Source organism: Anticarsia gemmatalis, chromosome 15, assembly GCF_050436995.1.
Source record: "Anticarsia gemmatalis isolate Benzon Research Colony breed Stoneville strain chromosome 15, ilAntGemm2 primary, whole genome shotgun sequence".
In the NCBI taxonomy this organism is placed as follows: Eukaryota; Metazoa; Arthropoda; class Insecta; order Lepidoptera; family Erebidae; genus Anticarsia; species Anticarsia gemmatalis.
Genome location: NC_134759.1, coordinates 2,142,381 through 2,719,096, shown reverse-complemented (window position 1 = coordinate 2,719,096; position 576,716 = coordinate 2,142,381). Strand labels below are relative to the sequence as shown.

Below are 576,716 nucleotides of genomic sequence, written 5' to 3'. Positions count from 1 at the left end.
GTGTTTAGGTACCATGCGGCCATTAGGTCATCGTTTTTACGCCAATAGTATTTGGTTGGGGTACGATTTTAATAGGCATAAAATAAATCATAAATTAGTTTGAATGGTTCTGGTTTCTCCTCCTTACTTGTTTCACTTATATGTGAGTTAAAAAAGAATAGATTTTACGTCACGTGGGACTTATTAAAACTTGAGTCCTTCAGTTATAAAAGAGGCGAGGCAAGGATGGATAAGTTTTTTCAACATTGCATAATGTTCTTGAGACGACCAAATTACAAAAATATACATATACCTACCTACTTAAATTTATATTAGAACACCACTGTTATTATCTTTTCTTGAAGTGGTAGGGAAACAAGTGCAATTAAGGGTCAATGACCGCCATTAACAGGTGTCTTGTAGTTAGGCCCGTATGAAAGTATCGCGATAAAATGCTATTAATAAATTGATTTTATAGAAAACATTTGCAGAAACATTATATTTTATCTTTTCTAGTCTAAACACTGAATAAAATTCGGTCAAACGATATTATTATCATTTTATTCGGCTAGTAACAGATTAGTAACTAACCGGTTTTAAATTCAATATGGCGGATCGGATGGAAAAATTAAGTCAATGACACGTCTGCAGCTTTTTTAGCACAAACAGCCTACTGAGACACGGAACTTGATATATTGTTTTTCCATGACTTACTTTAGGTACCTATTTGATATCGTTATTTAAAACTTAGAAAATTATAATAATAAAGTTTAAGTAGGTAATTCTTCGCATTATAATATAACGGATATATATTTTTTTAATACTGGGATTAGGTGCTGTATGCTACCCTCAAGCTTCCTATAGGTGGGTAAGGCTGTTAACCTAAATACTTCCAGTACCTACTGTTATCTACAGGATAACCCTCCGTTAGGCCGTTTCATCCGGTCCTTATACTGGTACCAACCAACTACATACTCCCTTTTGGGTATAGGTACCAACTACCTATATCTAAATAAGTATGTAACTACATTTACATAAAGTGACCGGCTTTATAATTTTCCTCTTATCCTTGTTTTATAAAACTACATGACGTTACAACCAGCCTATTGAGAACTTAAAAGTAAATTCTTCCTATCAATCTTCTCTGTGGTCTAAGGTCCCCAATAAATTGATGATAGAAATCCTGTGACCCACTATCAAATCGCTCTGTTTTGCCGTGAAGAAAAATAGTTTGTTCACCATTAAAATTAGATTTTATTTACTATGAATATTAAATATCAGAATAAACTAGTAAAAGATCATTTTTATCAGTAGCCACAGACAATTTTCAGAATACCACGATAACATGCTTTCTCTCACGCACGCATATGCAATACAAACATCAAATTGAGCTAACTTATCTAAAATGTTTATTTTATTTGCTTGATTAACTTTTCCATGCATAAAACAACAGTTTATTTGCAACAGAACATAATTAAGACGATTACGATTACAGTAAACACGTATTTACTTTCATTTAACGACAAATATTTTTGCACAAACATATTTGTAATTTATTTATCTTATTATTAGCTCGGTGGGAGTTTCAGAGGTCGGGAGGGTATCGAGTTGCGTCAAGAAACTCGATCGTTGTCGTGTCACATCTCTTATTACTTTTGCTTATTACGTAGGTCTTATCGTACGAATAAATATTGTGCTGACTTGTTACGATTCGAAGGTCTTTTTACAGGTTGTAAGCATTTTAAGTGAAACTCCGTCATACGATATTTGATCCAGTTTCTAACGTCCTTTATTTCTAATTAATTTACGTAATTTTGTAAAGAAACGTGAAGCCGGTCAAGTTATTCTTTGACAATCGAATGTTGCTTTATTTGGTCATTCTCAATAACATTATCTTCAGATAGTGGCCGTAGGGAATGATAATAATTTGATTATATTATTCAGTTATACCTATCTTAGACAGTTTTTTCTATAGAGACGAGCCTGCCCTATTGCTTAATGTAATTTTCATCATGGGGTAGTCGTTATCGTACATACTTAAACGTGTGTTGTCGCCCCGAAGTAAAGGGCCGATTTGTTGATAAGAATTCTATAAAAGTAATAGGGGTTTGACTGATTGAAAGTCCTTGGCCTACTAACCTACTCATTAACTCGCTCAATTAACAAAATACTTACTTAATGAAAATCAGGTAAAAATACGTCATACACGCACTGCATAAAGAAATACTGTACTCTGTTTATATTTCTATCTAATCACCTGATTCATTGCTTGTTATCTTACAGTTAATACTAGGTATTTTTCACTGTCTAGATAACAAGGCCGTTCTCACAGATGTTTTAGTTTTTATAAACACTATAGAAAGATGTTGCTTCCCATAATAAAATCTCAATATTAGGTAGGTACCTATACCTACCTAAGTAATGTATGATGTATATTTATTTACTTACTTAGTTACCTAGTCAGGCTTTATATTATTCCACCACCAAAAATTGAGAGTAGGTACCTAAATGTGTTTGTATTTGACACCCAGTTTAATTACTCGGTTCCTACTAAAAACTGTCTATGCCATTGGACTTTTGATAGTCCGTCCATACACATACGTAAAGAAGATTGGACCAGGTAAGGTTTTTAAATTTAAGCTTTAAGAGTAACTAGACAAAAAGTCCATATTCCTAGTATTTTAACAGCTATTGACAAAATAGCCTTTACATGTGTGCCAACAAAAAATGACGGTCACCTTCACTTTAACCTAAGTAGGTACCTACTTACCTATATGCTCATAAATTAAATACCGCTCTATCTTCCCATTGAAGTTCCCATAGAGAAAGGAATGTGTGTAACAATTGGCTGTGTCAATTATCGTTAGAGATTCGAAAAGCTTGCCGGTGTAAATCGTTGCTATATACTTATAGGAATACGCATTCATTGTTTGTTTTTATTCAAATATTTGGAGACCCTGTGTTCCCAAAGTAAAATATCCTAAAGCTTTATCCCACCGGTGATCCAGAGTTTTCAGGTCCATTCCTGATTCAAGCATATTAACATTTCTATTCAAATTTAAAATTAACCTTTATTCTATTGAACAAACAATAACAATGGTAAAACATTTGTATATTTGAGTGTTACATTTTTACTTACTCTTTTAATACGGATGCAACCAACGTAAAGTTATAAAACAATAAGTTAGGTACTATAGTTGTGAATCTAAGTTCCTATTTGTACGTAACGTTTGTTGAATCTAATCGGAACATGTTATCGATATTATCCTGGCCTTCCTACTGAGTCAAGGTTTTTTTAAAGATCGTCTTTATTGGTCAGATAACAGGTTCATTTGTCTTCTCATTCTGATAAAGTTATATCCATATTTTAGTCACAAGTCACCAGTGCTGGATATATAAGCACAGTCACAAAATGTATCAAAATAAAATAGCCAAAGGTGTGAAAATTTCGATACATCTTTATCAGGAAATTATTTAGGATTCAAAGAGATTGTAAGCATAAGTCTCCTTTTTGCATTGCCATAGACGGGTAAAAATTAACATTCTTGTTCTGTACCTACTATATTATTATGTTAGTAATCTGTGGTTTAAGTAGGTACCTACCTAAGTTCAAACGATCCATTGTGTCAGATACGGTACGGTATGAAGGTATTTATCGCCTTTTTTTCTACAGAGATCTGATGAGGAGAATAGTAATGACCATTACGAGGTATTAAAACATTAATACACACATAAATAGGTACATACATATCATTCCTATTATGCCTACCCGAAAGTGTAGGCAGAGATGCAAGTACCTAATAGAGGCCCAGCCTATTACCACATACCAGGCAAGCTACCAATCTCCTGTCTATGTTAAGAGTAATCCATACTTCCATACTATCCATACTAATATTATAAATGCGAAAGTAACTCTGTCTGTCTGTCTGTTACTCAATCACGCCTAAACTACTGAACCAATTTGCATGAAATTTGCAATGGAGATATTTTGATACCCGTGAAAGGATATAGGCTTCTTTTTACCCCGGGAGAATGACGCATTTCCATGGGAAAATTCAGGTGGCGGACGAAGACGCGGGTAAAAGCTAAGTAGTCTAATATAAATTATGCATAATTTTTTTAAATAATATTTTCTATAGTTCTTAGTATTTTCTACATCTAGAAGATGATCGTAACATCATTGACGTCACAAATTTGTGAGAACATGTAAATATTGCCATGTTTGTCGTGTGATAAATAACTATGTAATGGATATGATCCTATGACATATTGGCAAGGCCAAGTCCGCAATTTTGTTTGTCTTTACGCACCTTCTATTACGGACTAAAAAATAGTAAAGTTATTTTAGTTATCAATGAAGATGTTTTGAGTTTTTACGCCTCCCTCATTACTGTAGGAGACCCTTGCCCAGCAGCGGGACATTATTGGGTTGAATTAATTATTTAACTATTTATTATGTTTTACGTTCCGCCTGTGGTAATAAGCCAAGGGTATTATGATTACCCTAATTACCATGTGTCCCGCTTTAGTACCGTACATTCTACGGTCATCCGGATAAACGATGCCAAAATCTAAGTTCTAAAATCGGCTGAAGTTGATAAAAAAATATTTTACTGAGAAAAAGTTAGCGAGAGTGAGATTAAACTCAACACAACGAGGCTGTCTAATTAAGTACGTAAGAATGTTAACTGCTGTTAATTAATATTGGTTATAGGTTTGCAACGCGTCACATTACCTACCATATTTTTTCAGGATAGGTACTTTTGTACTAGGTAGGTAGGTAGGTACATTTGCTCCATTTTATATAAGTAATTTTTTAAACCTAATATTTTATTTGTCAGGGATTTCTATAACATGAGTCAAACTTAATTAATAAGCGTCAACCATATAAGTGATCTCAAACAGAGATTCCCGCCGTCGCTAATCCATAAACTACTTCAGTCTACTTCCGAATGTGCTAGAATCAAAACAGCAGTGATAAGCACTTAATAGACTGGCTGATTACAAACACGATTATTTTTATCAGGTTTATTTTAAACGCTTTATATCTATGTGATGTAACATCCAAGATACTCTGGACTTTCGGTTTATCAATATTTAAGTTATTGGAGTCAATTAAGGTTAATAACTTCACAATAAAAGTCTATTGTATTTTGCAAATGACAAACAATACGGATAGCGTATAAGTTTTTTTTTCTTGCGTTCCATATTTAGATCCAATATCTTTAAGTTCTTTTATCGCCATTTCAAATATGTAAAGCAGACATTAAATAAATGTCGTTTAAAGACAAAATAACAGTCATATAACGCTTAAAATTAATTTTGTTCACAGTTAATAATTTTTCAAGAGTATTTTCTCCGTAAAAAGTTGTGCCAAGTTTGTTTACAAATAGGCAAGGCATTTGAATAGAAAAACAAATCGGCAACTTCTGTTTTGTCTATGCATAACTACTTTAACCTTGAATTCAAATGCCATGATTGCATGGAGCCAGATTGTGCCAGGACACCAATGTTCTATCGACAGACCTTCAAAAAATACGGAAGCATAATTTCTCAATGTCATGTAATCTAATAACAAAACTTTCACGGAAATATGCCAACTTCCTCATTTACTACTTTGCCTCACAAGTAACAACCTTTGCCATACTTTTTTTTTTATAAATTCCCTACATACCTACTCCAAAAAAATGCCCCCTAGTTTTTATTTCATTCATTTCCAGTTCCAGCCAGATTCAAATGCCCAAGCTTCACTTGATACGACATATCTAGATCATTTGAATTAATATTATTTAATTTTAATGTCGGTGAAATTGTGTATCGTATAAAACCAAGGGTTTAGATGTCTAGATCGAATATTACCCATGTTTGTATGTAATATAATAATGTATGTGATGTGTATCAAGTGGACGCACCCACTGACAAACAATTTACATCATTGGCCCGTGACCTTAGGGTCAGTTTTCATATTGATACACTTGTACTGTGATGTAAGAAGGTCATAACTCATCGTTAGGTAGGTATGAATAACACAAAGTAAAGTTTGTCTTAGTTAGGAGAGAAAAAAACCGGGGACAATTTTTTTGGACCTATAGAAACGCACGAGCTTTTATCTTCGATTTATTCTGCAACAGTAGATATGTATGATTCGCGCCAATCCTGGATCATTCAGATTTTCAGCTCAGAAATTTAATACAAAGTGTTGGTTAAATATTATACTCTATCAAACGCCTCCAAGCTGGACTTGACCATCATTAAACCATGAAAAGAAAGAGTTATAAGCCCCAAAAATATTTGCGAAGACAGGGCACCGTCCGAGATAAACTTTGGCACATGTCTAAACCCCAAACCTCTTTTGTCCTGCTTACAATAGGCACTTGAACAAAGTATAATGTCTCAGATAGGCATTTTCCGTTCATTGTATCAATTGGGGTTATCATTTAAAACGGTACCTACAGCACGTTACTCGTAATCTTACGATGGTTTACAGTATTTTTTTATTGCTAAGTAACTTTAAATAAAAATATATTTTTAGCGTCGAATAACAAGAGATCTTAGGGGGTGACGGAAAGCAGTGGTATTTTATTGGGTATTTCAAGTGAAAAAAAATCTCAGTAAATTTAAATAAAATTATTAAGAAACAGAAATCTAAGCATGCCTGAATAGTAAAACCCTATAAACCCATTAGGTTTGCACAAAGAACCAATGTTACGGTTAGGTACGGTATGCACAGCAGTTTACCAAAGTGTTGTGGTCTCGATACACTCATAACGAAATAGCTTAATATTATGTAGTATTATGTTAATGTTCATTTTAGGTCTGGTTGAAAAGTCTCATTGATCTGGTCAGCAGGTAACTAACTCCAGTAAACTCCAGGTAACTTACTAAGTCCAGTTATTCTGTCGTTGCTTTCAAGAAGTGTTCTAGGCCAAGTTGCCGGCATTTTTCTACGGAGAGCAAAGCACTACTAGTACGCTAGTAAGGCGACGTTTATCAGCCACGCGGTTCGAGAAGGAAAAGTTTTATCATTCGATTGATAAACAGCTGCACTGATATGAATGAAACCTTTCACTATGACCGATTTCAGCGACACATACTTTCACCAACATTGTTTAGACAAGAATGTAATCAAAAAATAAAAACCAAAGAAAACTACCTAATCAGTTTTTTATTCGACTGAGCGACATAAAGAACGGTAGTTACAAGTGTATAATGTAGTAGGTAGTTCAACCACCTAATTAATCCATGTTTTTTTTTTGCAACCGCGCAGTCTGAAAACATACGATGAAAGCTGAATCATAGCAGTCCTAATCTTATATTTGGTTAGATTATAACGTTACGACTGCCATGACATAACATGTTCGCATACAAGTGACAATAAAGATAAAAGAACATGAAATAAATGGACATTGGGCAATTATTATTGTAGTAAAATTATTATATTTAGTCGAACTGAGTGATACTGTAGCAAAGTTAAGTTAGGTACATGAAACCCACTACTCATTTAATTTCGTAATGTAAACTATAATATTGTAATTAACGTATTTCTAAGATATTTTATCAATGAAATAGAACTATATTCATTACGTAACTCGCGCATGAATGAAAATTACAGAATGAAGTGAAGTGTATAGTGTGTAATGTCCTTAAGTGGGGCGTAGACGACGCACCTGTGACGTAACTTTTTTTTTTCATTCATAGACTGAGTTTATTTTAAACTCAGGCCCACAGTAACATCACGGCATTCCAAGGTTAAATCTCAATGTTTCATTGGGTCATTAAAGTTCAATTTCATGATTTATAATTCAGTCAAATAAAAAAAATCAATTAGTCAAATCCTTTTTATTATCTTAATCGTAGGTATTAGAACCAAATATACATAACTTTTATATAAATTTAGAAAAAAATATACAATATGAGGCATTTTATACATCACTATACTTCGAAATTTAAATTTCTTGCCAATTATAACAGTAGCCTTTGATTACACGGCTTTTGAGAGATAATGATTAGCCAGTATCATACATGATTACAACAATTTCTAATTTTGTTAACAATGATTGAATTCATCAGTTTATTTGAATTTCAGTGGAGTTATTGCAAAAAAGAAAAACTTAATACATTTTTATTGCTACATAGTTGTAACACAAACAACTTAAATCTAGCTGATAAAAAAACAAAAGATTAAAATAATATGCAGCAGGCTGTTTTCAAGTAAATATCAATGATTTTGTACATTTCTGCTGATATACACATTATAAAACCTTTAGCTTAGAGGTTATAATTCACAGGTGTTGGGTAAGTTCAATACTAAACTGTAAACAATTATCACAGTTGGTGAAATGCTAACTATTGTTTGAACATTTCCTTAGTTATCACAATGATGATAATTTTTTGAGACATCATAATTACATGTTAGATAACTTGGTCATTTTTACTTGATAACATGATAATTCTGACCAGTTAAATTATTTATTAGATGAATTTGCAACTGTATGCCATTTCATCCCAAAAATTCATTCAAATTCACTACCCAACATAAATATTTTAGCTAGATATTCCTGCTGCATATAAAAATACATAGATAGACATAAGTTTAATAACTAAAAATGTCTTTTATTTTAATCTAATAAATCATTTTCTAATAAAAATGTTTTGGTGAGGTTCACAGAGAATAATTGTTGGAGTTTATAGCTAAAATGTAAATGCAGACCTAATATTCAACTTGATAGGTTAAATGGAATGAAATGTTTAACCACAAAATGTTGAATAACTAGAAAAAAAAACTGCAAAACTTTACCAATACAGTGAGCACTATCTGTTGCTACGGTAAAAAATTGACTTTATTTCACTTCTAAGTGAGGGTATACAAAAAAATATGTTCAATCTTTTTGTACATGTCCTTGGATTTTATTGTTGTAAAAACCTTACATATTTTAGCATGAATAGGATGATTATCTTTAAATAATATGTCTTATTATCTTAATAACAGTTTATTACTTACTTGGTTATGTTTACACCCCATAAGTGAGGGTAAAGAACAAGGCTCCAATATAATTAATTTCTTCCTCCACTTTCATAGCTCAACATCAACTAATATGCATTTCATAACAAATAAATGTAACACTAAGATTTACTGAAGCTATTATAGCATTTAATGTTACAATTAACATGCCTTCGTAATCTTATGATACAAATCATAACACTCACCTATATTAAAAGTAAAATATCATGTAAAAATAATGAAAATTATACTAATATGGAACATTAGAAAATAGGTAGGAAACAGATTCGCCATTGTGTGTACGTCGCACAGCTTCTGCGAGCATCATAGACACATCAATACACTGGATTTTAGGGCAATCTTGCATGTGCCTCTCTTGGGGTATTGTGTTTGTGACAACAACAGCTTCTAAACATGCATTGTTGATCCTTGAGATCGCAGGCCCTGAGAAGATACCATGTGTGAGTATAGCATACACTTTGATGGCTCCAGCTTCAATCAGTTTCTCTGCAGCATGACAAATTGTTCCACAAGTATCAGCCATATCATCTACCAGGATGGCTGTTCTGTCTTTTACATCACCAACTAGTACCATGGAGGCAACTTCATTAGCCTTTTTTCTCTCTTTGTGAATCAAAGCAAACTCAACATTCAGACGATCAGCAATAGATGTGACCCTCTTGGCTCCTCCAGCATCAGGTGAGACCACAATACTCGTTTTCCAGTCGGGAATGTTCTCCTTTATCCATTTCAGCACAGCCGGTTCAGCAAAGAGGTTATCCACAGGAATGTCGAAAAATCCTTGGATTTGAGACGCATGGAGATCCATTGTGATGATATGGTCGGCGCCAGAGACAGACAGGATGTTGGCGACGAGTTTGGCCGTGATCGGCGCTCTGCTCTTGTCTTTTTTGTCTTGTCGAGCGTATGGGAAGCACGGGATGACTGCTGTCACTCGAGATGCCGATGCAATCTTACACGCGTTAATCATAATTAGAAGCTCCATCAGATTGTCGTTTATTTCACCGCTGCCACTCTGCACAATGTAAACATCCTCGCCACGCACAGATTCACCTATTTCCACGCATGTTTCCATGTTGCTAAACTTCTTGGTTACAACTTTTCCTAGATCGATGCCCAGACGATCGACGATCTTTTGGGCTAGGTCGGGGTGGGAGCTCCCGCTAAACACTTTGATGTTCGGCATTCTGGTGGTTAGTGGTAAGGAGACGTGATCTAATTTATTTACTACTTCTTCTAGAATTACGGTTGATTTCATCAGCACAGCACCACAACGACCTCTCGACCGTCACCCGCGATATATGCGACGAGAATAACAAGATGAACTATTTATGTGTGTCTAATTATTGATAAGAGACACAAGCGGCAACGTGGGGACAGCCGCGCCGTGCCGTAAATACGCACCGCACTTGACCACTCTTCACGCGTTCGCCTCGTCTCCAATCGCACGTTTTTTTTTGTTACAAAAATTGATTTGACCTGTCAAGAATGTCAAGAACAGAGCGCTGCTGAAGTGTTTGTTGGCTATAAGTTCAAAATGTAGATGGTTATTACTATAAATTTAGATATTATTTGGTATTTAGCATTTTTATAGTGATTATATCTTTCGAATTGAACCTATCTTATTATTTTTCTTATTATATCCTCCTAAAAAAATGAGAATCCTGAAAATGTTTCATATGGCAATATTCAATTTTATAAAACTAGCAAGCCCAGAGAATAAAAAAACGAAACAAGTTTTTATTTTGTAAAGAATAGACACTTCCGGTTATAAACACTCTGAGTCTGAGTCAATTAAAAATGTTCTACATTTTAAGATTATCGTTAGTATCTCAGGATCCTTAAAAAAAGATTGGGAAATGAGCTAGGGAGGTATATTCTTAATTTGGTAAATATATACTGAAAGAATTGTTATTTCGTATCCAACACTACGCGCAGTTGTTTTATACGCTGTGGTTTATATTTATGTCAACACTCAAACGTCAATGTGACATTATCAAAATAAAGCCCGCCTGTTGCAACCGAATTCAATAAAACGCTACGAGTAATTACATACTCTGACTTTTAGCGCATTTTTACTAAGTCTGTATTCAAGTTTGTTCTATTTGCTTCGAGTCTTACAGTGTCCTAAATGAGCGAAGCAGTGTTAAAGAAAGATGTTGCCAAACATAAGATACTTCGATGTGTGGACTGGATACAGAAACAAAACAGTGAGGAGCCGACGAAATTATCGTTGCAGAATAAAAATGACATACAGTTTATAATTCAAACTAATGCAGCTAGAAAGAACTTTTTACTGGCGGCGGCAGAAGACGAAGCTACCGTGCCGACTGGGGTTGACGAAACTCCTTCAATTGAACCTAAAGCTGTAGTAAGTTTCGAAGCATATTAAGCTGCTCTTATTCTGTTGGCAATAGCTTGTAAGCCATTACAGTGAATCCTGTCTTTCCTACTAGGTATATTATTAATAAATAAAACTTATAATATTTGGTCTCTCAAGTTTCAGTTTTGATTTTATATATTGTTTTCAGTCATTACATAAGTTGCGAGTAGAGGACTTGAACTTGGAATGCGAGTGGCAGTCATGCAAGAGTTTCTTTGATAACTATTTAAAGTATCAAGACCATGTACGAAAACACTCTTCTGATGCTCATGTTATTGAAATTGAGACTGGGGGTAAGTTAGCAATTAATCAACATAATACTCATTTTCTTCAACTTATCCCACATCAATGGAGGTTGGCACAACATGTTTAAATTCATATTCAAATCATTTATTGCTTACTAAATTAAGCATCCAAAATAGTCTAGGGTGGTGACAAACTTAGTAGCATTTATCAGGCATTGCAAGTTCTACAATGTTTTATTTTCAAATCAGATTCTGTAAAAGTGATTTGGTTGACATACATATATGTACATAACATCTGCAGTTTACCTGTTAATTATCCTTGGGAATCCTACTGTATATTGTACTGTGGTACAGGCATTCAGACAAACAAGACCTTTATGAGTAGCAGAAGAGTAACTCCTAATTCAATATACCGCATGCCGTATCCCAAGCAAATCTTTATGCCTGCACTGATAAAGTTGCTCATCTTTTATAAATCTCTTACTCTCATTAACATTACAGTTCAATATGTCTGCCTCTGGGACACTTGCGGGCACAAAACAGCAGATTTCAATGAGATGATACGTCACATGAACTACCACGCATACCATGGCAAGTTGCTTGCTATCGGATTTAATGGCAGAGCTACATTAAAATTGGCTAGGTGCAAGAAAGACTCAACTAAACGCAACCAAGTGCCAATTCAGTACAGCGATTATTGTTGTATGTGGGTTGGCTGTGAGGAGAAATATAATTCTATGCAGGTAATTTTATATTTCTAACATTTTGTCATTTAGTGTTTTACAGTCTCACTTAAAATGAGAATGAATTTTGTTTAATGGCTGATTAGGCACCAATTTGTAAGTAAATAAAGTATATTTATTGTGTACTGTTTCTCTTTTCAGATGTTTCTAGACCATGTCAAACTCCATACTAATTACTCTGAAACCTACCTCTGTTCTTGGGCAGGTTGTGGTGCAGTGTTTCCTAAGAAAGTAATGTTGGTAGTCCATGTCAGGTCTCACACTGGAGAACGACTAATCGCTTGCTACCATTGTGGACAGCACTTTGCTAATAATCGGAAGCTTTGTGATCATTTGAGGAGACAGGTATGTTCTGATATTATAGTTGAAGGATACTGTTGTGGGTAAATGGCATTTGGACTGCAAATTCTAGCATTGTTGTGTGTATTTCAGAATGTAAATCCGAACTCCCCGTTCGCGTGCGAGCTGTGCGGGATCCGCTGCGCCACGGAGTACCTGCTGAGCGAGCACACGCGCCAGCACGTGTCCACCGTGGCGTGTGCGCTGTGCGACCTGACGGCCACGTCGCCCGCCGCGCTCGCCCACCACGTGCGCTACCGCCACCTGGCCGGCGAGCACGCGCGCCCGCACGCCTGCCCGCACTGTGTCTACAAGTGAGTATGGACTGTGCGACCTGACGGCCACGTCGCCCGCCGCGCTCGCCCACCACGTGCGCTACCGCCACCTGGCCGGCGAGCACGCGCGCCCGCACGCCTGCCCGCACTGTGTCTACAAGTGAGTATGGACTGTGCGACCTGACGGCCACGTCGCCCGCCGCGCTCGCCCACCACGTGCGCTACCGCCACCTGGCCGGCGAGCACGCGCGCCCGCACGCCTGCCCGCACTGTGTCTACAAGTGAGTATGGACTGTGCGACCTGACGGCCACGTCGCCCGCCGCGCTCGCCCACCACGTGCGCTACCGCCACCTGGCCGGCGAGCACGCGCGCCCGCACGCCTGCCCGCACTGTGTCTACAAGTGAGTATGGACTGTGCGACCTGACGGCCACGTCGCCCGCCGCGCTCGCCCACCACGTGCGCTACCGCCACCTGGCCGGCGAGCACGCGCGCCCGCACGCCTGCCCGCACTGTGTCTACAAGTGAGTATGGACTGTGCGACCTGACGGCCACGTCGCCCGCCGCGCTCGTTGACCAGTCAATTTGTGACTAAAGGGGTCTCGTTACGAACAAGCACGGTGCCGCTGAGCCGCTCTTGTCGTTGCGCTGAGAGCAGCCTCCTGACCAAGTGCACCTCGACAATGGTACTACTCGCAAACGTCGGCTCATGTTGCTTTTATAGCAATATTCCAGCACACATCCAAATTGGCAGCACCTAGGTTTTATTTCTTTACTTTTCAATAGTGATGATTACTATAATATCTAGACAGATCAGACACCTGTAATAATAGTCAACTTTACTTTTATACAACCCTAAAATAACCAGTATATTAACTTATTTCAGAGCGGTAACAAAATGGGACCTCCGCAAACACATACTTACACACAACAAAAAGAAAAAGAGAAATCAAGACTTGAGTGACAAAGACACGGATGATGATAATTCAGACTTGGAATCGAAGCCAAAGAAGCAGAAATCAGTTAAGAAGTACGCCTGTCATATGTGTGAGAAGAATACTAAAGTGTTCTCTAGAGGAACCAGACTGACAACGCATTTGGTCAAAGTGCATGGTGCACAATGGTCATTTGGACATAGTCGATTTAGGTAAGTAAACCATTCCACAAAAGCATTCCTTGTTCTGACTTCCAGCAAGAAATCATTTTGTGTGTGTGTTAAAGCATTTTGAGTATGTGTGGGGTCAGTTATGTATGAAAAACCTCTTGATTAATTTAGAAATAACTTTGTTCACATTGTGGAAATACGAATGAAAATATTACGCTAAAAAAAAAAATATGACATTAATATTTTCTTAACATTAAAATATATTATCAGGTTAGTCCAATGGTTCTTGAATTAACAGACTTTTAGTGTTTTCTATGGGTTAGTATTTTATCATGAAATTACTTAAATGCCAGTTTCAAAGGAGTTTTTAGGAGATGACACGTAAAAGTCGTAATACTAATTGTTTATTTTACTAACTTAACATATTTATTACAGATATCAGCTATGCGAAGACGGCATGTACCGTCTCACGACCACTCGCTTCGAATCTTTAGAAGTGTCAACGATAGTCGATGGGTTCACCGGCCCTACAAAATTGCTCTCAAACTACGAGTTCAAATTGAAACAAATCGCGGAACCCACGAAAAATACTCCGAGAGGCTTTGAAATTACTCTAAAGAACCCTAAAGAGGAAGAAGACAGTAGTATGGATGCTGAAGATGAGGACAAGAAAGTTGAAATAACGATGTGTGATGTTGATGATAAAGGGAATATTATCAGCTCTGAAGTTATTAAGTCTGAGTTTGTTTATACATAAAAAAAATATTTAAAACCTTCGCGTATAATAATATGGTTGGAATAGGCGCAGGTTGCACTCGCTGTGGTCGTAGGCGACAACGCCACCGGCTGACCACGGCGAGTGCAACCTGCGCCGAAACATTACGTGTTTCAAAGTAAAATGCGTGTTCACACTTTTCACGTTAATTCCCGTATCCTATTATGTTAAAAAGGCTATTTTTTGGCGTATAACGTAATCGTAGGATCGATGTAATATGGACAAAAATCTATATTTATCGTTTACCAAATCATTGAATGAATCTCTCGATAAACATGTGAAATGTTAACATCAATGCGAAACAATTTATTTTCTGTTGTTTTCTATCATGGCAACTCTAAGCTTTATTTTTCATTTTTACCCATTTATTTTTTAGTAAGTAAGTAAGTAAGTAAGTGAAAGTATTTCTTTAAATAGTAATGTGATACCTACGTTAAGATTATTTTTAGGAATAGTTTTTAGATTGTTTAAGGTGTAATACAAATTATATTCTTTCTTTTTTTTTGTATGCGCTTGATCCAGTGCTTTGCGCATATCCGGTTAAGTTTGGAATTGGAATTGTGACTAAACTATTACTTTTTGTCTCACACTGCAACAAAAACGTAATCAGAAAACGGTGTAGAAAATAATGTTAACATATATTTTTTTATTAGAATCTATTGTTACGTTAGTATATCATGGTTATAGAATAGTTTGTTAACTATTGTTATACGAAATACTGGCCTTACTAAAATAAAACAGATTGAAATAATCTTTTATTTTTATTAAAAAAATAACATGTTTCACGTAATAGTAATGAAAACATTCTTAAAAATTAACATCAAAAATATGTAAGTGTCCATTATTATACAACCGTTATTGCATTTTAGGCTTGCTACACACATATTCAGTTCGGCACGTTCTTTTCGATTATTTTTATCAAATGAGAAAACCGACTCGACTTACTTGGCTTGGGGTAAAGTCTTTTCGCATTATAGTATGTATGAAATGGTAATAAAATGTCTTTGGCTTCAAGAATCAAAATGAGTACCCGGTTCATTAGGTTTCTTTCAGTGAGCTCGTGAGGTACCCAAATATCGAGCTTTTTTGTGAAGAGAAAAGATTTTATTACAAATTCATACATACTATAATGCGAAAGGACTTTCTCCCCGACCCAATATTTGTTTTTCCGCCTGGCTAGGCCGATTAACACCCAACCGAATATGTCAGCAGCAAGCATTAGACTTTGTTTACACATACATAAGGTTCAAAATCAGTCTCATTCCTATTTGATCTCCAATCGTTTGAAACTCTCGATCAATCTTTCAGCTTCCCTAAAGCCTGACTCCACAGCGCCATGGACGGCTGTATGCTGATGATGAGAAGTCGCCTCACCAGCAAAACAGACTAAGGGGAAACGGGAACTGTGGTATAAAGGTTCCGAAAGCGTTGTGGCGCTTCCGCCGTTTTGTTCTAAGGCAACTGTTCGGTGAGCGTAGGCACCTCGGGTCAGGGGATTCGATGCCCATTGTGATCTGAAAGAAGGGCAATAATGTTGTTTATATTAAGGTTTAGTTAAGCTTTATGTTCGTGAAATGTGTATTTGTAAAATTGCATGTAACGCGACATTCAAATAACAGTAAGACTCGATGCTTTCAGGCCCTGTTAATCCATACTAATATTTTAAATTTAATTTAAATTTAACCCATTTATGTCCCACTGCTGGGCAAGGGTCTCCTCCCGTAATGAGGAAGGGGCTAGGTCTTGAGTCCACCACGCTGGCCAAGTGCGGGTTGGGGACTTTGCATGTCCTCAATAAGTGTATTGAACAAATTTTAGGCATGCAAGGTTTCCTCACGATGTTTTTCTTCACCGCTGGAGCATATGATAATTATTTCTAATACACACATAACTTCGAAAAGTCATTGGTGTGTTGCCTCGGGTTCGAACCTGCGACCACTTAAGTGGGAGGTGTCAGCTTATACCTCTCGGCTAATAATGATTTATCTAAATACTAGCTGACCCGCGCAACTTCGTTTGCATGTATCCCGCTACTTCGACAAATACAGTCAACGCACCAACACATATTGGATACTAATTTTCAATTCACAATAACTTCTCTTTCCCTTAACCGCGTTTAAAATATTAAAATGTTTTTTGGTTTCTGTGACTCTTCTTTGATCGCCCCCCCTATCAGTTTTTGGAAAAAATATTTAAGTAATGTACAGATTTTTTTTTGTCTTATATGTATAGATCAAAGTCGTAGTACCTACTTTTTAATATTATTAATTTTTTATGTACCGTTTTTTTATATTTTTTTGTTTTTTTTTATGTACTTACCTACTTTTGTTATATACATCTAACTATTATTTTCTTGTTTACTTTTTAAATTATTTACATTCTACATTTTATTACAATGGGGAGCCGCTGCCGCCGACGCGCTATTTATAGGGACGCTGCCCCCGCCGCCGCGGCCGGCCCGTACCGTGCCGCAATACTAATATCGTGATATCTCCTAAACTATATGTCTAAATAACACACTGTAAACTGCAAAAATAATCTAAATTAAATGCTCGTGATGATGAACTTACTTATTTTGATAAGGATATATGTATTATTGGTTATATCACCAGTTAAACATGACCCAACGAATTAAATGTTTTTTTAATACAGAAAAGTAGTTTTTGTGACTTAAATAAAAAAGCTGGATATATGTCATCGCGGACTTTTTTGTAGAACTAATAAAGACCAATGTTTTTGCTATACATTGTTCTTACTTGTATCCAACGGTATAAGCGGCGCACGCACAAATGCAATCTTCAATTAGATTTTTTTTCTGACTTCTTGGACATAAATCGCTATAACTCAGCTAATATAGTTTCAATGTATTTCAATTATATATAAAAACCTGTCGGAGAAAATACTCTTTCTATTAGTGAAAACCGCATCAAAATCCGTTGCGTAGTTTTAAAGTTTTATGCATACGAAGGGACTACAGACAAAATGGGCGACTTTGTTTTATACTATGTAGTGATAGTGATGTCTATTTTGATGTAAATAACATACATTGTTTAGTTACTAATCAATCCTAAACCAGACCATTTGTAATGTTCGTAATCTGACCGTAATAAAAACCTCAAATTCTCTTTCTTAAAACTATCAGCTATAATAAAACTACTAACCTGATAATCTTCTTAATCGGTGCTACATCAAACTGTTTCTTCAGCACAACATCAATTAATTTCTGTACTCCCGCTTGCACACCTTCCAAGGTCACTCTCTCCATCATTTCAGCCCCTTTTCCATACACCCAAGCCAATAACACATTAGGCTGATAATCCACTGACAGAAGACCGTAAATTTCCGTAATCCATTTCTCTTCTGGTGTAAACTTGGCTTTATCTTCTTCCTGCCATAGTATTGTGAAGTTTGCTGGAGTTTTCGGCCACCAGGTGTTTTCAAATTCAATGTATATTTTGTCTAACACACACATTTGCAGGTTCCGTATAGTGTTTACTTTTTCGGCTGGTAGTGGAGGGTTGAAAAGTTGGGCGTGTCTGGAATTGAATAATAATATTTTTTATTTATGTAGCACAATTTCGGTTGCATTTTGGCTATATTTGGAGGACACGAAAATTACACTGCATCGTGTTTTATAAAATTATTATGAAACATGTAACTTAAAAGACCTTTTTTGCAATATAGGTAAGTTAAATTCGGTTTTGTAATATCTACTAGCCGATTCGAGTGACTTATTTTTACTATGGCGCCTATATTTACCTTACAGCGCTCAAACTCATCTCCATGCAAAATTTCATGAAAATCAGTTTAGCGCTTTAGCCGCCTATAACTTGTCCATAATATTTAACGTTCATAAAACAGAATACAGAAATAGTTTAGCACTCCATTTAGTTCTAACTAGGAGCTAGTTTACTGGTCATAAAGTTGTTTCAAACACGGTACTGAAACTGACTAAGTTTAGGTCTAAAACTAATAGTCGTGCTTAAATAAAATATTGTCTATTTGGCTCTCAGACTTCGTTATGCCTGGGTTTAGACACAGGTTTAGTTGCCTTTCAAAAAAATTTGGACCTACCTACGTCTTCTCCGGCTATGCGAACTTATCTAAATGAAATAAATGTTTGTATTAATTACAAGTAAACTAAGTTAAATAGTTTTTGCTTTATCCTTTCTATAAAAGAGGTTAGCAACGCAATCTACTGCGCATAACTTCAAACATGTGCGGCTTTGTAACTAGTGCCAAAACTTCAAGCAAAATTCCGTATATCAGCCTAGTCTTTCTTCCAACTACGTTGGAGTCGGCTTCCCAGTCTCACTGGATACCAGTATTTTACATGAAGTCACTGATTCCCGTGTCATATAATCAAATTCAAAGTTCATTAGTTTCAAGGAATCTTGCCGCCGTGGCTGAATATCGGCCAGAATTAATTAAGGTATCAACCTAATTACAAATGTTGTGCTCCTTACCTTTCTTTCAAAACTCCAACGGACACAGTGACAATAACGCTCTTGGCTGCGTACAGACTGCCATCTTTACACGTGACCTGAACCAGTGGGTTGTCTAAACCGCGCTGGTTAGACCCCCATCTGATGTTCTCAACCTCTTTGTTTAGAAGAATCTGTAGGGGAACCTCTTTGCTGGGGTCTGGGTATTTGTTCTGGAAGAAAAACACAAAAGTTATCATGCTTCGTGTGTATGAATTTTGTGATAGATTTATTTTGTGTGTTATTTTGAATTAATCGTCGTACATTTTTAATTTATTTTGGAGTTTCAAATATCGATTTGGTCGTATAGCTCTGCCTGTATTCCTTGTTAATAAAGAAGCAGCTGCTCTCATACCTACCTACTCGATTTTTTACGGGAATCGCAGTAAATGACAATTCAGTCTGTTTATCCTGATCTTTACGTAAGTACGTGGATTTTCATATGCCTTGGTTCTTTTTTCATATTTTGAACTAAACTGAACCGCCAACAGTACAGATGATCGTGTAGAAAATTAGTCACGAATTTAGTTGATTCAAAGTTACCCAGATTGACGATACGAAATATCTAGTAAATCTCTCTCAGAAACAAATGACAATGACGTCAATATTGACGCATTTGATAAGTTGACTGCGTGTCATGGTGGCGACCTTGTTCGGAATACAGATAAATTGTGTGTTACTTCATCTACTGCACGCTAAGCATTGTAAGTGATTTATGATGAAAGGATTATGCCTAAAGACCAATGTATGGACCTGTACATCATTAACTGTTATGCTAAAGATAGGAAATTCACGTGTCGTGGCCACCATACCCTTCCAAATGTAAGATTTGAAAGCTTATTTGTTGTTTCCAGTCTTGTTTTTTAGTTTGTAAAACAACTCTTCAAGATTAATTTTAGTTTGGTCCTTTATTAGCTTCCTACTAGCTCCTACACATTATCTATCCAGTGTTAAGATTGTTGGATGCATTGCGAAAAATACATGTATCGAATATTCCAAACTGTCCTCACCATTAAAACATCCAGAATAGTTTTGTATCCTCTCCCTTTCCAGTTAAGCATGAATTCTCCATCACTGTTCCAGAATTCGATCAATCCGCGCAAAGACTTGCCAGTTTTCTCGTCATCTTGCCCGCCTAAATGGCTGTTCCTTTCAAACCATTCGACAAAAGACCGGGAAAGTTTTGGATCTTTCTTTAGTGTGGCGTTTGTTTGTTCTCTGAAAGAAAAGTGTGGTTATATAAGGAGGTCTTCTGGTCTAAGTACCTACTCGTACTTATTAGGTTAGGATCTGAAAGTAAGGATGCAGGGAAAAGACATAGCGTCTTATAAAAAGCAGATTCTCGTAGTGTAAGTTAGCTAGCAAATAGATGACAAAAAAAAAATGCTAAATTCAACAGGTCTAAGTATATTGTGTGTTGCCTAAAAGAGAACACCATGAATAACCTGCTTTAACTTAAAAGCTCTTTTATCGGACCTTGTCGAGGTACCACATCTACCAATTTATTAGCTATTCTTCTTGTATAATAGGGAAGTATTAAGTGCGATAAAAGGGGCCAAGCCTTGAAAAGAAACAAACTAAGAGTCTAATTCCATACTTACGCGTTTCGAACACATTCTGAGATGGACTGTGTGCTGTATTTGTCTGCTTTAGCCACCTCATCATCTATCACTGCTAGAATAGTATCAGCCTTCTCTGCTGAAACCAGCTCTCCGTTGGACAGCACGTACCATTTGTTATCAGGCTCTGGTCTACCGAGCAGGTCGAGTGGGTTTGCTAGCTCGAATACTTTGTTATCTTTTTCTCCGTGACACCTAAAGACATGAAGAATAGCTAGTTCAGGTTTCCTCATTACTTTCGTCTTAATTAAAGAGACATGGAAGACATCACTTATGCAAATTGGGGTTCCAGAGTACATCTATCTACAAGTAAGTAGAGGTATATCTATCTATAGGTTTTAATATCTGACTATTCCATAGCTATACCCTAAAGTTATACTAAGCAATTTAAGGCTTAACATAACTTTAGGCATCAGGTAAGTAATGTATTGTCTGGAAAGAAAAAGCTGCACAAAATTCTCTAAACGAGTAACAACTATTGACGAATACATTCTTATACGATCGTCAATTCAAACCACAAAATGTCTTTAGAAACAGTATCTTACCAAGCAGCACCAATGTCAATGGCTCTATCTCCAAAAGCCACGGTACACACTCGTCCACCGATCCTGTCAGCTGCCTCCAGCCCCAGCACTTGGAGTCCAGCGTCGTGAAGCTTCCTCATCGCAGACACGCCCGCCGCGCCACATCCTATCACTATTACGTCCATTATACGCCTGTAAACAGTAGAAGACCTTTTGATGAAAATACTTTAAGATAAAGCGTAATGATTGTATAATAAGTACCTAAATAATTAGATCTAATTGAAACCTGCACAGCACTTATATTTGGTAACCTAATTTTGTGGAAGTGCTTTTGATAGTAGTTAAAAATTAAATAGGTATGTAGTTATTTCTCATTCAGTCACTACAACTCTCGGGAGCCGGTGGATGGCTATTAACTAACCTCTTTTGGACAAGGAGTCCGCGGATTGCTAGCCATTTTATGGAAAAAGAAAATATGTTGGAGCTCTTTTTTCATCCTTGAATTAATAATTTATAATTGATTGGCTCACTGTTGTCGGAGGTTCTTGATAGCTGGCAGATTTGATAACATGCATTTATACCTATGTCCCTTTTATAACATACAGCAGGTGGAACGTTATTACACGTTTTATAGATTGTAGTCCTTAATTGTCACTTATGTGTCTATTACATAGGTATTACTTACATTGTATAATATAGGTTAGATATACAAAACCGGACAATAACACCACGAGATTATTACTTTAGTCAAAACGCTGCAATAACGTCAAACCGCCTAGGCGGCACTGGGGGCCGGACTGACTTAGAAAAGTGGTTTGTGACTTCCGACAATCCCGAACAATAACTGGCCACAGTTAAAATCGATAACATTTTGTATGGAATAGATTTGGTTATATGTTACTTCAGACTTTTCTGAAGGATTACCTAATGGTAGAAAAAGTATTTTTGGTGGTTCAGGCGTATCTTTGCCCTGCGAAAGTCGTGGGTTCCATTTCTATACCATACCTAACCTAGTATCCTCTGAGCCTGGAAAGTTAGTTCCCATGGGATAACAATTATTATTTAGAATAGACTGGACTCAAGGCCTCAATACGGAGACCCTTGTCCAGCAGTAGGATAGTAATGGACTTAGGATGTCCGTGCCATCTTTATTTACTGAAGTTAAGAAATATGATGATTTATGATCGGTCAATATTATTTGTGTGTCTACAGTTAATGTATAAATATACGCCGTCGTATCTAATAATATTATGTAAAGTTGTTTACTTTCGCAATACATATAATGTCAAGGTTAAGAGATAGAGTTGTGTAGATGTTGTTTACGATCAAACGCAAGCGATTCGTCCGATTCATATCGTAGAATTGACCTTCCATTTTAAATTTAATTTAATATTATTTGCGCTGTCATAACGTAAGTAGGTGTAAATTATCGTGAAAAGCTGAGATTATTTTTTTTATTTTTGAATGCGCCTAAAATACCTAGGTTCATTGGAATATAAATATGTAGCAAATGTTCTGCTACAACATGTGTTGTACTGCAAGATTTTGTTAATTAAAATAAAGTTATAAAGAAGATTCATGCCATATTTACATTTTTTAATTATGTCGATGAAGGTAGAGTCGAGTAGAGATCGTTGTTCAGTCTTCTGTTTGTCGCCAAAATGTACCTAGCGTGAAGAGATATTTATATTTAGTTTATGTTTATTTTAAATTTTTCGATAGGTTAGCAATTATTCTTAAGCAAGCAAGTTGCTTCATGCATTTACCTATTGTACCTATATTTGATTTATTTGAGGTTTCAGTCAATGTAGCTGACCAAGCAAAATATTCATGCATGCTTATTCAAAACTTTAATTTAAAGAAGAAGGTTGCTTGATGGCCTGTTAGCAAAGACACTTAACAGTTTTAAAAAATATAATTATTTTCTGATAATTCTCTCTAAGCTGTCGATTTTTTTTTGTCATGAAAACGTGACGATAAGAGTCATTATATTTTGCAGTCATAATAAGGACTTATTTCTTATTCTCTCTTACAAATATTAAACTAATAATGTATGTTCGAAATAGTTGACAAAGCTCGTGCAAATAATATTACGACTCGCATGTGCCGGCCACGTGATTGTGCATAAACAGAATTTTAATATTATACTGCTGATCACCGGTCTTTTAGAGAAAAAGTTTTATAGCAGGTAAAGTACGTAAAGTAAAAATAGTAGACTTATTTAAGAGGCTGACTTCTATTGTCATAGTTCGAAAATTAAAAAAAGTAAACATTTTTAGTTTATCTACAAATACAATCGCCGCAATACATTATAAATCGTATTGCTATAACGAAAACTTTCGTCTAACTAAGCGTGAATAACAAGTAAGGAATTCACACAAAACCGTTAGAAACACATTTAAATCCAATAAAAAATACCCAATTAATAGATTCATAGAAGTCGAATACCGATATATTCGTAGTATGTTTATATTTATTATCTGTGGCACGATCTATGTTTTAGATCAAAATTTTCCTCAATGATGAATGAATAATGGTTCTAATTCTTTGACTTTAGAACGCCGAAAGCAAATTTTAATTATGAATGACAAGCTATGTTAAAATGGCGTATCAAAATCCCAAAAAATGGAAATACTACTTACGATTGTGAATAAAAATTAACAAAAACTCACACACATTCAAGAAATACACTCACTAACACAGTGTTTTACGAACTAAGATTCATCCTGTTTGTACATTGGTAATCGTGACAGAGATTACGTAATAATACAATCTTATAATTGTGATAACACGAACTTGTTTTATTCAATGTTTTATCTATAGTTTCTGTGCTGTTAATTTTTGTTGTTTGTTTTTGACATTCGCGAATGAACGTTCACGGCTCGCGAATCGGAATGTTTCGTTTTTGAACGTTAGCATTTTTGGGCGTTCGACATTTTTTCATGGTCAAGTGAGTGTCTGTATTCGGCGGTAATAAATTTTATAATGTTTACAAGGTGATTCGTGCAGGATTGTGACATGTGGAATTGTTGAGGATGGGCACTATACTTGAAAATATTATCTAGGTACTCATTTAAACAAAACTTTTATACTTCAATTAAAAAAAAAATTAAAACATACCAGCCAAATCTTAGTTGTTCTTTATTCGTCATTGGAATATATTAGCATGGATTTGGGTACTTTTGTGTTTAATCGTTTCCGTTATGATAATTTAATTAATTTTGTGTCAAAAATAACTTACAACGTGATCATTTATCTATTTAATTAGTTGTGCAATGTACGTAATACAGGTGTGCTAGGTACTCAGAAAGGCACATAATATGCCTATAGTAAGATGTAGATTTGAAAAAACTAACCAAGGCGGAGTACAGTGCCTTTAATGGCTTAGAATAAACTGGATAGACAGCCTAAGAAAAAACTTAGATGTAGAGTTAAAGGCTCCTGTTTGTTGTTCGTCCGGTAACGACTATAAGTAACTTGAGGCTTGTGTTTTCTGGAAAGCTAGACAAGAGAAGACTGATATACTTACTATCTTTTTCTAGTTACCTTGCCTTTGAATAAAATACAAGCTTATTTCCTTTCTTTGGATAAAACTAGCGGCAGAATAAATAAAACTCAAACTCGATATTGAAGGTTTAAGTAGGGACAGCTCAACGATTAAGTTATTAGGACTTCCGATCGCAAGATTGCGTGTTCAATCTCACCGATTACTCTACTGACGTGAAGCCAATCCTAACGGAAGCCTGGTGGGGAAAAGGGGTGAATTAAATTCCTTGTTAACTTAGCAATAGCCTCTGTAAATAAATAAAATTTAAACCATATACTGTCCTACTGCTGGGCAAGGATCTCCTGCCAGAATGACGAATAGGAACTTAGTATACCTACTTTCAAGAACTTTGCTAAAGAACTCTTAGACACGCAAGGTTTCAGCATGACGTTTTCCTTCGCAGTCAAAGTAGGTTTCTTAATGTTTTATGCTTTTTAAATGGAACCCAGAAGTTTATAAACAATTTGAACACTTTATATCTCTAGACGAATTCTGTCACGTATCTGCGACACTACCTCTGTGGACATATAGCCAGTCGACTTAGCACAGAGCATGGATGTTTCATTTAGATTAAAGACGATAATTCTGTTCATTTCTAAAAAAGTAGCTGTATCAGACAAGCCACCGTGAGCTGCATAAACGGGTCACTGATAATTTAAATCTAGGTATTTCTATTTCTTCGCCAGCAAGGCTTTCTAAAAGTTATTGAACTATAATCACGTTATTACCTAGTAATAATTTAGCTGGACGTTAGTAGCAATCAAGTGATAATCTCGTATAATGCAGGGTTGATAGTACGTATACAACAGTAGTCTTGTACGCCGTAGAACAGGATCAGCGGCATTCTTACACCTAGACCATCCCTATGTGACACGCACGCAAGACGCGTACTCTTTGCTAGAGATACCGTCTATCTGCATGAAACAGGACAACTTAGACTACGAAACAAATCTTGATTTGCTAGCTATTAAAAATGTGAAGCTTTGATAAAATTGCTTTAAATTCATCGATCATTTATGATAGTATTATAAGGTTAATAAGGTTTCAACAGGAACACGCCTTGAACGAACTTGAATTTGATTCAAGATTAAAGTTCAATGTATTCTTGATTTCCTTTTCGTCAACTTTTCCAACGGCGCGGGAAAACATAGTGATGAAACAATGCATGCCAAAAGTTCTTTAACACATTTGTTGAGGGCATGCAAAATCCGCAATATGCACTATGTAGACTCAAGGCCTAACCCGGGAGGTAACCCTTGCTCAGCAGTGGGACAGCCATCGGATAAAAAAACCTTTATAAATAGAAGCGAGATTTTCCAAACTTTGTTTATTTATTAATTGAAAGCTTGTAAAATACTATAATTTTAATAATATTTGTATTATACGCAATTATCCCGGAATATCTCCTTGTCTTTGGCATCATGGCGACATCACAAAAGATGCAAGTTTTTGCGTTGACGCGCGGCCGTCGCCCCTCATCATCTTATGTAACAAACGTCGAGTACTCGAGTTATAAACACACTATTATAATGTTTCCCGGGATTATTCAATATTCACTTTTATGCAATACGTTCTTCGTAACTAGCTAGATTAACTGCTAGCGACTTTGTCTGAGTGGAAAGATTCTGCGTATTAAAAACGAAGACAGTTTATAAGTAAGTATTAATCTAAGTTATATATAGGTAAGCTGTCAACATTTTAATAAAGACAAGTAATTGGGTAATTAGCAGTCAAGTATTCTTTTTGCAATTAACGTGTTACTTTGTTAGCCAAGAAATTCTTTATGTCTATTGCAATGTCCGTACTCTACTTTATCAAATTTACAAAACCATATACCAATTTCTGGACTCTGAAAGATAATTAAAATAGAAAAAATCTTTGCTAGTGTCATGCCTGACTTAACTGCTTGTTCAATCTTTGACTTTAACTGGCGTTTAACAGTACTTAGTAATCGAGCACTAAGGAAGCAGAATTAACAATTAAGAGATGCTGATTAAATGTCTAAAAATAAACTGTTTGCACTTAAAGTTCTTAGAAAGAAGTTGTGTCATTTACATTTGCATAGAAAAGAGACCTGGGTGCATTGACCTGTTAAACACCAGAATTAATCCAGTTTTACATAGAGCAAATAAATATAGCCGTTGTAATATTTTTGAAGAGTGTTTTTTCTTTCCAAAACAGTAATATCTGGTTAAATCTAGGCGAACATGCATGCAACGGATAGAAAATACGACCGGCCCAGTAGCGCGATTCTCTATAGTCGACATTGCCGAGTATCGACAGAATGACATTTAAATTGTTCTGCCGAAATAAGTAGTCCCTACAGCGACCACTAGAGGTGCAGATCTAATTTTCATACAAAATTTATCGATTGCAGGCCGGTCTTCAATAGTGATAGAGAATTGCTACTAAAACAACTATTTGTGGAATATTTAAGGAAACAAATTCCGTATACTGCCGTCGTAAATCTAAACACAGTAACTTCAAAATATGCGTTTTGAGAAAAACGCGGTTGAAGTTTAATGGTTAATTTTTGCTCTCATGAAGATACTAATTATTGTATATTATTTCATGCAACTTTTAATGTTAGCATATAGTTAAATCTTTGATTCTGTATATATATATCTAGTATATTATTATTGTATAAATAATAAAATTAAATAATGTGTTTTAAGCTAGGGTAATAATATAATATTTTTTTCTTTTTTAAGTTACAACACGGTAACTCAACGGTTACTGTGTTGTAACCAAGTTTTACCTATTACTGTGTTGTAACTTTGTAAAGATATTAACATTAGGGGAATTACGACACAGTAAGTATGTACATACTGTGTTATAACTATGTTTCTTAGAAATACGTATAAAATCAGTAATACAGTAAATGAGATACTGTGATTTATTCAAGTATTTGTTGTTTATCTTTGAACAATATTTTATACGCAATCACAGTAACTGAAGAAGCCGTGTTATAATCAAGCAAAAAAAACAAAATGTAAACCTATTCACGTTAAAAAAACACAGTTAGTAGCAGTGTTGGGTCAATCAACTAATTTTTTCAATCAATTGATTAGTCATGACTAATTTAGTCATGAATTATTTAGTCATGATTGAATTAATCATGAGTAAAAATAATAATCATAATCATGATTAAATAAATTAGTCATCAATCATTTAATGATTAAATGACTGATGACTAATTTATTGTATTTTTGTATGATGATTAAACTAAAAAAAATAATTCAGGTGACATAATTTTAGTTTAATTGAACACATCTATAAAACTATAACTGATCACCACATTAAGTTGACTGAAAGAAGATAATTCCATTATTTATAAAATTTGATTTTCAAAACGCGTAGTTTTAAAAAGCAATTTAAATTATTTTAAACTAAATTAGCCCGAACTTATTTTTGCAAATGTGTACCTGTGTAAATTAAAAAAAAAATTAACTGATTCTGTTGTAAAACTAGCTTTAATTAAAAACCTGTGATTAACAAATCAACAGTCATGGAACGTAGACTTGAAAAGCTTAGTTTTATTTCACTATTATTTTTAGTCATTAAAATTTTAGTCATGATTGAATAACTAACACTAACACTAATTAATCATCAATCACGACTCATGATTGAATTTTTTTAGTCATTATTCATTAGTCATGACTAAATAATTTAATCTTAATCATCAATCATCAATCAAACTAAATTTTGCCCAACACTGGTTAGTAGTGAGATACTGTTATTTAATTTAAAATAACACAGATACTGTATTTTTTATTAAAAATATTTTTTTTTTTGTAAAAATACTGTGTTTTTATTTAATGTATTTCGGTAACTATCCATCGTACAAACAAACCGAAAACTTTCTCAAATAGCCCGCGGTCTCCTGATTCCAAAGAACTAAACAAACTATAAACACAGTAACTTAAGTTACTGTGTTTAGATTTACGACGGCAGTATAGAAATTGAAGCTGACCATGTGTTGCAACAGTAGAGGCGAGGCGAGACCTCCACTTACTTACAACACATGCCATTTTTACGAACTGCTAGTTTATTGCAAAAATATTTAACAAGAACGAAAAACCTCGTATTCTAGAGAAATTCGAACTGATCTAATGACAATAGATTGTATAAAACAAGATGACGACGATGCAGTATTTATGAATGAAATAGCTAAAATAATTGCGTTCAACTCACAAAACATGATTACGTAATTCGTGTAATATGACTATACGTAAGAACAATAAGAAGGTAATTACTATTCTTATAAATGGTTTAGAAATACTGCTGAAATTCTGTAATTTACAATGAGATTTTCTACATTACTAGCTTATGTTCACGGCTCCATTTTGTATCCGATAGTAGAATTTTTACTTTGGTAAAATTCAGCATAATATGTTATTTTTTAGTTATCGCATTTGTGTTTGTTTTTTGCTTTCATAGTGTGCAGACGCTACCATTAAAATAAATGGTTAATTGAAAGCCTAATAGGATAAACTAGGCGCACAAAGCTTTACCTAAAGCAGTTCATTCTACCAGAAACTTAAACATATGTACATAAAGCTTTTTGAGTATATTTCTGGTACTAAGAAATAAATACTAAGTAAGATATATTATAATATCCAATCTATACTACTATTATAAAGCTAAAGAGTTTGTTTGTTTGTTTGTTTCAACGCGCTTATCTCAGGAACTACTGGTCCGATTTGAAAAATTCTTTCAGTGTTAGATAGTTCATTTATCGAGGAAGGCTATATATCATCACACTACGACCAATAGGAGCAGAATACCAGTGAAAAATGTTACAAAAACGGGGAAAAATTTCACCCATTCTCTCTTATGTGACGCAAGCGAAGTTGCGCGGGTCAGCTGGTATATTATAATATCCAATATGAAATATTCAGCATTCATAAGGTTTTACTACAAAGTCCTATTCCAAGAGAGTCTTGGTAACCGTATACACAATCCTGTGGTCACGCCACGGGCACTGGGCACTACTGGGCAGGTAAACACTGGCTAATACCGTTGTCCTCCATTGTGACTTGCGGTTTAAACGTTATGCTTTCTGCTATTTCTATTTCTACTGTTTTACGAGGTTTTATTTATTTCAAGCTAGGTTTTCCCAGTGAATCCATTGGCCTGGTATTTTTATAGATTTTTAATATCATTAATGTCTCTATGTTATAAATTGGTCCAGCAGTTTAGTCATGAAAGCTTTACAGATTAGCAGGCTTACTCTCGACAGTATCGAGTCGAAAATCACATTCGATTGGTACGGACAAATGTCATATCGTAGTTTTGAGTTTCAAACTAGCGCGTGATCAAACTCTGGTTTAAAATGAAGATAATCTACATCAAACAATCCTATTAGTTTCACTTTAAGGAGACCGTTGTTTCTCGGAACACGCTGATTTTTAATGCCAAGAGCCCTAGCTTTTTTATAAAACAGAAAAGGGTGATGTCATCTATCACTAAACAAGTGGCAAAACAGACTTCAGGCATTCAACAGCACTTACCAACACGTTAAAGTTACTAACCATTTATCTCTAATTAACTCTGTCTTAGAATCAATCTTAATTCCGTAACTTAATTACGACGCTTTCTTCTCGTCATTATCCTTAGAAATTGCATTTCAAATTCTGATTATCTCCCCGGCGGCCGCTTTGACACTTAATTCCATCACATCAGTTCTAACGACAAAGAAACTAGTTTGTTCACCCGTCGAACACTGGCGTTTTTACGCAACTCGATGCACATGTACACCTGCAGGACAGGTGTGCACGTGCCAGGGTGGCCTAACGTACACCTTGGGCGATTCTTTTTGTATAATTCCGTTTAAGAGTTGATGATGTGGAAGAATAGCACGTGTGGAAACTTCTTGTGAACATATGGTTCCTTTCCGATGTTTTGCTTTTGTTTGAAAATACAACCTTTGCATTGAAAAGGATTCTTTCGAAGTGGTTCGATAGCTGCTATTAAGATACTAACATAAATGTCCACAGTTCCATACAATATGCGTAGTAGATAGAAGCTGTAGGTACACAATGCATTTTAAAATGCAATGCAAAAAATTACAATAATGTAATCGTTATAACCGCATAACTAAACAAGACTACTAAACTAAACCTTAAATAACTGTCTTTAAACTAATGAAAATTAATTATTTAAAATATTAGATCTGTTAAAGGATTAACTAACATTCCATTTTTACTTTCGCGTTGCATATACATCCAATATTATACGGGAATTCATGTGGACATGCATTTTATGTTTGCTTAACGTTTAAACACAGGTTGTATCGCCGGTGGTCACATTACATTTAATAAACAGTTGAAGCACATACACTACCTTTACTAAACCACTAATTATTGCAAGCATCTTGCTTATTTGAAAATTGTTCATAGTCCCACTTCGGAACAATGGCCAATAGTTTCCTATTATCATAATATTAAGTTTCTTAAACGCTACTAAGTTATCAGCTGTTCTTCCTGTTGAAGCCTATCTATACTAATATTATAAAACAGAAGAGTTTGTTTGTTTGTTTGTTTGAACGTGCTAATCTCAGGAACTACTGGTCCGATTTGAAAAATTATTTCAGTGTTAGATAGCCCATTTATCGAGGAAGGCTATAGGCTATATCATCACGCTACGACCAATAGGAGCAGAGTAGCAGTAAAGAATGTTACAAAAACGGGGTGAATTTTGACCCTCTCTCTTATGTAACGTAAGCGAAGTTGTGCGGGTCAGCTAGTGTTTTTATAACAGTTGAAAACTCAGACATGTTAATTGTCAATTGTTAGTTCGTTATAATTGGTACATCTGAGTTTAATCAAATGTCACAGTTCTATTCTAGTTTCTAAAGGTTATACCGATGTTATTGTGCATAATTATTTAGAAGGGCACGACTTCTATACAATTATGTACTTCGATGGACTATATACATTAATGCCTTGCCAGTGGGGGGTTACGTATTAGTTGATTGTAGCGAGTTATTATATTTTGCAAAGAAGTTCAAAGGACTAATGATGTTAAGGAGCCAATAGTATTACGCATTAGCTTAGTTAAGTTTTGTGTTTGTTATTTCAATGTATAAAAAATGCTTGTATATAAGTATGCCGTGACTGCAGAATAAACAAAACGTCAAAATTACACTATTACTGAAGTTATAGTTAAATGAACTGAAATTTTGATAAGTATCATTAACGTGAATCTATAATAGTTAGAACTCTTTATGACTGGGATAAATATTAGATAGTCTATGTAATCAAATCTGAATTAAATGGGATACACGAATTCTAACCTTTCCACTGCTGTTTATTTTGATAATGTTTTAAATAAATGGGATTTGAAACCTATCTATTTTAGCTGGATTTAGTTTTTTACATCAATCTCAAAATTCTCAAATATTTAAAGTTCCTAATTTGTTATCATTGTCACACGGCCGCCCACGGCTCGTGAGTTATTTCGCTAAAAGCCTCCATTTTGTTCAGAGGTCATTGACACCGCATTCATGGTGTTATCATAAAATCCTCCATTACCGGCTGATTTCCTGTCCACAACGACGCACCTTGGATGTTACGAATAAATATAAGATTATTTATGTGAGAATGAAAAATAAATAATAATAAATATCTTCTTAAATATTAAGAGCGATTATCGTTCATAGGTTGGCAAGCGATCAGTGAGGTAAGTAACACTTCGCGCGGTACGACTCGAGATGGGTAGATTCTTAGCAGGCTTACTTTTTGTTTGGACTTTGACTACTGAAATTGAGGAGTCGATTGGTGTCAAAGACTTTTAAGGTCATATTTTACAGAAATGTATACTTATTTTAGTCTAGTTAATACTTGTAGAGCTGACTCTATCATATTTTTTGAACACTTAACTTTATAATACGTCCACCATCACACATTCTTTCAATAAATCTTAAAGTTTTCAGTTTTGAATTCGATTAATTAATTTTGCTCGTCCCGCTTAATAGACCGGGTATATCCGAATGAGGTATACTCCTTACGGCCAGTATCTTCATCAAAAGTGACAGCCAAAGTAAAAATGTCAGTCAAATTTGTTTCTTCACGAATTTACTGATTAGTCCATTGAAATGTTACATGAGATTTACATTTATTAGAGGACGCAATTTTATTTTCGGAACATGTAGGGGGGGTCAATAGAAGCTTAACTTTAAGTTTGTGGGGTCGCCACCCTTGTCCCCCGGCCGCCATCTTGGAAAAGGGGGTGGAAACACTTTTTTCGCTATATCTCGGAAACTATGCGTCTTACAATAAAATTGCTAAAGCATAATTTGTAGCAAATTATTTTGTCTACAAATATGTTTTATATATTTTTGCCCTAAATTAGCAATTAAAGAAGTTATAAGCAAAAAAGTGCAATTTTTTTTATAATTATTTTCTTTATTGCTCTATAACTTTTTTTAGCGACAGCCGCGCGGATGGATCTCTGAGGTTAAGCTACGCTTGCCGAAGTTGTTTTGTGGATGGGTGACCATCTTACACATATCGATTTCTTCCCTGTTTCGGAAGGCACGTTAAATTGTGGGTCCCGGCTTGCATTTTCGAAGATATGTGACAGTCGTTAACAGTACTCAGAAGCTTGAAAGTCTGACAACCAGTCTTACCCAGGGGTATCGTTTTATATCCCAGGTAAATGGGTTGTGGAGGTCAGATAGGCAGTGGCTCCATGTAAAACACTGGTATTCAGCTGCATCTGGTGAGACTGGAAGCCGTCTCCAACATAGTTTGGAAAAAAGGCTAAGCTGATAAGAATAAATTTAAAAAAATAACTCAGACCAATCTTGTAGAGTATTTTCGAGGAAAATTTGGTCCAATATTTTTTTTTAATTTCAATAATTAGAAACTCAGTAACAGCGCTCCGAAATAGACCGGATTCGGAAATATTTTTTTTGTAAAAAAAAATTCACTATTTTGCTTATAACTTTTTTAATTAATAATTTAGGACAAAAAGTTATGAGACATATTTGTAGGCAAAATAATTTGCTACAAATTATGCTTTTGCAATTTTATTGTAAGACACATAGTTTCCGAGATACAGCGAAAAAGTGTTTCTACCCCCTTTTCCAAGATGGCGGCCGGGGGACAAGTGTGGCGACCCCACAAACTTCAAGTTAAGCTTCTATTGACCCCCCCTACATGTTCCAAAAATAAAATTGCGTCCTCTAAGAAATGCAATATTCGGCCCTCAAATTGTAACATTTCAATGGACTAGATAGTTTTATGAAGAAACACATTTGCTTTTACTCCACAAATTGTCAAGTATAGGTCAAAGCGGTTACCTTAGTTATAAAGAAACTGGCCGCAAATCACTAATTTCGAAAAAAGCTACCTTAAAAAAGTTTATCACGAGAAATCTAAATAAGAACAACGAAAATAAACTCCGGTATGTACAAAATACTGAACACGGAATGTAATGTTGTTACATTGTTGTGGGTCTCGATGCAAATACCTTTATAACTGCACCTGATGTGCCGAATATGCAGGTAGACGTTTTTTGTGACCCACTTAATGATTTGTGCTTCAATAATACGGAGAATTATAAACACTCCTGTATCACAAGATGTATGGATGTGAATGAAGCAAGGGAAGTTTGGAAAGATCGTAGTACACTTACTACGATATTTTCAAACTTCTCTCGCGTTCTTTGGTCTCTGCCTACCTTTATACTAAAAGGGCGTGAGATTTGAAAAAGATTCAATTTTCTCTAGAAGTTTTTAGTCTTTTCTAAGCCGTATGTGAAAATTTCACATTTGCTTTACGCGAAAAATCTGAATGGTATACGCGATTATTTCAATGTTGATTCTTTGGATTCTTAAAACCACATTTCTTTAATGTTTTTAATATATGTTTTATGTTAACTGAACGCTGTAACTACTGAACTTGAATTTAACGCTATTGAATAGATAAACTACCGCTAAATGTACTCAGAAACCGGGGGTTAGAAAAGGATAAGAAAAACGTATACTCTTAAGAACGATTATCTATCGCCTTCGTGTCGTGTCGTATTTAACGAAATGCTTGTTTAAAGCTAAGAACTGATAAATTTTTCAAAAAATAAATCTATTACCTAACAAACGAAAACATTACGAAATCATCTCGCTGTTTCTATTACGTCTTGACATATCAAATATATTTGTTTTGTTTTCTCTAGTTCTATATAAAGTGTAAATTTACCTTATTTTTAATGTAGTAAATAATACATAGATATCGAACATAAATAAACACACGAAAAAAACTACATCATACGGTTATGTATATAACTTGTAACTTCTACATTCCGTCTAGTTGGTGCGCGACAGAAGGTCTGAAGATGAACGCGACTGATAACTGTACACTTGATGCCTAAGCTAGGTCCTGCAGCTTTTTGTGAACACTAATGCCTTCCCAGTAGTGGCAAGGGCTGTATGCCAAGATGGATTATCGCTACGAGTTTTGTTGTTGTTGGAAAACGTTTGATGTTTGCGGTAATATTCTAGTAAATGTTTGGATACATAGTAGAGTTACTTGAGATATGTATTGTAGTATAAGAAGTTTTTAATACATTTGTAGATGTTATGACGGTAAATAAGGGTGTTCATTTGATGTGTGAAGAGATACAAATTACAGTTAGTAAGTTCTCAATGAAGTATGGAAGGTAGAGTCTTTCTGAGTAACGTAAATTGTGCGTATGAATTACGGAATTTACGATACAGGTATACTAAAATAACTTCTGCGAATATTTGTTTACCAATTCTATTGCGGTGACGTTATCCTCAAATACTCTTCACAAACAAATGTAAACATGATGTTTTCTAAACACGGTTTGTATATTCAGCAATTGTCTTACGAGTGCCATTATTCTATTGTGAGGGTGCATTAGTTAGGCGGTGCATCGGGTGGTAGGCGCAGTCAGCCCTGCACCGGTTTGATTGACATACATACGCGCTCGCGCAGGTACGCCCGAGCGAGCCGTGCGCTCAGTCGCCCCGCGAACGTCGCCCGAGCGGCCGCCTCGCTACCAAACGTGCCACGAAACCGGCCCGAATGCCGAACCAGTCGGCGGGATGGCGAGTCTCGGCGTGCTAGCAGCGCCATGTTGAAACATGCGCAGCGGCCGCCGGCGGCGAACGATGCCGACCAACGCTACCAGAACATGCCGCGGCGGCCGCACCACCACCTGCCCCTCAACGTGTCCACCCTCGACTCGTCCAAGCACTCGGTCGGCGGCACCTCGGCCAGCGTCAGCCCCGGCGCGCAGCCGCCGCCCGCCGCGCCCGTGTCCGTGCTCGCGCCCATACCGGTCGCCTCGCCGCCAAAACTCGCCAATGGAAATGCCACAGGGGTGCAGTCTCCTCGAGCGCCTCCAGTCAGGAGCAGGAGCTCGAGGGCGGCCACGGAGGAGGCTCTGACGTCCCTCGCGCTGCTGTGCCTCGTCAGCCTGCTGCTGGCGCTGCTCGCGCTGCTGTTTCTGCTGAAGATCTCGGCGCCCGCCACCAGTGCCCCCGAGGAGTTTGCAGTGGTGTACGAAGTGACATTAGCGTTGTGTGCGTTGACGCTCTCATTGAATCTTTGCTGTCTGCTTGTGTGTGCTATACAGTTCCTCTTCGCTGTTAAGTTGGTGCACTCGCCCTCCGCCCCGAACGGACGGTAAGTGTTCAACTCACAATACTATCTCCGATAGGCATCCGAAGATTACCAACACAAATATTATAATCTGTTAGGTTATTACTTGCGGCATGCGTCGGTGCTCGGCTCCGAACGGTCTTATCTCAATTCAGGTTATCTCTTACACAACGGCATAACTGTAAGAAAACTTGAAGTTTCCGACTCGACTATCGGGTTTTTAAGTATTTTTCGTTTAATTAATGCTATAACTGTTGATGTCAGTTGTCTATGGTTTATGGTGGAATTTGGTGTGTCGGTATCACGAAGTTTATCAGGATGTTATTGAGCAGGTGTTAACGGTCTCCGGTGGCGGTTATTTGTGAATGGTTGTGTAAAAAACGCCCTAGGTTCAACGGTTGATACACCTCGCACGCGCTCACTGCTTCATTATTGGTTTTTTATCTGAATTGGAATGAATATTGTCTTCAGTTGCGTGAGAATTCGATCCGTTATGGTGTCTATGAGTTCCGTAGTACAGTTGTTTTAATTTGCTGCGATTGTTAGCTACTGTTATTGGTATTTTAACTGTTGCTGGAATATTTCACTCATCTAAGATATTTATTGTTATTGCTCAGTTTAATTGCAAACGGATCTTAATTGTTGAATCGATGTTTTAGCGAAACACCGACTTGGTGTTCACATGATTCAAACTTAATGTTAGCTCTGAGTTATTATATGAATAAAATTGGCTTATAATTAAGTTAAATTATGAGTATTTCATGCGTATGCATAAGTAATAAGTTTAAACGTAGAGTTATTACTAGATTTGCATTTTATATTTATTGAAAAGGAACGAAACGACGTCGTAATCTTAGTCAAAAGTCACGATTCAGGTTCTTCGGGGTCCTATGGGGAAATAGAAGTGTTCAGCCCTGAAAAGTATGTTACTTGAACAATTAACATACTATGCGCTGAAACTCCTAAAATGCTGTGATACTGACTGACGAAGTATGTAGTTGACTCAATCTGTACATTCCATGTTTTTCGATTTCACAGTTGGATAGGTATTACATATACCTACAGTATATATCTAAGGTAATAAGATAAACCCATTTAAGTACTATTCAGTAAGGTGATAAATCTTTTCAGGGCGTACTCTTAACATAGACTATTTAAAATATGGCGGCATGAAATAGGTAAAATGTATTCCTAAATATAATAAATAGCTGACCCGCACATCTTTGCTTGGGTCACATAGGTGAGAATGGGTCATAATTTTCCCCGTTTTTGTAAAAAAAAAATACCGTTACTCTGCTCCTATTGGTTGTAGTGTGATAATATAGCCTATAGCCTTCCTCGATAAATGGGCTATCTAACACTGAAAGAATTTTACAAATCGGACTCGTAGTTCCTGAGATTTGCGCGTTCAAACAAACAAACAAACAAACTCTTCAGCTTTATAATATTAGTATAGATTAAACTACAATTTAAACCCATAAACATATAAAAGCTTACACATACAAACTCATACATCTCATACAACCGGTATTATTTTCCGCGTTGCTTATTTATACCCGGCCGCATAGTTGCGAGAGCACTAGAACGCAGGGAACGTCGACATACTCGTGAAAAATTAACTGAACAGTTAACTTTAAGAACTTTTAAACCATTGTTTTTAATTACTGTTAGATATCTGCCAGCTAGCTTAACTGATAGAATTTTGGCGGTTGGGTTAAAGTAGTAGTTAGGTTATCTGACAATTGAATGCAAACAGTTGTGACGAAATAGTAACAAAAGTTAAATGGCCAGATAATTTCAGTGAATCTTTCTATTTTTGGTTTAAATGTTCCTGATAACATACATTTTAAGATTGCTCAACTCCCTTGCCGAGTAGTACGTAGTAGTAGTAGTAGTACGAGTATGTACCTATATCATAAAATATTAGTTGAGGAAGGGTTCGCTGATTTCATGTGATTTTAGTAGGTACGAAACGACGATGATCATAGATCATTATTTAGTGCAATTAGCTTGTCTCTTCTTGCGGAAATTATGTTAATATATAGAAACCACTTTCCAAAATAACAATGAGCAATTTAATGCAAGTTATAATAAGTAATTTAAGAATGTTGTTACAGTTTTGGTTCACATAATAGCCTCAAACGCAATTTTTTCGCAGCCAACATAACACGAGTAAAATAAGGCCAAAACAAAACATTTTTAAAGACAACTTTGCACTACGAATTTTGTAAGATTCACATCGTACTTTTTAGACGTAAGTACATTATAAGCTCTGGCAAACGACTCTATTTATTTATTTTAAACTTCATATACATGTATGGTATATATAGGCGGACTTAATGCATTTTATTTACATGGAGAGATTTCTAGCGAAATGCCCTGTCATATCTCATGATGAAATTTGGACATTCAAATTATCTATCGGTACCTATGTGCCAAATTCCATCAAAATCTATTTGCGAGAATGAGTAACAAACATCCACGCATCAATCTCTACAATTTCAAGTCAATTTACTTTATTCTTACATACATAACGACATTATAATACTATAATAAAACTCTAAAACTAACTTTACAGCTATAGTGGTACAAAAAACTAGTATTTACCGAGTACACAGTAAAGGTTACACCGGCGACCTTACCAACCGGTTGTGAATTAGAATCTAATGATTCGCCCATGGCTTGTTTATTGTTTTATTTTAAACACCTTGATGCCTTTGAATAAATGGTTGAATGATGATATAATCTTTAAAAAAGAATTGATATAATTATTTTCACATAGAAGTTATGTTAGATCATTAAACAATATCGAAGAGAAAAGCTAGTTACAAAGAAAAACGCTTCAGGGTTTTACATTTCCCAACAAATCTTTTGGCAAAATGTTTCGATTCATTGAAAATTCATGTATATAAATCACTCATTATGAAGGTAACTTCATTCCCTTAAGTTTAACCATAATATTAGATCTAATATCATCGAATATCTTCAAAGATAGTTACCAAAAACAAATATATTTTTTCAACTCCAAATAGCACGTACGTATGTAGTTTTTGAGATTTCCGCAAATTAATTAATAGTATATCCAGAGCATCTTAGAACTTTAAACGAAAAACCATTCCAGACGTTATAATAATATTAGTATGCGAAACGCAGTTTTAATTAAATTTTCTAATAACGAAGTGTTTGATGGATTTTCTATTTACGTACTAAACGGGTTCCACTCAACCCTGTTATGAAATGCGGAAGAAACTGTTATATCTACATCCTGCACTATTAACACAGGTCTATGTTTAGCCGATCTATTATAATTTATCGGTACCACCGTCAATATGTTCTAGAATATATTATCGCGGTCGATTTTAACTATCTTCTATTATAATGAGAAAGCTCGTATGTTTGAAGAAAGGCACTAGATAAATGGTAAACGGATTCGGATGAAATATACTTCATGCACAAATAAATTGAAAGCATCGTTAAAAAAAAATCAGCTGAAATTGTCTGAAAATGTTTACCAACTCCTAGAATATATAACAAACTAGCTGGCCCGCGCAACTTCGCTTGCGTCACATAAGAGAAACATAATTTTTCCCCGTTTTTGTAACATTTTTCACTGGTACTCTGCTCCTATTGGTCGTAGCGTGATGATATATAGCCTATAGCCTTCCTCGATAAATGGGCTATCTAACACTGAAATAATTTTTCAAATCGGACCAGTAGTTCCTGAGATTAGCGCGTTCAAACAAACAAACAAACAAACTCTTCAGCTTTATAATATTAGTATAGATATATTCTTTCAGTAGTAGTAGTATCACTGTACATTTTTTTTCGTCCCTGTCCGGGTTTAAGAATTATCCAATTTGGTTTATTGTTCAACATTTCAGTGATTCATTGACATTAGTCAATATTAAACAAAATAATATACTATAAGACACTTCAGAAAGAATCTGTGGTCTGTATAAAGTTAAATTACTCCTTTACAATCTTGCATCGGAAACACTCCATTAACTAACTACATTAAAACCACATCAATTAACTTTTTCCATGAAATAATACTGGAAATCTATTTTTGCAGACCCATGAGAAAATAGCTGGAACATATTTCTTTAGGCCTATCATGTTGTAATTGCAAAGAAACTAGTTATCTAAGCGTTATTTATGGCAAAATCGGGATACAGCTGCTGGCTACACAACTATAAAACAATAAACAATATTTACATCATCCATTGCTGCATTACAACTAACGTTTGTTGAGCCACAGTGAAGTAAAAAAGCAATGGTTATGTGGCTATTGGAATTTGTCTTGTTTTTCGGAATGCACGGCTTTAGTTAACTTTTAGAATGGATGCATACGTGTTTTGGTTCATTAAGAGCAGGTTCATTCAAATTTGAAATACATATTTATTATAACGGTTCTAGCTGTGTTTATTTAAAGATGCGTACACATTTGAGTGTTTGTTTACAACAAAGATTGAATGATCGCTTGTATTAACGTATGAAAATAAAGTATGAAAAAGATAATAGTATGTTCGTCACATTTATGTGCATTTTAACTATCGCGAGTTAGACAACTAACAGTGAATTAGCTACCTGTTGTAAGCCATTTTTGACGAAACCTCTATAAAGATGGGTGGCCGTTTAGTGGAAATTCAACTGCATATCTCTCCGATTTTTGGGCACATCTTCAGTTTTAGGCAGTTTTTTTTATTCAGAGTATTCCGGGTGTTGGAAATAAAAATAACGGCAATTAATACTTTACAAGTAGGTATTTGGGCGGCTTGAATATCTTTAACACTTGTTGTTGACGAAGTAAACAAAAAGAATAGACAAATTATTCCTAAGAAACTTACAGTACAAGTGATTACTAATTTGTTTAACCTTCAGATATCTATCTAGACTTTTTTCCCAGAGTGGAAAACGGTTTCTTCAATCCAACCGCTAATTTTCAACGTTTCTTCGAAGAGATTACGGTCTAACCTCACTGACCCACAGGGGTATCGGTAACCATGGTAACCACGTTTGTCATTGTCAACATGCGAACGTAAGATAAGTATCATGTTAGTTCTGTTTGAGACTTTGTAAGTTTGTAGAGATTTAATGTGAAGTAATGATGGAAGATTTTTTCCTTTTCTTTTAAAAACAAATGTACTTTCGATTGAAATATTCTTTTATACGGGGAACCATATTAGGTATGAATATAAACTTACCTAATTTATACTAGTTACTCGGGTTGAAACACGATATACCCCTCGTTGAGACTGAATGTCAGACTTTCAAGCTTCGGATTACTAGTAAAGACTGTCAAAGATCTTTGAGAATGATAGGATAGCTGACTCTCTGGCAACTTCGTCAGTTCTACTCTGTCAAGTGTTCAAGGTTCGATCTATATATCGACATTATCGAGTATCGCGCTTATGTCATTTATAAACCTTCGACACTATCGAGTTCGTATCGACCGAATGTCATTAAAAAACTTTCAATACTATCAAGCACATTTTAATGTCTTTACAAAAAAATCCTTTACAACTACGAACGTTATTAATTTATTTAACTGGATAGCTGACTCGATAGCTATTCTTTCTAAATTGCGCCTATGTCTTTAATACATCGAAGTCACAAAGATTACTAACAGAGAGTTAGCAGTGTATGTTTATAAAGCAGTTTCCTGTTGTAATAAACGTCGTAGTATTCGTACTATAATAACCGTAGATCGCAATTCTGTATGCTATTCGGTCAATGAACTTTATATTGATGTAGGATGAGATGTATTACTAATTAGTGATGCATTAGCGTTTACGGCTTTCCTTGATATATTTTGCTTGTATTATACGTTAGAAACGACTTTTTTCCTTGATTGTAGTTATCTGATGATGTATTTCAAAAATTTTATGAAATGTAGTTATACTCTTTCATCAAGCAATGTCTTTGGTTAACAGCATTCTCTACCATTATCGACTAACAAATTTGATTGACGCCTCTAGCGGGCGCCGCTTGAACTATTTTGGTAGTACATTTTAAATTTCAAACGATTCTCGACAGCACCCGATTGTGGAGAATCGCGCTAAAGTTGAAAATTGGGTTGTGGAAAAACGTTTACAATCCTTAAAATCCTTTGCCAACTCATAAATTTTAAGTTATGTAAGGATTTAATGGTAATGATAAGTTAACGTATATAATTTTTAACTTTTACTGCAAGTGTTCCTTGACCTTTTATATGAGTCAGACGTGTATAAATGCATATAAAGGACATCTTACCATTTAAAATACAGTCATCTTTGAAAGCATAACAAATTCTTTATAAATTATCATAGTAGACGGAGCCCAGCCGTCTGTGAGACATACAAATAGGTAAAAAACTAACGTAATACATTATTCTATGCACATCTTTGATACGTGTTTGTACGTCAAAGGCTGTGTTTATAGTGTGACGGAACTAAGTGAAGAGCGGAAAGAAAATAGATGGTAAAACATTATAAATATTATTAAAGATTTTTTCTTATTACATGCTGACATTTTTGTCTAGCGTACTTTTATTTTTCGTTTCACTTCGGTTGATAAATCGTTCTCCCGCCAACCTTTTGGCGTTATCACTAAGTTATTTATCTTTTTTTAAATATTCGTGATCAGCAATTGATAGTCCTAATGGGGAGCTGAAATGCTTGGACCCCCTTATTTGTACCATATCTTTTTGAATAATTATCTTCGGCTTTGTCTATTTTTATATTTCTGCTTACAACACGTATAAGTTACAAGTGTATTCAGAATACACTTCGCTATAATCCGCTAAAATATGATCAATTCCATAGATTGCGATTTTAGCCCCTTACTACAGATATCTATAAATATTAGCGTAAATCTCCGCTTATCCTCCGCCTACACACAACCACGGCTCAAACAATAGTACTTATTAGTATGATCTAAACGTAGAACAATTGATTGATACCGTCGCAGATAACAGTAGCGACGAGTGATTGTTTGTAAACACACTTATTGACTGAGTTATGTTCAATCGTGTTGTATTAGGCGTTTGTTTGTATGTTTGTTTAGTTATTTGGTTAATCAAACTAATAATAGGAACGCGAATGTTACTAGGGAACACACGAATTGTAAAACAATTGTCGGATTCATAGACACAGGTTTTTTTTTTACTTTTAACCATGAACTACTTACTCAATAGATTTTGCTAGTATTTTCAATACATGTAGTCTGTAGTTGGGAGTACGCAATAGTATCTAAATTTTTCAACGGGCGTAAATTCGGGGAACATCAATTTTACCAACCGATTTAAATAAGTACTAGGTATTATTCCAATCGTTAGATATAGTTCGCTCTACATCAATTCATTAAACTATTTTAAGTTTATTGTTTTTTCAAAATAAATACCTAAGAAATACGGAAAACTATTTCAAATTCATATATTTTAGTAACCTAAAAGTCTAGACTAAATCGACCAGTGAAAGGTGTCCTAATTAAATTAGCGGTTTTGTGAAACTATCGAAATGTCAACTAATATTATAATTTATTTGTTGAAAGCATTTGCATTTGTTAAAGTGTGTCAATTTTGTATGCAACAGAATAACCCCGATTAAAGTGAAATATGAGTTTTATGGCAGTAAAAGATTATATCGATATACTAATACAAAAAAAACTAATATAAAAAACAATCTAGTATTTGAAGTAATATAAACTCTTTAATTCTGTACCTCGATTCTGTACCACTATCGACTACCTACAACCGGCTAGCTATCGACATTTGACATTTAGAATGTACTGCCAAAATGTTTACTACGACGCCCGCCAGAGGCGCTGATCAGATTTTCATACAAAATTTCTCGATGACAGTTCGGTTGTCGGTAGTCGATAGTAGTAGAGAATCGAGGCACTGTTCTCAATCTCTAACCCGCACTTAGATAGAGTGGTGAACTCAAGGCAATCCAAGACCCGTACCCATCAATGGGAGAATATTTGTGTTAAACTTATTATGCATGCACTATACATAATTATTTTTTCAAATTATTAATCTATGCTTATTTGTATCTCTATCTTTAGTATCCTTAATAGCTCTCTGAATACCTATCCTTAATTAAATATAATCAGTGCCACATGATAATATTCACTAAAGCATTTCGTCGTTGCTGTGTTATTCTAACAGTATGTTTTCCCGTTTACCAGTTTATTCATAATCCATAGAAGAGACGCAAGATATTTGTTCTATTTGGGGTCAGACCTGTGACCCTTCGCGCTGAAAGTGAACGTTGCGCTATTTAGGTCACAAACCCATACCTTAAAGACGGTATTCCTATAGAAATGGGTGGATTTTCAACTCTATTTGGATGTAATTTATTATTGACTTAGTGAAATGTATGAGATCGTTTTGTAGTATTTGTATGACATGTAGTTTTCTTAATATTTACTTTCTACACGATCTTACGTTTCATTATATTTGCAACATCGATTGTCACAATCGTGTATTGCAGAAAACAAAATTGGGAGCTAATAATTTTAAAATTATGTGGCCCGAAAATTAATTTGTGGCTACTTGTTTTTCGTATTTTGTGAGTAGAGACCTAGCTGGCACTAATCAGTATTTATAAAACTCTTCCGTTACTGAGTGACTGACTGGTGGAAATCGCACAGCCGAAAGTACTGAGTGTAAGTTGAAATTTGGTATGAAGATTCCTTTAGAACTGTAGAGGAGCACTAAAAGAGGATTTTTGGAAATTCCACCCCAAAGCAGTGAAATTCCACTCGTAATATTACTTGCTTTACTCTTTTCGTGCACGTATTTAAAAATAAATAACCTCGTTAAACGCACAAAAAGCAGTAATATCAAGGAAACTGAATGAAAGAGGGTTAAACACGGAATAAAAAATCTCATTCAAATCACTTTCTCACGAGAACACTTAGTTCTTTGCATCCTAAAGAACTCGAATCTTTTGTTAAATGATTTCAATTGAGTGCGAGAGAATAGCTTTTATTTGATGGAGTTTATCTTCAAGATCTCGGTTTAAGGGGTGGGCAGAACAGGTAATAATATGTTTAGGTTTTTAATTTGGTAGAGTTACGAAGCAATATTGAATTCCCATCGTGTATGTGGGTTCTCAGTAATTTGGAAGATCTTCTATGATTTATAGATTTCATCTTATATAATTCTGACTGCGGGTCAATTGCTTTGTGTATTTAAATATAATTATAATTTAACTTAATTCAAGCAATGATAAAGACACGATACACTAAGCTTATAGATTTTTTTAATCATAGATATCTCAGCTACTAAAAAAACATTGCGAATAAATCATTATTGTTTTCAAAAGTAACGATTGTCAGCATGAGAGAATATTATTTTTACTCACAAACCTTGCAAAGAATAAGCACAAATCTCTCATCTTTCATTTAAACTTAAGCGATTGATGCCTATCTTAAGCTTTACGTTCATGAAACTTGTTTTAAACGGAGAGCTGGAATTTGATAAGGTTTGTGTATAAATAGAAGTAAAAAATACATTATTCTAGACAGAAATAGGCTGTATTTTAAGCCCCTATTTATGCGCAAATTTGCATTATTAGTTTTGAATTAGCAAGTGAAATATTGACAGATTCCTTCATACACTCACTTGTATTATTATATGTGTTGGATATTTCTTTTTTCGAGTGGGAAAATTTCTTTAAATACCCAACTCTCTTGGGGTTCAGTGTCCGGTTATGTCGGATTCTTACAAACTAATACCACCCTCGATTACTGCCATCAGCACTTACCAGAGAAACTCTGGTACCGCATTTTGCTGAATAAAATATGTAGGATAACCTAGTCGTAAGATAAAGTATTTTAAGCCATTTTCTATTTTTATCAATCTCCTAACCGAAAATCTTCAGGGTGCGTATCATCTGTACGCTGATGACTTGCAACTCTACGCGCAAGGAACAGTGGAAGGGATAGCATCAGTGGTCGGCATGATCAACAGTGACCTTGAGCACATTAAGTGTTGGTCTAGGAAGTTCGGGTTGGCTGTTAACCCTGACAAATGTCAGGCTATAGTCGTAGGCAGTCATCGCAGCATCAGTAGGCTAGGTCACGTATCAGTACCACCGGTAGTATTTGATGGCTCAATAATAGAACTGACCCCTACTGTGAAAGATCTTGGCCTTTACTTGGACTCAACTCTGAGCTGGACTGCTCAAGTATCTAACGTTTGCAAGAGGGTCACTGGTATACTGCGGGCTCTGTATCGTCTCAAAAACTTTCTCCCATCCACGACTAAAGCAATGCTTGTGCAGACCTTAATCTTTCCACTGATTGACTATGGTGATGTATGTTACTTCGACCTGAATGCAGATCTCCTCAATAAACTTGACCGCCTTCTCAACAACTGCATTCGATTCATCTTCAACCTCCGCAAGTATGATCATATATCTACATATCGCTCCCAGCTTAGGTGGCTGCCCATTCGTGAGCGACGTAATTTACGTGCACTCACGACTCTCTTCTCTTTCCTTACTTCTTCTACTCCCCCAGCCTACCTAACTCCTTACTTTCAATATCTGTGTGATAATCACAACCGTAACCTTCGTTCCTCTAATAATCTTCTTCTTCTCTGCCCTTCACACACTTCTGGGTTTGTCAACTCTTCTTTTCCTGTCCAATCTGTCTTATTGTGGAACGCGCTCCCTCTTGAAATCAGGATGTCCACTAACCGTCTTACGTTTAAGAGCAAAGTTCGGGATCTCTTGTTAAAACAAGTTGCAGAAACTTCACACTTATCATAGTTTGTATTTATGAATTATATATATATATATATATATATATATATATTTATAAGTATTATATTTAGTTTATAGTATGTTTTTAATATCGTCTATTTAGATAATATATTGATTTATTCGTATTTAATATTTTATCATTATTAATAATTATGTATGTATATACTTATCCATATTTATGTACACTCACATGAACCATTGTTATTTATTTGTAAACCTCTTTCTCAAATTAATTTTCCTCTTTTATTATTTAAGCACCTACTTCATTTAATCTCTGCATCACCCCAAGGTAGACTGGCAGAAAATGCCTTTGGCATTAAGTCCGCCTTTATACAATTTATGTATAAGAAGTTTAAATAAATAAATAAATAAATAAATAAATTGGCCCAGTACGCCAAAACTAAAGGAAGCTATACCTAGTAGCTTCCTTTAGTTTTAATCCTTTTAGCTCTTAATCCTTTTCTTAGTATAAAGCAACTTGTTAGCCACAAATTAACAAACACATACCTCTCTATTACAGCACAATCGGGTAAAAAGATCGTGATGTACAATTTCAAATATGTATCGTGAATACGTTTCGTCTGGAATTTTGTATCGTTATTCTATCCGTTTGGACTGATACCCGAGGTCACATGAGACCGGTTTCTTCAAGACAACACCCAAAGGAAACTATACCTTTGTGTTTAAGAAATAAGTGATGTTTTTGCTTGGATATATTTCGCATTTCAATGCCTCATGTGATTGATATATTCGGATGTAAATTATGTTACATATTTAGGTTTGAATTAGTTCGGTAATATTTAAATGTTGCTCGTGACTAATTTGACGGTTTTTGTAATATTTTTTGTACATTTACTCTTATACTTCAAATGTAACTCTACACATTTCTATACATACCGGCCACTGCAGGGTTAAAGACCATGATCGTATTTAAAATATTTGAAGCACAACGACATCAAGAATATAAAAAAAACTTCATTTTCTTACGATGAAACTAAGTTACACAGACTTCTTCTTTGAATTCCATTCCATTTATCTAAAAGAAATTCACTTACTTTACTCTAGTGGTATGCGAAAAGTTATAGAGATTATTAGTAACAATTATGTGTATTGCATCAAGCAGGTCATTATAGGTGCTGATGTACTTAATTCTGAATTTTCTATACCTATACCCGCCGCGAACCTTGCATACAAGTCTCTCTACCAAGTTGTTCAACGACAAAAGTTTGTGGAAAAAGTTCCAGAGGCACAGTAAAGTACTTTGTATTTCCAAAAATAAAGCTCCCGAACTCTCTCCCGTGCCTTCTCTAGTAAAACCTTTTAATAATAGACCTTAAACCACTGGGTTCCAAAAAAACGTCCCAATGGTCCTTGGGCAAGGCCAGTTGAGTTCGTCCCAATTATTTCCGGTCGCCTTAGATTTCTTTTTGTTCAAATATCTTTGGATTATAAGATTGAAAGAATGCTTGATACTGTGTTATTTGGAGAATTATTTTACGAATTTTCAGTTTTATATGTTACGGTTTAATTTTAAATGATACTGTTTGATCTGTGTGGTGTCTCTGTGGTTTGGGCGCTAGTGTATACGACTACTGACCATGAAGTCTCAGGTTTGACTCCCGGTTCGGGCAGTGTTAATGGTCTTTTTTACTCTATATTAAATTATTATCAATAATAGTTTTCGGGCAACATGCTATTGGCCTTTTCTAATTCATATTGAATTATTTACGGTCATAGCCTGAAATGTGACTGTAAATAAATGAAAGTAAATGTGGGCCTATCAAATAGGGCTATCGTTGTAAATAGCAAAATATGAGTGGTATACTTCTTACACCTCTGCTTGCACCCTTGGAACAAACCAGCGTGATGTTATACATTTTTGATGGTTACTGAGAGTTTTAGGATGTACGCTTTAATTTAAAATGTTACCTGTGTGGTCCAAAATTTTGGAATTGAGATACAGTTATTATTGGAAAGTCGAAACGGTTTAATGATAATTTGTAATTGGAAAAGTGCGTGTTCGACTCGAAATGAGTAATAATTTGAGGTGCTATAGATTTCGTAATCTTGTAATTTTGTTTTTCTTTGGTGTCGATTTTATTTCATCAAATAGATATAGTTTTAAAGGTCAGGTAATTGGGTAAGGGGTAAACTTCTTTCCCAATAAAGGTAAGGCAAACAGTTGTTCTAAGTGTTTTAACCAAATAGACACCCTGGGCTGCTGCTGACATGTTCGCATCAAGCAACCAAAATTTGCACTTACTTCGTAGTGGGTATGACACTTTAAATTCTTGAGCGTTTATGTTTAAGATCGGATGCAAAAGCGACATTTGCTAAAAATTTTGCAATTCATATGGCCTATTAAATCGAAGCGTATAAATGTTGTGTGTAAAGAATTGAAAGACCTCTTTCTCTATTATTTTATTTACTTTAGTTGTTCTCAATTTTTATTGGAATTCTATTATTTTATTTTGTTCTATTTTTTTTCTGGGGAGAGTACGTATTCAAAATCTACGGAATACGGAACCGGATAAACTGTTATTCCTGTGATATTTTATATTACTACATAATTAAAGCCGTCTTAAGAATTCGCGTTACTCATACATTTCCGACCACACATCCGTATGGTTCCATGTTTTTGTTAAACGTCCACTCAATCAACGAGTATGTGCTGATGATTCATTATAATCGTAATACGTTTAATGATTAACTTTATAATTACTTCGCACATGTGTGTTAGTTCATAGGCCGATGTGGACTAGGCTTTACTTCGATGTAGAGAAAAAAACAGGTCTTTATATACTGATAGTTATACACGGCTTCGATTAAATAAAAAAGCAGCAATTTCCTAGTATACGCGCTCTTTTTATTAATACCTATGTACACGCGTTAATGTCACAATTTTATACAAAATACTATATTGCTATTGATAAGTATTATAAATGCGAAAGAAAAGTAGTGGATTTAGTTTTTCGATTAGGAAATCCTATCCGGCGAACGAAAAATCGGTTTGATTACCAACATTACCGAAACTTTTGTGTCGGGAAATCTCTAAGCATTGAAGAATTCCGTACGAAGTCGCTAGTAAGAGCTATGAAAATCAACTAAATAAATAATTCAAGATTATTAATTACAAATATAAACTGTTTCTAATTAATACAAAATGTCAAATTTTAATTTAATTCGTAACTTATAAAACGCTTAATAGCGACCAATTTAAATGTCAGTAATTGAATCTTAATGGCTGAAACACAATTAATTAACATTTTCTTGTAATAGATACGTTCACACGTTTGAAAATTATGGCGTTACGTAATTAATGGTTTTGTTTTACATTACAAAAGCTGAGTAATCGTTACAAAAGTGAATGTGCAAAAAAATAAAACAATGGATACGGGAAATAAATACCTAATGTTAGTGTTGGCAATTAGTTTAAACGAATTAAGCTTTACTTAAGCAATTTCATGACCCATTTGATATCACTTTTTAACGACTTTCCGTAGTGTTCGTTTTTTAAAATACTTACCTAGAGTACCTAGGTAGTACCTAGCTAGTACCTAGGTGTAAATTATCAAGAATTTAGGATTTTCGAACAAGAAAGATCACAAATCACGCTTTGCTACCGTGTGTATCTAAGAACCTAGTTTTTCTTATCATACAGAAGAACCTCAGTCGGTGCCTTGCGTCCAAAGTTAATCAGAAACAATATTTTTATTTTAAAACCCTAATTAGGCCAATTGTCGTTTTATTCGATTGGTCAAATTTCTATCCGTACACTATTGATGTTTCCTACCACCAACGTAGATAACAAGCCGTAACATTAATAATTTACCAGTTCCCAATTACAACACTAAATATAAAAAATCGGCCAAGTGCGAGGGTTCCGTGCGATCCATATTTACACTTATAAATGCCTTTTACCGTTATCAATATCGAGCAAAAAGCATTTATTTAATTCTGTGCTTTAGTATTTCTTGTTAAACCGGCATCAAAATGACTTGATCTGCAAAATTTTAGCTCCCATAATTGCCTTACTATCACAATTCATAAGATACAGCCTGGTGACAGACAGACAGCGTCAGTCCTGTTTTTACCCTTTGGGTACGGAACCCTAATAACTATACAATAAGTCACCGCGACGTTACTTGGGTTACTGTTGTCGCTAGTGTACGCTTCGCTCTAGTTACGCACTCCGCGCCGGTGCCCGGTACTGATCTATGCGTAGGGTTGCCATCCGTCCAGGTTTCCCCGGGTTTGTCCTAGTTTAGAGGGCATCTGGGGAGCGTCCGGGGAAGGTTTCATTAGTAGACCGGGTTTTAAAAAAATAAAAAATAAATAAGATTGGGCCGCCAGCGAGACACGCACTATGCTCGCACACCACGATCAACCGACGAACCAAGTATATTCACCGTTCCCCCACTCCTCCTATCGCAGTTGCTCTTCTTGTTGACATGTCCGGCTTTCGGACTCTAAAATCCGGGGTTTTCACGCGTCTTATCCGGGTTTCCAAATTTTAAAGATGGCAACCCTATCTATGCGTATGACTATGAGTAAGTTTTAATAAAAGATATGAATAGATGTGGTTTATAATTACGGTAATTTAAACCTTGTGTTTTGTTTGAGGTTTCTATTACAGACAATGTTAGGCTTTATATAGGGTGTTAGGCAGACATTTGTCTAAACAAGGATATGGTCTGGACCATTGCCGATATGTTTGTATCATTTAACTTGAACAAGGACCTTTTCGGAGATATTATGATACTGTAAAAAGTTTATAGTTCTAGTACCTATAGGTTATAGTAGTTTGTAAGAATACTGTAAAAATTGGACCTTTTAGTGCTAGGGCGGGCGGACTTCGCAGTGGGTACCATAGCGTGGAGAGGTCGTGGGTTCATTTCCCACATGGAACAATTATTTGTGTCATCCACAAATATTAGTTTCGGGTCTGGTTGTACTTTGTGTCCGTTGTTTGTATGTTTGTAAAAGTCCTCGACACAAAAGCAATTCTTAGTGCTGGAGTTACTTAAACTTTTGTGGCTCATTGCCACATCTTAACAAAGAATGTGAACTGGAGACGATTTTAGTCAGTTTGAAAAGCTCTACCTCTAATAGGGTAGTACAAAAACTGGTCTTCAATCGACAGTACATTATTTACCGGAAATAGCAGATATCATGAATCACGCCTCAAGTGTTCAGTGTCACAGGATATTAACAAGCAGGTGGACAATTTAGCACAAGGTTGAGCTTCCCTACATAAGCTTAGCTCTTATCGATTCAATGCAGCTGGCAAACGTGAAACAACTTGTTTCGACATGTTATGTTTGTTAGCAACTTGTTTGTATTAAAGGAAGATTTTTTTTTATTCTTTGTGGTGGCTGTATTTTTTTTAAAGTCTAGGGGGAAGTTACAAAAGACATGTCTGAGTGTCTGCCTTTTTGGGATATTATATTAGGGTGAGATCTTTAAAACAAGTCGTTCAAGTCAGTTCACCTAAGAATACAAGTATCTATTTTATTCTTTCTCAAATTTGTGTTTTAAACCAGTATGATGACCTTAAGATTTTGTTAATTGGTTGAATTTGTGATAAGCCTAATACACAGTAGGGATCCCTAGCATAAAATGTAATTCTGTGACGTCCAACTATTTCTTGGAAAATCATTTCGGGATTTCGGATCCTTTACGAGGGAAAGAAAGAGCGGGTCCTATATGACAATGCATTGGAAACGAAAACAGATGTCTGGAGCCTGAAAAATACTTCAGTGTCTCTTTCATCTTGTCTAGTTGGGACTCAACACATGAAAAAAATATTCTATTTATATTCCTTGAGAAATAGAGATTGTTTCAGCCGCTCTTCATAAAAAAAGCAACATTTAATCTACATTCAAACCGCTATACAAAAAACTCGATTTCCCCTGACCACACCAAAAAATGTGAGAGGCGCCTATAAATTGATTGTATGACATATTACATGATATACCTACGCTATGACCTTGACGACGGTTAAGTCTATATGGTCCGAATATAAGCAATTGTGACGTCATAATCGTTTATCGTATGCTAATTGTTCTGATTGATTGATTGGCGTTATAGTGTACCGGTTAATAGCTCATTAGCGTGTAAGTTATCGTTTAAAGAAAAATATAATTTAAATGTTTGTTATGTTTATGCGAATACAACAATAAATAAACTTATTTGCGAATTTTCACAAAAAAAAAATTTAACCTTTTAATGTCCTATTCAGTTAAGGAGATTGCCTTTGCAACCTTTGTCAAGCATTTGAGGAAGGGATTAGACCATAATCAGATTGAAGTATGAAAAGACCACAAATAGACACCTCCTTCGCCTGGTGTTCTATAACAGCTGTATCCTTTTCGTATAAAAAAACCTGTCATAAGCACAAATACTCCCACAAAATACTTAATTACATCACCATATGTTCGTAAATGACTCAATTATGATAAAAATAAACTACAACTCGATTATGTCAGGATTTTTCGATTGGCAACATTGGTGGTCCGCCATTAAAGCGAAGTTTAAAAGCAAACCGATATAAAATACATATATTTGAGGATAATTTCAGTAACATATAAATATAAATAATAAAGATTCGATTGCTTGAATTGCGTATTCATGGCGTTACTCCGCAAATCTTTTAAAAGTCAATTTGTAAAACATGATTTGCGTACAACACGAGTTTGTGTTTAGCGGTCATACGCATGTGTACTTGCAAATATGTTTATTGTATTTCTTAAATGTTTTATCAGTTGATGATTATTTATTTTGCAAACTTGATTTTGCCCGCTGAACATAAAATTAAAAAAAATTACATATACATTTTTGTATTTCTTTAATCTACCACATTAAATTCAATATTTAAAATAGCTGTATTAGAATGCAAGGGTTTTTATAAAAATCAATATTTAAAAATAAATTAAGAACAGGCAAGGGATTTTTCTAGCCTAAAATTAATCATGACTAAAATACTCACTATAACCTTCTATCTGTAACGCTTCTGCGAATAAACGAGTGAACCGATTTTGTCAAAATCTGAAACAAAGAAAAACTACTACTATCAAATTTTCCTAAAGTTTGCTTTAATTAAAGTTATATATTAAAAAGACCATCATTTCATAGTAGGTACTAGGAATTTTCTTTAAGTTAAATTACATACATACATAATATCACTTTTCCCAGAGGGGTGGGCCAGGTACCAAGTTGCGTTCTTTGGTCTCTACCAAAGCACGGCACTTGGTACGATGCTTGCAAACTTCTCTTGCCTAATTCACATAAAATTTAATATCAATTAAAAACCTAATTCTCTGGGCTCTGCCTACTACTAAGGGAAGAAGGCGTGACTATGTATGTATCACTAAAAAATCGTCACTTAATGATATGAAACCAGTAATATGTATGTATTAAGACTTCCTATTCAAAGTTCGCTAGGTCAAGCGTGGGCAATCACGTTTGCCCACACTGCATTACGACAGCTCTTCATTGGGCATTGCCACCATATTTGGTACTTGGACGGCACCGGTAGTTATGTGTATTTAGTACCAGTTAACAAGATTATGGTTATGAGATATTGACCCAATTCTCTTAAAAGGTACAAAGCCTATTTGTAATGGATTGTTTTTAATTTGTTTTTTTTTTTAATACAACTCCCGCACTAAGAATTGCTCTTGTGTCGCGGGGACTTTTACGAACATACAAACAACGGACGCAAAGTACAACTAGACCCGAAACAACTATTTGTGGATCGCACAAATATTAGTTCCTTGTGGGAATCGAACTCACCTCCTCTCCTCCTCCACTCCTCCACTCCATGGTATTGGCGTCCTAAACCACTGCGCTATGGAGGCAGTCAAAAGTTATTATGATACAAAAAAGGGATAGGTATTTATAAATTTATAAAAATTGGTAATCTAGTTTTTGCTCGTGAGTATGAGTAGTAAGTATATCCAGATGTATAATTATGTTTTTGGTATAAAAATTTACTAAATTTTAGTTTTATAGCGCCATTCTTTACCACTATCTGGCTAACTATGAATTTTGTTCAAATATCAGTTCAGCGCCTCTGGCGAGTGCCCTAGGTACTATTTTTGCAGCAATTTTCAAATTTGAAACTATTGATGCTCGATAGTTCCGATTGTAGAGAAGCGCTCTACAGATTCAATACTAGCAAGGAGCATTTAAATCTGTTCAGTATTTTTTGTAAAATCTAATCTAAAATCTTATTCACAAAATATAGGTATAATTTTCTATAAATAACATACCTAACAGTTGGAAGAACGTTACAGACGTTTAAAATATTTAAATAACATTTGTATATTTTTTTGTTTCTTTAATATGCAAATGATCATCTCTAAAATACATTTAAATAATACCATTCTTATATAGAAGAGGAGTGGATTCGGACCTTGGCCGATTGACCACGTCGTATTATCGGATGTGACGTAATTGAAGGCTACAATGCCAGGTAATATGCAAATTAAAATGTATTTAATTTGTACGAAAATTACTTAAAAAGTGTCAATTTGGGACTAAGTGCATAAGTAATTGAAGGTTGAATGTAATTGTGACAAAAATGCGTACTATTTGGTTTCAGGCACTGGGTTTTCATAACAATTATATCTGTAGGTATGACATTTTAGACTTTATTTCGAAAAAAAGTTATTTCTGTATTCGTAATAATTTTAGTAATTCAGTCAGCAAATTACAGTGTTACAGTATATTTAAATTATTTCTGTTGCTACTAAAAATAAGGTAATACTAAATTACTTTAAAATACGCTTTATTTAAATTTAAATATTATATTTCATATATTTTTTGTAGAATATAATTGCATATTGCGTTTATTACTTTGAATTCGTTCCGCAGCCGCGATAATGCATTCTTAACGGTCTCCTTCTACAAAATTCTCTAATACCCAATAAATGGTTCCAGTAAAGTAATAATCAATTAATTTTCCCCGAGACCTAACTGTCAAAGAAATTCTTACATTAATGGAAAACAAAGTAAAATAACTTAACAGTGATAACTTTTAAACTCTCACGTTGCATGTTTAATGTATTAGGTCAGGGATAAAATCTTTTCGCATTATACTTAGTATGTAGGTATGAACTTGTAATAAAATCTTTTCTCTACAAAAAAAAGCTCGATATTTGGATACCTCACGAGCTCACTGAAAGAAACCTAATGAACCGTGTACTCATTTGTGATTCTTGAAGCCAAAGAGATTTTATTACTTACTATAATGCGAAAAGACTTTTTTCCCGACCTAATATAATAGAATACGGGAATTAACGTGAACACGCATTTAACGCATTGTAGGTATGTTAGGCATTTTAAGGTAAAATGCGTGTTCGTGTTAATTCCCTTATTGTATTATAACTTAACAGCGGTTGGTGTAAATAAAATACCTCTAAGGTGTGATAAATAATAAGCCTGTAATATGTGATCGTATTACGTGTCGGCATTTGATACGAAACATTTGGTAAAGAAGCCATAGAATAAAGTGAATACGTTGTTTTCTTGAGGAAGTAACTCGATCCCACGGAAGTGCCGTTCGATATTAAATGTTTATTAGTTTATTATGAAGACGGGACAATACTGTTATATTTCTGATACTTATTTATTTATTTATTTATTAATTCGGGAAAACTAACAATTACACACTAATATACAATAAATAAAGAGCATGCATAAAACAGTATGTGTGAGTGTGTAACTCACTACATTTTCCACAACTTATCATACATATAACAAACTTAATAATGTGAATTAACGATGTCACTTATACAGTTTGGCATAAATCGGCCCAGCCGGGTTGCAAAACCGAATATGTGTAGAGTAGATGAACCCGACCGGCACAAGCCGAACAAGAGGAGTCAGTTGGCTTGGCCGTTTGATAAATATTGCCGAACTTAATATCTGTGTAACTAGCCTTACTATTTAAATACTGTACAGATTTCAACTTAATTTTATAGCAGTAGTTGTATAGTTACGACAGCGTACAGCGAACCCGGCAAATATTATAGGTTAGCAACCAAAGCTACGACGCGACGGCCCGAACTTCAAATAGACCGACAATTTTATTTTTAAGACAGCCTAGAGCCTTTTACGCACGGGTCAGAAGAAGGTGTAGAACATTCAAAATTTAGAACATCAGCCGACGGTTGCCTGATTGATACAGATACTTTAATGAGGAAATTCACAAAGTTATTATTTATAATACAGTAAATCGTGCATGCCAATGCTCTTGCTTCTAATTGCTTAGAAGCATATATCAACAAACTTACAACTCGGATAAAATAGTGAAGATCTGACGTTCACGGGCTCTCAGTCTATTAGTCAGAAATAGCTTTCTCTGTCATTTTGTCATTTGTGTCTGAGGAGTCGACACATTAATTGAAATCATCTATCTGTCTGCAGAACAGTCAAATTAAACTAATAGATTGTTTGACACCATAAAAACTATGTTAGAAATACACAAAAGTATTTTTGGAATATCGGTCTATCAAAAGGTTAGCAACATTTTTGAACGGTCTATCATGAAATCAGGTTCTAATGAGAATAGTTAAAAGTGTATGAAATACAATATCGGTTTGTATTATTTAGACCTTCTAATCAAATATTTACAAAATACTTACTATTTCAAATTTTCTTATACAAGACTTAGATGTGAAAGTAAAGCATGTTTGGATAATTGTTAATCTTTCACGCAAAAGTATAGAAAGAGAAGGAAAAAGTCGGTAGGTACTCAGATAGTTCATAACTTGCAATATTACACAAAATATACTTATCCCGGGAAATGTTTCCACACCGAAATTTTCGTGAGAGAAGCTAGTTATTTACTTCTCAGTAGCAAAACAGTTTTGCGAACCGAACAATCCTAGTTCAATACTCTCAATATCTAACAAATGTCCAACATGCAACAGTTATAAAGATTTATGCATCTAATTTGTATGCCTAGACTGCTTTGTGGCGAGGTCGACAGAAACCGTAGCAAAGTAAACCTGTTAGTACTGCGACTCTCTTGCACTGATTATGTAATGTCATTGATCTGTTGTAGAGGAAAAATCGTAATATAAGCAAAAAGTTGCTGTAATACACCCAAATATTACCTTTAATGCCCGGTTTCTGAGGCACAGTTAGCGGTAACAACTGTTATGTTTATATGAGGTTAAACACTATTAAATAGATAAACTACTGCCAAATGTACTTTAGAAACCGGGGGTAAAAGGACCAACATTAGTTCCTTGAAAGCGGGGGTGAGCTTGTATTGTCAAATATTGGGCATACAGCCGAACTTGGTTAAAATTGAGAACATGCCAAAATGGTTTGAAAGAAGCTATGCCCTTTCCTTCCTAACTCTTCTTTTTATACGGAGTGCGACATTACTCGAAGGAAAAACAATCCATACTAATATTATAAATGCGAAAGTAACTCTGTCTGTCTGTCTGTCTGTCTGTCTGTCTGCTACTCAATCACGCCTAAACTACTGAACCAATTTGCATGAAATTTGGTATGGAGATATTTTGATACCCGAGAAAGGACATAGGCTACTTTTTACCCCGGGAAAATGACGCATTTCCCGGGAAAATTCAGGTGGCGAACGAAGACGCCAATAACCAACATTATAATGACATTGAATTAACAAAATTCCGTTGTCATGGCAACTGTTTTAATGGCGGATATGCCTTAGCGCGACTTCGTCATATTCAGACATATAAATAATTTTGAGAATATTTTTCGTGAAAGAAAAAACATATTTTATATCATCACACTATGATCAATAGGAGCAGAGTAAGAGTAAAAAGTGTTATAAAAACGTGGAAAAATCTGACCCATTCTCTCTTATATGACGCAAGCGAAGTTGCGCGGGTCAGCTAGTATTTTATAAATTTAGGTTAAATACTTCTTTACCAATAGAAAATGTACGGAGATTCACAGCTTTTCTTAATTATTTTCTACTAACATTACCATTTATTTAGTCCATACATTAGTTCTGCTTATCATATATGTTATAATTAGTCGTCCAAAACGAAGGTTTAGCAATTAGCAATGCTTAGCATTACGCATGTCTAAACGACCGTTGAATTGATGACACGGAACTAAATGCGCGAATATTGTTCATATTAGTCAGTCCTTGTCTTATGCTCGGTAGCCATGCTTCTGGTTTTAAAATAATTTTATTATTAGAACTTAAAACAGTTAAATTGTGGGTCCCAATTCTCTACCACAATAGACCAGCGGCAACCGGCTAGCTTTCGAGAAATTTTGAATGAAAATCTGATCAGCGCCGATACTCGACGGTATCGACTGTAGAGAATTGCGCTATTGGTTGTAATTTTACCAGTCGTTACCAGTCAGAAGCTTAAAAGTCTGACTATCAGTCTTACCGAGGGGTATCGTGTTTTAAACCAGGTAACTGGGTTGTGGATGTCCTATAGGCAGTCACTCCATGAAATTCAGCATCGTAGTTAAAGGAAAGGCTAGGCTGATGATGATGACGTAAAAATAACTACTAGTTATAATTATTCTAGTCGAATTGACATTGTACCAATAGGGTAAATGAAAACTTCTGATACCTTGAATGCCTGAGAGAGTTCTTTAAAACAGTTCTCAAAGTGATGCATAGTACCTAAACTGCACTTGGCCAACATGATGGTCAGCCAAATATTGTTAAAATGCCACGTGAAAGTGAATGGATTTACAAGTTGCAGATGCAGGTAGTATACTGTAAATTACGCATGCTTTTGCAGTATATACCTGGATTGCATCACGGTACACTACATTTATTATATTACTTAATATTGTTACACATTCAATACCAAAAATGGCTAGTGCCATATGGAAACGAGAAATTTAAGGTGCGGCAAATGGAACAAGTACTCTATATTCGATAAAACATATGTATTTATTTCAATAATTTAAGTAGAACTACTAGGTATCTCTCTCTTGAAACAATTTCTTCTGTACAATTGGTGCTGGATTGTTCCATTTTCTATTAGGTACGAATCCAACTAAGTAATATTATTAATACGAAATTTTTTTAGGATGAATGTATGTTAACTTCTCTTTCTCGTAAAAGTTACCCCAAAGATCATAATAAAATTAGGTAGAATACTAGCTGATAACCTGGATTAACTCAAACGATACTTTTTAGCCAGCGAAATCCCCTTTTCACGTATACGCAATTGTCGCAGTACACAAAATGCCCGCCTTTCTTTCCATGAAAGGGCTCTGGAGACGAACTTTTCGGCAATGGATTCCATGATCGTTCTACTGATGAACATATATCTAAACAGCAATATACAAATATGTAACAAACAAAATATGTCGGTGTACCGTCATTATGTAACAATGATAAAACTACGAAATAAACCAAATTCCGATCACAGATTTCAATTAATTAATACAAAAATGGCGTCCAATAAATCAGATTTAAAAGGACAAGTCTATAAATAGTTGTGCGAGAACAAACTCTGAGAAGTGTAGCCTTGTGACTCCATACAAAGATAATAGGCACGCAATATGTATAGATTTACTTAAATATTGTTTTATTACTTTTCTGTAGATTTCCTTTTGACTTTGGAATTTAGTCCATTGAAATGTCTATATTATAAAATAAAATAAGACTTAGCCTGCCGCCATCTTTGAAATAGGGGTAGGGGCTGGGGGACATGGCTGGTGACCCCACAAACTTGAAGTCGAGCTTCTACTGACATTGACTTTAACGGTTGTAAGTTGAAAGTTTAATTAATTCATGGAAAAATATACCATACATACCTACATACAAACCAAAGAACGACATTTGGTACGATCCTTACAAACTTCCCTTGCCACATTGACATGTACATCTAGGTACATCTTGTCTATACAAATACCAAATACGCCAAAATTATTTCGACTAGCATAGTCTTTTTTGCAACATTCTAAACTAAAAACCCAGTCTCGACAGTTAATTATTACGTTGTTTCTAAACCCATTTGTCTTTGGTTGTAGCTTCATAATAGTTCCGTACACTTACGTAAAGATAGGTTAATGTACCAACTAAATAATGGACTGTCTGATTGCTTGGACAATTAACCTATTTAACAGGAAACTGTAGTTTTAAGTGAGCGATAATATAGTACGTATAGTGGTGTAACACAGGAACGACTGGGTTTTAGGCTGGGTTCACAATATATTAAAAAAAGGCCTGACGATTGTCGGACAGACAGCTGAGGCCTTAGGGTTCCATTTTAACCCTTTGGGTACGGAACCCTAAAAAATCGACTACAAAAAAGTTACTGGTTGGACTGAAAGGCATTTAACTTAAAAAACCTTTAATTTTATGAATATTTGTAACTGCGACGATTGGTACTTACTTAATGTTCATTCAATAACTCTATGTTAATGTCCGTTCATTCATATTTTCATTCCTTCATTCATATCTTTCGTTCATAATATTTTAAGTGCTCTTCTGTTGTAAGTAATTATTATAAGATAGTTTGACAGTTATGTACGTATTTTAAACTAACATAGCATTAAATTGAAAAATATGACATTTGTGGGGTTATATCTAAAAGAAATGATCAAAAATAATGTTTTTTAGAAGTACTTAAATCTACGTTTTTTTGATTTTGGAACTTTGACTTTAGAAATTATTAGTAGCTATATAATAAGAGTGATAAATTAAGAAAAAAAAAGCTTTTCGGGTAGATGGATCTTTCAATGATCAATCACATAATCAATTACTTTATATGACGAAAACAATAGCATATACCTACGTATAATTATGACATTTTATTTATGCTTGTACTTGCACGGAGAATATAGACACTAACTAGTTTTTTTTATTTACCTTAATGTGCAACGGAAATTGCGCAACTAAGTAGAAATCATTCTCAGAATGTTAATAAAGTCATTAATTTGTAAATAAGTAGATATTTTTGCAGTTATGTTGTCGCTATTAAGTTATTAAGTCATTATTTATAAATTTAGAAATAAATTACGTGAGATATGTTTAATGGAAAAGCATTAGATTGGAACTGTTACTGTGTTTTTGTTTGATTTTAAAATTACGAGCTAAGTTGCTACGCTGGTCATTTGTTTTTTTCTAGCTATCTAGCCTATTTCTGTGTCCCACTGCTGGGCGAAGGATTCTCCCTAGATTTCTACTTGTAGTTAAAAAAAAAGTGATTTTTTGCGTTAAAGATGAGCTTGTTTTTGACTCGTACCTACTTATAACTTCATGACAATTGGTTTTACGTAGAAAGTTGTATGGACAAACACGTTTATTATTAAAATTTTTGGAAGAGCACCGCATTTGTGTAATTTATTTTTTATAAATAGTGCTCCTATTTGAAAAAATAATCAAATTATAAGATATGGTAAGTAATAACATACCATATTATTATATGGTAGAGCGAAACATTTACTACAAATATTTTGAAATTCAAGTGAAAAGAAATTGAAGGTATTTATTCTTGATGAATATTCGTGATGAAATAGACCATATTGTAATATGTATGTTACATGATAAGGATGGTCAGGATGTTAGGCAAGTAAGTAAGCTATACTGTATACCTACTCCCTTATCTTGGGTACATAAGGTTTAACACAGTGCCCTAATTTAAAGACTTTTTATGCAAGAGAGTTCAAAAAATTTGATACATAAAGATAAGAAACACTTATGTTAGTGTGTAAGGAACAGTTGCTTTTCGTCTTTGTAGATAAACTGCTAAACCGATTTAGATGAATTTTAGCTTGTTTATAGATTATATCCCGGAAGAAGCTATTTTTTTATTAATACTAATAAACTATTTCTTTAATAATATAATAACGGTTGTCGTAGAAAGAAAAATAAATTCTGAATGAGTAAACAGCTTTAGTGTACAAATACACTCAGCGGCAGAAAAAGTGGCCCAAGCGCTTATCGTGAATTTGTAAACAAATTAAGTAATATATGAAAGATATATTGTTGTAAGTAGTTGCGAAGTGATCTGTTTAGTGTTATGAAGTGTTCAATTTCAGATTAATTTAAGTGACGGATGACTTTTTCTAACAATGTGTGTTAGAACTGAATTCAGTGTTGATTCGAGAGGTCAGTTGAATTCTGTATTTTGAAATATTGCTGTACGGAAACGATTTTCTTTATGATTTTTATTGATTATTGGTCTATTTAGATTTTAGAAAAGATTTGAAGATGCCACTTACTGCTGAACAAGTGGCTTAGGTGGTCTTGTTGTCCGATCAGGGCCATTACCATTGAGAGGTGGCTGCATTTTTCAATGTATCGCGTACCACTTTAAGGTCTGCGATTAGGAGGTATCGTGAGACTGGTCTCTACACGCGGCGACCAGGAATTGGACGAACACGATGTACATCCGCAAGAGATGACCGATTTGTTAACCTCGAGGTGCTGAGAAACCGCTTTCTGACAGCGTTTGAGATTCACTAGAGGCTTCAAGCGGCACGCGGAGTCATTCTTAGTGAACGGAACATGAGGCGAAGGATAAAAGAACGTAATTTACAGGCAGGAAGACCAACCCGAGTACCAGAACTCGAGAGACACCATCGAGTTGCGCGATTACGATTTGCTCGTAAACATGTGAATTGGCTATCGACCAAAGGAGCAAGTTCTTGTTAACCGATGAGTGCTGAGTAGCATTAAGAGCACCAAATGGTCGTGAGAGAGTGTAAAGACGCCATTAAGGACGGTTTTTTCCCAACACAACACGTCAGACGGTCAGTTACAAAGGTAGGTCTGTTATGGTATGGAGAGGTGTATGTTTGGAGGCACGTACGGAGCTTGTCATCGTAGATCAGCGCCTAACAGCAGCCGGGTACATTGAAGAAATCTTCCAAGACCATGTTGTACCACTTATGGATTTCATTGGTCGGGAGGATTAACTCTAATGCAGTTCAATGCGCGCGCTCATTGCGCCCGCGTTGTGGAGTCGCACCTCGCTGATATCGGGATTCAAAAACTGGCTTAGCCTGCTCACAGTCCAGACATCAACCCCATAGAACATGTCTGGCACATGCTAAAAAACAGTGTATGCGCACTGCCCAACCCACCAGAATCACTTGGTGAGCGAAGAACCGCTCTAGTCAGAGTGTGGGATAAAGTTCTTCAAGAAGTAATTAAAACATCCTCCAAAGCATGCCAGAACGCATGCAGGTCACCATAAATGCTAGAGGAGTTAACACGCGGTATAAACTTGATTTTTTCTTTGGTGCAGAATTAGGTTTTTGCAAAAACTTTCAGTAAGCGATTTCGACAAAAGCTGTATTTTTTAATTTTTCCCATTTTTGATTAAAAATTACGACTATTTAGTGTAAATTGTAACTAAACTTGTGTATAAACTGTTTAACTAATAGTTATAGCCAAAATAGTAACCTATATTGATATTCTAAAAAGTTTTATCGTAGTTTTGCTTTGGGCCACTTTTTCTGCCGCTGAGTGTAAAATCTAAACCTAATTTAAAGACTTCCAAATCGTTGCGGTAGTTTCTTTAGACTACATTCATGGTGCATTTAAAATCTTAATACAAACATATTAATCTTGTCAGCTTAATTTGTATTCTGTTTAAACAACCAATACGGATTTAAAATCGCATTGCAAAAATTCTTATACATCACCTTCAAAAGAATTCCTTGGCTTTTTGTATACGACCTGTGTATTCGAAAACGAGGACTATTTAAAAAGTTATGCTCCGTCCCTTTCGTTGTGAAGGGTCTGAGGGAGAAGGGTGATTAGGTTATATTTCACTATTTGGATTGTAAACGATTGAGTTATACTGTCGGTCTTTTAGCCAGATTTATGCGTAGTTCCTTTAAATCGTGAATTGTGTGTTTGTAAACGATACACGTACCATAATTTATAAGTACTCACTATTAAGCGAAAGGGAGCCTTAATACAAATGAATATTAATATAAGTACCAATTCCGAAAAAAACCTTTTGTTATTTTCTCATATCTTTAGCTGCATTTCTATATATATATTTTCTTAATCTATACAAATAAGATCATGCAACATTTTGAATAACATTGCGAGATGTGTAATAACGATGGACATTAAACTATATTTTGCAATAAAACTGTTTATAGAGAAATATAACGTAACCGGATTAGTAATAAACAAAATGCAGCCGGTTAGTAGATTTTTGGTCCATTTCCTGATTACATTAGAAAAATAAACTATCACTATGGAAGGACATGTCAAATTTCAACATTTCTTCCTATTTAAAAGATGTTCATAGTCTGTTGATCAATGGCTGGACACTATAAAGTGAAAAATCCAATAATCAAACTACCAAAAACTTTAAATCTGACTCTTGCTCTCACATAGACGGCAGAATAATATTTTTTAAACGTTATTTATTAGATTTTTAGTTGCAATTTAAAGGAGTAAATTTTCGGAATGTGACTACTTAGGTCCCAATAAATAACTTTATAATTCGATCACAAAACTTTATGAAGTAATTACTTGCGAAAGTAACCTTCAATTTAATACTATTTTTATACAATCATTGTCATATTTAAGTAGAAAACCAGGTGAATATGATTAAGCGAAAATAATTTGTAAAACATAAAAGTTTTTTTGTGAAACATGATCGGAATGTTGAACGCATCGTTTTATGTACATTTATTATTACTATTAACTGGACAATTATTAATATTAAAATGGCTACTGGTATTAAAATTGCATTTCGAAGAAAAATATCTATTTAAAAATATTATTGACTTGAAACCTGGGTTTATGTATAAAATTATGCGGTCTAGGAAAATATAGGTACTCAGCCCATAATCATATTTGAGATGTTCCTTACAAAAAAAAAACAAACGTAGTGATCGTATATGCCCGTTATGAGTAGCTACTAGACTCATCGAGTTTGGTATGTACTACAAAATATATGAATGTGGATGAATGTAAAGAAATTTTCAGTTTGTTTGTCTGATTTAACACTTTATTTTTGCATAATATATATAGAATTATAGCGTTATTTTATATATCCATGAACTAATAATGTAATCACCTATTGAAATAACAGTAAAATTAAGTAAAACGCAACTTTAATAATCCTCTTTTTCGTTGCACAGTCGGGTAAAAACACCTTGAAGTTTATTGCATCGTAGTTAAAACAATTATCTTTTTAAGTATCATTACAAGTTAACTGAACATCGTAATATGTACTTAAGTTTTTACTTAAACAAACAAGTTGCTATTATGGTTTTTTTTCGTCGCAATAAAAAGTTTGTACGACTGTTGTAAAAAGTAAGAATACGGGATTTGTAGTAATGTTTGTACTTTTTACGACGTTTTTTAAATGTTCTGTTGTATGTAGGTAGTTTCTTTGGCTTCTATATTGTAAAAGTATAAAAATTGGATTAGCCTTATTCCAAATGAGTCTGTGCAGTAAGAAAAATGCTTTCATTTTATTCAAGTTTCAACTAAATCTTTTTGTTCTAAACACACGAAAGTGAGTCAACTTCTGCCATATTATTCGAAGACCGATAAGCAGTCATGTCAAACTTAAATATGAAAATAATATATACTTATCACAAAAATCAGTAAGTAATTTGTATAAATATGAATTAATTTCAGAAGAGACTCAATGAAATACAAAAATGTTTAAAGCTATGTCAGTAACGAGGTGTTACTCTGTCGTTTACCTGTCGCGACCTTGAATGAAAGGGGCAGGTAAGCATTCACTAGTCGCGACTCAATGAACAATAAATAACGGCTTTTAATTGTTATATTATTAGAGGATACTAAAATACACGTACTAATATTTAACTTTAATCAGTTTTATACAAAAAAAAAACAACAAAATTCCCGAAATATTTCTTGGCGGGAAAACCAGTCGATGTTTTTTTTTTATCTGTCCGACTGTCACCGGTTGAGGTCTAATGTACGATACAGCCTAGGCTTCAAATCCACCACGCTTAACTAGGTACGTGTTGAAGACTTTGAACATGGACTAGGTAGATTTTAAATACCTTTTTATAAATAACTCTCGATTAAGATGACTTTTGAATTTTGTGGAAGTGAGAGAGTTGAAATCAGGCAGGATTTTTATCATAAATAACCTATATTTTCTAGCGCTACTTATAAAGCATATCAAATGCAATCTAAGTGGTAAGATGTAAAATAAAGCAGTAACAAGGCCGTGTGATAAGGAGGCAGTTTGATAACAATGCACTTACGTTATAACGTTAGTTATTTACTGTTATAAGGCAGATTGCATTGTTCCTGTGTCTGTCTACAGTTAGAAGTAGACGTTGTCTATGTTATACATTCTTGTATTATTTTTCACATTTTAATGTTTAGGAAAATTTTTAATGTTTATTTTTTTTTACCATTAAATTCTTCATTAATCACATCAACATGATATTTTTTGGAATGTTGAACTATTTTCGAATTAAGAATGCAAAGATTAAGTTGAGCCTGCCGTAACAAAGGCAATGATTTTATTAATTTCAATGCTTGGATGTTAAACATCAGCCAAATTAAAACTCAACCTGACATATTCTACTCTAGCATATTCGTTCACACCAATTTTACATGTGTGTGCCAAGAACAAAAGATCATTGTAAGCTAAGCCAACAGTGTAAAACATACTATAGTTAAATAATACCCTCACGTCATTTAAATATGTTTTCTCAGGCTAACTATAGCGCCAAAACCGCCATGACAATGTGAAAACAAAACAAACTACAAGCGAAGAATGTTCACGAATGCTATTTACTCCAGAGTTGCTCCAACTGTTGGTGTATTGGAACCAATGTTGGACCACTTGGCCCACATTGCACTGTCATGGTGTACCTGGCTTATTTGAAAGCACTCTCAAGCAATGAGGCTGAGATTTGTAAATGTTAAAGCAATTTGACTTTCTATGTCTAATTTTTAGTTTAATTTAAAATAGTGACACTTAAATCTTTAAGCAGATTTATTTGCGAATATCCAGTATGTTAATTAGAATGTCACAAAGATATTGATTGGAGAGAGTGCGAAAGTTTACAATTTAATAATTCTTAACTATTCAATATGAAAGTAATCAATCAATCAATGTTAAAATTTATATATTTTTATTCTTATAATTTTATATACACCCTCATAACAACGACGGTGAAAAAAATCACATCACTACTTTAAAAAAAAAAACATTACCATAAACACCTGTCAAAATCACCGAAAAAAAGTTTATCAGATTTATCGAATTAGTCAGTAAATTGGCCCTAACATTGGTCCAAACTTGTCCAACTAAAAGCCGGTTGAATGTACGTACCTGTTATAAGGAATTTCGTTGTGTAGTCACAGAGTATACCGGTTCTGTCAGCTGACGCCGACAAAAATGGCGGGAGGAATAGCGCGAACGAAATGATAACCTAATCTTATCGTAAATCGATGCGTGTTTTTGTTAATGATATAATGGTGGTTATTGTCCTTTATCTGTCTGTGTTTGATAAGAATGTTTTGAATAATGATTGCTTGCAACTTCTAACTTGCTCTTTGTACCCGTCTATAAGTACCTAGCTAGGAGCTATAGAAGAAAATTTAAAGTTTTTGTCATTAGAATAATGACAAAATAACAACATACTGATGTCATTTTATTTTTTCCTGATGCTACATAGATATAGAGTCTAGAGCACTGTCTTTGTTAATAAGAAAGCACACTGAAAAGCATATAAAATATTACGATAAGTGTTTAACAGTCACTCTGACCAATGTAGGTAGGTTTGCAAAACCACACCTCTTTTCAAAGTTTAATACATATTATAGTTAGGTATGTGGTCAATAAATTCCGGGTGGTTATTACAAAACCCACGCGAAATCCGTCAATATGTCTGGTTTACATCTACTTAATGTAATTTGTGCTGGCTATAATCTTTAGAGTTGCTGAACCTTTACAAAATCATTGTCAATTATCGTTTATCCTTTAACAATGGATATTTTACGTAAATGCAATCGCCATTAAATTATTCCCGCGTAATTATGTCAAAGAGGTTATAAAGTTTTTTTTTTTATTTTCGAATGTGGCCATGATGCCAAAATCTATGCCTTGCTAGATTGACTATGGGTATTGCTTACATTCTAGGTCTCTCACCGATGGATATCCAGTTAATAAATGTTTGTAGAATTTTGTCGTAACATCAAATGATTTGCAATAGTTTTTGATACAGTAGGTAGCCATTATACCCGTTTTTATTTCGTAAGACAAAAAGTAAGATAAAGATATTGTTAACCCTTGCACACAAAAAATCGTAACCAGTCAGGTTATTGTTCTTATGTAAAAGAAAAACATGATATGTTTGTAAAACCCTTTTAGGTAGAGATGTAATCATTCGTGTTTGAACTAAAGATTAGCAGATTACCACAAGTATACGTGCGTACAGCCGTTTGCAATAATTTCAAGTGTTTGTTTGGCGTGTAACAGTAAACATTGTTGTAAATTTTGTAATTTAATAGTAATGGGTTAAGGTATGTGTACTTTGTTTGTTAAGGTTTGTTAAAAAATTTATGCAAGTTTTTGGTATACGATTATTCTAGTAAAAGTTGCGTTTTTATATTCTAACACTGATATGAGTTTTTGAGTGGGGAGAGTTCCATATTTTAATTTGTTTGTCACATTATCAGGACCAAAGTGCATGAGTTTGATGTCATAAATTATTTTACATCTGTAAAAATAATTGAAAGGAACAAACGACCTTACAGTAATCATAAAAATAGGCAGGAAATGCCTAATACTATGATTCATTCGTAAAAATCGGCAAAGGAAAGCAAAAATAATTCCAATTGGTTCACAAATTGTATACAATTATTGAATTAGCTGCACAGAAGCCCTTACCCTTTCCCGTGATCAAAGATATGGTGAATTCCTACACAGTTGGTCAGATGTTTCCCAGACAACGGTAATTAGGGTCGTCACGCGAACAGAATCGGGTCACGTCTTGGTAGAATGTAAATATTTAAGTCTACACGCGTAGCGTTTTGATACAGCTTTTGAGATATGAAAATACGTGTTTAGTTAACTTAATGTTTCTTTGCCGTCATCTGCATTTTTAATTACCGACTGATAATCATTAGCTTTTCCTGAAGAGTTTAGTCTTTGCTAAAGCAGCTTTTCCTAATGTTAGTGTTCATTTGTCCAGCTGAGTATTTCTGTGTAATAACGATCATTTGAAAAGTACATACATAAAATTATGACTTTCTCACAAAGGCGTAGGTAGAGACCAGATAACGCCACTTATTACGATTCCTACCAGCTTCCATTGCTTTATTCACATCCATACATCTTGTCATACAGGACCACCGGTTCTATTCCCTAGAAAGTACTTAGGTACATATTTATTTATGTTTACACGTGACGGTATTTATTCTTTTAAATTATTACAATGTTTATATTACTAGTTAATTATAAAAGTAGGTAAAAATGAAAACAATACCATATCACTATAACTTATCTCAAGTATTTGCTATTTGTTGCATTTAAATGAAATTGATCAAAATCACTCTCGGAATTCTTTCAGATAAGCGATACGTAACTCTATCTTGTTTTAACGATCGATGCATGCGTCTTTCGCCGGTTAAGGTTCATACGATACATTTATGAGGTATTTTTATTGGCATAATATAACCGAGGTGGTTAAGATGCGATGCAAGCTTTATATTAAAGTTTTGATTCGAAAAAAACGTGGTTAAAATGCGGTACAGCTTCTCTGTTGATAATTTTAGTATAGTACGACAACCCACAGCTGACAGTAGTCTGTTACATACAGCTATTTTATTTCGCAAACTAGCTGACCCGCGCAACTTCGCTTGCGTCACCTAAGAGAATGGGTCAAAATGTTCCCCGTTTTTGTAACATTTTTCGTTGCTCCTCCGCTCCTAATGACCGTAGCGTGATGTTATATAGCCTATAGCCTTCCTCGATAAATGGACTATCTAACACTGAAAGAATTTTTCAAATCGAACCAGTAGTTCCTGAGATTAGCGCGTTCAAACAAACAAACAAACAAACAAACAATCAAACAAACAAACAAACTCTTCAGCTTTATTATTAGTATAGATATACAGAGCTAGCATTCCGCCTGCGAAATTCCGCGGAAACTGTTACCAATATACTAAAATCTTTACTCCAGGTAGGTGTGTGTTTTAGGGCAAAAGAAAGTGTGCTAAGAGATGATTATGATCCTTATCAAATATCGGAACGTAACAAATGATTTCACTGCTAATTATATTAGCATGCACCAATTATTGGCAAATTAGGAACAAAAAGTGATAACTGATTGTTGCCCACACACGTAGTCCAAGACATAAATGGTTTTGAAAAATGAGGTAACTCTAGCTTTCCAGGAACAAACACCATGATTCATAGGAAAAATAAAGAACCGGACTTTCAAATACTTAGCTACTGTTTCTGAGAGATTCTATATAGTTTAAAAGTTATAAATATTTTTAAACAATTGTTCAAAACTAATCATATCAGTAGTAAGGATCGTTTACAAATATTTACAACTAGCTGACCTGCGCAACTTCGCTTGCGTCCAATAAGAGAGAATGGGTGAAATTTTTCCCCGTTTTTGTAACGTTAATTATTGGTACTCTGCTCCTTTTGGTCGTAGCGTGATGATATATAGCCTATGTCCTTTCTCGGGTATCAAAGTATCTCCATACCAAATTTCATGCAAATTGGTTCAGTAGTTTAAGCGTGATTGAGTAGCAGACAGACAGGCAGACAGACAGACAGAAAGAGTTACTTTCGCATTTATAATATTAGTATGGAGAGATAGTAGTCGGCTGCTCTTAGTTTGGTAACTGTGCGGACCGCTACATTGTTTTGGTAATTTATTGAGCCCACCTTTATCACCATTTTAAAGAAAGTACTTAGTCTCGACTCCTAACAAATTAGTCACTGACACTCAAAAAGTAATTCCTACAGCCGAACTTTTTCTACACAAGCCACGGCAACATCAGGGATCTATGATAAGACTAGGTAACTGCATTTTGTACTAAACTATTTGGAATTTCATAACCCCCAAACCTAAACATAAAAGTAAGAGGCATCTCAGATCTTTTGTCCAACAAGCTATATTTTTCATGAATTTATCAATCTAGCCATTTTTCGGTAACACTCGGTATTCTGGGGTTTCTGAATAGACTACTAGACTGAAATATCTTTGAAATTAATAGCCGGGCCCAAAATTTAACGTGCCTTCCGAAACACGTAGCAACTCGTTATGAATAATATGGTCACCCGTCCACAGAACTACCTTCGCAAGAGTAGATTAACCTGAGAGATCAACCCGCGCAACTGATGTTACTTAACCACAAGCTCTTTATAAAGTTTTCAATAGAAAATGTGGTCAAATAAATAGGAAATGTTTGATAAACGGCTGTAATGTTTACATATCGTATTGCGTAAGTTACGATGCACGTTTGTTACCTAAGGTTTGCTAAGGGATTGCTTAAGCTTTTATAGTTAAGAAATACATGTTGTTACGAAATAATAAGGTTTAGGTATGTGACTGTGGCGCAGGTTTAGTTGTTGTTTAATAACTTATCTTGGACATTAATGGCTAGATTCTAAGGAGCGACTTGTGTTGTTTTGTTTAGATTTTCAATCTTTTAATTGTTACACATGATATTATAAGCGTTTACTTGTAATTTAGTTATTTTAATCAAGTCTTTGTCAATTGTAGTAGCTTAGCTTAGTAAATATCATGACTTAAAGGAAATCCATCTCGGATAAACATATCCACCTAGCTTTTAACAAAATATCTTAAAGATAAAAATGCACACTAACCTACAAACATTTTCAAAATCTTTTAAAAGTTTCCCAGAGCCTTTATACGAGGAACATTTTGAAGATTTTCTTTCGTTTATCCAATAAAAGTTTTCAATAACTTACTATGGAAGAACGGCCCTTAATCTTACGTACCAAACAATTGAACAACATAATCAAATACCTCTTTACCATTAAATACCCACAACATCCAGTCTCACAAGATGCAGATACCCGTATTTATCTAATGAAGAATTCTACAAGTCTTATAAACCAGTTATCACAATTTTAGAAGCCGTTTCTTTGCGTACACATATTCGTTCCCACGATCGACATTGATGGCTAATGTTTTAGCTTTTTATGAAAGGTGTTGATGATAATCGCTGTAGGGAACATATAGGTAGGTACCTACTGATTGAGTGTTGCAATGTACCTAGTGTTGTATTATGCGATTTTCTCTTGTATCTAAGTGCATATTTAGCTTTACCTGAGCGGTTTCACCCCCCATTTCTAAGTACATTTAGTGGTAGTTTACCTATTCAATAGCGTTTTTTTATATGAGTTTAAACGCTATTAAATAGATAAGCTACAGCTAAATGTACCTCAGAAACCGGGAGTAAGTCGTCTTGTAAAAGAAATTGCGTGTTAGGGTTTGAATTAAAAGTTTTGCTATTCTATATTGCTGAAATGGTGACCGATGAAGACCAACATAGTCCATTCCTAGATAAATTTATCTGTCAGTTTACCTACACAACAAATGTTTGCTATAATATTCTACAGATCTTATATCTATCGATTTATCAAGTAACTTAAGCACATGATTATCACCATCATGACTACAGAAGAAGAGATATTTAGATTCAAGCAGAAACAGTGTTCTTTATAAAGTTTCATTTTAAAACAAGCGTTAATGAAAAAAAATCTCAACCACGCACACAATAAACAATTGCAATCTATTTTAAAACATTCTAATAAGTCCGTAATCCGACGCGTTAATAGCCATCTTTCCTGTAAAACCATTTCTAGCGAACTTTGTCTATTTTTAACCACAATTTCATAATCGAGGAAGCACGAACACGTGACGGTAATGTAGGTAACGTAAATATTTTGCTAAATAATTCTACAGTGAATGATTTAGTATAACATGTGTGCAATATACCTACATCCGATGTCTGTAGTCTGTACATATGTTTGTAACGTAGGTATTAGAGGAAATCTAGGCTAAGTTAAACATTTACAGACATGTTTGTCAGAACGTCTTATAAACCAAGCTGAAGAATAGCAGTCCTGCTAGATTTAGTTGGTACTCTACTAGGTACCTACATGTAGCAGCATCAGCAGGGGTAACTTTGACACTAGGTTGACCACTGACCATACGACAAACAACAATCAGGGGTACGTAGTATGTACCTACTTATAAGAATAATGATTAAAGGTGAAATGTCACTGGCACTTATAAAAGTATGATTTCTCATTTTGATTCTCAAACTATTTAGTAAAAGATTAAGTACCAAGTAAGTTACCTATACTTATTTAGTTTGCATTGAAACTAGGATATTCTTATGATTTACTTATTATAAAACATAATATTTATATCATATTCCACTGTGTAAATTCTACACATAAAATTCACGATTAATAAATAAAAACCTAAACAAAGCTCTACGGATTCCTAACGCTAAAAAACCAACTATTCACAAAGTATTACCACTATCATTCCCATATCCCTATGTCACCCTCCCGTATAGCGATAGTCACGCACCTTCCCTTGCACTCCAACCTGCTCCCTAAAACCACTAGACCGTGGAACACCGTTGACTGTCAGGTTGAAACCGTTGGCAACCATCTGCTATTGATGTAACCATCGTTGGCAAGGCTGGTTATTAGTTATTGATCTAATAAGTGTTGTAGAAAATATAGGGCCGTATTTGTACTTTGTCAAGTTAATCTTGGTGTACTCATGAGTAAAAATATATTTTTATTGTTACTTTGTAAATCACACGTTTTAGTATAAAATAAATAAATTTAGACCAGTATCGTCCCACTGGTTATAAATTTATTTATTGTCATTAGTCAAGGATATATTTAACACTTGTAAAATTACTATAAAGTTAAGGCGAAAGAGGAGAAGAACATCATGACGACATCTTGCATGCATAAAAATAGTTTAGAGAATTTCTTGAAGGCATACAAAGTCCCTAACCCGCACTTGGCCAGTGGTGGACTTAAGGCATTACACCTCCCTTAATTTGGAAGGAGACTTTGGGAGACCCTTGCCCTGCAGTGGGACTGTAGTGGGTTAAAAAATGCTATTATCCCATTGCGCAAAGAACAGGGATAAACTGAATCGCGTTATTCAGCCTTTAGTGGATAGACCTTAATTTATTTTTATTATCACACACATTTTTCCTGTTTACGTACTATCGTAAGGTTAACTTTTACCAATACTTTCAGATCTCAACAAAACATTGTATACCTTTCACTTAACTTTTACTTTGTTATGAAAAGAAAAAAAATGTAAACATGCCACAAAATCAATCAAAATATGAACCTCAAAATAAAATAAAGTGCATTAGACAATTGAAAAAATAAATAGTCTAGGCATAAGTATCTATAAATTGATAGTTAAATATGAAAATATCCTCTTGATTTACTGATCCTTGCTCAGAGTGGACGTGTAACCGGCCACTTATACATACAACTTTTAATTAGTACCTAAGTAAGTCATAGTACCAAATGACAGTCAACAACTCAGTAGCTTTCAGTCTCAGTTTTCAGGTTACTTTATCCCATATTCAAAAACTAAATATGTCACTATTTCTGGCATTACTTTCGCCAGAATGCTGTTTAAAAAACATTTCAAACAAGTTACGTTTCTCGATAACAGTAACGATGTTGTAATCAATGATCGTAATATCCGTCAGAATATGGCCATGTCACTGACATTACAGCAAATATTATTAACCAACCGATTAACAATGTTATCTCTCACTTAAAACACGAAAGGAATGCACTACATTCTTAATTCTCCAAGGTTATATTCGAACAGGTGCTGGCCCGTTACGTTGACGGTCCAAACGAGTTTCGATTAAGCATCGAGAACTACTATGGAATCGATTATTTGTTCGAATAATTGCAGCTTCTGAATCTTGGGGCAGATTTGGAACGATTTTTTCGGTTTAAGATCGAGTTTTAAGATGTGATTGGGAAAGTGGGCCATGGTTACGTTAACTGCTCTTAATTTTAAAAGTGGTTTAGTGTTTCAGATTTTAACATACCTATCCAGAGTTGTAAAAGTTCTTGTATGAGGACTTAGACATTCTACTATTATTGTAAACGCAAAAGTTTGTGATGTTGTATGTTTGTTACTCGTTCACGAATGAATTTTAATGAAATTTGCTGATTTACCCCGGGAAATCCTTTGACGCGAACGAAGCTGCAAAGCTAGTATTTATCTAAGTACCTTACATATCTACCCCTATAACAATGTTTACTGAGATAATCTTTATAGATTTAATTCTAGGCACCTTAGAACAGCGGATGTTACTAGAACCAGTTTCTTTGCTTAGTAGTAGCTTCCTTTTGGTATCCTGAGTTATTCCTAGTTATAAGTGTGTATCTATCACAAGACTTTGATTAGAATATAGATATAAAGTTATGTTTACTTAATCGACGGGAGTAAACGTCTAGTTAAGTAGGAAAATACCTTTAGGGCAAGATTAGTTTCATAAGAACTGTTTAAAAAGCCCAAGTTCACAAAATATTTATGAATCTACCTGACTTATAAAAGAAAATCATAACAATATTATGAAATGTCCCATAGTCATTAATTTCTTTTGGGTATTGTAATCGCCTATACTTACATGTGTTTTCTCTTCTTTTCAGATCAAACAAATACTTGCAGAAGTCAGCAATAACGCGAGTGTGCGCCGTCGGAGGCTTCTTCATATCAATACCGGTGTTTTTAACAGGTCAGTATAGGTGACGCCAAACAACTTGAACACAAGAAGTTATTTTAGAAAGCAAACTAAACGTAGACCCAGTGCAGAGGACTCTCGGTTGACTATTCTACCAAACAAGCGATCGAAGCGCTATAGCCCTAGCCGTCGCGCTCTGCTATTCTTTCAAAGCGGACCTAGAAATCGTTCCCTATGATATAGCGAAATTGTTCAAGTTATTTGGCGGCAACTGTATATAACTTAACTTCCATACCATACCACTATCTTTCGGTTAGCTTACCCGACAGTTATCCACAAGCTGTGATTCTGAAAATGTCCTTAAATTCTGTAAAGTTATCATTACCCGATATCACACCAGTAGCGCGATTGTCTCTAGTCGGTACCTTCGAGTATGTATAGTTTGACATTTAAATGTTCTACCAAAATAGTTCCAACGACTTCCGGTAGAGGCGCTGATCAGATTTTCATACAAAATTTGTCGATAGCTGATTGTCGATAGTGTTAGAGAATCGCGCTACAGAATATAAATAAAGTCTTCGAGGTCCCCGGATTCGACATCCGACGCTAGCGACATCTATAATGTTTTTTGTTAGCTCAAGCTTGAAGTTTAGTTCCTAATTTCCTTAACGGATGGCAATGTGCTCGCAATTTGAAAACCTATTATATCCTTTGGCTATATAAAGATTTATGTAGTTAATAAATCTACAATTGAGTAATAAAATCATTTACTTAGTACTAAAATCATAATAGGCTAGACTAACAATCCACTAATCCAAATTTTCTATCCATTGCAGGCATAATACTGTACACATTCATCCAATTCCATTCAACACCGGCAATCGTGACGTCAGTCTTCATTGGAGTCGGCATCATTTTCTGCGGCTGTGCGATGGTTCACAACGTATTCGTATGGCAGAAAGAAAAGACCAATTTAGTCAAAGCATTTAGGACACAAGAACTGAACACCACGACACCTAATTTGAATGCCTCAAATGGTGTATTGATTGGGAATGGACATTTAAATAATACCGGAATGGGAAACCTTAGTTTCCACAGCATGACGGGAACTACTGTGCCTTATTCCCATCCGATTACGCTGTTGCAGCAAGGAGGACCTTATATTATTAGGTGAGTAATTTTTAATCACTACATATTATGAAACAAAGTCCTTTCGCAAGCGACTCTCCCCAGGTTTCTGGGGTACATTTAGCGGTAGTTTATCTATTCAATAGCGTTTAAACTCATATAAAAACAGTTTGAATAGACAGAAACTACCGCTAAATGTGCCTCAGAAACCGGGCATCTGTCCGCTCGGACTATAGTTCTATGGCTTATTTTTATTAAACTAGCTGACCCGCGCAACTTCGCTTGCGTCCAATAAGAGAGAATGGATGAAATTTTTCCCCGTTTTTTGTAACATTAATTACTGGTACTCTGCTCCTTTTGGTCGTAGCGTGACGATATATAGCCTATGTCCTTTCTCGGGTATCAAAATATCTCCATACCAAATTTCATGCGAATTGGTTCAGTAGTTTAGGCGTGATTGAGTAGCAGACAGACAGACAGACAGACAGAGTTACTTTCGCATTTATAATATTACTAGCTGACCCGCGCAACTTCTCTTGCGTCACATAAGAGAGAATGGGTCAGAATTTTCCACGTTTTTATAACACTTTTTACTGTTACTCTGCTCCTATAGGTCGTAGCGTGATGATATAAAATATGCCTTTTTTTCACGAAAAATATATCAAAATTATTTATATCTCCTAATATAACGAAGTCGCGCTAAGGCATATCCGCCATTAAAACAGTTGCCATGACAACGGAATTTTGTTAATTTAATCCATACTTAATATTATAAATGCGAAAGTAACTCTGTCTGTCTGTCTGTCTGCTACTTAATCACGCCTAAACTACTTAACCAATTTGCATGAAATTTGGTATGGAGATATTTTGATACCCGAGAAAGGACATAGGCTACTTTTTACCCCGCGAAAATGACGCATTTCCCGGGAAAATTCAGAAAATTCAACGAAGTCGCGAAAGATCAATATTGTAATGACATTGAATTAACAAAATTCCGTTGCCATGGCAACTGTTTTAATGGCGGATATGCCTTAGCGCGACTTCGTTATACTAAGAGATATAAATAATTTTGAGAATATTTTTCGTGAAAAAAAAGCATATTTTATGTCATCACGCTACGACCAATAGGAGCAGAGTAAGTAACAGTAAAAAGTGTTACAAATCATGGAAAATTCTGACCCATTCTCTCTTATGTGACGCAAGCGAAGTTGCGCGGGTCAGCTAGTGTCATTATAATATTGATTATTCGCGACTTAATTCGCCACCTGAATTTTTCCGGGAAATGCGTCATTTTCCCGGGGTAAAAAGTAGCCTATGTCCTTTCTCGGGTATCAAAATATCTCCATACCAAATTTCATGCAAATTGGTTTAGTAGTTTAGGCGTGATTGAGTAGCAGACAGACAGACAGACAGACAGACAGAGTTACTTTCGCATTTATAATATTAGTATGGAAGTATGGATAGTATGGATGTGACGGACTAAACCACAGGCGAAAGCTAGTATTTCTTTTATATTATGTACATTGTAAAAGTCCAAAAAAATTAGGTGCGTAGTACTCGTAACCGGCGGTGTAGTATAGCAAGACGTATGAATGTAAATGTAGTTACAGTAGTTTGTATGGATCGTAGTAAGTAGCGTTTTTTGGTCTCTGCCTAGTCCAATGGGAAGAGGGCGTGACGTGACGTAACGTATGTATGCCATCAAAAACATTCTGTAAAATCCCCAAGTCTCGCTGCTCATTCTTTCTGTCGTAAAAAGTTGTGAGATCTATGTAATACCAAGTCGATTCATCTATTTAGTCTCTACTTGAAGGACTTTCTGTCTTAAGTTATTACGTAAGTTATTATCATGCCAATATTAAAAATGTTTACGCTTAAAACAAATAGATCGACTTGGTCATCGCATGAAAACACAAATTGGTATGTACCGGTACGTAGTAGTGCATGATAGCAGTAGGTTGTGTTGCAGGTTCGAATCCCGCAAATGACATCGTGATAAAATATCCAAAGATATGTAAATTGTAACCGGTAGTAATTGATTGTGCACCGGGATCAGTAATTTACGTAAGCAAAACAAGTGTTAGACGAACGGGACTTACCTATACGATTATCGATAATGTCAGTTACATAGCAAGCAATGAAGTTACCCGTTAGAATTTGCTACAGACTAATTACATAGAGAATTGTCTTCCTCATACAATTATTTGTTAAAATAAACTCTCATTCATAAAATTACTTATTCAAAATATTTTTACCGTCACTCTTTTAGGCAAAAGACTACCCATATTCTTTTATCTACCTTTTTCCAAACTCCAACTGTCTTTATTCCCCATCGTATCTCGCCATTTCGAAAACCTATGTTAACCTAGACTCGGTCACTCCATAGATCCCAGTCTCCGTGCGTCAAAGGAGGAGCCTTTAACAGTCGTTAAGCCCTGTCAAATGCTTTCGTTCAGCAACAGGGTGCCTTTCCACCAGAGATCACATACATCGCATAACTCGAGATGCGCGTCTTCCTTGCAGAGCTATTTTCCGGCGGCACATCTTACTCGCACCGCTACATAGCTAAGTTTCGGTGGAAACGGTCCCATAGTTTCACAGCTTAGCTATTACATAGCATATATCTGGTAGAAAGGCACCCTTAACAACTTTGACATTAGTTTCACAATCATAAGACATAATATCTGCTTTTCATAAATAAGGTTTTTTTTCAACTTACAGGCCTCCAACAAGCACTCCTCCAGGTGAAGGAGCGGCTACTCCGGGCGTGCCGGCCGCGACCATCGACTTAAGCCACGACACCCACGAGCTCAGCACGCTAGTCTGATGACTTATATGTGACGTGAAGTGACGAGAATGACGTGTCAGTGTGATAAGACTATAGTCTTGTCGCAAGAGAGAAAGAGAATTTGTTATAGACGAGTTGATTGAGTGTTTAAATTTATTGGGATTGGCTCGGCTTTGCTTTTATTTCAATGGTAACTTTGAACAACTTTTAGAATGAAGCTTTAAAAGAACTAGATACATTAAATTACGAGCAAGTTGCTATTTTGATAAGATTGGATACATTTTAAAATTCACACATTCCTAAAAATTTTAACAGATTTTTCCTCTATTTATGGTTGCCATTCCATATACCTACGGATGTAAGTTGCAACCCATTTTTCAAATCTGCCTAAATTATTTATAAGAATCTGGCATTATAATTTTCAATTTAAGAACTCAGACCATTATTAAACTACAATTGTTTTATTCACTGACATGTCATTTCTCCCCACTATTTCAAAGTGGTTACAACGAATTTAACTTTAAAGAGAGGAGCGCGTATTGCCGTATTTTGATACGAAAGTTATACGACAACGTCGAACGATCATGATGTGCAAGTTTGTCCCGAAGGCGGGAGTGTGAATGACGCATTGCTTGAGTGTGTATGAGATTTATTAATTAATTTATAATATTTTACTGTTTGCCTTCGATCTTTGAGACAATTGAAAAAAAAATCGAGTTTCTACTCTAAAAAGAATTATCAGATATGTGATAAATAGATCGATAAATTTGAAATGGCATTTTTCTCTTCATCGGGCTTAACGCTCGGCATTGCTTTCAACATGCTCGCTGTGTTACTTGAGTCAAAATCAGCCGGAATTGCGTTGCAGCTTATTGCCGGACCTTGCTTCGCCGTACGTCAGGCAGTAGGTTCGGCAGGAACGTCAGGGCGTTTTAGTGCCAGATAAATTTTATACGTGTTGATTACTGAAGTCACATTTTTTGTATTTTATCGTTACAATACATATTAAAGCGACAGTTAAGATTTAAATGTTACTTAAAACTGAGTGACGCTTTAGTATTGTTCAATATTAAAGTAAATGTCACTCAATTTCAAGCACATAAGTTTTTAACATTGAACCTAAAAAAGAAACATAAGATAGTTGACATTCGCAATGGTGCGTAAATACACACCAGTGTTGGGCAAAATTTAGTTTGATTGATGATTGATGATTAAGATTAAATTATTTAATCATGACTAATGAATAATGACTAAAAAAATTCAATCATGAGTCGTGATTGATGATTAATTAGTGTTAGTGTTAGTTATTCAATCATGACTAAAATTTTAATGACTAAAAATAATAGTTAAATAAAACTAAGCTTTTCAAGTCTACGTTCCATGACTGTTGATTTGTTTATCACAGGTTTTTAATTAAAGCTAGTTTTACAACAGAATCAGTTAATTTTTTTTTAATTTACACAGGTACACATTTGCAAAAATAAGTTCGGGCTAATTTAGTTTAAAATAATTTAAATTGCTTTTTAAAACTACGCGTTTTTAAAATCAAATTTTATAAATAATGGAATTATCTTCTTTCAGTCAACTTAAGGTGGTGATCAGTTATAGTTTTATAGATGTGTTCAATTAAACTAAAATTATGTCACCTGAATTATTTTTTTTAGTTTAATCATCATACAAAAATACAATAAATTAGTCATCAGTCATTTAATCATTAAATGATTGATGACTAATTTATTTAATCATGATTATGATTAGTATTTTTACTCATGATTAATTCAATCATGACTAAATTATTCATGACTAAATTAGTCATGACTAATCAATTGATTGAAAAAATTAGTTGATTGACCCAACACTGATACACACTATAATATTATAACAGGTTGTATAAGGCTTACTAAGTACACATAAGCCGGTCGGCATTAATCAGCCGAGCTGATAATATGCCAGTCGATTTCGCTTAATACTGCCGAATCGACAATACCGACCCGAATCATGTCATAAAACTTTGTTATTTAACATGTTATGTTATTTAATGAATACGCATCATTCTATGTGTAGAATTTATTTCAATAGTTTTGTAAAATGTTGTTTTTATTTTCTTATATTTTATGTCTCAAACATCGAAGGCAAATAGGCTTAGTTATTTCAGCATTCGTTGCATCTTTAACTGAAAGGCCATAGCCTATAACATTCTTGTTTTATTTGTATATTGTGGTAACTGTACATATTGTTCTCTAGTTTATGTTAAAATTGCCATGTTTTATTTTAATTAGATTTTATAAGAGAATTGATTCGAGATTTTTTTTATTATGGACCTACTGCCTGCTACAGACCTTATAGCAAAAAATATAGATACTCGTTTCGTATCCTTAAAAATGTATGGATTTATTTTTTATCGATGTTTCAGCCATCTTACAGTGGGATGGGTTATATGAAACCTTTAAAATTTCAACACGTATATGATTTATGTTTCAATACTATTTTTAGTCTCGAAAGTTTATAAAATGTTAAGCAAGTCGAAACGTAGCACTTAGCAGGTCCATAAGCATTAAATACTTAAAAATTAAACTTACTTTATACTTTGAATTTCAAAGTAAAGACAGACTTTGTTTTAAATATTTTTTGGATTCAAAGAGGCAACAATAAAAGTATTTTTTATTTCTGAAAACATTACATGGTACACTTGCCTCAATAAAATTGCCATATCCACAAAGAAAATGTGGACTAAGAATAAAAAACATTTTGTTTATGATTTTTTTCGAATTTTATTAAAATATCATACAAATATTTTCTTAATATCCTTGGGTTTATAAGTAAAGTTAATACTCAGTTGTCTTTTAGCAAGATATTGCGATTGATTGAATAGTTCAAATAATTAGCAATAAATTGGGCCCACCAATTCGACAATAATATTTAAAAAACCTCATAATAAAATAAAAAAATAGTCCCAAAATGTATATTTGTACATAGTGTTTACAATAAATCAGGAGGCATAAATTTATTTATTTTTATTTACTTTTAACTGACAAACAATTTTCTATTTTTTATTGTAGTTCGTTTTATGTGAGACTAAAAAAAGAATAAAAAAATGATATTTAAAAAATGAAATTTGTTTTATTTTTCCTTTAAAAATTGTAACTTTAACACTTTTTTTAAACGTTTTTGCGATTATTTGCTTCCTTTGCCCTGAAATTCATAAACAGAAAAAGGTTAGATGTAAATGTTTTTTTTGGAAAAGAAGTACTATATCATGTTTTACATACAAGTAATAATCTAACTATAATTTTAAGATTTAAGATGTATTGCAGTGAGATAGTGTATCTTGAATCTCAGGGTCAACTCCCGAATTGTGTACAGTGCAATTTGTTTTTCCAGCAGCCCAAAGTACAATCGGCGTAAAGAGGATTACTTAATTTAAATCTTCAGGTGTAAGGTACATTATTTGGATTCACTAATTTCAACTCTAACACAGTTGATGACAGGCTAAGCTGATGATGACTAATTTCAACAAGTATATAGAGTATTTCTCACCTTTTCATTCCTTGATAAATGCCTGTATAGTATCCGCTCATGTACCAGCTGAACAGCATTGAAGATATAGCCTGGTCTTCAGAATCAGTTCTATCGTTTGAAGGGAACATCATGGGTGGCGGGGCCATCGGCATTTCCATTGGTCCTAGCTGAAAGTTCGAAAACACAAAATGATTTTAATTATTATTTTTTGTGGATTTGCATTAAACCTTTCCCCTTTTTCAGTGCCTATTAAGTAAGTTTTCTGTGGTAATATACAGTAAAAAAAAACTTATTAAAAATATCTATAAGATTCCAGTAACATTCTCTCTTAAGAATTTGTTTTTAACACTGACTATACCATCTCTACAATATTTTACTAGTTCTTATTCATGCAGTACTGTGAAGAACCCTGCAAATTAGTTGAGCAGCAGGAAGGAGAAAATAATATTACCAACAAGCACTTGAATAACCTCTAAAATAGAGATCTAAGTGCTTTTCGGTCTAGCAGATTCATATTCAATATCCGAATTTATTCTCAAAAAGTTTATGTATTATTATGTAAATAAGTAGTAAAGCAACATAACTCACATTTCGTAGCATAGATATATTGGGCATGGCTGGTATTGGAGGCAGCTCAAAGTTACTCGGTCGATTGTTCGCCTTCTTCTTTTTAGATTGTCGCTTCTTCTTTTGATATGCGGTTCTATCTGGAAATTGTATTTATAAATTGTTCATTACCACTCATAATAATTGGTTCAAATTAAAAGCGATTTTGAAGGAGATTGGATTGTATGTAATTTTAGGAGGGCAATGAATATGATAAATAAAAGGTGTATTTTTGAGATACTTGCTGCATCTACAGATGTAATATTGACAGCATTCAATGCCAAATATTGAGTTAGGTCTGGCCATAATGACACATCACTGATACAAGAGTCATAAATACTATAGATGCAAGATAGCACTATGGCAAATACTTATATAAACCAATTAACAGTATGCAATAAAGGAGATGGGTGCGGATAACAACAAGGTTTCCTTTTGTTTTGCCACCTAGTCTTCTCTCATCTACATTACTAATGTACATTAAAATTTGGCCTTCTATGCATTCACTTCTATATTAAAACATGAAGGTAAATGGTGTATATTTGTTACCTATGCTTTCAGGGCTGGGTACTCGATCACTGACCCCCATGTCCGGAGTGGGTGACTGGCTGCCAAAGCCATCATCATTTTTCTCTAATAATGCTTGTTCAATCTGCCTAGTTCTTTCTTCATTACCCAGAGAAGGCCTCAGTGATTCTAGTAAGACTACTTCTGAGTTATCGTAACCTGAAAATGTGAGGAAATACAGGTGAATGTTCATAAAGTGATTATCATTTCCTTGTTTTCTTTATGTTGTGGCTGGAGATAGATCATTAAAATATTGGTTGTCTAAGCTGCCTTAAAGCCACCTCTGATGCCTTAATGCAAAAGCTGGTTAGGGTATCTTTATAATACAAGTATGTATTTGGAAGTTTATAAGTATGTTTATCAGTTATTTGGTTACAACTTTATTAGATATACAATTACTTCAAGGTTTAATGTAGACACACAATTATTCAAGTGCCAATTTATAATAGATCCAGAAATTATATTATAAAGGTCTTTGAACGCAACAAGACAAAAATATTCTGCATTGTATTGTGTTTATTCCAAAGAGCCATTAGTGTTTAAGTCCCTGTGAAATTGTAATCTAAACATCTTTACCTAAATATTTAACAATACAGTCCTTATCACTGAGCAGTCTAAGCACAAAAGCTTCATATTCTTCACCGTCTCCGGAATACACTGAACGACATGGCATGCCAGGTTTCCATTCCACTGCCGAATTTGATGAGTCAGGCCTCGATACAGGCTTCACTTTTTTGTTCTTAGAGCCTTCTGCAACCACAATTAATAATATGTACTGACCCTTTTGTATCCATAACATGAACTCTACAATTTTGAAAAATTAGGCATACTGACAGTTTTGAACCTAAATCAAAGCTGAAGAGTTTGTTTGTTTGAACGAGCCAATCTCAGGAACTACTGGTTCAAATTGAAATAAATATTTTTGTGTTGAATAGACTATTTATCGAGGAAGGCTTAAGGCCATATAACATCACGCTACGGCCAGAGCAGAGTAGCAACTAAAAATTTTACAAGAACGAGAAAAATTAACTATAAATACAGTTTATTCCAAATAACTGTACCAGGCAGACTAAGTCACAGACAAAAGCTAGCGCTTAGTAGAAACTTTTATTGCTAACCTACCCTCTTTGACACCTCCATGAGTGTTGGTTGACATGGCCACGCGTTTCGCTACCTCTGCGTTAGCAATCATCAATGCTTTATCATAAGCCGCCGTCAGCTTCGTATCATCCCATTCAGCACCTTCATTGTCATCTTCATCAGACTCCGACTGCAAAAATTACATAAATAATCATAAAACTAACAACACAACCACAAAGTCTCTACAAACAAAACAAATTTTATCATTTTCACGAACCATATTCATCCCTTTCACATATAAAAGTTCACTTTTGGACATTTCAGACTTTGAGTTACTTGTTTTTTGTGATTTATTTTTTAATTATCACTAAAATTTAAGTTCAAACGATTTCATCGATGCTAGAAGCGAATTTTGTTTTTATTTGACAGTTTGAGCGTTTTGACAGCCGTCGTTGAGTGCTGTCTGCCACAGATATTGTTTAAAACGTTTTGTTATTAAAATATAATGCAGTCATATCAGAATAGTAATGAGTGCTGTTTAATAGTCTTATGAATGATCGTTTCAATAGATTATGTTAGTGTCTGATACACATTACATACTTAACCGAAAAATTATAAAGTAAATTCCTATTTAATAAAAACTTCTAAGAGTATTCTCGACGGGGAAAGTATAAATATTTTGGAGACTAACTGGTTTACGCAGCTCAAGTGTAATTTGGGCAAGAGAAAATAAATTTATACGTCTTAGTCTCTGTTTGACCCCATTTTTAACCATCTGCATTTTAATTTTTATGAAAATGTGTTAAATCGTTTAGCCGTGGAAGCGCATACGGAAACTCGCGTTTATAGTATTCGTATTTATCTAAAGTGATATTAAAACATTAATATCACTTTAGATAAATACGAATACTACTACTAATGAGGTAAATAAAAACTATTAAATCAACATAAGTTAAGTACCTATGTACCTATAAGTCATATCATTTTAAAGTAATAAATGTTTATTGTATATACGTACCTACCTACAGACATTTACATACACACTACACATTTGGCATAAAGCCTTCATAATACGTGCTAAAATTAAACTGCCAACGATACGATATAATTTATAGTAAAATAATGTATTCAAATACGTGCCCCTATTACGTGACAAGACTACAATATTATAATCTGAGCCAAAACTATTACATGAGTGAAGTCGGACGGCGTAATCTTGTATCATGTCTTTCAAACGTCAAGCTAACGTCCAATCATGAGAAACATACACAATAATGTTGGCTAAGTTTGTCCAACGTGGAAAAGCTTTTAAGAAAATTGTACTCTGGAATAGGTTTGTTATTTTTGATTGAAACTGTTTTATTAAATTAATAGTAATATTCTGTAAATAATATAGTAAATATTGTATGTAAATAAGTAGGTAGGTACCTACCTACCTAAGTAGTTACAGTTAGGTATTGACCCGAGGCCATAAACATCGTAAGGGAACCTGTTGTACCTAGGCCGGTTTTTTAGAAATATATTTTTTATTGTGATTTGACGTGCAGCACACAAATCATATTTGCATAGTTTGAAATGTCAATTATTTGGGTACTCACCAAAAAAATATCAGAAATGTATATTTAATATTTACATTATATTTTTAAATTTAAAAAAAAATGGGAAATGTGGCCAAGGTACAACATACCGTATGTACCTAGGCCAGTAGTACATTGTACCTAGGCCACATTGAAATTTGGGGGTAATTTAAGCAAATTATCAAGTTTTGTTAGCTAAAATCATTTTATTTGATTTATTACAGTACACAGTATTATTACAGTATACAGTATTTAACAAAACATTTAAGAAAATCTCAAAAGATCAAAATTTAGAAATGATAAAAATTAAAATAATATTCATAGCTTTTTTTATGCTTTTCAAACAAAATATTTAAACAAAAACAACTAACTTTGGCCACCGTTTCGTTACATCACATCGCTGCGCCTGCCAAACTCCATATGTGTATTTTGATGTTAAAAAAAATGAATATTGTGTCCCAAATAAAAAAAAAAGTTTTCCAAAATCTCACAAAAGACACATGTGGAACTTGGCAGGCGCAGCGACGATATCACATAATATAATATAACAAATCAAGATACCTATATAGCATAGCAAAGGAAAACAAAATATTGAAACAACTAGCTGACCCGCGCAACTTCCCTTGCGTCACATAAGAAAGAATGGGTCATAATTTTCCCCGTTTTTGTAACATTTTTTACTGGTACTCTGCTCCTATTGATCGTAGCGTGATGATATATAGCCTTCCTCGATAAATGGGCTATCTAAAACTGAAAGAATTTTTCAAATCGGACCAGCAGTTCCTGAGATTAGCGCGTTCAAACAAACAAACAAACTCTTCAGCTTTATAATATTATATAGTATAGATTAGTATAGATTATCTTTACCTATATATAAATTATTATTTCTCTCTTAAATTTTAATCAGTCATTTGGACTAGCTATTATAAAAACACTATCAATAATGTAGATATATTATTCAGCCTTAAGCATTTAGTAGAAATCCCAGTACTTCTGTATCTCTGGAACATAATAAATTTCTCTGTTCTTGTTAACTTTTTGCGGGGTTTTAATCTCCTCTTTTTCAGGCCATTTCCAGTTTTTAAGTGATTTTTGCATCGATTTCTGAAATAATAAAGATATTTAATTAGGAATATTATTACGTAAATGTGAAATAATTTAATAAAACATTCTCCTGACCAAAGTATAACATCCAGGTTGTACCTTGGCCAGTGGCCAAGGTACAGCTGATCGACAGTGACCGAGGTACAACACTACTCCAACTTCACTAAAACGGTGATTTTATATAGTTTAGAATTTAAGTATCTCGTAAGTTTTTAATTGTGTTGAGACTTGTAAAATCAAAGAACCGATAGCATATAACAGTTAAGTGACTATTAGAAAACTTTTAAAACTATTAGACTTCAAAATATATTAGAAGTACTTACTTTTTCACACAAAAAAGTTTCAGCGTCGATAACACCAAACACCGGCTTAATGGCGGTATGCGACTAACTTTACATTAAATAGTCTGTAGTGACGTATCGAATACCGTAAACAGTAGAATTTAGTATCGCGCGAATATTTGAAAACGAGCCCAGTGGCCTAGGTACACATAGTGCCAAGGTACAACAGGTTCCCCTAATTTGTATCTTAATACATCTTCATCATCAGCCTAGCCTTTTGTTCCAACTATGTCGGAGTCAGCTTCGTCTCACCGGGTGCAGCTGAATAGTAGTGCAGTATTTTACATGGAGCATCAGTCTATTGGATCTCCACAACTGAGTTACCTGAGTTATAACACAATGTCCTTTGGTAAGACTGGTTGTCAGACTTCAAGCTAGTGACTGCTGGTAGATAATGACTGTGAAAGATCTTTGAAAATGCGGGACCCACAATTAAACATGCCTACCGAAACACAGAGGAGCTTAGTATGAGTAATATGGTCACTCATCAACAGGTCAACCTGGATAAGTGTACTTAGCCACGAGCTCCTTGACCTGACCTGGTATGGGTAGGTACAAGTTATTAATTTGGTTACACTGTTGTAAACAAAAATAATATCGAGACAGTTCGTAGTAGATGAAATATTATTAGATACTTGGTAGTTTTGAGTGGCCTATGCTTTACGTGGACTGGTATTTTGTAAACAGCCTCCTAGGAAAGTAATTCAAATGACAAAATTTTAATAACTTTAGGTACTTACTTTAGAGGTCAGATAAGCCAGTCTCAAAATGCGCCGTTTAGGCCGACATTAGGTTCCCGCCAGATTATAATTATTCAGCCAACGTTGGAAAGCGTGTGATTTATCACCAAGTTAAAATAACTGGGATTTTGTTATTTTTTTAAATTGTCTTTCATAAAAACAAAATTGTAACTATTAACTTTTTTCTTTTTCTTACATGTTTGACCTACGAGAACTGTAAGTATGTAGGTATTCATCCAAATGGAATTGAATCGTACTGCTTTATTGCTTGCAAATAATAATTGATATAAAAAACACAAGCAATTTCTTCTATTTATTAATACGGAAGTCACCAGCTGCACGAATTAATCGGCTTAGGAAAAGCAATATAGAATAAAAAAGTAAGTACGCGTTTCTACAATGAGATTTAAAAATTGTACCAGTGCAAACAGAGTGTGAGTTACGATATTGCGAAATGTGTCTGTTTCAAAGAAAATTAATTTCCTGCGAGCGAGATCACGACAAATAGCTTTTAGTCTGGCTTATACATTTTTTTGCTAAAATATTGTGATTGGATGTGGTGTTTATTCATAGTTCAACGAACAACTTCATTTAGTACAAGTAGGTTAGTTACGACTAGGACTCCCCTGTGACTTCTTTTGCTTGAAAAAATTGAGAGTTCGTTTAGATTTACGCAGCTATCGTAGTATACACGAACTTGGAATTATCTTGAACTCTACACGTGCTCCAAAAATACCCATTTCCCAAAGGACAAATAAGGTAAAATCTTATAACTGAAATTCTAAACATCACTTGGGATTACCAGACGAGCTTTTTGGATTAAGCAATACGCGTCTGCACAAGAATTCCTTAATTAAACTCGAATTTGTAGGTAGGGGTAACTAATTTTTACACGACACACACCAGTGTATAATGGAATCTGAAAGAAAATCTTTCATTTCAATTTCAAGGGGAAATTGACACACACTCGCGTCGTTCACATCCTTTAGGGTTGTCCCACTTAAACATTACTAACTTGGTAATATTTTTCAAAGACTTTCCCAGGCTCTTGATTATACAGCTTTGAAATGCAAATCATAAATCTAGGTTGGTTGGCGGTCTGTGATAAATTACTATTTATATGCAAAGAGAATTCCTGCTGTACATTTAGTTTCTCTTGATTATGCTAGTGCTTTAGACGGTGTTTAATTTAAAGCGATGAGCGGCGAATTGAAGTAGCAGCAGAACATAATCTTAGATGCCTTTTACTCTAAGGCAAGTTACAACGCTCTTATTTTGTTGAGACTTTCCCAAACGTGTAAGTACTTTTAAGTACAAGTTACTTGTAGATATTTTTAGACACTTATTTACTTTTTATAACTCCTGGGGACATTAATTTTGTATAACGATATCCAGGCTGTCTTTGTAGGCACCTGCCCACTTACGCTTTCGCCCACGCCTCAAATGGAGTCACACAAAGTTTAAACACGAGTAAGAAAAGTGGAAACCCTGCGCAGTACAATTCAATTGTGACCTCCATTCGTGTAGCACATTTTAGCATTAACATGAAATTTTAACGGCGTCTTTTTGAGTAGGTGAGATGTCAATGGATGCTCGGAGGGCCCTTACGAGCTGTTATCGACCTGCCAACACGAACGACTGTATACCTAGGTACCGACATTAGCCCGCATTCGGCTCTACGGAATTTTCCTTCAAATTAAAGTTTAAATACATTTGTTCCGCTTCTACAGCGTTGTTAGATAGGTGCTTAAAAGTTTTTGATACCATCTTGAGCTAAGTCTACGTGGAACTAAACTATCTGCAGTTTAAATGGTTTAAACTGAAGTTTTAGAAGGCCTTTAATGCCTCTCTTTTTGCTTGCGAGTAAAGTTTTTCGGCAACTTAACATTGAAGCAATTAAACATTGTTTTTTTACTAAAGCCTTTTCAATGTAGGCACTGGTATATAAAGACAGTAAGCATTTCCAATTTTAGCACTTTACTTATTTCCACTAGGTATATTGTGTTGTTTTGCGGAAAAGACAAGTCCGTATCATACCATGTAGGTATCTGAAACTTTTAATACGGAATTTAAGGTTACATTTTCAAAGGAAAATGTTTTAGTACACGTTGTTTATCATCCTGTAAAACTCTTAGCTGAGTTGCTAATCTAGACAACTTGACACATAAATAAATTGAAGCGCTTGCTTGTGATTTTAAAATAAATAGCTCTGCCAAGACTTGCTCTCTTATTCGTTTACATAACCCTTAGGTGCGCGTAGAAAAGATATTTCTATATTTTTGTTTGACCTCTTTTCGAGGAGAATGAGTCCGGGAAGTTTATAACAAATGTATGAGATCTTGCAACAGTACCTATAATATAAAAAAGGGAGTAGGTAGGTGGGTACAAAAGGTATAACATAAGAGTACCTATAAACATAAAAAAGCTTCTGCCTACTTTTATATTTTCAGATACCTAGTATAGATACTTATCAGTAGATCATCGTACGAGTAGGTGCCTAGATCATAAATCAGGACCTTCGCGGTTGTCTCAGTTCGGGATCCACTATGACTCGGGGTTATTAAAATCTGGCCAATTTGTTATTGCAGTTACGACATTGACTAAACATAGCTTAAGAATTAAAAATATCCTCCTCCTTTCAGAAGCGACGAAAACCTTATTTTACAATATAGCGCTTCCAATATGGAGTGCACCTGGACGACACAGATTTTCAATAATGTCATGTCGGCGAGGTATATCAGTATAGCGAGTGTAGGGTTGTAATACCTATCTACGCATAAGCTCTCTAAATACAACGTGGAAAATGAAAAATAAATTATAATATAAATATCATTGGACAACTCGCACACGGTCATTCGATTCCAAAATAAGAAGAGTCTGTATTGGGGTAACCAAATAACTGATAAACATACTTCTACACTTGAATTTAAATCCAAACTTAAACATATATAATCACAACGAGGCTCAAAACAGATACTCGTGCTTATCTCACAAATATTTGACCCGGGTAGGATTCGAACCCAACCCATTCGAACCTCTGCGCGGCGGTCGCATACACTATAGAATGCGACGCAGAGTCAATTAATGACCAACTAACGTAGCTACCCACTCTTACTAAGTTATTAACTCAGTAGGTACTGCCTACACACCTGCACCTAAATCTCTGTAATGTATTTTATTATCATTAAAATTTAATATAAATACGCAATGGTATAAACACTAACGTAATAATTCAATTACTAATAATATATAAAAAAGACAAATGTAATTACTTCAGTAAATATAAATAGTCAATTTATGCGTTTAGTAGGTGCTACTGGAACGTGTAGCAAGCAGGCGACAGCGCATGAGCGCGATCAATATGCAAATTGCAAGGTCAAACATGGCTGTCATGAAAAACTTTGTTTATACCGCTGTTCTATTGCAAAACGTTTAAAAACAGTCGAAGTAACAAATATTTTACCATAGAATCGTGCCAATAAATTTCATCACACAAAGTTATTTTAAAATCCAGCTAACAAACCATTTCTTATTTAGTAGTGCAGTTAATATCTTGTCTGAAACTCCAATATTATTCAGTTTAGATTTAGATTGATTATATATCTATTTAAAACTATATTAATAAACAGTAAACGGTGAATATTTGCATCAAAATAGTAACTCTAAGATCTACTTAGTTAAAAGCGTATATAACAATGGATGAAGATAGTAAAATATGGAACGGCTATGGCAGATTTATTAATTCTGCGAAAACAATTAAAATCGAGCGGGACGAAGAAGAATCTCCTCCTAGTTCTCCTGGGCCGTCGATCAGATTGATTCAGTTGCAAAATCAAGCTTCAGGGGTAAAGAGGAAACTAACACCTGAAGAAATGGCTAGTAAAAAAGCGCGCGAAACATCAGACAATGATAATAATAACTTGGATGCTGCCGGTCCTTCTGGTGTACAATGTTCGCCACCAAATAACCCTGCTGAATGTGTTGAGGATGATCCGGTAGGTTATGACCGATAACGGTTCAATTTTTTTACAGACCTCTGCTGTATAATCTGCATGTGTAGGAATTAACTCAGCTTGCAGTTGATTAAATGAAGCATCTTTGTCTATGTTAGACCTTAAAATAGTAAACTATTATCAGCTAATCTTAAAATAGTAAATATGTTATCACGGTAGAGAATTTCCAATAAGAATATTATAAGAAGTAGATGAGTAGATTCATCAATTAAACTTAATTTAAGTAGTGATAGCGCATTGTGAATGGTTCATTAGTTTGAACATAATGCATGCAAGCTATACCTATTTTTAAAGTTTCATGTTGTTGAAAACATGCATGCCTGAGAGTTCTTGAAGGAATATTGAGTCACCAAACTGTAGATACTAAGTGTAGTGAGCTCGAGGCCCAAACCTTTACACATTCTAGAAAGAGCAGTACCCATCAATGGGACAGTGATGGGTTATTTTTAAATTTTATTAAGTACAACATCCTGCTACTGCATAAAAACCGTAATTTGCCAAATCTCTAAAAATTTTATAATTTTTGTGATGAGCATATTCTGAGCGTCTATATAAATATGCACTTAGAAGTATATATGTATATTTATCAGTTATTTGGTTACAATAGAAACATACACGTGTTGACACTGCGGGTTAACTATTTATACTGATGCTATAATTTCAGGAAGCTATTGTTAGAATAGTAGAGGAAGTATCTGCAGAAAGGAGACCATTTTTGAGCGCTGGTAAGTGCTAAACCTTTATCTCTGCTTCATATTACATCTCATTGGTTTAGGCCGCCACACCACTTCTATTGCGATGGGAGGTTGTGGGTTCGATTCCCATTTTTTTTTATTGAGCCTGTTTCTGTGTCCCATTGCTGAGGAAGTGCTTCTCCCTTGATTTTGCAGTCCCTCATGTTTGATTCCCATACCAATTATCCTTTGTGTTCTACAAATAGTTGTTTCCACATTTGTTATTCTTTGTATCCATTGTTTGTAAAAGTCCCGGTGACACAAAAGGCAGAACCGAGTGCGAATGTTGTCTTTTAAAAGAAATATACACTGTACATAGTAATGTGAATTTTCAGCACAATGACTTTCAATGTAGGCTTCAGTAAAACTACTAATATGGTCCAACAACTTAGTAGAGAGTGTACTATGCAAGATTAACTGTAAACAAAATTCAAAATTAAGAACAACTTCAATCTAAAGCAGCTGATGGTGGCTTGTTTAATACAGTAACTTTATTTTAGAAATACACAGAATTATTAACAGCAACACACAATGTGTACACCAAGGCTCTATAATAAGTTGTCAGACTGTTATCAATAAAAAAAAAATGTATCACTTTAGTGGCCATTTTTTCTAGATTTGTCATGCACTTGAGAAGGGAAAGTTAAAATTAGGTTGTGATAACCTCTTTAAATGATTGGTACATAATTATTTAAGATAGAGCTGTGTGTGTTATTTCTTTATTAAAATTGTTACAGTCATCATGAAAATAATAGTGTACACTATTTATTATAGGTATGTAAGAATACAGGAGTTAACGTGAACACGCAGTTTACCTTAGATTGCCTGATGTTTTGACGCAGGTTGCACTGGCTGTGGTCACTAGCTAACAACTGTTTCCCGTATTCTAATATATAATAAACATGCAATGCGAAAGTTTCTTTATGTTAAAAACACTAGAAGTTTCTTTATTTTCATTTAATAAAATGATTGTCGAGATGTGAAAGTTCTTGCTTGCATACATATTTTTGATGCTTACTCTACCTAGGTCTATATTTTCTTCTAAAAGCATATATCATCTCACACTTAAATATTGAATATATCTGCCTACCCTTGTCCATATGGTCTCTGCCTACCCCTATGATGGGAGGTAGGCGTGATCTTATATATGTCTTACACAAGTATGTACTCTTCAACAGCATAATATTTAATTTTCAAACCGGCAAAAGTTGTCTCAAGGCTCGATAGATGGCGTTAGTAGAAAAATTAAAACTCGCTATGGTTTCGTTACCGCTTGGAGTATAAATACTCCGGCTGCGATATGGAAATTGTTTGACTTTAAATGTTTTTATCAGAAACAAGATTTATCTTGAAAGAGTATCGTACTGGCCAATAGTCTGGTCGATACTTACAGAATACCTTGAATAAGTAGAATCTCTATGGTAGAGAGATTTCTAGAGAACCTGTAGGGAAATTATAGGTACTGTGGATAGTCTGTTACAGTGAAATTGATGCTTTCGGAGAGAGAGTTTTTGTTGTAACATGTATCAAAATAATAGCTCTCGTACAGTTATAGTCTGTTTAAAGTGATTTTAAATATAGTATAAAACGTGATGATATGCCCAGCTTGATCTACTTCCTAAGTCGTATTATATTGTACCTACACGATTAAAATTTAATTTTCATGATCATATATAATAATGATAGTTAAAAATTGATCATATATAATATCATATATAATAATGATAGTTAAAATTGATGATTCTTTATGCATAATAAGAATTAGAGTCCACTAGTAATCAAATTATGTGAGCTTGTATTAGGAGCAATAATACTATAATAAATTGTTGTTAAGTAATTATTAAAGGAATATGTATTTGATACATTTTTGCTATTTTTAGTTCCGCAGCTCGCCGACAGAGGCGCCATCGTAGTCTACGTTGCTCAATAGTTATCCTACTAATATTATAAATGCGAAAGTTTGTGAGAATGTATGTATGTATGTATATATGCATGTATGTATGTACTCTTTCACGCAAATACTACTGAACCGATTATGATGAAATTTGGTATATAGGTAGCTGAAGACCCAGAATAACACATAGGCTTTTTATCCCTGAGTTGCCGAAGGATCGGGATTTACACGGGAAGGGTTTCCACGGAGACGAAGTCGCGGGCGGCCTCTAGTATATAATAAAATGAATTATTCATAGTTATAAATTATTGTTGTTTTGTTTAGCACAAATGGCGACGTACGCAAAAATTATAGAGCTTCTTACAGATGACGAAGCAATTAACAAACGGTAAGATTTTCTTTGGTTTTTAGTTACAAAACATTGATGGAATGCATTTAAGTATAATTTACAATATGATTTTTATTATGAGCAAATGTTTGAACTATAATATACCTAAATACTGTTTTTGTGTAATATTTACTTTTCTACATTGCTATCTATATGGGAAAATTCCTTATCATTCATGAAAGTTACACGTAAATACTTATTTTAGTAAACGGCAGTCCTTATCGGATGGACCTGTGGAGCCAGATCCTGTCCCAATAGGCTCCAACCAAGATTCTAGCCTGAACGGCGCGAACCCAGATGATCCTAGCCTGAACAGCGCGAATCCAGATGATTCTAGCCTGAGCGCCGCGCAACTAGACGATTCTAGCCTGAACGGCCCGGAAACAGATGGCCCTGGACGAAATAGCCAGAAGCCAGATGATCCTAGCCTGAACGGCTCGAAAGAAGATGGTCCTGGGCCAAATAACCAGAAATCAGATCATGCTTGCCAGACTAGCTTGAATCCAGATTCCAGCACGTTTGGTTTAAAACCTTCGTTTCTTAAGTCCCTGGATATCACACCACCTATCAATAAATGGGTTCGAGTTACTAACGTAAGTCGATTTAGTTAATTGCATATGTAAAATTAATATTTGATTAAGAAAATATTTATTTAAACTAATGTAAATTCAAAGTACAAATTCAATGTGATATTCAGACATTTGTAACATGAATACTTGTTTTTTTTTTAATAAAAAGAACTGTGTTTAAAAGGACGACAGAAAAATATTGACAATATCCTATTGGAAACTATTATTTTCATCTCATTACCAATAATATTAAACAGAAAATCTAATACGAGAATTCGTAGAACTACTCCTTATTAGAACTTTGTGAGGTATATGTACCTACGTTTGTTACCCTCTCACAAAACAACTACTAAACAGATTTTAATGAAATTTTATACATAGATAGTTTATAACCAAAATTAACACACAGAATAGGTACTTTTTATCATTTACACCGCGAGCTGAATCTAGTACCCTAGAAATTATTTTTTATTATTTATTACTGACTCTTAAGATAACATGACCTTCTTTTAACAGTTCAGATGCGATAAATCGGAGTTAAGAGACGTTATGGAGTTGGCTGGTAACGTCATATTATGTTCTGTGGTACATAAGAACTTGTCGCCTGATAATTTCAAGAAATTCGCCATTGTCAAGTATAGCCACCCGTTAGAAGCTGTACAGGTATGTAGAAAATAATTTTACAGGTACTTTATAAGTAAATAGCTTTGACGATTACTTTTTAATTGATTAAGTACTAGTACATTAAAAGGACGGTAACGGAAATTTCTTCAATAAATAAACTGTGTTTTGTGGCTGTGTTTTTTCTGTATTTTGTAGGATCAGTTGTGATTTCACTGTGTCATGTGTTGCTGTATTTACTTGTTTAGATTGTTTAAACGTTAATGCAATCCTCGCGACAACATATTTTATTTAGTCTAGGTGTTGATTTTTATAAGGAAATTAAGAAATGATGGTATTAACATATACATGTAACTTTTAATTGCATTGTATGCATACCGCTCGTTTGAAAACTCGTTTCTTTTAACTCAGAAAAGCACAAATTATGACAATGAAGAATAAGTTAGTTATTAAAAGTTTATATTCCAGGCGGTTTCATTGCTGAACGGGCAAATGTATTACGGACTAATACTCAAAGTGGCCATGTTGAATAAGTCCCCAGATGATATCATTTTGCCCAACGGCCTGTCCAACATAGGCACCGGTTTAGGTTTGCAAGGAAAACCAATTCGAGACATCGAAAAACAGTACCAAAATTATACTAACAACCAAAATTCTTCGATCAACACAAATATGTTCTTGAAAGACGGTGAAAGTGACGACGAAGATTTAATGGCTTTGGCTTCTAAAAACGCTGGATCGTTTGAGATCAAACATGCGGAAGATTATTATGTAAGTGAGGAAAATAAAGATAGTTCAGATGCCGCCATTGGTACGGACAATGGAAAAAACCTTTCACTAGCTAATGCATCAAAAGATGTAGTTAACCGTCATTTGAACGTCGCCTCCACTTCTAAAGATTATCAAATACCAGGAGGATTTGCAGATTCAACGATGCAAACGGAAGAAAACTATGGTCAATTTTCTTCAGAGAACTCTCCAATGAGACGTATGGCTTCTAGGCCTGCTTCGTGTGTTCCTCAAGCACAAATAAGTGGTAATTTTGGACCGGCAACTGTGCCGACTGCAAATTACATAGCCCTTGGACCTGCTACGGTTTCGGGACCTCAGAATATGCAGGGACCCATGCAAGCTGCTGGAATTATGCATTCACCGGGACCGATCCAGACCAATCAAATGCATGCATCTGGACCTATGCAAACCGTTGGATCCATGCAAACCGCTGGACAGGTGATATCTGGTTGGCAAGCAGCTGGGTGGGGTGAGCACACGGCTGGATCGATGCAGATGTCAGGGCCAATGCACTCAATGGGACAACAGGCTGGTCCGATGCAAACTGGTGGGATGATGCAAGCGGCTGGTCAGATGCATGCAGCCGGACATATGCAGGCCGCTGGACCTATGCAGGCGGCTGGTCAGATGCATGCGGCCGGACCTATCCAGGCGGCTGGACAGATGCGCGCAGCTGGATCAGTGAACTATAGATCGAATGTTCAGACGCCTGTACACGCCGCGGGCCATGTCTCCGCGCCTATGGCTATGACACCGCAAACCAATTCATTATCGGTGCAGTTTGTGAATGTGGGTATTGTATTTTTTTAGTATTATAATTCTTAGCAAGTATCTTTAATTACAAACAGTAAATATAGGTTGTGAGGTAAGCGCTCGCAAGAACCAACGCTGACGATAGTGGTAGGGATTTTAATAGGATGTCATAAGAAACGTAATAAATTTCTTTCTACAGTTTTCAGAACTGTTTTGCTAACTACGTCTTCATTTTATTTTCAAATGAAATGCGTTTTACAAATTAAATTATACTCTTGTTTTCGGTAGCGTTTCTCTTACACCCTTTATAACTAATTCCGTTGTGATGTCTCCGTAACAATACATTTTTCGATATTATCCAGATTCTTTTCAGACATAATGTGTGCTAATAAACTTGATATTTTCAGTTACCACCATCAACGACTTTCCCGTTTCTGTGTGAAAGGTTGTCGCACACTGGACAAGTTGTATCGCTGCAGTTCACTACGCCTGGTTGTGCTATCGCTACTTTTGGACATCCCACACAGGCTCAAAAATGTTACCGTATCCTTTTATAATTGCTGTATAGGTTGACTATGCAATATTTTTTATTACGTATCTAGTGATTTTTATTACTGTTTTCAATATGATTTTTACTCGTGTACTTCAAAGTCTTAGACTACTTGAACTTCAAAATTTTGCTTATCCTGCTTTGGGTACACCTTTTGCGCAACGGGAATTAACTTATTAACTTCCATTTCATATAGCTGAACGGGTTCGCAAAATGCTGGCTATCAAATAAAATAAAAAGAAATGAAAAAATTAGAAAAAGGGCCAGTCTTGTCTGAGGGAATAATAGCATGTTTAATAAATTAGAAAATAATAAAAAGTAAGTACGTAAAAAAATATCAAAAAACATTTTGTTCCAATATATTTTTTCTCCGATTTTATCTAATGCGATTTACGACATTCAAAAGGGTCTTAATAACATACGTACATAATTTTAATATAAAGCTAATTACTATCGCATACGTAAGTTTCCGATCCCTTACCCTAAGGCGATCCCCTGTGTCCTTGAGCCACTTGGACCCTTTGTGCAGCCCACGGTACCCTCGCTCCGGTTATAATGTGAATTATACGGTGAATTACCTTGTACTATTTTAACGTGTTTAATAGTTGAAAATTGTTGAGTTCTTGCTGTACTGGTGCTGTATTTTGATGCCCTTTTTTGTCTTAAGGAAGGACTTACCGCGCGCAGAATATTTACTTAGAAATTTGGTTTTTAACTACTTATTTACATTTGGTTTCTAAATGATACCCGAAATTTTGAAATAATCGGTAACTGTTCACCGCTAACTGTTTGTTAGCGATGTATCTTAGTTAAATTTAAAAGAAAATGAATAAAATAAAAATGTTTTACGAAATAACTATCGGCCGAATGTCGATAGAAGCAAAATTCTTTAGAGTGTAACTTAAAAGTTTAACGTCTTTGCATTCGACTGTTAATTCAATAAATAAACGAAATAAACCTTTATTTAATTAATTAATAAATAAACGATTTATGTCACTACTTTACAGGCGTTATTGAATAATGTTCCTTAATATTAAAATCAGAAACCTACAACGGTATGATTGTGGAAGGATACAGAATCACAGTTAATTTTATTTAAAATGGTAAGTATAATAAACAAAACAACAAAACAACCAACAACCAATGAAAATGCGTCCTGAAACTAGCAAGAGAAGCGAGACTTTATTGTATCTAGGTGTGTCCAAAATACTTAATAATAAGGTGAGGGAATAGAGTGTTCCTGTCACTTTCCCTCTATTCCCTCATTCTTATAGCTTGGTGAGATGGATCCTTCAAAAGTATGTGATTATAACGACTGGCCGCGATAGACTTAAGTAAAGCTACTGTCACATGTTCAATACTAGCACGAAAGCATGCCAATATTGAGATAATGCTACTTAGTGGCATGTGTTTCCAAACATTGCTAGTAATAGGCATGCTCATTTCGGAATGCTCAGAAATCAACGGCCTTGATTTCGAGCATGCTCTTTACAGCGTGGGGCGAGGTGAGCATGCTGGTTTAAAGTAGGGTTGCCATCTCTAAAATTTGGAAAACCGGACAAGACGCGTGAAAACACCGGATTTTAGAGTCCGAAAGCCGGACATGTCAACAAGAAGAGCAACCGCGACGGGAAGTGTGGGAGAACGGTGAATATACTTGGTTCGTCGGTTGATCGTGGTGTGCGAGCGTAGTGCGTCTCTCGCGGGTGGCCCAATTTTTTTTTTATTATTTTTTTATTCCCTGGATGCCTTCTAAACTAGGACAAATCCGGGGAAACCCGGACGGATGGCAACCCTAGTTTAAAGTATGCTATAAAAAGCATGCTACGCTAATGTATTTGACTAGCACGCTCGTTTTAAGCATACTATAAAGTATGACTGTTTATAAGCATGTGTGACAGTAGCTTAATATTTTTTAGGATAAAAACCTTTTTAAAATACGTGCTTTTTCTAGTAGCAATAAGACTGTATAGGACTAGTGATGAGTATTTTTCTAAACTCAATAAAATTTTTAAGATCATCATTGATGAATTTCGAAATCGTTTTTTAAAAATGTGTGGTGAATGCTTTTTCTTAATAAAATTTTGAAAAATCATGAAAATAATGATTAAATGGAAATGAATTAAGCACCATTTTTGTATAATTATGTTGCGAAAAAATTACTTTTTCAATCGCCAAAAGTGAAAAATACCTTTTTTCATGTTTGTATGTATTATACCTAGTTAAGTTATTATAATAATTTGTAAAATGGTGCAATCAAATTTACAATGACTATAGTATAGTCGTTGAACATGTGATATAAATATATTTTTTGTAATTTTTATATTTATAAAAATATGTCTGAAGACAAAGTCTGAAAACCTTATGATTTTAACGCGAATTTAAGATATTCTTAAATATCAGCCAAAAAATGTATGCGTATCTCAAAATGTTGGTGTCTATTTTATAGATAGTGATAAGGTATTTAATACAATTACATTTTTTTTATTATTTTAAGTAGTTTTAAGTTAAAGTAATCAGTTTGATGACGAGTTTCACGATAATTTTGAATTTAATATTAAATAACTTTTTTATAGAAATGTCTGCAAGGTAACTTAAGTCCGTCACTCAGATAATATAAATACACCAGGAAGACTAAAAATTTAAATCAGTCGACACCCCTTTTGTCTTCAAAAACTGGTTGAATTTAATGTAAAATAGAAATAAGACATAATCCAACAATTTAATTTATCAAATCAGATGATTAATTTATAATTCCAAGTTTATTATAATTTAGTGAGCATAAATTAAACTTAATTTATGTTTTAATAATTGTATCCGTATAATTAATAATAAGGTAGTAAATCTTCTAGTGAGAATAAGACTAAGTAATAAATTATGAGGCTTGAAATTTTTAGTCCATTTCGGCTCTCAGGATATAGATCTCCTTTTCGTGTAAGCAAAGAACTTAATATAATAATAAGACTAGCTTTTACCCGCGGCTTCGTCCGCTTAGTATAACATTTATTAATATTAAGTAGAAATAGTACGGTACTGATTCACCTTCGACAAAAATGTGTTTAGGATTAAGAAACTAATTTATTATAATTAGGAATTTAAAAATGTCTACCTATTTTAATATAAGTATGTTTATCAGTTGTCTGGTTACTATAGAACAAGATCAGTAGCTCGATTCTCTACTACTATCGACTACCGACAACCGGCTAGTCATCGAGAAATTTTGTATGAAAATCTGATCAGCGCCTCTAACGGGCGTCGTAGGAACTATTTTAGCAGTACATTTTAAATGTCAAACTTTCGATACTAGACAGTATTGACTGTAGAGAATCGTGGTACTGCTTAGTTTGGAGTCAGATGACCGTGTGTGAGTTGTCTCACAATATTTATTGTGTGAGGTTAGTGATTGATACACACTGATATAAATTGTGTTGTACTAGCAACTCGGTGACTTATTCGCCAGTATGTCATTAGCCACCTTTACGCACACACACTATCGCGTATGAAACAACAATCGCGCGTGAAAGAGCGTGCGCATAAAGGGTGCTAGGGGAAAGAAAAGACCACGCGCCGCGCTCATCAGTCAAGTCCGCGAAGAAAATCGCGAGCGAAGACCGCGCTCCTAAGAACGTGCGATAGAGTTTGTGTGTAAAGGTTGCTTTTATGTAAGGCAAGTCTGCCAAGTGAGATCATTGACATCAAAGTTCTCACTCATATATGAGCTAATGTAAAGTGCCAGGTTCAATAATTGCTGGACTGAATTGATGTTAGCACGTATGCGTGCGTGCGTGCGTGCATGCATGCATGTATCCGTGTTTCTGTGTGTAAAAGACAAAATTTGTCTTTTTTCTGTATCTTTGGATATTCCTATTTGGTCTGTCTGGTATTTATACGCCGTTAAAAAAAACATTGAATATGTCATCAATACCTATATCAATAATCATGTCCACTATTATGTCATATTGTCATAATGTTATACCAAAGCAATGTATGCGTATCAAGAAAATCAAAATTAAATTTAATTTCAAATCAAAATCACGAGTCTTTTTATTAGAATTATTTGTTTACCCATTTAAATCCATGCCAAATTATGAAAGAAGAAAGAAAATGAAAAAATTTAACAAAAACAATACAATAAATAATCGACTGTTGCTGACCGAAGTTCGCTGAATCAGCTAGTTTGTTAGAAGGAATTCTTTAAACTTAGGTATATTATGAGATAGATAGTACATTATACATGTAAAGTTATTCACCACGAAATAGCAAAGTCAATAGCCGTAAAATTGATTTGTGCATTGCACTCGCGATACCAGCGCCACCGTTATTGTCGGCAAATAGCTGAACTAATTGGGTTAGTTTACACTGAATTAGGGATAATTGCGTGGTTGCATACACTCGGGTCGGTTAATTATTATCTTCAAGGTTTCATGAACTATTAGGAGTATTTAATAAGCTTAAGTTATGAGAGGTAAGAGGTTAATTTTGTTGGTTTTTGAGATTAATGTACTTTTAATTAACAAGATTAGTTAGTCAATCAATTCAATCAAAACGTCAGGTAAACGAGTATGGGGCCTTAGACAGAGTAACAATTTAAAAACGACGATGAAGAACGAAAACAAGAAAATATTTGGGATTGGCGTAAGCTGCGCCAATCGTCATCGTTAACCTAAGTTGGTAGACAATGTTACAATTTGTACCAAATGTAATCACATAAAAATATAATCAGTAACGGTAAGAGAAATTTAAAAACACTTACAATGATTGTTTGACACTGACAGCAACATTTTTGGTTCCATAGACAATTACATATGTGTACAAGTTGCGAAAGTTTAAAATCATTACAGGTTGATAGTTCCCTGTACATAATAATATCCCTTTATTACATTTATGTGAATAGCATTAGATTTGCATACTAGTATACATATAATTACATCGCAGATATTCAGTTGATTGCACGGAATGCGTGTCTGCAATACATCATTGTTACATTTCACTTGGCGCATAGCTTACATAGCGTGTCACTGACTACGGGAGGTTTCATCCAGGAATTTAGCTATGTACTGTGTTATATGAACTGTTAATAGGGTGTTATGTCGTATTTGATGAGATTTAGGTTAATTAGATAGCATTTGCAGTTGAAAAATCATATTGTTGAAGATTAGGAAACGGGAAATCGTTTTGTTATATATCTTGTATCAAAAAACAAAAATAGATGTCCAAAAAAGCTGATAAAAATCAGTTCGATCAAGTAAGTAGGAGACCTACTTAAAAAATAAGTACATAAGTACAACAACTATCAAAAACATAAATGTCAGCTTCAATCAGATTACTCTTTTTTTGATTCGATAGGAGAAGTCTATATCTAGGTTTTATTTGTCAAGAGTATTTATACTTACCTCAGGTGCGTCAGCAAACTGGTCTACTTATCTTCATAAACGCCACAAGTTTCGATATAAGTATTCGTAATATAAAAGGCTTCCCGTGGTTTCCGACTATTACATTAGGCTTTTTGTGGCATCAAATAATCGAATTAAATCTAGCATGATTATTTAAATTATTATTATTTAACTGCACGTTTGGCGCAGTGGTTTAAGCGGAACACCACCTTGCCGCAACAACCGTAGCGCCGCGTGTGGTGGGTTCGAATCCCACCCGGGACAAATCTTTGTGTGATGAGCACGAGCATTTGTTCTGAGCCTGGATGTAATGTATCTATATAAGTATGTATTTAGATGTATATAAGTATGTTTATCAGTTATTTGGTTACCATAGTACAAGCTCTGCTTAGTTTGGAATCAAATGACCGTGTGTGAGTTGTCCAACAATATTTATTTATTTATTTGGTTTCCTGTGCTTGTTTAGTAAAACTGTGTGATTTATGTCCGAATATTCGTAATTTATATATTAATTTCTTAAAAGTATTTATAAATTTATGATAGTCGTCTAAGAGCCAAGTTAACATGTCATGTGGAACTAAAAATTGAATTGTCGCACGACTATCTGGTCATCAGACGCCCCAATTTTTGGTAAAAAACATCTATTTTTTCAATTTAAACAAGTATAGATAAAAAGTAAAGTATCCAAATTATGTACAAGTTTAATAGCTTGAAAATGGATTTTTAATGGCCGTATATTTTTTGTTTATTTCTGAGATATCCGGTTACATGTGTGTATAATGTTTTATTGCTAAAATGTCGTTCACCGGCTGTTTTTTCTTCAAATATTTTTTTTACAAAAAGTTTACACGAGTCTAGCGCCATGTGGACTAAAACGTGTTTTTTGGGCTTACGCATGTTTCAAGCAAAAAGTAATGTTATGTAAACAATCAATCAAAGAAGTTTTTTGTCAAATCAAATTATAAAAAATGAATAAAAAACAAACGTCTTTAGAGATTCTGAGAGTCTGCAGATTTAGGTGAATTTGTACGGTGTTATATTTTATTCTTAGGGAAGTCAGTTTGAATAATTAGATGTATGGACGTGAAGGAAGTGGGTTCGATTCCCACTCCAAACAAATATTTGTGCAGTCCACAAATAATTGATTCGGGTTTAGTTGACCTCTCTGTCCGTTGTTTGAATGTTTGTAAAAGTCCCCGCGAGACAAGGCCAATTCTTAGTTCGGTAGTTGTCTTATTTAAAACAAAAGAAGTAGATTAATCGTGTTCTCTAGTAACTTGTCGTTAAGTGCAGATATAAAAAAGCGAAAACATAAAATGAATTTTATCGTACCTATAAAATATAAGTTACAAGTTTGTTGTAGATTTTAGTGCACCTGGTATTCAAAATCTGCATATTCAATGTAATAACGTATCGAGGTTACTGCAGGGGCTGTGCGAAGGCTATGTGTTGGGAATATTAAATTCCACTGAGAATTATGTATGGGGACTTTGGCAACCTTAGTATGGAGGGACAGATTTATACATAGTGAAATCAGTTTTTAATACCTTTAGAGAGTGATGATGATGGTAATGATTTGGTTTTCCTTTATTTTAATAGGTATTTGTATGTAAGGTTTTAATGCTACCTACGCGACGCAGCTCAAAGTTTGCGTAACTCTTAGGGGGTCTATTTTTCTACTTGTTTTCTTTCAAAAACATGCTGTAAAGGAGAGCCTGAAGTCAACCGACTGAGATAAGTTAATATCACAAAAAAAATAGATACCTATACTACTACTAAATATGTTAAACTATGATTTTTGTTTTATACATTTCAAATCGGACCTAAAAGGGTTCCATTTAAAACTGGAATTGTTGGGACCTTAACCAATCGTGTGGCAGTTACGGATTCTTATATATTCGCCCCCAATCACGGGATCTCGGCCTTTTTACCCTAACCTTACATAACAATTATTATATTAATTATTATATTCAGAAACAAAACTAACCTAACCTACCTACCTATAATATATCAGTCACAATAACCGCGTTGAAACAATAATGGCGTGCGAAGTTGCCGCGGACAGTTGTTACACACTTGAATTCACATTACGAGTAGTTTGTGAACAACGGCACTATCTCAGGTGATAGATCGTTGTTCGACGGCGCTGAGTTTCTTTTAGTGACTGCTAATATATAGTTATTGTTTTATGGAAATATTTTAGAATGCTGCAAATAAAAAATGTTTACATGCGTACATAAAATCACGCTTTATTCCCATAGGGATCATCAAATGAGAATACATTTTTTTTGTTTCTGTTCTACCCAGGGGCGGGCAGACAGTAATAATTGTATTAATCTATCAAAGGGGAATATACATTTTTTTTAATCTATACTAATATTATAAAGCTGAAGAGTTTGTTTGTTTGAACGCGCGAATCTCAGGAACTACTGGTCTGATTTGAAAAATTATTTCAGTGTTAGATAGTCCATTGATCGAGGAAGGCTATAGGCTATATATCATCACGCTACGACCCATAGGAGCAGAGTAGCAATAAAAAATGTTACAAAAACGGGGAAAATCTTGACCCATACTCTTTAATGTGATGCAAGCGAAGTTGCGCAGGTCAGCTAGTTTCTAATAATTTGGGTTCTTTATTAAAGCTGTCTATCGAATATTACCTATATTAGTCCATTGAAGTGGTAAGTTTTTTAAGCCGTAGCTTGCGTTTTTCAGGAGACATACTTGAATTTAAGTTTCTACTGCCCTCCTTTTCACATAAAAAAACGAAAATACGTCTCTTTAAAAACGCAACCCTAAATGTAAATGTTCAATGGACTATATGATAATCAACACAACCTGCAACGGCCAGTGTCCTATCCTGTTAGCTGTTGACAGCTAACTTCAAGTTACATTACTGACCGAGGACCTGTGCGTGATAGTCGTATTTACACTACTAAAGGCGTACAAGCCACGGAGGTCTACAACCTCAACTTGCTAACTCCGGGCATACTCTAAGAAGTACTTAACATAAACACCCAGAGAAGACTTTTTGGCCCGACTCAGGATTCGAACCCGAGACCTCTCGCACGGCAGTCGCATGCACTACCCACCGCCATAAAGAAAGTCAGGCAGGCAGTCAGTATACACACACTACTGGTGTCATTAAGACAGTATACTGGTTACGCATATACTTATGTACTTACATTTGCAAACTAACATATAAGTTTATACATAAGCAACTCAACTTTAGTGCAATACACAGTGTAACAGTGTAAAGACATGTTTTTCACGTTGTTGACTCTCGTGATAATATGCTTAGTGACATGGTTGTTCGTTAAATGGAGACGTGTGAAGAATTACTGGGCTGACAGAGGAGTGCCACATTACCCACACCATCCGATTGTGGGTAGCCTCACGTTTTTACAACGGGAAAATCCTGTAAGTATGAAAATTGATTTGTTGTATTTATAGTAGAGATTATTTTTAATTTTTATACATTATTAAAATTTGATGTATGTATTACGTCCGTAGTTTAGTGGTTAACGCGCTGGAACTACCGCGATTGGTTGTGGGTTCAATTCCTAAATTAAGGAAGTATTTCCGTTATACACTAATTGGTGGTATTAGACTACTTTGTGCCGCAATTTCAAAATATGTCAATATTTATAAAATCACGGGATAAAATATTATAAAATTTCTATAAGAATGAAAAGAATAAATTGAACGTATTTTTGAATTCCTGTTTCTCGATATTAAAATATCTAGACCAGTTGTAGAACTAATTCAACGAGTTCTTATTATTTCAAAAATATTATTATTTTTTTGAAAGAAACTACCCAAACTCGTTTTATTTCTCGTTTTAAGGATTTAATGAATGTCTTTATTATACAATACAAGACTAATTAAATACTTATCTTGCAGCGCAAGGGCATTAAACATAAAAATATTTGGGTCACTTATTAAAACTAGGACCTAGGCAACTATTGTCGGCTATTACTGTACTGTACTAATATAAAAAAGTACATGATATATAATTCTAAGATACATAGTTACTATAATATACATATTTCAACGACTTAGTGCAGAGCCTTACAAGCAAGATTTGTGTGGAAAAATCAGAATTCTGAACATTACTGATCCGCGGGCTTATGCAGTTGACGGTGGCTTGTTTGATACAGCTAATTCCGTATTTTGTAAATTGTTACTCAAAATTAATAATCATAATGTAGCAAAATTTTACACGCAAAGGCTCTTCTTCTTGTTATCGTTTGGTTAGTGGTCAACCTAGTGTCAAAGTTGTTCAAGCCGCACGAAGGCCTTTGACGTGGTTTAACGACTGTTATCTTAATTGACAACAACCGGGACCAACGGGTAGTTTAAGCAACCCTTGGCGAAGTCATTCCATAGATGGGTGACCGCATAGTAGTATTTGAACTGGTCTCCATACTTCGGAGGGCACATTAGAAGTCCGATTCCGGTTGTTGTCAAATAAGATAACAATCGTTAAGCCACTTCAAACACCTTTCGGGCCGCTTGAACAATTTTGACACTAGTTTGACCACTAACCATACTCGTACGATAAGAAAGAAGACTGAGAAGTAATTAGACGTAAAGTCCTCCACATAAGCAGTTGGTGATATTGACAAATCTCCTGTATTTTATTGAACTCAAAATTCAAAAGCCAAATAAATTATATAGCCTTTCCTTTCAGGCAGTATGGATGAGAAAAGTCTACAATGACTTCAAGACGCCTTACGTTGGCATGTGGGCGTTCTGGCGGCCAGGCCTGGTCATCAACTGCCCAGACTTAGCCAGGAGGGTGCTGGTCAAAGACCATGAGGTCTTCAGGAACAGGTTCCTTAGTTCAGGGAAGACTGATCCTGTTGGAGCTCTTAATTTGTTTACTGTTAATGTAAGTATTTTAAATCATTTTTATCGAGAGTTTTTATTTTGGTTGGGAGAAAATAAATATAAAACCATTAAGACTAGAAAAGCGAGTAATTATTCCCGTTTTCACATCTTTTCATCGCTGATCCGCGCCTATCAGTCGTAGTATGATGTTATATAGCCTGTATTCTTCATCAATAGATAGACTTTTCAATACAAAGTATTGTATTCTCAATTGGAACCAGTAGTTTCTGAGATTATTGCGTTCAAACAAACTAAACTCTTCAGCTTTATATATTAGATTTGAAATTTTGTTGATAATTGCAATTGTCCTAAGTTAATAAGATTCTGATATACGTATGTATATTAATTATTTTCTGACTGCAGCATTTAATTAATAATTCTGTGCATTTATTTTTTGTTCGAGTCATTAGAATTTAAAAAATAATAATAAAATAATTCGTTCCACTTAGTGATCATAATAAAAGGAGTCCTTGCACATTTTATTCTTAATTAGGTAATTAAATTATAATTTAAAATCCTTGTTAAAATATGTTAGGTTTCAAGGCACGTGTTGTTTCTTTAATCTAAATTAATGTAAATTAATATTTTTAAAGCGAAACAAATCACGTTTCGCCTTAGTCGGCCATATAAGACTGTTGCCATATACCGGACCCGTTACTGAACTCCGGGAAATTCGTCTTTAATAAATTACCAGTACTAATAAACCAGTAATATTTGCTCGATCTAGGAATTGTACTCGAGACCTTTTCAGCAGTCGCATACAGTACCGATGGCGTCTCTCAGGCAGTCAAGAAACATTAAACTGAATCGAAATAGGATTTTATTAAAATATTAGGTCGGAGAAAGAGTCTGTTCGCATTATAGTATGTATGAACTTGTAATAAAATCTTTTCTCTACACAAAAAGCCCGATATTTGGGTACCTCACGAGCTCACTGAAAGTAGCCTAATGAACCGTGTACTCATTTGTGATTCTTGAAGCCAAAGAGATCTTATTACAAGTTCATACATACTATAATGCGAAAAGACTTTTTCCCCTACCTAATATATATTATTTCTACAGGATCCTACCTGGTCATACTTGAGGCGCCGTTTGACTGTACTCTTCACTGCTGCCAGATTGAGGAGCTTGCAGAACCTTATCAAAGCAAAGTCCAATGACCTTGTGTTAAGGATCAAAGATGAGATGAAGAATGAGAATCACGCCGATTTGAGGGTATGTACGCAATATATATTTACGTGTCTGAGATTTGTATAAGTGTGTCTAGGAATCTAAGTTCTTAGTGCGGAAGTTAACTATATCTATTGTAATGTACAGTGCTTCAATAGAAGCGAATCTGGCTTTCCTTGAAGGGGTTAACATAATGGTTCTTAGCTATTTAATTCTTATACAGGGTGTCCCAAAACTCAACGATAATCTGAGACCGGATGAAAGGCCAAGTTATACCAGTTCTGGGGAAAAAAATCCATATCACTTAGTTCAGCAATAATAGACATTTATTTTCTTTCTTCTTTTCTTAATTTACATCTTTAACTAAAAGTTAACAGTGACATAAATAAGGTGTGGCAACTGTAAAATGTAAGAATTGTATAACTAAGGGAATACGCGTAAGTTTATAATTTTTGGGTAATTCATTGTGAAAAGTGACATTTACGCTGATATCTTTACTTGCAATTTTTTTTATATTTCTTTGTCTCCTATTTCTCGTCATAGAATAAAAAAAACACTCTTTACATAGCTAGTGAAAAAATATAACAATAAAAGCAAATCCACCCACAAATCTACGTTATCTACAAAACCTTTAAAACAGTCATTCATGTGATTAAACATGACAAAAGAAGGAAGTTTTTCATGTATGTGAATAGTGACAGCTTGCCCGTAACACAACAATGGGAGCCCTTACTTGACTTTCATAAGTTGAGCGGAATTACAAACAGCTGGGCCTTTCTAGTGATGTTACATTTTCTACTATTTTCAGTGCGAGTGCGAATGCCTTGTTTTTATATTCGCAATCAGGTTAGCAATAATATATTTATAATTAATTGTTAAATCTTCTTTGCTACATATATATAAAAACTTATCGGTTAAATTGAAAGTAAATTATTTTTGGAAATTTTAGAGCCAATAATTGAGTGCTTTCTTAATGAAAAGTAATAAAAATATGTATTTAAGAAAGGTATGACAAGGTAAGGTACGTTTAAACTTTGGTCTTCGTCCCTAATAAAGTTAAAAATAAGACATTATACAGACAGTATTTCTCATACTCAACTTTCAGCATACTTACCGATACCCTGTTCTCAAATCTAAGCGAGAGAATCTTGTTGATTTTCGCTTTTGCGAATGTGTGATTCGCATCCACGTCGAATATGTTTGTCCCATCACTACGTACCACTATTTTCCATATGAATAAATGTAAGGTTAAAATAGAGGTAACGTCTTTTGTGAGGCAAGTTATGGTAAAGTGTGGTGTTCCATTAATGTTTTATGGGAAATGAAATATTTGAACGGTTGATAGATTAAGGGTCCGATGGTTTTGTTATGGCGTTTTGCTTACATGACTTTGTTATGAAAAATGGATAGGTATTTGCTTTACAAGAAAATTGTAAGGTTTTACAAAGTTGAGTTAAAACAATATGACTTACAGATATCTTTTATGGTTATGTTCCTACGGTAATTATCGCTTATGTGGCAGAGGTAATAAAATATTAAACATATAGTATAGTTTACTGTATTAGGTACTTACTGTGTATAGTATCGATAGTGTTGCTATGTTTAACACTATCGAATTGCTGTCATAAAATTATTAGTAGCGTGATTCTCTAACACTATCGACTATTCACAACTGGTTAGCTACGCGAAATAATGCACAGAAATCCGAACTATTTTTGCAGTACATTTTAAATGTCAAATGCTCGACACTGGACAGTACCGACTGTAGTGAAAAGTAAAATATGTTTTATAGCAGCTAAATAATAAAAAAAAAATGTTTTTTTTTCTGCCTCAGGTGCTCTGTTCAGACTACACGACTGACGTCATAGGTGAAGCCGCGTTTGGACTGAGCAGTGAGTCTGTTCGCACTGGGGACAGTACTATGAGGCGAGTGACTCGAGAGTTCACGAAGTTCGGCCTGCACAGAGGGCTGTGCTGGTCTAGTATATTCTTCTTTCCAGAACTAGTGGATATGTTCAGGTAAGAATGAAATTATAGAGACTTTTGGTCGTTTCTTTACCGAAGTGGTTTAAGGTAGTAAACTGTTGGTCTATCGACAAATTGACTTGAGTCAAGATTTCAGACTGACTGATAAAATCCCATCTTAATTAAGAAAAAACCCACTCTTTCCGCCTTTATAAATGGAAACCACTCCTATGTATTATGCAGACGTGTTACCATTTGAACTGCTACGTTGGTTTAAATTTATTTTTATGTACTTATTCTCAGGTTTTCTCTCTTTCCGAAAGACACGCTAGAGTTTCTAAGGCAGGTTATTCACAAAGTTATAGAACAGAGGGGAGGGTACGACAAGGAGGTCAAAGAGAGCAGAGATCTACTTGATGCTCTCCTAAAGATTAAACAAGAAGCGGCCGCTGAGAAAGAAGGTACGTATTTTAAAGTAGTTTTATGAACGAACATTTTGTAGAGAGCCTTGGTGTGTGGTTTATCTAGATCAGTGGTTCAAAACCAGTGGTCCGCGGACCACTAGTGATCCGTGGAAGTGAAAATATGGTCCACGAATGATTTTATAATTAAACATTTTCAGAATGATTATTACACTTTATTTTTAATATATTTACGAACTGGTCCCTGCTAGCAAGAATAATATAAAAGTGGTCCCGAACTAAGAAAAGGTTGGGAGCTCCTGATCTAGATGGTTATTAGTATTTCTGTGTATTTTTTAAAAAAGGTATTTCTACCAACTAGGTCACCGTCAGCTACATAAGCCTGCCTATATTCTGAAAGTTCCGAAAGGTTCCGATATTCTGAATTTTGTAGTGACGAGGTGTATTTATTGTTTCAAAGTATTTTTTCCTAATTCATTGTATTAACAGCTACTTGAGACGTATTTCAGTTTCTTATAATTACGGTACTTTTCAAACCACCTGAACAGCGCCATTAGCCGGCTTCGTAGGGATCATTTTTGCAGTAGATTTAAATGTCAAACTCGATAGTGCTGATTATACAAAATCGGGCTACTGATTCTTACTCAATTTTTTTGCTAGTCGAGTTAGAATATGTTTATTTTCAGCGCACAGCACACACGCCAGCACTGTTTCATAATACATGTTGTTACAGATCTAGATCAAGACTTCCTTCTTGCCCAGGCAGCCATCTTTCTGTTAGGTGGGTTTGACACTTCAGGAGTTACATTGACCTGGACGATTTATGAACTGGCTTGGAACCCACACTGTCAAGTAAGTTTTAATTATTAAAAACCCCGAGTGAGGGGAGGGGGGGGGGGGTTAGGCTTCGATTTCACCACACAGACTAAGTGCGGGTTGAGGATTTGGTATGACCTTGGCATGGCCCTTAAGAAATGTTTTGTACAAGCTTTCATCACGAAGTTTTCCTTCACCGTTACAGCAAACTTCAAAAAGTCATTGGTACTCGGTTTGGAGCCGCGGACCACGTGGTACTAGCATATACCACTTGGCTATATTTAAACGTCGATATTTACTTAAAATGTTCGTGTTTAAAACCCATTAAAACAGAAATAAATCATAAAAATAATTATTTAATGACACAAAGACATTATGGAACATGCATGAAGAATATCATGTTACTAATTATCTTAACTGCGTAGAACATGCAAATCATATGCGTTTATTTATATTATTGTTTATGTAACTAGCAGACGGTGGCTCTGTGCACGTGTATACCTCTATATTTTGTTTTTCTCTCCTTTATATCATAACTCGTATAAATCCTTTTCCAGTCTTATAGAAAATATGACAAAAACAATTAGTCGAGTCATATATACACTACCTGACTCACGCTGCTTCGCTTTCGCCAGAAAAGGGATAATAGGTCATAATTTTCCCCGTTTTTTAATCATTTTTTACTTGTACTCTGCTCCTATTGGTCGTCGCGTAATGTTATTTAACCTATAGCCTTCCTTAATAAATAGGCTATCCTATTCTAGCTCCTGAGATTAGCGCGTTCAAACAAACTCTACAATTTAATAATATTAGTATAGATTAATATGAAATCTATTGTATAAATTGTCAATAAATAGTTTCAAATAAATAAATATTACGTCTTTTAGGAAAAGTTATACCAAGAAGTTTTGGCTGCGAAACAGAAAATTGGTGACGAAGATTTTGATACAAATACTTTGGCTGAATTGACGTACATCGACTGTGTTTTCAAAGGTAAAGTTTAATTTAACTATTACTTATTTGTAGTTATTAAGACAGGTTCCCTATTGGTGTTTAAATTTTAATTAGGCTGTCAGAGACTATGACAAGATAAGTGGTGTAATAATGGCAATTAGTGGCTGAAGTGGGCCGCATGAATTAAGTACATGCATGACAAAATATTAGTAAACCCATGCCTAGACTAGTAATTTTTTTATTCTTTTTTTTACTTATAAACGAGATATCGCGTGTGATTTCGTCTGCTTTAAATAAAATCCCGTAGTAGAAAGTATCTATGTGTTTATTACTATCAAATTTACAATCTGTTCAGTATGTTTTTCGTCAAAGAGTAACAAACATACATCCATCCTCTCAAACTTTGGCATTTATAATATTAGTAGGATTAACATTACGATTTGAAGTCTTTCCATGCGGACAAAGTCGCGGGCACATACTAGTTGACTATAAAACAAGTTTCGTAAAACCAGAGTTTATATTTAGATACGTAATTAATGTATTCAGGATGTAGGGATGGTAAATTACCATAAAAAAGGCGAGTAAATCTTCCTGCAAAAAGGTCAGGATTTATGCAAATATTTCTGTAAATAAAATATAAAATTTCCATTTTATTTGCGTACGTATTTAGATTTTAAATACACCTACGTACTGTAATTACATAAGATTGTACAAGTTTACCTTATAACGAGTACGAGAGAAACTGGTATCAGCAGTTACTTGTTGTCTATCATTTAAAATCTATATAAATACTAGCTGACCCGGTGAACTTTTTGAAAAGGTTCCATCTCCTATATCCCTTTTTGTAACTTATATTCTACGTATATTCTTACGTATTTTTGGTTTGCAATGGCAAAATTACTCAGCTATTTTAGTTTATTACAACAAATGTATATACTTACCATCACAAAACTAGTTATCAACACAAATAACATAACATACATAATTTATCCATTAACAGAAGCCCTTCGGAAATTCCCATCAATGGGCTGGCTGGACCGTATAGCGTCGAAAGAGTACAAAATTGACGAGAACCTCACCATACCTGAAGGTACAGTGGTCTACGTCAACGCCGTGGGCATGCAACAGGATCCTAAACACTTCCCAGAACCCCATGTATATAATCCTGATAGATTCTTACCGGAGAACGAGAGAGACATCACCCCTTATACTTTTATGCCGTTTGGGGAAGGACCTAGAGGATGCATTGGTAAGTTTTATTTTGTTCTTTCTCTTGACTAGGGAATAAGGTAGTTCTTATGGTAAAAAGTGGGTTGATTTTAGTTTTTTTTATAGGGTTTCCTGGGCTAAATAAAGGAAATTCTATTTAGTCGATCAAAAAGAATGAAAATATAATACTGATTGGGCACTTATATTTTGCTTTATTAGTGCATTAGTAAAAATACTTTAAGGATGGGTTAGGTTAATTAGTTACGTTTTTGTATAATATAATTATTTATCAGTTAGATGACAAATGAGAATAATATTTAGTGTGACTTTAATTGTGATAATTGTGAATAATGGCTTCATATTAAATATCTCGAGAACATTATAACTTAATCTTGTTTTGTATAAGGCATTTTTGGTTAATTTTTGCTTTATTTGCAAGCTTCAAACATCGATATTAGAAGTAAACTCTTTATAAACTAGTTTATTATTTTTGTCCTCAGGTAAACGTTTCGCCTACCAGACGCTTCGCTACGGACTGGCATCAATAATCCTGAACTATGAAATACGCGCATTGCCTAATACACCGAAACCGAACGACGTCCACATTGAGAAAAATGGCTTGTTTCTCGGCCCTGACAAGAAATTATCTGTTGAATTTAGACATAGGGAATAAAGTAATTAGCTTATAAGTGTAATTATAATAAACTAGCGGCCAACCTTGGCTTCGCCTGGTTTAACAGTTATTTAAAATCCTTTATAACTTCTACACATATACCTTCCTCTTGAATCGCCCTCAATTAAAAAAACACATTAAAATTCGTTGCGTAGTTATAAAGATCTAAGTATACATACATACAGACTTAGAGACAAACGCGGGAAGCGACTTTGCATTGTCCCACTAGGCAAAAGTAATGAGGGAGTGATTATTAGTTAATTTTTTTCTCCGCGTGTCCAAACCTCGGGCTGCTATTGAGAAATATTTTAATATAAATCAGAATAGATAAATAGCACATTATTTGACCTGGGAATCGAACCCGACACCTCATGATCAGCAGTCGTTTACACTACGACCGCACAACAGAAGCAATCGATCGATTTTAGTATCCATTTATAGTTCTAAACAAGATTATTTCCCAAATATATACCATAAAACACAGCTACGAGGGTTGATCCAAAAGTAATGATAACGGAGGTGATACACGATGATTACAGTGAAACAAATGATAACATTTTTTACATAGTCTCATAACAAGTTATTAAAACCAATTGATCTCTTTTTTAATCCCATTTTTCCCATAGAAATACCTTATCTTGCAAAACTCTCCCAAAATGCCCTAAAATCACTAGTCACTTCGCGATTGTCGCCAAATTTTTTGCCTATGAAGTGTTTTTTTAAAAATTGCAATTGATAAAATTACCTAAGAGATGGTTCTAGCAAATAGGATGGGTGATCGAGCAATCCGAAAGCCGTTTCTTGAATGGCAGCCAACGCAACTGCGACATTGTGAGCCAGAGCTGGTCTTGGTGAAACAGCATTCCAGCTCACACTTTCCTGTGTTTTTTTTTTCATGATAGCTTCCTGTAATCTTCGTATTTGGTATTTTTAATAAAAGCCTATTAAAATAGCTCTCTTTTTCAATTATTTTACTGAAGTGATTCTTTCAGTGTTTTGAAAAAAACACGCAGGAATCAAACATCGACCTTGAAACCTTGAATTTCTTCTTTGTTGGTGAGAAGGCTCTTTTCCAAGTCATGGATAGTTGTTTTGTTTTGGGATCAAAATGGTGGGTTTTTGACTAGTCTATTGTCAAATAACGTGACAAAAAAGTCATTGATCCGTTTGGAACTTTCCAAGATTCACCCTCGAAATGTCGACACGTTTTCGCTTTCGTTCGACTTTTAACATTTTCGGTTCTTGAGGCGCGGAAACGTTTTTCATGAGGAACTTGTTAGAGAAGACCCTTAAAATGCTACCCATATGAAATGTCTATAATCTTAGCTACATATTTGATGGTCATTCTTTGATCTGCTAACACAATATCTCCAACTTTTTTGACGTTATCTTCAGTAAGGGCGGTGGAAGGCGTTTTTTTGCGATGTTCATCTTCAATTGAAGCTCTTCTAATCTAGAACTTTTTTCTGCAACGTGTAACTATGGGAAAAAGAAAAACAAAGTCCCCCGATGACAGCAACAAGTCGCAATGTACTCCTTTAGTGGATTTTTTTTTCAGTGGAGGGCATTGACTAATTGCTCTAATGACGTTTTTTTACATTTTGATGTTTTCTCTGCGACAGCTCCTATTCAATTGAATGTATTTACCAAATTACTTGGACTATTGATATGATTTTTTTTACCCCGAGGTAGTGGATCTATAAGGAAGCCAAAAAAATAGTTTTTGTATATTTGCGACGACTACAAGTAGCCGATTATCATTACTTTTGGATCGACCCTCGTATTACGAAACAAAACGTATCAATCTAAACGTAAAAATAAAATCGAATTATGTTAATAGCTTTTATCATTTTATTCCATAATCGGTTTCGTGGCGGAAAAACGGATTAAGGGGAAAAGAAAAACCGTTTTTAAACAGTACAATAGCGAAGCAATAGGAGATTATGGAAATCACTGGATCCGGTAATTCCATAGAATAATGCGGAAACTATTAAAAATAAGTTAGGACCGGGTTATACCCGGGTGAAATACGGTTTAGACCGGGTATTTCACCCGGGTATTTTGCGGGTGAAGTTAATTTTTGTTTGGAATTTAAAGTGATGAGGCCCGCCTAATTGTCTGCGAATTTCGTGTAACGTTTAGTAATGATGTTAAGTGATAACCAATGGTGATAAGTGTCTAATAGAAATTCAATTTGACGTTAACCAGAATTTGCATAATGGCATGTGTCTTTTTGTGAGATATATAATATCTACGAGTGATATAATATAACGTATCGATTTGTATGACACCATTTCTTCAGGGATATGGTGTTCGGAAAAGTAAGACAGTATCTACGTAAAATTTTGTTTAAATATTCTATACTAGCTGCCCGGTCCGGCTACGTCTGGATATATAGTACAATTACATCCCGTTGATTCCATTACCACGGGAATATCAATCCTGTCGATCCCAAACAGATCTTGTCCCGACAGTTAGAAGCACAATAAAAAAAGAGTTATCCAATTTATGTGTTTATACCTTTTAGTGACTTATTTTAATTAATTAAAAAAATATTAACCCAGTAGTTTGGTTGCCTTCGCAATACGCGTACTCAATTTGGAATTTTAAATATTTTAACTCTATTAAAAAAAACATTAAAAAAGATTGAAATCCAGCCAGCAATACGTATTGAAACGTACTAGCAATGGACTCAATATGGAGTGCGAATGATTGTGAGTCGTCCATTAAAAACGGGACGTTGTGCAAACCGCGGCGATCGAATCGATTAGGTTTATTTGTACGGTGTGAATGCGGCTTTATAGAGTGTTCCACTGTTTGAGGGACGCGTTATACTGATCGGTGTTGATTTTCGATATTTTTATTTGGATAATTGGTTTATTTTAACAATTTGGATTGTTAGTTAGGTCAATGCCAACAAACTACTATCAAGTTATTGGATTTTGGATTTCTTTTGTGATTTTGATAGAAAATTATTTTGCATGTTTTGCGTGTTTTGAAAAAAATAAATAATTTCAACATTTGAAAAGGTCAGAATCGTTCGTCGTTCTACAGGTTTATTGAAATAATTAATATTAAACACAGAATCGTAGGAATAACATTGAAACTTTTGTAAGGCAACTGAAACACGTTTAACTTACTAAGTAAAATACTACACCTTTATTTTCGTTGTTGTAATGGCTGCTGCGCACAATGCCGCCGGCTCTAGCCCTGCGGGCTGTCAATACGTACCCAGCAATACCGTTCGAGTGCTAGAAACAAGGAAAGGTTACTAAGTTTGTCACTACCCTAATATAAGATCCTTTTATATATATAACTTAGTAAGCAATAAATGATTTGAATTTGAACAAATGACGCCGGCAAGCCGCGTCCCGCCGGCACAGTGTGTAGCAGCCGTAAAACCGTTAACTTGTAATTAAAAAAATACAAGAAAATAAGGTAAACCAGAAGGATTAAGGTCAGTTTTCATTTCATCACAATTTCAAATACCATGACACCAATTACCAGATCAAATCATCACACGTTAAGTCACGTTACTTGTTAATTTCAGTTGCATTCACAATAGCCTTCGGGCTTGCTCGGCTTTATTCAGCAGTGTTCGGTTACCTTCCATTGTACGACTACCGTTAGTTAGTACGTCAAAGTTGGCCCTCGTTAGCTTCAAACGAACGTCACAGCGTTATTTATAAAGGTTTCCTTGTGGAATCGTTTTGAGGTTTCCCTTTGCTTTCAAGTTATTGTTAGCAAATGTTTGTGAATAGTTTTAAATGTTGTTTTGGTTGTGATGGTATAAAAATAACATTTGTTAATGGAGAAAACTGCTACAAAACAATCTGTACCCAGCATTTTTTTAGTATCTTAAAATTTGTTTCGCCCCTAGTTTGTATAGCATTCCATCATCAGTAGGTAAGTCACCTTATATCTACAAAAATCCACCTACAAAAATCTTGCACAGGCGTTTCAGTGAACCGCGATTTAGGATCGGTTTTGGATCGCGCGTACAGAATCATCACCGGCTGCTCCTGATCAGGGACCACTGATAGCTATCGAGAAATTTTGTATAAAAATTTGATCAGAGCCTCTATCGGGTGCTATAAGAATTTTTTTATAGTACCTACATTTTAAATGTCAGACTTTTGATACGCGGTATACTACGAGTGTCAACTGTAGAGGATTGCACTACGTGTTTAATAGAATCATAATAATTATAATGATTGTTTCATTTCCTGTCATTTCTGATTTTCAATTTGCTGCATAATTTGAGCAACGTTTCGCCTTGACTTACACGTGTATGTCTCAGCGGATCTCGAAGTTAAGGTTGTAATTCAAATGAGAATTACGTCAATAAAAATAAAGTGCCATGTTTTCAGATATAATGGCGTTACGGACATTTCTACTTGAGGAAGTTGGCCTTTTGGGAATCGCTGTGAATTCTGTTAAGAGACGCATTATTTATATCAATTATTGAAGATAGAAGAAAGCAGTGATAGTCGAGTGGTTTAAGTTGGCGCGTAGGTTCGAAACCGAGGCACCACACCAATGACTTTTAGAAGTTATGTGTGTATTAGAAAAAAAACATCTTGAGGAAACCTTGCATGCCTAAGATTTGTTTAATACATTTATTGAGGGCATGCAAAGTTCCCAACGCGCACTTGGCCAGCGTGGTGGACTCAAGGCCTAACCCCCTACCTCGTTTGGGAGGAGCCCAGCAGTAAAGGGCTAGAAAAAAAAAACTGCCTCCATGTTTCGTGTTTTATAGATCACAAGGTTTTGAGTTCGACTCACGAGTCTTGCCTATGTTGTAATAGGTTCGTTACTATTTGTGGATCGCACAAATAAGCGAAACAAATAATTTCGAACCCATGATCACGATTAACCACTGCGCCACAGAGCCAAAGTAACGTATAGGTATAAAACAATACATCAAACTCGGTCACATCAAACGCCAAAGTACTAACGAGTTGTAACTTTGAATACTAACTAACGTGTAGTTCATACCGGTAACAATGTACTGCGGTAACCACTAACTACATAAGTACCTATGAATGTACTGACTACAAAACGTGCCGAGTATCGCAATTGTATAATGACTTTTGTTCTAAGTTAAAAAGAGATAGCAACGATTTTTTTCTCTTCTCTTCCCCCGGGTATAACAGGCGTGATATTGTGTATAATAATATATGAATTAGATTTTTTTCTTATATTTTAACCCATTAAATTAGTGCAACTACTAGGCAAAGGTTTCTTTCGGGAATGCAGGAAGGGTTTTGTGACTTCAACTTTGATGCTCTAAAAACCTTTAAAAATCTTTTAAGCATCTTTACGCAGAGCGACTGCCATACATCTATGACAATGACAGCTAGAATCCACAAATGAACGTGTCTTCCGAAATACGGAGAAACTCTGTATGTATAATATGGTCACCCATCCACTGAACGACCTCGGCAAGTGTAGCTTAACCTGATAGATTGTTCCGCGGAGCTGTTGTCACTTAGTCGCGAGCTAGATTATTGCGACACTTTACGATAATTTATAATTTAGAGTTATAGCAACAAACAAGAAATACCCCAAAACAAGCGAAACTCAATCGATCGCTGAATTAAACTAGCGTACAAGAAAGTTTCCTCGTTAATAAAACTTGCACTCGGACAATAGAGTTACGTCTCAATAATTCGATTATAACAATCGAACTCGCTTATAAGTTGTATAACTCCCGAGAATATACTTGCGGCTATAAAAAAGTTTACCCGCTTTATGTTGGGTTAGTTAGCTTGTTTTACTTATTAGATAAGTTAAAGAACATTGTCCATTGCTTTTTACTGTTTTTATACGTGAAAAAGAAAATAATTTTATATTTCATTAACAACTTATGCTTTGAAACTTGCGCCTCCAGTATCCACAGAAACTGAAAAATGTATTTTCCCATAAAAAATAGGTCCCTTTTACTGGAAAAAAAAGCCCCCCTTTATATATTAGTTACACCAGTTTCAGTCATTTTTAGTATTTATCATTTATATTTGAACCTGTCATCGCCCCCATGGGTAACCTATTCTCTAAATCATCTTACTGTTGTCCCACGGCAGAACTTTTAACATTTTGTCTAGATGCTCCCATAAGAAGATACACATTTTTTTTGCGTTTTCAAGCATTATTTTCATCAATTAAATCGTAATTTCCAAACCTCAAATAGGTGTTAAACCAATTTTTCAAAGAAATTGCAAATCTCCATACATTACATAGAAGACGTTATTGACAAAGTAATTACAGCCGCTCGTTTCACACACGTCTGCTATTAGACACTGATCAAATAACTAGATAGCTCAATATGGTGGAGATGTTGCAGCTAGGTCGTGAAATCAGAAAAAATGAAATTAATCAGTAGCTCGATTCTCTACTACTATCGACTACCGACAACCGACCTGTCATCGAGAAATTTTGTATGAAACTGACGGGTGTCGTAGGAAACATTTTGGCAGTACATTCTAAATGTCAAAATTTCGATAGCTAGCTGGTTGTCGGTAGTCGATAGTGGTACAGAATCGAGGTACAGCTCTTTTGTACTAACCTTAAAACATTTCAATCCACGCATCCACAATTTCATGCTAACCTAAGCTAAATGCAGAGCAACTTCGTAAGATTGTTATTTTACAGCAATTTATCACGGCCGACTTTTTGCCGATTTACAAGAAATTGAAAATAACACATTTCTTCAGGGCATGCAACAACACACACTTGAATCGCATGGTGGACTCAAGAACTAACCTTCGTTTGTTCGAAAGGAGACCCTTGCCCAGTGTAGTAGGACAGTGATAGGTAAAAAACGAGAAATCAATGTGACAACCCAACTAGCACACAAGCTGCTTATACAGTCGTTATACAGCCTGATAGTTGCATAAGAGTCGTTCAAATGCTGTACAATTCTCTATAAGTTGTATACTAGCTATTTAAAAAACCCTTTAACAGCTAGGCGGGACAGTAGCCGTTTAGTAGGAAACTAATGACTTATAGTGATATATGAGCATGTAATTGCATCGCTAGACAGCCTAGGGAAGTATAACTGAGTTAATGGAATCTTCTATAACACCGTTAACTGTATAAGGGGACTTTAGGAGATAAAGGAGTTTAAACGGAGTTATGCGTTGCGCTTATAGCGCTCAAGAGCGTAAATAAGCTTTTTGTAATGCCTTAGGTTCTATAACAGATTTTTTTAGGGCTAGTGTATTACTCATCTATAAAAGAGTTGCGTAGGTCTTTAATAGCGCCTTGAGCGTTATATCAGATATTTATATGGCTTCTGTACGGCAAATAGATGTATAAGGTATCATTCGAAACATTTTTACAGCCATGGGCAGTAGCGGCGCCAGATCAAAATTTTATGTGGGCAAGATACATTTTGCGAGGCCCTCTCCTCGGGCATAAAGACAGATTTGGTAAAATAAAAAACATATGTCATTTCATTATTAAACTTTCATTCATGCAAAATATAGTCAAACTTACAACTACCCGATGAAAAATGTTTTTATCTAATTATGTATTATCATATATGATTATATATAATTAGGTAAAAAAAAATTTCATCGGCTAACCTAAAAATATTTAAGATATTAATCTTAAATATTTTTAGGTTAGCCGATGAATTTTTTTTAAAGACCAACGTTAAAAAACAATTTAATTTAATTATTACAGGAACAGAAATTTTCTACTTTTTACACTGTTGAATTGTTTAATTACGTGCTCGTAATCTAGCTTGGATGCTATATCAGCCTCGATAGACAAAATTGCGACCGCAGAAAGTCGTTCCTGTGACATCGTACTCCTTAAATAATTCTTAATGAGTTTTAATTTTGAGAAGCTCCTTTCAGCGGAGGCTGTACTTACTGGATAATTAGTACACTTTACGCTTTTTTCTTATAAAAATAAAGTTTTAAATATTAATTTAAATTTATTGAAAATAAAACCTACATTCCTCGATCAGATAATAAAATAAACATTTGAAGTCAAAAAAAGAAGTATTATGTGTAAATAAAATGATTTCTTACCTTTCACTTAATCCCTGTACAATTATTTTTCTTCAGATCACAAACAATAAATCAATAGTTAGTACAAGACTACGTATCTATTATTTTATAAGTAGTTATAGTTACAAAACGGCGTATTGAAACAGTAAACCACAGATTTAATTTCTTAAATAGAATGTCACATAAAAAAAAGATATTATCACTTATACACGACAAGTCAACCCAAGTAGACTATACGCTTTGCTTTGACGACCAACAGCATGAAAACAAATCGTCAAAAAGTTGCGGTGTCCCGTACACCGGGGCTGTTATTTGACGAACGGGGAATACCCTATTTTGTTTTTTTTGGGCGGCGCCGCGCAGCGGAAATTCTTCGCTAGCGATAGGAACGCAATTTCAGGGGAATACCCTTTTTTAGGCCAGTGGTGACGTGCATTACAGCGGGGATTTCTCACGTGTGATAGCGACGCAAGCACTTTTTTCGGCGCGTTCATGGCTTAGGTTTAAGTAATACATAAATCTCCATGGCGCGAGGCCCCTTGGACCGCGAGGCCGTGGGCTGTGGCCCACGTCGCCCACGCCCTACGCCGCCTCTGGCCATGGGGATTACAGAATTATGTTAAGCACCTAAAGCGCTATAACCGAGTAATATACCTTTATACTAAAGCTTAAAATTATTATCATAATATATTTACATAGGTGCAGTGGTGGTTCAGTCTGTCAACTGTTTTTAAAGAAAAAATAAAATAAAATAAAATAAAATAAAATAAAATAAAATAAAATAAAATAAAATAAAATAAAATAAAATAAAATAAAATAAAATAAAATAAAATAAAATAAAATAAAATAAAATAAAATAAAATAAAATAAAATAAAATAAAATAAAATAAAATAAAATAAAATAAAATAAAATAAAATAAAATAAAATAAAATAAAATAAAATAAAATAAAATAAAATAAAATAAAATAAAATAAAATAAAATAAAATAAAATAAAATAAAATAAAATAAAATAAAATAAAATAAAATAAAATAAAATAAAATAAAATAAAAAAGATTTTCAAACTATTTTAATATTCAACGACTGACCCCTAAAAGTACGAGTAAAATGCTGGTGTGCGACCAAAACAGTCACTCCTATGCCACAACTGCAAAACCTTGAGGTCTACAACAGCAAACACTAGAGCCTTTGTACAGCTTAAGGCGCTAGAGCAGATGTAACCAACTCTGAGAGCTGCTTGATCGAGACGCCATTATAGCATTTGGTAAACATATTTTTTGAGGTTATTACGATCTTTTGAAGATCATATAAATCTATAGCCTGGTAACGTTAACATAATTAAAATCATTTTTTATTACCTATAACCCTAATTAAATTATCTGTAACCCTCAAAGTCTTATTTATGTTCAAAATACAATTTCCAAATCCACATATCTATATAATTTTTGCACTTAAAACTGAATATTTTGAGGGCGCATGAAAATATTGACGATAATATACATATATATTGACAGCAAACTTGAACTCGCACTTTCATATCACGTACACAAAGAAATAAAAGCGATAGACTACTTGTTATTTTAATAATCCAATCCGTAAAAATAAAATGTCTCCTCATTTGTCACTGATGATTCATTTTAAAAAAATATATTTAGTTTACACCATAATAAACCGACTATATTACTAATTTAGAGCGTTAGCATTTATAACCGTTACACAGTAGCGCTAAAATAAGGTAAAGGTGGTATAATCGCGCTGCAAGAGCTTTTTCGAACGCTCGTGGCGCTAACCACCTCTGTACAACAGCTGGTAAGCGCCACGAAGCTGCGAAAAAGCTCTTGTAGCGCGATTATACCACCTTCATCTTATTTTAGCGCTCCTGTATTACTACTATACTACGTACTATTATAATTACTATTTACGACCACTGTAGATCCAATGTCGAGCTATAAGCTGGACAGTATGGGCCTATTTGACGCTACAAGAGATCTGTAGCCGCTTATAGAACCACTATACTTCTTACTAAGGAGCCTAAGGCGTTATAAAAATCCTTTAACCGGCCATTGTACAGCTTGTTATAGCGCTTGTGTGCTAGTTGGGAAATTATATTCAGGCAAAGATAAAACTAGTATAAAATAAAGTTGACAAAAACCTAAAGTAACTCCTATCTGATTGTCTTTTCTCGGCTGCATTATTAAACCGATTTTGATAAATTTTGTCATAGATCCAGAAGAATTACACTATCTTTATTTATTTACAATCGACGAAAGGAAATCCGCGGGTAAAACCTAGCTAGTATGTAGTAAAATTCCCACGGTTTGTTTTCTTAAGATAGATTGATTGATACATTCATGCCTTAACTAATAAGTTTTGCTTCCGAGAATCCGGGGGCCAGCTATTTACGGAGCTTTGCGAACTTAACACATTTCCCAACTCGGCTTCTACTGAGAATTCTGTTTCAGGAAAACCATGTATCGTATATACCTTCAATCGTGTATCTGAAGCCGGCATAGAAAAGTGCTTGCAATTTTTGTTTAGTAAGTCGGGAAAAAAATTGAGTTTGCATGGCTCATTCATTTGTCGTATGGTCAGTGGTCGACCTAGTATCAAAGTTGTTCAAGCCGCCCGAAGGCCTTTGACATGGCTTAACGACTGTTATCTTATTGATAACAACCGGGGCCGACTGTTTTACGTGCCCTCCGAAGCACGGAGACGCTCAGTTCGAATACGACTATGCGGCCACCCATCTATGGAATGTCCGCGCCAAAGTTGCTTAACCCACTGATCGTTTACCGACCGGTGAGTGCAACTAGCCACGAGCCGCGCTTGCATGGTACGACATAGATGACCAATGCGCGAATTTATTTAAGGTGTGGGTTTACTTTGTGTTCAGTTCATTATTTAATTTTTAGTATGTCTGCTTGTAAAAACTCGTAAAATTAATAACAAGTAAGTAGTAAGCATAAATGATGCATTTGAAAACCGACATCGATTTATTAACACCGTATAGTAACTTGTCTGTGTGTAACGTCTGTGCATAAGATTGGAAATTGTAAAAAATGCGAGATTTTCCTAAAATCCTGATTTAGTTATGTACCCTGTAACAGCGACATGAAAGGACTAGTAATGCGCGTTGATGACAGCAAAAAACGTTTTAAAAAGTAACTGTAATAGCTCTATCAACCTTTTAGAAAATACCTCTCAAGAATATTTGCTCTGATTATCTCGACACGTGTTATAACCAAAAATATTGTAAAATGGCTTGAAATATAATTAATTATATGGATAAACTCCATGCGTTATGCGAAAATGAATATTTTTTGTTGAAATGACGGTGTTTTTACTGACGGGAATTAAAATTACATTTCAATTTTGGATGTTTCGGCGTTTTGCGTTTAAAGCGTAATAAAATAATATTTTAGGTTTAACTAACTCATTTCTGGCTGCTCGCTTTTTCATCAGCCGATCAGCAAAATATCTAAGTGCAAGAGATTTATTAACAACAATTTTCAGTGCTTGTGTTAATGTCTAAGCTAAAGAAAATATCCAAAAAGAATTTGAAATGCAACCAAATGATATACTGTTCTGACTGACGTAGATTAACTCTAACGATGACACACGTTTCCCCATAAAACTGAACTCTCACAAAAAAAAAACTCCGTTCACAAACTTACTATAATTACTTAAAAACATTTATGAAAAGGCTTCCAACGAAACAGTGTTCATAATTCAATCAAATGAGCGTACGGTCGGTGAGTTCGCTGGCTAAATCAATTTGTTCTCGCTTCAACTTGCTATAAGATGGCATAAGTAAGGGTTATCGTTTGTATTAAGACGTATTTTATATACTTCTATTTCAGAAAAAAATGAGAAATTACTTTGGAAAGCACGTATTTAGTTGCAGTAAGTTTGTAAGGAGCAAAATAACAGTATAGTGACCTGTAGTCGGATTCATTTGGACATACGATAATTTTATGTATAAAATATTATTTTTATGCTGTAATATGTATTACTGCAAATCTAGTATAAGGCCTAACCCCTCCCTTGTTTGGGAGGAGACCCCTGCAGTGGGACAGTAATGGGTTAAAAAAAAAACTAGCAATCGCAATGCAAGATATCTCTTACCATGACAACCTGTTAAAGCTAGACCTTAATATGATGTATTAGGTACAAGCTACTGACTTGGCTTAGCCTGTTTCAAAAATTAATTTTACAAAATATCTTTACAATCTTTACACATACTCGTAACTTTTCTCTTGAATCAGTCTCGCTATGAAAAATAACCGCATCAAAATCCGTTGCGTACTTTTAAAGATCTAAGCATAGATAGGAACAAACAGCGAAAATACACTTTGATTAATACTATGTAAGCAAAGCCGAAGAACAATGATACTTTATGGCATTAAACTATCTTTTACTGAACAAAAAAACCACAGGATATCCGTGACGTATAACTATCTAAAAAGTACTAAAAGTCAAGGCTTTTGTGTGCAGAACAAACAAAACTGTCCGCAGTAGTTATCAATGATAAATGTCCACACGTTTCCGCTTCGCGGGACATCTATCACGGAGCTGAAACCTTGCCAAATTCCCTTTCAATTTGTGGTCACTGAGTTAATAAAGTCTGCTTTTAATGAGAACTTTTAGCTAGGTTTTGTAGTGAAAAATCTGGAACGTTTTTGGTTTAGTTTTGGTGAAAAAGTAGTGATTGTTGATGAGTAAATTCTCGATTAGTTTAGTCAGTTGGGAAAGTTAACTTAGCTTCGACCAACGATGCATAGCAGCTACCTAAAAATCTGGGCATGGGAATGTTTTAAAGTATACATAATTAAAGTTGGTATTGGTTGGACACAAAAATGACAGCCGTTAAGCAAAGTCACATGTCTCAACGGCAATGACAACAGACTATAATTACAATAAAAACAAAAAAATATTCTTAGCTATTTAAAATACCTAGTACTTAGTCTACTTGAAACACTATACTCGTATACGAGTATATCTTAATTTTGTAAAAATACGTCATTCCTTAAATAAACCCGGAAATTCATCACAGAATTCAAGTCAAGTAATTAGTCGTAAGGTCGTAACCGACAATGGCGGCCGTATAAAAATAATTCCTCTTTACAACAAGATTTCAAGGGAATAAGAAAATATATTTTTGGATGACGGATCACACAGTAGCTGTAATTACTTTTGGAGTGCGCTACAGTTTTCCTGTTCAGAAATATGACCGGCTGCAAGAAATAAAAATAAAGTGAGATTAGGAAACGGCTTGATAATTTCTTTTGCCTCGTTGAAGCTAGATTTTGGGTTTTACGGCTCTTTTATTAGAGAAATTAGGGACTGCAATGTCTTAAAATTATTGTGGAATAAAAAAAATGGTTCAATAGTATTTGTCTTATAGACAATGTGTTTCAAGTATAAGTCTTTAAGGTTTAGCTTTTCGCTATATTTTCTCAAGGCATAATTATGTGGGCTGAATCTCTTCTATTATACGGTGAAAGAAAATGTTGTGATGGAAGCTTGAAAACACCAAGAAATTCAAAATGCAAAGACACTACACTAGATTTGTATAAGCATGATTTATTGCGAATGGATAAAAAATTAATCACCTACCTCGAGAAAATTATGTGTTAAATGAAATAGAAGTCTGTAATGCTCGATAATTTCTTGCCTTTAAAGATTGTAACATATAAGCTTCTCAATTGCTTTCAAAAACTACTTCAACTAAAGGTTTTATTCTCTCAATATTTTAAGAAGCAACCCTAATAAGTTGTTAACAAGATGAGGTGTCGCGATGTTGTAGGAGTTAGTGAATCTTCGCTCTGTAAGTTTGTAGTTTGTCGCCTGATGCTCGCTGTTGAATGATACGTTTAGTGGCGCCCTCCGTTCATTGTGGCAGTTCATTGTACTAATTAAGTGGACTTTGTTATGTTTGTTTTTGAGTTTATTGCTGCTTCTTAGGCTTTCTAATTTATGCAGTTTCTGTTACAGACAGATGTGATGATTGAAGATTACTCATACTCCTATTTGTCATTCACGAAGGTTCATCCACAGGTGTACGAAATATACCCAAGGTTGCAATTCAAAATTATAGACCAATGTAATAGGATAATAGACCAAAACAATTTATTGAGACCAATCTAACACTAACTGGGAAAGTTACCCGAAATATCGTGATAAGCAATTACACACCGCTCAGACCAAAGAGGCAGTCAAGCTTATTTGCGACGACAGTCTGTAGTTAATTAATCGAAGAAAATATACATTAACGCGTCAATTCCTTTAGACTTATTAGTAAAAATTAAAATAAAATAGGTGTCTATAATTGTGATCATTTATACTATACACATACATTATGTATTTATATAAAAACAACACAACAAAACCAGATAAATAAAAACCGACAAACAGAATCCAAGAAAGGAAAGCACAAGCCATGTAGAATTGAAAAAGAAAGAAATCCCTACATTGGCACATTGGAGAGGGCTCAAGCAGTAAGTGCCGATAGCCGAAAGTTTTGAATCGTCACAATCCTTCACTCGATCACGATTGTACGAACAAAGTTTCACTTTACCTTCCCAATGTGTTTGCTTTTGGTTTTTCTTCAATTTCATGTTGATTTCAAGGTGAAACTTAAAAAAATAAATATGCAAATATATGGAATTATGAGTTAACAGCGTAAATTTATAATAATTTTCTGAAAATATCACTCTAATACTTTGCTACTTTAAAGGTCTGAAAGTGACGATCTAGTGATGTGAACCTAAAAAATATGTTTTTTTATGCACCAGTTATGTTCATTAGGAGAAAAACTAATTTATTTATTTATTTGTTTTTCTCCATGACCCACCTCTTTTTACCCTGTATATAACGTACCTGCAAAATTCTAATAACTAGCATAACAGTAATTTATAAATAGTAAATATAAAATTAGCCCATACATAGACTCCCACACACATACAACCTCAAGATACAATTCCGATGAATGAAAGATCACATCCCGACGTACCATTTCGTTCTTGATGTTTATCCACCCGTTACGATGTTCACAGTCCGAGGGCGGGTTATATTTAGATCTGATCGTAATAGGGGCTTTATAATAATGTATGTAGATGTACTAGCTTTCCCCCTTGACTCCTGTCACATGAAAATCTATACTCTATATCTATACTAATATTATAAAGCTGAAGAGTTTGTTTGTTTGATTGTTTGTTTGTTTGAACGCGCTAATCTCAGAAACTACGGGTCCGATTTGAAAAATTCTTTCAGTTTTAGATAGCCCATTTATCGAGGAAGGCTATAGGCTATATATCATCACGCTACGACCAATAGGAGCAGAGTACCAGTAAAAAATGTTACAAAAACGGGAAACAATTTTACCCATTGTCTCTTATGTGATGCAAGCGAAGTTGCGCGGGTCAGCTAGTATGTAATAAAAGTCCCTATCGTATCGTATCCATATAATTGCCATGGAAGGAGAATAAAATAACTAATTTTTACCAGTGTTGAAGAAATTGGCATTTTAATGTTGAATTTTAATTTATAAAGAATTAAGCAATTGTTATTGATTATATTTATCAATCGATGCCTGTTAATTTATGCGATATAGCAAGGTTAGATTTCATCTAAATCGGTTTGTCACATAAAACTGCCAGGGAAATTGAGGAAAGCTATAATTAACACTTAAGAACAGCTCAAACAATTTGAATATACTCGTTCGTATCAGTAGGTAAAAGAAAGGTAAATTATCACTGAGTGCAATAAGTATATTTTTATTATTATTATAGTGCAGGTGCCTCGTATAAAAGAGTGCAAATAAGGCTCCATTTCGGCAATCAATTCGAAAATTACGGCAGTATTGAAAGGAGTTCGAGAAATATATTTTCTGCCTCTGAAATATATTCGCTGACATGATTTTCCATTTTTTTTCGCTGATTGCATATTTGCTCTTCAAACAATAATGTTTTCATTAATTCCCAATTTATTTTTACATTTTTCTGTAAAATAATCCGTAGATACAATTTACTTTTGAGTACAGAAATAAACAATAAAATGTTATTGAGTAAAATACAATTTTTGTTTCGTACAATCATGAAAGTTTCAATTATTTTTTACGTTGAATTGTTAATATTTTACGTTTGGCTAGACTACATTCGTATTTATAACTCCACTCATATGTTAAACGGGAATGTAACAGTACAATTGTATTTCGGAAAAAAAAAATCTGAAAAAAATATCAGGGCCATAAAAACGAGCTCTAATCTGACATATGCTTGATCTGTCACTAAGGGCAGTAGCGCGACTTTCTACAGTCTGCACTTTCGAGTATCAAGATTTTGACATTTAAAACATGCTACAAAAATTGTTCACAGGACGTCTGCTAGGGGCGCTGTTCCGATTGTCATGCAATTGTTTATCCTCAGCTAGGCGGTTGTCGAAACTCGATAGTAGTAGAGAACCGCGAAACAATACAGGCGAACGGCAGCACGCGCGGGCGGGACATGATGGCGGCTTAAAAGACAATCATTTAGAGTAATCCAAGAATGGAAATTAGTACCTCATACCGCACTAGACACGTATAGTTTTACTAACCCCCGATTTCTGAGGTACATTTAACGGTAGTTTATCTTTTCAATAGCGTTTAAACTCATATAAAAAACAAACGCTATTAAATAGATATGCTACCACTAAACCTACTCAGAACCGGGGGATAAAAATGTCAGTTTGAACAGATAAACTATTACTACTAACCGAATGTGCCCCAGAAACCGGGCATAAGACAACCGAATAAAGATCAACATAAGAATTTCCATAAACCTCATTCGTCACGAATCTCTCAGAGTTTCTTTATGGAAATCCATAATATCTTTAATTGTTTGACGTCTCCGTTTGTTCATTGATATGCGACGGAACAGACGTCGACGGCGACGGAAGTCAGACTTCATTTATTTAATCATTGGATTTCAACAAATTCCTTCCAATATCTCAGCTCTCTTTCGGATTAAAAATGAGACTTAAGACACTGCGCACATTTGCGATTGAAACAGTTGAAAATTACACGATTTTTAAATAAGTTTAGACAGTTTTTATGAGGAAATTTTTTTATTTAGTTTCTTAAATGGTTACTTTTGTACGACATTTTCTCTAGCCGACATCAATCACTAAAATCTATATATATAAAAATGAAATGCTGTTCGTTAGTCTCGCCAAAACTCGTGAACGGCTAGACCGATTTGGCTAATTTTGGTCTTGAATTATTTGTGGAAGTCCAGAGAAGGTGTAAAAGGTGAATAAATTTGAAAATGCGCGGTATTAAATAAAAACAAGAATGCCTGAGTGGAGCTGCGCGGGTCAGGTAGTCTTTTTATAACGATTAACTACTTCAGATTGGAAATTATTGCATTATTTTTATTTTATATCATTGAAATTGGATTCAAGAATATATTAAAGATCTCGAGTTAAGACATTTCGTCGCATTTATAGAAATATACTAGAAATACCACTAGATTATATACATCTATGTCTAAAATACATAGATGCTATTCCTGCAATCCCTTCATACAGCTGAAAGCGTGTTTATAACATTATTAAATAAAATAGTTTATTAGTCGTAAATATGACAGACGCTTAAGAAATAAAACGTTACTCAATTTCCTTTATTGGGCACTAAAGATGAAACGAGACTCTGAAAAAATCTGTTTATATGTCAAAATATCCGTGAAGATTTATGGAATATCTTAATAACGTTTTAGCGTAAAAAGGTTTGCAGTGAGCCGAGATGCTAATACTATAAAGTCTGTTTTTCAAGCAAAGTTTGACTGAGAATTAATGCGGACGAAAATGTTTTTTTGAGTAGATGTAATGAAATTTTCATTGCAGAAATTGTTAGATATTTTTAGGATTAAAAGAAAAAACTCGTAAGTCGCGAGTTTTGAACATATTATTGAGTTAACATCTTGTTATGATTAGACTGTCATCGGTCCTTGACGATTTTAAAAATGAATAACTCCGACAAATATTATAATTATATTGTCAGTAAATAGTAGTAATACGCAAATTTACTCCGTAAGCTAATTAGTTAAGATTAAGCTTAAAATAATTTTGAATTTGTTTTGAGTTTAACTATAAAACAAGTATTATTATTGTGTGATCAGCGGCAAAATAACTACACTAACCCGCGATCTCTGAGGTACTGTCATGTTTCCCTCTTTATCAGTTTAAACGCTTTTAAATAGGTACACTCCCCCTAAATGTGTCTCAGAAACCGGGCATAAATCATCTAAACCAACGAGTTACCTATTTATTGTCATCTTTGGCAGTAATTTACAACCTTACTAAGGTAACCATTTTGAAAACTTGATAACATTTAAACCCTCTTATCTCTACACAAGTACATAAAACAAAAACAAGCTACCACTTCAATTCAAAAGCCGAATTACGGGCCGTCGATAAATATAGAAGCGTTTTAGTAGATTGAGAGCGACTGGTCACGTGTAAACCCCTGGGTAAGGGACTGACGGACAGATATTTAATTGTACCTATTGATTTGGGAAAATACGGTATTTGAGTGTAGTTGGGAGTTTTGTTTATATCTTGCACGATAAATAGTAATAAAAAATATTTATTTCTCTTCAAAGGAACCCTCAAGGTCTTCAAGAAAAATATAATAAAATAGACACATCAATGACTTTTCCAAGTTATGTTTGTATTAGAAATAATAATCACTTGTTCCAACGGTGAAGGACAACTTTATGATGATACCTTGCAAGCCTAAAAGATGTGTAACGCACTTCGTGAGCATGTAAAGTCCTCAACCCGCACTTGGCCAGCGTGGTGGATCCAAGAAAGCCTTCCCTACCAGCCCCCTCCCCCTTAAACTCGTGAGGAGACCCTTGCCTGGTTGTGAGGCAGTAACGGGAAAAAAAATGTTAGTTTCATTAACAAATTACATTTCTATCTATAGTCATATTCTATTTTACGCCTGAAGCAAAACTAGAGCAACACTTCATTAAACAAATAAAAGCAAATATATTTTACTGTCGCACTGAGAATTCTTCTCAATAATCTACAATTACAATACACACAGAAGTTTTAAATTCCGCTGCAAAAAATAAAAGCGTAAAGCCGACAATTACGTAGAGAGGCGGCGAGCGCTAATATTGAAATAAAATATTGTATTCCATTACTGCCTTTCATTGTTACACTGAATGTGCGGTGCGAAATAACTTTGCAGTAGTTTTAAAATACGAGTAATGGATCTTTTTGTGAAATTCATTACCATATTTTAGTTTCTTTATCTATAGAAGCGATTTACTACCTCCATTGGGCAAGTTATCAGAGAATTATGCATGGAAAATCTATGCTTAAATGTTAAGCCTTTTTCCAACAAAGAGATTTTAAAAGGCTTTTTTATTTGTACACTATTTGGCAAAGTAAACGATTATATCACGGAGAAAGACAGGGTACTTTTAAAATATAAAATTACCACATAAACGCAGTCGCGGACGTAAGCTAGTTTGACGAAACTGTGGTATATTACAAAGATCTATTTTTCCCTTTTTTTCACTCAACAAAAAACTAAGCATTATTCTATTACAGACCTAGCAACAAATCGTTAGTAGCTATATTAGCTCTCGTACAGTTGGAGTCCTTTGCCGTCTAATGAGCATAGTTTTCAACTCTGGCTTCAATTCAGGGAATCAAAACTGGATGACTCACCTACACAATAACTAGTATTTTATAATAACTAATGTTACTATAAAATCAATCAGGACATTTTTTCAAACCAATCATTAATATATAGTTTAAATGTAATTTATTCAAAAATATTTGAAGAAAGAAATTAGAGAGAGTGTTTCAGTACTTAAATAAATGAAAGAAATAGTCGGGTATCAAATTGTAATTTGACTTTTTACCTTCAGTTAGCTACTTGGTACCAAGGTCGGAAGGTAGATTAACTTTTTATCTCTAAAATGTAGGTCGGTAATATTTGAGAGAAGTTTATAAGAAAGTAGGGGTTTTTTATCGATAAGAAATTGAATTTTAAACCATAGGTTTTGTTGAAAAACGGTATTCATTCCCTATAGTAGGACAAAAATCATATCAGCGCCTTGCATGTTCCGCAAGCACGCTTTTTAAGTGTCAAACTTTCCCAACATATCAACATTGAAATACCGACAGAAGGATGACCAACCCAACGAGAAAGATGACCCTCTGAGGCACGGAGACCTACGACCTTAATTTCCTAACTCCGGACAATCTCTGAAACATTCTTAACGGAATAACTCAGTCGTCACTAACGGCATGGTCAGAGAGGCAGTCGAGCTCTCGTAGCAAATAAGTTCTCAAACATATTGTATGTGCACATTCAAATGTCCATACAACTCATTGTATTTAGTTTCAACAAGACAATGTTAAGACCCTCTTGACAGATTCATGACGCGTCTTCGGACAATACTATACTATTTCACATAGAGCTAAGTTTGTACTGATCACTATCAGTCTATTAGTTGACAACGAATGTAGCTTGTCTGGAATATTTCTTCATATCTCATGCAGACACTCTAAAACAAACATTATGATGTTAGGGTATAGGGGATGGGTATCTTTGTATTTTGGCGGACTTATTGAAGTTTTGTTGTCAAGTAAATAGAAAATAAAATCCCTCTATAAATAAGTAAATTTTAGGTTCAAGGCGATTGTAAAATATTTACTAATAGTAGCTCGGAGTTTGGTAACAGGCGCGAAATACGACAATAGTCTTTTTTTTATAAAAGACTACTCCCCCACTAAGCATTGCTCTTGTGTTGCGGGGACTTTTACAAACATACAAACAACGGACACAAAATACAACCAGACCCGAAACAGTTATTTGTGGATCGCACAAATAAATTGTTCCGTGTGGGAATCGAACTCACGACCTCCCGACGCAATGGTAGCGGCGTGGCGACCTAAACTATTACAGGAGATTAACATTGTAAATGGCGAAACGCGGATGTATTTCATATACCTCTATATAACAACATGATCTATGTATGTACCTACGTATGTAACTACTATCGTAGCCACTATTGGTTCAAATATTCTCGTGGCAAAATGCCTTAAGGGCTAAAGGTGATCTAAGTTGTATGGTTAAGCCGTCCCTTGCAATCCGCTTTACAAAGATTAGTGCCATTCACCATGTGACGACACTCTCGTTATGTGACATTTGTGCCTTTCTAAAGTATTTTAAGTATAATTTTCACTCGGATTTCCCTGCGTTTCATGTACTTTTATTGAATGACAGTAAAAAAAATTGAGTTATTTGTGTTAGCAGAATCCTGTTAGTGTTACTGCTAGCTAGTATCCCAGAGCTGCGAAAACACTTCAACTTGTATGCAGTGGTCTAATTATAATTTTTGTTGCATTTAACAGTTTTTGTTTTGACAATATCTTGCCTCATCATTATCATTATTAACAGCTATTCTGGGCAGTCTCAACATGGTTGCTTAGCAGTCGAAAAAACCACGACATAACCAATCACCACCAAGATCACCACTGAGCTAAACAAAAAGAAGCTATTTTGTGCAGGACACAGACCTCCTCTTAAAATTTGTCTTGTTTTAGGTCTTTTTAGTCGGTATAAGGTCTCAACACAACTGATATTTTCATACATTTAAATCGAACCTGATTGAAAGACTTCAATAATTCCTCATTTCGTCGCATCTTATACGTAAATTACAAATAATTAGCAAGTTAACTAACAAACAGACTAACTGAACATTTCATTAGAAACTTAAATACGAATGCAAGTAAAATACTCTACTTAGTTCCTATACAACTACGGATGGGGTTTCATTACACGTCTAACGAGCGCTGTGAACCGTTGTAAACCGTCTCATTCGTTTTTCCTAGCTACAGAAAACGTATAATTGGATAAATAATAGTTTTACTAAAGAATCTATTTGTTTTGTCAGAAATAAATGGGTTTTTTTAATGGACAAGTTCTTGTAATGATGCTCCAACTGTATTGAAACATTGATGGTTTTTATCTTTGAAATAAACTTTAGATAAGTTTCAGCATGAGGGCAACTTGTATTTCAAATGTCAAATAAAATTCTCGATCGGTTTTGACTTACTTAGGAGGTTTCTAAATGAATTTTGTAGTAATACTTATTGGAGTCTGATAGTATATCGGTTAGGTAAGCTGTATAGTGTATACGATGCTAGGAAATGCGCGGCATGCCTTGATGATATTGGCACAGGATCGGGAAGCGTAGCCTTGACAAAGATAAACTGAAAGATATAATTGGGCTGTGAATAATGATGACATAGCGACAGAGTCTACACATTTTTGATGAGTCAAACTTTTGAACAGTTTAAAATTACCGATCAGAAAAGAGTTGATCGGAAGACGTTGAGGCCTATGAACAATCGTCAAATTAGTTCGATCACTCGGACCACTCATGGACTTTCAAACGATTTAAAATTGTTCATAATCGTATACCTACTCTCATGCCAATCATAATTAATTGAAAGTGTTTAACTTAAAGTTGTTAATATGAATGCGGTTTAATTAATTACTTATGCTTTAATTAAAGCTTGGTCTGCGCACACATTTAAGCTTTATATAGCTACTGCCGTTTTTACGGTACTTTTATGCCAGTTTTCATATAGTCCATATATTACGCAAATCTAAATATGTGACTATAATAAACAAGAAATAATGTGCAACTACTATCGAATCTTCAACTTTATGCCTGGTTAACCGAAATTATAGGGAGAGGTGTATGATGGTCTGCATCATCATAAGCCTTTCTTCCTACAATGTTGGAGTCGGTTTCCAGTCTCATCGAATTCAGCTGAATATAACTATTTATTCAAGGGGCCTATCGGAATTTCACAACCCAGATACCTGAGCTATAACACTTTTAACACGATAGCGGATAAGACTGGTTGTCATACTTTCAAGCTTCTGACTGCTGGTAACGGCATTCAAAAATCTTTGAAAATGATAGCCGGGCCCCATTATTTACCTCGGCAAGCATAGCTTAAAACGTTGGGCAGCAAATAAAGTATTATAACCTTTAAATTTTCAATTGCGTATAAGACCCGTTGTATTATAATATTAAGCATAGCTTAACCTGTATTAAATAGAAAGAAATAACTAAACATTGGAATAAATAGCGTTATAATAGGCGTATACAATGTATTCGAGATACCTATACATAATAATTATTTGTAACTATCTATGTGCGGCTCAGTGAACGCGGCTAATCGGTTTACAGCTACGTCTTTGTATATCGTGCTATCTGTCAATTTGCCACTATGTAAGTCACTGTACGAATGATAATGTGTGATCTTCATGTCTTCTTATCGTATCGTTAGTGGCCAACCTAGTGTCAAACTTGTTCAAGCCGCTCGAAGGCCTTTGGCGTGGCTTAATAATCGTTATTTTGATAGACAACCACCGGGACCGACATATTAAGTGCCCTCCGAAGCACAGAGATGCCCAGTTCAAATACTACTAGTATTTGAACTGGGCATCTCTCCCGTCTATGGAATGACCGCGCCAAGGTTTGCTTACCAACAAGTAGTTTACATACCGATTGCGCTAATCGGTATGTACTGATATGGGCGCCCCAATATGTGATGGTAGTAGTCTTCTTATTACCTGTAGTTTTCAAAAGATGTACTCCATTTCTTTTATACATCGCTGTATAATGTACTCCCACTGAATATTAGGGGGCGAGCCTTTTACCATATATGACCGATAAAGAGTCAATGTAAAAACTGACATTATGACAGTAAAAAAGACCAAGACTCACCCCCTATTTCGTGGGACTAACATTGTGTATTTCATACACTTTTGCTCATAACTTCAGAAAGCGCGGGATGTATGCTCTCTAATGAAAATTATCATCATCATACATATAAACATACTGTAAAAAATTAATAACACAATAAAACACTATCACTACACAATAATAATGTTTCAAACAGCGATCGCATCAACCCACCGAGGCATCATAAACAAACAGGACGCTCAAGGAAAACCTCATTGAACCTCTGAGAGGTACTACAGATTCACAAATCCTTCACTCGAACAAAAGAACCCCTTTTTCTGTGAGCTTCCTGACTTCGCTCTTGTAAACGCAATTAATTAGCCTGCGGTATATTCTTTGCTTGTTTTGATTGTTGTATAGGACTGACGGGTTTGCCAACCATAATATGTACCCAAAAATGATGATTAGAGGTCTTTCTCGTGGTGTGGGTTAACCTTGTGTCGAATTTGTTCAAAGACATTAGACTTTTTTGATAAGTGCTGCGTTAATACCGCACAACCATAATTCCTGTCTATTGTGTATGTTAGTTATACGTTGCAGTTTTAACATTACGTTTCTGATGATGCTCAGTAATATCTCAGCATCATCAAAATAGTAGCTATCAAGAATTGTCTTGAACTGCGAAACACAATAGCCCCTCTGATGTGTATTTTAAGTGGAATTTGAAGTAAGAATATAATCTGTTTAAGTAATAAATAGTCACCAAGTAATGGATTGATTACATTTTAATTTGTTAAGTGTGATGTCTAAATTAAAAGCCAGTAGTTTAGCATTGTAACATATGATCAATAGGCTTACCTATTCTATACAGGTAGTCTAGGGTCATATTACTATGCCTTTAAGGTCCTTGCCGATAAGGTGCTTGAAATTGTCCTCGCGAAATAAATTAGCGTTTTTAATAAGAATGGTTTAGTTTACTCAAACAAAATGAAGAGCACGAAAGTTTTCTAAAAAGATTTTACGAGGAGCTACACCGCAAATCGACTGTCTAACAAGATTATTTAACAAAACATTTTCCGCCATATAAATACATTTTATACTAAAGTTTCAAAGCGATTTTTCCAATAGACAGAACACAAAAGGTTCTTGTTTTTCTTGTCAAAACTTCTTAATAGCTCAGACAGTTAGCGACTGATGCATTTAAAGAAAATTCTGATATTTTACGTGACTTTTTGTACTTAGTTTTTTAGGGTTCCGTTCCCAAAGGTTAAAAACGCGCGCTATTAGTGAGACTTCACTGTCCGTCAATCTATCTGACTCTATCTGTCACCAGGCTCACGCGAGCCGTGATAGATAGACAGTTGAAATTTTCACAGATGATGATAGATACTTCTGTTCCCAGTATAACAAAAATACTGAGGTACCGAGATTTAAAATGATGGTGTTTTTTTCTATATTTATTTAGGGGCTTTTAATCCCATCTGGACCATGCCAGCCCCATTATTACCTAATCCTATATTAGGGCTTAGAATGATGGTATACAACCATATTTTTCGGCCCAGGTACCTTATAAAACAGGGTAAAATAAATGTTTCAGTACCTACCTAGTATGACGCCCGTCAGAGGCGCTGATCAGACTTTCATACAAAATTTCTCGATGCCAGGGCGGTCGTCGGTAGTCGATCGAACTACAGGAGGCTTTAATACAACAGACCTGTTTTTACCGTTCGTGCTTAAGTACAACTCGCACTTGGTCGGTTTTTTAGTGCACTCTGGAGAAATTATTCAGTTAGTTTAACGATAAGGTTTTTATTGAGTTTGACAGTTTTAAGTAGTAAGTTTGTTTAGTTGTCTCCAATGATAAGATGAGTCAATGACAAAGGAAAGTTTTTCAAAAGTAATGCCAAGTTGTTTTTTGTGTGTGAGTTGTGTTGACACTCACATGATATGAGAGTGTAACATTTTATTTTGAAAGTAAAATGTTAATAGATCGTGGTTAAAATAAATTTATAACTATCAATCAATTGCATTGATATTATCAGCGGATGAATAAGGCTTATTGTGTAATCATGACCTCGTATAAAAATATGTAAGGAGTAAGGTAATGTTTCTTTATTTCATGTGTAGAATGTTTTGAACATATGAGCTTTTTTTAAAATCTCTTATATAGAGGAACAAACTGTGACTGAACTATTCGTCAGAAAAAAAATGCCGTTTTTTTGCAATATTGAAATCAGGTTATAACTATGTACGTAATAAATAACAAAATATGTATTATTTCTCATACATTCATTTTGTTTATGAACGAATATAAATAGCTACTAATCTCCACGAACATAAAGGGTCATAAGTCTATTTTAAATTAAACCTTTAGAGCACTATATTAAACTGTCACAGTCTACTGAAATTGTAACCTTAAGTGCTAGAAGTAAGAAATTGGGTTCAATTTAGGGTTTATGACTTCTTTAATGGTTAGTACTAATTTTATAGGGGCTGAAATATACAGGCTATTGTGAAAAAGTATATAACTTGTAACATATATGTTTTTGGTTTCTGAAAAAAGTATACTTAAGACGCGATTTCTTGAAAAAATGCCACGTGCGGTATACTCGGACTAACAGACGGACGAAAGATGTGAGAATTAGAATTAGAATTTAGTGATTGGTATATATCTGTATATCATTTTACTATTTTGTCATGTATGACATGTATGCTGGTGAATGAGGCAAGGGAAGTTTGCAAGTATTTCATCAAGTGGGTGTTCTTTTGTCTTTGCCTACCTCTGTCCGAAACTTGCGTGTTTGTATGTAGGTAGGTACCTAAACTTAAGATACATTCTAAAATAGGTTGGCTGGCATCAATTAGATTGGCCGCCGTAGCCTAATGTCGGACAGGAGGACATCACAACAAGCGAGGCGTAAAAGAAAAAAAAACACGTACACGTTCCATAAAACAAAAATAACATCACGCGTCATCCCCAAGTGGTTTCCCAGATTATATTGCTTCTCGATATCTCAATTCCCAAAACATAAACTGAAAGAAAATATACAATGACATATATATCTTTGGTCTCCATATTGTCGTGGGAGTGAAACTATACAACATATTCTTGGCATGGGAAAGTGACACCATAATGTGATGGTTTCTATGGGAGTGTGTTGAATTTATTGAAAATGTTTTCTGTATAAGGCGAGGTAAATAATAATGTGCTTTTGTTGTGACGTTAAAATCTAATGTAATGGAAATATACACGTGAAATTACGTATCACTAGCTCGACTTCAAAGATTTACCTAGGTAATAAATAGTCTATGTGTTAATCCAGATTATAAACCATCCGTGTACAAAATTTCAACAAATCCGTGAAGCAGTTTTGGCGTGACAAGTTTCAAAAATCGAAACTCTCTTATTTATAATAATAGCAGAATATTAAAAGATATTATAGATAAACTGAAAAAAGTAGTTTCCATTCGTAACATTGGATTTAAAACATCTTTACAAAGTTATTTCAATACAGTTACATTGTACGTCCTCAATAGTAAGATATTCTTATCGATTAATAAACAAAGGGTAGAGTTTTTCCGTTCCCAAGATAGTTCGTCAAAGCGTGTCTCGTAATTGAACTCCGCAGAGCTGTGCTTCACAATTGCTGGATATTTAGCCACCGGCTATTGGTAGAGCACTAAGATTACTTGCTTTTGGATAAGAAATACTATTTCTAAAGGGTTGACAGGTCGAGGCATGGGGCCGTTTGTAAAAACATAAGTCAAATCCTATTTAAAATAAGTTTTCGAGACACAAAATGTTGTGCAGACGCTAATTTTTAAGGAATAAGGACAAAAAAGAAAGAAGAAAGATACGAATTACTTTAAGAATTAGAGATATACTCTTCTTGTGTGTTTTTGGAGTGGTTAACGAATAGATGTAATTGCTACTAATAAAAATGTGAATCTCACTCTGATTCGGTTTTACCTCTTAACAGCTGAATTGATTTTCATGAAATTTAGCAAGCGGAATATCACGGATCAGCATGTGTTTGTGCATATGCCATTCATTGTTAATCTGCTTCGTTAAAAATTGCTTGGTAACTGCAACAATTTTCCTAAAATCCTACACGTTATAGATTACACGCAACATATCTAACATTGTTTTAAACATGTTTCAAGAACAACATTATAATAATTACAATTACATTTATAGGAATTTATTTGCCGACATTTCTCATCTTTAGTTCTAAGAATTAATTAGTTAAAAGATCTATTGAAAGAAGAACTTAATGACTTTCTCGTAAACGGTTTTATAAAACAAGACGTGAAGGAAATAAACAGAATCGAGATAATGAAAACCTTCGTGTTCAATTTTGTAATTAATAAATTAGAAATTAAAGATAACGCCAATTAAAATGATATGAGAGAAAATCTAGCCGATTTTATTTAGATGTCGCGAGAAAAATAGTTAATTCATTACTAGACTAAAAGCAAGGAATTCCTCCCCTAATAAGATAAGTTTAACATAATAATATTCAGATTTATCACCTTGTTGTGATGAATTATATCCTGGAGAAGAGCAGAGGTTGGTCTTTTTTGACACTAGCAGCGCAATTCTGTACAGTCGGTACTGTCGAGTATCGAAAGTTTGACACTTAGAATGTGCTGCCAAAATAATTCCTACGACGCCCGTCAGAGGCGCTGATCAGATTTTGATACAAAATTTCTCGACGACAAGCCGGTTATCGGTAGTCGAGAATCGAGCTACAGAGCCACAATAAGCGGTATTTTATATTTTATATGTTTTTCTTATCCAAATGTTTGTAGAATCCAAGTCATTGGTGTAAAGACGAAGCGAGCGCCCGCCACAGATAATTACGTTGGCGCTAATGAAATTGTAGGTTTACGTGCTATTGTGCTATCACGGACCTATATGGTATCGGTAGTACCGGTAGTGTCGTAATGGCGTAAGACCACGAAGAATGAAGCAAGAGTGTATTAAAACGTCAATATCTTGGAAATTATTTTAGTTTAGTACTTTGACCAAGATGCTACCTTTAATGTGAACTATGGAATGGCTTGTAAAACCAATAGTAGTAGTACAGTTTTTACCAATCAAGTAAGAGTAATTGGGTGACGATTTGCAGAAGTATTGCAAAGGTATTTTATTCGATTTTTCCAATAAACATACACAAAAATACGTCTTCCTCCCATAGGGGTAGGCAGAAACCAGAAAATGCCACTTGGTACACTTCATTCACGTTTTGTCATGCAGGACCGTCGGTTAGGAGTGGTTAGTTCAATTTATACAAAAAGTAATCGAGAATTTTGAATGTGAAATTGTCATATTAACAACGCGATTAAAACATACATTTTCTACGTTAAAACCTATTTGAATATAAAATCAACGTAAAAAGCGAACTACTTAGAACAAAACGTTTTTATCTCATGTAGTCTGAATCTTTAGAACTAGTTTTTAAAAGTGTTGAAGTTTTAAATAGTTTAAAAAGTCAGGCGACTGTGGTTGAAATTTTATCTAGTTTATTATGTTTTATAGTTCAACGGTGAAGAGTTTTACTTGAACAACGTTTCCCGGACTTTGCTGAGATAATCTCGCCTGTTATAACTATGAGTTTGTAAGTTTTTGTCGGCATCGTTTGATTTTTTTAAACCCATTTCTGTCCCACTGCTGGGCAAGGGTCTGGCTTTGAGTCTACCATGCTGGCCAAGTGCGGGTTGGGGACGTTGCATGCCCTCAAGAAATTTACCTAATAAAGAAATATTAGGCATGCAAGGTTTCATCACGATGTTTTCCTTCACGGAACACGCATAATTATTTTGAATACACACATAACTTCGAAAAGTCATTGGTTTGTTGCCTCGAGTTCAAATCGTCGACCAATAGCTTGCGAGCCATATTATACCACTCGGCTTTCACAGTTTTTATTACAAATTTGTGCTTGTTCTTTTCTAACTTAATTCTATATTAGACTTTACGTATTCCATATTATCGAAAATAATTATAACTGGTCTAGAAGTAGATTAGAATATATTACATAATTTGTGTGACAATATCCCTTTCAAATTAAATTTCATACTTCCATTACATACCTATCCTAAACTTGCTTCAATTCAATTCAACATCGTGTTACCTCACTAGATCCTATTTGTTTGGAAGTTCTGATCTAGAATTGTAGACTAACTTAGTTTTACTTTATATTCGAATCAAAACTATTCTCAAGTCAGAGAAACAACCAGAATTGAAATAACGACAGTTGTAAAGCAGTACCTCGATTCTCTACAACTATCGACTACCGACAACCTGCTAGCTATCGAAATTTTGACATTTAGAATGTACTGCCATAATGTTTCCTGCGACGCTCGTCAGAGGCGCTGATCAGATTTTCATACAAAATTTCTCGATGACAGGTCGGTTGTCGGTAGTCGATAGTAATAGAGAATTGAGCTACTGTATCTGCGATTGAGGTTTCGATCCTTATATTTTTGTTAAATACTAATACTTATCAGCAGCAATGACTTGATGTATGCATGTCAATGAAGCAAAGAACGTTTGTGAATCATACCAAGTGGCATTCTCTAGTCTCCGCCTACCGCTATGGGAAGAAGGTTTGATTTTGTATATGGACGAGTATATGTACCTGGGACAAGCTTTCAATCTTTATGTACATTTAGCTGATAAATACACACTCACTGCTAACGCATGTTCATAATGTGGGTAAAATCAAAATAGATTTTCGAAGCCGTTTGATCCCGGCTCCTCGATTACTTTTAACCTAAGTTCTATCATAAACGGTTCAGTGGTTTAGTCGTGAAAACATTAAAGATAGCCTTGTAGGTAATTTTTATGAAAAATATATACGATTCTTTTTTTATACAAAAATAAAATAGTCCTACAGAACAGACAGACAACTTAACAATACATGTCAAAAGATAACTCAACGCGAAACTTTGTCTCCAACTTTCATTTCCTTCAAAGTCGTTTAAAAGTCTTTTGGAACATCATCTCTCTCTTTTACTCTTCAAAGAAATGCAATTTAGCTGATGGATTAATTGCGCTAAGTCGGTGTTTGTGCTTCGAGACAAATAGTCGGTTTAACGACGGACGAGGTTAAGGATGCAATCTGGAACGTATTTTTCCTAGATTAGTAAAAAGAATATAAACATTCAATAAGGGTAAGAAGTGTATGTTGATATTTTTTTATAATTTTAGTTCGGTTTTTCACAAAACTACGTTACGTATACGTTAGTGGAATATTGCTAGGGTTTTCGTATAATTAAGAACCGCATTTTATATTAAGCTTGGCAAGAACTATTTGGCAATTGGCAAAAACTGAGCAAACTGCTACATTTTTTTCTATACTTAACAATCAATTTGATCTAGAAACCGAACGCGGTATCCTGACACTTGAAAGAGGGATTCACATCATACACACTAACATATTATTACATCTTCTGTAGCTAGGCAAATATAGAAGACGTTATTTTAAGTAGTAATAATCAAAATTTGAATCTTATCCGGTTCCTAAAGTTCTTGCAAAGCAACTTAGCTTAGTGTTTTTTATTAAATAGGAATGAGAGAAAGGCTTAGAGCTATTGGCTTTATTTCCTTCTGTACATAAAGAATTATTAATAAACCTATTAACAAAACACACTGAATCACAATAAACAAAACTATTCACGTTTCGTGTTATGAAAACAATACCGAATTTCAGTTCAGAGGCTTGATTAGGTATCAAGCCTCTGTACTTCTAAAACAACTAATTAATTGATTAAATTAACAAGTGATAGAACTGGGAAAGCTTCAATCGAACACAAAGGAATTCAGGGTCGATATTATGAAGACATTACTTTACACAACACATTGAAAACTAGACCTTAATACAAACAAAATAGAGCATAAAATTCTTTATCAATTCGACGAGATAAAGGAGCCACACATTACTTAAATATTTACAAGCAATATAAAGCCTTTTGCTGTATTCGTAAGGTTAAATTTTCTTTGGTTTAAAGGTAAATAAAGGAGAGTGACACCTTACGGTCGTCTTTAGCCGTGTCTCTGTAATTTTCATTCGAGTTTTATCTGTTTAAGGTGACGGTTAATTTGAAAGGGAATTTAAGGGGATTCTTTTCGCGTTTTTGTCGAAGTTAGATGTTTTAATGGCGTCTACAAGAGATGATAATTACATCCAACTGGATTCCGGAATTGTAATTTAGTCTGTTTTATTTTAAGTGTTTATTGCAGGTAGAGTTTATGTTCAGTTTAATTTTATGTCTAATTATTTGAAACATTTTAGAAGAGTAAAGTTCTTCTTATGAATCATGTGCCATATGCACTACAGAAGTTTGAGTAAGTGTGTCATTTTGAGTACTGAAAGTATCACATCTCCGAAACGTTGAGTATTAACTTAAGTTGAATACCAACGAGATGCCTAAAGCGTTTAGACAACCATCTGCTTAAAACCCTGCATCTCACGTTTAAGGGATATACGTTTAAAGTTACTAACTTACTGATCGGTTACCATATATTTAAAACTAGCTGACCCGGCGAACTTGGTACCGCCTAAAATATGCAAAATTAAATGTCTATTTTTCAATATTTCTGAGTGATTTTCTTAATCTTCTTTTCCGTAAGAACCTTCTCCTAATAATAACAAATACAACACAAAAAGAATTAGTAAAATCGGTGCAGCCATTCCCGCGTGATGCCGTGACCAGGGAAAACGGGTTTCATTTCTATATATATAGATGTAAACGGCTATAAGTCCATTAATGGTTTCAATAAGAGAAATGAAAAATCTACAGCCACGTCAGTGAACGAATATGTTCGCTTTCAAAGTTAAAAGTGATCGTTTAAAAGCCACGTACAATTCACAACTCAAGTGACAATAAATCACTGTTATAGTCCAACGACTTAGTAGAGAGTCTTTCATGCAAGGTTTGCGGCTGGTGAAGGTAAATAAAATTCAGAATATAAGACATAAAGTACCGCGCTTGGATGCGGCACTCATAGCCAGTTGCGCTCACCGGTCGGTAAACGATCTGTTGGTTAAGCAACTCTAGACGCGGTCATACTATGGATGGGTGACGGCATTGTGGTATTTGAGCTGAGCGTTTCCGTATTTTGGAGGACTCGTTAAAAGTTGCTCTCGATTGTTGTCAATTAAAATATTCGTTCAGCCATGTCAAGGGCCTTTCGGGCTTAAACAACTATGACACTAAGTTGTCCACTAACCAGACGACAAATTATAATACAAGGCGTATGCAGTTGACGGTGGCCTGTTTGGTACAGCAACTTTAATTCAGAATTATTCATTACTAGCTGACCCGCGCAACTTCGCTTGCGTCACGTGAGAGAGTATGGGTCATAATTTTCCCCGTTTTTGTAACATTTTCCGTTACTACTCCGCTCCTGATGGTCGTAGCGTGATGATATATAGCCTATAGCCTTCCTCGATAAATGGGCTATCTAACAGTGAAAGAATTTTTCAAATCGGACCAGTAGTTCCTGAGATTAGCGCGTTCAAACAAACAAACAAACAATCAAACAAACTCTTCAGCTTTATAATATTAGTATAGATACATAATCTAGATGAATCGTGTATGGTTCTCTACTAAGTTGTCAGACAATACCACGTTTTCCCGATTTGTTTCATTCATCTAGCAATAAATTTTCTAATCGATGTCGCTTGAGTGCTCGAACTTATATTATAGTCGAAGAAAATACATTATATTTGCACTACGATACTTACTTTCTTAGGATTTATTTGACCTGTTAATATTTGCTTCAAGTTAATCTAGAAATAAGAGAGATTTTCTGTTTATTCGCCTCTTAAGGAAAGATCTCTTGAACGGAGTGGTTTTTACTTTAGTTTATTTCTTCGTCCGTGGTATTAAGTCTGTAATGAAAAAGTGGGAGTTTGTGGATGCTCTAGGTAGGGAGGGTATCAAAAATTGCACTCTTTTCACTCAAAGGTAAGTTAACTATGATTGAGGCTAGTAACTTTTAGTCCTTGGGATAGTGATAATTTGAAAGTTGTATATCTTCTTTAACACATTTCTTGAGGGTATGCAAAGTCCTGCAGTTGGCAGGCGTGGTAGACTCAAGGCCTAATCTCTACCTATTCCGGAAGGAGACCTTTGCCCAGCAGTGGGACAGTTAGGTTTCGCCTAAAATGTGTCTAGACTGTTGCCGATGTAGACATTTCTTTGCCAATATTAACAAACAAAATTATTAACTTTACTTTAACGAATAGGTTTGCTTTTAACCTTTTAATATTCCCAAATTAGATTTTTCCTCGTATTTATAACAAAAGGCTAACTTACCATTTAAGGGTTCTTAAAAGAAACCTAATTAATAGTCACCAATTCCTTCTAAAATTAATCACACATTGTAATAATATTCACTTACAAAAAGGTCAAATACAGCTTTTTGCATCGTAACAATGAAAATTGTGAACTGTGGTCTTTCGCTCGAATAATCCTTTAGTCGCGATGAATGTGGGCGTCATACGACCATCGTTTGCGCTAAAATATAGGCTTTCTATCCGTAGAATAAAACCACAAAGCAAAAATGTCCTGCCAGCGGTATTGGTTCAACGCTTTTAAATCTATACTGCTATCTTTTTGGATTTTACTGGAGAGAATTTTGTTTTATGAAACGCGTGCTACTTTTGAGAGTAATATTAAAAGTTTAATTTTAACGTATGGTCGACAAACTAGTGGTAAAGATTTTCAAGCAGCCCGAAAGACATTTTTCATGGTTTAAAAACTGTTATCTTAATCGACAACGACTGAGACCTTTTAAGAGACTTTTTAACTCTTTAAGTTTACTTAAAGTGCCCTCTAAAGCACGGAGACACTCATTTCAAATACTGAAAATCTCACCCATTTCTGAAATTACCGCGCCAAGCTTAACTCACAGATTTTTGACAGGTGAGCGCAACTGGCTATTTTTTCAGTAGAATAGTAATCCAGTGTCAATACTATCTTTACTGTAATATTCTGCAAGCTATTCCTTATTCGTTTGCATACCCAACGTAATCGGTTAATTGGTGTTTTATCCAAAATTACAAGGACTACGAATAATACATTCAGACTTGAAACCTAGCATTACACTTACCTTATCGAGGCACCCATAGCCAGTTGCGCTCACCGGTCGGTAAACGATCTTGTGGTTAAGCACCATTGGCCCGGTTATTCCACAGATGAACTAGGCATCTCTGTGCTTTGGAGGGCACGTACAAAGTTGTTCCCTGTTGTTGTCTACTAAGATAACAGTCGGTAAGCCACGTGGCCTTCGGGCGGCTTGAACAACTTTGACGCTAGCTTAACCGCTAACTATGCTATAAAATAAAAATAAGTAAGCTTATCATGGTAAGATTCTAGTTAAGAAAACAAAACCTACCTGAACCCGTAAATGTTCTCTACAACATAACCTCCATAGAGTCGGCCATGTCGGCATTAACGCAGCCATTGTCGACAAATGTGTAAGCGACCCGTGAAATTCGGACCCGTAACCCGTAACCGACCTTTGATCCGTATCCTTTGTAACGCACTTTATCCCAATGGAATTGAGGTTTGTATGAATACTAAATTATATTAAGACTTGAAAAAATTGTTCAAATTATTATTTTTTTGTTGGTTTTTTGAGTTACTGTGTTTCTTCGGTAATTCATAATTGTATTGGATTTTTATTTCTTTTAGGACTAGTCTTTGTTAAAAACTTTTCTTTGAAATTGCAAATAGTACTCACTTGAAGAAAGTGAAAAAGTACGTTTCAGCGTTGTGGAGATTTTACATACATAAGATCGCGCCTTTTTGCCACCGGGGTAGGCAGAGACCAAAGAAAACAACTTGGTACGATCTTTACAAACTTCTCTGGGTTCATCCACATCCTTACATCTTGTCATATATGACCGCCGGCTACGAGTAGATACTACGCAACTGACCTTTTTGCAAGACATACCGATATGGTCTGTGTATGTCTTGGTAGGTCGTCGTTCTTGTAAACATTATATCAATAGAAATACAAACTTATGCAGGTAATAAAACAATCGTAATCTATAAAAACTCAATTAATCTAAATGCAATAGAAATTGTTTAATTTATTTTAAATTCTGAGCAACGAAATTTCCAAAATTGGTGCGTAATTATACCCATTGTTTAAAATAAACACGCACATGTTTCTCAACTTTGAAGTAAGTTATTTAGTTTAGTAAATTCAAACACTCATTTATTTACATTACAACATTAACATTACAGCTTAGGATAATTTGAAAACAAGTAATTTAATTCAAAACAATACGAAACGAGATTTATTTCATTCACGAACCATAGACATTCGTTTGTCTTATAATCTCTTATTTATGGTAATCTCTTTTTAAATTTATATCTATTATGCACATGTGCACGAAAAAAATGTAAACGCATTCTCATTTTAAAATTTCGAACTCGAATAACTTTTTAAAGTATAATGAAAATGGCGACTTTTATTTGACTTTGGTGTTTCGAAAACTGTATTTTTTAAGCGGTGCGACATTAAAATTCCTTTATCTACTAACTATAACTATTATTTAAGTGAAACTTCTGATGTTTTAAAACTTGGAATGTGTTAAAATGGTTCAAACTATAATTTAGTTTCAAAAACTTCAAATAATGAACGAATTAATCTAAGAATTTTGCTGAAATAACTTCGCAAAGTTATATATCATCGTTGCACTTTTAAAACAAAATTTTAACACTACATTATTTGGGGGTTCATTAATCCATGCTAAGCTATAATTAATAAAAAATAATCAACGAAATGTATATATACGCGCATGAATATTGACAACTAAATCAAATGGATAATCGTTTTTAATATGTTTGTTACCTTCGCGACAAGGTTTGCGCGGAATCGACGGCATCGAAATTCCTACGGGAATGAAATCAATATAATCATGGGATGAAATATAAATGTAGTATACCCGAACGAAGTCGGGTCAGTCGGCTAGTTATATAATAATTAAAAGCGCCAAAATCTGTCTATTATTCTTTCATGGCTAAACTACTGATCCGATTTTCATGAAGTTTAGCACATAAATAGTTGAAGCCCTTGTTCAAACATTAATAATAACTGTTTGCCTTAAAGCCACGCGGGAGAATCCACAGACTTTATCTAGTCACTCGCTGACCCGCGCAACTTCGCTTGCGTCACATAAGAAGAGAATGGGTCATATATTTCCCCGTTTTAGCAACATTTTTCGTTGCTATTTCACTCCTAATGGCCGTCGCGTGATGTTATATAGCCTATAGCCTTCTTCTGAATTATTCAAATCGGACCAGTAGTTTCTGAGATTGGCGCGTTCAAACAAACAAACAAACTCTTCTTCAGCCTTATAATGTTAGTATGGCTAAATATACCGAGAGAATGTAAAAGATACCTCGAATTAAGTATTCACGGGTGTTTTAAAAGTAATGCTATAAATTTGAACAGATTTTGCATTATCATAAAACAGGCGGGAAAATACTGAGCGTTAACGCGTATAATGGCGTTTCTGAGGACAAATAAATAATGATGAATACTTATAAACGGTTTATCTGTTGAGCCAAGATACTTTAAATTTGTTTTTGTATACGTTAATATGCTATTATATTGAAATTTTGTGGTTTAGACTTGATTTTCTGATGAAAGTTTAGATTAGTTTTAATTTATTTTAGTTAAGGTTCGTACAATTCTTTGGCTATATCCATGAATAGTAAAACATGGTGAAAATGTTTTAGAATCTAACTTGAAATATTTGGATGCATATTTGTAATTCCTATACGCCAAAGATACTGAATAGATTTTGTTATGGTACACAAATAAAATGAACACATAGGATTCTTTTTACCCCTTAAAAATCTTTAACGCGGACTAAATCTCGGACAAAAGCTAGCTATTTAATAAAAATGCGTCTGTATTATTAACTCGCCTTTTTAAAATTTCACATACACCGTTCTATTAACTTAAATAAATACCACCTCGCCGTTAACATAAAAAAGAATCACTTTAGCTTTACATTTAAATATCACCATTTAACGTCTTATTGCATAAATAAGGCTATTTCTATTATAACAGCGCAATAACGATAAATCATACAGTGCATTATGCGTAAAGGTTTCTATGTGTGTATAATTGTATGTGGGACTTTACGTGTATTTATCAAGAAAAAATAATAAGACGCTATGATTGTGTTGATTTTTAGATAAGAGCCTATGTAGCGCGGTTCTCTACAGCCTGTACTGTCGTGTATCTAGGTTAGGTTTGACATTTAAAATTTACTCCAGAAATAGTTTCTATGAGGCTCGCTAGAGGCGCTGATCAAACAGCTAGTTAGTTGTCGATAGTAGATAGTGGTGGAGAATCACGCCACTGTATTCTAATATGACTGACACGGCGGATGTCGTTTGTTTGATTCCAGTTATAACAAATCTATACTAATATTATAAAGCTGAAGAGTTTGTTTGTTTGTTTGAACGCGCTAATCTCAGTATCTATTAGTCCGACTTGAAAAAATATTTCAGTGTTAGATAGTTCATTTATCGAGGAAGGCTATAGGCTATATAACATCTATAACATCACGCTACGACCAATAGGAGCAGAGTACCAGTACAAAATTTTATAAAAACGGGGAAAATTTTGATCTATTCTCTCCTATGTGACGCAAGCGACCAGCATCACATAATTTAAACCTTATCAAGTTGAACCTTAAAATTTCTTGCACAAACAAAACAACTCGAGTATTTAAATCATGTACATCTTAACTGGAGATCTCGGTTACCTTAAACCTTATTATCTTCAGTAGGGTACGTAGATTACAATCTTTTCTTACTTTCCCTTTGGAGTAGCTACCTGCATCGCTAATGAAATATTCTCCTTTTTTAGTTGTGAATAAGAAAATTTTGGAAAACTAGACCACTGCGTTAATGAACTTCATTGTTTATTTATTTTGAGAGATACATGCATATGATGAAATACGTCTCTCCGTTTACAATGTTAGTCCCATGTAATAGGTGGCCAGCATATTTTTTTGGAGATTCTGGTACCGTATAGTAGGTATATGCTATACGAACATATATATGTCTGTTATTAGCAAATTCAAATGTGATCCCCGATTTGATTCGATAAGTGGCCATATTTTTCACACTTCGTACTTAAGCACACATATTTTTCTTATTCCTTATCCAATTATATTTCTTCTTTATGAAACTACATGATTATCCTTTACTATTAAACACTAATACCTAATCCAGACAAGTTTTTCATCACAAAACATGACTTCAAACAGGTGAAATTACAAACCAATCCGCTTCAAATACACTCTAATCCCAACACAGTACTACAGAAGTACAGACAGAACATATAACACCTACCGCCCCGTCACGTAGGGGCCAGCACTAGGGGCTACGTGCTAAAGACGCCCTTAAATTTAACGGCCCCACAATGGCCAGGCACGTGATTGTCAACATACTGACAAATCGGTCTACCACTTGATGTTTACTAGGCTGAATTTAATTTTATTGTGTGAAAGTGTTTCTACAGTTTGACCACTTAGTAGGTATAATAACATATAAAAGTTTCTTGCCAGCTCCACTCATTTCTTCCGGACTGGTGGTAAACACACAAGATGCGTTTTAGCATAATATAGTTTAAAAACTTTATAGAGAGCCTTGTAGACCAATATATATATAAACTTGCTATTGCAGACCAATTTAAAATTTGGTATTAAGAACGTCACAAGCCCGCAGTCTTTTTCAATGGAATGTTAACTACATATTTCCTGAGGCTTTTTTGGACATACATACATCTAAATCTTAAATATACTCTAGTTATCTAGTGCATACCAAGGCTTTCTACTAAGTTGTAGGACTATATTAAGGCTGTTAAAAGATTTTTAACAGTTTTCTGGCCAACGCCCAGCAGTCAGACAAGTTAAAAGTGATATAAATCTAATTCTTAAAAAATACTTAGACATCTTTTACAGTAAGAGTAACTTGTAATAATTCAGTTTTAGTTTCTAGTTATTAATTTCGTAGACCCCATTTATTAAACACTAATTTCTGCTTACGACTTGCAGAAATAAAAAGTCCCATAAATTGTAAGTAGCTACATAGGTAAAACGTATTTTTCTTAAATTCAAGCCATTGATCACAATAGCAGTTAAAAAATGTACCATTTATTAAATGAAAAAGTGTTCTTGTCATAGTCTATATCTAGACTTATGCCAAAGTAGCCGACTTCTAGGCACAATTCTTTTGTTTTAGGTAACAATAATATCCCCTCCCTTAATTTGGGAGGCAACGCCGGCCCAGCAGTGGTATAATAACGGGTTTGAAAAAATATGTAGCTCTATACATTTGAATAGAGGCAGCTTAATCCATTGGCAAAATGAAGAAGGTACAAACTATATCTCAATATAGGACGAGACTATTCTGCAGTAATAAAATGCTACTCGCTACTCCCAGAATGATCTAGATAAGCCTGCAATAAACCACACTGACCAGTTACGTCTTGATTTACCCTAAAATACCTAGTTTAAACTTCAAATATATAGAAAAATCTACATCTATAGTAATCCACTCTCAGCATCCGTACCCAAATCAGTAAAGCATTTTAAAACACCACGCATACATTGCGATTGACGGAGGTAGGAGCGAATAATGGAAATCTCTTTAGTGCGTCTTGTATTTGTTAAAGGTACCCTCGTCACCGATCGATGCCAACCGACTGGTAAATTGGGCCTTTATTTGTCTGCTCCGAACCTGAATATGTTTGCTAGTATCGGAATTATTTCGGGGGAGAAGTGGTTTTTCGATAGAGAATATAGGATACTACGATTCCAAACGTTCAATAGTATTATATCGATTTTGTGGGCAGTGTTTCACATTGAAAATGACTTATAATTTGACACTTATAATAAAAAAGGTACAGACAATCAATTTTTTATCAAAATCGTGCAGCCATGGAAAGTTTATCAACGCCCCTAGCGTATTATGAAAGAACTAATTTTCACACACGTCAAACACTCTACAAAGACGATAAATGCCAAGATCTTCTGAAACCTTTTGAAAAATTATATTTAGTCTCAAATTAAATTATATTTGGAATTTTTCTTCATTTAATTACTCAATTTACTACACGCCACTGGTTATTGACCTTAGCTTATTCAGGAAGTAATTGTCTGATATTTTACTAGGCATTTATAATGTTTCCCAATTACATCATCTTATTCAATCATATGACTTAAATCTTGTTTCTTTAAGTTCAAAATCGCGTGAGGAAAGGTTGCGTGTTTGGTTTCAATTCAAAATTACTAACGCCTACGCATTTCCAGTTCAATTTTACAAATTAATTAAAATCCAATTTATGGTAAAAGCAAGATGACAAATTATTCTAAATCATTATTGATTTTTTATTAAAGAAAACTCGCGTTTATAAATTAATCTTGTATAATGGAGACTTTTATAAACATAACAACATATTTATTTTATTCTATTTGTTATTATGGTGCCTACAGAAATTCATTATCGGTGAAAATTTCAACTGTCCAACATTCACGGTTCTTGAAGTCCTATCCGGTGACCGACAGACAGTGAAGTCACAGTAATAAGGTCACGTTTTTACTCTTTAGGTACTTGAGCCAAAAAAACAGCAGACAAAAATACCATAAATCCTTATAAAGTGTTCCTGAAACGCACAAACTTTCGTTTAAAGTGGAAATCGAATCCAGCCCTTGCAGGAGTTGCAAGTAAACCTATATATAATGTATATATATAAATTATATGCTACAGACTTCATCATCATCATGAATACATCCAAAGTTTGACCGATAACCTTTACGAAACAGAAGTGAAATTTTCAAAGAAAACTTTCAGATAATCTATTTGGGAGGCTTGAAGAGGCTATTGACGGTCGAATCGGCCATTTTGATGCCATCCTAAGTCCGGTTTGTCGGAAGAGGCCTCCAGATAATAGAGATAGCTGCTGAATCGACCCTTAGGCCTTAAGAAATGTACAGTTCAAACTTTCGGGTTTTCGTATTATGATTTTTTGCAAGGATTTTGGAAGAAAGCAGCTGTTGAAAGGAAAATGTTTCTTTTTTGGCTTTAGTGACAGTTTGTTGCATCAGGTGGGTTTGCAAAATTTTGTAAGTTGTTCGGACCAGGTTTTTATGGATATACTATGGCGTATATGGCGATATCAAATTTTGAGGAAAAAATACATTTTGTACTAATACCAGAATCTTTCCAATTATAGGTTACTAGTAGTTACTACACTATTAACAACTAGTTTTATCGAGATCTCGATGGGCATTGCCTTTTGGTTCGAACTTAGTTACTAGTATAGTAGCGCAATTATGTATTGTCTGTACTGTCGAGTATCGAGAGTTTGAGATTTTAAATGTACTGTCTAAATTGTTCTCAAGGAGCCTTAGGTACCAAAGCCCAAGGTGGAGGTAGAGGCGCTAAACAGATTTTCGTGCAAAATTTCTCGATAGCTACCCGGTTGTCAGAAGTCGATAGTAGTAGAAAATCGAGCTACTGAATACCATTTGCCCGACAATCTCAGATGTTAGCATGTTTATCATAAGATAACTGCGATACACAAAACAAAGGTACACCTCAACGATGTCTCATAACATCAAATGGTCGATATCTCCTTACCTCAAAACCGCGTCACATCTATAGGCCATATTCATCCCACAAAGGATCAAAACTGTAATATTGGTATACAATAACAATACATAATTGCTTTCTACACTCCAGTCCTTTCTAAGCCTAATCTTAACATTCTCGATCTAATTGCGTGTAACGAGTGTCATATAGACTCAAGGCAGATATCATAGCACTTAAGTGTTAGTCTAAACGACTGTGTAATGTCCTAGATTACGTAGAGATACCTTGGAAGCCCAGTGATACTTGATTGAAACACAGTTCCTCAGAGCGAGACAATTTTTATAATAACTACACTTGCGTCACATAAGAGAGGTCATAATGTTTCCCGTTTTTGTAACATTTTTCACTGGTACTCTGCTCCTATTGGTCGAAGCGTGATGATTTATAGCCTTTATAGCCTTCCTCAATAAATAGGCTATCCAACAGTATAATAATTCTTCAATTCTCACCAGTAGTTCCTGAGATTAGCGCGTTCAAACAAACAAACAAACAAACAAACTCTTCAGCTTTATAATATTAGTATAGATATGGATTACTTGACCGTGTAGCGAAACCATATCGCGATCTTTTTCAATCTCAACACCATCATTGACAATAAACTTTGATTGTGATTTTTGGCGTTTGGGACGAATGTTTACATATTTTGATCAGTAGATAAAAACAATACATAATTGCTTTCTACACTCCAGTCCTTTCTAAGCCTAATCTTAATATTCTCGATCTAATTGCGTGTAACGAGTGTCATATACTCAGACTCAAGGCAGATATCATAGTACTTAAGTGTTAGTCTAAACTACTGTGTAATGTCCTAGATTACGGAGATGTTGAAGGTATTGTGAGCACGTGATTATTGTAGTGATTCGGTTTGATTGTTAGTTGGGAAGACGTTGACAGATCTTTGGTTTAAGTTTGTCTAGAATTTTGTCTTTATGTTATACTAATGTTGTAAAATGGGAATATAATTTTGAATGTTGAGTGACATATTTTACTAATTTCTTATTGTGATTTAATTCCGTGGATTTAACTTTTGTTTTAGTTTTGTGTCGAACCCCAGCTCCAGGTACAATCAATCTTTTATCTTCATTAAATGCAGTTACCTTGAAATTTCCTCTAATACCCAGCCTCTTGCAAATGCGATAATAGGCTATATATTTTATGTGTATATGTATTAGTATATGAAAATGAATTGTCACAAATGTTCATCAAGCAGTCGATGTCATCAGCTAGCAGGCATTTGATTCTGATAAAGTTCGAACTGCACACGCTAGGGGCAGTGTATCGCGATTTCCCTCTAATATCGACTATTGTCAACCGGCTAGTTTATCACCAACTAAGTATAAAATCCAGATTAGCGTCTTTAGCGAGTGCCGTGGAATCTAATTCAACAGCTTATTTGTTAATGCTTAAGATTTGCCTATCGTAAAGTACACGTACGCCACCTGAATCCCAGTACTTATAGATTTAGTACCAGTCTGTAGACATCAAAGGTGTCAATAATTACTAGAGTCTGAGCGCTAAATTATTCGGCGGGAGGCTTGTTTGTGGTCCTTAGTCTATTTAGGTCACGTTACACAAGGCGTTTAGTTAAGAAGGATGCTTTAACGTGTGTGATGTTCCTTGAATCGAGATAGTAGTAGTGGTAATAAAACGATTTGATAGTATGTAAATGAATTGTAGTGGTACATTTTAATAACAAAGTAAACCATAATTCTGTTTATTTCTTGTAACTCAATAACATACGTATATAAAATCACTTCTTGTTCCCATAGAGGTAGGCAGAGGCAAAAGAACGCTCTTGTTACGATCCTGACAAAATTGCCTTGTTTCATTAGACCTCCGGTTACGACTATTACATACTTGACCTTTTGAACGACATCACCAATATGTAACTTAAATATGAATGAATTACTGATTTTAATATCGTTACATGGCATTTGTTCGATGGAATGGTATTGCGATCACAAGCCAAATTTTTATTTAAGTTGGTAAGAGTTGGTAAGTACCTATATGTAATTAAGTTTGACTTTACAAAATAAAATTTGTATTCCACGTTCATAAACCGCTTGATGCTCTAGCTACCAAATTAGTTGTAATGTAAATTCTAAAGTAGAGTTTTTAACTCAAAAGGCACCACAGAACCCCTTCCAACTTCAACATCCTGCCTGCGACGGAACTCGCATATTTTTCAAACTCCAAACAAACCTTCATCAACATAACTCGAAAACACCTTTCATTGTGCTGAACAAAAACAGTACTAAATCCTAAAACCGAGGGTAGAATTAAAAAAAGTTAGTTGGACAAAACACGTGTGCTCCCGACGTGAGCTGAAACGCAAATGCCCGTTAATCGCGCATAAACCTCTGGTATGACGTCACTCGTTTTCAAAAATGGAACTCTGATTTTATTGTTTTTGCGTTCTGTTTTCATAAATTCGATTGTTTTATGCCAGCTTTTATTTTTATAGTTGGTTTTGATTTGTCATAACGGTTTCAACGTGCTCCGATAAAATTTATTTTTATTGAAAATATATACGTATTGCTATCTAATATTTATTGTTTGACAATTTGAAACTCATATTATTGGATGTGCTGTGTTGCATACGAAATGATATGTGTAAAGCTTAGTCTTGCTAGCTTTTGGTTTACGAAAGCTTCGTCGTGGTTAAAATAATATTGTAATAATCTATACATTTTCTGTTGGATATCAACATCATAATGTTAAAAAGCTTTTGTAAATTTTCATGCACATGTCTCTAAAATCCTTTAGTCCACGTTCGTAACTGATCTTTGATAACCAGTTACGAACGTGGATTTTTTTTCTTGCTTCATAATCAGTTATGAAAACAGAATCAAATTGTCGTATTCGTAACCATTTAATATAACCAGCTACGAAAATGGTTTTTTTTTCTCCGTTCATAACTGGTTATTAATTAAGAATATTTTATCCACGTTCGTAGCTGACTTTCATAACCTGCAAATCAGAACTTTTCACAACTACATAAAAACGTTATGGTGAATATGGGCAAACATAGCGTGATTGTCTTTTAGTTTTCAAAACAGCATTTTATGTGATTTGCATAACTAGGGGTGTAATGTTGGGTACTATCGTTTACAAGGGTAAAGAAGAAAAAGCCTGCTTCCTTTGACCAGAAACACAATCGTAAGCTCATATATTTTTAATAAAATGACAAGTACAACGCCAAAAACCTTCCTAACCCAAAAACAAAATTTTAGATAATCAAACTTACACACTAAATTTTAAATGGTGAAATTATTTCTAAACAATGCCCAACAGTTATAACATTTTTTTCTAGGTCCTCAATTGCGAAATTTATTTCTGTATCAATTATCAAACAATCACGCTATGTTTGCCCATATTCACCATAACGTTTTTATGTAGTTGTGAAAAGTTCTGATTTGCAGGTTATGAAAGTCAGCTACGAACGTGGATAAAATATTCTTAATTAATAACCAGTTATGAACGGAGAAAAAAAAAACCATTTTCGTAGCTGGTTATATTAAATGGATACGAATACGACAATTTGATTCTGTTTTCATAACTGATTATGAAGCAAGAAAAAAAATCCACGTTCGTAACTGGTTATCAAAGATCAGTTACGAACGTTGCCTAGAGGTCTAAAATTATAGGTCAGACTTGAAATTATATTTTTGACTATGATCACTTTGGTTACTAAGTTACTAGCATAGGTATCTTTACGACCTAAAAAAGTGGAGTTAATTAGTGTAAATATAAAACACTAAGTATGAGTGCGAACAAAATTATAGATGTAGAAAGCTACCAAAAAGACAATACTAACAAACAAATTTTTAACTTTATTACTTTGAAAACCAACTTTACTTTAATATTTTACAAATTTTCTTAACAAAACTTGTTTCATTTACTACCCAAATGTGATTAAGTCAGTTCCAGTAACAAATACAAGTTAACAATACAGTAACACATAGTATTTAGTACAATAAAACATAGTTCAGACGTGATCCGTAACCTCGACACGTGCATTCACTGTTGACAATGCACTCGCTGGGATTTATTCGACTTTAGTATGTCTAGTAGCTGTGTACTCTGTCACTGGTTGTAGCGGGATGTTATATAACCTATAGCCTTCTTTAATAAATAAGCTACTCAGTAAAAGATTTTTTTCAATTCGCACCAGTAGTTCCTGAGATTAGCGCGTTCGAACAAACAAACGAACAAATAAACTTTAAAATTTTATAATATTAATTCAGATTTCGTTTACAAACTCACTTGATTTACTACCCTTATGTGATTAAGACGATTTCAGTAACAAATACAAGTGAACAATACAGTAGCACATAGTATTTAGTACAATAAAACATAGTTCAGACGTGATCCGTAACCTCGACACGTGCACTCACTGTTGACAATGCACTCGCTACGATTTATTCGACTTTTGTCTGTGTACTAGCTCACTCACTATGAAGGTTTTATGTTAAGAAAGAGAGCTTTAGTTTTCAGGATCTCCTTCCTTCCAAACTATGTTGGTGTCGGGTTCCAGCCTCACCGGATGCAGCTGAATATCAGTATTTTTTTCATGGAGTGACTGCATATCTGCCCCCACAACCGAGTTACCTAGATTATGACACGATACCCTTCGGTAAGACTGGTTGTCAGACTTTCAAGCTTCTGACTACTGGTAACGACTACTGAATATTTTTACTTCGGAATATATTCAGACCTCGTTCATTACGACGGCACTAAATGTTTAATTATGGACCTAAAAATTGGCGAATTTCGTAGTTTTTGGGTTTCTTTCACCATATTCCGGAGTTATGACATTATATGGATCCAAAATTCCTGCTTCGCACAAAGATAACATTAATGCGTAATGCGTCGTAATGCCATACATTTTTCGCTCTTGCTGCTTATATATGTATTATAAACTATAGTTAGTACGTATAAATACCTACTAAAACCCAAAATAACTTAGTCATTAGTATTCCACAAGTGACACGGAAAACATCTCACGGTTTGTGTCAAAGCGAACCCCCGCGCGACCGCAAGTAGAATCTACAAAAATATGCAAATTCACATAAAATTACTTACGCAATTACCTATCTCGTTTCCCGTACAGTTGAGGCATAACAAATAAAATTCTTTATGAATTTATGCTGCAGATTGCTATTGCATTCAACGTAATAAAAGGAATTGTGTTGTGTTTGTATGTTTGTTAAAATTTCTTTAACAAACATGCTACAGTTATCATATTTGTACGAGTCGTGTTTGTGAAGATGTATAGCAAGTTATTTTGTTAAAGCTAGATTTTGTGGTATGAAATAAATTGAGCACCTGTTATAATAAATTGGGAAAAATATGATGTTAAGGTAACGATCAGTCGATAAGTAAATAAAGATATATTTAAAAACACAAGGTCTAGTCCAAATAATGTCTCAATTAATCAATTGAGCAATGAAAGTTGCAAGAAAAGCCTTAAGGTAGCTGCGCAAATGATTTGATTTTGAAACAGCAACAGTTTTAGGACAGTAAACCACTAATTGAAGAATTCGCTTTTCAGAACTTTGAGCTATGGGAAAAAAATGCTCTAACCATAGGTGCTGAAAGAGGAATACTCCAACTAACTATTCAATCGATATCAATGTTTGTATCTGAAAACAATTAGTTGGTTAATAACAATAACACTAAGGAAAACTGAATCTGCTGTTTCATTGAAACAATTAAATAAGCTATTCTTGGAAATAAATTCTTTAGCTATTTATTAATTCAGCAACGGTTTACTAGAAAGCTGATATTTGATTATACTGTGCTTAATAATAGTTAGGAAGCAGTTCAAGATGTTTATATTAGAGTTTTTATACCACACGATTCGCAAACAATTTTAGATTAAATTTTTCACGTGTACTTTTAGAAAGAATAATCGCAGTGGTGTGTGTGTGTAAAGGGCGATATTTTCGCCCGCGTCGGAATGTGTCTTGCTACCAACAATACTTGTACCTGGGTATACTTGTAAAAATAAATAATCAATCAGAGTTTGGAAGATAAGGTCACACTACAACTCAGAGAATTCGTAATGACGTCACGTGTATTTTCCCCAGACGTGAATATCAACAACTTATGCCCATGCTATACTCTTAATTGAAAATTCCCGAATGGTTTTTTCTTTTAAATAAATAAGCTGCTGTTACGAAATATTGGTTAAAAAGGTTTTTCATTTTATCGTCTACGACTCGCCTCCGATATGTTGAAAGTTTTACAGTTTATTTCAAAGATATCGTGTCGTAAGTTCTAAATAAGACTTGTCGCAATTAACGTGCTATTAAATTCGCTTTCAGTTTACATCACAACGCTATAATTAATACAAACGTGTCGCTTATTACGTGGAAATACCTCTTAAATAATATATTTAGTAACAGGAGTCTTATATAAACGTCGTGAAGAAAATAAGAATTTGTTTTAGATTTAAAGTCTGTCTTACAAATAAATGTCTCAGCTTTGATTCGTTTTACAGTTTCAACTATTCACAATTTCGAGCTTAAAGGATTTTACATAAGCAGCGAAACAGAGGTTGTTTTGTGGACGTTGTGTTTTGTTGACCATATTAGTGTGTTTCAGCACTTAAAATTGTGGATATCGGCTGTCATTTTCAAAGCTCTTTAACAGTCGTTACCTGTACCTCGATTCTCTACCATTATCGACTACCGTCAACCGGCTAGCTATCGAAATTTTGTCATTTAGAATGTACTGCCAAAATATTTCCTACGACGCCCGTCAGAGGCGCTGATCAGATTTTCATACAAAATTTCTCGATGACAGGTCGGTTGTCGGTAGTCGATAGTAGTAGAGAATCGAGCTACAGAAGCTTGAAAGTTTGACAACCAGTCTCACCGAGGGGTATTGTGTTTTAGCTTAGTTAACTAGGATGTGGAGATCCGATAGCAATTCGCTCCATGCAAAATACTGGTATTCAATTGCATCCGTCGGGACTGGAAGCCGACTTCAACATAATATATATTAGTTGAAAGAAAAGCAAGGCTAATGATTATTTATTTCTAATCACTTAATTTATTACGCAGTTAATAAAATTGCAAAAGAAAAGCGATCGCAAAACGGATAAAGAGAATTGACTGAATAATACGGAATCTTTTTGTAAAATAGAATCTAAGCTAACATTATAAAATTGCAATTTCCTGTGTAAACTACTATAGATTCCTCTTGTATGCTGTTTTTATTCAATTCCGGGAACACTGTTGGAATATCCCTCGAAGCGAAGAGTTTTATTCCTTAACGCATTATATATTAAAGTGCATATGAAAGAAAATATTATTGTATCCTTAGCTTGTCGTTTTAAAATCAGTAGATTTTGTTTTTATTTAAGAGGAATATTTGATTGGGATTGTTTTAGTTAGCTTGTTCAGATATTTATGCAGCTCGTAGCTAAGTAGCTAAGGATTTTTGAGGTTAAGCAACGCATGCCGAGGTTTTTCTGTGGAATGGTGAGCATATTATGCGTAAAGCTAGTTCCTTCGTGTTTCTGAAGGCACAACAAATTCTACTTTAAACAGTATAATTTGCTCTCCTGGAATGTGACGACAAAGTATTTTTGGAATATTAGTACAAGTAGTAATATCAGTACTACGACAAAGTATTAATAGTATTATTTTATTTTCAAAAAGCTGGGTTATAGTCTTTAGTCTTCATTTCAAGTATGCCAACGTTTTATAACCCTTAAAAGTAAGTTGTACCAGATCTCGGCAAGTCGCACGCATTGTTTGCATGCCAAGTGTGGTTGAGACACCTCCGAGAACTGTTTATACAACTCTCAGACACACAGGTTTGCTCGACGTTTTCCTCACTAGAAAGGCAAGTGACCGTTGTTTTCACGTAACTTGGACATTTCAGAGAAGCGCTTGAACCTGCTTTTGTTGCTTGAAATGCATATCTAGCACTTCATAGGTCTATACATCTGTACTAATATTGTAAAGCTGAAGAGTTTGTTTGTTTGAACGCGCTAATCTCAGGAATTACTGGTCCGATTTAAAAAATTCTTTCACTGTTAGATAGCCCATTTATCGAGGAAGGCTATAGGCTATATATCATCACGCTACGACCAATAGGAGCAGAGTACCAGTAAAAAATGTTCCAAAACCGGGGAAAATTTTAACCATTCTCTCTTATGTAACGCAAGCGAAGTTGCGCGGGTCAGCTAGTATATCTATATATCTATATAAAAATGAATTACTGTGCGTTAGTCTCGCTAAAACTCGTGAACGGCTGGACCGATTTGGCTAATTTTGGTCTTGAATTATTTGTGGAAGTCAAGAGAAGGTGTAAAAAAAATTCAAATGCGCGATATTAAATAAAAACAAGAAAATGTGAGCGGAGCTGCGTGGGTCAGCTAGTTAAATATATAAATTTTGGGCAACTCACACACGGTCATCTAATTTTTAATTTTGACTGCCTCCGTGGCGCAGTGGTACATATAGGTCACCACGCCAACACAAAAGCTTATACTTGCTCAGTTTAAAGTCAGCTGTGGTTTCACTTACTTAAACACAGTTTAGCAGTAGTTAAACCCTCGCATAAGTCTTCGAAGAGCTAGAAAACTATGACACATATAAAAACCTATACAAAAGTAAGTAGGAATATTTCTAAACCAAAGTCTCATTCTACCAAACCATCTCAAAGTTCATTCACCTCAACAAAAGCATATCAGAAGTTGGATACAGTTCCATAATAGTGAATGGTAATAGTAACCGCTTCGATACAGGATATCGTTTGAACAGATACGTTCTATTAGATGGAGGTGAACAAACTGTTTAGAATGTGTGTGTTATCATGTGTGAGAGTATTTTGTGTGTATTCTGATGCTTGGTTAGGTGGATGTATCTAAGTAGGTATATCGTAGAATGTAGAACTATAGGAAATTTTGGGGTAAATATGATCCTAGAAATAAATGAATTGGTCGGACATAAGCTAGCGATGAGTTCAATTGTCCGGTAGTTGATAGTAAACATCATTGTAAATATATAACCGAAATCTTGTTAAGAATGTATGTACATTTATACACAACGCATTTTCATGAAATTTGGTACAATAAGCGAAAATAACATAAACATACCTCTACAATACATTTGAGTTACAAAATTTTGTTCAATCAGATATAGTGTTTTATCGGTATTCAAATGTTAGTAGAATATCGACAATTTGTTTTCAGATTTCAAAGAAATATTAAACTGGAAGCATTCAACTACATTTGGCATTGGTACATCTAGTACCATTTTAAAGTACCCATAGAAAAACAAATAAATTGAAAATGAGTCTTAAAATGTCTGTTCAAATAGCTATTCGAAGAAAACGAGATTTATGTAAATATCTTTATAAAAAGAATGTGAAAAATCTTAAAATCGACAAGGAGCCACTCGAAATCCTCCTTTTCCGCGTTGAAATAGTCTCGAAAGGTTTCGTAGTTCGGAAGAATTTAACATCTAAAAAGCTTAATGGCATCCCCATCGAAAAATACAGATGTTCTTTATAAAGTCTCAAACTTTTGCTTTTAAACGAAAAGGTTCTTTGAATGTGAAATTAAAAATTTAATAAAATTGCGACTGTTGAATTATTGCTTGGTTTTATCACCTTTAAGGGAACGATGTTTATTTTTTTGTGAAAGGAATTTGTAGGCTTTATGTATGTTTTGATACTCTCAATGGTTCCGGAACGTGTTCTTAGAATTAATTAATTGGTTGAAAATTATCGTTCCTTTGTCCTTTGATAAAATTGACTTGTAAAAGTTTTAGGAAACGAGTTTTCCTTTACACTGCTTTTATTTCTAGGTACTCAAGCATTTCTTTTAAAATGGTTTTCCTTATAGCATTTGTTCTTGAGAGTACGTACGATTGGTTTCGTTAACCTTGAACTGATTCAGGAAAAATGTAGGAAATGAATTCTGAAAACTACTTACACTACTTGTGTAATTTCCTATTTTAGCAAGAATTTGGAAGTGAAACGCGTGTTTTTGTGAGGCTTTTGTGAGCAATAGTTTAAGAAGTGAGTGGTTAATAGAGGAGAGAGTGTTATCAAAGGCTTCTTTAGAAAGTAATAATTTCTACGAATATATACTTACTGTTTATTTCCGCATCCTGATTGCTGTTACGTAACATACTATACAGATATACTCGAAAAAAATCTCATGCGACTTACTATCGGGATTTTAAGTTGCTGTTTTTAATAATGAAACACGATTTATCACACGTTTTTATTTTCCACATCATTATTACGAATAAAAAATAACTCTGCGTGATGGGCACTGCTAAACTACAAAACAGATCATATTTTTTTGTGGGATGAAAACTTATATTCTGAAGAAACACAACATTATTATTTATTTGTACATACTTTCTTAACACACTTTCCTTCCTCTTTTAAAACACCTTCGTAATTATATCTGCATCACCCTAAGGTACACTGGCAGATTGCCCCGGCATTAAGTCCGCCTTTATATAGTTGTATATTAAGTTTAAAATAAATAAAACTTACTTCAAAAACTGTTCCACCAATAGCTAGTTTCCTGTAGGTAACAATACAACGTGGTCAGTTATATTTAGCCGCCGGTATCGATTGTGGCAACCCTGTTGGTTTATTAATACGGCTTCAGTTGCCTGTTTGTATGACAAACTACTTCTACTTCACTTTGCTAGGGAAATTGTTCGAAAAACTATATTTGTATTGGTTTGAACTCATACGTGAATATTCAAAGGCAATAAATACAATGTAGTTAGATAGCCAATATGGTCAACTTAGTGGAGCAGTGATAGCCGAGTGGTATAAGTTGGTACCCAAAGTCTCCAACCCGCTCTTGTCAGTGTGGCGGACTCAAGGCCTAACCCCTCATTCATTCCGGGAGTTACAATTTTTGTATATCTCAGCATACAAGTCTGTCTACTAAGTGGTCGGACTATATGCATTTCCATATTTTATCTCATTAATTCCTGTTCTACACACTTCAATGTTTTATCTCTTCTTATCATATTCAACAGAAAATGAGTTAATGAAACTTATATTCACAAAGGGTTTATGAATAAGGATCTAACATATCATAAAATGAACCCTAAACCTTTTTTAAGCCTAAAAAACCAGTCAAGTGCGTGTTAGAGTCGTGCACTATGGGCTCCGTACTATAATTTATAAATAAACGGCAATGTTTTTTTTCTGTTTTTATTATTGTTTTATTCTGTGTTTTAGTATTTGTTATTGCAGCTACAGAAATACATCAATTGAGTTAATTTCATCTGTCTGACTATCACGGTTATTAGATACAGTCTAGTGACAGACAGACAGCGAAGTCTCAGTAATAGGTTTCCGCTTTTACCCTTTGATTACGGAACCCTAAAAATGTCCTATGTCCGAAAGAGATGTATAATTTATCAGTCTTATTGATTTATACAAGACTTCGACGGCCCATAATGAAGGAATAAGGAATGAGGACGTAATAGTATGTCATACGGTTTTATTACTTCTATGCATGTTGTTTTTTTCCTCTGGGAGTTTGGTGTCCTGGTTTGTTTTCTTCCTCAAGACTCTGTAGATACAGACTTGTTTTGTTGCTATTTGTTGCAGAAATCAAACTCTTAACCTTACCTTTCCGAAATGAGACCTCTTCCTAACAGCTCGACAGTAATGGGTTAGATTTTTTTTTTTTTCCAAATGGAGATTATAGCGACCACGCATTAAGATTGGGATCACCTTTGTAAACTTAGTTGAAAAGTCATGATGGGAAGGTATAAAGGTCAATGTATTGTTTTGTATTTCTTTGGGCTAATGGCAGCAATTGCGGGTATACACAAATTAAATCACGTCGTAGATTAATAGTGCTATGGAACTAAAGTTATTATAATAACGTAAGTTTTACGCAGTAACAAGTGCTACTGTGTATTTACGAATTAAAAAACCGTAAGTTAATACGTAAATAGTTAATAGTTGGCCGTTGGGGCAGAAAGGTTCTGGAGTGGCGACCACGAACCGGCAAACGTAGTGTTGGCAGGCCCCCCACAAGATGGACCGACGACCTGGTAAGGGTTGCCGGAGTCCGATGGATGAGGGCGGCCCAGGACCGGTCCTATTGGCGCTCGATGGGGGAGGCCTTTGTCCAGCAGTGGACGATTCCCGGCTGAGATGATGAAGTTAATACAAAGATTTCATAAAAGAGACACATGTGGAATCTCAAAATTCAGGGCTTTAGTAGTTGCCTACCACTAGCAAATGTATGTAAGAAATCGATGTTACATAACAGCTCAAGCCGAAAATTCAATACAAATAAAGCAGCGTAACACAATAAGCCGAATTGTGGCCATAACACATTCACCTAGAAACACAGATACCTAGAACAACACTGTGTATTGCACTAGGGATGTAGCGGTCCACCGCAACCGGAGTTGGCGGTTTTAAATTTTATTTTAACGTATTAAATGAACGTTTTTATTTTGGATCTCTTGGGCTCTGTATTACAATTTTTTTTGATACTAAATTGTTTAATGGGTCTTTAAGGCAATGAGAATTTTAAGCATATGATACCTTACCTATTGCTTGACGTTTTGATCGAGTTACTAATCTTTGATCACACATAACACCTATCGTGCTGAAGGGGTGACTCACTCTCTTAGTCTGTAGGGTGCTTTTCTCGTAGAGTGCTTTTGACTAAACGTATTCTTTCAGTTGTTTGCCCGTGTTTTTACTTTAGTCATTAGTAAAGATCTAGCAAAGCTCTAACCTGTCGGATTCAAAATTTTCTTAAAATACTTTCATTACCCGCTCTAGTATTTCGGTCTGCAACTAGCCTTCGTTTCTAAATTTTCAGTGCCCAAGTCATTCGCAGTGTATAATCGATAGGAAATACCTACGTATTTTCTTCGAATCAATTACGCTCTTTTGATTTTAGAAGCCTTTTGCCTCCGAAAAACCTAAAATTACTGGCGCAAAAGTCGGAATTGAAGTCGAAAAGAACAAAAAACTCCGGCTTTTATAGTTCAAATTTCACAACATCCCTAAGCCATACACAAAAACAAACATATACCCGTAGTTTTAGTGTTCCGTATATAAATACTCATCAGAAATGAGACAATACATGCTGACAAACATGGAAACATTGGCATGACTTCAAGACAATTATAATTTGTACATATGCCAACATTTGCTAAATGTTTTGAGAGACGATTGGTAGGGTAGATTTTTGGGGCGGGCACGTCCGTTTGTTTAACGACAACATTTTGTTAAAATTTAAAAAGTTACTGCCGATAGATACGGAAAATTACCTTTACTGGTAAAGTGGCTTTACTGGGAAAGGCTTTAAAATATACTTTAAGACCAACCTTACTAATAAGTTTTTGGACTACAGAATAAATGCGATCTAAATTGAACATGTTACTCATCTTGGATATGATTACTGGGTTAAGCAACCTATGGTTCTGCTAATTATTAAAAAGGTATTGACAGCTAAAGCCACATCAAAGGCCTCCAGGCGGTTTGAACAAAAGTAAAACTTAAAACTGCTGTCAATTCTGTGCCAGACGTCTGTACAGTCAGGTTGGATATCAGCGTGCCATTTTAAATTGTACCGTCGTATGTTTCCATGCACTTTAGGTGAACGTTAGTGATTTCTATCTTACCGGTGTAATACAATACTGAGATTTATTTCTTACTTGTTTTACACATGGTTTTACACTCGGTTTCATCTGCACGTATTTTACTTATTCTCAACATCAAAGCAATAGTTTAAACTTTTAAAGAAAAATTGCAGAAAATCTTCTTGATTGCATTACAATTAAAGTTTGCTTATTGATAAAATCACTATGTAGTTAATAAAAAGGCGGTAAATTACCACTATCGATAAGGTATTTATCGAAAAAAGTTGTAAGAAAAAATTATCCACGCCCATAGCATATTTCGTAACAAGTTTTTGGATATTTTTTAATATTAAATGCTATGGTAACGAGTGTAGAAGATAGTAATACTGACCCTAATTTCAACAATCACAAGACTAGTAGTTCTGATAATAGATTATGTAAGTGACCTAACTATTTTTCTAACCATTTTCTATTTAGCCAACGAAACACTACAAACATACATTCGGATATCCGTTGCTGTAGTACAACGTTGTTAGCGCAACATTAAGACAGAATAAGACCACTTTATCGCTAATTTAGGACAAGTATGTGTAATTTGGCTCGGAATTGTATTATTTCGGCGACATGTTATATTTGTGTGGAACGGAAAACGTTTGTGTAGAGCTAAGCTTCTTAGGTTGATTATTTTAGCTTAGTTCAAAATGATGTCAGGATTAATTGTATATGTTTTAGTATGTAATTTTTTTGATTAATTGAAGCGGAACTTATTTAATTGGCTACTTCTGTAGCGCGATCGGTAGACCACAAAGTCTCAGGTTCGATTCTCAAGTTGGACAAAGTGCTGTTGGTCTTTTTCTAATTTATATTAGGTTATTTTCAATAGTAGTCCAGATTACCTCTTTTGTATGGGCTAAAATTGCTATGTTAATGGTGAAATGCGGGTGTATGTCGTGCATCTCTGCCTGCAATTTCGGGTATAACAGGCGTGATATTACGTATGTATGTTGAAGCGGAAAACTATGCGGTGTACAACAGACGCTTCAAGTACCACCGAGGTCTCTGATCCAAGGCAACCAACGAATAGCTGTTATAGTAGTGACGTGTATATTAGAAATGATTAGGTATAGATTGCTTAATACGTAAGGGTAAACAGGAACTTCAAGCTGTGAAAATAGTTCTAAGAGAAAAAATTAAAGCCTTTTCCCATTTCTTCAGGAGACTTTAGCTCATAATTGGGACAGTAACGGAATAAGTAAAATTATATTTACTTATAATCGTCAAGCACAGATATAACTAGCGACCCGAATAGCCAAAAAACTATATTGACCCCGAATACACATATAAAAAACTGTATAAAGATCATTTTCTAAGTACTATACAGAATACTGAAATAGTACACGTGTTTCTTCATAAAAAGATGTTATATTTTCATGTTGGTTTGCGTCTGAAATCATATCAGATTATTTTCAGCGAATCAGAGCCCAAACGTAGCGTACTTAATAAGTTTTAGGTATTTCAATTTCATGGAGAATGCCGAACAAAGTTTGTGAAAATATTTTCATTGTATATTTACTTTGTTATAAAGAGTTTTAATGTACTGTACAATAATAACTTTTGAACTTTCATTTCGTATGATTATTGTCTAATTTTCTTCCATTTATACATGATAATAATATGAATTATTTTGGAATTAAACCTACGGCAATGAATATGTGGTGACAATTACCTTTTTGTGTCATAAGCTATTACGAAGCGAAAGTATAGTTTCAATCGATCAGAGTATCCCAAAATTTTAATAAAATTTATTCATCAATAATTGCCTCCCTTGAGGAAAAGCACAGAGGAAAAGTAATCCTCTGAAGGAGGAACTGACCTCCAACATAAAGTAACAATGCAAATAAAGTATTTTAAAACGTAGAACTTTGACAACCTAGTATTGCTTAGAAAAAAGTAGCCAGTATTTAAAAATATCGATCGGCTGTCAGATTTGAGTGAGTTAAAACTTACTTGTGAGTTTTTATGAACGGTTACAAATTGAATATAGCTTTCCCAATTGAATTTCTTTACAAATTGAATAAGCTTTTATGTGTCGCAACCATTGTGCTTCAGGAGGAATGAGTTTTTGACAGTCATGGAAGCTAAGCTAGTGCATAAGACACAAAATCTAAAGGAATTAACACGATCGCCGAAATGGAACACAAAAAGATTCGCCAGTTCACACCGCGCACTTTAAAGCGTTCTGTTATCATTCAATTGTTTACAAACGTGCTACAGTTTATCATGACGTGTTCAGTATTAGCATTGAACAGAAACACGCGTGTATTTGAAGCGCTAATTGACATGGAAATACGCGATCATTGCTTGAATTATGCATCACTTTTGCGAAAATAGTCCGCAATTAAACCACTTTAAGCAATTTGTAAATAATCAAAGAAGTGTTTCAGTTTTGTTGAATAATTATTGCAACGAATGCAATATAATAAAGGCTACTATTAGATGCATAGGTTTTGTGGTTGGCAACTGATATGTTCCGACATGTTCGCGAAAAATAAGCGAATAATGTTTTATTTTAGGCAGTGATAGCCGAGTGGTTTAAGTGGTTGCAGGTTCGAACCCGAGGCAACACAGAAATTACCTTTTGATCAATACATAGGTTATTTTATACTGTACTTTGTATCCGAAATATTCGTGCTTCTCCCATCTCAATGGGTGGCAATGAAATTTATAGATCTTAAGGAAGAAAGAGGTGTTTTATTGCTTGAATGTAAAATGTCGTTACAGCTCTTAAGTTTACACAAATAAATAAGTGATGGGTCCATTCACTGCGTCGCGACGCCACCTCATCACAATGAACCGTTAACGATATTTATGTGTCTTTTATCATCAAAACTTTCTACCGCAACTTTTTGTCTACCGTGTTTGTAAAAGAAATTAGTTGTCTTTGTAACTGAAAAAAGCGAAAATACTGATATATTTCATACGGTATTATACATAAAAATAACAATTTTCCTTCTTTAATTTTGATTACACGCTATAATTGAAAATAGACTTGATAACTTGATAGTTATTGAAGTAATTTACAGATTTAAAATGTATGTTCCACTAGCTACATATTTGTATCTAAAATTACTTATTATTTTATTTGCCCACTAAAACCTAATTCCTCTTTCTCTATCCGCCCGAGATAAAATCTACGTCAATTACTATTTATGACCAGACAATAACATCAAAAGAAAAAGAAACTTTTCGTCTCTCTTTTACATAGAACACCATTCACATTCAAACCATGTAATACCAAAATCCTAAAACACAAACTAGCCGTTCCTTCTTAAGATTGTACCATCATTCATTCCTGGTCGATATTATCAGGCCCAACGATCTATCCCTGCTAGGTAAGCAGAAAAAATAACGGCGGCATTTCACCCGACCTCTTGCATACTCCATTTATCACTGTCTGCATACATTAATCTAATCATATGTTCATAAAAATATCATTTTGGGTGAAACGTGATTAGAGTGGAGTTATAAGTTTTTCTTGCGAATAATACTTAGGTTTATCTTTATATTGTAGCATTTTTGATATTTTTTTCTGTTTTGTGGATTGAAATAATTGAGGCCCATTTTGAGTATATTTTACAGAAAATGCATAATTATTTTAAGTTCACTGTTATTTATTCTATATAGGATTAGTTCTGTAAAATCTATGGTAAATAAAATAGCAATTTCATACTAGTATGCGTACGAAATAAAAATTATAAAAAAATAGTTCTTTCTGAGTAGTTCATCGTATAGAATCTCTTGTAGGTTGTCAATTTATCGGTTGTCGACAATAGATAGTTCTAGAAAATTTATTTCTTATCACATTTTACCGCATTTGTACATATTACGTATTTTAAATATGTGTCTTACATTTATCTTTCAAAAACAACGTATCGTCTTCAGCATTCTCCATTTTCTAAGATTAAACACAACACACAGCAAACTTACAACTGAAAGTAAGTGCAAGTATCGCAGCGGGGTTTACTAATCTTGAAGAAGCTTAGCGCTGCGAACAACAGTATAATAATGAGAAAACTTTCTATGTGTCGTCTTTTGATCCAGTGTTTAAGAGTGCATCGATTCCTCGTACCCACTCGTAGATAGCGAGGATTCTTCGCTTTTAGGTCAGACTGCATTTTCTTTGTGTTTTCGAAAATGAAGCTGAATAAAGACGGATTTGATAGGACTACTAGTGTAAAGACATAGTTTACTGACAAGGGTGTTGGATATTTTTTACATTGTAAAAAATGCAAATTTTTTTTTAATTAAAATACTACTACTATCAAAATTTATATATTTTAGATAGTTTATTTGCTAGTCTCTTGATCACTTGTGCAATTATAGCTAACTAGTTATTACCCGCGACTTCGTCCGCCACCTGAATTTTCCCATGGGAATACGTCATTCTCCAGGCGTAAAAAGTAGCCCATGTCCTTTCTCGGGTATCAGAATATAACCATACCAAATTTCATGCAAATTGGTTCAGTAGTTTAGACGTGATTGATTAACAGATGGACAGACAGACAGAGTTCCTATCGGCGCTGTCATTCTATAGATGGATCACTGTATAGTGATATTTGAACTAAAGTTTTCATGCTACGGAGGGTACGTTAAAAGTCGGATATTTTACTAAACAAAAAATCGTTTAAGTATTTTAAACATATACCTACACACATAATTTGTTCTCAAGTAATTTGCAAGGCTTGACATAAAAGGTCCTTTTACATAAAAATCCAATCTAAAGACAGTAAACTCTAATCTAAGGTACACAATAGGACCCTCAAATGACGTCATATAAATATGACATGCTACTAAGGTGAATTTGTATAGAGATTTACAAATTGCGGTCAGACCCTTATCATTTGTTGCCTAGTCATCAATATAAGAGGCTTGTCTCAAAACAAAAGGGTTTTTTAAACTGCGGGTAGATCGTAAAAAAGGAAATTTGTTAAATTATGGGTAAAAAGGGGTTTTTAAAAACATGTTAGGAAGTTTGTAATAACATAAATAAATTATAAATAAATTTAACCCTATGATGTCCCACTGCTGGGCAAGGGTCGCCTCCTACAATGAGGCAGGGTTTAGCCCACGCTGGCCAAGTGTGGGTTGGGGATAACATATGTAGGTATTGGTATTTATTATAGGGTTTTGAAAGGTTTCCTGATGCAGTAGGCGTCGTATGACATTTCACGTACAAACTTAAATAAATAGTTGTTGTGTAGGTTGTGGGTCAAAAGGTATTGATAAAATAAATGTTATTTTATTTTGATGAAAATCATTTACTCTTTAAATAGACTTGAGCCTTTCGCAAACATAAAAAAAATTAAACATCTGTGAATTCCGTAAATATTTCTTTGTATGGGAATCAACACCACGATCCCCGTGGAATTGCTGTTGTAACCGCCTTAACTACTACGTTGATCGATATTCCCTAAGCTGTCATAAAAAGCCTTAAGTGTGTCGCAAACACATGAAAAACCAAAAAAAAAATGTGTATGCCGTATTTTTTTGTATGGTAATCAAACCCACGATTCTCGTGGTGGCCACCTTAACTACTGCGTCAATCAATATTCCGTCACGTATTCGTTGTCATCGTTTTTGCTCTATCACACGAGGCTAACGAAGGCCGACGCATTTGCCTATGACAGTCGCACGTTCTGACATATTCCTGGTTTGATGGAAGCCATCGAAAACGTTCGTTAAATGTCGTCAAAGAGTCAAAACGATTGTCATTCTTGCGTAGAATACGTTTTAAAAAGTAAAAAAATGTATTGAATTTGAGACAATGTCCAACACGCTGTAGTCGGTCTATTGAGTAGTTAACGATTTTAAACTTTCGCGACTATTACACATAATCTTATAATGCAACGGGTCTTAAATGCGATTGAAAATTTAAGGTTAGACTCCCCGTCAGCCCGTGACCACGGTCGATGTAATTCGATCGAAACGTCGGGAGATCAAATATGGTTTTCTAACCTTAAATTTGACACGTTGCATTATGCGATTATATTGAGTAGTTAACGAGAATTTGGTAAGTCTCATCGTGTTTTGAAAGCACTAAACTCATTACTGCCCCATAAATGAACAAGGGCTATTCCTGGAATGAGGCCTACGACGCAATTCTCTACAGCCATTACTAACGAGTATAGAGAATTTGACGTATAACATGTACTAAACAATTAGTTCCCATAAAGCCCGCTGGTGCTGAACAGGTATTCATACAACATTTTTCAATAGCTAGCTGGTTGTCTATAGTAAATAGTGGTAGAGAATCGAGCTTGCGTAATCGTGTTCAACACAATCGGTTCAGCGCCTCTAGCGGGCGTCGTAGAAACTATTTTGGTAGTACATTTTAAATTTCAAACTCCCGATGCTCGATGGTTCTAATTGTAGAGAATAATCCTACTGATCATGTCAAATATAAGTAAAAAAAAATTCTACATGTTACACATTACCGAAAAACCATTAAAACGACTCCAAAAAGACCTTACAAGACACATAGCTGTCCACGCAAAAGTTTAGATGACAATGTGCGGAAAAAGCGGTGCCAGGAACGAAACGATTTATAGATAGCAACGTCGCAATAAAAGGGCGCCTTCACGACATTTCTGTCACAAGTCGTAGGTACAATTATAGTTGAATGGCTTTATTGGTACATTTTGTTTTTGCCTTCCGGGTTCGAGTTAATGTGAAAAAGTGGTTCGATTCGTGCAGTTTATGCGTGTTCGATTTTGTTATAAATCCTTTAGTTTGATATAAGAAAAAGTTGGGAGATATAGTTAGACAACTTAGTAGAAAATCTTGTACCACCACGATGACGGAGATGTAGAAAATTTTGAATTTTGAACTTCTTTGATAAGTAGGCTTCTACAGCTGACGGTAGCCTGTTTAATATATTATCTGTAATATATTATCTAGAAATATCGTGCCAAAGTTCTTTGCTAAATTATCAGACTTTATTTTTCATAGAGCAATTCTAAATTATAAAGGATAAAAAATCCAGTAACCATTAAAGGACTCTTTACGTTACCTTTGACGTGCCTAGATGAGCAGCCGCCATTACACAGATCCAGTGAGACCGCCACAGACACTCATTTGACAAAGACTAAACAAGTCAACATGTTTACGTTACAGGTAAAACGTCACGTATTTAGGTTTCAAAGGTAACAGAAATGCGCTTCAGTTTTGTTACTTCGATCCTGTTAAAGTGCTCGATTTATTTCTGATATTATTAGGATATTTTGGCATTGTCTTTTGCCAAACATTTTATAAAATGATAATTAAATAATTCACTCAGTAGCGCGTTTCTCTACCACTATCGAATATCGGCTAGTTATCGAGATTTTTTTTATGAAAATCAATTTAGCGTCTCTCTTTACAATAAAGGATCAAGACATTACATTTAAAATGTACTGAAAATAGTACGTATATGCTCGCCCCCAATTACATGTGACTAACATTGTTAACGACAAAACGTGAGTGTATAACACCTCTACCTAGCTTTAGCTACCTATGGCTGTAACAGCCGTGATATTCTGTGATTAAAAATTGGTTCCTATGTTACCCGCTGGGGGCGCTAATCAAGTTCTCATACCAAACATTTGTCTACAGCTAACTAGTTTTCGATAGGAAGTCAATAGTCGTGCTACAGATTTAGTTATTTTCGTAATAACACAAAAATATAAAAATATGGGTTTAAATTTCATATAAAGCTGGATTGAATCTATCCTCACCACAAGTTGACAGATAATGTACTATACATCATATATTCTCATACATCAAGTGTCAGACTACAGTACGATTAATACTCTATTTAATATTCCATACTGATGGGGGTTTAACCACAAGGAAGTGATGATTAGAGGCAAGCATGTTGGATATTAATCACGGATTTGTGGGAAACAGTGTGAAGGTGAAATATTACTCGTGTATTATGAATAAATTAGAACACGGAAATACTCAATCTAATAATAAATAAATTTAACCCATTACTTTCCCATTGCTTTGCGAAGGTCTTCTCCCATAATGAGGGAGGGCTAGGCCTCGAGTCGAGAACATGTGTAGATTGGAACTTCGCATGCTCTCAATTGAAAATTGGACATAACTTCAATTCCTACTACTAACAATATATTTTTTTAAGCAACACATTTCCGTCGTTAAATTGAGATTTTCCTTCTTAATTAGAAGTCAGTTAAAAATATCGTGAACTTATTTTGGTTTATCTTATTTTATGTAACGTTGTTTCGTCTTTTGTAGCTTTGTATCGAACACTCGACATCTCAGCGTTCCTTGAAAAATATATTTATTTATGGAATATGGCAGAGAAGCTAATCAATTTGCTATTTACATTATGACATCTTTGACAACTACTCGATACTCGTCGTTAATAGTTCTGATTCGCACCACAGTATCTAGAAACTGACATTCTGTCGATGACAGTTCGATGCGATAGTATCGATCGAGTTATACATCGAGTAAAATATATTGGAATTAAAAATAATTATTTTATTATAGAAAAAGACCTGTAACGGTAATTTAATATAATAATAGTGTGACTAAATCTAACTCAATTTAAAAGAGTTTATTCGATTAATTTACAGCACATTAAAACTTTTTCTCGACATTTCAGACTCAGGCTTCTAGTTCACATAGTTCATTGACCCCTACAATTTTCTTGAAGAAATGTTATTTTACTTTTTCGTCCATGTCCAAAACTAAATTGAAATTTAAAAAGAAAATATTACTATCTCATTATAAAAACTTTTTATATGAAAATGTTAGTTGTCTTGGGACGCTTGTTATTAGATACGAAAAAGCAATTTTAAGATACGCAAACACATGGTTATTAAAGCAGAAACAATGCATAAAAGTTGCAAGATAAATTGTCTCCATTTACTTGTAAAGATGTCATTGTATAAGAGTTATAAAAAATATAAAATGTCTTCGTAATAACAGTTTAAAATCTATAACAAGACACAAGGCACAGGTTTAGTTATAAAGCTTAGCATTGTCTCTCAGTTGCTTGTTAGCATAGTCATTGCTCGTAGTGTCCCAAAAGTGACACTAAATAAAAGAAACTGATGCTTTCCTTGGTATGGCTAAATACAGTTATTAACAATCAGTTAGTTAGTGAAAAAACTGTGTGTAATCCTATCAGCGATCAGCGCCCCTAGCGGGTGCCGTAAGAACTAATATTGTTAGTATTTTCTAAATGTCAAACTTGATAGTTCCGACTGTAGATAATGCATTGTATTGGAAAAATACCTTAATAGGTGTAAATTTAAATATAAAGAGGTATTTTACCTTAGAATTTTAATAATTTTATATATCCTATAATTTCTTAGAAATTTTCTTCAAAGTTACTAAGGCAATTCCGGATAAAATCTCGGAAAACTACTTACGCTAATATCGCTAAAAGAAAAAGACTCTTAACTGTTATTCTTTAACATAAAACTAACTTAATATATACAAACTCTCATCAGTACTAAAGCTAAGTAATACTAAATATTTTCTTTTCCTATAATATATGAAAATACAGCCATTTTCATAACAAAAGCGAGAAGCAACCTTTTAGTTTAAGTATTTTTATTATTTTTATACAAAACAAGTCGATTAGAAAAGAAATCGAAGCTGATGAGTGTGTTTTTTTGTATGTTTAATTAAGAGTGTTTCAATTGATAAAGTTTTTGTATTAAACCTTAAAATGTAATAAATTAAGACTTAAAAGTAGTATATTTTGGAAAACGTTAAACTAACGGTTACTTATAGGTAGACCATATTTATAGTTTATCTTTGACAAATGTATGATCGTAAATTATAATTTTATAATACCGTGCGGTTGAACATATAATGATTATGTCCAACATATTATTATTATTAATGGAAAAAATGATAAAGTCGGAAGAAATAATTTCGAAATCACATCACATATTGAAACGTACCACTTTCGGATTTTTGATTCCAATTAAAGATGTATAAAATGAATTGATATCGCAGCATATATTTTACAACACATTAAAAAACGAATACACGAACTCATCTACGTAATATTCTATGTAGAACGGGGTCAGAAAGAATGTGTATCATTAAAGTAGTGGTTGCCCGGCGATGAGCACCAAATAGTAGGGATCACGCAAACGACCCGCTTCACAGACGTCCGGTGCACATAATGATGATAGACATGTTTCTTTGAGATACACGAACATTTTACTATTCTAGAACCTTCTTAGAAGTAGTTAGTACGCTTTGAAGTCATTAGGCAAGGTTTTTAACAAACATTTTGTGCCCATTCGTTAAGTATTTTTTATTTTTGTTTATGCATCAACATATTTACACCAGAAGAGGTGAATAAAATGGATCCTGATGTGTCCTAGCCTAGCCCTTATAATAAAAACAATGTAGTCAAGGCCACGGGCATCAGGGTATACAGGGCATTACAGCCCCACGTTGGGTGCCAATATTATATTTTGGGTATTTATCTCAGTGCAATAAAAAGAGACGCACTAAGATAATAAAAAAGGATATTGTTAAATACAGATTAAACCCCGGTAGCGTTCCTGTGGTGCACTCAAGTGGTGAACTGAGGTTAGCTGGTGGTTTGGAGTAGAGAGCGCTCATGCACACGCCGCGACCTTTTATAAGCTCGCTACAGAGAACCACCCATCGACGTCGCCGGTGTGCAACATCACACAATCAAAAATACTTTGTCCTTTTTCTTATTTATAAAGAAAATTTTCACTCAATACTTGTCATTAAGGGGCTCAATACACTACTTTTACTTCGAAAATAAATCAATTTGTACATCATTCTGACAGTCCATTTCACGTACAATATATCACAGCACAAAACCTAAAGAATCACAGGTAATCTGTACTATTTATTACTGTACCTAATCTAGTAATAATGTTCTTACATAATATAATATACCTAGATTTATATACTCGTGTATTCTCGAGGTATTTTCTGTAGGAACTATTCTGTTAGAAGTTGAAATCTTTATCTTGTGGAAGGTATATTATATGATAAATGTACTATTGTGTCTATGAAACGTCTGTCGAAATGTCTTAAGTTATTATTGTATATTATTATTTTCATATTTTACCGTGTGTGGGTTGTCCAAAAATATTGATTTATTTAGTTAGGTATATTTCCTAACAAAAACTTCGAATTCCGGGTGATTTCCTGCTACTATCGACTACCGACAACCGGCTAGCTATCGACAAATGTTGTATGAAAATCTGATCAGTGCCTCTAGAGGGCGTCTCCATTTCTTATATCAAATTCTAGTTACTTGATGGTACTAACTGTAAGAGGTAGCTGGAAGTAACTTTAAAACTAAATAGAAAAAACTTATCAACATACTGTTCCTTTAAATCAAGGTATAAAACGGAAAAGAAGCTACTATTTCAAAGAAAAAGAAGATTTATGTTGTTTCCACTACGAAATCTTTCATACACTAAAAATCTAGGACACTTCTAAGTAGGTAAAACCAAATTCACACAAAAATACTACGGCAACTCTAACACATACATTTCAAACACGAAACCAGAGATTTTTGTCCGCTACAGAAATATAACACGTGCATTTGAGAGTGATTCATTGAGTCCGCTTTGTACACGACTGTACCATCACCTAGTTTATTTTGATCACATGTTTTTGTTCGTGACTGTATCTTTATTTTTTTTTCCTCTTGTATATTTTTTTTATAAAGGAAGTTTGTAATCGTGATAAGTTGTGTTCTTTGGCCCCTGTCTACCCCTATAAAAATGGCGTGATTTTATGTTTTATCAAATCATGGTATAGCATAAAACAAAAAAGAATGACATAAATAGCGGATAAAGAACATGACACCAAACGAATAATATATTATTTAAAGTACTCATATACTGATTCAAAATATTTCTGATCTGGGGGCACGGCAGTGCCCCCGCAAGTCGAGCAAAAAAAAGCGGCACGGCCGTACCATCTTTTCTCGAAGCAATTCAGGCCATTTTCGACCCCCTATAATTTCGTTGTGGATAAAACAAGAAGCCTGAATTTTTAGCGACTTATCAGTCATTGTATGAACACGGTATATTGAAAATTTCAGTCAATTTGAACCAGTACTTTAAGAATGACAACTTGTTAAAGTTTTGAATTTTGTCACTCACTGATTCACTGACTCACTGACTCACCGATCATCAAAAGTCTAAGGCATTTCTAGCAGACTTAGAAGCTTCAAATTTAGAATACAAATAGAATTTAGTATCTTAATCATGGGAAAATTTCAATATTTTCTAATTTCAGTCCAGTTTTCTAAATACATTAACTGCAAGAATAACTTTGTAATCTTATACATTTATATAGGATTACAAGGTTACATTTGCAGTTAATGAATTAATTATTACTGTAGTATAATAGAAAATAATAGGTGTACATAGGTACCTACTGTATGAGGCATAACTTAAAGGTGTTTAGCCCATGAAACTGAACAACATTTCAATAGGAAAATATGTTGAATTATGAAAAAATAACCGTCTTTCCATACAAATTGGACTTATGTTCGCTTTACAAAAAGAAGTGAGATGCCATCAAAAACATCCTGTAAAAAACCTCAAGTCTCGCAGCGTAAAAAGTGGTGAGATCTATGTAATACCAAGTCGATTAATCTGTTTAGTCTCTACTGAAAGGACCTTCTGTCTTAAGTTATTACATAAGTTATTATCATGCCAATATTAAAAATATTTCACGTTTAAAACAAATAAATCGACTTGGTCATCGCATGAAAACACAAATTCGCCATTAAAATTTCAGGAGCATTAATTTCTTTAAGATACTCATCTCAATTATTATATTCGGAAGGACCCTAGTGAGGATTTCGGTTGCTGGCCCGTCGTGCTGTGCAGTGTGGTACATACTAATAATCAAATTATGCGATGGCCAGGTCGATTTATTTGTTTTAAACGTGAAATATTTTTAATATTGGCATGATAATAACTTATGTAATAACTTAAGACAGAAGGTCCTTTCAGTAGAGACTAAACAGATTAATCGACTTGGTATTACATAGATCTCACCACTTTTTACGCTGCGAGACTTGAGGTTTTTTACAGGATGTTTTTGATGGCATACAAAATATTCTTCTAAAACCGGCCCGCTCTGACTGTGAATCTGATTTTGATTACGAATTTTACTTGTTAATAATTCACTGGCTAATTGCCACCACATATTTACTTCCCTTACAAATTCATAGATAGGTACTAATGCAACACTAATTTGCAATCAAACATCAAAAATCTTTAAACCAAATAATGCGCATTTCCAAAAATACCGAACAGGTGAACACAACATCAAACAGGACAAACGGAACATCGTCCGCAATTCTCAACCTTAAAAAGTAAAAAAGCCGCGAAAATCGGCTTCCGAACACTTTTCATTTTCGACCAAACGTCAATAGGAATTTCTGAACGTCCATTACTGGGTGTCCATAAATACGGGATTTGGTCGGAAATCGTTCGGACTGAGACGGACAGGAATGTATGTCATATACAGGATAAGTGTCGGACTTTCTTTAACCGAACGTTAAAAAGGGTAGCTTTTAATGGATGGACAGGTTGTATTTTTATTTTTTGCTAGTTTTAAGATGTTTGTTTTGGTTTACGAGATTTGTGTGTATTTTTATGGACTTTAAATTCTTTGTATTCTATTTTAATTTGTAGTAGGTATATGTGAATCAACAAAAGAAAAAGTTTTATTTATCATTAAACTATAATCTCTAATATAAACACTTGCACCCCCATTTACACATAATACAAAGTACTAAGAAACTTACTGTAATATTTATTTTTTTACAAAGTACGCCAATAAAACACTCAAAAATGTAAAGCCGGCAATAATTCTCCCAATACAAAGTAACAATCCAATTATTCAAAACTCAATTTTAAAGCAATCATGTCTATGGAAGAAGGCTCGTCTTAATTTAAGTACCGTTCACATAACACCTGCGTTCTGCGTTCTTTACACTGATATGTACACGACGAGAGCACATAGCACTTGAAGTTGATATGAGTATCGCTTATGAGCTTGCGGTGGAAGAGCTTGCTTGAACAGATGTGGTATTTTTATTTGAATTTAATGTGTTTTTTGTGTTGTTTATGTTTTTTTTAAAACGGCTTCCATCCATTAATATTATACGTTTACTATACGCAAAAAGAGCGTTGTATCTTGAATTCCTTGACGTTTTAGTTCTGGCTTTGGTGAAAAATTGACATATTGCGTTGTGAAAAAGGTTTAAAAGGTTTTACTATTATTTAGTGTAGGTTGAAAAAGCCAATTAAGAGTATAGTGTCTTTCAGTTTATTTCACATTGTTATTCGTTTCATTTTTTTATAAAGTGTGGACATAAAGATATAATTTGATCAAGAAACCTCAATTTTTTGTACAGGTCTCGTCTCACGTCTTTTGCAAAAAAAATAGGCTTGGTTTATAGAGAAAGAAAGGTTGTCATGACAAGACAAAAATGTCGATCTAAAAATTATCCATACTAATATTATAAATGCGAAAGTAACTCTGTCTGTCTGTCTGTCTGTTACTCAATTACGCCTAAACTACTGAACCACTTTGCATGAAATTTGGTATGGAGATATTTTAATAACCGAGAATGGACATAAGCTACTTTATCCAAGGAAAATAACGCATTCCCATGGGAAAATTCAGGTGGCGCGACGAAGTCACGGGTAAAAGCTAGTAAGTTATATGTCTATTTAATGTTCAAGTCTTGACACCGGTCTACAGACTAATGGTAACACAAAATTCCCGGAATCCATATAAAAATTTAAAGTCTTTTTCTCATCATTTTCCTTCTTCATGAAACCAAAGCTATTGTGTTCATGACATTGATATCACAATAATAGTTAAAAATAAAAGCCATTAAAACGTAACGATATTCATTTCCGACATCCACGGCCGCTTTTGTCATAAAAGACGGCTGAGAGACGCCAACTTATTACGTGGTGTGTAACGTTGTGAACGGCTTACATGTCACTGGGTATCTCCTACAATAAATATAGATAAAATTTTGTTAAGAATATTTTTTGCTGCTTAGATTTTATGGTTTTATTTAAGTTATAGAATTTACTGATCGACATTTTGACGTAATCGGAAATTTTGTGGACTTCGATGCTAAATGCTCTATTTTGTGAAGTGATCTGTGCCCGACAATGGGATTATTGAACAAAAACGTGGTTTTAAACCATATAGTAAACAGTAGAGTTCAAAATTTTGTATTTTCAAACGTAGCTATAGTTTATCTGTAGCGGGTGAAACATTCGGTATTTATAAAAACATATCTTAACAATAAATCATCATATTTAACTAGCCACCTGTTATAAATGTTTGAAAAATGAAATGGAAATTTTAAAGTCAACAAGCCACGAACCTGAAGCCATATAAACCTCTTCTCGCTGCACACAAGCCTGTCTGATTTATTAACGCTTACAGCTTATTTTTATTTATTCGCCGTGTATTTAATTTTCTCCATAAATGTGGTTTTACCCTGAATAACTACTTCATCTTCTGAACAAATAGAATGAATAAAGAACTTTTCCATTACTAGAGTAAAAGGATTTTGAATTTTCGTTTTAATAACACGTATTTAAAGCAGTATTTAATGAAGCCAAGTTTCGAATAATATTGTTATTTGCACGTATTAATCTTTTGTTCAGGAAAATGTACAAATGACGGAGACGTTAAATAACTAGGTTATAAGCTCGTTGATACCAGAGGGGCGATTTTCGACGTACATGAATTGTCGACAACTAGGTAGCTTTCGATAAATTTTGTATGGAAATCTGATCACCGCCTCTAGCGAGCCCCGTGGGAACAATATTTACCTACTTATTTTTTAATTTTAAATGTCAAAGTTTCAACATTAGGTAGTACCGACGGTAGAGAATCGTGTTACGGTACCTTTCTTACGAAATCGTCAGTTCATCGTCAGTTTCTTAGAATAGATAATTTATACAATTCCTAACACAATATTTCCCAAAACAAGGTTACATCGGCTTACGATCTTATGTCTTAATACTCATCAGATTCGTTGGAGTGAAATCTAAGCCATTTTTAAAGCCGCACTAAGCCGTTTTGCTCGAACGATTAATCCACAGATAAACCGCTCTTACAAATATTTTGACAATCCATTTGATGTGAAACTGTATGTTTTCATTTCGATGTGATTAAATGGTATTTGTCAGTGTGAAGTAGATTTAGATTTCTTTTTCATGAACTTTTGTTTAAACATGGTTGCTTGCCAGTAGAAATAATGCGATTTAAAAATTGTTTTCATTAATGCTATAGAAATCCAGCTTAAATCCAATTCAGCGAAAACTGTGCTCACTTTAAAACTCCACTTAAGTTTATTAACTTGTTTCCTTGATACTTGAGTGAGAGAGACTACAATAGATTTATGTTTGCAACTAAAACCTACGCGTCATTACTCTGCATACACGCGAATATGGTCTATAAAGTCAAAAGTATATGGTTGTTGGTTTATTCATACTTCCTTAAGGAAGTAGAAATCTGTTTGTCTGTTCCGCTTTCACGGTTGAATTAACCGATTTTAATGAAAATTAAAATATATTCAAAGACCTGGATAAAGATTAAAGCAAGGATACCATTTTTTTTTAAATTAAATCTTTAACGTATTGAAATAATTTACCCAGAATGCGAAATTTTGTGAAGCTATTCATACTTTCACGCAATAACTGCTTACTTTAATACTGATAAAACTTCACTTAGGCAACGGCATAACACGTAGGTTTTTTTTTTACCCATTTTTGGACAAAGTTGTCGTTTCCGTAGAGAAGTTAGACGTTTGTTCTGAAAGAAACCCTATTACGAATAATTTTGCCCTAATTTTACGCGAGTGGTTCCGCGTGGGTCATCTAGTGGTCTATAAGCTGAAAAGTGTTTGAACAGCATGTTTTGAAGCGCTTGCTTTACCGCAGGTGGGTACATCTTCCTACTATAAACGCTTATAGCGTCGTAAGAAAGTTATGAGGGATTGTCATAACTATAATAATAATATGTAGATTATCTACAACAAGATGTAGAGTAGTTATTATGGAAGGTTTTACTATAAACTTCAGTCTACGTAAACTTTCTAAAATAATTTAACATTTAACGTAAATTAAATTTCCACCAAAAGTTATGAATTTTTATTGACCACTAAGTTAATGGTTAAATCTTCACTATCTTTAATAAAATTGTATAATCTGGTGTAATTGACAGCATTCAAAATCTTCATAGATTTTCTCGACTTGGTTACTTTAATTGCAAGGTGAAACTGTAAGGAATTGTGAGATAGTAATAAATTAAGCTTTAAAGTAAAAAAGTGGTTGTGCAAAAAACATTTCATTTCAAAATTATGGTTATGTGCTTCAAATCATAAAGTTGATAAACAGTTGTTCGAATATAGTTCCTACTCCTTTTTTATGTTGGTAAAAACAGGGGTATTATTGACATCAGCGTAAGAAATTTTATTCTTAAACTTAACTGAACTTAACTTATAAAATAACTACAAAGTAAGCGCTCTAATACATAACAATTTTACAACAATATTTCAAAGGAACGAGTGCAAAAGATTCGTCTATGAAAACGCGGAACTTATAACAAATATATGAAACATTAAGTTTTAAAGCGTCTTGCTGAATGATGCCGGCTATAGTACTATAAACTTTATACTCTGCTACAAACTATAGTCGACAATGTGATATCACAATCACGAATGACATTAACGCGATAGAAACTCGATATTACCGTATCGACTTTGTGTCAAATTATTGTCTTATGTTATTAGATTTTGGTACTCTAAAATTGCTATTTTCGAAAGATATACATATAAAGGTTGATCTGACCATGAAATAAATAAAATAATGCTGAAATGTCCTTTTTTTTCGTTTGATAGTACTCATCTAGAAAACAACTAGACAAATAAAAAAAAACCATTGTCTTTATAATAATAAGAATCAATTTATGAAAATTACAATAATAAGGAGGAGGTTTTAACATTATTTATCATCACCCTACGACTTATGGGAACAAAGTGATTAGTTATTATTAAATGCCGATGACAATTGTAAAATCAAAAATCTATGACGTAGTTAATTACTACAAATATGTAAGTGACATTGTAACTTACATTATTGTCCATCACCATTCAAAGAAAAAAAAACATTAAACATCAAAATAGTATGCCTATTACAACAAAACTGAAATCGCAATTTACCAAACTGTCCATTAATCACTACAAATTGTGAAATTCAAAAGAAATTCCGGATTGTGATAAGTGTTCGTAGTGAAACATAAGCGAAGGCAAGTTTTTACGACTTGGGAACAAAATAAATCTTTTCGTTTCTTAAGTACGTGTACTCGTGTACTCGTGTAGTTGTAAGTGGTACTAAGTAGTGTAAAACTCTGTTGTAGATAGAAAAGCGAGTAAAATATGGAGCGAATGATTTATTTAGTAGCTTTCTGAGTTGTTTTCGTGTTTCAATTGAATAGTAATGTCGATTAGAGGTAGTTTTTGGTTTTAGTTTATTTTATACTAGCTGACCCGTGCAGCTCCGCTCGCGCGAATTTCGTACTGTTGCTTATTCGTTTGAGCACGCGAATTGCGAAGCACTCGATACACCTACACATAAAAATGCTAACAACTCTTTTGTCATCTAATGGTTATTTACGAAAGGGACCCGAAGGGCACACAATGTGACACAGGCTCAGGCAGGCCTGATTTCCTGTGGTTACCTTCTTTTCCGCTTTCGTCTGTATCCGTACCAGTTTACAGTGTAAAATATAATACCTTATTATAGACTGACCATTGCTTACCCGTCTGATTCAGAATATTATTATAGGTACAGACAAACCTATCTGCGCCGGAGCTCTTCACACGCGTAATATGTACCTATACTTGCGATGATACGTCCGAAACCGCGTAACCCGTAATTATTTTTTATAATTATATCATCCGTTGTTTATTTTTTTAAACTTACCACATAGTCTGTTTCATAGCTATCCAATTTATTTCCTTAATGCAACCAATTAATTTGGTTATGTATTTCGAACAACAACGCCATCCGTTAGTTGCGGCGAACAACGACAACAAACGAAATTACTCGGTTTGCCATCTAGGATATTCCGATCGCACCGGACCCACGTAAACCAACATTTTTGTGTAATATATCATACAACATTTATGTTTGAAAATCTTATAAATGTATAGCATGTTTCAAAGGTATTTTTTTATTAATAAAGCCATCAAATAAATTTATTAGAAAAAACATGCTTCGTTGCGGACTATAACGCCATCTATTGGTTGGTGCGAACAACAGGTATCGATACGGCAGGCGCCGCGTTAACTATAATTTGAATGTTGTGGATGGATGTGGCAACGCCATCTATGGTCTCTTTAGGGAAACGCAGGCACAAACGATTTGTACGTATTTTTTTCAATTATCTAAAAATCTTTGAAATTTTATGCTATAAAAAGTATCCTAGAAATTGCTCCACTACTTATTCTATGCATATACCAAATTTCAGTGCATTCTATTCGGTAGTTTTTAAGTGATAGCGACACATACAGACGGAGGACAGACAGACAGACAGACAGACAGACAGACAGACAGAAAAGAAAATTATAAATTGCAGATTCGGTATCAGTATCCGTTACTAAACATCCCCCATTGTTTTTTTTTTAAATATATTCAATGTACAGAATTGACCTCTCTACAGATTTATTATAAGTATAGATTAGTGGTAATGGTTTGGCGTTTATACTGTTGTTTGTGGTACATTTTGTGAACGAAAACATTAGACGTATGTCCTACTATTATTATAAATGCGATTGTAAGATGGATGTCTGCATGTGTGTATGTTTGTTACGCGTACACGCAAAAACTACTGATCGGATTTTGACGCAGTTAACTAACCAATTTCTGTGCCATATCTGTCAAAATCTCACAAACCTAAATACTTTCCAGTACATTATGAATGGTAGACCAAAACATCGAAAGGTAAACAAATGCCTCGTAAAATCTATTCTAAACTTCATAATTTTACCTTAACCTCTCAAAATAACGGCTTTTTCATCCATTTACGATCCCATTTGAACGAGAGCACATTGTGTCTATCATATTCACACGAACACTTATCTAAGCGGCGCATATTTAAAAAATGGTGGGTCGCCTCTCGCCTAGGAAGTAGACCGCTGTATTTTAAGTTTTACGATCAGTTTGGAAAAAATCTAGGTACATTTTCAACGAAAATTTTCATATATGGCCGGCAGCTAAGGCTTTTTGTACACTGATATCGGTGCCTGGGATTTTTTGTAAGAATTTTAACGTGTTGACGACGGAAAGCATCGTGTTTAAAAGGTTTAGTAAGGGTTTTGGTGTTTTTGTTCTCATTTTTCGGTTATGTATCGTTTGTTGTTAAATCTTGTTTAAGTAGGTATTAAAGAAATATAATGAGAAGTTTGGTGTAAGATTTGTTATGAATACAAATTGCAATGACAATTTTTAAGACTTATTTTTGTGTTCTGTACTATATTTATACATACGTTAATATTACGCCTGTTATACCCGAATGTATAGACGTAAGCTTATCAAATTATACACCCATGTTTCGCGATTAACAATGTTAGTCCCATGTAATACGTGTGTGTCATTTACGTGGCACGTTGTCAAAACTGCGTTATACTATCGAAAAATATTATAATTTATATTTACATTTATTGATATCCAATTTTTAGAAACATATTAATATAATGTTTTATAAAAATAAGTATGCTATATATATAATATACATATTAAACAAATTTTAAAAAGAAAAAGAAAGACCATTTCGTGGTGAATTATCATTTACGATTATATTTAAAGTATTTTTCAAAAGACACATTATTTAATTGGACACGGCGTACGCATCACGTGTTTCTTCCGCATGATACAATTAACCTGGACATAATAAATTCGAAGAAGCTATTTATTTTTAATTGGCGATAAATACATCCGATAAATTCCAGCCATTTTCCGATTAATTGTACCTACTGGCCATTTAATTAAATAGCACTTCGTTACGCTATTTAAATATGATATTATTAATTCACATCGAGCATATTCAAGTCCGCAAATGATGTTTTATACAGAGACAGCGATAATTATAATATGAATACGAATTTACCGTTTACATAAACTGTTTGAATAACTATTCCCGCAGTTATACTAAATCTTGCGTAGAGTTTTGCAAACATGTAAAACAACGTAGGTACACGAAGTAGATACTCATGGACCAAGCCTGAAACTTTGGGTCACACAATTCTGTACGAAAATTAATCCTGTGTTTAATTGTAGATCTTAAGCCCTATACCTATCAATCAGAAAAATCATCAAACTAGGTTCAGTATTGTAGGCATAAAGGCATAATAGAAATACAGACAAGAAGCAAAATAAAAAGACAAGCATTTTTGCATTAGTAATCTATACTAATATTATAAAGTTGTAAAGTTTTTGTTTGTCTGTTTGTTTGTTTGAACGCGCTAAACGCAGGAGCTACGTTCGAATTGAAAAATTGATTTTTGTATTGAACAGGCCATTTATTGAGGAAGGCTTTAGGCTATATAACATAACGCTACGGCCATTAGGAGCGGAGTAGCAACGAAAAATGTTACAAAAGCGGGGAAAATTTTGACCCATTCTCTTTTATGTGACGCTAGCGAAGTTGCGCGGGTCAGCTAGTATAAGGATATAATAATATGTAGATATGATATACGATGTAAATATAGCAATGGATTTTCTATTCTGTATAAGTTACTGTAAAAATCGTTATCCCGATAAGTAAACGTCTCAACTGGAGAGCAATCGGAAACGAGCTAAGATTCAATTTATCTGTGAAAAAGATGCATTTGCAAGTGAATGCCGCCGACAGCATTGTGAGGTAAATATCTCATTCATATTGATGTATTTTATATCAAATTATATTTGAAAAGTGAGAAATTATATTTAAGGAACAGATATTTTTATAGTGTCTTATATCTACGCGAGTATTACCAAGCCGATTTGCTAATCAGCCGATGCCGATAGTTGTGACATTTATATCTTTCTTCAATATTCACATTATCAGTAAAAAAGGAAATATTACTTATTTTAATCGTCATGGGTCTTCGGTTTTTATCACAAATTGTAAGATGCGCTAGTGCTCTACCATACTGTCAATTGGTATGAGTGAACTTTAAATTACATATTATTATAATATATTAAGTTTGAATTACAAATGATTTCTGTCAGTTTTTAAAGAAATGACAGAGATGCATCGGCTTGGGTGGAAAAATAAACATTACCATTTTTTTTTATAGAAACTATCTGGAAATATATTACGTCAATTACACTAAAAGCTGGCCAACTCCATGCAGCAAGGAAATGGATCAGTATTATAAAGAAACCTGCTAAAATGAAGGTCAAATTCACGTGGAAATCTCGCCGTCTCCAGACTCAATCCCGACAAATGTCTCAAGAACCCATTTTAAAATCCATTTCGTTTCCACGTGAGACTCTATTTATGCTGTAAACTTGTATTTTTATCATAAATGTGTTTGCTGTTTATAGGAATTGAGTGCAAATATTGCACTCAATTCCTATAAACAGCAAAATTTTGAATTAAATGTATTGTTTGGTTGTTTATATTTTTGCTGTTCAAAAATATTGTTGGATTTTACGAATTGAATTGTTAAATGATCTCGAAAGGCGAGTAAAAAAGTACAATATTGATTATGTATAGGTATAACTTTTTATAAAATTCTAACCCTCTTATTCATAAACACACTATAAACCTATTTTAGTTACAAAACGACTATAAAATGTTTTCTCTTTTTCATTTCACTAAGGAGTGAAAGAAACAAAACTCTTTATAAGCCTTTCATAACTTCATATATTTTTATGAATAAGAGGGTAATTATTTATATTCTTAATCGAACTACGAGTTAGATATAAAGATTTCCCGATATAAAAAGTATCGTTTGTGTTAATCCTGGCTGAAAACTGTTAGTTTGCTTTGCTTATGTATTTAGTTATACTATATAACTAGGTCTGTTTTGTATTTTTAAAGGCAGCAAATATCTGTCTACTTTGTGCACTTTTATTTACTTTCCCGTTTATAGGAATCGTAATACATGTAGGTTATTAATCACAAAGTAAAAAATAAAGTTTCATACCGCAATATTAACGTGGAAAATGTAGATATTTATTATGAAATAACAAAGTGGCCCATTATTACAGTAGGAGACAATAACTTTATGTAACCATTCTCCGTCTACCAAAACCGTCATATAAAATCACGAGAAATATCTAGACTTGGTTTTTAGCACCAAATATTGTGTTACATTTTAAAACTGCATTTTCACTTGATATTACGATGTAACGGACAAAATGTCGGCTACAGAATTTCCTTTTTAATTTACGTCAGAATATTAATAAAATGAACTTTAAAATTTAATGTAAAATTATATTTTGGTAATAACGAAACGCGTAAAGAATTTCGGAAAATTTCGTATATTTTAATGTTACGTGAAAAATAAAATGTATTTTTTTTGCCGCGTTTTTAACCAGTAACTGTCCCACTGCTGGGCAAGGGTCTTCCCCAAAGGATGGACGGATGTTAGGATAACCTTAAAGTAAAATCTAATTGTACAAAAACACAACAGATTTTTGAATAAATTATATTATCAGCGGTTTATTATAAAAATCAGAGTTACTAAAACAAGTGCAAGTGCAATAATATTACCTAGTCATCATTACGCTCCACCAAAATTTATAAAATCGGATAACGCGAACTTTTTTCAGTTACCAAAGTTATAGGTACGGTTGAAAACCAAATTCAATTTCGTAGCATCAGTTTTCAAAGCCTTATCTGAAACAGCGGTCTTTCCAATAAAACTTTTATGCCGGTTTATGCCGAACATCTACCATCTGTTCCAAATACCTGGGTTTTGCCGAAAACAGTTATAATTAGTTACTTTATGAAACATTCAGTTACTGTGCAAAGTAGACAAAATATTTGGCTCAACTCTGACCCGCTTCGGGCTATAACAATATGCTTCACATTTTAGAAACTATTATGGTGATTCATCGGTTAGTAGTTTGGCCAACTAAATTATTAAATTTACGCTAGGTATCAAAGATCTTACTAGGTGTATTAGTGCACTTTTTAGTCATTCAAATTAAAGGTTAGTATAAGCTCCACATAACAGAAAAATATCCTAATTAAGAAACGAATTTTTAAAACGAACTAGCTATCGAGCATATTATCAAAAAGCTATGGACAAATTTACAAAGAAAATTAATCAGCGATCATAGCGTATTTTTAAAACATATCGTATAGCTTTATCGTTTGAATCAAAAACATTTTAATAAGTGGCACTAAGAATAATAAGTTTATTATAAGTCGCCATTACTAGTAATAAAAAAACAGAAATTTACAAACAATAATTTGCAGATTGGAAACGTTGCAATCATTAAGTATTTTTAGATTTAAATTCGAGTAGTTTTGCATAGTCCGGTAATCAAACACCACATACACGGTTGCGTCCACTAGTATATGGATTACGGAGACGAGGTGGAAATGAGATTCCAATTTAAATGAAACTGCTCTGGAATTGGCTGGAACGGAATAAAGCGTCTGGTCATTTTTCAGTTCAATTCCCATTTACGGAAATAGCACTGACGGCATGCGTTCATTTAAAACTTAGTGCATCAGATGTAGAAGTTTAAATTAATGTATTTAACTGTAAACTGTTTTAAATTAATTTTAAGTCCCTCTTACTTAGTAAGGGGTTTTAGAATACACTTTATCTTTATTATTATTAATTATTCTGCGTATTTCGAATGAAAGTAGATGTGTTAAATAGGCCACCATCAACTGCATAAGTAAGTAAAGTCACTGATGTATAAAATTCAGTTTACTTATACCTCTGCCAGCTGCGAACCTTACACATAGGTAAGGCTTTCTAGACTAAACTAGTTGTATTTAAAAATACGTTGCAATTTTCCTTGTCAAAGCATTTTATTTTGGAAGCTTAAAGATGCTAATTTGGTTTAGAGATAAAACTATTTTCTCACCACATTTAGATAGACTAGAAATAACCTATTGTTTACTTCATTTAACTTATTGATTTTATTTTTTTTCTTTCTTGCAGGCAATCATATGGCCAGTATTATATCGACAATCTAGCACTGCTCGTTTTAAAATCGTTAAACTGGAGACTAAAGCCTTAAAATGTAGTAGAAGTTTTAATAACATGATATTGGTGCTAAAACCCCTTTGTGACTGGTTATATGAGCTAGGCCGTTAACGATAAAGGCTCTATCGATATACGATACTTTAGACAAAGTGCACTTTTCTACCTAATGTTCTAGGTAACTGATACTCTCATAAAATATCACGTTATGAAATTTATAAAGGAAATTAGAAGAAAATAAGGGGCGAAAGTTTTGTACAAATTCTGATGATTACAAAATATTGTACTGGCGTCGCAATGTTGATATTTCTGAGTATAATTTTGAAGGGCAATTAAAGGTTAGTTACTGTAGCTCGATTCTCTACCACTATCGACTACCGCAAACGACAAGCTATCGAGAAATTTTGCTCGGAAATCTGGTCAGCGCCGCCAGTGGGCTCCGTAGGAACTATTTTGGCAGTACATTTTAAATGTCAAACTCTCGATACTTGATAGTACCGACTGTGGAGAATTGCGTTACAGGTTTACAATGTATCTTAATTTTATAAATAATACGTCGTCTCACAATTCCCAATCCGCAGATTTTTAACTTCAGTTTCACAGGTTATTGATAATAGGCAGTTAGCCTATCCGATAAGTAAAATGACAAACAATTTCTCTAATTTCATTTGATAAGCTTATAAAGATACTTATTCAAAAAAGCGCTAAGGTAAATCGGTTTCGCAAACTGTAGTTTCTATTTGCGTGCAGTTACTTAAAATCCACTTTATTCTACAAACTAGGAATCTAGTTTCAGTGTTTTAAATAGATTTCCTATACAACTCCTGTGTAGTTCACTCAAATTGCATTTTCTGTGGCTTTATTGGGCTTTATGAATTATGCATGCGTGTCGTTGTCTGGCCTGTCATGGCGCATTCATGACGTCACTACACCACTCAATTTATAGATCGAATGACAATCACTGTTGCATTCGGTATAATACTTAATTATTTAATAGTAAAACCAAGCTATTTTAGAATCGTCTGCTATTTTGTTGATGTCTTTAGGAAGGTAGGCAAGCAATTTTGATACAGCCTGTCTATGGATGGGTGGCCGTTTAGTGATGTTTGAGTAAAGCTTTATTTTATTTCAGAGAGCACAATGTCGGCTCTGTTACGTGACTAGCTGCTAAACGCACTTAATAAACAATAGAGTTTCGTCTATCATTAATAGTGATACTAAGATTGTATTACAAACGAAACTAAGTCTACTGAAATATAATCGCATTAGTTATTTATCAAAACATTACTCAAATATCACCCAAGTTTAATAGAATACATTACGCGCAATTATTATTCCGCTCATAAATTCAACAACGCTATCAAAACAAAAGCGGCAATGAATTATTGAAAAGTCAAATTAAGGTGTCGCACATTTTGAACATTTTTATGTCTTCTTAAATCGTAAACAGTGAGAAAATTATTAATTTTGCAAGTAAATTTATTACTGAGTCTTACTTAAGGTAGGATTTCACAAGCGGCGCGACGGGAGCAGCCGGCAGTCACAAACAGCGGCGGGATTATTATACTGTATTGATTTATTTTCAAAAGATACCGATATTCGATTGCAAATTGTTCCTAGAAATCTGTTATTGTTTTAATTCGCTGTCCTATGTATAAAAAGCCGTGACGCGATACTTTCTGACGAGATAATTATATAAATAATATGAAGATTATTGAATATGCGTCGCGTCACTGCAGAATACAGAATTGATTTATATTCGAAAGATACCGAAATACGAATGGTTTCTAGAAGTTCATTCGGCATTTGGCATCATAATAACGGCATATCTTCGTGACTCATAGCAGTCTATATCAAAACGTTGCAGTAGCGCAATTCTCTACAGTTTGTACTAACGAGTAGCAGGAATTTGACATTTAAAATGTACTGTACAATTAGTTCCTACGGCATCCACTAGAGGCGCTAATTTTCATACAAAATCTCTCAATAGCTGATTGCCAATACTAGTAGAAAATCGTTTAACAATTCTTGGTCACACGTCAAGTAGTTGTAACTCATAGGTCAAACGTCAAACGGCAAATGCCGTTGGTCCCGTTTCTGCCGTTTGCAGTCAGCCGCTTGCGGAACCTCAGCTTAAAATTTAAATAGGATTTGAGGGTTAAGGATTAAACGGCTATACCGATGTTATCTACGTTCAGATTATAGGGTAATTTATGAGTAAACTCGTCGTGGCTCGATGCTTATCTTTAGAGGCTGTTTCCTTGATGGTGTGAAGTTTTCAATGGCAGATTTCATGGAGAGTTTTGTAATTAAATTATAGGAAAGTTGAGTTTTGTAGTTAAATAAATTCTGAAAGATTGACATGAATTTAAACTCAATTATTTATTAGTGGTTTATGTATGTTTACTTTTAGTCGAAAGCTCAAAAACGAAGTATAAAATATTTGATTTCCATACAACGCCATGCCAAATCATGGTGTAAGAACATTCTTCGCATTTGAAGAATGTTCGTTTGTAATATCGCTTACATATGGTTTATACTTGCACAATTTAAAAATATTTGTTTAAAGTTGGTTTCAAACGAAAACAAATTTGTTTCTAATGAGTAGATAAATAATTAGTTCATAAACACTTGAACGATTCGACAATAGAAATTTTGTTAGGCTCATTTCGACCTGCGTATTCGGCTCACCAATCCATACACCCGTGTGTCACGTCTACATGTTTAATCCTGTAGCGTTGGCAAAGCGAGATTTACCTACTTAACCGGAATTTAACCCGGGTACCTGTACTGCAGCCGGATATAACGTCGAGGACACACTCCGGTATAAACTAGTGACGCTGCAAAACTCCGGATATGCTAACTCTTCAGTATATTTTGCTTCCGTAAGAAACAAGAGGATTAACTTGCAGTTTACTTTTTTCGGAAAGATTTGTGTGCACTGTGCTTTAAATTTTTTGGGGATATTTTTATTACTTCGTTTGCATTCTGGCAGCAATAATAGGTCAGCAACTTGCACTAAAAATATAGAGTTCCTACTACATTAAAATTTGAAGATTATACTTTTGGTTTCATTATGTCATTTGTAACATTTTTTTATAGATGTTATGGGTTATGTCATGCTTTAAGTCATTAACTTTATCATGAAAATCATGACAATCATTTTAATTTTCAAATATAGAGGTGTATAAAAAGGATTCGAGACCTTACTGACGGTAAATACGAATAAAAGTTGTGTGGCAACAAATAAACTATCCCCCCGTATAAGTATATAAAACATAGATCTATAAATAGTTACCACTAGGTCAATGTCATTCCCAAAATAAACAGATGATAATCAACAGAGTTCTTTTTACCATCACCCTGATGTATAGGTATCATTCAATCATTTCGAATCCATTGCCGTATCCGAACCTTTTGCCGATATCGTATCGTGTGTCTGTGCGGTGATGTATGACGTATATTCATCATACGGTAAATATACAGCATGGATAAAATGTTTGGAGAGAAACTGTATTAGATGTTTATATTTTAATATAGTGAGAGATCTATAAAAGGTGAATGATACGTTAGATTATAAGTACATTTTCAAATTTTATTATTGATTGATTCAATCAAAAAAATGACATCTTAAACTCGTTGGCAATCGCTTGCCAGAACTAGAAATTTCACTCATTAATGATTAAAATATGGCAATCCCAATTTTACTGTGCCTATGGACTACACCAATTATCTATACTAATATTATAAAGCTGAAGAGTTTGTTTGTTTGTTTGTTTGTTTGTTTGTTTGAACGCGCTAATCTCAGGAACTACTGGTTCGATTTGAAAAATTCTTTCAATGTTAGATAGTCCATTTATCGAGGAAGGTTATAGGCTATATATCATCACGCTACGACCAATAGGAGCAGAGAACCAGTGAAAAATGTAACAAAAACGGGGAAAATTTTGACCCATCCTCTCTTATGTGACGCAAGCGAAGTTGCGCGGGTCAGCTAGTAAGAATATAATTTGTTTCGCAACAGACAAGTAAGTAAGTTGCTTTTGATAAAGAAACTGGTCGTCTCTCTCATTACGCAAAGGTTTTTCTAGCGGTGAGGCAGTAATGAATTAAATATATTTTAAACGTATCTTTTTTCACCAGCCTGTATTTCACGCGTATCTCGCCTACAGAAATATAGAATGTCAGTTGCAAACGTTATCGGGTGGGCGGTTACATTGTTTGGTGGTTATGTTACTGATGGATGTGTGGTTCAATAAAAACGATACTGATTTACTACCACTCACGAAATATTATTTTTTGATACCCCTCTTAAAGTGGGATGAGCTAGATTGAAAAGTTGGTAATCTCTTATTACGGGAAGAGATTGCCATCAGCGGGACAAAAATTAAGGTAATTGGGTCAAATATGGCCATCCGACAATTATGGTTGGTTCGAATAAAAAATATACTGATTTACTACCACTCACTAAATATTATTTTTTGATACTTCTAAAAGTGCACGAGTAAGATTAAAAAGGGTGGTAGAGTACCCATATAACTAGGTATGACTAAAGGTCAATAACTACACATTCATATAGAATTGGTCTCGAGTTCGATTCCCGGCTTGCGTGAGGCGTAATTTATATTAGATTATTCTCAATAGTGGTATTTAGGCAGCGTACCCGGTATATGGCAATATACTAGTGACTATTTTAGTCTCATAAAATAGGGCACTATTACATGGGATTAAAACGTAAAAGGTGATAAAATACACACGTGTTTGTATCATGAGATAACATTTTATAGTAGTAATTTATTTGTTTTCTATTTTATATAAACGAATATTACAGCGAACAATGCGAGTTTAATCTTAATCCAGACATTTGTTTCAGTCGGATTGAATTTACATAAATTGAGGTTGATTTCCATGAAATATTCACGTAAGTAAAATTATAACTAGAGCCTATATTTCAACCGAATTGACAGCAAAAAATTATTCAGCGTTTTACTGAATTCGATAAAAAATAAATGATCTCAAGTATTTTCATTTATGATAGAAAAATCTACTGGACTTACAAATGAGTTTTGAATTCGTCTGAAAAAGCCAGGAATTAATATATTTTTTATTGCTTAAGATAAAAAGTTATTATAATTTATAGTCCTCAGTTATGGCGAGGGTAAAACAATGTCGGTTTGAGATCGGGTCTTACTGTTAGCGGGTAACAATGCTGAAGCGATTTAAAATCGCTTTTTATGATTAAAAATAATGAAATGTGTGTTTATAGAAAATATGAGACAAAGTAATTTGTTCGCCTCAAAAATACATTTTTTATGATGACATTATTCGCAGAAGAAATATAATTTTTAATGAACACTATGACAGGCTATGTCAGTAGTCCTAGTAATTTGTTCGCGGCTGTGTATTGGATATGCCAAATTTACAAGAAATAATTGATATTGTGCTCATATTATGTGTATTTAGGTGTATTGTATTTCTAATTCTCTGTTACACAACATAAATTATAAAAATAATCATTTTTCACAACAAATATATTATGTTAAAATCTTCTTTCACAAATCTTTCTAGCTACCTTAAAATCAATAAGCAAAAACATAATATGCTAATACTAAAACCGTCTTACCCAAATTGAATCGTATAATTAATTTTCGCAATCATTGTATTCAAATGGTATAATCCATTAGTATACTTCGGGATAAATAAACGGTGTACAATCGATACAGTGTTCACACGTGGCAAGTGACGATCTATTCACGCTCAGCCCATACGGACCTTCCCACACACTCTTCAATTCACATCCATTGAATAAACCCAGAAACCCCCATGTTTGCATTGTGTACTACCCTTAGGGTGTGTGTAGGGAGACGGAACTAAGCTTTGAGTAAAACTATTTTGTCAAGGTGTGGCTGTTTTTGTTTCTCATGTAGCGCCTTTCTCGGTTTGTCACTAGCTGCAGATGGCGACTTTGCCTGCGTCAACAGATTTCCCATGGTAAAAAGTATCCTGTTAGTAATCTAGTTTATAAATTATTATTAGTTACCTGTGAACTCTTAAAAATCCATTCAGTAGTTTTTGCCTAAAAGATGAACTAACATAATTATATACATTATATAAAACATACATTTATAATATTAGTAGGAAGTAGGACTTATCAAAACAATCAACTTTTTGTCAAATAATTACGCACTTCGGAGAGCACGTTGATGCATCCCAGTTGTTGTTAATTAAGATAACAGTCGTTAGGAAAAAAACCTTCAGCCGGCTTGAACAACATTGATACTAGATTTACTAAGAATGAATAAATAAAGTTTCTACGCCAAAAATGTTGCTCTAAACTCACCCTAAGAGCGCTGCTCTCAGTTATTGTGAATTCCAGTTCAGTCGTGTGTACCAATTTGATCCGCTCAAACTATTGTGAAGTACGTCCACTACAATGCTTACCTACAAGTTAAAGGAGTTGAACACATTTAATTAGTGAAATGGAGTATGTTGTGTGTCAAAATTATGGCCGTGTTTAGTAAGTTTTGGTAATACATGTTGTATTTACGCTTAGTTATATAAGGTAGAATATAATAGTGTATACGGTAATGAGTGTAATATAAACTAAATTTGGTAAATTAGTTGGTGTAATTATAATTATAAATTTATAATCACACGTGTAATAGTGTAGTCATAAAATCTAATATATCACGACTTTAATAAGAGGCAGTTGTAAGCATGACTTGGATTTTGATAGGATAGAAAGTCAGAAAAATGTTTGGTTTTAATCTTACTATCAATACTTTGGCACTAGTAATTTACACTCGACATTTAATTTATTATAATTTTAATTCGCTCAACGCTCTCATAGGAACCTAGCCTTACAATCCGGAATTTTTATCGAAAAATATCTTAAAAAAATGTTCCCACCAATTCTCGCGAATTCATAATGATTTTTCAAAAGTGATTTTATGCTTTACTTAAGTTGGCTAATGAAGCATTACTTTTTAATGTACCCGTCTATCTGATCCGATCGAGAGCGAAAATGGACGGGGATTACCCCACTTAGATCTTCTACTTATAAATTACGATTTCTTTTTTTAGAATGTTATTTTTGTGAGATAAACATTTTGATTATTTTAGAAGCCTGTTTCTTTTATCGATATGATTGTGAATAGAACATTTGGTTTTTGTTTGTTAGAACAAAAACTTTTCGCAACATTCAGTTACAGTTTCATTCATTCATTAGCCTGTATGAATCTATTGCAGATGATTAAGGTGGCATCAGGTAGAATTAGTTCCGAATTTTGGTATTGTAGTTGCAGATTGGGCATCGCTCCAGTCGCTAAATCACCGATCACTGGTGCTAAAAGTAACTAATTTTCCATGTCCCAAATTGTTAATCTATTTTTAGTCATATACCTTGACCACACGCTGATTGATTTCCGTTAAACAAACCATAGTAAGAAAAATACGATCACGTAACGAGAGAGAATTACGAGAATTACTCCTTATATTCAATATTTATATATCAAAACAGACACAAAGACTAATGCGATAGAAAAGCTACAATATTTACAATACATAAACATTATCTAGAATTATGCAAAAGTTTTGAAGGTATAGTCAAACAAAGTTTTCATCTCTATCACTACAGATTATACTCCGATATATAGACAATAAATTCTCTCAATAAACCAGTAAAACACCAATGGGATTCGCAGATCGGTTCCACTGAACCGTGACCGGGGCGGTGGGCCGGACAACCGGTTTCCGGATAAGCTCCGACGTGTATCGGTCCTAACTAATTATGGCTGGCCATTGTTCTAGACCAATTTGCTGAACATGCCCGGCCTTATCTGCTGGAGTTTTTATTGAACTAGGTTTTTTTTGAGGTAATGTTAGGAGCTCTTTTGCTGAAGATTTTTGTAATGGAATAGAATATATATTATGTAATAATTATTATTAGAATACAATATACAGATTTGCAATTCACCCCTCCTCAATGTGTTGAAAAGAAATAATAACTTGAAAATAATATAATCTGACGAAAAAATAACTTTAAAAGCGTTAAGCTGTACATTAATAAAAGTAAAAAGTTTTTAAAAATCTTTAAGACCCTGCCTCACTAGGACGCCATGGCGGCGTTGCTGGCTACGTATCTGAGCAGTTAATATTGAAATATATGTCACGTTATCACGTAGCGATGGTGTAGGAACGTGACATTTCAATACTAACTGCTTGGAGTATATTCTTACAAACAATATTCTATAACAACTTACTAAAAAAATGTTACTTGTTAAGTGGTTGGTTACGAATTATGCAATGGTGACGTCTGACCATTCTAAATAATAACAAGAACCTGGGTTTAGTCTTTGAATAGTTAAAATACAATACAATAATTGCAATACAATGTACAAGTACTAATTGGAAGTACAATTGTCATTAGACTTACAACTGTGACCACTACGATGAAATTTATTTGAAAATAATGATCGTGGATATTTGAGACGAGAGCTTTTCCCTTTTCTTTAGACGGTAGCAAATAATTGTTGTTTAGTCGTTGTTGCTGAAAAGAGTAAGAAAAAAGTGTAATACAATCATTTGTTTACTTTTTTTTTGGAGAGAATTTGTTGGCAGAGTGGCTCGACATGACTATTACATGCTTGCACACTACAACTGTACAGGTCATACACATCATGAGCTGTACAGAAAACGCCGTACACGTAGCTGAGTACTGGGCTTGCAGTATATAACAAGACAGAAAGTGTCACACACTATTTTAAGTTTTAATAATACTTATACTATAATTTGTTTACCATCGACACGCTAAGAAGAAGAAGAAGACTTTATTTTTAAATAAATAAAAAAAAGTTGTGGTTATTTAATCAATTAAAACAAAAAAAATTCAAAGTCATAACATAATTAATTTGTCTTTCCCCTCAAGGGATAAAAATATAAATAATTAGTATCAAATACGTTACTTCCGTTTACTTAGGACTGTTTGTTACTGGACCGTATTGACATTGTCGTATTTGTGTGTATGGTACAACAAATATTATTGTTTTATTACACGAATTCGGGAAGTGAGTTTGAGTAGTTTGTTTTGTTGAATTAATATCTTAATTGTGTATTGAGTAAATAATTTATACTTTCCTTAGTACAAATATAACAGATGTACCTAATTTGTGTCTTTTTAAAGCGTTCACAGCTAAATATCAAAAACAATTTTGATGAAATTTTAGCTTGAAGATAGTTCAAGAGCCAAAATCATTGGCAGACATTTTGGTGCAAAAGCGAGACTGTAGCTCGATTCTCTACCCCTATCAACCAACATCAACTGGCTAGCTTCCGATAAATGTTGCATGAAAATCTGATCAGTAGCAGATAGTTTTTCTTTTAAATAGCGTTTAAGCTGATATAAACATGACAGTTAGAATAGATAAACTACCGCTAAATGTGTCTAAAAAACTGGGCATTAGTTTCGGGGTCCATATCCAGTTTGAATTTAGTGTTTATGGTAAATAAATACACTAACAATGTTCGAAATTACATTGTTAGTGTATTTTATACACCTTTGCCTATTACTTCGGCAATAACAGGCGTGATATTAAGTATGTGATTAATTAACGGAAACCATAGTTATTTGTTTACATTTGTCAACAAAGCACGCATAGATTTAACGCAGCCTATTAATAATATCTATAAATAGAACTTTATAAATGTATAGTACTACAAACAGCAAACTAACATACATCAAGTGGCCACAAGAATAACGACGTCACCACTTGTTCCTAACTTCACGACCTTGAACAACTAACAGGGGATTTACGGAATTTCGGATCCCGATTTATTCAAAACTGGATTCGGATACGGTTACCGATATGAAATTATGACCTGATTGTTTTGATGGATCATCCGTTAGTTTCCGTAACAGACATTATTTGAAATTAATGTGAATGAATTAAATTAAAGAAGTAATCACACACATATTGATAAAATGTTATCAATATGCCTTTGCTCCTCCTATATTATTTTTTAAAACCACTTCTCCATTAAAAATTGATCTTGTGTCACGGGGACTTTAACAAACATACAAACAACGGACACAAAGTACAAAATGACCCGAAAAATTATTGGTACCCACGACCTTCCGACGCAATGATAGCCGAGATTATCCGAAACATTTACATCGATTAAGTCTATAATTTTATTTCAGATATCCGATAGTTTCGGTTACGGTTACAACCCTAAAACTGACAGATTAGCAAGTACAACTTGTCACGTTACACATCACCCATCCAACCATCTGCCGCGACAACCACATCAGCCTACACAAGTAATTAAGAATTTTGTACTATTCATAACTTATGGCTGGGTTTACACAGGCGAATTAGTAATTCAAGCTATAAATATCTACAGTGGTCTTAAAAATTCTAGTTTCTAACACAAAATCAAGAAATTCGCGTGATTTTCCTGTACTAAAAAAAGTGCGCAGCTTTTTATTTTTTAAAACCCTTTAATACCTACCATATTCCAAAAAAATCCTTTATGTATGTTTTTATGGCTGATATTCTTATAGTACACTCCAATAATAGATCAAGTAAATTTAATCATTCACATTTGTATTTTTATATGAGATATAACAACTATAAACAAACAAAACTATAATTATATACTCAAAGTAAAATAAATTTACAAATCACGAATAATTTTTCATCTTGAAATACATATCACAATTCTCAACTTAGTTTCAACAATTCAACACTTATTACTTGCTACAAAAGCTTGCAAATGAAAGCAAGTAGATTAATATATCAATATCCGTGGGGTGACTCAATTTTTTCACGTTATTTCCGGTTCCGGAGACGTTTCCGTTATAATGGAACCTTGTCGTTTTCCCTATGCTTTGTCCGAGGTGATTAATTGAACGGACATCGAATGCGAAACGAATACTTTTATTTTGCATCATAGATTTTGTTAAAGAAAGTATTAAATAGGTTATATTTTTGTTGCTGTTGAAGTAAGTGGAGGTGTGTGCAACGTTTTACTGAGCAAGTGGTTTTGGGTTTGGTTCTTGGGTTCGGCAGAGTCCTTATATTAGTTTCAAGCCCCGATAATTTTACAATAGGTACATCTTCTATCTTATCAAAGCAACGGTGTATACGATAAAATATAGGTATTGACTACACCTTTGTCTCTGCCTCCGGGTATTTTTTGACCGTATTATATGTTTTAAAAACGCATTTTAGGGCCAACCCCGTAACCTAAGTCAAAACTTGTTTCCTATAATATTAAAATTTAAATTAAATGTAATTAACCAATTACTGTCCCACTGCTGGGCAAGGGTCTCCCCCCGTAAAGAGGAAGGGGTTAAGCCTTAAGTCCATCACGCTGGAAAAACACGGGCTGGATTTCCTATAAAACATAGAATATTCTACTTTACATAAAAAAGTAACATTGAATATAAAATTAATTAGCCAAATCTGTTGTACGAGAACTACAACAAAAACTTTGGAACAAGAACTCTAACAAGATAATTTATAATATTTTATTAAGCTAAACAGTATGGCTGTAAAAAACGAGCGGCTGGCTAAATGGGAGAAAATATCTAAATTCGCGACCTCACCCTAATTGTCCCACCGACGGAGACAAATGACCTCCCGGATTGTGACGTTCAACATCCATCCATTGATAACAATGAAATTGAAATTACAGAAGGTTTACTCAGTATTAAAATTGGAAAGAGTTCCCCCATATATAGCAGTTTTCAAGGCATACCAATATTATTTTGCATCGCAAGTAATGGCATAATCTTCATTTCGCAGAAAATCATTAGGCAGATACTCATTTGTCATGCATTTTGATGCTTAATTTCGCGAGGCAGAATCATCATTAGGCATACATTTCTTATTCATAATTATCAAAAATGAAAATCATCATATTGCAGAAAGTTCACAAGCAGAATCGTCTTCTGGCTTATGATGTATTTTATATCGATAGTCATCCTGTACTATGAATCTGAACTTTGGGTACAATCATCGTAGCTGCTAGCTACTTGATTCAACTACCGGCCAGCGTAATCTACGCAAAAAAATCTATGTAAACTAATGAACCTTCTGCAATATTCATGTCAAATGTCACCAAGAAAAATAGGCCTTCAATATCGCAGTCCGGATCGATATCTTCCTGAGTTCATTCTAAATTTCTTTTGGCCCGAGATTTGCACGTTTCCTCCCTTTGTAAAGTTTTATGAACAGTTTCTTTTATATCGAGTTCTGGTTAATGATCCCAGAGGTCTTCCTTGTTAATATTTATGCGATTGGTTTGATTTCAATAGATGTCATGTTTTGAATTTAATGGTTGATGATGTATTGTGTTATTAGGAAGGAAAATTTCAATACGAATGCGATGATTTGATGGAATTGATACGTTTTGATCATTCGAAGGTTGTGAGGTTTGATTGAAATGGAATACCATTTTCAGAGTTACCTGCTTTGAAATGGTACACTTTTAAAAGGGGCCTTGACTTCGCGCTGATACTGATCTTATTACTATACACTTTTATAATACTAATACTAATACTAATACTAATACTAATACTAATACTAATACTAATACTAATACTAATACTAATACTAATACTAATACTAATACTAATACTAATACTAATACTAATACTAATACTAATACTAATACTAATACTAATACTAATACTAATACTAATACTAATACTAATACTAATACTAATACTAATACTAATACTAATACTAATACTAATACTAATACTAATATACTAATACTAATACTAATCTATAATAATATATAATATATCTATACTAATATTATAAAGCTGAAGAGTTTGTTTGTTTGTTTGATTGTTTGTTTGTTTGTTTGAACGCGCTAATCTCAGGAACTACTGGTCAGATTTGAAAAATTATTTCAGTGTTAGATAGCTCATTTATCGAGGAAGGCTATAGGTAAGAAAGATATAATATATCATCACGCTACGACCAATAGGAGCAGAGTACCAGTAAAAAATGTTACAAAAACGGGGAAAATTTTGACCGATTCTCTTAGGTGACGCAAGCGAAGTTGCGCGGGTCAGCTAGTACTATTATAAAGCTAAAGAGTTTGTTTGTTTGTTTGTTTGAACGCGCTAATCTCGGGAACTACTGGTCCGATTTGAAATTCTTTCAGTGTTAGATAGCCCATTTGTCGAGAAAGGCTATAGGCTATATATCATCACGCTACGATGAATTGGAGCAGAGTAACAGTGAAAAATGTTACAAAAACGGGGAAAATTATGATTATCTTTATAGTGTCTTTTATTAGTGACGCAAGCGAAGTTGCGCGGGTCAGCTAGTTATTATTAACTGTTATAACTGCAAAGAAAATAGACATTCATCTCACATGCACACCTATCTTAATATAATGTAAACTCACATTCTACAACACTCAAAAGCTACTAAAAACATCACGATCCTTATCAAAGACTCAAGTCTCGTTTGAATGCAACATGCGCCCTCTGTATGCAGCACGAATAACTAATATCACTCAATCAGTTGAGTTAAACGCGGTCTGAAACAACGCTTCAAATCTAGCTCTTGAATGTCAGTCAAGGAATTCAATATACAGTTGTCTTGCTGGCTCTTGTCTTGTTTTGACAAAGGGAGGTTTTGTTAGGTAGCAGAATCCTTTTGCTAGCCAGTTGTGCTCACCAGTCTGAAAACGATCTGTGGACTAAGAAACCCTTGGCGCGGTCATTCCTTAGATGGGTGACCGCATAGTGGTATTTAAACTGAGCGTCTCCGTGTTTCGGAGGGCACGTAAAAAGTTGGCCCCGGTTGTTAGCAATTAAGATAACAGTCGTTAAGCCACACCAAAGACCTTCGGCGGCTTGAACAACTTTGACACTAGGTTAACCACTAACCATACGACAAACAAACAACCTTTGAGTTTTATACGTATAGATTCGGAATATCATTTTTATTCGTTATAACATAATCACAAAGCAATACCTTATTACCTAACACTTTGAGGTAACACTATATCTCGAAAGCAGGTCGTTGACAAATTAAGGCTACGATTTATCAAGTTTTTGCTCTTGGAAGAAAGAAGCTCTGTATCTCCTCTTACGTCGTGTACAACGATACACTAAGCTTTTTGTTAATGATTATAAGAGACGCTTGTGACGTGTGCACACTGTAGAGATACAGTATTATTATGGTTTGGGATCTGAAGTTATATTTGTAATATGATAAGTTTTGCTGTTGACTTAGTTTGTTGTACGTTGGTGTATTTGCAATTTTCTCAAAAACTACTCATTCCATTTGGATTTTATACATTTTATTCGTTTATATAGAATATTTAACTATACATAAAATATTTAAATGTAAAAAAATAAATTTAAATGCACTAATAAGATAGTCTTTACGAGTACTATTCAGGTAGTCCTTGCTAGTTTTTGCTAGTATTCAGTTAGCAACAATAAGAATGCTTTTTAAAACTTCAGTGTGACTAATTAAACTGAATTTTATTCGATCAGAATTAATTTCAATATTGACATTAATGCATTTCAATCTAGGCTTAGCTTTCCTCAAACATATTTCACCAAATACAAATATCACTTAACAAAACATAAATTTTCTTAATACATTCCTAACACACTACTATATCGACAGGTTTCCGTCGGTGTGCGAAATTGTCACTTTTGACAATCGACGCCGCAAAAAGCCCGGTCGCTCCCGACCGTTGCCGACCGCTCCCGACCCGTATCAAACGACAAAAGAGAATTACGATTGACTTCACGGGTACACGCACAGGGACCACTCGCGATAGACATCAGGGCACTATGACTTACTAACGCGTGTCTTTTCTAGCGTTAGAGAGGGTTAACTATATGACCGGTATAGCGTTATCCTTTTCTCACAGACTCTCCACTGACTCATAACTCTATACATACATATTCTCACGCTTGATATAGCCGAAGGTGTAGGCAGAGGGATATGAAATGCACCCACGATTAGCTATTTATAAATTTAGTCCTATGCAACAGAGAACATTCATATTGCTAATATGCCGGGCACGTTACCAAACGGCGGGCTACGATTGAGAAACGTCTTATTATAAATTACATACCTCTAAAAAAGACCGAAAGCATTATGCATAACCCTGGAACAAAGCGAACCTCCACAACTACAAAGGAAAACTCTATATCAGTTCAGAATATCAAGAGATCTTTTACATGAAATCAGTTGTGAGTCGCTTAGGCTACTCTGTGTCTGATTTTTAGAACACCAAACATTGCCTCGTTCTTGACTGCTAGTCGTAATAGCTCTCTATACGTTTTTCCTTAGTATTTGTCTTTGTACTATATTTTGTTTGTAAAGAATACTCGACCTGTCGATGTTTATGTCTGTCGTGTAAGAATTAGGGGTACTATAGTCAATCGATTGAGGGTAGGACGAAATGAATGTTGTAGACGGAGACACGTGTCCGGTTTATGGAAGAAGACAGCTGCCTTTTGTTTTTCTGGAGAAGGGTTAAATGATGTTACTTATAAATAAATTGAACCCTTCATTGTTTCACTGTTGGGCAAGAGAACACTACGAAAATTAGGAAACGGTTAGGTTCATTACAGCCAAGTGCGGATTGTCAACTTTACACCCCTTCAAGAGCTATTTAAAGAAAATTTCTGTAATTTTATTTGTTTTGAAATAATAATTATTTTGCACCACAGAAGTCACAAATAAAGCTAGCGACGCGGTTAATTATAGAGTTTTTAAAACAAACACTACTATAGTTGCGAATGCATGAATGCTAAATAAGTTAGGATATAAACACGACAATGTTTACATATTTTTGCTCGTTACTGTATTTAAAAATATGTACAGGCAATATAATCACTCAGTGATAATCGATATAACTTAGAACTACATTCTTCAAAACTGTAATAAATCAAAATTACCAAACCACATTTTATAAAGTGTGATAAATTATATAATTTATAGTGTACAAGCACAGTTTAGCTCAGTTTCTTTCTAGTAGCAAGAGTGCTTAAGATTTAAGAGTCTCATGCAAATCTTGACGGCTCGGCGAGCGTGCTTGTGAAATTGTATGGCGCATGATGCAATTTTGTGGCTACTTGTAAAACTTTTAACATTCGTGATGTATATTATGTAAATAGCCATTAATTTAGATACTTATATTTATTTGAGGCCTACTTTTTCATCGTCAGATAGTATTATTCAACGACTCACAATCTTTGTACAGGCTCAGAGGCGTAATTTTTTAGTATCTATCGAGAAACGAAACCAACACTGTAGCGCGATTTGGATCACTATCGACAACGGATAACTATTAACAGATTTAATATAAAAACATGCGACGCAACCCTAAAAACATTTTTAACAACATTTTTTAATATCAGATCGATAGTAGGTACTAACTGTAGAGAATAGGGCCCATTAGGCGACTAACACACTGCCCCGCACCACGCAGCGTAGCGCGTGAATGCGTGTTCGAACGTTGCTTGTAAGTATCTCCGTTTGTATGGAAAACGCACGAACGCGCGTGATCCGCATGAACGCGCGTGGATGCATTTTCTGTGTGTTAGACTATGCGTGTTTTCCATACAAACGGAGATACTTACAAGCAACGTTCGAACACGCATTCACGCGCTACGCTGCGTGGTGCGGGGCAGTGTGTTAAGCGCCTAAGTAAAGCTGCTACATACTTATTTATTTTTATCATAGAAAAACATCGGTCAGTTTCCCATTTACCTTCAAGGATTGTTTCTATACAAGAGCCATTTTCATAAATGCGATTAAATAAATAAAGGTCAAGAATCAAGTGGGTGTATCGTAGGCGTATTGATTATGGCATACTGTTTGCTTAATCTTTAGTAAGCGAGCCTTTCTCTTGCGAGTGGGTGTCTGATAACGGGGTTGGAAACAAGGCTTTAAGTTTCGGAAGTTATGTGGATTTGAAATTATTAGTTATTTGATTAACAAATACGTTTTCAATAAACAGCTTTTGCAATAGTAGTTAAGTATAGTTCTTATATATGGTAGTATTCTAAAATGCAATTATTTAATTTAAGTTGAAAACCAAGATGTCTTTTTCTAAATCTGGATCTCAAACTATCCCTTTCCCATTATATAAGTATATGTATATATGTTACTGTTAAAGCCCGAACGGTGGTAAATTCTAAGATTTTCCGGTATAACCTAAGATTTACCAACTCGCAATGGTAAAAGTCCGAACAATTCTTTTATTTCGAACTTTTACCTATATTCACTTGATGATATCGAGATGTCGCCGGAGCCACGCTTCGCGGGGCTCCTCCTTCTGGGTGGTTAAAAAAAAATAACCACGAAGGCTAAGGTGCTTCTAACCTAACCTACCCATGTCGCTATGCCCAAAACTCCTTCTTTATAACTATGTCACAGTATATAATTATACCATGAAATAGTTATAAACATAGTTATGAAGAAGGATTTTTTTATATATCGTAACATAGTTTTTAAACTCTGGCTTGTTCGGACTTTTACCATTGAGAGTTGGTAAATCTTAGGTTTTACTGGAAAATCTTAGGATTTACCACAGTTCGGGCTTTTACAGTAACATATACATATATTTACCTTTTTGTGGTTTAGTTGTGAACTCGTCACAAACATAAGTCTTTCTAATCCACAATAGTAGTATGTATTGACATGCAGGTGGTCACTGCTTCAGATTAAAGTAGTAACTTAACTACTATAGCGCGAGGATCTCATATATTCAATTCATGCGACTTACAATTAGATGCCACTGGTTTTGCTACACCTTAAATAGTCTTTCTACTTCTTCGATCATATGAACATAGTACGACTTTGAATAGTCTAGTTGAAGAGGTGGGAATTGTATGCATATAAAGTGAACTGCAAACTATCCAATAGAATACTTTCAAAGACGATTACATCATCCATTCATCGCAACAAATTCCCTCTCTTCCCAACTTTTCCTTATTACCATAAACACAACCAAAGATACACAGCTCATGCAACTTACTTAATACCATTAGTAAAGATTTATTCTTAGTATTTATGTACAAAGTTCTTATGTAAACAGAGAGAGGCGTATCTGATGCTGTATCTCATTCAAGTACATTAGAGATTAGGGGACGTATGCTGTGTTGTGTATCGATTGGAAATGAGTGTTTTTCTTTTTGGTAGATAAGTGATAAGGTTCTTGGTAGTGGTGTAGCTAAATAGAGAAACATTGAATTTTAGTTTAGTTCAATGAGTTGTTGTACGCAAATGTGCATATTATACACATCAACGTTTATGTAATAGGTTCCAATGCCTATTGTCACGTTATCAATCACCGATACTACTGAGACATTGGAAAATTGAAAAACAGAGTGACACTTTGCTCGACTCTGAAATCGAATGTAACACTTTAGGATCAACTGAAAAGTAATCGAAAGCATCAAAGTTTGTTTAACAAAAACCATCAATTTACTGCTATGTGCTAACAACTCACGAATCAATTATGGCAGTCCATTTATTGACAGTATGAATCAGGTGTCAATAAAATCTGGTTTTATGATCAATAACCAAACTCAAATCAAAAACAAACCACCTAGCAACCCTCAGCAATTACAAAAAAGCAAATAAAATTCACGTAATTGAATAAAGTCATCAAAAATCTAACATCGCCACAATTACATCACCATTAACAAAATGAAACAGATCTTTTGTTATGAACACCTGACAATAAAAGAGACATAACAATTGATGGCTACATTATACAAGCAATAAAATATTTTGTGGTCTCCATTAACACTTTGATTAGGTAAGAAATGCTTGTAAATTTTATGACTTACGCCTCAAGTAGGGTGAGAAAGATATTTATTTTTATTGTCAGGAAGCAATTTGATAAGTATTTTTTTCTGGGTCAATTAGTACGGAAGATATTTAGGTAACCGTTATTCTGCTAAAAAAGGAAATATACAGGCAAATTCTGAAAAAAATCTGCTATGTACCATTGGGACTCGCGCATGAAAGGTTCGTAGTATCAATATTAAAAATATTAAAATTTAAAATCAAATGAAAAGGAGGACCGGCAAAAATATAAGGAAGCTAGTCCAAGAACAAATAACGACGTGACATATATCATTAAGGTATTTCAATATACTGCTATTAGTTAATACGGGAGCACATTTCAAATCACTGTGTGAAAAAAAATATGGTGATATAGACTTATTTTCATATACGATTTTAAGCAATAAAAGCGTATTATTTCTACGTTACAGGTTACTTACTCTTTGAGTACGGTATCTTAAAAATGAGCAACCGCCTTAACTGTTCTCAAAAATATCCAAAATAGCGCAGTAAATCTACAAAAATCCCTATGAAAATAGTAAAGGAATTAATAAACCGATTGTAATTGATGGCATGATTGATGGTGACTATGACAATTGATTGATGACGATATCACTTAGCAACCAGCCTCGGTGAACGTGGTACATTTTGATCATTTCTTAGAACACTGGTAGGGTGGAATTCCTGGATGTGTCTTGGATTGGATTATATATCTATGTTTTTTGGTAAATAAATGTCAAGTAAATACGCTTGGTTACAGTGGAATAACAGGCATGTTCCATATTATACTATAGAAATATATTTCTGAACTGCTAAGTCTTATACTGGAATAACAGGCATGTTTCTATATTAAAGAAATATATTTCTTACTGAACTGCCTCTGTGGCGCAGTTGGTAGAGCAACCGACTGCTGATCATTAGGTCCTGGATTTGATTTCTAAGTCGGGCAAAGTGCTATCGGTCTTTTAAAATATCTCACCCGTGACCTCTTGGTATGTTCTCTATGTGTGAGAAAATTTGCCTTTATGATACTGAAATACATGAACTTTTCGCAAATATGTACCGTGCCTTTGGAAAAGGCCTTTTAATTTTTTCAGGCTTAAGTAGACAGAGATATGCATTAATGCAATTTTTTAATATGAATACAAAAATACGGTAGTAATTAATGTGTTAATCCAAAAACCAACTGAAATAACTGTAAAATTAAAATAGTACATTAAATAGAAATGTGTTTCACAAAATTCGGGGCATGCATTTTGGCTACAAAATTTTCATTTTAAATTATAACATGTATTACTCAAGTCCTTTGCACTGTACGGTTTAAAAATAATTCAACTAATCCCACAAAGTGGAAAGTTCTTTATAATTTGAAACCGTATGAACGTAAATGAAGTTATTACGAGCGAACTGAACAAGAGTAGTGTGCTTTCTAGAATTAAATATTCGTTTTGTTACATCTTACTATTACACTTTGTTTACAAGTCTTCCCCAATAACTTAAAACCAACCATAACTCCATAAAGATACAGTTGAATTTCGCTTATAGTTGTTTTATACAATATTTCAGCATTTTCTCTCAAAGTGTGTAACATGTAGGTGGTCTAATAACGAATTACTTTGTACCAAGTCCCGAGGCGTCAATAGTTTTGTGGGCGACTATTCATGTCAATACTTTTTGTACCAGTAATTGGCCTAATTGTGTCAAGTGTCTGTCCCTAAAGCCGATCGTCCACCGCTAGCTTATATAAGTTAGTTTAGTTAAGCATAAGACAGTTTTTAGAGTTCCGTACCTAGAAGGTAAAAATAGGACCCTATTACCAAGCCTCCGCTGTCTGTCTGTTTCCAGGCTGTATATCATAAACCGTGATACCTAGAAAGCTGAAATTTTCACAAATGATGTCCTATAAAATTAAATATTAATTAAGGATCACCATACGATAATCCTGGTTCCGTCCTTTGTGCACGAGTCCGACTCGCACTTGGTCAGTTTTTGTATTTTAGTTAGCTTAGCTGGCATAGTTTGCGGTGGATGTACATATTATGTGAAAAACTGTCTCAACTACGCGAGCTAAACTCTTTTGCGATCCACAAAAAATGGTTTCGAGCCTAGCCGTGCTTTGTGTAGATTGTTTGTATGTTTGGAAAAGTCCCCGCGACACAAGAGCAATTCTTAATGCGGGAGTAAAAAAAAACTAACTTATTTTAGCTGGCGGTGGATGTTCGGCTTTAATAAGAAGCAGGTTCAAGCCAGGGAAGTTATTTGGAGCGGCTATTTGAGGCCTGTAGTTGTATAGTGATATTGTAAATAGGTTGACTCCCAAAGGACATACGAATGAAACGGAACAGTTTTTGACAAACCTTTTTCTGTTACGTTTGGGATGATAGATCGTGATGGGTCGGTCCTTGAAATTTGAAACATTTTATTTTGTGATTATAAAATTGCTGTTACGTAGTATTTTTGTATAAGCAGCATTATTGTCAGAGATTTACATTGAGAATGATTGAATTGAGAATGTAATTTTAGCACTTTTATACCATCATATTTTTTGAGAAGAGAAACTCCTTTAAATATAATTATAACAATGATTTTCAGAACCTACGCTCATTTTATATATTTTTTTGATTTATCAACATAATATTTATTAATGTTCTTTATGACATGTTGAAAATATGACATATTTCATTATATATTGAAAATATTGCGATTGTTTGCAAAAGAGTCCGTGTACAATGTTTTTACTATTGTAGATACCTTGTATTTATATTTCTTTCCCTCCGTTTATACACCATTTCATTACCTAATTAGTTTATGATTGCGACAATCCTATTAGAGCTCCTTCCACTGACAAGCATCTAATCGTACACATTAATTAAATACTCTAATAGCTGCTGACGTCCAAAATAATCTTTGTAACTATTATATCGCTCCTTCAATGCAAAAGGGCCACAACTCAAAAAAAAATGAAAATCGTTTTATTGCAAAAATGACACCTGAACCGACTATATTTTATAGTAAAAAAAAAACCCCCATGATTTTTGCTTATATTATGGCTGCACTGACTTACTGCCCTTTTTGCATTAGCTCACTTTGACAGGTAATGTCGGTGCAAAACAGCCACTTTGTGAGTTGCGCCCGGAGATTCCACGCAAATGCTCGTCAGTTGCATGAAAAAGTACCACAATCCAAAATATGTCTGTGTTGGGTGCAAAATTTCAAGTTAATGTAATTATATTTTACAATACAAAACTGCCATATTTTGGAAAACGTCCTTTTTGCATTCTAACTATAGTATTTGTTACCATATTTTGTAATACAAAAGTGCCATATTTCTTAAAACGACTGTTTTGCATTCAAACACTAGTATTTGTTATTATATTTTGTAATATAACAGTAGCATATTTTGAAATACGTCCCTTTTGCATTAAATTATTGTGGAATAAATAATCATTTTTAGCGTGCTAGAATGGGAAGGCCAGAAATATGACCGTTTGGCATGATAATAATTTTAGTTTTCGTTACAATTTTAAAAATAAAATAATACATTTTGATGCAGGCAAAGGCAAGAGGCACCCTTTCCTTTCAAATTCCTCTTTCAGGGGCAAGATCCGACCAGTCCTTTTCAAATGCGTCTAGGTCATCCCGCCATCTCTATTTAAGTCTCCCGCGTCTGCTATGACCATCTTCTGGCATCCAGTTGGTAGATATGCGGGTCCACCTTTCCGAATGCATATGTATAATGTGGCCGGCTCAGTTCCATTTCAGCCAGGCGGTCTTTTCCCCTACATCGGCTATGCGAGTTTGGGAGCGCAGTATAGAATTTCGGACGTGATCTGTTCTTTTGACGCATAATATACTGTGCTCCATCGCTCTCTGGCTCTTTCTGGTTTTCCGTAAGGGACCATGTTTGGGCAGCGTAGGTAAGGACGGGTAGTAGGTATAAACATGTCGACGAGCTTTCACTTCAGTGACAGTGGAAGGTTACCCTTCATTAGCTCTTTCCTGGACCAGGATCTCTTTCAGGCACTTGTGACACGTTTGTCCAACTCTTTGTCCCGTCGGTTGTTAAAAGAGGTTATCTGGCCCTAGCAAGTGTACTCGTCGACATAGTCTATGACGTGCCCGTCTACCTCGACCCTACGTTTTGTGTTGTTGGTCATAACCTGGGTTTGTGTACGGTTCTTACTCAGTCCAATCTGAAGGTATGCCGTGCTCAGATCTTTGAGCATTGATTCGAGTTCCGATGCCGAAAAAGAGAAGAGGACTATGTCATCTACAAAACAATGGTTTGTTAACTGTTTACCACTTATAACTATGCTTTTGATTGCCATAACACCGCCAGGCTCCTGAAAATTTATCTGAGGGTGCTGGTAAATAATTTGGAAGATAGCGGGTCTCCCTGTTTCACGCTTCTTTGGATTTGGAATGATATTGTTGTCTATTGCTTTGATGAGTTTGATGTATGAAGGTTCTATTCTACATAGTATCTTTAAGTAGGACTTGGATGGAGTGATGATTCTATGGCGGAATGAGTAATGCTGTCAAAAGCTTTGGAATAATCCACGAATGCTAAATATAAAAGCTTATAAAACTCAAAAACCTTTTCTATTATCTTATTTCTTTAATACTCCTGCTGCACTCAGTCTACTCGTCACGTTACCCATTGATTGATGATGATGATTGATGTTTAATTTTACTAAATAATGAAAGTTACGCACAAAGTTTATCTCAATAATTTAACTTACTTAATAAAAAGTTAAGATTTTTTCATTTAGATTGTTTAATACAATGTTTTCCTGGTCTATTCAGTTATGGTTTTACTTAGTAATTATTATTAAACTTTTTGATACGGTTTTTTTACCAAAAAAGTACAATTAACCATTTTTATTTGTAAAACTGTGTTTAATTTTTGACATATTTCTCACAATATTGGTTCAAATTTTGAATGCAAAAGGGACTTATATGCTTTTTTCTCTTAATAGGTAACAGCTATTACAAAGTTTATTTTGTAGAAAGATAGAGCTAAAAAATACGCATCTAATGATATACTAACATCTTATATTTAATAAATAAATATATGAAATGTTATAAAAAAACAGTTTCAAAAATTTGTTTTGGCTCTCCTGTAAAATTTATAGATTTCGATTTGTGGCCCTTTTGTATTCAAGGAGCGATATGTATAGCTTTTACCCGTGGCCCTGTCCACGTAGGATCTACGCTTCACCTTTTTGAGGAAAAGCGGTTATACCTATCCTTTGTTTGAATAAACTAGTCAATCTATTTTTATGTTTTCAAGTTATACAGTGATTTGGTATTAATAATTTAAAAGAGAGATAAACACAATAATTATCTTTATCCTTCGATTTCATCCTCTTCCCATGGTGTCTTAGTAAATAGGGCCAATTTCCTGAGGTACATAGGTATGGTGCATCATCCAAGGAAGATTTAAGGCCAAATTCTTAACGTACCTGACAATAATAGTCAAAGATAGAATTAAGAATTTAGCTTTATTACAGTACCTTTGACATCGTGATACACAGACAAACAAAGTTACATACTCTTTTAAAATATAAGTATTTATATAAAGCGTCTTTCAGGTCCCATTATCGTTCACTTTATCAATTGGCAACGAGATATGACAAACGTGATCGTCTAATAACAAGTGGGCGATAGATCGATGATATTAAGGCTAGTTAGATCATGATGGTCAATTTAAGAGGTATTTGTTACTGCGCGTAGGTTTTTGATCGTATTTATTTAGCTATTAGCTTCTGCTTGGGTTTCTCACCTAGATATACTTACATTTAAAACTTGAAATAATACAAACTGAAATCTCAAAATATATTATGTATAGGTATTCGAGCCTGTTCATAATAAGGGGAGGAAGAGACCAAAGAACGTCACTTGGTAAGGTCCTTACAAACTTCCCTTACATACATCTGTTGTTGGTCATACAAGACCGCCGGTTACGAGTACTATGACCATTTTTAAAAATATCGCCTCGATATGATTAAATAGCTAAAATATTGTCTTTTAATTTCCTTACTGGGAATTGGGACTACCACTGCGTCGTAATTAATTTAAAATAATTTAGCCGCTTCGTATGAAAATTAACAGACGTAATGACTTTCTAATTTTTAACAATATCAGTAGCCTAAATCTCTGTTACTATCGAAACATTTTGCATAAAAATCTGTTCAGCGCCTTTAGCGGCAGTCGTAGAAACTAATTTGGCAGTACATTATAAATTTCAAACTGTCAATAATCGAGAGTTTGACATTTAACTCATAACTTTATCGCTTAAATCAGAAAGGCAGGCAATAGAAAGCTCTCTACAATTAAATTATTGTTATAATCCTAAAATGCTTATTCATAGAAATATATTATATTTTTGCAGCAATAGAATGTTTATCCACTAAATAACAATATATCATTCTGTTAACATAACTCAATTTTATTAAAAAAATACTAAAATAAATTAAATTTTACATTTGCAAATACAATTTTATTTATGAAACGAATGAAAGCAGATACCTTTTGGCTAATCTTGTTATTTTTAAGTAATGTTAAAATAAATTGTAACAATGTAATGTAGTAGACTTATATATTATAGATAATGTAATGATGTCATTAGCTTGTTATGAAACAGAATAACACTTAGTGTGCAATGTGTTTTTATTTATAAATCTTTTGATAATTTTCATTACATTTAGAGCAATAAGATAAGGTTTATTATTTATTTTAGTTCTTTAGAACAGTTTTTTAGAAAGTTGAAAAGTTTGCGACTTTTACTCGCACTCGGCCATTTGGACTCACGGCTTAGCCCTTACCTTATTTTGGGAAGAAACTCTGGTCTGGCAAACTTATTAGTGAATCTAATATAAGCCCACATGTGATCTACAGTTTCTTTCGTGATTAACCTTATGCCTAAAGCAGACAGACCAGAACATCAAGGAAATAGTGCTTTTTATCATATCCTAATTTTCAATTTACAAATATCTTTGATCTTTAGACACTTATAAAATTATAAAAGAATACAAATAGACCACCCACGCTTACATTTACATCTAAATATTTAATATAAATATATTTCACAAAAATGCTTCAACAACGAACTTCTACAAAATATTTTATGTGACATTTCTAAGGCTAAATGTCTACATTCGTTTGCCTTATGCTCCGTGTTCTAGATTTATAACAATATGCTATCATAACTAGTGGTCAGTTTATGTCATAGAAAAGGACTTTCTAGCCAAGGCGAGTGTTGTAAATAAGGCTTTTATTTAGATAATTGAGAGTGACTTCATAAAGTTAACATGCTACTTTTATTAAAAATTTAATTTTAGCTAAATATGTGAATATCTCCTATTAAAAAATAATGAATGAAGCGAGGGGAGTTTGTAAAGTTCGCACCAAGTGGATTTTTTTGGTTTTTGCCTATCTCCATGGGATGAAGGCGTGATTATAAGTGTGTAAGTAAATATTTTAATTATTTTTACATCCAAATATCAATACTTTTGTTATTAATTATTACCTGAACGCATATAGTATGTACTGCGCTTGATTCATACGAGGCATTTGGCCAATATCGAGTTTTGATTGTGTAATTTCAGAAAAGCGCAAACAGAAGAGGCTGATTGACCGAATGACAGGTCTGATACTGTAAGCTACAGTAGAGTTAATTACTAAACCAGAAAACCTGTTTCAGATTCTCATTTCTGATGAAATGAAATAGAAGACAAAGAATTGAAGTCATTCCATCAGACAACTACTAAAAAGCCATACAAACCAATCTAATTCGTTTGCGAGGAAAGATATGAATATATATGTTTGTTACTGTAATACAAAACCTACAACCGATAACCATTTCGAATACTTTTCTCCGGAAATGTTTTTACGCGGACAAAGTCGCGGGGAAAAGCTATTAATGAATAATTCCTTCAACTCCCTCACAATATGAGACAATAACAAATTAGCATATTCCATAAAAAAACCCTTATTTTTGCGAAACAATTTAGACCCTTTTCACGGACAAGGTCAAACCTCAGGTAGGTTAAAAAAAAGAAAGCGAAAATTATATTCAAAACGCCATATTTTTCTATAACATAAAGTGACACGATGCTAATCAGATTGTAGGGGTTGTAATCTAAATTACGCACCCCTAATTACGTTCTATGTCCCTCGTGAATATTAACGAATGAGAAGAACGAGTATGAACATTATACTAAGTGCAGCTTCTAATTTATGTCTTACGTATTTGTAGGATGATCCTTAGTCCATTGAAATGTTACAATTTGAGGGCCGAATATTGCATTTCTTAGAGTTAGACGCATAGTATCCGAGATATATATAGCGAAAAAAGTCTTTTCACCCCCATTTCCAAGATGGCGGCCGGGGGACAAGGGCGGCAACCCCACAAACTTCAAGTTAAGCTTTTATTGACCTCCACTACATGTTCCAAAAATAAAATTGCGTCCTCTAAGAAATGTAAAACTCATGTAACATTTCAATGGACTACCTCTAAATATGGAAGGTATGTAAGTAGTGACTGCCTCTGTGGCGCTTTCGGTAAGGAATATCTTAGGATCATGAGGTCTTGACTTTTTTCTGATTTATGTTAGAAAATATTTCTCAATAGTAGCCTGGAGTTTGGTAAATTGCCCGGTATATGGCAATAGGCTCCCCTTATTATGGGAAAACGAACGTAAATATTAAACTAACTTTAGACTATCGTAGTACTCTCAATTAAGCATTTTGTATTTGATGATTTTGAAATGTCTATCACTATGCTAAATGTAAAGAAGTAGATTCAGATTTTTGACGAGAAAGAAGAATTAACTGGACACATATTCAAACATTTTTCTCGACTTTACTTGACGTTTCGGCGCAATATGTGCGGCCCATTGCATTTTACATGCATTAAATCAAATATTAGTTTGATATCATGCGATGCGAAGAATAACAATGACGATTTCAAATACTTGTTAAAGTTTATGAAATAAACAATATTCGACTTTGACTTTGACTTAAAAACAGAAACAGTGACGCAATTTACTACCAAATTTTAATGACCTTTTAATATCAAGTGACACACAAATAATAACTTAACTAGCCTCTGAATATAACATGGACACGAATAAATAATAAAAAAATACTATTTTTTTAGTTTTATGAAGTTTTATTGTCCCCGGATATCCGCATCTCATGGTAGCTGAATAAAGGACGCTCATTGTGTTATAAATGTATTTGTTTTCCTTGTCTTTTAAGTTGCGAGTACAATGTACATGGATACTTTTCCCGTGTTTGTGGAGAACGTGGGGAATTTCCTCAAAAGCTTTTTTTAATTTCTGTATAATAAACGTCCACAATTCCACATGTAGAGAATTTTACGAAATTTTACGAAAATAATACAAATTGAAGAAATGCATTATATTTTTACCAATACGTACACGTTGCGTCACAATTACTGTACAATGTACATATAAGAGAGCACCTTTAATTCTACAGTTCTATTTCAACCTATAAAAAAGCTCTGCGCTTCGAATAAATCCTAGGAATTGAACCTGAAACCTTTCTACGTGTACCATTGAACGATTGAATCCTTTGAAACCCGAACCTTTTGACCTTCAGCCAAATTTCCAGGAATCCACAATTGAAATCCACCACTCATTTCCAAACGCCTCAAGTTATAACCGCTTTATAAAATACAAAACATTTCCCTTTTAAAAATAAAACCTCCGTTCAAATTACTGTTTGTTTAAAGTATACCAAAGGCTTGAAATACCTAACCAAATTAAAACAGAAGAAAACTAGAAAACGGATAATTACCTAAATAAACACGAGGTGTCTAGTTGCCAGGCGTACGGATAAAGCCGGACAGACTGACTTTCTGCGTGTCCGGATAAATTAGTGTGAATGCCCAGCCGCTGTCATTGCTGTTGATAGACATGTAAAAGACTAGAAGCCGCCCGTGCCGTCGTCCGCGTGTAAAACCTTCCCGTGTAATTCAGGAACTCTATGATAAAAACTATGCCTATGTGTTATTCTGAGTCTTCATCTACTTGCATACCAAATTTCATCGTAACCGGTTCAGTGGTAGTTGCGTGAAAGAGTAACAAAAATCCATACATACATATTTGTAGGATAACTGTAGTATAATTTTCAACAATCGGCTAGCTATTTTATTTTCAACAACCAGCTAGCTATTTTGAATTTTTATGTGTTAATCTCAACAACGCTTCTAGTTGGCGCCGTAGAAAGTATTTTTGCAAGAAATGCAAATGTCAATCGCTCGATAATCGATAAAGATTGTACAAAATTGTACTACCAATTGGTCAGTCCGAATTTTCTGATTTCAAACCTGGCAAACCTACTCAAGTCTATACATTTTCTCCTTTGTGGAACTTGTTCAAAGATTTTTGTTTAAAAATCAAAGGTTTTGTTCAAAATTCCGCTTCTAGAGATCGTTGAATTGTTTGCGGTGTTTTTGAGTTTTGTTCTAGTTTGAAATATTTGAGGTAGTCAAATTTTAGGTAAAAATATTCTACGTATCTTGATCGTTCTGAAAGGTTTTATACAATATTTCTAATATTTTTCAAGTAGGTATACCAAATTTTTGTCTAGTATAAAATAGGCACATTATACATTCATATTTTTACACACATTATTCTCAAATCTATTTCATTAAAGCAATCAATTTGTCGCATTATTTATTTATTATAAAACATTATAATAAATAAATTTAGCCCATAAATGTCCCACTGCTAGGCCAATGAGAGAGGGGTTAAGCCTCGAGTCAATCAATTATATCATATACATAAATATTTGCAATAATTACAATTACACAAATGTACGTTTATCCTCAGAATAAACAAAGCAACCAACATACTCAACATTTCCCTATTCAAATACAGATGTTCTCGCATGCAATAGAAAATCAATTAAAAAAGCCGGTTGGACATTAAGCGGTACGTCTCTCGCAAGTTTGCTCGGATCCCACGCTCGAATCAACTGTGTTGGCGCAATCATACATTCAGAATAGTGACACCAACTGTTTGGGGTTTTAGACAGGATTTTTAAATAATTTATGCATAATTCTATAAATAAATGAGAATGTTTGTGGGGATGTACTTTTCTTACTTCCATGCTATCCAGTTTTTTTGTATTTGACACACAATATAAAGCTTGGATTAATAATTAGTTAGTTGTGATAATGGTATTAAAGTATTAATTTGTTGAGCTAACAGCCGCCTTTACACACACACTCTATCGCACGTTCTTAGGAGCGTGTAGGATTACGCGCGGGTGCGCAACGCGGTCTTCGCTCGCGATTTTCTTCGGGGACTTGACAGATGAACGCGTCGCGTGGTCTTTCCTTTCCCTTTGCACGCTCGCTATTTCAGGCGCGATTGTCGTTTCAGGCGCGATAGTGTGTGTCTAAAGGTGGCTAATACCTTATTAAAAGTATTTGACAGCTATAATGATGCGTATTGTGTATCTCAGTTGATAAATAGTATTTGCCGATTTGTTAACCACAATATTGCAGTTTTGACATAACATATTACTCACAGGCAGGAACAGTGGCTATCCAACGGTTGTCAACTAAGATAACATAATAGCTCCCCTGAAAAACGTAATGATGTAATAAATACAGAAATACTTCGTTACGTCTACAAAGTTATTCTTTAAATGGGAACAGAATGGAAGGAAAAACAGTCATATTGTTTATAAATGTAACTGTTTAAAAGTCGCGCCCGGGGAAAGAAAATACCTCAATTTCACAAACCTCTCAAACAATTCGTTTACTTTTAAGAGAATACAAACAAACATTCCTTCAACTTCACCTTCAAATAAAAACAATGTACAGTGAGCAGCAAAAACTTCAGAAAAATACTCGGGCTGAATTTTTTTTGACAGCTCCTGTGTCAGTGGATAATTAATAGATAATCCTTTAACGCTGGTAGCTCCATGGCAAACATTATGGAAACTAAACTTATGATGCTTATCTAATAAATAATTATTTTAAATAAAAATCATGTGCTATTGTTGTTTTGGTAAAAATATCAACTTCAAATTACATGTAAAGCTGCTCTGGAAACGTAAATTACCAATGAGATTTTCCTTAAATTTTGGCGTTTTAATTTTTTATTATAATAATTACATTGGCAGTACATTCTACTGAAAACCAGATTTGCTACTTTCATGATCAAATATTGCCAAGCGATACCTTTTTTCCTGTGAACTGTACGCCTGTGTAACACAAATATTGTTGATGGCGAGTTAAAGCCCTTTACATTTCACCCTCACCCTTTAGCCTAACCATTCGTTTTACTTTTCAAAATAAACACAACCTCCCTACAAGTTCTGTACAAATTCACTTATTGTTTTGTTGCAGTTTCATGTTTTCTGTTTGTTGAGTAAATATGAAAGTAAAACCACTTTTTTAAGATTTATTTCGGATTTTTTGCCAGAATTTTTTAGCCAAAACGTAAGTTGGAAATCTGTCCAGAGTCATTTCTGCAACTTTAATTTGTCTTTAAATTATTTTTCAAGAGCTTTGGATTACTAGAAGCTTACAGCCACTACGCTTCCGTGAATTTTAGTTTTCCCGCTTTGACAAGATTTTTTTATTGCTGTCCAACTTTCTACAGCCAAAGGGATATGCATACATATTTTAGTCCGGGTCGCTATCATCGGATGCGGTGAAGAGGACTATATATATTATTTTTCAAACCGATAATTTTTTAATTTCTGAGATTAGTAGGTTCAAACAAACCAACTTATTAGCTTTATATCGTTAGTAAGTAATAAATAAAAAAGAATGATAAAAAAATCTACTATAGACATAAGTCCACACAAAAATTGTCTTTAGTTGTCCTGAGTATCACGATATTCTTCCCAGCATAAGCAAAATCTCATAGCAATAACATAAATTTGCTAATACACAATAAACACAATTTGCATTTATTTTTGTTCCTCCCATGGAAATAAAGTTGAGATTGTTTCTGCTTTTCTCGAGTTAATGGCCTTAGTTTTTGGAGTTACAATCTGTTGTTCAATATCGTTATATGTTTTGTATACATATCTCATTTGTGTCCTTGAAATTATGGGATTATTCCTATTATAATTGACAGTCTTGTTTGTGAAAATATTTCTTAATAATCGTGTCTTCATCCATATATAACTGTGTGTATATAACTGTGAACAGTAATTGAGGAATACTCCCACTATTTATTTATTCAATTACAAGAAATATGAAACATTACATGTGTTTGTAAATCATTAAATAAATTCTCGTAACTGCAATTATATCTGTTAGTGGTAAAAAACGGTTGATTCCCAAACGTGGGCAGCTTATTGTTTCTGAAAAAAGTACTTATTGCAACTCGAGTTTCTATTGATCTTCACGGTAAAAACCTTTTTTTATTTTAATTTATTTTGAATTCAATCAACATAAATATGCCGCTTAGACTCGAAACCGACTCCGATATATTTTGGAAGAAACGCTAGGCTAATGACAAAAAGACAAAATAGTTTGAATTCTGACTTAATTGATTAACTGAAACACAATAGAAAAAAAAATTGTTTCTTGCAATGAGCACGTACAAGCACTATAGGTTAAAAGTCGTGAACCTTTTACTAGCAAGGAATATCCCTTTACTCTTCAAAATACTGGTTCCTCCAATAGAACAATTTACTTTGTTCGTCGTTGAATCCCTACTTCGAACACAGATTATGGTCTAGGCAATATTGAGCAATTTGTACGCTGTCTACAAATTCTACTCGTGATTAATTTACTATTGTATGCTATGTAAGTTTGTACATAATTAATGGTTACATTATATTGTGAATTATTTAGGAATGTTTAGTTGAATTTTGCATGTAAATTGTAATATTATTATGTCTTTATAGAAAAACAATAAATACAGATAAATTAATTATCCATACTAATATTATAAATGCGAAAGTAACTCTGTCTGTCTGTCTGTCTGTCTGTCTGTCTGCTACTCAATCACGCCTAAACTACTGAACCAATTTACATGAAATTTGGTATGGAGATATTTTGATACCCGAGAAAGGACATAGGCTACTTTTTACCCCGGGAAAATGACGCATTTTCCGGGAAAATTCACGTGGCGAACGAAGTCGCGAATATTCAATATTATAATGACACTGAATTAACAAAATTCCGTTGTCATGGCAACTGTTTTAATGGCGGATATGCCTTAACGCGATTTGTTATATTAAGAGATAAAAATAATTTTGAGAATATTTTTCGTGAAAAAAAAGCATTTTTATATCATCACGCTACGACCAATAGGAGCAGAGTAACAGTAAAAAGTGTTACAAAAACCTGGAAAATTCTGACCCATTCTCTCTTATGTGACGCAAGCGAAGTTGCGCGGGTCAGCTAGTTACATTATATATTAATAATTTTATTAATCTACTTCAAATAATCTATGTTGAAAAAGTATCCGTAAATTTTCCAGTATTTCAATATTAAAACAACTCAAAATATTTTAGTGTTGTCCTTTATAGAAATCGAATTGAAAAACAGCCGAATAGACAGAATTACAGATATTTTAATAAACGTCGCTTAGCACGTTATATCCATACCATAGACCTATATATAATATTAGTAATAGCACTGAATATTTCATACAACAACACTTTCATAACATAAAAAGTATCAAGAAAATAATCTGACGTACATTTCCAAAGTACCCAAAAAATATAAATCATTGTAAAAACGTTGACCGTCATAAATCGTCGTCCTTGTTGAAATTATAAGCAGAAACAGATATATCGAGCCTGTTATGGAAGAACATCATAAGCGACATACAAGACATTGCACAGGAGAGACTTTTTATTGATTTTATGTTTTATATTTTAAACATACAGTCAACTTGGGTAACTTTGAATCATTTGGGTAACTTTGAACGTGGGAATTTGAAATAGTTTTGATTATTTTTTCATATCATATCGTCTTAAGAACTTTTTACCTTCTAGGACTAAAGCTATGCTTGTGCAGACCTTAATCTTCCCTCTGATCGACTATGGTGATGTGTGTTACTTTGACCTGAATGCAGATCTCCTCAACAAACTAGACCGTCTTCTTAACAACTGCATTCGATTCATCTTCAACCTCCGCAAGTATGATCATATATCTACTTATCGCTCCCAACTTAGGTGGCTGCCTATTCGTGAGCGTCGTCACTTACGTGCACTCACGACTCTCTTCTCTTTTCTCTCTTCTTCTACTCCCCCAGCCTACCTAACTCCCTACTTTCAATATCTGTGCGACAATCACAACCGTAACCTCCGTTCCTCAAACAATCTTCTTCTTCTATGTCCATCTCACACTTCTGGGTTTGTCAACTCTTCCTTTCCTGTCCAATCGGTTTTATTATGGAATGCGCTCCCTCTTGAAATCAGGATGTCCACTAACCGTCATACGTTTAAGATCAAAGTGCGGAATCTCTTGTTAAAACAAGTAGCAGAATCGTCACACTCGTCTTAGTTTTATTTATGTATATTTATTATTCATAATGTATATATATTGTATAATTCAGTATATAGTTTATTTTATTATTTATTTATGTATATGGGTATATATATGTATTTAATATTTCTTATTTGTTAATCATTATGTATGTATAAACCTATCTATATTTAAGTACACGTACATACATGACCTTATTTTTATTTATTGGTAAACCTGGTTCTTAACGTCCTTTATTTTTATTTTTTTAAACACCTACTTCTTTCAATCTCTGCATCACCCTAAGGTAGACTGGTAGATAATGCCTTTGGCATTAAGTCCGCCTATATACACATGTATATGAAGTTTAAAATAAATAAATAAATAAATAAAATCGGTTGAGCCGGTTAAAAGTTGTGGGGGGTGAAAGTCTGGAGATTAACCGATTTACTCGGATGGGGTCTTAAATAGCTTCGTATGATGAGGAGGTTGGTCGTGGGAAAATTTTAATTATAAGATCGGAGGTATTTTAAGTTTTTAATTTATTCTAACTATACATTTCGACATGAAAGTGAAATACCTATATTCTGTCGCTTACGATGTTCTTCCACAACAGTTTCGATATGTTGGATATCCAATGTGTTTCATTGAAATTCGTCCCCAAGAACGGTAAAGTTTTGCGAGAGATCAACATGGCTGGCTCTCTAGGGATATTGTGAGGATAGGTGTTGCTGTCTCAACCTATTTGATCTTCAAAGGAATGGTGCACATTGGAGAGTTATTTTGATTTTATCTTTTGAAATATTGTTGTAAGGATTTTTTTAAAGAAATTCAGGTGTTTACGCAATTTATGATACCATTGCTTACTTTTTTGGTGAAGTATGTTGTCGTGATTTCATATTAAATAAATTATTGAGACTTTTGATCGGTCATAAAATAATAATTATTAATTACAATTAAGACTGGTAGATACAGGTTACTATTTTCAATATTTATTCCTGCATCCGAACAAGATTTGTTTAAAAACATAATACTACTTATAAAGTTAAGTGACCTTCAAAAGATCTCTTAAAGAAGGTTCTTTTGTATTTTTTTCTAGCTGCTTAGAAAACTAGTGTTATTCTAACAATTTGTCTGATGTGAATAAAAAATTAGAGATATTCGATCAGCCACTCCCCAGGGATGTCCCGTCTAGACGAACCATTCACAATTTGTTTATATTAAAGTTTACAATATTGGTTCTGTAGGTTTGCATGGATTTTTATTAGGGTTTGCCTTTCAGATTTAGTGCTTGCTTACGAAGTTTGTTCTTTCAATTGTGAAGATGTTTTTACTAGACGCCACCATTGAAAAGTATGTACGTTTAGTTGTATTTTCAATAAACATATTTGGAAATGTTTTCAATAATAAATATTTTAAAAATTAAACTTAATATTTGCTGATCTATTAACAGCCATAGTAGAACTACTAGTTTTACAAGTGGCTTGACTTAATTCCGGAAAGGCCGATGTTAAAAGCAGTTTATGCATGATTTAAAATACTCTGAATGTTTAAAAAAACATGTGCCACGCAACGAAGTGTTTCGACAATACGCATAACACATGCGTTTTAATTTACTCGAACTTATTTTAATTGGCAAATGCCTCCATCTTGTTTCACGGAGTTGCAGTCAACACAAACATATTCAATTAAAAATGAACTATCTCTTTTTCTTCTTCTTATCGTGTGGTTAGTGGTTAACCTAGTGTCAAAGTTGTTCTAGCCGCCCGAAGGTCTTTAACGTGGCTTAACGACTGTTATCTTAATTGACAACAACCGGGACCGGCTTTTTACCAAAGCACGGAGACGCCCAGCTCAAATACCACTGACAAAACTAGAATTTGCCTTCGGAGATATGAACCGTCAATTCTCTAAGTCCTAAAGTCGCTGACGCATTGCATTCCTAGCGGGGACACTTCAAGCAATCCATACAGTATTAACCCAAAACCGTCAAACCTTGCCTGGGGCTGCAAAATAGTGATTGTAATAAATCACACTAACCAATAGATTCATGTCCTTAGGCATTTCAGTTCTATTCTTTCAATTAAATAGTCCGATCACTTACTCCCAGTTTCTGAGGTATATTTAGCGGTAGTTTATTATCTATTCAATAGCGTTTAAACTCATATAAAAAAGGCTATTAAACAGATAAACTACCGCTAAATGTACCTCAGAAATCAGGGGTTAGTAGAGAACCTTAGCACGATAATTTAACTTGATTATAATTGATTATTCTGAGTTATTCCAAAATAAAGTATATTATATCAAACGTGCCAATGTTGGCTGTTGGAAGCCTGCGGGTCACTGATGTTCTAAATTATAAGTTTTGCATATCTCTGACGGGCGCGGAACTTGTACAAGGCTTTCTACTAAGTTGTTAGGCTATACTAGCTTTTCCTCAATCGGTTTTTTCATTTAATAGCAGGAATGTTTTTTCTTGAAATTGAACGGACAGCCGAAGAATCGTTTCTTTTTTTTCTAAGAGCAAATTTTCCTTATGAGATTTATAATTTCGAATTATATATTATTGATTAAGACAATTATAAACATATGTATCGTTTTAGTGATAATGCTTAACATACTAACTACTTTCAGATTTTAATGCTGTGTTCGACTACTTTTTTTTTCTTTTAAAAGACAACTCTCAATACAATACACTGGCATCTGTAACACAGCTTCAGCTTGCATAGATGTCAGGACAATGTGTGGATGTTGTAACAGATTTTATCTCAATAAAATATTTTTTAATTTCAGTCAGGAATTCCACTCTACGTAAGACATTCACGATTCGTCTATAATATCAGTGTGTTCAACTCCCAACAATACAAACAGAGGCCAATCTCAAGAAGTCGCGTTGACCCTTTTTATCAATCCGGCGTGTCTCAGTATATAAGTTTCGTGTCTTCGGCTAAGAGATAAATTGTGAGGCTCGACGTGTTTACAGCGAGAATTATCGGTACTGGACTGGATACTGTTTTATGTACTGTACTATTTATTATTTCTCATAGATATTATATTGTATTAAAGGGTGGTTTCAAAGGGCCTTTGACCCTTTAGAAAAGAGATGAGAGGGAAAATTACTGTATACTTACTTTGTCCGTTAGAGTAAGTAAGGTAGTGGTTCATGGCTGGTTACAGCGAGCTACTAAGGTGATTTCTGAAACGGGTGGCTTCTTAATGATATAGAAAAAAAAAACAGTTTTCTGCAGAGTCTCTCTCCGTTTCAGAGGACTCGCTTACTTCGGACCCGGTAATTATCAAATCATGTATCTTAAAACTGACATCACATAAAGCTTTTTTAACACTATTATATTTTTTATTCTATTTTATTAGCCACAATTATTTTAAAACAATAGCCATAAATTACAAAATATTTATTCAGCATCTCAACAAAATTAACCAACCTATCTCTAAGACAGGCAAAACGTAATAATCTCTTAACAAGAAAAGTGCTAATAATAAATAATTCTCGACAAAAGCCAGAGCTGCGTAAAGTGTCAAGTGTGAGCGTGTCACATTCATCTCAATAAGCGTACACCTGGTGCTGTGATGTTGCACGCTGACGACTTTGTTAACAGCTGCGAGAGGACGATGAACTTAAGGTGGGAGACGTTATGACGTAATGGAAACGAATGTTGTTAGAAATGATGATTATTTATACTACTGTTATGGAGTGGAAGGAAGCCTATTTGGCAGTTATGTTTAGCAGCTAAACTGATTTTGATAAAGTTTAGAATAGAGATAGCTATAGACCTGGGATCAAAAATATTCAGTCCGGTAACTGGACTGGATTGCTGGACTGTAATAATGTTAACTGTGCACAAGACAGACAAAACACAAAAGTGCTAAAAATAAATAATTCTCGACAAAAGCCAGAGCTGCGTAAAGTGTCAAGTGTGAGCGTGTCACATTCATCTCAATAAGCGAACACCTGGTGCTGTGATGTTGCACGCTGAGGAGTTTGCTTAACAGCTGTGAGAGGACGATGAACTTAAGGTGGGAGACGTTATGACGTAATGAGAGCGAATGTTGAAGAAGTGATGATTATTTATACTGCTGTTATGAAGTGGAAGGTTGTCTGTTTGTGTTTTATGTTTGCACGGCTAAATAGCTGAACTAATTTTGATAAAATTTAGGATTGAGATAGCTTTAGACCTGTGATAAAGAATATTCAGTTCAGTATTGAACTGGATTGTTTGACTGTAATAATTAAAACTGTACATAAGACAGCCAAAACACAAAATAAATGTTAAAAATAAATAATTCTCGACAAAAGCCAGAGCTGCGTAAAGTGTCAAGTGTGAGCGTGTCACATTCAACTCAATAAGCGTACACCTGGTGCTGTGATGTTGCACGCTGAGGAGTTTGCTTAACAGCTGCGAGAGGACGATGAACTTAAGGTGGGAGACGTTATGACGTAATGAGAGCGAATGTTGTAGAAGTTATGAACTAAGAATTTGTTATTTATACCACTGTTATGAACGTGGAAGGTTGTCTGTTTTGTTTTCGCGGCTAAACAGCTAAAATGATTTTGGTAAAATTTTGGATAGGGATAGCCTTTTTTAATAAGCAAAGACCTCTTCTTTGACTTCCTTTGGCGTCCGGCCATCCTTGAATGCTGTGCTAAAATATTATCCAATTATATATAAAACCACGTATTTTTCCCGGAGGTAAGCAAAGACATAAAACGCCACTTACGACGATCAATATAAACTTAGCTTGGTTTTACGAAACTCATTATTTTATAAATACTATAAGACTTTATTTTTTTATAAGACCATAGAATAACTGCGCAGTCGTCTTTTTCCACCGTATTAAGGCGATTTCTTAATAAATTATCCAGTCGACAGCAACCCTTATACGTTTTGATCGCTATTATCATTCATCATAATGATATATAACATTATCAATATCGTTATTCTACGCAAAAATACGTTACTCAAGATACAGTATAAAAGCACTATTTAGATTTAATGTTACTAATATTTCACCCTTTTATTTGTATGGAATATTTACAGAGGTGAATGACCGTTTTGTGTTGCCTCGGATTCGAACCTGCGACCACTTGCGTGGGAGGTGTCAACTTATATACCACTCGGCTATCACTGCTCAAAAATATTATGCTGTAAAAATAGTTCATTAAAATACATTTTTTTAAATTTAATATACATTGGTGGCTTAGATGTGTCACGTCAATTTACGATATTGTCAAAGCACAACATTTCTGAGATGAGTACTTCGAAGTTAACTGCTATCGACCTAGCATTATTGTCGAAGGAGTATGTCGTCACAGTCGCATTGTTTCTTATTTAAGTTATGTCGAGGAAACGGTTTGTCGGTGTACAATAGTGTCTGAGACTAGGTATATCGAACTCTAGTATTGTCTAAATTAAAACGCATCGGAGTGCCATTTTGTCGGAGTAGAGTAGTGTCGTACAAGAATTTGTCGAAGTTCAGTTTTGTAGTCGTTTGTACGATGGTTTAGGTAGAGGTGCATGAAGTACACCTACTTTTCTCCATTAACAATATTAGTCCATGGGATACGAGGCAAGCCTATTACCATAAACCGGGAACGTTACCAAAGTCTGGGGTACAATTGAAAAATGTTTGAACATACATTATATACGGCTAAATTATATTCTCTACAGTCGAAACCATTTAGTATCGAAAGTTTGACATTTAAAATGTACTGCCAAGATAGTTCCTACGGAGCCCGCTAGAGGCTCACGATCAGCTGATCCGATTTTCGTGCAATTTTTTCGATAACTACAGTACTTTGAAATGAGTGTCAAGAAATATTATTTAGATTAATAATAAAATAAAATACGATAGAGCTCTTGTCGCTTTATTATTTAATGCCTGTAGTACCTAAAGGTGTCAGCGTAGGACACAGAGGTGTGTGAAATACAACCACGTTTTGCCGCTTACTTTGGAATTTGCGTATTTCTTAATTAAATTGTATTTCGTATGTATATAAACGAATTTTTTCGCTAAAACAGTACGGCGATTGTCTGCAGTCAGATCTGCCAAGTATCGAAAATTTGTCATAAAAAATGTACCTACGATATAATAATTCGTACGACGCCCGCTAGAGGCGCTGATTCGATTCTTTTACATTATTTCTCGATAGCTAGTCGGTTGACGATAGTCGAAAATAGTAGAAAATCGATCACAGCATTATATAGACCGTAACTGTGGTTTTCAATTAATTATTTTACGTCCATACTTGTATTATTATTGTAAAAGTCTTTACAGATTTTGAAATCTGGAAAGCTGTACTGACGTAGGTAAATCTTTCCCTGTTTGCATGAAGATAGTTAGAGACTATCCAATATATTTTTACCTTACGTTTATTTGATCCTAATTACATGTTCAAAGCTTCGTAAGTCAGTTTAGGCATAAAGTATTTACAAACTGTTCTATCTTAAAACATCGTCAGTGAAATAGGCATAAAGTCAGAACGTCCTTGTCTAAGTTCTCAACGACAGCTGTGTTGAATCTAGACTCAAATTATTATTACTTAGCCTAAGTACTGTGGAATGTTGTCACTTAGTTCTAATAGTAGAGATATATAACTTAATGTTGACAAACAGACTGTTATCTATATTTTCTAACTAATATAAAAAAAATTGCTCTGTGGCACGATTGGTAGTGTACCCGGCTGCTGATCAAAGGTCTTCGGTTCAAAACCCGCGTCGGGCAAAGTGCTATTGGTCTGTTCTAATATATTAAAACTGCACGTTTGGCGCAGTGGTTTAAGCGGTCACCTCGCCGCAACAACCGTAGCGCCGCGTGTGGTGGGTTCGAATCCTACCCGGGACAAATCTTTGTGTGATGAGCACGAGTATTTGTTCTGAGCCTGGTTGTTAATTTATCTATATAAGTATCTATTTAGAAGTATATAAGTATGTTTATCAGTTATTTGGCTACCATAGTACAAGCTCTGCTTAGTTTGGAATCAAATGACCGTGTGTGAGTTGTCCAATAATATTTATTTATTTATTTTTATTTATATTAGAATATTTCTCAGCAATAATCTGGAATTGAGTAACGTGCCTGGTAAATGTCAATGGACTTTTTCTTATTACATTGTTAATGGCAAAACTTAGGTGAGTTTTGGGAAATAACAAATTTCGGAACATGTGAAGCCCAGTCTCAAAAATAGACTTTTCGTTCTTATTAATCGTCTAGTAAGCAGCCTAAATAGATGATAAAATTTTGTACGCAAAATTTTGACCGAGAATATGTAAGAATACATCAAAAATCAAGAATAACGATACAATAAACAGTAACATTGTTTTCTAACTTACAAAAACGATCGTCCGGTTTTACTAACGATAAAATAACACAGCATCTTTCCGTCCACCCTAAAACGTACAAAAGAAACTAATGTTTTCTTAGTATTCAGTGCTTCGGGAAAAATACCCGGGACACAGTAGCACCTTCAAATATTTACAGAAGCCTCAAACAGTATCCAATTGTGGACAATCCGGGATAGAGTTGACTCGGGACTTGTAACAAAAGTGTTTGATTACACGAATTGAAGAATTCATTTTTGTTATTTGGGAATAAACGGTAAAAGTGAATAGGAATAATAAATAGTAAACGTCTATAAGAAAATTATGGATGATTGATAGAATTGTGAAATAGGATATTCATTTCGTTAATATACTTAATATATTTATTTAAAAGTAATGCTTTATATAATTAAGTAGGTTAATGTTCACTTTACATGTAAGTTGGCCAAAATGTAAATTGATTTCATGGATAGTGTCATGACAATTTACAGACAGACTTAAGCGTTTACGGTAATATTAGAATAGATTCACGCTTTATGCATTTTAAGAGGTGACCATTAACAACAGAGAAACCTATATTCAGCTATCTACATACTAAATATCATCAAACTCGGATTAGCGCTTTCGGCTTAAAAATGTAACAAACAGACATCATAGTTAATTAAAGAAAATGTTCTCAAAAAAAACCTTCTTTTCTTTTTCTTTACGCTATTTTTACCACGACTGTGGCAACCAGTTGTTATTTATTATAAACAATTGCAACCAAACTAGTGCATCCTCATATTTTTCATACATCACTTTCATTCACCCCTCCTATTCATGCACTCCAATAGTAATCAACCGTTATAACATTAATAGCGAGTGAATTTCTAAGATAAACTGGCCGAGTGCAAGCTCTAACGTCGCTTTGAATTAAACTGATATTATACCAACTTGATTGGATCCGAACATCCCAAATGAATGATTAAACTTCGGCTAAGAGACGATAGACTGGCATTTGTTCTATTCTATGCATAAGTAATTTGTGGGGTTTTGTTTATTGCAACACGAGTTTTGATGATATGCTTCATTTTAAACAAGCGTGATTAATAGCTGTAAATGATAATATAGATGGTGATTATGATATATTGTTAGTTTGTATTACGTTTACAAAAAAGAATATACGTTTACAAAAAAGAATATAATGTAACTACTATCTTGTTCCTATTCACACCATCGAAGATGAAAAAAAAAAGTTTATTCTTTAACCCTGTTGTTGCTGTCAGCTGTCTCACTGCTTAGCACGGGAGTCCTCCCGAACGAGACAGCGGTCTTGAGTCCATCACGCTGCAACTTCTATGCCAATTTATAGCGTAGGAACGAGTTTCTTGCTAGCTTTTTTCATCGGCTCTGCCTTCGTAACTAGCAAATTTAATTTACAGAGTTTGACTATAATGAGTATCAGCGAATTAGACGTTTTTATTAAAATTGAAGGAACTATCACTCCAATATAATTTTTTAATACTCCCATCGGAAATCCAACGAAATCAACTGAAATCTAAAAGAGTCTAGACCCCGGAAACCCATACCTCTCAAAAGCACTTACACCAAACGGTTGTCGTGTTGAGGTCAATTTCACGAACAATTTATCACGGATTAACAATTTACAAGCTGCGTGAGGGCACGGAGGGCATTGAGGGCACGGGAGGGCACTCGTCATAAATCTACCTTCACAGACGATTGGCTCAGGGTGAGTGCTTATCTTATATGATTTACAATTGCGGTATGTTATACATTGGTTCTTAATTACTGCATAGTGCATATGGAGTGAAGCCTATACTTTAAAAGATTTGTAGTAGGATCTGATTTCATCCATATTGCATTTATTGCAAGAAATAGAAGAAATAGCTTTAAAGATGTGATACTGAATATCGTGCGGTGATACTAATATTATAAATGCGGATGTTTGTCTGTCTGTCTATGACGTTTTTACTGGAAAAGCTGCTGAACTGATGTGGATGCAATTTGGCATGGTGATGGACAAAACTTGAAAGCGTGGTATAATGCAACCATTTCAAAAATCATATCCTAAGTGTCTCAATAAGAGTATGTATTTGTTTCGAGAGCAGAACCGCTTGACAGCTAGTTAAAGGTATATGTAAAGGTCATGTACCATTTTTTTTATTTTGTCTTGGTTTGACTTTGAAACATTTATACCACGAGGGAGATAAGCTCAAATGCTTCATCTAAGCATAAAAAAACCATATGTTTTTGCAACAAATAAGTAGGGTATATTTATTTATGTACTTGAAATCATTTATATAAAGCCTTAATACAAGGCTATTTCGATACAATCTGGGTAATATTTTGCACACAAGGCAACAGACCGGCGCCAAATTGCCATACAAGACGTGAACTGATAACTTATGATAAACGACTCATACTGTTTCTTAATACTAAATAATAGTTCTGTACAGTCCAGTAGAAGAACAACATTATAATGTAAATAAAATTACATATAAGTATTATAAGTAATAACTACAAACACATAACATCGTAATTTTTATGAAAAACCTTTAACCGATAAATTGAAAACGGTGCTGTTGGTCAGTTATTCTTAAGTGAAATAGTTTGGATATTATTTACACTATAACTTCAACTCTATAGCCTTCCTCGATAAATGGGCTATGGAATATGAATACGGAATTTTTCAAATCGGACCTGAAGTTTCTTAAATTAGCGCGTTCAAACAAACAAACTTTTCGGCTTTATAATATTATTTTATAAATTATAATTATACAATTTTATTATAGTGTTACTTTCAACTTGCTAGCAATACTTATCTCTTAAACCAATCCCAATACGGAAGTAACAAATCAATAAAACGCTCCCATACAAACGGAACACAAATATTTCAGGATTTGACAGACAAATCCGCGTGCAAACAGCTGTATATCCGTGTTATTTATTGTATGTGGGTCAACATGTCGATTGTGATAAACGCCGGATGTACAATATGTATTGGGATTAGGCTTGCCAGAATTATTTTTCGTATATTGAAATGTGTCTAGAACATTTTTGTAGGAGAAAATTCGGTTCATGTTTACTGAGAGTAATTAAAAAGAAATTCGTCATTGAAAATGACTATAATCTCATTGATTCTATTATTTTGATGACAATGGCCGCATAATGCGGAGTATGTTTCATGCAATTATCATCCGACAATATAGATTATCGGTAACCTTGGAAGTCGATAGATAGTCTTTCTTGTTATCAGCACTCCTAGGGTGCTTCGTAGGTACAATTTTTTTAAGTAAATCATACATACCATGTAAAATTTTCGTTATTCTTAAGTTAAATGGAAGAGGTTCTCAATTCGACTGTATGTTCTTTTTTATGCGGAAAATCACGCTACAATAGGTGAAATATGTTAAATAAAATTGATTGGGGCATTAGCGTATTCCGTAGTTTTGCTAAAATAACCTGATAGTGATAACTAGTGAATGTAATCTTTTTAAGTCTCGAAATTCTCTACTCAAGTGTAAAAAATCGTGCTAACAGTATACACATAAAAACCAAGCTAAAACAAAACAAACACAGCATTACATTTCAAGTTAAGTGTAAAATCCGAAACAGGTACCATTTACGTGCTGTCCAAATATTATTCCAAAGTTATACTCGGATTAACTATAACTGTATGAAAGTTAGCCCGAAGCATTGTATTCTATCTAATTTGTAAATTTGCAAGTTTCAGCTTACAGTCCAGTGGATTGTCTAGACGGAATAATACTGAATATATTTGATATTTTAATAGGAAACTGTACAACTTTTTAATTAATAGTGTTTTAGTTGAATACATGTTGAAAGGATTTAGAATATTAATTGAAATACACATTTACCGCAAATGCCTTATTTTAAAGTGTAATTATTATTCCGCTGTAGTACAATTTTTTGACAAGCGACGTTTTAAACTGCTGGAGAGAATAGTTTTTGCGGAATACGCTAGGGGCGCTGATCAGTTTTCTTATCTAACTAGTCTCGATAGCTACTCGGTTGAGTGGTAGAAAATCGCCAATCTGAAAGATGACAATTGTAGTCCCTGAGAAGTATTTGTAGTTTTTTGTAAATAGAAAAGTATTTTTTTTGTTATCTTTACCAAGTATAATAATATAGAAGTAATATTCGAACTCCATACTAGTTTAAGATAAACAGAGGTATCAGTTTATCTGCCTATTATTCTTTTAATGCTAAGCTACGGGAAAGATACCCAAGGAAGCAGAATACCTAAGACTTAAAAAAGGTTTTTTATTTAAAGTAGGGGAACATTACACGCGACTAGGCCATCCATCTATATATTCCAATCACTCTTATACAGAATAGCTCAGCAACATTGCCTAACGACTCCCTTGGGGAATCTCTCAGATCGGTAACCATCGGGCAAGATCGTTTGCCTTCGGGCGACATCGGTGGCCTTCGGGCAACATCGGCGGCCTTCGGGCTAGAACTCAGGTGATTGCAGTGCTAATTCAACTAGATTCTCTAGAGAATAGATTATTGCACCCCACAAAATGTATTGCAATTTCAAGTGAAATGGCTTAATATTAAGTGACTTAGTATAACTCTCTTGAGTATTTTATTTTGTATTTTAATACGTTAAAGTGGTTTACAATGTTTGAATCGATTAGAGTAATAACTTTCAGCGCTGAAGGTTTAAATAAATTTTAATTACCAATTTATCAAAGAATGATCTATGATTAAGACAATGCTCTTGGGTTGCCAGCGGTAGGTATCTAGTGTGTGCAAGTGCTAATCGATGTCTTGAGTTTAGATTTCCGCATCACAGTCGTGGTCCAGGTCCGGCAGAAGTGCTTTATAGCTTTATTTTTCCTAAGATGGCATGGTTTAAGTACCTGGTATAAAACCTTATGCTCACCCTCTGTTATACATAACAAACCGATTTCAAAAAGACATCTTAACTTAAAAAATCTATTACATAAAACAAATGGATTTCCAAAAGGCCTCTTTTTTATAAAAAAAAGAGCACAATTTTAACTAACTTTAAACTTGTTGCCCGATTACTACATTACACTAAAATTTCACCTTGCATTACACCAAATATTCTCATACCCACATAGTACAGAATTAGCATTCGCCTCATCTCGTCGGATAAAAAGTAAAGTGGCAGTGAAGATGTGTTCATCCGCGCTTCAAGTCTCGACTCTACTCGAACAAGGACGCCAACCACTTGAATTTGAATGTACGACTTTGAAAAAATTGAATGGCTTTTGTGAGACATCGATGCTATGTAGGAGATTGCGGGAAGAAATTTTGGCGGTAGACGGATAATATTTTTTTTAGGTATTTATGTAGCCTTTGCGGTCTCAGTGTTGATTTCCCGGCCACGAGAAGAGTTACTGGGTTTTTTGTTCCGTGCTTTATAAGGTTATTTTAAATTTCTTTTAGAGTTTACTCTATGGAATCACAGAGCAAGCAGCAAAACGCGAGGGTATTCAATACGCTTCTGCCTTCGTACACACTATCGCTCTGACCACAGAAGCAGTCAAACCTAGGTTAATCTGCATAATTATTTATTAAAGACGTCTTATAGCAAAAACAAAAAATAAATGTATCATCATTTCGTTAATCCTTTGAAAATGCTGATAAAACGTCTCACACGAAACAACTAAAACAAAGAAATAATTATAAGTTACGTGTTTCGCAACAATATTTCAGTAGCGCAGCTCGCGTGACGTCATACATTTTCGTCCATTATGACGTCATGTGCAACTAAGACTCCTTGAGAGCTCGAGATGTTGGGCTTTAGCTAAGTTTGCGAGCCAAGTACTAACGAGAGTGCAAGCAAGACATTTCATATTTGTTGTAAGGAGTTTGTAAGGCTTAATGAATAATATAATATTATATGTAATGAAATATACCTAAATTATAAGTAAACTTTTTTATAATTACGATAAATATTATCTGGTGTTATCCACTTATAAATGTAAATTAGAGAACGGGGAGGCCACGCCAAGCTATTGCAAGCTTGCGATGTTAAATATTTTGTATGAAAATCTGATCAGCGCCTCTAACGGGCGTCGTAGAAACTATTTTCGCAGTACATTCTAAATGTCAAACTCTCCATACTCGACAGTACAGATTATACAAAAATGCGCTACTGACTACAAGCCATAGCGTCTGCATTGTCTATATATTTCAGTATATGTCAGTTTGTTTGTTACGCTTTTACGCTTAAACCGGTGAATTGCTTGTGCTGTAATTTGGGCGTAGATAGTTAAAGACCAGGGGTCAAATGATCATAAACTATTCAAAGGTACGTAAAGTGTTATGGTGCTTTTGATAAATAGGTAACTCTTTAATACTTTAACGCGTTCACATTCAGAATCAAATCAACGAATTTCCATAAAATTCTGCACACTCAAAATATGCGACGAAAGCAACAATAAAATAAATATTTTTATTTCCAAAACGTTTAGCAATAACGAAAGGCCATTCACTTTATACGAATATAAAAATAAAATCTTAACAAAGCACTCATAAAAAACACCATCTGCTATTATAAAAAAACTAGCTGACCCACGCAACTTCGCTTGCGTCACCTAAGAGAATGGGTCAAAATTTTCCCCGTTTTTGTAACATTTTTCGTTGCTACTCCGCTCCTAATAACCGTAGCGTGATGTTATATAGCCTATAGCCTTCCTCGATAAATGGACTATCTAACACTGAAAGAATGTTTCAAATCGGACCAGTAGTTCCTGAGATTAACGCGTTCAAACAAACAAACAAACAAACAATCAAACAAACAAACAAACTCTTCAGCTTTATTATATTAAGTATAGATTAGTATAGATGTGTAATAAAATATTCCTCGCATTTTAGGAACGTGGCCAAAACGATATATATTTTTTACTCCCCCACTGCGCATCAAAAACTACTGAACGGATTTTAATGAGACTGTTGCAATCCTTTAAACCTACGCTAAAGATATACATTGTGTTTGCAAGTAACGTTTTCGGAGATATTTCTTATATTTAGGGACGTTTTATATGTTTAGAAAAATAATATTCTTGTATGGTCCAAAATTCGGAATGGTATATCGACGAATTAAAATGAAACCCGTTATTTTGACAATTTAGTAGAGAGCTTTGTATTTGTTCGCGGCTGGCGGTGATCACTTAAAAAAATAAAATAAACCCTTTATGTGTCCCACTGCTGGGCAAAGGCCTCCCCTCTTTCCTTCTAAACCTGTCTGTCTTTTGCCATACTCCGCCACGATGGACCCGCAAATGAAACATTTTTTTTTAAATTTAAGTGATTAGTAGGACTTTGCATAAGCCTGTGGCTTGTGTTCTTTTTTCTACTAAGTTGTTACACTATAGTATATTTTGGTTTATGTTACCTGAAAACATACCTAGTCCAACACTATTTCTAAAAATCTGTCAAGTATTTATAGAATACAAATATCGATAATACAGAATGACTTTCAAAACTAAAATCTTAATACAATTTTTCGTAACCGCGTTTTACTAAAGCAACTCACAAAGTGACCTGGCAAGTCTGGTATGAAAAATTAAAGCGTTCATTATTCTAAACATGACCTAGAAATATTAGCAATGAAGTACTTTTAGCGAACAAAAAGCGAGCCAAAAAACCTAATTAAGTGGCTATTATTAACACGATTTGGGGCAAATGTATTTCTCACACAAATATGAAAAAGAGAGCATTATTTACAAACTAAAAATTAATTAATCTTCGCATATTAATTTCTTTATTCACCTACAGAAGCTTATAAAATTAATTAATCTATTAAAAGAACCCAAATACTCTTATCATTTGCACGTTTCAATTCAGGAAAAATATATTAAAAGAAATATCGTTGATTTTCCTGTTACTATAATAAAGTTAATTATTATATTTGTCATCAAAACGATTTCTATCATGTCTTGTCCTAAAATTTAATCTGACTCGGAGAAATGTCAGTTTAGTACGCGCCGTCTACGTTTGTACGTCTGAATCTAGCAACATGTCGCTGCACGAAAGTCAGAAAATTTATCCCTGAGACGTAGACATGCAGTGCGGGTTTGACTTTTAAGATGTGCCGTGAAAATAGTTTCTACGGTGCCCGATAGAGGCGCTGATAACTTTTTCACTCAAAATTTATGTATAGCTAGCCGATTGTCGATAGTCGATATTTATAGAGACTCGCGCTGTATGTCTCCTTGCCTATAATGTCTCTGGTATTTATCTGTAGCTTAGCAGCAGTGACTTGTTATTATATTTTGTTACTGTGATCTGAGATTCTCAAAAGTTATTAAATAAATTACTACGTAAAATTAGTTTTCACTGTTAAAATGTTATGAAATACAAACCATATCTAAATTAACCTCCCCTCAAACGGTATTTACAAACGAAGATAAACAAACAACTATAAACGTAATTAATGTTCGTATAAAGTATATTAATATTTCAATCTACATGTCGCACGATGACGTCATTAAGTAAACATTTAGGAGATAATTAAACTCGTCACGAATTCGCGTTATGAGAGTACAACTGCGCTTAGTAAGATAAGATAAGAATATCTGCAAATGTTATTTTGTAAGGAGAATTTTCAGTGATGCAGTCAACAAAAATAATCATGATAACCTGTGTTAATACACTGGGACAGTACATACATCCAGTAATTAACGTTTAACATTCGTAAATTCTTAAAAACATAAATAATTTTGTGGCAATTCTAGCTCTTGCCACGAAATTATTTGAGAGGCTGAAGACTGAAGGGCTGTTTTCTACATGTGTCGTGTATTGACAATTGGCCAGTTATCGACAAATTTTGTATAAAAATCTGATCAGCGCCTCTAGCGGCTGCCGCATGAACTTATTATGATGAACATCTGAAATATCAAACTCTCGATACTCGATAGAAACCACTGTAAAATGTTGTGCTACTTTCACTTACAATTTTAGAATTTATCTATATCATTCTCGATAACAGCTTAGTTCTTGATAGTCGATAGTAGTAGGATATCGTCTTTCCGTTATAGGATCCCCAATTGGGTGGAGATTTTAACCTGATTTAATTTCATAGCCGAAAAATGTACATACAATGACATATTTTTAATCTAAATTAACTTTTTCAACTAGTAGCACACATAATAAGGGTCATGTACATTGTACATGTTTTGACATTCATATTAAGAAAAACATTGTAACCTAAAAGAGAATACGAAATTTAGGCACAAAATGTACTTGGTATTTATAATGAACTTCTAAATTGAAATAGGCGTACCTAATTAGGCTTACCTTTGTAAAACGGAAAGGTTTTCAAAGTTACCTTTTATATTTGGTTTCTGCTACATTCGGACCTTAATTGGGGAAATGAAACACTTATGGAATCGTACAGGTATTTTTCTTTTTTATTTGTTATTTGGCATCGATTTTTTTTTGTATTATTTCTAACATTACACTTACTTCATTCGGAGGTGTAGGCAGAAGGTATATTCAGAAGTGTATAAAATAACTATTCGTTGTCACATTCACATATTCGGTTCAGTACATTCAGTTTGGCATAATTACCTAACAAAAAACCAATTCGACTCACTTGATTTCACCTGTCAAGTCTGGCGCGGTATCAGGTTCATCTACACATATTCGGCTTTGCCACCAGGCTACGCCGATATCGAATCGATTTGTGTGTAGCAAGTCTAACCTATCCAATCAGGGGCTGGTTTATTGCCATGTATTTAGCAAAGCACGTTCCTAAAATTCGCTTTACCTATGTCAATATTCTAACAGAGGTAAAAAAAACCAAACAGCTCATGACCCGACCCGGGAAACGAACTCAACACCACATCGTGATCAACAAGATCATTTATACTACTCATTCTTCAGAGGCATGCTATGTAACTTTCCACTTTATTTTTTAGGACTACATCAAAGGAAAACATGGGTACCCAACGTTGTACGCTTAATCAACACATTAATTATTTTTTAAACAAAATGCAGGCGTGAGATTGTCATTTTTAATATAAAGTGCGTCCTATTTTTCAAAAAAATTCCAACGTATTTCCTTGAATCCTGCTTTATTACAATCTTTTGGATGCCTTCGTTCGACGCTCGGAGAAGGTCAAATTCCTCCGATGGCTATGTGAAATATTTTGTGAACATCGTACGAACAAAATTTGAAAACTACTTGCCTATTGGTTAGACAAGACGAGTAAATATTTATTTTTAATGCGTATTCTATAAGGAATGGTGGTCTCAAAAACGTACCTATGAGTAATGTGCGCATAAAATGCATTAAAAATAGTACTTAATCAAATTTTTGTCGTTAGTCTGGCACTGTAGTATTATGTGCATGTGATTGTTTATCCCAGGGTTTCATGTTTGATTAACAAATGAATCAACAAAAGTACTTAAGTATGCTTTTACATTGTTGCTGGAATAGACAACAAGTGGTCTACTTATACTTATTAAGGTGCCCAGTAATTGGCAAAAGGCTCGTCCCTATTACACTGAATTAACACTTTAGGTATAAAATACTTTTTTGATGTTATACAACAAATTGTTTAAATGCCAGTTCTATTGACCTATAAATTCATATCAATTGTAACTCAAAACTTTTACAAAAAACGTATAAATTAATTCCAATTTCCGAACAACATTCTAACTGGAGGCATCTTAATGAAAATAAATGAGTTAACCCTTTGAATTAAAATCGCTTGAGTGATAACGAAGTTAGTGGAGGGAATGTTACCGTCAGAAGTCAATTATGGTGAGGAAGACGCTGTACAAGGGGTCTGAGTTGTTATAAAACTGCGGGTTAAGTAGGTTCAATTTCCATCTGAGGCGCCCATAGCCAGTTGCGCTCACCGGTCAGTAAACGATCTGTGGGTTAAGCAATCCCTGGCGCGGTCATTCCGTAGATGGGTGACCGCATAGTGGTATTTGAACTGGGCATCTCCGTGCTTCCAGATTTTTATCTAGAACCTCCGGGTGACGAAGATGGGATTTCCATCGCCCACAGGAGAGGTGAGGTTCCCAAGATAGTAGAACTAGCTATGGGCGGTGCGGCTACGTTTCGCCTACCATGTAGCGTTTAAGGGTTTGATTTAAGAAAAGTAGTTTATATTTTAGTTCCGATCTTCGAAACTTATTAAGTACAGAATGCAACTGTAAAAGCATGGTAGACAGACTAACTACTTTATATGCTTCACTCGTCTATACAAAATTCTATTTAACATTCCAGCTTAACACAAAATTGGATTCCTGCAAAATTCATGCATGTTTGAAACACAGCTAAAATCTAATAAACACACAAAGAAATGTCTTTGTCCGTCTGTTTATTAAAGTGCAGTCAAAGCTACCTTGTCTGGCTGCAAACCTTTGAACCAGTGCAACGATCTACTAGTTTTACAATGCAATACCGTTGGCAAAGGCGTTTATTGCACTAGGTTCTACCTGGGTGTTGCTTAAGGCAACTATCAATTGTTCCGTATCTTGTGTATTGCTAACTTTTAATTAGAATGTTGTTGATCTATGTTTTTTATCCACACTACCTAACCGCTGAATCGATTTGAATGTAAAATCATTTTGTCAATAAGCCAATGAGATTGGTGAGTAGATATGTCAAAAGTTGCTGTACTAAACGTTTTATAAATAAATAAAATAAAAAATGGGTTCCTATTTTCGTCTCAATCAACCTTTAAGCTGCTGAATAGGGGATAAACATAAGCACGCGTACAAAGCTACGAGGCGCCGAGCGGCTTGTTTAGTCATTAACAGGAAATTTAAAAATAACATAACTAACAAAGTTAATTAAAAAAACATTCGAACAATTTTAAATAGTGCTATCCATAATACAAGTACATTTATAGTTTCCGAAAATATAAATACATGAAACTTGTGACGTGTAAAAAGTCCCATGTCCAATACCGGGGGTCGTATTGTAACAATTCATGTCGCATGTTATATTGCATGCCGCTTGTGCACGTGTCACATAGTTCAGTTACTTTGTGTCGAAGTGTAGATAGATGGTAGAATGTAGTTTGATGGAGAATACGTCGACTTTCATTTACTAAGTTTTGCTTTTGTTTAATTGTAATCTGTGTTTACTTTTCTAAGGTTGATTGTATATGCGAGATAATAGTTATTATTGCAAGATCTAACGAACAGTAGCACAATTCTCTACCACTATCGATTATTGTAAACCGGTCAGCTATCGATAAATTTTGTTTGATATGCTGACCTGCGCGTCTTGTGGGCGTGTACGGACTATTTTGGCAGAAAATCTCGAATATCTAACTCTCGATCCTCCATAGTGCCGACTGTAGGGAATGACGCTACTGTTAGTAGTGGTTAGTAAGTATTTAGAGCTCGGTATCTTGGTGAGTCCGAATATAGTAACAAGCCGATGTGCAAAAAGGATAATATGGACGCAATTGTCATTACGGCCCCGTCACCTGCATTCCTAGCTAAAGTCTTTTGTATTTAATTCAACCTTTTAACTGCGACTTGTTGCTATATTCAGACTCACAAAGAAAGTATGCCCTAAAACAAGTAAACGAGTTTCCCTAGAGCTCGATTCGTAATATACAAACATGTATCTATAGACATTTTATATAGGTACTCTCATGAAAGGAATAGAAGGTATACGTATTCGTGTATTGAATCACATTCCTAGCTTACGTCTCGTGCCTTTAAGCTACCACGCGTTACCTAGAAATTGACAAAACATCTTAACCTTTGACAAGAAATAACAAAATATAGTAAAAATAACTCCACAGTTTTATTCTAAAAAGATATCTTTTTTTACTAGTTCGATCCGTATTCGTGTTTATTTTTATTCTAAGACCTGTCGTAAAATAAAACCTTCTCGCATATGTTAGAGTGCGTCTCGAAAAGTTTGTCGATCGGTGTTTCTTTGAAGTACTGAAATAAAGGTAGTAGCTCGACTCACCACCATTATCGACTACCGACAACCGCCTTGTCATCGAGAAATTTTGTATGAAAATTTCATCAACGCTTCTGACGGGCGTCGTAGGAACTAATTTGGTAGTACATTCTAAATGTCAAACTATCGATACTTGATAGTTCCAATTGTACAGATTCGTACAGAATCATGAATTGGACGGAATCAATATGGTAATAGATTACCTAGGCTGTTCTCTAACTGACATAAAATAAAGTGTTATATAACTGACAGATAGAAAGAAGAACTAAAGATACGTAAATATGAATATACACTGCACCGCGTGAAGAGGCACGTGCACCAAGTGTCACTTTACTAGAAAATGTCTGTGATCGCTGCACTACAACCCTCGACACGTTAGCATAAATTGACGTCATTGCTATACCCGTGTCTTGCTCGAATCTCGTCGTTAAAAGTTGTCAAAGTCATGTTATTGATGCACGCAGTACTATTAACTGTAATTAGGTACGATAATAAAACTTACAAATTATTAAGAAAAAACTAATATCCGCCGTAAGTACACAGTTTGTTCAGTAGAACAAGAGCGGAGTTAGGCGTTAAGTCCACCACACTGGCTTACTTCGTGCGACCAATACTTACAGAACAAAGTTACGTAATTACATGAAAAAAGAAACATTATCAATCACGGTTTTCATTTAAAAATCTTTATTATAATACTAATTAACGATATAAAATTAATATCACCTTCTAACTCCTAGTTCAAAAGTCACGTAAACCCACATTATAATCGTAACACAAGTTGTCATTACCCGGTAATAACATTATCCGGGCCATCGAAATTGTACCGAAATAATGACAAGCGCGATATCACGGTAATTAATACCGTCACATAATTCCACCGCTAATGGCATGTTCAGACGTAGGTAGCACTCGTATGTTAATGTGGGACGAAAATAAAAGTTGTCCAGAACGTAAATATGAGAAAATACGACGAAACGAAAAAGTGAGTATATTTACGTCTTCCTGACACGACTGCGACTACAAATTATATTTTTATAGATTTCAAAGCAGTAATATTTATGTGGACTTAGCTTTCGCTCCTGATGCAGGTGTTAAAGGCTGGATCTCAAGATAACAGAATAATTGTCTTGTTCTAATTATAAGGAAAACATCACGATAAATTCATGCTTGAGAGTTCGTTATTATAGGTTATCTATACTAATCTATACTAATATTATAAAGCTGAAGAGTTTGTTTCATTGTTTGTTTGTTTGAACGCGCTAATCTCAGGAATTACTGGTCCGATTTGAAATTCTTTCAGTGTTAGATAGCCCATTTATCGTGGAAGACTATAGGCTATATAATAATATCATCACGCACAATATTTTTTTTTTACGACCAATAGGGCCAGAGTACCAGTAAAAAATGTTACAAAACGGGGAAAAATTTCACTCATTTTCTCTAATGTGACGCAAGCGAAGTTGCGCGGGTCAGCTAGTGAAGATATACAAAGATCCCAATTCACACTTCGATAGCGTGACTTTCTTGAGGTATTACGTCTCTTTCATTCTTAGAGAAGACTCTTGTCCAGCAGTAAGACCGTTGTGGGTAAGATTATTTAAATAAAAATGTGAAAAGTCATGATTATAACTGGTAATTAACAATTGAACTGAATTCACTCTCGTAATATGAACCGCACCTAATATTAATTCGGCCGCGATACAACTAGCGATAATTTACAAACGGCGCGCTATCGCCGATGATTTGTGATTGTTCCGATATCTCTGTTATTAACGCGGTCTATACTCAATTGATTGGCTCTAGCCTACATCTAGGCTTTGTACCTAATCATTGTTGTGAACATATGCCGGATGCCATCAAATTTAGGTCAAAACTATGCCTCACCGTATTAAATTTGACCAATTCTATCTACTGTTAGGTAAGAGTCTCCTATTGGAACAAGGGGTAGAGATAGGCGTAAGTCTATCAATCTGGCCCACTCACAAGCATATTGGTAATGAAACCTGTTCCTATGTTTTCTTTCGACTTGCGACAGAACAAGAATGAATTTATTTCTCCACTCCTTTGACCACCGAGCTTGAGAGGTGAATGCTCAGAACACACGGCAATCACTTCTCCAAAACTAGCTTATTTGCGCCTATTCAACCTATTCGGTGACGACTATATTCGAACTTCAAATTTCTCCAAATTTTGTAGTTTTTTTTTCAGTAGTTCTACTATGAAATTGTTATAGATAGATAGATTTCATTTTACTGTTAACATTATTTGAAATTCAGAGAAACGAAACATTCTTGTACAAAAGTATTCCTAAAATAAACCTACATATTTAAATCACCGTGCACCGTTTCCAATCATCCAAATAAAAGACTCTCGGTCCATTCAATTTGTTCTCGTAATCCGATGCATTCAACAACGATTGGTATAAACAGATCAGTACGAATATTTACTTTTATCATTACTATTTTAAAGCGCTCTCGTTAGTTTTTTAACTGGTTTTATTTGTGTAAGTTGTTAATATGATGGTGATAGTTTGTTTAAGCTTTTAGTAGGAAATATTGATTTATAACTACTAGTATTTGGGTTAAAATCACTTGTTAAAATAAATAAATTTAACCCATTAATGTCCCACTGCTGGGCAAGGGTCTCCTCCCGTAATGAGGGAGGGGTTAGGCCTTGAGTCCACCACGCTGGCCAAGTGCGGGTTGGGGACTTTGCATGCCCTCAATAAATGTTAAAGCTTGCGCGATAATATACATACAGAGACCCAAAAAAGATAGAACTTGCTGACTCGCATGGCTTCGCTTTTATTTAAAGTTTAATTGTGGGTTGAGCGTGATTTGAGCCCAGGTTTCTAACTAGTTTTAAGCAAAATTTCTTCAAAATAGGTTCAGAGATTTAGCATTGAAAACGTAAAACACACAGACAAACTTTCGTATCCCCAATATTTGTACGCATGTAATCGTTAAAATCTTGAAAACAGACTGCCAAACTTTCACATTTTTAATGTTAGTACACATTTAAAAACAGTATCAAAAATTTTCATACATCTCATCAAGATCATTTTTAAAACAATCCAATCTTATACAACACGTATACATAGACGTTAACCCGTAACAGTGAAACACATTAACCCTTCATTACCGAGGCACCTGCACATCGCGACACATTAGGGTCATTTGTACCTGAGCGACTTGATTTATTCCCGCCGTTTAGGCCGGTGACGCACTATACTGTATTGCGCGTATTAAATGTTATGTATTAGGTCGGGAAAAAAGTCTTTTCGCGTTATAGTATGTATGAACTTGTAATAAAATCTCTTTGGCTTTAAGAATCACAAATGAATACACGGTTCATTAGATTTCGAGCTTTTTTGTGTAGAGAAAATATTTTATTACATGTTCATACATACTATAGTGCTAAAAGACTTTTTCCCCGACCTAATATGTTGTTTTTTGATACAGTGTTTGATATTGTGAATCTCTGAAATAATTCTGATCGTTTTAAAAAATTGGGTAACCGAAAATCATAGTAGATTTTACTTTTATTTCAAAATATCTAAAATTTCTTTCTTTTTTTTAGTGCGTTGTATTCATAACCGGTGGTCCTGTATGACAAGATAGTATGAATTTGAATGAGGCAAGGGAAGTTTGTAAGGATCGTACTAAATGGCGTTCTTTATCCTCTGCTTACCCGAAGAAGGCGAGATATTATGTATGTACTTACTTACATATGTGTATGTATTTAATCGCCAAAATTTGTGACAAGCTCAAACCAAGTCTCTAGTGTACACGTAACCTTAACCCGCAAGCTGACGGGTTAAGTTTCAGTAAGCCGCCGCCGACGAGATTGTGTGTTACGCGCGTAATCCGCGACTTGCCGCGTATTCGACGTGAGTCGCGAGCAGTGTACGGTTACATTGTTACTGATTGCTTTGTGCGACTTTAGGCTCACACTTCGTACGATAGGGAATCTTGTTTTTTTTATTTTAGATCTTTCAATATCTGAATGCTAGTAGCTCACTCCAACCGTGTTTTTTTTTGAAGTTGCTTACGTATACCGATTTTTCAACTATATCTACCTTAATTTTATCGAAATTAGTTTAATCATTCAGTGTAGACACAAATAGTAATACAATACAATACAATATATTAACCATTTTAAACTCTCGCGACTTGTACACATAATATTAATGTAACGGGTCTTAAACGCGATTGAAAATTAAAGGTTCGAATACCTTATTTGTTTACACGACGCGACGTTTCGATCGAATTACATTGACCGTGGTCACGGGCCCCGTCAATCGCTTTAAAGACCCGTTTCATTATAATATTATCAATTCAATACAGCCATACAATCTTTCGCCAGTCATATAATTTGTATGGATCAGTACATATGTGATTGGTACTGCATTAGCTACAGAATTTATTAGGTATCGAATTGTTGAACATATGATATTTTAAGATTTTAAGTTCCACCTTCGGCAAGATTGCATTGCATCGTCATAAACCTTCACCTACTGCTATTCTGGTACACTGAAATCTAGACAATATAGGATTGTCTTCGACCCACATTTGAAATAATCTATTTAAAAGAGCAAAACAAAGTGCATGCTACGACTACCATTTCAAACTTAATACAAAAAGACACTACAAATATCACGTTTCTAAAATGGCTTACACGCTACGAAATTCGTAGAACATATTGATCGGCTACGAGTGCTACGACTTTGCTACGAAGAAACGTAGCAGATTACTGTGAAGACGGTAATCGTGTATCGCTTTATTCAACTTCACTTACAACTTTGTTTCTTGACTTATAACAACGGAATAATAGGTCTTATGTTATTAGCAGTTCGGTTATTGTTGCAAAGTGTTTATACCAATTTTTCTATGCGGTTAGCGGTGTCTAACAGTTACATTTATTGGAAAAATCTTAGAATTATTTTAGCACATCCCTGTAAATCATTCCTGCTTGTAATATGGTAGAATTTGTAAAATTATATCAAAATATTTCATAATATGTATAAAATAACCTTGCAACAACATTGATCACATATTTTAAACAATATAATATTGCTACAATTATAGTAAGTATCCTATAGCCATCACTTTTTATAACTTTTTATCGACGCATTTCAGAAAATAACCTTAAACTAAAATTAATAAAATTTCCAGAATCTCCATTACTACCCCGTTCTTATACTAAGTATCAATTAATTTAGGCCATAAGTTGTAATCTAACAACGAACAATGATATATTGAAACGTAAACTACAAAGACAATGAAATGACACCCACGCCCTAACGACTTAGTAACTCAACGCGAATTAATTCGATAAATTCGAACCAATTTCTCACAAAATTCAGCTATTAATGAGTTGAAAATAGAGATTTTATATATTTAATTATTCACCGAATTCCCGAACAAGCTGTTTCTTTCACTAGCATCAATGATTAAGTAATCATAAATATATTAAAGGGTTTTTTAAATAAATATTTTTGGATAACTCACACACGGTCACCTGATTCCAAACTAAGCAGAGCTTGTACTATGGTAACCAGACAACTGATAAACATACTTATATACTTCTAAACACAAACTTGTATAGATAAATTAACATCTAGGCTCAGAACAAATACTCGTGTTCATCACACAAATATTTGTACCAGGTGGGATTCGAATCACACGCGGCGCTACGGTTATTGCGGCAAGGTGGCCACTTTAACCACTGCGTCAAACGTGCAGTTTAATTATTCACCGAATGCCCGAACAAGCTGTTTCTTTAACTGGCAGCGATGATTAAGTAGTCATAAATAAATTGTAATTAGATCCTTTCACCGACATCGTAAACCCTCGCGGTAATCGCTTTACGTTGCCCAAAAGGGACTCCGCTCCAAATAATTATGTGTTAACGGTATTAAGCACCCGTTTCATTGTTTGAAAATGTGGAAAAAGTTTTCTGGTTCCAGAATACGTATGTTGCTTGATTTATTCGGAGCTTCTGCTGTTTTTTATGACAGCTTTTGCGTATCACATGGCATTCTAGGTAGTTTTTATGCAATTTTTGTTTTTAATGTTTTAAGGCGAATTGATTTAGTTCAAAATCGATTCCAAGTCATATTATGTTTAATGTATAATTTTTTAGTTATATAAATACAACAATTTATTTATGTAACTACACAATCATATTCAATTTTATACTCATTCTTTTCATTATATTCAAATTAAAGAAAAATGTCTTCAAAAATATTTTTATAGCTAATCTATTTGACATTTTAATCATTTTATGCGTATTCCTGCCATAACCAAAAACATGATACAAAAAATATTCATACCCTTTTTCGTATCGAAAATGTATTTTTACTATATTATATTCACAGCATTTTCCTTTACATGCAAAACAAACTCCAAGCAAAATACCTATCATATCACACAAGCATAAGGAAGCTTGCACCGATATAAAAACTTTATCGCCACCAAAATACGACACACATTTACGACACTGAACGAATCTAGATAAATATACCAAAGAACGAATGGTTCATTAGAAATCTGTAAAATCATTCACTCGTTCGTTTTATCATTCACGTAAACACCCATTTCTCATTTGGGTCACGTGTCAAAAAATATTTATATTCCATGTTGATTTTTCGTGTTTGATAGATTGTGGGGCTTTGAAAACAGCGGATTGTGGTAGATACGGAAAAAAATGGGAGTAAAATATTTAGCGTTTCAGTGCTTTTTGAATTTCCTTACGTTTATTTGGCGGTGAGTGAAACTGGACTATTGCTCTCGAATTTCATTGCTTTATTTTCAACGTATAGTAAACTTACTATTATTCAAAGGTATGCGGTTTGCTCTATTTTCTCTTTTAACAAACAGACTTATATTATTAATACAAGCAAGGATTGACATGTATATATTAAACACTTCTATCTGTTTAAATAATTACCAATCCATTACATAGAAATTCCTAATAAAAAGTGTATTCAGAAAAGGTAGCGCGAAACAAAACCGCAAGCACTCAATGATGGTTTTAATCTTTATTGTGTTTCTTTGTAAATTCTACCACGACACATAAGTGCATTTTTCTTTGTCTCTTTTCCTCTCACGCGCTGGCCAGTATTTTCTTTCTTTTTACTTCAATTAAGGAAGTAGCGTTATTTTCACATTGTAAGAGAATGCATTACTTTAATTTCATTATAGATACATAACATTCTACACTAGTGCCTAATAAATTGGTTTGTGAGAAAAGTAAATTATAATGTTATATAATATCTATAGTGGTAAAAATCTTACGGATGCCAAATAGCTTTGTGCGTCTGAACTTAGCTGCTAGCCGTTGCGAGGAAGTAAGATAATGAAAGCAATAAATTTATGGTAGATCTGTGGGTGATAGAGACGATTGCATCCATCTGTCTCAATTCCAGCAGTCCTCTCCTAAATATTTTACAAAGTTATTTGTCATATTTAACTTATTTAAGATTTTATGTATGAAGATGTTTACAGGCGGAATTACTACTACTACCAGTCCACCGTAGGGTGATGCAGAGGTTATAATTATAAAATAGGTTCTTTCAATCACTAATCTGCCCGCTAGTTTAAGAGCCGTACATGAGAACTGACAAAGACCCTGTTAATGACGAGGTGTTTGCATAGTTCGCGACGGACATTTTTGATCGACGGGAATTAAAATTGGATGGGAGAGGAAAATTTGAACGTCCAATGTAATTAAGTAAATCGATAACAGCGACATCTGTCGGTGACGGCGCGAACTTAGCGCAGGTGGATTTGAATGATAAACAGTTGAGTTGTTTTATGAAATTATGTTTTAGACAGTTTGTGTGAGTGAAGAAAATGATGGCCAAGGTTAGATGTTGCAAATGTTAAAACATAAGAATAAAGAGAGAAGATTGTGGCATCAGAAAAGCGAAACTGTGGTAGTCGACTGATCTAAACATTCGACTCTCACGCAAGTTGTCGAAAGGACTTGGGAGTGACTTATCTCCATCGGTTAGGAAAGACATATAGATAATAGCTTGCAGGCCTAAGAATTCTTTAAAGTTCAGCGATACAATGCCCGTAGCTGAATTTGGTCAGCGCGGTAGACTTGCTTAAATTCACCCTTATTCCGGAAGACTCTTGCTTAGCACTAAGACAGTAATTCATTAAAATTGGTAATATTTCGCACACACTCAAATTTTCTTCGAAATCTCCATCATTTCTATCTACTATTACCCAAATTATGCGCATAAAATCAAGCACAAGGCCGTGACTTAACAACCTTAACTAATACGTATCAAAACAGTTTGACAAGCGAACGTGCTTAGTTTGAAACCGCCATTGATCTCGGAACTTAGTCTAGCACTTAGTTATTGGTCTTAGGACTTAATGTCAGAACATATGCGACACTGGCACTTTGGGGCTCTTGTTTCAGTTGAGTATTAGAGTTATACATGGATACGCCAGTTATGTAACAAAATAATATATTGTTAGAGGAAGAAAAAGAAATGCCATATATATTAGAGGAAGTAAAAGAAATGTGACGTTGGTCACGTGACCGAGTCCATAAAAGGGCTGCGAGCTCATTCTAAGCTCTCTTTTCCATAGGATTCACTAGCTAAGGGGTACCTCTGCCCGTTTGAATGGTCACGCTGTATTTTTCTCACTTTTCATTTGTCTGTAATTTATTTTTGAAGTGATTCAGTTTGTATGTGTAAAGAGCTTGTTAATTTGCTAAAGATTGTGACTTATAGTAAAACTGTTCTATGTGATTAGTATTTTCTTTTATATGCTTCCACTTCTGGCTTTCCTAAAAATATTTAATTTACAATTTGCTTTAAAAATTGTCTTAGATGGGGATGATTTGCTCGTCAAAACATTTAGCACACTATGCTAAATGTGTCGAGCTATTATTATTTACAAACTTGCCTCTACTGATTTACTAGTCATTTGGCATTTATTTTATGTTGCCTTCTATTCTTGCTAGAGATTCTAGGCTATCCTCTATCTAGACAGTCTTTGTGATGCAGCGGTTAAGATGGTGCTAGCAATGTATCGAGGTCGTAGATACATATAATAGTTCCAGGGCTAATTAAATTATACCTAGATGTGTCTATTTCACTGACACAAGAAAAAGGGCGCAGGGCTTTTACAAGAACTGGTTTAGCCGTGTAAGTCTGGCATACAGAGGCCTTTGCATTTATCATTTTTATATTGATGTGTTTCATCGCATACCCAGAAATTACTTATCAAGCCTCAGGCTATAATTTTACCCGTATTTAATTATGTTGGCATCACATTATCTTCGGGAAAACATTAATAATAATACAACGCATATCATGTTTCTACTGTAATATTATAAATTGTAAGCCATACAAAATCATACCGCAATTTAATTACTGTTTTCGGTACCTTAATTAAAACAAAACAAAAAGCTTGTTCTAATAAAAGGCAATATTAATTAGAATTTGAAGAACATTTTATTTGGAATACCGGAATAAATTGAAATATCACGATTTCTGTTTTCATGTTTTTTGTCAATTAACCCCCGAAATATTTTTTTTTATTTATTTCCGTACATGCTGTGTAGTAATTTAATTAACGTGAATAAAAAAATGGATCATGTAATACCGGAAAAAAGGTTTTTCCTTGTTATTGCTAATAACTATTGACCCGCTTTCCACGTGTTCGTCCCTTATCTATTTACCAATTTATGAGTATATTTTTGAGAAAATGTAACGTTTTCCGGGTTTTAAAACTATCTCCATACATGTCGAAACCAAAGTAAGCAATCAATATAGGATTCTAAAATCGAATACTAGTAAGAAGGAGTTTGCTCATGCAAACTCTTTACACATACTTTGACGAGCATGAGTGCCAATTTAATACTTTTTAAATAAGTGCTACCAATGTAATTACCGAGACAGCAAGTAAATGAAAACTACCGTCAAAATTTTATCTCGTAAGCTATCTGAAAAATATTTATAAGTGGTTAAAAGAAGGCTTAAATCCAGAAAATATTGCTACAATCTGTATTTTTTACTCCACAGTGCTTTGATACTACTAAACCTTTAACGCCCTATAAACCTCCCAAAGTTTCTTTATAATAATAAAGTTTACGTCTATTTCAGTAATTTAAAGGCATTACTGAATATTTAGGTGTTAAGATAAACTTAGGAATCATGAAGTTACCTAAGTGTTACGTCAAAGGTGGCACTAAAATGTGTTATAAAGTGCCAAGTGTTATGTTGGTACTTTAAGTGATAAAATGGTATTAACCTGTGGCTTCAGGTATTATGGTCGTATTGTATGAGTATTTTTATAACATTTGTTGGGTATGTTTAACATCTGCTCGATTTTGGTACTATATGAATATAAATTTATCATATTTTACTATTTAAAATTGAATTTAATCAAATGCTGTGTTGATTGTGGATTGAAAGAAATGTCGTCAGAAAGATTAAGAAACTGTAAGCTCAGATTGTTTGCTCAAATAAAGAAAACTAATGAATGTGGAATTACGGAAAAAGAAGCAATGGGAATACCAAGAGAAAGCGCCCTAGAAAGACATACACGAATAATATCGATGATATTCTTCAAAAAAGTCAAGTGCGTAGTACTCGTAACCGTCGCTCCTACATGTAAAGATGTTTAGGTATGAATGAAGCAAAATAAGTTTGTATTGATCATAGCAAGTAACATTCTTCAGTCTCTGTGGCCAGGTACATTATGCAATGCCTCGTGGGGAACATAATATTGTAACATTTTCAATGGCATTCCTACCCCCATGGAAAAATGGTTGGATTTTATTTATGTATTCCCTTACTAGTTACTACTGATGCATCAAGCTATTTTGCTTTACCAGTAAAACAAGTATTCACTATTAAATTTCTCAAAGTTCACGTACTTTCCAAGATATTTCGTCACTCAAAGGGTCCAATATACCTATTTCCATAACAAAAAGTATCATTGAATAGCTCAGGTACGGTGAATGGCGTGACGTCATTGAGAAGCAAGATTGATGACCCGCGACCGATAACCGGTGTACATGCGCCTTTATAATGAAGGTATAGCGGTTCCAACGAGACTGTATAGGTGTAGGGTGTATGTGTTTTTGGGTGAATATAGGATTTTTTCATGGCATCATGCTTGTCATACACAAGGTGTAGGTAGACGTGCTCTAAATTCGCCCACGTTTGTCATTTAAAGAGGAATGTCATATACCGAGCATGTTACCGGGCTACAATGTCGTGAATGTTTTGATTGCCTTAAAGAAACAATTTCATGTTGCCGGAAATCGTATCCGGGATCGTACTCTCGATCAGCAGATAAATTACAAAACTAACCTTAATTGCTTAAATATATTATGGTTTTTCTTTGATTCAGTCTGAGCGTCCTTATGATAGCTAATGAGGTTTGTAATACGATACTGTAGCGATTTCTCAGCAGAGGTTCCAAAGATCTTCATAAAATTCGGAACATTTAAATAAAACTAAAAAAAAACTATTTTTTTACTAAATTTTGGTTACCGTTTATAACGTGAGACTAGACAACTTCATCTAGTGTCATTAAGGCGTTATTCTAGATAGTGTTAGTCAAGAATGGGTCGTTACATCGACGATCATTTATTATGAAGTTAGTGAGAAGATGAGCGCAAAAAAATACTCTTTTGTATACTTATTAGGCGTCATGACTTACGCTTATTTGTAAAAAAAAGTTTATTATATTTGGTCTTATGGGTATTGTTATTTTTATCACATTATGTAATAATTATCAGTATTATCAAAATTATAAAAAGAGTTGGAGTTTTGAGTTAAAGGTCGAGTCCCTTTTTCCAGGATTTTACAAGACAAGACAAGTTTACGGGTCTCTTGGAATAGAAGCCCAACAATAATGTTCCATTCCAATAGTTAACAGAACAGTTAAAAAGATTATATGCACATTTCAATTGCTACAAGTTTTCAAACTCTGGGCTACTTAGCTCCCCTAGGGAATCAAGCCTGAGGCCTCGTATACAGTATTAGTATAACTATGCACTGTCGGTCACCTTGCATAAACTATCAAGAGTCGAATCTACTATCGGTTAAACCTTAAAAGTAGACCAAGCATTGTAAAAAGTAATTCTTAACACCAACCTATACTTAGCAATGACCAAAGAATATAATACAAAACCACACTTGAAACTCAAATGTCCGTGCAATAACTTGCGTTGTTACCGTGAACATTTTACTAAGAACAGACAGTGCGGTTATTGATGAAACTTTGCCTTCACTGTGCCGGACTTTGACTTAATGGGACATAGTTTAAACTGTGAGACCTGACTGAGAGCACTTCAGTAGTTATACGTAGGATTATATTATATCTATATTTAATCAATTTTATTTAAAAACGAAACTGAAGCGCACAGCTCAAAAACGGATCAATCAATTCGACTTACTTTTTTTTAAAACCTGGGAAAGGTTTTTTATGTAGAGAAAAAGAAAGTTAATAATTTAAAAAAAAAGTTTATTGTAGAAACTTATACAGCTTTTACAGTTATCTTACATTAGAGCCTCCTTTTAAGTAAAAGACATTCGTCAAATATTGCAAAAAAGGTTTACAGTACAAAATAAAGTAATAAAGAAACGAAAATAAATTCTGAGAATGTCAAAAATTAAAAAAAGTAATAACAATTATAGGGTAGGGTAGTTAGTAATTAGATCAGTCTGTCAGTTATACTGTCACGGGTACTGAATCCGTTTTTATGAACATATTTTTATTTAATTTAACCTCTGAATTTGCATTTTTATTCACGCTTATTATGAAGGATTGGAAAGGAGCATGTTAACTGATCACAAAATAAACCAAATAAAAATCGTAATATGTAAAAAACCTGAAAGTTTACATATTTCCAACTACCGCAATGAATTCATATGTTTCGATTCATGTTCGACGAAAATATTATTCGTATATTTCCCAGAATTTATTTAAAGCATCGACCGATGTTAGTTACGTGTAATAAATCGCTAACTAATTAGAGATACTCAAAATACATACAAAATCCTAAAAAGATTCCCGAGCTGCAAAACTATAAAACACTATCGATTGTTCTTCAACTTATGCCAATCGAACTACAAAGACCATCATCTAGAAAAATATCTATTATAACACAGCGATGCTTTAAAACGCTTGTCCCATTTCATATATCGTAAATGTCCCTAAAACGCAATTCGCACAAAATACTGCACTTTATTGTCCTACTTTTGAGGTCGACATAATCGTATGTGGCGGACAGGATAACAAAAATAACGAGACATTTGCCACACAAAAATCAACCTTATTTTTCCGTTTTAGAGTGTAAGTAAACTGTATTTCATAAAGTTGTCAACAAGCGGAGTGGAAAGGCGATGTCATAGTCTGTCATAATTTGTTATGCTGATTTTTTCCTTGATCGTAAAAATAATAGTAAGTGCGGAAAGTTTTTTCGTTTTCCAAAATATTAATGTTCCTTTGTGAAGTGGAATAGGGGCTGTGATATGTTACAGATTAGGGGAGGATGTAATAAAATATCGTAATGCCATGAGATAGACCCTGAAGTGGCGTGCGGTTCTCGGTCGGAATTTTTATTATTTGTCCTTGAAGGAAAAAACCCGTATAATTCTACTTATTGACCAAAGCGAGCGATTCTTACCATATAGTCCTATAAAAACTCATTATTACTACTTTAAAGACATAGTTTCAAAGAGGTAGGATATGTAAAATTTTAAATTTTGACGTTATACGTCACCGAAAGTCGTTGTTCTTTGGCGACGTCTAGTCAAAAGCAGTTGAAGATTAATTTTGAATAAACATATACATATATCTGTGAACATGCCAATTGAATGTCGTCGATCAACTGCAGGGGGAAAGGGAAACCGGGGGATGTTCATCGAAAGAGACTCAGCGGTCGTCGCGGCCGGCTTGCCTACAAGACAACAGAACGAGTTTGTAACAGATTCTCTCCAGCATTACTTACTGCAAGAAGAAGTTGATGCCTTAATAGGAGATTCCTACCTCCCTCCTCCTAAGCCGAAACCACTCCCACCTCTACGGAAACCCAGACCTCGAGACACACGCAACTCAGGTCACTACGGAGACGTAGCTCAAATCATAAGCGGACCTGTCAAAACGAAATTTGAATCCGTCGTAGAAGATCTAAAGGAAACAGTATACTCGTCTTATTGGAAATCTGCGGTCGGAAAAGGACCTGATCCTGTACCACTACTGCCAGATGGCTTTGATGTACTCGCTCATACATTTGGCAAAGTATTCAAATCTGATGGGCGGCTCTATGACATCGTTATGCCCAAAGTACCTCCTCCTGATAAAACACCACCATCCAAACAAGTAGCTGGTTACAAAAGCCGCAATTATTGTAAACCTTTTAACCCTAACTTGATATTTGGCCATCGTTCCTGTTCGGACAAAAGAGGTACAGCGGTCAAGTATTGTGTGACAGACGCCAGAGTCGTCGCAGGGGTGGGTAATAGAGCAGTACTAAATGCAGGACAAGCAAATCACATTTTTGCTAAACAACAATCCCTGGGTCAAGCTACTGCTCCGAATAATAATATCAAGGAAGTCCCTGAAGGATATTCTTTCGGAAAACTCAAGGAACCAGACAATTTACCAGAATGTATGACTACTTGCGATCAAAATGAAGGGAGGTACGAACTTAGGAGATGTTTAAAACACCTTAATACGGTACGAATGTGTTTATTCAAACGTGTACCGAACACATTTTTTGATAAATTTTATCGGACTCTCAAATATTATGACACTGACAAAACTGGTTGGTTGCCAAAAGAAATTGTCTATCAACAGTGCAGAAGAAACCGTGTCATATTTGAACCTAAGATAGTTGAACGTTTGTTGTGTCTCTGGGGAGTGTATGATGGATTTCGAATTGAATACAAAACTTTTATTCTCACTTTGAATAAGAGGGAACCTACTCCGGAACTACCAAAGATACCTGACTTCGAGCCTCATTGCATCGACTATAGTACTACTTATACAGACATGGTGAAGCCGGGACAAACAGTTGACAATCCAAGAATGGCAGGAGTACCGTCAGGCCGATATTTAGATAGGGATTTCCCAGTAACACCTGAAGGATGTTGTTCTGCAGATAATGCCTACCTTCCACACGAATCTGATGCAAGATCTGTTTTTAATCCGAGTTTACTTACCAATTGTTTTGTAAACCACCGGCATATGTATGAAAAACAAGAACCTAGAAACGTGAGAAGGGTTTTCGAGGCAGCCGGAGAGAAATTCACTGATGAAAAGTTCGATTTTATTTGGAAAGAAGCTCAAAAACTTCATTCTCAAGGTTGGGTTTGTTACGAGACTTTTCGACAAACTTTGGAGAAAGATACGGAAGGGAAAACTAAAAAATAACTCTTAGCAATTAAACATAAGACTGATTTTTAATTGATACGATGTATTATTAAATGATAATTGAATTAGCATTACTAGCAGTTTAGTTGATATAACGTTATTATTTAGATGTTAATTTTAATTGATACTAAACAATATATGTAATTTAGATATATTTAGTTATAGACATGATTAGTACTATAATTTAGATTCTAATTTGTTACACGTTTAAGTACTTTGTATAATAAATTATTGCTAGAAATCTTGCATCTTTTATTCAAAACGGCGAGCGCTATAAGAAGAAATAAATATTGCTGTCCTTACATGTGAGATAATTTTGATTCCGCCAAGTTGGTACTTTTTATTTAAATCAGTCTTAAAGCTTTTGTAATAGGGGATAAAACTGTAAACTAATCGGCATAGCAAGGCAAAAGAAAATGTTAAAGGTTTCTGATCTTCATCCTAAATATTTTAAATCTTACAAAGTCTCACTGCAATCAATTACAACAAAACCTAATCTAAAGCCTATTCTACACCCTATAATAAAGCAATAACATGAACAAAAGGCAGTTCAAATAAGAATTGTTTTCCTTCAATTCGGCAACTAATTAGTTTCGTCGAAGGCTTGGTTAAATGGGAAACTGTAGCGTGGGCGACACTTGAGAATGATCGTAGGTTTGGAGAGATGAAGTCTGACCTAGAAAGTCCTTATTGAGTACTTAGCTTTATTTAGTACTAGATGAACCGCGCGGCTTTACTTGTGTACAAACTTTCATCGCCTTCTTAGCCCCTTATGAATGAATTGATATAAAACAAAATCTCTGTTAGGTTTTCATGGTTATGCAAATTTCATAGGTTTTCATGGAATTTGGCATGAAAATTATTGAGATAACGTATTAAAAATGGCCTTAATAATCAAGTATGAAACAATCAAAAGATGAAAGAGAGATGAAAGTTTGTATGTGAGTGGAGGCACATAAGTTAGCTAGTATTAATAGGAGCCAGACTTTTATGTAACGTTAATAGTCAACGCGAATACTCAAGTTATGATTTCTTATACTTAGAATCTGAATTTTGTTCCCAGTTTCCATTTGTAACAAGTTTGCAGAAGGATTCGAGGTTATCACTTTATCAGTAACCTAGATTCGAAGCGGTCGAAGTTTTAGTCAAGGACTCGAATATCTTCGGACTTATCCCTGGATTTAACTTTAATACCTTGTGCTACTGTGATATCTATACTTGAATACTATTTAATACTTACCTATTATAACTTAGGTCTGCTATTATTTCACGGTTAAACCATCGAACAATTTTTGATGAATTAAAGCATGGAGATGGTTGGAGACACGTAATCAACTATACGAGATTGGTACTTTCCTTCATCACTACGCATTTCAGTCCCTTGAGAGATAGCCGATGCAGGATCCCTTGTTTTCAGAAATGTATATCTATGCTAAAATTCATCAAAATTGGTTTACCAAGGGCTTTGTCTGTGTAATCTTAACAAACATACAGACTTTTGCATTTATTAAATTACTATAGAGGTATCGATAACACTGTTTTCCAACACAATACAACCATATGAGTTGTATAAAATCAAAAACGTTTACTGTTTTTTATTCTATACGACTTATTTATTATTCCCAAAAAAGAAATAAACAAACGAACACCCAAATACAATAAAATATAGACAAATAATACGATACTACCCTACAATAGAGCCTGCACAAAATTACACTACAATTCAAAATTCCGGCCGGGCACTGTCGAAGCGAAACCAAGTAAATGAAATTCCGTCGTTCGAGAAGACGTCTTATGATCTTGTTCAAATATCCAAGGCATGTGATAACTGAGAACTTAGATGTAGAATATGTCCTTCGTTAATTTACAGGGCTTTACTTTATTATCTAGTACTTAAGTTAGGAATTATATTAGTTCCTACTAAATGGACCGCGCGGCTTTGCTAACTTACAAAGTTTAATTTTCCATTTCAATCATTTGCATGTTGATTTCTGAAAATAATTATAGTAATACATGTAAAATCTCAAGCTATCAACCATCTTTATGGTAAATCCCAAATAGATTCTGCCGTTTGCCTGAAAAGCGTACCTCTTATATAAACATACGGTACGGACTTTCACCTTCATACTTTTGAAATACAGTTATCAAATCTTATAGGACAATGTAATGGGTGATTTATTCAACATTAGTGACATGAGTCCTCACTCTGTACTCCTTAGACTTTCGTGTCAAGACTTTCAGTTCATATTCACTAAGATACTGCGACTTATGCTCCGATCGAACCGAACACACTCATATTCATAGGTATCTTTTACGTGATGCGATGAGTGCGTGTACTCACATCGTCGTTGTTACTGTCGACATAAAATGATTTGTCAGTTATAGTAGCCGATATCTCTGTAGGATTAACCCCCGGTTTCGAGGTACATTTAGCAGTAGTTTATCTATTCACTAGCGTTTAAATTCATATAAAAACACTATAGTATCAATAAACTACCACTAAATGTACTCAGAAACCGGGAGTAAATCTATCAAAAGTTTTACGTGTTACTACTTCTGAGAATGTGACCCCTATTTGTGAAGTTATCGTGTGATCTATTAAAAGCTGAATGAAAGGATTCTAATACTTAAGTCATAAATGGATTCTAAGAAATACTACGTCGATCGAGAGTTTGACTTTTAAAATGTCGCCAAAATTAGGCACTCGTTGCAGGCGCTGATCAGATTTTCATATTTTTTTTAGATATCTAGCCAGTTGTCTATATTCAATTATTGTAGAAAATTGCCCCTTAAAACGAATACTTTATTCTTCCACCTATGGGAATTAAACTAGCAACATCACTGCAGTAGTTACACTGCTACTGCAGATTCCTTCACGGGTCATTTCGAAAACCATTTTGTGAAACATCCAAGGAAGTTTTGGTCCTTCTAAGTTATGCATAGTTCAAGAGCTTAGACACAACATTGTATATGCATTGCATCGCTTAGCGCTGGCTAACTTTGAGAATAAGTTATAATTGGACCATAGGGACGCCGAGAGGTTTTGTCTTAAGTTTGAATAACCAAGTTGTGAGTGACCGCGCTGACTATTCGCCTTGAAATGGTTGGTTTGAGATAATAATTTGGCTTCAGTAGTAAGATCCTCTAAAACTAACGATTTGAACTCTCGCGACTTGTACACATAATATTATAATGCAACGGGTCTTAAACGCGGTTGAAAATTAAACGTTAGGATACCTTGTTTACCCGCGACGATTCGATCGTATTACATCGGTCACGGGCTGACTGAAACTCTTCTCTAAAACTATCGATAACTGAGAAATGTTGTATGAAAATCTGATCAGCGTCTCTAGCGGTGGCCAAAGGAACAATTTTTGCAGTACATTTTTTGATGTCAAACTCTCGATACTTGTCGGTACCGATCATAAAAATTTCGCGATAGATATATAAATCGAACTCCTAATACAATGGAAGCGAACTCTTGATTTCCAAATATAAAATGTTCTGATAAGAGTTTCTCTTTTCTCTTCTTATGCTTGAATTTTAGACATTTATCCATACTTTTCTTCCTTTGACGAATTGACTTACTTTTTATACAAAAATCGACCTTCTTTACAAGGTAACAGAGTTTAAAGTCATTAGTGATTCTCTTTGTAAATTGTTGACATTTTCGACTATTTCAAGTAGGTAGTCCAAAATAGATACAAAATAATTAACTTAATAACAGACGTGATAATAATTTTATATCGTAATTGGAAGTTGTTAGCTATATTTGGCTCTCCGCTTCAAGCAATCAATATTTCCTCGAAAATATTTAATTTCTAGAGTTGCTATTCCCTAAAACAGTATCTTGTCCTGAGCGTTACTAGAAAACATTATAATTAGTCACCGTTAATTGAAGAACGAAATTAAATTAAGTAAAATGTCACCGTAAAAAAACCAAGTGAATATAATTAACTACTAATCTAAGTGTTTTTAATTTGCAACAAAAACAGGCTAACTTTGGTCATTTTTTTGTTGCAATGACAAGTTTAGGATTTTGATAAAATGTTGAGTTTTACTCTGAAAGCATAACAATTAAAATACTTCTTTTTGTAGAAATTGTGTGAATGATTGATTTTCGATTTTCTTTTAGGAAATAACATTAATAAAACAATACAAATTGGATTAAAATACATTTTGGAAACTAGTAAAGTTTTTTTTAAAGTAAAAATTACATGTACATATATTAGAATACGGGAATTAACGCGAACACGCATTTGAAGGTAAAATACGTGTTCGCGTTATTTCCCGTATTCTATTATACAGTAAAAGTTATAAAAATTACATGCTACATACAATACTTGTGATCGTTTATTTATAATATTTGAAATCTACCTCAAACTGATCTGCCATTATCTTCAAAGCAAACCAATACAGCATTACTACAAGCACAGAGCGATCCGTATTAATACTCTATTTGTGTAGCGTTCGGCCGTAGAGACGGTGCGCTATGGTTTGTCTTTACCACTCTCTACATACATAAATATTCATGAAACAGCGCCGGATCGGTTAGGCGACATTGTCTTACAAATGCTTACGTGGATCTGTGTTTGCTGGATAGTTCAAGTTATACTTATACTTCTGAAATAGAAATGTCATTGAAAATATTTATACTGCGTATTTTTGTTTGTTAGATAGTGATAGTGGAGTGGTTAAAGTGTCCGCCTCCTATGTTAGTGGTCTACATTTCAATACCTAGCCAAAATAATCATAGATTTTTGGTCAGAGTAATGGACTAGAGGCCTTCTTGTCTTTTTCCCAGAGAACCAAAATATACCCTTGCTCGGGAATGAAACTGTTGTATTTTTATTCAATATAGCTTATTGTATCTGTTGAAAAACTACTGAATGCTAGCAATGGTAATAGATAGATAATATTTATATAGGTTGTAGTGAGTTTAATTTTTTGTGTTATGATAATAAAGATCTTTATTGTATTGGTCTAATACATGTATTGGTGTATACACAATGTTCCCAAATAAATCACTATATTTTTTTGGAATAAAAATAACTTCTAATGCTGACACTATTAATACAGGGGGTTTTCTGTTTATCAAAAGCCTGTGTTTTAATAGGTCTGTAATGTGTAGACCTAAGTGCTGTGAACACTGAACTTTAGCTTAATGGAATATTTGGATCTCAGCCATATTATGTGTTAATGGGATAAAGTTATTCTTAGGCTGCTCGTTCATAAAATAGTACTGAAAGCGTAAACAAACATAAAAAAGACTTATTTGAATAGCAAGCAGCGCATGTAAAAATGTATCTTTGTAGAGTGCCTATGCCACAAGAAGCATAAAATTTATCTTTAGGGTCGTCAATGGGTACGATCAGCTGATTAAAAATTGCACCATTTGGATACGATGTACGTATAAAAATATAAAACAATAATAATATGACTACAAGTCTTACCCGCTTAACGAATACAAACTCAACACAGCTTTTCGTAATTACACAAAATTTGTATTTATATGTATTTATTCATTTGAAGTATGGCTTTGTTACATACTACTTAGTCTTTATTTGTTCACTATTATATCGATTAATTTTATGTTTTTGTAGTGCTTACTGCCGAAATCTGCCAATATTACTGTACCTCTCGTTTTTTTGAAGCAGGTAACAATAGGCAGTCGGCAGTCAAACCGAGCAACTATGTTAGACCAAAACGTCTAAATATTTATTTCACGCACAGTTCTTCTTCTTCTTATCGTATGGTTAGTGGTCAACCTAGTGTCAAAGTTGTTCAAGCCGCCCGAAAGGCCTTTGACATGGCTTAACGACTGTTATCTTAATAGATAACAACCAGGACCGACTTAACGCACAGTGTTAGCAGCGTATTTACGACCTACACCACGAACATCATCAAACTACCTTCCTCCGAAATTATCAATTGCCGCCAAATTTTCAAAGGTAAATTTAGAAAACCTATTACTTCACTACACAGTACTCCGAAGCCTTACCTAGAGGCATGATTGCTTCCAGCACGGCCGTCAATGAACGCCATCAAATAGACGGACCATTCTGTGCGATTCACTAACTTGATTTGAATATCTCTTGGAATCGATTGGTTTGGCTTTGATGAATGTGTGTGACTTGATTTTATGAGATTCGGGAAATTTGATTGGTCTACAATTTATATACTCAAATATGCGCAATAATGCTCAAATTACTCAAAATATTTCCAGAGTATACGGAAATATTTCGAGTGAGCAAGAATTGATGCGGAAAAATAGATCAGACTTTGCATGTATTACCACTTGTGATTACTGGTAAGTCAGTGTAGAAGGTAGAGACGGACTTTCTAAAAATATTAATTCATAAAAAATGTATTTCTACTTAATAAATAAATATTTTTGCATTATTAAAATGTGTGAAGTTAAATGCTTTTGGAGACGCCTTAGTCCAGCTGGGACGATATTAACTAATAATATTAATTCAAACTTTTATTATTTTCGATAAATTTGATTCTGTAATTCATTGAAAATAGTAGTCAAATAAATTTTATGTTTAGCAAACTTCAGTAGCAAAAATATATTTTAGTTTTCCCTTAGGTTTTCTTTCTTTCCTTAAGTATTCTCTTTGAGCGTACAATAAGCTTTTAGCCGAACAAATAAATATTTATGGAACATAATTTTGAGTATCTATTTTTATTCCTATACTTAAAGACTTAGACAAACAAAGCAGCCTTGTTCACTGTCCACTTCCAAGGTCATAACAAAGACACACATAATTTATACACAAATATGTACATACATTTTCGTAAACCATCTATAAATATGTATTGGTTTCAATTTACGATACAATCTATCCTCGTGTTGTCAATACCATACATTATCTCGATAATCTTTGAGATTGGTCCCAACTATACGCCAATACATATATTGGGCCATACATTTGGCCATATATTGGCGCCAATAAAAATTCATGAAAGTAAAAACAATCTCGAACAAAGATTTGATGCGTTATCTTTAGTATATCTTTGATGTTGAAGTTTTCTGTATAATATTAATATTAGACGGTGTTTGATCTTTGGGATTTAATAGATTGGTTCAAAGGTTTGATTTTTCTATTTTTATTTTCAGTGGCTGCATTAGGTTATTAGTTTTGATATAGTGTGTGTAACGTAACTATTATTTTTAAAATTTCTTAAGGAATACATAAATCTTTTGTATGTGCCCTTTGTTTATTAGATCGTATAATAATATCGAGGAATACTTATTGCTATTGCCAACGAGGTATTCGATTCCCGATTTGTCGCTTAAGACTTATTATTCAATGATGTTCAGACGAGTCGGTGTGGCCGATGAATAATGCTTTTTTATGACTAAGGCAAATATCAACTAAACTTAGTCGGGCGATAAAAAAAACCTCAGTGATTGACAAATACCAAATTGACTATTTTTTGACATATTCTGTTTCCATTCTAAAACCAACCAGAGATCTAGAAGCCTCTTTGATGTCTTCACGAAATGCAGGTATTTGAAGCAAAAATTGCATTTGACTTTTCTAACAAAGATTCGCCGAAAATGCTTTCGCCGTAACAAATGTATCATGGCGCACTAATAAATAAACAGTGCACGGTTCAAAATACAAATAAGCTACATGCATTTCCATCGAACTCTGTATTATGTAGATCTAGCCTAGTGGGAATAAGGTAGATGTGATTGTATGAGAGACAGCGATTTAATGGATAAGCGTTTATGAAGGTTACAAAGGTTGGTTGGCTGTTGATTTGTAGTAAATCGTTTCTCTAAACTGAATCCTATTATAAATAGCAATTGCACAATTAATCGCTTAAAATGATACAATGTAAATTGATTATATTATGGACCTTTAATTTTGCCTGCATTACAAATTACAATATTAAAATACAGATCATAGGTATCATTAATTACTTACCTTCCTCTTTTCGTGGCGAAGTTTTAGACTATCGTTTGACTTATCCAGTTCAAGAAAACCTTAATAATTCTGTAAATTTTTGAACCAATTTATGACTCTTCAGAAATTATCTTTGATGCTCTTTCTAAATGTAAATGGTAATTAAGCAAGCTATATTTTACACTATAATGTCTGTCACGTTCATGGTTTTGTAGTTAAATAAAATCCTGCAAGCAACTCGCAATGTTGAATCACTTGCCAAATCGGTATCAAAATCGCTCTCGCTCCTACAACATGCACAAACCACAACAGTCGCCACATTGTCTAACATAAGCAGGGCGCGGATTTAACCGCCGCGCGGATAAACCCTGTCGGATATTCAAGGTATCGGATATATCCGACTATATTCCACTTTATAGCCACCGTCAAGCCTTGCCGAGTATACTGCATATTGGTAACACATATTGCTAAGCAAATATCCGATGCGACAAGCTATCTGTTGTTTATAGGTTTCCATCTTTTCTGTCTTCGAATGAATATATTATGGGTGAAGGGATTTTGAAGGACTTTTTTTGAGAATGGATTTGTGTAGGTGAAATGAAACTGATTTTTATATATTTTGATGTTGTTACCAACTTTACTCGGTACAGAATATAAAAGTTTCATATGTTCTGAAATTAAGCCAATTATATATTTTCAGATTAATGCTATTTGGCTGTAATAATAATAAAAAAAAGCCTGCAATTTTATTTTCATTATTTTCGACGAATAGTTACGACGTTTAGTTTGAAATGTAAAAATAATATTTTCTGAATCAACTATCGCATTTTTTACCAACATATGTTACGAATCACATTTCCTTTTATCTCAATTTCATTTGTTTCAAATTGATCTATTTCAATCTGGAAATTCAACAATTTATAAAAGTTCAAAGAAAAACGTTTTTATCCAGACTTTTATTTACAGACGGTCTTGTATCAAAGTTATAGAGAGTGCATGGAATCTTTGACTGCGCACTTATGCAAACAATATACACGCGTTTCTATTTAAATTTATGAATAGCATCCATGCATATCGAAACAAAAAAAAGGTAAGGGCCCCTGCAGACACACGACTTTAGCGTCGGCGGTCGGCGATTAAGCTGTTTTTTTTAAATTTCAATGCAGCATACAAACAGTCAATTCCACCCGCTCATGCTTTAAAATGCATAACACAGCGATTTAGGAGCTTGCTAAAAGTTTGATACAGTTACTGACATGATAGCATAATATACTGGACTTGACACTTAACGCTTCGCCCACAATCTATATGAACGCAGATAGCGATCAAGTCTCGATACAGTCGTTAAAACGCGCGATTTATTACGACCTTCGAACGCAAGCAGTCCCTAAAACGCGACGTTGCATCGTTGCACTCGCCGAAATGTGCGATTATGATACGCGCGATTTTATTACGAATAAAAACGCAATGCAGCTTCGATGGAATTTCTAAATCGCTGCCGCCAACCGTATGCGGTGGCTTTTAAAGCTAAATATGTTCTGTTTTAGAATTTTCTTTGAAAATGCAGAAAACATTTTCCAACTTTCGGAATAAACTTGAGGCACTTTCGTTTAATATAAAGTTGGTAATCATCGGGTGTATTGACTTTGATCACGGACTTAATATAATGTTGTTAAGTTATTCTATAAGCTTGTTTGTTTGAGACAGGATCATTTTGGTAGACTTTACCTTTTTTAAAAACAGATTTACCTGATGGGGAAGCATTGATATGGATAAGATATACTGTTAAAACCTTTGATCGAATTGTATGAGTTGATGAACTTTCTAAAATCTTATACAGTACATACTTGTTTAAAAATCACAGCTTGTTCTCATAACGGTCGGCAGAACCAAATTACACGACATTGGATATCAACAATCTTCTTTCAAATTCATATACATACAGTACAAATTGTACAAAACCGCTAGTTACGAATACTAGAAAACTCTTTTTGAAACACACAGCGATATAATCTGAATGTCTTTCTTCGGCATTCTGTCACGGCATTATCATATTTTACTCCTGCACGGTAAGTTTGTATTGGTAGTATACACTTATTCTTTCGCTCTAATCTTTTTTTTGTGGTAGCAAGACAGCAACAGGCCATGATAATGTTATTCGATCCTATACTGATATCTAATCTCCTTTCAGTAGTAGTAAGACACTCAACGGTCAAAATTATTTCAGTCATGTCCATTTCCAGTAATGTCAATATTAAAATACCTCTATTCGTAAAATAATAGCACATGAAAAGCATGTAACTGTTCACAGTAAATATCACGGAACTACCACTAAGAACAGTAGTACAATCTACTGTAAATATCAAGTAACTGTACCATGACTATAATCTATACTAATCTATACTAATATTATAAAGCTGAAGAGTTTGTTTGTTTGTTTGTTTGTTTGAACGCGCTAATCTCAGGAACTACTGGTCCGATTTGAAAAATTCTTTCAGTGTTAGATAGTCCATTTATTGAGGAAGGTTATAGGCTATATATCATCACGCTACTACCAATAGGAGCAGAGTACGGATGAAAAATGTTACAAAAACGGGGACAATTTTGACCCATTCTCTCTTATGTGACGCAAGCGAAGTTGCGCGGGTCAGCTAGTCTATACTAATATTATAAAGCTGAAGAGTTTGTTTGTTTGTTTGAACGCGCTAATTTCAGTAACTACGGGTCCGATTTGAAAAATTCATTCAGTGTTAGATAGTCCATTTATCGAGTAAGGCTATAGGCTATATATCATTACGCTACGACCAATAGAAGCAGAGCACCAGTGAAAAATGTTACAAAAACGGGAAAAATTATGGCTCTCTTATGTGACGCAAGCGAAGTTGCACGGGTCATCTAGTTAATTATACAAACAATAGTAGAACATGTAAAGCACGTAACTGTTCAAAGTAAATATCACGAAACTACCACTAAGAACAGTACTACAATCTACTGTAAATATCAAGCAACTGTACCATGACTATAAATGGCAATTGAACCAAACACTGGTATACCAATAAACTTCATTGTAGTGTTTCATTCCAATATACTGTATGAACATGCAAATGTTCGTATTTGTGCTAACTATGTTTAGATTGTATTGGTGCAGATAATGTTTCTTTTCTGTTGTTTTCTCCACTACTTTGTTATGAAAATCTCTGAAATGTAAAACCAGCATTTCATATTATTTCAAAACTCAAAGAAATTTGGTGCTTCAAGGTACATTTTGTATGTACCTATATATTGAAAACTTATTTTACATTCACTAACATCATGTTTTATTGGTTGTACTGGCTTCATTTATTCCACCTCGTAATTCTTAGGACCTAACCTTATAATATTATTGCCACCGCAAAGACTACAACCCTACAAGCTGTAGCTCGATTCTCTACTACTATCGACGACCGACACACCGACCTGTCATTGAGAAATCTGATCAGCGCCTCTGACGGGTGTCGTAGGAAACATTTTGGCAGTACATTCTAAATGTCAAAATTTCGATAACTAGCCGGTTGTCGGTAGTCGATAGTGGTAGAGAATCGAGGTACAGCTTTTAGTGTTCATTAGACACTTAAGAATATGGGTAATGATAAATTGCAAGTATTATTATGCCGATAAATAACACAATACAAAATCTTTATTTTGAGTACTCTACTGCAATAAATATTATACAGCACTGTTAATCATTTCTAAATTTATTCCGTCCTACACGTGTTTTTCATCTCACCACAAACAATTCAGTCATTCTAAAAACATCGATAGCCTCAATAAAACCACAGATAATTATTACAACGTCGAAACTGGAATCAAGAGAAGCGATGCGGCGTAAAGAAGACGGTTCAATTAGTACCAAATTGTGATGTCACATCCAATTTGCTGGGAAAAGAGGCATGGGTCGAAAATGGGACGAAAACAACATTTCATTTATTTTTATCAACCGGTTTAAGCGGTAACGTGCATGTGTTGTGTATAATACATATTTATTTATTGACTTTCTGCTTTTTAAAACTTTCAAGAATAAGTTTTTGAAGAAGAATAATATAAGAAATGTGCTTGAAAGTATAAGGTTGACTCCAAATCCAATGAAATAAATGGGCAATGATATGTGTTTAAAAATTAAGTGCGGGTAGATCCGCAATGCTTTTGAAAAGTCTGTTGCCCAACTCAAACACTATACTTTGCACAACGTAATGATAATAAAAAAAATCAAATTGAAAAAATATTGATTGCTCTTAGTCGACCCAATATAATGAGTACACTATATCGGAGTGAACGTTGTATTAATCAAAAAGCCTTTGAGACTCTACAAAACCCAATATTCCTTTGTCTATAACCACATATTCATATCAACATTATTAAACTAAAAGTATTATAGTCTAAAAACTTCATTAAAATATGTAAATGGGACGAGTTTCAGGATAAAATACTCAATTTGGCCCAAATATCGGGACATTCGACATCACTACAACAAACTGTTCCAATTAGCCCACTCTCCCCTGAGTATCGGAGTCTCTGTTAGCTGCTTTGATATATTTATTTGTGCCTTTATTCCGATTTTAAGGTCAATAATATTAGGTCGGGGACAAAATCTTTTCGCATTATAGTATGAATGAACTTGTAATAAAATCTTTTCTCTACACAAAAAAGCTCGATATTTGGGTAGCTCACGAGCTCACTGAAAGAAACTTAATGATCCGTGTACTTATTTGTGATTATTGAAGCCAAAGAGATTTTATTACAAGTTCATACATACTATAATGCGAAAAGACTTTTTCCCCGACCTAATATTTTCAAGTTGGCCCGTTTATTTGTTTTTGGGAAGTTGAAATTGGATCGGACGGCTTTATTTAGGTAATCATTATCACGGGCTGGGGTTAATAGAGTAGCTAATTAGAATAAGTTAAGTACGGTTTTGTAGCTAGTCACTTTTGAAGTTTATCTTAATATTTAGGAAGCAGTTCTCGGAATTGAAATCAAAGGGAGTTGAACTAGTGAATGAGCGTATACATAAAGAGTTTTAGATAAAATATAAAGTGTTGCTTGGATTAATAAAACTATATGTATATGTTAAAAAAGTTTGAAATAATTAACAAATTAACCATGATTGTTAATGTTTTTTTCGACCTTTGACCTCAATAAACAAAACCTCAAACAGTAAGAGCACTAATTACTAACGACGCGGCTTTCAACCGCATGGAACTGTGTCAACTTCGGATCAACCACAAACCACAGACTGTTCAGACCAAAGTAATGCCTGATGTTATAACTGCGGTCCCTTTCACCTCAACTCTAAGGCCGCGATATATCTGTGACGTCACAAAATCAACGAATTTTATATTCCCTATATTCGCCCCATATATTTTTATTTCGCCCCAAAACATCAGATTTTCCGCGACACCAACGTAACGTAGTCAAATATAAAACCAATTGTCATAAACCATACAATAACTTTTCCCTTTCATTACCTCATAAATCTGGTTTATCCGTTTTTTACACAAGTATCTAATCTTATTGATGTCCAAAACCTCAACAAAGCGGTGTAAACCCGGTTATCCGTGTGGGAACGACCGGATATAAATGAGAGATTTTCCGGATGTAACGCCCAATCTGTAACTGAGTTTCCGGTCGTAATCCAGGTACAATTTTGACGGTTTGATGTTAAAAATGTGTCTACGTGACCCGGATAAGCCGGTTCGTGTGTCGTTTATATGTTTGGAAAAAATTAAAATTTATTTTGTGTTTGTATTTTTTGTTGTTAATATAAATATGTTGGAGAGCTCGAGATACGAGAGAAACAGATGAGTTGGAATATTTATGCTGTCAAATAAATTAGGTGTGTTATTTCGTTGTGAAAAGTTTTTTTATCTGTTGCTACAGTGAATGTACCTGGATTTGTGAGGGTGAATTTCGTTTGAATATCGAGACTTGTCGTGCCTTTGTGAGCCGTCGATACCAGTCTTGTAAACATTTCTGTCAGACGGTGCAGGCTTTTAGATGTTCACTGAATTCTAACGTATGGGTTCGGTTACAGCAAACTATTGTACTTTGGAAATAGATACGAAGCCGTTTCGTATGACTAACGGGAAATATTTTGGATACGTAGAATTTTAGGCTTCTCAAAAACTACACTTCTTTGTATTTCTGTCTACATTTCATACATACGTAAATATCTGTACATTTTTCTTGTCTGCACAAATTTTTCTTCAATAATATAAATATTTTTTGTATAACTTACACAAGGTTTGCAAGCTAAGCAGGGCTTATACTTACTTCTTTGCTAATAAAAACCAGACAACTGACAAACTTACTTATATAGGTATTTTTTACTTCCAACCCAAAACCACTTTACCCTTTTATTACCTTTTAAATCTAAGGCATCGTTACCAATAATTGGAGAACGAAATTAACAAGAAACTTTAATTAAACAGCAGTGCTTAGTTTTAATTTGTCTTGCGATGAATTGGCAATTGTTTATTGGATCTTTAAGGTCTGTCGGACTCGGGGCCTGTCCTTGGGACCTCCTTAATCAATCAGGTTGGATGTTTCAATTCTGTCTAGTCAGACCGAAAAAGGTATTCCGGAGCTCATTAGATAAGACTAATTTAGACAGGCTCGGTTTGTCGCTAGAATTGTTTAGAGTAGGTCGTTTCTTCCATAATTCTTACATAATAAATCTTAATTGAACTGTATTAGTATATCTACTTTGAGGATGCTTCTCGTATATTACCACAGCCATGATTGGATATTTACGGGCTTAACTTAATAAAACAATAACTTTATAAACATATATGAAACTCTTCGGTTCATCTTTTCTATCACTGAACGACTGACTGGATGACAGACAGCGCACAGTCGACTACTGAACTCTAGATGCTGAAATTTGGCATGTATCTGCCATAGAAAGTGATGGGGAGCACTAAGAGGCACCAGCTTTTTCACACCGAAGGTGATGCAAAAGATGACAACCTTTTATATAAGATCAGCAATAAAAAATGTCGTGAAAATGAAAAACTCTACAGAGATGTTATATATAGAATGGAAAACTAAAATCCACGGCCAGTTTTCTTTAATCGTGGTAATCGTTTGATGATTATTTTTGTATGGTAAATTGTTGACGTAGCAATTTAAGTAAATGTTTCGGTGTTTAACGTTCAAATATTACTAAGTGGCTAGTTATTTGTAGCTATTCCATTTATTCTTGTCCATGTTGGAGGTTATTCACTGAGTAATAGTGAGTAAGTCCAGAGGTTTAGTCGTACAATAATATAAATGCATTATGGTTGCCTCTTAAATCTAACTTTAAATTACAGAAGCAATACATTGACAGAAGTAAAAACGTGTTATGTGCATAAAATTCTCCCCTTGTTCTCATAGGGTAAGGAGAGAACTCAAATGTAAAGAACACTTGCCACTATCCCTGATCAATGATTTTTCTTAAATCACTTAGAATAATACTTTGCTATGATGATGTTTGGAGACGAAGCCATCCATACATTATTTAACAGCCTCCGTGGCGCAGTGGTTTAGGTTGCCACGCCAAATCGTAATAATTATTGTTTCGGGTCTGGATGTACTTTGTGTCCGTTGTTTGTATGTTTGTAAAAATGCCCGCGATACAAGAGAAATTCTTAGTGCAGGAGTTGTCTTTTTAAAAACATAGGAAACCTTATGAATATATCGTAATTTGAGTATATGCGGGTTGTGTGAGTTGTAAGCAATTGATAATTTTAAATATGAGTGATATCCATTTTCATTACTTCTTAAAACATTAATGTAGGTATGAAAGATTGTTTGGATAAAACTTTAATTATTTTGTCATCTTCATATAAGAGCACAAAAATAGAATGTTCAAGGAAAATTAATTTCACTTCCAAGAAAACACGAAAACCGAAATCCTTTAAGAATGGAATTTCCAAGAAAATCTAATACGATCCTCTTTTGGTTGTCCGTTAGGCATAATGCAGGATTAACTGCTAATTATAGTGATTAGACTTTCTCAATATAGTTGGGTAAAAAGTGGACTGATGGATGATGAGAAAAAATATATTAAGTACTAGGTTTTTACTTTAATAAAAGTGCTTAGGATTTAAGATGAGTGGAAGTGAACGACCTGCTGTAAAATATTGTTTGGTAATAAATCGTTCGCAAGGTTATTTTGAAGTATACAAAATTAAATATTGTATGCTGAGAATTTAGTGCCGTAGATTGAAAAGAGTGAATAAATACTTAATGGGTGTTTTTACAACAGTAACTGTTTTTGTGCATCTTGTTCTAGTATTTAAGATATCTCGAAGTATATTAGGATGGGATATCATACAATGAGTATTATTGTATAACAGACGATCTTGATAGAGGGAACATTAAACATTTAACACTTGTACATTATTTGTTAGACAAAGTTTTTGTTCGAAAGCTTTTCAATGTACGTATGCTATTTAAGGTTACAAAAAAGTATACCTAGCCTAAATTTGTTGGTACGAGGTCACATTTCGAGAACCTAAATAAAACAATATCTAGGAAACCTTTCAAAAATTCTATCCGTTGTACATGGGATATACAGGGTAGGTTTCAAGTTGTCGGTTCCCAAAATAAAAACCTTTACGGAATAAATCCTAGTTTCGCTATTCAGATTGTTTTTCTGACCCAAGACCTTTTACCAGAAAATAAATTCCGTCTGGCGTGAATTGATGAAAAACGGAAAGGAATAATAAAACACGAAAATTTCTTTAGAAAAATGATAATTTTATTAAGTCAATACATAAATTTAATCACATTATAATATTAAAAAATCCATAGCGTAGGTAGTTTTAAAGATCCAAGCAAACATCCATACATACAGACATAGGAACAGACGCGGGAAGCGACTTTGCTCTATACTATGTAGTGAAGAAAAGCGCCTTGAACTTTGACAGTGGGTGGATCACCAACCAAAAAACGCAAAAATAGATAACTTAAACATACACTTCTATACTTGTTAAGATTTCTTACACGCGCTGTTCCCTACACATTGACTCCGAGCTCATCACGTGGATGCCATACATCATGGTACTCCAATCTACTCGGCCCTTTCAACGACTGTCCACTTTGCCAGCTAAAAGGACAATCCGTCACCCACAGCGGCTCTTAATAAATTCTGTTCACAAAACAAAAAGCCCGATATAATCTACAAAGCATCGCTATCTTTTTCAGTGGGGCTATGGAAATAGCGGGGAGATAAACGGAAGCGACGCCGAGGGTAAAGTTTACGGATGTAAATGACGAAAATGCGGAAAAGGTTTTGAATTGGACTTGTATGTATTTCCAATGGTTTAAAAATGTAGTCAGCTCTTGGAATGGACATTTGTCGCAAAGAATCTTTTAATTTGATTTTAATTGTTAAAAACACGGATATGTCAACACTTATGGAAAACATGTCGTACAAAAGATCTTATATAAAAACATAAATGTTAGAAGACAATATAATCTAAAGTTAAAACAGTGGTTTTATCAAAGATCTACATCACATCATAATATTATAGATCTGAAATAAATTGAAAATACGAAGCCTTGAAATCCGCGCTCTTCATAGCCCAACCATCACGTAGGCGGGGTGAATATGACAAATGATAGTCAACATTACGATGGGAATTTTTATCTTTGACAGATATAGGTGATCCCCGTGGGCAGAACGTGATATATCCAAATAGAAATATAATACACTTTTACGTTGCAAGAATATCAACGTGAAAATAAAAAATATTATGCTTTTCAACTTATTTTATTTGACGTGCATTGAATTTTATTGAAAAATATTTTCACTGTTATATTTTTTGAGGTTCGGACGTCACTCATGTTTTATCAGATGACAGCTTTATAATATTAGTATAGATTGAGGTTAAAACGAAAAAGTATTAACAATAACTGTTTATAAAAGTTTCGGGGTTTGACAAATTGAAAAGGTCATTGCTATATTTGGACTGAAAAAGATTATCAAATCTAAAAATATATTTAACAGATTGTAACTCTCTTTGCTAGTGATTGCAGTGAGGCATATGTTTCTGTTTTGAATGAAATAAGTCTTACTACCTTAATGATAAACATAGAACAGAATTGGTTTACTAACACTGCGTTCTGTCATATTTAATTAAACTTGTGTCTGTAAGTACATACAGAAAATTATACGATTTCTTGCCAAGTATAGGTAAAACAACAAGTAAGGTATTAAAGTATTTTATTTTCTGTGCACTTTCCAACCCGCCAATCATAAATTAAAATAATAGATGAATATGATTAACTGTAATACTTCCAAAGTTACTTAGAGCCATAATAATTATCGCATGAAATACTAACCTTTAAATGAAAATTTCGTGAAACATTGCAGTACACTTTTAATAAATAAACTACACTAACGGGCCTAAAAAAGCAAAATTTTATTTTTAACAGGGCCTGTTTTTCGTTGGCCGGGGGTCAAAAATTGTTCCCCATGGAAACGTGTTAATGAACTTAAATTAACGTCGACCGTCCGTCACTGGTGCCCTTGGACATGGGGCTCTCGGGGGAAGAACGTCATAATTGCCATGGCCAACAGCTTAACGTGAACATTGAAAGAATTCGCTAGGGATGTTGAATAGAGTGTAAAATATACTTTTGGATAGTTGTAGATAAAGTGTAGGTATTTTTTTAATAGAAACGTGTCTTAAAAATTAAATACGGACAAGATATGAATAAATGTGTGATTATTTCAAAAACTTCAAAGTTTACGAAATAAACGACATTTTGAATTGAAATAAGGAACACAGCAGGAAATCAAATGCAACAATATTAAAAAGTGAATGGGATGGAATGGAATCTCATTCTCTGTATTCTCGTAGGCAAATACACCACTATATCACCGCCAAAAATACACAATAACAAAAACTGCAACTGTAATATAATAAACTTATAATTACTATTACGATAAACTTGCATCTTTGGAAATGTATCTCTACATCCAACAATCTAATTACAACCATGTCCTGCTAGTAGAATCAGTAACATGTCACATAAATATTTCATAATAATCGGATCAGTGCAACACGGTGTCCATATTCATGAGACGTCTTGTCAAGATGCATGTCAGTTATATAATATTCAGTTCAGATTTAGTTCTCTATTCTGCCACCAGAGGCCGCTGGCTGATTTGACACGATTGGATTGTTCATACGATTTGTATATGCATTTTTTGATTAACGTTATATTATGAAGCATTTCTCTGATATTATGTTATCATCATTCTTAGATATTTTTAATAACTCATATATAAGTAGCCTGTTACTGCTGAGCAAGGCTCTCCTTCCAGAATCAGTTAGGTGTGAGGCTTTAGGTCACGCTGTCGAATTGCTCATTTGGGTCTGCACAGTCCTTCGGGAAATGTATCAAAAAACTTTCAGGTTTGAAGAAGTTATAACTGATTTTAATACATTCATAACTTCAGTTTGAACCCTCGACAACTGGCGTGGAAGGCGCCTGCTTTGACCACTCTATTAACACTGTTCTGTTAAAAAAAAGATGCTGTTTTTGACCATAACAAGTCATAAAGTCATTGAAACAGAAAAAAGATTAGATATATCATCATACTTCAAATTGAAACAGTACCACGGTATACAAAACTATAAGTAACAAGCGTACGGTTCAAAAAACCTCTAAAATATAAACCGAAAGATAAAATATGAATAATTTTAATAAAACCTAGTAAGCAACGGTGGCGTGATTTAATGCGTTGTTGCATTAATTTACATGAATTTGAATATATTTACAAGATCATTTCATGTTAGTGTATTGTTGAAAAATGTTTATCGCTAGTGTTGTGAAGCACGATTATAATTTGACAGTCGATGTAAATATGGATGGAAAAGATAAAATGTTGGATAAGTCTATCAATATAGATGGATAATTTTTATCAACTTGTAACACTTTACCAGTAGAATTTGTGTGCTTTTATGAAAACAATTTAACTTTATCAGCGTTAGTTTTTTGTCACAAAATGTTTTATTTAGGTGTAAAATGTGCAAAGATCCCTAATAATCGTTTTTTTTTAAAGAACTAAGCCGATTTGGATTTGGATGCTTAGCATGGAGTTAGAGTTCTGAGGTCAAACATTAGCAATTTTTTTTCAATCATCCCTCAATACTAATGCTTTAAGAGAAAACTAATTATATTATTAAATCCATTAAGGTAAAACTACTTTCGTTAGATACTTCTTATTTAGATTAAATCAAAAGGAATAATTAACACTTTTTAAAGGCAAATGGTATATGTACAAAGGGACAATCATAAGTGGATAAATTTTTATCAAAAATTTATGTACTTATTTCGCACTAACAGATAATGAAATCTTAAGAAAATGCTAATCACGCTTCGTGTTTATATTCAAGTTATTCTTGATGTTTTAGTTCGAGCTAATCCTAAGATATTCAGTACTTGTAAAATTCAAAATATCTCAACCTTTTTGAGAAATATTCAGTGATTTTATAAATAAAATCTTCGTTATATATTCTTGGCTTTATGCCAGATTTGAAATATAGAAAAATAAGTATTCTTTGTTGAAATGAAATGGATTGCAGAGTCAATAAAATGCCATTAAAACTAACATATTGACAGACGTTATTGTATTTTTTATCAAATAGCCCATATTTTTACCAAAAGGCATATTATATTTCATTCAATACTTCATACAGTCACAATAAATATTGAGATACGAAATTATTCAGCTTTCAGCGTTACTACAAACAAGCAGGTGTCTGTAAATCACTGAAATATTTCCCTCGTCTTATTTACAAAATTCTGCGCATTTTTTTTGTGTAATCGCTACTTATTAATAATGCTACTTTGATGTCACCCATCTATGGGATGACCGCGCCAAGGGTTCCTAAGCAATAGATCGTTGACCGAGCGGTGAGCGCAAATGGATGTGAACTACCTATTTCAGGTGGCAGAGATGTTTTCACGTTTAGCGTCTGTCTCGGTTGTTGTAAATTAAGAAATCAGTCGTTAAGCCATGTCAAAGGCCTTCGGGTGGGCTTGAACCACTTTGGTACTAGGTTGACCACTTACCGTACGATAAATGAATTAATGAAATAGTAACTAAAACAACAATCAAACCAAATAATTTATGACAATATTATTAAGATGTCTATATCCCCTCCGGCCCTATGTTTTCCTGTCTGTCGCCTACACGCTTCCTGTACTGAAGGGCTCGGGACAACAATAAACATAGTCGATATTATAAGGATATTGGAATCACTTTTATCTATAAACACCTGTACCTCAATTCTCTATTACTATCGACTACCGACAACCGACCTGTCATCGAGAAATTTTGTAAGAAAATCGGATCAGCGCCTCTGACGGGCGTCGCAGAAACTTTTTTGGCAGTACATCCTAAACGTCAAAATTCGATAGCTAGCCGGTTGTCGGTAGTCGATAGTAGTAGAGAATCGAGGTACTGAGCCCTGTAAATATCGCTACCTACTATTTTTGTTTGAATATTTCTGGGAAATTGTTATATATTATGTTAGTCTTGCTAGAATTGGATTTTAAAGAAAGATATCCTCGAATTTAGGAAATTCATTATATGGAATGATATTTTTAAGTATAACTATAACATTTAACTTAACTCACATAAATCTAAGATAAATACAAACGGAATTCTGTCCAATGACTTTTGTTAGAAAAACTAAAACTCTTTGCTATTATACCTACTACTTCTACATATTATTATGCAACTTTTCCTGTAATTAAATAGGTTGAACATGTTTCAAAGCGATGATTTAGCATAAATAACCTTAATTCAACCTTTCTTTTTTGAGTGAATATTAATTTACAAATATAATAAACATGTATTATATAATATGTACCAAACACAAAACGTAGTCAAATACCTAAACTTGTCGTGTTTCCTTGTCTAGATACTCTAAGTACTTTTCATTGTGTAAAACTGCATAGTTCCCTGAGCTATTGGATAAATCGAGTTTACGCGAGCGTGTTCACGTAAAAACGCATTGACAATAGACGAGTTTTGTTTTATATTTACCCGCTTGAGAAATATTTTATACTAGGTTTAAAGATATGAGTGAATAGATGCTAAGTGATAGGGTTGTAAGGGTATGTCAGCGCTAGACAACTGCGTGTCTGTGAGTTCTTTGATTTTAGGGGTAGGCAAAGAACCCAGTCCGCACTTGGCAGCCTGATAGTCTTATGAAGTAAACTCTTCCTTATTCTGAGCGGAGATGCCCAGCAACGAGATAAAATTGTTATTTTTTAATGAGAACATGCTGCGATGTGGCGGCAACCATGAAACTGTGTGAATGCATCTGCTTAATGCGTAAAAGGATTCCTCTGGCATACAAATATCCAAACTAAGTTTGAAGGTTTACCATTAAGGATCTAATACATTTCACAGTGACTTACCAGTATGACCTTAACTAAGCAGTAACAGCTATATTTTGTGTACAAACTATTAGATCTAATACGTTTATGTCCATGACGGTCTATACTGTCGTAACCATTTACCGTTCCAGATGTCTTTGAGTATAGGTCGTGAATAGTTATATGCAAATTAGAGCATGTCAAATGAAATCCGAAGCATTTGAAGGACCTGACGACTAGAGGATAATAGCTTTAGATTATGTTAGTCCTTCTTGAATTAAGGAGAATGTCGTTAGCATGTATTTAGATATGTAATTGGAAACGGAGATATGTTTTATTTCTATTCCAGAGAATTACCTAACATTAAATATTTTTTTTTGCAGACTGACTGCATGTCTATTAGCAAAAACTATTAAACTACGGAACGGATTATCGAACTCACCATACACGGTGCAGTCAATACTAAGGCGAAGCAATTACTATATCTATGTCATTTGGATATTTTTGACATACGGGTCGTGCATAGTAAAATACCAACCAAAACCATGAATAAAAAAAGCTAGAAATAATGTTATAGCTATTTGGGTGTCTCACAAATAATATAATTGTACCGTGTAGGAATGGAACCCACGATCTATCGACGCGTGGCGTGGCGTGGCGACCACCTTTACCACCGCGTTATGAAGTACAACCTTCACGTGGTTTGTCACTTAAAGCAAATCAACGTTTTTGGAGTCCACAGTTTACTCTTAAGATAAAGGTTTAAAGGTAACCGGAAAACCATAAAACTCACCTTCGCAACCCTTTTAAATGGATAAGGAATCGAAAAAATACGAATAGAATATAAGGAGGAGTATTCTGAACGTATGTGTAGAAATATATGGAATCGGACAGGGGAATGACTATATGAGGGGAATAAATATGTATTGAGGTTGTTGACCGCTCGAACTGGGTTAGCTAGAAGGAAATGTATGGGTAAAGGTTACTGTCTTTCGTGGTAAAAGAAAGTTAGACTTGTGGGTTTAAACTGATATCGATACTATTGGTTACTTACATCTGTTTTGTGGATATATTTCTCATCATCGAAGAAGTAGAAAAGTGTGTGACATACCGGATGGCAAATTGCCTTTTTGCGGATTAAGCCATAAGAGTCATAGTCACGGGAATAAATAAATATGGTTACGAAATATAACTTTAAGACTTTAAAAACATCGTACAGTTAAAATTTTGATACTGGTAATGATCCGTTAGCAGGCATTAATTACTAATAATTGTGTACCTGAAAATCGCTGGTTATTTATATAGTAAAATCATTTAAAGGTGATCAGCAAAGTGATTCTATACCACTGTCGATTATCAACGACCGGAGGACAACGACGAGGATCATTGTCGAGAAAAAATTGTATGGAAATCTAATCAACGCCTCTAGCGGGTGCCGTAAGAACTAAATCTGCTGCATATTTTATATGTGAAATTTCCGACACTCAATAGAACATACCTTAGAGAATCGCGTTGCAGAACCGATGATTGATTTATCACGAGATATTCGTTATAAAAATAAGCCCTAAGAAAGCCTTTACCGACTTGTGTCCAGTTACATGATAGTAAAGCGCCAAAAAACGGTATATTATCTAGTCTTTATAGGACTATTTTGTCATACGCTATCTCTTGATTATGACGGAATATGAATATTTTTATATGCAAATGTTCTGGCACCATTCCGTCTCTTTTGGGGACATAAGTATGATGTGCGTGTATGCCGCTGGTCAATGACCTTTCAGACGAGACTGATCCATCATATTGCTTTACTTAAGGTCGGTTACACCAAGTAGTATTTGATTTAACTAACTGATAACTAGTGATTAACAACCTTCCATTAGCGATAATAATACCAAATGGTGCAAAAGTTCTGCCTAAACACACACTATAATTTTACGCCGTTTTTAAATATTTGTCACAATGGCAAACCAATTTGAGTTGGATATAAGAAGAACAGAATTCAAATTTGTCATATGTATGTAGCCATAAGTATGTACGCAAAGACCATAAATCAAAAGTTGTGTCTTATTTGCAGAGTTTATTATAACAAAAAGAAAATTTACAAATTATTAGACCCTTAACCCAGGAAGACTTAGCTGTTGGTTAACAATCGGTTATTGTTAGTTTCTATGTGTAACCAACCGTTAGATTTTATCGAAATCCGCTATTGTTTCTTTATTAGTAAGTCTATCACAAATGTGGGTTATAGCCAGTCTGGTTAATATAAAGAGTTTGTCGCCTAAGTTTGTTGGCTTGCATGTGTAGGTCAATGTCCTTATAAATCTAGCTATTTCTACTGTCGTAAATATACGTAATGTCTTTTATTTGGCCTCAGTAGCTTCTACAACATGTGCACACATCTGCTTAAGAAACCCTTAAAAATTTGCTGTGAATAAAATTGTTATAATTACTACTGCAACTCCGCGCGGATCGATCTCTGAGGTCACGTTAAATTGTGGGGCCCGGCTATCATTTCGAAGATTTTCGACAGTCGATAAAAGTAGTCAGAAGCTTGAACGTCTGACAACCAGTCTTACCGAAGGGTTTCGTGTTATAACCCAGATATTGGGTTGTGGAGGTCAGATAGGCAGTCGCTCCACGTAAAACAATGGTATCCAGCTGCATCCGGTCAGACTGGAAGCCGACTCCAACATAGTTTGGAACAAAGGCTATATATATTATTGTCTGAATACATCCTTTTGTGTATAATTACTAGTTAAAATTCCTCTCTCTTTCTCTCTCTCATTCCAGAAGGCACTCCTTTCTCTGGACATTCCTTTTCCGTACAACACATGTATTAAGTTAACATAGTGTATCTTCTCAGATGAAATTATATATTTTTGCTCAAAGGTATTAAAACATTTTTTTCTCCCATCGAAAAGCTGAATCATCACTGAATAATAAAAACATCTCGTATCCAATAGGCCAAGACCACACTTCAGTCATTACACTTGATATTAGGGTCTTCACACATCAAAATCAGCTGAAAAGGAATCGTCCACATAAATTTTTAGTGCACCATAAATTGGAGTATTCGTGTAACGTAAAGTACGCAGTATTAGAGTTCCTCGGTTCAAGTAGTAAAATTGCAAGAAAGACCAGGATATAGTTGTAATTTAAACTTGAAAACTTGCCAGGAAAGATGACGCATGATTTTGTTCTTTCACATAATAAATATCAAATAGATTTGAATATAATGAGGTAAAAGCCCTTCGTACACAAGTTTTTTAGTCTTCATGCGAAGACAACTATACAAATCCAATCGCGGGACGGAAATCGCGCAACCCGTATGCGAACCTCTATGGTCTAATTTTTCATTGGTGTTCAATTTTGGATGACCGCATTTGACACCTTTTAAAATTTTCTTGAACATACTTCATAACTTGGGCACGTCTATAAGCTATTGATTATGGTCCTGGTAAATTGCACTTACTTTTTTCATTTGACGAAATTAGTCATTATCTACGGAATCGCATATACTTTGTTGATTTAAACTTACCCAACTTGTATACCTCTCATGGGCAAAAACCATAACATTCAACGGGGAACCGTTAGTGATGTGTACCAAATATATATTTCTTTTATTCTATCATAAATCATGTTAACGCTAACAGGACAATGTCTGTATGTAAATGTAGCAAAACGTTTGTCCGCCATTCGTTTCTTCCTTGTTTTATGTTTATTTGTGTATAAAATATTATATGTTATGGAATATGGCCTAGATTTGGGCTTTATGGTAATGGAGAAGGTAGCAAAATTTGTTTTTATGGCAACACTGATGTATTTACCGCGGAATCGACAATTTGGTCTGCAGCGCGTTTCTTTATAGTCTGTACTGTCGAGTATCGGAACTTTGACACTTAAAATGTGCTGCCTACAGTACCTCGATTCTCTACCACTATCGACTACCGGCAACCGGCTAGCTATCGAAAGTTTGACATTTAGAATGTACTGCCAAAATATTTCCTACGACGCCCGTCAGAGGCGCTGATCAGATTTTCATACAAAATTTCTCGATGACAGGTCTGTTGTCGGTAGTCGATAGTATTAGAGAATCTAGCTACAATTCAGCAGTAGTACTGTAGCGTACTATTCATATTCCCATCTTCATAATATCTCCTCAAAAGTGTAGTGTACAAACTATGTACAGAATAAACGAGTGTTATTTCACATCGAACTGTGATATCATAATGTATTCCGCCCTGTGTACCGTCGTATCTCTCGACTTGAAACTTTCAAGTGAGCAGATAGTATCCGTAATGTACAGTCGTGAGCAAAAACATGTATCACACCCACATGCTTTTTTTTTAAAGACATTATCTTATACATTCTGTGTTTCTTTAATTGAGTATTGATAGTCATAATAATATTGTAGTAATTCACACTTTTACAATGGTTAGTTAAAAATTGATACTTTTTTGTCAATGTTAAAGACCAAAATTATGTAGCTTGAAACAGTGGTGAGCTTGAATCAGAATTTTATAAGTAAAAATAAGGATATAATAACGCTACTGGTAAAAGTCTGAAATCTTCTGTGATTACCTTTAATTTCAAGCCTTTGTCTCTGAAATTGTACCTTAAAATGAAAGTTGCAGAAAAAATTAATATGATAATATTGATTTAAAGTAAAATCAAATAGTATGTTTTACACATTTGTGCTCATGGCTGTACAGCAACGACACTAGCGAGTATACGCGATACAACGTTTGATAAAAGTGCATCGGGTTTGTAAGTTCACGTGTAACTTTCAGATATAACTGGTTTGTGGCGTTCTGATGTTAGGAATTTGTTGCTTTTATAAAATATTTTGTAGTTCATATTTGAGAATGTGGTAGATACCGAAATGACCTATTTTATTTTTTTGGTTTTTAATTCCCATTGCCTCTGGTTTCCTTTTAGAGCTTTTATTTTTCAGTGTCATTAAATTGTGTAGATTGGCTTTTCAATGACATTGATGATTTGTTTACGTTATGGTGCAAACAAGGCTTCGACACTTTCTTTAACATAATAAGTTCAAGATATCTTCTTTAAATGCAAATACAACACAAAAAAGAGGTATTAGAATTAATTGTAGGTAGCAGCACATGTTTAGCACGCCTGCCTATTGTAATCCAAGGTATATGAAAAACACCCAGGTATTGCCATATTTACAAGTAGGTCACAAGTAATAGAGGCTGAGCCCATTGTTACATACAGGGCATGTAGGTACTTCTTATATCATAAAAATAATGATATTCAATTGAAAACCAAATGAAAAATTATATTATTATATACGGCACTTCAAATGTTTAGTAATACAATGATTATCATCTCATATACAAAAAAAGCTTTGAAGTCACCGCGGCGGCAACCAACCGTGAAACAGCCGGATTGTCTCGGAATTGTCGAACAATTGAATCCGACGCGAACGAGCACTTTCCTTTAAAATGCGAGCCAATTTAAATGTGAATTTAAATATTTTGTATGGAAAATTTTGAAGGAAATCATTTTAAAATAGATGTACTTACATTTTATTGTGACATATAGGTACTAATATATATTACAAACGCGAAAGCTTGTTTGATGTTTATTTTTTTGTTACTACTGCCTTAAATTAGATTTTCCAGAAGTCAATTGACCTAAAATATTTTTTTCACGAAGTCGCGCCCAAGCTAGTTATGAGTTAATATAATTCGGGTTAAAAACGAGGGTGAGGTTTATAATTTGTCGAATCTCTTCATTTTAATTTTAGAGGTATTTATATACTTAGATAAGTTATTAATAAGTACTAAGATTTATATTTAGGGTCTTAAAATTAGCTAACTTTCGTTCCTAAAAACATTGGCTTCAATTTAGGATCTAGACTAGAGTAGTTAAAATTTTAGGCATAAACTAATTTCTTAGACTCAGTTGATGTTCTCGATTTCAGAAATAACGATCGTACGAAATCAAATTAATTCATAATTAAGACTTTATTGCTTAGACATTAAACTTTGACCTTCTGAAAATAACATTTGAAAATTCGTGTTTCATCCGTCAAAGAAAATATTTTGACAGGCAAACACCATACGAAACTCATTACGTAAGCGATCAATCAATTTTGAATTCTATTTCCTAAGTGATAAAATCGAAGATCGATTGTGTTGTGGTGTAACAAAAAGGACAGAGGTACAAGATGATCGCTCAACTCACATACATGTTACATTCGTGGTAAACGATCCAAGTACGACATTATGCCACTTCAATAGACCTGAGAATTCGCGTGCGGCACGCCAGACGTTCCATGTTTCACGAGATACGGGAGCTTAGTTTGTATCGGCACGCTTCGGTTTTCCACCAGCCACTATGGGTAGTGTTGAAAATATTCAGATTACCAAGTTAGATGTACGTCAGTGGTCTCGGAGTTCTCGAAAAAGTAAGCTCTATATAACAAAGTGGTTAAAATGAATGTCTCTCTTTAAATATTTAGATTTCTCGTCAGATTGCAAACAATTATGTTTAATTAAATGTTAAATGTGTTTTATCTATGTAAATGCATACACTATATAAACGAGTCTTGAATTGGTCAGTCATTAATACTTCTCATTAGAGCACAAAAAAACGTTTCGAGCTAGCAACCCATATGCTGCAGTATACAAAAGAATTCAGTATTAATTTAATAACTTACTAGAACGATAGTTTTGCTTCACCCACAAAGTAATGGCATTCTGCTCTTAAGTTAGACAACTGAGGAATCTAATCAGTGGGTGTGCGAATACAGCTCGCGCCTTAGAGACAAGCTGTTCCTTCCAAAATATTCTCCCGTGAACAATCAACACGCGTGCATGTGAAAGGAATTCAGCAAAGTAAACTCAAGTTGTAAGCTTTTGTAAGCGTGTTCAGTGTATGCGTGGGCAAAGGCGAAATTACACTGAATATATTTGGAACTAACTCCCTATACAGTTCACCTTTCCTTCGTGTTTTATTACTTAAATGGTATCGTTCGATTTCCGAGGCACAAATGTTTATAGCTTTTATTCTGCTACGGGAAATCTGAAGGAATAAGTTGTTTTATAAATAGGATTCGAAGGTCGCCCTCGTATGTATGTGACTAGGTTTTATGATTTAAATGACGTAAAGAAATGTCATAAAAATATGAGTTGTCAACTAAATGAGTTTTATGGAAAAGGCTGGTGACCAGTCATAGCGCGATTCTCTGCAGTCGCTACTAACGACTATCGATTTATTCGATCCTTATGAACTTAACTAACTCTGATTGCTAATGTTGAGAAAAATTCTTGAAGATATTGTCGTAATATAATAACATTTCATCAGTCAAATAAAAAAAAGTGGTTGTGCAATAGCATTTATTCAAATAACACATCATATTGTAGGAACAGTCAGCTCCAAAAGTAGCTGAACAACTTCATATTTTCAAAACTTCTGTGTTACGTAACTTTAATAAATAACTGATCAAAATCAGGTAGAATGAGTTAGAATTGACTACTAAGGTAGACTGTACAGTGTACATGTTGATGCCTATTGCTTTAATTGTGACGCAATAAAATGTTACACACTAAAACAACTTCTCCGTAATAACCATAATGTTGCACAATAGAACAATACATATTTTAATTTGAAAGTTCATAAAAATTCACCTGAGAAGACTTCTGCGTATATCAGATTTTATTTTGAAATATCTACTGAAATCTACCCATCGTTGTGAAATATTGATAGTATTGATGAAACACTATCTGTAATTTGTTATCAGTTTCATACGAAACATTTTAATATTCATCGGAAAGTTTGAAGTTTTATTAATTTGTAGATTGTTTGGTTTTTCTGTGGAACATATTGATATAAAATAAAAGCATTTATGTGTTTCTTGATAATGATTTTATTTGGATATAATTAAACGCGATATTCGTTGATAACTTAACTGCAAATAGCAAACGAAGCAAGAATAAGAAAATTTGATATTTCTTGAACTTGAACTTGGCGTATTAAGCGTGCATGATAGATGTGGACATAGAAAATAGTTGTTTGAAAGTAGCCGATTCTCCATAATGCTCCATATGTATGTAATGCCGCATAAAATGCACATACGGATAAAATACTCCTGACTGGTCCAGACATAATTTTAAAGACATTCTAATTAAGACAATGATGTGAACACAAACGGTACTATAATAAACCTTACCCTTATCCATTCGGCCTAATTTAAATAACCCAAAAATGTTTCTACAAACAAATTTCTTATAAGACTCCAGTCATTAATTTCTAAAGAAAATCAAACGTTCAATCTCATCTGGTACTTAACGTAATTATAACGAGCCGTTAACGTTTTACAGAATTTCATAAGATTCGCTTCAAATGGCCTATAAACTGTTTTATGCTGTACATTTTAATTTGTTGGTATTTTGTATTTATTAACAAAATTATTGCCATAATAATAAATAATGGTTTCTTTGTAACTTTGTTGTGATGCTGGTTTTGCCCGATAAGGAAAATTGCGGAATTTAATACGGCCAGATGGGCAGTACCTTATTCTTTGAAGATGAATTTAATTTTTATTATTACGTGTCTGTGAGCAGAAAGGTTGTATTTGTGGTTGCTGATTCTAAGGTTCCAAGTTTAGTTCCTGCGTCGAAGTTTTGCATTGAATTACTACTGTCAATGAATTGTCAATTGAATGTCTACAAAAACCTCCTTTCATAATATAAACAGTTGATTATTTTTTTGTAGTCTACTTATACACTTTCTTATCGCTTTCGCGCTTTTTTTATACTTTTTAGTTGATTAGCGTAATCAAGCGTGAAATAATAATACATTCTTTCAATTCAAGAACGTGTTATTATATTATCATATTTTTTTTTTATTGATTGACTCCATGGCGCTGTTAGGTCGCCACGCCGATGCCACTGCGTCGGGAGGTCGTGGGTTCGATACCCACACGGAGGAATTGTTTGTGTGATCCACAAATAATTGTTTCGGGTCTAGTTGTGCTTTGTGTCCGTTTTTTGAATGTTTGTAAAAGTCCCCGCGACACAAGAGCAATTCTTTGCGGGAGTTGTCTTTTTAAACAAAAAAAAATTGTTTCTATTTCTGTAAAACTCGATCGTATAAATCCATAAATAATACTTTTCTAATAATCTAGCCAGACATTTAAAATTCATTAACACCTGTCCAACTTGCACCTAAAATATTAAACTCAATAGGATACATTCAACCGTGGGGCTGAAACACTAAATACCAAATTAATTTTACCGTTGACATGATTTCGGTGGACTTTAACACGTTGAAATAAAGATTAAAATTGCTTGGTTTTAGTTTTTAAGTTAGTAATGATATTGATATTTTATTTACTAGTTATTTTGACGTCAAACAATCGTCTTTTGTAAAATTCAAATGAATTTGTTTGAAGTGTATGACTGTGACTTTGTCTACGAGAATTTTGGAGAGAATAATGTATTTTTTTGTGTTAATCTACTGTATAGACTGCCTATATTCATCATCAGCCTTGCCTTTTTTCCAATTAGTTGGAGTCGGCTGATGCAGCTGAATATCAATATTTTACATTAAGCTGTCTATCGCACCACCATAATTCAGTTACCTGGGCATATAACACGATATCCCTCGGTAAGACTGGTTGTCAGACTTTCAAGATTCTGGCTATCGGTAACGACTGTCAAAGATCTTGATTATGACAGATGAGATTCACAATTTTATTCTGGATCTCATCTGTCTTAATGCTATGGCTATGTAGATCTAATCAACCATCCACTGGCCAACTCCGGCAAGTGTAGCTTAACCTTTGAGAGTATTGTTAAACAATCAAAGTAGGTAGGGTATAAAACTTTACACATCTGAACAATTCACATCTATATATAATACTAGTATGTAATTATGGTCTTCAAGAGGTTCTTGTGAATAAATTGAAGGTTTTTTCAAGGTGTATTTTATATGCTTTGTTAAAATAATGTTGATGTTGCACATTTGGTTTTGTAATGTACTTTTTACGATGCAGTGCTATAAAGATGTTATGTGTATGCGCTCATGAATTTTTTTAGAGAGTACACATCTGTGCACATAACAGCGCTTGTATGACGTCATTTATGTACGTGTGAGCGTGTGTGTGCATATTTACAGAAGTCCTGAAATTACAGGATTGTCTGTTTGTTACGGAAAAGAAAATAAGAGTAGTTTTTAAGCTCAATACTAATTTTAATTATTTTATTGCCTTTATTATCTCACAAACATCAATGATCAGAAACGCTAATATGCAATTACGCTGCGCTGTGATAAAAGTCGTCGTAGTTATAGAACTTTAGGCCTATAATCAAATATTCCATCGTTGAAATCAGCTTTCCTATAAATGTATTCGGCAAATAAAAAAAAGTCGGTAGAGAACCACACACACACATACATACTATACATAAATCTATTTACTTATTATTACTCATTTGTAGCGTGCACTATAAAAAAAATTTTTTTATAGTGGCTATCATCAATGCAACATTATATATTCATGAAAGTTTTCTTTCCAACTCGTTACTACAAAACGTAAACGTAAACCATGAACCTCGCGTTAAAGCCACCAGGCGAGCATAAATCACTAGAAGTAGTCGACTTAACAACAGCACAAGGTACTATAACCCTTTGTAAATTTCTGATCTCCTAGTCACCCGGCAGGGGGTGCTTACGTGTACTCTTTAAAAAATTGCCGTACCGGGCCCTGTGTGTTTTTCTTAAGGTTTTTTTTTTATCTTTGTTGTATTTGCGCGTAAAGAATTACTTGTACAAATTGTTGTGGGACTACAGAGACTTGTATTGTGATTAGTTTGTAAGTTATTTTCAATATCCAAACTTATATTTTTTTGTTTGGAAAGTTTAACAATGAGCTTAATTTAAAAATATGTGCGTTTTCAGCAATTTTAAAACACATATTTGGTACATTTGACCAGAAGAATCGAAATGGCCGGTAATTGATCAAAAATCAACTTACACCATAACTTTGCAAGCAAATGACATACCAGCTTTTGGGACAGGTACTTGAATACATACGATACATTTCGCCTTACTTACAAGGTTTTTTAAGGATCCGAAAATAGAACAACAATGAACAGAACACTTTCAGGAGATTCTCTTCAATACCAAAGTTGAACGTGGCACTACAACCTAACGATATAAAGAGTTATAAGCAGAAAACGTCATGTTACGACAACCCATATTTACATACTCCAAGTCTACTACAAAACGACCACTCTCCCTTATACGATCCCCTTATTACTATAAAGCCTTAAAACCATACGTTTGTAGAACAACACAACATAATTCCAGCAGCCACTTAACCATGATAATCGTAAATTCTTCGGATACGGACGAGCGTGCGTGATGTCTTGAATATGAATGGGACTTTTATAAGATAACGCACGGAATTCAATTATGTTCAGCTCACTGTTACCGATCTTTTCTTAGCTTTTACATATTGCGGTTGAATTTGGTTATTTAGGTGGTATAAATGAATGTCCTTTTGAAGATATTCTACCAATATAGCCTTTCCATGTCGAATTAGTATAAAAGTTTTACATAAATACGTCTTGTAGTCAGTCAATTTTCCTTCCTTTTGTTGAGGTCTCAATTTTTTTTTGGTTACATTTAAAGTATCTACTAATATTTAAACTGTGTCAATACCATTTCTTTGTTTAAATCTTAAACTTATTTCATTTGTAGGGATCGAAACAAGAAGTTATTTTGGCTCTATATTCTTATCTTATGTAAGCATTACATAGTAATCCGGACAGTAGATAAAAAAATAAACCGTCTTATACATACGTTGACATTAAAACAGTTCACTAAACACCAAACTGCGTTGTCTGCACTCTGCACTTAAACTTACCTAAGCTGCAGTCAAATCAAAGGTGAACATAGAACAACAAAGTCCAGTTCACACTTGGCCCACAGTTGTACAAACTGTACGTACAACTCACTTGAACTCTTCAACTACTATTTGGACGGCGATTCAATTGTTTGAATCTCACGGTACAAATACTTTACCTTATGAGTTCGTGAAACTGTTTAACGATATACAGGTTCTATAGTGTAAACGATTTCGCAGGTGTGTCTGAATATGTCGCCCGGTATTTTGGAAAGCGCGATGTTACTACTGATTATAAAGTTTGAGATTCAGTGCCTGGGATGTGCAAGATTTATTTGTCATTTATGAAAATTCTGTCTGGACCTTTGACTCCCAGGATGTGCAAGAATCAGTGTTTTTATAAGCTTATTGGGTCTGCCTAGTGATATTTGATACATGACTGTGAGGCGTGTCATTCGTGGCTGACGAACGTGACAAAACGTTTCGAATACAATTAAAATCTTAGTTTACCATCTTGCAGTTGTATGTATCCAGATGTCAGTGACGAGACGCTACGGTTTATCTGAGAAATATGGCAATATAAATAATAATTTCGTCGCAAAACTTGCTTTTGAGCTCATATCATCTATAACACTCAAAACAAGGACCTAAAACAGCCTACCTTTTAGTAACAAATATGCGATAACTTATAATGATTCAAACATACATTGTTCGAAGCCAACCTCACATAAGGATCAACATATAATGCACAAGGGACGATGTATAAAAATATTCATAAAACATAAAATATTGGGGTCGACCTTTGAAGTCGGTAAAAATAATGCTCAAACGTTAGGAAGGTATTTCTCAAGACATTTTTTTATATAATCTAGACAAAGTCTCTTTAGCTATTTATTATCTTTACACATTATTCAAAGGATGCTAAATATGTATTTATGCGAAATCTTCGGATAAGATATCTCAGGATTTATCGCAAGACCTAACTGTGATTTATGCTATTTAGTACATGATTTTTGATAAAAATAAATTGTAGAGTTTCACATTAGTTATTCAGTTTCACATTAGTTACGACTGCCTCCGTGGCGCAGTGGTTTAGGTCACCACGCCGATACCACTGCATCGGGAGGTCGTGGGTTCGATTCCCACACGGAGCAATTATTTGTGCGATCCACAAATAATTGTTTCGGGTCTGGTTGTGCTTTGTGTCCGTTGTTTGTATGTTTGTAAAAGTCCCCGCGACACAAGAGCAATTCTTAGTGCGGGAGTTGTCTTTTTAGTTAGCAAAAAATCTGGCCTACAAAAAAAGAGGCTAGCAATTTTGTTCAATTATTTAATTTACTTTTCATACATCATCATACTTACTACTTATACTTACTTTACTTACTTTTATTTACTTTTCATCGATCTTTTAAAACTGTAAACAATGTATGGATATGAGGTCCTTGTTACCTGTCTTAGAAGAATGATTTCTGCTCCATTTCTACAAGAGATGAGAGCATGATGTGATATAACCTAGCTCGGGTTCGAACAGTCGACCACTCGCGTGGGAGTAACCAACTTATTTATACCACTCGGCTATCACTGCTCATAAATGGTTTATTCAACACAAAAATATTTTTTAATTTGTAGTCGTTATTGAGATCAGCACGTTCAAACAAACAACCTGATATGCTTTACATAATATGTATATCTGTTTAACTGGTTTTAACTGTAAATAAATAAAACAACAAAACTATACAATGAAATTTTATTTCCCAATAACTATTCATAATTTATCTTCATAATCAAACATATATTTACATTGTAACTAATTATTTATCACGTCGGTAATAGCATACTTAGTTCGTTTGTGGGACCTTTGGCCGATGCGTACGCTAGAGCTGTGAGTACCATAACAGGTATGACTGATACTTCTAATATCGGTATTAGTTCTTTGAGTGATGTTCCTAGTACCGGGAGTATGTATAACGGTGATATTTCCGTCGTTGTGAGGAGAGTTAGTAGTATAATGAGTGCTGCTGGTGGGTGCAGAGGTTGCGTCCCCGCGTGCAATTCTGCTAGGCTTTCTTCTGGAACAAATGGTATGGGTTAGTTATATTGTTAGTACGAACTTTATACATTTCTTATTGTATTATTTATTAATTTTGGTGTAATTATTATTATTACGAGCCTGCACTGTCCCACTGCTGGGCAAAGGCCTCCCCCATAGCTGTAATTATTATTTACATAAGAGTATTTATAAATTACTATTATATATATAAAATCTAAAAAAAAGGAATAGGAAAAGAAAGGGAGAGTGCCCTATGTGTCGAAGTACTCCTCCGCATCGCTGTCTACCGGGATCGTTCCCAGAATGCTGGCAGCATTGCCATGTTGTATTACAATGCTAATTCTTTGTGCTAAATAAAGTAGACTAGTACTAGATTTATATCTTTATATACCTGTGAAAATAGGGATGTCTAACAAAATATCCGGGATTCCGGGATCTGTTATAGGAAAACCGCAAAGTCCGCAGACTAGCTACTTTTAGCATAGGCGACCGGCAATGGAGTCGATTTCGGGCGGTCACCAAAACGCGATTCAGCTTAGCGCTCGCTAAATTGCTGCTGATGCTATAAGTAGCTAGTCTGTGGTCTCCGAGATATTTTTAACTTTTGTGTCTAAAAAACGAAGTAGCTGTTACGTATTCAACCGTATTCAACTCCTTGTCTATGTCCCTTGCATTATTTTTTTACTCTGAGCAGCGAGTTATTGCCATATACACATAAACGGCGCTTAAGTTATCACCCGACTATCGCTAGAAAAGGCAAGTAGCAAGTAGTAGTTGGCAAGTAGCTATATTTTAAAGACTGAAATTTCATTCATTTTTGTTCCTTTCCCCATATTGTCTTATAGTCCGATAACCTAGTAGAGATTCATGATTATGTGTAGTAAAACTGGGTTTATTCCATAATAAAATATCTGTATCAAATGGCCAGCCAACTACATAAGTCTGTGGGTCACCCGAATTCAAAATATTGTCAATCTCCCCCAGCCGTTATCCTTGTATACAAGGCTCTACTAGTTAGTAATTATTGTGTTATTGGATACTTAATTTAAGTTCTAAATTGTAAAGATTAATTATATACTTTAATATGTTTGCTAACATCTATTTTTTAAAGGGAAGCAAATTCTAAGACAGCTTAAACTGGCTTTTAAGTTAACTCATTATATTATAACAACCGTAGCACTTCCTTATCCCAAAATCCAGAAATACCTCAAATTAATCTGATATTAAATCTTACGGTTACAAGGTTGTAAGATCAAAATGTTCCATATCTTATAGGTACATTTCAAGCGGTGTATGTTAGCGTATTGCCTCAGGCGTGAATGCCGCCAAGAATATAAGGTATTAGTTTGTATTTCATATAATCTTGTGTGATGTTTATGCCGCATCATGTTTGTAGAGTAAATAGTTCGGATGTTTTTGGTTTGGCTTTTATCAATATAGAGATGGTATATAAAAATTTTGTGCCGTATTTGTTCCTAGAGTGAAAATTGTAGATTAACTTCGTTTATTTTTAAATAAGATTGTGTATGAATTAGCTAAATAACTGATGTTTTATAGCAGTTCTCTTAACGACAGTCAAATTATAGTTGTTAACTAGTAAAACAGTTTATACAATCTTAAATGCTAGAACAATCTGGGGGCACGGAAGTGCCCCCGCAAGTCGAGCAAAAAAAAAGCGGCACGGCCGTAACATCCTTTTCTCGAAGCAATTCGGGCTATTTTTGACACCCCTATAATTTCGTTGTGGATAAAACAAGAAGCCTGGATTTTCAGCAACTAATCAATCATTGTATAAACACGGTATATTTAAAATTTCAGTCAATTTGAACCAGTAGTTTAAGAATGACAACTTGTTAAAATTTTGAATTTTGTCACTCACTGATTCACTGACTCACTGACTCACTGACTCACCGATCATCAAAAGTCTAAGGTACTTCTAGCAGACTAAGAAGCTTAAAATTTAGAATACAAATAGGGTTTAGTGTCTTAAACATGGGAAAAAATTAATATTTTCTAATTTCAGTCCAGTTTTCTAAATACACCAACTGCAACAATAACTTTGTTATCCCATATAAATGTATAAGATTACAAGGTTACATGTGCAGTTAATGAATTACTATTACTGTAGAAAATAAAAAAATAGGTGTAAATAGGTACCTACTATATTAGGCATAACGGGAGGGGGTATAGGGTGGGTAAGGGTGTTTAGCCCATGAAACTAAACAACATTCCCATAGGAAAATATGTTGAATTATGAAAAAAAAAACGTCTTTCCATACAAATTGGACTTATGTTCGCTCATCTACAAAAAGAAGTGAGATGCCATCAAAAAAATTCTGTAAAAACCTCAAGTCTCGCCGTAAAAAGTTGTGAGATCTATTTAATACCAAGTCGATTAATCTATTTAGTCTCTACTTAAAGGACCTTCTGTCTTAAGTTACTACGTATGTTATTATCATGCCAATTAAAAAAAAATACCTTTAAAACAAATAGATCGACTTGGTCATCGCAAGAAAACACAAATTCGCCATTAACATTTCAGGAGCATTAACTTCTCGTCGTGCTGTGTAGTGTGATACATACTAATAATCAAATCATGCGATGGCCAGGTCGGTCTATTTGTATTAGAGGTATTTTTTTTAATTGGCATGATAATAACATACGTAATAACTTAAGACAGAAGGTCCTTTAAGTAGAGACTAAATAGATTAATCGACTTGGTATTAAATAGATCTCACAACTTTTTACGGCGAGACTTGAGGTTTTTACAGAATGTTTTTGATGGCATCCTTCTTTCTTATGATCATATATATAGTATATTTATAACTTATATTTTTTATTTGTATTTTAAAAGCCTTGCAAGAACTCTCCTTAAAAATCCTTTGTAAGTCAAACTAAATCGACCTAATGACATAAAAGAGTAATATTTGAAAAAAAAAGCTGCTGAATTTTCAAAAATATTCGCTCAATACTTCGGCAAGTATTATCCAAAGTCATATATTTTACACTACTCCAATATTGAAGTTTTCTTTTACTAGTTAAATCAGTTTGTGAGATATAAAAGTTTCACCTCAATTTGCATAATGCTGTCATTTGTGCCTTGAGATCAAAACTTTGGGAAGTTTCTGAGACTCGATTGCAAAGATTGAATTTTGATATTTTTTGCTACGGTTATTTTTGTAGATTAGATTACTGGATTAGGGTTTCTTCGTAGACTTTTTAAATTGAAAGCGAACTATTGCAAGTGTTGTAACTACAGAAATCCATTTTAATTACTAGTAATAGTTTTTATTTTCTCAGTTTTATTATTAACATGTAAAACTGTTTAGTTATAAATGTCCACTTAAAAATATAATTATTTGTTTAGCATGTTACTCATTTTTGAAAAAACCTGTAAAATTTGTTTGGCGTTTGACTTGAGCAGGAAGTCATTTTTTGCAGGAAATTATTTTTTTATAAACATCTATCTACTATAATAAAAATCACGAATTTAAAACTACTATATTATCACTTTGTCTATCAAACAAAAAATAATTTCACATTTAAAAAAGCCTTAACAAAATGAATTTCTGTTCATTATAATTAAAAACAAACTGTCTCATTAAATAAAGGTCCGCTTCACCTGCGTCGATCAACATGGCCAGTAGCAAATTGCATTAATTTATATTAAATCACATTCACTAGCACGTTGAAGGCTGAACACTTTCATTTTATATTAAAGCATTTTAAAAGTAAGTATAAGGTATAGAACACACTGGTAACAAAACGTGGCTCAAGGTATCGTACACATTGCGAATTAGGGCTATTTCAAACGTACCACAACCACGGGACAATCACAATCACACCACAACGACAACACGTTGTCGAATGCATATTTACCTATTGAAATACAATTTACACGTAACACATTTTGCCCCTGTTATGGACCATATGTTTCATACTACCAAATCGCGATCACATCGCAACCACATTTTGTCGTATATCAATACGATTAAATCATCGTCTATCTAGCTATCTACCGTATGGTTAGTGGTCAACCTAGTGTCAAAGTTGTTCAAGCCGCCTGAAAGGCCTTTGACATGGCTAAATGACTGTTAGTATAGCATCGTATTCATCATCATTCATCATTTAAGTAGGAGTAACAATAACTTAATAAAAAATAGCTTTGCTCATATAACTTCCACTTATTTTGCTGTTCACACAGCATACTACAATGCGAAAATTCTGCAATGAAAGGTGCTCTAACTTTAGTCGTTCCTTTCGTTTCCAGTGTGTTCTAAACTTTCTACAAAACTTTTAAGTGCGTATGTCGACAAACTGAAAATATAAATTTTTGAAGCGAACAAGGGCAGACTAAGGTGGAGTTTAGAACAAAGTTTAAATACGAGATCAGAATTAAACTAAATTAATATTATCTTAACATACAAGTTTCTTTAAAATGTGTTTCTAATAGGCACATGTGACCTATTAATTATTACACTAACTTTATTACTAACTTAATTAACGTTTATTGTTAAAAGCGTTTAAAAGTTATCACGAAAAGGAGTGAGGTACTTTAGGTGTGTCTGCATTTATAATAGCTTCCAAACGAATGATTCGATTTTGATGCAGTTTTATTGCCGTGACCGAGAGGAAAGGGAGAAGTTGATTTTGGTATTACCTAATTTTTTTCCAAAACGGGCTTAATTCACTTTTCAAACCTTTGATTTTAAACAAATCCTAATATTTCTGAATAGAGAAGCTAGCTGCCGTGAGAAAAATTAAAACCAAGACATGTAGAAGAAGAGTGGTGTTGATTGAGACGTAACAACAACGGCGTTTCTCTACAGTCACTTGTAATCTTTCCTACATTTTTTGTTTTAATATTGACACACCAAGTTAAATGACATATAGTTTTTTTTTCTTTATTTATTTATTTAGGGGTATATGTCCATTTAAGGATAAGCGAACCCCAGCGTTTTCTAAACAGGCAAATAGTTGTAATATTAATAGTAGTCAGAACGTACCGTTGAGTACATGAACAGACACGGTATGTGACCGGGCGCCTCTCACAGCACACGTGTAGTTGCCAGCATCGCTACTGTTCACTCTTGCTAAGCGCAGCTGACTGTCTGCGCCGCCGGGAACTTGTTCCGTCTTCACACTGCAAAGATAATTATGTGTTAACTTTTGAAGTAGTTGAATAGTTGAATAAAACATTTGTACAACTTGAGAGAATTTGCTTCATTTTTTTTCACACACGGTTATTTAAATCCAAACTAAGCAGAGCTTGTACTATGGTCACTAAGTAACTGATAAATATACTTATACACTTCATAAATTGACAACCAGGCTCAGAACAAATACTCGTGCTCATCACACAATGATTTATCCCGGGTGGGATTCGAACCTACCACCCGCGGCGCTACGGTTGTTGCGGCGAGGTGACCACTTAAACCAAACCAAACGTGCAGTTTTTCACAAAGGTTGGTAAAACAGTTTTAAAGAAAAACATTTTACGCCTGAGCCGGTCAAGCATTTTCTCTTCATATCATTAAAACTCTTAATTGCATTATTAGTATTAATACTTAAGTTCTCAGTTCGTGCTAATATAATAAATGCGAAAGTTTGTGAGAATGGATGTATGTGTGTATGTTTTTTACGTCATTCACGAAAAAAATTCTACAAATTGGTTACACTGATAACTTATAATCTGGATTACAATGCTTTTCACCTCAGGAAATCTTTTCACGTGGCTAAGTCTCAGACAGAGGCTTGCAGTAAATTTCCATAAAGCCGTATAAAACTACTCAGAGTGGAATGGTAGGTGAAAAATCTTTTTTGTTTGAAGGCTGCTAACAATGTCTGTAACACAATACTAGCAATTTTGCCAACTCTTCCAGGTTAAGCTTAAAGGCTTGTGTCAGGAGTGTGTTCACGTCGATAGTGCAAAAACCTTCGAATATTTACCCATTGCGCTGTACCAATTACAATTGCAAAACGATCTCAGTTACTTTGTTTTGTTAAATATACAAATAAATACACAAAATTACGCATTTTTCCCACAAGAATGGATAGAGATCAAAAAACACCACTTGTTACGAGCCTTACAAAACTTCCCTCGCCTTAATCACATCCATACATCTTGTAGTTTGTTTGTTTGTCGTATGGTTACTGGTCAACCTAGTGTCAAAGTTGTTCAAGCCTAAAGGCCTTTGACGTAGCTTAACGACTGTTATCTTAGTAGACAACCGTGACCGACTTTTTACGTGCCCTCCGAAGCACGGAAACGACCAGTTCAAATACCATTATGCAGTTACCAATGGTTGCTTAACCCACGGATCGTTTACCGACCGGTGAGCGCAACTGGCTATGGGCGCCATCTTGTAGTCATCATGTAGTACCAATTTTTATAATATATTATATTCGTTTGAGAAAAACTTTCACTTGTTTTATCGGTGAATTTTAAGATCGTGGGTGAACTTACAAATGGTCTTCTCAGTAATTCTTATGCCTAACATCCCTTTCATTTTTTTTAAGAAATGTCTTGATTTAAATGTTTCTTGATAGTCAAGTAAGTCAACTGTATTATTCAGCATGTTAGTTGTTTATATTATCACGACTCATATGCCTTCGCTAATACAAAGACCATTCTAAGTAGTTAAACTGAAGTAGGTTCTATCGGCAAATAACCATTAGTTTTATGCTTATAGAGTCTGCATTGTAACTAGTTCAAAGCAGTGTAATAGCAACGGATGCCGTCTTGCGGTTACTGTGTCGTAGAATTTAATGACATACGCTACAGTTATTAATAATGAATACTTAGAAAGGGAATTACAAATAAACATATTCGTTTTCTTACCCTTGGAGTAAGTAATAGAGACCGACAAAAGAGCCCGATAATTTTCTGAAGACCTTGACAAATTATCCCTTGCAATGATACGCTAAACTACAAGAAAGTTGAAAATTTTTCTTCAGATATACAAAATACTGCGGCTAAAAAACATTTTCCGATATCCTAATTCTATATATCTGTGTTGATAATTCGAATCTGCTTTGTGGACAGTAGGAATAACGTGAAATTACACGAATTATACAATTCTGATAGGTTTAAACTGCGTAATACTTTCATCTAAACAACACTTTATTTTTCCGCGAGATCAGTGCGCAAAATCTGGGCAGTAATTAGTTTGATTTACATTTAAATGATAAGCTTTTTTTACAGTTTACAGTTAAGTTTTTACTACAGTCTGCTAGTCTACATTTTTCAAATCCCATTTGGAAGTATTGTCAATATAATTATTAAATCACTCCCATTTTCTTCAACCTCAAAACTCAGACCAAACAGAATATATTTCCGGTAAGTTCAAAAGAAAATATATTAGAATATTCATAAGAAAGGCTCTATTAGCTGTTGTCATCTGTCCTGCTTTTTCAGGGGTGTCTGTTTAAAATTTCATAAATGTCTGAGTTGAGTCGAACTTTCAACGTGGGTGTGATGTTGTATACTTGTATATTTATAAGCAATCCGGTCCCCTTCCCCCTTTTCCTACGTAGTGTACCGATAGTATATAAGGATTTCTTTTTTGTAATTTTTGTTTGTGGTTTAAATTTGGGTCAGCTATATTTATAAGAACAACGTTTCACACAAATAAGTTTCTTTTTCTTTAATTAATGCATTTGTTATTCATTTTTTACTGAAGAGTTTTGGTTTCGTATCATTGAAGATACACCGCTTATCCTTAATTGGACTGCTTCCGTGGGGCAGTGGCTAAGGTCGCCACGCCGCTACCATTGCGTCGGGAGGTCGTGGGTTCGATTCCCACACGGAACAATTTATTTGTGCGATCCAGAAATATTTGTTTTGGGTTATTGTATGGTATTTGTATGTTTGTAGAAGTCCCCGCGACACAATAGCAATTCTTAGTGCGGGAGGTGTCTTTTTAAAAAGAAAGAAAATATATGGTATCTAAACTATTGAATATTTCAAAAAGCATATATTATTATCTTAATTTTGATTTAGACATTTGTAATTCTAATGTTATACAACAAAATAGATCTCAAAGGTTCTTTTACTAAACAAAAAACAAAAGAAACAAACAAAATCAAATTCTTTTCGTCTAGAATTTCAATCAAACGACTTCATTTGATCATACTTCAAATAGATCTCGAATATTTGAAATTAAAGGACGTCATTAAAAACGACGATAATGGTTCAATAGATGTAGTGAACCCACGCTTTTAATGTTACACTGAGGGTCGTGAGTTTGAGGTACAATTTTTCATTTAATATGTAATTTGATAATTATTTTAGCTAGTGCGTATATTATAGTCTGATTTTATACACTCGTTAATTATACTGTATCGATTTTTATTAAAATATTTGGACATCTAAAATGACATAAAATCTAGTTCTTTAAAAATACGCTAGGGATATTGATCAAGTTTTCATTTTCAATTTGAAACCATTTAAGAAATGTACATAAGTTGACTACCAGTCAAATCAGCTACTCTCTATGATATGACAAAAACACATTTTTGTATAGAAATACAGTGTAGTGACGTCACAGATTCTATTTTCGTTGGTATGAAATGAGTGCTTAATAAAATGTTTCAGTGTATAATATTCAAATTTCAATATTATTTGGAGTCGAGTATCGAAAGCTTAACATTTAAAATGTCTGCCAAAATAGTTCCTACGACGCATGCTAGAGGCGCTGATCAAATTTTCGTGCAAAATTTATCGATAGCTAGTCGGTAGTCGGTAGTCGATAGTAGTAGAAAATCGAGCTACTGGTTCATAGACAAAAAAACAGAATTTATTTTGAAATCGGTACAAAGCCAGGCGCTAAGGCAGGTTTTTTGGTGCGGGACAGTTTGTAGGCATAAAGTCTAATGTACTATTTTATTATATATCAAGAGTTTGTAAATATTAGGTCCTTACTACTAAAGTTGGTGGGCTTCGTGAAAATTAAGATTTCTAAAGGACCTTTTCTGAAATATGAATTAAGAAAATGGTATATTTTTTAGGTTGATCTTTCGTCTTGGGGATATTTGTGATAGAATTTAAAATATGCAAGACTTACACCTAACGGCTACGTCTAATTTTTTTGGTCTTTAATTAATTATTCCGAGCGTGAGGTCTACTTGTTTTGTTTTTTTCTGTGGGCAAAAAAGCATGTAATTCGTAATATTTTGACTTTTCTTTCTTAATATTTATAAGGCATATGAACAGAATAAACATCAACATTTGCAATAATTTCCGTAGTTGGTACAAGGGTGTATGCTTATGCCAATTATTTATTATCGACTGACCTAATATTACAATTTATATGTTCAAGTGGTTTTGTAAGATGGAATTAACTAGCTTTAACCCTATTTAATAAAATTATTACGAATTTTGACGTTCTAGTACTACAAATATATTGTACACGTGCCCTTATTTACTGCAATTAAATAACCCCTTAACAAAATAAGTCTAACCAACTTCAAATAAATCCAGTAATCATACCCCTCTTGTCCAAAAATAGCTTGATACTTATAATAAAATCTCATTCAGTTTTATCACTGCTAAAGTAAATATTTTCCCAAGTAAAAGTTTCCCACACTGGGACAATTTGATATTATAACATATCGATCGTGTGTCATTGCCCCTTCAAATAGTGATTTATTTGCACTGGACTTGAGTGCGTTGATATTAAGAAAGTTATTAGTATTTGAATTAATTGCATATACTAAATTATTATTATGAGTAATATTTACGTGGCCCAAAATGGATTGAGGTTGTTAATTTTCGTCTAAAAGTTAATCTCTTAGAAATAGTCAATTGATATTGATTGTATATAGAGTGATATGAAAAACTATTTCTAGACGAATGAAATACTGGAAATGTGAAAAACTTGGCTTTTATGTAAATTTACTTGCCAAAAAAACTGAGGAATTCTCTTCTATCGCGGGGACTTTAACAAGCATACTAACAACGAATGCAAAGTACGACCAGTCCTGACACTACTATTAGTGAATCAATAAAACATTTGTGCCGTGTGGGAGTCGAACCTCATAACGCACTGGCAGTGTCGTGGAGACCGCTTCAACCACAGCATAACAAATATATAATATAATAATAGTAGAGTATATTAATTATGTTAATAGATAGTAGAGTGAGTAGTCATACCTGATTCCTCCTCTGGTAGTATCAGCATTGAGGGCTCGACCCTCATGGAGCCACGTGAGCAGCGCCGGCGTCTCTACGTAACGAGCTCTACATAGTAAAGCTAGAGTCGACTCCGCTTCGTAGAATTTCTCTAGGAGAGGAGCGCCGGCTTCGTCGACCACCCATACTTGGGGTGCTGTGGACAAAAAGAGAACTTTAATTTTACTACATATAAATATCTTAAAACTATACTATCATCTGCTTAAAACTATACTATTCCAACGGGTTTGCTTCTACTAATGTATAAGCTCATTCATTGTATGGTTATTGGTCAACCTAGTGACAGAGTTTATCAAGCCTTTGACTTGGTTTAACTACAGATATCTTAATTGACAAAAGCCAGAAATGCCTTTTACATGCCCGATATATCACGGAGACTCCCAGTTCAAATACCACAATGCGGCGGCCACCCATCTGTAGAATGTCCGCGCTAATACTGCGATAGCTGACCTTTTACTGAATAGGGGCGCAATTAGCTATGATATTCACCTATAAACAGATACATTGTGCTTACCACACATATATTAGGTCTAGCAATCAGGTATGTTTCTCCTCACTATTGCTTTACAATTGCCAAATTTTTCTATCACTATTTTTTATAATAATATAAATGTTCAAGTAGTACACCAAGAGTCAGACAAAATATTTTTTAGCGATTCTATATTCTCAGTATTTCAATTCGCGTATATTAAATTTCCAACCGTAACATCTAAATTCACTTGCCAGTAATCCTGTTCACATAAGCGTAACATTTACTTACTCCTAACACACTTATTTAGTTGAGACAACTCATTAAAACTTGCGTGTTCCATTGAACAGCGTAACTTTTGCTCAGTGTGCACCGTGCCTTATGAATAAGTAGAATTAGCTTTTCATAGAAAATGTTTTGTTATGATAATAAGGGATTGTGTTTTCTTTGTAAACTATCAGGTTTTTAACGTTTAGTATATAATATAGTGGTAATTGGGTCAGATTTGCTTTATTAATAAAAAAATCTTCATAATAATATAATAAGTGAATTTAGAGAGGGATTTTTCTGTTGGACTAAACTACTAAAAGCAACTGTAAAATTATATTCATACGATATAAAAACTAAGCAAAATAAACTTAGTTTATTAATTTTACAAAATAAATATCCAAAAAAACACGAAATTAATTATTCTACTGTCTATAAAAATAACGTTCCTAATTTCTCAACAAAAAAATATATTTACACATCAAAAACCCTTATTTTTACTTACTACATTTCAAATCTTCCAATTTATTACCAGAATATTCAAAACATAAACTACCGAGACTACAAAATGTACGAAAATCCACTTTGACCGAAAGTAGGCTTACATCGTAACCTCTGAAATACCATCGAATCCTAAACATTAATAATGCCTGAATATCGATTACATTACAGTACAGTATCTTTAAGGAACCTTCGATGCTAAAGGTCAACTCTCTAGATAATATCTTGGATACCAGAAGGTGACCTTTGGAAAGCAGTGTGTATTAATACAGGTTTCAGATTAAGATTGAAATCACTCTTAGATATGAGTTCTCTATCAATAATACTATAAGACTTAAATTGCTCTTAATGATACTAATTTTGAAATCACCAAACTTTTTAGATTGATACTCATCTCATAAAAAGAAGAAAGACGTCTTGAATTATATTTTTATCCCTAATTTCAAATACCTCTAGTTTAGTCTAAAATGGTGAACGAGTTGTATGTTGATTTTAAGTCTAAGACAGCACTACTAGGATCCCGGAAATCACTGTAAGGCATTCATTACGCCTTGTACCAGAAACCTTGTGATAGATCTTATAAAATAAATATTATAAAGAAAATAAAAAAGGCTTTTAAGTGCGATCTCAGACGTAAACTAGACTTATAAATACAAGACTAGGACTTTACAGGTCAGACTGATTGATCTCTACATACATTTTTACTTTAGCTTGCTTCATTTATATACAAAGTAGGTTAAACCTAGCTTTCAGGGTCAGGATCGACTTATGTCGAAATTATACTGTTTTCTGTATATGTTTTCAGACAAAAATATGTAAGTCTTGATTTTGGCTAGCAACTGACAATCTTTTCTGAGAATTTTAAGTCTAATACTGAGAGGGGATTATGTGGTACAACTTTGTATATGACAAACAATTGTAGCACGATTCTCTACCACTATCGACTATCGTCTACTAACAAGCTATCGAAAAATGTACCAAAGTCTGATCAACGCCTCTAGCGGGCGTCGTAGGAACGAATTTTACCGTCAATTTCTCAATACTAGACAGCACTGTAGTAAGCCCAGCAACTTCAATAAATTCAGCTACCTTCAATTTTATACTTAATTACGTTACATCCAGTTTCAAAATTCGTGCCTTTTTTTCAACTTGCTAGTTATTTATTTTATGATATCCTGTAGCTTTTTGTTTAAAGTATTACAGGCCCACGGCAGAACATGGGTCTTATTTAAATACAGCACACACCTCCCTATTAATTCTCTTTCACCTGAACAATATTTCAGGAGCCAACAAATAATTACATTTGAACGTTCACCCCGTACTCCCACATCAGTTCAGTCATTTGTTACTGTCCAAAAAATGTGCTCGCGCTAAAATTTCAATACTTTTTTATGCAAATAATCTTGCTCACCAGACCGACTAGGTCCGCTCAAGACAGTACTCGTAAAATTGATTCATTGTTCCATTAATCATGTAAAAATAATATGTTTAGTGGATTTTGTTTTAGGTTGAATTTTATGCTTCAATGTTTTGAAACAATATTTTGTTGTTTTTTTCATAATGTTGTCATCATTTGATGCGCAATTTTTTCTCGATACTCGGTACTAACTATTAATTTTAATTTGACATTTAAAATGTACCGAACAGATTGGTTCTATCATTCGATCGTCAAGGTTTTTTTTATATAAACCAGTAGCCCGACGCTCTACTTGTATCGAGAATAGCTGTTAAAAAAAAATGTATGAATATCTGATCAGCAGATACTTGATGGTTTCTATTATAAATAAACAAGCTACTTGATCAGTAGTATGCGCTTCTATTGAATGGCGTGTGCGCAAATTTTTAATATCAAGCTTTCGATAATTGATAGAAACGAATGCGGAAAACCGCTACAAGCGTGAATGATTCTTTTGTTTTGCATTGACATACCCAGTTTTCTAAAGTGCTATTATGAATATAATAATATTAATTAATAAATCTTCAGAATCCAACTGAACCTCGTTTGGTTGCGTCGTTTTATTTTAAAAGATATTGACCTCAAAAACCTAAAATAATAATAATATACGTAGCTTATCAAAATATACCAAATATATTACATCGCTATACAAAAACATTAATAATCTCCTCACAAATAACGAAACCGACATTGAAAGGAGTAAGGCACAAGATTATAAATTTCATTAAAGTGGTAAAGTTAATTTGTTTTTAGGGTGTTCGTGTATAAACATGAGCCTATTTGTGCCAACATCAAAGGTTATGTTACAAGCAAACGTGGTTATAACATCTTATTGAATACAGCCTATTACTACAGTAAAAAGAAATGGAGGAATAGAACAAGAAATTAAAATTTGTTAAGAATTTTAGGCTTTAGGAATTTAATGTAAAATGTAAAGGGTAAAGTCATGGATTTATTTAATTTGAAGAAAAATAATCCTTTGATATTCCATAAATACAAGGCATATGCACAAATACAAGGCATAAAATATACAAGTGTACGCAGGAAACGCCACCTGATGCAATCCTTACGATTTTCCCTTGCTTCATTCATATCTTCCACTCCTGTCTACAAAGTCTCTTAACGTGATTTTTTAGAGCTTTGGCCTAAAGTATACCAGTCTGATCACATACAAATACAGGACTTTAAGTATGCCCTCTTTATCATTATCAATGCCAGATATCATGTGAAAGGGGATGCTAACTTTGTGATGTCAATACGAAAAAATAAAACAAAAAATATATCGGTCAGCATTATGACATGCAAGTAGGCACCATTAACCTACTCTACCAAACCTTCATAAGTAGTTATTTTCATTTACTTCTTAAAAGGTACGCTATAAAACACAACCATCCATTAAAACGAAACATTCTTTGAACTTCCCATAACCAATCAAAAACAACACACTACTACGAGATTTTGCATTTCCCAAGAGACCTTTAAAAAGGGTATAGTTGACCTTTAGAACAGATATAAGCGTACGGGCAAAAAGACTGCCGAGGGACCAAGTGAGATCCATTATTTATGAGCATGTTCTACAAATGACAGGGGCACGGGCCTGATTAGTTTTATAATTGGCTTTCACATACATACATTTATAATCTCACCTTGTGTCCATAAAGATTAACGGAATTCACCGAAATTGTTAATAGGTACTCATGGAGACATTAATTTGGTGCTTCAAGAGGCAGTTTATGTGAATCTTCTAGGTATTTACTTTTACAAAGTCCCAGAAACCACTTGAACCAAATTACAATACTATTAAGAATGATTTATAGGAGAGATTTTTTTCCGGACATAGCGGGATGACCTGAACGCGTTCCTGGATGAATGGCCTAATGCAAAAATTGACCGAGGGTACTGGATATTCAAGGGAAAAGCTAAAGGCTTAAAAAATAAAAAAAAATGATCTAATATCGTTTATGTAACATGTGTTTTCGCAATCTTTATGTGAAATATCATGAAGATACAGTGGCTTAGCTGTAACAGTGTTTCAGACCAGCAGACTTTTACATTTATAATATAAGTATCTCTTCCAAATTCGTTATAAACCCCGACGTGATAAAAAACATCTAAAAGAACTGTTTCAACAACCATCTTGTATTTACAACCAATCTTTTTTTATCCTACATTGGCCAGAATTACAAAAGTCAACCGGCTTCTTACTTAACCTGAGTCCATTAATATCTTATTAACGCCCTAATGTACTGTAGAAGTTTTTGCCCTGAATCTTTTATTACACGACTTCGCTTCGAGGTTACCTCAAGAATAAAACGGAAAACCGAAGGTTTCTGTAGATTTTCTTTTTTCGGCTTCATCTTCATTAATCTTGTGTTACATAACAATTTTTTTGTCGAAATTAACTTTCACCAAATTTATACTATCATATTTCTTTACTCATTTAATGTTATAGATGTAAAAGTCTGTCTGTTTGTCTGTTTGTCTGTCTGACTGTCAGTCTATCGAACTGGTTGTCTGTTACGCTTTCATAATTAAACAACTGAACCGTTTTTGATGATATCTTTTATAAAGATAGGCTTGAGGTTAATCAAAGGGACTACTTTCTTTCTAAAGTAAATTTCTAAGCGGCTACGGCAGAGGATGAAACTTTATAAGCAAACGGAACTGCGCCAGTCAATAAGTATGCTATAGGTATAATAAGAGGTCTATCTTTTTTGCAGACCTGCTAAAGAAGAAAATATTCTTCTCATAAATGAGAATGTATCATTCGCCAGTACTTTGCGTAAAAGCCGATTACCTAAGTGAAAGAAACAGGTATTATGTTTGTACCTGAAAGCTAGCCCTTATTACTTAATGTAATACCTCTTATAGTATGGGTAGTACTAAGCCTGTACGAAATTACTTTTATGAGTATACTTGACCAGTACTTTAGGATTCAGGGTTTAGGTTAAAAGATAAATAGGAATTGAGTTTTGTTGAATTTTTTTGGCTTGTTAATGGATAGAGGATTGTTAATTACAATCGCTCCTGAAGTAAGAGCTCATTATATGTTTCAAATTTGCTGAGTTTCATAAAATAAAACGATTGGTCTGTTTTGACAACAAAGAAAAGAAACAATCTCTCATCTAAATACCTACTTGTCGTGGATTATTGGATATTATAAGAGACATCATTTTTTTGAGACGGAAACCTGATAAGGTATTTGTTGCCAGGTAGTTGTTAGAGGTTTTCTCTGTAATGACCATACGTGATAAAGAAATTGCTTAAAATAATCAATCAATGTCAACAATAAAAGCATACTTACTATTAACATGCAGATAAGTCCTGCTGACTCGAGGCGGGTGTGTGGATATCTGGCATTCGTAGACCCCTTCATCATCAGGCTTCACGTCCCTGATGAGCAGTCTCCAGTTCCCAGGGTACCTCCTGGCGACAGTCACTCGGTTGTCCGCCGCGTAGGTTATTGCACCCACTGTGAGCAGTTCTGGCATCTCGTCTTTGCCTCTACGACGGACCCAGGATACCTGTAGAAAGAAAGGGAATTGTGACTACTGATTGTGCTATGGTTAACTATTTGAGTCTGGGCTAATTCTTTTTTTGGTAAACATAATTTTGAACTAGGATTAAAGGTTAATCAGAAATAAAACAGAGGCCGGCGTCGACTGTGTTTTATTTTATGCTACTGAAGATATTATCCCGCGAAGAACCTTTTGTCGTTGTCAGCTTTTGCCAAAAAAATATCGATTCACAATTTTCAGGGTGCCAAATCCGGTTTTTGTCTAAATAATAAAGCCGTCGCAATTATTATTTCGTGTATTCTTGTCACATTCTGATATCTATATGATGGAATTATTTTTTGGCAACGGTCAGTCATCTAAGACTAGACCTTGATAACGATGTTTATCTTTACTAATAGTCCAATTTATACAATGACTTCTTCAAAGTTGTTTACTTTCTGTTGTTTCTAAGTATTAATCTCCGCTTACATTCCAAATCGATCTTTTCAATATTGATAAATGAAGACCTCTAAGCGATCTGACACAATCTTAATTGTTAATATCGGAGCCGCACATGTATAAATCTAAATTAGTAACGCTGTCTAGAAGCTCTTGAATGTTAATTAAGTCTAGTAATTTATAGTAATGAGTTCTGTTCTATGTTGTACACGACCGCAAGATAAATGTTTGTTCCTAATATCGTAATTATTTGTTCGATACCAATGTTTGATCAAATGTTTGTTTTGGTGCAGTGATTTGGCCGATTGAAATGATTACATGTAGAGATATTATTACCTCATCTGTACCGTGATTCTCTACAGTCGGTACTATAGAATATCGAGAGTTTGACATTTAAAATGTACTGTGAAGATACTCGTAGTTCCTTCGGCGTCCGTTAGTGGCGCTGATCATAATTTCATACAACATTTCTCAATAGCTAGCCGGTTGTCGTTAGTCGATACTTGAAGGAATTTGTGCAATATAACTATTTATATTAGGTAAGCAAATTTTTATTTACTTCTCAAAAACATAAATTACCTATGCTATTCAAGTTTGGAAATCCTTTTAATAAGATCATAATAATATGTGTATTGCCTGCTGTAACTCTATCGTCTCTAAAAATATAACTTCTTAATAAATATGTTTTTAAAAACCCATTATACATTTCTTTGTATTCAAGGACATAGACCACTTGTCTTTGAAACCCTACATCAACAAATCAACACCCTTTTTCAGCTGTTATAATGACTGTCAAAAAAATTAGACCAAAACTCCAAAGTCGAATAAACCATTACAGAACACTCCCTAAGCAATTTCAATAACACAAAACTTTTAACGACTCCATCTAGATATAACCTCTAGCTTCAATAGGAGATAAAGACCTAAAATAGGTGCTAATTACCCGAAAGTTTTCACGCAAAATATTCTGATGAAATTCGACAATGTCATGGTGAACATTAGCAGGGATTTAACGATGCTACAACAGTGATGGGCCGCTCTTAATGGTTTAAATACCTGAAGCGAGCCAGCAGAAATGCTTGATAAGAATCTAAGTAGGTTAATGATTTTTAGGATTAGTGAAATTGTTTTCGCAGCATTTGGTTGATGGATTCAAATGGTCTGTGGTATAATTTTGAATAATTTGGTAATTTATCTGGACTATATGCTGATGTTTATTTCTAATAGTTTATAACAGCCACTAGATTTGTCTGCCAGAGTAAAATTATATTTCGTTCATTTAAATTTCTTTATATCTAAATATTTTAAAAACGCTGACATCATCCCTTTTGTTTCAAATGAAGTCGATTTTATTAAACTTAAAACTTTTTTTACTTGCTGAATGACAGAAAATTTTGACGCGTCCCTTCGAAGTGAAACACATGAAATATAATAAAATATTTTGCTAACCTATCTATAGTTTGATAAAAGTACGATACGATGGGTTAAAAAGTTGATGAACAGGAGTTTCCTCCAGAACAAGGGAGTGGCTTTCAATTTATCTTCAAAATATTTCCACAAAAATATATTTTGAAACATATTCATTTTTATTACACACAAGTTAGTTTAGTTTCACACTGATTAACGTAAACACCGAACACTGCAATGTTTAGTCAATTTAATTGATTAGCGCAAATATTGACTTTGATACAAACAAGTTGTTTGATTGATTTCGTAGCTAACTTCTAATTGCTTTATTATCTATCAATCATGTTCGTAATTATTGGGTGTTGAACTTGAAATTTATACAATTTGGGGAGTCAAAGTGTTTTTGATCGGCATTTTGGACACAAAAATTTTGTTCTGCTGCAAAATATTCTGTATGCCATGCTTCCAAAATTTTAAATAAGTTGACAAATTATTCTAATGAAATACGACAGAGGCGCTGATAAGTTTTCCATACAAACTAAAAACAATTTTCGATTATTGCCATTTGTCAAAAGTGGTAAATTGTTCCGCGATTCGAAGGCCTAAAGTTATATTAAACAAAAAAGCCTTAGATATTTTTTTCTTCGTCTTTATTTCGCTCTTTACAGTAGGCACTTCTCAATCGGACAGGAATTGTTCATAAAAATAATTCAATAAGAGGCTTCGACATTGAATAATACTAACCTCGAAATACTTCCAAAAACTTGACCTATATATAATTTGTTAATACATTTTTATTTAAATTACAAAGTCCTACTTTCCTAGTTACATTAGTTCTCATTTACGCTTATTGTTATCTTAGTCACGCTCCTTACTTTGGAAGAACAGGGAAAATTAATTTAGGTCTGGTGCTAACAGTAAATTTACAATATTATTTTTTTGGGTCTCTTGATTGCTAGTGAACAAAAAGGCTGGAGACTTTGTGAATTGAATACTAGGTAGGTCTTAAGACGACGTATTTTTTGAAAAACTACAGAAAAAGAGTGATTAACTTCAAGACAGATCAGCCAGACTTTATATAGATGAGAAAAAATGAATAAATAACCTAATGAAATCAACTTGACTGCATAACTTTGATAGAAACAGCAGGGACAAGAAGCATCTTGGTGAAACCGATGGTTTGAGAGATCTGATCATCATGGCTTAGCCTTTGTTCCAAACTATGTTGGAGTTGGCTTCCAGTCTCACCGGATGCAGCTGAGTTCCAGTGTTTTACATGGAGCGACTGCCTATCTGACCTCCACAACCCAGGTACCTGGGTTATATCAAGATACCCTTCGGTAAGACTGGCTGTCAGACTTTCAAGCTTCTGACTACTGTTATCGACTGTCAAAGATCTTCGAAATTTGCATTCCCAACAGAAACATGGAGTTGACCGCCTTGGCCACTACCATTAAAAAGCTTCTTGTGCAAGCGCCTAATAAAATCCACTTTAATACAACCACACAAAAGTCCAATATTAACCAAGAAGACAGTTATTTGAAACAACTTCTCACTACAATATCCTTTATCGAATACCTGCAACCGCAATACCAAGACGTTTTGAAATAAAACATCCACAAAGCACCCGTAATGGTAGCATTGTTTCAACCCAAGTATCTGCAATCTCGTTTATATCGCGGTAAACAAAGGTATTCCAGACACAGAAGGTATTTACCGTTAGTTTTGTAAGATCATTGGTACAATTGTTGCAATAAACTTATATTTAACTGGTCTTGAGAATACTAAGAAAGTTGTGTTGAATATCTGATTATGTTACCGGCATTTTCTAGTAAAATAAAGAGAATAATCAAACTGCTATGGTATATTGTCATCTCAATGGGTTCTTAACTACCGAATTTTAATAAAAGATCTCCACCTAGAGCAAGTGTGTTAATAAACTCATATGATTAGTGTTTTTCATAATAAGCTGGAATTAGTAACATTTAATTGGCATTGAAGCCTAAATAAACTTTAAACGATATTTAAATACCATAGAGCCGATTCTTAGGTTAATGGGTTCGAACAAAATATTGACGACATTTCCGTATAATTTCTGCGAATAGAACGGCCAAATGATTCCTCGAAAAATAAACCCCAAATTAAACATGACTACTATTAAACATTTACGTTCAACTTTAACACCTCATCTCCATTAACGTTGTATCTCGAGGGACCAAACAATAAATATCGAATATCCTAAAAGCTTGATACATGGGCATAATCACCTTCATATTTTAAACTAAGGATAATTTTCTCGTATAAATTTAAGTCGCGATTAATAATCCCATCTAATAGGTCTCAGGAGTCCTACTTGAGACACAATGGCTGTAACAATTCCTATAATTACGGCTAGATGGCAGCACCGACAATGAAAGCTTCTGCCATTTACAAATTTTAAGCCGTTCGCGTCCCGATCGCTCCATTAATCGGCAAATGAATGGAAACTTCTGCCGGTTTGATTGAGTGAAGGAATTTTGCGGGAGTGATTGTATCTTAATGTCTTCGCCACTTAGTTAGACAGTGACTGGTTTGAATTGAAAAGGTTTGTGAAACAATCTGGATAGTTTTGTGAATGGTTCTCGTCAATATAATTTACTACCGACGTGATTTCTCAGTATTGTTGTTTGTCAACTAAAATATCTTGGAAAAAAACTCGATATTAGGTAGTTATAGGAAATTTAAATTTAGAAATTTAGTTATAATTCCTTGAGTTTTTACTAAAGAAGAGAGAAGAGAGAACTTATTAAGGCACACTGTAAAACACAAAAATGGATAAAAAAAATATAATGATAAGGTAATAGTGATTTTTATGTTTATTTTTACATCATTTGTAAAGTTAAGGAAGTACCGTACACAATTTGGGAAGATGATTTATTTTATTTTCCTCATTTAGATAATAATGATCAAATTAAAATAAGGAAGTTCATAACTTCCATTTTATATTATTATTTTATTTCTCAGGAAAATTATTTGAAGTTCTATGATGGATTGCTATTATAGAAGCCTGGTATGTGCCAAACGCGGTTTTCCTCATATTTCCAACAAAATATTTCTTATTTTCTATTAAAAACTTAAAATGTATGATGATTTCTTGCATGCTTAGGAGAGTTCCTTATAGTTTTTAATCCGAAATTGACCAGCGTTATAGACATAAGGTCTTACCCTGATTCGGAGAGGAGGTCCTTTGCAGAGTAGTGGAGCTGTAATGGGTATTGTTTTTTATCTTAAATAATAAACCTAACATATCAAGAAAAAATATGTTACACGAGGTTACCTTGAGTTATGAATTTTGTTTTTCAGAAATTAATTTTAATAAGGCATTGAAATTCTGACTGGGTATAAATTTGATTTTTATTTCAAACTAAATTAGATTTGCATTTTTAGAGTAGATTATTCAGTTTATATTTTATGCCATAAGAAGATTTTCTTTATATTGAAATTAAAATTAAAGACCCGCACTTTGCCAGCATAGTGGATTAAAGGCATAAACTCTCCATAGGAAGAAGACCCTTCATAAAAAAAATAGTTATTAAACTATTACACTAAATGCATTTCCACATCAAATATTTTCCAAGGCTATTGTCATTTATGCCGAAACGTCGAACAATTCAAGGTCAAATGCATATTCGCATTATTTTCCGGAACGAGGTAAGCAACACAAAAGGTATTGAAAAGTAAGAATATTTATAAGCTGTATTTTATTTATTGTACATCTATAGGCCTCAGTTGCTTGAAATAAAGAAATAAATAAACAATTAAATATATAAAATAAAAAAAGAAAATGTTTTTTTTCTGATTCCTGGTTTTAATTCCTACGAGACGACAACTTCGAATATTATAGACCTAACTATATTTCCTTACAAAATAGGACATTAATACCAGGGTTAAGTTTATTCAAGGGCATATTAAAGTCTTTATTAAAAGAAGTTTAATGGGTAATCTTTTTATTTGCCAACGCTGCTGCCCGTAGTCATTAGTTGTACACTATAAAAACTGAACTAAAGATGTTTTATATTTCTAAAAGGATTCGCAAGAAAAATGTTCTGCATTTTTTACTTTAATAGTCTGCTATAAAATATTTGCACTATGTAAAGAAGTAATGATAGAGTTTGTTTTTGTTCTGAATTAAATTCTATTTATGTTATAATTGAAAACTAGTTCAAGTGAAAAATATATAGTCATGATAATATATCAAAGATTTTTTTTTCATCTCTTCTCTTTTTTCTCTCATCTTTTAAGCGATCTTATCTGAGAATCATAAAAGTATTAGATTGTGACTTTTCAGTCTACGGTGACGAAATACGCTTATTATCATGTCATTGTGTAACTTTTGTATACTTTATACACTAAATTACAAATGTGTAAGTAAACAATTATAATTACCTAGGCGAAATCCCGCCATATGGTAATTTTTAACTACTTTCCTTACATTATTTTTAAATTTAAAAGGTTAATAAAGGCTTAAGCCTTTTAGCTAAAATTTAAACAGTCGCCCACTGAAATGATCTGAAGCCTGAGATAATAAAAGGTAAAGGTCTAATTTCAGAGCATCAAGTTAAATGTCAGATAACCTATCTGCTATTTTTGGTGACAGTAAGAACTATTTCGGCAGCACATTTTAAATGTCAAACTCTCGATACTCGACTATAGAGAATTGCGCTACAAGTAATGTACTCATATATTAGGTCGGGGTAAAAGTTTTTTCGTATTATAGTATGTATGAACTTTAAAAAAAATCTCTTTGGCTTCAAGAATCACAAATGAGTACACGGTTCATTAGGTTTCTTTCAGCGAGCTCGTGGGGTACCCAAATATCGAGTTTTTTTGTGTAGAGAAAAGATTTTATTACAAGTTCATACATACTATAATGCGAAAAGACTTTTTCCCCGTCCTAATATTTAGGCCGCTATAACTTTTTATTCTACTCACCGTTTTATCCTGCAGTAGACTGATCCTACAATTCAAATGTGCATCTTCTCCCAACTGCACAGTAATCTTCGTGATATTCCCATCGGCATCTTCAAAACTTGGCCCATATTTCCTATCGTGGTCAAAGTACGTGTTTTTGACTGACACTACATGTGGCACCATGTCTACTTTCGGGGGGGTTTTACCCGAACCCTCGGGTTCTTGCGAGGGTTGTGGTACTTTGAAGGACTTGGTGCTGTCTATGGTGGAGTTCCCGAGTCGCAGCATTACAGGCGCGGGAACGATGCCAGTGCTGAGTGCGTAAAATGTAGTGACTGTAGGAGTTTCTTCTGTTGATGGTGTTGGCGGGTTTTCTGAGGAAGAAAATAATCCGATTAATATATAATTCTGTAGCTTCATTCTCCATTACTATCGACTACCGACAACCGGCTAGTCATCGAGAAATTTTGTATGAAAATCTGGTCAGCACCTCTGACGGGCGTCGTAGTAACTATTTTGGCAGTACATTCTGAATGACAAAATTTCGATACTCGATGGTACTGACTGCACAGAATTGCGCTACTGTACCGATCTCTCAACAACGAAATATTAAGTTCTGTACCGAAATATGCATTGAATACATCGTTTAAAAGTAGTGTTTAAAAGAATAGAAAATCTCAACACATACTTGGTTTATATGGTCCGTTCAAAACTCAATCAGTTAAGTAGTAGGAAAGTAAATGACATAGCCAATTCTTATACATAAAATCGGCAAACAGCTATGTAAACTGCTAAACATTTGGTTGACATTTTATAGACACATTTTAGGCCATTTAGCTTAGGTATTCACAATATAAAGTCACAAAACCTCCATTAAAACTTCATATTTAAATACCTAAAACCTGTTTGTAATCTCTGAATTACATTTAGAAAGGTTTCTAGCAGATGGATTGACGTAACATTAGTAAGTAACCAAATCACGTTTTATTCAAACCCGCCCCTTCATTGATCTGTCAGTGTCCTTTTGTTTCACAGATCTATTACAATTATACCAGAGGAATACTAAACGTAGGCCTTTATTTTACTCAATCGTGCAGTAAAATGTTTACCCTCTGTAGGTCAAAAGTCTGAAACTAAGCTTGGAATATTTTAAGTTGACATTTTGTCTTGACCTTCATTTGTCTTAGTATGTTAAGAGATTTGCGACAAATAATATTATTAGTATGTCATTGACTTATGCAATGCAGTTTTCGATCTTATCTTCAAAGGTAACAAATTCATGTTGAATAAACTACGTATAAGTATATTTTTCTTAAGTTATATTATTTTAAAACAACATTTATTTTAAAATTCCCAGAGAAAACTCAAGTCGATTTCAAATTAAAACAGTAATAATTCAAGTCTTAACTTATTGTTTTTTTTACTAAGAAAAATATTATTTAGCGTTACACAGGCACTTAACCTGTATTTCTGTGTAAAAATACAGGCTAAATGTCTGTTTCTCTGCGTAAAAAATGCTGAATGCGTGTTTTTCAGTGATGTAATGACTGGCCCATGTAATCTGCTTGAAGAAAATAGAATAGCATATATATAATTATATGTTATATAATTTACCTGTAGTAAATTGACACACGACTATCTGAGTGAGGAAGAAAACGCTGGCACTCCACATAGCGCCTCGACGCTCCGCCCCCCGCAGGGCTTCATAATCTGAAACAACACGACCAATTAGTACAGGCTATGATTTATTACTACTAGTAGTATAAAGAGACTAATTTTGCTGGATTTGTAAAGTGGGACAAAATCTGTATGATTCAGAAATAGTTTTTTTTGTTGTGTATTAAATCACATCTTTTGTTTGTGTATTAAAACTCATTATATTTTCGGCCTAGTTGGCTAACGGCAAAATCAAAACGATGATGTTTTAATCCTATGATAAAGTGAGAAGACTAGACTATATCACAAAAATAATTAATTGTAAACATGAACTAAACACAACAGTCTTTTAAATCATCCAACAACGATTTCTCCGAAAAAAAAACGATGAAAAATAAAAGGAGTAAAATTTTAAAAGAACTTGTTTCAAAACATGATAATCCACTCCGATTAAAACTACCAACACATTTTACCCAAAGGTACATAGATTCCATCATTATTTCAAAAAAGTAACTTTCAAACAGACTTTTCCGAAAACATAACTTTTTACTGTCTTTGGACATAGCTTTCGCAATTAAAAGTTTTAGAAAGTAGTCACCGCGTTTTTGTCTACGGTTTTTAGAGTTCCGTAATCAAAAGTTAAAATCCAGACCCAATTACTAAGACTCCGTGCGCCCGTTAGTTCGTGTGTCTTTCACCGGGTTGAATTACACGAACTGTGCATGCTAGGTAGTTGAAATTTTTCCAAATGATATATTTCTAATATTAACCGCATTTTTTATTCATTTTTGGATCGTTACTGTTCCACTGGGCAAGGGAACTCCTCCCAAATAGGGGGGTGGTTAGGCCCAGAATTCACCACTCCACTCAAGGAGTATGTGAAACAAAATGTTATGTGGTTACATACATAGGTATGGCTAAAAGTAAAATGATGGTTTCCATACAACAAACATGATTCACTATTTAAGAGAAATTGCTACAGAACCCGTCCAGCCCGAATCAGACTCGCACTTGTCCGGATTTTTTATTTCACCTAGCGATTTCCTAAGGCAAAGTTGTGGGCGAAAATATAACGCAAATAATGGTCTACCTGGGATAGAACCGGGGATAAATATTGACGGAAATACAAGTTTAATTAGAGTTTCTGGTTACGTAGAAGTTTTTGTGTACTAGATTATATTTTTTGTACTTTTGGGTTGTTATTTTCTGTTACTTTCCCTGAACCTAACAGATTTTTTTTGTAGAAATGTCTGTGTCTGTAGATTATGTTACGTATATTTTTAGTACGTGATTACATTGGGATATGGAGTATTCGTTTGCTGTTAATTCATTATTATATTTCCAATGAGATGAGATGTATACTTCTACACTCATTATAGTACGGATTTTAAGAGTTTTTAAATGTCATAACAATTTCTTACCCGCTCGTTTCACATACAAAGTTTAATCCTTATTTAATTTCGGCTACTTAGAGGTCAAAATTAAACAAAAGCACTTTTGTTTAATCACGAACTTTTAAGTATCTACTTGCCTCCTTTCAATAGTTTAAGTGATTTAACCGTGAAAGCGTTACTAGTACCAATATTAGGTATGCGAAATATACATGATATTAGTAGAAAAGCAATTCTTATGAAATAATTACATCCTACAGTCCACACTATACCAGCCACGTACTAACTTTAAATTAAAACAAAAAAAACCTTTCCAAATGCAACACAAATTCTCAAAATCTCATCAGAGACGCTAAATACAAGGCTACCTGTACCTACAGCTATTTTAATTAAAGTCGGTCACTCAAAAAATTTAAATTACAACACCGCTTGAAAATGTGCGGTGGAAAAAAGAAGTTTTGTGTACATTTACAAGTTTGTGCTTTTTGGGTGTGTATTATCAGGAGTAATACAAGCACTGGATTACGTTTGTAATTGTCACTCGTTCCGGCCGTTAACCCCAAAACCGTCCTTTGTTTTAACTCTTTACAGCCCGCTGTGAGGTGAAGATCTAAGCTGGGAGAGGTAGCGAGTGTTCTTTTTTGGCAAAATTATACTACTTCTACAAAGTGCTCTGTGGGAATGTAGAGCTGATGTTCCTTTTTCGTCACGCTGTATTGTTGAAACGTTTTAGAGAACTATTCTTCAAAATGCCACTATCTCCGTAATAGTAATTTATTTTTGTGTTCATGGTCTGAATTTCATTTTCTATGAATTGCAAAATTGTACGTTGAATTCTATAGATAAACATAGGTCCTTACATATATAGGAATCAAATCATGCTATGCTATAAGTAAATCTATACTAATATTATAAAGCTGAAGAGTTTGTTTGTTTGTTTGATTGTTTGTTTGTTTGTTTGAACGCGCTAATCTCAGGAACTACTGGTCCGATTTGAAAGATTATTTCAGAGTTAGATAGCCCATTTATTGAGGAAGGCTATACGCTACGACCATAAGGAGCGGAGTAGCAACGAAAAATGTTTCAAAAACGGGGAAAACTCTGACCCGTTCACTCTTATGTGACGCAAGCGAAGTTGCGTGGGTCAGCTAGTGCTCGATAAAAATCAGATTTCTTAGTTTCCTTTTAAGTTTTAAATACAATCAACTTAACTGTAACGCAAGAAGCCTCGCCCCAACAAAAATATTTGCTTAAGACTTTACAATTATATTTATCTTACTTTAAGACTTTAGCTTTAATAATTAAATGAAATAAGCGTAAAACTTAAAACCAGTTAGCGCATTCAGTCTTTGTGATCTTACTATGAGTATTTGGCTTGCGGCCAACGTTCAATGAAACTCCTTTCATATACTACTTCAATTAGCTTCGTTACAGCATCGGGAAATTTTATGTAACGATTAGTTTGGGGATTTGATTTTGAATTATTGACTAGTTTTTCTTTGTTTTGGGAAAAAGAACAATTGTAGAGACAGTCTGTAAGTACTAATCACTTTCTTATGTTTGATAAGTTTATTTTGGGTTAAATTTAGAATTTTTGGTCATTAGTAAGTCTTATATCTCTCTCTTTCTACTATCTCTCTCTCTCTTAGAATCATTTTGGGAGAAAGAGGCTGTGATATATTTATTTTGTAGGTCTCAGTCGCCTGTTTTGTTTCATAAGGTTTTTTATTTATATTTTCGTACAAATTTCCCTATTAGTAATAGTCAAAGTGTTTATTAAATTTCATCAATCTTTTTTTATTTCCTCGTATTTTAATACATAAAACATTGTACAGGTAAGTTGACCCAACCACTAAACAGGCTAAATAAAATAACCATACAATACTACCTTAGAAAAAATCTTTGAAAAGCAAAAAGAAAAACATCAAAGAGTCATTTCTTGAGCCTCGAAATCTCCTTTAACTTGGGTCCAAGTGCTAATTATGTTAGCATTTAATTTCTTCAGGAAGCTAAAACTTTTATTCAACGAGTGTATAAAGAAATGTTGAGCAAAAATCTAAATTTACTTATACTATTCAGAAAACACAAAAAGCTCTAACAACCTTCTTTTAATCAAGCCTCAGAAGGTTCATTGTGTTGGTGACGTTTTTATTTCTAATTTTAGAATAAAATAAATTTTGGAAATGCTTTCGATGTTTTACCGACTTCATTTGAAATGTGTTTGACAACTCACGAAAGGGTTCATAGAAATTCGCTTTCCTTTTTTGAAAATGCAGCTTGGCTATAAGAAAAAAGTATTTTTATCCCAAGAAAAATACTTTTCCTTTTTTTCCCAAGAATAAGATACGACATAGAATTAATTTTATTATTATAATGCTTGGTTCCATTGTAAAAGATATTCATTAATTAATAATATCACTATATTTCCAATAATCGCCTAAAGTCTTAAAAGTATTTTAAAACAAAAGCAGTACCAAATAATGAAAAAAAAGATACCTTTAATAGCCCCTTAAAATCATAAAGTAAAGAGAAACGGTAGCACAAATACTATACGCAGTATTTTTAGGTTTAACAACAAAATCTTGTCACTTAGGCCGTGAATTTTCTTAGAATAGTTCCTTCCAAAGGTTTTACAGCCTAGGCTTTAACATCGGACATTTATCTGCTTCACGAGCGGAATATAAATTTAACAATTCACCAAATAGTAATTTTGTCTTGTACAATTTGCTGACACCGAGACAAATAGACTGACATTACATTTTCTTTGAAATATTTGTCCTAAATGCTAGTTCTTAGGTCCTACGGTTGAGCCTAAAAATGTTATAAGATCTGTCCTGTTTGACTCTAACTAAACATTTGTGGATTTCATTATTAAACTGACTTAGACTACATAACAATGACATAATTACATAATCTATACTAACCTGTTTGTTTGTTTGTTTGTTTGAACGCGCTAATCTCAGGAACTACTGGTCCGATTCGAAAAATTCTTTCAGTGTTAGATAGCCTATTTATCGAGAAAGGCTATAGGCTATAACATCACACTAAGGTCATTAGAAGCGGAGTAGCAACGAAAAATGTTACAAAAACGTGCAAAAATTTGACCCATTCAATAAGGTGACGCAAGCGAAGTTGCGCGGGTCAGCTAGTACATTATAAAAAACCATGATACGTGTAAAAATAGCACCACGTAAGTAATATTTACCAATTCAAAAGTTTGGATCAGTGAAATGGTAGTGAAATTTATTGAATGGATTTCGCTGAGAATCACAAACATTTGTAGACCAAGATTAACACACAAAACACTTTTGAACTATATATTTTCAAATCGGTCAAAAAGTCATGAAATTATTTTTTTTCATCATCATCATCATAAAATAATTATTCTTACAGCATCTTCAAAGGTTTTCATAAAACTTACTTTGTTCTACTAAACCCAAACAAAAATACCTAAAACATTTTCGTCTAAAAACCGGCCAATAGAACAAAAGCTGTCAGCCATTATTAATATCTTACAGCTTGCAGTAAAAGGCTTTCAAAGTTTTAAACCACGTTCCCCATAGAAAAGATAACTCATAAATCTTTGCTAAACTTTTATCTACGGTATAAGGTTGTTGAAATTTTCTAGAAGCTTCCCTTGTACAGAAAATAAATAAAAAATAAAGTAAATAAATTCATCCCATAAATGTGTCACTGCTGGGCAACGGTCTCCTCCCGGAATGGGGGATGGGTAAGGCCTGTAGTTCATCACGCTCGCCAAGAGCGTGTTGGGGACTTTGCATGCCTTCAAGAATTGTTCTAAAGAACTCTCAGGTATGCTAGATTGCATCGCGATGTCTTTTTTCACCGTTGGAACAAGTGATAATTATTTCTAATACAGTATACATACATAACTACCAAAAGTCATTGATTAGTTGCCTTTGGTACGAACGAACCCTTGAAAACTTGCGTGGGAGGCGCAACTTAAACCGTGTAAAGTAAGTCTAGGTGTTTATAGTGATTAGGCTTAGTATAATTTAAGCCTAATTTTGATAAGTTAGAAGCTTGTATAATGAAGGAAGAGAAGAGGGTATATATTATCACAGTTGACAGTAGTACCTTTATCTTGACTGTAGAATTACGAATTATATTATGTTCGTACTTGCTTTCCAAGTTGAGTAATACAGTGACATAATAGATGGAAAGAAAAATACAAATTGTTGCACAATTCTAAGATTAGTTACTTTTGACGACGGATGGTATAAACTTGGCAACGCAAAAAGCAAAATTATTCAAAATTTCTGCTTGGTGGCGCCGGTGGTTGTCTATCCGACCGCTAACTACGAGGTCCCAGTTTTTATTCCAAGGTTGGACAAAGTGTCATAAGTCTTTTTCTAATATAAAATATATTATATTTGATTGTTCTTAATAGAAGTCCGGAGTTTGGTAAAGTGTCCGTTATATGGCAATAGGGTCCACCTCATATTACATGGGCCTAACATTGTTAATGGCGAAACATGGATTTATTTCATACACCTCTGCCTACACGATAATGCTAGTCTTGTATATTTCATACTGAGCCCACAAGAGATTAAACCCACCGTGATTTTCCGAAATAAAAACAAGTTTTAGTATTGATAGAAGTTTCATAATAGAACGACATGCTTCCATACTCCTGATGTAATCTTAGCTCGGATCACCCAAAGGGATTGATACCTCATAAATTCGATAGTAACACAATATTTCCGGAAAACTAGAGAAATTCAGCCAAATTTCTTTCGTCGAAGATAAATGATTTTTGGAAGTTCAAACACAGGAGCGATTTTTCAACGAACATGTTTACAAACATGTTGTATTTACATTTTAGATTATGTAAAGACGATTTTACATTGGTCTTGTACAATCCGGTTATAATCGGATACAATAATAATAAGGTTGCATCACGATATTTTCCTTCACCCTTGGAACAAGTGATAATTATTACAATATAAAATAATATATTATACAATAGTCATCACTCGTGAATATTTCATAACCTACACAGATAGATAGTCCTAAATACCCTGCGGCTGAGATGGGTAACAGCTCTGACAAAAATAATACTTTTCATACTCCAGGGGTCCATAGCAAAAATAAGTTCAATGTGAGTGATGTGAGTTGCACAATATTACTTATTAATTTATTTCTATTGCCAACAACTTTCCCCATGTGAATTGATTTCCGGGGGTTAAGGTATGTGTTAATCTAGGTTCAAAACGAATTTACTATGCGTTGAAAGTAGAAAGACTAACAAACATACATACATCCTCACAAACTTCATTCATAACTGGGATATAATACGATTTATCCAGTTGGAACCGGATCAGTCAGTATGTAATCACCCTAAGTCAGTCTGGTCTGTTAAACTTTGTTAATGTTTTCAAACTTCATCAATGTTAGACAGTTCTTATTTATGTAACCGAAACTTTTCCAATAAAGTAACAAACGCATGCCTTATTTGTTCTAACACTGTAACTAGTTTAGTGGAATTTTTAAAACTTGTCTGATATGTTGAGTGAAAATTGGAAAGGGAAGTAATATTATGGTCTATCTTCATCTTTTATAAGCAGATGAATTCACAATTCTTGAAAAATGTGTGACGAAATTTGATTAAAAATATTGTGGTAAGCAACAATTGGTGCTGACAAATAAATACTATGGTTAATTAATGTATCTTAAGCAACAGTTAGTGGTTTTGTAAGCAACTATTAGTATGAAAAAGAGTTAATCCAAAATACCAATGCAAAAATGATCAAAAATAAATGCCTTAATAAATTGAGTCCTCCAGAAATAGAGATAAGTGAGAGGGAATAAGTATAGAGTTTAAAATGCTAAACCAATATGGATTCGTTATTTTGAATATCTTCAAAAACAAATTAAAATCTGAAATGTAACCTTAACATAAAGCTGATAAAAATCTTACAAAACGAAGTTCACAAAAGATTTACAACTCAAAATATTTAAAAACCACTACCAATATTGATATGGCTTTAAATTCTACACTCATAACTCACAATCTGCCCTACAAAGTTCACATACAAACCGAGTCTCGAGTTAGTCATCAATACATGTTAGGTTAAACTCAAAGGCCGAGCGGTCAAACCTATAGGATTAGCCGAGTTAGAGACCTAACTTAATTTATTGGTCGTTAATCCGAGAGTTTCAGTACGTTGATTGCGTTTGCTTCTGCTTGTGAGGTAGTTGATACGTTTAAAAGGGAAGTTGTAGGGACAATTTTCGTTATTTCATATTTTTATTAAAGGCTATATCTACAAAAATAATAATTGTAATTATGACTCCAGAGTATCGACTAGCTGTCAAGAAAGTTAAAAACGTAATCAACGCCCCTAAAATATCCCGGAAGTACTATGCTCAAATAATAATATTTTGTGTGTATAAATATCTCTATTTAATAATCCCTCCATGTTTAATCTTATATCAAAAGGCATTACCGTCAGTCATATTTTAATTACAAATTCTTGAGTGCAAACATCTAAGACATCATCACTCAAAGCGCTTAATAGCGAAGTAGGAAGCTTAATCCACGAAACCAAATAGTTTGCGGCACAAATCACTAGAAATTAAGCATTCACGACGCAGCGTCTGCATCGCGCCAAATTCCTTACCCGCTATTCCTAATAACTGAGTAATACCACTAAATAACTCATGCTAGGTATACTTAAGTATAGAGGAACTCGAGGCCAAGTAATAACAGACGCGCGGATCGATCGCTCAGGTTAAGCAACGCTTGCCAAGGTTTGTCAGTGGATGGGTGACCATAATTATTATACATTACTATTTGTTCCATGTTTCAGAAGCTATGTTAAATTATCGGACCCAGCTATCAATTTTTAAGATCTTTGACGGTCGTTATGAGTAGTCGAAACTAGACAGTCTGATTACCGGACCTAATGATTGGTATTGTATTATAACTCAAATAGCTGGGTTTTGGGGGCCGATAGGAGCTGCCTGTGATACGGAAGTGTGAGTAAAATACTGGTATTCAGCTGCATTTGATTAGACTTGAAGATGTAACATAGTTGGAAGAAAGGCTAGGCTGATATCATTTTTAGTTAAGTATTTCATCATACACTATAATAGAAATGGTAGTAATTTTAAAAGAGGTATACCCAGTTTGTTTCATGAGTTTTCTTTAGAAAAGATAGCGTCAGCACTTATAATTAATCTTCCACTGCGGAGACTTTTACAAAGTATGTAGGTACAATGAAGAGATATAAAGTCCAACCAGACTTGTTATAGTTATTATTTATCTATTTCGTGTAGAAACTGTCCCTTTGTAATTGAACCACGCATGGTCATACTAAAGCAATCATAGAAACTGCTAAACTAATCCCAAAAAAATATTTACTGATATTAATTTTTATATCAACCTGACTACCTCCAAATCATAGTACCCTCTCAAGCACTCGTCAATCTTGGAAAATTCATAGACGACGCGTCGGGGACGTGTCAGTAGAATTGTATTACTTTGATGTAGCGTGCACATGGCTGAACTGGAGCATTTCTGGAATGACAGAGGTGCGTATGGGTCTCTATACTTAATCTACGATTACAAGTTACGCCAATAAATCACTAGAATCCCCTCTTAAATCTTAACACGGAAAATAAACCATGAAAACGTACCTACTGTGTGGTTCATTCCCAGCTATCACGCCGTCCAATTATACTAAAATTACTCCTTTAATAAATGAAAATCCTTGGAAGCCTTAATTTTAACCTGCGCCGTGCAAAATACGAAGGTATCTTGAATAATTCAAACGCACTGTACGGTACAAATGTAGCCGTAGAGAGTTCGTCAGTGGTGCTCAAAGTTTTGAGCTAGCACCCTTCTGTTTAAGTGCTTCTGTTTGCGAAGAGTTGAAAGCCAGTTTTTTTCCTTTTCACCTGTTGGGATGATAGTCGTTTTTTTAAAGTGGAAGCTTAGATAGCAAGGATTTTATTGTTAGGTGTACGGTAAATATAATTACGGTGAATAATTTGATTATTTTTCATATTATTACTACATTTATTACAAAAGCCTACAGGGCTTTAACACAATTTCTTACACTCTAACAGTACAGAACAGAGTAACAGTACAGTAAGTACTTAGAGTGTGAATGACATTTAAAATTACTAAAAAAAAATAGTTCTTTCAAAATACGCTAGGGGCGCTGATCAGTATTTCATACATAGTTTCAATAGATTTCAGAACATAAAACAAGGCATAAACGACAGTAAAGTTCTAAATTCACATTGTTGCGATGTGCTCAAAATACGTACAGAATTTTGATTGGACAATGATTGGATACTATGTAAACGCTAAAAAAACATATGTCGGTTAATCCTTTCACTGCACTAAGTGATTTGAATAGATTTTGAAAATTCATGCGTGAGCTGACACCAAAAATGTTAGTGTGTTCTATGCAAATCTGTTCAGAGTATTAAAGGATAAAAAAATGCAAACAGAAAAAATATAGTTTACAACTTTAAGCTGTTTGCCGGATATTTTTTTTGAAAAACAGTTTTTGTAATCTGATTGTTTACTCAAAATCTATTTGTAGGCAGCTATACTTGAAAACCAATATCGAGTAAAGGTCTGTAGTCTGAGTACTAGTATATGCGGAAGTCGATCGGCATAGTTTCGGGTTTGATTTCCAATAAAGATAAATCAAAATTACTACAATTAAATGTGAATATTTTTAGTTTCAAAGAATTCAAGTATTTTTAAAAGTAGCATTATTGTTGCATGTAGAAGTATTGCTGCTGTAGCTACTGCATTAAAAAAAACAACCGTATTTCGAACTTTCCAATTTTTAAGTAAGTTCAATTTAATGTACCTATGTTTCTATCTGCACATTAAGACTAAGACGTGAATAGTAGACTTATCAGCTTACACTTTTTCATGTAAATAGCCAGATTTTATAAATTACTAAGGTAAAATGTTTTAATAGAATAAAAGCGTCGAAAAATTATCACAAAGATAATACATTTTAGCTTACACAAGAAAGTTACTAAGCACTTATAGTAGAAACACATAAAAGTAACAAACTTAAAACAAGATAACATGAAAGTTTGCAACTCGTTTTGTATTATTCAGGTCTTTGAACTCATGGAACAATAATATTTTTGTCTTAGATCGCGATGGCCTAGTAGTCTAGTAGTAAACTTATTGATTATAGCCCAACTTAGTAGAGACCTTGTACGATGTATCAATAGTATAAACAATCTCATGTTTGTGCAAAATAAAGAAGCGTGGTTCCCTGCCACTATCGACAACCAGCTAGCTATCGAGAAAATTTGTATGAAAATCTCATCAGCGCCTCTAGCGGGAAATGTAGAAACTATTTTTGCTATACGTTTTTAATGTCAATCTCACGATACTGGATACAACAGACTGTTAAGAATCGGCGGAAGGCAACTGTTCGCTGCATAGCTTGCAGCAATGATGTTATAATTTTAAAGTGTTGTAATTTTCCGCCACCCGTTAATACGAGGCTGTCTGAATATTTGTTGGACTGTAGACACGTAAAATAATCACCTACCGATACGTTAAAAAGCGTTTATATTTCGAACATAAACTTAAAGTAGTTATCACAGCGACACCGACTTCAAAAAGCTTAATAATTTTTTTTTTACTTTTTAGTTACTACGAGACTTTAGAAGGCGGCATATGTTTATTTAAAAAATATTTGATAATCACGAAGATTCAACTGTAACTATACTAAGACTCGGTAAAGGGCCTAAAATTAGCCGGGATATCACTTTATCATCATAATACTACCTTCAACATAATTAATAGTATTTCTATTTTACAGACGCCATTTAGTAATGAAACAAAGTTGAGTGCTTGTAAAATGTTGCCGATTTCAAAATGTTTTTCAGGTTTCAGTGATTAATTGTTTTGTGTCTTGTGATATTTTAAATTTTGGAATGGCTTGTTTTGTAGTTAGTAACTTTAACAGAACCTAAAAAGAAAATATATTTTTTTCTATATAAAAGCAATACCAAAGTATTTATGACGATGTAAATGATTGTCGAATTTAAAACAAATTGAAAAATTTACGATTGTCATTTTTTCGCTTGTCGAATTTCAATCACGATTTTCTCTATTTTTGCTATAAGTAGCAACCACTTATTCTAATAATCAATCTAAATACAGATATTGGAGAAAACTTCCTAAAAAGGATGTATCAAGTTTTCTTTCAGCCACAATGACCTCATAACTTTAAAATATCTTATCTTACAATAAGTATCCCAGAAACGATTTTCTCAAAAAAAGATCAGAAACTTTTTTAAGATTTATATTTTCATCATCTCCGAACGTATCCGATATTACTTTGAGCAGATGGGCTGAATGACGTCACCGATGGGACAAGGGTGCACTTAGTGGGATCTGAAGGAAAGGGGTGCAATTAATTGGAGGGTGTCTCAAGGGATGTGAGATACGGACCCTTGTTCCTTATTATTATTTTTGGTGAAAGCTTCAGAGCGTGGTATTGATTTATTGATGTAGGTAATATTCACATATAGGGGAGCATTTTTAAACGTGAATATCTTAATCCTTAAAAACGAAAAATAAAGAAAAAAAATAAGTCCTTGATAAACTAATACTTTTTATTGAGTACGCAAACTGCCTTAAAAAATTAGAACCATTAGCATAATTCTCTACCACCATAGACTGTTGACAACCGAATAGCAATCGATAAATTTCGTATGAAAAATTGATCAGCGCCCGGATTTTCACGAACTATTTTATTTGAGTGATTTGGAATGTCAATCGCTTTCTATTTAATATTGAACGATCAAAACTTTAAATATTTTTTGCTCTACTTTTTTAGAATATCCATACAATAAATGAATGCAACATAAACTAAAAACATTAAAGCAAACAAAAGCAACTGCAGAATCATAAAACGCTTAATAAAAGCGAAAAAAAAGGTTTTTGCATACATTCGTCCATAAAACCAGTTATAAAACCCGACCTACTTTGAAGATATTAACCGGACAATGTAAAAAGGTCATCATCGAGTGCCAATCATCTTTTTATAAAGTACTTCTTACATTGGTAGCATAATAGTATGTATGGAGAATTTTATTCTTGAACTTTTTACATCAAAATGAAAGTTTTACGGCTTATTTAAGTTAGTTTGATTTGAGTTTTAGTTTACTGCATCGTTTATTGGCGAGGGGACTGACCAAGGAACGGATTTAATGTAGAAGTTAAAAATAATATGTTAGTTGTAAATTTTATTGTTGTGACTGGGAGATAAAATGATGCATTCTCTTTTATTTTCTTATTAAAGTGAAAATGAATCAATAGTCTAGGAATTAATTTGTTGCTTTCAATATTATTATTATTGCACTAAGAACTAATTATATGCCACAGTTTTAATTTCAGTATAAAATACATATATATCACGCAATACTTTAGCAAGATTACAAAGCTATTAAAAACAACATTATACAGGGTGTGGCGTAAATAATGGATAATCCTTTACCAGCGGATGGGCGACCACCCAACTGATCTAAATATCAAAATTTACCTCTGGCACAAGTATCATAGTTTTTGAGATTTTGGCCATTGTGTGTGTTTTTTAAGAAAGCGATTTAAGCTCGTTCTTTTTAATGCTGTGATCACAATTTAAGGCCTTTTTTAAATCCGTTTTTTGCAAATAAATCCTGAATAAATGTGCTATTGAATCTACAATCTTGTTTTGTTATTACTACTTGTTTTTTATTTAAATTATGCATTCAAAGTTGAATTTTATAATCTTTCACAACATTTGTGCAACTTTGAGCACTTGTGGTGAAAAAAAAATGTATGGTGGCTTTACTGCCCACGCCATAAATAATTTCTAAATTTTATTAGAATTCTAAATTGGTATAACATGCAGCATTAATACCGATTATTGTCAAAATATTACAAAGAACTTAAATTTTTAACACTTTTGCCGGTCGACTAATTTAATTTTTTCACGCTAAGCGCGTTCTAGATTCAATAGCACATCTATTCAGGATTTCATTGCAAAACACGGATTTAAAAAAAGTCTTAATTTGTGATCACAGCACCAAAAAGTACGAGCGTAAATCGCTTTCTTAAACACACATAATGGCCAAAATTTTTTGCTAATAAATCCTAAATTGATGTACTATTGAACCTAATATCTTGTTTTGTTATAACTACTTGTCTTTTATTGAAACTATGCATTCAAAGTTAAATTTTATAATTTTTCAACACTTTTGTGCAACTTTGAGCACTTGTGTGCAGTGTTGAAAAAAAAAAAAGAAATACAAAACATAAATACTATTCAAATAATAAAGATAATTAGAAATCTAAAGAGAACTACTCTGTTGACAAAAAAATCATTTTTCATCAAATTGTAATACATTATTTTAAAATAAACTTGGTAGAAGCAGCACAGTACTAAGCTTTTTTATCATCTAAATAATCTTTAATAGTGTAATAACCCTATAAACATGAATATTTGAAAGCAAACTTAGCTTAAACGCGCTGATAAAATAAAATTAGTCGACCGCCAAAAGTGTTAATAATTTAAGTTCTTTGTAATATTTTGACAATAATCGGTATTAATGCTGCATGTTATACCAATTTAGAATTCTAATAAAATTTAGAAATTATTTATGGCGTGGGCAGTAAAGCCACCATACATTTTGTTTTCACCACAAGTGCTCAAAGTTGCACAAAAGTTGTGAAAGATTATAAAATTTAACTTTCAAAGCATAATTTAAACAAAAAACAAGTAGTAATAACAAAACAAGATTGTAGATTCAATAGCACATCTATTCAGGATTTATTTGCAAAAAACGGATTTAAAAAAGGCCTTAAATTGTGATCACAGCATTAAAAAGAACGAGCTTAAATCGCTTTCTTAAAAAACACACAAAATGGCCAAAATCTCAAAAACTATGATACTTGTGACAGAGGTAAATTTTGATATTTAGATCAGTTGGGTGGTCGCCCATCCGCTGGTAAAGGATTATCCATTATTTACGCCACACCCTGTATAATTGATATCAGTAACAGTGATGGTGCATGCGACTGCAGGTCATGAAGTCTCGAGTTCAATTCCTGTTAACCAACTGTAAGAGCTTTTCCATTTATCGTTGAATCTTATAGTAGCCCGGAGATTGGTCAGGTGTTCAGTATTTTTAATAAACCCAACATAATAATATATCGCATAAAAATGTTTTGAAAAGTCTTTTTCAACAACATCAGGTGAAACAGATGTGAGGTCACAAAACAAAAATTAATATGTAAACGTAGTCTAAATATTCCACAAAACATATTCACAATAAACTAAAAACTTTTAAGCCCAAAAACTAAAATAACATTGAGAGCCGCTGCCCAGTTTGCACTTCTAGTATTTACAAGGCAAATGTAATATTAGTACAGTCAGACAAACAAGTGGAACTCCCCACAGCTTTGTACGTTCAAACGCTTTAATACATTTGAAACAATGACCGTTGTTATATTTAATCAAAATTGTTTGTAGGTACTGATTTTGCGAATGTTCACTTCAAGTACTTTTTTGGTTTAAACGTTAGTTTGCTTTCGTGTCTGCTGCGGTGTTGGTTAAAGTGAAGATGTGGTCAATTGGTATTGACATTCTAGTACTACCGAGGATGGAGTGTTTATAATAGTTGCTACGACGCCCGCTAGAGGCGCCGATCGGCATTTTAAAAAACAATCCTGATAGTAACCCGGTCGTGGTAGAGAATCGCGCCCATCGAAAATGTCTGCTGCATAATACTTGTAACTGGCAGTCATGTATGACTAGACTTACAAATGTGAAAAAAGTAGATGAGGAGGTCTCTTACTTTGCTTACTCTTATGGCAAAATATATATGTTTTTTAAGGAATTAGACTTAATTAAACCAAAACTATGACTGGTGATTTGTGTATAAAAGCGCGATACTGTAAAAATAAAGAAAAAACCCTTATAATAAAAAGTTTCATTCTCTACCGTTTAGACGACAGAGGTAAAAAAGCCATTGTGACATTAGAAAAAAAAACAAGTTCATATTTTTATTTTTATATTTCGTAGTAAAATCATTTTTTTAAAGGTAAATTTACTCCACAGCTTTTAACTAACTACTAAAGAAATAAAAAAACACATTTCAATATTAGCTTTTTTTCCTGAACACGTTTTTAATCTACTTTACTTTAATCAAATTAAAAAGTTTGTCAGTTCACTCTTTTTGTATTTCCCTTTGAGACCAAAGAACATTCGCGCTGAGTTTTAAAATTATTTTTAAAAGTTACCTTCCAATACAGACTGGGGACAGTTTTACTAATGAATTTTATTTGCGACGAAAAATATTAGGTACGTTGAATGTTATTTGTGTGTTTGAAAAGGATATTTAGAAGCACATAGAAGAAAATAAACTAATCTTCTTATTGGTTTTGACTTTAATTTTGACCAGAAACGTGAATTATTCTGAAATTAATATAAACTGATAATTGTACCAACATCGCGTTGATTAAGTTATTGTAATATATATTACATGTATAAATATTTATAGCACTTTGTATTAGTTTTGCTTATATCTTCGTTCGTGTAGACAGATGATCAGATCTCTGCGTAAAACTATTGTGTTGTATTAAACTGTGGAACGGATAGTCTATAGAGCGTGCATTTACATCAAAACCTAAGTAAAATGTTGTAAGAATTACAAACATACATCAATCGATCATTTAATTTTTGTAAGATATTAATAAAATTAGTATTTAGTCAAGTACTTATATTATTATTTTAGATATTACATGACTAACACGTGTACGAGTAAGTATACTATTTTTTACGTACTTTTTACTTATTACTGTAATGTAGCATTATAACTACGTCTATAACTTATACATATCTTTGATTTAAGCGATCAACATATCGCACAAACTACGCGCTCTAATTCAGAAAATGGTTGCGTCGCTAAAATATATCTATCGTAAACAATCTTCATTTCCTTATAGCTTTGCGAATAAACCGAAGTAAAGATATGGCTTGTGTCTATACATAAATAACTGTATAGGAACGAAAGTTACTTTGTTTGTCTGTTTTGCTTTCATGGGTATATAGTTGCACTTTATAAGGAGATGTTAATCGTTAAACCCGCTTTTCCGAAAAGATAAATTTTTATTTGAGTATTTCGAATTTCGATTTTGAATCTGTAAACATTTTGACATCATTTATTATTTGTTTTATAAATGTGCACGGTTAATAATATTCAAAAAAGATGGATGATTTTTGAGACTTTTGGTAGTAGTGGAATTCCTGATCGAAGAATAATATTTCATTAAAATTAATTCGTTTGGAGACCCTTGCCCTGCAGTAGGACAGAAAAGGATTAAAAAGAATCACGGTCGTCTTCAAAAGAGGCAAGTGGACACTTTTTAACAAATAATATACTACTACTAGCTATGCTTATTCAGAACTAGCTGACCCGCGCAAGTTCGCTTGTGTCACATTAGAGAGAATGAGTCAAAATTTTACCCGTTTTTGTAACATTTATTGCTTCTCTGCTCCTATTGGTCGTAGCGTGATGACATGTAGCCTATAGCCTTCTTCAATAAATGGGCTATCTAACACTGAAAGAATTTTCAAATCAGACCCGTAGTTCCAGGGATTAGCGCGTTCAAACAAACAAACAATACAACAAACAAACTCTTCAGCTTTATAATAGAAGTATAGATAATACATTGGTAGAGCTATAAATAAGAGTTAATTTGTCAACAGCTGTTTATTTTCATACTTACTTATAGATATTTGTATTCTTCAATATCACGAATGCAGTACAACTTAGGTACTCTGTATAGAACAGACACTTCTCTCTCGATGCGCTACAACGACATTTGTTTTAAAAATCCTATTTCCTGGTTTGAAAGGCACAGAAACCAGGCTGGGAGTTAAACCTAGTTTATATTTAATAGCTTTTACTTACGGGTTATATTTTATGGGGTCGCACATGACAGTGTTAATACAATGAAGATATATTTTTATTGGACAAAGGCTATTAGGGGAAACTACGTTATGCTTTTCATACAATATACTGTGGTACAGTTGTTTTGTAAAGCCTTTTGGAGCGTTTGCGTTTTTGAGTGAGTTTATTTGTTTTAAATTCAACAGAATTATGCCTGTATGACAATATGTATTGATGTGAATGAAGCAAAGAAAATTTATGAGTATCGTACTAAGTGGTCTTCCTCTGGTCTTTGCCAACGCCTATAAGAAGAAGGCAAATTCAACATAAACGAGGCTAACATATTATTGTAGATTGACTTCTGCACTACAAAAGTTTTGGCTTAAAATCAAAAAATCTATACTAATATTATAATCTATTCTTAATATTATAAAGCTGAAGAGTTTGTTTGTTTGTTTGAACGCGCTAATCTCAGGAACTACTGGTCCGATTTGAAAAATTATTTCAGTGTTAGATAGACCATTTATCGAGGAAGGCTTTAGGCTATATAACATCACGCTACGGCCATTAAGAGCGGAGTAGCAACGAAAAATGTTACAAAAAATGGGGAAAATTATGAGCCATACTATCTTATGTGACGCAAGCAAAGTTGCGCGGGTCAGCTGGTAATTAATGTAAGTCATGATTATAATCACATGTGAGTACCAATTTTCATTCAATTCGGTTAAGCGTTATGCATGACTGAGTAACAAAATAATATACCATGGTAATGTAATCATTCCAGAAACATAGTTCGCCAGAAAATTATAAACCAGTATAACTATTAAACTTAGAAGAAAGAAAAACAAGGCACATGCATTTGAATGCACTTCTAGCTATCGCTTCTTTTCAAGGTTTCGCTATCCATTTACACAGTTATTGAATTTTAGATAAGCATTAGACCAGAACCTTTCCACATAGCGCTGTACTTTCTTTAACAAATATCTTGTTCTTCCATTCAATTTATTTTCTATATGTTATACTGTTTAATACAATAGGAAGTATTATTCCATAATTAAATTTTAATATACTTAATTTTGTTCCATGCCACGCGTGGTTTGAACCCGACTCAATCCGGACCCAACTCTGCTCGGTTAACATTATCCATTTATCATCTCATGGTAACTGCATGGTCAAATTGTAATGGTGTTCTACATACTTGGAATACGTCCAAGACTGCTTTTTTTTAATCAATACAGTCCGTAGGTACTTCTTAAGGTTATACTTTTGTATAATCGTGATATTATAATAAGGTTTTTTTGTTTGTATGTCACACTTTTATAGCTAGCTAAACGACTTAATAGTTTTAGGTGGTTTTTCGGTATAAGACAACGAGAAAAGACAGGGCTCTTTGTAAAATATTGTTAAATAAAGACCCATAAGCTGCTGCTGTTGACATACCAAATTACATGGCAAAAATGGTTTATGAATCGTTAAATTTTCTATTACATAGTAACACTATAGACCCTATCTATTATCAATCAGTCGAAAGTTGTATGTAAATAATATATTATGATATTTGTGCCTCGAATACCAAAATACGTTGAAAAGCTAGAAAAATCAAAGAATAAGTTAAGTTTCAATCTATGCATAGTGCATGGACGTGAATGTCCTCAAGATGTTCCCATTTAAAACTATCGTACAATCTCAGCAGTGCTGCTTGATTATTCAGAAAAGATTATTTTGTGTCTTAAATTACGCTAGATCCCCTATATTATAATGTATTGCTTATAACTTAGTTGATAGCTTATTTGATATCAAGCCCGATAGTATTTGAATTAAAAAAAAATCACCATATACTTTTCAAAATACTTTGTAGTACGATTTTGTTTAGCCTGTACTATCAAATATCAAGAATATGACATTTAAATTGTTTCCAAAAAATTGTGCCTGTGGTGCCCGCTAGAGGCGCTGATAGAGTTTTATTTAAATATTTTCGATAGCTACAATGATTGTTGATAGACGATAGTTGTGCTACAAAATACCTCTTAAAAACGTCAAAATATCATAAAAAAGAATGAGTTTAGTTTCAAACAAAATGCATAGTGCATAGACGTGATTGTCCTCAAGATGTTTTCCATTTAAAACTATCTTACAATCTCAGTAGCGTTGCTTGATTATTCAGAACATTAAGGAATCGTATCAGCGACTCGCGTTGTCTTGTTAGTCGTTTAGATAAGGGATGCTGGGGAACTTTGAACACTGGGTACATCTGTTGATGTGTTTCAGTAATGGTTGATACTCTTATTGACTTGTATTTGAATAGTGATTATAGTTTGCACTGTCGAGTATCGAGAGTTGTAACATTTAAAATGTGCTGCCAAAATAGTTTTTACGGAGCCCGGTAGAGGCGCTAAACAGATTTTGGTATAAATTTATAGATAGCTAGCCAGTTGCCGGTAGTCGATAGTGGTAGAAAATCAAGCTACAGTTTTTGATAATGTTATAAATATTTTGATAATGTTATAAATGTGAAGGGTATTTTGTTTGTCGACTTATTACGGTAATAAACGATAAATATACTGCTGAACGAAAAAAAATGCGTTTTGTTTTCTGATTAGCATGCTATTAAATCGGGCAACATAGCAAAAGTATTTTATTTATTTTTTATTCATTTTAGTTTCGCTTTTTACTTGATGCAATTGAAAATAACATTCCTGAAGAAATGAATTGTTATTCTTTTACTATGAATGTTATCCTATAGTGAAATGTGTTACATTTTTCAAAGAAATACAACCAGTAGGAATTAGAGACAAATTGTGCGAGGTAATTCCTGGAAAGAAATTTTGCGAAAACAGTCGGGTTTATAAAGTAAGTAAAAGTATACCTACTTAATAAGAATTAAGAAAAAATACATTCTGGAACTTTCGTATGTATATGCAGCATCGCAAAATGATATCATATTTTTCAAAATGCCTTTTGTATCAAATTTTGGTACCGACGATATCTGAATGCAAATGATCTAAATTAGATTAATTTAATAGAATGACGTGATAAGAAAAAGCAATGGATTTCGTGGCTTCTCTATAACTTTTATTAAAAGTTTAAATCCTGCGCCAAAATTCCAGAAATTGGATACCGAACGCACATCTATCAATAAACCACCTTTCCAATAACACAGCGTAAAAACCAGCTGTGACACTACATATCTACCAGCAGAAAACAAGCAAAAATTTTCTCAATAAGCAAAAATAAATTTAAAACTTACATTTAAAATACAAAACCAATATCAACAGTGACCTTTGAAAATGTCGACGCTGCACAAAATCTTGCAGTTTCGAAACACTGCAGAAAATTTCGCAATATCGCCTGCCAGTAAAACCCACATTCCCATTGCAGAAACTGAGACAGTATTCAGGATATTCTCTTCAAAAACCCACTTAAAAATGTCAACCCCATTCGAGCCAGTTCGTAAATTTGCCGTAAAAGAGTATAGGAATACTACAGTGCGCAGTGGTTTGAAGGGCGGTGTTTTAGTTTCTTATTAAAACTGAACTACATTACAGTACATTACAGATCACGTTATGTCGCGAAAAAGGACGCGGGTACACGTTTTAGTGAATTTTAATTTAATTATCTTGACTCAGCTGCTACAACTACACAAACAAGAAATCATAAAATACCAGTGTTTACAGTTCCTTTAACGTGAAATGAGGGCTCAATTAGTAAAAGTATTATTTTGTTATATGAGATTTTTGATTGAAGATTTTGTTCTTCCTTTAAAGGTAACTTAAGTAACGTAAAGTAAGTACTGATTTTTATGTTATATTAATGCCCTAAATTTTTCAAGCCTTCAGTCACATTTCGGATCTTCCATGTAGTCCAGAATAAGTTCAATCAATATCATTATACAATGGGTTTTAAACACGATTGATAATGAAAAAAAGGTAAGGGTATACCTTATTTGTTTACACGACGCGACGTTTTGATCGAATTGCATCGACAATGGTAGTGATAGCAATCGCGTTTGAGACCCGTTGCAATATTACGTGCACTACAGTTTAAAATCGTTAAGAGTTCACTCAAAGCACTCATTAAATGAGGTAAAGAGAAGTTAGTTCTCTATATGTAAACACTGTGACGAGAAGTTGGTAAAACGGAACATGTTTTATGATCGTTTCCAACGTTTAACGTTAAGAAGCGGGGCAATCGTATTTGGTTTTCTTTTGAACGTATCAATTGTGTTGGAAACTTTTGTTGAATTTATATTTCTTTTGACTTCGTTCCTGGGTTTGTTATGTCATAAGATTTGTCATATTTTATGGGAAGTGGAGATTTATTACTGATTGTACGAAGGTTTTGATTTTGTTTGTTTAAAAATACAAGCTTACTGATAGTCAGTGTGACTGGTCGCCTATGACGTGTTCATCCCAACACGATATTGACGAGTCTAGAGTACGCATTCAGATTTGTTCAAATTTATCTTCAGCGTAAAAAAATCTATTAGGCTTACGTTTTTTTTTTGTATCAAAAACAAGAAAATCTAGCCAGTTATTCTTTTTTTTTATCTTATACCCTCGGTATAATACCGAGTCCCAGTAGCGAGTCTTTGTCGTTTAAAATGACTGTAGAGCTCACTAGGGAAGAAAAATATTTACAACTGGAAAATATCAATAATACAAAAGTATTATAAAACTCTCTTTATCTATGTGGTCAATAGTTTTAACAAATTGCCCTGCTGTATGCAACCACGTCTTTTTACATCATCACAAAAAAACATCCTAATGCCACATTAAACATGCCATTTAAAATCCTCGTTAAAATCATCACCCTTTCAACTGTACAGCGAGTAATAATAAAGTCTTTAACATTTTTATATAGGATCGCACCTTGACGGCTTAAAAGGCAAGCCGTTTACAGACATGCGGAAGTGGGTGACGCCTTGCATAACGGGAAGTTCTTGTTAAGAGACGGTTTTAATATTAAAATGATGATTTTATCAACATTTTATGAGATAAAATGCCTCTTTCTTATTATTCTTAATGCCAGATTTATTTGGCCACCTTCGGTTAGTGTAGTTATTGTCGTAAGTCTATATGACTATTTGCTGAAAATAATTATTTTATGTTTAATTTACTTTAAATGTTATGTACTTGCAATTTTGGATGAAGTTCTGAAGTTGGTGAAGTTCTTAGACAGAAGTGGATAAATACCGTAGATTGGAAATGTACGTATTTATTCGAATATTTCTACAAAATGCAACATTTTACTACAAAAATATCTGAACTTTAAAAAGCAATATAATCTTTAAAAGGACTGCAGATTCCTTGTACAAATAAACCATGACCTTTTCCGTCCATTTTCTAATGATTTAATTTCTAAAAGCAAGCCCGTCAAAAGCCGCTGTAAGACTTTGACGACGTTTTAAAAGCGCCCCACCATTACTTGAGACATGTCCGGAAGTCCGCTCCACTATACAAGATGGACTCCTTTACGTAGGCCACGAAAACGCGATGTGAAAAGTGGAAAAATCTAATTTTGGGGATTTATCATAATGGTTTTTTTATTAAATAATTATTTTCATAAACTTCTATTATATTTGGTTATTATAATAGTATTAATTATTTTTTTTTTGGACGTGGGTAGTCAGAAGGGTTGGTCACAAATAATTAGCTCCACAAAGTTTTATTTAATTTAAATATATAAAACAGTATATTTACATAGTTTATGTACTTAACCATCAACTAAACACCCTACCTGCCGGTTACAATAATTTCCTGACTCTAATCTCCACTGTGCACAAATGGACACCATGCAGGCTACACTTGATGAGATGAACATCAGCATTCATAGTAGGATGGCAGAATTCGAAGCTCAACTGTTGAAGTCCTCCCCTACAACCGTCTCCAGCTTAACAAGTGACTTCATAGCATACCGTGCCTTTGTCACCCAGGCTTTAAAACTGCTACAGTCCCAAATCGACACATTGGCACGCACTGTTGATGTTATGGAAATGCAGAGGCGGAAGAAGATACTGCTGCTTCACGGTGTGGCAGAGAGTGAGCAGAAGGTCGAGGATGTGCAGCAGACCATCACCAAATTGGTCACCAACCAGTTAGGCGTCAGTGACTTTCATCATCAATGCATCAAGCGCTGCCAACGCCTTGGCAAGAAACACTCTCCTAAGCGGCCTAGACCTATTCTTGTGAAGCTGGTGGACTCGGATGTTCGTGACAAGATGTGGTTCTCGAAAACAAAGCTGAAGGGCACGGGCGTCACAATGTCTGAGTTCCTCACGAAGACTAGGCACGATGTGTTCATGGCCGCACGGGAGAAGTTCGGTGTCGCCAAATGCTGGACTCGTGAGGGTACAGTGTTCATAAAAGGCCCGGATGACACGCGGTATCGGGTCACCTCGTTGGTGGAGCTGAGCAGGATTGGCGAACTCGTGCCTAAGTCGACCTCAGCCCCTAAGAAGCCCGAGGTACCAGTTGCTGCGAAGTCCAAACGCACAGTTGCCAAGAAGTGATGGAAAATCCTGCTATTTGTTACTAGTTCAGGTACACATTTATTTTCCTTAAATTTTTCTTCCTAACTTCCTAATACCTTCACTTATGCTACTATTTTTAACTCATATTTGCACATCATGATGCGTGACAATGACACGACCAAACGTCATCTGTCAAATGTCAAACGTCATCTGTCACTGCCCTTCCTTCCGCTTAACGTTTCGTTTCTCCTATTATCTTGATATATGTAATTATTGTTATGCTATTATTTTTAAACTATTCCTAATTATTTATTTATTTCCTTTGAATTTCCTTTCTTTGTAGTTTTATTTTATTTAATATCTTTGTGCCTGAACTAGCTATTTTGTTTTTATTTATTTTTACTCATCTTGCGTTTGCATTATCTGTTACGTTTAGTTTTCACAACCGGCAGATGGAACAATTAACGTTTTGTTATATTTTATTTAGTTATTATATTTATTATTTAACTTTTATATTTACACATACATTACTATTGTTGAAGTATATTTATAGTATCACATATATTATTATTATATATTTCACACTGTTATCATGTCGCTACATGACGACAGTGTCGATAGTGATGATTTTTTTTCAGCTGACAGTGATTCCAGTTTTGCTAGTGTTCCTTCTCTCGCTGAGACAATATCGTCTCATTTCTCTGGTGCCCTTAGAAATCTGAATGTTGTCCATATCAATGCCCAGAGTATTCCGGCTCATTATCCAGATATGCTGACTAGTTTTGACTGTACAAACCTACACGCTATATTAGTCTCAGAGTCATGGCTTAAGCCGTGCTTAGCCTCTTCCGCATACTCACTCCCTGGTTATCAGCTCATCAGAAATGATCGGGCTGTGGGAGGTGGGGGTGGCGTTGCCATATATCTTAAAAATAACATCCCCTATTCTATCATTAGTTCGTCATCACATGCTGATGTTGGCGAACACCTTTTTCTTGAGATTGTACTTCTCCACTCTAAAATACTGCTCGGTGTATTTTACTGCCCCTCTTCTCGCATTGATTATTTCTCATCTTTTGAGATTCTTTTAGAAAACTTTACTCCAATGTACAGTCAAACCATAATCATGGGTGATTTTAACACTTGTCTCCTTAAAAACGATTCCCGCTCCACCACACTCCAGTCTATAGTTAAATCCAACAACCTGTCTATCCTTCCTCTCAGTGCCACACACCACTTTCCCAACTGCACTCCCTCCTTACTTGACCTCATTCTTGTCTCCTCCTCAAATCGTGTCTCCAAACATGGTCAGTGTCCAGCTGATGCTTTCTCCTACCACGATTTACTTTTCCTATCCTACCGAATCCGACCACCTAAACCCAAACCGAAAACCCTTGTACATCGTAATTTTCGTGACATGGATGTTGTTAAGCTTTGCGAGGATGCCGGCAATATTAATTGGAGCTCAGTCTTTGACTCTGACTGCGTTGATGACAAGGTGGCTATATTGACAAATAAATTAACCGATCTATACGACACTCACGCACCTTTTCGTCAAATCAAAGTGAAACAGCTTCCGTCGCCTTGGCTTACGGACGACATCAAATCACTGCTCCATAAAAAATCTATAGCCAAAACTAAGTACAGATGTCGCCCCTCTGAATCTAACAGAGAAAAATATGTATCCATACGTAATCACTGCAGCAAGGTGTGTAGGAATGCACAACGCCGACACATTCAAGAATCCGTTGAAAACGGAGATCCAGCCAAGGTTTGGAAATTTCTTAAGTCACTGGGGGTCGGCAAACCGCAACAAAACCCTGTCCCAAATAATACTAATATGAACCTTTTAAATCAACACTTCTCTGCATTATCAAATTTAGATAGTACCATGAAACGTAATACACTCAGTTATCTTTCTTCTTGTTCGACTCCTGACTGTTCTCCATTTGTCTTCAGTCAATTCACTGCTTGTGATGTTAAGAAGAGCATCTTGTGCATCACATCGAATGCGCAGGGAGCTGATTGTGTCAGCCGTAATATGATCCTTCCCATCCTTGATGTAATACTCCCTATCCTATGTCATATCCTTAACTTTTCTATCACTAGCGGCATCTTTCCGTCCACATGGAAGGATGCCCAAATTATCCCTATACCAAAAAAACGTAACCCCACTACTTTTTCTGAATATCGTCCCATATCCATACTTCCCTTCCTATCCAAAGTACTTGAACGCCTAGTACATATGCAACTCAGCAACTATCTTTCATCAAACCTACTCCTAAATCCTTTCCAATCCGGTTTCCGCCCTGGTCATAGTACTACTACGAGCCTGGTTCATATTACGGAGGACATCAGATCGGGTATGGAAGATGGCAAGCTTACAAGCCTAGTTTTGCTAGACTTCAGTAGCGCTTTCAATTGTGTTGATTTTGATGTTCTACTAGGTATATTGTGTTCTCTTAACATATCTCCATCAGTGGTTGACTGGTTTCGTAGTTACCTGTATGGGCGCCGGCAACGTATTAACATTGAAAACAATGTCTCGGATTGGTGCGCGTTATCTGCTGGCGTACCGCAGGGCGGCGTTTTATCTCCCTTACTTTTCGCAGTTTTTATAAATTCAATATCCAATCGCTTAACTTCTTCCTACCACCTCTATGCAGATGATCTACAAATTTATTCTTCTGCTCCCGCGGATAGGTTGACGGAAGCTGTGGACACGATAAATAGTGATCTGGTTCGCATTTGTGAATGGAGTAAGTCGTATGGTCTCAATGTCAATCCTCACAAAACACAGGCCATTGTCATCGGTAGCCCCAGGATGCTCTCTAGAGTAGATTGGACAGTAGTACCCACTGTGATCTTTGACGGCACTACCGTCCCTTTTAGTGATTGTATTAAAAACCTGGGTTTATATTTTGACAGGAGCTTATCCTGGAGTCCTCAACTCCAGGAACTCAGCCGTAAAATATTTGCTTCGGCGGGGTCCTTGCGCAGGCTACGCAATTTTCTCCCCATCAACACTAAAATCGCGCTTGTACAATCCCTTCTCTTCCCCATCCTTGATTATGCCGATGTCAGCTATCCCGATCTAACCGAGGACCAACTAAACAAGCTTGAGCGCCTTCAAAATTTCTTTATCAGGTTCATATTTGGATTACGCAAATATGATCACGTCTCAGAGTATCGAAACAAGCTCAAGTGGTTATCAATACGTTCACGCCGGAATGCTCACATTCTCTATCTTCTGTACAATATCTTGTTTAATCCTTTGTCTCCCTTCTATCTCAAACAACGTTTTGTTTTCTTACATGACACACATTCAAGATTTTTACGATCATCAGAGAATTTAAGACTTAAGATGCCTGTGCATTCCACTAAATTCGCAGACAAATCATTTACTGTGCAAGCTGTGCGGTTGTGGAATGCGCTACCGTTACCCATTAGGCGAGCTCAGAGCTTGCCAATTTTTAAAAATCGGGTGAAGGAGCACTACTTATCACTGCAAAACGATTTTACTTGAATACTTCTCACTCTTTGCTTTCACTAACCTAAGTTCTTTACTTTCCCATGACTGTCTAAACTCCTCTTGCTATCTCTGTATGAATATAATTACATGTATATTTAAAAAAAATATATATTTATATATTTATTTATTTATATATATATATATATATATATATATATATTCTATGTATTATTTACATATGTGGTTATTTATTTATAGATGATGTCTATTCTATTCTATTTTTTTTTTTTATTTATTTTTTTATATGTATACGATTTAACTATATAAATATAACTCACACATTTAGGTTAACGTGACTTGTACGCAGTACTACCTCTTTTCTGGTAAACATCTCTTTCCATCCCATGGTTGCCTGTAAGAGATTGCCTTGTGCGATAAGGCCGCCGATTGTGCATAGGAATTGTATCCAGCCTTAGATTATAGTTTTTATCTACTCCTATATTTTACTGATACACTGTGTACAATAAAGAGTTTTATTAATTATTGAACCTTCGTTACTAGATATGCGGGAGTTTCATACCACTATGGCACGTGAGTTCTTTTACAGGTTCTAAATGAGCAATATTTATTCTGTTATGCAGAACAATTTTGTAAGCCTATGGTGAAATGGATCTGGGCTTTATTAGGAAGTCATAAGTTGGATTCTCACATACGGCAATATTGCAATAAGTTTCAGATCTATATTGACTTGGTAGATGCTGTTGTTTAAACCAAATGCAAGGTATTCTTAGCGCAGATATCCTTCAAGAAAAGAAATAAAACAAAGCGTCGTTTCTTATTTACATGCTCCTAGCTGCAGTCTCGTAATCATTACAGTACAAAAATAAACCCCGTATATCCTTGTTCTAAGAATAACCAGTAAACTCAAATAGATTTTTATTCCGCCCGGTTATCCGTACCTACGGCACCGGCGTCATTTATTAACTTAACTGAATTTGTTAAGAGATTTCAGAGAGGCGGGTATACCGATAAATTGCGATATAACGGAACGATGTTTCCTTCGTGGAATTGGTAGTTGCTGCAGTTTTACTGGTCTCTATTAAACTGTACGGGTCTTAAATGCAAGAAAATTTACGACTACGATTTTATTTTTCGACTTTAGTACACATCTACTTGAAAAATAATTATTGAGTCAAACTTAAAGAGTGCTATTCTCTTGAGTTTTTACAAGCACTGTGTAAATATTTAGATGTATATATAACTCAAAATAAATGAGTTTTTAGCAATAAAAAGGCCAACAATTTGGCAGAAAAAAGTTGACTTGATAAAAGAATTCGGCCTTTTTACTACAAAGATTCTAACAAAACAAACATCCACTAAAGAAAAATCAGAGTTTACTTTCCAAACTATTCGTACTAAGACTGATTGGAGGCATTCAACCCCATTGAGTTTCTACCCTCAATTTTTCTTATCCAAAAACTCGATACAATGACGTAGAACGAACGTAATGGGTGCGTAACGAAATTGAATAGACGTTTTAGGGGCCCCACAAACAAATGCAATCAATTATCACCCCGAAACGTAATCTAGATGCTTCGGTTTACCCATTGTTATTCCACCTACATTACCCTGATTTATTTTATTCGACAAATTTTATTGGGAGAATAAAGTGATATGTACACGTGATTGGTAAATTTAGGGTTTATTTGTACGGGACGGTGTGGTTTTTTGTTAATTTAGTTATTTATGCCTCACACGCTGAACTGTTTGTTAGGTTACACCCGACATGGATTAATGTTTGAAGTGTTTTGTTTGTTTTTTTCGCCACCTTTATTTTAAAACAAGTGATAACATTACCTCAGTGATATAGTGATTTGATTTATTAGGATTATTAGCATAGTGTTTCATTTTACTCCTGGCTCTTTTTCAAATATATTTATAACAATTTTAGGTCATCGCTTCATAAAAATCGCTCCCGCTACCTCTCATCAGCCCGCTCTCTTCGTAGCCATACAGAAGACGTTGCATGCTGTATATCCGTCATTCCGAGAGAGTGCACGTCAAGCAAAATGTCCGTGTTGTCGTATGCACCCGCGCCAAAGTGAATTGAGTCTAAATATTAAATTATATTTTAGAAACGTTTTAACTCACTTTTGAGTTATTGTACAAGTGTTTTAGTTAAATTGCTTCGTTTCTTTTTAATAAATAAAATATTATCTAGAGGCACGTAATTCAAATATTAACACCAAATCTAAAACCACTGTAATGTAGTAAGTACACTATAATGCAATATTCTTCCAAGTTGCTTACAAAAGCTGAAACAAATGCCTCATCATATTATGATGCATCCATAGTCATCCACCCATACCGTCATGGGTCTCAAATGGTTGATAGCAACCAACAGTGCTAACCCATTCTGTAAACCACAATGGCTTGAAGAGTGGGTTAAACTGGCTTGACTGTAAAGATTCAAAGAACCGCTACTAATTTGCGACTCTCATTAATTAATATATTTAAAAGTAGACCTAGAAAAAAATGTGTTTATTACAAAAATAGATGCCACATAGAAATCGAACCTGGCTCTCGTAATAGCGTAACAACCACGTTATTAATCCGACACGCGCCAATGACTTCGCACGCTCCGTCATGTGCACCTGCATTTTTATTTTATTTTATTTGTATCGTGACATCACACCAGTTACAGCTTTCTGAATAATATTTTATAATTGTGAAGCTAAAATTGACGCGTCGTATTTACATTGGCGTAGTGTTAAAATAATTTAATTTAAATAACAAATACGAATCCTGACTTTTCACGAACTTAAAATAAAACCATTGATAGACTAGGCTAGGCTATGCAGTAGTATTTAAGTTTGGCACCTCCATTTGTCCGAGGGCACGTTGTTAACTGGTCCTGATAGTATCAATTAAGATAACAGCCAACAAACATTATCTAAGGCTCAGAAGTAGTTTCATGATCTTTTGCATAAAATTGACAAAAGAAAAAAAGCAAAGATTTAGAAATTTCTAGCCCATGACTGGACACTTTCTTGGCAAGTGTCTTCTCGCGGACGAGGAAGGTGTTAGGCGTTGATTTTACCCGGCTAAGTCGGGGACTTTGCATACCCCCAAAAAATGTGTTAAAAAACTTCTAGGCTTAAATTTTCATTTATTTATTCCAAGAAAAATATCGTAACGACAACAACAAACTTAAAATTCAATAGCATTCAGAAAATCATGGCTATTTCCCTTATTGACAGCCAATGGTGTTAATGGCATCCGAAATGGTCGATTTTATGCGCACTTTGGGATGACGGGGGTTATTTTATGACCTCCTATAAAATACTGTGACCTTTGTGATCAAAGTTGATTAATCAATCATGAAGTGGTCATCACTTTATCATGGACTTAATTTATTAGAATTTCTTTTCTCGGTTTAAATGGTAGCCGTAAAGCCGGCTTCCGGCTTCCAAGTTCAAGCCGGAGGTCACGAGTATTGACATTTAATTTATTAATATCTCTTTTTTGATCAATCTGAGTCGTGAATTGATATATTACAACTAGTGAATGCAATCCCGATCTCGCGGGATCCCGATCTCGCGAGATCCCGTGTATTTTTTCGGGATCAATCCCGAAGCATAATATGACGAGATCCCGTTCGGGATTGTCGGAAAGGGCATTTTCAGCAGCTGGCTACATTGCAATAGACTTAAGATGCCGATTAGGAGCTCGTACTATTGATACACTTTGTTTTTTAAGAGGCTACTTTCAAAATGCCATATTATGATTACTTTTTATTTTGATCTCCTGGAGCTACACCTACTTTTTTGATCATGTTCATGTTATTACACCTGTTAATTATGTGACGTTGTTAGTAATATTCAAAAATAAAGTCTTTTATTTTCTTTCAAATAATAATTTATTGCATTCACCACACTATCACACACATATTACATTAAACAAGTCGTATTAACCGTATTATTTTTATTAACTAGACGGGATCCCGAAAATCTCGGGATCCCGCGGGATTGATATTTATGATCGCGAGGGATCTCGAGTTGACGATCTCGAGTCGGGATTGCATTCCCTAATTACAACACTAACTTAAGAGTTTTTGATGTGCTTGCAACGCTCAGTTAAATATGGGTTGCTTGCTAAGTTTTCTTAGCATTTAGTAACTTTAGTTCGAAATTGAGAAAAAAGACACATTATACAATAAGCTAGTTAATCTGCCTTAGCAGATTATGAAGAATTTTGATGGCATACTATGAGACGGGAATTAATAAAATATAGTTAAGTTTGGTGTCCTAAGGTTTAAAGCATCATATTAAGCAGTGAAAAACTATAGGGAAGCCTTTGCCCAGCAGTGGGACGATACAGGCTGATAATAATAATAATTAAGCAGTGACTTACAAACTTGGAAGTTCAACGGTTACGCGGTCATCAATTATAAATATTGTACATGACCAAATAACAGGTCGACATATTAATAATAGATACTCGTATAAAATATTACAAGGGAGTGACGATCAATCTCAATTAAGAACATAAATAGACGTACACATGGGAAATAAATTGAAGGAATAAAGTTTCAGTACATAGTGACGTATTCCGTGAATTCGACAATTTTTCAGTATTCCTACATGTTCGGAGTTTGAAGTATTTTTGTTTGGAAATGTTCCGCGGTTTTAATAGTAACTAAAATATTTTTGCACGTGTCGATTTGTTAGGAGTGGAATGTTCGAAAGAGCTTTGGATTCGAATATTGGATGGAGTGCGTTGATTTTTTTGAATATAAAGTAGGATAGGATAGAGTTGTATAATAGCATTTTTGTCAAAAAGAATGTGTGTGACCAATTAACTGTGATTTTTGGCCTGTTTGTACTTAAATTTGGATAATGATTCAATATAATTTACTTTTAAACGATATATTTACTTTTGTAACTACACTTAGTTACAAAAGTAAACATACCGTTTTGCTTGAGGTCGACTCAAAATCTGGTCAAAGTAAATTTAAAAAAATGTCAATGCTACGCAAGATTAGTTATTAATCTGGAAGTAAAAAAAGTATGACTGTTGAAAGCGTATTTTAAACATTTAAAAAACCCATTTGGTGATGATTTCGAAATATTTTCTATATATAATCTCTATATAAAATTTATATATAAAATCTATATATAACTTTATTTCATTCTGAAGCGCCATATCCATTTTACTATCAAATAGCTTGTCCTTACTGAAGAAATAATAAGGAAATTCAAGAATCTATGATCATAACTAACAATTAATTCCAGTGCCTAAAGCAAAAAAAGTCTTTTAAACAAGCCGGAAATTGTGTTCAGTAAACCAAAACGTATTTACGTACAAAACAGAAAAAATAATTGGCTATACAGCCTCCGGTCAAAAGCCACTGTATAATTAAAAGTTTACCTTAAAATAACAAATATCACTTACAGCGAAATATTGTAAAACAGAGGCAGAAACCATTCCATTGAAAACGGGAACGATCAAACTTTGTCAAAGTTTCGATTCAATTGTTATTTGAGTAAAACAATCTTGAGTACCGTTATGCCGAAGTGATGCTGAAATTCTAAAAAGTTTGTAACACACTGGGTTATTTTTTTGTAGCTATTGAAACAGTTACAAACCTGTTTCAATTAGGCTTTGCTACACATATTCGGTTCGGCATTACTCGGCCTAGCCAGGCGGCAAACCGAATATGTATAAATACCAGTGGGTTAAGCAACCTTGGCGCGGACATCATTTAGGTGGGTGGCTAGTGGTATTTGAAATGAATGTCTCTGTGTTTCGGAGGGCATGTAAAAATTCGGTCCCGGTTGATATCAATAAAAAACACTAACTATACGACGAATGAATAAAACCAACACTTTTTGTTCAATCAAAACAGCCTACAAAAATCCCAGGATTTAAGTATTGGTAGAATTTATATATTGGTATCTTTGTACCTGCTACCTAAATATTAGAATAATTCCAAAAGCTTAAATAACTCGAACCACAAATATACTTAGTTTCTGTCTCAGAAAATGTGCAGGAAATATACAAAAGATATTTCTATGCCGGATTTTCATAGTCAAAATATTCCAAAAGAATGCCAAAGGAAACCCATACTAAATCTTACTTCGGAAATCCAAACGAAACTATCTGTCTTCATGGATAGGTTTGACCTAACAGCTATCTCTGGTGCGCTCTATTTCACCGAATTAGGGCGATTTTCACCTAACCTTGATATTACAAAGCCATGTGTGCATATCTTTAGAATAATGCAACTGTTTATGGTGCCAGAAAATATGTAAGCTTTTATTTTCAGTATTCATAGTCTTTTGCATTTTAAAATTAATGTAGCAATACTTTATTACGAATAATAAAGTAAATTCAATAGCACGATCAACAGTTTTTGATATTAAAGAGCTGTTTGAGGTTGCAAGCAATAGAGACATCCAAATCTGATCAGCGCTCCTAGCGGATTTTGGACGAACTAATTTTGCCACGAAATTTTTAATGTGAAATGGTTGACGGTAGGATGAAAAGTTTGGAATTAGTGCTACATTTCTCAGTGTATAACCAACTCAAAAGGTATCCGCGAAACTTTTCAACGTTTCAACGACACACAAAATGAGTTTTCAGATATTTTTCCGAAATAAAACCTTGTTCAGCGGAGCTCGTCAAATGTTGAACTTTAAAATTTTTACCAAATGAAAACTGTGAGCGATGTCGTTAAAAAGTGTTTGTTTGTAATTCAAACTTACTTTTGTTTTATTATTATTGTGGTCTACTTTTCTTTAGTGGGCGACCTAGTGTTAAAGTTGTTCAAGCTGTCTGAAGACTTTTGACATTATTTTACGACTGTTGTCTCCATTGACAACAGCTTGGACTGATTTTTATCATGCTGACTGAAACCCGAAGATGTACCTGAAATAATAGTCACTAAACCCAAATTCTGTAAATAAGGCTAATTGTACACGGTCCAGTATATAACAGCCATTAAATGCTGTCAGACATAGCCAAGCCATACACACATGGGCAAGATAACTGGTCATGTCTATTTTGCATCCTCACAATCACTACCACGTTTACTGCAAGCCGTAGCTCTCTACAGACAATAAACTTGAACTAGGGTAAGCAAACTATCACATTACTAGCTGACCCGCGCAACTTCGCTTGCGGACATAAGAGAGAATGAGTCATAATTTTCCCCGTTTTTGTAACATTTTTTACTGGTACTCTGCTCTTTTTGGTCGTAGCGTGATGATATATAGCCTATAGCCTTCCTCGATAAATGGGCTATCTAGCACTGAAAGAATTTTTCGAATCGGACGTGTAGTTCCTGAGATTAGCGCGTTCAAACAAACAAACAAACAAACTCTTCAGCTTTATAATATTAGTATAGATAACCTAATAAAATAAACGCCTATCCAAACAAATTACGTCTGACCCGAAAACCAAAACAAACACACTTAGCCTCTATTTACCAAAGTGACCTAGCTTTATCTTAATTAAGAGAAATCCATACATTTATCATACAATCTGAAGGAATAATAAAAGTATCAACGTACCCTATAAAGCCTTAATTCAGTGCCTTTGATGGAGCCTCCGAAGATAAAACTGGTATGAAGTGGATCGGTACTTTCCAGGTGATTGTGTGCTATCTCTTTCTGTGACTATAGGAGTGAGAGAGACGGGTATAGGTTGATAAGTGTCGTATTAATTGCGGGCTGATATGAAATTACTGATACAATGAAAGGGTAAGGTCGTGTGTAATTTATTTACAGGTTTCGTGATAAAGTATGGGATGAATTATTGATGTGTGGTATTTGAATAAGGGTTGGCTTATGAATTTTATGATATAACAAAAAATATATTTAAGTTTATGAGAAAGTGCTTGTTTCTTTATGTCGTTTTTACACATCATTATATTAGGCTAGAATATTATTTGCTTTTGTAAGGATAGATATCTTATCTATCTTTTGTAGAGATACTAACAATGAGAATCTTGACAATCGTCAAGACTCGAAATGACAAATCAGCTGCATAACAGTTACCTGAAGTAATTGATTATACACCTCCACGTGCAATGAAAGTATATGACAATCTTCTTTTTCTATATTATTTATTACTGTTTTTGGAGTAGCATATAGCTAACAATATAAATAATGGTATCAGCAGTTTCAGAGATCACTCCACTACACAAACAATCAATACTTAAAATACTAATAATACCCGTGACATTTCGCGTGTAGCCAACCAATGAATGCTCAATATTAAACAATAGCACTATTTACTAAACAAAAGCGGTAATGGTCAGTAAATTCTATGAAATGTACGTGCAATCTGACATCAAATTGTGTGGTTAAAACTATTGTTCGGTCGTGTTTGAATATATTATGATATTATAATGGAACCGTGATTATTGTTTATTGGTTAATTTATAAAACAGTGTTTGTTAGTTAGGAAAATAGGGAACTTAATTAGAATATGCAGTTTGTTTAGTTATTACAGTAACTGCAGAATCACAAACATGTTCTAGTTTTTTTTTAATTAGCCTGTATCTACATATATTATATTATGTTCTACTGCAGCACTGCTAAGTAAAGGCTTCTAACGCGTTCTATTAAAAGGTTATAAAGACACGTGTGAATGTCTGGTAAAAACACGACAAGAGCTTTTTAAAGATTTGAAGTCGTAGGCTATCAGAAATTTTCCTCGAAGAAGGAATTTATGAATTTAAAAGTTTTAAATTTGTTAATGCCAGGTACGTATCTTTTATGTGAAATATTCCATGCCAAAACCAAATTATATAAACTATGATAATCACTGTAACATCATCAGCGTCACCAGAGTCTCATCAAAACCAAAACCTTATAATATCGCTTAAGTCACCAGTAGGTACTAACAAAAGTGTTTCTCTAAGAAGTAGTATCTAGATACTGAACATATACTTAAAGAGTAAATAAAGTAACTACTCGATAGAGGACGATTTTGTACACTCACATCACGTATTACCCCACCTTACCGTTCTATTGGGTCAATATGGACCTCTAAATAAACTGTTTACTAGGTCAATTTCGAAGAGGTCAATTTTTTCGGAGGTCAATTTTGGATTCATTAAAGAAAGCAAATATCTTAAGTAAGCCTTTGATTACGATCTTCATTTTAAATTAGGGTGGGTTTTGTTTTTCTTTTTAAGGAGGGTTGGGTCTTTGTAGTATAATATTATTTCCCCTTTTTACCATACGATAATATAACTATGCATAGAACCTTTGTGTTTATTTTAATACACAGTGTGTCTAATTTAGAATTGGAAATAATACTTTATGGGTCGGTTTTACACGGGAAGGGTTTCCACGCGGACGAAGTCGCGGGCGGCCTCTAGTAACTTATGAATTAACACCTTACTCTCCCACTGCTGGACAAGGGTAACCACCAGAATAAAAGAGGTTTGATCTTGAATCACCACGCTGGCAAAGTACAGATTGGTAACGTTACGTCGCCGTCGGGACTTAGCACTAAATCAAGCATGCAAGGTTTCATCTAAATTTTTTCATTCACCATTAAAACAGTGATTATTATTTCTAACTCATAGAACACCTGAACAAAACAACATTTTCAACATGCTCAAATTAAATAACGTATAATAATCTATCGTTTAAATACCTCTATCTGATTGTAATTCAGTAGGAATTAGCAATCATTTGAGTATACCAATCATTTTATTATGATAATGATATTCAAATAGTTCATTACGTTGATTCGCTATGTACATTAATACATTAAATTCAATCAAGTCTGTTATTATAGACTCAAATTATGATGAGTGATTATTGTAACATAAATTTGGTGGTAAAAATATATTATATCATTATTTTTGCAACGTGGTATTGTGGGGTGAAAGTAAGCGTATTTAACATAAGTTTTGAGTTTTATATTCTAAGTCCCATTGCTTGCCTTATACATATGACACTAGGAAGAATTGAGAATATTGTCGCCAAGATCTCGAGATTGATAGACACTTGTACCGTCGTCTGAACAACTAAATATCTTTATAGTATTATAGTATTTTTCAGTGATAATTGATAGCTTTAGGTATGCGATAAAGTGGCCGTTTATTAGTATTTTTGGTATTTTTATTTATTACCATCGCGTTGAAGTGTAAAAATAAAGATTTTTTCAATACATTTCATCACGTGCATTTTATACACAAAAAATATCACCACTTAACTATACACATAAAAATACTTCGTAAATAAGTGTTGCCTTGCTACTAAATAAAATAACAAAGGTTGTCGCCCTCAAAAAACCCTTTTAACTCAATATAAATACATAATTTCGCTTTCATTTTTCATTATACTCCGTATCAAAGTTTCACAGAGCAAGTAAGTAGCCGTCTGGCTGCTCTTAAGTTAAAAGCTTTCTAGTCATTTCCGACACCTGTGTTTAACACCTACTTACCATGGCATGCGTGTCGTGTGAATCGAGAATATTATGGCTTTGTTTGGTGTTAGAAAATAATGTTTTATGTTACTTTTTATATTGTAGAATTTTTTATAGTTTAGGATTTAAGATTGTTAATTTTTAGAGTATTTCAGTTTAACTTAAATATTTAATCCAATCTAGTTTTGTATTTTTTTTGTAAACTGCTTTTGTAGATGGAGTGTTAGTGGAATTGAAGGCAGATTACAAGGTTTCAGATTCGGTTTACGGGTCGAACGAGACAGTCAAAAAAGGCTTTATTCAACTTTTGTTAGTATGGTCGCATCATTCTAAAATTTAGTATAATTTTCGCTTTATACTCTACATGCAACGGTTTTTAAAGATAAAGATTAACTATTCTTTCAGGTGAGTGAAGCGTCAATATTTGAGTATATTTTAGAAACCTTTGCCGTCTAAAAACTTTAAACAAATTAGTGGTTATGAAGAAACTGTAAAACAAATAAAGAATAAAAAACAATTATAGCCCTTATACCACTTTACAAACCTGTTAAAATATTAGTTAAACGTCTAGATATGTACAGAACTATGTAAAAACAAGAGCAAAAAGCCAACCACTTCCTATTCAGTACCACGTGTCTATCACTAGGGATAATCTGAGCATCCCTTGTTTTTGCTCTACGTAGAGTCTTGTAGAAATAACCTAGAGTCGATGTAATATTATATTTGAACACCGTTCCTCAGATTGCATATTATTTTTTTGTTTTGGCATGATGGTAAGTGGTCAACCTAGTGTCAAAGTTGTTTACGCCACCCGAAAGGCTTTTTACATGTCTTAACAACTGTTCCTGATCTTAATTGACAACTTCCGAGAACAACTATTTCCGTGCCCTCCGAAGTACGGAGATGCTCAGTTCAAATACCTCTATGTGGTCACCTATCTATTGTATGACCGCGCCAAAGGTTGCTTAACCCACTGATTGTTTACCGACCAGACGCAACTGGCTATGAGCGCCTTAATTGCATATTACGAAAGATTGGATTCCAAGAAATAGAGCTTATATTGGAATATTTTCTGATTAGAAGCTATAGAGATGTGTTGAAAGAAAAATCGGCCGAATATTGGTATTTTGAAGTAAATGGATTTCTGCCACAATGCAGGTATAATTATTGACATGAAAATATATTATAGAGCTGTAAATACGCTGTTGAATTTTTCTGATTATATTTTGGTCCTTCTATTATAAGATAAGCTCTATAATACCAAATGAGTCTGTTAACGAATTTATATATTTTTTTTTTCGTTTCGTATAGACGCTAGAGTATTTAAGCCTTGCAGTAGTTGATCCGATGGTTTTGACGGTACTGAATGCAAACTTATCATGATTTATTTTATTAAATAAATGTTGCGTGACTGCATAAGTTTAAAAACTTATCCCCTATTTTAAGCTCTTGCAGATTGATCTTTAAAAAAACGTTAGTATCCTATTTTTTGATAAGCGATCTTAAACTAGATCTATGCCAGATTTCTGTTCTGTTCTGATTTAAGTTCAGAACAGACATGTAAATGGTGGTTCGTGTTACGTTTTGACACGAGTTTATTGGATCGCCAGCGCTGCGGGGCCACGTCTTTATCTGAGAGATGACGCTCGGTTACTAATACAAACGATTGTGTGTACCATGCTTTGAGAATATGTTAGGACTTATACGGGTGTATTCTCAAACGACACTCAATTTTTAGATACACTTAACTTTCGTACGTCACTGTTATTTTGACGTATACTGTGGACATAACTTGGAACGACACTTAAAATCACTGCTGTTCTCTACAGTTGAGTAAGACTTTGACATTTAAAATGTACTGCAAAAATAGTTCTTACAGTCCCCGCTAGAGGCGCTGATCCGATTTTTAAACAAAATTTCTCAATAACTATGTTTTCTAGTTTGTTGATAGTCAATAGAGGAAAAAAATTGTGCTCTTGGTCGCAAATATGCTCTCGGAATTAGCGAAGTGTTTATTTAACGATATTTGTATTTGATATAGTTGAATAGGACTTATTTATTACTAGCTGACCCGTGCAACTTAGCTTGCGTCACATTAGAGAGAATGGGTGAAATTTTTCCCCGTTTTTGTAACATTTTTTACTGGTACTCTGCTCCCATTGGTTGTAGCGTGATATATAGCCTATAGCCTTCCTCGATAAATGGGCTATCTAACACTGAAAGAATTTTTCAAATCGGACCCGTAGATCCTGACATTAGCGCGTTCAAACAAACAAACAAACAAACTCTTCAGCTTTATAATATTAGTATAGATTGTTAAATATGTTTTATATATAATCTCTGAAATCGAAAAGGCATCTTATTTATTACGAAATAATTTAACATAAGATTTCAACAATCCAATTTGACAAGACTTTTTTAAATCCCAACCTTTAATAAATTGCTAACGCTAAGGAGTTAAACTCGAAATATAACTGCTATATTTCAACTACTATTACATTCATTAGATGTTATTCCTCAAAATATTAATCAGCTTTAATATGTAAAGTTGGTTTGAATTTTAAACAACAAGCCATTCTGTTTTTAGTTATCACACAATTCAATTTAGACGTCTAAATAACAATTTAGTCATAGTTTTAGTAACAATATTCTGTAGTAATGTAGCAGAATAATTAATCAATTGAAAGCGAATTAATTAATGGCTGGATACGAAGCTTTTGTACTGAATCCTACTAATAATTATAATTAATGGAAAATTTTGTAAGTATGGATGGATGTATGTATGTTTGTTACTCTTTCACGATAATACCACTGGACGGATTTGAATGAAATTGATTAAATTTGAAATTCAGTTTGCAACTTGGATTATGAGATATCCTTCTTTTCCCCGGAAATCATATTTTATCATACACGTATTTATAAAAAATGTAGTATACAGTATACCTACTGTAGTATAATGCAGTATATAATATTGCAAGCAACATAAATGTAAACCTAGAGTTTTAAGCTAGTCACAAACTTCTAATAAGTATATAGATATAAGATAATATAAAAATTGCATTTATAATACTTAAGAATAAATTTAGAATAATGTGTATGCTATATAAAAGCTAAAATTAAGACAAAATAATAAAATAACTTACCTTACTCTACCCTGTAAAAATTGCAATGCCTGAAAAAGGCTACTAAGTTTGTCACTACCCTAATATAAGATCCTTTTGCATACATGACATATATAACTTAGTAAGCAATAAATAATTTGAATTTGAATATTTCTTTTCATCAAAGAACAATAAGAAGTGGCTTAGTTATAAAGCAGCATTTTCTACTATACCGCGACATCATGCGATTTATCAACCATAATATATGTATCACCGTAATTATTTGATTTTGTACAAAAAGAAAAATACTAGTATGATATTTTTTTACAATCTACTACACGAATAAATGAATGGCCATTATCTCTATTTACAATTGGTGTGGGTGTTTTATTGGATTTTCTTTAACAATTGCTAAATTTACATGCCGAATCAGTCTTAACATCTCGTACTTCCATCATTTGTTAAATACCACAAATAATTTCAACAACCTCTTCGTCTATAATAAATGAATAATTATTCAGAATTTTAAATCAAGGGTATACTCAGCTTTGTCTCCGTCAGATTTACATGAAAGTCACCCTACTGAATAAAATGAGAGACCAAACGCTATCTGAATCAGAAAACGAGTTTGTTTTACAAACAATTTCACGAATCACAACACTTCATTGTGTACCCTTTTATTTGGGGGATGTTTTTGAAATTTTAAATAATTCCCTTCCCAACGCTTACAGGTGAAGCATTTATTTCAATTAAAACTTTCAAAGGGAGACAATGATATTTTTTTCGTGAATTACGTAGAATTTATTCGTTTGTGGTTTTTTAATACTTTTCAATTGAAATCTCGTTTAATCTACGTATTCATGGAAATCATTTAATCTTGCAAATTAAACCTTTTGATGAAATGTATTTTGTCATGTGTTTTTAAATTTAATTTAATAACGTAAAAGTAACCATATTTAGCTCTACTCAACAGCATGATCCTTATTGAATTGATTAGTCTTAATCAAAAACATTTTGTCTATGAATAATACTAAGATGCACGACGGGTCATGGATCGCTTCTTTAAATTTCTACAATAAACAACAACTGCTAAAACTTTCGTTGCAATCAAAGTAATGCATTCCTGCATTTTCATTTACATACAAAACCTCAAAGTAAAGATAGTCGTTTAAACTTAAAATAAAGCAACAATTCCATTGTAGGTTCGTTTCACAATTCCCAATCTGTTTGACGTCTGATTACGGGTACTTAAACAAAGCGCCTTTGCTCTCAACGGTACAATTTGTGAAAACACCGGATAATTCAAACTGGACTAATTGTAAAACGTCTTAAGTGGTATTGTCTGGCTTTCAGCTTTTGCCTTTTAAGTTATTAGCCATTTAATGATTGAGTAAGAGATCGAAAAGTAGCATTTGAGATGGAATTAAAATATGTTAGAGTAAGCTAGTTATTAACTGACGGGTACGCTCGGGTTTCATATATAAAGTAAAGTAGTTTGACACATATACTAGGTACATTCAAAGTTTCAACGTAATCGGTTTAACAGCTAAGCTGCCAACGCGTAGCAGACAGACAAACAAACAAACTTTCACACGGTCAAACACGAAATAAATTCAACTTACATAATATTTAGACTGAGTTTCACTACATACTAGCAAATAATCCTTCTTAATTTACTATTTATTTACTTTTTAACCTGAGACTATCCCACTGCTGAGCGAGTCTTCCCCCTAAACGAGCAAATCACATAAAATTGTTTTTTTCTACTACTTTACGTTTTTCACATCCTACAATATTATAAATGCGAAAGTTTATTGAGTACTAGCTGACCCGCGCAACTTCGCTTGCGTCACATAAAAGAGAATGGGTCATATTTTGCCCCGTGTTTGTAACATTTTTTACTGGTAATCTGCTCCTTTTTGTCATAGCGTGATGATATATAGCCTATAGCCTTCCCCGATAAATTAACTATCTAACACTTAAATAATTTTTCAAATCGGACCAGTAGTTCCTGAGATTAGCGCGTTCAAACAAACAAACAAACAAACAATCAAACAAACTCTTCAGCTTTATAATATTAGTATAGATGTATAGATGTTTGTTTCTCTTTCACGCAAATACTACTCAACCGATTACGATTAAATTTGGTATATAGGTAGCTGTAGACTCAATATACTATACAATATACTATATACATAAGTTACTTTTTATCCAGGAGTTCCCGAGGGATTTGGATTTACACGAAAGGGTTTTAACGCGGACGAAGTCGCGGGCGGCCTCTAGTACCTAATATTATTGCTATTGATTGCAAGTACTGCTCAATTAAACAGCCAATCAAACCCCATCAAATCGCAATCAATCTTTTGACAGTTAGCGTATTCATTCACTCGTGGTACAATCACATTATGTTAAGGTCTATCGCTTCCCCATAACGTTTCATGGGACACTCCATACTCGATATTTTCCGCCTGACATCATCCTTTTATTGAATCGCATCAACCATTTGATGCTGAAGGGTTTATTCGCAAATCCTTTATACATTCCGACGAAATGCGGTTTGATCCGCTTTGTTTGACACTCGGAAAAGTGATGAAATGCTTTAAAAATGCAGGTGCTGTTCGCGTTTGTGAATTTTCTGTTTTAATATTTGTATGGATGTTATTTCATCTTTTAATTAATATGTGGAATAAAAAGTGGATTTTGTTTATAAGAGAAAGTTACTATTTGTTTACCAAAAATAAAATGGTACAAGATAAGTATCTACAAATAAGATAGAAACGGACGTTTTGGTAAACAATAATTCCCTCACAATAAAATTACATATCCTAAAAATCTATTGCAAGTTACAATTGGATTAAGAACTATAAAACTTACTTATTTAATTTTATTTCTTGATCTATATATATTAAATCTTCCAAATAATTATAATTTTTGTCATATTACTACCCATTGCTAATGCAGCAAAACTACATAACTAAATCATTAATAATAACCAAAAACAACATTCTCGAATATAAAACTGAACTAACAAATCCAATAGTACCTAAAATATCAACATATTCACAAATAAAATCTCCATCCATATAAAGAAGAACATAAGCCTTTAACACATAGTTTCTTACCTGTAATCTTTTATAGTAAAGCTCTCCACGTACCTAGACAATCAATAGGCTATAAGTAAAGCTGTAGCCTATCTTAACACTATTTCATTGAGATGTGATCTTACAAACAGTTAGGTGAACATTTTGGCTTCTTTTATAAAGATTTATACAGATATTTCTTGCTTTTGTAAATAGGTGTACAACATTTTATGAAATTTTTTTAAGTAGCTTTGGCGTGACTGTGTAACAAATATCTAAACTTGCAAATTTATAGATGTCGTCCTGTCCGATTTCGGCTACGGCGGCCAGTTTCATTGAAACCAGCCAACTGTGCAGGACTTTGTTTGTAGTGGCCAAGTGTGTGTACAAAATACACAGGTACACTCTCTGTTCCTTTGCTCTCATAGTTTGTGGGACGGCTAAACCGACACGACCAGAGAGAGGTCAGGCGAAGGACCGACGGCTTTACGTGCTCTCCGAGGCACGGAGGCCTAACTCCGGCTTTTTGGCCCGACCCAGGATTCGAACCTGAGACCCCTTGCGCATAACATCACCTAATATAAGTATCCATATAAAAACTCCCGAAAATATAACTTGAAAATTATTTTCATTCATAAAAAAAACTAAAACAAAAGCCTTTACCTCATAGTTTTTCACCTGTAATCATTTCTAGTAAAGTTCCACGACTACCTAGATACTCCATAAGCTATAAGTAGTTGCTTATCTCAACACTATTTCATTGATATGAGATCTCTCGGACAGTTATAATGTGAACATTTTTCTTTTATCTAGGTAATAAAAGTATGCATATTTCTTGACTTTTCTTTCTGATTTTAGAAGGAACAATCAACAGTGGGACATTAATGTGTTCTTCTTCTTATCGTATGGTTAGTGTTCAACCTTGTGTCAAAGTTGTTCAATCCGCCCGAAGGCCTTTGACGTGGCTTAACGACTGCTATCTTAATTGACTACAACCGGGACCGAATTTTTACGTGCCCTCCGAAGCACGGAGACGCGCAGTTCACCACTATGCGGTCACCCATCTATGGAATAACCCCGCTAAGGTTTGCCTAACCCACAGAACGTTTACCGCCCGGTAAGTGCAATTGGCCATGGCGTCCACTATTAATAGGTTAAATTTATTATACTTAGTTATTCAGAAGTAGTAAAAACGGGCCTAGAAATGACGAACAACTATAAGCATAATATTCACAAATATGACTGCTATTTAAAAGTTACTTTGAATCATCTTTTATTATATTTTGAAAGTCTTTCAAAAGCTTTTAAGTTCTTTTTCTTTTAAAAACGAAGATAGATTATGTCAATCATTGTTGAATAGTTTATGTCGATGCGATCGCTCTATCTTTTTGAAATATTTCATAGAACTGTCAAGTTGGACATTTAATGAAAGTGAAGTTTTGGATTTGGTTTTTAGTTTAAAAATGAACAGTGTTTATAAATATGTCTATATTGATAGTATAAATGTAAAAGTAAATTTGTGTGTTAGTTTGTCGACCTACAAGTTCGTTAATGATTAACATTTCGAAGATCAATAATATAATTCGAAGATTTTATTAAATAACGAAAGAACAAGATCTTACTTACCAGCTACTCTAATACTAATACTTATGTTACTAGCTCATTTTTGGGGTGCTAAAACTATCTATATACCAATTTTATTCAAAATCCATTTATTATTAAATAGTCGGAAATATTTTTACAAACTTTAAGATTTTTAGTATTAAGACGGCCTAGATTTCATGCATCTAACCATATAATACACTAAATAACGCTTAAAAACTTTCATATACAAAAATTTCATTACTCTTAAACATTGTCAAGTAAAAAAGAGTTGAAAATTCCTCCCAAATAGAAGGCAGCATAAAAGATTTGGTAAATAATTCTCCCGAACATTCTCCAATTAATTTAGCAAATCAATTTAACAAAAGTGAACGCTTTGATTTGTACGAAAAGGGGAGAGAGATTAATAATAGGATTTAAACGTTATATCCGTCAATCTTTTTACTACATATACGCATAATTAAATAGATGGTAAGCAGAAATGAGAACCATCTGCCGTTGCTGCAACTTTTCGGTTTCTTACAATGATTAATTCCAAATTTTACATTTTAAAATTTCAAATTAAATTTGAAACTGCGTTAATTCGGTGGTCAGGGCATCAGATTTACGACTTAGAAATGGTGAGTTCGTGGGTATTGCACTATGCGATGTAGTGCCCACCCACTCCCCACGCTTTCGTATTTGGTCCTATTGTTTATTAAAATTACTAGTACTGCTACTTTTATAAAAATATATAAAACATCAAATAATCTTTCAGAAGGTCTGTGTTATGTACAAAATATCGTTTTCATACTATAATTTTACTTAAAATATAATTACCGATAAAACATTTCATTTCTGCTTGTAAAGTGAATGTTTGTAACCTCCGAAGCGCGATTTTCTTCTACTATCAATAAAGGTAGGTGTATAGGTATCGACAAATAAATAAATAAATAAATAAATATTATTGGACAACTCACACACGGTAATTTGATTCCAAACTAAGCAGAGCTTGTACTATGGTAACCAAATAAGTGATAAACATACTTATATACTTTTAAATACATACTTATATATATAAATTGACATCCAGGCTCAGAACAAATACTCGTGCTCATCTCACAAAGATTTGTCCCGGGTGGGATTCGAACCCACCACACGCGGCGCTACGGTTGTTGCGGCGAGGTGACCGCTTAAACCACTGCGCCAAACGTGCAGTTCGCCGTGTAATGTAAAATGGTCGTAAAATGTAATTTTAAAGTAGACATTTTAATTGAACCCTCAAAACTCTGTACTACCGACTGTAGGGCTTCAGTTGTAGACGAAGTAATCTTATTTTAATTTAAAGACCTTTACTCCAACATAATTACAGTAGTTAAAAATGCACGATCACTAACACAAAAAACGCCATTCTAACCGCTCATCTTATTCGAATAAAAAGGAAAAAAATGTAAGTGAACTTTTTTATCGGAAATTTAAATTGCTCTCGCGGCCCAAAGTAGGATTTGTTATTCATAGAGGTGGGTTAAGTTCGAGAATGGAGGCTAAGTTATTGACTCTGATAACAAGTGGGAAGAGAATTAAGAAGTAAAAAAGTAAAATTCGAGTTCTTGGTTGTAAGTTTTCTTGTTTTTATGCTGTTTTAGTGATCGGATTATTATGTGATGAAATATTGAGAGATAGTGTTAGGAAATATGAGGCAAACTTTTTTTTTTTTGGCTAAAATAATTCTAAGAAAAATGTAAACGAGGTACTAATGAAAATGAAACCTTGTCGAAATTATATTACAATGGATGAACAATATTTGTTCATATTTTGTAAAAGTAAAGTCATAGTCACAAACAATTTGAAGTTTTATTTTCATACAATATTATTATAGCAGTGCATTTAGTTACTAATTCTATTCAACAATACATTCCAGAAGCTCTAACCAAACTTAATTAACTTTACTCAAGGTCACTGAACTCTTCAAAACTAACTCCAAAAAAACATAACTCAATAAAAACGGATACTGAGAAACAGGAAGGAAACTAACTAAAACTAAAAACTCAAAGTTTAGTACGTGAGGACGAAGCGCCCTTAGCACCCTTATCCTTAAGATATAAATGGGGGATGCGTGCAAAAGACACCTTATGTTTTGAGGTCACGATCAATTGAACCCTAGAGATATTTTTTTTAGTTCCGTACTCTTAGTAAGCCGGATATCGGTTGTATTTAGGGCTTTCTTTTACTTCGTGTCTTTATTTCTTTGGGTTGAAATATTTCTGGATAGGGTAAAGCTCTATTTTGGTCTCAATAATGATAAAATTATTTTCATAAATTGTTTGGTTTCTTTGAAGCAGACAGAACTAGGTTATTTATACATGTCGACTTAGATTCTAAAAAATAGCTTTTATAACAATGTTGGAAATTTATACTAATTGTTAAAATTGTAATTTACCTAGCTGATATTATCATTTCATACCGCAATCACATCTTAGACACTATTTGAATTCGAATACTATTCAGTTTTTCAGGATAACATGAAAAAACCTACTCAATATTTACAACAGACTAAAATGTACGTTTCAGCAAAACTATTTGTGTATTCAAAACATAGCTGCGAAAAGTTTTGCACTGAAAAGCTTTGTATATCCGTACTCAGTTTGCAAAATGAAATTTAACTTTCAACCAACTTTCATCAGTGATAAACTATTAAAATTATTGATGACGTCACATGAATGTGTTGTTCACAGATTTACATAACAATTGACATATTAACTTTCAATAGAATAAACAACTAGGTCAGTAGTTATACACAATACAAACTCATACATACATACTATCGCGCCTTTTTACTATAGGTTTAGGCAGAGTCCAGAAGAAGAAGTAGAAGAACACGCAAATTTTAACGATCCTTACGAACTTGATAAATTCATTTGAGAAAATTTGAATAAAACATTAGAAATTAATTTGTCATTCGATTATTGGATTATTGAACGTACACGATGAAAAACAAATAAATACAAGTTTATTTAAGCCTATTATTGTTTGAAAAACTAATTTGTAAGTTAAACAAAGAGCATAATCCATATTGATAAAATATTAATTCAATCTCATGCAATATTTTGATTACATTACATTACAGGCAATGATGATAACTTTAGAAACATATACTAATTTCTACAAGTAACATAAGTCCAAAACTATTTGAAATATTTTAAAAAAATTTGTAGGGCAAATCAAATCCTGTTAAAGTAATAAATCAGTTAAGTACAGAAAAATACTGAAAACGAACTTCAAACTAAGAGACAAGAACATCCCATAAAAGAAAAAGTAACTAAACCCCGCATAAATTAAATAAATGCCAAATGACATTTATAATTCTTCACAGATATGCAGGCCAAGCGAGTTGGCATTTTTCAACCGGCATATTCACACATAGATGCTCACAAAAGAGTGTTAGCGACCCGGTTGGCACGCCACATCGCTTGGCATGCCAACTAACTACATTATACCAGAGTTTTTACAAATCTTACGAATGCATGGCATTTTTTAAATTATTACTGTACTTTCTCTGGCATTGACGGATATGCAGGGAATTAATTTTTGTATGCCACATGAATAAAATTGCGATTATGCTTCGCTGTTGGCTAATGGATGCTTTTTGTTGTACATAGGTTCGTTTAATTCTGATCATTATTTTGTTGGATTAACCTTAAGGTAAATTATTTCGTTGCTGCACGTAGCTTTACTTTATGTAGTTTTTGTTGTCAAAGAGTTTTTTTTGCTTCTGCTATTGAGATTGCATATTATCAGCATCAATTTCTTGATTCTGGCGTAAAAATATACAAGGCTCTGATAGACTTTAAGATTTGTCATTAAATACATAATTATTTACATTCAAATAACACCTTCGCCTACCATGCAGTATAAAACCTGACCATCATTTTATTAGAAAGAAAATAGACCTCAAGCATGGCTTAAAGTTAAAGCCGTAGTTTTAGTCCAACATGAAAATTGACTAGGAAATCAAAGAAGCCGTAAAAGGCTTCTCGGCTTCGGCTTTTCTCCAAAGACCTATCAATCCAGCCATCCATTATCGTCCAAGCACATAAAGAATATTAAATAGTCGCATAGAACTAGATTACAGGCACAAAGGAATATGAAGCCGTTGGCTCATTATTATTCGATGCAGCGGACAAAATGTGATTGAGTTAAGCTTTTTAAAGCATTCGCGTTTTTAAACATCGATTTTGTTTATATGGAAGCAGATTTTAAAATGTTTTTCGATATTTTAGGCACTTGTCCCACCGCCGACGAGAAAACGACAAACTATCGGCTATTTTCTCGTTCAAGAAACGTATAGTAGATATGTATTCCATGTAAACAAAAGAGACACATATACAAACAGTTGATCGCTGACTGTTCACATTGACGGCGAGCACTCGCTTCACTAGTTTGTTGCTAAGCGACCAGAGCCATGACAGATAACACTCGCTCAGCAATACTCGCGCGATTAGAACACACGTCGAGAGAGCCACCAGCTGTCATTTCTCTACGATGATGACAGTGATGCGAGCGATCACTCGCCTCACTCGCACAATCGTTTGTAGCAGAGCTACACAACTACCGCAACTACGCACTCGCTCTCCGCGGCTCGCCAACTCGTTTCCAATTCTAGCTCTACTCGTTCATCGTTGGCGGTGGGACAAGTGCCTTAGTTGAGGTTTATAAAGAAATTTATTAATGTGTTGTAGTGAAATAATTCGAGTACAATTGTTTCGTTTCACTCCATTATGCATATTTCTATTTATAATTAATTATTGAAAAAAAAACAGTTTGCCTGAGCGTCTACACTGTTAGATTTTAAGGCTCAAAAGAGAGATGGTTGAATGCATAAAGTCAAACAAAGGCATTTTTTATTTTTCCGGTTAAAACTGGTGTAGGAATTTCATACATGAGAAGAGGTCTATTCAGCAACTACACTTCGAGACATCTCTGACAATTTCCGTATTAAGTCAAAACATCTCTTTTTCATGAATATTATAAGAAATTCAGCTTGCAATCACAATCAGAGTAACCTGTGCCACATGAAAAATACAACACCAAATAACAAAAGTGACTGTTAAAAATTCATCATCTATTTTATAAAATGTATTATTTCACTGAAAATGTAGAAGCGCCTGAAAAACTGAAGATGCACTCGGAAGTAAGGGCCTTTTTATTAGAGCTCTCTCAAAGCTTCAAACAAATAATCTAGTTAAGTGGATCTCGCAGTTTTATAAAATTTTAATTGTAAGTGTTGTTTACTGAGTTTACTAAAAATGATGATTGTTAGTGCTTAGTGTAATATACATTCATAAAATCGTATCTTTTTCCATAGTGGTGGGCAGATACCGAAGATTTCCATTGACTACGATCCCTACAAACTTACCTTGTTTCATTTGCATCTACACAATTGGTCCTATATTATCTCCAGCCTATTGTCATATACCAGGCATGTTACCAATTCGCGAGTACTATTGAGATCTACTATCAATCCGGTGTAAATTATAAAAAAGCTAACAGTACTTTTGACCGACCTGGGAGTCGAACTCTGTTTCTTGTGGTCAATGGTCACAAATAAGTACAAATCAGCTTCTTTTTATTAAACACTTGCTTCCCGCTCACAGCTTTGACCGCGACAAAAATCCCCTATTAGTGCTCTTCTACACTTCCTAGGTAATCTTCATACCAAATTTCAATTTTCTATGCTTAGTAGTTTTGGCTGTACGTTGTTCATCAGTCAGTCACATTTAATTTTATCATCGTATTCGTTCATCGTTCATTTGATACTGTACAACGCTTGAATACAACTCAAAACATTAACTCATAACACATTTACATCTGTCAAAGTAATTCACAAGAGCAATATCTCACAACAATCCGCAACTCAGTAACAATCTGTTTTTACCGCCTGCTACAAATTAACGCAAAACATTGCACTGATGACGTCACGTGATTGATGACGTCATACCCTGGAATCTTGTACTGTTAATGAATGTTCTTGTTGCTTAGATTTGTTTATAAAGACTAGGTAAATTGAAAATAGTAGCTGGCAACATACTTGCATAAAATCACTCGTTTCTCTCAAATATGTAGGCCTAGACCGCAAAAATCCACTAGGTGCGTCCTTATACACATCATTTTGTAGCTCATAGCCTACTAATATTATAAATTCAAAAGATTGTTATTCTTTCACGCATGGATTACATTGAAGTTCACAGATATTTAGTTTGGACGTAAGGATACTTCACAATTATTTTTTTCTATTTTACCGAAAACTCACACGGAGCAAATGGTTTGAAATATTCTAAATAATTACAAAAACATATTGTTTAAAAAATCATTTTATGCCAATCTCGAATGTTCCTACCAAGCTAAAATTAAAACGTTTCATTTTGACATACAAAAACTCAGAGGCCCTTAATTCTGCCTACATTTTATCAAGATTTCTTCAACATTCTTTCAAATTCTCAACCTCAATTCTCTAAAAGAATGCATTCAAAAAACCTGAAAGACGAAATAATATTTCTTAAAATCTCCGCTTCAATTTACACCTGGGTTATATTTGAGCCACAATTTAGAATAACCCAACCCTAGCTTTGAACCCTTGGCTCTATAAAATTCGTGTCTTATCTACAATCGAGACAGTATTGTCCCAACCCGTCAACTTTTTTAGGGTTCCGCGTATCAAAGGGTTATTGTTGCCTCGTCAGTTCGGAATAGAATAAAGTTATGGAGGCTCCCAAATTATGTAAATAGACAAAGGTAGATGAATAATAAAATATGGCGATTGTTTTTGTTGATTTTGATACCGTGAAGTTTTTAATGTTATCTGAGTTTAAATGTGAAACTTTGTATTACAAATGAAATAAATCTATTTGATGTAGTTTTTCAGTTATAATTCATAATTTGGTATTTCATATTTAATTATTTTAACAAAGCTTATAATCTATTTATATAATATTTTATATGTTAACTAAGCTTATAATTTTAGATTGTGTCAAAATTTAAATGATTAAAAACACTTTTTCAACACGAGATTCCTCCCGAGCGAAGGAGTGGCTTTGAATGGCTAATGTTTTATTTTAATTTATGAATAATGTAAAATTTCGCCGACTCTATCCATACTAGCATACTAATGACCTCCTAGGCGATATACGGCTACGGCGGTCAGTTTCATTGAAACTGACCATCTGTGCAGGACTTTGTTTATAGTGTCCAAGTGTGTGCACAATACACAGGTACACTCTCTATTCCATCACTCTCATTGTTTGGTGGGACGGATAACCGACACGACCAGTGAGAGGTCAGGCGCAGGACCGACGGCTTTACGTGCTCTCCGAGGCACGGAGGCCATCGACCTCAACTTCCTAACTCCGGGCAATCTCTAAGAAATTCTTAACAGAAAATCTCAGAAAAGACTTTTTGGCCCGACCCAGGATTCGAACCCGAGACCTCTCGCACCGCAGTCGCATATACTACCGACCGCGCCACAGAGGCAGTTGGCATACTAGCATATTAAACATATAAAAGATACGACAATATCACGCTTGTTGTACCCGAAGGTGTCGATAGAGGTGTATGCATTACCCCCGTGTTTCGCCACGATAATACTCTACCCTTACACCTTGGCATATTTTTATACAAATATTATTACATAATAAAGGAATATCCAAATCTGTCTAATGTATAAATATGCCTTTAATCTTAAAAGCCCGATAAGCTTTATACGCCACTTTGTTTTGCTAAGAATAAACTGACATTTTCTGAACCAAATATAGGCAAGACAGGTTCAAAACACCGCCTACAAGAACTTAATAATAAATATGAATAACAATATAAGAAAAATTGCTTACAAGCTTACCCCATTCTTACACAGTTTTGATCAATATTTCTTTTTATTTAATATTATTATTTTATTATAATTTAGGTACCTTTTTAAAACTTGCTGTAATTTTGTTTTTAACTTTAAAGTCAATATTATAAGCATCTTTTACACATTAACATAAGAACCGCTAGATAAATAAAAATGCATCGTACACTAATACCAGCTTTTACTAATATATAATCTGCCTACCTTCTGTCGCGCATGAAGTCAGTTAGAAGGACAAGTAGCGATGTAGCATTCCATAATGAAATTGCAAATCGGGCAATGTCTCTGCATTAAAATATTTTTTTCCGTGTTAAAACTAAACGAGCACTCGTTACTCATCATAACTTCATAATCACACATGCATACTCAAAAAAATATCTACATACAGAACCGTTCCCCGATATTTTTATTCTGGAGATTTGACCTTTTTGTAAGGTCATTTCATACGTAATGGCGCGTGAAGCGAGCACGAATCCTCATACTAGATATGGGTATGTCATAGATCGTAACTTTAGTTTTTCATTGCGGTTTTGTTGAGTATAATGTGGGTTAGATGGTTGTTAATTTTATTGGGGATTTGTGATGTTTTTTTGACTTTGTATTTGATGTATTATGTACAAAGTGGTACATGATAACATTAAGGTTACGTTTTTTTGTAAGATAGTAAGAAATATATAAATATGTAATAATGGAAATTATTTGTGAAAATCTTAACTAAAATGTGAGAGATATAGTGAGAGAAAAGAAGTTTCTAGTCAATGTTGGTCAAAACATCCAAAAGGTATGGCGTAGCAACTGTTGTTTTAAGACAGGAACAGGAACAGTACTTGGTAACTCGAAGCCACACCATACAGGGTGCAGGAAAGAAATTTTAGCTTTATGTAAAAAGAAAGTAAAGACGTATAAAGTACTTGACAGCAACAATATCAATATTATGTAATTTATCTTTTTCGTCTGGCAAAGTCGTCAAAGTCGTTCAGGCGACATCTGATTCTACTTTGCGAGCATTTTTTCTAACTTGATTATGTAATTCATTAATAAGCCTCTCATTTCCGTATCATGTTGCAATAATCAATCGTCAAATTGAGAGTGGTTTGAGAAAATTCTTCGATGCTTTTAGTCGTTAGGGGGATGGAATTTGTCAATATTTCCTCTAATAAATTGAGCAGTGTGATTGATTAATTTTCGGGGAGCTGTGAGTGATCAATCAGGGAGCTGATCCAATGATGCTCTGGGTTTTCCTTATCGCATGTCTAAAAATCTATTGGAAGCCTGTTATTCTCATACGATGAGAATAAACTCATGACCCAGTAGCTCGATTCTCTACCACTATAGACTATCGACAACTGGCTAGTTATCGAGATATTTTGTATGAAAAGCTGATCAACGCCTCTAGCGGGCCTCGTAGGAACTACTTTGGTAGTACATTCTATCTAATTCTCGACATTATATATTTTATTATACATAATTGCTATACAGTAACTCACTTTTCTATAACTATAATATATCGACTACTGACAACCGGCTAGTTATCGAGAAATTTTGCACGAAATTCTGATCAGCGCCTCTAACGGGCGTCTTGGAACTATTTTGGCATTTCGTTTTAAATATCAAAATTTCGATACTCGACAATGCCAACTGTATCGAATCGAACTACAGGAAATGTTATTTAATTCTACGAAAAACATATTCGATGGAATCTGTGGTTCTTCGTGCAATTCCATTTGTTTCTGGAATCCAGATTAAATAATGATGGTAATGTTAATACTATACGAATTACCTACAGGATTAAGAGTTGTATGATGTTGACTTTTATAGTCTATATTTATAATCTGAGTAATTAATATAGGATTATAATCTGTAGCCAGAACGTTGCAGCATTATGTAAAAATACGTAAGTTAAAATAAACGTTGACTAGAGAATTCATTAATTTCTAGAGATAAACAAGCAACTCTATCGAGCCTTGGTTATTTTGTAAAAAAAATGGTTTTGATGAGATTATTTTCTGTATAAAAACAATATTTTGTGACGAGAGAAAATTTAATCATGGCATTTCAATATTAGTAAACAAGTTATGTTTTGATAGAAAATACAAATTGATGTTATTTACTCATAATATTCACGTCATGTTAACCCTCTTATTACAAAGATAACACCAAACGAAATTACATATTCTTCAGATATAACTTAGCGGTTATTTTAAATTCATCTCAGGGTCTCCCACGGGGCTTGGTTGAGAGTAAAAACATTCGACGTCATAGTACATGACCAGAATAGTGAACAAAATCATTTTATTTTGCTTTAATTTTGTTTATCTTATTAAAATGGAAAGTTGGGGTCAGATTGGTTTTAAATTTAATTCGTTTTTGATAGAAAAATAATGTATTTATTGGATTTATTTACTGAACAAAATGTTTTGAAGAATCAAAATTGCATTTTGACTATTTATAGATATTTCGTTTGGATGAAAAAGCTGTGCTACTGCTTTGTATTCTCTTGGAATTCTAATAAATTATAGAAGTAATTATTTTAGGTATTGAATGTAAGTAAAAAATTACACCTATCTATGGTTGCCAGAAAATGGCCGAAGATTGTGACAGGTGTATGAGATTGGGGGAGACCTTTGCCCAACAGTGGGGAAAAATTGTATGGGTTATTAAAAAAGTGATATGAAGTAAAAAGCTTGAGTATTTGTTTTCAGTTCGTCGTATTTTCAATATTTGAATTTATAGAAGTATTTCAATATGAATTATGCGTCCATAGTGACAACAAAATGAGGCTAAGGTAAAATATGATGTGTGGATTTTGGCTAAAAATATTATAATGATAATTTAGAAATTATTTCATCAAACAACTTTTGGAAACTTGATGACTTGTTACTACCGCAGCCAAGAAAATACCCACGAATTTTTCCTTTCACTAAATAAAGGGAATTTCTTGAACAAAATTGATTATATTATCGAGTTATCCGTTTCAATTACGACAATACCCATTTGTGAACGTCTGTTAGCAAGTTCAGAAGTTGATTGATTCGTTTCCGAACAGTAATTGTGTTACGTCAGTAAAAAGTTTGTATATCATTAATATTGTTCATCAAAAATATTGTGTGGTGTTGTTTTCGAAGTTATTATTGTTCGGAACTTCATGGCTTCGTTTGCCGATTGTTGAATAATTTATTTTAAGTAAAGTTTTGTAAACGCTATTAATATGTGTTTCAGGTATCTCGATTGACAACTAGTGGGCGTCGAATTGATGGTCACTATTCAGTAAATTGCTGCTTTAACGTAACACGTTACACTTTTATGGTTAAACCGATAAATTCATTCCAATGAAATTGAGACCGGGGGTCATGAAATATCTAAATGTATATTAGTTAATTATAATAATCGTATATTAGTTAATAACTTTAAAAAAATACAATTAGATACTATAAGGTTGTACATGGGCGAAGCAGTAATAAAGAAAGCTAGCCATTTATTTTCCGTAAAAAAAAATATTTCTTCATCAATTGACAGTAGGTGACTAAAATGTTGCATTACATGAATGAGAAACTTCTTCGTAATAACTCAAATAACAGTTTCAAAACACGTTAAAATGAACAAAAGATAGGTAAAGGTATATATGTATATAACGATCAACGCATACAGTAAGTAAATCTCACGTCAGCACACACATAAAATAAACAGCTCCTCATATCAAAGGTACGCTCAAGTTTGCATAAATTCTGCTTTAACCGTCCTTTGTGGTTAAATTAACGTGATTCGGATATTCCTTATGTTTATATTTAAATAATTATGGAGGTAGATACGTAAAGCATATTTATAAAAAATATGAAATCTCTCCTTATCTATTTTTTGTTGAAACGGTTCAATAATGTCAATAATATACTTTTTTCAAATAATTTTGTTTCAATAGTACTCTATTATCTATCAATTACCTATTCCACCAATATACTGTTTAGTTACCAAAGATAAGCAATGCGTATTGGTTAATACTACTTCGTTTTCTATAACCTATTCGTGACCTATACCTATCGACTTTAGTTGACGATAGATAATTAAATTGCTAATCTAAGATAGCAATCTGTGTTGATCTAACATTGAAAATGGCTAGACCGGCTGCGATGAAAAGTTTAGTTTTGTACTGGGCTGTAACTGGACGAGATTTCAAGACATTAAAATAAACCCAATAAAATTTAAATGTTGAATTTTATGTAAGCACCTTTAAAACATAATTTCAGTTCAACAAAATCCCACATTCCACTTCCTAGAAATCGATTTACAAAGGAAATGCAAGTCAAAGCGAAAAACCATTGTTTGAACGTCAAAGTACTTCAGTTTGCTACCGGATAAAGTTAACGCACCTCGGTGGTGGTTGAGAATAATCGTGTCGAACACCTGAATCAAAGTGTGACGTCACTTTACAGTTCGTAGAAATGTGGCTTACAAAGCGACACGTTGAAATAAAATGTGCATTTTAATATTATGCTGTGTTTTATTTTAAAGAAAACTTCTGTTTTAGTAAGGAAATTGAGTCGCACAGAGTTTAACAAATGTGTGGTATGTACGGATTTCATGAACAATCTATAGCTTAGAATTTCCTGAAATCATCAGTAGTCATTTCTCTACCACTTTCACCAACCTGAGTACGAAAATCTATTAAGCACCTTTAGCGGGCGCTGAAGAAAATATTTTTTGCCTGTTTCTATGGCGCGGTTGGCTGTGTATGCGACTGCCGCGTAAGAGAACTTGGGTTTGATTCTCGGGTCGGAACAATATATTTTTAAGCTTTTTGTTAAGAAGTTCTCAGAAATAATGAATAAGAAAAAATTACAAAACAATGACATCTAAGTTATTACCCGAATAAAGTTATCTAAATATGTACTAGTCTGTTCTATATCCGCTTAGACACACAAATATATTTTCTTTTATATGCGAACCAAAACGAGACCCTTTTGAATTGTGTTAAGACAAGAGCACCAAACGTATACATACATACACATATATACAACATACATACAAACATACATAGTAATAATATGTATCATGCAAGTGCAATCGCAATGAAAACCACACTAAAAGTTTAACAAGCCGGCAAGTGAAAACCTCACGTCACAACTACTAACAATTTTATTATGATATACTGCGTACAACTTTCTAGGTCCAACAAAAGGCATTGAAGGTAGTACCTATTGTCCTAGAACACAATAAGTGTCAGGTGAAGTTCAGACGTTTTAGTGTAACGGTTGATGATAAAGGGTAGAAGCATTATAACTTATAGTTCAGTGTTTGAATAGAAAATGTTAGAAGGAGGTCGACTTTTTAGCTTAAATGTTAGGTAAGAATCTTTTTATATGTATAAAGGTCAAAGACCGTAGTATAAACAGTTATAATTTCTATTGTTAAACGTTTAAAGTGTTATTGTATTGATAGCTGATTTAAAAGACGTAGTAGAAAACGTGAGAGTTTTTTAAACTGTTTGTGGTGTTTTCTAAAGTAGGTATTTAATTCATATTTTGCGAGGGTCGTGAACTAAGAACTAAGCAATTAATTTTTTCAGAATAGGAAAGCTGACCCTCATCTGGTAGTGAGGTAATAACTATATTTTCAACTGCTTGAAGTACCGTTTACGTCATAAATTAATACTTTATTTTTGGAAAAGTAAAGAAATAATTGATAGTCAAAAAGTATCATGGTGAAAGCGATTTTGGAATTACTCTGCCCTTACTATAAAGCTTTTCTGCCAATGTAATTTGAGTTTTGAACTTACATATAAGAAAATATAATTATCAATTTTTCAATGTTCAATTAATCCTTTTTCTATTTGACCACCATAGTAACAAAAACCTTAATCAATTCAATCATGTTAAATCAACAAATCAGTGCCGAAAAAAGTCTTATTTGATCTTGTAACAGGTGAAATCGAAGGCTGTAAATAATTTCCCTGAAGATCGCACACGGAATTAATCAGTCCCGTCATGGGAAATCAACGGTGTAATAATATAGTAACATGAAACCGAATTGAACACAATAATAATGTGTACTTGTTTGAATATACATCTGATTCTTTTCTACTTTTTTTTTTGTTTCTCTTTGGTTATCAAAATCAAATCATTTATTCATTTAGGTCTAATATTGACACTTATGATAGTCGTTACAATTACTGAATCTACCACTAGCTCGGAAAGGGAGTAGAGTCTTATGAGAAGAGCTAGCAAGATGTTCTTTTGATTCAGTTGTAACCTGTATTTATTATATTTTTACTATCTCTTTTCTGAACAAAACTTGAATGTGCATATTTTTTGTGTGTCAAAAGTTGTGACATGGAAAGAAAAAGAAAAAAATTGGATAGCTTATTAAGTATAACATTTATTTACACACAAATATTTCTAGTTTCGCATAACAATGAAGGTATAGGTTATGGCATTGTATGCTACTTTATTAATGTACAGTCAGGAAAGAAAGATTGTGAGAATTCGCTGTCAAATCCTCGTCCTACCTGCCTCATTAAAAGGCTCTGTCCAATTTAAACAGATTAAGTGCCTCAATATAACTCGATAACCATCCATTGCAACTTTCAAGACAGACTTAATTATATTTAATTTAAATTAAATAAATTAAATTTTAAAATTCCGTGACCATTTAAAGTTTTGGTTTTAATGCTATTGCATAAAACGTTTAAAATTCAGCTTTTAAATTCTACCAATTGGATTTATTTCATCAAAGTTGATTCAGTACTTTAATGAATATGTTCGTAAAAGTTGTAATTCAGTTAAATCGTTTTAAATATAATTATGTGTAGTTTTGACTCGGTTTCGATATAAATTGACTTTGAGGCTTGAGTCAAAAGGCTGGGTAATTTAACTAAGATTATCCTGTCTATGAACGATAGGTCGTTGAAATGTCAATGTTGGTTACAATATTAGTAATGATATAAATCACAGAAATCGTGGTTTAGTTAACAACAGCCGCGCGGATCGCACTCAGAGGTTAAGCTACGCTTGCCGAGGTTGTTGTGTGGATGGGTGGACAATCTTATACATATCGAGTTCCTCCGTGTTTCTACCCGGCTGTCATTTTTAAAGATCATTGGTAGTCGTTGACAATAGTCAGAAGCTTGAATGTCATTCAACCAGTCTTACCGAATGGTATCGTGTTATAACCTATGTAAATGGGTTGTGGAGGTCCGATAGGCAGCCAGGCATTAATATCAATGCTCACTTTAACCTAAATCTTTCATTACAAAAAACATAATATAAAAACGAACAGTACAAAAAGTTCCCAACATTCTCCACTACATTACATTCGGTATCGTTAATCTAAATACTTATATCTTGACATTCGAACGATACACGCAAAAAACTTCCCAACTCGTACCAAATTCTTCACTTTTATCAACTTCCTAACTTATATGTTTTAATGCCTTTTTTTGCTGAAGGAAAAACATGAAACGGAGGGCGAAGGCTTGGATGGCATTTAGATTCGTTTATCGAGTTGACTGAACTGTGCTTGAATGTTTTTTGAAGACTTTGTTATAGGTAGTGATATTATATTATATAGCCTGCTGTTACTCTTTTTACTATATAGTCATATATCTGTGACGTAGGGTTGGAAATTAGCTGGGTGATAGATAGATGATCTGAAATGACCTTATCTTAATATATTGATTTAATTTGTTATGACCTATGTGCGTTCGGTAGTGTTGGTAGCAGCTAATATTATAAATAAATATTGTTAAAACAGTTGGCGATTTAAAAGAGTGGCCAGGAGTTTTTTGCCAGCTCTTGTTATTGACCCTACCTTCCGAACTGGCGGTAAATTCACTCTCTGTATCATTGACTATCATAAGTGTCAGCATTTGACCTAAATTAATAAATTATTTGATTTGATTTGAAGCCTTTTTTTTCTCCGTTTATAATATGATCCAAGATAAAACTGGGCAAGTTTAATACCACATATGGAGCACGCATCCAAATCCCACGATAATCGCATTGACTGGAGAAATTGGGCAGCTCAATATAACTATGCTTTACTCGGCACCCAAGAGCTTACGATCTACAGTGCTTAGTGGTCTAGTGGTCAACATATTGTCAAAGTTGTTAAAATCACCCGAAATGCTCATAACATTGTCGCGACTGACAATAACTTCAAATTTTCACGTGCTTTTTAAAGGACGGATAAAACGCGGTAATCTATCTTTGACATAAGCATTACTTAACTTTTTTTTCCTTTCATATTACAACTCCCGCGCTTAGAATTGCTTTTTTGTCGCGGGGACTTTAACAAACATACAAACAACGGACACAAAGTTTAACAAGTCATTGCTCAGTATATCACTAGCAAAGTATTTATATGAGAATGTCTACATAAATCAGTAGAATAGTCAACTGATATTGTTCCTTTGACAAAGGATATTGTCGATATTGTACGTAGTTATTTTGTCAAAGCAGTCTCAATACCTGTGGGTGTGCTGTTCTGTGTAGTGTGTTCAAATATTCACCGGTACGAGAATAGATTCAGTATTTAGCAGTAAATTGTTGAAGCGTGAAAGCCTGATATTTCTTACTAAACTGATAATAATTTCTACAGTAACGTAAATAAAAGACGACAAACCGAGAACCTCCTTTTTTAACTCTAGCTTTTTTTTAAAGAGGAAAATTATATTTGTAAAAAAAAGTACTTGATTTTTTTTTACAACTTGTTGTGAATGTTTTTGTAAAGATAACATTAGATTTTCTAAACATATATTATTTAATTACTTTCTTATAATGTCAAACAAAAACATCATTTTAACATCGTACATTCCAAAACACACACAAACATTTTAACAAAGAAACCCATTTTCTTAAAGCACACGAAACCTCTGACCTAACCCACCTTTACGAACCTAAACAAAGGCCAGACACTCATAATTTCAAACTTGCATAAACCCCTATTCTTATGCAGATAACGTAACGAAAAACCCTATTTAGACCAGCTCATAGTTACATGAGTAAAATACCGTCGGGAAAGTTTCATAACGTGTTGCCTCTAACTCAGATTTATGGTCCAAACCAGGTAGCCATAGTGAAGATATACGGACACTGATTAACTGTATTTTGTGGTTATTTAGTGCACGTGTACTGAATAATGTGGTGAAGGAAATGAAAAGGTTATTATGTCAGTTCGGTAATATAGGATTTTGTTATATAATGGTATACTGGTCAAGGTAGTCACAAACCTTTACATGACATCTAATAACACAAGGGTTAATAAAATCAGCATGTCGCTACTAGCTAACGCAAACGCTGTGGGTCCGATTTTATTTATCACATGTTTACTATTTCGAATTAACTTGTTTCGAATCTTGTTGTGCTTTGTTTCCGATAATTTATAATTGTATGCATTGAAGAGTCTTTCCGCTATGATGGAATAGTTTATAGCAAGAGAACTGTCATTAAATTCGAATATGTATTTGTTCAACATTTTCGTAAGGTACTGAAACCTACGACATCCACCATGATTACTCTCTCTGCTGCACTATATATGTATAGCATTAATATTTAAAAATGTCTCAAGCGACAATCGAACTGACAACACGCTACTCTCATACTCTTCACCTTTGAACATTCCCTCGGTATCCGTCGCCGCTTGGCACGTGCCGTCAATTCTTTACGATGCCATAAATCAAATAGTTTCCAACGATTCTCTTATGGTTTATAGACGTAAAAAACTCACAGATAATCTTAAGATTTGTTTGTAGTAAAATCGTATTGAAATAGCGTGTTTCGTTGTTTTATTTCATGAAATTTGCTTATTGAAGAATGACTTTGAAGTGAATAAAAAATGCTGTTGGATTAAAGTGGAATGAAATTTGAAATAGGATTAAAATAAATTGATAGTGTTTTTCGAGTCACGTTTAGTTTTCGTTTCGTTTTAGGAGGATCTTGAATAACAGTTTTATAAAATCGCTTTCTGTATTTTCAGGTACTATTCCGGTCTACAACGGTTTATAATACGTTTTCTTATAACTACCTAGAACTACTATAACTTGTTATAGCGGCATATTTATGGGCATATATTATTATAATGTCAGGAGGAGCTACTTTCTTCCAGCGAATTAATTAAACTCAAAATGTCTAATAAAAACCACAGCAGCACCCCTAGCGTATTCTACTAGAACTACTTTTTTTTAAAATTTTAAATGTCAATTTGCTAATTTAAAGAACAGATTGTAGAAAATGTCGCATGGAACAAAAACCCTTTTAAATCAAATAGAACTTTGTCCTTTTATCTATGTTAAAGTCTTTTAATGGTTTCATTACGAAAGTTTAAATCCTCTTTCCCGATTCATTCTGCAATTACATACGATTTATCTGTGTGACGTCATTAAATGTATTGTAAACATTAACTTAATTAAATGCTGGCAGTTGCATGTTAATGTGAGCCAATGAACGGTACATTGTGACGTCGTTATACAAAATGCTTGTTAAATACGCATTGGATAATGATGTTATTTATTTTTTAATAAAGATTCCAGCTCGATAACTGCGGTGTTGCTGTACTTTTCGGTGAAATTTTAAATGTAATTTGAAATATTCGTGCTTACGGGTCGAAAAAAAACAGTTAATTAACCAGTTGTTTTACCGGTTACTCTATAGACAATAAAGGTTCAAGGTATTTGAGCTCGACGTCTCTATAACTTAGACGACACTTTTAATGGTTCTAGTTTTTCTCGATGAAAATAAAAACTTAACAAAGACGATCTGAAATAATATGAAACAACAGTTTTTATCAAGCCATATAATAGTTTATCGTTTAGTGTAGTAAGTTTATTGTACACAAATATACCAACAGTGCTTGGTGGTCGAAAATGTGGCAAGCTTAGAAAGAATAAAGAGGAAAGTATACCAACCACTGAAAAAAAAAATAGTTTTCGTAAATCATATTTTACTTTTCGCAATGGAAACGTTACCTCTATTTATTTCCCCTGTCTTTTTACACCTTAGAATATCAACGCTCGTAAAATAATGTTCTCAACAAAACAAAGGATTCTTTTGTGGCCGTCAAATAGGCGTGTGTTGACGAATTCTTTATTTTATTTGCTACATATTCTTCATATCGTGAGAAAATCTTGTTAGTAAAGCGTCTAGGCTCAGTTGAAAAATGTTTGATGTAGGTTTTAGCCCTATTGTTTTATTGTGTGATATATTACCTTTTATTGTTGTGTTCAATTTGCAAATGGTTGTTTAGTTTTAAATTTGTTGGTTGGGAATATTATTTTCAGTATTAATGTTTTCGATGATATACAATTTTGAGCACGTATTCCTACAGTTGATAGCTAGCTATCAAAAATAATTCGAGAGAGTCCGTAGCGTATTTTGGAATACCCAATTTTTTTCAAGGAAATTCTTAATTCAAGTACTTGATACGATGGCTTACTACGAACAATGTTTTGTTCTTGAGAACAATTACTACGATTGAAATAATTATCTTGACTAGTAAGAACCAAAAGCTATTGTAAAATAAAAAATCCTTAACGTTTAATTTAGGTCCTCTATCCACATACAAACACAATTTGACGGTATCAAAACTTCTTCGCTGTCTATCAAAGTGTACAATCCACGAATAAGCCTTAACTCTTGTATAAACAAGTACCTATTGACATAAAAAAGGCTTAAAATATCCAATACACAAACACTTGATACAAACCCCAGCCATTATGAACGAGAACAACGAGACAAATATTTGTCGAGTGCATTGATTGAACCCAAACTTTTGGCACGGAGGCGAAATTGTTAAATAAACAAGTCTGATCGCGCCCTTCGAGGTCACTTGTGTTTCGCTGTTATAGATTTGTTTGAGTTTGGTGATGTGTGCATTTCGTGATAGAAATTTAAGGGAACAAAGTTTACGTATAATAAATTTTAATTTAAAGTGATACCTACATTTATATTATCAGAAAAATAAAATAACGTAATGAAAATTTGGGGTGAAAATTTGTGTTTATGAAGTCAGTGATAGTTTAAAAAATGGCATCTGTTTTATGCATATAATTGTGGGTAGTATTATTACCCTACGTCCAATAAAAATCATCTTACTTAACAAATATGCTTTACTTTGATCCAATTACATTAATATGGATTTTTAGCTTTATCACGTAAATTAATACAATACAATGTTCAAAATTCTCCTTGTGGACAAAAAATTCAACATAACTAAAATAAAACGTACAAAAGCAACTGAAGTAGTCAGCTTTATTAACATAACAGGTCCAACAACCGAAATAATTGTAATCACGACGGGAAATTTTCATTTTCTCAATCACGAAAAAATTTCACTGAAAATTTTCGCTGAACACTCTCCGAATAAAAAAATATTAATAACATTGAATTCAATTGCAAAGGTCTCACTATTTGTTGGAGCTTACGAAGCGATATAATATCGTTCACACGGACCACCAATAAAATGATCGTTTCTACAAATGTATATGAATTTATTTTACCAATAGTACGTTTAGTGTTTTTTTCGTTTACTTACGTAGCATGTTGAATTGAAAGTATTACCTGTAATATAGAAAAAGATTTGATTAGAAAAAACACATAAAAATATAAAATCACGCCATTTTCTCATAGGGGTACATAACGCTACGATCTCTACATACTTTTCCTGTTTCATTGACATCCATATCTTGCCCTTAGAACCGCCGGTTTCGAGTATTACGTACCCTATTTGATAAATAAAGTAAATATAAAAACGTTTAATGTCACGTATGTAGTTAAAAATATATTATGTTTAGAAAATCAGAAACATATTACTCTTTATGTGTCAAAATCGTTGCGATGTTCTAAAATCCGTTTTCAATCACGTTTCGTGAATTTATAGTCAAGAGTTTTTTTATTGTATAAATCCTCAATCTACTGGGAGTAAAGAAATAAAAAAAGTTAAATGTGCGAATACATTATGCTGTTAACAAAGCACTTATCTAAAAATTCTTGAAGAAACTTCTAAATATGATGGATTTTCCAACATTTGAAAGTTAAAACTATACGGCTTTGACTTTCTTAAACATTAAACTAGTCTCACATTTTGACCTTTTTATATCAATAATAAATCTTTTGTCAAGTGGTTTTAGCGAAAAAATACAACTTTGAAAGGGCAAGACGTTGAATGCGAATAACTTATCTGGCGCTTGATTTTTTACATTCTCATAGAAATAACAATGTATTGCAAAATAAACCTGACAAAACCGTACCAAATACAGATTTATTTAATTTTATAATCATTAAATGAGCCATTTTTAAACTTGCCAAATACTGGGTAATACCGGGCGTGTGCCAAACCCCGGGTTACTATTAAATAAAAAAATAATGCAATAGAACTTTCTCCGAAGCCTGATCCGGTAATCATTCCCAAATCATTGCGATCAGCAATTGTATATATATAGGTAGTCTTTGTAGACACTAGCGACTTTCAGTGTCAGATTTATGACTACGCTGATTAATTCCTAATATGAAGCAACTAAATTCATTACTTGTGAAACTAATTTACTATCTAACTCTTTAGGATATGAATTACACTCATATTAATTATTTATATTATTATTTATTTGTACACTCTTTCTTAACTCACTTTCCTTCCTTTTTTAAACACCTTCGTAAATATCTCTGCATCACCCCAAGGTAGACTAGTAGAAAATGCCCCTGGCATTAAGTCCGCCTTTCTACAGACTTGTATATGAAGTTTAAATAAATAAATCTTGTAAAGCCATCAATCCTAGATAATACCAGCTGAGTACAAAGACCAGAATTGAGCTTGCAGTGCACGGACACTTGTCGTCACGATATTTTATCGTTCAGATGCTGCAAGCCATATTTTATGGGAAATCCTGACAGAAATGAGATATCGTTGGCTGTGTCGGCAAATATTGTGATGGGAGAATATTGGAAGCATGTTCTATGATATTGACAGTGCAGAAAAAATGTAGAGGGAAATATTTTATTTTTATTTATGCAAAAATTATACGGTAAATATTGACTGCATATAAAAATCCATGATCATAAGAATATTCTTGATAAATTAGAGCATGGTTTTTACGTAAGTGGTCGAGGATTCAAACCTAAAGCAACACTAATGACTTGGCGAAACTATTAGTGTATTAGAAATAATAGTCAATTATTCTAGCGGTGAAACAAAACGTTGTGATGAAACCCTGCATGCCAAAAAATCTTCAAAACAGTTTTAAAAAGAGAGCAAAGTTCCTAACCCATTGTTGGCCGGCGTGATTATTTATATTCGACACAAGTCTTATTGCCTTGCTCATTCCTAAGGAAGACTTGCCCAGCAGTGCACATTAGCGCGATTCTCAACAGGCGGTACTGTCGAGTATCGAAAGTTTGACATTTAAAATGCACTGCCAAAGTAGTTCCTACGACGCCCGTTAGAGGCGCTGATCACATTTTCATACAAAATTTCTTGATAGCTAGCCTGTTGTCGATAGTCGATAGTGGAAGAGAATCGAGCTACAGTAATGGGTAGTATTTTCACAATTATAACACCAAAAAAAAGCACAAAAGAATATGTAAAATCAAATAAATTGCAGTCAATGTTCCTGTACATTTTAAACGTGAATCCGTCATATTTTGTTTGCATTTCAATTTACTTCGTTACACAGGCGACAATAAAATTAATATATAATTTCAGTTGAAATGAAAGGTGAATATGTCACGAATTTTCAACAAAATTAATAGTAATAAAGTTATTAATTGTTGAGTGTGTACGTAATTATAAGGCAATAGCTTGTGACAATCAGGAATGAAATGTGCTTTTAAATTAAATATGTAAAATATGTATAATTGTGCGACAGTACAATGAAGTGATCAGACTATAATATTGATGGAATGTTTTGCCCAATGGTATGGTCGATATTCCATTGTCATTACATCCAACAGAGCGATTCTATTCCCTTGAAAGTTTAATTCAAATATAGTCATACTCAAATACTCATCATTTAAAACTTTGTTACCGTAATAGACTCAAGGTAAAAAAATTACACATTTTGGGAATAAACACTGCTCAGCATAATTGGTATCCACACTTACAGGTAAGAAATGCTGTTTATTTCTTCGAGATAGTACTTTGGGATACGTAAACCTCGGTGACACAAAATTCTTTATTAATTATTAGATGACCCGCGCTACGTCGCTTGGGAATGGGTAAAAAAAAATGTTTTAATACAGTTTTTACTTGTACTCTGCCCCTATAAATTAACAAACTCTTCAGCTTTATAATATTAGTATAGATTTTGAATTAACTTATACTAAACTATATTTATAGAAGTATTTTTTTCTGTAATCAGAACAAAATCTGTTGTACATACACATTAAACGTTCCTTCGGGTACATCATTGTGATAGATTACAATGCACTTTAATTTCTTCGCATCGCTCCAATAGATCCCGTGAATCCCACGGGTGCCATACATTTTTCTTAGCAGAGGTTAACCTATATTCTGTGCAAGCGCTCAAAGATTTGCATGCAAGATTTTACTGAATTCTCTTTCATATTTGCAAGATTTTCTATGATGCATGAGTTGGTTTCCCGTAAATAATACGATAGCTACAGTTTAAGATGCTGTATAGACATACGTAGCTGTGGTTATTTTTACAATATGGAATACAGCGAAAATATCTTCTTTTTTGTATAATCACAAATTAATAATTTAAAAGGTCCTTGTGTTTTTTTGCAACCAAAACTATATTACATTTATCTTCTTCTTTACTTTCTTATAAGACAGAAAATATATACATATTATGTACATATGTACATAAATAAAAACACGCCTCTTTCTGAAGAACACCACTTGATACATACTTAAATACTTTATAGAGAACATATGTACTTATATTCTTCAATTGCTTCATACGCATTCATGCATCAGTGGACAAAAAAGACAAAAAAATATGCTTATTATTGTATTACAAAATTATTAACATGATTTATAAAATAACGTATGGACTACATAAAATTTACTATCAGTTAATATTCCCTCTTTTATTGATTTACCAACCCAGTTCCATACTTCCTTAAGCCCATACGAAAAACTAATTAACCGCTATCAATCAATCGCCTTAACAACCGTATCCATTTATCTCCGAGACCGATGTGGGAAAGTAAATAATCCCAGACAAATAAAACAACGGCTCGTTTCGCTATCACCTGTGACCCGTTTTCGCTGAACAAGATAAACATTGGCGTGTTTTTATTCCATTTTACATACAGCTGTTGGTGTTACACTAGATCAGAATGATATTGGGAAGTAAAATGTTGTGTTTTTAGTGCAGATTTATGTACTTATCTATACAGGGTGTCCCAAAACTCAACGATAGTCCGAGACAGGATGAAAGGCCAAGTCATATCGGTTATAGGAAAAATAAAAAAAAAATCCATATCACTTAGTTCAGCAATAATAGACACTTTTCAAAAAAGTTGAAATTCCACACCCTTGGTCGCATTTTCTAGTCCTGTGATCACCAATGTCACAATTTCGCTGTGTTTTTTTGAATTTCGTAATCTTAATTAAATATGCTATTAATCGTATAACAAATTAATGCACAAAGCATTGTTAATTTAATAAAAAAAGTTAAGTTTTAGTGAGTCAACTTTCTCAAAAATATCGTTAGTAAACTTTGACGCTTCATACTGAAAAAAAATGTACTACACTATCCTTGGCAAGTTATTTCAAAAGTTGGCGCATTTAATCAAGATTTCAAAATGGTATAACACTTGCCACTTTTCTTGCCATTAAAAATGTTATTTTTATTTGAACGAAGAGTATCCTCGCAAATGGATCGGACGCAGTGGTACAATTTTATGGCATCCTCGTTCCCCCAATCTAAATCCAGTAGATATTTTTTACTGGGAATGCATAAAAGAAAAAGTTAATTCGAAATCAATACAAAATCTATCAGAACTTAGCCAGAAAATTGACACAGCGTCAGAGGAAATAAATGCAATGAATTTTGATTGACTGGTGCAAAGGTCTCTTGTAAGGCGTTGCAGAGCCTGAATTCATGCTAGAGGAAGACAATTCGGAATTACTTTAGTTTAAGGAGAATAATTAAATAAGATCGATCGTTCGTTCATTGTTTTTTTTAAAATTATTATAACCTATTATGTTTATTTCATTAAATATTTGTTATGGACTGACTCAATTACCTCTTTACTAAAAATAATTGCTTTCCTCTGGCACGAATACAGGCTCTGCAACGGCGTACAAAAGATTTTTTCACCAGTCAAGCAAAATTCCTTGCATTTATTTTTTCTGACGCTGTGTCAATTTTCTGGCGAAGTTCTGATAGATTTTGTATTGATTTCGAATAAACTTTTTCTTTTACGCATTCTCAGTAAAAAATATCTACTGGATTTAGATTTTTTGAGAAAGTTGACTCACTAAAACTTAACTTTTTTTATTAAATTAACAATGTTTTGTGCATTAATTTGTTATACGATTAATAGCATATTTAATTAAGATCACGGAATTCAAAAAAACACAGCGAAATTGTGACATTGGTGATCACAGGACTTGAAAATGCGACCAAGGGTGTGGAATTTCAACTTTTTTTGGAAAGTGTCTATTATTGCTGAACTAAGTGATATGGATTTTTTTTTTATTTTTCCTATAACCGGTATGACTTGGCCTTTCATCCTGTCTCGGATTATCGTTGAGTTTTGGGACACCCTGTATATATAAGACCAGTTTTCATAGATATGAGTATGAAAGTATGGCTGACTGTTACATTTTCACAGCCAACTTACAAAACAATTACACCTAAAGAAAGATAGATATACTAATTCTCTTTCCTTTATTTACGCAAAGAATGTTGTTTTAATTTTACCTAAATTACTTGAGCAGAACTGCTAACATTGAAAATGGTTAAGTTTAGGATGGAATCCCTTGTGGCGGATGGAGACTGGATAATTATGTAAGATGATTAATTGTATCTAAAATACAGTTTCGTTTATAACATATTGCATATAACATCACGGCTCATCTCTATAGGGCCAGAGAACGCCGTTTGGTACGATTTTACAAACTTCCTTTGCTTCATTCACATCCATACATTATGCCATACAAGCGATTACGAAGTCAAAAATGCATATTGTCCCCTTAAAACCTCTATAACATTATAAGCCAACAGTTCTACAATACTTAATACAGTCACAAACGGAACTCATTGGAAGCGTTAATTACTTGTATATGTTAATTAACCAATGTGATCAATGAATACCGCAGCGGACCTTTGTGTTTATCGCGATGTTCACGATGCTTTGTCACGGGGGCTATTGGCTTTATATGAAATGTTTGTATGTTATTGTGTTCATTTTAACTGAGCATACTATATTCTGATAAAAGTACTTGATTACTGTGACACCTGGTTTAAAAAAAAATATGTCAAATGGTTTTTGTATTTATTATTTATTGTATTAAACGGAAGTTTTGCCGAAATACGTTGAGAATTTAATTATAATCCAGTAACAACATGCATCTCCATGAATAACAACATCGGAAAGAAACTTTACAAGCAAAATCGTCATAATAAATTGAAACAAGAAGTAGATTGACCCCCAGTTTCTGAGGTACATTTAACGGTAGTTTATCTATTCCATAAACTCATGTAATAAAAGCTGTATATACTCACTTTACAAAAGCTCGTTTATCAATTTTCACCATTCAACATTTTACCCATTACCTGAAAAGTTTTCATCCGCCCAACACCAAAATAACCTTGAACTCATCCCATGTGCATAATATTACAAATTATCCTCAACCACTGAATAATTGAGGGCAATTTTCTGATTAGTGGTGGCAGCACTGGCTACACTATCCCACCGCCGGTGCCTCTAATGACAGCTATCTAAGTAAAGTGCCTGCCCCATTTCGAGGACCGCTTTATGCTGGCAACACACTGAGCAATGTGGCGGAAAATTCTTATAAGAGAGATTGATTTTTATTGAAGTATGGAGGAAATATGTTCTAGAATTCTTATTCTCAATAGCTGTTAGTGCTTAAAGTTATGCTTGTTAAATTTTATTGACCACATTCCAGAAATCCAAGCCACTAAGAATTTTCCAAAATAAAATAAAAAATATATGTTAGTATAAAATGTGCTCTGTCCTACCAAATGTTGTATTAATCGATTCAACCAATTACGTCCGCGTTGTAAGTATTGTGTACGTTTTCAACAACCAGGCAACGTTACTTTTTCACGAACAGTGTCTTCTCTCATAAACATGCTGTAAAGAAGGTTTGCCTGACGTTTTATAGCCCTCTTTGGACTATGATCTGGAATTTTAAGTAGTAACTGAAAAGAGTTGCATGTATTAAACAACTAAATTCATAATCTTTGAAATCTTCTCTAAAAATCATCTCCCATTCTCATACAGCTTCAGCAAGTATCCCTTTGCTATATCACGTTCAATTTCCATCATAATATCAACAAAAACATTTGTCATTTCTTCAAAATCAAAGAATCAGATCGTTACATCATTCTCTCTTAATAATAATAACAAGTCGATATTTGAAAACACTGATTGGTTCGAAAGACATTCCCTTTGAGCTCGATTCATTAAAGTGTAACAACTAATTAAATCTGGTACGTTTTGTATCGACTGTAATTGGTTGATACGCCTTTATTGTTTTAAAGCGTTTGTTTTGTTATATTTCGAGTGGCAATTGTGAATACGAGGCTTTTTTGGAATACATTCAATTCTTTTTTATTGTTTTCTATTTATAGATAACAATGGCCAAAAATTGCTTTTGTGCTAACCGATTGAAATTCATAAAAATAAGCCTTGTTACGTTGAAAATATACATAAAACCTCACTTGTTACAATTTATGGTCCTTTACGTGGAAAAAAAACAAAGACCATTGCTTGTTAAGGTCCATGGAAACTGCTATTGTTTTATCCATTAATTGAACAGAATTAACAGAATTCAGTAGCCCGATTCTTTACAACTATCGTCAATCAGTGAGCTAACGAGAAATGTTATATGAAACATTTTTCAGCGACTCTAGCGGGTGCCATGAAAACTATTTTAGCAGTGCATTTTAAATGTCAAACTCTAGATACTCAGTAGAACCAACAATAGAGATTCACGTTACAGGACTTTTTTAGAATTGCAAACAAAACCAGTACTACTATAGTTTGTCATAATAGATTTCAGGACTTTTTGGTGCTAAGTACCGTAAACAGTACTGAAACAACTATCTCTTGCCATAATTTGCTGTAAATTCGTTCAGATTTTTTAAAGCATTAAAATACTCAGTCAATAAATCAACAAAAAATCTCCGTGTGCCTCCACCCGAGCCGCCAAAATAGGTAGCTGTTCCGTTAGTCAATGACTGGTCGTTTACCAAGAGGCCATCATAATTTGGACTCAATGATGAAGCGAATAGACGTTTGATTGAAGATCCTACCTCTTACCTACCTATACACCCTGATCCCTATTTTATAGACCTCCGATCCGATACATTTTGATGCAAGACCCAACATTGACTGAAATGAGGGTCACAGAAAAGAAAACAGAAATGTGTTTCCCATGTTTTCACCTTTTGCAAAGATAAACGAAGTATGCCATTGCTTTTTTCCATTACTTTCTTATCCAAGTTTTTTGCCGGACACCATGAGAATAACCGTAAATGATTTTGTGGTAATGGGAAATGAGACACATCAATGCATTGGGGGGATGGCTTTAGAAATAGTCAGGTAATTCGGGAATGTCGGGAATGTTCGGGAATGTTGTCAACAAAGAAATGCAACTTAGTTGATAAATATTTTCCCAATTTAGGTTTAGGTACTAAATTTTAATGTAAATTGTTCATTATTATTCCCTTGAGATGCGAATCATTTATTGAGCTTTTGTAGTGCGGACTGACTTCAAATCATGTTTAAATGATTATACAAAAAAAAAATATGAAAATATTTGCATAAGAGTATAGCTTCTTTTGGCATACAACAAAATTTTATCGCGATAACTTCACGCATGTTTTACATGTTTTACTAATGCATATGCATTAGTAAAACAGGTTTTCAATGCGCTACAGTCATTTTGTAAAATATTGATTACGAAACGTTAAGAGTTTATCTTTCATAATACAACAGACAGAATATCGTCGTTTAAGATTGACCCAAATCGCTTGAACGTTTGCGGCCGACAGTTACAAGTCGGTCTCGGCTTGTCGGTTTTCCAACATTACCATATACCAATGCGTTCACTTGACCACAATTCCTGTCCAATGTCCATATCTGGGACATTGCATTCAAAATATAACGTAGTGGTATATTTGACTTGAAAGTCTGACAACCAGTTTTACCGAAGGGTATCGTGTTATAACCCAGGTCACTGTACTATACTTTTATCGACTATCGGCAACGGCTATCAATAAAAAAGTTTAATAGAAAAATCTGATCAGCAACCGTAGGAATATTTTTTTCAGTACTTTTAAAATCTCTAGTTCTCGATACTCGATAGTACCGACTGTAGAGAATCGCGCTACTGAAACGTCCCTGATCATTTTACAAAGAACTTAGTTCGTTGGCATTCTGTAGAAACCGCATGGTCGTTCTATTTTCAGAGATCAAGGTCTTTTCGTTTAGATCTCTTAGACAGTCTGGAAGCGTTATTTGATTTTCCAATATGGAAAAACATAGTAAATATGCTAATACGCCCTCGAAGGCCTTATTCGATTATGTCATGAAAGTCTAATGCTAATCGGAGCCTGGAAAAATGTTCGTATCAAAAAAGCCGTGAGGATTTTCTGAGTTAGAAGAAATTATACTGGGCTGTGTTTTGAATAGTTATAGCTAATAAGTAAGTAATAAATTTAACGTACTTTTATCAGACTCATAATAAATTGTATTGTCATCTGTTATAGGAGATATCAATTCGAAATAATGTTTTGTTTTAGTTTTTTGCTACGACAGCCCCTTGGTTAATATCCCAATCGAAACATAACCTCGTCTTTAATTCAAGTTTGCGGCTGTGTTTCATTTTTTATTCCTATTAATTTGTATATATAATAACATACATATATGTATAATATCGCGCCCTTTTCATAGGAGGAGTAGATGAGAAACCAAAGAACGCCACTTGGTACAATCTTAACAAACTTCCCTTACCTCATGCTTGTACATATCTAAGCTATAAGCATAATTAATGTGTTCTTGAAAATATCTCTTATAGTTTTTTCTATCAGTCGTTTCAAAGATCTTTCGTTTGTTCCTACAGTCTTCGATTTTTTACCTCTTTGTATTTTTCAAATAAAACAAAGTCCAAATAAAAGTAATTACATTCCATCAACTTAAAGCCCTTTCGAAAATGATTATACAACGCTTCACAACGTTTCATGTTCTCAACAAAATTAATCAATTCGTGCGAAGCCATTTCGAAGTGTTAAACTCTCTACTCCATCACTCGCGACACCTGTGGATGTACTTGTGAATATATAAGCGTTTCAAGTGTTAAGGCTTTATACAAATTAGTTCTGATGTATTGAGATTAACGTATTATGTTTTTACTAGAAAGTGGTATTTTTTTTCATTGTATTATTTATGTTTGAATTTGAAATTGCATTTGGTAGGTATGAATTTATTTTTTATAGAATGTTTTCAACCTGTAGAGGTTAATAAGATTGCTATTAATGTGTAGTGTGTGTAATATTGGGTGTGGTGTTATTAATATGATCATAAAAGTAAAATTTGAAACAGCTTTTAGTAAATGTTCAAATATCAGAATCAGTACCTCGTTTCTCTACCACTATGGACTACCGACAACCGGCTAAAATGCAATCTCATAAAATAAAAACTATTTTTATGTGATGGATAAGTTAATATATTTTATTTCAGAGTGATTTCTTTAATGGTTACTAATCTTAACAAAAAGTCATATTATTACTTTTGTAACTAACAAATTTTACGTACATTTTTTTAATTTGCAAGAAACTAACCAACCAATTACATATTTAATAACTAAAGTCATAAAAGAAAGAAACTTTCACAGCAATCAGTAATCCCATAATCCGAATCACTCTAGCGAACTTTTGTCAAAGTATTACGCATTCAGGGGTTACCAACCCCATAAAAACTTGCCCACAAATATGTCAGATCATATTCACGTACAATTTGTACCACGGAGTATGAAAGTAGGACTATAAACACATTTTCAAACTCCGCCCAGAGTTTTGCACGACTGACGTTTATTAGATAACTTGATAGGTAAGTTGGCTTTAGATTGTGCCACGTTTTGTGGTGGAAAATTACGGTGTTGCTCTGATATATGGCTAGCTATGAAACATTATTTTTCCCAGGTAGTAAAATAAGTTATTAAGGTCGAAATAAAATGAGGACATTATTACTCTCGTCATTAACGTAGAAGACATTTTTTTTTAATTAAATCGTACCTTTTTATCTACAACATTGTTTCAACGATATTTCGAAGATATACTCATCAAGGGTATAAAATATAAGATGGTACCATCGTTTACCCATAATAAAGTCAAAACTTCCACCTCTTTACCTCTGTTATCACTTTTGTCCAGTTCGAAGTTTATGTCATAAGAAAATATATTATCTCAGCTTACCTTTCGATATTTCTGAAAGGAAAATCTTTACTTTTTAAACCAAATTAAACATAGCTTTCATTAAACCACTGAGGCCGTCAGTCACTAATCTAAGACTTGAATTAAACATTTCAAAATAGTTTACTACATTTCCTTTAACATTATAATGTCCTCCTAGCCGATATACGGCTACGGCGGTTAGTTTCATTGAAACTGGCCATCTGTGCAGGACTTTGTTTATAGTGTCCAAGTGTGTGCACAATACACAGGTACACTCTCTATTCCATCACTCTCATAGTCTGGTGGGACGGATAACCGACACGACCAGTGAGAGGTCAGGCGCAGGACCGACGGCTTTACGTGCTCTCCGAGGCACGGAGGACTTCGACCTCAACTTCCCAACTCCGGGCAATCTCTAAGAAATTCTTAACGGAAAATCTCAGAAAAGACTTTTTGGCCCGACCCAGGATTCGAACCCGAGACTTCTCGCACGGCAGTCGCATACACTACCGACCGCGCCACAGAGGCAGTCATCATATTTGCTTTAACATTACATACTTGACAAACCTGTATTCCTTAACGTAAACAGTTGTATTACCGAGAAACCTAATAGCACTCAGACTAATAATAGTGACGTCATAATATTGTACTTGTATGACGTCATCGAAGACAGCTGTCGCGTGTACTAGAATTTATATTGAGCTCAAATAGGGTATTATCAGAGCACTAACGGTAATAGCATTGGCTCACTATCATTTAGTTAGTTGAAATGTATACGTCTTGAAATGGGTGTGATTACGTTTCTGAGTACATTTGATTATAGATAGTACAATACGTAGGCACATACTAAATATTAGTAATTGTATAATCATAAATAATGGATGCTTTAATAAAACTATTTTAAATCTGCTAATCAGGTCTTCAAAACAAAAATGTACCCCGATGACACTGTGATCTATACTAATATTATAAAGGTGAAGAGTTTGTTTGTTTGTTTGAACGCGCTAATCTCAGGAACTACTGGTCCGATTTGAAATTTTTTTTCAGTGTTAGATAGTCTATTTATCGAGGAAGGCTATAGGCTATATTTCATCACGCTATGACCAACGGGAGCGGAGAAGCAACGAAAAATGTAACAAAAACGGGGAGAATTATGACCTCGATGGATGATGATTCTTTTATGTGACGCAAGCGAAGTTGCGCGGGTCAGCTAGTGGCTAGATAAAACTTCGTAAAAATAATAAAATCATATTATAATTTTGTAACAACGAAATCAAATCTGAGTTACACAGACAGTAATGCTATAATGTCGCGGGTCTAAAACGCGATTAAAATTTAAAGGTGCCCATACATTTTTAACTTCCCAACTCGTACAGTAATGAATATAATATTTAACAAACATTCAGTTTCCATAACAAAGAGAATACAAACAATATAATAGTGAATTTGAAACATTTAATGTTTGTGTTCCAACTAACGGTGTTACTACACTAATGAGTTTTGTTTTACTTATCACGTATTAGTTGAAACTAGCCTGCCCTGAGGCTTCTGATATACCTACATTAACACGAGTAGTATATGCTTAATGCCGCGATTCAAGTGCATTGCTGTGAATACAATTTCATATCTTATTGTGAACATAGCAATCTTAAAAATAGCAGTCTGGGTCTAGAAAATGCAAAATTGGTTAAAGCTGTCTTGCTTGGTTGTAAATAGAGGAAGATTATGATTAGATAGTAAATAAATAATCGCATTTCTTAACTAGTAGTCAAACCGAATGCGAGGTACGACTTGTCACAAATACATATTAGGTTCTTAAATTGGATAGGAGCTCGTGGCTTAGTTAACAACAGCCGCGCGGATCGATCACTGAGGTTAAGCTACGCTTACCGAGGTTGTTCTGTAGATGAGTGACCATCTTATACATATCGAGTTCCTCCGTGTTTCGGAAGGCACGTTAAATTGTGGGTCCCGGCTGTCAATTTCGAAGATCTTTGACAGTCGTTAACAGTAGTCAGAAGCTAAGCTAGAAAGTCTGACAACCAGTCTTACCGAAGGGTATCGTGTTATAACCAAGGTAATTGGGTTGTGGAGGTCAGATAGGCAGTCGCTCCATGTAAAACACTGGTTTTCATTCAGCTGCATCCGGTGAGACTGGAAGCCGACTCCAACATAGTTTGGAAGAAAGGCTAAGCCATGATGATGAGGTTCTTAAATTGCCGAAATATATAATTAGAAACATTTTTCAGTTAAAATATATTTAATTTTATATCGTATTGTTAATTATAGAGAAGTGCCTCACCAGGGAATGGCCGAACAAGTGAGTGTAAGTAATTGAAACAGATGTGTGTAGGCGTTTCACCTGAACATCGCTCTGAATAAGACATAAATATTATGTTTAAGATATTATAAACACAGCTATTAATAGCTTAAAATATGTATTTAATGTCATGAGTAGGTTGTTTATATAAATAGAATGTTGGGATTAATATGACAGTAGTTTTTGATCGCGACTCCCAATTTCGAAATTGGGTGTAAAAGTACTATTAGCCCATGGAGGCCATTCAATACTATATACTAATAATATTCTTTCAATTTCTTAGGAAACTTTTTTGGTTAAAGGGTTAGGGCGCGTTCCCATTATGTCGTGTAGTTTTAAGTGACGTGGCTTATATGTTTAAATGGAGGTGTTCACATATAGAAAGACATGAGTTACTGACGTCTACGACATTTTTTGCAGTGTCGACAGATTATCGTGACAGTGCACAGTGGGGACGGCTAGATACGACAGTCTAAAAGACAAAATAAACGACAAAATTTTTTGACGACAAACAATCGTTATAAGGACTATTAATAGGCAGTCGTCCAACGATAAATTAATCGTTGCGCCATAGTGGGAACGCACACTTAATATTCAACTTTACAGGGTAACAAACTACATTCTAAGTTAAGACACAGGTAGACTGTCTCAAAAGCAGGCGTGTGTTTCGTCGTTTCTTTCATATACTATAGGTTATTTCTTTATAAAGTGTAAAATATCGATATCTAATTTTATAGACTTATAAACTAAACCTTGTCTTAAAAACTGTAAGAGCTTTATAGAACTTACATAATTATCTGGGAGACGGCGGCGACGTAGACCCCGTAAAAGATGGAAAGATGAGCTGAACACCTTTAATCCAGAATGGAATCGAACTGCCGGAGATAGGTTACAGTGGAAAACTATGGGGGGGAGGGGCTTTGCCCAGCTGTGGGACAATACAGGCTCATAATAATAATTATTATTATCTACAAGCAAACTCGCTGGCAAAGAAAGATAGTGTATAATTCTCCAGACATAGTAATTCCCATCTTACAGTACCCTTGAGACATTAAGTCTATTGTATCTATGATACGACACTCCAGAGGCCTAAACTATTAAAATATAATTATATCGTCGAGTGTAATAATGGGGTAAGTTCATGGTGTCGTGGCGTGTTTATTACTCACCGTAGTTTTGATAGTTGTGAGACTTAAACACTGTGTACAAAGTTATATTATAGAAATCTATACTAATCTATACTAATATTATAAAGCTGAAGAGTTTGTTTGTTTGATTGATTGTTTGAACGCGCTAATCTCAAGAACTACTAATCCGATTTGAAAAATTCTTTCAGTGTTGGATAGCCATGTTATCGAGAAAGGCTATAGGCTATGTAACATTACACTACAGTCATTAGGAGCGGAGCAGCAACGAAAAATGTCACAAAAACGGAGAAAATTGTGAGTCATTCTCTTAAGTGACGAAAGCGAAGTTGCGCGGGTCAGCTAGTCATTTATACCCTGTTTACTACTGGATAAATATAGGTAAGTTTGTCAGTCGCAATTATTTTTATACATTTGGTGTTGTACCATGTGTCAGATAGTTTATTTTATTTAAGAAGAACAAAGTGATTGCAGACAGATTTACAATAATGCATATTTACAAATTGCACATATAATTTAAATTTAATTGAACATCTACAATTTTTGGCTGGAGCGCTGTTCTCCTAGCTAGGCTACAATTAACCTGTGTTAAGGAGATACAGTCCCGTTCCCTCGATTGTAAGAAAGTAGGTTTGATTTGTTTGTAGTATATGTGTGACGAACAGTAAGCGGTGATTGTATAAGCTGCTTTTACACCTAAATTTTTTTTTTTTTTTTTGTACATTTTATGTGTGTGTGTGTGTGTTTGTGTGTGTTAGTGTGTGTGTGTGTGTGTATGTGTGCATGTGTGTTTGTGTATGTGTGTGTTTATGTGTGCGTGTGGGTGTGTGTGTGTGTGTTAAACTATTTTGCCAAAAATGCTTCAGTCTCATCATAGCTCAAGTTCAGTAAGAATGAACGAATGGTCTTTTTACAAACAAAATACGACATTCCATATATTTCACATCTTGCGTTAATTTTGTTATAAAGATATGGGGCTAAATAAATAGAAAACCTTTTTATGAAAGCGAAAGGCGCAGGGGGTATCACACATACCTTGTCTTTGCGGCGTTTAGTAATTTGTTTGAAGGGTGTTTCACGGTGTTGAGCTAAGGTTGTTTGTAAAATATATTGTTGTCTTACATTTATTAGATGCCATTCTTTGTATAATGTAGCGGTTGAGAATCGGATTTGCTTACAGGATGCTACTTTGAGTATTGCTCTATGTGCTATTTCTACCGGTTTTAAGATGGTTTTACCTGCTCCACCCCAGCAAGTGATACAGTAGATGAGGATTGACTGGCACAAAGCAAAGTAAACGTTGCGAATAACTGTAAGGTTAGTGACATGCCTAAGAGTTTTAAAAATATATATTAATTTACGCAACCGGTTGGCAAGAGCGTTTGAGTGTGATTTAAAGGTCAGCGTTTTGTCTAATATGATACCCAGATATTTAGTTTGATCTAATGCGATTAGCGAAGGACAGCTACAGTGGATGTGGGGTTCGTTAAATGAAGAGTGTGCTTTAAGGATAATAGGTGTAGTTGGTTGAGATTTTGAACTTAATGAGAAGGTTATAAAATTTGTTTTTGTAGTATTGAGCGATAGTGTATGTGTGTGGAGCCACTGCAAGGTAGTATCAAAGCCGAGCTGGGCATTCGTTTGAAGCTCCGTCCATGAGTTGGCAAAAAAGGTGATAGCAGTGTCGTCAGCGAAGGATACAACTTTAGCATTAGATAGATTAAGGTTAGTGAGCTCGTTTATGAATACAAGGAAGAGCGTGGGCCCCAAAATACTACCCTGAGGCACGCCATACTGGATAGGAAGCTCTTCACTATTGTGGTTGTCAATTGTAACATACTGAGTACGATTAGTTAGGTAGCTTTTAAATAGATCCAGCTGAAGACCTCTGACACATAGTTTATCTGGCATTTATCTAGGGGTGACACGAGTCTTGATTCTTCTATAACGAAGGAGAAAGTAACCTAAACTTGTAGAAGTAGTAAAAGTTAATATCATTAAAACGATTTTCTTGCATTATAAAATATTATGAAGTATGCACGAAAGTTCTTGCTACGCATAAATAGTGAAGTAAATATATTTAATAAAATGAGCCAATGTTATGAAAACAATAATTAGATAAGTAAACGATTTCTTGCATGTCTTCTAATTTATAAATATTATTACTCTATCACGTTATTATCGCAGTAAATGAGGTCTGAAATAAAACGAATTAACTAGAAGTTGTATTTAGAAATATACAGAAAATATCCCTAAATACACTCCTGATTGAATAATCTTTTTTATTACGTATGATAACGTGCATACTGTTTTATTAAGAATTAATAAAAACCCAATGAAGGTTAACCTACTAATATTATAAATGCGAAAGTTTGTGAGTATGTATGTATGGATGTTTGTTACTCTTTCACGCAAATACTACTGAATCGATTACGATGACATAAAACTTAAAATCCAGGTTAAACTATCAACAAAGGCTCCTAAAAAAAACAAGCAGGACACACACAAAATAAATTAACGTATACGAAAAAATCCTTTCAAGTCCTCGCTCTAGCTAACTATGCAAATTAAAAGCCAATTCTAGAGGCACGTTAAGGCAACGTTTTTATTCCATACACCTTTTTACTAAAGCTAATCAGTAGTCACATGCACGGTAAAAAACCCCTAATACTGGAGCTTTTACAGATTAAACAGGTAGCCTCGTTAAGGGGCTATACATACACGACGATTGCGGAGCGAGCGCGGTACGGAACGAAATAACTACAGTGTAATTGCAAACCCATGTTTCGCCAATAACAATCTTAGCTTCATGTAAAGGTCAATCCTATTGCCGTTTACATAATCTGAAATATAACAAGTCTTCTTCTTATCATATGGTTAGTGATCAACTTAGTGTCAAAGTTGTTCAAGCCGCCCGAAGGCCTTTGACGTGGCTGTTATCTTAATTGACAACAACCGGGACCGACGTTTTTCGTGCCCTCCGAAACACGGAGACGCCCTGTTCAAATACCACTATGCACCCATCTATGGAATGACCGCGCCAGGTTTGCTTAACCCTCAGATCGTTTACCGACCGGTGAGCGCAACTGGCTACGGGCGCTTCATATAACAAGTGTAAAATGGCACAGTGAACGTGTACAGCCGCAACGAATGTTACAAAAATTCGAGGCAGCTGGCATAATACTGGACGCGCTCTTTGCGTGTTGTGTTTGTGAAGACAGTAAACCGCACGACTCACGCGTTAAAAACGCTAAAGTCACGCTCCTTGGGTCAGTGTTTCACGCTAAACCGTTTACTAGCGAGATTAATAGCGGACTCCGGTACTTTAAAGTATTACTATTTAAGGCTAACGACGTACGTTAGTCTCAAGATTGGATCGATTTCTTATACAAATGGGCGGATAAGTGTGCTATTTCTTTAAGTTAGAAATTGGGTATTCGTTTTAAGCTGAAATATGGTGGTCATTCGAGAAAGTTCTTCCGCTTAGTGTATTGGTTGGGAATTTTGAGATTTTAAACTGAATTTAACGAGTATCAGATGCTCCGTTTTGTCGTAGATTTTAGTATTCTATTTATATTAAAGTAAAGGTGTGTTTTTTAGCTTTTATAGGTTCGCTTTCGATTCAAACAACAAACTGTCAGTTAATCCAAATTTTTCTTGTTATTTTTTTTTATCTATTCGTAGGTATATTGTGTATCAAGTTTATTGTTTGAATAACATTGTATGTATTTTAAAAATGTCATAATATCTAAGTTCGTTCAATAAATAACTAGCTAAAAAGCTACGTAGACTAACATTACTAAAACCTTTATTTCCCCAGCAACTGTATTTAAAATACCAATCACAAAGCCACTATAAAAAGTGAAGGTAAAAAAATATATTTTCTACATAATTAGCGTGCTTCGCATCAAGAGAGAGCCATTTAACCCGAGAACGGTCAAGTAGAGCAAGGTTAAAGACTCTACAACGGTGTAGAGTTTAAGGAAATTGTTTACAAAAAAGAAGAAAAGTGGAATTAATTTGTAAGGAAAGGTTAAAGAAATTCGATTTAAATTGGTGTACATTCAATATTCTTTTAATTTATCGAAATTACAAAGAAAGTGTTTTGCTTTTGTCCATATTTTTTCTTTTATAAATTCTTGGCATATCATAAATAATTTGTTTACGTTGCTTGGTCATAATGTTTTCTGGTCTCTGCCTACCCCTATGAGGTGATAGCGTTATTTTGTGTACGTAGATATGAAATCCTTTCAATTACAATTTTAATGGGACAAATAAGAACATGATCATACTTGTCACAATATATTTTCCATTTGTGGGTGTACAAATGAGCACAAAACAGTACACTTAAGCTTCCAAATTCTACCAATCAAAATAAAGGCCGCAGAAAGTCGTTACACATGTAACAACGTTCATTTACGTGACGTAAACGTAATTAATTTTCAGGGATGTCTCTACTTATGGATCAGTCAGATCGCAGAATAGGGAAATTTGGGCATGCAATCCTGGCAACTCCTTCACCTATATCATAAATTCCTATGCTATACATTCCTAATTTTCCCTTAAACGCAGGATTCCCAAGGAAATAATATTATAATGTATAGGATCTTAAACGCAACATTCGATAGAATTGCATCGACTGTGGTCACGAGCTGATTGATGTGGCTGCCAAGGAAAGTTAACGTCAGGCAGGCGTTCAAATCACCCAAGTTTTCGTACAGTATGATTTTATGAGTAAATCATAGAGTAGCTAGATTCTCTACAGATGTTACTATCGAGTATCAGGAATTTAGCATTTAAAGTGAACTAGAAATTGTTACTTCGGCGACCGCTAGGGGCGCTGATTCTATTTTCATTTAAGATTATTTTTTTCTTTCCGATAGTGGTAGATAATCGGTTTGATGTACCGACCCTACGTAACGTGGGGTAAGGTAAAGACAATGATGAAACGTAATTAATTTTCACGAGTTGCCAAAAATTGATGAAGATGAAATTAACGTACACCGTGACAATGTCAAATGAGGAAGCGATATAATTAATGGTCTTGTTTTATTTCCAAAGGCTTTGTTTCAGGCTTTGAAGGAGTTAGATTTGGGAGTATTAATTGTGTTATGTTGAAATGTTCCTACATAAACTTTGGTGGAGAGGGTTCGTGGAATGAAGGTTTGGTAGTCGTTAAGGATTATTAAGTACTTTGAATTAAAACGATTTTATAATAAAAACAATAGCTTAGACTTCTATTGTCTAGTAACTAGTAAAAAAAAAGTGGATAAACAACATCAAAGACCCAACGGCTAAATGCAAACCAGTGTTTTATATTTACTTCTGCGTCTATATCTGCTGCAACAGAATTTCAAATCCTTAGTAATAACCTAGAATTCAGCTTTATTCAACGTAGTAACAGTTGTCATTCTGCCTGTTTTCACAAGTCGATATATTTTGAAGGCGATAATATCACTTTTTTTTTTAAGCATAGCAAAGAGGAATTTTGAAATATCACAAAATATTATTTGATTGTTATAAAACCTCCTTTCAAGTCCTTCAATTGCCAGTGGGACAGCATCAATAAGTTGAATGAGGGGAATATTCAAAAGCTCTTTAGCAAAAAAATATTGGTCGTATTTGATGTTTTTTCAACAATCTCTTATTGGTTTGTTCACAGAACAATACATTTTGTAAACAAAAGTGACATACTTTGTTATTTTCCGGACAAAAATCAGAGAGATGATGTTTTATTCATAGGTTTTGGCGAAATGTGAATAAGAATTGGAGTTACAGTGATTGAAGCAAACGGATTCTGGAAGATACAGTTTAGAAAACTACTACTGTTTACTATTTACTTTAAGTGTTTGTATTTCTTAGAACTTTAGTCTAAACTGAATTATCATTCCCTTTGTTGTGAAAGGAAGTAGAAAACCTATTATATCCATTCGCGAAACTAAAATAAACGAAACAATTCTATAGCAATATTCAATAATCAAGATTACTGATAAAATATCTTTCTGCCTTCATAGACCAGCGTGGAGAAATGCTCAAGATAGGGACTGAATTTTGGAAGGAAAAGGCCTAGCAATGGGACACAAAAAGAGACTGAAAAAAAGGCAAATTACAATTTTATCTTACATTAAAATTTCAACCGACACGAACCATTTACATCCGTATACCCATTAGCGAATCTAACCCAATTTCAATTGAAGCTGGTAATTCCAGCATTGATTGGGAGCATGAATAACACGTTATCTGTTCATAACTGGCATCAGAAAAACTCAGCGTACAATAGCACACGCAATTACATCGCGCTATAGTCGTTCACATTCACCGCTTTACTTCGTAATGGTTGCTTCAAGGTATAAGTTGAAGGCGATTTTCCTGATTCAAAATCCTATGAATGGTAATTGGCTTGCTTTTTATTGCTCTACTTGAGTTAGAAATGCAAATTGTTGGTTGTGCTGTGGTTTAATGGGTAACTTTGATGTTTTATTTACATATAATTGCTACTAATAAATAAGGACATTCTTTGATAAATAATGAGAATTTTTTTCAATTGATAACAGGTATTTCAACAAAAATAAACTGTGTTAAATAAATTAATAAATAATTAGATATGCAGATGTTCTTTATATCGATAAGTACTACACGTAAGGCTAAGTTGGACTATTAGGTTCATAGGATATTGGCGGGAGAGCCCGACAGACCCCCGCTTCCTCCCTGGAGCGGGACATGCAGTAATGCATCTCCCTGACGAACCATAACAAACCAAACAGAACCAAAACCAAACAGAACATAAGAACATACTACCATTGAGGTAGTATTTTCTGTATCGTAATGTATGTTCTCTACGGGAACGTTTTTTATGTATTCTAAATCCTTTTACATTCAAAGTGATTCGCAACTATAACGATTTCAAGGAAAATAAATAAAACTAGAAAAAATAAATATGAAATGAGTCAGATAATTACTCGTTCCACAGACATTTGCATTCAATGCTCTGCTTTACTTTGTCGTTTATTGAATAGGACAAGTTATAAACTTATAGATGTATGATATTTTTCACCCGTTAGAGATGTAGGTACATAACAGGTATAAATTGGTTTATAAGATTTAATTTAGTTAACAAATACCTGGACGTTGTTAAAGGGAAAAATTTCATTTGATGTTTACTTAAGCTTTACATAAAACTAACTGAGCATAATACAAAGATATTTAGTCGCTACAGATTTTGAACACATCAATCAATTAAACATTAAATTTTGACTGAAGCATATCTGATTTCCCAACTATTCAATCTAAGCTAAATCACCTGGGCTTTACAATCTATTCATTTTACCTAAATCATCAATTTACACACTAGATCATCAATCAACCTTTCACCAGCTTCTAATGCTGCTTATACGCGTAAGCTTTTAACTTGGGCCATACACAAATGTTCCCATTCGCTTATCTGTGAGTCGGCGAATGCCCCTGAATAGAGTTTGAGCTTCATACGTCATCGTGGTACTTTACCTGTGTCATGGTGGATGTAAAATGTATACGTTGATGACGTCATGGTTATTGCGTCATGTTATCGCGACAATGATGTAAATTACTGTTTTGTTAATGTTGGATGTGCGTAATTTGCGTACAGGTTAAGCTTTATGTGAATAAATATAATGAGAGAGATAGGGGATATTATTTTGTAAGACGTATTAACGTGGATATACGGTATACCTAGTCGGGTCGTAAGTTCTGTCACATTTTTATTGTGAAATAATTGAGACATGTTTGTTTTTAGAATAATCATTTATATATCAAAAGAAACGTAATAAAACATGGATTCTTATTTCAATTACTTTTATTCAAAATGAGCTCCGCGATTTTGTATGCAAGCCTTCAACCTGCGCGGCCAGTCGTCTACAGCAGCACGCACGAGGTCCATGTCAATATCGGCGGCTGCTTTGATCAAGGATGCCTTGAGTGACTCCACATTAGGATGGCGTGTTGAGCAGGCCTTTTCCTCTAAGTGTTGCCATATTTTGTAATCCAACGGATTTAAGTCTGGACTGGAGGAGGGCCAGTCTTCGTGCCGGATGAAGTCAATTTCGCGCGCCGCTAGCCAGTCTTGCGTGCTTTTCGCTCTATGAGCTGGTGCAGAATCTTGCTGGAATACCCAGGGTCTGTTATTGAACATTGTATGAGAAACTGGTTCCACAAGGTTGGCTAGGACTGTATTTTGATACACAATCGCGTTTGTTTTTACGCCTTTCTCACAAAAATGTACCTCAGTTAAGCCCAAATATGAGATTCCTAGCCAAACCATGAGTGAGGGTGGAAAATGTCCTCGCTGGACACGCGGAATACGCTTGCTGGCCTCTTCACTGCTGTGGGCGTACACCTTATCATTATGTTTATTGTAGCTCTCCTCCACGGTAAAAATTTTTTCGTCCGAAAAGAGAATTTGACGATGCTTTTTTCCCGCGTACCGCTTCAACAAAACGCGGGATCTCTTCAGTCTCATGTCCATTAGACGCGCATCTAAGCGATGTCCTGATTTTCTGCGATAGGCTCGTAGCCCTAGGTCTTCATTCAACACCCTTTTGACCGTGGTTCTGCTTAACCCCATTTGAAGGGCCAACAGTTTCTGCTTTCGTATGGGATTTCTTTGGATTCGCGCCTTCACAGCTTTTATCACTGCTGGCGTCCTAACAGAGCGAGGGCGACCACTTCTTTTTCTATCTTCCAAACTTGAGTCCTCATTATAACGTTTGATGGTACGATAAATGAATCTTTTGGTTAAATTCAAATTTTTTTGAATATCAAAAATCTGAGTTGGGCGTAACCACATCGATGTAGCGCGATAACCGCGACACGGTCTTCTTTAAGCGTCCACTCCATATTTAAAAATACGCCAAATATGAAAAATACACACTCTTATTTTCGCAAAAGATTCTAAATTCAAAATTAAGAAACATTTTTGTGGCCAGCATTCCATAATTGAAAAGTTTTTATTGTGTGACAGAACTTATGACCTGACTAGGTAATTTTGGTTTGCGATTGTCAATGTTCTTTGTTTTTAAAAAAGTGTGGTGGGGAAAATATATGCAATGGATATATTTTTTACACTTTATCACTACTTATTTCCCTTTAAGAGGTAAGAGGCAATACAAAATTGAAAACTTGTAGATTTTATTTTTTATTAGTCCCTTATATGTCCCATTGCTGGGCAAAGGCCTCTCCTCTTTCTTTCCAAACCTGTCTATCCTGTGCCAAGCTCCGCCACGATTAAAACACTTAAAACAAACATCTAGATGAAACTACTGAAAGTCACAAAATGTGTGCAATAATATCGAGATCTTATCCTCAAAGAACCAATAATTTAGCATCCAATGGTCAAATACCCTCTATCATAACTTTTTAGTTAAGTACTTAAAACTTAATCATTATCATTAATATCGACAAATTCAGCAACAAAGCAATATTTAGTACCGTAGATTAGGTGAGAACATAAATACGACAAAATGTTTTACTGATCGTAAATTCACACTTCGCGGATGACACGTTTATGGAGCTTCGATCACCATATAAAACAGCAAATCGTTTGGTTCGCTGTATATCATAAATAAAAAATGATTTTTAACGTAGTTTTTCGCAGACTTTGAAATTTCCTGTTTGAATTTTGTTTAACGTGTGTATTTTACAAGCTAAATTGAATTAAATTGTTTGACGAATTCATTAGTACAGGTATTTTGTTGTTGATATCATTTAGCCAATACTTTGAATTGTAATAATATTAAAATATTCGAATTATATATATCAATTAAATTTTTGACGTGACGATGCACTTTTATGATAAGACCCCGAAAGACAAATATACACGACTATCAAACAAGAAACATTTTATCGATATTATCACTACCTTTGCAGATGCAAGAAAGTTTTCTGTTATACCCGTTATTACTTACCTTATCTACCAAGCAAATCTATCTATAGTATACATTATTAATACCCAAATAAAACATCTAAAGCAAGAAATATTTATCATCACTTAAACGTTCAACTTTAACTAAACAAATCACAAGCCAACAACTTTCTTACTCAACGCCACTTCAACGAAAGATAACAATTAATATCCCATCCATTTATTCACAAATCTAAACAAGAACTCGATAGCCAAATCGTTGACTAACAAACGCTTTGTTTTAAAGACTCTTGAAACTTACTCTTTAGCCTAAGGACCTTCGTACAGAAAGCGATGCAAATCTTCGATATCAGCGATTTTAGTCTTCAAGTGTCAAGTGACATTTCCCAGTCGCGGGACAAATGTTGCGGGCTCGACAAGTGTACAAATCTTAACGAAGTTGTATCAGATATGACTGCCCCTATGGCACGGTCACCGGTCGGTAGTATATGCAACTGCCATGCGGGTTCAAATCCTGGGTCGGGCGAAAAAGATTTCTTAACTACCGTCCCTAAAAGAGCACTCGCTAAAGCTATCGGTGCGCCTTTGCCCTCACTGGTCGTGTCGCATATCGGTCCCTACGGGCTACGGGAGATTAGAAACAGAGAGTGTATCTGTGTATTATGTACACTTGGACACTATAATCAACTTTTAGTTATTATTGGATTTGTATGGTAGTAGACGTCAATATTGTTGATAGTCGCAAATTTGTATAGCCTTGTGTGCAAAGAGCCTTACTCTAAAGTAGAGCCTAAGTGGTAAAGTTTCAACTAATGATCTTATTAAAAAGTTCTGTATCGAAAAAGACGTTCGTTTAACCCTTTAGAAGATTGCTTGAACTTTATTTGCGTATGGCAGCTATTGTGATAATATAGTGTATGCTCTGAACGATGCTGTAGAGTTAACAAAAACATAAGCCTTAGTTGATGAAACCTTATACTTTCTAACATAACGTTACAAATGAATTAACAAAGCGATTAGAGAACTTCTTATGCGGAAAGGAAATAGTGTTATAATATAGTGAAATTAATTTAAAAAATATTTGTTGAAAGTATCTAGTAGTTGGTCTAATTAATTTAAATTATTAATCTTGCGCTTTAGAGTGTGGATTTAAAATATTTATTTGTTTAGCTACTTTTGTTGCTGGCTGTACAGGATCAATCTGGGGTATTAAAGTCTTTATAAGCGACGATACGGTAGAGTATGCTAGGGAACGGGATTTTGTTTAACGCTTATTTTTCATACCCACGATAATATGTTATTTTTTCCGTATATTTTTCTAATTTACTATAATTGCTTTTGAGAGGAAATAAATAATTTACTTACTTTTGAAAGAATAAACCTGGAATTAGTTCATTTTTTTTAATACCTGTTTATTTGAACAGGAAAATCTGCTTCAAACTTGTTTTCAATCCACGATCAATTTGAACGATTCAGATGTTGCAAAAATACCCCTAAGTACTTAGTTAGTACAATTTCAATGTAGGTAAACTAACTATCCCATTTTAAAAATATTTTTGCAAGATGTTTGACCAAAAATAAGACAGTTGCTTTTTAGCCTTCGGGAGGTCTCTCCACGACTGTAGAGTATCGATTACGTGTGTAAACCTAATTTATATCGCTCGGAGACGTGCTCTGTACAAGCCCGCATGTTACCTGAGAACTAAGATAAATACGTTCTGTGTTTATCACGTGTGTGAAATGACTTAGTATTAGATTGGAGTGGTTTTTATGTGAAGTAAATAATACGAATGATTATCTGATAGAAGCTTTAATACCATGAACTTGCAGTGTGGATGAAACGTCAAGAAAAAAAAAACAAAGTAAAAAATACGTAATTATCAGATGACTAACAAATACGAAATATTTAAAGCATGAAATCAAACCATGAAATATTATAGAGCATATATTGTATGCTCGTGAGCGTATATTGTAGAGCAATATATACCAAACTGAAGCAGGAGTTATATTATATTATGTATATAATGCATGTGATGTTAAAAATATAATAGTCAGAACACATTTGCAACAGACAACCTTACAAAACTGTAATCACGAGATGTGGTTATAGCTAAATGTTTAATATTCGTGTAAATGTAGAACATTTGATAAATAAATGATAAAATCTCACAAAGTCACTACGAACTTTTTTAATCCATTTCCATTAGACATTAGGAATTTTATAACTAAATCTATTAAACCAATATGTAACTTTATACAAAGCCATAGTTGAACAACAAAATCCTACCAAAATTAAACTCAGTACGAAATAGAAAATTCATAGAAAATTTCACAGGATTAATAGTAGTCTTTGTGATGTTCAAGCATTTTAGATATTGGGCTTTTATCGCTGAAACTATGTAGATTTAGTCCACGTGTTCTGAATTTATGAGCTGAGAGACGTGACGTCATTAGAAATTATATGACACGACGTTCAGCTCACTCCGATGATAAAATGTTGGATGAAAATACTTGATGAGAAAATTATTTAGCTTGGTTTTTGTCTTTTAAAAATACTATAGGGCTAGGATTTTTTGTACTACTGGTCTAAGTATAAATTTTGATAATGAGCTACTGAGTAATGTTTTTTTTTTCCTTTTTAAAGACTGAAATAGTTGTCAGACTCAGTTGTAGCTCTAGAGAATCTCTACCACTATAGAGAAATTGTGTATGAAAACTTTATCAGTGCCTCTGGCGGGTTGCCTTAGGACAGTTCCTAGTTCTCTCTATTCCTACTACTTTTACTGATTTGGTAGTACATTTTAAGTGTCACACTCTCAAATACACGACATTACCAACTGTAAAGAATTGCGAGCCTGGTAACGACTGTCAAAGATTGGCACTTTCTGATAGAATCTCCAATAGATAAAGAGTGATGAGTTCAAAACTTCGCATAGTAAGTAATCTAATGGTTTTTTTAACTTAATTATCTTTTCTAAGAGATGGTGAACCAACAAGAGTTTATGTAGCAGAAAATGGCACGTGGTTCTAAAAGTGGGTCTTCCCTCATCTCCGTAACGAAATTATATAAACGTACGAAATTGCTCAATTATGACATTACCCTACATATAAACAGAATTCCTAATTCCTAGAATTCGAGAAACCCTTGAACGACTATTATTTCAATAATTCTGCTATCAAATAACAATTTTATATGTTTAATACAATTCCTACTAATTATTAAATTTATTTAACCCTTTCAACAATGACCGTGCTACATATTGTAATCTAATTAATAATTCGGGTTTCCCTCAGGCAGATTTAATTTTCTACTGGGGCCTCAGTAATGATTTATGCTGTATTCTAAGCTTACCTATTTCTGCGTTGTATAGAACATTTTAAACAAGGCATAAATTTTAATATTCTCGACTAAAACTCGTCAATGTCAGAGAGTTATTACTGCGATTTGTCTGTCTAGTTTTCTAAGGCTGTGACTAAAGCAGTATCATTTCTTATGATGTTAGATTTTTTTTCTTATGAAGTAGAGAGCATCTGTGTTACTTTGTATTGTTCTTTTATTATCTTCTATTTAAGAAATTTATACACAGTTTTTATAATGGTATAGTGTTACAAAGTAGCTGGATGCGATAAGAAGATTTCAGTCGCGTTTTATTCCTAGTTTCACAGTAGTTCAATCTGCTCGAAGGCCATATAACGACTGTTATGTGAATTATCGTCTGCTGAAACTGACTTTTTACGTTTCAGACGCTCAGCTCAGCAGACCACTATACCACTCACCTATAGAATGTCTTACCGCCGGTTTCTAAGGTACATTTAGTGGTAGTTTATCTATTCAACTGCGTATAAACTCATATAAAAAAAAACGCTATTGAATATATAAACTACCGTTAAAACTACTCAAAAACCGGGGGTTAGTTTGCTTACCTGTCTTGATCATTTACCGACCGGTGAACGCGACTATTGATAACACCTCAACTAAGCTTTTTTTTTTTTTAAAAAGACAACTCTCGCACTAAGAATTGCTCTTGTGTCGCGGGGACTTTTACAAACATACAAACAACGGACACAAAGCACAACCAGACCCGAAGCAATTATTTGTGGATCGCACAAATAATTGCTCCGTGTGGGAATCGAACCCACGACCTCCCGTTGCAGGGGTATCGGCGTGGCGACCTAAACCACTGCGCCACGGAGGCACTAACTAACTAAACTAAACGAACACTCTTTGAACGCTGCTTTACTCAACTTACTAAGTGAAGAAGCTGACGCGATAATTTCAATTTATCAAGTCCAGTTATCTCACAGTTTTCCTTCAAGTAGTTTTATGACATAATTTTTTGTGAATCTTTATCGCAGTAAGTTTGCAGACTGGTTTAAGTTAATCAGTTTTATGGAATCAGACCGGTTATTTTTTCTTTAAACTATTATGAAACCAAAAAAAAATATCAATTTCGTACAGTATGCTCATGATGTGCAAAAAATCAATATTATAATATGTATACGACATTACGTATGTTCAAAAAGATACAATTAATTATATACTTATAGGATACCAAAATTAAATAAATAGTACCGACAAAGAATAAAGTTGTAGAATATCGTCCAAAAACTGATCGGTATTCTACAACTTTATATTTATTTTATTTTATACTATCAGATTATTTTAAATTATGTTTCTCAATTTCATAAACTTCTACAATAAATAATTTAAAAAAGGCAGAATTAAGTTACTAATTATTCCATTAAAAACATCTGTGGGCACTTAAAAAAATACACCAGCCGCTCAATAAATGCAAATTACTATTTACTAATTAAGTCACAAAGTTCGTAAACCATTAGAAAACTCAAACATAATTAGTCTTCAAACAAACTAAAGCTAAACCAATCAAAGTAAACATTACAAATCGATGCTTCAAATTCATTAGCAATTTAAGATCTTTAGCCGAATAGACATTTGAAATTCGTAAACTTTCGATCTGAAACTTTGAAGTGCTCTTTTAACTATTAAGAGTCTATTAAATTTTATTTAGTTTATTAGTTGCCGTTTCATGGCTGATTTTAAAGGTTTTTGACCTTATAATATATATATTCGCTTAGCCTTTGTTCCAAACTATGATGGAGTCGGCTTCCAGTCTCACCGGATGCAGCTGGATACCAGTGTTTTACATGGAGCGACTGCCTAACTGACCTCCACAACCCAATTACTTGGGTATTAACACGATACCCTTCGGTAAGACTGGTTGTCAGACTTTCAAGCTTCTGACTACTGTTAACGACTGTCAAAGATCTTCGAAAATGACAGCCGGGACCCACAATTTAACGTGCCTTCCGAAACACGGAGGAACTCGATATGTATAAGATGGTCACCCATCCACGGAACAACCTCGGCAAGCGTAGCTTAACCTCAGAGATCGATCCGTGCGGCTGTTGTAAACTGACCTTATAATACCCAATTAAAAAATGACGTCGCGACGGGATGTTAATAATATGAAAGGATTGAAAAATCGCTACCTTATACAGGGTGTAAATGACAGCTAACCGAAAACTTTACTGGTAAGTTTGTGACACTGTATGCGCGAAATTTACTCCAACGATATTTCTCGGAAATGATTGGTTCCCGAGTTAGTCATTTTTGAGCGTTCAATGTATAGTGAACAACGCGATGTATCTCCGCGCATGCCTACGAGACTTCTGGCGGCGGCGGCGCGCTGAGCGACGACATGTCGCGACGCGTCGTAGGTACGTACGCGTACCACCACGTCTATGCGCTCACTAGTATACAACCCTATCATTAGATAACAATCTTATGTATCGTTTATGGTATCGTAAGTACGCCCGTATGTTACTATAGCTCATAGTAAAATTGTAAGTAGGTAGGTAGGTACCTACTTGGCTTACGTGAAATCAAACAATAATAGCAAAATGTAACCAATAATAAGAAAGTGCTAAAACAAATTGTTATCAATGTCTATCAACACGCAAATACCTGGTGTATGGCGAGAGTTTGAGTACCTTTGGATCCGGACGTACAGGTGCAGAGCACGCCGTGCACTTCCACGTGCTTCACCATACATAACACATCAACATTTCTTCCTATTTACGAACACAACTGCACTTCGAAAACAATAACAACAAAAATAATAACAATAAAAACACTAACAACTCAAAACCGAAACAATAACAAGTAATAATAAACAACAGTTCACACACGACACGACGAATAGGACATAACGAACGACACCGGTGAAGAGCTTCCGTCTTCCGCGAGCGAATTGCTCGAACTATTAATCAAAGAGAGCCGCCGGCGCATCTCCGCTCACTCGCGCCGCCCCTCGCCCGCGCCACCCGCTCCCTCCGCGCCGTCCGAGCGCGCGCCGCCGATTTGGTGACGAGCGACGAGTTAGGATCCCAGCGAGAGATTAGATTCAATAAAATATTGATGTGGCATTACTATTTTTACTTGTCACAGTTGTTACTGGTTGCATTGTAGTTTTATTCAAATACCAAATAACATTACAAACATTATTGATGTAAGTTTAAAATACTTTGATATTTATAACATAAATCAGCTTAAAGTAAATAAAATAAACACGAAACGTTTATTTAATTAAACCATAAAAAATTTAGGTACATAACAATGATAACAATCAATATCCATTAATATTCTTATCAGAGAAACTAACTTATCATAATTCATAATCCCCGGAGAATCACTTAGCATCCATTTTGTCGCATCCCATCTATGTAACATCCACGCGCGGTCGCGGCGTCACGCGTCACTACGGCCATCTTCTTTTCGAGTCGCACCGCGCTTGTATGATGTATGAATGAGCGAGTAAATATCGAATAGAAATTTGCAAGAACAAATGGAACAAAGCGACAATACACATGTTAAATTGTTTATTAGAGATTTTTATAGCGCTAAAGAATATCAATAGGATTTTTTGTCGTTCTGTATGTATTTGTACGTGTAATAATAAGATATCACACATTTTAAATCTTATGAATTTACCTTTTATCGGAGAGCGGGATAATTATGTAATTTTCATTTTTAACATATAGAACAAATACTAAGTAACGCTGCATACTAGTGAGTGTGAGGCTGACAGCTGTGTGCGTAATCGTGTGTCTGTGTGGTGCGCGTAGGTACGCGGCGTGACGTCGACCGTCGCGGCCGGCCGCCGCCGGCGCGGTGTCGTTGGCCGCGCACAGCTGATAGCGAATTTATACGTTGTTTTAATCCATTGCTGTTTTTTGTGAAAAACAGTAATATGACGGATTTTTTTTCATATTCATGTTGCATTGTGTAGTATTAACGAAATAATACCAAAAAAAATTTAAAAAAACGCATAAAAAGTCGGAAAAATCAAGAAAAAACCGATGAAAATTTTCAACGCCATAAGCACCAGAATCGTGTCTAAAGTCATTTTTTTTCGTTTTCGGTAGGCTGTCATTTACACCCTGTATAAATAAAATTCATAAAAATTACTCATAGAACACTGCGTTCACTGGTCGGTAAACAATCAAGAGGAGGTTATATGGGAGGGTATCGTCATAGTGGTATTTGAACAAAGCGTCTTGATCACGTAAAAAGTCAGTTTGAGTTGTTGTCAATTAAAATAACAGTTGGTAATCCACATCAAACGTATTTTGGGCGGCTTGAGAAACTTGACATAGGTTGATCACTATCCAACCATATTTTTATAATTAATGAATAAATAATCAAAGTTATTTATTTACAATGACTGAGTTTTTTTACCCTCATCTACCCTATATTTTTCCTGTTCTTTATCATCTACTGGCGACATTCAAATGCATTTATACTTCAAAACGAACTCATAAAAGAACAAACCCCAAACCGACCTCAGTATGAATAAAAAATGCACTTCATTAACCAATAAAGGAAAGAAAAAATCTCAAAAGGATTTTGAAGTATGCTTCAAGAATTCTAATTACCTGTCGGGTTTATACGTTATGTTCGCGTGCCCTCTGACGGTTTCCATCGATGAAACGATAAAATACTCTGAATTACTTTTGTACAGTCAGTTTTAATTGAAGAGAAAATATTGCTTTTTAAGTTGAATAGGGAATATGAGGTTAGTCATGTGTGTTAATGACATTAAATAGGGTAATTATATAAATACACATTTACTTCTGCTTGCGAGTCTGACTGAGTTAAACAAGGGAAGAGGAAAGGGACAAAACTATAGGTACAGCCTATAACACTATCTCTTTCTCACAATATAACTTGAATCGCTTTACCTGTTAAATACAAAAATACGTTACGTTTAAATACGGTCTCTGTAATATTAAACTAAAGACACTAATTACTCTTATTATTTCTAAGATCCTTCGAGCCTAAGAATAAGGGAAAGTAATTATAAAGAAGTTTAATTATGTCAGCCATTTTACATCAACCCCAAGGGTGTAAACTGTTTACTTGATATTTAAAAGGTCGGGGTTTTGCATAAATCATGTGGGATGTTTGTTGATTTAAGAAGTTTTTATTAGGTGGTTTGAAAACTGTTGAATTTGTTAAATGTGTTATAATTATAATGAACACTTTAGGCTATAAATATATTTTAAGCAATATAATAAATAAAGACTTTTTACAAAAAAATAATCAAATAACCATTCTAATTGATTAAATTAAAATTCTAGGATTTTTTAAGAGAAATAAAGTAAGTTTTATACTAGCATTCCTTAGCTATAATTGACTATAAAAACATTTCCGGTCACATTATTGCCAATCTAAATGTGTTCGTCATGGCCGGAATCAGTCAGAAAATCATCATTATGATGGGATTATAATGTGATTATGTCCTATCTTTTCAACAACATTTTTTCATTTAACCAACTGCTTCACATCACAAAATACTGTTCAATCGCTTTCATAAATGACCTCACCAGTCTTTATACACCGAAAAATCTTTAGATTAAAAGCCATACATCTTGAAATGTATAAAAAATCCAATAACCTAAATACTAAACTACCTAATCTTTCAAGAGCAATACATTGCTTGTCAAAATATCAATAAATTGATGCTTTACGTGTCATCGATCTCCTCAGTGCAAAGTCACTTGAAGACATCAACTTGACAGATTTATTGACGGGCAATACGTTGTCAGTATCGACCTCGATACATCCCCAGTGAGTTATTTTAGACCCCAGACGGGCTATTTCAGAGTTTGCCATGTTTCAAGCTTCATATCTCGCGAATAGATTCGGCTATTATATTTTAAACTCGCGTTTGAAAGCTGTATTTAGATGTCGGTGCAACGACTTCGCTTGTGTCGAGTGTAGTTGTCAGAAATACGTGGTCTGTTGTTAATAATAACACGCTATGTTTTGATTAAATCTAGAACTTAATAATTACTCTTATGTCAAGAAACTGTATAGTACGAGTAGTAATTACTACTAATTCAATTATAATCGAAGCCCTGTCTTAAATCTGCATCATTTTTATATCAACAGCTTTATTCTTGTTGATATACATGTGTATATTATCTTATACCAGTCTTTTTACTTTTTCTTTACCTCTTAGCTGTATTATTATAGTCTAGTAAAGTCATTAATTATTATTACAGGTAATTGCTTCATTTTCTGATGAATGGTTATATCCTTTTCTATATCTCCACATTTATCCTCTTTTCCGGCCGTAATCAGCAGACGAAACTATAATTCAGCTAATTAAAATATAGCCATAAAGCTACAACTACAGCCTCCTCATCATAAATAAATTATAAGAGACCATCTGTATGTACAACCTTAATGCCCTGTGATCCTTTATTCTTGCCTACAAAGATCCCAACGTACTCTATATTAATGGGATCAGCAAATACATTTCTTCCGTAACTAATTCTTTTACCAATTTTCTCTTGAACCTGCTAATCAATTGTATCACCTTTTGGTACGTTTTCTTCTAAATTATTTGCTCTCGTATTCTCGCATTTACCTTCACTCGTGAGCATTAAGCCAAATAGAATATTCAGTACGTAAATATTTCCATTTCTTAAGAGATTTGGCGACAAATCGTCAAAACACGGGAAAGCTTTTATTTTGTTTAAAATTGATAGGCGTTCCCTTATGAGATTTCCCGAATCAGCCTTTTTCTGTTTATCAAATTTAGCGAGTTTTTCGCTGTGATGTGAGTGGGTGTAACGTGTGAGCTGTAGGAGGCAGATACTTTACATTTTTACATTAAAATAGAATAAATAAGTAAGGTATATACGAATACTATAGACCGCCCGCGACTTCATCCGCGTGGAAACCCTCCCCATGTAAATTCCGATCCCTCGGAGAACTTTGGGAAAAAAAGTAGCCTATATGTTACTCTGAGTCTTCAGCTACCTACATACTAAATTTCACCGCAATCAATTCAGTAGTATTTGCGTGAAAAGGTAACAAACATCCATACATACTCACAAACTTTCGCATTTATAATATTAGTAAGATATAATATACAAGCGAAAGCTGTGTATGATACGTTATGTGTCCTATTTCTTATATTTCACACTATTCGTACAAAGGGTTTGAAGGTTGTCTGGAAGTGCCGACGGCAATAAGATTGAAGACGATACTTTGTTTTATCAATATTTATACTTTTATCGCAAATGGGACTGTATAAAATATACATAGGTATATCAAAAATAGGCAGAAAATAGTTGACAGTAATTTAGACAAAGTGCAAGTTTATTACAAACTTTGATATTGCAAAAGGTAAAACTGATATTAAATGGTGTTTTTTCGGGATTTTTTTAATCTGCAATACAATGTCCCTCACTCAATAGAAACGACTGTCGAAATCATGATTTTTAAAATGTGCTAAAAAAATAGTTCTTTCGGAACACGATAGGGGCGCTGATAACTTTTCTTCACGACCGAGGCTCAGCTGTTGATAGTGGTGAAGAATGTGTAATCCGTGAGGTAGACTGAGATTATAATGTATCTAGTTATTTAATGTCATTAATAAGTTTATTTTTTATCACGATTATGTCCCTGTTTTTCTGTAATGTCATCTAAACACCCTTAAAGTCACTCAAGGTTTCAATACAACATGAAAATTCAAACAATATTTAAAACGCTTATGAATAAATCATGAGAGTGTTTCTTTGAATTTAAAATTCTATGTAATATTCTATTCAAATTATATTACTTGATAGTACGGCACTGTAAAGACACTTGTGATGGACACAGACATGAATAAATAGAATCAAATTTTACTCAGTTTTTAATAATAAATGAAACAGTCTGAAATATTTAAGTATTTTATGGATTTTTAAATCTTTTAAATATTAACTATGTAAAATAAAATGTGATAAATTAAATGAGCAAAATAGCACTGTTTTGATTCCAAAAAACCTTTTAGCTGAGAGATGTAGAATTATGACAAATCTATAGCCCATCACAAAACCATATCAATAGTATCGTACCAGGAATATTATGTTATGCGCAGTTTTCAGAAAAAAGGTAATTTTAATTTTGTCAGTCATATAATTCAGACAGATGTTAAATAATATTTTCAGCAATTTTTTTTGGAAAATGAAATTTTACATTAAACTGGAAGTTGTCAGTCATTTAAACAACAACACAGTAAAAAATACCATCAAAATTTTCACCTTGTCAGAAATCAACGAAAAATCCTTTATAGTTTTTGTATACCGTAACTTTTACCTTCAGTTTCCCCAAAGGCAAGAAAATCTCACCGTTGACAGGTGACACGTTGGCAAAGCTTTTTTCTCTATTTTTACGCTATTTTTCTCTCACACAGTGAGTGGTTTTATTAATTTCCACGGTAGATTAAGCAGCTGATACCGCCATCATTCTTGTTTTGCTTTGTGCGGGAATAAATGTGTTTTTGTTTTGCGTTAATGGTACAAGTTACACATTACATATAGTATATTATACTAGTTTGCAAAAAATTTACTTACGATATATATTTATACAAATTTTTACACACAAAAAATATCATATAATAATTTACTAAGATACGCTCCTGGCTTAGTACCCAACGCACTTGGCCAGCGTCGTGGACTCAAGAGTTTTCCCTTTTTTGGTAGGAGACCCTTGCCTAACAGCGGGACAGTAATGGATTAAAAAAGGACATTACCTAGCTTTCATCACGAGAGGAAACTCGAACCCAGCAGTGTATTCGACTATATTAGGTCATATTTTTTCAACTCAAAATAATCTTTTACCAAATCCAATCAGTTCTGCAGCAACGTAACTGATTCACTAGGATTAACTCAAAAACACCGCAATTTCTGAAAGCGTAGCCCTCTCTCATACAATCTCGTGCTTATTTTCATTTATTTTTTTCGTTCTACCCTCAATAATACCAACGTGGTAACAAGGTTCAATTCGCTATGTCCCTAAGAGTCCCGCTAGATTAATTTCGGTAAAAACCCATGTATTCCCATTCCCTTCATTTTGCTAATTCATCGTATAGGAGAAATAATCAAGCGATGTTTCTGCCCTCCTAATTTCGTGTAAGGAATTAATGAAATGAAAAGAGAGATTGTTTCTACGAGTGTTTTGTTTCTCCTTTGATTTGAAAGTGAAAAGGAGGCTTATCTTTTACGTGAATGGGGTGAAAGGAAGTGTTTTGGAGGCTTGACTAGTAAAATATACGTGTGTTTGTATTCGTAGTGCGTGCGTGATGAAATCTCCACTATTATAATGGTATACACGTGTTCTATTAAAATAAAAGGAAATACTTAGGTACGCCAGTTGTGTAGCGTTTTACTAGATAACATTATATCGCACATGTTTATTTTTATGGTTTTGTGGTACGTGATCTTTTATGATGGAATTTACTAAACAAACATTTCAACTTCCATTTAGAAACCTTAAAACGGAATATAAAATAGTTTTCATGAATTCCCGAGATAAAATGATTAATCGTAAATTCCAGGATTTAAAAGCTTTTTTATAAATGTAGATAAAAAATTTAAGCTATGTTTTGCTATTAATAAATTCGGCTAAATGTGACCTAATAAAATAACATTCGTACCGTAATATATGATTCTCGGAATACATGATACTGAATGATGATGACGTTTAATACAATTTAACATTAAGCGATTTCGCGGAATCTGATTTTTGTGCTTTTATCCATACGTTAGAAAGAAAGAATTTCTCCGTAGAAGCCCGGGGCTTTAAAATGTGGGGCATGGAAACCTCGTCTTGTGTCACTGAGTTTTTATAAATTGTGTTTTGTCGGCAAATTGCTGAATCGTTAAGTGATGTCCTTTTTTATATTTATTTTGATTAGATTGCATGATGATTAAGTATGTCTATAGATAGAATTTATATTGATTTGGATTTAATCCTCATCAAATAAAAAATAAGAAAATTTAGTAAAACAATCTTATTATTTTATAATATTACAATTGGTAAACCTTGCCTTACATTTTGTTTCAATTTGTTACTTTAAAGAATACATATTAATAACTTCTGTGCAATTACAAAAACCGACCTTTCACTTACAATTCTAAGCCTTTCATTAAAAATAGACCAGCACGAATCCATTAAACCTTCTAATTTTTTTAGTTTATGAAATAAAGCATAATTGACTTTAATTCAGTCACAAAAAATAACAGTACTCTCACCCACAAAATCCTAATTCTTTATTTCAATTAAAACAACTCTTTAGTTCCAAAGGAAATTATTCGCAGAATTAATCACAAGTTTCAAATGAACAAGCAACTTGTGAAAGTTAAAAACTAAAGTTGTTGGCTGTAAGATAGTTGGGAGAGTTTCGCTACATGCTTTAACAATTACTCGTGTTCAGCGTCTTAATTTCGCTGACGTCTTAAGAATCTTTATATTACCTTAACATGGCAACTTCAAACTGTTGTAACTTTGACCACGGTTTGCTATCAAATCTTTTTACTATATATTGAAAAATCTTACGTGATTACTTGATTAAAATGTATCATTTGTGTAATGTTTAAGAATATGTCCAATTTATTGAGTCCTTTGATAATAAATGAATAAGTGTCGATATCTGCGACAAATTTTCAAACGCAAAACTCAAGTTAATAAAATCGAATCAGTAAAAAAAACTCAAAATGTTTTAGGTGTATATTTAGGAGACGTATTTATACTAACAACCATTGTAAAATGCATAATATTAATTATTATTATTATTTATTAAGTGTATTGCTAAATCTTATGTAATATTATGGCGTATTCAAGCGCACGTACATATAAATCCAATAAATTAAAAGTTCAACATGACCTTTGTTAAAATATTGTATTGTATTTTTAGAGAAAATCTTAAGAAAGAAAGTTAGAGCATTCATATACGAATTAATATTCCTTCAACGTATTATGTACTTTTTACATACAAACATTCAAAGGGTCAAGTACCATGAACTTAACCTTTAAGGTCAAGGTCATCCATGATACTAGGCTCTAACAAGTGATCTATTCATAATTAATTCTAGTCTTGTTAGTAAGACTTAAGATGTATTATCACGTCGCGTCCCTCGGGTGCCGTGAGGGGCTTAAACTATTATACAATAATAATGTTAATTATTAATATTGGATACAATATTATAAACTAGTATAATAGAATAGTAGAAACAAACACGATTGGTATTCTAGTATGGAAGAATCAGTTACAAGCTCAAAATATAAATATTCTTTCGTGACTTGTGCATTCAACTTTAAAAGTGAATATTATCCGGATACTTTTATCATGTATAATAATAAGCACATTTCATCCAACAAAATATTTTGTTCCATCAATCAAGCACTCATTACTGCGCATCGCATTAACACGGTAAAGTTAAATTCTGTATTCATTATCCACTATTTTGTAAATCGTCACATCGATCACTGTGACATCATTTTTTAAATCTCAATACACCCTTATAACCATACTTCAGCTTTGTAATCTATATTTATCCACATTTAAATACTTAATATTAAGTAAACATGCTTCAATGCAAAGTACGCATCATTCTATTCTTAGATTTATTCCAAGTCCTCTTTATTCCCAGATCAGAATAGCAACCAACGACCAAAGAGATGCCTATGCATATTTCATTGAGCATACTTTTACGCAAGCCCGACGATCAATAGAACGCAAGTCGGATTCATTTAATATTTTATTTAGAAAAGTTATCGCACAGTGCTTACGCACTACGGCGAGGGAGGTAGTAAAAGCCGTTGAAAAAATGGCCGAGGAAAATTGAATTTTAGGGCCCTTGGTACAAAGTAAAGGTCGAGTCAACTTCGCTTATGTTGTTACAAGATTTTTTCAAGAGCCACTTTTGAAGCCTGTTTTTAGAATGTAATTCATTTATTTGCGTTTCTTTTGTTGGTTTCCGTGTACAGGTTTGTTTTGACAAAATCTGGTTAATTTTACTAATTGCGCGGCATTTGCATTGCTGATTGTTTCCTTGGTAATTTTGGTTGTTGAGTCTCTAATATAACAACGAGAAATTAAAGCTAGTTTAATTTCAAGTCGAAGGAAATTAAATTTGAAGGGTCTTCAACAATTATTATGGGATTATATCTGTTATCATATTGTTTCAATAGCAATTTTCTAGAGACGTAATTTTACAAGATTTTTCTTCAATCATACTTACTTAATTATTACATTTTCTCTCGAGTTGTTTGCAAACATTTTGTCATTTTGAGATTTTAATCACAATGTAAAATTTCTTTTGACAAAATCTTTGAGCATTTGGAGCGGAAATTTGAGGGGTCAAAGAAAAATCTAGGTCTCCGTGGAATGCCTAGACATTCTTTATTTTTTTTTACTTCCTCAGATTCCTTCGAAAAGGAAAACAAGACGATTTTTCGCATTTTCAGAAAATATCAAAGCAACATTGTATGTCGGAAAAATATTTTGGGTGAAATTGAATTTTAGGCAAAGGTATGTCGAGTCGATCCCATATTTGTAGGAATATTTTTTGGCATATTTTCCCTAAAAGAGAGCAAAGTTCCTGCAGATTTTTTCTGCGAAAAATCGTGTCCTTATTATGTGGTATACGAGCAATCGGGTAGAATTAATAAGTGAGTAAAAGACTCAGGGTAGATAGGTACAAAAAGTGATTTTGAAATCTGTATTTTCAGCTGTAGTAGGGTGTATTAGGTCGGGGAAAAAGTCTTTTCGCATTATAGGATGTATGAGTTTGTAATAAAATCTCTTTGGCTTCAAGAATCACAAGTGAGTACGGTTCATTAAGTTTCTTTTAGTGGGCTTGTGAAGTATCCAAATATCGAGCTTTTTTGTGTACAGAAAAGATTTTATTACAAGTTCATACATACTATAATGCGAAAAAACTTTTTCCCCGACCTAATAGTATTCGGAATCCGTTATTGCTATTTCCCAAACACACTAGGCACTATGCTAAGGCATTAGTTTGGTAAATGACTAGAACAAATAGTGGCTCAGGTGATACTAACTGGCACCCAAAGCTTTAGTAAACATTAAATCGAATTGTAAGCTGGCCTTTTGCCAGAAATACAGTGTATTTCCTTCACCGTGTTATTCTAAAGTTTATTGCAAAATAATGCAGAGAAGTGTTATACAAAAGGCATTTTTTATTGCTATTGCTGAACGAATAAATCGGAAATATTTTTATGGCTTTAAGAAAATACTGTTACATATTTATTTGGTAGTTGTTTCATTTTCATAAAATGGTAGCATAAAATAAATTTATCTGTTCCAAAAGAGCGTTTTAAAGTTGCTGCTATTGATAGTTAATCGAAGAAATGTGTTCATTTTTCGAGCGAATATGGTCTTTTTGCATATTTATTTTTTAATACAAACTTACTTATAAAGTACACCAGTTAAATTATTTAATAAAAACTTACTCTTTTTTATTTCCTTATTTATCAAAAGACAACCAATAAAACATAATTTTCTCCAATTAACTAAAACATTTCAGAAATGAGACAAGTGTTTTACATTAATTCAATTTGCTATGACATTAAGGGAACGTAACGTGGCACGTCGCGTTAATCAGTTGATTTCCCTAAGAATAACCCGAAACCAGCTCTAGGTAGATACAGACTCAAAAGACATAATGAAATACACACATAATTTGTGATACAATTAAAATGACATATTTAGGTTGCGCCACGGTAAGTATGTGTTCGTGGCGGTTATAAATTATAATTTTATGTTAAATGAAATTTGATTGATGTGTGTGTAATATATTAATGATATTAAGCATTAGGGCGAGGAAAATGGAAGGAAATTCACGTGTCTGTAATGTTTATTTTCATGAAAGAGCACGAGTATATTTTGGAAGAGAAATGTTTGCATGAGAATGTTTTATTTAAGAAATTGCTGGCTGCATATTGATTTACACAAAGTTGCTCATTTTATTTAATGACTGTGTGGGCAGCTATAAGTATCTGAGAAAGATTAATTAAATTATTAATTACTAAAGTAACAGCTATGTTTGGCTAATGTCAACTTAAATTGAACCCAAAATCACATTATACATATGTTTGTATATCATGTACCTAACCAGCGGCCGTTCGCGACTTCGTCCGTGTCGTCTTTGGTTTCAGCTCACTCCTATTAGTCATTTAGTGATGTTATATAAATTATATAGCCTTTCTCAGTAAAAGGACTATTGAACACAAAAAAATCGACCCTGTAGTTTTGGAGATTAGAATGTTTAAACCAACAAACCCTCAATCTTTACTTTATTAGTATTGGTATGTCATGACCTTGCAAATCTTCTTACTTTTTTCAATATATACCAAAAAAAATGTACGTCAAATAATTGGTCCAACTAGATTTATTGGTCAAACTTTCATACTAAAAAGGTTTCAGCTATTGTTGGAACAAGATCAAATAAACTCCTAAGAATGGGCCTTATAACTATTATTGAAGGCAATGAACTCGCATTATTAAGGATTCTACTGTACAGAAGAAATTTGGCCTTTACGTTCTTTTTTGGGTAATAAAAGTATTAAATTGCGTGAAATGCTTGTTAAATCGTCAAAATTAAGTATAAGAGTCATAAACAAAGTATATTAATTACGTAGGTTATCAGCAAATTAAGACATTCAATTGTTTCAGACTACAAAATTGCCAACTGCAGTACAGCGATTATTTTTTACGGTTGGTACTATCGACTAGAGAGCGTTTGACAAACATTTTAAATAGAGAATACACATACGCGTGTATAATATGCACCTCTATCTCGTCTCAGTTGTAGGTATATTATTTGTTTGTTTGTTTGTCGCATTGTTAGTGGTCAACCTAGTGTCAAAGTTGTTCAAGCCGCCCAAGAGGCCTTTGATATGGCTTAACAACTGTTATCTTAGTAAACAACCACTGGGACCGACTTTTAACGTGCCCTCCGAAGCACGGAGACGCCCAGTTCAAATACCACTATACGGTCACCCATCTATGGAATGACCGCGGCAATGGTTGCTTAACCCACAGATCGTTTACCAACCGGTGAGCGCAACTGGCTATGGGCGCCTCAGGAATACGAATAAAAACAATGTGAATAGTGTCTATTGCGAAGCCGTTTTCGAGTTACCGTAAATAACGAACTTAATTCAAATCAATAACAATTTTCAATAAAATTCCCGTTTCTATTGTTTTATCGTTTCCCGTTAACAGTTTCTTATTACTTTTAATTACATTCTATCTTTGAAGAGCGATTTCATTTCTATAGAATAAGGGTCAGCTCACACCGCGACGCGACGCGACGCGGCGCGCACCTAGAGCAATTCAAAAAGATACATATTTCGTTGTGAGAATTCTGAATACACAGCGTTGCGCCGCGTAAAACCTCACGATGTAGAGTGACGCAATGTGTTTCTTCATGTAAAAAATAATGTTAAGTTATATTTAAAATCACTCTCCAAAAGATTGCGCGCGATGTCGCGTGGCGTCTCGGTGTGAGCTGACCCTAACATTGAAAACAGTATCTCATTAATTTCTTTATTTAAAATAGATTGTAATCGCGAGATCCATCTTGATCTGCCTAGCTTAATACTTTGATAGAGTATTTTTATATAAAAAGATAAGCCAATATGATTATCTTTATTCAAAGTTAGATTAAGTAAAGAAAAGTTTTAATATTAGCTTTGAGACGATTTTTTAGAATGTAAAAAATGTGTCAGTATTTCTAATAATAGTTAATGTGATAACTAATTTAGATAAATGAAAAATGACTTGAAATAATTTTCTCTATCATCTTAACTTCTAAAATAATTTACTTAACATTACGGTCTTATAGCCGAAGATGTAGGCAAAGGTGTATAAAATACACCTGCGTTACATTTTTAATGTTGGTCCAATATAATTGCCATTCGTTACCAAACTCCGGACTACTATTCAAACTAAATAAGTAAAGACCAATACCACAACCTGGAAATTGAACCCAAGATCTCGTGATCAGCGATCGTACAACCTAAAAAAGGCAGTTAAAAATAATAATAATTTCCTTTCACAAACACCTAATAAATTGACGTAAACATCGCCTTAACCGTCGGTTAGGAAATTAACTAAATCTACGATAAGCGGTTAGTTTAGCTATTGGAATTTGACCGCGTTTCGGTAATGCGAGCGTAAGTAGAATTACCGACGGCTAATTAAGTGGTGACTACAATTTGGATTATACGTTCAAGTATGCCTTCGAAGGGGATTTAAAAGCTTATTTAGTACTTTGGGAATAAGATTAATGGGTGATTTTAGCGGTTGTTAGCAGGTGCTCATGTTTGATAACCTTTAACGCATGATGGCAAAATTGTAAATAGGCTTATGCTTGGCCATTTCGTGAAACTTTTGCTAAAAACTTTACCCACTACAAACTTTGCCACGAAACCATTGCAATAATTATCATACTATTCTCCCATTCATGAATCTCTGCAGAATTAGTGTACCCCTGAAACCATCTGACCGTGTGCACTTAGTTAAATCCTTAATTTACTAGTTATTTTTTTTATTGATTCTGCCTAAATTCAAGTACTCTTGTTAACAGATTTACAGAAAATATTTAAAAACAAAGCCCCATTCTACTTTTATCTCGGTCTTTTAATTCATCCTACATGTTTAAAGTATATATCTTTCTATAATCTATCAGATACAAAATAACCTAATACAAAAACTATTTATGTATCTGTATTTCATTGTATAGGAGCCCGACGCTTGGGAAATAGAAGCACAGATTGCACCAGTCCAATAAATCAAGTTGTGATTTCAAACTGGACGTGCTATCTTACAATGCGAGATTGTATTGTGTATCAATAAAGTGTACAGCTTTGTATTACAAATCCTTGTTAAACTACTATTAGATTAATTATATTTCCTTTACATTCATCGAGTGCTGCATCTGCGTGTATGTTTCTTGAAGATTTGCGTGAAATAAGACAAAAATATTTGTATGTGTGTGTGTAAGAGATATTTCTAAAGACGTCAAAGTGACCCTCGACTTTTTGAAAACTAAATTTTGTCGTCAGATAACAGGTTTTTTTTTATTGCTTATCTTATCTAGACCTTATTTAAGTTAAGATTTTCAATGATTTACTCGAAATTTTTACATTTGCAAAGAACGAAAGAATACATAAAACGGAAATAATGAGTGTTAACCATAGCCGCTGCAATTTGCTATTTTCATATAAAAAAAGACAGTGCTTTATATTGTATTAATTTTAAAGTTTATTTTGTACTCGTTGCAATAAATCATAGAAATTCTACTTCACTACGTCAGGCCCTAACAGTGCCATCAAACATAGTTTTCCCATGTTCACTTCAAATAACAGTCTCACAGGTAATAAAATCACCGTATAACAAAATATATGGTATCTTAAACAGTGTTATGGTGTGAAAGTAACAAACAAACATAAATATTATCATTTGCAGCGTTCTGCGCTTGGTGTAACATAAACAAAACTCTTTATTGAACAACAAAGGGAAGTGTGGGGTGATAATCGTTATTTATTTGAGATTTCATGTAACTAGGAAATGGTGAAAGCTTTTTGCATGTATCTTGTTTGCAAAATATAATAAAAAAAAACGCTAAATAAGATTATGAACCACTCCTACGCAGCATAATGTAAATAAATGGTGGAGGGAAATGCAAATTATTGATGCAAAAATAAGTTGATTGTGGGGTTAACTGGTAAAACCAAACATAAAGGCCAGATTAGATATTTTAGCATAGTTTTTTAAGAATTGAAATGTGACTGGTAAATAAACATATATTTTTTCTTTTTTTTTAAGATATTAGATATGTGGAAGATCGATATTTCAGGATATTATATGTTTTTTACCTGCTTAATTAATTATAAAATAAAGTTTTGTCAACTGTAACTACTACTCGTATAGCACCATGTTCTACTCACAAAACTATTATTTATCATCAAACTTTTATGAAAAAATGAAGTAGCCGTAATAATGAACAATTCCTGTATAACTAATGAGACGGTTAATTCAACTTAAAAAGCTACCTAATTTCTAATGGGACAGTAATATCATTATTATCCATCCCATAAACCAATTCTGTTCCAACAAAAGCGCCAACACCCTATATCCATAACGGAATTTAACTGAATCGTTAAATTTGGCGTGTTTTTGACGGGTGTTAACGATAACGGAAATCGTTATACCCAGTTATGCCCATCTAGGGGGCCATTGTAACCGCCTTTGGGCTTTTAGTAACTGTCAATTGGATTAATAGTGCTGTAACTCCGTTGAATGTAAACATAGTGAGGGGAACAATGATGGATGAGTTTCCGCCTCTTTTATGTATTTTTAAGGATATATTTTTATCTTTTTTATGGGTGTGTTTTTATTGGTTATAATTAAAGTGGTGTTGATTTAATTTGACGATTTTGGGGTGGGAATTGGGGCGTGAATTGTAAAGTGAGTTTCTTTTGAAATTAAGAGGTTGTTTAATTTTCAAAAAAAAGCCTCTGAAAGCTTTATAGCTGTTGCTCATAAAACAACCTGCCTATACGAGTATTAGGTATGCTATTGCATTTAATAACAAATTATGGTAATACTTCCATTTATACTTATGTCAAGCTGATAATACTAAATCGACTTTAGAAAAAAGTCACATTATCGACCGACCTTCAAAATTAAACGAATGTTTGTCATCAACACAAACCAAAAACAAACAACTCGAAAACAAAGTCAACAAATCAAAACAGTCATTAACGATTCATTGAAACATTCAACATTATACATCAACACGTCAACTTACGAAGTTTCCAAATCACTTTGACCCCAAAATTCCCCTATTAGGGTAAGGTGGGGTCAATTACCCCTTGGGGGTAAACTGGGGTCAAAGAGATTTCATAATGTAACTAAATTTAGGCTGTCGGTTAAGTGCAAACAAATTGATTAATCTGTGTGTTTATCTGGCTTATCTTGTGCAAAGCTGTCTAAAGACTAAAGTGGTGGGTAAAGACTTTGGCCCCGATTTGAGTTTGACGACTTTACCCTTGCTTTTGATGAACAAACCTGGAACAAATAAAACTTTTATTAGTTGAGTATTTTAAATCAATTTATTCTTACATCTATAAATGTGAAAATATTTTTTTCAATCAATTTTTTGTTTTTTGTTGCTGAACCTATTCAGGTTGAATGCGACAGCCCGATAGTTGCTGAAAGGTAATTTTAAACGAATCCACGTAAAGCTGCTTGTAAAAGCTTTTATGATGATGGTGAATTAATTACACTTATTTTCAACAAAATACAAAATGCTATTAAAAATGCTTTCCTTACTCTTGGTGATACCATTTTAATCATTCCGCAATCTGCATGTTCTTGCAAGAAAAACAATAATTTATTTACTACACATTCTGTGTTCCAAAGTTTTTATTGTTTAACTATAATTATCAGCATTTTCCTTCCTCATATTTTATTAGAAGAATCCCTATGATACCAATGAATATCAAAAACATTTTTACGGCCTCACAACGGCCGTAAAATAAGTTTCATACTGAAATCAATCCTGCAAACTTTATTCAGCCTTCGTACTGTTCCGATATAAATAGCTTGCATATACTTGAGAGGCTTTTTCATTCCTGTTGGAAAAACGTTGGATCCAAAGGAATGCATTGTCGAGATGTTCATTAAGTTGCTGTCGAATTTGTTCTAAATAGATTATTTAGCGTATTTTGTGTCCATTCAATATAATGTGAATATTTTAAGAGCTCTAACTTCAGCCGTTTCATCCTATGATTCCAATGTAGGAATTTTTGACCTTGAAGAAAGTTTGAATTCACATAGAATTCCACTACCACTATAGCGTGATCCTCTACAGTCGATACTATAGAGAATTCAGAGTTGATATCAAAATAGAACTGCTAAAATAGTTCCTACTAGAACAGCTGAACAGATTTTCATACAAAGATTAACGATAAATAGCCAATTATACACAGTCAATTTAAGATGGAATTTACCCCTCTGATTACAAAATGTGCTACTACTATTTGTTATACTCTGAGATTGTTTGTTTGTTTGAACGCGCTAATCTCAGGAACTACTGGTCCGATTTGAAAAATTATGTAAGTGTTAGATAGCCCATTTATCGAGGAAGGCTATAGGCTATATGTCATCACGCTACGACCAATAGTAGCAGAGTAACAGTAAAAATGTTACAAAAACGGAGAAAATTATGACCCATTCTCTCATAAGTGACGCAAGCGAAGTTGCGCAGGTGAGCTAGTATTTGATAATCGTATTGAAATGAAGTACACTAAGCATATATGAATATATATATAGGCTTTAAGTGTACTCTAAGCCTTAAAGCGATAGTTGCTCATAGCCACCGCTCACCGGTTAGCAAACAATCAGTGAGACTAAACAGTCTTTAGCTCAGTCAGTGTATTAACGGATGGACTCTATTTGAGCTAAATGTCTATGTGCTTTCAAGCGCATTTAATTTGATGGCCACTGCTAGTATTAACACAGTCTTTAGTACTTCAGAATAGCTCAAAGATAATTTGAATTGATGTGATATAGCTGCTATATTTAGAAAGGTTATTAAATGCAAGCCAAAAGAATAAGCAAAAAATATCTCTAATTTGAGGTACTTTACTGTTTTTCTCTTCAAAAGAAAACCAGACAGCGCAAATTGAAAAGAAATACTGCAAAAACCTTGAATTTATTTATCACTTAACCACATGACATTAACTATTTAGTCATTCGAGAAAACATGATCATAATAAATGCATCTAGAAAATAGATAAATGTTTAAATAATCTCAAATTTTTTATGTCAAACGCTCGATACGAACTCGCCAATATATCGAAAATTCGCTCCGTTGTTTAAAACTTGTACAAAACGAATTGATAATTGCTTCGTTAATTTGTCAACATGAGTCGAATTTCGGAACCTAATCAAAGTATAATTTTACATGGTCACAACGCGTAGGTGTGTCAAATTTATCAGCTAACGTCATTTATCCAAATAAAATTATTTGGTGTTTATTCAAACATTTCAGTGTTTATTTAAGCATGTAACATAGTTGATACAATTATGTAGTTAGTTATGTACTTGGCAGGTTTTCATTTTGAGTGACGTATTTGTGTGTCAAAACTCATTACTATTAAGTATTAAATACAGCTTTCGAAAAAAAAATCGGATTTATAAAAGTTGCTCCGTGTGGGAATCTAACTCACATCGTCTTAAACATAGTAAAGAATAATGGACATTGAACTTTTGCTAGCAATATGGTATATTCTGTGGCGCAATTTTCTACAATCGAAACCATTGAGTATCGAGAGTTTGACATTTAAATTGTAATGCCAAAATAGTTACTACAATGGCCGCTAGAGGCGCTGATCAGATTTTCATTTAACATTTCTCGATATGTAGCTGGTATTTAATAGTAATAAAGAATCGGGCTACTATAATAGTGTATAACAATTACTGGCTTTAGCTCATTTTAGAATTTCAGTGTTATAAAGTTACACTTCTATTACATATTAATATTAGTATTAAAGTCTTTACTCATAAACGCAAAAGCCCTTTGTTGCGTTCAGTTACAATTTAGTCATTCAGTAAATGAAGGTTGAGAAATAACCCTTTCCAAAAACAGATTGACCGTGAAACTATCCTTATAATCAGGGACTCGTGACCAAAACTATAAAATAAAATAGTCTTTTTAGGCCATTCCGTGGTGAACGACCATATTGTGAATATTGAACCGAAATATATGATACCATAACACTTTCCAGGATCCAAAAGGTGGATGGCGGGTTACACTCTTTGTGCTTCTAGCTCAAGCTTATGAATTTCGTGTACCACGGACCAGTGTGTGTATCACGTATTTCAGTTGACAACTAGTGTATGTCAAATTGATTGTCACTATTTAGTACATTGCTGCTTTGAAGTAACATGCTAATTACGATAATCTAAGGGAGAAAACAATGTACAACATAGTGGCTTTCAAATGGTTGTCAACTGAGATACGTGATAAGCCCGCTGTCGAATCTTTGGCGCCTAACGTTGCGCGATGGAAAGCTTGGCGCTATGTTAAATGCTGCATAGTTAAGGCAGATATGTCATTATAAGTTAACTTCAATAACATAGCGTGTCTAGCGTGTTGAGCTGTGTCTGACTTAGAGCAAAGCGCTACTCGTAAGGAGTTCTCTTTGTCAGTAAGTTTTAGTACAACTAAATTTGATGCTATTGCGTAGCATCAGAATAACGATGAACGAATGCTAATGACGCGTATAGTTTGGCTTACCCCCGGTTTCTGAGGTACATTTAACGGTAGTTTATCTATTCAATAGCGTCAAAACTCATATAAAAAATACGCTATTGAATCCTCGACAGTACAGACTATACAATAACTGCACTACTGTAGCGCGATTATGTAGAGTCGGTACCGTCGAATGTCAAAATTTTGACATTTAAAATGTACTGCCAAAATATTTCCTACAACACCCGTCGGAGGCGCTGATCAGATTTTCACACAAAATTTCTTGATGACTAAATACTAAAATCTTAAATACTAACTCCCAAAACCTACTAACAATAATCTTGCAAATATTCTCACTTAAATATGAATGGTATTATTATTCGTGGTTAGAGCGCTGTAGTTCGAATGGTTGAGTCAGTTCGTTAGTTATTTAAGACGCGGCGAGTTGTATCGGGGGGACGTCGATACTCGGTTGTTACCTGTACTTGTGCTACACGTATTGTAGGAAAATTTGAATAAAAAGGAGACTGAGAGTAAAGATTTGATAGGATTACAATACTTATACATGCTTAATAACCATTTTAAGCAACTCTCAGCAGATTGAAACTCTAAAACGGTGTGCTTCTTAAATGTAATAATGAACCAGACCACTTTCAGTCTGATATTATAATGTGTAATATTATAGAGATTGTGCTGATGTTACCCTTGCATCAAGTGAAAACAACCAAAACGATTTGTTCAAGAATTGCAAAGCGAATAGTTTGTAACCTAGAAAAAATATAGGCTAACAAGAGTTCAACGCCTATCTATATCTCTTGACAGAAGTTTTAGTATTAACTCATAACCACGCTACTAAGTAGTAGTACCAAATTCGATTCCCGAACTCATAATTATAATTATTATAATCCACATTGTTTCAGAAGAACGAATTTCCTAATCTAATACAAGTATAAAAATCATTGCGCAAAGTTAATAAGTTAATAGTTTTATCACGACAGTAAAAGACATAAAGTACAAAACTTACACATTAAAGTCCATACTATTACGTCCTAGAAGCCTTTAAATTGGATCTTGTCGGTACATATCTTTATCTTTTAAGGCTATTGGCCTACATAGGACTTTTAGGGTTCCTTAGTTCAACAGTGAAAACCAAGTTTGGCGGCACGTGTAACTTTGATCTCTTTATTTTGAAGGTTCACTTACTTAGTTTTTTTGTGTTTCAGTGAGTTTTATTTTTTACTCGACAGTTTATATTTTACGTATTTTATGAAGAAAATTATAGACGAAAGGATAATGTAATTAATGTTAGGTTGTAATGAGTGTTTTCACAGAATTATAGCATAATTGAAGAAAATTAATAATTTGTTTCAATGGTGAAATGTTTCAACTTTGTGAGTAAGTAAATATGTGTTCTTTACAATATAATGCTTGCCATGTAAAACTAACCGCTGCGTTGTCAAGAAACTGTGAATTTTTTCTACTCTAATTCAACGAAAATCTCAGACAGAATTTTTCATTCGTTTTTTATTGATCGTAAGTGCTGTGGTACAGAACTATGAGGTACTAATTTCTGCTTGCCGCTTCGTTCATATTGTCAATGAACAAAATAAATCTACACAACTTATTCTATTGTACTTGCTTGAAAGAGAGAGAAACATGCATCCATCTTCATTAACTTTAGAACTTATAACAATAATGACATATTTATAATTTTTCATGCATTTGGCAATAAATTTGTGACTACATTTGTTTGTATTATTTTACTTTCAAAACAGAAAAGGGGTCTTTGAACTAGTTTCCTTTAAACTTAAAACATGACAGAACCCAGCGTCACACCGGGCTACATGCTCGCACCCATTTTGTCCTTTTGTCTCTCCTAAGGAGGGCAGCGGAATTTACTTTCATTCCTGCCGCTATTTTCTTTTGATTAAGTTCGCTGCGGTTTCCAAGACAATTTAGCGTTCTCTCTGAAGCGACGTAATTGCGTGGTGTTATTTTGGACCATTGTAGATCCTGACTTACCGTCTGGTTGTTACAGTAAAAATGTTTAAAGGTTTTAAATGTAGGCTTGAGATTAAATGTGATGGGTAGACGTGGGTGGACCATTTAGATTTTTGTAGAAACACTATTAGGTTTTTTTGTTACGATGAAACAATAGTAAAATGATTTCACAATCTCAGTACTCCCGCAAAGCGAGCATCTGACGTTCTTGCGAAATACACTAGGGGCGCTGTTTTTTTGTTCGTAAGAAGTTTAACGATAGCTATTTGGTTGTTAGTAGTCGATAGTAATAGAAAATAATTCCTTACTACCCTCTGTAGTGCGATTCCTTACTATCGTTATATACTATTAATAAAGTTCAGCATTGAAATTGGCAAACATTAGGCACTTACTTCTTGTGTAATATGCTAGGTGCGTTCATAACTTTCTCACCATCACAAAAAAATATCTGTATCTACTCGACTGTAGGAGTAATGTGTAGTCTATCTGCTAGTCAAGTCTATAGTGGTATGTCTAATTACTGTCAAGAAAGCTTTCAAAAAAGAATAATACAAAAGTGAGTTACTCATATCGCAGCCAAATAACCCCTCATATAACTTCAGCTGTTTTACGTTATTTTTAGGCTTCACGAACAACTTTTTTGTAACGGATATTTTTGGTGGTATTCATAAATATGACGGAGTGCCATAAAATTTGGTCCGAATGATTCTCGCGGGTGAAATATAATCCTTTGAAGGGCCATTTGTGCGCGACGTCCTCGTTTATTTAGACTAACTGACCATCTGTAATTTTATTGTGTGCGTGTACTTTAAATATAGTAAGGGCTGTTAGTCTTGAAACCGGCTAGCCTTTAGCTATATAAATTATTATTATGTAAGCCTTTACCACATATCGGGACTATGGAGTCCCGAATTTTTGAAAGGCGTACGTGGGGCCGAAGCCAACACGTAGAGGACCTTTTCGACTGTTTTAATATTAAAAAAATGTATGTAATCAAGTCACCACACCACTGACTTTTCGAAGTTATGTGTGTATCTATACTAATATTATAAAGCTGAAGAGTTTGTTTGTTTGTTTGATTGTTTTTTTGTTTGTTTGTTTGAACGCGCTAATCTCAGGAACTACTGGTCCGATTTGAAAAATTTTTTCAGTGTTAGATAGTCCATTTATCGAGGAAGGTTATAGGCTATATATCATCACGCTACTACCGATAGGAGCAGAGTACGGGTGAAAAATGTTACAAAAACGGGGAAAATTTTGACCCATTCTCTCTTATGTGACGCAAGCGAAGTTGCGCGGGTCAGCTAGTTATGATATAAGTATAAATAGGTAATTGTTCAAACGGTGAAGGAAAACATCGTGATGAAACCTTGCATGCCTAAAATTTGTTAATACATTTATTGAGGGCATGCAAAGTCCCCACTTGGCCAGCGTGGTGGACTCAAAGCTTAACTGTCCCACTGCAAGGCAAGGGTCCCCTCCCAAACTAGGGAGGGGACCCTTGCCTTGCAGTGGGACAGTAAAGGGTTTAAAAAAAACAATTTTATTACTATCAAAACACCAGAAGTGCCTAATTATCCCCAAAAGACTAAGAAAGAAAGTATCTACTAAATTCTCGTCACTACAGTTCGTACGAGTCGATATAACGCCTACACGTAGAAGATAATCACAGTTGTTTCTGTTTCGTATCGTTTTATTACTACTGGATCAGTGCCCTGGAGACCGGCTGAAAGTTTCAGGAAAGGTGGCAATTATTGCTTGTCAGGTGTGGGTTTTTATTCAGGAAGTTCTTGCTGAAAATGGTTACTTGAAGTTTTTGCCTCAAGTATTCCTGTATTTACCTAGTTGTAGCGCTAGCCTGCTATCCCATAAATCAGAACTTCATGTTTAGTAAAACAAATTTTATAAAGAGAGATCTTCCATATTGTTTGTAGCCCAACTTCTTACAATATTTACGCTTTCACGAATTATCCAAGCGTTTTGTTAGAAATTAATTACTAGGTATGTACTGAAAATATTTTTTACTAAAATGGAAGATAGCATGCGGTATCATATTAAGAATTTCGTAGTACAAAGGTCCTAGCAAAATATACGAGTTGCATTACATAATAGTATTGTTACTAAAGCTATCATTAAATTAATTTCTAATAAAAAAAATACGCACGATTTTAGAGAAAACTATTCCATTACGGACGTTGAGGTCAAAAGCGCTATATAATATGATATTATTTATTTAATTTTAAACAAGATAAGCCTTTATTAAAACTTTATCAAATTTTGATGACCTTTAATCACAGTTTTTTTACCACCTTTTGGGTATTCATACTTTTCAACAACACTCATCAGTAAAAAACTTAGGCTGAAATCTTTGTAGTCGTAACTTAATCCCTAACACAAAAGTCTAGGTCTTAGTAAATGTAGTACATTCTAGAACAACTTTAAACTTGTCTGGACTCATTGTGTGCTCATTCAATTTTGTCCCTCACTTAAGCTTAGAGCGTACTTTGTATAGTCATTGGCACAAATACATACATACATTTCCTTTGTTGAAAACATCGACACATTTTTTATTTTATTTTACAAAATTAACATAGAATGAATCTTAGTAAACTAATGAATTTTGACGTTGTGACAACGTATTCACAACTTAGCAGTGCAATAAATACAAATGTCTGACTATCAAACGGAAATACTAAATTGATTATGATTAAATATTGGATGGAAAATGTAAAAGGAAAAACAAGACCGAATTAATTAATGTTATTAACAAAAAAAATCGAAACCGACAGCATTTTATCAACCATATGACACTTGCGTGTATATGTGCGCTATTACCTCTACGCTAATTCTCGTATACTTTTAGTAAATATCGTAAATATATTCATGCTCTTAACTGTACTTACATACGGACAGTGGTTTTCTTCTGAAATTCCACCTAAGTCAATTTAAGTTTCACAACGACACCAGAAAAGGTTTCTTACGACATTACCGAGAATATACTTGGTGTTCTTGCGTTAAATATAGAAAGTTCCAGAACTTTGTATACGCTTCGACGGAAGAATTAAGGCAAGAAACCACCGTCAAGAAAAATACTATAGCTTATACCATAGTCGCAGCATATTATGCTGCTACGAGAAAACTTCGATTTGATACTATAAAAATGGATATTAAGGAGGAATTAATGGATTTTATTATCTTGAAAACAGCATTTATTTTCAATATATACAATATAGTCTATAACGATTTTTCAATAAACAATTTTGAATATTCTGTGCAATAATAATATTTTTGAATATTCGAATAATATCCGGAGATTGCCAATTTTGTATCATATTTAAAGAAAGTTACCTGATATATAAGTATAAATTTAAAATTGCATTTCAGTTATAATAACAATATTATAAAAAGGATACAGGAATGATCGCGAATACGCATTATACCTTGGAATGCCTAAGGTTATGGCGCAGGTTACATTGGCCATGGTGGCAGGCTAATATGCGTGTTCGCGTTGATTCCCGTATTCATTCAACGCAAAAATTTTAAAGTATACACACTATACGCAGTTACAAAAGCCGAACTATATAATTATGTACGTCGATTATATAAAACTAGCGTGACGAAATAAAATAATAACTTTGATCCGTTATTTTAATTTCACACTTTGAGTAACAGATTTAACACATTAGCTCTTAGCGTGTAACTAATCGTTAATTCCATGAAATGAAGTAAGTGTAAAAGAAAATAATTTTAATTGAAAACTGTTGGATTATGCAGTTTATTACTTAATTCAGTCACTGATTTCCAAAATGGTGGTCCTAACTCTGATCTTAACGGCACTTTTTGTACGTGAATTTATGTTTTTATTCATTTAAATTTCTATAGATTTTTTTTAGCAGTAGTAGTTTGTTCCTACTCTTATTCTTTTTTGTATCATCTTAATTTTTTTCTCTCATAATAACATGCTGTGATTTGATTTTTTCTAACATTGTCAATAGCGAATCATGGGTGTATTTCACACACCTCTGCCTACACCTACTAATATAACAGTCATGATATTACATATGTACATAATTATGTTTACAATTTTTTTCTTGTTTCAGGTCAATATCAACGGGTTGGTAACTAAGTCTGAAATCGGAAACTTAGTTAACCAGGATCCCAATCAAGACTCCTTAAAGATTCTGAAGATTTCATGGTTCCCTGTACTAATACTCACAGTAAGATTTTAATTATTTTCTTTTATTATTACAAAACGTAATCACAAAACTAAAGTATACATAAAATAATTCAGTTATCGAGAGTAGATCCTACCTATTTCAGTTTGATGAGAAAACCTCTCTTCTCAAAACGAGAAAGAGGTCTTAGGTTTGAGTCCACGTATCTTTAACAAAGTTTACTGGTACTTCTACTTAAATATTGTCTTCCCAAAAGAATTGTCTGATAGCAAAAAATGTAAAGTCGAAATCACCAAAAACTTGTATTCTCCCAGGTCCGAGACGGAGATCAAAATCAGAAGCAACCGAAATACACAGCGCAAGAACGATCCATATTAAAAAAAGACGCTCAAATAACCGGCCAGCGTTTCCCGTCTAAGTTGCAAACATTATCGTCATCAGATGCGATGAAACAGCGAAGGATTAAGCGTTGTCAGTTCATGAAAAGGGTATGTTTAATGAACGAATGCCCCCAGATCAGCTTACAATGCCTCGGTAAATGCAAACGCAAGTACCCAGCGTGTGCAGACTTGCCTTTATTTGATGAAATGTTTCTTAAAGGACCGTTGAGGGCTCCTAATTTGTTCGCGGATAAAAGAGATGATAGGGAATCTGGATATGGTTCACAGCAGTACAAGCACTTTCGTGAATAGTAATGTTTAAAATTTGTGTGATTATTAAATGTGTATTTTGAGTCATTGTTTTTTATTTCATATTTCTATTACATTTTCCTGGAGACCTTGAACACTTCACCAATTTGAAAAAAAAATCTTGATCTAGTTTTATTGTATAGGTATGTTTAAATTGGACGTGCTTGAAGCAAGGCTTCATGGAGTGTTGTATTTGTATCTCTACTAAGATAAAAATATTTTTGGTGTAGCTAAATCGTTTGAATATTTTCAGTGTCAAATATAAAGTTACTCTGTAGTTGTTACTACCAACATCTGTTACATGCTGTATTATTCTGTATTCACAAAAATGGACCAACAAACTTACGAATTCTGCGTAACAACTACACACGAAAAATATCTCGCATTTTGCAGAAAAAAAAAGCAACAAATACCCAGCCATTTTTGTACAAGGGCCTCCTAAAACATTAACTAAAACTGCGGTTAAGCATTCATACTGTAAACATTTGCTAACTCACTCGTCCCATTATCCTAACGAGCGTTAGGCCGCGTTTATAGGGAAGCTTATTTTCGTGCGAATTTCTACGCACTTCTTAAGTTTGTGATGCTTACGTACTATGTTGGTCAAGATAATGTTATCAAAATATTAATTGTTTGTGAAAGAACTAGTTTTTCAAAGGCTCGTTATATTTGATATTACGTATTAGATTCTAAAAATAAGGGAGGCCACAATATAACTAATAATAACAAATTGATTACCAATATAAATAAGTGACATGTTGATAAATTGCAAGTCAAAATTCGAACGAGGTATATGACTCACAATGCCGTTGCCGAAATCTATCTGTCTCGACTAAAAATCGCACCAAAACCTTTATCCCCATGAACGTGCCCTAACTAATGTTAAATTTAGTCGGTGAATGATAGTTGGCAGGGTTGATGAGAAGATTGAGAGCCGCAAATCGTTTGCCGATAACTTTAACTCGTGATTTACTGCGGATACTCTATTGGATTTGCAATTAGGTGCCGCTACTAAGCTGAAAATGCTTGCCGCATTCGTGAAATGCTTCAAGTTTTCTTGAATATTTTATTATATTGTTGTTCTTTGTACTTATACCGAGAAATGACGATGATTTTACTTAAGACTTGAAAAATGATTGTGAATTAAACTACTTCCAGTATAAGCGAATTAATACAACACAAAAAGTTGTAAACAAAAGTCACTTTAACAAATTATTAAACAATGTAAAATCAATTTATCACACAATACCAAAAGACTAAACTCAAAAAAAATCCTCATGGACACAATATCTGAATGAAAATTGTATTCGTTAATTCTAATAAACTAATATTATAACTCTGCACATCAGTTTACCCGTCTTTACATTTGTACTAAAACCATATACCAAAGTCGTTCTCTGAAATATAAATCGAAGATCCAAGTTTTTTGCAATCACCTCTTCCAGAAAGCTCCGAAGTAACTAGTCGAACGTAATAAAAAGTACAGCTAACAAAAATGGAAAGTAGCCAATGACTCAGTCGCCGCGAAGTTGTAAACTGTCACAGTTAAGATGGTAGTTCGGTTCGATTGCCAAGCGGTAAAAGTAAAACTTTTTTGGCACGACATTATTTTGAACATTGAACTTCTACTGCATTGGGAGATAAAATAAATAAACTTAACTACCGAAAGTTTTGGGGGTGATTGAGTTTTTTAATTTAAAGTTTTCAATACGGGAGTAGTTTAAGTGTTGACTCAGCTAAAATTGAGCTAAAATATTTAACCGGGTGAATCACTTAAGCTGCACTCCACGATTTCCACATTGCTATTAAAAATTATATTCATGTCGCATTGAGTCTTGTACTTATAAATATAAACGATGATAACCGTATATCCACGTCTCAGTGCACTTGAAATTAAGAAAATATGATAAATTTATCTAGAAAATTCCTATCACCAGTAGATAAAGCTAATCAATGCAGTATTTTACATGGAGCAACTGCCTATCGGACCTACACAACCCAGTCACCTGTGGTCACCCATGCACAGAACAACTTCTTCAAGCGTAGCTTAACCGTAGACATCGATCCGCGCTGTTGTTAACTAAGCCACGAGAACAAAAATACCTAAAAGCCAAATCTTTAACATTCGTTAAGAAAAAAATGCTTCCAATATTTCTTAGTAAAGGTCCAAATAGCTGTAATAACAGGTATCCATTACTCAAGTTACCTGCTTACGTAACGAGCCGTGCGGCTTGATGCGATTGATACTGTAACTACTATTTTATTGCCCAAACTATTTGGTGAAATAAAATTGGTTAGGTTGGCAACACATTGGGGATTGTGATTTTTTTGTGTGGGGATTTTATTCGATGTAATGTATATGTGTGTAGTAAATTGTTGATTGGAAGGATAATGATTTATGATATTATTACGTTTTCTTCTCTTTTTAAGTGTTTTAGTTACCGCAAAATTAAAATGATTTTAGACTATTGAAGGAATCATGCTTTGCAATTTAGCCTAAACGTCTTGCGGTCTCAAGTATATAACGCATCAAGATATTATTTAATGCTGCTGTTGCCTAGCCCTATTGAAAAAAGCGTGATTTTATGTATGTATGTTAAATATCTAATAATAATAAATTAAGTATCTAATTTCTACCAATGACTGCCCACAAAGAAAGATTTCCCGGAACTATTCAATGCGCTAATTTAGTTAAAAGCAATCTATGACAATCTATATTATTACTAACTTCAAGCAAACACTAATTTTCACAAACGTGCAAACATAAAACTGTGCTCAACATATCCCTCCCCAGTAAATCACTGTAATCTATCCAGTAATTTAAGCTATCACGCGTATAATTCACGTGATATAACTTGACGTTTCGACCGCTTCCACCGCTTATACCCCACATCGGCTGCGGTCAAACTTGCCGGTAAATATAACGCATGATTGCTTTCATTTCCGTGTCGAATTAAATTGAGATTGTATTACGTCATGCGACGTGAAAATACAAACAGTGTTTTGTACAAGAAATATAAATGGAAATTAACTTTTATTTCTGTAGGGAATAAGCTCGAATCTGAAAATAACTCGAAGAGAAGGGATTTATATTTTGTAACTTACCTTCAAGATATTTTTAAAACAGTTTTTGAAAGTAGTCTTCGATTTAAGCACTTAACGACTTAGTTTATCTCATTTTGCAATTAAAAATTAGCTTGAATATAAGTAATATGGGTATGCGTAGATCAAAGAACGACCCTTGATACTATCCTTACAAACTTCCCTTGCTTCATTCGCATCCATACATACATCTTATCATACAGGACCGCCGATTACGAGTACTGCACCTGTACTACACCTGTACGAGTAGCACACCTGACATCTTTGGAGGACATCATCCGACTTCGACATTATATCGATATCATCATCATAAATGTAAGTTGTAAAGTGTGTATCGCTCTTCTTTTTCTAAAGATTGAGTTAAGCATGCACTTAGAAACTTCGAGTATTTTATTTAAAAAATCATATGTAAAAAGCAACTCTCCGTGAGATTTGCTCCGTCGCCCGAACCATCGCATAGAAACTACACAAGCCTACTTTTTCACAGCTACCCTTTGATGGATTTATGCCCATAAGTTAGAAGGACAGACAGATGGGTCGGTCCCACGGTTAGTCATAGATCCTCCCCTAAGGGAGCTCGTAAACAACGGTGTCCTTACATTAACATTAATTTGTTAAGCATGTACCGACTACGGGGAGATTTCGTGTTTACGAAGTAGAACATCATGGCGGAAGGATTTAGACAATGTTGAATCAATTTACATTTTCTGCTACTTGAGCTTGTTGATACTGAAAGTTGTTCGTTTATTATTTTGTAGATCCTGTACCTCGATTCTCTACTACTATCGACTACCGACAACCGGCTAGCTATCGAATTTTGACATTTAGAATGTACTGCCAAAATGTTTCCTACGACGCCCGTCAGAGGCGCTGATCAGATTTTCATACAAAATTTCTCGATGACAGTTCGTTTGTCGGTAGTCGATAGTAATAGAGAATCGAGGCACTGAGCTTAATAACCCGTTTGCGTGAATGAGGCAACAATTTTGTACCTGACGGGTTCTTTGGCGAGTCCGTTGGTAGTCCGAGGGAGGTTAAGTGACTGTGCAGCCAGATTATTGCAGTCTTTGATAAACCTCACAACTGGCTTTTAACTACAAAACGTCAAACAGTAACTAACACGAACTGGCACTAATTCTGTCATGAATAATTTAATTATGTTAACTGAAGTACAAATAACGACAGTTTAAACGCGTCCATTTTATTTTAAGCCTGGCCGAACTTGAAGCAACATGATCTTGTATGTATTATACATAAACTAGCTGACCCGCGCAACTTTGCTTGCGTCACATAAGAGAGAATTGGTAAAATTTTTCCCCGTTTTTGTAACATTTTTTACTGGTACTCTGCTCCTATTGGTCGTAGCGTGATGATATATAGCCTATAACCTTCCTCGATAAATGGGCTATCTAACACTGAAAGATTTTTTCAAGTCGGACCCGTAGTCCTGAGATTAGCGCGTTCAAACAAACAAACAAACCAACAAACAAACTCTTCAGCTTTATAATATTAGTATAGATAAGTAAATGACTTCTCACAGAAATCTTTTAAATATAACATTATTTATCGTAAACTCAAGTGTGTATCAAACCTAACAATCTAACCTTACATCGTACTACGCATTTGGCATATAACTGCGAATTTGTATGTACTGTACCCCGATACTGTACCTCGATTCTGTACCACTATCGACTACCGACAACCGGCTAGCTATCGAAATTTTGACATTTAGAATGTACTGCCAAAATGTTTCCTACGACACCCGTCAGAGGCGCTGATCAGATTTTCATACAAAATTTCTCGATGACAGTTCGGTTGTCGGTAGTCGATAGTAGTAGAGAATTGAGGCACTGATCGTAAATCTAAAAGTCTTTTGCGTACCCGATTTATTGGTATCCAATATCACTTGTAATGGGACTTTATAACGTGAACTGTTATATGATGTGAAGACAGGGAGTTTGGAGAATATTTGATGGATAAAAGGCTTTTTTCTTGGTGAACTTTAGGGCTATAGCTGGCTTATTTAAAGACGAATATTTGCTTGTGCTTTTATAACCTCTAGTTGTATCTATACTCGGGCTATTACAAACGTGCGAACTACGTCATAATGAAAAGAATCATAGGAATGTGGAGAGATTGCGTTTCTTTTTATCTTTTCTTCTTCGCTAAGATTTTGCATTTTGTTCTAGTTGATCTTTTTAAACATACGGATAACGATATTAAAGAATAGATATGAGCTGAGGTTAACACAAATATTGAGAACTTGAGTTTGATGAAAGAGTAATGCTGGGGACGTTGTGACAATATGAATTAGAAAGTAATGGAAAAAATAGAGGAATATCAAAAGTCATAACATTCATGACACAACCGCTACTTTATAAAATAAATATAAATGGACATTTCACATATTATACACGGTCATTTGATTCTAATTCTTGCAAAAGTATTGACACCAGGCTTGAATTACTATAAAAATATAATCCTACCTTTCAAGAACTGTAAAATCAAATGACATCACAAATATATCTAATTAAATCGATTGAGCTATAAAATACGCCTGTGACATTTAAACGGACCGGATAATTAACTGTCAGTACTACGTTCCAATGAACGCTTTGTGATATTTTAACTACGATGTCAGATTATTTATTGAAATAGAATTGTGGATTATGTGATTCATTGAGGTATTAAAATAGGACATTGGTATTTTCTAGCTTTAGAGTAGCTTAACTCCACAATTTAATGACTTGTGAAGATTTTTCGGATTAAAAAGTATCTTATGAGTTATTTGACAATATAAACGGTGTTTAAAAAAAAACAAACTCTTCTTGGTGGTTTTTGCTGGGAAGAGTAAGAAAACTGTCATAATCTTCTTTCTTAATAAATGTAATATTATTGTAACAGAAATTTTAGTGATTAAACTGGTCGTCATTCATTCACTACACCACTCTTGAGTTCGATTTCTACACGAAACAAGAGAAAAATATTATTATGATCAATAGTAAAAAATATGAAAAAAATATCATATAAGTTCTATTCCTTTTTAAATAATAAGTATACCTACATACGCAAAAACTACCTAATTAGACGAGAAGTAAACTGAACCAAAATCTAAGGGTTTTACTAATTCTGAAGTCTTCAACAATGTCCAAGAGATCCATCTGTTATGTGCCACTCTTACAAAACCTAAGTAACATCCAGATACAATTTTATTGGTAGAAATAAAAGGCACACGAACGTGTTCTGACTGTGTTACTGCTATAAATTTGTAGCGAAAAGATTTATTACTTCGTTTTTATATGTAATGGATACTTACAATTTGGACTTACTATCGTGACTTTTGCATTCATGTATTTAGGTCTAGACGTAAAAGTGAGACAGTTTGTGTAATATTTTGTTCTTGATGTTATGTAAGGGCGAAATACACATTATAATGAACTCCTTTTTGACTGAGTGATGAGTAAGTTAGATTTTTGACCGAGTGCTCAATTTACGGACTAGGGTATTTATTTAACCTTCACATATCAAAAAAAAAATCAGGTCACGAAAAAATAACTCGTTCTGAGTCGATGTCAATTTCTGAGGTCAAACTCTTGTAATACGAGAAATCGTTAAATACAAGTCACTAGTATAAGGGAAATTAAGCTTCATTTCATGTCATTGGTAAAAGAAGCACTGATAATAGTGTTTAAATACAAACAAAAAACATACTTTGAACCTTTGATAAGAACAAAATAAGAAAATCGGTAGGTCCGATAGTATACTAATTTATTTTTAACCCATTCAAAGAAGTAAATATAAATACCACAAACTTGTCTACAACTTCTTATAAACGACACTATGTTACACAAACTCCACCTACACCTAAACACGAACTAACGACTTTATTACCTAGCTCTTTAGCCGTCCCCAGCAATCACGGAGCAGTTTCTCTACCAAGACTTGTTTAAAGTAAATACCTACGTGGAATTCGTCCTTTGCAAGGCCTTATTAGTTCAGTACTTACGTAATAAGTAGGTAGGTGTTGAGGAAAGCTTAGAAAATCACCTTTTGTTATTGAAGCTATGAATTATCTATACTAATTGTTGTTTGTTTGTTTGTGTGTTTGTTTGAACACGCTAGTCTCGGGAACTACGGGTTCAATTTGAAAAATTCTTTCAGTGTTAGATAGCCCATTTATCGAGGAAGGCTATAGGATATATATCATCACGCTACGACCAATAGGAGCAGAGTACCAGTGAAAAATGTTACTGAACGGGGAAAATTATGATTCTCTTATGTGAAGCAAGCGAAGCTGCGCGGGTCAGCTAGTTTAATATAAGAAGCCGTAGTGATGAATGTGAGTTACTAAATACTAGTTACCATATCGGTAGCGACGAATTTGTTTTGGGTTCGTGTCCCGTGTTCAAAAGTTGTTCCTGAGTTGTACTTTCAGCTCTATTATACAATCGACACCTCCGATGATACTATAGTATTGGCAGTGTGTTGCTGCTTTCAGATTATATTACCAGGTAAAGTGTATACCATTGCTTAGCTTTTGTCACTACATTTTCAAGGATTGCCTGGAGTTAAAAACTTGAGATCATGGACCTGTGCCTCAGTGAACTAGTAAAATTGTTGGTTTTGCGCTGGACCTCACACCGGTAGTATAGGTTTGTCTTCAAACCAAGCTATAAAGTAGATAGGATAGAAAGCGTACCTATGTATTGCTTACAAGTTTAGACACAAACAATTATGTACTGGGTTTTTAGATAGAAGTGGCCATCGAAGCAAAATTGGTTAGGATGCCATTATAAATAGCAAAAGCTTAGTAATTCTAGATACACTTGTAAATTTTAGAAGAAAATACCTACTAACACAAAAATATATATAAAAAAATATTTTCTCCTCGAACAAACTTGCGTGAGCCATAATAATACCAACACGGGTCTTGAAAACTTAAAACTTCACAAGTTTAGGCGTTAGTACTTACCTACATTGTCCAAGCTCTAAACCTTATACATATGTAGAGTGAAGTAGAAGCTCTTACATTAAAGATGGTGGAGCAAGTTTCAAAGCGTTGGCGAACTATGCGAACTGAGGTAGGTTTTATCGCGTACTGTATGAGGGTAACGAACGGAAGTGAAGGCTGTGGGTCTAGAATAAGGGCTTTGATTTTTTTATTGAATAGTTTGTACATTTATTGGTAGTGACTGCCTCTGTGACACGGTCGGTAGTTAATGCTATTGCCGCGCAAGTGGTCCCGGGCTCGAATCCAGGATCCAGTTAAAAAGTATTTTCTAAGATTTCGAGCGGGAGGGAAGGCTTTGGGCTTGGAATAAGGACTTTGATTTTTTTGTTGAATAGTTTGGTCATACGTGTTGTACCTATTATTGGTAGACGTGTAGCGCGGTCGGTAATGTATACCGCGCAAGGGGTCCCGGGTTCGAATCCTGAATATTGTAAAACATTTAGAGATAATTCAAAATCTTAAAGAACTTTTCCTGTTCACGTAAACTAAATTGCAGCAGGTATAATAATGCGCTCATAAAAATCGGTTAGTCACAATGTCTTAGCCGAATTCGATACCCGATCTGAGGGGATATTACGTATCTTAAATGACAACTATTTAAAAACCACTATGCTGTACATTGTTTTCTATCTTAGACTATAGTGATTAACACGCTACGCCAAAGCAGCAATGTACGGAATAGTGACCATCAATTTGAGATACACTAGATATCATCTGAGATAAATTCTTAGCGTTCAAGTTTATAGATCAGAGCGAATTGCAACTATAACTGTGACCACACAAGTAGTAAAGATATATCAACCATACTAGTAATGTCGAATCTGTTAAGCTCACGGTAATGAAATAGTCCGTTTAAAAGCTAATACGCAGTACAGGCAATGACAGTGATATTAAACCTGTTCAGCCTTTGTCATATCACGAGAGAGGGCAATGGAATGCTACAACCGTCATATTTGTGCCTCTACTGAAATACGGTATAAGTCCGATTTTGTCGAAAATGAGTTAAGTATAATGTTTAATAGCAGGTTACGGTGAGTGCAACCTGCGCCGAAACGTTAGGCTTTTTTTATGTAAAATGCGTGTTCGCGTTAATTCCTGTATTCTATTAAATATGAAAAGCGAGAGTTTAAAAGTTATGATGAGTTAAGTATGCCAAAATGTTCAGAAAAAAATGCTTTATCGATTGGAGGAAGTTAGCAATGTGCAAGAGGGCCAATTTACACTAAAATATCGCAAAAGTGGGATGTACATAAGTGGGCTCTAATTTTTTAATTCATTTTCAACGAATTCAGACTTATGACTCTTTCACTAGAGACACAGAATTCATTTTTGTCAAAACCGGACTTATACCCTTTGTCAATAGAGGCACAGAATTCATTTTCAACAAAATCGGACTTATACCCTTTTTCACTAGAGGCACAAAATTCATTTTCGACCAAATCGGACTTATACCTTTTTTACTAGAGGCACACAGATATTAGGTACAATTGTGAGCTCAAGCCTCTCGTTTAGCGCATATTAACATTGTGTAATGCATTTCTGACGAGTCTGCTGTTTTGTAGTGATGCTGACTGTTTAATATTCTACCTGTACTAGCTCTTGGCGAATTGAAATTGGCTAAAGTTTTCTAGTTTTAGATCGTGTTTTGGTTTTAATTAAATTACTTTGCTAACTGTAAAAATCTAGCTTGAAACTTTTGAATTTATTTTATGGATAAAATTTGAAACATTCTAAAGACCAGGCAAGATAAAATTGCTTTATCTTGCTGAATAGTACTAGCATACCGTTATTAAAAAATATCTGCCTTCAAAGATAATTGATTACAAGTAGCCAAGCACATATCGATAACGACCCGATCATTACTAATAGTTCCTGAAAATAGCATAATAAAACCTAGATATACTAGACTTAAAAAACTGCCCACAAAATAGACCTGACGCATAAAAATAGAAACAAACATGGTCATCACGAACCAATTAACAAAACACTCGAAACTCGAGTCTCAAACGAAACAGCCAACAGTGGCATTGTACTAAAAAATACAAAAACCACCTAACTGTAAAGATAAGTAGTTAGTTTTATTTTTGTCTTTGAAACACAAAGTGAACCACTGTGCAACGACAATTGTCTTTTTACAATTTTTCGTTTGCATTCGTTGACATTGTTTTGTAAAATGCGGTTTTGAATTGTGAATTTTGAGAATGAATGGGAAAATACGGTAGTATGTCATTTTAAAGCTTTTTTAAATTGTTAGAATAAAATTAATAGCACCGCATTAAATAAACTTGCTAAGAGAAAGCTTGTCTTTACGTATTAGAAAAATCATAAATAAAAAAATACTCTATCTATCATACATAGAATAAACTACTACGAATGTTAGATTCTAGTTCTATTTCTCTCATATTTTAAGAGACTTTAAATAAAAAAATTAATTCCGTTTACTTTTTCGTACTAGAAATAGTTAAATCCGGACTGTTTAACTGTTTAAACAGTCGGTAGTATTCGCATGTCGACAGTTCATTAAGCAAGACATTATACATGGCATTTGAAAAACCTGTGGTAATAACTTTTACTAGGTCTCATTACAAGTTTTGCTAATCGATAACATTACTTGTTTATAGTTTTTTTGTCTTTAATTTCTTTATTATTTACACAAGACTTATGATTATAAATTATATAGATAGATTTATTCATGGATTATACTTTAAACTATACTATCTAATATATACAAAATGTATATAAAAAAATGGAGAGTGTCCTATCCGTTAAAGTACTCTTTCACATCACTGTCTACCGGGAACGTTCCCAAAATGCTGGCAGCATTGCCACGTTGTAAACTAATGTTAAGTTAAAGGAATTAAACAAACAAAATACTTATATCATTAATTCTTATAATCTTCATACGAATTCTCTCAAATCAAGTGTTTATTTCATCAAATCATGAACAACATAGTAAGATATTGTTACTTCGTATCGGTTACATCACGGCACTTTCATTTGACAATGGCGTACACATTGTGAAGTGGACAATGGACGTATCTCTCTGTAGTATTTATGTGCTCGAATATCTGGGGGCACGGAAGTGCCCCCGCAAGTCGAGCAAAAAAAAAGCGGCACGGCCGTAACATCCTTTTCTCGAAGCAATTCGGGCTATTTTTGACACCCCTATAATTTCGTTGTGGATAAAACAAGAAGCCTGGATTTTAAGCAACTAATTAGTCATTGTATAAACACGGTATATTTAAAATTTCAGTCAATTTGAACCAGTAGTTTAGGAATGACAACTTGTTAAAATTTTGAATTTTGTCACTCACTGATTCACTGACTCACTGACTCACCGATCATCAAAAGTCTAAGGTACTTCTAGCAGACTTAGAAGCTTAAAATTTAGAATACAAATAGGGTTTAGTGTCTTAATCATGGGAAAAATTTAATATTTTCTAATTTCGGTCCAGTTTTCTAAATACACCAACTGCAACAATAACTTTGTAATCTATACTAATATAATAAAGCTGAAGAGTTTGTTTGTTTGTTTGTTTGTTTGTTTGTTTGAACGCGCTAATCTCAGGAACTACTGATTCGATTTGAAAAATTCTTTCAGTGTTGGATAGCCCAGTTATCGAGGAAGGTTATAGGCTATATAACATCACGCTACAGTCATTAGGAGCGGAGTAGCAACGAAAAATGTTACAAAAACGGGGAAAATTTTGACTAATTCTCTTAAGTGACGCAAGCGAAGTTGCGCGGGTCAGCTAGTAAGATAAGAATACAAGGATACTATAAGATTACAAGGTTACATTTGCAGTTAATGGATTATTATTACAGTGGAAAATAAAATAAATAGGTGTAAATAGGTACCTACTATATGAGACATAACGGGGGAGGGGGTATAGGGCGGATAAGGGTGTTTAGCCCATGAAGCTGAACAACATTCCCATAGGAAAATATGTTGAATTATGAAAAAATAACGTCTTTCCATACAAATTGGACTTATGTTCGCTCTACAAAAAGAAGTGAGATGCCATCAAAAACATTCTGTAAAAACCTCAAGTCTCGCCGTAAAAAGTTGTGAGATCGATATAATACCAAGTCGATTAATCTATTTAGTCTCTACTTAAAGGACCTTCTGTCTTAAGTTATTACGTATGTTATTATCATGCCAATTTAAAAAAAATACCTTTAAAACAATTAGATCGACTTGGTCATCGCAAAAAAACACAAATTCGCCATTAACATTTCAGGAGCATTAACTTCTCGTCGTGCTGTGTAGTGTGATACATACTAATAATTAAATCATGCGATGGCCAGGTCGGTCTATTTGTTTTAAAGGTTTTTTTTTTTTTAATTGGCATGATAATAACATACGTAATAACTTAAGACAGAAGGTCCTTTAAGTAGAGACTAAATAGATTAATCGACTTGGTATTATATCGATCTCACAACTTTTTACGGCGAGACTTGAGGTTTTTACAGAATGTTTTTGATGGCATTACGATTTATTGTTACGCTTTAAATGTAGGAGAGATATTTCTTTAGTACTATATTGGCAATTATTGATAGAATAGTAAGATGTGGTTTGTATTAATAAAATCAAATATTTTATGTTTAATTCATAATCTATACTAATATTATAAAGCTGAAGAGTTTGTTTGTTTGTTTGTTTGAACGCGCTAATCTCAGGAACTACTGGTCCGATTTGAAAAATTCTTTCAGTGTTAAATAGTCCATTTATCGAGGAAGGCTTTAGGCTATATATCATCACGCTACGACCAATAGGAGCAGAGTACCAGTGAAAAATGTTACAAAAACGGGGAAAATGTTGACCCATTCTCTCTTATGTGACGCAAGCGAAGTTGCGCGGGTCAGCTAGTTATACTATAAATAGGAAAATATCTCGATATATAGTCTAGTATATAGTCAATAAATCGATTTAGATAGCATGAAAATAGTTGAAGACATGTAAGACGTATACTTAACTAAGATAATTATGTAAATCGACCTTAGATCTTATTTAAGACAGATATAAAGAAAGCTTTTAGTGCATAATTGTATGATACTATTGATGATATATAGTTTAACGTAAATTGTCTTTTTTTTGCGATGTACTTTACATGTAGTATATAAAAAATTAGTTTATTTTTAATATTATACAACGTATCTCAAAATAAACATGTTGCTCTTTATTTTATCAAGTTAAGCCGTGACATTATTTTACATCATAATAATCGTCAACTTTTTTGTTCAAAGCGCACGCGTAGGTGTTCCATTATCATTAAATTGTTCTCAACTCTATACTCGTACAAAAAGGCACATACATATAGGAGATCTCAGCAAAACTCCCTACGAAATTCTTACTCCCATGGTGAACTGAACTCTGAACAATTGATTTTGTGAAGACTTATAGGCTAAGTACATATGATCGCGCGGAGCCGCGCGGTACAAGATCGGAGTATACAGCTAGTTAGTATTGTCTACATCACCGCGCGGTAGCAGAACCGAGAAACCGCGCGGTTTCTCGCGGTTCAAGAACTAGCGCGCTGGTCGGAGCGCGACGCGCGGTATCGCGCGGTGATGTAGACGATACTAGCTGTTTACTTCGATCTTGTACCGCTCGGTCGAAAGTTCCGCACGGCTCCGCGCAATCCTATGAACTTAGCCATAAAGACGGTATAGGAATCTTACACGTTTTATATCTACAAAAAAATCACTACCTTGCACTCCACTATTGTGACGACGTATCACCGATCTTTTCGTTATCATTAATTTACAGCATAGTTCTGCCTTCTGCTAAGAATCGTTGAAATTTTCTTCCGAACTATCCTACAACAGGACAATTTAAAAATTACATCGCCTCGCTTTCTTTTCGATTGCTCTTTTTGTGTATCGAAAATCATACTTAAAATACACTTAATCCAACACACCGTCGAACTCGCCTTAACAATACACATACATATTTTCTCTCATATGTACTCCACCTTTGGAGTTTACCTCGCTTCGTTAGCAACGAGTTAGGAGATTGTAAATTTCTTCCATTAAGAAGTTATATGGAATAAAACATAAGATTCAATATTATGTTAAACACGTTGTGGAAGATTCCAGAACATTGTATCTCACTTTGTCTTTGTAATTATTTTATGAAATTCTTGACTCAAGTTTACAATATTCGGTAAATATAATATATGTATGTATGTAAGAATAAGTATGTGTATATTTTGATATGTATTTAAAACAAGGTGCCCACGGCTATGATTTCATGAGTGTTTTGAAAAAGAAAATATATTCTATCACCTTGTAAAAATTGTTATTACAATTGATTAAGCCGCTTATCAACAAAGACAGACCGTAACGAACAATTTTAACATGTCCTCAAATTGCTGTGTATAAAGTTGTATTATAGTACCTACTAGCATATCCTGTGGGTCTACCGGCTTTGATGAGCTTTATTTAAAAAAGTAAAACTATTAGTCCTTCAAAAATAATAACCTATCACCGCCCCAAATTTCACTACAATTGAATCACCCATTTAAATGTAACAACGTAAAAAACCAACAGGCGGAATTTACTTCTATCGGTTCACGTTCAAAAGTCTTCAACCATCTTTGAGAGATGTTCTATCAAATTATGAACAGAACTAAGCAACTTCAAAAGTTCATACTAACGTTATAGCATTAAGCATTCATCCGTTTAATATTTAACGTTTCATCCCGGCCAACGAATTCGGTAGATTAATAATTTATGATATTTTCGTGTACCGCGTTTTTTTGTTGCTAATTAGTCCCATTGAGCTTCATGTACGTGCATACATGAATTTAAAATACTATTGCCCAGTTAGTCCACTTTTGCAGGTGTCAAATAACTTCTCAGGTGGAAATGTTAGTTATTTTTATACATTTGCTGTTAGTTTGTTTATTGGAAAGGTTACCTGATATTTATCAGTAAGTGAAACGCGACACTGACGCTATAGGCATAATAATAAAGAATTATACATATTCTGGCCGCCATGTTAGTGGCAAGTGAATTTTTTTTCAGAAACATTTCGATAGCTATTAGTAGATACAGTAATGGATAACGCAAGTAGTCTGAATCCTGACACTAATAACAAAATTAAGAAAATTTAGTGGATTTGTCCTAGGGAAAGACATCAGCAATTATGTCGTTACTTCGAGTCAAATTATAAAATACTACTATTACGATAAACTTGATTTAAATAATATCAAACGTTTTAGTTCTTCCTTCGCTATATTTAAGCCACCGCCATGTTTATTTCTTCTAAAAAAATGCTTATAAGAAAACAAATAACATATTTGTTTCCCAATTTTTCTCAAATCTTCCTATCCTGTATCTTGTTATCCGGCAAGTGTGACGCAGTCTTCATTAGCCATACAAGTCACGAGTGCACTCATTTTGCTAGTTAACAGCGTACTCTGCAAGGAGTCTGTTTATCTTGTTCTTATTAGTTTTGTTAATGAACGTTAATTGTTTTGCACGTGTCTTTCAGTATTTAGGTTCAGTTTTAAGATAAGTATATAAGTGTATTATTTAATAAGTTTTTGACTGCCTCCGTGGCGCAGTGGCTTAGATACGCCACGCCGAAACCATTGCATCGGGAGGTCTTGGGTTCGATTCCCACACGGAGCAATTATTTGTGCGATCCACGATTAATTGTTTCGGGTCTGGTTGTGCTTTGTGTCCATTGTTTGTATGTTTGTAAAAGTCCCCGCGAAACAAGACCAATTCTTAAGCGAGTCGTCTTAAAACAAAAAAAAACGATTAAAGAACACAATAGTCAAGTGGTCATCGATGATTTTACCCATGGATCTTTCTGATCATAGAACAGAGACGTTCAGGCATGTAATCCTGAACTACCCGAGCCACTGCAGGTTCCACCAACTCCTTCCCCCAGCTGTAGCGCGATTCTCTACAGTCGGAATTATCGAATATCGAGATTTTGACTCTTAATCTTGACAAAAATAGTTCCTAGGGCGCCCGCTAGAAACGCTGATAATTTTTCTAGATAGCTAGCCGGGTCTTGATAGTCGACAGTGTTAGAATATCGTACTACTGCGGTGACGGTCAGTCTCACACACATTTTCCAATATACTAAGAATTCTCAAAGAGGCTGACTTGACGTCAGCTAGGCGGCTGGTTATGAAAACATCAGCTAAATCTCTTGACAGCATATTTATGAGAAAGAGAACATGACAAGGACTTGACAAATAAGCTCTTGTTATTATATGATACATACACTCTAAGTATCGGTCACTTAGTACCATAGAACCATATCCTAAAGACCATTGAGATACATCAAAACATCGTCAAAATAAAAAATAAGAATAATATATTTGGATTCATTTATGCCACGTTAAACTCTGGAATGCTTGCCAAATATGCTACCGCAAATAGCCACCGATTTCATTCGTTCATATGATCATAATATATTATTTTGCAATTAATATATTGGACATTCATATTTTATATTCTATCAATAATGTCCACTTTTTTAACATAAACTGACTTTGGTCAAGAAAGTAATACAAAAAAAAACTATTTTATAAAATAGTATTGTCATACTAATTCAGTTATTTTCATTGATACTAGCCGCCTTAGCCGAATATCGGCAACGACAATGAGAGAGAAATTAATATCTCTCGTTAAGAAAATGCAAAATTAAAGTATATACTTTTTAAAACAAACATTTATACAAAAATCTTATATTCTATCAAAACCACGTTTCATATTTAGCTAATAACAAAGGCAGTTTAGCGAAAACCTCGGAACAAAACGTGACAGTGCCCTATCTCGATACTTTCCGGCCAAAATTGTGACCGCACAATGTTTCGTGTTTGCCAACCATCTATAAAACGATTTGATATAAATGTTTCGTTTTTGGGGTTCCGTAGATAATATGGATGTGGGTTTTGTTACCAACATATTTGGATAAAATGTGGTTTATTTTGTAGAGTGCTAGGAAATAGAAGTGATTGATAGGTATGGCAAATTCTTAAACAATGCAAAGATTGAGGTTGTCATTAAACCCCTAAAGTCCTTTTTTTAATATATAGGTATTTTAGAAAACAGAACTTAAATATTTTCTAGTATCTGGGGGCACGGAAGTGCCCCCGCAAGTCGAGCAAAAAAAAAGCGGCACGGCCGTAACATCCTTTTCTCGAAGCAATTCGGGCTATTTTTGACACCCCTATAATTTCGTTGTGGATAAAACAAGAAGCCTGGATTTTCAGCAACTAATTAGTCATTGTATAAACACGGTATATTTAAAATTTCAGTGAATTTGAACCAGTAGTTTACGAATGACAACTTGTTAAAATTTTGAATTTTGTCACTCACTGATTCACTGACTCACTGACTCACCGATCATCAAAAGTCTAAGGTACTTCTAGCAGACTTAGAAGCTTAAAATTTAGAATACAAATAGGGTTTAGTGTCTTAATCATGGGAAAAATTTAATATTTTCTAATTTCGGTCCAGTTTTCTAAATACACCAACTGCAACAATAACTTTGTAATCCCATATAAATGTATAAGATTACAAGGTTACATTTGCAGTTAATGAATTATTATTACAGTAGAAAATAAAATAAATAGGTGTAAATAGGTACCTACTATATGAGACATAACGGGGGAGGGGGTATAAGGTGGATAAGGGTGTTTAGCCCATGAAACTGAACAACATTCCCATAGGAAAATATGTTGAATTATGAAAAAAAAAACGTCTTTCCATACAAATTGGACTTATGTTCGCTCTACAAAAAGAAGTGAGATGCCATCAAAAACATTCTGTAAAAACCTCAAGTCTCGCCGTAAAAAGTTGTGAGATCGATATAATACCAAGTCGATTAATCTACTTAGTCTCTACTTAAAGGACCTTCTGTCTTAAGTTATTACGTATGTTATTATCATGCCAATTAAAAAAAATACCTTTAAAACAATTAGATCGACTTGGTCATCGCAAGAAAACACAAATTCGCCATTAACATTTCAGGAGCATTAACTTCTCGTCGTGCTGTGTAGTGTGATACATACTAATAATTAAATCATGCGATGGCCAGGTCGGTCTATTTGTTTTAAAGGTATTTTTTTTTAAATTGGCATGATAATAACATACGTAATAATTTAAGACAGAAGGTCCTTTAACTAGAGACTAAATTGATTAATCGACTTGGTATTATATCGATCTCACAACTTTTTACGGCGAGACTTGAGGTTTTTACAGAATGTTTTTGATGGCATAGTAGTATTTCACCGTGACGTCAGTGTATAATTAGGGCTTATAGATTAAGGGTTGGGTAGGATTAGAAACTTAGCTCTACTTAAGGTTTCTCTACATTTTGGCAGCGGGAGCCATTTGGTTTTGGTAATATTTGTGGGATTCATTCATTTTTTCTCAACATGAGGCATAAGTATAAATATATAATTATTAATATTCTGAATAGAAGAGGCACTTCAATAAGGTTATTTTATCTTAACTTTATAGACTTGTTGGTACGATAACCTTAGTCACTGCCAAATCAAAAAACAAATTTATATTGACAAGATATTTATTGTCAGTTATAAATCTAATAAAATTGATACCTACTAATACAAATGAAAAAAACCATTACGGAAATTAACAAAAGATCAAATGTTTTTCTTTCATTATCTGGTACATGTAATACAATCCAACCAGTATTATTTTAGGAAACTACAGTTTTTTTTCTTATTTTATCCTGTTATTTTAAAAACGATCGAATTGAATCATTTTGATGGCGCAGTGGTAGAATGTTAAGAATATGATACAATTTTTCTTTTAAAATGTGATAATTGTTAATTGTGAGGATAGCGCAGTGATAGAATATTGACAATAATAATAAAAATCACTGCAGAATTCTATAATTTATAAAGTGACTAGCTGACCCGCGCAACTTCGCTTGCGTCACATAAGAGAGAATGCGTCTTAATTTTCCCTGTTTTTGTAACATTTCTCGTTGCTACTCCGCTCCTATTGGTCGTAGCGTGATGATATATAGCCTATAGCCTTCCTTAATAAATAGGCTATCTAACACTGAAAGAATTTTTCAAATCGGGTCAGTAGTTCCTGAGATTAGCGCGTTCAAACAAACAAACAAACAAACAAACTCTTCAGCTTTATAATATTAGTATAGATTTTCTATCCTCGGTACTATTGAGTAATGAGCGTTTGACATTTATAGTACGACAACAACGATTTATATAAATTGTAGTTAATACTGCAGCTGCATTTCTAAATTAATAGATGTTTTAAAGAACACCGTCAGTTGCATAAACCTGCAGATCTAGTCACTTGAAAAAGTTCCTTTTGGAATGCTGAATATTTTTGACAACTTCGGTTGTCTATGGAAGATTGTGTTAGAAAATCGCAATAGTAATTTTGATATATAGGTACTTGTCTGAAGCAGATGTTGTTGATTATTTTCAATATCAACAGAAAACATAACATCACGGATATTATCATATCAGCTCAAATTGCTAGATTGCTACACCCTTTCTGATCAAAATCGTGACGACATGATTTCGGAAATATCAAATTCTCTCAAATGATATGATGGTTATATCACCACTGGTAATCTAATCAGAAAACATTGACCAAACCACAACCCTTTCTAGAACCCATGTAGAACAAAACGCCATCCAATTTTTCGACGGCCAAAATAAGGCAATTTTCTTGTAGAAAAATAAATTCAATATTTTTTTGGTTATGGACGTCCCTTTCCAATCAGTGATGTAAGCTGAAATCTTAAACGGATTTTATGAAGGCCTTTAAGCATTATCTGGTAGAAACACTTTGTTTTTACATTGCCACGGTTCGGTAAATGTGAATGCCATCAAAAACATTCTGTAAAAACCTCAAGTCTCGCCGTAAAAAGTTGTGAGATCTATATAATACCAAGTCGATTAATCTATTTAGTCTCTACTTAAAGGACCTTCTGTCTTAAGTTATTACGTATGTTATTATCATGACATTTAAAAAAAAAATACCTCTAAAACAAATAGACCGACCTGGCCATCGCATGATTTAATTATTAGTATGTATAACACTAATCAGCACGACGAGAAGTTAATGCTCTTGAAATGTTAATGGCGAATTTGTGTTTTCTTGCGATGACCAAGTCGATCTATTTGTTTTAAAGGTATTTTTAAATTGGGGTAAGAGTTATGCTGTTAGGTTTGGATTTCGATGGGAGAATTTTGTGTTTACCAACACTGATAACTTTAAAGATAAATTGACTAAGTGAATATGTCATAGACGACGTATTCGATACAGTAGTTTAATCAGTCATCAGTGCATCCGAATGTCGAGATTTTGATTCTCAAGAAAAAAACATTTTAAGTGACTGATTTTTTAGAAATTAGTAGAAAAAACGCTTTTCTCAAGTGATAACTCTGTTAGTTTCACTGAACCAATTAATTGTAGATTAATTGGTTTAGTTCACTTAATAATTACAGATATTTTTCTCAACAAAACATCTTTGTTAAGTATTTTGAAATGTTAAGGACCTTTACTTCAGTCAACTGCAGTCAAATTCCATCACAAATATACCCACAGAAGGTCACAAACTTATAAAATAATTCATCTAACAAGTAATACAAAGTATACCGCATATTTCAACTGCTAGAAGCCGATCCCACTTAATCCCTTAGTCAAGTTCTGCACAGTACATTTTAATCTAAACTAGAACCCACTATTTTATCGTCTTAGTAATAAATTTTAGGCGCAAAGCTTAGCTCGAACTAAAGCCGCAGTTATAAAGACGAATGCATATATATCTGTTTATTTACTTATATTGTTATGACGAAATATATTTTCTTGTATTTAAATTGACGTAAGTAAATAATTCGTTGTGTTTCACGGCGTGAAAAATCCGGTGTATATGCCTAGCTTAGCTCGAATGCATGTGTCATCACTGGATTAATTTCGATTGAGTAACAATAAGGACCTGACAGTGTTCCAGTTGCAAGTACGAAGCCTACATTGGGCATCTGCCGCTATTACTTTCATTAACTAAAAAGAAAAAAACATAATTAGGTTAGAATTGCATTTTAAATCTAATATACAAGTACAAAAGTACATGTACTATCTCACAGATATGCTATTTTATCCTAGATATTTCAGAAGATCAATCAACTCTTCCACAATTTAAAACTTCACCCATCTAAGAACATTTTCTTAAAGAGAAACCCATTAATACTTTATCCCAGAGCTCGTTTGATAGGCAAGACCACACCGATGCAGTTAAACTTTATTAATCCATACATACACCATACTACGGAAAGGAAAGATTTTGTAGTGGACTAAATAGACCGCTGTAGAGTTGATTTTATTTGCATTTACTTTTTGTACAAATATAATGTAATACGCAGTACTTTGCGTAGTCATTTACATACTGTTTTTGAAAGCAAATAAAGGATCAAGTTGAAACAAATTGAATTTTTAGAGAATAATGATCAACAACTTCCGTTTAATTTATTTTCTTAATTTAAATGTTGAGAAACTATAATAGACAAATCAATCAGCACCCCTTGCTTGTCTGGAAAGGCACCGCCGTTTTAAACAATACGAAAACTATTCGATCGTTTCACTGCATTTTATTTTTTAGTCACGCGATTTTTTACAGAAGGTTTTATTAAGTATAGAGGCTTTGACAAAACCGTATTGCAAATATAGTTCCTAAGGCGCTCGCTAAAGGCGCTGATCAGATTCTTATGCAAAATTACCTCGATAGCTAGCTAGTTGACGGTAGTTGATAGTTGTTAAAAATCGCACGAAAACCTGTAACTCTGAAAGCATTCCTTATAAATGCACCTTTAGAATATTTCCGTCGGGATAAACCAAGATAACTCAGTACGGCTAAAATTTAATCTAAGCCTGTGAATGTGAACGCCATAAATTACGTCATTTCTCACGAAGCGGCTAATTAATTCACATTATTATATATTGTAATACATTTCCATGATTTAAGGTTTGCTCTCATCACGGTTGAGAGGTGAAAGAGATGGAGTTACACTGATTTGTGTGTGAGGAAGAGAGATGGAGAGAAGTGATTATGATTATGTTATGAATGGTAGAGTTATATTCATTTTGTTCTATTAACATTATGAGCGCAAAATTTTATTAGGATCGTTGACGTTAGTTATTCTCAGATACAAACGAACCTTGTGGGCTATTATGTATTTCAGTTGCCAACTACTTGATATTACAAGCAGCAATGTAATGCATTGCATTACAAAGTGGATATCAAATAGACCTTCACTAGTTATCAACTGGGATACACAATAGGCATACTAGAAGGAATACATAAATATAGTACTTTTAAGAATAGTCAGCTGATGTTTGGTTATCGTCTTAGACATAAACCCATTTTTAAATGTAACTTCTTTTCAGATTTTCAGTTCAATTTCCAGAAAACCTAATAGTTATCCGGAATTTCTTCAATAATAACTCGAGTTACAAGTCTGGAACGCAAAATATAATGTATTGCGATCCTTCAAAAAGATTTAGAGGCTCTTTTTTACTTTTCTTAATATATCTTTTAGTGATAATAATCGTTATTTCGACCTACACTTGACTGACATTGCAGCCAACCTTGTATGTTCTTTGTACGTGTTTACTAAACCAGTGATAATATATGTTGCAAACTTTCACAATACAAGCTTTAATAAAAGTGCTCGATTAACAAAAGTAATAAATAATGTACTGTTAAGAATTAGTGTTATTGTTATTTAAAAATATTTATTTATTTATTAATAATTTTGACCTACACGTTTCTAGAAAGTTTTAACGAGAGCTATCTTTAGTTGACGTAGAAGAACTATATTTTGTGATTGATTTTGATTTCATTCATTAGTAAAGATCAGAAAGGGAAGCAAGCTGACCGCGGTCAAATGATAGATGGACAGTCATCTAAATGTTCCTCGTTGGGCATACCGTAAAAAAACTGGTAAATAAAAGAAATATGATTAGAATAGTATAAAAGAATTACGTATTTTACAATCGAAACAGGTCGTAGCCTGAGGACTAGAACCTGTATCAACCCAAAAGACTGGTTTTGGAGACCCTATACCTATACTATAGGATTAAAATAGGATTTCAAAACCGTATTTCCTAATTTGATTTCAAACTAGCAATACGAGCCTTGATGTAAGTGACCAATAAAAAACATACCGAACTTAAATATTTCCGATAACTAAAAAAAATACTCCACTGTTATATTTTATTTTTAGACTACAAGCGACTAATTAAATTGTACTGAAGGCCTATTACAGTTTTGTGCCTTTGTAAAAGTAATAGTTCTGATATTGTTCAAAGTCTGACTTAATTGTTGTTACTAAAAGTTTGTTCTCAAAATAAGATATTATTCAAAGAACTTTAGAATAGTTTTTAATGTGTACTCATGTATTTATTAAAGAGAGAATATTTATCTGATTAATCAAAAAATTAAAAAAGCATCACTGTTTTTTTTAATAACAACATTCGACTTCTTGATTCCTTCTGACAAAAATATGAATTAAAAAATATTTCCGAGTCATATAAAATAATCGTATTAGTAAAGACTTAACTGTCTTATTTTTAAATATGAGTGTTTTGATCCCTCTATTGATTTTGTAAGCAGTTTCCTACAAAGAAGAATACTATGAAAAAAAAAACATAAATTTACTGTTTCACTAAGAAACTTCGTTAAAGCTCTGATTAGTTTATAATAATAATAATAACTTTTTATTTCAACCTATATAAATTAATAGGTCATAAGAACGGTGAGATCACAGGACATATATAAACTTAAAACTAATCAAACTATGAAAGAAATTGTTTAAACAGTGTCTCTTTGACTAATAAAAAGTACACACTGTCAATATTTTTTTTATTAAATAGTACAAATACATTGTATAACTCTGATCATTAAAGACATATATTTGTAAAACAGTTTAGGAAGAGACGAAACATAACAATTTCATAATATACACAACACATCTAAAATATGCCAAGCTTCCAGTATACATATACATTTATACAAACAGTATACATATACATATATACATAAGTATACAAACAACGGGTAACGCGATAGGAAGTTGGTTAACTTTGAGGTTTGTACATAAAACTCTCTTGTGATTTGGGTTAAAAACACAAAACTGCGGTTTACTTGTTAAGTATGGGATTTTTGGCGGATATACGCAATATACGCATTATAAGAAATTTGTATCCGTGTTTACATTTATGTACTTTGATTAAAGGGTTTTGGGAAGGGAAACATAGATAATATTGGAGGTAAAATGGTATATAATGTACATTTTTTTACTTTAGCTTAAAATTGTTATTGATATAATATTATAACGGTCTAATAATGTATTCAGTTTTGGTTCTGTAAAGATGTAGCGCGATTTCTTACTATCAAGTATTGAGAGTTTGTTATTTAAAACGCACTTAAGTTCTCACGGCACCGGCTAGAGGCACTGACTTACATACTAAGCTTCTCGATAGCTAGCCGATTGTCGATAGTGGTAAAGAATCGTGCTAATCACCAATATTTACATACATACATAATTTGTCTAAAGGAAGCTGGTTGTAGATAGTCTATATTGTCCCTCTAATCCAATGGTCCCGACCAAAAAGGTAAGCATACAAAATTACACGATTAATTTCAAGTAAACACAGTCATTTCTATAATTTCATACACATACATATAGGAACCTGTCAGACGTATTTACGTAGCATACAACCACAAGGTACATGAACAAACAGTGAAATACAAAGAAAAACCCCGCCTTGAATAATCAATAACATCGGGAAGTCCAAAACCAACGTCTTCAACGTCTCCATACAAATGAATTATTAATATTCGTGCACTCAATTACTTGTTGAATTCTTAGAATACATTAACTTGTGGTTCGCGGAAGTATGTGCGTTTTGATGTTGTAAATGCTTGAGTAATTTGTTTGGGATTTTTGGAGAATTTCGTCAGAACATAAGCTTATACGCATGTAATAAAGATTACTGCAAAATGTTATAAAATGATACTGAGGCCACATGTGAATATTATGTAAATGTTTATTAATTAACTAGCGGCCCACGGTAGTCTCGCCTGAGTAAAACAGTTTGTGACACAAAACCTTAAAAAAATACACAAATTTCTCGGGAGTCGCTTTTTTATTGGTAAAAACCGCATGAAAATCCGTTTAGCAGAACAACAGCAAATCCGAACAGGCAAAGGAAGACACGCGTTGTGGGCACTTTATTGTTGTAAATATGTTTGTTTGAAATACGTATAAAGACAATTTAGTAATTTGAGAGAGTTACACTCAGCTATTCATACTTTAACCAGTTTATAACGTAAGCAATTTTACACAAATCGCGCGGTCCAAATGCAGCAAACTAGTGCAATAAACGCGAGAATAGAGGGCATTCAGCTTAGTTAGAGATTAATAATGCATGTTCAGTACGTAGAGTTGTGTGTGCGTGCCAAAAGGTCTGAGTGCGGGCTCAGTGCGGATGGAAAATATCTAGGACGTCCATAGGCTTGAATAAATCTAGGATACGAGTTGGGTTATTGTGTGATGTTTTTATCATGCGGGTTGAAGGGACGAGACAGCTGTGTGATATGAATGTGTAATGTAATATCTTAAATGTAATAGTAGCTGTCTAATGATATACCAAAGTGTCGTAAGGACGATAAAAGTAAAAGTAGAATCGAGCATAGAGAATTGCTTAAAAAAATGTTTCTACTGCACTTACTGAGGTACTACCGAATCTCGAAAGTTTGTTGTTATTAAAAATGTATTGAAAATAGAGTTCCTACGGCTCCCAGTAGTGGCGTTGATCAGATCAGTTGCTTGCCGGTTGTCGATAATAGTATAGAAACGTGCCACAGTACCAGTAGCTTCCTAAAGTTAAACCGAAGAACAATGCCGCCTACATCATACTAGTATTTTATAATACTAATTAAAACGGTCATTGTTTAGGTCTGATTACAAAACTGTTTTAGAAGGTAAAATGCTGTGCGATTAGAACGGCAAAACTTGGGTGTATTCTATACACCTATGCCTAAACCTTCGAGTACAACAAGCGTAATATAATGTGTGTATGTAAAGCTGTCAAAATTCCAGTTGCGCTCACTGGTCGGTAAACGATCTGTGGGTTAAGCAACCATTGGCGCGGTCACTCCATAGATGGGTGACCGCATAGTGGTATTTGAACTGGGCGTCTCCGTGGTTTGGAGGGCACGTTAAAAGTCGGTCCCGGTTGTTATCTACTACGAGAACAGTCGTTTAGCCATGTCAAATGCCTTTGGGCGGCTTGAACAACTTTGACACTAGGTTGACCACTAACCATACGATAAGAAGAAGAAGAAGACTTAAACTGTAGCGCAATTCTTGACCACTACTGACTATATCGACAAATGTACATTGTAATTTTTGCAGTACATTTTAAATGTTCCTTTTTCGGTACTCGATAATACCGACTGTACAGAGTCGCGCTACTGGAGTTAGTTAGTTAATATTGCCCATAAAACTCACAAAAAACATACTAAAATAAACGTCAATTTATCTTACTCAACCATAGTAACTAACAACATGTTCAAACAGACTACACAAGGATTATTCGTAGTCTCAACAGGGTCACTCTTATCCAACCCGCGGGAATACCCACTGTCTAAGTCTGTAACTGTGAGTACAAGTAATGATACGTCTTTTGTACTGTCTTTAAATCTATACTATATTATTATATTATTAATATTATAAACCTGAAGAGTTTGTTTGTTTGTTTGAACGCGCTAATATCATTTATCGAGGAAGGCTATAGGCTATATATCATCACGCTACAATCATTAGGAGCGGAGTAGTAAGGAAAAATGTTACAAAAACGGGGAAAATTATACCATTCTCTCTTACGTGACGCAAGCGAAGTTGCGCGGATCAGCTAGTCTTTTATATTTTTTAAAGGTAGTGTTTGTTTTTTACGTAAGTATTTATAAGCAAAAATCTAGAAGAAAATGGAAAGTGTGAAACTGTACGCGGGAATTTTCTATTTGAATCGACAATCAAAAATATCGCTTGTTTGAAATTTGATAAGCGCCTTTAGCGATGCCGTAGGAAACTAATTTTTAAGTAGATTTTCAATGTTGAATTTTCGATATATGAAGTATGGTACCAATTGTAAAATACAGTGTTAATTCAACTCTTTTCGTATATTTCCTACTTCGGTCATTAACTTACCAACGTTTGAATTTTCCTATGTTCTAAGGTAGATATTCAACAACTAAGTCCGAGCCAAAAGGTTTCAAAATAACAAATGTATAAACAAAACAATGGATAGATTTGAATGCTGTATTTAGGTTTCTTTAAATAAACGTTTAAACCAATCGGCTGACCAAAATAGAGGTTGAACTAAATAAAACGGTAAAACCAAACTATTTTTAGCGAATTCGGACGAAATGGTAATACAGTTTGCTGTTAGGGAATTTATAGTTACGGTCTGGAATTCGGGAATGTGTTAAATAACGGAAATAGACAGAAGAAATACAATTAGAAAATCCTACTTATATTATAAATGCGAAAGTTTGTGAGTATGTATGTATGAATGGATGTTTGTTACTCTTTCACACAAATACTGCTCATCCGATTACGATGAAATTTGGTATATAGGTAGCTGAAAACCCAGAATAACACATAGGCTACTTTTTATCCCGGAGTTTTCGAGGGATGGGAATTTACACGAGAAGGGTTTCCACGCGGACAAAGTCACGGGCGGCCTCTAGTTATAAGATAATTGTAACTATACATCAACTTAGTGGAAACCGGCGGGAGTACTTAAAAGATACATTTCAAATCTATATTTTCTTATCATATTTTCTATTTTCGGAAAATATTAATCTTTATTCAACTAAAATAATACTACCCGAAAATTTTCATAGATGGGCTAGGACCCCTTAAAAGACATATTAAACCCCCAAAAACCGTCTTAGGGGTTGAACTGAAAATAGAAACAAAGCGGGAATAGAGCCGCGTGAAAAACTAGTATATTATAACATGACTCCACTTCACTCACTAGTTCAAATCTTTTCTAGAACAAACACAAAGATCAAAGGCATGACATAGTGAATTCTAAGTGCGTTTCACATAAAACCTTTGTGAGAATAAATGGATTTCACTACTACAGCCGGGTTAGTTTGAAGTAACAAGCACTAAAGTTAGTTCTATTCTTTCAGAAAAGCTTAGAATGTTTTAGTTTTGTAAACTAGTTTGGAAATTCTTGAAATAGAGGCGGCACATGTAAAGTGCTTAATGAAGTTGGATTTTCTAACACTTCAATTAGGATCTCTGGTCTCTACTTATTCCTACGGAAAGAAGGCGTGATTATACATATGTATGTATGTTTATGTGTGTACTCTAAATATGTTTGTACTTATAAGTAATGATTGTTTCTGTGACTGGCGAAACGTGAATGTATTTCACACATCTCAACCTACACTTTCGGTTAGAGCAGATGTGATATTAAGCATGCTTTTAGTAGTTATCGGGCCGCTTCAAATTCACAGGGATGTCTTTTGCACATAAATTAATTTGTCTTTATCCATCAAGTATAATGGAATCTTTTATAATATGATTTGCTTTTTCAAATATTGGTTCTGGAGATAGCCCCTATATTCAAGCTCTCATTCATCTCTTCTAAATAGTTATACAAATGGATAGTTCAAACCGTTTATAATTTGTGCAGTATTACTATTACTACACTATTACTAAACTAACGAGTGAGGCGCCCGTAGCCAGTTGCGCTCACCAGTCGGTAAACAATCTGTGGGTTAAGCAAACTTTGGCGCGGTCATTCCATAGATGGGTGACCGCATAGTGGTATTTCAACAGAGCGTCTCCGTGCTTAGGAGGGCACGTAAAAGGTCGGTCCCGGTTGTTGTCTACTAAGATAACAGTCGTTAAGCCATATCAAAGGCCTTCGGGCGGCTTGAGCAACTTTGACACTAGGTTGACCACTAACCATACGACAAGAAGAAGACTAAAGTAACTCAACTCTACCTAAAGTCTTATAAAGTTATATTTCTAAAACTCATAATTTTTTCCTTCCAAAAAATAAGTAATCATCCTAAAGATGAGGTTATTTACAAACATCTAGCATCTAGACATCTAGAACTATTGTGACCTTGTACACGGAAATAGAATACTGATGTCGTTGAAAAACTGTGACGTCTATCCTGTAGAGACGCATAGAGATAGAATGTAGAGTTTTTATCGCAACTTTTATGGTGCAGACACAAGTATAGCAGTAGTGTATAGCGTTTCAACTGCTATGAACCCAACGTAGAGACTAACGATAGAGACCATGCTTTAATACCTTTTATGAATGCGTTGAATTTTTCAACTGATTGTTATAAAATGTAGGGCCAAAATAATGTAATTTTTTTCTCGAAATTTAATAATTAGCTCTTGGACTAGGCAGCTCAAAAACAGGAATTAGAAATGTTTAACTGATACAATACTCAATAGTGTTATTATAGAAATCACTAAGCATCATAAAAAACCTTTATTAATTGTTAGTATTTTAATTGCTTAAGCAGTACTTATAACCTCTCAAGCGCCCGGCCACCGTGTCACGGTTGAATGTTCTACCCCCGTCAAGCGTCCCGCCACCGTGGTACGGCAAAACGATCTTACATTAAAAAAACGTAGAAATTAAATGCTAAAACTATGTTTATCCCTTTCAAACATATTTGACATTGAAGCTGATGAAACGAGACGACGATCTAATGCACACACTTGAATAAGTGGTTGATATAGGCCAGAGAGTACCTTAAACAACATCTGACCCAACGACATGTTCCTTTATGACCAATATTGTAAATACTTTTTTTAACTAATTTTAAAGATTTGAGTATATTTTACAGTTGGATTTTAATGTCATTATTCATTAACTACACGATAAGACCTTCCGTCATATTATTTTTTATGCCTAAAAATATTTTTTAGACTTTCTTCAAACACATGCCTAAAACACAAAATATTCAGATTAAACCGACTATTGTACCACCACTATCAAATATTATTTGTGGTTTATTTTTTTAATATATAGCAAATTTTATGTAGATTTCAAATATATAAGGTATGACTAGGGTGTTAGTATCAAAATATGACGGAATCGGCGCTTAAACGCCAACCGCCAATTCAATTTCGCGCGCCATTTTTGGCCTGGACGCTTAACGGTATATTTGAATTTTGACGTGGGGCGCTCGAGAGGATAAGCAAAAACTAACGCATCTTAATGTTTTTCTATATTAAGTAACATTTTATAAATACGACGCGAATGATCCTGTTTGTACACACCTTTAGAAGCTGTCGTCAAATATCAGGAGAATGTGTGACTCATGTGTACAAGCTTTATAGTAGAGTTTATGTTTCAAGAGACGTAGGTAGAGTCAATGTACTCATTTTATGAGTGTTCTTGTTTGTTCATGAAAAAATGTGTAAGAAATATTTTTGAAAATTAGGCACGTGCTCTATCTTTGAAGTAGAGCACTTGTACTAAGTGTAGAGTTTTGAGACGTTCTAAGCTATTTTTTTGTTTGATGTTTGTTGTTATTTAATAAGAAAAGCCTAGAATATTTCTACCGAGACTATATTAAGTAAAGTGATGAAAAATAAGCGACCTGAATTTAATAAAGGTTTTTTTCAGTTCACGTATTTTTTCATCATGGCAAGTTTCTTTGATTATTTATTTGTAACAACGCCAAAATTTATAAGTGAAAGTGTAGGCAGAAGTGTATTGGGGAAATACATTTTACTGTAATTTCTTTGATCCTATATTTATTAAATAGTAGCAATAGAGTCATCTATTGCTACTTTTATTTTAAACAATAATTACCTCCACGATTAATTATTTTTAATATCATGTACATAGTATGAAATCAGGGGCAAATAATTACGAATTGCTATTACAACATTATCTTATTTTAATCCAGAAATATTGAACCCGATGCGATGAACTTCAGAGGCAATATTTATATATTAGGTATTATCATACCAAACCAACTTAAATTTAAAATAATTTACCAGAATATTATATATTATGTATGTATAAGACGAAATACACTGTTTTCCGTACAATGAGCCGTAATTCGCAATATTTACTTATGGAAATTAAGTAAAATATTCTTTATTATTAACATGTATTAAATAAAATACTCATTGTTATTCGAATAAATTAATTTTACCTTATTTTACGTTAAACGTCGAAGGACAAGTTAAATATTTTCCAATTTAATTAAAATGTTACATTAAAATCTACTTACAAATATTAAAATTTATATAAAATCTAGCAATCTCTAGGGCTAGGCGGCTGCTGGCGGAATTTTTAATAAAAAATATGGACCCACGACGAGTCCATTAACTTGAGGCACAAAATTAAATTAGTACAATCTACATTAAGGTACAGCTTTCAACTATAAAACGACTACACATTTATATTCCTTTGCTCAAAACACGCAATTTCTTTTAGGAAAAGCCTAGACCTCCAACACTCATTTATGATATTTAACCCTCGCGAGATTTGCTCCAATTCCGTAAGATTTATAACACATAAAAATATAAAAATCCGCTTTATTACCCACACAGTTGAGCAATTTCGATTAATGTATTCCGAAAATTTTTATACGCCAATAAAACTTCACGAAATATTCGTAATCGTACCAAAGGTAATAAGTTTTTATATACCGAAAAAAAATTAAAACAGGGAATGGAAAATGCCCTCTCATCTCATATTAATTAAAAACACAACTAACCTGCAAAATGAAAAGGTCATCGTTTGTTGTTTCTGCAAATTGGACAGCGCCGGCCAACGATCATAATAATTAAAACCAAGTGTACACTTACACTTGTAATTATATTAACCACTTATACACTAAAATACACTCTACATATTCCACTTTATCTGTTTACCACTTAACTAGTTTTATTTTCTATGAAAAGTTTGGCCACGCTAGTGACGTTAGTGATCAGATCGTAGCGCGCGTCATGGTCCGCTACGTCGTAGCGTTCGGGGCGGCAGGCGTAGCACGACTGATGCTACGGCTACGCAGGGCTACAGACGGCGCAAGTCCGAAGTTAGGCTGAGTATACAAAAAGTTAATATTGCAAATAGGAAGAAAAAGTTATTTGAAACATTTTTGTTAGAGTATTTGATATTGTAGTAAATGTGTAAAAAAATTAGGTTTCGTCGAGTATATGTGATGAATTTTGACGCGGCGTGTTATGATGTTTGCGAACGTTATGGACAAGGATCCTAAGCTAACAAGGGATCCCTATTATGTTTCACGTTTAGTCCATACACAGAAACCTTGCTGTATAATACGGTGTTTTCTAATCTAAATTCTGGCAAATAAAATTAAACGGGCCTTGCATTGAAATGGCTTCAGGAATCATATTTGCGGTGAATTTATAAATCCGAATGTCGACGTTTGAAGGTTGTGCGAACATTTCAGTGAGATTTCATTGCGCATTTCTTTTTTTGGTTTCTGTATATCGATGTTGGCATTTAAAACGTGTAACGTATATTGGTGAGAGGTTTCGAAAATAGAACCGTCTTTATGTTTGTTAGCCTTTTATTGCTTTAACTTTTATGGCGGTTGACTTTGTTGAAGTTGATCAAACTATCAGAGGTTTTTAACCCTACAAAAATACTGCTGCGATTATAAATAATACTGGAAGGCTACAAATATAGAACGCTATTGTGGAGTCATGGTTGAATGTGAAAGAAACTATACTTCAAGGTTAAATTGGGTTATTTTATTATAAAATGTGTTTTTTTAAGCTTTCAGTAATGTTAAGACCGTGACAATAAAAATAACGTCCTCTATAAAGCACCTTGACGCAAATATCACTAGTTCTTCAAAGATCATTTAAAAAAACAGCCCAAACTAATTTATTTAGGCTGTTTTTTCTTCAGTAATATTTTTATATTTCAGTAAGTTGCTAAAAACACTCAAAGTGAAACTATTATCTACAAGAAACTCTTAAGTTAAACTTGTATTCTATTTTCTCTTCATGTTCGTACGTTGTAACTGACATAATTAAGTGTTGTCCCTAAGCACTGCACATTCCAGGGAACTCGTAAAAACAGAGGAAGTTACGTCTGTCCACAAAACATGTAGTATTGTTGATGTTTCGCCAACCTGACACTTTATAGTGCAACTCGGCTAACTAAAGGTGAACGTCTACATATCCGCAATAACAAATATACAATACAAATTTCTGTGTAACCATTGTCAATAAAAACAACAAAAAAACATCATTGTGATACAATAATGGGTTGGGATTAAGCACTTCTTTTAAACAAATATATTCCTGTTTCAGAGAAGCCCGCTAAAAATATAAGAGTTACAAATATGTGAGTAGTTAAATTGTTAAATTGTACTGTATTATTAAAATATAGTGTTTGGTTTATGACGAACTTACTTCTTTTTGCAAATTACAACCTTAAGGTTTTTGCAATAGTAAAGAGGTTGAGCAATTAATACGTAAATGTTATTATTTAGACTCGATTTCAACAGAATAAACACGACAAAATATGACTGTTATCGACAGATAGTTAACAGTACTTAAACGCATATAATATTTTAAAACCTGAATTGAATAAACAACCGAATTAGGAAACACGACACGGTGTTCTTGCATTGATCATTCATTTATATTAATCCCGAAATTAGTCTACCTCTTCAATGCGGGCTATAAAATGTGTGCGTCAACCTTTATGTCCTGTTTGACCACAGCGTGTGATAAATAGTTGGTGAGGATTATGTGTGAGATATATGTCTTTGTCACAGTCATTTTGTGACTTACTGCTGCTTTATATAATCTGAATGTGTGACGTTTTCCTTATAAAAGAAAGCTTAGTTTTATTGTTCGTATACTATAATGTACGCGTATTTGGTACAATGTAATACTTTTGTAAGAATGGCTGAGAATTGTATCCAATAGTACTTTAGAACAAGCGTTGAATTTCATGTAGCAACACGCAATCTACTTAATAGATTAAAGTGTATTGTGTTAAAAAAAAATGCTTTTTTTCTACTCTTATCATACTCGTAAAAAGTGAAATAGTCAAAGTATACAGAAAATAAGTAAAGAAAGTAAAACATGGTATTTAACAATAAACTTGTGCTTATGAAAGGTCCGAATCATACAAACAACTGAACATAAAAATTAAACATTACGACCTTTTGAAACTGGTGATAGTGAAAAGAATTTAAAAGCTCATAACTTGTAGCTATTTTAAAATAAAAAAGGAAACCTTAACACTTTTTAAAAGGTCGGCGAGGAGGTATTATCATCACCCACACTTTTACGTGCAAAAGTTGAAATATTATGCAGGATTTTTTTCACCTTTTTGTACTAGTGCTCTGGGTTAAAATATGACTTTTAGAGTAGAATGTATTTATATTTTTTGATGGCTTTCAGAATGTTAGTTGGTTGTGATCGTTACTACTTTATTGGTTAAATTGATTTGAGTCGATTACCGTGCTACTTTTAGGCAGTCTCTTATTGAGATCAGAGAAACTAAGCCCAATACGTTAACCAATTATGAGCTTTGAGAAAGATAAGTTCGATGTACTATACTGATATTGTTTTTATTTTAATACACAATAGAAGCATTGCTGTTAATTTCTGCAGGTAAGCTTTATCAGGCCGTAGCAAAGGGATCGCAACAAAGGTAAAAATGTGTAAAAATAATGCCGTAGGTCAGACGGGAGAGGCTATACCGACCATAATTACATTCAGTGACGTAAGGAATGTTATTTCATTTCATATAACTAACTGGATTTTTAGAACCATTTTATAGATGCTGCATTAAGCTATGCATTTCTTCTCAAATTCATAACCACTGGATCTAACCGCTCAATCAAAGCCTCTAAAGATGGATCATCTCCCCTTTTGTTTTCATGAATTATGTATCTGATAGTACGATGGTTCTTTAGTTCAAGGTCGAAGTTAATGCTAGTTTATTTCCTCTTTCTTTATTATCTGAGTCAGTGTATCAAGGTTGGGTAAACATTCGCTATCTGCTTGTCATTGTTGCTTTTGGAGATACAGCTTAAATATATGGAACTAGCTGACCCGCGCAACTTCGCTTGCGTCACATAAGAGTGACATAATTTTCCCCGTTTTTGTAACATTTTTCACTAGTACTCTGCTCCTATTGGCCGTAGCGTGATGATATATAACCTAAAGCCTTCCTCGATAAATAGGCTACCTAACACTGAAAGAATTTTTCAAATCAGACCAGTAGTTCCTGAGATTAGCGCGTTCAAACAAACAAACAAACAAACAAACTCTTCAGCTTTATAATATTAGTATAGATATAACGAAATCGCGCTAAGCATATCCGCCATTTAAACAGTTGCCATGACAACGAAATTTTGTTAATTCAGTGTCATTATAATATTGAATATTCGCGACTTTGAACGCCACCTGAATTTTCCCGGGAAATGCGTCATTTTCCCGGGGTAAAAAGTAGCCTATGTCCTTTCTCGGGTATCAAAATATCTCCATACCAAATTTCATGCAAATTGGTTCAGTAGTTTAGGCGTGATTGAGTAGCAGACAGACAGACAGACTGACAGACAGACAGACAGAGTTACTTTTGCATTTATAATATTAATATGGATTTCATCTGTCTTTTGAAGGGTTGAATCTGGGGTTAAAATTGGGGCTGTTTTTGTTATGTCATGGGTATGGTTTGCTTAAATTTAAATGCCGTGTTATGTAGTCTAAGATACTATTGGAGTATTATCAAAATAAAACTTGTTGTTTGTTGTTGTTTGTCGTATGGTCAGTGGTCAACCTAGTGTCAAAGTTGTTCAAGACGTTTAACGTTTAACGTTTTACGTACCTTCCGAAGCACGGAGACACTCAGTTCAAATACCACTATGCGGTCACCCATCTATGAAATGAATTACTTAACCCACACATTGTTTACCGACCGGTGAGCTAGCTATGGGCGCCTACAAATACCGATTATAATTTTAGTTCAACTCCAATTTAATCCCTTAATGTTATATTTTATTTGTCTACAGTAATCACTGAATTTACGAAACGAGATTAGCAAATAAAAACACAGAAGTTTATTTTATTTTCACCACAAAATGTACCGTCAACATAACAGAATTATTTCGTTCCATCCATATTTATAAAGCGGTTCTGTAATATTTTTTCACAACAATAAATTTACATTTTCACGTTCGAGACTAGCTTTTACTCGTGGCTCTATTCAAGAGGCTTTTAAATTTTATAAGTATTCGCTCTTACTTTATTCAACCTTAACATTTAACCCATTAGTGACTCACTTCTAAGCCATTCATGAACATGGACGGTCGTATAGTGAATAATGATGTAAATTTAAGCATACTATGATTTGATTAAGCTGATCTCTTGTTGTACCATAGCTAGAAATGGAGTTTGAGTGATAAAATTAAAACAAGTGACCCTCTACTCATGAAATATTTTTACTGTATATTGTTGCACAGATCGCGTCGCCGATTTCTTGAAAGAAAGTCGAGTACGTAGTACTCATAACCAGCGGTTCAGTATGACAAGATGTATGGATGTAAATGAGGCAAGGCAAGTTTGTGAGGATCGTACCAAGTGGAGTTTCTTAGTCCTTGCCTAAGTCTAAGGGAAAATGGCATGATTTTATGTATGTGTAATGTAATGTATGTGTAGTTAATTTATAATAATCTAGCCTTTGTTTACTCTGTCACGCAGTTAATCGCATAACATTTTATAAATAAATTTCGTAGTTTACTCGAGGCATTAATCCTTACATACTTCACCTATATGAGCAGCCTACACTGCGGTGTATGAAAATCGACCCTATTTACTTAGGACAAAAAATGTATAACCTAAAAATAATTTGTTTGCAAAGGACCATTCTTGAATACAAACAGGCTTTTTAAAATAGCTTGGCTTTTGAGTGTGATGGAGAGAGACAAAAATATAAATAGATAATTTTGAGTATTTTAATTATTTGTGTAAAAGGCAAAACGTAAGAAAATGTTACAGTCATTCTGTATTTTTAAACAGTTAATTGTAGTTTTTAATGACTTTCGATTCTGACGTATCAATTTAAATACATATATTTTTTTACTTTGTCAATTCACTTTATAAGGGATGAAATAGACTATTATCTCATATATTTCGTAAAATATTTCAGGCTAAGATATCATCCTGTCTATCTACTTTACATCTGCGAATTTTCAATAAAATCTCTACGATTTTTTGTACCGACATAACATACAACAAACTTTTTGCGCTACCGAATACACGCACTTCACAAAACAACAAATCCGTCATTCACTTCACATCATATCGCTGCGTATTCTTTTGTCATCGTGTAAAAATTCTAAACAAAATATGAAATGGATCAGTAACTTTTCGAACGGGTCGCAATAGGCTTTTGTAGTGCTGTCAAAATGTACATTCGCTTTGATTGTTAACTCGATGGCCAAACAGAAATTCTAAAAAATACTTTTTTTCATTTTCACCCCAGAATTTTGAAATAGTTGTATGGTTGTAGTTTTTTTTTATTAATAGTAGATAGTGGGTGTATATTGAAAGGTTTTATATGCTTGTTATTTTTGCTGACGCTTTGAGTATTTTGTTTTGAAGGAATTCTATGCGCGTTGCCTTTATTTTTCACTATAAAATTAAAATATCAAAAATTAAGCTACAGTATTATTCGGCTATAGATAGACGTTTATAATATAGGGACATTGAAAAGATTTCACAAACCGCATCCGATTCAGGCATGACAAATTTAAAAGGACGCAATATTTATATTATCCGTCTCGTAAAGTTTGAAATTATGTCCGATAGATGGCGATGTGTAGCTCACGTTACAAACCAGAATACAAAATAACCCTTCCACTTAATACAATATTATGTTACGATAACATAATAATATAATAGTACAAAACACATATATCTCCCGCAAGCAATATCCATTGACCTACTGAGATCCCATTTAGCATTATAGCAAGTATATATTAGAAACATGATAACAATACGAAACGTGGCCGTACATCAAATCTAAGAGATCTGCAAACTAATAAAATTAGGCATCGGTCCAGCTCAAGCTTTCAATAAAAACAAACACTATGCTTGCCAAATTCTTCAAGTATTTTTTGCTTAAGGTATTACTTGTCATAAATTGGACAGAAAGGAATGGACGAAGCAAGGGCGTACTCTATTTGTTGTGTAAGTAATAAGCCTTGAACTAGATTATTTGGACTGCAGTTTAGAAGAAAAGAAGATAAATATGTAGCTCTTAGCAATTCTCTGTTCGCATTCAAATAACCTCAAATAATTCAATTGACTGTTTTATGATCTGAATCGGTAGTGTTAACGACTGCTGACCACAAGTTATAAGTTTCGATTCTTGGTCGGGTACTTTTGGGCTTTTCTAATTTATACAAAATTATTCTCAGTAGTAGCTAGGAGTTTGATAAGGTGTCAGTCGATCGATCAGCATTCGTATATTCTACTGCTTCTACCACAAGTCATGCGTATGGTATAAAATAATCTTCTCTTAAAATAATAGCAACATCTAGTTCACCAGGACGTGTTGTACACAATGTACTAACCTCATTTATTGCACCGGATAATATTTGGTTATATTTTTGACAAACTCAGGCATTGTTCCAAGAGATTCAATGAAACAAACATGCATTTTGCCAAGAACTGTTTCTGTTACTCCTTATCTTATTGGCTTTCGTTCGTTTGCACTCCGGGAGTGTTCCCCATAGTTTTAGCTTAAATATCTTGTATGAGACATACGGGAGTTTTTGTTTGCAAACTGTGCTATATTTATTTTGAGTTAAATGTCACTTTACCTTGTTTTAAACAAGCCAAATTTTTAGGCGACCACCCATTGATAAGAAAAATGAATTAAGATAAGACTAAAGTAAATGTTTCTAGTTTGGAACTATGACTGATGTGATAACTTGGCGTAGTCTCAAGGATACAAAATTGAGTAATACCTGACTTTCGGAAGTGGTCAGTGTACGTTTCAGTGGTGGACCACTGTACGTTTGTTGTTTATTTTCTGTATGTTTGTTTTCACACTAATACCAATCTTGTACCGCAAAAAATTAAGAATTACTTTTTTTGGAAACTATCCCACTACTGAGCACAGGTCTCCTTCAGAATTGAGGAAGGGGTTAAGCAATGAGCCCGTCTCACAGGCTAAGTGGGGGTTGGGGACCTTGCTTGACCTCAAGAAATACTTTAAATTATTTTTAGGTAAGCGAGTTTTCATCACTATGTATTCCTTTACCGTTGGAACAAGTTAAAATTATTATTATTAATACAATAATAACTTCCGAAAATCATTTGAAACATACAAACAATAAACAGACAGACAACCACTTCTATGCCAGGGAAGTTGCTAAATTAAGGTCATAACAGGATATCCGTATTTCAGAAATTTGACCCCCCAACTTGATAGTACAGTTTCCTTGCTAGTTTTATTTCTAAGAACGCTTATTGTACGACTGAGCTTTGACTTGGAGCTTTCGTCCTTTGTGTTCTTGGAACAAAAGCTCCTCAGGTTGTTCTTGCATGTTCAAAAGCTTGTCTTAGAAATTAAGTTGTAAAGTGCACTCTTGTTTAAGTGTTTTATGTTTATCCACTTTTGAGTTTCGTTATGAATATTTAAAGTTTGAAAATGATTAAAGTAATTTATTTGATATGTAAAAGGAATATAAGCTTTCACACTATTTGAGCGGCTATTGAGTATCTCAGTTGACAGCTGTTTGATATACAGCCACTATTATTGCTGTACATTGCTTTTTGCTCTTATAATGCTATTAATTATAGCTGACCCGCGCAACTTCGCTTGCGCCACATAGAATGGGTCAAAATTTTCCCCATTTTTGTTACATTTTTTACTGGTACTGTGCTCCTATTGGTCGTAGCGTGATGATGTTTAGCCTATAACCTTCCTCGATAAATGGACTATCTAACACTGAATTTTCCAAATCGGACCCGTAGTTCCTGAGATTAGCGATCATTAAACGATATAGATTAAACTATATTTTTCGGTTTTAATTCAGAAATATAAAATGTGTTGTTTTAAGATTTTATTTTGGTCTATATAATAATAAAAATTATCCAACATTTATAAAAGAACATGTTTTGCCAAGTTTCTAGTCTATGAAGAATACTTTTATCAGTACCTAGACATTTGTTTGTGCATGCAATACCACGAGTTATTGGTGGGGTTGCCAACAATTCAAGCCTTCAAGGACGTCTCGGACTGTCAGTTACCAGACAACAGGAAACGAGTGGGCAGATAATAAAATAGAAATAAATTTTGAGCTTTTTTATTATTGTGAAACAAATATGACTGAATTACTTTTATTTCTGAGTGCTATCCCTATTTTTTATCAAAATTTTGCCGGTTTCTGTTGCGCAGTGGTTAAGGAACCATTGCGTCGGAAAATAGTGGGTTTGATTCCCACACTGAAAAATAGTGGCCCATCAATGTAAAATCACCTCTGCCTACAGCTTCAGGTATGACAGGTGGAACGTTACATAATTAATAAAAAAAGATTTTTCTGATATCATTTTATTAAGTGTTCTTTGTATACCCAAAATCAATAAAGGTATAAAAATCTCAGAAATTCAGTCTGTGTTTTCTATTTTGACAAATATGGAGACCCTAGCTATTGAGATTATTGAGATGTTTTGCCACAATACCTGGCTTAAGTATTTTGATTGTAAAATGCCTGTTGGCTGCTGTACAAATTTGGATTTTATCATCACCAACATAGAGTTTATTTTGTTGATTTAGAACGTTGTAGGTAAGGTAATCTATATTTGTTAGGGCGTATAAATTTGAATTTATATTATTTTCTGGTAGATAAAGGTTTTACAACTACGAAAGGAAATTGAATGCAAACTTATTTGTAATAAATACTGGGTTATTAACTCTTTTACAACACTTTACTAAAGAAGTGCTTTATTCAAATAGAAGCACAATTACTATAAATTGCAGTAAATTTGTATTTATTTTAAATGTTTTGGCGATGTTTAACCGTTTCCATTAACGTAAGCTAAAAAAAATATTGACAGAAATAACCAAGGGTTTCCGTCTCCTATCTCTAGAAAACCCATAATCTAATAAATATTATAAAAAAATGTCTTGACCATTATTCCAACAATATTTAGGGAAAAATATGCTTCTTCCCATTTTCAGCAGTCATAACGATTATTTCATTCATCTGTCGTTCTCAATGTTGCTTAGTTTTCGTGAGTGGGTTTGTAATTATATTATAATGAAAGATATAATATTCGTGGATTTTCGAGGTTTGTTAAGGATCAAAATTATTATTTATCTGTCACAACAAATGTTTTTTAAGATTACAAATAGTACCTAGCCTAGAATTGGTATCGAATTTAAGCAAAATAAGATGCATAAATAAAATATGATCTGTTTGAAAATTAACTAATAAACGGTAACACATAACAGTATACTACCAGGGTACTTTAGTTCAGTAACAAATGTGAGACATATTCAGACAAGACTATGATTATACTATTCAAATTGAGGTCATCACCCTGCGATCGCATCCAACAGTACAAAACTCTTATCTAAGAAATACTAAGAATTAAAACGGACAGTCGTCTATTTCAAGTTCAGTCACAATTTCGTTACATAATAGCAAGAATAGTACAACGTAAAGCCATATTTTTGTCCTTTCCATCTGTCTTGTCCCAAACATCTCCGTCACGTAGAAAACAACAAACTTTACTTTGCGGCTGTAGAACTGACATATTCGTACAACTTCTTAGAAAGTTTGTGGAAACCAACTGCATGAGTAAGTTTGTTTGTCTTCAAGGTTAAGCCTGACATTGAAGCCCTCATTTATGTCCCCCGCGGCATAGTTTTATTTATACTGTAGAGTATAGGGTTAAATCGAGTATTGTAATCTGATTTCATATGATGTGGTGAATTTACGATATGATATTATAGGCAAAGGTACATAAGGTAACGTAGCCAATGTTTTGTACATATGGCCATTTTTAATAATGTTGTTTCTTGTAACGGATCCAAGATCACTTTATAGTTAATCATGTCAATCGAAATTCGGTCTTTTATTAGACTACCTACTTCTAGAAAACATCTGAATGTGTATGTCACTATGTCCAACTCAGAATAGAAGAAGAAGTATTGGAACCCTAGACTTTGTGATCTACAACTTCTAGTCCTAGAAAACGAATCAACTTTACCGAATTCGAGAATCACCACAGAGTCATTCAATTTACAAATGTATTAATAATTCCAGTGCATATAAATTAGAGCTATTCGAAATGGCAAATATTAATTTGTAAAGTTACGATATTATTTGCAAATCGCTGTTTTATAGTTTTTAATTTAACTAATGTATTATTATTAAAAGATATGAAAGTTTTGGAATATTTCGCCGCTAGTGGAATGAATACAGCGTGGTTTAAATGAACGAAGTTTGACCGTTACATTTGATTGCATGTATGTATGTATGTATGTATGGTCTCTGCGTTCTACGTGTCTTTTGTACAATGTACAGCTACAAATATTTTAAATGCAATGTTTATTTTTATACGTCTGGACCATCGATTTGCGTTAGTGAAATAAATATATTGTCTATAAAAATAAACATTCTTCGGATGTAGACCGCCTTAACTTCGATTATCCAACTAACTCTATGCAAAATTTCATCAAAATTGGTTCAACAATTTAGCTGTAAAAACTTAGACTTCTGCATTTAGAATGTTAGTCTTGATGGCTAGATTTGGAACAATCAATACAAATACAAGATTTGTGTTTAACATATTCATAAATATTTTTCTTAATTTTTTATTTAAAAATGCAAGTCAAAGTTTTCAAAATACCAAGAAATATGTAAAGTCACGCGCCATTGAACACGAGATGGCTCTCAAAACGAGAGGGATCTTCACGCCGATCAAGTGTCACTTGGTAGAATTACTTCAAAAATATTTCCTACTCTACCGCGGGCATGCATGAAGCACAAAAATATTCTATATACACACATACACATAATAAAATACGGTATTTTAGAATTTGTGTCGTTTTTGTTTCCTTTTGTTAGTATGATAGGTTTTTATTACATCAAATAATTACTGTGATCAGTAGATATTAACATTATAATCTCTAAGATAGCCTTACTAAGGAGCAAAATAAACTATCGTATAAATATTGTCGAACAGAGCTGAAAAATCAAGGTATTTTCAGATTTTTGCTAACGTAATTATTCACGGAACTTTATTCCATGGATACGAAATATAGGTATTATTAAAGCAGTTAACTAATTAAGGCGGGTGATAAATTGAATTTCGTGAGAACAAACAAATGCTACACTTTTCTTGTAAAATACGAATAAAACCGTATGCAAAAGCAAGTTAACAAAAAAAAACAAAACATCAATTCATTATGTAAACAAACAACTCGGATCGTTAAACCGACAATCTTTTTTACATCGTAATGCACCGTGTCAACGCTAATTTAACGTACATGTCAGCATATAAGTCAGAAAGTAATAGAATCTTATCGCGTTTGTTCTGTTGCTACGAACGTAATAGGCTTGCCATGTTTCATTTTAAGGTTGGAAAACAATCATGTATTGTGGCAATCGGTTGCTAGATAGGCGATATGGGTTTGATTTTTATTTGAAGCTTATTACAACAAATAACAGTAATAACTGCCAGGCTGCTTAACAGTTTATTTCCAGACAAAACTATGATTATACTATTCTAATTGAAGTCAATCAGCCTGCGATCTAATTGAAGACATTTATTTGTCTATAGCGCGGGTAATTCTTTTTATAGTTATAGTTGTAAATCGTTATGAAGAATGATTTCTATAATAGTTTAGGTTTAGGGTACTTCCTTCAACTTGATAAGTATTATTAGGCAATATCACATGGGCTCTTCCGATTCCAATAGCTTTACTTCTCTTAGTAACTTAAAATTATTCCATGAATACATAGAGAATAATACTAATTACCTTATAAAAATCGATCACATGTTTATCAAACGCTTAAAACACAATATTTAGAAAAATGCATCTTCACATATAAATAAACAATCGCAATCATCAAACAACTTTCACACAACCAGTCGCAAAGCAAATATTTACACAATAACGTTTCAAAGGTTGTACCGAAACCCAAACAAGTAACGCGAGCGCAAACAGCCTTGGTGTTGTCGTTGGCTTTTTTACAGGCTCCACGGAAATAAAGCCACGGAACACTTCCGAGGGAACCGGCGCAAGGGTTGAGAGGACGGAAGGTTCGAGGTGAAAGGGTTGAATGCTTGATAGAGGGTGTATTGATACTATATTTGTAGAATTGGGAAATTTTGTATGTTTGTTAACGCAATACGGTTAAAATATTAATGCAGAGCAAGATTTCTTTTTTCTTTTTACTACTAATATCTAGTAAAAAGAAAAAAAAACATGTTTTAATTCTAGCATCAATAACAATATGCAAATTGATTTTAAATACTATTTGTCGCGCTTTGGTGTCTAAAATCCTATATTGATTTTGACAAAATGAGCCTTGGCGATGGTTAAAAAAGGGATCAAATTTAAATCACGTATTTCTAAAAAAATATCGTGCCTGTAGCGCGATTCTCTTCACTCGAGTATCTAAAGTTTGACATTTAAAATGTTCTGCAAAAATAGTTCCTATCCCACCCGCTAGAGGTGCTAAGAAGATTTTCATTCAAAAATTTATCAATAAAAAGCCTGTTATCGAAAATCGGCATTGGTAGAAAATCGCAGTACACGTTGCTAAATACTCATTTAAATTTGAACACCATAAAGCACCCATAGTTTGCACCACACATCACAGTGCCATTGTGAGTGGAATCACGAGAGATATCCGGCGTCGTATTAGAAGATTGCGACTCGCCTATCTAGACCACATACTATGGATGTAGGTCACTGAACCCTACGGAGTTCAAGCTAATTGTGTGCAAAACTTTGTAGTATAAATCTTGAGGTAAAAAGTTTAAATTGTTGAGACTATCCTCTGTTGTGGAAAATATAGAGGTAAAACATAACATAAACGTAGCCTTAGATACCTAGTTGAATAGTCTTCCTTTTCAATATTATTTACTTGATTTTTTCCTATTTACTTACGTTGTTAAAATATTGAAGTAGTCCCTATTCATGCAAAAATAATTAAATAACATATCAATCGGCATAATTTAAGTTTCCTCACTCATGGTTCTAAAAACATTTAGTTCTAATTACTTTCCTTAAAGAAGCAGCTCTATTTGAGATGACTGTAATGCAACTATCTATCACTATCGACAACCGACTAGATATCGAGATACGTATTATTTTGAATGAAAATATAAACAGCGCCTCTAGAGGGTGCCGTTGAAACTATTTTTGCAGTACATTACAAGTTTGTGATACTCGATAGTACTGAATTTCTAAACCAAGCCCTCTACACAACTGTTTAAGGTGCACTTTTACAAAAAAAACATTCTTGACTCCTACTGCTCATCAATCTAACAAGGTCTATAAAAAAACCTTAACATCTTGTTCAAAACTTTACGTGCATTTAATGTAAACATTTAAACGTTTATAGTCTTCTCAATGTGGAGCCTTAACTGCGGTTGTAAACAACGAAGTGCTGTAATGGAGTGTATTTACAAAGTGCAATAAAACTGATGTGTAATTTGATGGTATGACAAGTACGTGATACGTGCCCTTTGAAGCCACCTTGGGGAGGTCTTTGGGCTTCGAGTTTAAGTTCGAAATGTAGTTTAGTTTAGTGCCTAGTAAGCAATAGATTATTAGTAATGCCAGTAAGCCTTCCTTTTAAATTTGAAGTATAACTTAGTATTTGCTTTTTCAGGTAACTTTATTTGGGAAACGTGAGGATCAGTTTCTAAAAACGTCATAATTTCTTGTTAAACATTACTAACAATGATAAAACAGCCCTTAAAAAGAGGATATTTAACATTTTATGGGCAAATAAGACACTTATTTACTTAGTATATCGTCAGAAACATATGTATGTTTTGTATTACATAAAATAACGATAAAAAGTGCAACCCGCAAAATTTATAACACTATTTTCCATAACCAATTATTTTTACCAATTGATGATGAATGATGAATTCATTTCCAATTTATATAACTTGCCAATTAATATAACGATATTTATTGATAAGTAAAACATATGACAAAGACAAACCCTTCTACAAAAATTCTTCACTAAAAAGTCACCCCTATATTTCAAGCTTATTAGAAATACATAAATAATCTCACTTCAATATCAGACAGACGCTTTGTCAGCGCGCTGCAGATAGATGTCCATATTGAAACACCTGTTCGTGTATTACTCTACTCACGTCTCGGGTAAAATTTAAAGCACTTTGAAACTGCAATTGGTGGGACAAATACCATTTTACGTTAGTGTTGACAAATATTTGATAAGTTTGTGATCTTTTGACAGCTTTAATAAATTATTTTAAATGTCATTGTCGTACTAATATCATAACATGTTTTAATTTTAATAGGTAAATGGCAATAGGATCGTCCTCTATTACATGGGACTTACATTGTTAATTGTGAAACATATATGTAGGTGTCAGTATATTTCATACAACTCTACCTTCACCTTTGGGTTTAAAAAGTATGATATTATGTTAGTTTATTTAATTGTGTGACTTGTAAAAAACTGCTGAAATCATCAGTAAAATAATGTATTTTGAATAGGCTTGGGGTTCAATAACATTTTTAATATGATAGTAGATAAGATTAGATAAGATTATACAATATCGATTATATAAGCGAGCAATTATCTGCCAGTTATCAAGTAACTATCGATTAGCTGGCAAATAGTTATCAGGAGCAGGCTATAGTCTATTTAAATTAAAGTTTTAAGCCCTAAGACAAGCCTCAACAAAATCATACGGAAAACTTTCCCACTACCTACATAATAAAACGATACGTGCATTTTCCTAACAATCTTTATGTGAAAACAGCTCCGAGTATATTAAGGCGCTTAAGTCTTGATACGATGATAGCGGCTAAAATATTGAAGCGAAACATCTAGAATATTACGAGAATATTGCGCTATGAGGAAATAACGGGCAATTTGAGATGCTTGTGGTTAAATGTTCTTATACATGCAGTATGGTGGGGAACTAATATTGCAACTGTTTTGCTAAAAAAATACTATTACGTATGTATTGTTTTGTTTTCTGACTAATGTGATGTAATGAAGTTGTCTGACTTTTGAAGAAGGATAAGTCTAACATATCATAAAATAATCATTGTAAATTCGCTTATTTATGAACTAAGTAAATGCAATCATATTGACATATTTGGTAGTCGTAGCGTACGTCTGATTTTTGAACAACGGTTTTGAAGTAATCACATTATCATGTTTTTAAACCTCGGCAATCAGCCCTAAAAAGACAAAAAATAATATGATTTAATTTTGATTTGACACTTTTCACAATAATTATATTATCATAAAGACTTTCGATTAATTAACACATAATTATGTACACTTCAGGCCAAAAACTAAACTCACCTTAAAATTCGTCTAAAAATACCAAAAAAATCTAGCCTATATTTTAAATTCCACAATTAGAGACCTACACTACGGAATCCAGGCTATTTCAGTGCTCATACCTGTACGCCTACTCAATTTAAAATGCCTAATAATAATATGACATTATCGTTATAGAAATCTCTTTTATTCCTTCTATTTTATTCTACCACCCACATTGTAATTGGATACTTAAATTAGACTTTTTAGTACTTATTTTTGCGTGTCCTCGATTTATTTTTACGAGACCAATTCTAAACTGGACGGTGGAATTCAATAGCAAATCCAATTAAGGCCACACCTTTCAGGTCAAATTGGTTTGTAGCGAACTACCTTCATTAGGTTGCAATTTCATAAAACCAATGTTCTGGTTGTGAATAAATAGTTATTTTTGAAATATGGACGGAAATTTAGTGGTGGTTTTTGTGCAAAATATACAAATGTGAAATTTTATTTACGAACTTAGTCATTTCAAAAACTGATATTTTGTGTACAGTTTTTTATTAGTGTGTGTTTGTGAGTCTATCGTTTTATATTGTGCTCATACTCAAAATTTTGGCTGATATTAATTCTTTATTTTACAAAAGTACAATACAATGTGCAAAATAAAAAAAGCAGTTCATATTATTTGTCAATTTTACTATTCCAATTAAACATATATGATGGAAAAAATGAATTGCAGAATACCGTGCACGTATGAATCTACGATACAATATCCTGAATTTAGAAATATATTACACAAATCAACCGCGAAAACCAATAAAACCGTTTGCACCAATAAACCGCATACTTAGAGCTAACCAACCCAATTAAAAGCATAGGTACTGCGGTGTGAGTTATGTAGGACATATAAACAATAGGGTGGGCTCCCGGTGGCGGTTATTTATTAAAGGCAAATTGTGGGCCGTGCAATAATAGCCGGATGTGACGGTGTTTACCTCGGGAGAAGGGTTTACGATGTTCGAAGAATGAATGCGGTATTAGAAATGCATAATAAAACTATGAAGATGTTTTTTTGACACCAGCAATTTGTATTTACTCAATTTTAAATAATTACCACTGGAAACGAAATCTCTTTTGAAAACATAATTTCTGCAGACATTTTTTTTTCTTTTTTCTTCCTACTAAGGGGTTTATCAATCCAGGTTTCTGCATATTTTTATGTTCTGCAAAAAAGTGTGCGTCACATTTTTTGGCACCAATATAAAGACCTTTTGCAGGATAGAATTTTGGTTTTGGAAAATGGTAAGTAAATCAAAATCAAAGTAGAATTAAACGGAGATAATAACAATAGCAGTATATTACCACACCCCAGCATATGTATCTCAGTGATAAGTCTTCACTTTTTCATGTTGGAAGTTTACAAGAGCCTTCACACAAGACGCCGCCTCCACTTAAAGCATTTTTCGCACCTCTCGTGGTTTCCGATCGTGTTGGCCGAGCCGTTTTAAACGCGATTGTGCCTTGTTCCGCAACGTACACCAATTTTAACAACTACCCGCATAGATTAATGTTTGCGTATTATCATATCAAGATGATTTAAACCTTGGCAATTTTCTTACATCTTTTACTCTAAGGTCTAGGGAAAATATAGGTCAGAATTGGTCAGAAAATATTTCATGGTACAGTACTGAAACTTTTTAAACATTTATGAAAGTTTTCGATTAAAGCTTTTATTGAACTATACTTAAAATGTCATATTTCTGGAATTATGTGTTTGTATCGCAGTAATGTTATTTTAAATGTACAAATAAATTACAAAAATAATGTATGCAAATTGAGATATAAATAGAAAATTCTATTTTACAGTAATTTTCAATGCCATATTTCTTAACTCAAAAAAATATGACATGATAGATAATTTTTGGCCCTATAATCTTAGATAGAAATCTATTCGTAACATTGAAAATGGCCATAAAGTTCAATGTTAATTGCTTGCACCTCTAACATATTTGCTAGAAAACTTAATAAAGTATAACCAAACATTGTTTTATAGCTCGAAAAATATGTCATAAAAACACAAACCGCGTACTTTATAGTAGACGGTTAACTCTTTACTTCCCATCTTTTAAGATTAACGTCCTCGTAAAATGTTTCGTATTCAAGTTATTAAAATTTTTAATCATTAAAAACGGCCACGAGTAATGGCTAGTGGAAAAGTTTTGATTGCACTACTAATTTCAGCGATCTCCATAATAATAAATTTCCAAACTATTCTTGGATAGAATATTGTTACATATTTCTATGTTGTTAAGGGTTAAAATGGCGTGTGATGTGCCTTGGCTTGGTCAGAACAATTACCGTTAAACGTCGTGTATGATGTACATCCAAGATGGCTGTTACATTAATGATAATAGCCGTACATTATTGCAGAAATCCTTCACGATACATGGTCGTATCGGTGAAGTGGTTGGCTTCAAGACTATGAAGATTGAAGACCAGATTTTATGAGATCGAATGGCACGATGAGAATGTTTCCTTGTAACTTTAAAATAGATAGCAAACCAGACACGTCAATCTCTACACGAATACTATGGAAGATTATAAAATCGTGTATTTTGCTTAAAACATTGTCAAGATTATTTTTTTATACTTTAATATACTTATGTTTTTGGGACACATTAAATATGACAATATTTAATGTGTCCCATTAATACATTAATACGAATATCTCAGTATAATCTACATAACTAGTTATTATTACTAAACTAAACCTCTATTTTTCTAGATTTTTTAACTTTTACCTTGCATTTTAATTATGTAATAGTTGTGGTCATAGGCTTTTATTCAACCGAAACCGCGCGGGTCCACTAGTTCTAATATATAATATTATTTCAAAAGTCTAAAAGCTACAACGCATTTTATCACATGCTAAAGCTGTGACTCTTAAGTCTAAAATGCGTCATAACTAAAGCTGTATTCCGTAATTCAATAAAGAAAAGTCATTTTCAATATTAATTATCAATTCTTAGAACAAAATGAATGATTGAGAAACAAACTTTTTTTTTTTTTTTCACCAGGAAAATGCATTACTGCATGTCCCGCTCCAGGGAGGAAGCGTGGGTCTGTCAGGCTCTCCCGCCGGCTAGGCGTTCCAGCTTTAAATTTGGGCATACCGACTGAAAACCTGACGGTGTTCCTTCAATAGTCACCATAAAGTGGCCAGGACACGGTACCTCCAATTGGATACTCCGCTGAGAAACAACCCTACCGAGACATAATACTTTTATTACGACAATTTCAAAGAACGCGACACAAAAGATATCTATACTAATATTATAAAGCTGAAGAGTTTGTTTGTTTGTTTGTTTGAACGCGCTAATCTCAGGAACTGCTGGTCTGATTTGAAAAATTCTTTCAGTGTTAGATAGCCCATTTATCGAGGAAGGCAGGGTAACAGTAAAAAGTGTTACAAAAACGGGGAAAATTCTGATCCATTCTCTCTTATGTGACGCAAGCGAAGTTGCGTGGGTCAGCTAGTTCAAGAATAAATTGTTTATGATAGCATAAATTAAGTGAGCTTGAAGTAAAACAGACGAGCCACTTTTTGTTTAATTTCATATTCTTTTACACAAGATGTTTTTTGTAATCTTTTAGTGCAGTGGTTCCCAACCGCAAAAGTCTAAATATGGTCCGCGAATGATCTGAAATTTAGTGGGCGGTAAGCCGTTTTAGTTCGACCATTCACGAATTATCCCAAAAATATAATATTTTTTTGTTTTGTTATACGCTATTGATTTGCGGATAAAAGTTTCAGGAAGATTATTACAGCTCATGTTTAATGTACTTACATAGTGGTCCGTGCTAACGCACATAGTATTAAAGTGGTCCCTGCTAACAAGCATAGTATAAAAGTGGTCCCGGACTAAGAAAAGGTTGGGAACCCCTGTCTTAGTGCTTGAGTAGCTGTGAAGAAAACGTTTCTGTTTATAAACGGATTTACTGTTTTGTGTGAATTTTTCTTTTTCTTTGTAGTGTCCAAAATGTTAAATATTTTTGTTGTAAATATTTAAAGGTCGTTGACCTGAAGACTCATCGACTGTGCGGCTGTTTATGATAAGATCTTGCAAAGAAATAAAATCTTCCTTTTACATTTATATTTCTGTAATATATCTCCGTCACCCATGACATTTATTTCCAAACAATTTGCTAAAGGTTTTATATTTATCTTCAGACAAAATAGATAGTACCTGTATATCATACAAAACAGATGTATCTTTAAATTTTGTAACAAAAATCTACTTTATTTCTCTAATCTATCATTTATTCGTTTTAGGCTATAAACACATTGAGCTGATAAAAGTATAACTGTGTCCTAAAAAAACCATAATTACTAATCACTTCTTACGTTTCAGCAATAGGCCACCTTCTTCTTCTTATCGTATGGTTAGTGGTCAACCTAGTGTTAAAGCTGTTCAAGCCGCGCACAAGGCCTTTGACATGGCTTAACGACTGTTGTCTTAGTAGACAACCACCGGGACCGACTTTTTACGTACCCTCCGAAGCTAGGAGACGCCCAGCTCAAATACTACTATGCGGTCACCCATCTATAGAATGACCGCACCAACGGTTGCTTCACCCACAAATCGTTGTCAGACCGGTGAGCGCAACTGGCTATGGGCCACCACCACCTATTTTGCTCGGGACTAACATTGTTAATGGCCAAACGCGAGTATTTCGTACATCTCTGCCTGCATCTTCGGGTATAAGGGCCGTGATACTATGTGCATATATTTCTTACATTTATGAAGTATTAAATATTATATTCACAGAAATAGATATGAGTACATTATTATAAGTACAAACTAAGAAATAATTAGGAATCGCGATTTCTGTAATCTTAATTACGAAACGAGAGCGAAAGTACAGCCAATCATTGTTTTAAGGTCACTCCAATTTAAAATAACTTAGAAATCATACTTTATATTCTAAAGGAACTATAGTATAATTACTTTCTGTTCTGAGAAAACGAATTCTAGGAAACTTGAAATATAATAAGTTTTCGGTCTACAATGTTAATTTTTCAGAGTAATTTCTTTTTTGATGCGGACCTTGTCGTCATACAGTTCTTTTGTTTAAAAAAGTACTGTAATTGTTTAATTCTGAGTCTTTTCTAATTTTTGAAAATGAAATGTGGTTTTTGGTAAATTGACTAATCAAGTTTCAGACTTGACAATCTAGGATTCCTAGAACTAAAACCACTTTTTGTCACCAACAGATTTTTGTCTATATTTTATTTTTAACACTAACTAAACCACTACTAAGTTTAATCCCCCTTTTACCTTAGTTGATGCTATGAAAATGTGCCTCGAAAGACGCGTCAAGTCGTCACTGGTCGTGTCGGTTAAGCCGTTCTACCGGAATATGAGAGTAGAAGAATAGAGTGTGTATCTGTGTATTGTGCGCACAATTGGCCATAATAAACAAAGTCCTGCACAGTTGGCCGGTCTCCTATTTCATGAACTTAACATTAAAAATGTATAAGACAAGCAACTCTTGCGCAACGAACGTCTATACTAAGGTACCCCGTGTGTTCATATAATATCGCAATATTTCAGCATTGTTTCATTACATGTAATCACAGATTTTATTCATGTTAAAGACAGTCGGTAATATAAAGCCGGGTTCAGACGAGTGTAATGTGTAATGTATCGTGAACTCTACGTGCGGACGGTACTGCGAACGTTTCAAGTTACGCTCAAGCCGGGGGCGCTATTAGCCGACTAATAAGGGTCTCAGCACACATATGGGATCGGAAAGGGATCGTCACCGTATCGCCTCGAGCCGTTCAGAATGGTTTGTATTAAACTCCCTACTGCAACGCACACTAATCGGAATAATAACGTAATCGCCTCGCCTCGGAACAGGCTCCGAACTTGAATTCCCGCGCTTACGGCTCATCGTCCCCGCGCTTACGTCTCTCCGTCCCCGCGCTTACGTCTCTCCGTACCCGAGCTCACATCTCTTCGTCCACCCTTTCCCCTCCCGCGACTTGCCTGCTAAAGACGCCGCCATTCGCAAGGAGTATTTCATTCGTGTTGCGCGTATGTTTTATTTAAAATTTTAAGTTCGATTCAAACACAAAATAACGATGCAAAGGGAGAAACTTATTGAAGAAGTGAAAAATATCCATAAGCGAGGCGTAAGCGCGCTTTCGCGTACGCACGCTTTCGTTACGTGCATACGGTAGGTTGACGCCTGGTTGACAGCGAGGCGAAAGGCGTTACGGTTACGATCCCTTTCCGATCCCATATGTGTGCTGAGACCCTAACTCGATTCTTTACCACACTATCGACAAACGGCTAGCTTTCCAGAAATTTTGAATGAAAATCCGATCAGCGCCTCTAGCGGGTGTCGTAGGAACTATTTTGGCAGAACATTTTAAATGTCAAACTTTCGATACTCGACAGTAGCGATTGTTGATAATCGCGATACTAATCCATCGGCTAAATCGACGTTACACTCGTCTGTACCCGGCTTTATACATGTTATTTTTATTTTAACAGAATTTAAAATAACACCGTGTGTTTCGTAAATCTATTTTATTAGAGATTTTGTGACTGTGAATGCAAATGGAAAGTTTTAGTGTAATTCAGTGTGGATGGATTTTGTTTTATTTTTTATATTATGGCTTTTCTTTATGCCTGTTCAATGTTTATGCTTCAGTATGTAAAAGTTAATTGAATCAGAGTTTTGTCTTCTTTCAATAATTGAATTTTTGTATTATCTTTTTATCTCCGGAATAAAAAACACAATATTTCTGAAAATTGATTGTAACTTTTTCTGTCAATCCGAATTCTTAAACTGTTCCTCGTTTTTTTTAAAAGACCACTCTCGCAACAATTCTCTTGTCTCGCGGGGAATTTTACAAACATACAATCAATGGACGCAGACAAATACAACCAGACTCTAAACAACTATTTATCGATCGCACAAATAGAGTAGATATAAGAGTAAATTATTTAAATTTTAATGTAATGTTTATAAATCTAGAATGATTTTACATTCATATTTAACTCAAACACTACAATATACTAACCAATATCACAATCGCAATTTGTTTCTTTTCCCAAAAACATCTATCCCCCTTAATACCTACTAACAACTAGTTACTCTCCCTTACATTGGCAACCTGACCCCATAACCGTTCAGTTAGTATGTGACTATTAAGCCCACAAAGGACATTCACGGACTGAAATGGAAACACTGTTTTGGTGCTAATCTTGCGGTTGTCGATTCCGCCTTCAGTGAGAGATTTTCTCATACATTAGTAGATTTTCTGATAGAGGTGATGCAGTTTATCTATACTATTATACTAATATATACTATATAATTATAATTATAAATAATATATAAAGCTGAAGAGTTTGTTTGTTTGTTTGTTTGAACGCGCTAATCTCAGGATCTACGGGTCCGATTTGAAAAATTCTTTCAGTGTTAGATAGCCTATTTATCGAGGAAGGTTATAGGCTATATTTTATCACGCTTCGACCAATAAGAGCAGAGCAGCAGTAAGAAATGTTACAAAAACGGGGAAAATTTTGACCCATTCTCTCTTACGTGACGCAAGCGAAGTTGCGCGGGTCGGCTAGTTGTTTATAAAAGACGTACATACCTACCAAGGATTTCATCATTTCCAAGAAGTTTTATTGAGACTGTTTGCGACTTGAATCACTGAGCAACTTCATTTCTGAACGCAACGTAGGGTTAAATGTGCTTTTGTGTTCTTAGGATCGCACACAATACGCAACAAACTTTTTGATCTGTCAAGACAGTATTTTCTTGTGACTTTAAGCTGGGATAAAATTTTAATGAATATCTAGCATAATAATATATCATGCAATATACTAGATACTAAATTGTTATAATAGTATTTGACTTATTAAATGTTGAACTCACACTTCATTTAATTAATAAAATGAATGAACGACTGTTTAATATAAAAAGAAATATCAAACTTTTTGAGATGATATTCGCCCTTAGTATACAAAAAGTATTCTAAACAAAACTGTGAAATTAAAATGTAACTAAGATATTATATTCCTTACGCAATATAAGTTATAAATACTTTAATATCATAAAAATATCGCAGTGAAATGTAAATCACCGCGGCAGCTGACACTGAGGGATTTGAAATTGAAATACACTTCTTATTTCTGCATCGGCATTAGTTTAATTAAAATGTGAATAGTTTGAGCTTTATTACTTAGCCTTTTGAAGGGTTAATGGGTCAGAAAATGAAGTGACACTCAAGATTTTAGTTAGCGAAGTATTGTATTGTTTTTCATAATGTTACGCTAAGAATATAATGGTTTAGGTACTGTTTGATGTACACTTTAGTAAGTGTAAATGTCTTCTAATTGAAAAAAATAACTTTATTTACATTACGAAAATAATGTGTATTTAAAAAAATATGTATAATAACTTTTAATTACACTGCAATGTTATAATATTATAGTAACATTTAAAATGTCGGCATAATCTGTCACGACTAGTCAAATATTTTCAGCTTTATGTTATTATTGTTTACTATTGATATCTAAACATATATTACTTATTTTATCATCACTACAATTTTACCCCTCATTCGAGAACTAACGCGTTGAAAAGCCAAAAGCCTGTAATATTTATAAGCAGTACTTCTAACGTCCGTCCTTGGTTTGTATGACAAGCAGTTAGGAGCAAATGGGCCGAGTATCAAGTGAACTGAAATGTCCATAGTTATTGAGAACTAGCTGACCCGCGCAACTTCGCTTGCGTCACATAAGAGAGAACGGGTGAAATTTTTCCCCGTTTTTGTAACATTTTTCGTTGCTACTCCGCTCCTATTGGTCGTAGCGTGATGATATATAGCCTATAACCTTCCTCGATAAATGGGCTATCTAACACTGAAAGAATTTTTCAAATCGGACTAGTAGTTCCTGAGATTAGCGCGTTCAAACAAACAAACAAACAAACAAACAAACAAACAAACTCTTCAGCTTTATAATATTAGTACAGATATACGAAGTGGCTTCCGCTTCGAGGTTTTTATTGTACATTGAATTGTGGGACATTAATATTGATGTAGTATAGGGAGATGCTGGGTTAATGTTCTTGTATTCGAAGGTTATTCAAGTTCGGTTGGATGTGAGGAGAAATTATCTATATTTTGTTCAAAACGTTTATTTTATTTTTAAAAATGTAAATCTGCGTGCAGTTTGTACACGAATATCTAATGCCAAAATCGAATTCTATTTCATAACTAAACATTTCGAATACACTGAAAATCTTTTTTTTACAATTACGTTCCAGTCCTCGTTTATTTTTCAACCAAATCAATCAAGTAGTTGTACAGGATCAATAAAGGAGAAATTGCCAATGTAAACCCATTCCCACCACATCCTACTTAGAGTTAGTTATCTGGACAGAGTCTCAATATTGTAATAGGTATATTCATTTTTTTCAAAAATATCGTCAATACCAGTTAATGTCTTCAATTGTAAAATAATTCCACGTGCTACTAACACATCTACAATTCTCATTTAGTAGTTACAAAATAGAAATAAAATAATTTAATTTACTTCATATTATTTTAAAAGGAACTCGGTCTCTCTAGGTGTTTTAATAACACTTTACAACCGCCAGCTTTTTCTCTAATTGGTGAAAACTTTCTGTATCTCGCTTACAGCCTTTTTTGCTTTAAAGAAATGATAATATTTTTTTTAATAATGTCGTATTCAATTAGAGTTGATAAATGAGCTTTTTGATGTTTATATTATTTTTAAGTTGATTTCTGTTAAACTCTTTTCAAATAGGTTTAAGGACCAACTATTTTTATTCTACTGTTTAATTTAAAAATATTTTTAATTTCGTTCAGTTTTCGTACATTTCAATTAAAAACATTTTTGAATTTCTGTGTTTCCTCCTGGTGCTTTGAAGCACTGAACTAGCCATGTATGCCATATGCCGTAGCCATAACTAAACATGTATGGTACTGCAGCGAAATTTAATTAACATAATCAAAAGTAAAATATATTGTTAAAAATAATGTTTCACTTAATACAGGAATCAAACCCAGCATTTAGGAATCATGTACTCTAAACTTGTCATTATATTTAATCACAAAGTAAACCGAAAATACTGAAACTCACTTAAATTTGATTACACTTTGATAGCCGTATAACATGCCATTACTTCTCAAATAGCATGTTCATACGATTTGAACGATCAATCGCTATGTCCAAGTTAAATAATTCAGTCCGTTAGCTATTCCGCAGGGTTAATGGCCACCACGCCTATCACAATGACACGATAATTACCTCTCTTTGACTTTGTAACGAGTACCTTCGGCGGTGGTGCTACTGCAAGCGAATGAGATTGACAACTAATAATATTTGTATTACTGCTATCGTTAATAACTCGTGGCTTAGTTGACGACAAACGCGCGGATCGATCTCTGAAGTTAAGCTACGCTAGCCGAGCTTGTCCTGTGAATGGGTAACCATCTTATACATATCGAGTTCCTCAGTGTTTTGGGAGGCACGTTAAATTTTGGGTCCCGGCTGTCATTTTCAAAGATCTTTGGCAGTCGTTAACAGTGGTCAGAAGCTTAAAAGTCTGACAGACAGTTTTACCGAAGGGTATCGTGATATAACCCAGGTAACTGGGTTGTGACGGTCCGATAGGCAGTCACTCCATGTAAAACACTGGTATTTAGCTGCATTCGATGAGACTAGCAGCCGATTCCAAATTAAATTTTAAGGACCACATTTCTAATTTTTTCTAAGTAAGCAACTACAGATGTTTCTTGTTGTCACCCGCTAATGTCCTTACCCGCTACCCGCTTTCTTTTTAACCTTTTCCTTACTGAAAATGATAAAATCACTTAGAAACTATAAGTTAAAATAATTTCTTACTCCTTCAATCATAAAACACTTAAGTGTATTAAATAAATCTACAGGGAGCTGGCTAATGAAATTGACAATCTAGTTAAGTAGTATTAAGTACTATGACGTTGATAGAAGGTTATGGAATGGAAGCTCACTGGACACGTTATAGTGACATTAACAGAGTTGTTTATGTCAGTCAGTATTAGTATTTAGCCGTAGTTCTTGTCATCAATAACAAAATTCTGTAATTTCGTCTATTGAGAGTTTTTGTTTTTTGTTTAAAATGTACTGCGAAAATAGTTTCTACGACGCCCGTTAGAGGCGCTGAACCGATCGTCATACAATATTTTTCAATAGCTAGCCGATTGTTAGTAGTCGATAGTGACTAGAGAATCGGATGTATTCCATTTATATTTAATTATTTACGGTAAAAGTTCTGTGGGTTAAGCAATCTTTGCTGCGGTCATTCTATAGACGTCTCTCAGTATTGTGGTATATGAGCTGAGCTCCTCAGTTTTTCAGTAAGCACAACTGTACCGCGATTCTGTACAACTATCGAGTATCGACTACCGACTCGCTATCGAAAAATTTTGTATGAAAAATTGATCAGCGCCCCTAGCGGATTTTCGTAACAACTATGTTCTTCAATGGCGCCATTTTCCACCAAACATTAAAATAAAATAAAACTTAATGAATATTTTTTTTGCTGGAGCGCACTTAGGGGCAATTCGAAATTCGAATTTCGAAATAAAATATTCTTTCCATTTTTAATTTTAATAAAATATTTAAATATTCTATATTAGATAATTTTAGGAAGACGAGGCCAACGAGGCTGAAAAGGTATTGTCTCCTTTGCCTGCTTCAACGTAGAAAAAAAAAGACGCTGATTCTTTTTTGTGTTGATAATGTTTCGTTGAACAACATTAATTATGATATTTTTATATTAGTGTTTTATTTTTACTAATACCGTTTAAAGTATACTATAATTATTATTTATGAGAATAATACCTTCCATGATTATTTTTTATCCACTATATAATATATTTCAAATTAGTTTATACACAATTATTATCAATAAAATTTTATTTAACGAACAAATTTTCAGAACGAATCTTTTTCTCACTTTAAATGTCAAGTTTTCGATACTCGATAGCTCGCGATTCTCTGCCGGATTGCTGCCGGTTTTCTAACGAGTTGCTCGATAGCAATGTATGGTACTCGATAGCGTGACGTTAGTATCGAATGTACAGAATCGAGGTACTGATCACTGCATAGCATTATATATTGTGCTTTAAAAAGACAAAAAACAGTACGCAAAAACAAGAAAAAATGTCTTTAGAGCACAGAAATATGTAGCTATTCGACAGTTATATCGTTCAAGAAACAGCTCCTATTAAATTTAATATCACAACGTTTCTACAAACATAAGACTTAGTTACCCCATTAGTCAAACATATTGATTGTCATACCCATATCTACGATAGCCAGTGCGAGCAATAATTCGCATGACTTATGATTGCCATTACGTAGGGACAATCTAATTGCTAAACCTACTGAATCAGGAATCGTAATTTGTGGTGTATTCATAATACCGTGCCTATTTTACCCGAAGACGTAAACAGAAGTGTATGAGATATTCTGGTTAATAAGTATTTTTTTTTTAGAATAGTGCTATATGCTACTGCCTAGTGTGAAGAGAGACAAAAAAAATAAGTCTTAGATGTACACGTGCACTATGCAGTTAACATCATCAAAACATTTGTTTTATGCGGAGAAAAGAATCCAGCTGCTGTCTTTTATGATTAAGTAGCCAGGTTTTACCCGTCTAATATAACTGAATGATTAATTAGTCAGGCTAATTTAACTAAAAAAATATATTCGATATTCGCATAAAGTTAACTAACAAGTGACAAATTAGAACATAGTGTCTAATAAACACACTATTTTGAAAGTACAAGACCGATTAGTCCCTAAGTTTTATTGATTGAAGTGCTTCAAATATTATCTTAAAATGTTTGTAACTACGCACAACACAAAGAGGAATCAGGAGGTAAATATTCTACTACATCTCTTTTCCTTTACAAATCCTTTTTTGAAAACCACAAAACATTATATCCATTAATACATCACGTCCAAGAAGCCTAGTATCCAAAAAAGGTCAAAAGACAAACAGAAGAAATCTATCTAAACCGAACAGAAATCTTATTATCGAATTACACTTTCGTCAAGGGAATATGTAAAAAATATAGATATATAAAAGATGGTCTATCGCTGTTAGAATGGAGCTCATGAATAATTGAATGGACCACGGGGGCGGACATAAGTCATGAATCGAGTATCATAGAGCCTTATACTGTGGACGTGTCGATGTTATTTTTTCTTCAAGGACTTTTAGGCGGGGGAAGTAGCAGCTGTTTTTTTTTTGACGAAATGGTTTGAAGGATTGTATAGGTTTGTATTGTTTCTCACGTTATGTTTAAATGTTAATAGTAAAAAGATAAATTGTTGTCGATTGTCGAATTTACATTAAATTTATAATAAAATGTCAGTTCCGCGAATCAAAGATCTAACCGATTACTATATACTGGGCACTTAAGCATATTACTTGGTAATAGGACCAGGATATTGAAAGAATGAGTCATAATTTTCCCCGTTTTTGTAAAATTTTTCGTTGCTACTCCGCTCCTAATAGTTGCAGCGTGATTTTCTAGCCTAAATAAAACCTTTCTCGATTTTTCGAGTCAATATATGAGATTAGCGCGTTCAAACAAACAAACAAACAAACTCTTCAGCTTTATAATATTATTATAGATTTATTCTAATATCCGCTCAAGAAATTTTCCTGCCTCATTGTACGTTGTCCATCCTATTTGTATTCGGATTGCGGGCGGTGTGTTCCTCAATGCCCACAAGATTGGTTATGCGCACTTTAGTTATTATGTGCCCTATGTGTCCGCTGTGCCGTTTGTATCCCGACTGATGTACATTGTTCATGAACGTATCAGCTTGTTTCTGATTGAGTGATTCGTTTTATGGGCTTTATTGATTGTAAGTTAATATGTTGAAAGTTGATGATAATCCAGTTAGCTAAATTTTTTCAACTCGATGAAGTACCTATATAAATATGAGTCAAATTTAACGTGGTAACGAATATTTTGCGACAACTAATCGATTAGATATGTTTGTTTTTTAAGACGAGCGAGGAAAAAATAGTAATTATTTAGAACACAACTTGTAGTTGTAATAACATGAGTTATTGCAGTAGAACATATTGAAACCTTGGGACGGTTTAAACATTATACTTATTGTTAGCTTAATCCAGCTGGATCTATTAATAAGTACGTCTTAAAATTAAAAAAAGACTGAACATGCTTAAAGACATTAATCTGTTTGACTCTCTCGACCTTTAAGGTGTAGAAAGAGAGAGATATAACGTATCCTTGCACACATAGCTCACGTATTATTTTGCAAACAGTCTTTTACACACGTTAAATACACATGGACAGTACATACTTTAGCCTAAGTGCAAGAACAATTCAAACAAAGCTTTACGAAACTCACCGAGGAGAACTGGGTTACCTAAATCGTCGTACGGCAAGCGATGCCAACACCTATTATTCTTGTTGCTACCAAATTTTTTGTGTGCGTAATAGAGAAAAATATTCTATATTTTTTCAAGGAAATATTCGTTTCAATTTGTATGACGGATTGTGGGTTTATTCCGTGTTTTTCGTGTTAGGTAAGTGTTCGCGTCTTTATGCTATTGTTCTTGGTATAATTTTACATTATAATTTGCGAGAATGTATTGAGAGAATGTATCTAATTGTTTCTTCATAGACGTTCCGTTTTTCTGGTTTAATTAGAAAAATGTGATATTTTTTTTGTCCTAAGGGCAAAAAGCGATTTTTATTGGAGACATTATTTTTGTCTGTAATGTTTTTTTTTTATCTTTTCTTATTACAACAGCACTTATTTAAGGACTGTCTTTGCGACTTATATTTGCATTGATACGTTACTAGTTGAGAATAAAGTAGAAAAAATTGGAGAGGGATTGTCGTAGACTTGAAATGTCATAGACATGAAATGTTTTGTGGTAGTTACCATAGGTAAAATCTTAGTAGGCATTGCAACGTTTGATTGGAATCTAGCTACTAAATTATTTCTACACAAAATAATTCTCTAACTAATACATTAACCATTTCCCAGTGTATAAAATTAGCTACACAACCCAGACACAATCTTTAGCAAAAGAAAAAATCCGTTTCTTTTCACAGCAAAGAAAGACATCTTTTGCCGCCTTTTCAAAACTTCCCCGAGAAGTCTTGATTTATATTCTTACTTAGAAACCACACTGGATTCAACACTAAAATTATACGCTCGGATTTTCATCACTGCGTTAACTCAGATACGATTTATGAAGCATCCGGAACATTATTTCAAAATGGACTTATGTTTAAGTTGGGATATTGGACAAATGCACGGTACAGTATCGTTAGAACAAAGTATGATAGATGACGCTTATATTTACTTGCGCTCATCGGTCGGTATAGGATCTGTGGGTTAAGCAACTTTACCGCTGTCAGTACATAGATGGGTGATCGCTTAGTAATATTTGAACTGAGCATCTCTGTGCTTCGGTTGGCAAGGTTTGTTTTGTTGTCAATTACGATAAAAGTCGTTAAGCCTTTTGGTTGGTCTTGAACATATTTTACACTAGGTTAAACGCTTTCGCTATCCGATTTTGTTCACTGCCTCATTGGCAAAAAGGCGTATATGAGTGTAATAAGTATATGTTCAAAAAACAGCGCAAATAGGGATTGTAATTTGATTGTGATTGTTTTTGGCCAACCCCCCATTTTGAAAAAAAAGAAATAACGTATGCAAAAAGGAAATGTGCATTGGACATGTCAATATTTAGCTCAGTGCGATCGCTTAGCGCTCGAAATAATGCATAACAAGGCACGAAACTGGGAATTAACGTCATATTCCATATTTGCTGATTTATGAAGCATCCGAATCATTATCTGGAATAGGACTTCTATTTAAATTGGAACATTTGATCGTTATGGATAAGTTGGTAGGGCATTGATGGGAAAGATTGATGGACGTGTCTGTATTGTATTGGGAAATGTAGATTTTGCAGTAAAATAATGAGATGTAATTTGTACATAATATCGTTGACGCAATGCACATCACTAGATGAAAGATTAGTGACAATGCATAAATAAAATCACGCCTTATATACCAGTAGGTGTAGGCCAAAATCCATGAAATACACGCAAATAATGTTAAACCTATGTAATAGGGGCTGAGCCTATTGCCATATATCAAGCAAGCTATCAGAAAAAGACCAATGACACTTTGTCAAACTTGGGAATTGAACCCGGTAACTCATGGTTAGCTATCGTATACACTACTGCTCAGACCAGAGAGGCAGTCATATCATAAAACAGCAAACATCCTTTAAAAAGTTTTTTGAGCATAATTTCTTGTATTTCAATATTTATCAAAAAAGCCCTCTAAGTTAGAAAAGTCTACCTTTTTCTCACTGTTATTGGTGTTTTATTTTTATTTGAGATAGGTAATCGCTTGTCTAAAATAGAACTGACAGGTGGAATACCTGAAAAATAATTCTCATTTATTGAAGTTAATATTTTTTATACAACGTTGATGATTTCATGTAATACGTTTGACTGTACGAATTCTGTTTTTGGAAAAAGGAATGTCTATTTCACTTTTCGGGCTTACAATTATTATTGCATTGCCTTGCCAAATGTTTAATGGGTTGGATGACCGTTCCTTGGTATATGAGTTGCGCGTATTGTGCGTAGGTGGGCGTAATAAGTCAATAAACGCGAACACGCATTTTACCTAAAAATGGCTAACGTTTCGGCGCAGGTTGCACTCATAACCAGGCAACGCGAGAGTTTAAAAGCTATGGAAGTAATTAGTCAATCCCCGGATTTGACAAATAAGATAACTGTCACTTAGCGATTTCAAAAATCATCGGGCGGTTTTAACTACTTTGATTCTAGGTTGACCGCTAAACATACAATGAATGTTGAATAAACTCAATAGCAACTTAAAAACTTAACAAGCTAACAAGAGTTACTGTCGCGTTTATAGCATTGGTATGGATTTTCATTTCAAAAACCTTCGTACTTTATGTTTTATCCCGATATCCAAATCCTATTTTCATTATTATCTGCCATAAAGTATTCTCACCACCACCACCATTTAACGTTCCAATTTTTAAGGCCATAACTTTTTAAGCCCATTTACATTCTATCGCGTCTTTATTTATGTTTTTATACTAAATCGAATTCGGTCCTCGAATTAAAATCATTATTAGACATAAAAATATATTGTTCAATAAATTTTCAAGTGGAATAACAAAATACTATACTTGTTTCATTGATATCGCCTTGATAAGGATGATTGTAATCGTAAATTTTTAGTTGACTGAATGGAGTGTGTGATAAATTATGAAGAGTAAAGGGTTTGACATGATGGAATAGTCATTCGTAAAAAAAATGCTAGAAATGTATAAGCACTATAAAAATATATCTCTATTCCTATACTAAATGAACGAATAATTATTTGAAAACCCCAGCTACTTTTTAAAATCTTTTATAAAAAAATATTGCACCCCTCGATAGGAAGGCTGCAAAAAATAATAAAGACAGTAAGTTTATAATATATATATATATATATATATATATATATGCAGACTATATTTACACAGTTTCTACTCATGACTTTAACCGACCGTTGTCTTTCACAATACAGTGACCACTTGAAAGAAAATAATTAAAATAACTATTAAATTATAAGCAACGGTATCATAATATATACTACTAATAGGTACCATAGGAACTAATTTGAAGTAAATTTAAATATCAAACTAATATCAGTACTCGAAAATTCCGACTGCAGAAAATTGCTTTACTGAAGTAAGAAATGTACCTTTATCTACTCAATACAACAACCAAAGCAATATGAACGTAGCATCCAAGTGTAAAACAAACGTTAGAAAAACTCCCATACAAGTTAATATCGCAGAATTCCCTTAAATACGTTTCCTTTGGAGAGCTACACAAATAAGTAAAGAGGCACTTTATACCGATATCTCTGTTTGCAAGGAAAAACCTTCGGACATAATAACATAAGAAAATAAGCTAAGTCACAGCAATCTTGATAAATTTATTTATGAGTAGCTTCTGTGAGTTTGTACGTATTATCGGTCGTTTTCTCGGAAACGATGTACACGGTTATAGTGATTTAATGTTATAGAGGACTTAAGAGTATTAGAGAAATGGAGTAGTGAAATTATGACACTTTGTTTTTGATAAGTGCTCTGTGTTAGGCTTCTTTTCCTGCTACGCTGATTTGGTGGTAACTCGGCAAAGCGCACCGTACTTATTATTATACAAAATCGTGTCGAATATTTGTAAAGTATATATTCTGATACCGTTGCTTATAATTTTATAGTTATTTTAATTATTTTCTTTCAAGTGGTCACTGTATTGTGAAAGATAACGGTCGGTTAAAGACATGAGTAGAAACTGTGTAAATATAGTCTGCATATATTATAAACTTACTGTCTTTATTATTTTTTGCAGCCTTCCTATCGAGGGGTGCAAATTTTTTTTATAAAAGATTTTAAAAAGTACTATAGTCAGTGAAAATCGTCCCTTAGTATGGTAGAATCAAAAGAGACGAAAAATAATAACAATATTATTTTCAATAAATTGTCTACTGTATGAAAACCTTTGCACTAGTTTGCGTAGTTGGAATGGAAGAATAGTGCAAAGGTTCAATAACCATTTGAAAAAAATCTTTACGACAATTTTTTTTCAAACCAAATAACTAAATGCAAAGCCACAGGTAAACTTATAAACAGTATGGAAACATGGAACAAACATTTGAAACAACAAATTCGTCACTCACACCGATCACGTGACGGATAATTTATTCGTGAGTCCAGCACGAGTTTAAATCCACGTGAGTCATCATGGCTTAGCCTTTCTTCCAAACTATGTTGGAGTCGGCTTCCAGTCTCACCGGATGCAGCTGAGTACCAGTGTTTTACATGGAGTGACTGCCTATCTGACCTCCACAACCCAGTTAACTGGGTTATAACACGATACCCTTCGGTAAGACTGGTTGTCAGACTTTCAAGCTTCTGACTACTGTTAACGGCTGTCAAAGATCTTTGAAATTGACGGCAGGGACCCACAATTCCGAAACACGGAGGTACTTGATATGTATAAGATGGTCACCCATCCACAGATCAACCTCGGCAAGCGTGGCTTAACCTAAGAGATCGACCCGCGCGGCTGATGTTAACTAAGCGTGAGTGCAACTGTGTAAATCTGAAGTTGCGAACGTTTGTTGCACACGTCACACTATCAGTACCTCGATTCTCTATTACTATCGACTACCGACAACCGACCTGTCATCGAGAAATTTTGTATCAAAATAGTCGTAGGAAACATTTTGGCAGTACATTCTAAATGTCAAAATTTCGATAGCTAGCCGGTTGACGGTAGTCGATAGTAGTAGAGAATAGAGGTACAGATTCTAATTCCGAATATCCTTTGTTTCGTACAAAGTATTTGAAAATGTCTTTTTTTTTCGCTCTATTCAGAAAAACTGTTTCTAGAGCAAAAAAGAACCAGAGCTGAGAGCGAAAAAAAGCCGTCAGTCTTCTCTTGAGAAGAAACGGCAAAAGACGGCTTGCTCTTTTAATTAGCTACCAAAATATTTATTGAACATATTGATAATTTAATGCAGTATAAAGTGTATACTAAATATCTTGTCACGCAGTGAAGAAAAAATATTTTTATTGATTAACTCCCTACCCTCTCCCTCCCTCCCTTCTGACTTAGCAATTTCCATACTGGTTGTTATTTCATATTGATAATGGACTGCAGTATAAAGTAAATACAAAACAACTTGTTACGCAGTTGAGAAATAATATTCTTACCGATTAACTCCAGAACTGACTTAGCAATTTCCATACTGGTGGTAATGTATATACACTGTGACATAGCACTACATTTCAAGTATAAACAGAGCTACACGTACCTCTATTAACGTGAGTATGTTTGCACCAGGTGTTGGTTATAATTCCATATTGAAGACAACGTTCGCAATAATAGTATGGAAATCAGTTCAAAATATGTTTCGTACATAACTAGTTCGATCCCGTGTTATGACTTCTTGTTATTGTATATTTGAATATTCAGACGGCAAGTTTGTGTTGACGTGTTGTACGTAGTTTTGGAAGTGTGCATTTCCTTCATTTAAACTAGTTTATTGCGAAATTATTATGTATAGTTTCATCAAATCCACTATGAGTGCTAGAAACTAGAACTAATATTAGAGTATCGCGATGCCTAATAATATATTATTTGCTTGATCGGTTTTTGTTTTTTTTTAAGCACACTGCACTCTTACCATTTTTTTGCCCGATGTCTAATCGTAGATCTCTACGCAAAAATTTTACTTTACTCTTCATAACCGTACTGCTAATAATACAAAAAAATTGCTTTCGCAATTACATTTTACTTAATATGAGCGCAAAAGCAACTTTTTCTGACTGGACTACAAAAGGTTGCAATTAAAATGTTGTATTTTGTAAACAATTAAAATATATAATAGAATACGGGAATTAACGCGAACACGCATTTTACCTTAAACTGCCTAACGTTTCGGCGCAGGTTGCACTCGCCGTGGACGCAGGCTGACTGAGTCAGCTTGCGACCACGGCATTTTAAGGTAAAATGCGTGTTCGCGTTAATTCCCGTATTCTATTATACATTAAACATGCAACGCGAGAGTTACGAGTTATAATTAAAATATATTATAGTTGTATGCTATGAATCGATATACTATTGTGGTAAACCATTTAAACAACAAACGTTTGCCCATTCGGAAAATCGCCAATATTAATATTTCCAATAATATTTGTCGAGAAAAGATTTTATTACAAGTTCATACATACTATAATGCGAAAACTTTTTCCCCGACCTAATATTTCCACCGATGGGGATAGATGGCACTACACAGACTGTATAAAGCTCTCCCACTATACAACTTGAATCGCGTAATAATACGCGACCACGACTCAAACTCGAGACTTTTCTATAAGCACCTCTTCTGTAAAACACAAATAATATATTTGTTTACACCAATTTTCTGAATTATTAAATGAAAATCTGATCAGCGCCCCTAGTGGGCGCTGTGGTGCTGGTGGTATCTTAGTAGCAGATTTTGAATGACAAGCTCGGTACGCCTTAATCCCGACAGTAGAAAATCGCGCTTCAGTTTATTCTATCCATAAACAATATCCCATTAATCTAAATAACTCACTAAAGACATTTTAAATTTGGTCCGAGACTTGCAACTTGATAAACAAACTTAATATTTAAACACTCGCTATACAGGGTGTTGTGTAAAATTAGGATGGAACTTTTCTAATTTTGTGCCCGAAAAACTCGGCCATCGGTTGATTAAATAAATAAAAAGAAGGTTTTTTTATGTACGTATAATAGGCAGTAGCGTGAAGTTAAGTATTTTAGCGCCTTTGACCAGAGATTAAGGTTTTAAGGAGGTTCATTTTATGGTTGATAATTGGGTAGCAGTTTGGGGTCTTATTTGTCTGGTTAATTTAGTTGTTTATATGTCAATTTCAAGTGGCACGGGGAAAATTCATGATAAAACCTGACTAGACTGCCTGAGAGATCTTAAGAAAAAGATTAAATATTAAACCCTTACATTAGTCTCTTTCAATTATAAGTTCCTGATTGAATACACAAACACCCTTTTTAGGGTTCCATGCCCATAGGGCAAAAACAAGACCATACTGCTAAGGCTCTGATGTCAGTATGTTCGTCTATATGTTTGTCTGTCACTAGACTGTATCTCATGAATCGTTATAGCTAACAGTGTTTTTAGGTAATGGTAAAAAATCATACGAGCGCGAGGCAAATTAACACTTAGCCTGTTTCTTACTAAAATTTCACTCTTAATCATATCACCAATATTACTAAGCCATTCTCTTCCTCTCTAATACTCGATACTAACACAATCCCACAAGACTCCATGACGTCTAATTACCGAAGTTGTAACAGTAACCCAGTTGAATGCATTCACAAGTTCTCAACACACTCAACTCAGTCTACACTCATGAACAAGTTTACTTCTTAGTTCTAGAACAGAATATAGGACATGGTCATGGTAGAGATTTGGCAAGTCTAGTCTAGCCCCGTCTAGATTATATATATGGGAAGACTTGTAAGAACTGTACCTCGATTCTCTACCACTATCGACTACCGACAACCGGCTAGCTATCGAAATTTTGACATTTAGAATGTTCTGCCAAAATGTTTCCTACGACACCCGTCAGAGGCGCTGATCAGATTTTCATACAAAATTTCTCGATGACAGTTCAGTTGTCGGTAGTCGATAGTAGTAGAGAATCGAGGCACTGATAGGGTATATTATGAAGTTTTTGTTTGTTTATTTCTGAAATAGATTTTAATGTAGCTTTACAGCCGTATGGATTGCACCTTAGAATACTGTATAGACTTTTGTTATGGAAGAGCAAAGAAGCGTGGCTATCGGCTAGTACAGACAAAAAATAACAAAATGAAATACTACAACGCTTAAATCCATAAAAATTGTTCAAACTACCCATATACCTATTACATTTTTTAAGGAATAACAAACTATCTCAAGGACAGCAATACAAAATACTACATTTTTAAATAGCATGACTGCTTGGTTACCCATCTTAAAACGTCCGCACAGATGTTCATCTACCTGACTAATAAGTCAATAAACCTTAAAATTAAAGTGAAATCTTTTCACAAATCGTGTGCAGAATCTAAGGCTTTTCAGATTACGTGTGCGCCTAAGCTTTAATCCTGATAAGTGTTTGTCATTTCTAAAACCTCGTCTGGCGATGTGAAAAGGTGTATTGAGGTGAAATACAGTTATTTGGCTTAGTTCGACTTATTGGGGATTTAAAAACACGGTTAATCAGAGTCGTAAATGAACTACTGGGGTAAGATGTGTGTTAGACACTATCAATTTTGTTAACCCTATACTGTCCCATTTCTGGGCAAGGGACGATACTAACAATAAGGATAGGATTTTTTAAGCACAAAATGTAGTAAACATATTGAATCTTGGCAGGCACGAAAATTTACAAAACATGGCTACCAGTATTATGAATTCGCTGATCAAAGTAAATAGGTATATGTCACGATAATAAGGTATTCGTGTGATTTACGAACAAACCAAAAGTCACAGCAAGTCTAGACAAATAGTGCAATTTGGTCTCTATTCTAAATTATCCTATCTAGGTAATTTACGATGCAAAGATGGCATATAGTCTGAAAAAATGTTAAAATTCAATACAAAAAAAAAGGTATACCTACATTATTCATTTATTTATTTTAGTTTCCAACAAAGGATACACAGTACAATTATTTGTAACATTAACAATGTTTCAGTCTTATTGCTCCTTCAATTACTGGAGATTACATCGAGCAAAAAAGAACATATGTACGAAGAAAAAAAAAACAATAAAATGATTTACATACTATACAAAACTTATTGAAATTAACGAATACCTTATTAGAAATTATACTCCAACCGTGACGCAGAACAAAATGTAACTACTTTAAAAGAAAGTCTCAAAACAAATGAATCGTCAATATTATTTCATTCAGATATACCGGGAAATGGTTTTCGATTTCTATAACCTTTTTTGTCACCACCATTTGCGTCTTAAAAAACAATGACGTCATTTTCAATCCACATTTTTTTCCGCGCAGCGCCTATTGACATGTAAATTCATCCTTAGGGATGGTTTACACTATGACGTTTCGATCCGGTGGTGGTTACTATATCGCGATTTTTTACACTCTACTATCAAGTACAATGAGTGTTTGAAATTTAAAATACTTGAGAAATGTTCTGAATTTCGTCAAAATTATTCATTAGATAGATTTCATTAGGGTTTAGTGTTTTTAGTCAGTTATTATTCTGCATTGATATCAAGATGATAGAAAAATCAATACATATTTAGTACAGCTTATGACGCCATAAACTTCTCATCAAACAAATTGGGTAAAATATGAAATAATTGCAAAGTAATTTTTAAGGGTTCTTGGCAAATCAAAAATGAAATTTGATGCATATATTTAAAAGTACTCTTTACTACTTCAATTTTAAAATAATATATGTACGTGGAAATATTGCTTTTAGCATTTAAGCGACATATTTTTGAAAAAGTATCCGTATTTTTTTCTCTTCAGTAAAGTCTATTCATATATCTCAAGAGGAAACAAGAACAAATAGCAATAATAGAACAATAACTTATGAATATTCATTTGAATCGTCCATAAATTAGTATGAAACAATAAATCGAGTATATTTTTCTCAATGCCGTTGAATAAATGCCAAGCTAGTGGCAGTTTTGGCACAAAATCAAATAAATTTATACAAGGTTATGTGACATTTTATGGTATATTTTACATCTAGAAATGTTGAGAACTCTATTTGTTAGAGTTAATAAATGTCTTGGACACATACGGTCACCGGATTCCAAACTAAGCAAAACTTGTACTATATATAAATATATCAAGTCAAGTCAAGTCACATATTCTTTATTTCATAAACTTTAACAAGTATTTCAAATCGTCAAAATATTTTTTATCTACCACCGTTTCGGAAAAGCTCGTTGCTCGTGAGAAGAAACGGCAAGAAACTCACGGCTTGCTCTTTTATGAAGATTATATATACACTCTTCAATTCAAACGTTATAATTTTATATACATATACACTTGCACACTCAGAACAGCTAATCGTGCTAATCACACAAATATTTGTCCTTGGTAGTATTAAAATCCACCCCAAGCAGCTCAGTTACTCAAGCGAGATGACCACGTCAACGATTGTGCCAAAGTACAGTGAAATCTAAACAAAATCTGAGAACAGTACAACAAATTGTAGAGGTACATTTTATGTCATCGAGTTGTTTTTAACTCGTTTTCATTTTAAAAATATATTTCAAAGTTTCGCGTATAAATGTAAACAGACCTTAATACTCGCGATAAGATTTCGCTAGTACAGAGGTACAGTTTTATACGTACTTATTTTTTACGTTCAAAATAAGATAAGGAGACAATTCCATGATATGGTGAACGGAGATATGACGTCATCAAATAGATAGCCTGTGTTTTAGCGACTTTCATTAAGTGGTTCCAAACTTACTGTTACTAATCATGTATTAGGTATAAAAATTTCTGCGAAAGAATATTTCTACCATTTGTATTTGAGAGCGATTTATTTATCTATCGTCAAATAAAAAATACCTAATATCAACTTTTTGCTAAATCTGCAGTATTGCGGTATTATCTGTAAAAACTTGAAAATTATTCATCATAACGTTAAAATGAGGAATATTAATGTTTTTATTTTGTAAGCCTTAAGGATGGGCTCTTTCATTTGTGCAAATAATGTAATTATTTAAAATTTAATGTCTTTTTCTCATTTAGTTAAAAAAAGTAATGAACACATTATTTTACATGTATGTAGAGAAAATAGGATCAATATTCCTATTTAAAGAAGTCAGAAATGGAATATGTAAATTAATTACTTTACTTCAGAAAGTATCAACTTTCTAAGATGCCTCCACCAATCTTCCATTCACTCTTTTCTATAAAACATCGTCCTTCAAGAACCCATGCAATCTAATACATACAATACACTACCAGCCCATGGGAACTACACGTGTCACATACATACTTATCAAAGCGAAGGTCATAGTCGTTCGATGCTGAATACATACATCTATAACTTATGTGAACTATGGCTTGTTGCCAGCTGTCGAAGCTAAGCTGTATTTATATCTCTCTATGTACCTTCGGATGTGAAAGTAGGGTATTTGGATGGTATTTCCGGAGTTATGTGGGTATTGGATATGGTTTGATGATAGATCTGGACTTAAGTTAAGAAACTACTTCAAGCAAGTCTTAAAAGGGTGATTTTATACTTCTATTGACAATCAACAACCGGCTACCTATCAACAAATTGGATATGAATACCTGATTAGCGCCTCTAGCAGGTGCTCTAAGAACTAATTTTGTAGAACATTTTACATATCCAACTTTCGATAATCGATAGTACTGAATGTAGAAAAACGCGCTAAAATGTCGTACTGTTTTTATTCCTTTAACAAAAATCGCAGTGATTGCAATATTTTTTGAGTTATACTAAGAATTTAAGGAGGTTTCCCAATTTTATTTTGGTTGGTTTTATTGGGTGATCAGAGATCGTTATTCACTTTTAGTGATCTTTTACTATTTTTTTTTACTCTTTCATATTATTCGGTGACAACATATTGTACATTCTCTTGCATTTTGAAAAGCTTAAATAACAACTTTAGCTATATCCAAATAGACCAATCTAAAAATTACGTAACAAAAGAAAAATAAACAAACGTGCTTCATTATTCACGACAAACAAGTTTCCCGTAAGCATCTACAAGAAAAATGTTCCATTAAGAAGATGCGATCGAAAAATTATATTCGTTCTTACAATATCGAGCATTGGCTTGTTTCCAAAGATAACGGTAGTGGACAAAGCTCATACATATATTACTGTTTCTGCGAATGCAACGGGAACATTGCCATATCACACATACCTAGTAAAATAATGGCATTTTTCATAGATACCCTCCCCTTTTTGGTAGAGTTTTCGGGTGATTTATGAAGTTGAATATTTTGTAGTTTTGTTCTTTTGTGATTCTGTTATACTGTAAATTTATGCTGGTAGTTTCTCAAAGCCCGGTTTTAATGTAATGGCATTTTTTGAGTTAATCATACCCATTTTGACATGTTGATAAATAAGGGTGAAGACGCTGGCATCTGTAACACAGCTTCAGCTTGCATAGATGTCAGGATATTGTAACAGATTTTATGTAAATATTTTTTTTTCTATAAAATTTTAATTGTATTCATCGATGGAAATATTGAAGCAATCATTATTACGTAATAGCTGCTTTTACTGATACCTAAATAAATATTATTTTAACACTTTTAATCCAAAAGTTCAATAAAAATGTCATTACCTACGATTTACTTAAGTCACCTTTGTTTCATTAATCATTTATAAGTATTCAAATATCACTTTAATTTTACATGCAACATTTCAATAAAAAAACAATTTAGTGGTCATCTATTCTTCAACTTTCAATTATAATAATCAAATAGTCAATAAAAAAACATTTAATTTTGCTTCCAACAATAGTTCAAAATCGAAGCCCAATAATGAATAAAAGTGATGTTGCCAATGTTTTCCCATTTTCCGCATTTGATGTACTTTTTAAGAATAAAAGATATCAATCTTTTAGTTATCGACTTTTTCTAGCTTTCAATTATGTGAAGCGTATTGTGTACAAATTTTACATTGCTATATTAATGTCGTTTTGTATACAACATTTCAATAAAAACTTCAAGTCAGTTTGTATTGTGTCAACTAGGTTTCAACTTTCAATTATAATCGAATAGTCAGTCAAAAATCACTCAATTTTGTATGTAACACTAGTTCAAAATCAAAGCCCAAAGGGCAAAGTGAAAGCCGCACTGACATACTCCCGACGTCACGTTACTTTGTAAGCGTAACACAATGCAGTGTTCAAAGAGAACAGCATCTTGGAATTTACCTTGAATGCCTTTGCTGTAAACTGAGACATGCACTCAGTATGTAAGATAAACTTTATATGACGTCACGCTTGATAGCAGAAGGTAGGAAGGTTTGATGTACTTTTTAATAATAAAAGACATGAATCTTTTAGTAATCGACTTTTTCTAGCTTTCAATAATTATGTGAAATGCATTGGGTAAAAATTTTACATTGCTATATTTATAACATTTTGTATACCAACATTTCAATTAAACGCTTCAACCTTCAATTATAATCAAATAGTCAATAAAAAATCACTTAATTTTGCATGTAACACTAGTTCAAAATCAAAGCCCAAAGGGCAAAGTTAAAGCCGCACTGACATACTCTCGACGTCACGTTACTTTGTAAGCGTAACACAATGCAGTGTTCAAAGAGAACAGCATCTTGGAATTTACCTTGAATGCCTTTGCTGTAAACTGAGACATGCACCGAGTATGCAAGATACACTTTATATGACGTCACGCTTGATTGTAGGTAGGAAGATTTGAGTGAATTAACCTACGTGCAGATTTACAGTTTTAACTTATGAATATTTGTTTTATTTCCTATTTTCTTATTTAATTTTTTTATCAAGCTTTCTTGAAAAAGTCTCTTTGATATATTTTTCTATTATTTTTGAATGTTGGTTAGTGACCATTTCCCGAAAACATTTTGATGGTCTGATAAATATGTACATATGACCAGAAACATCATTAATATTTTTCTTATAATGAAACTACCTGTCGATGAAAATACAGTTTTTTACACTTTGTTTGCATTTTAGTTATAAAGTTCTTTTTTGCAAAACTAACACCAGAAACAATCACAGATTGGAAAGAAATATAACTTACGGAAATATAAGATTTTAACTTTGTATTGAACTTTTAAAAACTTTACAGTACTACATAAGCTCAATTTGCTTTATTTTAATATAAAAATCTTCTCAGAATTTTTGCTAAACATTTCTGACTAAAACCTTAGTTTTCTCCAGAGACTAGTACAAACTATGTACGAGTATAATAAACAGTCATACACTTTATCATAACTAATAATATTTTATTACAAAGATAAAGAATAACATTGTGTATCTTAGAATTTATTGCACTATAAATAACTACTAATATTTGTCCTAGAATTACTCTCAACAGTTTTATGTAACTTGTTGTAATATGTAAAATACATATTACAAATAAATAACTATATTACTTCGTAGTAATTTGAAATTAAAAATAAAAACTAATATTTATTTTCATTTTTGTAGTATATACAAAGAAGGACATTATTTTTAATTGTTGCAAATAGAAACATCAATTTATTATTGCACTATTGATATCAACTCTCACTTGACCCATAAATTGCTACAATCTAAATTAGCATGATGCTAATAACATGCAGAGGATTAATACATACACACAGACGTTAATAAATCAATGAGTCATTATTATTCCAAAATTCGAGAGAGCGTTTTATATTAGCTATCAAAACTACTTTTAATATAACATCAAAACATAAAAATCCTCAGGCAAAAGCCACAAAATCACACTGCCACGAAAAAAATATCCCTAATCCTAAAAGGTGGTCTCCTTTTGTAACCAACATCGTGATGACCACCCACCTTAAAATATGAACGCTCATTGGTATTCTCAGACCCAAAGCCAGCTCAATTTAATACCTTTTTATCTCGTTACTATAATATTTTCCGACGTTACCCCCATTTAGGCAGCACTGAAAAGTAGTAAAAGGAAAAAATACCTGCATTTGGCCGTTTTATAAAACTTATGTGGCTTTGATAAGGTTTTTAAGCGTTTTAAAAGAGGCTTCGGATAGACACTGTTTTTTTGTGAGGTGAAAATTTCTTTGTGCTGATATCTCTGGTTCAAACGTCCGTTTGGGAGGGCATTTGGTTTAACATTTACTGTATTTAAATGTTCATTGCCTTTGAAATTACCAAACGTTTTTTAATATTTGAAATAGTCCTAGGAAATAGTCTTTAATGTGAAAACAAAGTATACATATTTACATGTTTATGGAATTAATTCACAATAAGGATAAAGTTTATTGGTTTCAAAGTCTTTTTCCTAAGCTGTTATGTGATGTAAGTAAATATTACATGCATAGAGTGATTAACAATTGACAAGAATTCAGGATCAATATGGCAGCGTTACCAAAGATATAAAAAATATATTATAAGAATAGAGCTCTCAACTAGTACTTACGCCACTGCACTATCAAACAAACAACGTCATACACAACACCGCTAATATCCTGTCATATCAACTTCATAGGTAAACATAATACTCATACACTAGGCTCTTACGAGATTCCATGCCATAACTTCACTCGATAAGCACTTATGATGAAAAATTTCAACCATGTTTACAAGTTTCCCGATTGCTTGAGGCTCCGGAAAAACGAAGGAAAGAGGGAAAACTTAGTCTGTTTATATTAACTGCATATTGAGCGACAAATCAAGTGGATAAGACACTTTATATGGCAGACTTTTATAGTTCCGCGATTTCGTAGCTATTTCGTAGCATTTCGTAGAGTTATGTAGAGCTTCGTAGCAGTTACGTAGCCAGAGGCATAAACTGTTATGCTTTCTGGGTTAGTGTTTAAAGACAATAAATAGGATTGGTACTCTAGTAAAGCTTTTCAGACAATTCGTTTTGTAATAAAAATACGGAGTACTCTCAAGTATTACAAATACATTGACCCATTTATATTTTAGTTTAAGTGTACACTCAAGAAGAGAGTTGTAGCTCTATTTAGTTTATTATCCAATAAAATGTATTTTTGATACTGATAACAGCAACTCTATTTTCTTTTTTATTACTTTAGCGCTAATGCAACATAAAAATTACCTAAATTAAAATCTCACTTAATAACAACTCTCGCAATTTTAAATGCAGCAATCTCACACACGTGACAGTATAGTCTGACAATTTAGTACAGAGCCTTGTCATGCATGATTTATTTAGATCATTATCAACAATTCAGTGGTTTTTTCCTAAATAATGTATCTATATCTGAAAACTGTCGGCCGAATAAGCCTGCGGATCACTGATGTTCTAATATTTTTATTTTGTACACCTCCAGCCACGAACATTGCATATTTTCTTTCAATTTTCTTGAACTATACTAACCTGAGTCATGAAAAATCACTAACCCTCGGTTTCTGAGTTCATTTAGCGGTAGTTTATCTATTCAATAGCGTTTTTTATATGAGTTTTAACGCTATTGAATAGATAAACTACGGCTAAGTGTGCCTCAGAAACCGGGGGTAAGGAAAAGCATTTGACCGCTACTCAAGGCTGATTTGAGTCTCACGCTCACCGTCAGCGCTCATCGCTCAGCGCGTATCAGTATCGTACTGATCGCCTGAAAGCAGCTATGGGCGCTGACCACTGTGCGCGCTGATAGCTACGCGTCATTTAAAAACGCTTCCTAGAATTTCATATATCTTGGCCATAGGCGCTGACGGTGCGCGTGCCGTCGGCGTAAGACTAAAATCAGCCTTATACAGGCTTAGTACTAAAACAGATCTTATAATCTGACAACGGACAGCGAGTTGACCGCTCAATAGAGCGTTATCTGACACTGAGTGGTATGTTCGTCTCTGTCTATCTTGTGGAATAAGCCGCTAGCTGTCACTCTCTAATGTGTCCTGTCATGTTTGATAGTAAAAAGGTAACGTGAGAATAGTTACATTGAATAATATTTTATACAATATTTAGGTATTGCATTTAGGCAAGTAATATATGCCTGATAATATAAAGTTTAGTTAGTAAAACTTTCAAGCAGATATTCCTTGATGGTTTATGTGTTCGTGGTTTACGGGTCAAAGTAAAACGGTGGTCCCGAATATTGACCATAATTAAGATGACAATTGTCAATTCAGTACCTTTCGTGGGCTATGGGATGCATATACATCGTAATAGTGCAAAAATATTACAGGCATCCTATGAATCGAAGTGATAAACTGTCTTTATATTGTTAACTGGCTAATGATACGCATATGTTACAATTTTGAGTGAGAAACATACATATAATAAAATATCGATAACAATAAAAGCATAATTATTATCTTAGTTTTAATGAAATAATACTCAAAGTACCAGTTAGCTAAAAATAATGTATTTTTTGTACCATGCATAAATAACAATGCATTAATTCAAACACGCGTGAGTTCTAAATTGCTTGCCATGTAATGTGAAAAGTTTTACATGTGATACACACTCAGGAACTTTTCGTGTTATTTTTATCTCGTCCCGAGAGGTTCTTGCACATTGGCTACTTTAAAAGCGATCGTTTCTGTTTTCATCAGTACTTCTACACAGTAATTTATCTACAAATGAAAAGAAACTAAATAGCATAGTAGATATGGCAATATAGTTTTAGTTTTGATATTAGCCTTCCAAGTATATTTTATACAAAGTATTTCGTCTGAAGTTGATTACCAACTGAAATTCCAAGTTGACATTCCTTCAGGCACATTTACAGATATATTTAGGAGAACCTTATTTCTTTTAAGTTTCAAAAGTCTAATGGACTAATCATTCGAGCATTACTTAGTCTTTCTAATCCTTTTATTAGTTAATCTTTTTTAATACTTTTATTTTCTTTACAGAAGAGAACTCTTAACTTTAGCTTCTGTTTCAACTGCTGACTGTTAAAATGTCATATGTACTTTCACCCTTACATCCATGGTAAAACCTTTTAGAGTTCATTTAGAATTTAAAGCCTCCACTCAGCAGTTAGAAGATAATCGAAACACGATAATGATTGTGCTCTCCATTAGATGGCAATGTTTCACATTTATTGTAAGCAAATTATCCAATGGGGAAGCCTTAATGTGTATACAAAACATTGTTCATACTTTTAAAGTCATAATATTTATATTTTTTGTGATGCTATTCTATAATCACTGTCTGAGGATTTTTATAGAGTGAAGGACATTAACTAAAGATATTTAAAATCGTTTACCAGCTGATATTGCAAGTTATTAATATGAATGAATAAAGTGTTCATTCTCGTATATTATAAGATAACTAGCGTAGATAGACGTTGTCCTGTCTACACGACTTTAATTTGAAAATTTTAAACTTTTTTTAATAATCTAAACCATTCTCAGATCCCCTTGAACCCACACAAAAAATTTCATCTAAATCGGTCCAGTCGTTAAAGAGAAGTTCAGTGACACACACACTTACCGAAGAATTATATATATAAAGATTATCCTCTCAAGCGCCCGGCCACCGTGTCACGGTTGAATGTGCTACCCCCGTCAAGCGCCCCGCCACCGTGGTACGGCAAAACGATCTTACATTTAAAAAACGTAAAAACGAAATGCTAAAACTATGTTTATCCCTTTTAAACATATTTGACATTGAAGCTGATGAAACGAGACGACGATCTAATGCACACACTTGAATAAGTGGTTGATATAGGCCAGAGAGCACCTTAAACAACATCTGACCCAACGACATGTTCCTTTATGACCAATATTGTAAATCCTTTTTCTAACTAATTTTAAAGATTTGAGTATATTTTACAGGTGGATTTTAATGTCATTATTCATTAACTACACGATAAGACCTTTCGTCATATTATTTTTTTTGCCTAAAAATATTTTTTAGACTTTCTTCAAACACATGCCTAAAGCACACAATATTCAGATTAAACCGACTATTGTACTACCACTATCAAATATTATTTGTGGTTTATTTTTTTAATCTATAGCAAATTTTATGTAGATTTTAAATATATAAGGTATGACTAGGGTGTTAGTATTAAAATATGACGGAATCGGCGCTTAAACGCCAACCGCCAATTCAATTTCGCGCGCCATTTTTGGCCCGGACGCTTAACGGTATATTTGAATTTTGACGTTGGGCGCTCGAGAGGTTATGCAGCACTATAGTTTGAAAGTAATGATTTAAAATATTGTTTGCTTTTATTCCGCAGTTTAGATATACGGTGCACAATGAAAACAAACATTCAGAAATTGTCCCAACGATTTGAAAACTATAGAACAAAAAAAAATCATTCAATAGTCGATATCCCAAACATCAAAGCTAAGTCTGAAATACACAAATTAAACCTTCAGATTCCATTGATTGTACTCAATACTCAATATATTATCCATATCAAAAACCAGCTTTCCCTCAAAATAATACAAAAACAAAGTGCAAATAAAACAGAACCAATATTTCAATTACATTCATAAAAAAATCCTTCAATATTGGGCATAGCAATCCCTTAATGTTATAAAAGTGTTATGTTACTAAGTAAAGCAGTTTTATGTATTATATTATTAGCAAGACATTCGTATTCTAGATGCTTGCTCCGATCGATGGAGAACGATTACTTGATTCATGTTACTTGTGCGTCTTAATATTAGAAGGTGGATGTACTAATTAGTGTCCATTGCATTCTTGATTTGAGCTTATTATTATTTTTGATATCAATTGATTGTGCTAGCACAGTTAAGGAGGTAATTAGGGAGAAAATCTTACAAGTCACATTTTTACTAAGCTATGCCTGTTTAAAATGTCTACTTTTGTACTTTAGTAAATGTGGTGGTGTGCGCAATATTAACTATCCTTGTTTTTTATTCAATTCTAGCCCAAGTCCGGAAAACAAATATTTTCGCTGCAATGTTCTCAATATTGCCCAGGGTTTGCTGACATGAAACTAAATTATAAAAGGTAGTGCATACTGTTGCCATTAGAGATGTCAAATATTTTTGTCATTATAATTTTAAATGAGTACTTAAGCTTACAGTTGACGTATAACCCTTTTAAAGCAAAATTTTCCTTGATTCTAGTACTTTGTAAAGCACTTTATATAAAAGTACGTACAAGACGAAAAAATAATAATGAAAACCGCTTATCTGACGGAAAATGTTCTATGGTTCTAGTCTCCCAAATATAAATCAAAGCATAGACTTGACCCTCCGCGTAGATTTATTATAGTAATATGTATAAAACCTCACTCATTCCAGATTGAACGGACAATTTTATGTAACCTTATACCGCAGAACATATCAAAGTAAATATGTTGTATCTGAAACTAAAATGATCGCCAAGTTTTTTGAACTCATATTTTTTTCATTTTAGATTACAAAAGCTACTGAATATACGTTTGTATGGAAATAGGTAATATTCTTAACTGCGAGTAATGATTTTACCAATACTATACGTTTGTATAGGAATAAATAATATTCTTAACCGCGTGTAGATGATGGCAAGCCTATGACCTCTCATTGGGTGCATTAATCGACCTATAAACTGCTTTCAAGAATAAACAGTAACAGAAAAATCCTGAATCGAAAATCAAGAGTTTTAAACGCGATTCACGAACTGACTTTTACCATGATTGGTATAACTTGATCGAAACGTCGGGCATCAAACGAGGTACCGTAATCTTAAAATTCGCGTTTAAGACCGATCAGCAAATTAGTCTTACATATACAATAAGTCTCTATAAGAAACCAGTAAAAAATACACAGATAAAAACAAATCAATCGGACGACAACAGTACTTTGTACCCTACCAATAAATATGGTTCAACGGACGTATGTACCCTACATAAGGATTGCACATAAAAAAATCATAGCACAGAGTTGATACGCAATTGTCGTAAACTAAGATGAACGCATCAAACATATCGTCCCCGTAGAGCGAAAAGTCATTAACTCGAGTTAATGATTTCTTTTTTTATGACACCATTGAAATCGCCATATTTTTCTCTAATTTTCTGTCTAATCCACATACCTGTAGCTATTATAGTTTTTGTTTTATAGAATGTGAAAATTAACCAGGTCAACCCTTGTGAGCTGAAAATAAAATGAGCAAATTAACTAATTTTAGTTAATTAATATTCTTTTCTTAAGATTGTATCTAACCCATACTTAAAAAATACCTAAAACGACTTAATTACTTTTCCCTTGAATTATCTCTGCATATTAAAATTATTATTAGCAATTGTAAAATCACTAAATGGATTTAGTTATTTTTCACATCGGTACACGCATTTCATACTGCGTTAAAAATCACTAACTCTGATCAAAAATTAACTAACTCGAAATTATGTTACATATTTAAAAAATAAAAGTAACCAATTTTATATATTTTGATATTTCCAAGCGTTCAGACAATATTTTCTTAATGTAGTCTATATTAAATAAACTTTGTTATAATTTCCTTCATTTAAGACTATAAACGTAGAGATAGGTTACTGCAATCGTAAGTTATGAATTTTTATATTTTTAAAAACTTTGAACAGCCATATCTCAAAACAAGGTTTTTCGAGTTAATGACTTTTCGCTCTACGGGGACGATATACGAGTATGTTCAATTGATTTTACTTTACTGAGTACCCACAATATATACTTGGTCCAATATGTTTGTGTTGTAAGGAAGTACTGAATATTTGTATATTTGTTTTTTTTTTTAAATAGTGATTTTGGGACACCTATTTTAAAAAAGAGAAGTTTAAACATAAAGAAATAAAAGTCAGGGAAAGCAATCGGTCATGGGGTTTAAAAGTCTACCGGAGAGACATTTCTGTTTCTCTTTTAAAAAGGTCACTCCCGCACTGAGAATTGCTCATTTGTCGCGGGGACTCTTACAAACATACAAAAACGGACACAACGAGACCCGAAACTATTATTTATGGATCGCCCAAATAATTGTCCCGTATGGGACGCAATGGTAGCGGCGTGGTGACCTAAACCACTACGCCGCGGAGGCAGTCAAACATTTATTTGTCCAACAACGGGACACTGACGGCCAAATAAAAAAAGTGCGAAAATCACAGGTTGATTTGGCAAACAAAAATAATCATTTGACCAAATTACACGGTTTTTTTTTCGCACTAACGGGTATTAAACCTAAGACCTTTTCCAGCAGTTAAATTCTGAGACAGCGCTTTATAAAGCTTTAAGTACCCATATTTTTCAACATCGAAGAAAAAAGGACTCCAAGTCCTAACGATGTTTAAAACTAATGGAGACGATCTGACTTTTCAACACCTACACGATTAGTTTCAATTGTCATTAGTCTTTACTTTCTAGGTTATAGGCACATAGTTATACACTGATTTATAGATGGAGCTATTCTTTATATTAACTGAAATGATCTCGTTCAATTCATCACCTTTGTATAGCAATCCTCGTAAGTCAGTTGTGTATCCAACGGCTGATCACAAGTCACGACGCGGTCTCGGGTTCGATTCCGTGGTCGAGCAAATAATAAAAAGATAGTTAATTTGATAACGTGCCCGATAAGGGCGCGTTCCCACTATGTCGTGACGACAGATAATTGTGTAGTTTTAAGTGTCGTGGACTACACGTTTAAATGTAGGTGTTAACATATAGAACGACACGACTTACTGTCGTCTACGACATTTTTTGCAGTGACGACAGATTATCGTGACAGTGGGGACGGCTAGACATGACACACACAGACACTAAACAATAAAAAAAATTTGACGACAAACAATCGTTATAATGGGAACAGAGACGACAGTCGTCCAACGGTAAATTAATCGTTACGACATAGTGGTAACGCGCCCTAAGTGACAATAGGTTCGCCTCATACACTAGACTAACATTGTTAATGACGAAACGTGTCTATTTCATACACTTCTGCTTAAACTATTCAGTATTACAAGCATGATATTATGTTTGAACGACGTATATTGTATTATATCAAAGCATATACAATTACAAAATCCAGTCTACTTTACCCTAAAGAACATACAAAATTACATTCCAATATCTTGCTCGATCCGCTCCAGTTTCCCGTAAACTCAAATAACGACTATGTTAATCGTAATGTAAACTAAGTATTGACAATCATACATATTTATCAGAGGCTTGTTGACTTCACTTACAAATATCAACTGACTTTAATATGAGTTAAGTTGACAGATGACGGTGTTTGAGCTTTAGTTACAGTAGCGCGATTCTCTACAAACGGTACTGTTGATAATCGAGAGTTTGACATTTAAAATGTACTGCCAAAATAGTTCCTACGACGCCCGTTAGAGGCGTTGATCAGTAGTACAATTCTCTACGGACGGTACTATCGTGTATTGAAAGCTTGACATTTAAAATGTACTGCCAAAATAGTTCCTACGACGCCCGTTAGAGGCGCTGATAAGATTTTCGTACAAAATTTTTCGATAGGTTGTCGATAGTCGATGGTGGTAGAGAATTGAGCTACTGTAGCATTGTCTTACATTGCAAAACCATCTAGTATCGAGAGTTTGACATTTAAAATGCAGTGCCAAAATAGATTCTACAACGCCTGTTAGAGGCGCTAAACCGATTGTCATAGATAATTTTTCGCATTACGTATTAACAAGTAAAATACATATACATAGCTAGTAAAATATACTTTTTATTCATATGAATTGAAAGATGTATTTCTATAAACACAGAACTTTGTTCAGTACAGTGTGATAGAGCACATAATTTACACTCATCCATCATGTGAGTGATATAAAAAGTCACACACAAACCTAGAACAAGGGAATTTAAAACAATATGGCGATGCTACGATAAATCACTTGTTACTCGTGAAGTCTGTGAAATTTTTAATAACACTAACATCCCGCCCCGGCGTCACCCGGGTTACACCGATGCTTTAACAAATTATATACTACAATCTTCTTCGAAAATCAATTTATCTATTAGTAAAGAGCACAATAAAATCCCTTCAGTAAATTCGAGTTTATTCAAGACAAAAACAACAGTTCTTTTTTGTAAGAATCAAACTTATGTCCTTCAATAGAAATGAAATTACGACAATTTGTGGATAAGAATTTGCTTCTGCCTGCTGCTAACTCTAGGTTAATAATATACTCTTACTTCTATATTAATCCTCTTTAAAAAAGTCAATAGAAACATAATCTGAGTATATTACGTATACGTATATTAATATCATTTACCGTTTAATGTATTTATTTTGACTACTATATATTATACTGTGTATCTCAGATGACAGCTAATGTACGTTAATTTGATAGCACTATGCAGTACATTGCCGCTTTGACGTAACGTATCAATTACTATCATTGTAGGAATATAACAATGTACTGCACAATGGCTGCCAAATAGTTGTCAGCTAATATCAGCAGGTGAGAGGATCATTTCAATTTTCTACGTAATTCGTGCATCAATGAATTCTCTTTAGCGCTCATTACAGGTCAACGACCTTAGCGATAGCTTACATAATGATTACGATGAAATTTACGTTGCTATGTCGGAAAATACTTAGGATAAGGTAATTAATTAAATGTACATATTATTATATATTATGTGTTTACAGATAATCAACGTATCTCGAAATTTAGGCCCATTTTAACCACTTCTAAATAGCTATCTACCATATAAAGTAGCTAATAAGGCGGAATTTGCGGTTTTTTCATACATTTGCTGTCACTTAATTTAGTCGTTAGGTTGTCTGACCCTTAAATAAAAGCTGTGAAACTAGTAGAACCTTTATTCTCTTAATGGCAAACCGTTTTCATTTGGTAGCTTTTTCAAATAAATTTTCACGTTAGTTTTTCCAAGTTAGGACAAAGAGATTTCCTGAATTAACCCTTAAAATAGAGCTTAGCTACAACAAAACAAAACACACGGAAGTAATTCACAAAAAATACTTCTATCAAAATGTAGGTCAAATGCCATCAAAAACACTCTGTAAAAACCTCAAGTCTCGCCGTAAAAAGTTGTGAGATCTATATAATACCAAGTCGATTAATCTATTTAGTCTCTACTTAAAGGACCTTCTGTCTTAAGTTATTACGTATGTTATTATCATGCCAATTTAAAAAAAAATACCTTTAAAACAAATAGACCGACCTGGCCATCGCATGATTTGATTATTAGTATGTATCACACTACGCAGCACGACAAGAAGTTAATGCTCCTGAAATGTTAATGGCGAATTTGTGTTTTCTTGCGATGACCAAGTCGATCTATTTGTTTTAAAGGTATTTTTTTTAAATTGGCATGATAATAACATACGTAATAACTTAAGACAGAAGGTCCTTTAAGTAGAGACTAAATAGATTAATCGACTTGGTATTATATAGATCTCACAACTTTTTACGGCGAGACTTGAGGTTTTTACAGAGTGTTTTTGATGGCATCTCACTTCTTTTTGTAGAGCGAACATAAGTCCAATTCGTATGGAAAGACGTTTTTTTTTCATAATTCAACATATTTTCCTATGGGAATGTTGTTCAGTTTCATGGGCTAAACACCCTTACCCACCCTATACCCCCTCCCGTTATGCCTCATATAGTAGGTACCTATTTACACCTATTTATTTTATTTTCTACAGTAATAATAATTCATTAACTGCAAATGTAACCTTGTAATCTTATACATTTATATGGGATTACAAAGTTATTGTTGCAGTTGGTGTATTTAGAAAACTGGACCGAAATTAGAAAATATTGAATTTTTCCCATGATTAAGACACTAAACCCTATTTGTATTCTAAATTTTAAGCTTCTAAGTCTGCTAGAAGTACCTTAGACTTTTGATGATCGGTGAGTCAGTGAGTCAGTGAGTCAGTGAATCAGTGAGTGACAAAATTCAAAATTTTAACAAGTTGTCATTCTTAAACTACTGGTTCAAATTGACTGAAATTTTAAATATACCGTGTTTATACAATGATTGATTAGTTGCTGAAAATCCAGGCTTCTTGTTTTATCCACAACGAAATTATAGGGGTGTCAAAAATAGCCCGAATTGCTTCGAGAAAAGGATGTTACGGCCGTGCCGCTTTTTTTTGCTCGACTTGCGGGGGCACTTCCGTGCCCCCAGATACCTAACCCTTGAGAGAAATACAGGTGCACTGTCAAAAAACTCCAATTGAAGTAAACAACAGTGTTTCAAATGAAACCCGCAAACCTTTATTCTGACAAATTTTGTAAAACTTCCTCAAATTCCTTCCTGTATTTTGTTCCCATCATTAGGCGACACTGTTTCAAATTTTTCCCGAACACTTTTTAAGAGTGTGATTTCACAGCATATTTTTAAGGCGAGCTCGAAACGCTTATGGTAGATGGAGTCCGTCTGTTACAACTATGTTGTGTTTAAAAGTGGAAAAACGTAGTTTCAGAATGCCTGAGGTAAGATTGGTTGATGATATATTAGGTCGGGGAAAAAGTCTTTTTGCATTATAGTATGTATGAACTTGTAATAAAATCTTTTCTCTACGCAAATAGCTCGATATTTAATTTTGGGTACCTCACGAGCTCACTGAAAGAAACCTAATGAACCGTGTACTTATTTGTGATTCTTGAAGCCAAAGCGATTTTATTACAAGTTCATAGACACTATAATACGAAAAGACTTTTTGCCCTACCTAATAGGTAAGTTTCTCGACAAGGCCTGAACAAAAGTGGCGAAGATCAGGGATGACTGGTGTTAACGGAAGAAGGTTTATATCCTGAACTGTATGACAAAACGTAAAACTCCCATTCATTAAAAAAAGCAGCACCGATAAAACAGATGGATGCATGTGCCAATCTAAATTGCATTTCTAACGCGTTGCAGACCAGTTACCAACGCAAAGATACAAAGCAATGCACATAACCCATATATGTATATTATGTTTGGCAAATTAATGCGCGTTTGTGAAACGCACGTTTTGAATATTCTATGTGAATGTTCCTTTAAGGGACGCACGAGTAATGTGTTCGTGTGTAAAAAATTTCAAGAATTTATCCGCAATTTGTCACCCCTATCTTGCAGGATGAACGTTTCAATTTGGTACGGGACATTCTTGACGTTGGATACGTGTTTTTGCTGTATGAGGCTTTTTTCGGTAAGTACTGGAGATTTTTTTTTCTTTTAAATGACGATTTCTAATAATAAAACATGTACTTATCTTCATAGTCAGATACGCGTACTCATATCTTCATAGTCAGATACGCAAAAAATATTTAATTTAATTATACGCAATTATGCTCTAACGATATAGCAAAAGGCTAGTCCACTATTATTTGAGATTGGGATCTATAATATGGTGAAACGTATGTGTCGATAGATACACTTTCAGTTAACAGAAACACTAAAAATCGTATTCTATTCCATCCATCCCAAAAACACTAACCAAAATTCAAACTAACCCTCAAACATTTTAAATAAATGATGAGGAAATTTGAACCGTTAAAACGAAATAACCGATTTTAACTATCCCTTAATGGATTAAGGTTTCCGTGTACACAATTAGAATATACCCTTTTGAATAAACCATCAATAGTAGAGTATCAACTCTTCAATTAGGGTGGCCACTCACTGGACCAGTGTTGGACCGCTAATGGCCTACACTTTCGACGCTAACTCCTTTGTTCAAGTCGAGTTTGTGTTGAATGAAATGTACGGTCAATGAAGAAGTGATTAAGGGGTTATTTTGAATGAATGAAGAGGGAAAGAACTGAATGTGTAGATTGCGTAGTTTCTACGGATATGTAGAAATATGCATGGATATACATTAATTTGATTATACTTAATAATAATCGATAGTAGTGAAAATTTGATTTTAAATGATATATTATACCTTCATTATGAACATTTTAATTCTACTGCCCTATGTAGCTAATACTCAAAGTTTAATAAAAAATGTATTTGTATTTGTATACAATGCAATGTTTTCAAATTCAACTCTCATTTGAAATAACTAAAATGTCATAATGCATGTACAATAATAAAAAGTTATTAGAACCAAATAAATGTCTTACTAACAAAATCGAATCCTATCTAAATTCAGTGCACGGCAAATATCTATTCCCTTACGCCACAATGAGCAAGAAACCTAAACCCCAATGATTTATTACAGACGATAGTGTTTGGTCAAGAAATGATATCTTAACTGCTCCTGTCTCGACCAATCAGGCGTTAGACCCGACTCACGAGGAAATGATTAGTAATGTCAACGAACTTAAACCCACTTAGAGTTGACAGGATACTGTTTCTGTTTACCTACGTTTAGTTTTGATAGTAACTGAAAATAGATATATAGGAGTGATGATTTTCAGTTATGTGAGTAGGTAGTGCAATTATTTATATAAATTTCAGAAAATGGAAATAATGGAATTGCCTTCCAAGTGTCTAGCGAGTACAGTCATTTAAGTCCCACGAAAATTGTCTCGTAGAAAATCCAAAACATTTTTTCTAAGCTAAGTATTTTTACTTGTTTTTTTTTCAGTACTTCGTGGTTTTAAAATTTGGTTGCGGGGCAAACTATAAACTGTAATGAACTTCTTGAATCTAATGATTTCAGATCCTACTTATTTTTTATTACAAAAATATCTTATGTAAAGAGTTTTATTTAAATAGTGGCGCATATTTTTATTTCAGCTTATTTTCAAGACGCCTCATATAGCCAGTCTTTTGATATAAAATTCTCTATGAAAATAAATCTTCAAATAAGTTTCTCCAAGTCAATCAAGCTATATAAAAATACAGTCTCAGCAAAACATTTGCAAGCAATATCAAGCACATTGAACTGTCGCTGAAAAAGTCACATTTCGGACCAAGGACTATTTCAAAACTATGACACCCTTAGGTCATACTTTGTTATGACAAACTTACTAGCTAGCTTTTAACCACGACTTCGTATAGAAAAATAGTTTTTTTTTTTTGGGTACTGGATGCTATTTTGAATTATAAAGTATTATATGTTAAAAACAAATAGAGCACCTATTTAGTAGAGCAATATTATTTTTTAATTGGTTCGATGGTTTTGAAGATAATTTAATACAAACATCTTTTCTCTTTATCTCATAAAGCACTTATAGTTTCTGGCGACATCTCTAACTACATTGTATGATTTATATATAATAGGATACGGGAGTCAACCTGCGACCACGGCGAGTGCAACCAGCGCCGAAACGTTAGGCATTTTAAGGTAAAATGCCTATTATTTATGAAATCTACCAGCTCTTTCTTAGGGTATAAAGAGATTTAATCACTCAATAATAATGCGTGAAAAAAGTGTCTAGTTTTGAAGATTTCTCCTCGAAACAAACCGACAAACTTTTCAAAAGTATAGATACAAACTCAAGCCAAAATATGATCTCAAGTGCTTCAAAGAAAACCCTTTTTTTAACCTTCTCCCGACATTGAATTTCAGTGGCAACGTAGGATATTGTGTGGGGTATAATAGACCCAATCTGTTGCCACGGCCGGTGGTCGGTGTGCGCGTGATGAATACAAAGTGGTGGCAGGGTTAGAGGACAAATATCGATGGAAAATATAACCTGTATGAGACTATTGTGTGGTGGTGAATGGGGGTTCGAAGTGCCTCACTGAGTTTCTTTTTGTGAACGGCTTAGAGTCTGAAGTAAGTGTCATACTTGATTTTTTTAAATCAATAAAATAATTTTTGCTAATGTACTCCTACTTCTACTATAAAACTGCAATATATTCAATCTTGGATTCGTATAAAATTAGTAATACGGCATGGCAGCTGAAATATTTTAAACAAAGATATTTGCCTCCTACGCGACTAAATGATAGTTCTAACCCAAATTAATACATAAATGATTTTTGTAAGTTATGTGTGTGTAAAAATATTTCTCACTTTCTTGAACGATGCAAGAAAACATCTAGCGTGCATAAGAGATCTTATAAATTTCTTGTAGGAATGAAAACCCTCCATCTTACGCCTTACCATCTCTGTAAACGCAACACCTAATTCCTTCTCCATTCCGGCAGGAGAAACCGAATTGTCCAGCAGTGGGATAATAATAGATTGTTTTATTTTTCAAATAAAGCCGCGTGCAATAGCTAGTATGCTTGAACATCTAAGCTCCTTCTCCATGTCCACTTAACCACAACATGACATTAAACATAGTGGAACACAACGTTCAATGTAAAGCATCGTATCGATTACATTGCGTATGTTGGCACACCTGAGTACCTGCGTAATACATATCACAGATAAAAAAATACGCAAGCTTTTGGGAATAATCTTTTAGAAATTAGGAGAAGAAATAAAACTAAAAACGCATACATACATAACGCTATTTTTTTTTCATAAAGTCTATCGTTCCTTCTGCTGCTGCCTTCTTTTAGAACTAGGCGAAATAATCCTATTTTTATAGCATGACAGAAGATAAATTTAGGGCATTGCATCGAATGAAAGGGCAAGCTCTTGTTCCAATTAATCAGTGCTATTCAACCTTATTAAAGCGTATGGACTCATGAACAGCAGTTTTTTAATTTTAATATACCTAATATATTGACAGAGCAGTGATAGCCGAGTGGTATAAGTTGCCACCTCCCACGCAAGGGGACGCAAGTTCGAACCCGAGACAACACACCAATGACTTTTTGAAGTTATGTGTGTAGTAGAAGTAATGATCACATGCTCCAACGGTGAAGGAAAACATTGTGAGGAAACCTTGCATGCCTAAAAATTTGTTTAAAACATTTATTGAGGGCATGCAAAGTCCCCAACCCGCACTTGGCCAGCGTTGTGGACACAAGGCCTAGCCCCTCCCTCGTTACGGGAGGAGACCCTTGCCCAGCAGTGGGACATTGATGGGTAAAATTTATTTATTTATATTGACATAATATGTTAGAATAGAGCAGTGTAAACTGAAAAGAGGCTGATCATGTCTGATATGCTTTGTGAATGGTCACACTAACACGAGCCTAAATTAGGTAGAAACTATAGAATGATTATATTGAGAATGAAATACTGCCGTGTATATAAACCTAGCTACATTTTTTCATTTAAATAAATAGCGCTGTAAAATCATATATTTACTCTGATCAAACACATAAGCTTAAACAGTTTTAGATTAAACGATCGCAACAGTACGTAATGTATATCGAAAAATAAAGGGAAACTTCTCAATCCGGTCAGTTGGAAACGTATCGAAACGTCTCCGCCTTCAATCTCGGTACGAAACGCTGGCAAACTTCCAACCCGTACAAAACTACAAACTTAAACAAGTTTGTTACTAGTCCGAGATCCTGCCGCAACGTGTCTGCAACCATCTGTAATATACGACGAGTAGTAATATTCTACATTTAAAAAGATATATGTTTTTGCAAAATACTCAAGGATTAGCGAAGGTTTGAGGTTAATACAAAATCGAGAGTTTAATATTAAAAACGATATTTTGAAATGAATAGTTCGTTGAAACCCGCTAAGGGCTGCTACACACATTTCTGGTGGGTTACGCGGCTTGCCAGCGTCGTTTGTTCCTAACATTTGAGCGATTGACCGGCCGAAAATCAAAAGCTTATAGATTAACTGGAAAAATTATATTTATCTTTTTCTGTCTAGTGGTATAAAACAAAGAACGTTGGTCAAAAAACTTAAAGTAATAGTTGTAATTTCTGTAGATATTATGAAAAACTATTTGTAATCAAAAATAAAATTATTTATTTAATTAATATAGACGGATGGCCGTAGGATCTTAGAGTATACCCAAATAGTTTGCAAGATCCCTTGTATCATTTTAAATGTTTGTTGCAATTAATTATTTTGTTAAGTTTATTTAAGTGGCAAATTGAGGAAGATTTCACTGGATTACTGGTTTGTTGCGGAATTTTGTTAAATGTAACTTTATCTTGTGTGTCTGTGACTAATTCGTTTCGTGGGTGTTGTAAACTGTTGTAATGTTATTAGGTCAGAGGTTTTAAGCTTAAATATTATAGCTACTAAAGTAAGCTTGTAATAAGAGTAGATTCAAATTGAAAGTGCCCATGCAATGGTTAATATGGTCACCGGGCTACTACCACAGCATCAATAGGTTGTGTGGAACATTTGTGTGGAACAAATATTTTTGTGTGACCTGCACACATTAGTTGGGGACTGCTTGAACTTATTAGTCATTGTTTTTTAAGACCTCAAGACACAGAGCAACACTGAATAGTTAAACCGTTTTAAACATTTCGTGCAATAGGTAGATTTAAAATGTCTGACCATAATGCAAGGCAATATTTATCAATCTATAAAAATAAGTACACTATAAAAATGTTAGGCAGTACCTCAAGCATTTCAACGCAGTTAATCTTGCGACCATCCGAAAAAAAGAATCTACTACTACAAATTTATTAAAAACGTTTTTCAAATACCATATTTCCCATCAAACAATGCCAAACATCTACAGTACTAAGCAGACACAAACACGTATATTTGCGCGCCATTACGATACCGGAATGGTTCCGTTTAAAACAGAATCAAGTTAGTGAACCTCCAGAACGTTCCTCGTGGACATTATCATTATTAACTTTATGATGTACTTAGCTTACGTTGAGGTTTGCTTTTGTAACGTAATTGAAATGTAAAGTGAAAGTCTTTATTTGTGTGTTAAACTTTCGAGTAAAGTTTATTGGGAATTAGCTCTTGCTCGCAACTCTATCTGAGAATATCCGGGATAAAAAGTATCTTATGACCTGTTTTAGGCTTCAAACTATCTCTGTTCAAAATTTCATCATAATCGGTTCACTGGTTGAGACATGAAGAAGAGGCAGAGAGCCAAATAGGTAGAGATACTGCATAGTTTAAATATTTATGTTGAAAAGTATTGCACAATTGATAAAAAAAGCCGTGTCTATCATAAAAGATCAATAATTATAAAATTAAAATTAACATAAACTCTAGACTCTGCCTGCGATAGAAAACGAAGAGTATGCGTATTGTGTGCGTTAACTGTTTTCATCACATAAAACAAGGACGAACCAAAAAACACATTTTATACAAGATTATGGACTAGTAATTTTAAAATTTTATACCCAAGTTCCATGGTAAAAAGAGACTTTACAACTATTTTGACGCCACCACACTTTCCTTTACTATCATACTAGTTTTCAAAATCAGATCTACGTATTCATTGTACTAACATAAGCTCAAGATGTCGTCCTCGAAGGTAGACAGTCTTTGCATTCTTTTATTTCGCTCGTAAACTTGTTAAACATTTCAATTTCAAATTCGTAGCGCTCGAGATGCCTTCTCGAGTCTAATACAAAATTTGGATGGGGTCCAGGGACGTCTGCGCACAAGTTTTGCGCCCGAGTTTGCCTACAGTTTCGTAACAAACTATTTTGAAAGGCTTTTGGTCTTAAATTATTTCTTGTTACGTCTGTTTGTAGTTGATGTTACATGTACGTATGGTTGTGTTACATAATATTATGTAATTCAGACAATAACGCAGGTACAGATTTACAACATTTACTGTAGCTTTGCTTTTAACAGATATTTATATTTAGGCTCAGAGAGGCATTGGTATCCGTCATTAACTAATTATGGACTAAGAACCTTCACCTCAAAGTAATGATACGTGCTATTTTATATAACAATATACACTCACTCTCTTATTCATAAAAATATATGAAGTTATGAAAGTCTTATAAAGAGTTTTGTATTTTTCACTCCTTAGCGAAATGAAAAAGAGAAAACATATTGTAGTAGTTTTTTAACTAAAATAGGTTTATAGTGTGTTTATGAATAAGAGGGAAAGCCTTTAAAAATACAAAGTAGTCGTCTTATTATTTTTTAGTAACTTAATCACCACACTCACATACTTAAAGTCCCATAAAAACAAAACCTAATTCCTAATATTAATTAACTAAGTTAGAAATTAGAAACAGGAACAGAAGGTAAGTGCTGAACCGTGTTCACGAACAGTTTACCGTAAAAGCTGAAATAACTTCGTGAATTAGCTATCAAAACAAATTCTGTGTTACGTTGCTTACACTTCTATTCGCTTAGTGTGAAAAGAAAAAGGCTTCTAAAAGGCTTTTAAAATTTTTTATAGGCACGTATATACTTTTGATAAAAATATAAATTAAAATTTTTGGACAACTCACTCGTGGTCTTCTGTCGAACTATACTGTACAGTCGGTACTTTCGAGTAACGAGAATTAAAATTGAAAATGTACTACAAAAATGATTCTTACGGCCCCCGTTAGAGGCGCTGATCAGCTTATCATACAAAATTTATCGATAGTTAGCCACATGTCGATAGTCAATAATGATAGAGAAGCAATGCGTATTTTCTGGTCACCATTCAGCTTTTGCAACTAATTTTGTGTTGCACATACAATAATACGAACAAATAATTACAAATTAACACAATTTAAACAAGTGTCAAACTAAATTATTAAGAATTTCGAACTAACAATATTCGGTGCAGTGATAGAAGCGTTATGGTCACACAATTCCACTACTGTTTCAAGGTTTATGTGGTTCTCCCAAAAACGCTTATATCTTATATAATCGTGGTTCTAGTTTATTTATAAAAATAAAAATGATTCCTGACGCAAAACTTGTGTTCTACAACAAAATAGATTGCTTCTATATTTCCTAGCAAAAACTAACGCAGAACAAGAGAACTAAACAAACTTCATGATTAATATCTCGCAGTAACTTCTACAGGTAAAACTATGGCAATTGATCTGTTACAAGTTTTCTAAGTTTTACCACATTTCTCATTTTTGTTAGAGTTCCTTACTTAAAGGGTAAATACGGGACCCTCTACTGAGACTTCGCTGTCTTTATGTCTTTCTGTATGGCTATATGTCTAACTGTCTGTCTCCAAGTTGTATCTCATGATCGATGATAGTGAGACAATAAAGGAATTCACAAACGATGTATTTCTGTTGCCGATATAACAACATATTAAAAATACATTAAAATAAACATTTTAGGGAGCTCCTATTCCACAAACATCTTGCCGTTTTTATTAATAACGGTGTGGAACCCTACATGCGCGAGTCCAACTCGCACTTAGACGGTTTTTCTATTTCAAATTCAAATAAAAGTTTTGTTCGGACTTTTAGCGTTTTCCGCAACCAGCTGCGGTTTGTCGTTTAGTTTTAGTGATATATTTTAGTTTTTATGTCAACATTTCATTTGGCGATGGAAAGTTTTACTTCCTAGAAGGCTTTAGTTGGATGAACATACCTACGATTTTTCTATGTTTGTTTCCCCATTTCTAAATACGTTCGCTAGTAGAAAAACGAGGAGTGGACAGTAGATTAAACAACTTCATGCGATTGTACGACTAATGGATGTATGTTTGTCTGTCAAGTAATGCAAAACGCATCAAAATTTAATAAATTTGTATTAATTCAATTCCCTTACGATTCAGGCCAATTATTGACACTATGATAATGATTTTTTGAATGAAAATAACTCGCTCTTCGCTGGCTTACAACGTACAGTAAGGAAAATGGCGCGACCCGTACAAATACCTAATTTCCTCACGATGTTTTCCTTCACCGTTAGAGCAAGTTATAATTGTTGTAAGTGTTGCCTCGGATTCGAACCTGCAACCACTTGCGTCAAAGATGTCAACTTAATCCACCGTCTATCACTGTTTCTAGTGACAGCCGAGTTATTGTACAATGTATATCGTTTGCAAATAACTATAATTGTAAAGAAACTAACACTAAAGTGTTAAATACTCTCATAATAGAGTTATTCAGGTCTCTCGTTAATTCCTCAATCAGGCAGTAAACTTGAAACTTCAGCGCTCGACGCTCCACAACTTTGAAAGTGGACTGCTAACTTCGTTATTAATTGCAGTTCAACTTTGTTACCCAACAGGTAACGTATGTGCAGTTTTCTATTAAAACTAAAGCTTGAGTAATCGCTTTTTTTAAATGTATATTTAGTTCAATGTATCGCTGGTTTTTTTGAAAATATTTCATGTTTGGATGTGTATAATGTTGAAGTTTGCTGTCGGAATCGGCTAACGCGCCGGTTAAAAAAGCTTTTATGTCTGTGAAACAAGAGCGTTATTAATGCCACTCGCATCGGCTCGGCTCGGACGAAGCGTCGCAACGGATGATCGGCGTTATGCCAAGTAGTGTAGTGGTACGCACTCGGCTTAAGCCGATTCCGCGTCGATAAATGTGGGGAGACCCTTAGACGAGCCCGTTTAGCAAACCTAAGGAACAGAACGTTTAGCAAAGCTAACCTTTGACCTAAGGTCTACTTTGACAACCCTTACATCTAGGTATGTACTGAGCACCAAAACTACCTACCCAGAAACCGTAACAAACGATTTATGCCCGAAAACAAAAACATATTTCTACTTACTTTCCGTAAAAGTATTAGGTTTGTTAAAACGTATTGTTTCACTTACTACTAATTTCTAACGTAATTTTTACTATCACACGCCAAAAAAAAATATACAGAACAATTTTTCTTCTCGAAACTTTTAATGGCTTTCAAAGGCCTCATGTAATATGTAGGAATATACCCCTAGTGGGGTGAAAAATGACGCATTTAATTTTTCTCCCCTACTACAGAAATAGTTTTAAAAGGCACGCACACAATGCGTGTGAAAGTCCTCTTTGAAGCCTCTATAGTGAAGTGTGAATGCACTTTTATTCCATTACTCTTATGTGGCACTTATTCTAATAGGTATAATGGTTCAGATAGTTGTTTAAACACTTTAGTGGCGATGAGTGTGGTGAGTGAGATGCGATTTTTTTAATTTTGAAATAAGATTGTATGTATATGCGTGATGTTTTCAACTGTATATTTATGTAGGCACACGTACGTAAAGAAATGCGTAAATCACATTTAATTGTTTAAATTATTATTTGTGTCTGTGTTTTATAAGTCTTGCTGCTTTCAACGCACGTTTTCTTTGCGTTTATTTTTCGGTACACACAAAATGCAAAACGATCACTAACAGCCAATATTATTTTAACCCGGGAGCACACGCGTCTTTAAAACTTACACGACCACTCGCGTATAGAGCATTTTGCTCACGTTTTACAAATAACCAAAAAGTACACAATTTATAGTATTTTTATATATTTTACTGCTTAATTATAATAAAAAGAAAGTGATAAATCAAATCAAGTATTTATTTTTAATATTTTACATTCGTTATGCTATAATATTTGAATTACAAAAACAGGAACTAAATTGGCATTTTTTAAATGCACTTTTGGTATAAACTTTTGTCAAAAAAATTAAGGAGTTAACAACAAATCATTAATCTTCATCAAATGCACGAGCTTTACTTATGTCACACAAAGTAAAAGCATGTTCAGTGCATATTTTTTTTTTACTTGTAATACATGTCTTTTTCGTCTTGCTATTTTTACGCCTTAGACAGATCGCGCAGATCGCACACTGTCAGGTTTACATCCTCTGAAAAGCCAGGTTCATTTGAGAATCTTTTGATAATTTGTTGAAGAGGATGAGAAAGATAACTGCTCAGTATAAGTGTTGTGATCGCTGTGCTCACTCTCTCCATCACTTTCAATCAATTTGTTGTTTTTGTCTATCCATCTATAAAAAAAACTATTATATTTGTATGTAAACTGCTTAATAAACTCATATTGCACCAGTATTCAACAATAAAATAAAAATAAAGACTTTAAATAAGGTATAAGACTGTAAGAAAAAAAAATTGCAATAAAAAATAATACTTACGCTGTTAGTCGCGCGATGAGCAAAATGCCGCGCGACGAGACTCGCCGAAACAAACCACCTCTACTAAGCGATTGATGCACACTAACATAAAAAAACCGTTATGTACGGGACAGGGGAAGTATAAAACTCAGCTATTGGGCAAATGACAACCGTAGACAAATAAATCAATAAATTGCGGAAATTTTAAATTCACCGTGAGGGAAATGCTCATAGCGCGTGTGCTCGCGGGTTAATATGTTATCCATGATGTACATAATATTAATATGTTGATTTGTATAGATTTTGTTACATTCGACCACATTTTAAACGTAAAAATTCAACTGAAGACATGCAAACCCTGTCCTTGGGAAGCATACTTATATCAGCATTTAATAAAACAACAACTATTCTTGTTCAAATCATACTATGAAAACACAACGCCCAGTCGATAAAAGTCAAAAACCAAGCTTACTTTTCCTGTCATTGGTTACTTCCCTTGTCTACGATGCACAAACAGAATCAATGTTCTATTCGGAAAGAATTACGAACAAAAAAGCATCCCACTGTCCAGTCGAGAGTCCCTGTGACCCAAATCTTTTGTACCACTAAAAGCATTAATTAGAAACAATGACTGAAGCGAAAAATACAAAAAAAACAACGGCCGTCTTAGTATTGTTTACTTTTCAGATTGTGGAAATGCGCCGCTTTTTATTTGTATTGCTTTTTGAGTAAAAATATTAGTGGTGAATTTAATTTGATTTGAGTAATACATGGATATGAGCTGTCATCGAGATGGCTATCGAGTAATCATACCAATATTATAAAGCTGAATCTATGCTAATATTATGAAGCTGAAGAGTTTGTTTGTTTGTTTGTTTGTTTGTTTGAACGCGCTAATCTCAGGAACTCCTGGTCCGATTTGAAAAAATGTTTCAGTGTTAGATAGCACATTTATCGGGGAAGGCTATAGGCTGTATATCATTACGCTACCACCAATAGAAACAGAGTACCAGACAAAAATGTTACAATAACGGGGAAAAATTTTGACGTATTCTCTCTTATGTGACAAAAGCGAAGTTGGGCGGGTCAGCTAGTCGTCAATACGTAGAATAAATTAAAGAATATGTTGTACGTAATTTATGCATGTAAGTTGTGAAAATTTTATTCAACAGCAAGTTAAGTTCCAACCAAACACACACTAGAAACAAAACAATTACCATCAGCCAAGCTAGAAGTTATTTTTTTATAATTATTTATCTTTCGTATTATCTCTCACCGTTTTTAAACTTCGACTAAATGTACTAAAAACATTTTAATAGCTATGTGTTTTTGAGCTCAAAAACTGTTTCAAACAGAAGTTTACAGTAATATTTTTATATAACGTAAAACATAATTCAAATAACACAGTCTTCTTACATTGTTTTGTTAAGACAACAACTACATGTGTTATTTTATGTGAAATAGACATATTTTATCTTTTTTTTTACGATTATCAATTATTTTAAACTTTATGAATTCACTTCCACTCTATCGAATTCAAAATACGCCAACATCGTTCATCTAACACAAAAGAAGGGACATACTACCCTTGCCATTTATCATGATAATATTAGTGTGGATTGGATTAACGCCAGATTCAGACAAACTTTAATTATTTCTCAACACACATATATGTGTGATGCTCCATTTAACTAACCGGAACCCCGGGTTGACCTACTTTGAGAACGACTTTTTATAAGAAATAATAATGTATATTGTTATTGTGAATTTGCTACTTGATAACGTGAAAAGAATGAATAAATTCTCAGGACAATGGGTGAATGTGTAATTCTTTTTACATATGGCAGATTTTTCGGGAAAAAATTAAGTCTGTATTGCCATCTTTTGCGCATTCCAGGAATCAGTTCAGTTGAGAGACTATTCCGCTTGGCTAACAATCAAGAACAGTATATTTATAATAATATGGTACTTGAAGATTTAGGGATAAAAAATGATGTAGAGCGATTTTGTATAGCCAGTACTCTCGAGTGTATTAAACATTTAAAATTGAATGCAGAAATAGTTCTTAAGGAGTCCGCTACAGGTGCTGATAATAGTTTCATACAAAGTTAGCCGTATGTCTACAATAGTAGATAATTTCGTTACTGGATTTCATTCAAATGTAATTTCAATCAATAGTGGTAGAAATCAGAAACTTCTACATATTTGTCGCCCACGCACATACTGGCAAAAGAATAAACAAAACATACTCTACAAATACAGAACTTGACTAGATTTGCCTACAATTTCATGTACTGAAAGTTTCTAGCTACAAAACCACGAAACACTCACACATGGCGCACTGGTCCACCAAGCAACTGCAGGCAACCAGTCCTACTACATGATTTATTCACTCGTAATAATTTTACTTCACAACAATATTTCATAAAACCGGACTTGCCAAAAGCATTTCAACAATTTCTTATTATATGTGTTCAGAACATAATACCTAAAATAATTTACATTAATTAAGAAACGGAAAACAGGCTCAGGAATAGCGAAATAAAAAAGCGTAGATATATTTCCACCTTAATTTTCCCTCGAAAATAAATTAAAACATTACAGACACATTTAATTTACGCCATACCAAGGGAAAGAGATTTAATTTCTGAAATTCCGAGAAACTCTCGCAAAAAATAATATACTGTGATGACCTTTACAAGTTATACTTTTTGAATAATGAAACTGAAGTTTTCTAATTTCTTTCGTGAAATAGGGACAGTGTTAGCGAACTTCTGTTAAGATTAAGTTATAAATTGTGCCTTTTGATAACTGGTAATAAGGGTTTTTGGCGAGTTTATTGCAATTACTTTGAAAGAGTTATGTTTAAGACTTCGTTGAGATAACGTGTTCGGTTGGAGTTTATTATACCTTGTAGGTTTACTGTTTGGAAAAACTGTTTCATCTCTGAAGTCGAGTTGTATTACGCTAATTAAGTAGGCTATAAATGATATATATTGTGTTGAAACTGAATACAAAGTAGTCGAAATATTGTTTTCTAGACACCACAGCCATTCGACGATAGTGACATTTTTTATATGTTAGTATATAGTGTTGCAACGGATTATATATATAAGTCATTTGCAATTTTTATATGTATTTGTCATCAAAATTACCTATGCGTTGAGGAATGAACAGGCTTTACATTGCTACTTTACTACGTCTAGAACAATACGCTATAGATTACTGTAGTCGTTTAAAAGCCGCTGTAAATTTTAGAACCCACAAACCGCAACATTTTTCCTAGTTCCGTACTATATATTTGCCATAAATAACAAATATCTGGAACGATGCAAAGCTGAACTCCCGGCAGGCCAATACTCATTGTGCGTGAAAAAATCCATTTTCCATTTCACTACATTTGGACATCACAGTTTAGAATGAATGCAATCACTACGCGGCTGTTTGAGCTGGGCGTTTTCGTGATAGACAGGTTAAAACGGCTTTATTTAGTTAGTCACTCATTTTCGTGAGGTTATTATGGCAATTTAGGGTCAAGTTTTTGGTGTGTGAATAAGTGGTAAGTTACCTGCTAGATAAAGTGTCAGAAAACAAAAATTACTGTCGTAATTCTATCTGATTAGACGATGATACTTGTTAACAAGATACGAAAGTGGTCCTCAGTGTATATCAAGTGATACTATTAAGGCTTTATTATTATGCGCACTGTGCATTACGGGGTCTGAGTGTACTTTACCGAAGCTTATGCTTTTATATCTGTCATTATAAATGACAGTTAACCATAATAAGATGTATGCGCGCTCATTACAATTGTTTTGGCTTTTGATCTAAACATTGTAAGTGTACCTATGAAGTTTATGTGACGGTACACTTATTTTACGTCCAAAAATCGTCACAAAAAGCTGAGGAAAAAACTTCTCGACGTAACTTACGTCATTTCAAATCTACTGTACAAAAACGAGACCACCTGCAAAAGAAACTTTCTTCCGTATCCTTTGATCAAACACAGCTGAACAAGAAATGACATTAAACACTACGACGGCCGCTAAAAATCGTTTGTATTTTTTGTTCCAACGATGGGTGTAAATTGGTCGTTCACTTTGCATCAAATTATGCGGGCATTGGACGTGTGACATTGCGTTTAGACCGCTTTGTTAATCAGTTTAACATGGATTTTGTGGGTACGTGTTTACGCCCATTTTAGCCAAAATAATTATGAGGAAATTGAGTGTGAGGACGGTGATTGGATTATTGCGTTGTGTAGAATAGAATGGGGTTAAAAAATATTTTAATCGTTTTTTACACATCATTGAACATTTCGTATCTATGTGCTTTCATTTTTGTTTATTTGTACTTTCCGGGCACGACAGAACCGGCAGTTTTAGTTAATAAAACGGACACGAAAGTCTGACGTCCATACTTCAAAAATCACTAGAATATGCCACATCTATTTATTCTGACTAAATGCAGAGAAATATATTATTTTATTGACGAGGAATTTAAACTACTTTTGGCAGTAAAAAGTTATATTATCCTCAATTAGAACTAAGATACCTTAAGAGTATTGTAGTAAGTACCTGCACTAGCGAATTAGATTTTTTAAGCAGGCTCACACCCCTCACAAAATCATCAGAATTACATCACTTTTATGCGATACCCGATTGACACCCGAGGTATTTATAATTTTAAATACATAAATTTCTCCAGAAACACAATCACTCACTGGTACCCTAGTTATATTTGCTTTTCATCAAAACAAGCGATGCAAAAAAATACAAAAGTACATAAGCACGGGTAAAAGAGCTCATGTTTCTAACGACGCCGCTATTAACTTGAATCGACGACGTTAATGTACAACGCAAATAAGATTTGACCTGCAGACCTTTGTTATTGCATTGTTGTATAAATATACTAGTTTTTTTTGCGGTTCTGCTTGTGTTTAAGTTATAAGATTATGGTGATTTTTGTGCTGATTTGCTGACTGATGATTATGAACATTTTAGTGCATGGAATAGATGAGATGCATGAATATTAATTCAGCAGCCTTGCAAATAAAACAGATAAACAAATATTCGTATCTAAAATAAAACTATCTTTTGGCCGCGATTTTAATCACGTACATAAAATCTGGGGTCAAATGCCATGGTAATCCAGGTTTGAAAACTATTTGTTCAACAAGTTTCATCCAAGGAAAAATGTATGTTCGCGTTAATTTCCGTATTCTATTATATATTAATCATGCAACGCAAAAGCTTCAAAGTTATAAGTTTTATGCAAATCTGTTCAGTAGTTTTTTCTTAAATAAAACAAACATTCAACTACCCTCACAAACTTTCATTTGTAATGCTTGCAGGATAGTAGGATATAATTAGTATTAGTCTATTCTTCTAGTAGATAGCAGTGAAAATGACAAATGCATCAAAGTCAACAAATACATTATTCTAGAACCATACTTAAGTGTCAAACAGCTATTGAGAACTCCAGTCACGTTTTATTCGATGTGCAAACTCATCGAAATGTGTTAGAAGCATTATTCGAAGTTTGATGTGGGACGTAAATGACAAAGTTGCACTTTCGACTGACAAATGACCGTTTTGTGAGACATTATATAGTGTAGTCACGGCCTTATTATTATGTTTTTGGTACTGTTTTATTATGTGTTTAATGGTTTATTGGTGTTTACAAGTATTGATGTATAGAGTATCGTGATATGATAATATTTTTTGGTCCAATTTTTTTCTTATTTCTCTATTTCGTAGATGAGGTAAAAGATTTATGGGTTGTTCAATTTGTGAGAAATGAGTCTACTCTTTCATACAGTACTGATGTCAATTAGAACCCGCGAAAGTTTGAACGCCGGTCAAGAAAAAAAATATAGTTCTTCTTTATATCGAGATGAAGTCTGAATTTACCTTAAATTACCAGTTCTTTTTAATAAAACAAGAAAATAAGAGAGGTTTCAAACAGACATCAATCTACGATTTTTCTTGCTATAGAGATCAATTCACGTTAATTCCCGGAACAGTTAAGTGATATGGGAATGTAAACATTTAGTGCGTGCATTATTGCGTTTCGTTCTAAGAAAAAATATACGGACCTTTTGAGTTCTTTACGTATAACGATAATTATATAAAGCACAGCGTATATTTACTACTTGTAATAGTGTTATTTTCTGAGAATGTGCATCTATAGTTTCCTACAGTTCAAAGTTGCATGCTGTGATCTCCATAAACGAGTTCAAAATCAAAATCAAATCATTTATTCATTTGGGTCAAATATTGACAATTACTGAATCTACCACTATCTCGGAAAGAGGGTAGAGCCTTATAAGAAGAGCTAGCAAGAAACTCACGGCCACTCTTTTCAATCGCCAAAAGTTTTACAATGTGGTTAATACAATCATTGTTTTCCTTCATTCACATTCATATTGCGTTCAACACTCACTTGATCTCTTTAAAGAACATCACCCATGATGATGTGTGTATTATAGTGTAATCTCTATTCAATTAAACATTTTTACAATAAAAAAATGACAAATATTATCTTTTAATATTTCAGATGCCACCACATTAGTGGCCAGGAATATTTAGTATCCAGGAACTAATTCCCATTGGCCCTAATTTTTGAACTGGCAGTGAATTCACTAACTGCTATTTTGACTATCGTAAGCGTGAGTATTTAAACTAAACGATCTAATTTTGATATAAATTCTCGATAACAACTCAACACCAGCATGCGTATTACGTATTTCAGTTTATAGTCATTATTCAGCACATTGCTACTTTGACATAACGTGTTAATCACTATAATCTAAGAAAGAAAACTATGTACAGCATAATGGCTTTATAACAGTTGTCAACTGAGATACATGATAGCGCAAGATCAATAGTATTTGCGATTGACTTTCTATAAGCCACTTGGCCTGAGTTACTCGAACATGTGCCAAAATAATCCGTAATATCTACGAGATGGATGTCGGTTGTTTATTTATGTATAGATTCTACTCCATCTATGAAACCTTCCGATGTCTCACGATCTTAGGCACTGCGGTACATTTGTAAAGGAGTGGCTACAAAATAAGCGTCAGCGGAAATCTCAAGTAATATACGACAGATTAGCTATTTTTAATGGGCTTTGCAAAAGATTAAGCAAAAGTAAAGTGTTGTTTTGGACAAAACATTAGAGTGCAAAAACATTGAGGCGCAAAAATAATAATTATGCTGTCGTTTCCGAATAAAATTTTACGAGATTTAACTCAGTTAAACGTGTATTTCATAAAAGTATACGTCACCTAAAATATTTATGCGGCGTATCTACTAGATAGATAATCCATAATAATATTTTCATGATTAGATAAATTCAACGTTACGTCCCAATTTAGCAAAGTATACGTATTTTTTAGCCTTTTCGCATATACGAAAGTTCATATAAACGAAGTGTTTATAATATGAACTTTCGTATAAATGAAATATATATTTTCAATCGCTATTTTCATGGGCACACGCGCACGTCCGTCCCATAACTCATTATAGTGCGATAGGTGGTTGTCGTTACAAGTTCGTGTGGGTCATTGACTGATATACTGTGAGCACAGTATCGAATACTTGCCCAGTAACCCAGTAATATGAGCTATTGATATTTTTACATTAGGATCTGAAATATTTTTAAGATTCATATCCATATTTTCGTTGGATTGTCTGTCCAACTGTTACTTGTTAAGCGTTAAACTACTTAACCGATTTAGATAAAATTGTGCATAGAGATAACTGAACCCAAAATCAAATAAAGGATGTTTATTTTAAATGATTAACTAATTGAGAAAAAACAGAGATTATAGCAAGCAAAGCCATTATGAAGTGACTAGCTGACCCGCGCAACTTCGCTTGCGTCACATAAAAGAGAATAGGTCATAATTTTCCACGTTTTTGTAACATTTTTTACTGGTATCCTGCTCCTATTGGTCGTAGCGTGATGATATATAGCCTTTTTTAAATCCGACCAGTTGTTCCTGAGATTAGCGCGTTCAAACAAACAAACTCTTCAGCTTTATAATATTAGTATAGATTCATGTAAAATATACACAACATTCCTTTCGGTTGTTTAGGTGTAAGTGTTTAAAATAAACGAACACATTTCTACGAATATAATAGTAACCTACTTATAAAAGAGTCTATGAAACTCATAACTTAATTCGCAAAACATCTCAACACATTATTTTCAATACTTTTAGACATATCGGCAGTTGATTCGATGTTTCAAGTCAATGTTACGGAACACCAAGAAAAACACACTTCAGCCACTCAAAAACGAACCTTATACCTTGTAATAAGGGTGTCAGTGACTGCATGGGGTTTCTAACGGGAAAATAGCCTACTAAATGTGTAGCCTCTATGTGTAAGTGCGTGGAAAATCGCCATCTTAGCTCCTTTTGGCATACTTTTGTGGGTGAATTTGCAAAAAAAACTATGTTTGTCAGTTAATATGTTTTGTATGGATATGTAATCGAACGCTGACTAGCCAATGAGGACAAGGATAATGTGAATACTGGAAAATAACTACTTTCAATACTATTAACTTATCGTAGTTAAATTTCAAAGGAATTTGAGAATTTATTTGTTGATACACAATCAAAAAACATTATTAAAACATCCTTGCTCAAAATAAAGGAAAAAGGTTTTTTAAAAGACTAAATATCTACATCTGTTCAGTTGTTTTTGAGTTTACTTACTAATAAAGAGAGAAAACTTAACGAGATAGTCCCATAGTGCGATCCTGTACAGTCGGTACTGTCGAGTATCGAAAGTTAGACATTTAGAATGTACTCCCAAAATAATTCCTACGACTCCCGTCAGAGGCGCCGATCAGATTTTCATACAAAATTTCTTGATGACAAGCAGTTTGTCGGTAGTCGATAGTAGTAGAGAATTGAGCTCCAAATTATTTGATTTTTTAGTCTCAGCCAATACTTTTAGGAAAACAGCGTGATATTATGTATGTATTTGATTCTATTTATACCAAGTACATGAATATTCATATATACATACGTGTTACACACACATTTATATTCAAGTAAATATTGACGTCAGCACACAAACTTGATTACGTCAATAGAAATATACATTTGAATACAGATTTGAATTAATCCAACGATATGTAATATACAAACGTTAATCGTATTCATTTTGGCTTCTCTTTGATAAGTTGATTAAATAGCTACGAAAATAAACTGCCTTGCTACGTAGCAATACACTAGAAAATAAATAAATAAATATTATTGGACAACTCACACATGGTCATTTGATTCCAAACTAAGCAGAGCTTGTACTATGGTTACCAAATAACTGATAAACATACTTATATAGATTAATTGACATCCAGGCTCAGAACAGATTAATGAATAAATAAATAAGTAACTCTAGAAATATTTTTAAACAGTGAGTGAACGCCACTGCCGCGGATGAGGTCTCGGGTTCGAATCCTGGTCAGGCCAAAAGGTGTTTTCTGAGATTTCCTAAGATTATTTCAGTAAATGCCTGGTGTTAGAAAGTTGAGGTCATAGGCCTCCGTGCTTCGGAGAGCACATAAAACCGTCGGTCCTGGACCTGACCCCTCACTGATCGTGTCGGTTATCCGTTCCACAAGACTGTAAGAGTGAAGGATTAGCGAGTGTACTTGAATATTGTGCACACATTTGGACACTATAAACAAAGTCTTGCACCGTTGGCCAGTTTCAATGAAATATGCTGGATAATATATAGTCAAAAGCAGGATTAAAGAACGCTTTTCCCTATGATGCAAACTTTTTGTGTTTCTATCATATTCACGAAAAGCCACCACTATTCACCTGAACTTCATCATTAGGGAATTGTACAATACTTTGCTTATATCTCTACTTGTATCTTTGAAGAATATAGCTTGAAGCACAAAATATTTATATTTATCTTGTTGTATAAATTCAAATGGAACCAGAAATAAAATTACACAATACTAAGTGTCAAAGCATGTATTTTATTATAAAGAAACATATAAAAGCGATTTAAGTACTCACACTATTGAAAAATGTATCGCTTTTCATAAACATACATAGATCTGCAATTTTCAAAATAAATTATTTATCACGCAACTCCTTGCTTAAGCACCACACTCGTGCGATGTTTGACATTTGAACTCAATACATTCACCTTATTCACAATCGTAGTTAATTAGTTGTATTTATATCTACTGATATAACAGAGAAATGAATTCTATTAAATCACTCTACTTTTCATATACGTAATTAAACCATTTATTCCTTGTTCAATATTTGACGGAATATGTTAACTTCTTTGCTTAAACTTCGCTTTATAATCGACAGTAAATGAATAAGAACTAAAAGTACACGTGATTTTTTACTTGAAACGTTTAGGTTAAATACTAGAATTCTTTGCCACACAACACACCTATAAGCAAATTTTGTAGGACTATCGACAGCCTTCGTCGATAGCTAGCCATTGACAAATCCTATCAGCACCTCTAGCGAGCGCTGTAAGTACTACTTTCACAGTACATTTTAAATGTCAAACTCTCGATACTTGATAGTACCGACTATAGAGAATCGTATTACAGAACGCATCAGCGAACATCACAACGCAAGAGCGTGGATATAATTGTATACTTTTTCTTTTGAATGACATGGACAAAAGAATACTTACATAATGCTTAAAAGGTTTTGTATGTATGTATGTACATGAGTTGTAAGACGTTTATGAACGCTAGTAAAGTTAGTTAAATGTTATGATTACCTACCGTTTTATGAGTCCGGGCAGAATGGTTACTGCTGGTGTAATTATTTTTGACTTTAATAGTGTTTTCTTAGGAAGACATGTTTGCTTTTGGTGTTCATCATAGTTTATAAACCGTTAAGTCAAATTAGGGGCTTTGTTAGGCTATAACAATAAGACTATTAGGTAAAAATCATGCTTAATAACATGCATACATAAAATTACGCAATTTCTGTGTGACAAGATGTATGGACTGAATGAAGCAAGGGAAGTCTGAGGATCGTAGCAAGTGGCGTTATTTGGGCTCTACCTAGCTCTATGGAAAGATACTAAATATCATTAACTTTATAAAAACAAAAATAACTGTCTGTCAGTCTTTTATGTTTTCTTTTCATTTTAAAGTACTTCCGACCCCTTTATGTAGATTATTAATCCTTAAATTTTTATATGTATATTTTGTAGATATCAAAATATATTTAATTGGCATCGCCGCAGCTACCCTAGTTTTATACACCAATACAAAAAATATCCGTATACAATTCCCAAATAAGCAACTATTTTATTCGCGGTTTTTTTCAACACAGAAAACATTAACGAAATTTATTACTTTTCGACAATTAAACCTGAAAATGTGTTAACTAACTATAATTAAATTAAGTTTCTCATAAATGAAAGTGGATGAATGCTTCAATATGTTTATACAAATATTTGAGCGACAACTAAAATAATATTTTGGGTTCGTATACCTTTGACAGTATGGTTGTACTTAGTGTCCGTTGTTTGTATGTTTGTAAAAGTTCCCGCGACACATGAGCCATTCTTAATGCGGGAGGTGCCTTTAAAAAAAAAACAAGAGGAACAAAAAAAACAAGAAAACAAACAAACAAACGTCAACAAAATATAACAAAATTATAAACACTCATTAATGATTACCTAAATCGTTGAACAGTATATGATTGACATGTTTACTAGCAGTAGGAGCGGGTCGACGGCCGCACGTCAGCTAACATGTTGTTCATACAAACACGTTCATTCCAGTTAACACAACATGCAGTGGGCGTTCGTCAATTAATGTGGACTAGTTGAACCAAGTGGCTTCACTCGTGTACGAAGTTTCAACTGTTTAACCAGCCCCTTAAGGATTAGTTCTCGGGAATAAAAGAACTCTGTGTCATCTTCAGTAGCGCGATTCTGTATTATCTAGTTCAATTCTTTGACATTTGTACTGTAGCGCAATTATGTATAGTCGGAACTGTCGAGTATCGAAAGTTTGACATTTATAATGTACTGCCAAAATAGTTCCTACGACGCCCGTTAGAGGCGCTGATCAGATTTTCATACAAAATGTCTAATATAAATTCTAAGAGAATCGAACTACTGTATGTGTATCATGTATCTTAGTTGACAACTAGTGTCACTCAAATTGATGTACATTGCTGATTTCGCGTTACGCGTTAATCACTGTAATCTAAGGTGCCATTAAATAGAGGTCGGTCAGCAGCATAGTCTTGAAACCGTAACAGATAGACAAACAGACTTTCTGTGATTATTAAAAAATATAAATATAATAGGGTGTGGATAGTTGCTTTATTTCACAGACAGTAATTGTATAGTTATTATAATAACGTGGGAAGTAAACAGTTTAATGTTGTGAATAACACTTTAACCTTAGGAAAGTTTGGTGTAGTGTTTACGTTAATCGAAATATATACCTACGTCGGCACGAGTAACGAGAATTTGACATTTAAAATGTACTGCAAATTAGTCACTACGGCGCCCGCTAGAGGCGCTGATTAAATCTTCACCAAAAATTTATTGATAGTTAGCTGGTTGTCGTTAGTTGACTCCGGGAATAAGAAAAGAGAATAAGAACGAACTTGGGTTTTTTTTTCCAATTAGAGAATTATGCTACAGTTAGTCCATCCGTAATTTACTGCATTAACCTTTACTTAAGAATGACGAATAACAATAAAAACATTTTTAATGCAAACACATTTCTTTTAACACGTCCATATTACGATAAAAATATAAAATCTTACTGCAATGAATAAACTCCGTAACACAATAAAACCATTGTATATTGAAAAGCATTAATTCGTGCTTATTTTTATATGGATTAAGTATTTTATGTAACGCACGGTAATGGACGGAACATAATTTACGTTCATTCGCATTATTAGTTTTAAACAATTATTGCGAATGCTAATGAGCACTGACAAATGTGGATACGTATTATATAAACTAGTTACTGACCGTGAGTACACCCGTGTAGTTTGTCATATTTTTAGTAGTCAGTCTTTTGACTGCCTCTGTGTTGCATTAGGTAGTGTATGCAACTACCGCGCAGACATCTTGGGTTCTAATCCTGGGTCGAGCCGAGAACGTTTTTCTGTGTTTTTCTTCAAAGAATTTTTCAGAGATTGGCCGGAGTTAGGAAGTAAAGGTTTTAGCTCTCCGTGCCTCGGAGAGCACGTAAAGCTGTCGGTTCTGCGTCTGAACTCTCACTGGTCTTGTCAGTTATCCGTCCCATCGGGCTATGATAGTAAGGGAATAAATAGTGTACAACTTTGTTTATGCATAATATGCATAAACTAAGTCCTGCACAGTTGGATGGTTAGAATGAAATAGTCCGCCGTACCAGAATATCAGTGATGCAGTCAAATTCTGCGACGCCCAATAGAATTATTACGAGTTATTCCGTTCGGATCCCCAATACTGATACCCTAGTATTTTAAAATTATTTTCTATTCCGGTCTGATCCCCCGTATATAAACATTATAATAAATTTAAATATTTTATTCCGATCGGATACCCTGACTGTCTATTATCACATTTTTAGAACAGTAAATAACAAAATATGTATACAGGTTCTATTAGATTATGTTATAGAATTAATATATATATATTTTTATTAATCTCATCTCTATACATTTTGACCCAGAAATCTCCAAATCTTTCTTAGTATTTCAGGAACATGCAGTCTATTTAGATTTATTCATTTCTTTGGCTAGCTCAACAGTTGAATCCTATTTATTTATTTGTTTTATTTTTTTTACCCATTACTGTCCCGCTGCGGGGTTAGGTCTTGAGTCCACCACGCTGGCCGAGTACAGGTTAGGGGACGTTGCATGCCCTCAATAAATGTATTATACAAATTTTAGGCTTGCAAGGTTTCCTCACGATGTTTTCCTTCACCGTAAGAGCAAGTGATAATTATTTTTGGCATCGTTGCGGCAAAGTCTGAAGCTTTTGTAATATATTTACCTGCGAAATAGGCTGTTGGTGTGTGAATGTATTGTCTATTGATTCCAAAGTAACCAATCTTTGATGAGTTAAGTTCGTGATGTCGTCTTATTTCTACACTGAATATGATTACTGTGATAATTTTATATCAGTATTTAATAATTGAAATACGATGTTTGTTATTTGATTTATGTTTACATTTTTTTTATTATATCATTTTTTTTAAATCCTAGTTTTAACAAAAGATCATTGTGCGATAATGTGATTACTGTTATAATGTTATATAGGTAGTACTTCTATTTCAAAAGACAAAATAATATAAATCTGCGATGATTGTAACTCGAATCTCTACTTTATAAGGCTTTTTACCCATAGATGAAACTAACGTGTATCGATAGGATTATAAACCCTAAGTTATATACTGAAGTCCGTTAACTTTTTGAGATATTTAATGTAATACCTACACTTAAAAATGTATAAAAATACCATATTTTTACCAAAACTTTTTTGTATGAGACTCACAAAAACTCAAAAATGGCACAGGTCACTCTTTTTTTTTTAAACTGATTTTGATCAGCATCTCTTAAAATAACCCAACAGTAATCGACTAACAAACGTTTATATCCAAAAACCTTTGAACTTCTCTTTACAATTTTTTTTTATAAAGTAGTGAATAACATCTGTTTTTTATTGACTGTACTTATCCATTAAATATAGGAAGGGGATCAGACCGGAATGGTAAAGTTGAAAGTGGATCAGACCGGAATTAAAAAATAATATTAATTGGTAGTGGATCGGTTTGGGGGATCAGACCGGAATAACTCATTATTACTGCTTCTGTTATTGTATAATTGAGAATGTGTTGATTTTATTTTATTGTTAGTTAGTATATAATACGAAATTTCCTGTATAAAAAATAATAATGATAGTTATACAAGAATATTACAATAGAAAGCTTTTCAAAGCAAAAACGTTTCACCTATTAAGAAACTTCAATACATTGCATATGCATTTTAATACTAGCCATTAGTAGTGATAATAAGCGTGAAAGTTTTGCTTCAGAGCTGCAGCCGGTGGGCCGTTCTATCTAATTGTATGGAGCATAGCGCCGGCTAATGGGAGAGGATAAGTAGACTTGACTAGAATACTAATCGATGTAAGGATTACTTTGGGAAGGTTTAAAAGTTTTTGATCGATAAAAAATCAAGATGAAAGTACCTATGTATAACAAGGACTCAAGGCCTTACCCCTCCTTCGTTCGGGAGGAGACCCTTGCCCTGTAGTGGGATAGTACTGGGTTATAAAAAAAGGTATGCTTATTACATTTTTATACCAAAAGGTGTAATGTAATAGTACTGCACTTCGTCATTTTTAATATTACCTCTTGTAAAAGGGCCTGTATGATACCTAATTCCGGGCTACTATTGAGCAATATCTTACCCTAACTTAAAAAAGCCCAAAAGCCTTTTGTTTTTGCCCTTTGCAAATGTGTTCTAACAATGGCCAAGGGTGAAACGTGAGGGTATTTTATACTCCTCTGCTTACACCTTCGAGTATAACATGCATGATGTAATGTATGTATGTATGAAATATGTACGTTGTTACTACAACTAAAACGTTAAACGTTGAAAATAAATAAGTTTCACGCACGTAAGATTTATGTATGTACAACATAATTTTACTAAGTCATTATATTTTAGTCATCTAGTAACAATAATCTAGCTTTAACCCTCACGCTTAACCCGTACAATTTCGCCCTCGGCGTGGAGTTCATGACACAGTCGCGTTAATTTCCATAATAAACACAAGTTAATATTCAGATACGTCGTAAGTCCTGCGCCCAACTGATAACAAGTCCCCGATACTTAGACTATAGTTTACGATTAACTACTGGAAATGCCTTTATTACTGAGTAAGGGTTTAATGTTGCATTGCATTATTTTTCTCGATGTAAAAGATAGTTTCAAGAGCATTAGTATAAGTGATATTTTTTTGAATATGACTTTATTTTTGTTATTATAAAGAAATGCGATTGTTACCACTTGTTAGTTTAACTTCAATGTCGACTGATGGTTATTTAAAAACTAAATTATAAGAAACAAAACACAAAGCTTTGAGGCACGCGCAACGTTACGTTCGCGCAAGTTGCTATCTGATTGCTACGACGTCAGTGCTACGGCGTCGGTGCTACGATACCAGTGCTACGACATTAGCGCTACGAAGCTAGTGCTACGATGCTAGAGCTACTATCAGAACGCTACGATGCGTTGCTATGCGAGCGCGATAGTACGATGACTTTAATGCAGTACACTCTGCAATTATTTAAGTTTTCATACAAACTTGGTGACACTTAGATATTAGTAACGATTTGAAAACAACTACAAATATGATTTGTATTTTATTTTTTATGTAAAAATCGAATCGAATGATATACCATATTGCTAGTTCTAACATAATTTTATTTTTCTTTACCACAACAAAACTCTCTACATCTACATCGTGTTCAATTGACGGCGCGTCGATTCACCGAACCGTGGCATGTTGTAACTTAATCAATCGTAATCCACGCGGCATTCTGATTGGAGCCTAACTATTATCAATGGGAATAACATATTTATTGAAGCCTATTATTTCGGTTTAGCTATTTATTGCAAATATTCAAATAAGCTTGTGGGAATGTGTTGTAAAATTATTTGAAATCCTCATGGACTATAGGTAAATTCTACTATTATAAATGCGATAATTTGTGAGTATGATAATTTATAAGTATATATATGTTTGCTACTTTTATTCCAGGTAAAAGCTGCTGGACGCATTTTGGTAGTCTATTAAAATCAAAATCAAATCATTTATTCAATAAAGTTAAATGTTGATACTTATGATAGTCATTGCAACTCCTGAATCTACCTCTAATTTAGACAGGAGGAAAAGTCTTGTGAGAAATGCTAGCAAGAAACTTACGGCCGCAAAGTCCAATGTGATAACACAGGTATATCAATATCCTGTGTTAACACATGGGACTTTTTACTCCAGCTTATCTTTTCATGCGGACGAAATCGCATGTAGAAACTAGTATTCAGTATAATTATTATATAAGATTACATCATAAACTTATTTAACGAAGGCACAAATCAAACCAACTCCATATAAAACACCAATGCCTTTTTAGAATTCCTTTGCATAAAATAAATGTTAAAAACTCAAGCTTTACCTAAACCCAAATACACATTTTATATCAAAAGTATTCTGAAATGAAACCTCGTCGTGGCTTGACAAATAAACTCCCACACACATAATATAAAAAAGGATTAGCGCACACCGACACTATTAGAATTCTTATTAAACTTTTATACCACGTATTATGCGGTGACCTTTTATTTTCAGTGTTTCGCTTTTATTTGTTTTAAATGTACTGTAGTTTAAATGAATTTGAATATTATTAACGTGAGATGAAACGTTTACCTTTTTTAATATCTGAATTGAAGAACAAGAATTCTAGTAATGGCCTTATTATTTTATATTGAAAGGCAATATTCTACAGTTTTGTGTTACCTATTTTATACTGATGATGAGGAATTTCCTACGATTTTTAGATCTACTATCGATAACTTAACAAATCTTTAATGAAAAATGTATAAGCGCCTTTAGCGTAATTAACAAAAAATACTATATAAAAATATTTTAAATGTCAACACTCCCTTTTACACACAAAGTACCGACTGTAGAATACCGCACTACTTTTTTCTTGCGTTTTATTAGTGGTCAACCAAGACTTAAAGTTGTTTAAACTGCCCGAAGGCAATAAACAACTTAACGACTGTTAGCTGAATTGACAACAGCCGACAATTCAAACACATCAGTAAGTGTATCTCATAAAGATGAAACGTTAAGCACTACGACCTTCTTCAAAGGTCAACTCTTCAAATGCTAAAGTTATTTAAAGCACAGCACTAGTTTTAAATAAAACTTTATTTTCAGTTCGCCGCAGATATTTTAATGCAAATCTTAAGCTCGTAGTACACATACACTGGTGAATGATACTATTTATAGTTCGGTCTGCCCTGTGTCATGCCCCGCCACGATGGACCTGCAAATGCCGTTTAGTCATTATGCCACCTGCTTCTTGGCCGGCTAACAGGTGGATTTGGAAGGAAAGAGAAAAGTGACGCCTTTGCCTAGCACATAAAGAGCTTATAAAGTAATATATAATTTTTTTAAGTAATCTCGTACCGCAATACTCACCAATCAGCATCCAATCATTTCACCGCCCGTTTGGTAACAGGTATTTGTAAACTAATGTTCTTTGATTAGGCGCTTCAATTTTCTTGTGCTACGGGTAATTTCATGCATTTACCTTGGTAACTATAGAACGTAAATTTTATGCAACACCTAAATACTCACAATAACCTGACACTAGGCATATACCTTTACGCTTCCAAACCGTTTTTCATTATTAGTCTTACGGATTGTAGCGATGTGTACTCCGACTCTTTTTGCCACAACACTAGTATTTTTAATCCACGATGGAATGAGATCGAGGTAATCCTAAGAGAAATGATCGTAAAACGCAATGAACGTTGACACCTCACTTATAATACGTTGCTTTACTATGCGTATTAAACTAAAACGTTTATAGTTTCTGACACCATCTGTGTTATAGTAATAAAGGGCATAAGATATTTATTTAACAAATACGAGAACTTTAAAAAATTGACAGTAGAAGACTAACTCCATCATCATAATTATGGAGTAATAGCCTAGAAGAGAGGTAAAGAGAATATAAATACACCCACTTTTCGGTAGTAAAGTGCAAGTTTATTTTATATACCAGGCACGTGTAATTTACACTTTGTTACACTCGGGAAACGAAACTTATACATAGAGTCGTTAGACTCAAAACGGTTAACAGTTTTGTCTACTACGCAAACTCTGCTACGCAAAAAATTATGTACTAGTGACAAAATGTATGTTATTAAAAATTACTACTTAACCCACTACTGCGATTCTCTACCCCTTTCGACTACCAACAGCCGGCTAGCTATCGAAAAAAATTTATATGACAATCGTCTCAGGCGTCGGAGAAGCTAGTATATAGTATAGCATATAGTAATATAGCATAGTTGCAGTATTTTTAGTGTCAAACTCTCGAAACTCGATGGTCCCAATTGTAGAGAGCCGTGCTACACGATGAAACTCACTGAAAATTCTCTTTTACTTTATTTTTTAAATAAGTCTAGAAATCCACACATTTAATATCCAATGCAGGTCACCAACGAAGCCTACTTCTGAACAAAACAGGCTTCAATCGGCCAGCATTCTTACTACTTGGGATACTTTCACAGCATTGTTATCAAGCCTTTGATTCCAACACAGCCTCAGATTAACTCGGACTTCAATCACAATAGAATTCTTAACGGAAAATACTTTTATAAGTATTTTACATCAAAAAGATTATTAGGATTTTAGAGCATTCGTTTTGATGGTAAAATGCTTAGCAATTTTAGCTGGTTCTAATGATTTAGTAATATCGTTTTTCTCTGATTGTATTTTCTTTCGTACGTATATACATTATTTAAGTTTTGCGTGATTTTACAGAATGTAAGTGGTGTATCCGATTGGTGATCATGCAGTTTCAGGTTCAAATCCCGGGTCAAGAAAACTACTATTGGTTTTTTAATCGTACGTGTTCGATAAGTGGTAATAGACTCGCACCTTATTGCATGGAACTGTCATTGTTAATGGCAAAATATGGGTGTGTTACACGTTCGTCTGCATCTTCCAGTATAAGTGGCGTGATATTTATATATATATATATACCAGCTGACCCTGCAAAAGTGGTTTTGCCATATAAATAAAAAAAAAGTGTTACTTATGGGTATGAAAAATAGATGTTGGCCGATTCTCAGACATACTCAATATGGTCACGAAATTTCGGAGGAGTATGGCAACGAAAACTGTGACGCGAGAATTTTATATATTAGATGTGTATGTACATATATCTCCTAAAAATATACATTTCAAAAACAAACCATACGAGTGAATTAAATAAAAAATGCTTTACAAAGCACTAGACGTAGTAGTCTTAATTTACTGAAGCTATATACAGAATAGAGAATGTAATGGTACTGCGTGTTTCATTGTTATTGCTAGCTCGAGTGTTTGAGGCTAGACTTTCAGAATTTTACTTGTAATACCACGAAATAAGTGCGCTGTTAGCTTTTATTGATGTAAAAATGCGTTTTATTATGTAGAAAAGAAGTTGTTGTAATTACTTGAAATCGTAGCGAAATATATACAAATACGAAATAAATATGTTTACTTTGCTGTTTTCAATATCCTTGTATCTATTTGATATCTATTAACATCAAATAGATAGAGTTTGAGTTTTGTTATTTTAGCGCAATTTTCTTCAGTCAGTTGTTTCGAAAGGTGAGGATTGACATTCAAAATTGATCAAAGAAGATAGTTCTTGTGAAATACGCTAGGGGTGAGAAATTTGAAGAGTGTTTATTCCGTACTGTTAAGGAATTGCTTCACAACAATTATTTGACGAGGCTTGGTAAAGACCTCTATCTAGCTCAATTCCTTTCCATTTCATACTTTTGTACTGTAGCGCAATTCAGTATAGTCTTTATTGTCGAGTATCGAGAGTTAGACCTTTAAAATGTACTGCCAGAATAGTTCTTACAGAGTCCGGTAGAGGCGCTAAATAGATTTTCGTGTAAAATATATCGATAGCTAGCCGGTGGTCGGTAGTCGATAGCAGTAGCTCTTTAAGAATTCAGACAACAAAACAGAACACGTTACATCAAACAAATAAACAGATTCATAGCATTTACCCATATAACCCATTACAAGTGAATCAATCGGTACAAATCAACAAATCGGTTGGGCAAACAATCCGGTGCGCACGCCATTTGCAAGCCGACGAGCTCTGAGTTAATGCGATGCGACTAATCGCCGTGATTAACTATTGATCTTGTTTGTTTCACGGATCAACGTGATTGCGGCTACGTTTTAAAACGGATTTGTTGAATTTTTGGTAGATTGTAGAGAAATATATTGAAATACTGGAGGATATTTGATTTTCTCTCTCTATCGAGTGATTATCGAGTTTTTTATGCAGGAGATAATTTTATTATCAGGACCCCTAGTGAATTTGGGAGACATTAATATTGACAAGTCATTTCTAATCCATAATAAAAACGATACTTTGTAACGTGATCTACTAAAATTGGAACTAACGTAATTTTGACATTTAAAGAACCCAGTAAAATTGCGTAAAAAAATTCTTGTAAAGTACACTAGAAGCGGTGCTCAGTTTTTGTAACCAATAACTACTACATTATTGATAGTCAATAGTGATAAGTAAGTGATAAAAAATTATGAACAAGAAAAAAACTTTCCCTCTTATTCATAAACACACTATAAACCTATTTTAGTTAAAAAGCTACTATAATATGTTTTCTCTTTTTCATTTCGCTAAGGAGTGAAAGAAACAAAACATAACACCTTTCATAACTTCATATATTTTTATGAATAAGAGGGGTTATGTTTAAGAATACTGGTTCAAAGCCTTGTCTAGCAAACTAATAATATATTTTAATATCAAAAACATTTATCCTTCACCTGTAAGAACACAGTAAACTTGACCGAACGGTTATTCGTAAATAAGTGACAATAAAATTGGTGAATTTGAATAAAGTTTTTACAGTGCAGCTGTTGGTTTATGTCGCTCGTAAAAAACGCTCGATCCGAATATGTTAGCATGTTACGAGCGCTGTTTTAACAGTACCTGCTGTCGGAATTGAAAGTTAAAAAAACTGGCTTTTTTGGGATTAAAGTCTTGCTTGTTCTTTTGGAAAATGTGCAGTGATGAAAAAAGTGTAATATGAGTCTCAGATGTACGTAAGATTATAATTATTCCTAAGCTATTAACTAGAAGCTGGTTTTTACAGAGAGAGTCCGGTAATTCGGCGTACATGGGAGCAACTTTGTATATTTCAATATTTTATGTCCTTAAAATATAGCATTTTAATAATAATAATATGTGGAAATCCGAATGTTTGTTTGAATTGAGACTTATAATGTCTCTTATCTATATCAATTACTACCAAAAAAAATTAGAAGAGGTCTTCGAGAAATAAAATCTAAACAAACCTACAATGAAACATTTTTGCCGGAATACTTAATTCATAACATGCAATCCTTCTTCCAAACCAATTTTTCTATAACAGCTTTTCACATCCTTTTTCTACTTCCCATTTCAAAATATCTGTTAGCACAAAACTACAGTATCATAGTCCAGTGAAAACGGCACACTCCCTCAATAAATACACTATCGGACCCAAAACTTTGGGGTCATAAAAAATCCATTTGAAGTTATTTTGTTTCGGGCCTCGTTATCATAAAGCGAGTGTAGAAACTATTAAGTACTGTAGTTTGATAACACCAGATTTATATACAAAACGGTACTAGCTAATGGCGTTTTGAGTGCATAGGATTATGGGATTTAGATGCAAGTTGATATAAACTACAGTTGGTACCTACTGGTTATCAAGGTGAGCTTTAGCAAACGTAGTGCTCGGTCAAACATGAGATGACCGTTAGAGTGCTATGTTGATAAACCTAATCTTATGTCTTACACGATCGTCGTTGAGAACCACTATTTGTTATAATCATGGTTTGCTAATATTAAGGTTCCATTTATATACTGAAGTTAACGTTGATAGTATTTTAACCACATTTTATATTGATTTTACTAAAAATAAGTTAACACTTACCAAACCAATATTTATGCACCGTGACGTTTATAATGGTTGAAAATAATACGTAAAAAAAGTTTTTGGAAGACACTTTCGTAATTCGTCTCTTAGGAGTTATAATTAATCAAACTACAAGCGAAAAAAACAGCTATGACACTTCGTGCATACTCAGGTTATTAAACTTCCTTTACCAAAAAACGAAAAATTCTACAACAAACTTCAACAAATTCACATCACACATAATAAGACATCTCATGATGAAAGAGGCACTCAAATCGAGAGTCGAGACGTTAAGCCGTTCAGTGTTGAACCGATGATCGCTGAAGGCTTTTAAGCA

General features: G+C 34.0%; 10 protein-coding genes across 15 annotated transcripts; 6 read left to right on the top strand and 4 right to left on the bottom strand.

Annotated features, from left to right (window-relative positions):
- Positions 1-7,803: 7,803 nt before the first annotated feature.
- Positions 7,804-10,471, bottom strand: Prps (phosphoribosyl pyrophosphate synthetase). The gene has a single exon (XM_076123250.1). The coding sequence runs from the start codon at positions 10,257-10,259 to the stop codon at positions 9,231-9,233; it is 1,029 nt and encodes a 342-aa protein (XP_075979365.1). The 5' UTR covers positions 10,260-10,471; the 3' UTR covers positions 7,804-9,230.
- Positions 10,472-11,002: 531 nt separating this feature from the next.
- Hinfp (Histone H4 transcription factor) lies at positions 11,003-15,588 on the top strand. The gene is made up of 7 exons (XM_076123809.1): positions 11,003-11,372; positions 11,533-11,677; positions 12,131-12,372; positions 12,514-12,717; positions 12,805-13,025; positions 13,872-14,132; positions 14,526-15,588. Exons 1-7 carry the CDS (start codon positions 11,133-11,135, stop codon positions 14,845-14,847), a joined length of 1,635 nt encoding a protein of 544 aa, XP_075979924.1. The 5' UTR covers positions 11,003-11,132; the 3' UTR covers positions 14,848-15,588.
- Positions 15,589-15,710: 122 nt separating this feature from the next.
- LOC142979045 (spermine oxidase-like) lies at positions 15,711-68,794 on the bottom strand. 5 transcript variants are annotated; one of them, XM_076123803.1, is made up of 8 exons: positions 68,705-68,772; positions 54,412-54,470; positions 21,514-21,684; positions 20,951-21,163; positions 20,360-20,567; positions 19,332-19,522; positions 18,027-18,401; positions 15,711-16,379 (listed from the first exon to the last, which is right to left on the bottom strand). In XM_076123803.1, the coding sequence occupies exons 3-8, from the start codon at positions 21,675-21,677 to the stop codon at positions 16,130-16,132; spliced, it is 1,401 nt and encodes a 466-aa protein (XP_075979918.1). In that variant the 5' UTR covers positions 21,678-21,684; positions 54,412-54,470; positions 68,705-68,772; the 3' UTR covers positions 15,711-16,129. The 5 variants fall into 5 exon arrangements, with proteins under 5 accessions (XP_075979918.1, XP_075979916.1, XP_075979917.1 ...); XM_076123801.1 differs by lacking the exons at positions 54,412-54,470; positions 68,705-68,772 and adding exons at positions 23,084-23,159; positions 24,135-24,369; XM_076123802.1 differs by lacking the exons at positions 54,412-54,470; positions 68,705-68,772 and adding exons at positions 23,084-23,159; positions 24,165-24,183.
- On the top strand, positions 36,002-83,709 carry LOC142979046 (uncharacterized). The gene is made up of 4 exons (XM_076123807.1): positions 36,002-36,693; positions 77,087-77,172; positions 77,955-78,288; positions 80,968-83,709. The coding sequence occupies exons 1-4, from the start codon at positions 36,140-36,142 to the stop codon at positions 81,071-81,073; spliced, it is 1,080 nt and encodes a 359-aa protein (XP_075979922.1). The 5' UTR covers positions 36,002-36,139; the 3' UTR covers positions 81,074-83,709.
- Positions 83,710-83,982: 273 nt separating this feature from the next.
- Positions 83,983-87,262, bottom strand: Smn (survival motor neuron). The gene is made up of 7 exons (XM_076123808.1): positions 87,084-87,262; positions 86,849-86,996; positions 86,303-86,476; positions 85,709-85,885; positions 85,142-85,260; positions 84,572-84,720; positions 83,983-84,226 (listed from the first exon to the last, which is right to left on the bottom strand). Exons 1-7 carry the CDS (start codon positions 87,123-87,125, stop codon positions 84,193-84,195), a joined length of 843 nt encoding a protein of 280 aa, XP_075979923.1. The 5' UTR covers positions 87,126-87,262; the 3' UTR covers positions 83,983-84,192.
- A 6,689-nt stretch (positions 87,263-93,951) lies between these two features.
- Positions 93,952-425,449, top strand: LOC142978755 (uncharacterized). Of its 2 annotated transcripts, XM_076123311.1 has the most exons (9): positions 93,952-94,563; positions 95,246-95,306; positions 97,534-97,597; positions 97,803-98,190; positions 98,683-98,829; positions 99,256-100,368; positions 100,740-100,875; positions 101,926-101,985; positions 425,284-425,449. In XM_076123311.1, exons 1-8 carry the CDS (start codon positions 94,264-94,266, stop codon positions 101,979-101,981), a joined length of 2,265 nt encoding a protein of 754 aa, XP_075979426.1. In that variant the 5' UTR covers positions 93,952-94,263; the 3' UTR covers positions 101,982-101,985; positions 425,284-425,449. The 2 variants fall into 2 exon arrangements, with proteins under 2 accessions (XP_075979426.1, XP_075979425.1); XM_076123310.1 differs by lacking the exon at positions 425,284-425,449 and having other exon boundaries at positions 101,926-104,908.
- Positions 109,319-118,441, top strand: LOC142978776 (cytochrome P450 6k1-like). The gene is made up of 9 exons (XM_076123339.1): positions 109,319-109,695; positions 110,969-111,169; positions 112,231-112,383; positions 114,173-114,357; positions 114,607-114,764; positions 115,459-115,577; positions 116,429-116,534; positions 117,496-117,744; positions 118,205-118,441. Exons 1-9 carry the CDS (start codon positions 109,537-109,539, stop codon positions 118,375-118,377), a joined length of 1,503 nt encoding a protein of 500 aa, XP_075979454.1. The 5' UTR covers positions 109,319-109,536; the 3' UTR covers positions 118,378-118,441.
- Positions 268,184-269,994, top strand: LOC142978966 (EF-hand domain-containing family member B-like). Its single transcript, XM_076123624.1, has one exon. The coding sequence runs from the start codon at positions 268,237-268,239 to the stop codon at positions 269,803-269,805; it is 1,569 nt and encodes a 522-aa protein (XP_075979739.1). The 5' UTR covers positions 268,184-268,236; the 3' UTR covers positions 269,806-269,994.
- LOC142978757 (uncharacterized) lies at positions 305,774-485,989 on the bottom strand. Its single transcript, XM_076123315.1, has 7 exons — positions 485,727-485,989; positions 330,886-330,981; positions 329,293-329,645; positions 322,263-322,482; positions 316,227-316,401; positions 311,080-311,216; positions 305,774-306,089 (listed from the first exon to the last, which is right to left on the bottom strand). Exons 2-7 carry the CDS (start codon positions 330,941-330,943, stop codon positions 305,842-305,844), a joined length of 1,191 nt encoding a protein of 396 aa, XP_075979430.1. The 5' UTR covers positions 330,944-330,981; positions 485,727-485,989; the 3' UTR covers positions 305,774-305,841.
- On the top strand, positions 452,657-453,834 carry LOC142978995 (uncharacterized). Its single transcript, XM_076123686.1, has 3 exons — positions 452,657-452,776; positions 453,035-453,151; positions 453,424-453,834. Exons 1-3 carry the CDS (start codon positions 452,741-452,743, stop codon positions 453,799-453,801), a joined length of 531 nt encoding a protein of 176 aa, XP_075979801.1. The 5' UTR covers positions 452,657-452,740; the 3' UTR covers positions 453,802-453,834.
- Positions 485,990-576,716: the final 90,727 nt, after the last annotated feature.

Excerpts from the sequence above, each read along its gene's own strand:
- Prps (XM_076123250.1), bottom strand. The coding sequence starts at position 10,259 with ATGAAATCAACCGTAATTCTAGAAGAAGTAGTAAATAAATTAGATCAC.
- Hinfp (XM_076123809.1), top strand. The coding sequence starts at position 11,133 with ATGAGCGAAGCAGTGTTAAAGAAAGATGTTGCCAAACATAAGATACTT. Across the intron at positions 11,373-11,532 it reads CAATTGAACCTAAAGCTGTA|TCATTACATAAGTTGCGAGT; the intron begins GTAAGTTTCGAA and ends TATTGTTTTCAG. Across the intron at positions 11,678-12,130 it reads TATTGAAATTGAGACTGGGG|TTCAATATGTCTGCCTCTGG; the intron begins GTAAGTTAGCAA and ends TTAACATTACAG.
- LOC142979045 (XM_076123801.1), bottom strand. Across the intron at positions 21,164-21,513 it reads ATTGACATTGGTGCTGCTTG|GTGTCACGGAGAAAAAGATA; the intron begins GTAAGATACTGT and ends TCATGTCTTTAG. Across the intron at positions 16,380-18,026 it reads CCGATTAAGAAGATTATCAG|ATCACAATGGGCATCGAATC; the intron begins GTTAGTAGTTTT and ends CCCTTCTTTCAG.
- LOC142979046 (XM_076123807.1), top strand. The coding sequence starts at position 36,140 with ATGTTGAAACATGCGCAGCGGCCGCCGGCGGCGAACGATGCCGACCAA. Across the intron at positions 77,173-77,954 it reads AATACCGGTGTTTTTAACAG|GCATAATACTGTACACATTC; the intron begins GTCAGTATAGGT and ends TATCCATTGCAG. Across the intron at positions 78,289-80,967 it reads GGAGGACCTTATATTATTAG|GCCTCCAACAAGCACTCCTC; the intron begins GTGAGTAATTTT and ends TTCAACTTACAG.
- Smn (XM_076123808.1), bottom strand. The coding sequence starts at position 87,125 with ATGTCCAAAAGTGAACTTTTATATGTGAAAGGGATGAATATG. Across the intron at positions 86,997-87,083 it reads ATGTGAAAGGGATGAATATG|TCGGAGTCTGATGAAGATGA; the intron begins GTTCGTGAAAAT and ends TAATTTTTGCAG. Across the intron at positions 85,261-85,708 it reads ACCCAGCCCTGAAAGCATAG|ATAGAACCGCATATCAAAAG; the intron begins GTAACAAATATA and ends TACAATTTCCAG.
- LOC142978755 (XM_076123311.1), top strand. The coding sequence starts at position 94,264 with ATGGATGAAGATAGTAAAATATGGAACGGCTATGGCAGATTTATTAAT. Across the intron at positions 98,830-99,255 it reads ACCCGTTAGAAGCTGTACAG|GCGGTTTCATTGCTGAACGG; the intron begins GTATGTAGAAAA and ends TTTATATTCCAG. Across the intron at positions 100,369-100,739 it reads TATCGGTGCAGTTTGTGAAT|TTACCACCATCAACGACTTT; the intron begins GTGGGTATTGTA and ends TGATATTTTCAG.
- LOC142978776 (XM_076123339.1), top strand. The coding sequence starts at position 109,537 with ATGTTTTTCACGTTGTTGACTCTCGTGATAATATGCTTAGTGACATGG. Across the intron at positions 112,384-114,172 it reads AGAATCACGCCGATTTGAGG|GTGCTCTGTTCAGACTACAC; the intron begins GTATGTACGCAA and ends TTTCTGCCTCAG. Across the intron at positions 114,765-115,458 it reads AGCGGCCGCTGAGAAAGAAG|ATCTAGATCAAGACTTCCTT; the intron begins GTACGTATTTTA and ends ATGTTGTTACAG.
- LOC142978966 (XM_076123624.1), top strand. The coding sequence starts at position 268,237 with ATGCCAATTGAATGTCGTCGATCAACTGCAGGGGGAAAGGGAAACCGG.
- LOC142978757 (XM_076123315.1), bottom strand. The coding sequence starts at position 330,943 with ATGTGGAGTGCCAGCGTTTTCTTCCTCACTCAGATAGTCGTGTGTCAA. Across the intron at positions 329,646-330,885 it reads CGTGTGTCAATTTACTACAG|AAAACCCGCCAACACCATCA; the intron begins GTAAATTATATA and ends TTTCTTCCTCAG. Across the intron at positions 311,217-316,226 it reads ACTACCAGAGGAGGAATCAG|TGTGAAGACGGAACAAGTTC; the intron begins GTATGACTACTC and ends TTATCTTTGCAG.
- LOC142978995 (XM_076123686.1), top strand. The coding sequence starts at position 452,741 with ATGGTGGTCCTAACTCTGATCTTAACGGCACTTTTT. Across the intron at positions 452,777-453,034 it reads TGATCTTAACGGCACTTTTT|GTCAATATCAACGGGTTGGT; the intron begins GTACGTGAATTT and ends TTCTTGTTTCAG. Across the intron at positions 453,152-453,423 it reads TCCCTGTACTAATACTCACA|GTCCGAGACGGAGATCAAAA; the intron begins GTAAGATTTTAA and ends GTATTCTCCCAG.